Source organism: Myotis myotis, unplaced genomic scaffold (genome assembly GCF_014108235.1).
Source record: "Myotis myotis isolate mMyoMyo1 unplaced genomic scaffold, mMyoMyo1.p scaffold_m19_p_1, whole genome shotgun sequence".
Lineage (NCBI taxonomy): Eukaryota > Metazoa > Chordata > Mammalia > Chiroptera > Vespertilionidae > Myotis > Myotis myotis.
This window is the reverse complement of record NW_023416313.1, coordinates 115,471,971-116,048,686: the sequence shown is the minus strand read 5'-3', so window position 1 is coordinate 116,048,686 and position 576,716 is coordinate 115,471,971. Positions and strand designations below refer to the sequence as shown.

The 576,716-nt window shown below is 44.6% G+C and overlaps 4 protein-coding genes and 5 pseudogenes across 8 annotated transcripts; 5 read left to right on the top strand and 4 right to left on the bottom strand.

Annotated features, from left to right (window-relative positions):
• Positions 1–80,774: 80,774 nt before the first annotated feature.
• Positions 80,775–81,353, bottom strand: LOC118660062 (annotated as a pseudogene).
• A 42,272-nt stretch (positions 81,354–123,625) lies between these two features.
• On the top strand, positions 123,626–140,322 carry INSYN1 (inhibitory synaptic factor 1). Its single transcript, XM_036348524.1, has 3 exons — positions 123,626–124,656; positions 125,055–125,760; positions 135,413–140,322. The coding sequence occupies exons 2-3, from the start codon at positions 125,605–125,607 to the stop codon at positions 136,133–136,135; spliced, it is 879 nt and encodes a 292-aa protein (XP_036204417.1). The 5' UTR covers positions 123,626–124,656; positions 125,055–125,604; the 3' UTR covers positions 136,136–140,322.
• A 42,226-nt stretch (positions 140,323–182,548) lies between these two features.
• On the bottom strand, positions 182,549–236,613 carry CD276 (CD276 molecule). 4 transcript variants are annotated; one of them, XM_036348509.1, is made up of 8 exons: positions 236,409–236,613; positions 201,414–201,502; positions 200,922–201,042; positions 192,153–192,491; positions 191,692–191,988; positions 187,099–187,140; positions 185,659–185,694; positions 182,549–183,961 (listed from the first exon to the last, which is right to left on the bottom strand). In XM_036348509.1, exons 2-8 carry the CDS (start codon positions 201,480–201,482, stop codon positions 183,939–183,941), a joined length of 927 nt encoding a protein of 308 aa, XP_036204402.1. In that variant the 5' UTR covers positions 201,483–201,502; positions 236,409–236,613; the 3' UTR covers positions 182,549–183,938. The 4 variants fall into 4 exon arrangements, with proteins under 4 accessions (XP_036204402.1, XP_036204398.1, XP_036204397.1 ...); XM_036348505.1 differs by lacking the exon at positions 201,414–201,502 and adding an exon at positions 188,209–188,343 and having other exon boundaries at positions 236,409–236,610; XM_036348504.1 differs by lacking the exon at positions 236,409–236,613 and adding an exon at positions 188,209–188,343.
• A 66,214-nt stretch (positions 236,614–302,827) lies between these two features.
• On the top strand, positions 302,828–386,687 carry NPTN (neuroplastin). Of its 2 annotated transcripts, none has more exons than XM_036348489.1 (9): positions 302,828–303,102; positions 353,564–353,911; positions 358,714–358,885; positions 362,843–362,937; positions 371,677–371,810; positions 376,514–376,787; positions 384,372–384,381; positions 385,088–385,162; positions 385,692–386,687. In XM_036348489.1, the coding sequence occupies exons 1-8, from the start codon at positions 303,012–303,014 to the stop codon at positions 385,146–385,148; spliced, it is 1,185 nt and encodes a 394-aa protein (XP_036204382.1). In that variant the 5' UTR covers positions 302,828–303,011; the 3' UTR covers positions 385,149–385,162; positions 385,692–386,687. The 2 variants fall into 2 exon arrangements, with proteins under 2 accessions (XP_036204382.1, XP_036204379.1); XM_036348486.1 differs by having other exon boundaries at positions 302,831–303,102; positions 384,360–384,381.
• LOC118675626 lies at positions 310,549–312,429 on the top strand (annotated as a pseudogene).
• A 22-nt stretch (positions 386,688–386,709) lies between the features above and the next one.
• On the bottom strand, positions 386,710–562,598 carry REC114 (REC114 meiotic recombination protein). Its single transcript, XM_036333798.1, has 7 exons — positions 562,592–562,598; positions 559,920–560,089; positions 478,035–478,124; positions 400,198–400,281; positions 396,236–396,436; positions 389,743–389,811; positions 386,710–386,941 (listed from the first exon to the last, which is right to left on the bottom strand). Exons 1-7 carry the CDS (start codon positions 562,596–562,598, stop codon positions 386,777–386,779), a joined length of 786 nt encoding a protein of 261 aa, XP_036189691.1. The 3' UTR covers positions 386,710–386,776.
• On the top strand, positions 432,975–437,972 carry LOC118670912 (annotated as a pseudogene).
• LOC118675637 lies at positions 442,047–442,755 on the top strand (annotated as a pseudogene).
• Positions 504,524–506,136, bottom strand: LOC118670517 (annotated as a pseudogene).
• Positions 562,599–576,716: the final 14,118 nt, after the last annotated feature.

The window sequence follows — 576,716 nt, the reverse complement described above, 5'->3', positions numbered from 1 at the left end:
GCATGTGGCATGGAGTCCAGGGCCTCTAGCCTGCAGCCACGGGAAGTCTCCCTCTCCCCAGAGTTAGGAGCACCAGCCCAGGTCCACCCATTGGCTGGGTCCTGACTGTGGGGTTGAGTTCCTGCAGGCTGGGGTTTGATCCCCACGCATTAGCAGTAGGGGACTATTGTCTTTGTTATTGCTGTGTGTCTGGGTTTTAATTGGACAAGTGCCTGGCAGTCCCGGGAAGAAGCCACCTGGGGGTCCCCGCACCAGCTTAGCAAAATCTTGCAGGAGGAGAATTCTGTCTGCGTTTCCCCAAATTCCCTCAGCCTCTACTCACCCCTCTGTAAAGGCACAGAACAAGTGAGTCCCTTAAATAAAACTCAGAGGCCTCCAGCAACGGTGGGCCTCTCTCATCACAGTCAGTTGGACTGGATGTCATTTGATTATTTACCGAGGCACCATGATAGAGAAACACAAGCTCAAGTCATGATCTCTGCCCTTAAATAATTCACAATCTTATTAGAGCGAGTGGATGATAAAAGTGCAGAGAGGAACAGAGGCAATTGCTAGGGTGATTTTCCAACAATTAGTACAAAGAGTATGTGCTGTGAATTAAATTAAAAAAATATGTGTGGAAGTAGCTGCTTCATGAGTATGGCATCCCTTCCTATTTTAAAGGAAGCTGGGTTCCATGTGAACTGTGTACTATGCTATGATATTGAGGCACAGAACACGGGAGGCCCTAAGTGTACTATGCTTTGGTATTTGAGTCATTCTTTATTGTTCAATGTGATTTTTTTGTATGCCTCAGTTTTGTAATAGTTAAATTACTAGAATAATACATCTTGCTATAAAATATTACTAGAAGATCAAATGATCAGTTGACATTTATTGTTGTATGCTAAAGTGATAGGTATTATAGAAATATTCAGATAGGTCAGTGGTCGGCAAACTGTGGCTTGGCAAACCGCAGCTCATGAGCCACATGCGGCTCTTTGGCCCCTTGAGTGTGGCTCTTCCACATAATACAGGCTCTTCCACAAAATACTGACTTCTGCGCATGGGCCACGAAGTTTCACTCGCACTGTACGTGCACACCCGCACATGGTATTTTGTGGAAGAGCCACACTCAAGGGGCCAAAGAGCTGCAGGTGGCTCGCGAGCCACGGTTTGCTGACCATGGAGATAGGGAGACCTACAGGCTTGATTACAAGTGAGGCTTACTATCACAACCCAAATTTATTGCTCAAAAAAAGCAGGGAGCCAACTAGAAACTGAACCAAATATAAGCCCTTGAAGGGCAAATGGTAAATTGGATAAGCTTTGCTATTACAAGAGCAACAAGAAAAAATTCAGACACAAGAATAAGAAGTACATTGCATCCACTCTAAGTTGCTGCTAAAGGAAAAGAATGGTATACTATGAAAATACTTAATACAGATTGTAAAGAGATTTGTTCAAAGAGGATTTCCTACAGTAGGTGGTATTTCAGTTAATTTTTTTTAAATATGAAGAGGTTAGCTAGATAAGAAAAATGTGTAGGGGTCCCAAATTGCAGAGGGTGCAGAAGTGAGGTGTTCTGAATTGGGGGACCCCCCATCCCCCCATGCATGAATTTCATGCACCGGGCCTCTAGTATAATATATATTACACTAGAGGCCCGGTGCACAAAAATTTGTGCACTTGGAGGGGGGGGTGTCCCTCAGCCCAGTCTGTGCCCTCTCACAGTCTGGGACCCCTCGGGGGATGTCCACCTGCTGGCTTAGGCCCACTCCCCGGGGGATCAGGCCTAAGCTGGCAGTCAGACATCCTTCTGGCAGCCTAGGAGCCCTCAGGGGATGTCCACTTGCCAGCGGGGAGCAGGCCTAAGTTGCAGTCGGACATCCTTAGCGCTGCTGAGCTGGCAACGGTCAGCCTGGGTTGTGGCTGAGCAGAGCTCCCCCTGTGGGAATGCACTGACCACCAGGGGGCAGCTCCTGCATTGAGCGTCTGCCCCCTGGTGGTCAGTGTGTGTCATAGTGACCAGTCATTCCCAGTCATTCTGCTGTTAGGGTCAATTTGCATATTACCGTTTTATTATATAGGTTAGAGGCCTGGTGCATGGGTGGGGGCTGGCTGGTTTGCCCTGAAGGGTGTCCCGGATCAGGGTGGGGGTCCTGCTGGGGTGCCTGGCCAGCCTGGGTGAGGGGCTGATGGCTGTCTGAAGGCTGGCCAATCCCCCCAGTGGGGACCTTCACCTCATGGGGGTGTGGCCAGCCTGGGTGATGGGCTGACAGCTGTTTTCAGGCTGGCCACAGTCCCTTCAGGGTGAGAGGGTCCCACTGGGGTGCCTGGCCAGACTGGGTGAGGGGCTGATGGCTGTTTGCGGGCTGGTCAAGCCCCCTAGTGGGGACCCTCACCCCATGGGGGGGTGGCCAGCCCAGGTGAGGGGGTGATGGCCATTTTCAGGCTGCCCACAGCCCCTTCAGGGTGGAGGAGTCCCGCTGGGGTGCCTGGCCAGCCTGGGTGAGGGACTGATGGCCGTTTTTAGGCTGGCCATGCCTCCCTGTGACCCAAGCTCCCAGCTTCTCTTTCTTTTTCTGGGATTTATTCATCTTCTATAATTGAAACTTTGTAGCCTTGAGCGGAGCCAAGGGCCAGCCAGGGCACGTGGGAAGCTTGGCTTCCTCCATCGCCAGGGGCAACCCAAGCCTCCTGCTCGCTCCAGCTTGTGGCCACCACCATCTTAGTTGGGTTAATTGGCATACTTGCTCCTGATTGGCTTGTGGGTGTAGCTTGTGGGCGTGGCTTGTGGGCATGGCTTGAGCATAGCGGAGGGACGGTTAATTTGCATGTTTCTCTTTTATTATATAGGATATTACAGCATATGCACATGTATGTGCTTCCCCAAACACAGCACAGATCAATTCAGAACACCTCACTTCTATGCAAACTTGCACTCTGCACTATGAAATACATGTGTGTATGCATGTGTATACACACATACCCCCACACCCACAGGTGTAAACGCCTGGGCAGGGTCCAGGGATGGCCACCCTGGGCCCCATAGGCATGGCAATAGTTCAGAGATTGTTCCCTTCAGAGACAGCCCCCACAGAGGAGGCCAAGAAGGGGTAGGAGACTGGCCTTGGGGACTTCCCGAGGGCAAAGTTCATGAGGACTGGGCAGAGCAGGAGGACTCCAGGTGCATGGAGTGACAGGAGGGCACACAGTGAGTCAGATCTTGGGGAAGAGGTAAAGGAGGAGGCTGATACTCTACAGCTTTGGGGGCAGAGAGAAGGTTCCAAATTCGGCCTGACACATGCAGGCACCTGGTAGAAGCAAGGAGACTAGAAATATTTCTTCCCACTTCATTCCCTGTTGTTTCTCTTTTCTGGAACTATTCTATCCTCCAGACCCTGGGAGACACAGGGAGTGTTGGTTGTGGCCCATGACTGTTCTGGAGACTAAATACAAGAATCTTACCACTGGGATCCTCCAAAGGAAGCAGCGGGCCGAAGCCTGAAAGCAGTGTTAGCTCAGGGGTCTGCCGGGAGGAGTGAGACTCCTGTGTCCTCTGCCCTCACCTTGGGGACATGCTTGGGGAACAGGGCATGAGGGGAGGAACTTTTGTGTCTGCAACCCTTTCACTTGGCCAGCGGGGTAGGGGCAGAAGGAGCTTCCTAACCCTACCCTGCACTCCCTACCCTGGTATGGTCATAGGCACACAACATCTCAGAAGGAGGTCCGGGACACTCCTTCCTCCACCCCTACTCCAGCCCCTAATCCTCCTCAGTATGCTTTATGCCCCATCCTCCTCTTCCCTCGGCCTTCTGGGGATAGAGCAACCCTGCAAGCGTCTGCTTTTTGCCATCCTTGAGCAAGCTGGGGACAGTGCTGCCACAGGATTCTTCTTGTCCCTCATGGGTATTTCTCACAGACTCAGGAAGCTGCTCCACTGGCAAAGCAGCTCTTTCCACTAATGGGATTGTGCAGAAAAACATATGGCCAAGAGCTCAGTCATTTAGGGTCTGGGCAATTCTTCTGTGACAGACATGAGGAAAACTATTCTACAACCTGAACCTACACTGACCCCTGACCCTGGCCACAGGCTGGTCTTAATCGCAGAGTTTTAAATTGAGCCCTGAAAAAGCATTTACAGCAACTCTACTTCATAGATAAATTAAGCTCTGGAGAGGGGCAGTAACTTGCTAATGGTCACAGGGCAAATCAAAGGAAGACCTGTAACTAGAATCCAGTCTCCTGCCTCCTGGCCCAATATCTTTAAATCTCAGCAAAATGTGATGTTTCAAAGCCAGGCTTTGAAGAAAAGAGAAATGCCCAGGTGAGGGGGAACCCTTACAAAAGTGAGTCATGGAAGCCCGTATTTTCTGTGGCATAGGCGTTCTTTTCCCTTCTCCTCCCTTCTACGGTCTGGCCAGCAAGTGGGGGGCTCTGCTCATTGCCCTTATCCTGGGTGTAGACAGGAAGCCAGGGGAGGCAGGTAGGTCTTCTAGGAGAGCAGCAGCAGCACATGACATCACAGCATAGAGAGGCTGAGATAAGGAGGATTGATCTCTGCTGATTCAAAGAGAACAGAGCCATCTTGTCATGGCTGTTGATCAAAGTCTCTGCGAAGGATATTTTATGTGCCCTACCTTGCCCCTCCTCCCAGCCCACGGAGGTAGGAGTCCCACTTCTTGTCGTGCCGAGGCCTTCCTCCACGTCTCACTCTGTACTAGAGACCCCTTTCCCCTTCGCCAGCCAGCCAGGGTTCCACAGCAGCTACCAGGAGCCAGAGCTTCCCACTCCCCACCAGGCTTTTCTCCAGGCAGCTCAGCCCAAGGTCATAGGCTGATCTGCTGGAACTAATAACTAATATATCCATCCCCATTGTTCAGATGAGAAACAGGCATGGAGAGGTTACGTAACTTGTCCAGACCCACAAGCTAGTTAACCCTTGGGAAATCCCCCACTCTTATGGACTTAAAGGGCTTTGTCCTCAGAAAGTCCCCTGCGTGATAGGGGGTGCACCTCCCTCTGGAGCTGCCAGTTCACCGAGTATGTGTAGAACTCCCCTCCCCACCAAAGACTGTGACAATAAACACTGAAAATGGAAGGGTGGGCCCTGCTTCTAAAATGTCTCAATTCAGACATCTGGAAAAATCCAAATTCTTTAATTTCACCACCGAGGTGGAACAGAATGCAGATTTTTCCTACTCCTCCCCCCTCCAAACCACACCCAACTCAAACTATCTGCAAATATGTGCCTTATGTGTGAAAATCCTTAAAGGCTATTAAATACAGTACAAATTCCAAATTCCTCAGCCTAGCATTCAAAGCCCTGAAAAACTGTTCGAGGTCACATGACCTGTGGTTATGAGTGTGGGCTCCTGGACCAAACTTCCTGGGCTGGCATGGCAACTCCTAGGTCTCTGACCCATGGTTTATTTAGACATGAGTTACTTAATTTCTAGTAATTGGCAAATTTTCTAGATATGTTTTTTGTTATTCATTTCTAGTTTAATTCTACTATGGTCAGAGAATATACTTTATATAATTTCAATTATTTTACAATTGTTGAGGTTTTGTTATGACCCAGAATATGGTCTATATTGAATGATCCATGAGCAACTTGAAAAGAATGTGCATTCTGCTCTTGGTGGTGGGATGTTTTATTAATGTCAGTTGGAGTAATTGATTGATAGTATTGTTCAAGTCTTCCATATCCTTCCTGATTTTTTCTCTACTTTTCTATCAGTTAATGAGATATGAGTGTCAAAGTGTATAGTATAACTGGATTTGTCTATTCACCTTTTAGTTCTATAAGTTCTTTTGCTTCATGTATTTTGAAGTTTTATTCTTTAGTGCATACACATTTAGGATTGTTATGTTTTTTAAGTGAATTGGTTTCTTTATCATTATGGAATATTCTCCTCTATTCCTAATAAGTTTTTGTCTGCAGGAGTCTACTTTGCTTAATATTAATATAGCCTTTCCAGCTTTTAAAAATGTTTTATGGTCTATTCCTTACATCCTTTTAACCTATCTATATCATCATATTTAAAGTTAGTTTCTTATAGACAGCACTATAGGCCCGGTGCACAAAATTTGTGCATGGGGGGGGGCGGGTTCCCTCAGCCCAGCCTGCACCCTCTCCAATCTGGGACCCCTCAGGGGATGTCTGACTGCCAGATGTCCTGGGGATCAGGCCTAAACCGGCAGTTGGACATCCCTCTCACAATCTGGGACCGCTGGCTCCTAACTGCTTACCTGCCTGCCTGCCTGATCGCCCCTAACTGCCCCCCCCCGTCAGCCTGACCACCCCTAACCGTCTCTGTCTGCCAGCCAGATTGCCCCTAATTGCCACCCCGGCTGGCCTGGTCACCCCAAACTCCCCCCACCCCCTAGCCGGCCTGGTCGTCCCTAACTGCCCCCCTGCTGGCCTGGTTACCCCCAACTGTCCCCCTCTGCCAGTCTGATTGCCCCTAACTGCCCCCCTGCCAGCCTGGTTGCCCCTTACAGCCCCCCCCTGCTGGCCTGGTCACCACTTACTGCCACCCCTGCTGGTCTGGTCGCCCCCAACTGCCCCCGCCCCCGTCGGCCTGGTTGCCCCACGCAGCCTGCTGTTTAGTCATTTGGTCATCCCTCACTAACCCCCCTGCCGGCCTTGTCGCCCCATACAGTCTGCTGTCCGATCATTACTGTTACTGTGACAGCTTCCCAGACAATTTGCATATTCCTCTATTATTAGTATAGATGTACTTGTATTTGTGTCTTATCTTTTTTGAGGGGAGGGTGTTTTTATGTTTTTAAATGTGATCTAATAGTCTGTCTTCTAGTTGGTATGTTTAAATCATTTACATTTAATATATTTATCAATATGGTTGGGTTTAGGTCTACATTTTATTGTTTGGTTTTAGTTTGGCCCTTCTGTTTTTCAATCCTCTGTTTCCCCTTTTCTGTCTTCTTTTGGATCATTTGAATATTGTTTTAGTATTCCATTTTTATTTCTCTGTTGGCTTGTTTACTACATTTTTGTATAGTTTTTAAGTGGTTTTCCTAGAGATTATGACATGTATACCTATCTCTTTATGGTCCAGATAGAGTTAATATTTTACCACTTCAAGTGAAAGTGAAACCTTGGTTTTCAAACTTAATTCATTCCAGAAGGCTGTTTGAGAAGTGATCTGTTTGAAAACTGAATCATTTTTCCCCATTAAAAATAATGTAAATTGAATCAATCTGTTCCAGACCCCCAAATGACTCCCTGGGTTTTCTTGAGTGTGTGTTTTTTTAAAAAAATATTTTTATTGATTTCAGAGAGGAAAGGAAAGGGAGAGAAACATCAATGATGAGAGGAAATCATTGATCGGCTTCCTCCTGCATGTCCCCTACTGAGGATCAAGCCTGCAACCCAGGCATGTACCCTGACCGGGAATTGAACCATGACCTCCTAGTTCATAGGCCAATGCTCAACCACTGAGCCACACTGGCTGGGATGATTTTCTGTTTTAACCTTTCTTATATACAGTACATGTCTAATGTACTGTTTAATCTATAAATAAATACTTCTTTTCTTAAATTTATTGAACCACCCCCTACTAGCCATAAAGGGGTCACTTTTAGCACTTGTTCCAGGGGTGTCTTTGAGGTCAGCATGCGGCATCTTCAATTTTTCACATATCACCACCTCCAAAATGCTGTCATCAGCTAACTGCTTTTCATTTACTTGTATCAACAATATTTTTTTTCTGCCTCTTCAATTGCCTGTGATTGTTGTTTTGTAAGCACTTTCACACCCTTAGCAACATTAGCACTCTTGATGGCCTCTTTATGTTTTAAATTGTGCTAATCCATGCCTCATGCCTTCTATTACTGAAGCCATACAATTTCTTTCCAAATAATTGGAACTTTTAACTCTTAGAAACCTGAATTTTCAATAACTAAAAAAGCAACCGGCTTTTATGAACATTTTAAACACACTCTCGTTGATTTCATCAGCAACAAAAGCATTCTCTTTTGTCATGCTAGGTATCAGTATGAAAGGGTTGCCAGGTTCTGGACCTGCAGCCATACAGGTCCCTTTTCTCTCCTCTCTTTATGCTGTACTTGTTATAGGGGGCACATCTATATGCATTGAAAAATCCATTAAATGAAGTTATCTTTTTTCTTTCAATAGTCATATACATTTTAAAGTACTTAAGGGTTGAAAATAGTCTATTATTTATCATTTTTATTTCTCTTCTTTTAGTTCCAAGTTTTTTTCTAGTATCATTTTTTTCTCAAGAATTTCTTCTAGCATTTCTTACAGAGCTGGCATGATGGTAATAAATTATATTAGTTTTCCTACATCTAAAATGTTTTTCTTTTGTTCAAAAATATTTTTTCATGAGATAGAGAATTTTGGGTTGGCAGTCTTTTATTTCAGAACTTTAGAGATGCTGTTCCACTGCCCTCTGGCCTCCATGGTTTCTGTTGAGAAATCTTCAGTCATTTTAATTGTTGTTCCCCTATATGTAATGTATTATTTTCCTCTGGCTGTTTTAAAAATTAAATTTATTGGGATGATATTGGTTAATAAGATCATATAGATTTCAAGTGTACATTTCTATGATACATGATCTGTATATTGCATTGTGTGCCACCACTCAAAGTCAAATCCTCTTCCATCATCATATATTTGGCCTCATTTACCCTTTACTCTCCCTATCTGCCCTTTTCCCTCAGCTAACCACCGTACTGTTGTCTGTGTCTATGAGTTTCAGTTTTATTTTACTTTCAATAGTCATATTCATTTTAAAGTACTTAAGAGGTGGAAAATAGTCTATTATTTATCATTTTTATTTCTCTTCTTTTAGTTCCAAGTTTCTTTCTAGTATCATTTTTCTTTCTCAAGAATTTCCTCTAGCATTCTAGCACTTCTTGTAGAGCTGGGACAATCTGCACACCCCACGGTCCCCATGGTCCCGGGCGCCAGTGACTGCGCCTGCGGCCCAGGAGAGGGACAAGCCACCTGCTTTGCAATTCCAGGCACCAGTGCATGAGACTGAGGCCTGGGAGAGGGACATGCTGCCTGCCCCGCAGTCCCGGGCACCTGCAGCTGAGGCCTGGGTGAAGCCACCCGCCCACGGTTCCCTGTGGCTGCGGCCAGCCTGGGCGAAGCCAGCCCAGGTCCTGGGTGCCTGCGGCCAGCCAGAGGGAGGGAATCCTGGGTCCTGGGTGTGGGCGAGGCAGAAGCAGTTAGGGCAATCAGGCTGGTAGGGGAGCAGTTAGGGGCGATCAGGCAGGCAGGCAGAGGGGCTAGGGGAGATCAGGCAGGCAGACGAGCGGTTGGGAGCCAGTGGTCCCAGATTGCGAGAGGCAGTCAGACATCCCCCCAAGGGTCCAGGATTGGAGAGAGTGCAGGCCGGGCTGAGGGACCCCCCTCCAGTGCATGGATTTCGTGCACCGGGCCACTGGTAAATTTATGTTTGTTCACCAAATTTGGAAGGTTTTCAGCCATAGTTTCTTCAAATATTTTTTTCTGTACCAAACTTTTTCTCCTCTCTATCTGACATAAATGTTAGATTTTTTTATATTATCTCAGAAGTCCCTGAAACTCTATTCCTTTTTAAAAAATATTTTTTCTGCTGTCCAGATTAGATAATTTTTATTGATTTATTTTCAAGGTCACTCACTTTCCTCTGTCATTTCCATTTTGCTATTGAGCCTACAAAGTGAGTTTTAAAATTTTGATTATTAAATTTTTAGTTATCAAAATTTCATTTAATATTTAAAATAGTTTTCTTTCTTTCCTGAGAGTTTCTATCTTTCCATTCACATCAAGATCAGTTTTCCTTACTTTATGGACTATAATTATAACAGCTGCTTTAATGTCTTTGTGTGATCATTCCACTGTCTGGATCATTTTGAGGTCAGCATTTGCTAATTGTATTTTCTTTTGTGAGTACAGATTTCCCCAGTTCTTTGAGTGTGCAGTAATTTGGGACATTTTGAATCTTATATAATCAATCTTATTTGTTTCAGACCACAGGTCCTGACTTGCCTTCTGCTTTGGATTAGTTCTGTGCATTCAACACTCAAGGGTGAGTCCAGGACTTCATGTGCAGACTGAAGCGAGTTCTTTCTCCAGTTCCCCATGGCCATCCCTCCCACTCTCTGGTGCCCAGAGGCTTTTTTCATGGTCCTTGGATTAAAAATCTGTGGTTTTCGCCTCCCCATATTGCCACACATTTCCCCTGATGTATCCACTTTCAGGATAAAGCAGTGAAATAAAAGAGAGAGAAAACTATCAGAATTTCCCCCACACTTCATGGGGCCCCATTTTCTCTGTTTCTTCAGTCAGAGAGGAGGATTTTCTCAAAGTTTTACGTCCTGTGCCACCAACACTGCAGGAGTGTGGCTTCATCATTGGGGCTTTACATGCAGTAGCCCTGAGGAGTAAAAGAGAAAAATTTTGAAATTCTCCTCCACGTTTCTATCCTGTAGGGTTCCTGTCCCCAGTCCTCTGGCCAGAAAGAGAGCTTTTTCCATTTGTGCCATTGCACAGTTGTAGGATTCAGGCCCTGTAAAGTCCCAGCTCAAAGATATGGAAAGAATAAAACCCAGAAACTGCATATTGGTCATTCTCTGAATGTTTATTTCCCTCCCAACCCACCTTACATTTCAGAGTCCTTAGAGAGTGCTGCTTGTGTCTGTTTTTATTTAAAATCAATGAGAGAGAGAGAGAGGGTGAAGTGTGCTACTCCATCTTAGCTGTAACCAGAAGCCTGCAGACATGTAATCTGAGGTTGAAAGGTATGGGAAAATTTGACTAATGTTGCAAACAGTATTGCAACATTTAAGAAAACATGAAAGTTGCTATGTTTATAAATTTAATTTATTAGACTTACAACAGTTTTTCATGTACATGATGGAAAGTTTTTGCCTGTTCAGTTAGACATTTAAGTTACTTACGAAAATAAAAAATATTAAATGTTCAAATGTAGCTGAAATTGTTTAAGCAAATTTAATTAAGTTGTAAATGGCACTGTTTTGAGGGGGTTTAGTTTTTTTCAACTTGAGTTAATCAACTTTAATTGAAGGTCACATTCTTATTACATTTATAAATGGAGCAATAAGATTGGTAAGTGGAACTTAATCCTTAAGAAAAGCTATGTTTTCAAATGTGTATCTCTAATAATTGAATATTAATTTAAAAATATAACTATAAATAGTACTTTTATGTGCACAACCTCACCCCACCACACAATACACAGGCTTCATTGATGAGGGGCTCGCCTTCTGTGGAGACAGCCATGTCACTCTCAGGCAGCTCCTACTGTTGGAAAGATACCTATTTTTCGACCTGACATCTGTGGGTAGTGTACACTGTACAAGTTTTTGGAAAGAATGTAGAGTTACTTTATTCCTCTAGGATTTAATTTCCTCATCTACAAAATGGGAATAAAAGAGAACCTACCTCAAAGGTTGGTTTTGAAGATGAAGTGAGACTGTGTGTAAAAAGTATGTGTGTGTGCATGTGTGCGTAGAGGCTCAGTGCAGAAAATGTTGCAGTGTGAATAGAAGCAGACAGCAGTAATAATAGAAATTATTGCTGTTGCTTGTACTCATGCTCTGAACCAATTTCCAGAGCATCTCTGGCATAGGGAGAAGCAATGAGAAAGGCAAATTGGACTGGGAGGCAGGCAGTGGGACCCTCTGGTCCTGCCAGTATCGCTGTTGCCTCCCTGGCCCAGCCAGTCCTGACAACGCAGGCTACTGTCTGGTGTTGCCAGGTGGTGGCTGAAAGATAACTGAGCTTAGGCCTCACAGAAACTTGTTTTCAGACCCTGGCTCTGCCCTTCCTCCTTGGTGGTTTGGAAAAGCTGCCCAGATTCCCCAGGCCTCTGCTCCGTCACCCACCTGTGACAGGGAGCTGAGGGTAGCTCACTAATGTTGTGGATTTGAGTCCTACCAGTAAACAAGGCCCTGGGCAATGATGGCCCTGTCTTATTCCAAAATGTATTATTTTGCCCCACATAATCTTGTTGCCTACACTGACCCAGGTGATCTGATTAGCCTTTCTATACTGAGTCAGCTGAGGAGCAGGAGGCCCAGGGTCCAGTTTTGGGCTAAGAAGCCAGACCAACACTTAGGTCAAACCCCTCTCCTCCCTCAGACTCAGTTTTCTCATCTCTAGATTGGGTGTGACAATCTCTGTTCTGCCCCCAAAGGCTCAGATGACAGGTGCATGTGGATGAAGGGGTTTGCCCTGGCAGACCCAGAAGGTGTGAGGACAATGCAGAATTCTCTGGCCTCTTCTCACTCTGATAGGAAGTTGGACACATTGAGTTTGCGAGGGCTGATAATTGGCTTCCATTCTGGCCAGACTCACAAGCAAAAGCAGGTGGCCACCAGCAGGGTTGGATTCTGGGTCACCAATTCATTAGGCTAGTGCTCCCTCCTTTGTAGCAAAAGTTGTTGTGGGAGGAGCAGAAGGGGGACCCCTGGGGTGCCAGTGCCATCCCGCCTCTGCCCAAACTCCCCTCCAGCCACCATGGTTCCCTGCTGTGGGACATCTATGCATGGGTGCCTGTTCCTTAGTCCTGGGACAAGCACAAGACCTCCCCTGGAGTTCGGTTGTCCTGCCTGTAGGCTGTGAAACCTCAATCAGACATGCTCACTGCAACTGCGTCCTTTAAGGTTAGCTCAAGCCTCTCCCTTCCTCCAGGATGCCTTCTGAAATCCTCCAGCCCCTACACCTCCCTCTCCCTTCCTGGAAAGTCTAAGCTCACAATCTGTCTTACTCTGACCTCTTACTGTTCACTTTGTCAACACCCCAGGTAGGGAGCTTCTGAAGGGAAGGCTCAGAATACCTCCTCTCTACTTTGCTAACCGCCCAGCTTGGGATGTGCCCAGAGGCTTCTAAGACTGCTGGCTCACTGGGGGAATATGAAGTGGGGCATTGGGATGAGCCAGGTGCTGGCTCTACTCCTCAAAGCCTAGGCTGCAAAGACGCTGTAAAGGAGGGACCTGAGGCCCCCACCGTGAGGCCCAAAGCACATTGGAGACCACTCTGTGGCCACGATAATGAAAACACCTATGCATAAAGGGCCTCTTACATTCAGATCCTTCCCATCCCCGAGGCCTTCTGACAGAATGGGCTTGATTACCTCTTGAGTGCAGAAGAGATATGCAAGTATTCAGATAGCCAAAAGAAGAGTTGGATTTTCTAGTCTTTGTCTCCGACTTTCATGGAAGTGGGATGGGAGGTGGGGTGGGAACAGAGCCATGAGTGAGCACCTACCAACAGCCTTTTTGTGCTTCCTTCAAGCCTTCTCTGCTGGAAACAGAGGCAGACAGAAAGGAGACCGACCAGAGAAGCAAAGCTGAAGAGTCTGCATCAGGCCAGGCCCTCGTGGCCACGGATGGACATTATCTGGAGGCCCTGATGGCAGGACAGATGCGAGTGCAGGCCTGGCTTTCCTCTCCCTTGCAGCCCCAGCCACAGCAACAGATACCCCATGAACTCCTGTCTCCTGTTCCTTTGTGAAACTCTGGGGAAACACATGATCTGAGTATCTCTGGTGCTTCCCCAACTCCAAACAGCCTAGAGGTGAGGTTGGAGCAAGGGCAACATTGGTTAGAGGCTACAATCTAGGTCAGAGGCTCCTGCCTCCTTTCCTGCACTATATCCGGGAAGCTGTGCTTTCTAAGCAAGCACCAGCCTGCTCTCTGCCTTCTGAAATCTCTCCTCCTTGCTTTCGGTAAGCTGGAGTGGAAAGGTCGTCCCCTCTCTGAATAGTTTTGTGCAGGCTCATTTTCCTTCTGTATCCTCTTCTCGCCTGACTCTAGTGGGGGAAATACAACCAGTAAGCATTCCTTCCTACTGGCACAGCAGAGGCTGCCAGGAGAGGAGTCGTGTGTGTGTGTGTGTGTGTGTGTGTGTGTGTGTGTGTGTGTGTGTGTGTGAATTTCCTAAAGATGGGCCAGGCCTTTCCTACCAGACAGGCAGGGATCCAGCCTTGGCCAGCAGAGCTTTGAGAAAAGATGACTCCCAACACCAAGGCCTCAATGAACCCATGGGCAGGAGAGGACACTGGCAAACAAAAGAAGCCAGACCAACTCAGAGGCCATCACTATTGAAAAGCATGGTCAGTGCTCCTGGCAGGCAGGAAGCTCTGACACAAAATCAGAGCCAGGGAGGAGCAGTGGGAGGAACAGGCAGGGCTGGCAGCCAGAGGACTAGACACTGGAGCAAACACCACAGATGCTCAGCATTGGCAGGGAGTGGGGAGAGGTCAGATCCTAATTACACCGGGGGTGGGGGTGGGATTGAAGCTCAGAGTGGAACAGGGCTCTTCCAAGTGTTACAGAGCAAGGTAAGGACTGAAAATAAAAATGGGCCTTTGGATTTTTTTACAATATATCATGTCACATTGTTTCAAAATAGATAGCTGGGAAGTGTATTCCTCTCTATTCATTGCCCACTGCCCAGATGCTTCTGGGTATCAGGCCCTGTGCTGAGGCTGGGATTACATGAGGCCTGCTCCCTCTGTGGCCAGGCAGAACCTACCTATTGTATAGGAGATTCCATACTATGAAAGAGATGACACAGGCCAGCCACAGTGAGGGGGAGAGATGCAGAGAGAAAAGGAGGATTTTACTTATTTCCTTGACTTAACCTCCTTCCCAAAATGTTTAGGGTGGCTGTGAGGCTGTGTGTCCAGAAAGGCTTTTAGGTTCTGACCTAGTCTTGAAGTGTGAACAGGATTCAAAGAGGCAAGATGGGGCAGGCAGTGCAGAGGAGGGAACTGGCTATGAGGACCCAGAACACATGTGAAGCCTTGCAGAGCCCAAGGTGGCTGGAATGGAGGGCCAGTGAGCAGTGCTTGCTGCAAAGGTAGAGTCTGTCCAGACTGACTATTTGTCAGCCCACTCTGGGCAGCAGTGGATATAGCTGCCCCTCCAGAGGCTGATCTCCTTGGCTTTAGTCAGTGTGTCGTCACAGTGATGCTGTGTAACAAACTCCCCCAAATTCAGTTGCTTGAAATAAGGAGCATTAAACTTACTGTGATGGGGTCTGAAATTTACCCTGGGCTCTGCTGCGTGGCTCTTTAGGTCTCAGTTGGGCTCACATCTCTGGAGGTGGGCTGGCTGTTGGCTGACTTAGGCTAGCCTAGGCTGGGGGCTAACTTGGCTGTGTTCCACAGGCCTCTCATCCTCCAGCAGCCCAGCTCAGGTATGCGCTCATGGTGGTGGCAGAGCACAGGAAGCAGGTGCCCGTGGAGCCTCTACTCAAAGCGCAGCGTGTCTGCTGGCATTCATTCCAGAGGCACGTCACATGCCTGGGCCAGGAGTCAACAGGGTGGGGGAGGGGAATACAAAATTACCCATAAAGGGCCTGGACACGGGGAGGGTGAAGCCTTGGGGTCATGAATGTGATCCACCACAGTCATTTAGCACCCAGCCTTGGCACCCACATCCCTGGGACGCCCACAGCCAGCTGCCAGCACCTAGCTCAAATCCTGCCTTCTCAGGGAAAAGCGCCTTATTGACTTAGCCCTTAACTTCGTGCAACTGCTTGGTCCTGTGAAGGCTCAGATAGCACTGTATGTCTGAATTGTGTGAGTGCATGTGAGAAGTATTTCCTGTGAGTGTTAGTGTATATGTGTGTATATATGTGACTGTGCATGTGCGAGGCATAAGTATAACTGTTTCTGTGTGCGTGTGCATGTGTGTGTTGACACCTCAACCAGATGTGGGACGGGCTGAAGGGCTGTTTCCTTATCATCCCCATTGTGCTGGGCTATAGAGCACAGAGGTGAACCAGGCACCGGCCCTCCAGAGATACTCCTGCCAACAGCGATAACCCCGCATGGGAAGGGCCAGGACACAGAGAACGCAGGGCACAAGAGAGCACTGACAGCCTGGCAGCCGGGGAAGCCTTTCCGAAGGTGAAGCTTGAATGGAGTTTAGAAACTGAATGGAGAAAGAGGCGAGAACCCATGTGTTCAGGCAGGATGGAGGCCTAGGTCCAGTGGTGAGGGCAGGGCGTGTTTGAGGAATGGCTGCTAGTAGCTGAGCCCAGGGCGGTATGTTGGGGAGAGTGGGGATGAGCCTGAAGAGGTGGGAGGGGCATGTCACTGTACCTTGGGTGTCGGGTGAAGGATGAGGGAGGCATTGACACTGAGTTAGAAAGTGGGCTCTGCAGTGGGTTGGGCAGACTAGATAAGTGTGACAACAATCCAGGGGGAGATGAGGAAGGTCTGAACAGGGCAGAGGTGGTGGAACCAAAGAAGACACAGTGGGTTAGAGAAGTCATTTAAAGTCTGCAGGACTGGGTGACCTGTAGGCAGAGATGTCTTGGGCCCAGAGTTCAGGGGCTGGAGCTGAGGTTGAGGGGTCCCTTGAGATCTAAGGGGTGAGCAGGGCTGGTGCTGGGAGACTGCTGGTTAGAAGCCAGTGAGAGAGACATGGGCCAGGACAGCTCAGGGGCCAGGGTTTCCCAGAGGTTAGGGTTCTGGACTCCTGGGCTAGGCCTGGACTGCAGAACAGGCTTCAAGGCTCTGACTCCACTCATTCTGAGGCCCCGGCACCAGGGCAGGGCTGCTCTTTCCCCTCAAGCAACCTTGCACAGCCCTTACTCCCCCACCTGCATCTTCTTCATCAGGACATCCTGGCACAACAGCGCTGCTTGACAATGAGCAGAGGGATCTTGAAAAAGCCACCAAAGCAAAGAGACATCAAAGCGCCTTCCTTCTAAAGCTTGCTTCAGACACCCCACTCACGTCATAGGCCTGAAGGGACTGACTGATCACCAGGGAAGCTGTGAGTCTCATGTCCCTGCCCCAGGGAGCTTCAAAGACAGCCCTGCTTCCCATCAGGTATGGAAGTCTCAGTCCCACCTGCCACCCGGGAATCTTTGGTGTCTTTCCCCCAGAACCTCTGGCTGATATTGGCTCATGAAGCATCCCCTCCTCCCCAGAGTCCTCTCGCCCCTGGGCCCCCTTTGAGAACTGTCACCAGCTGTGCCTAGCCTGGCTCAGAGCATGGGTTTCTCCGCTCTGCCAAGGGTGCAGGCTCTTGCCGGGCCCGGTCTGGCTCAGTGTGCGGGCTACTGGGCCTATCTTTCCTGAACAGCTGGATCTATCTCTTGGGCAGCTGCTAAAGTCATGCTCTGTAGAAGTCTTTTCTTGTTTTAGTTACAGGCAGAAGCCAAGGTTCAGAACAAACTCTGGCTGTGGAATCAGGAGATCTGGGTTCCTATCATTTGACTTGGGAAACCATTTGGGCTTCAGGTCCTTCAACTGTAGAATGGGGCGAATAAGCCTCAAAAGGCTGGGCTATGAATAGAATAAGGCAATTCAACTGCAAATGTCTAATAGTGCTTATAACATAGAAAGTGTTAATCTTTTAATGTACATGAGTTACCATGTAGCCCCTAGTCCTAGTACACAGGGAAGCCACGGGAGGGCGGATTCTCAACACGAATGTCTGAGAGGGGAAGGACCTCGGAGAGTGCACAGGCAGATCCTATTAAACATACGCCTTTCATACCCTGTGCCAAAGAGCACAAGTCAGGTTGAATCCAGCCAGCAGGTTCCAGGGTGGGAGAGATCAGTACTGAGAGCCCAGTCTGCCAGGGCTGCAGGAGTGGGTCAGGAGATGGTGGTGCAAGGTGGGTGATCAGGAAGAAAGTAAGTGAGCTGGGCTGAGGAGGATGTAAGGGTTTGGAAGACTGAGAGAATGGTAATAAGAACCCTCATAGTCCCAGCGTGGTGCTGGCCATGGGCCCTTCAGGAGGCCCTCTCCTCTATGAATCCTTCATCCCTTGATTGACAAGGAGCATGTCCTACTGGCCTGACCTAAGGAGACAAAACCATTCAAACTGAAGGCCACAGGCCAGGTCTTCCTGGGCTCAGCAAGGTGAGGCAGCATGGTCTTGGGCCTCTTGGGACTCCTGGAGCCTTTGTTGCCACAGATCCATTTGGGAAATGCCAGTCCTTTTGGAGCTGGAATATGTATTGGGAGTGTGGCTTCCTGCCCCAGGATCCCTCTACCCCTTTCAGGCATAAAACAGACTATGGGTGAGACTTCTTAGGGTTAATGTCCTTACAAATTATGGGAGAAAGAAGGAAGCTGGGCTGAGGAGTTCTGAAAGGAAACCTATAGTTTGAATATGCCCCTCTGCTCTCTGTGCCATTCAGAAAAGTTGCACAGGATGGAATCCTGGGAAGAAAATCAAAGCTGAGTCATCCCCTGGCTAATATGTCCTCCAGAAAAGTCCCGAGAGCCTAGCTCTGTGTGGAGCTACACTGGATGGTAGAAACAGAGGGAGAGAATGGAAGAGACGAGTTAAGGACAAGATGGTCCTCTCTAGGCATTTACATTCTGGTTGGAGGTGCAGCTTCACATGTGGGAGCTTGCAAAGAGCAGCACAGTGTGCTCCCAGGCTGTCACGGATGGCTCTGCCAGCTCTTGGGAAGTTAATTCAGAGAAGGGATCCAGCAAGGTAGGGAAGTCAAGGAGAGATACTCAGAACGGAAGACTTAGGATGAGTCTTGAACAATAAAGAGGAATCAGGCAAGCAGGATTTGCAGTCCTGAAACGTACTCTCACTTCCCTGCTCTGCTACCTTGGGGGAAGGTAGTCAGTTCTCACTCAGGGTTGGTCCATCTCCAGGTTAAGGGGTGACTCACATAAACACTCAGTCCTTTCTCTTGCCTTTATAAATCCCCTTTGACATCCCAGGTGCTCTGGATCTGTCCGTGGTTCTGAATCTTAGAGGCGTGTCCATGCTTCACCTTGGGAGGACCAGATCTGCAGTTTACATTTCTCTTCTGCAAGAAAGTCACAAGACGAGCCTCTTTTCACAGAGGGTTGGTGCCTAGGGGAGAAACCAACACCAGGAGATCTGACTCTGGACTCCTAGTTTCCTTTGCTTGTTCCTAATTTCAAGGCTGAAAAGAATTCCCAACACTCCTAAGGCCCTTCCCATAAATCATCTCACATAGTTGAGCAAGTATGGATTAATGGTTCAATTTTAAAGATGAAGAAACTAAGCTTTGGCAGGTGATGATAAAGGGACTTGGCTAAGGTCACCCAGGGAGGCCGTGGCAAGGCTGTATAATCCCAGGGTTCCTAATTTCTGCTCATGCACTCTGCTCAGGTTTCCTGTCCCCACCAGTCCTTCATAGTCTACCCGAAAACACTGCAGTGGCTCTTCTGCCACCGTCCTTTACCTGCAGCTCTTCCAGCTTGAACATAGCATCTGTTTGCACGAAGAAACAGGACTTTGTCCTCAGGAAACTCATGTTAGGGTGGACAGAGAAGAATGTGACCCAGAGAGCAGAGACATGCAGCAAGGTGAGCTGAAGGGGTCAGAGCATGGAGAGCTAGGAGGACACAAAGGCCTTCCTGGGAGAGAACACTTGGCAAAGTTTGCATCCCACTGTGGGAAGAGGCCACTGCCCTGAGAGAAGCGTCAGTCAGTTGATGGACTCCTTTTGGGGGCAGGGGCCTGTAAGAGCCAATGAGGATCCCCTGTCACTCTTCCTCAGTGGTAGACACTATCTGTTTCCATTACACAACCCCTCACTCAGCAGAGTCCTCCAGACACCCAGACCCCTTGGTCAAGCTTGATGCTTCCATTCCCAGAGACCAATGTTCTTTCCAGGTTCACAAGCTGCCCCCACATCCACTGCTAAAGACAGTCCCCTGAGGGAGCCTGGATCCCATCCTCACTCTTTCTCTTCCTCCCCTAAAGACTCTCCCTATGTCCCCAATAGCCTTGACAAGACACAACAAGCTGGTCTATGGGAATAGGTCTAATTTGTGTCACCCACACTCCAATCTTGCCTGTAGACATCAACTATTTTTTTTCTAAAATGTTTAGTGAGGTGAAGACTCAGGCTGGGCTCAAAATGAAGTTCAATCTCTGGATAGAGTCAGGGCCTAGTTATAGGAGTTAAAGGTTAGTGGGTGTCCCAAACAGTGACACAAAACATGGTCTTTCTCTTTGGTTTTGGAAAGCAGAAAAGGCCATACAGCCCTATCCACATGGCTTTACTGTTCATCTTTCTTTCTCCCTCCTTCCTCAGGACCGAGCACTGAGCTGGGTGCTATGGAGGAGGAGCAGGAGGCCTCCATACTTACTCAGGAGGCCAGATCATTGTCACATGGGGTAAGTTCGTAAACACATTAGTTTCCAATGGCCATAAAAAATCACAACACATTTGGTGGCTTAAAACAACACATTTATTTTCTTACAGTTCTGGAGGTCAGAAGTCTGGTGCAGGTCTCACTGGGCTAAAATCAAAGTGTTAGCAGAATGTGTTCCTTCTGGAGGCTTTAAGGGAGAATTCGTTCCCTTGTCCTCAGCTTCTAGCGGCCACTGCATTCCTTGGCTCATGGCCCCTTTTTCCATCTTCAAAGCCAGTGTAAACTTATGGTCATTGGCACCAATTCATTACTAATAGGGGTGCCAAATTTGGGGTGTGGTGAAGAGGAAACTTTATTCAGTAAAAAACAATTCAATTGTGATACAACATGACTGTGAGGCAGCACTAGGACAGGCCCCTCTCTGGCTAGTCTGCTTTGCACTGTGCTGATCTGCTCTGCTCTGTTCTGTTCTGTTGTGCTCTGTTCTGTGCTAGTCTGCTCAGGCCTGCACTGGTTTGTTCTGCACTCTTCCATTGAGATAGTTCAGCTAGGGAAACACAGTCTATAATCTTCAGTGGAAAGGGAAAGATACTCTCAGAGCTATTTTCCCTTTATATTAGGGGAGCTGGTTTATATAGACAGACATTCCTGCCCCTGGTCCCTGATTGGTCTGTCTTCATGCAAATGAGGACTCCAAATCCTTACAGTTTTATTGGTCCAGGAGGCACTGTCTTAACTGGTCAGAATAGAGCTGCTCTGGTTGGTCAGAGCTGAGCAGCTTTGATTAAATGCAAAGCCTCTGTCCTATTGGTTGAAATAGGGCTGGCTCAGATAGCAGAAACACAATGCAGGCAGGCAGTTCAGTGCTGGCTTCTCCATGAAGTGCAGTTTGTGTGAGAGGCCCCTGTGCAGAAATGGCTTTGCTTTTTTTGCTTGCTTACTTGTTTTAATTTGAGCCCAGTTAGCCACCAGGAGCCCTTCTTAGTAGATATCTTCTTTCTCAGGGTCCATACCAGCAATGCTGGTTGTGTTTTTATAGTCTACCATTCTGACATGACTTATCTCCTACCCACTTCCACTTTTAAGGACCATGTGATCACATTGTGCCAACCTGGATAATCCAGATTATCTCCCTATTTTATGATCAACTGATTAGCAACCTTAATTCCATTTGTAACTTGTGTAACATAACATATTTACAAGTTTTTGGGATTAGGATATGGACATCTTTGGTGGGGCCTACCACTCTAAGTAAAAGAGACTATAGTATATTCAGCTTCTACCAGTAGATCTCAGGCTGCCAGGAAGCTGGAGACCTGGGTTCTCACTCTGCCTTGCCCCCTAACTGGTATGTGGCCTTAGACAGGTCCTTTCCTTTTGGGCCCCAGCATTTCCTTCTATATTTAAGGAGGAGGAACTAGATGATGGCTATATTAGTGTAGAGGTGGGCTCAGAAACATAGATGCCCAGCAATAATTCAGTGTCTTTTAAAAAGACAGCCTGCTATATCAAACCAAAATGAACAAACCCAGTTTTATAGAGATTCTGCTCCATGTGGTCATTCAGGGATTGAGATTTTTTTTCCTGTCATACCTTGGGGCCTTGCTACTCAAAGTGTGGTCTCTGGACCAACAGCATTAGCATCACCTTGGAGCTTTTTAGAAATGCAAATTCTTAGTTCCCACCCCCAGAGTTATTGAATCAAACGTTGGGTGGTGCCCAGCAATCTATGATTTAACAATCACTCTAGGTAATTCTGATGCACACCAAAGATTAAGAACCACTGCTCAGAGGCATTATCTGCTTGACTGCATATCCTAGGGACAGCAGGACAGGGAACACACTGGTTACCACCCTTCCCTCTCCATCAATGTCATAGTGTCAACATTTATTGAATCTTTAGCGTATTCCAATCCCTGAGTTGTATGTTTAATGAAAAAGTGATACTGATTGCTGAAGTTTCAGGAAATCCCAGTGCTTTAGGTGGGAAAAAGAGGAAACAACTGCCCATCCTCCCCTCTGTCCCACTACATTGTTCCAGGAGCTTCTTAGGATAAGGTGAAAGGCCTGCTTCTTCATCCTGGACATGGTCTAGGGACAGAGACCCTGCCTTCCCTTGGGTTCAGAAGCCCCAGGAGTGGGGTGTGTCTCCTGTTCTCTCTCCTCAGTCACATTGAGCCCCCTCTCTCATTCAGATTTCCTGGTGGTGTCACGAGTATACTGGATGTTCACTCTCAGATGGCCCATGTTTTCTCATTTCTCTGTTGCGTGTTGGCTGCAGAAACACTGTCCTGAGCTGGGCTTGGTGCCAGGCCATGACTTCTGCAGAGGAACTCTGAAGAGCATGCCTGCATTTTTTTTGGCTTTGGGGAGATGCTGCACATTGTACTGCTCAAAGTACCTTACGTAATGGCTCCCATGATAAATTCTGCTTAGAATTTAATGCCAGGGATATGTTTATGTCTCCTGAAAAACTGGCCTTTTGTTCTGGCAGGGAGAACACTATATCCTTTTGTTTCCACTTTGGTCTTGAGCTGCCAGGAACCTCAGAGCTAAATTTAATGGTGAATTGCAACAAGCTCCATATTTTCAGTGTAGGATGTAGTTCTTGCTTCTTCCTTTCCCATTCACCAGAGCTTCTCAAAGAGAAGGCTATAGATGCTGGACCAGAGTCAACTTGCTAAAGTGCAGTTTACTGGTCTAATCTCAGACCTACTGGGTAAGAACCATGGCAGGGTGTGGGGGAAGGGGGTCTTACGCATCCCAAGTCAATTTCTATGCAAACTGAAGACTGGGACTCGCTGCTATGAGTCATCTTTTATTTCAAACATCTTCTATTGAAGGTATGCCTTCCTATTAACCACCTCAAAATGTGTTTGGGTGAATGAGGATTTTGAATAATAAATAAAGCCTGCAATGGAATACTATGTAGCTATGAAAATAAATGAGTGAGCTTATTAAGAAATAAAAAAATCTCCAAAATATTTCATGAGGTGAAAAAAGCAAAGAGCAAAATGGCATGTATAGGATACTAACTTTTGTGAAAAATAGGGAGAATTTGGAACATATATCTGGCTTTGCTTATAATAAACATAAAGATCCTCTGGAAGACTTCATAAGAAATTAATAGCAACTGAATGGGGGAGTAGTGGAAACGTTGGATTTTAGATGGGAATGAAAGAAAGCCTTTCACTATATACCTTTAATATTTTTTCATTTTGGAACCATGTGAAGATATTTCAGCTTCAAAAAATTTAAAAAATACATGTCTCTGGTCAAAAGACACTGCTATGTCAGAACTATGTTACCTGGTTTATTAAAACAGGTGTTCGGAGCCACAGAGATTCCTCTGTGTGAATGTTTACCTCACACTCCAGGTCAGTCTCTTCTGGAAGGACTCCTGGAGCTCCCTGCTTTGGACAGAACCAGCTACACCCTCATAAGAGTGGAAAGTGAACTGAGGAAATTAGAGTGGAACTGTTTCCCAGCTTCTGAGCACATTGGATGTCTAATGCCCAGGTTCAGGAATGTTTCTTCATCATTTCTCCACGGGGGTCTCTTACTAAGGCAGTCTCTGATGTCATCTATAATAATAAAAGCATAATATGCTAATTAGACCAGACCAGACGACCTTCTGGACGAAGCTGGGGCTGTGAGGGAAGCCCGGGTCCTGGGTGCCAGAGGGAAGCGGGTGCCGGCAGCTGGGGGAAGGAAAGGCTACTCTTGCATGAATTTTGTGCATCAGGCCTATAGTTAAATAATAAGACAAATAAGAATTCGGAAACTGAGCCTTCAGATTCTGCCCTTAGGTCTGGGACAACACTGGGACCATTTTTGGTTTGACAAAATATGGTTTGAATTAAATAGTTTGTGGGAAACAGGATGGCAAAGTTCAAGCAGGTATAAATCAGATGAGAAGGAAAGAGAGAAAGAAAGCGGGCAGAGGAAAAGATGGGGTGGGAGCCAGCAGTGAAGCATCAAAGAGAATAGCTCCTGATGGGATCCCCCAATGTGAGGGTGACTAAGTGTCATCTTCACAGCCCAGCCTTGGTCTTTGGCTCTGGCTTCTCTCTGGAACACTGGAATGCCAACCCTTAGCCAGGCTTTGCCTTGAATGAGCTGAAGCCTCCAGGACCTGTGCTTACCCAGTTTTGGAGTGGGAAGAGGCATTAGGGTTCATCCAATTTGATCCCGTCATTTAATGGAGAAGGTGACAGTCCCAAGTGTGGAAAGTGACTTCTCCAAGGCAACACAGCTGGTACCTAGAATCGCCATTGTTCCCCTAGGGCCAGCAGGGGTGAGAGACGAGAGCGCCCCTGGAATACTCACATTCTCAGGAGTTCAAGTAGGTAAATCAGAAAAGGGACCTTATCTCCTCCTCCCCATACCGTTTACTAGTATACTCTGGTCACCTGTTCTCCCAGGTGAGGCAGAGGCTTCCCCAAGGTGAGAGGGTGACTCATGGGATCAGGGGAGATCATGGAGAAAACACCCCCCAGAAAAGGTCTGCTGGTGGGCAGACACACATGTCTTGGGTTATTAGGAATGGCAAGTCAGGGAGATATAGATGTTTCAGGAAGACTGTCCCTTAAAGGAAAAAGAGTGGCATTCATTGTGATTTAACTCCCCTGATAAATCCTGACCTTACATTCCAGTGTTCTGGCTGCAGGCCTAAGTGCGCAGCCTGCGCCGGACAGCCAGGTGGTGTGCTTGATGCAGTGCTCCTTCTTTGTCTCCAGTTCCTTGGATGGTGCCTGCTCTGTGTTATGCTCAGTTCCTATAACTAAGGTGTGTCCTGTGATGAATGATGGTCCAGGGATGGTAGGACCTAACTATCTCCATTCCATCTTCCCTGGCAAGAGAGGACTGCAGGGTCAGCCTTGGAGCCAAAGGAGCTCATGGTCCAGCTCCTGGTGGAAGGAAAGTGTACAGGCACCGGCCTCCTCTCCCAACACTTGTTTCTCTCCACTTCTTAGACATGGGGAGGGTGGAATGACTGATCCCTCACCATCAACACAGTAGAGGGGTATCATTTATTCCAATCTGGTTTCATTTTCTGTGGCTTAGGAGGTCAGGACTTGTGTAACCTGCTCCACAAACCCAAGACTGAGGACTACAGGGCCATTCAGATCTGGACTGACCTCCCGGAGATGTATCTGTCCACTTGGGGAAATTAATTCATCCCTGGGCACAGGCTCCTTTCACAGAGAAACATTTGTTCCTAAAGTGGCCTTGGACCTGCTGGGATAACCAAGGATCTATTTTCTGCCCCCTGACCTTAGCTCTGAGCTGAAGTTCAGAAACTCTCTTTCTGAATACTCTTTTCCATCTCTACATGTTTACTATAAACTGAGCCCACCTGGGATGCATTCCCCTCCTCTAATCTTCCAAGCCATTCTTTCTTATCCTGCAAAGGTCAGATTTAAACTCTACCTCATCCAAGAAGTCTATACTGACTACTCTGGCCTATACTGAATTCTTCCTTTCCCTAGCTCCTGTGCACTTAATATTTGAACTACGTGTGACCTTGAGATAATATCTGACGATTTCACTTATATCTAATTGCTTCTTTTTTTTTAAATTAAATCTTTATTGTTCAGATTATTACATTTGTTCCTCTTTTTCCCCCCCATAACTCCCCTCCTCCCAGTTCCCGCCCCACCCTCCGCCCTCACTCCCCACCCACTGTCCTCATCCATAGGTGCACGATTTTTGTCCAGTCTCTTCCCGCATCTCCCACACCCCTTTCCCCCCCAAGAATAGTCAGTCCATTCCCTTTCTATGTCCCTGATTCTATTATAATCAACAGTTCATTCTGTTCATCAGATTATTTATTCACTTGATTCTTAGATTCATTTGTTGATAGATGCATGTTTGTTGTTCATAATTTGTATCTTTACCTTTTTCTTCCTCTTCCTCTTCTTAAAGGATACCTTTCAGCATTTCATGTAATCCTGGTTTGATGGTGATGAACTCCTTTAGCTTTTCCTTATCTGTGAAGCTCTTTATCTGACCTTCAATTCTGAATGATAGCTTTGCTGGATAAAGTAATCTTGGTTGTAGGTTCTTGGTATTCATCACTTTGAATATTTCTTGCCACTCCCTTCTGGCCTGCAAAGTTTCTGTTGAGAAATCAGCTGACAGTCGTATGGGTATTCCCTTGTAGGTAACTGAGTTTCTTTCTCTTGCTGTTTTTAAGATTCTCTCTTTATCTTTTGCTCTTGGCATTTTAATTATGATGTGTCTTGGTGTGGTCCTCTTTGGATTCCTTTTGTTTGGGGTTCTCCGCGCTTCTTGGACCTGTAAGTCCATTTCTTTCACCAGGTGGGGGAAGTTTTCTGTCATTATTTCTTCAAATAGGTTTTCAGTATCTTGCTCTCTCTCATCTTCTGGCACCCCTATAATTCTGATGTTGGTACGCTTGAAGCTGTCCCAGAGGCTCCTTACACTATCCTCGCATTTTTGGATTCTTTTTTCATTTTGCTTTTCCTGTTGGGTGTTTTTTGCTTCTTCGCATTTCAAATCATTGACTTGATTCTTGCGCTCCTCTGGTCTGCTGTCGGGAGTCTGTATAATATTCGTTATTTCAGTCCGTGTGTGCTTAATTTCTAGTTGGTTCCCCAATATAACATCGAGGGTCTCATTAGTTTTCTTGTAGATCTCATTAAGTTTATCGGCGGCTTCTAAACAGTTCTTGAGAGACCTTAAAAGTGTGGTTCTGAACTCTATATCTTCCATTGACAATTTTGTCCTGTTTCTTTGTCTCCGCATTTTGTTATGCTTCCTTGGTGCACCCCCTAGTGGTCTTTGTTCGCAGTCTTATAGTTAAACCTTGATTGTTGTAGCTAATTCCAGGGAGGGTTTGACCTCCAGGCCAGGTGGCTATGAGAATCAGCTGTGTCAGCAGTGAGAGAACTTCTGTCCTCTAGGGAGGTGCTATTCTAGCCTTTGCCTGAGGCTATCCGGCAAATGCCTCTGTGCAGGGCTTGGGCGGGGCGGGTCGCACAGGATCAACAGGGTGGGCCGGAGAGAGCAGTTATGGCGGCTCTCAGTCCTGTCCCCAAGGGCTCTGCCTCTCTGAGTCCCAGCACCCGCTGCAAAGCTCGGAGAGAAAGCTGCACTCACTCTGACCGAAGCCAGACAGTCCCGCTTCTCCCGTTTGAGTCTGGGTCGCTAAAGACTCGCCCGGATCTGGAGCTCAGAGTCTGCGACTCCCTCCTGATTGAAAACGCCAACCGCGCCCTCCGCCGCCAGCCCGCTCTGTGCACTCCGCACCTCAGAATTTGACTTCAGCACTGCGCCTCCTCTGAGTGTCCGTATGCGTTTCTTTTTCCTCCTAGTTGTAGGACTTCCACTCAGCCAGCGTTCCTGTGGTTCTGGGTGATGTCCCTTCTGTCTTTTAGTTTCACTTTTGAAGTAGTTGTTCAAAGCAGCAAACTCCGGTGTTAACCTATGCCGCCATCTTGGTTCTCTGTTCTCTAATTGCTTCTATGCCTCAATTCCCAGCCAACTATAAACTTTTTAACCTCCACAGTGAGCGCCTACCCTGCCCATGCCTAGAAAAGGGTAGATGCTCAATAAATGGAAACTTACCTTGATTACTTTGAGTTGGAGAATGAGTCTCTTCTTTCCCACCAACCTGGGAGCTCACCAAGCATAAGGAGGCCACCTTCTCTCCTGTACCATTGCCCAGCACAGAGCCCTGGCAGAAGAGATTGATAGAATGGGGACCAATGAAGCTGGCCAGTTCAGTCCTTCATGGTAAAGCTAAACCGGCTCTCTCAGCAGTAGTTGGCAACACAAGTCTGCTCCAGATGTCGGTGCTAAGCTTCCCAATTCTTGCATGAATATTTCCACAGATCCCAGGAATCCCATCTGCCTCATGGACTTGACAGGCTTCCCTCCATCAGAGCCTCAAAGAGCCCAGGGCTAGGCAGCCTGCTGTTTCCTCCTGAGGAGCGGCCACCGTGCCTGCTCTGCCCCTGGTCTGACCTAGGGGAAGGAAGCTCAGAAGGAACAAAAGGAGTCACTCAGAGACCTCCTCACATTGTCAGGGCCAAGCACTGTGATGTCCACCTGCATGCGGCCTGCTCTCCAGCTCTGTTTGCAAGAAGCTCCCTGGGACTTGCTACACACTGAGCCCTCTTCCTCTTGCCCTCTTCCCAAATGCCATCTGCCTCCACCTGCGCGGACTTCTCATTTGATAATGGAGCCATTCTTATTCCCACAGACCTTGGAGGGGTCCTGTTACCCAGAGACCTGTGTCCAAGCCTGTCCAGGAGGGATATACATGTCATTGGGAAAAGGAGGCTATGTCACACTTACGCCAATGTTTAAGCACCCTCACCTTTAGGACGTTCATCCTTACACCTGACCCCCGTCTCTATCAGTGCAGTGCAGCTGAAGCCGCTTGCTCACTGTCCTCCACAGAGCTTGGCTCCTGTCCTCAAGCTCATTCTCTTGTCTTCTCTTTGCTGGTTGTTTGGCCAAGATGGGGTCATTCTGTGACCTCACTTTAAATCTCAGAGCCCGGGGATCAGTTTTTATCATTCCTGCCGGTTGGTCCCATCTGTCATAATTACATTTTCAATTTTGTCACTTACCATCACTTTGTATTTCCTTGAGCAGCTGAGCGTGCCCATGAGGAGCTGGGTGGGGGACTCTCTGTCCTTCCTGGACACTTGGTGGTTCCTGACTCCATCACTCAGGACTGGGAAGTTGCTGGCACCTGCCCCCAGGCTTGCTGCAGAACAGGCTGAATAAACCTCAGCCCTCACCCTCTGCCCCAACTAAACTGTCTTGGCTGTGGCCCAAGGCTCTGATCCAGGACATTTCTGCTGCCAACTCCTCCAGCCGGCCGCCTGCCTGTGGGCTTCAGGGTGACCTGGGGCTTCTCTCCAAATCACTGCAGGAAGCTGTGAGTCCACTAGGCTGCCCTGGGCTGGGCACCTGCTCAACTGGCTTCTTGCCTGACTCCTTTACCTGAACTTGCTGTGAGAATGAAGGAAGCTGGTTTTAATTCTCTGTGCCTGCAGGTCCTCTTCCACCAGAGGGGATAAGGGCCTAAACCTAAGTTTTGGGGAAGAGCAAAGAGAGGGCTCAGAGTAAAATGGTTTTGAAGGCTAAGCATGATACAAATGAAGAAATCACACACTCTGAAAGCCTTTCATTGTGGCTTATTGTCCAAGGAGCTAATGAAATTCAGCTCACACATGGGTCACACACAAGGGTCAACACTTTCCCCATCAAAAAATGAGCCAGACACCAGTCCCAGACTAAGTCCTGTCACTGGTCTTAGATTGAGCTGTGGTCCTTGTCACAGTTTAAGCTGTGAGTCTGGACCAGCACAGGCTGGTCTCTGGCCAAGACTAATTTCTAATCCTGGCCCTGGACTCTACCTTCACCCTGGACAGACCTGACCTGGACCCTAAATAAGCCCTGACCCTGGCCATTTGGGGCCTAATCCCCACAATGATATACTCTTTATAAAGGTGGGTGAAGACAGAATGGCTAGTTGGGTGTGGCCCAACCCCAGTGCTTGACATGCAGCTCATGTGCCTGTCCTTGTGCCCCCGGGCTGCAGGCCTATCAGGAACACCCCTTTTTGAAGCGAGAATGTTGTGTGGCAGAGGTGGAAGCAAGCCAGAATCAGGCACTACCACATGACTTGAGGCTATTTCTTTTCTTTTTTTCTTTTTTTAATATATATTTTATTGATTTTTTTACAGAGAGGAAGGGAGAGAGATAGAGAGTTAGAAACATCGATGAGAGAGAAACATCAATCAGCTGCCTCCTGCACATCTCCTACTGGGGATGTGCCCGCAACCAAGGTACATGCCCCAGACTGGAATCGAACCCGGGACCTCTCAGTCCTCAGGCCGACGCTCTATCCACTGAGCCAAACCGGTTTTGGCTTGAGGCTATTTCTTGAGTGAGTCCATCCCCATTCTTGTCTTCAGAGTCTTGAAACTAATGTCTCAGAGACACAGGTCTCTTCCATTTGGAGCAATGCCCAGCTCCTTTCCCTTCATTCCTTCTAGGCCACCCTCTAGTCTCCATCTTGCTCCAGGTTGAAGGTCAGCCCTGTGGTTAACTGGGCACTACACTAAACCTCGGCCCTCACCCTCTGCCCCAACTAAACTGTCTTGGCTGTGGCCAAAGACACCCTTGGCTGGTAGGGTGGCTCTCTGGTCAGTGAGGCTCGGGGGAAGGGACAGAAAATGGCCTCCACCGGAAAGCTTTTCTCTTCCTCTCTATCCCCAGCTCCACCTCCTACAAGAAGTCTTCCTCAACACCCCGTCCCCTCTGGGCATACTTCAGTTTCCCTTCGCATAGACCCAACGGTCCGCATTTGGCACCAGCACCCATGGCCCTAAACACTGCTGTGCCAGTCGATAGAGTGCTGACTGCTGCGGTCCTTATAGCCGGGTAGAAGCGATATCCAGTACCGTCAACACCACAGGTTCTGGAAGTGACATCTCTGAGGCCTCATTTTATATACTTCGTGGTGCTGTATCAGAACAGGTTTGGCTGCTGAAACAATGACTTAAACATGACATAAGTTTACTTCTCACCCAGCTCCCGGGGCATTTCTGGACCTCTAGTGTGATTCCTTGCCATCCCAAGATGGTGCTGTCCCCATTGCGTCCCAGCTGGCAGGAAGGGTGATAGTGAGTACTGTCCAGGGGCATTTGGCCTGCTCTGTCCCTGCCCTCCTATGCTTTTGCTTTATCACAGAGCCTAGAAGCCTCAACACTGAATGACTCAGACTCCTTTAACACTAGGATTCTGGATGTGACTAGTTCTAGCCAATGAGCTTCACCCACGTGGGCTCTGGGAGGCAGAAAGAAGGTGGGGGCCATTCTTCCTGAGGCAGTGGACGCAGCTGGCCTTGAACCTCTGGCCCATGGGAGTTTCGACTAGTGGCTAGATATCCAGTGTGCTGTCTGATCACCTTCTGTCTGTGGGCAGCTGCAACACTGGAGTGGTTTTCTGGAGCTTCCTGACCTCTGGTCTGTAGCTGCCATGACTACAAATCCTAGCAGTATCCCACCACCTTTCTGTTTCCAGCCCTGCCAATGACTTTTTAAGTGCCCACCTCATTATTAAGTGCAATTTTACTTGGAACACCTAGAGTAGAGCCTGCTTCCTGCACTGCACCCAGACTGATTCCCAGGCTATGTCTACCACACCCTATTGGCAAGATCACATCTAAGGAGGCTGAGAGTAGACTTGTTCTGAGAAGCCATGCCCCAAGCTAAAACACAGGCGATCTATTACCAAAGGAAGAGGGAGAGGATGGATTCTGTCTTAGGTGCTATGATGAACCTGAAGAACTAGAACAGGCCTTGTGGGGGCTACTACCCCAGCTCTGGTAACTTTAAAGTGCTCCAAGGTCACATAATCACTACAGATTCCAGAACCCAATCACATGAATACAAGGCTACTCTCATAACCAGTTTCTCTGCCACTGATATTCTGACCAAGATGTGGAGATGATGTGAATGAGTGAGGGCCTGGGATACAGACTCTGGGTCACTGTGTCAGCTGGGTCTCCTCTGGGCCTGGCCTTTGCCCTGCACTAAGTTTACATTAAATTCATTCACCCAACAAGCCCTGGGCTCCCCCGACTCCAGTGCTTACCTCCAACTCAGCACCAGAACATAGGATGATACTGGTCTGTCTATAGCTCTTCCTCTCCTATGAGATAGGGTGGGGATCTGAGATGGCAACAACTTTGTCTGATTAATCTCTGGATTCCCAGAGCCCAGTCCTGCTGGCTCAAACCCTCTCCTCCATCCATGTTCCCTCCTGCCCTTCCCTAACCTGCAATTCTTCTCCACTGGGACTCCACAAATGGTGCTTCTTCACCTGGAACACCTTCTCTGCCTTTCTCCCCTGAGTCTTACCAGCCAAGACCCACCAGGTACCACCTCCTCCAAGAAGACCGCTAGAGGGAACCAAGTACCTCCTCTGAGCTCCCACAGCTTCTAAGCTTCCCTCCGCACCTTCTCTTACTCAGAGTGTGCCAGGGATTAGTGGTAATGGCATCACCCAGAGGTAGTTGGAAATGTGGAATCTTGGGCCCCACCCTGGGCTTTCTAAAGCAGAGCTGCAGTTTAACAACATCCCCAGGTGATTCCTGAACACATTCAAGTTTGGGAAGCGCAGCTTTCGCCCCACTGATCATATGGACCTGGATCATCTGTCTGGGATCTTTTGTCTCCTGCCAGGCTGTGAACTTGTTCTGAGGGCAAGAAACATTTTTTATTCTTTTTATTCCCTCCTTCCTCCCCCAGTCAGGGTGCCAGATTTAGCAAATAAAACACAGGACACCCATTTAAACTTGATGAACAATGAATAATATTTTAGTATAAGCATGCCCCCGCTTATACTGACCTGCACATAACACGTACTCAACCCACATTTGCCAAATGTGAGCCTCGTTTATAAACCAAAGAAGTTTGCCTGTCTGTCTACTTCCCAGTGTCTCTGCTAAGCAAACAAACAAACAAACAAACAAACAAACAAACAAACTAGTGGAAGCGCTTTAGAATCTCCAAAGCTTTGTACAAATGCAGTTTGGTGTTACAGCTGTCATAACCATTGCCATATTCCAAATGGCCCCAAATATTTCTAGGCTAGACTTTGTGAGCATTTGTGTATGTCAGTAATTCTTTTATATTGCTCAGGTCAATCTGGATTTAGCATATTAGGGCAGATGACATTATATTACAATCATGTTATTACTATTATTATTGCCACTATTGATGGTTATATCATGCTACTTTATGGATCACTGTGCTTATTTTCCCTGCAGAGAATTTTGTGTTCTTGTCAGTGACTTCATTGTAGTACTGATGGCTGAAACCTTTCTCAGGACTCTGAATAGCAGGTGCCTAGAAGCTCAGCCTCTCCCTCAGGCACCACAGCCATCAATGAAAGCCAAACCAGAGAGTGGGTGTGTTTGCATTGGGTCCTTTGGGGAAACAGAGATACAAGGTTAACTTCTGAATCAAAATCTAGGTCAACAGTTCCCAGAGTGTGGTTTTTGGACCAGCAGTATTGACATTACTTGGTAGCTTGTTAGAAATGAAAATACTTGGGCCCCACTCCAGCCCTCCTGAATCAGAAACTCTGATGGTGGGCCTCTCAGGGGGGGGTTGATGCATCCTAAATATGAGAATCACTGATCTAGGGAAGGGTGTGGGAGGACTTGGAGCTCTCGGGTCTCTTTCAACCCTATGAAAATAATTCTGCTGCATTCCTCCCCAGGATCTAGGGAGACAAAGGCCATGGGGGCAGGGGAGAGCATGGGCACCAGGGGAGGGGATAATTTTGGCTGACTTAGTATCAGGCCTGTTGGCCCGGGTTCTCCGCAGTGGGAAAGAGGATGGTGGAGCACTCCACGCAGAGGACATGCTATGTGCCAACGTTCTGAGGCTTGGCAGCAAAGGGCAAGTTTAGGCAAGTTTAGGTTTAACTGGAATCTATGATATGAGTAAAGGTGGTTTAGAGCCAGAGCATGGCAGCTCATCCAGTGGGCTTTATAAAATCTTTTATGGTTGTTGAACAGGAGAGGGGCGTGGTCGCGTGGTCAGAGCTGTGCTTGTAGAGAATGAAGAGGGTGAGAAAGAAGCTGGAGCACAACCAGGAGGGGCTTCCAGGGCTGCCTCTAACAGCCACAACAGGCCACCTGTCGCCCTGGCTCCTAGAGTAAAGTTGGTGTCCTTCTCCACAAAGGCAGCGTTTTTACTCACAGCCCTTGCCAGCTGGACTTTGCAGCTCTTGCCAGCGGGGGATTGGGATCTGTTACAGTGATGGCCACACCGGCTCTGACACCCTCCACAGGCCTTGGTCCTGAGCTCTTGCAGATGCTTTGATCTGGCAGCAGCTGTTGCCACGGGCATTAGTGAGGGCTCGTTTTGGGGGGAAAAGTGGAAGGGGATTGGGACTTACAGAGAGCGTGATGGCAGACGGGATCTTTCTCTGTCCCCTCCCTGCCTCCCTGGCCTGTGGAGAGATGGCCGCCCTGGATATGGTTTCGTTAAGTCAAAACCCCCCAGGATGGGGGTTGGGGAGGGCAGGGGAGAAGGAAAGAATATTTGCACCGCTCCTATTCACCCTCTCTCACTGTCTTCACCCAACTCCAGGCCTGCCTCAGGAAATGAACAGGGTCTCTTCTTTTCCTTTGAGGAGCGTCAAAGAGAACAGCTGGCTTCATGGTCCCTTGTGGACTGGCATCTTTGGGAGCACAGCCAGCTGTGGCCTTCTCATTAAAGGCATTGGCCATGGAGTCAGAAGTGGAGTCCTCTCCTGTGGCTCTATAGGCAGTGGGCATCACTGAGAGGGTTTCTGGCAGCAGAGCAAGGACATGGCACACCCCCACTTGATAGCAAAGAACAGTTACCCCAGAACAATGGAGGCACCCCATGGAAACTCCAAACATCACTGTGTGTGTTGGGGGGGGGTGGTCTTTACATAGGGCAAGGGTCAGTGAGTTGATGACAATTGCTGTGAAGTTGTCGCCATTGTACCCCTGCAGATTTACAAGCGAAGAGTACCATCATAATACTGGCACCTGACAAATGCTTGACAGATGAGTGTTCCATAAATGGACATTGAGTGGTCATTGCAACCCAGGTTCTTCTGTGGCCCCATGACCCTTCCTCCAACCCCTTGGGGACAAAGCCATTGATGCCTGCAATTCCTGGAATGTACCTTCCCTGCTTTTCATGGACAGGCATCTGGGCTCACCCTCTGATGAGGGATCCCCAGAGAAGCACCAAGGTTCCACTTCCTAAAGCCAAAAACTCAGAGCTAGGGCTCTTCATGAAACAGAGGCCCGCTGGTGAAAATTATTCGTCCCAAGTCCCGAAGGTGGCTCTAGAGTCTGGGTGATCTGACTTCCACACTAGCACTGGCTCCACTGAGTCATGTTATCAGTCTCAGTAACATCCCTGGAGTGGTTGGGGAGAGTGTGCTCTGACATCATGGGGCCAGAGCTGCAGGGTTTCCCAACTTCCTGTGCCTCAATTCCCCTGACAGAGACCTCGGGAGAAGGTATCCCTCATCCCTCTGGTTGCCCATGCCTCTAGGGCAGTTGCTGGGGTTAGTGGTTACATGTTAGGCAGTATGATGGTTAAGGTTACAGAGTCTGCAACCAGGTTGACTGAGGTCATGTTCCTGTTCTGCACTTACTATCTATGTTGATCTTGGGCACATCTCTCAACCACGCTGTGTCTAGGTTTTCTTATATCAAAATAGGGATTCTAACAATGCCTACCTCACAGGGTTGCTATGAGGATAAGATGGAATTTTTATAAAGGACTTAGAACATTATCTGTACACCATAAGCGCTAGACAATAGTTTAATGTAATAAAGCACTGTTGTAGTTTGGATTCCCCAGAGCTGAGCCCAAGACAGAGATTGAGGTGCTTGGGATTTGTTGAGCAATCCTCAAAGGAGAAAGGGAGGGAGGGAGAAGGACACAATATAAGAAAGACTTAAGTAAGAACTGGCATCTGGCTGCATACTCTGGAATCACAGCACAGAGGCAGCCTCACCCTGTGGCAAGGGGCAGGGGTAGGGGCAGGTGCAACAGAGCAGCCCTTTGCTTATACCACTCAGCACCTGTCTACCGGATGCCTGAGCAGCCGGGAGGGTGGAGCCTCCCAGCAGAGGTGAATTCCATTTGCCAAAGGCAATTCTAAAGAAGTGGGTGCTGTGTGCCATTAGCAGCTGACACTTGCAGCAGCTGGGCATAGGCCCAGCAAAAGGGATCTGGGCAGGTACCAATGGACCTGGCTCAGAGCACTAAGATCTCAAAAAATCCCTCCCCCTTTGCTTGACAGAAGGAAGGACATTGTCCCTAGTCCTAAAGCATCCCTTAGAGTTCCAGCAAGGGTGGGCTTCCTCTGCTACCCCACTCTCATCAGGAGCCAGCTAAATTTAAGGGCAACATCACCCCTGCACTACTTTATCAGCTCTCCCCTGTCCCCTATGCCCCTCAAGGACCCCTTGACTCGGGAGGCTCTGACTTCTGCACTCAGGTAGAGCCCAGCCTTCTGGTGATAGTTTGACCTCAGCTGCCCCCACCCAGGTCCCCATGGTGGGGACTTTACTTTGCAGGAATTTCTATCACACCATGAGCACCTCGAAGGAAAATCGGCAAAATTAATTGGAAATTAAAGTCACCAAAATGAGCACTGAATTAAGAAACCATTAACTCCAAATGACTGCTGGAAGGGAGCGGAAGTTAATTATAAAGGCTGCCTAGTTATTTTGTGTATTTTCTGCATCACAGTATCATCTTAGATCCTGATGTCTGAGTCTGATCAGCATTCTGTGGATACCAGTGCTGGTTTTGATGAGATGTGGTCCTCCCCAGCACCCATGGACCAACTCAGGCACTGAGGAAGCCTCCTTGGCCTGAGACAGGGCCTCCCTACTAACCCTGTGCCTGATGAATAGCAGCATGTCCCCATACATGCCCCCGCCTCAGTGCTCCCTAAGGGAAGCCATTGCCAGGGGCATCCCAGGAGTCCGTGCCCACACATTATCACTGCATAATGGGCCCCACCATCCACCTCATTAGGCTCTGCTGGGGATCAGGACTAAATTGGATAAAATGGAAGAAGCACATGGCTTATTAGCCAATGGGGCTGTAGGAGAGAGTTGGGGTAGGGGAAGCAGATTGATTGCCAATAGAACCTCCCAGATGTACTTCCCTGAAACACAATTCTGGACCACACAATCTCCTCTCTCCCTGGGAGCCATCTATGGCAGTACAGATTACTATTAGGGTGGGAGCCCCACAAGGACATGGGATTTCATTGTTTTGATCACAGATCTATTCCCAGTACCTAGACCTGGGTTTAGGACAATATATATTTGTTAAATGAATGAATGAATTGCAACCCCCAAGAAATATTTACTAGACCAGGTGCCAAAGGAAAGGAACTGTTTGTGATGGCCATCCAGCTGCTGCGAGCCAGGCATCTCACCTGAAGGATGTGATTGAGGCTGCCATGATTTTTCACTGGTGCTATGGCAAAGCTAGTGCCCCTTGATCTTATCTCGCATCTCCATCTCCCGCCCTCATCTCTATATTACCTATGGGATTAAATTTTCTAAAATCCATATCTAATTATACCCCTCCCAGGTCAATACTCTTCAATGACTCTTTGCTACCTACAGAGTAAACTGTAACTGTATAAAAGGGCCCCAGCCTGCCATTGGAGACCCTCAGAGGTCTATAGTCCCCACAGCTTCCTGTCCTGAATGTTCCTCCTCCAGGAAGCTTTTCCCAAACCCCTGGGACCACTATGAACCTGAGTTCTCTCTTTTGTGACTTTCTTTGTCTTGAATTTAGCATGTAGCCAGCCATTGTCTACTAGTTTTCTCCTTACTGTCTTATGAGTGTTTCCCCCCTCATATGAATGATAATTTTCTTGAGCAAATGGATTAGTATTTTCTTGGGGCTCCCACAGAAAACTTTGGAAAGGGCTGAGAACATAGAGATCTCATTATGAAAGACACCTACTGTTCAATCAAGAAATCCAGAATATAATGAACAACATAAACTGATGAACAAAAACAGATCCAGAGACAGAGCAGCATCGATCAGACCGTCAAACCTCAGAGGAAAGACAGGGGAGGGTGGGGGTAAGGGGGAGAGATGAACCAAAGGACTTGTATGCATGTATATAAGCCTAACCAATGGACACTGACAACAGGGGGGTGAGGGCATGAGTGGGGGGGTGGAGGGCAATGGGGCGATAAGGTATGTAATACCTTAATCAATAAAGAAAAAAAAGAAATTCATTGGCTTTCCCTCTTTACACTCCCCCACCACATTTTTTTTGAACCAGTTTAAAAGCTTTATTCAGGTATCGTTGACATACAATATACTGTACCTATTTGAAACATACAATGTGTTCACTTTTGACTTACATATGAACCCATGAAACTTATAATCATGAAATGACCATCACTCCTAATTTACCTCATGCTGCTTTATAATCTGCCCTTCCCCTCCCCAGGCCTTCAGAGGATCATTGATTTACTTTCACTGATAATAGACTAGTTTGCCACTGAGCCAAACTGGCTTAGTTTGTATTTTCTAGGCTTTTATATGACTTGATTTATAAAAAGCTTATTTTTTTTTCTGATTTAATTCATGGTTCTTTATTTTGAAATTCTTTGATGATGCTTATATGAATAGTTCATTCTTTTTATTTTGCTGATGAGTAACTTTTCTATGGATACATCATTTGTTTATCCATTAATCTGTTTATGGGCAATTTAGATTACTTCCAGTTTGACTACTGCAAATATAGCAGCTAGAATATTTGTATATAGTACTATATATGTACCTATGTATGTTTCACTTCTCTTGTGTTAGCAACTCAAAGTGTAATGTCTGAGTCAGGATAAGTGAATGTTGGAGTTAAGAAATTGCTAAATTGTGATCTTTAATGGTTGTTCACTTCATGTACCCACCAGGAATGTATGAGATTTCCAGTTTTTCTACATACTTGCCAATGCTTGATATGGTCAGTCATTTGATATATATAATTGATCTCAGAGAGGAAGGGAGAGGGAGAGATAGATAGAAACATCAATAGTGAGCAAGAATCATTGATTGGGTGCCTCTTGCACACCCAGAACTGGGGACTGAGCCTGCAACTTGGGCATGTGCACTCACCAGGAATCTAACAGTGACCTCCTTGTTCATAGGCTGAGCAACCACTGAATCACCATGGCTGGGCTGCCCTCTTTTTAATGAACTGTGGCTACTTCCCTTTTCATTAACAAACTGTTCACTTTTGCTCTTCATTTTTTTGTGCACTATGCACAATGTAATGAACATATACACTATGCCCTTTAAAATTTAATCTTCATTCACTTATTCACCATCATGTTCTCTTTTTTTTATCAGTTTATAATGGTCTTTATTATCCATAAATGAGTGAGATCATGTGGTATTTTTCTCGGCTTCCCAGGGGCCGGCGCAGCCTCATAGGGACTGTCGCAACCTCACAGGGGCTGTCTCAGCCTCACAGGGGCTGTCGTAGCCTCACAGGGGTCGTCTCAGCCTCACAGAGGCCGTCGCAGCCTCACGGGGGCCGTCTCAACCTCACGGGGGCCGTCTCAACCTCACGGGGGCCGTCTCAGCCTCACGGGGGCCGTCGCAGCCTCACAGGAGCCGTCGCAACCTCACAGGGGCCGTCTTAGCCTCACAGGGGCCGTCGCAGCCTCACAGGGGCCGTCGCAGCCTCACAGGGCCCGTTTCAGCCTCTCAGGGGCTGTCACAGCCTCTCAGGGGCCGTCGCAGCCTCGCTGGGGCTGTTGCAGCCTCACAGGGGGTGCCACATTCCACATTGGAGGTGAAGGTGCGAGTCAGAAGCTCCTCTCACTGTCTCTCCTGCTGCTCCCTTGCGTATCGTTGATGCTGGAAGTTTCTGAGAGCAGTCTGCAGGTGCTAGACACCATACTTTAACTTGTCAACATGAAGTTTGGCATTCTGTCTTTTTTTGGGTGGCTCCTTGCTGGAAAAAATCTCCAGGCATTCTTGGTGGCTGCCTATCTGGTATGCTTGCTTGGATTTCGTTTTCTACTAAGTGCACAGACTGCTTGTCTGCCATCTCCCAGTGTCCCATGTGAGACTGGATCTGGTGGACCTGCTTGTGCATTTGTTGGTACAGTGGTTCCATGTCGCCAGCCCAGCCAGGTCTAGCTCCGGCTTCCTCTGAACCTGATTCTGCTTCTTGAGTGTGTCCCTTATGTATGCAAGGAGTTGACATCTACAGTTTGTTGGGTTAGGCTGCAAAAGCACAGGTGGTTCCTTATGTGCCACTGGCACAGCTTGGGCGGGGATGTAAATTGAGTAGGACGGGGTCTCTGGGAATCACCAGGGCGGAGCAAAGAGCAGTGGCATCTCCGTGACTCCTCGCCTCTCCGCGACTCCGCGTCTCCAAGTCCCCGAGTGCCGGTGAGCAGCTCCGCAAGAAAGCCACCCTCGCTCTCAGACCCGCTGCAAGACCATCCCGCCTCTCCCCATAGGGGTCTGGGATCTCAGAATCCTGCCCCAAACAAGCTCAGTGGATTCGAGAGTTTGTAACCCCTTCCGATTGAAAAAACCGCGCATCCAGTTGCAGCCCGCCTGGCGAGCAACTCCATACCTCTGTTCTTGGCGCCTCTGTACATCCTGCTCAGTCTCAATGCTCTCCTTTCTTTCCTTCCAGTTGCAGAGCTTACACTGGGCCAGCTTTCCCATGGTTCTGAATGATAGCTGTTTGTTTTATAGATGGTAGTTTCAATGTTGTTGTGGGAGGCAGCACGCACAGGTCTGTACCTTACACTGCCATCTTGGTTCTCCCACCACATTTTCTTATCTTAGTTCTCAGCCCACCTCTGCTTGGCAATTCTCACCCTCTCTTGTAAGCATGGGGGGCATTGGCCATGGAGTCAGCAGTGGGTTGTTCCTACTCCCTGAACCCCCAGCAACTGGTACCGTTCCTGGAACTTTCAGTATACAGGAGACAATGGAACAATACCTATCCAGCTGTCTCTTTGGATCCCACACTCTGACAGAGCCTTAGCTACACCTTCCAACACATTAGCTCCTTCACGTACTCATTTACTCATTTATTTGTTCAGCGACTTTAGTTAACATTGACTATGTGTCAGATACTAAGTTAGGTATTGGGGAAAGAGTGATAAAAAGGCAAGACATTTTCCTTTGTTTATCATAAACTGAGTTTCTTGAGGTTGGAAACAGCCAAATCATCCCATGGTTTCATTGCTTGGCACATAAAGTGTTCACTAAATGTTTACTGAATTAATTAGTAATGTGTCTAATTGACTTCATCTTCCTTTTAAGCCTGTGGTCTCCAATTAATCCTTTGGGATTTTAGAGGGACTGGCGTTGCTATAAGTCTGGAGTTGGAAAAGTCATACAAAGACCAGCTCACTGATAAGATGCGTACATTCAGCGAACATTTCCTGAAAATGTCCCTGTTTTTGAAGAACCCATTGTCTAAAAGAGAAGACAAAGATACACCCTGCGGGGGTAATTGCCGGATCAGAGGAACAGCAAGACATTGATGCAGGGGCAGTGATAACAGAGTAGAGATGCTGTCTTCTACTCTAGAGGGGAGGGGGCTTTCCAGAGGACAGGATTCTTGACCCAGAGAGTCAATCAGAAGTGCCTCCTGCAGGCAAAGTGAGAAAGGCAGAGGGAATGGGGTGTGCAAAGACACAGTGAAGACCTGGGACATTTGGGGAACTGATGGTGGGAGCTGAACATCCCCAGAGCTTATGAGATAAAGGAGAGGGTAGATGAACAGGTAAGAGGGAAGGTATATTATAGCCCAGGAAGCACAGGCTTTATCATGTGGTTCTGGAAGAGACTCAAATGTTGGTACGGTCTCTTGAGAAGACAGCAGAGAAGGAGAAAGTAAAAATCTGGAGGGATAAGTAATACAGACCCAGCAGGTGGGGTGAAATGTTTTCTATAGTTCTTGTCAGGTCAGCATCCATTCACTCTCCATCTGGTAGGAGCATTTTCCTCTGTGAAATACCCCTCTGCCAGGTTAAATCTGCCTGTCCAGTTGGGTTGCCTACCCAACATCCACCCCAGGCCAATCACAATATTCCACTCTCCTGGCCACAGTGATTGTCTCAGAGATGATCACATGACCCCATCCAAGCCACTGAGACTCAGTTCTTAGTTGTTGTTGTTGTTGTTGTTGTTGTTGTTATAATGAAGGGGATCTCTTTTCTGAAGATGTTGAGAGATATGAGAAGCTGAAACTGTTCGTAGCTTTCTGACTGCCACGTGGTAAAGGCCTGCTCAAAGGAAGCTAATACTGAGGAATACAGCACCAAGAAATGACATATGTTTGAGTTCAGATGGTATCACCTGAGTTCTGGGAGCCATAGATCAGCTTCTAGATTTTGTAGAAAACTTTTAGTTTTAAAATTAAGCTAATTTGGATAAGGTTTCTGTAATTTGCAACTGACAAAGTCCTAACACGCTGAGAAAGGTTATAAAGAAGTTTGAGTCTCCTGGAGGTGAATACTGGATTAACTGTTGATATTGTCTAGCTTGGAATGGGGAAGATGAGCAGAAAGCTGTGTGACCAAGATGAGTGGGTTTAGGAAACTTCTGTGGAAAAAGTACAGAGAACACCACTGAATTACTAGTTGAGAAAAGTAGTTTAAATTTAAAGAGATGATGGATGTAGGATATATACAGGTGGGAAAGCCGGTTTATCCAGGAACTGAGGCAGCTAGGGAAAGACTTCATCCTGATCTGGGAAGGAAGGTAGGGATAAAGGGAGTCATGAATAATATAGGATTGTGCTCAGAACAAATATCTGCCCCAAATGGAATAACTAGAGCAGAAGTTGGCAATGTTTTTTCTGTAAAAGGGCAGTTAGTAAATATTTAGGCTTTGTGGGTCATATGGTCTCTGCTGCAACTGCTCAACTCTGCTGTTATAGACCTAAAGCAGCCAAAGACAATTAGGAAACAAATGAATATAATTATGTTTCAATAAAAATTTATTTACAAAAACAGGTAGTTGGCCAGATTTGACTGTGGGCCATAGTTTGCCAGCCCTTGAACTAAAGGCAATGATTCTCATGCCTTTTTGCTTATTGTTAAAAGACAGTTTAGTGCTATAGATGTGTGCTAAGCTAACTAAGCTGTGTGAGTGCATGAGAGCATGTGTCTGGCACTCACAAATCATTTTTCATTTCATTTCTACTTTGTCTGCCATAGAAGAATTCCTCAGTGGGGTAGCAAAGGTGATTCTAGAGAGGACTGTGATTCCCATAATCCCTCTAGATCTTAGTTTAAGAATTTTGCCTCGAAACTGAAAAGGAGAGACATCAAGGACAGTATGTGTTGGGAAGTAGCAGCCAGTATCAGGGACAGTGCCACTCCTTGGAGGGCAGTGTTGGTTTGGGAATACCCTGTTTCCCTACTAATATAAAAGGCCTGTGATCAGGCCTGGAAAAGGCATCTTTGCATCTCCTCCTCCCATGAGGTGGAAAAGGAAAAAAAAAAAAAAGACCTGGATATTCTGAAAAGTGTCCTGAGAACCCAGATGCTTGACTCCACAGCTGACCCCTGAGACCATGTAACTAATGAGACTGAATCATTTTAAACAAAGATCTAAAAATAAGCCATGATTTCATGCTGGTTTATCTAGGTGGTGTGAATGAAAGGGAAACCTAGAAGGAAAGTCACTTTATCTTGTAGTGTCGCCTCTTCCTCACCTGTCAAATGGAGATAATAGTCACTTCTCTGCCTTTCTCAAAGGGTCTTCATGATTATTGAGTAAGACAGTGGATGGAAAAGTGCTGTGAGCAGCAAAAAGTACGGACTTTTTGCTCGGTCCAAATGTCCAGTTCAGCCCTTGACCTGCGATGACTCTCATGTCTTTTTTCTTATTGTTAAAAATAATTGTCTTATCGCCCTCCCTCCCTCAAATCACTCCCCCCACCCCACCCCCAAGTGATACAGAGAAAGAGCCAAAACTGATTTCAACCTTACTACCTGTAGTGGGCATTGTTTGTTACTCACTCAATTTCCATCCCACCTTCCAACCACTTGTTACACTAACAGAACCTAGATTGTGTTTAAGGGTGATCTCCTTTTATAGAAGGTGATGGCTTTCACTAAGAAATCCTTGACAGCTGTTGTTATAAGAATGGATGTTTGATCAATTCTGGCCAAGGATATGTGAGAGAAAGACTTCTGGGAGATATGGATGTGAGTTCACATTGATTTAAGAAATTAAAAGGACCATGCAGGGAGAGTAAGTGGATGCTACACAGACACACTCCCAGGACCAAACTAGAATTACAACTAAAATACAGAAAAACTTCCTGAATATTTAACGAAAGACTCACTGGAGAGAACCTTGAAAACTGAGGACTAAAGGTGGAAGCCACAAAGAGACTGGAAGGTGAGGCAGAGGCAAGAAAGGGCTGGCTGGGCAGCAACTGAAGTTCTGGAGAGATATCTCAGCTGTGGGGGGTTGCCACTGAGAACTCTGGAATCTAATCCTCAAGCTTCCCCCCCCCATCAGAGAGCACCAGAACTGAGAAGGATACCCACATAACATCTGGCTGTGAAAAGCAGTAGGGGTGCTGTATGCCAGGGAGCAACAGCTGGAAATGCAGGCACCCTCTTAAAAAGCCAATACACAAAATTCCCTGTGGAGCTCCCCACCTTGTGTTCCTGTAGAGGGAGGGCACAGTGGACTGTAGCTGTGAGAGCAGAAGCCAGGATGAGGGATTCAGCGGTTAGAGCTCAGAAGGCAGATACCCCTGGTTTCCTGTGCTGAATCATTCCTTCACTCAGCAGAGGACATCTTTCCCACACAGATATTTGCCTTGCCTTGGGGGAAGACAGTTTTCCCCACCCTATTGGAAAACACCTTGCCCTGAGGCCACTTAAGACTAAAATAACAATTAGCCTCCAGGCAGAAGCAATTGCCCCACCATGTTGAAAAAACTCTGGCCACACCTGAAGATGATTGCCTGGGGGCAATTCAAGTTGTAATCCTATCAGTCTGTAGGCAGAGGTGGTCTCTGGAGGCTTTTTGCATCTTTGCCTGATCTAATTAGTCAGAAACAAGCATTTGTCACTGTCCTGCACTAGAGATTGAGAGATGTAGAGGATCTACCTAATACATAGTCACAAACCCAAACAGACAGCCAAAATAAGGAGACAAAGAAACAACCCCCAAATGAAAGAATAAGAGAATTCTCCAGAAGAAGAGATAAATGAAGCAGAGATAAGAAATTTATCTGAAACAGAGTTCAGAATAATGATGGTAAAGATGCTCAACAGCATGAGAAAATATATAGTAACTATGAAAAAAGAACAGTCGGAAATAAAAAGGACCATGCAAAAAGAGCTGGTCTTTTCCAGAATAATAGAGTGAAGCCAAGAGTGGAAAGCAGTCAGAGCTGCTCCTGGAGCTGCTAGTGCTTCTGGTTTTGTGAAATACTCAAACACATTGTTTAAGCCACTTGAGCCAGAGCTTTCTGTTACCTACAGCCAAAGGCATCCTCACTTGTAGTCACCAATCATGAGGAAACAGCCAAGAAACACTGGTTACTTGTTGGCACCCACTTCCTCCCAGAGCCTCTCCTTCTATTCACAGTTTCCCCCACCTTTTCTTCAGACTTCACCTAGAAAAAAAACTGACAAGCCATATGCTCCCTAGGCCTGTGATCATCCAATTAATCCTTGGAGACAGAATACTGGAACTGTGGGGGGAGAGGTCTGACTGTAAGAAACATGGTCCCTGTCTCCTTATCCCCAGTCCTACAGAAACTCCCCCTCTACTCACATTTCTCTCCCACTGAGTACTCAGGGATGGAGCAGTTTTGGGGAAATATTTACTCTTACTTGGACCAAGAATGGATGAAGAAAATTTGTAACTACTGGGGTATATGCTTTAGAATTGCTGAGAGTTAAGGCCCACATAGTCGGGAGCACAGAGCCAGGAATTGGGCCCTTAGGCTTTATCGCATAGCTTGGGTCTGGGATGGGCTTGTCTGTGGTGGAGAGCTCAAATAACTCCCAGACTAAAGGAGCCAGTAGTTATCACTCTGCCCCTCTTGGCTTCACCAAGCACAGCTATCCTTGAACAGAAGACTTTCAGAGCCAGTGGATGCTCAAAAGCATGGAAAACGTGGCTGAGTTAAAGGTGGGTGTGACTAGAGAGGGACCATGGCAAGGTCAAGAACTTCTTCATAGGGTGAATTAGATCAGGTGATCAGGAGCCCAGACTGAGTCAGCCAAAGCATAAGGGGTAGCTGGACTTATTCAGATGGGAAAAAAGCAGAAACCCCAGTTTCAGAAGCTGATAGGCAAAAATAGAACAGGAAAGGTATGCAGTCATAGGCCAGGGCTGAGAATAAGATGGCAATTTATTTCCTGGAAGGCTAGGTTCTTTTTCTCCCAGGCCCAATCCATGAAATGCATGGACTTTTCTTCCCAGCTCCCCAACACAGTCATCCTCTTAGATGTCTTTCTCTCTGACAACAGAGAGAAGTGTATGAAAAAATGTTGCAGACTCCACTGAGGAGCTCTGCAGGAGGACGCATGGTCTCTGCTCTACTCAGTCTCCAAATAACAGAAGATGTTCAGGCATTTCTCCACTCAATCATTCTTAATCTTCCTTTCCTCTCCATATTCACCATTGCTGCCCATGTCCAACCCACAACCATCTCTCACCCTGAGAACCTCCTAACTGTTTCCCCCACCTCCAGTATTTTCCTCTGATCTATTGCCTCCACTCTGGAAATTAGATCTTTCTAGAGTGTCTGTTTAGAACTTCCAGTGGCTCCCCATTACATTCAAGATGAAGTCCAATCCAATGTGCTAACATGGAGGCCCTTTATTATCCTGCCCTGCTTACTTCTCAGGCTTCACCTCCCACCAGACCTCTTCTTGAACTCAGTGCATTGGCCACACCAGGTCTTCAAATATGCCATGTTCTCTTGCATCTCTGGGCCTTTCTGCATATTCCCTACAATTCCCCCCATCTCCTCTCCTGCCCCAATCCTTGCCTGGCTGCCCCTACCCATCCTTCAGCTTTTATTAATGCTACTTTCTCTGGAAAACCTTCTATGATGCCCTGGTTCAGGCTTACTTCTCTCCTTGGGGTTTCTGTAGCTCCCTGTGTTTGTCATATCCAAACTTGTCATAGTATATTCCAGTTGCCTCTTTACCTATCTGTTTCCCTCACCTATCTTTGAGCTTCTCAAGTATTAATTGAAACACATGAAATATCCAATGTTTAACCATTTTGACTTACAAAATGGGCAATTTCATGTGGTTCATCTCAACACAATAACCATGACTGTTTTGTTACCTATTGGATCCCAGGGTCTAACAGTGGTCACCAACCTATCGGACCTCACGGACCACCAGTGGGCCGCGGATCACCAATTGGCAACCGCTGGCTCTAGCACAAAGTCTAAAACACACTGAATTCTCAGTAACTATAGTTCATCGTTTTTCAGTGTAACTTTAAGTTGTTATGCCTAATGGCCAACATCAGCAGAAATCTCTTTGGGGATAGAACCAGGAAGTATGAGATCTCCTAGGGCAGTGGTCGGCAAACTGCAGCTCGGCAAACTGCGGCCCACGAGCCACATGCGGCTCTTTGGCCCCTTGAGTGTGGCTCTTCCACAAAATACTGACTTCTGCACATGGGCCACGAAGTTTCAATTGCACTGTACGTGCGCGCCCACACGTGGTATTTTGTGGTATTTTTGTGGTATTTTGTGGAAGAGCCACACTCAAGGGGCCAAAGAGCCACATATGGCTCACGAGCCGCAGTTTGCTGACCACGGTCCTAGGGTCATCTGTTACAGGCTCCTGCCTCCTCTTGGCACTGGCCACACCTGTGAAAAGCATCGAGATTTTGCCTAACCTGACTTAGTCTAGAGTTGTCTTCAGCCTATGGTGCATTTCACCAGGCCTACAACATGTTCTGAAGCTGTGGGAGTCTGTCATCCCAATCCTAAATTGGTGACATCATCATGGCCACAGATGGTAATTGTCTAACATAAACATTCTAGTATTTCTTGGGCAAAGGATTCAGCATGCCTAGTATACCCCTGAAAAGCCAGGCCATACCTTTTGGACTATGAAAAAATTGCACATTGCAAAGCACCATTAAATTTCTGGAAACATAAAGAAAACATCAGAAAGACCAGACTCAATACTCTGACTCTCCTCACTGATACATCACATTGTGCTGCCTCAGGGACCACACAGGTTGTTGGGTCAGGGATGCAGAGTCTCCAACTGCCTCTCCCAGGCCAGGAATATACTGCTTAAGTGAGGTCAGAGTTAAGGCAACAACAACTTATATGTCCTCTCCACCAGGGAGAAGTGCAAAATGAGATTGCATCCTTTTACTAATAAAATTACATAATAACCTCTTTCTACCCTCATTGACTGTATTTTTCCTTTCCCAGGGCCTCCTGCCTATGATAAAACCAAGAGCCCCAGGGGTGCATGCACAGTCCAATATATAGGTTGATCCTGGTGCTATGGCCTCAAGGAGAAGAAACCAGAGAGCTGCGGGCCAGCAAAGGCATCCTGTGATCTGCAGCTGAGTGTCCATGCCCTTGCAGGGCTGTGTGCAGTTTGGCAGGCTGGTGGAGTTAGTCCCTGTCAGTGGCTACAGCTGTGTTGGCACTGATAATCCAGAAGCATTTTCTTCAGGGATATGGGAGGTGGTCACATTAAATCTCTGCAGACCTAAGGTTCCAATGCAGTTTTCTTAGCTCACATGCACACTCTCTGCACACGCACACATACACACTCACTCACGTAACCCTTTACCCTCCTCTAGGGCCTAGCCATCCATTTCTGCCCAGGAATGGTAGACCATACACTGCTTTGTTCTCATGTCCCCAATCACAAAAGGGGTCTGGTAAAGAAGGTCTCTGGGAATTCCCAGGGCTTTCTATCTCAGGCCTCCTTCTCCTCCTGACTTTGCACCCTCAGTGCCTTTCTCTGCCCCCACCAGGATCATCCAGGTAAGAAACCCAACTCCCTCCACACTTTCCCAAGCAATGCACTCACCTGAGCATTAGTGAGAGATGTAGATTTTACTGAAGATCTTACAGAGCAGATAAGGAGGGCTCTATATTGCATACCCCAGAAACATTCTACAGACCTGTCTCCAGAACCTCTCTCTGTCTGGCTGACTCTCAGCAGGATCTTTCTTGGGCCCTTTTAACTCCAGCCCCAGCCTCTGTGGTTCCTCTCTCCTCCTCCAGAATCTAACCATCCCCACTCCAAATTCCCTCTTCAGCCTTCTGGGCTCCTATTCCCACACCTGAGCAAACAAGCCCAGCACTGGGCCTGGTGAATGGGAGGCCTTCCCAGTTTTCATTGATGACCCTAGAAAACAGCATTAGATGCAGAAATTATCTTGTTCCACCTGATTCTGCTGGTTGTGACCAGAGTCCTTGTATCCCCACTCCCTTGCCACTGTGTCTTAGCACACCCTCTGGGTTATTTCCTGGGTCTCCCCAGCTACAATTCTGCCTCAGGTCCCAGGATTGCCTCTTCCAACAGACTCGGGGAAAGCCCAAGAACCCTCATCTGTGCACTCGAGGAAAGCCCAAGACCCCGCCACCTCTGATAGGCCATATATCCATCCCTTCCTTGTTCCTAGTCTTTCAGGGGAGGGATGTGGGGAAAACCCAGACAGAGGACAGATCGTCTGAGTAACAATAGGAGTGGTTTGCCTTTGACTTGCCAGAGAACTGTACTGTGAGGACAGGATGGAAATGGAATTTGGGGACAATGTTTTGGCAATGAGTGAAGAGGAGCCATTTGAGTGTCTCAGCTAGAGTGGCAACTTTGAGAGTGGGCTGAAAGGAACAGCTATGAGAGCTCTTTCTGTGAAAAGTATGGCAGGCCATGGAGCTAACTGGGTGTGGACAGTTGGAGTTGAGAGAAAGGAATGAAAAAAGGAAAGATTGACAGCTAGATAATTTGGATTTCAAGGGTCCAGGAGGGAGAGAAAAAGCAGATATCAGGAGAGAGAACCAGAGGCAGAGAAACACCTAGAAAATAAGATGGAGATCACCTGGGCCTTGCTCCAGGCCAGGAGCCTGCTCTCCGGGGCAGCTGCAGGGCAGACCAGTTGTGTGCACCCATCCCTGGACACTAGAACCCTAGCTGGTGCCGCCTCATGGAGTGTGCATTCTTCTGGGGGTCAGAGGAGAGTCCTGAGGCCCTGGAGGGTTCCTGGTTTGCTCAGGGAGACAGTGAATGCAGAGGTTGGCTTTGAGCCCAGACCCTGGCCCTGCAACCTGCCTCTCTACCCTGACCTGGCCTGGCTTGCCTCTGAGCCTTTTTTCCAGGCAGATTCTGTTTGGATCTACCCACTCATATAACAGAACTGGGGCCTCAGTCCTCACTGGGGAGAGGAGGAGAGACAGCAGGCCCAGGAAGGGAGCCAGGCTGGAAGCCTTGGAGAGAGAAGCAGGGAAGGAGTGTGCAGGGAGCTTGGCCATCCCCCTGTGCTGCCTTGGGCTGGAGGATCCTTCCTGTGGCTTCCCCTAGAGTGAAGGCTCACTCAGCCTGGCCTCCTCACACACTAGGATGTTCCTACTTCCTCATCTATCCTCAGGCAGTTCCCCTGAGTGGGCAGGACAGAGTGCAAGTTGGTCCAACAGAACCCTCACTTAGGCCCAGCTTCCCCTTCTCTGACCTCCCAGGCCCATAGCCTGGAAGGTTAAATCTGCCCAAGAAAAGTTAGGCAAATATGGCAGAGCCAAGATTTTACCCTAAAAGTGTCTGACACTGGAGAACCAAGATGGTGGCATAGGTAAACACGTGTACTTGCTGCCTCTCACAACCACATCAAAACTACAACTAAAAGACAAAACAAATATCATCCAGAACCACAGGAAAGCTGGCTGAGTGGAAGTTCTACAACTATAAGGAAAGAAAAAAGCACATTGAGACTGGTAGGAGGTGTAGAGGTACAGAGGTGCGGGCTGGCAACTGGGTGTGATGTTGTTTTTTTCAATCGGGAGGGAGATACAAACTCCTGATTGCTCTAAACTCCAGTTCTGGGTGAGACTCTGGGGAACCAGAATCATACTGGGAGAAACTGGACTGTCTGGCATCAGGCTGGAACACGAGGGCGGCTTTCAGAGGTGCTTACAGCGATCATTGTTCCTGTGCGGGGGCACGGGATGCTGAGACACGGGGACCTCCCTGGTGCAGGGCTGACTGGCAGCCACTGCTGTTTGCTCTGCCCTGGTGATTCCCTGAGACCCTGCCCCACCCAATTTACAACCCCACCCAAGCTGTACCCAGCGGCTTATGCATATGAATGGCCTGTTCTTTGCAGCTTAAAACCTAACAAACTGCAGCTGGGTCAGAGAGTTCCAAAGCTTCCAAAAGAAGGCCCAAGGCTCAGCTTCAGCAGTCTGCCTTGCTCCACAGCTGGGCCTGATCTGGGCACTTCCAAACCCCAAACAAAGAGGAGGAATCTGCAGATCTCTCTGCAGCTCCTGCTGGGTTGCCTCAGGCAGTGGCTGACTTTGCACCTCCTTGGAGATCCAAGAGCCAGTGTACCCAGTTGTCAGTGTGAGACCATACCATATTACAACTCTTCACATCCATAAGCAGCACCCTCAAGGGGCAGACTCAGTGAACACCAAAGCTCCACTGAAGCAAGCCCTGCCCCATAAGGGTGTCTCCAGCACAGCAGTTCTTCCATTGTAGACACAGCTGGTCCTCACAGCCAATTGGCCTGGAGGTCAATTCCTCCCAGTGATACCAACAGCAATCAAGGCTTAACTACAACAAGACTGTGCACCCAGCCCAAAAATGGGTGCTCCAAGAGTGTCCACCTCAGGTGATTGGAGAGGCTGAGCCACTGGGCCCTATAGGACACCTAGCACACAATGCCACTCTATCAACACAGGGAAGCAGCCAAAATGTGAAGACAAAGATAATTGTCACAAATGAAAGAAATAGAGGAAAGCAAACTATTAGATATAGAGTTCAAAACCACGGTTATAAGGTTACTCAAAAATCTTCTAGAAACCTCTGAGAAATTTAGTGAGACCCTAAAGGATATGAAAAAGGACCAATCAGAAATTAAGCATACACTGACTGAAATAAAAAATAATATACAGAGATCCAACAGCAGACTAGAGGATCCCAAGAATCAAGTCAAAGATTTGAAATATGAAGAAGCAAAAAACACCCAACCAGAAAAACAAAAAGAAAAAAGAATCCAAAATTATGAAGATAGTGTAAGAAGCCTCTGGGACAACCTCTAGCATACCAACATCTGAATTATGGGGGTGCCAGAAGAAGAGAGAGAGCAAGATATTGAAAGCCTATTAGAAGAAATCATGACAGAAAACTTCCCCTACCTGGTGAAAGAAATAGACTTACAAATCCAGGAAGCACAGAGAACCCCAAACAAGAGGAATCCAAAGAGGACCACACCAAGACACATCATAATTAAAATGCTAAGGGCAAAAGACAAAGAGAGAATCTTAAAAGCAGCAAGAGAAAAACAGTTAGTTACCTACAAGGGAGTACCTATATGACTGTCAGCTGATTTATCAACAGAAACCATGCAGGCCAGAAGGGAGTGGCAAGAAATATTCAAAGTGATGAATAGCAAGAGCCTACAACCAAGAGTACTCTACCCAGCAAAGCTCATTTTGAACTGAAGATCAGATAAAGAGCTTCACAGACAAGAAAAAGCTAAAGGAGTTCATCACCACCAAACCAATATTATATAAAATGCTAAAGGGTATTCTTTAAGAAGAGGAAGAAGAAGAAAAAGGTAAAGATAAAAATTATGAACAACAAAGTGACAACAAATACATATCTATCAACAAGGGAATCTAAAAATCAAGTGAATAAAAAATCTGATGAACAAAATAAACTGGTGAATAGAATAGAATCGGGGGCATAGAAAGGGGGTGGACTGACAATCCTCAGAGGGAAGGGGGTGTAGGGGGTGCGGGAAGAGATTAGACAACAATCTTCCACCTATGGACGAGGACAGTGTGGGGGTGGTGAGGGCCTGGGGTGGGATGGGGACTGGGTGGAGGGGAGCTATGGGGGAGGGAAAAAGATGAACATCTGTAATAATCTGAACAATAAAGATTTATTAAATAAATAAATAAATAAATAAATAAATAAATAAATAAATAAATGTATCTGACACCAATCTCTCCCCACCCACACCCTGGTTATGGCTCCTGGAGGCTGTAAGGCTACAGGCAGGAATGCACAAGCATGGGGGAAGCAAAGTGATCCATGGTGACAGTTCTCTGTCCTGTATGGGTTCCCCCCACATCCTCTCCTGCAAGACACAGGCTTAGGGGTCTACAGACTTATCTGGAATGGTCTGAGAGGTTATCATCTTCCCATGGTGAGGGTGTGCAGTGGGCATAACCTGGGCCGACTGGGAGCATTGACAAGGGAATAGAGTCCTGGGGTGTTAAAAAAGCCTGTTACTATGGCCTCTCCACCCAATCTTACAGCTTGGCCTGGGTTCCATCTGGCCTGAAACAAACAGCCAGTGTCAAGACCCTGCAATCATGGGTCCTCAGCTGAACCCATGATCCCCATAGATCTCTAGACAATACTTCATCCACAGGAAGACCTCATTGCCATGTGCCTGGGATCAGTTTTGTCTAGTGGCAATGAATGTCACTCCTTGACTGTCACTACTTGGTTTGGTTGAAATTCAATAACTTGCATTTCCCTCAGCATGTGGTAGTCAGAATTGCACAGGATAGGACAGGGAGGATCCTTACAGGTCATTTTGTCCACTATTTCTCAACCCTTTTAAACTCCTCCTTCCCTTTGATAAACACAAAAACCTCACACTTGCTTTTAGTGTTGGTTGACATTTTTAAATGAATTTAATGCTATGGTTATAGTAGGCTGAATAATGGCCTCCAAAGATATCAAGTCCTAATCCCTGGGATCTGTAAATGTTACCTTATTTGAAAAAAGAGTCTTTGCAGATGTGATTAAGGATCTTGAGATGGGGATATTACCCTGGATTATCTTGTGGACCCTAAATACTATCTCATGTATCCTTAGAAGAGAGAGGCAGAGGGAGATGCGACATACACAGAGGTAAGACAATATGACCATGGAGGCCGAGATAAGGAGGTAAGCCAAGGAATGCTAGCAGCCACCAAAACTTACAAGAGACAAGGAATGAATTCTCCTCTAGAGCCTCTGGAAGGAGTGCTGATGTGCTAAAATCCCTAACTTCAGCCTTCTAGGCCCCAAACCATGAGAGAATAAATTTCTGTTGTTTTAAGCTACCCGGTTTGGGGTCATTTGTTATAATAGCCAAAGGAAACTAATACAATAATTTAAAACAAATCACATCTAATACAATGATTTAAAACAAATAAGCTCTTTGCGAATCTCAAAAGTCACCCTTGGAGGTACTGACAGTCCCCCAGGATGACTCATGCACCCAAATTAAAGGGAAGAAAATGGGTCCAAATAAAGGTAGGAACTTATCCAAGGTCACAAAAGCAGTTATAAGCAGAGACAGGACTAAACCCAAGAAACTCAACTCTCAGTACTCCCACGGCCCCAGGTCACCTCTTCCCACCTTTTATTCCCCTATCTGGAGAGAGAGAAGGGTCTAGGAAGGCCTGAGGAGGCAGAAAAGTGAGATGGGAGCCAGGGTGGGAAGAACCTGGAACAGAACTCTCTAGGGCTGGAAACTTATACAATAGGTGAAGATGTTCCAATATTTTTCTTACTAAACAGTAACTTCCAGAGACTGAGAGAAATATCAAATCTGGTTAATAAAGCCTTAAGGAAAAAGCCGTGTTTATAGATGGTATTCTTTATAACCTGTTATTTAACCTACTAGGGCACTTGTCAGTCAAGAGAGGCATCTTGTGGGGAAACAGTGCAGAGGGAAGGCCAGAGGGGGCAGGCTAGGGAGTGGGGAAAGCCAGGGCCAGGGCTGTGAGGGGGATGGAGCACCAGCCTCAGATGCCTCAGAATCCTCAAACTTCTCAGCTCCGCTGGAGACTGGCCCTTGCATGAGCAGATGTGGGCAGATGTAGGCAGGCCTTAGCATGTATACAGATTACATGCATGTGTGCTCATAAGTACACACTCGACCCAGTCATATACACACATACTGTACACACACAACGAGGGCTGGAACCAAGCCATAATTTGTCAGTTGCCCTTTGGGTTTCACTTTGTCCAAAAGCCAAATGGAGCATGTTGCCATGATTTGTTCCCCTGCTATCACAGCTCTTGAATGACCCTAGATCCCGAACATGAGGATATAATGTTGCTGGGAATCATACAGCTTCCTCTCTCAGAGGTCTGCTGTGGAGTCTACCAAGGACTCCCTCTGGGCCAGAATCCCACTCTTCTCCCTTACTCACTGTGCTAGAGCCCTGGCATAGGAAATGCAGGCCCAAATCCCCAGGCACAGTCACCAGACCGAAAGGTGAGATCCTTTATACCCCACCCACACCATACCTAATGTGGTATGGTCTCATACTGACCACTGGGTACACTGGCTCTCGGATCGCCAACATTTGGTTCTCGGATTTAGGAAATACTTGTTTCTAACTACTTTTAATGGGACAGAAACATTTTCCGCCTAGAGGGAGAGAGAGGGCCCAGTGCAGCAGCTGACCTGGGAAGTGGAGTGACCCAGGACTGGTCTTGCCCTCCTCCCTTAAAAGCTTGTATGGAGATATCCTGGGCTAGGGCATAGGGCCTTACCCCCGGCTCCCATGGTTGGGGTGGTGGGGAGGGGGTGCAGCACCTACACACAGCCCACTCTCCATTCTGCTATGTTGGGTGCTCACTGTCCACAGGTCTGTCTAGCTGCCAGGCTGAGAGCCTTGGGGACTGTGTTCAATTCACCCTGACCACTGCATTGCCAGGCTGACCTGGACCAGAACATATCTAGTGAGTCCCTATCTTGGGAAAAGTGAGGGGATGCCTATCAGGGGCCCCCAAGTTCCACACAGACACTTCACTAGAAGCTCCCCGAGGTCCCTTCCCCTCCAGAATTTTACATTTTCAGTCCCTCCTGGTGACAAATGATGGACATCGATTTGAGCCAGTTACTAAACCCCAAAACTAAATGTTGGGGAAGGTGGGGAGCAGCAGGCCTCATGGAGACTGGATGTGACTCCTACACCACAGCCCCCCCTCGTGGCCTTTCTTCTCTGCTGGCAGAGATTGGCAGCCTCCTTTCCTCATGCTAGCCTTCTCCACTGGCCAGAACCTTGTCCACCGGCTCCAGGGTTCCCTCTGCCAAGAGCTCTCTGCTTTTTATTGGGTTCTAGGTGTTTGTATTAGCCTTTGGTTCTCACTGCCCCCCATCTAGCTCTACATGCCCCTCTTCTTGTCTAAACCTTCCCCATCCTAAGGCTCCCCTGACCACTGCACCACTCCAGACCCTCCTCATGGCAGAATCTCCATGGCACTCAGGTTGGGCATCTGTGGGGAAGGCTCATTTCCCCAAATGGTCCAGGCTGCCTTCTTTTGGCGACACTGTCCCCAGAGCACTCTAGCAGGTCTAGGCACCCCAGTGTCAGGAAAACTTGACTCTCCTCCCCTGCAGGTCAGGAAGCACTGGAAAGAAAAAGCTATTAGTGACCCTGGAGACCAGCACTAATGGGAACCAGTAGAGCTAAGCCAGTATGGCCCCTCTTCCCAGCTGCCAGTGCCCCTGGGAGCAAGGAAGTCCCTGTACCTGTGACATCACACCTTCACCCATAAAAATAGCCAACACAACCTAGCAGCCTCGGTTCAGTCTGCTCTGTGCGGTGACAGGTTATGCGTGAGTCAGCCCCTGCCGGATGGATGGCATGCCTCCTTTCTGACCCAGCACAGGGCGATGTTCATCCATTGGTAGAGTTCACTGAAACCGGGAGAGAGAGGAGAAGCAAGAAGACAGACAGAAGCAGAGTCCAGATTTTCTAAATTTAATTCTGGAAACTGGAGCTTGGCTGCTGTGGCCTCTTGCTCTGGCTCTGGATCTGGGCCTCCACTCCTGCGCCTGCCTTTATTCCTCCCTCCCTGAGCCTGTCTTGGCTGAGGGCATGCTCAGGGCTTTGGTCATGAGGCAGGAAAAAGGCAGCATGGCAGGGGTTTGAGGAAGATAAACACAGATTAGTCAAGGACCGTTAGACCCAATTACATCCCCAGAGAACCTGGCAGCGACATTTAGTCTTTGGGACCCTAAACCAGACTTGCTGGACTCTACTGCCTCCCACAGGGTCTCCCCTGGCTCTGACCACAGAGGACCCCTGGGTGCCCCTCCCAACTCTCTGAGTGAGCGAGGATCAGAGGGGGTGCCTTCCAGTCCTTCTGTGCTCAGCAAATAGCCTGGGATGAGCAGGGGCATCCCTATGCCTTCCAACCTGGGGGGAAACAGGCAGTGACAACTAGCAGTCTCGGGTCACTTTGGGTCCAGGGCTCCCAATCTCTCTGTTCCCTAGCATCTAGAAGGTTAGAAACAGCAGTGGCCTGAAGAAACACTCAGGATAGCCCAGAGTGTGAGTGTGAGTGTGAGTGTGAGTGTGTGTGTGTGAATGTGAGTATGTGTGTATGTGTGTGTGTGTGAATGTGAGTGTGTGTGTGTGTGTGAGTGTGAGTGTGTAAGCATGAGTGTGAGTGTGTGAGTGTGAGTGTGTGTGAGTGTGGGTGTGTGAGAGTGTGTGTGAGTGTGTGAGTGTGAGTGTGTGAGTGTGTGTGAGTGTGTGTGAGTGTGGGTGTGTGAGAGTGTGTGTGAGTGTGTGAGTGTGAGTGTGTGAGTGTGTGAGTGTGTGTGTGTGAGTGTGTGTGTGTGAGTGTGTGAGTGTGTGTGAGTGTGTGTGAGTGTGGGTGTGTGAGTGTGTGTGTGAGTGTGTGAGTGTGTGTGTGAGTGTGTGAGTGTGAGTGTGTGAGTGTGAGTGTGTGAGTGTGTGTGAGTGTGTGTGAGTGTGGGTGTGTGAGAGTGTGTGTGAGTGTGTGTGAGTGTGGGTGTGTGAGAGTGTGTGTGAGTGTGTGAGTGTGAGTGTGTGAGTGTGTGTGAGTGTGTGTGAGTGTGTGTGTGTGAGTGTGTGAGTGTGTCCGTACGTGTGTGTGAGAATGTGTGTGTGTGCACGTGCGCACACACACATGCACAGACAGTTTGGGAGTCTGCATGTGCTCAGAGGTGAGTATGTGACTGAGCCTGGATGTGAGTGCTCAGTGATGACGTAGAGTAGCTGCTGATAGTATATGGTGGGAGGGTGTCTATGTGTGTGCCTATGAGTGAAAGCTGAGGAGGTTTCCTAGAGGGGGTGAAGGAGGCTCCCCACACATGCTAACCTTCTTTATTCTTTTCTTGTTGTTGTTAATACTCACCTGAGGATATTTTTCCACATTGATTTTTGTAGAGAGTGGAAGGGAGGGGGGAGAGAGAGAGAGGAGAGAAACATCAATGTGAGAAAGATACGTAGATTGGTTGCCTCCTGTGCGCACCCCCAACAGTGCCAGGGATTGAATCTGCAACCCAAGTATGTGCCCTTGCCCGGGAATCGTACCCATGACCCTTCAGTATGTGGATCAATGCTCTAACCACTGAGCAATGCCATCCAGGGCTAACCCCCTTTATTCTTATGTCCCACTTCTGTCCCTTCTGGCAAAGTGTGGGGCCTCATTACAGAATTATTTTTTCCATCAGAAAATTTGCTGAACCAAAATGCTGTTTGGCTTCAGCAAAAATTAAGCCCATTTTCTTTCCCAGAGCTCACCCTGGAGGAGGGTAGTGAGGAGCCCAGGTCCATGGGAGGCCAAATGGGGACCTTTAATTGGCAGGGGAAACCCTCCATGGCTGCCCAGCGAGCAGCCTCAAGCCCAGGAGGGGCTCACTCCTGCCTGCCTTTGTCTGTGCCACCTCTGCCTGGAATTTCTGCCTTGCCCGCCTGCTGAACAACTACTCCGCCTTCATGGGTCTGTGCACCTCCCATCTCTGCAAAGCCATCTGATTCCCTTCTCCGCCTGATGCCACAGGACCCACATCTTGTCCTGAATCCTCTGATGGTGACTCCAAACCTCTCCCCACAAACTGGTATCTCCTTGCAGAGAAGGTTTCATTCAAGTCTCTAACCCTAGGGTCTAACACACAGTAGTGACTTTTTAATAGTTAACACATATTAGTCACCTACTATGCACCAGGCACTTTACAAGGATGCCTCTTTCATTCCTCAAATGACCTATGAGCTCAGTTATCTTTAGCACTCCCGTTTTATAGAGGCAACTGAGATTCACAGTGGCCATTAGAGGAGGTGGGCAGTGAAGCCACATCTGTTTGCCATCGCAACCTATGGTCTTCACTGTTACCTTGTGCTGCCTCCCTACAGGGAGGAGGCTCTGGGTTCAAGGTCAGGAGGCCCAAGGTCTATCATGACCATGTCCTTGGTTCTTTGTCACTTGAGGCCTTGGCTTCTCCATCCATGAATGGATGCTTCCAGCTTTAAAGATATATGCCAGTAGCCCGAAAGGCAATGATTGACATCTTGTTTCAAAGGTTGTTCTCTCAGTTTTAATTCCAGCCTCTCTCTGTCTGTGGCCCCTGGAAACCTGGCTTGGGGTCTCAGACACTGCGGCTCAGTTCCCACTCTGCCCAGGCACCTCTGTCCGGCCTGCACCATTCAGCCCTGGGTCCGGTGACTAAGGCCAAGGGGACCAGCTGAGCTGGACCCAGAGCTGGCCTCCAGGGTTGCGAGACAGGCACCATCGACTACAGAGACCCTCCCTTTCTCCTGTCTCTAAGGAGCCTGTCACCCCGAGTGCCCCTAAAGCTCAGGCTGAATCCTGCACAGTCTCCCAGCCCCTCTAGGGGAGCCAGAAAGCCAAGTTCCTAGCTGGGTGGGCAGGACTATGGGAGGCAGTGCCCAGGTGCTGGCTGACTGAGTGCCCAGCTGTGCCCACACCACCCCCAGGCACACCCAGACAAGCCTGCTCACACCACCCAGGCCCAGACAAAGGAGCTCTGGGAGAATGAATCAATGGGCCCTGAGCCAGTGGCACCTAAACAATTCCAACAGGGCATGACTCTCTCTTCCTCTCCCTCCTCTCCTCAGCTCCTTGTTGTCTCCTTCCCTCTCCCCCCTCCCTAGCCGTCTCTCCTCTTGTTTTCCTCTCTCCCACACAGCTGCCTTGTGAGAACTCCTGAGGATAGATACTCACAGCCTCAAAGCAGAGGAAGGCTACAGGGTTGCAGCTGTGCTGTTTGTTCTCAATCAGAGAAATTCTCCCTGGAGACAGACAGCCTGACTCAGGCTACCTAAACCGCCATCTGTAGGGACCATGACCTTCTCATCAGCCTTTAACCTCTGATTAAAGTCTCAAACACATCCGGAGTTTGTTGAGTGGTACAGTCATCCACCACACACACACGCACACACATGCACACACACGCGAGCTCGTGCACGCATACATGCATGTGTACAACAGGCACACCCCACCTGATTAGACTACAGGCTGGGATGTTCAAGTGGATGTTCAAGAGATGGAAGGGTGGGTGATACCGTGAGTGGACAAACAAGACTGGCTTGGCAGGTGAAGAGGTGATGGGTTGTAGGCTGGCAGTGAATGGGGGAACCGTCGGTAAATAGAAAGATGAAAACAAGTGTTTTGTGTTGTTAGTACCTGGAGGTGCCAATGAACCCCCTGCAGGCGAGGCTGATCACATCCTCACACAGTGCTCATGATGTGCCAATGTGTGCGCGGGAACCAAGAGGTTGGCTAAAAATTCATTACTGGTCAACTGGGGCAGCTTCCGTGATCCAGGTGATGTCTGAATAATCTCAGGTCAACAGGGTTGAAGGGTGACAGAAATTCAGTAAAGATATAAAGGCCACAGATGGGTGACGGGTTAGCCTAGAGCAGGATCCGCCAAACTTCTCTAGAAAGGGTCAGATAGTAAATAGTTTAGGCTTTGCAGGCCACACAATCTCTGTTGTAACTACTCTACTCTGAGGTTGTAACAAATAAGCAGCCATAGATAATAGGTAACAAATGAATCAGTTGTGTTCTATTAAAACTTTACCTAAGGTGCTGAAATTTGAATTTTACGTAATTTTCTCATGCCATGAAATATTACTCTTCTTTCATTTATTTTCAATCATTTGGAAATATAAAAACCATTTTTAGCTCACAGGCTGTACAGACACAGGAAGTGGCTGGTTTGGGCCTGTGGACTGTAGTTTGTTGATCCCTGGGGTAGAGGGTGCCTGAAACAGATCAGGTCCCAGAGTGAGACAGATGCATGAGGCCATCAGACAGTAAATCACACAGCCAACCCCCTGCCCAACACCAGCTCTAATTTAGGGTCACCCAGGGGTCTTCTGATGATCTTCTCTTGTAAGATGCTTTTAAGGGATAAGATAGACCCCTCGGAAGTTCTATTTCTCGCCGTGAATTACTAAGCCAGCATCTCTGATGATAATTTGACTTCCCATGTTGCTTGCCTACTGGGAGAGACTCTGTTCTGCCAAGGCAAACATCCGCTCCACTTGAGTAGCATTTCTTATTACAAATTAATAAGTTGGCATCAGGGTATGTATACAAGCGTCAGTCCCTGTGAACTTGGTAAATGTGAGTCTGACAGAGAGATCCATCTCCTTAGCACCGGCTCCCCAAAGCAGATTCTGCAGCTCTAAGGCTGGTAGCCGAGTCCTTGGTACCTCCCAAGGTAGTACCACCTTGAGGAGCCTCCATGTTACCAGGCAGGCTGATGGTGAGGAGTCACTGTACGGTGCTCCATTGCCTGCCTTTCCACTGTGTGGGGAGCTGGCTGCATGAGTGGCTGGATGTGGGAGGAGGACTGGCTAACTGGGTGAGTGAGCGAAGGGGTAGATGATAGATGGGAACTGGTGGGTGGGAGGACAGGTGAATGGGTGGACCCGATCTACAGATTTGTGCACACCAGAAAGAGTGGCCCTGGTGGGCACTGAGGGGAACAAGGCAGCCACGTGTGCCCCCAGAGGGAAAGGTAGAGCCAAGAATTAACATGTGTTAAGCACCTGCCACATGTAAGCACTGAACACAGGGCAGTTCCCTCTCCGCTTATCTCTTTTGTCCCCTCTCCCTGCCCTCATGACCTTAAACTCATGAGATTGACCTTCACAGGCCTTACCCTTCTGGCTCAGTTACTAACTTAGAGACAGCTCTCTTATGTTCTGAGGGCTTTCAGGAGCTGGGGGTCTCCTCCCACACCCTTTCAGCAGCTCCAGCCCTTCGTTTATTTGCAGCAGATGCAAAGTGTTTTTGCCCCAAACCTTACTTGCTGGGGCAGAACCCATCTCAGTAGAGATTTTGCAACAATTTAGGCTTCCAAAATAGGTTCCAGCCTGCCCTCTGGCCTTCTCTCCCCTTCCCTCCTTCATAGCAGCACTGTATCTGTCCCTGCATTTGGCTCATTATGAGTCAGACTCAGATGCCCCCTTTCCTTCAGGAAGCCCTCCCTGATTGTTCCCAGGTGAACCCAATCTCCTACAGAATGTTGCCTGAACTTCATAATTCTACACAGAGAGACGCAGCAGGCTGTTTTTCTGTGTGTGCATGTTGGGGGGCTGCTCTGAGGCTTCCCCATCTCTTCCATCAAGCTGAGATGGCATGAGCCCCCATAAGTGCTAAATGGCAACCAGCACAGGCTGATTGCTCCATCTTAAATATGGAACCGTTTAATTTTCCCGTGAAGATTCCCTTTGTGGATGCACTAAGGGAGTATGGCGGGCCCATCAGAGGAGGGAACCACCAGAAAATAAACACCAAACTGGCCACTATTGCCCTTTCTGTTGTTAATTTATCCCTGCGTGGCTTCTGCTAGGCTCCAACGTGACAAATAAACCCAGAAATCAGCTCCCCACTCCTCAAACTTGATCTTCAGCAGGGAAGAGCTCAGTCTGCGGCATCGTTTAGCAGAAGCCCGAGTGAGAAAATATGAGTCTGAGGGCTTTCAGGAGCTTGTGAACAAACAAGCCTCCAGTCATGAGACCAGCAGCGGCTGAGTGTTCCCGCTGCCGGCAGCTGTTTCCAAGCAATTAAAAGGCAAAGAGGAGAGAGAGAACAGCACCCCCTCCTCCTGTGGGGCCAGGGGGGAGGTCCCCAAGGGCCTGCTGCTGCCCTCAAGACCCTTGTAGCTGGTGCCGGGGCAGGCCTGGTGGGCAGGAGACCTGGTCTGCCTGGCCCCGAGCTTCGCTTCTGGGAGATCATCAGGCGTAGTTTTTGCCTCTTGGCCTTAGTTTCTTCATCTTTAGAATGAGCATAACTCCTGGTGGGTTTCTCACGTATTTGTGAGAATCAGACAACATAAAAGGTGAGAAAGGGTTTGAGAAAGGTAGAGGTTTGTGAGGGTGATTGCTGGACTTGTGTTTAGCCAAAGGGCTGCTGGGAGGGTGCATCCCTGAGACCTCCCTTCCTGTTCACAGTCCCCACCCCTGCCCATTGTGCAGATGCCAAAAGCGAGGCTCAAGGAGGTTGGATCTGGCCCAATGTCACTTTCCAGAAATCAAGCCATATTCTGCCAGACACAGAAGCCTGCAGCCTCCCCACCCCACCTTGCAGTCAGAGCATTGTCTGGCAAACTGTGACCAGATAGCTGAGGCAAGTGAGAGCTGTGGACCGAGCCAGTGCAGGAGTGTGTTGGCAACTTGGGCCTGGTTCACCGAGCTGACGTTCAGGAGAGATTGGGCAGCTCACAGAACAGCACCAGCCAGGATGGTTGGACTAAAGCGACCCTCGTCAGAGCCTAGAAGCATTGGTTCTCTGGCCCCTCAAATCCCAAGAGGGTCCATTATGGGCAAGGACACTGGGGACCCTGAAATGACAAGACATGGTCTGTGTCCCCAAAGGGCTTCCAGTTTGGTGCTGGCAACAGACTCATGGGCAACCTCCATCCAACCTCCGGCCTTGGATGGAGCATTCCCTGCCCCAAACGTCACATTGGAGACTCCAGAAATGCTAGAAGTGAGAGCCACATTCACTGTACTTGACTCAGAGCCGCGTGCTCCTCCTGCTCTCTTGGGCCAGCCCTCCCACATGGCTCCATCCACCCTCCTCTCCGGGCACATGGTAGTGAGGGAAGCAGGCACACCTGCCCTCTTGGAGCTTATATTCAAGAGAAGGCAGAAAGGCATTGAGCCAAATGAAACAGGATATTAAAAGGTGATAAGTACTATGAAAAAATTAAGCAGTAAATGGTGTTAATGGTTTTAAGTCAGGCCATCTAATTTAATCCTTAAAATACCCCTCATTTGACAGTTGAGGAAACCGAGACCCTAAAAAGTGAAGTAACTTGGCCCAGGTCAGACAGTGAGGAAGGGAGGTGTTTGGATTTGAACTGGAACGTTCTGATGGGGGAACTCTGCTCTGAACTACCAGGCAACCATAACTCCAAAAGACCCCACAGCAGACAGAAAGCAATCTGGTTCCAGCAAGGAAGCTAGCAGATCGAGAAGTTCCATTTATTCTGTGCAATCAGGAAGGCTTCATGTAGGAGGTGGCAGATGTGTTGGGCCTGTGGAGGGTGCTGGTGCGGGGTAGGGCTGCCTCTGTTTCTCTGCCTTCTCTCTGCTTGGATGACCAGCTACATTCTCTCAGCCAACATCTGCCTTCTGATTTGGCTTGGGAAGCAAGCATAGATAAGAGGTCCCTTGCTGTGCCAGTCTATGCCAGGCCCACAGCCAGCTCGGCCTGTGGCTCCTCCTGGTTGTCTGTTCAGCTGAGGAGTCTCCAACCCTGAACTCTGGTCATCAGCCTGCTGGCCCAACAGAAAGGCTGCTGGGGAAGTTTGGTTGACAAAATGTGGAGTAGGGAATTGATTTTTTTTTTCAGCTACACAGCCATAAATGTAAACTGGAAGATACATCTCTTCCTTTATGGAAGACAATCAAAAACACAATACAAGTTTATGGAGAGAATGTCTTTCTCACACAGGATATTTTCCCCAAAACACTTGGCAGTCTGAAGCCACTTCATTCCAGAGATAAGTAATCGGTGGAAGAGAAAGGGTGGGGAGAGACAACTGATGGTTTTCTGAGCAGAGGCGCTAGTCAATTAGGATCTCATTTCTGGCTCCACTGAGACCCAGGGCAGTTGAAGATGAGCCCAGGGACCTGCATTCCACCCTTGGCACCCTGAGCACAGGCTGGTAGTCACACTAATTTTTTCAGTGCAGCTTCCCTGGCAGTTCCTCTGTACCAGGCCCTGAGCTGGGAACTGTGGACAGAGATCAGATTCAGGGGTGGGCAAACTTTTTGACTCGAGGGCCACAATGGGTTCTTAAACTGGACCGGAGGGCCGGAGCAAAAGCACGGATGGAGTGTTTGTGTGAACTAATATAAATTCAAAGTAAACATCATTACATAAAAGGGTACGGTCTATTTTTTTTTAGTTTTATTCATTTCAAACGGGCCGGATCCGGCCCGCGGGCCGTAGTTTACCCACGGCTGGATTAGATCCTCACTCTTGAAGAGCCAGCCAGCCAGCAGGGAAGGCAGATACTTAGACAATTGATGCTATCAGCAAAATGAATTAAGAGTACATGGATGTCTTTTTTTTTTTAATCTTTATTGGGGAGCAGAGCCCCACCCCACCTTGGCCTTTCTGCTAATGCTCATAAAACCATCGGTTGTCTCTCTCCACCCTTCTCTTCCACTGATTACTTATGGCTGGAATGAAGTGGTTTCAGACTGCCGAATGTTTTGGGGAAAATATCCTGTGTAAGAAAGAAACAGTCCCTCCATAAACTTATATTGTGTTTTTTACTGTCTCCCATAAAGGAAGAGATGTATCTTTCAGTTTATATTTACCGCTGAGATTATTATAAATGTTCCCCTTCCACCCCTCCCCACAACAGCTCCCCATCCACCCAGTTCCTGCCTTGCCCCAGCCTTCACCACCTTATTGCCTGTGTCCATGGGTAATGCATATACTAGTATGCATATAAGTCCTTTAGTTAATCTCTTCCTGCCTCCCCAGCTCCCCCCCACCCCCCACCCGCCCGAGATTCGTCAGTCTGTTCCATGTTTCCATGCCTCTGGTTCTATTTTATTCATCAGTTTATTTTGTTCATTAGATTCCTTGTTCGTTTTTTATTTTTAAATTCAATTTGTGGACAAAAGGGGCCACATGCTAACCTGACAAGCTCAGGGAAGGCCTGCATGGCAGTCTTGCAAACTCAGAGACCTAAAGTAATCAAAAAGGATGGTCTGAAATTAAACTTTAACTAAAAGCAGTTATGGCGGACAGTTACATCCTAGGCCAGTATCTTCACTGACAAGGTCAACCTTTACCTTAACTGAGCCTATCTGTCTTTTTGCATCTATGGTAACATACCCTTGAAATGTCTGGGTAACTTGTAACTTCCCTTTCTGGAGCCTCTTGGGGCACAACCTAATGTGCTGGGTGCCAGAACAGATACCACAAATTCCTTCATTGTTACCATGTTAATTGTTCCTGCACCCACCTAAGTATATGTCCATCATTTTACTTTTTATCCAATCCCAGGGGTTTCCTCCCTCCACCCCCCTGCTTTGCTTTATCCCACTTCCTTAATCTATCACCAATGAATTTCATGCAACCCACCTATGTCCCTCCTTTGACTGCAATGTATAAATACAAATGTAACCCGCCATTCTCCAGAGCATTATCTCAATTTGTTGAGGTTCTGCTTCCTGCCATATGTCGACAGTTTGGCTCAAATAAACTCACAAAAATACTTTACAGGTTTCAATGGTTTTTTTACATTAACAAATTATTGACATATACGTATTTATTGCCATTTTATTGCTTATATTTCTCCTTCTTCTTCTTCTTCTTCTTCTTCTTCTTCTTCTTCTTCTTCTTCTTCTTCTTCTCCTTCTTCTTCTCCTTCTTCTTCCTTCTCCTCTTCTTCTTCTTCCTCTTCCTCTTCAAGAATACCCTTAAGCCAAGAGACGTATGAAAACATGCTCAAAGTCACTAGTCATCTGAGAGATGCAAATAAAAACGACAATGAGGAACCATGTCACACCTGTCAGAAGGGCTATCATCAACAAATCAACAAACAAGTGCTGGTGAGGATGTGGAGCAAAAGGAACCCTCTTGCACTGCTGGTGGGAATGCAGACTGGTGCAGCCACTGTGGAGAACAGTATGGAGATTCCTCAAAAAACTAGAAGTGGAGCTCCCATTTGACCCAATAATCCAACTTCTAGGAATATATCCCAAGAAATTAGAAACACCAATCAGAAAGGATATATGCACCCCTATGTTCATAGCAGCACAATTTATAATAGCTAAGATTTGGAAACAGCCTAAGTGCCATCAGCAGATGAGTGGATTAAAAAACTGTGGTACAGCTACACAATGGAATACTACACTGCTGTAAAAAAGAAGGAACTCCTACCATTTGCAACAGCATGGATGGACCTAGAGAGCATCATGCTAAGCGAAATAAGCCAGTTGGAGAAAGATAAATATCACATGATCTCACTCATTTGTGGGATATAATGAACAACTTAAACTGATAAACAAAAATAGATCCAGAGACAGAGAAGCATCGAACAGACCATCAAATCTCAGAGGGAAGGCAGGGGAGGGTGTGAGGAGGGGTAGAGATCAACCAAAGGACTTGTATGCATGCATATGAGCATAACCAATGGACACAGACACTAGGGGGGTGAGGGCCTGTGCCGGGGCAGGGGGGGGGGGCAATGGAGGGAAAAGGAGACATATGTAATAACTTAATCAATAAAGAATTTTTAAAAAATAAATTAAATTAGAAAAAGATACCCTTCAACATTTCATGTAATACTGGTTTGGTGATGATGAACTCCTTTCGCTTTTTCTTGTCTGTGAGGCTCTTTTCTGACCTTCAATTCTAAATGATAGCTTTGCTGGTAGATGTGTTATTCGTCACTCCTTTGTGTCTTTTCTTAGCCTCTCTGCACTGTACTCCAGGGCACCCAGCTAGGCACCTGCTGAGACTGCTCAATAAAGCATATCCTCTGAGTCACTGAGGCAGGCCCAGAATTTGATGGCTCAGAACAAAATGCATCTTATCCCCTAGAGCAGAAGCCACTTTGGCTCAACTGCATTTAAGGATGGACAGTTCTATGCCAGCTCAACGTTCACCTCAAGCACCTAAAATTTATCTTTCCACTAACTTTCTGATGCCACAGGTGCAAGTGGGCTCATGAGCAAGTACATACAGGAAGGCGGAGGAGTGAACATCAGCGGGCCAGCCCCCAACCAGTGGGGTTTGGAGCCAGTGGGTCACTTGTTCCAGTCTTCCATCTTTAAGGCAAACAGTTTGGGAGGTGCCAGGGGAGCAGAGCCCCACCCCCACCTTGGCCTTTCTGCTAATGCTCCTTTTTGTCAGCTTTTCTGCCTTTCTTCTCACTCTCCCCACTCCCTCTTTCTACCTCCCAAGTATACCACCGACACCTTCATCCTAGTCTCAAGTTTTGCTTTCAAAGGAACTTAAACTAAGAAGCCTTTCCAATGCCCACTTTCAGATCTCTGCCATGCAATATCTCTGGCCTGCCAAGCACCTCAAGACTTGCTCAAGACCTCTATGTTCTCCCAGCAGAGGAGCACAGCCCCGGCTCAGTTAGGGGAGAGAGGACAGTGGCCCCTCCTCCCAGAGCTGTCCCTGCCTTTTCTCCAACTTGACCACAGATACTGAGTCTTGGGGCTCAATGGTTGCAGGTCAGGGCTCAACTCTATCGCAGTGCCCATGTGGCCTTGGACAAGTCACTGAACTTCTCAGAGCCCTGTGTTTCTGTCCGTGAAGTGAGGATAATAACACCCATGTTGAAGGGTTGTGGGAACAAAATGAAGTCATGTGTGGAAGGTAGAAGCACAATTCAGCTAAAAACCATGAACCCCTGTTTGTATAAATTTTGTCTCCCCAAACAGACTGCCAATCCCTTAAAGGCAAGGACTTCTTTATTTTTCCTGTCTATCCCACAGCTCCAGCATGGAGCTGGGACATAGGAGGCTCTCACTGAGCACTTTCTGGGCGGAGTGGGAATTGGCCCTGGGCCTCAGGCTCCTCTCAGACCAGCTATGCTGAATGTCTGGGTGACTGAGCATGCCCTGGACTGCATGGAGCTGGCCTGCCCCCTGCCTGGTGCCAGCAGGAAGACATATAAGCTGGGAATGGAAAGTGAACTGGCCAGAACCTCAGGAAGTGACTTGCTGGCACAACCACCCCCACCCTCCTGAGAAATCCAGATGACTGTCAGCGTAGGGCACTTTCCTCAGCCCTGAGTTCTCTTTGAATAAAGAGGAAAAATTGGCTTCTACTTCAAACCCAACTGCATCTGACATCTGGCAGCTCAAAGTGAAGTGACTCATGCAATCCTTAGATACAAGGAAGTGGGGGGAGGAGGGGAAGAGAAAAGAAGAAAATTGCAGAGGGAAGGCAGGCAGGCCATGTGGTCCCAGACAGAAGGATTAGCAGCCAGAGTAGAGCACCAATGGTGGTCCCGTGCCCTGGTGGCTGATGATGAGTTGCCTAGCCTTTGTTCTGCTCACCCAGCTTTGGGCCTTGTGTCAGGACCTCTGGCACCAGGCACTGCAGACCTAAAGAGACACAGGTTCCGACCACCCAGGCAAGATATGAAGTGATGCTACTGGTAGTGAGCAGCCTGTCACTTGAGGCATGTAAGAGAAGATGAATGAGCCTTAGTGTTAAAGGCTATGGTCTAATACCCACATGTGCTTGTCTATCCATGAGATGATCCACTAAGGGCTTGGGAAGAGGCTGGTCTAGGTGGTGGATGAAGTCATAGATATTAGGTGGCATCTGATCTTGTGCCTAAAGCCATTTCTCTGTCCATGAAGGTGACAAGGGCAGGCAGAGTGTGGTGCAGGGGCCCATCTCTGTCTTCCCCTATAGTCCAGGGCTTGGCGGCCTTCTCTTTTCCAGCATGATTTTTGTGGGGTCAAGGTGGTTGGGGAGGTGTGATTGGAGAGCAGCCTGCCACAGGCTCATGCCCTTAGGGAGCTCAGAGCATGGCAGGGGAGGAGCAGCAGGCCAGTGAAAGGACAGAGGAAGAAACCCTGATTTCACACAATCCCATTAATTTTATCAGAACAGACTCAGGTTGAGAACTCCTAGAGGAAATGAGGGGTCAGCAGGTGAGGGCGATCTTTGAAGACATCTTGGAGGAAGTAGAACTTGGAGCTGGGCCAAGCCATAGATAAAGGCCCAGCCAATATAAGGGAGATGTAGAGAGATGGAAAGGAGGGTGGAGGTCATTTGTGGTGCTGGGAGCTGCTGAGCAAATATCTGGAGTAGGATAGAGGCTGGCCTGTGAGGGGTAGAACCAGCAGTCAAAGGCTCGGGGTGGGGGTCAGCCTCTGTCCTTTCTAGGCCTTAGTTTAGGCCTCTCTCAGAGATTTATCTTTTCAGAGTTCCTCCTGGATGGTTGGAAGCATTCTGCCTATTGCTCCCCAAGAGGTAGGGAGGCCTCCCAGCTGCCCTCCCTCCCGGACCTCCCATTTCCCACTCGCACAAGTCAGGTTTGGCCCTCTGATCTGTGACAGTCCTTCTAGCCCAATTATTCCCAAAGTCAGGCCAAAGCAAAGGTTACCTCTTGGTCAACATAGCAGCATAATTGCCAGCATATCCCCTTTGCATGAGCCAGAAAATTTCAATTCGACACTAGCCCCTGGGTCCTCAGTACCCCTTCCCTACCAAGTTGGAAATTCCCTTCCAAGGCTCTTCTCTAGGAATGCTCCCCAATCATCCTCACTGCCAGGCCTCATCTCATGCAAATCCCTGTCCTGACAATGCCCTTGCTCTTCATCTCTGGCCAAACTACAGGTCCCCAAAGGGCTGGTGGGAGACCTACAAGGTGTTCCTTCATTCAGCCTTCCTGGAGAGTAGAGGTTGTGCAGGGCCCTGTGATGGGAGGGGTCACCAGCAGGAGTCTGCTCAGCTTCTGCCTTGAGGAGCACCCTCCTGTAGGCATCTTTGCAGAATACCCGTCCACAGGAACCTCGCCCCTCCAAGCACTGAGGAACTGACTGCTGTCTTTCTTGCTTGTCATAACCTTGCCCTGCTGTTCCCTGTTTGCCCCTCAGGAGGGAACAGTGTGGGATTTAGAGCCCCTGGGCTGTGTGTAAGCTCCTCACCATTAGCTGGATGATCATGGGCAAGTGAAGGAACCTCCTGCACTTGTAAAATGGGGACATGATAGAACCTACTCCCTAGAGTTCTCATGAGCAATAAATGGGTGATATGCATTAAGTGCCAAGAATCACACCCACCATGTCACAGGGGTTTAATGTTAGGTGCAATGCTCACATAGTACTATTGTGAGAACCCAGACCCCTCTCCCCACTTGCACCCAGGCTCCTCAAGGGCAGCGCTTTGGAGGCCTGTACATTTATAGAATGTGTGGTTGGGGGCTACATATGAATGTGTTTGTGATCTGTTTTATTAGTCTCTGAGTCTCATGGACACTTAGGAACAGCCTGAAGGAAAGGGACCAGGACAGGAATGTTTTGAGGGAAGTGGGGACTTGAGGCATCCCACTGGGTTCCTGTTGAGATGCTTGGTAAACCCTGGGATGAGGGCTACTAACAAGGGCAAAGCAGCTTTGGCCTCTTTCAGTACAGGGAGATTAAGGGAATGATATCAAGGGACAGTCAGGCCCTGTGTCTCTCCCTCCATGGGCTCCACAGCCCCTCAGTCCCTGGCTTCGTCAGAGCCTCAGGCCACTTACTTGCCTTGGTGCACACCTGAACTGGATGTGGAGAACTTGGGGTGCTGCCAGAGAGGAGCCTAGTCAGAGGGTCAGTCTGGGAGCCATACTACAGGGGAGACTCTCACCTGGGAAAAAAAGGGTGCTCCGAGGACAGGTATTCTTGTCTGTTTCCTTCCTGAGATTCCCTCAATGCCCAGGATGGAGTCTGAAAATGGCAGCTGCTCAGTCAGCTTCTGTTAAATTAATGAGTGAATGAAGAAATGAGTGAGTGACTGTGAGCCAAAGTTGGCTTACTAGGTAGGCAGAGCTTGCCCATGGGACCCTCCCTGAACTCCCCAGAAAATCCCACTTTCCCCAATCCTCCCACCACTTGCGTCCCTGCCCCTGGCCCAGCTACTTACTACCCCAGGCCCAACCCCTCTCCCTGACCTACTGAAGCCCAACTTCGCCCCCACCACTGCTGGCTGCTCCATGCAGGCTTCTAGGTAGCCAGGGAGGAAAGCCAACTTGCAGGTTTTCTGTTGTCATTAGCTGTCGGGTATCCTATCTAATCAAAGAGTAATATGCAAATTAACTGTTACTTCACAATAAAGATGGCGCCACCCACAGCCAATAAGGAGGGAGTATGCAAATTGATGTGACAAAGATGACGGTGCTGGCTGGAGCCACGGAGCTGGCCGGAGAGTGGGCAGGAAGGCTTGGTTTCCTGGATCACTTCAGCGACCAAGGAATGGGGCTAGGGGCGATCAGGCCAGGAGGGGAGGGCAGTTGGGAGTGATCGGGCCAGCGGTGGGGGAAGTTGGGGGCGAGCAGGCTGGCAGTGGGGGGGCAATTGGGCATGATCAGGCCAGCAGGAGGGGCAGTTTGGGGCAAGCATGCCGGCGGGGGGGGGGGGCAGTTGGGGGTGAGCAGGCCAGCGGGGGGGCAGTTGGGGTAAGAAGGCCGGTGGGGGGGGGCAGTTGGGGGTGAGCAGGCTGGCAGGCAGAGTGGTTAGGGGCGATCAGGCAGGCAGGCAGGTAAGCGGTTAGGAGCCAGCGGTCCTGGATTGCAAGAGGGATCCCCTGTGGGATTGGGCCTAATCCAGCAGTTGGACATCCCCCAAGGGGTCCCAGATTGGAGAGGGTGCAGGCCAGGCTGAGGGACAAACCCCCCACCCCCACCCCGTGCACGAATTTCATGCACCAGGCCACTAGTCAGGTAATAAAGCCTCCTGCAAGAGTTTGCAAATATTGGAGGGAGTGGCCAGCCAAGGGGCAGGTGACCTCTTAGTTGGCTCCTTCCCTTGACATCAGCCCCACCACAGACCTATCTCTCCCACTCTGAGAGCTTTTCCAGAAGTAGAAGCTGCAGAGGCCCTCCCTGTCCATCCTGACCCCGCCTAGCCTGGAAAGCTTCATCGTAGCCACAGCCCTTCCCAGGTCACTCCTGGGAAGGCAGATAGGAAAACTGAGGCTCAAACCAGGCACATGCCTTACTCCAGATCAAATATCAAGCTGCCTGTGGAGCAAGGGGCCAGAGTCTGTCTCACCCACAAAGTGGGCAAAGTACAGTGGTTGGGCAGAATTCATGAATGAATCTAGCCAAGGATACAAGTGGCACCAATAGACCCCATGGGTCACAATGTTGGCCCTAAAGGTCAAGAGGCCAGAGATGGGAGTGTTACTGGAAATAGAACCTGGCCCCTTGTGGGTCAGCCTAGGGCCGGCTGTAGTGTGTGGGTTCTTGACTTCATGCAGAAAAAGAATTCACAATAGGAGTCCAGGTGATTATGAGGGACTGTTTATTAAAGCTGGGGACAATAAAACAAGAAAGGACTTAGCATAGAAGAGGGGTGGGGAACCTTTTTTCTACTAAGGGCCATTTGGATATTTATAACATCATTCACTTAATATACTTCACTTAATATAAATTTATGTTGCTATGAAAAAAAGCTCCTAGATTTATTGAATTTTGAGTCCTGCGTGTGGTTGCCTTGGCTTGACCAGACCAAATGATTTCACGGGCCTCATACAGTCCATGGGCCAGACGTTCCCCATCCCTGGTGTAGAAGAAGCAACAGGAAAGCCTAGGCTAGGCTGCCCTAGCTCTCTGGGAAGTTAGAGACAAGGGGGCCTTGGAGACAGGTTCAGGGGATGAGCTGCTGCTGCCCATTGCTCCCCTGGTTGCAAGCCTCATGGAGTCCTTAGAGTTAAGGAGATGCAGGCCTGTGGGGGGAAAGAAGGGGAAGGGAATGGCGTGGGCTGCTCCCCAGAGGGAGAATGAGCCCTGGGTCCTTTGTCTTGATGTGGGAATCTTAGAAGAGGTCTCAGGGGGTAGGTTTTAGTAGAATATTCATCAGTTTTCTAGGTATGCTCCTTCAGGATTATGGTCTCCATTGATTGGTCATGGTCAGGGTAGGGGATTGTTAGTCATTGTAGCTGGTCCTGGTTTCACTCACCTGGTTTTGTGCTTTTCTGGGCCTGGAGCTGAAATACAACTGAGGCCTAGATTTATCTCTAGGGAGGGGACCTTCTGTGTCTGTTGTAAATTGCTCAGCCGGTTAGTTCAGCTATCTGTCTCAGTGTCCCCATTCCAATTGTCCTGGCTTACTGGCCTGTCCCAGGAGAAAGGAAGGGATGGCCTATAGTTAGGAGGTTGTACCACCCAGGAGGACCCTCAGAACAGCTATCACTCCCTAAAACTAGTGGTGTCAAAGGGGCTAATTGCTTCTAATTAGGGTGACCAACTCATCTCATTTTGCCTGAGACTTTCTTGGTTTTAGCACCATAAGTCCTACATTTCAGGAAAGCTCTCAGTTCAGATGAATCAGGAACACTTCCACCTTGCCCTGCATCCCCACTCCCAGCTGAGTACAGTCTAGGCTCCAATCTTAAGGGCTCCTCAGTCATCTATGCCACCTCTGCAGAACCTGGGCCTCCCAGGACATAGCCCTGGTCTCCTGTGAGGGACCCCAAAGGCCTCCCACCCCAGAAAGCTCCAGCAGAGGGCCCTAACTGGCCTCAAGTGGAGCCTGCTGTGCCATCCTGTCAGGACCCTCTGTGGTCATAATGAGGCTTCTGACAAATGGGACTTCTCAGGTAGCCCTCCATAGAGGGCAGGTCAACGTGCAGGCCTCTAGCTACAAAGGGACAGGCCTGGGGCCCAAGATGTAACTGTTCTGATGTTGTTACTGGGGTAATTGGCCAGAGCGCCCAGCCAGGCTCAGACTGCCCTCTGACCCCTGCTCTGCTGGCTCAGTGCCTGGTCCAGAAGAGGCCAAGCATTTCTAACTGGGTCACCCCACACCACCCCCACCAACATGCCTCCACCAGCGATAGCATTTCAGCTGCAATTAAGAAGTTCAAGTTGCAATTAAATATTAATTGGAAACCGTGGGTTGTTTATGTCTCTCTGACCTCAGTCACCAGTGGGCTGGGGTGAGGGGTGGAGGAGGGAAAAAGAGCAGGTGAGAGGAGGAGGCCTTTCAGTGCAGTTAGCATGGGAAGAAGGAATCTCTGAACTGGCCTAGGTTGCATTGGAGCAGATTTCTCCTGGAGTTGGAAGGAATGGCATTAATCAGTTGGCCTTAAATGTCAGAGTCCATGAATTCTTTGAGAGCCTCAGAGCATGGGGATCTATGAGTGGGAGAAGAGAGAGAGGAAGAAATTCGTGTAAGAGAACTGATGGCAGACCCAGGCCTGGAGGTAAAGGTAATGGTTGTTTTCTTAGACCCTTGACTCCCCTTCCCCAGAGGCACTGACAGCCAGTGGGTGGGCAAAGAACTAGAACCAGGTAGTTCAGCTTCCTCAGAGCTTACAGAGAGGCACTGGGTGCAGAGCAGGGTGGGGAGGAAAGAAGCATGTAGACTTTTAGTATCCTGTCTCTGAAATGGGCCCCATGCTCTCTGGCCCCAGGTGCCTCGGGCCAGGCCCATGGGCAAGGTTTTCACTGATGTTCTCAGGCAAAGGGATTCTGAATTCATAGTCCTCAATCTCCCACCAAGGTTCAGTAATGTTATCTCTACTTTCAGGTGAAGACGTTCCTCCTGCCGAGTCCCTTGTGTACATAGAAGCCAAAGTCCCCTTAGCTGTAAGCATCATCTCAGCCTCTGCCTTCAGGTGACCTCTGCTCCCTCCCCACCCCCACTCTCACCCCCTGCCCCGCAATGTCTCCTTCTCATAGCTTGCTGCTCTCAGCTGGCCCTTCTAGGTCCAGAGTTCTCTCGCCCTCCAGGAAATCCCCTCTAATTCCTGCAGGCCACCATCTCCTCTGAGATCCTGAACAACTCATGGTTAAGGCCCACCATGGACTCAGAGTTTATCCTGTCTGTGTTGATGATAAACTAGGCTATATGAGTCTAGTTTCCCCAGGGTTTTGTTAAGGCAGGTCCTGGGTTCTCTTCTACCCCCTGATACAGAAGTCTGATCTCACAGCACTAGAAGCAAAAATACTGTCAATAAAGCAGGTTCTAGGTGCCAAATTCTAGGTGGTTTTGTGTCCCAAAGCCCCAGAAGCAGTGAGCCACAGTGACTAAAGCCTGGGGTGCGGAATAGGGGAGATGGTTGGGCTCCCTATTAGAGAATGTGACTACTTCTCTCAGACCAAAGTCGTCTGCAAAATTGTGTGTGCGTGTGTGTGTGTGTGTGTGTGTGTGTGTGTGTGTGTGACATGCCTGTGCCTTCATACAGGTATATGTGCCTGCAGAGTGAAGTCCCATCTTTTATCACATTCTCAAAGGGTTTATTGCATTAATTATGATTTTCACTCAGCTACTAGTAACAGAAACCCAACTAAAGTTAGCTTAAGCAGATTAGAGCTTTATTCTCTCTCAAAGGAGAAGTCTAGATTTAAGTAGTCCAAAGCAGTATAGCAACTCATGATTATTAGGGATCTGGGTTTCTTCTATCTTTTGACCCACCATCCTTGGCATACAGCTTTCATCCTTGAGGTCCCAAAATGGTTGCTTGAGCTCCAACCATCACCTCTACTTTTTAATCAAGAAGTAGAAATCAGAAGTATAGTGCAAAAGGACATGTATCATCTATCTTCCTCTTAAGGAATATTCTTGAAAGTACATCCTATGACTTCTGATTTGGTGAAATCTAGCTATAAGAGAGGCTTGGAAATGTAGTCTTTTAGCTGAGTATCTTGCTACCTGGAATAAAATTGAGGTTCTATTGCTAAGATCAAATGGGGAAAATGAGTATCAGACATGTAGTAAGTGGGCTATGTCCCAGGCAGCAACCCCCACAAGCCAAATAAGTCCTAAGACATTGAGTTTGTCTGGCCTGGACAAAGATATTATCTCTTCCAGGAAGGATTGGGCCTGCACACAGTCCCAGGTGGTGCCTGGGCCACCACCAACCTGTCCAAAGATAGAGGGAGGGCAAAAGATTACCTGACCAGGTGCTTAGCAGAGCTGCCTCTTAGCTGGACCTGTGACTATGCAGGAAAGAGTTGGTGGGAGGAGGAGTGGCCAGGTGAAGCCTCAGCTGGGAGATGGAGAGGCAGATCAGGGACTTAATTATTTCATTCTTGTATTTGCTGTTTCATTGTGCCTCTAAATTGCAGGCCTCCCAATAGCTCTCCTAGGAGGAGGTGGGTACCATGACTGCCCCCCCCCTTCCCTAACTCTTTTCTAACGAAACATCTTTGCCTGCCTCTGGCTCCTGCCAGGAGAAGCTCAGGATGCTGCCCAGAGTCTGCAATCCACCCGCTGTTTTAATTAGGAAAGAGGCATCTTCTGAGGATGTCCACAGTGAGGCTGGTAATTAGGGAGCAAACGAACTGCCTGCTCTTTCACAACTGACTTGGGTCTGCTGCAAGGGGCTGCCTTGACCTGTGCTGCTTGGAGGCTCATTAACAAACTGGTTTGGAGCAGTTAGGATGGGTCAGGCAGGGGCTAGAATTCAGTGATGGTGAACCTTTTGAGCTCGGCGTGTCAGCATTTTGAAAAACCCTAACTTAACTCTGGTGCCGTGTCACATATAGAAATTTTTTGATATTTGCAACCATAGTAAAACAAAGACTTATATTTTTGATATTTATTTTATATATTTAAATGCCATTTAACAAAGAAAAATCAACCAAAAAAATGAGTTGGCGTGTCACCTCTGACACGCGTGTCATAGGTTCGCCATCACTGGGCTAGATGATGGGGAAGATAAACCTCCCACCTCCAGCAGGTAGTTACAATTGCAGTAGGGTTAGGAAGAAGAGTGCAGGATGGAAGGGGCTGGCGGCTTTAATACGGTGAGTTGATTGGTGGGAAAGATGGAGGAGCCAGAGGAGAAGGAGCCCTAGCCCCTCTCCTGGGGGTCCAGGCTAGGGAGAGACAGAACTCAGCTGCATGGGAGAGGAATAGAGGCACATGCATTTACCCAGTATTTACTGAGCACCTACTGTGTGTCAGCCTCAGTTCTAGGTCTGGGGATGCCTCAGTGAACACAGCAAAGGTCTGTCTAATAGAGATTATAATCTAGAGTTAGAAGGTAAATGAATGAGCAATTAAATGCAAGTGCTATGGGAAAATAAAGCAGGCTAAGGCAATAGGGAGTGATGAGGCACTGGGAGGTTGCTATTTGCTACTGGCTGGTCGGGAAAGGTGCCATTTGAGATGAAATGGAAAAGCAGTCACAGAGGAAGCCTTGAGGGTCATCTAGGCCTGAGGGCTGTAACAGCAGAAGGAACAACAAGTGCAAAGGCCCAAAGGTGTGTGTGTGTGTGTGTGTGTGTGTGTGTGTGTGTGTGTGTGTGTGTGTGTGTGTAGAGGTGCCCTGCATTTGTTGAGAAGCTGCAAGGAGGCCAATGCGGTTCAAACAGGATGAGAGAAGAGGAGAGGGACAGGAGGGGAGGTCAGGTTGGTGAGGAGAGTCAGTCATTGAGGGCCTCACAGGCCACAGTCAGGCACAGGATGCTGAGTCTGCTGTAGTGTAGAGAGAAGCCCAGAGAGGGCAAGTGCTCTTTGCAGGAAGAATATTATGGTCACCACAGAAGACTGTGAATGTTTAGCTCAAAACTGTCAGGTACATTACTAGATTATAAAAACAAAAAAAGAAAACCTCAAAATGTCCTAAGCACAAACAAAGGAATTTCTGACTCACATAAAGGAATAAGTTAATAAGTTTCAGGTATAGTTGTACCAGAGTCTCGACTGAGGTCCTCAAGAATCCACATGCTTTTGTCTGTGCCACCTCCCCTTGTGGTGGCAAATAGTCCCCAGTAGTTCCCAGTTTATAGTCTATCAGCTTAGCAATTACCGTGGAGGGTACCTCTTTCCCAGTAGTTCCAGTGGCCTGGGATGGATCATGTGACCACCAATGTGACTCTGATTGGCTAGGCCTGGGTGATGTGCCCATTCTTAGAACTATGGGAGTGAGGGCAGTACCACCCAACTCTCATAGCCTGAAATGAGATGGGGGAAATTTCATAAAAGGAGAAGATGATTATGGTTTCCAGAAGAAGGGAAACTGATGCTGGGAGAGCAAAACAACAGGTACACTTTCCATGCCATACACAGAACAGACAGCTAGTACACAGCTACTAATAGATAAAAGAAAGGGAGGGAGAGAGGAAGACAGCTTGGAGGGAGGAAGATTCAAATAAGAGGACTTGTTCCAAGTGGAGATTATGAAGAACAGGAGAGGCTGATTCAGAGGCAGAAGAGGATAGTGGGTTTGAGCAGGGAAGGGGCAGACTGACCCATTGCACTGGGCAGGCACTTTTTGCAGCAAAAAGACACTGAGTAGCAAGAGCGAGTCTGCACATGCCTGCCCCATGCCCTTGGAATATGTCCCACCAACTGCCTCCCTGACCAACTTTCCATTTGAGGAGCAGTCATCACACCTCTGTTAGACATGGCTGCCATTCCAAATGGATTACAGATGGTTTAAACACCCACATTAGCACTTTTTGGCTCCCATGTGGGGGCCCTGGAGCTTATCCTCTCACATCAGCCCTGGCAGAAGCTTTTTTGAAGGGGCTGCTGCCCAAATCACTACAATGTATGCAGGCTGCTGGTACAAGAAGTGGTCACCAAAGCACCGTGCCTGCTTCCAGTGGGGACTCAAAAAACCCACTGGGGTATAGAAAGAAAGTATTAGAACTTCTATTTTTATATTTTTGTATTATCCTTTTAAAATTACTATTTTGTATATGTTTTATGGTACAATATATTAGCACTGAAATACATGCATATAAATGATTTGACCGATCTCTCTCTCTCTCTCTCTCTCTCTCTCTCTCTCTCTCTCTCTCTATATATATATATATATATATATATATATATATATATGTATATATATATATATATATATATATGGAGTGGGCTGTCAGAAATGATTGGGGTTCACTAATGTAAATAATTAATAGCTAACAATTATATGGAACTTGCTGTGTTCTAGGTCCTGTGTCCAGTGGTTATTTACTCCTCATATAGCCCATTTTACAGGTAAAGAAACGGGAGCACAGAGAGGTTGAGTAACTTGCCCACCCCTTTTCAGCCTGGAAGATGCAGAGTTGGGATTGCCTCAGTGGTTTGGCTTGGAATCCTTGATGCCTATCTGATAAGACTGGAATCCTCTGGACAAAGAGAGGGGATCTGAGATTATTGAGTTCATCTTTTTTTTAAAAAAAAAAAAAAGGTTCTATTTCCAAGTAATTTCATTCAGAATTTTGTTTCCTGAACAAACAATGTGAAAAATGGCTACTATTTTTTCTCTCTTGCCTCCCCACCTCCAACCGCCATCTAACTCAGGGGTTCTCCCTCCAGATTTGGTCCAATAAATGAGAGTGAGTGACATTATAGCCCCCTTGAATCATTTTCAGAGGAACAGGGAATCTCTGGGATTTGGAGGTTGATTAGATTAAGGAAGTGGATCAGTGTTTTGGGGAGAAGAGATGGCACCTGGGGCATGAGCCTACCCCAAAGAAAAGGGTATCTAAATTGTTCATAGTTCCTTCTTTGCCTAAAAAAATGACATTTATTCAAAGGAAAAGAAAGACAAGATGTGCACCCTTTGGCTTCCTTCCCTCCCCCACTCCTGCTCCTCCTCAGCCTGCCAAGGACTGAGAACCCTAGCTGGGATGAGGTAGCAAGCCAGCCCCTCTCAGGTGAGGTCAGCAACATTGAGGGGCATTTCCACAATGGAGCTATTGTAGAAGGTCTCAATGTCTCAAAGAGTTCTTTTGTCTTCTTCTGTCAACATATTAATAGCCATACCCTTAGGGCCAAAATGTCCACCTGACCGATTCTGTGGATATAGTTTTCCCTGTTGGTGGGAAGGTCATAGTTGATGACTAAAGAAACCTGCTGCACATCACTGCCTCTGGCCAGCAGGTAAGTGGTGATCAATACTCTGCTAGAGCCAGAGTGGAACTCCCTCATGATTACATCTTATTCCTTTTGGTCCGTATCTCCATGCATGGCAGAGACAGTGACGTCTCAGGTGTTCATCTTCTCAGCGAGCCAATCAACCTTTCTTCGAATGTTGATGAAGATGACTGCCTGGGTGATGGTAAGGTTTCATATAAGTTACACAATGTATCCAACTTCCACTCCTCTCATTCCAGGTTGATATAGAATTGGCGGATACCCTCCAGAGTCAACTCTTCCTTCTTGACAAGAATCTGAATGGGGCCCCTGATGAACTTCTCAGTCACCTCAAGCACATCAGAAGGCATTGTAGCTGGCAGAAATACCACCTAGGTGTTGCTGTTGAACTTTTGGAATATGTCATAGATCTGGTCCTTGAACCCATGGCTTAAAATTTCATCAGCTTTATCTAGTACAAACATCTTGATGTATTTTGGAGACAGGTATCTGCGATTAAGCATGTCAAACACACTTCCTGGGGTGCCCACCATGATATGGGGAGCTTCTATCTGCAGCTTCTGCACCTCCGCATGCATGTTGGTATCCCCAATTAAGGCATGGCAGGAGGCACCCATGTAATCCCCTAAAGCCATGACTACCTTTTGTATCTGCTGTGCCAATTCTCTAGTGGGTTCCAGGACCAAGGCCTGGGTAGCCTTTAGATCTGTTGCAGAATCCTTATGGCAAAAGTAGCTGTTTTTCCTGTCCCAGATTGGGCTTGAGCGATCACATCATAACCCTTGATACAAGGAGGAATGGCTCACTGCTAGATGGCAGAGGGCTTCTCTAAACCATAGGCATAGATGCCACAGAGGAGGGAATCTAAGAGGTTCATGTTATCAAAGCTATTAACGATCTCATTCCAGTTATTCTTGACTAGAGGCCTGGTGCACGGATTTGTACACAGGTGGGTCCGGCCAGCCTGCCCCAATGGGGGCCAACTGGAGGCTGGGCTGGCAGGGAGGAAGGGATGCAGGATGTTGGCCAGCCCCACCCCTGATTGGGGGTGGGGGAGCGATCAGGGGTAGGGCCAGTGAGGGGGAGGGGCCACAGAAGGTTGGCTGGCCAGCCCCGCCCCTGCTCGGGCTGGTTGGCCAGCCACAGTGGGCATCATAGTGACTGGTTGTTCTGGTCATTCCGGTCATTCCAGCGTTCTGGTTGCTGGCTTTTTATATATTTATAGACTAGAGGCTTAGCTTGCGAAAGTGCATGAGACCCAGAGTCCCGCTCGCTGCCACTGTGGGACCCAGAGTCCCACCCACCACCACCATGGGGCCCATCAATGCACCTCCTGGTGACTGGTCGTTGGGTCATTCTGGCGTTACAGCCACTAGCTTTTGATAATATAGATGATGCCTTCAGGCTCCATTCTATCAAGACCATTGTCTCTAGATCTTTTCTTGCCAGTCAGCACCAGGGCTTTGGGTACTGTCTCTGGTTGGGGCCTAACAAATTCTAGGCCCCCAAATCCAGGCTGTTTTTGCCTCTGCCATGGATCTGCCCCCTCGGGGCCAGTCTTCCTGGCTTGGTTTCCTCACAACCCTCTGAGTTCTTTTGTTTCTAGCCTGAGAAAATCTTAATCACTCTCCAGCACACCCTCAGATGTTCAAATTCTAAAGCATGGAGCTCCCGGATCATCCCAGGGGCCCCTAACAGGAAGAAAAGGGCAAGGATGCCATTTCCTGTTTCCAAATAAGGCAACTTGGATACAGAGAGGGGAAGTAGACATCCAAGTTCCAGCCACACTTTTCTAGGAAGCCTTTCTGATACCACTGATCCTCTCAGAGATCTTCGTCCTCCTCCTACTGGCATGAAGGGCCCAGGGCTTCCCCTTTTACAAGGCCATAGTCTGTCTTTACAACTATGAAGATCCAGATGTTAGAGTCAGTGATGGAAGGAAGGAGTGAATCAGTACATTCATTATTGGGTGGCTGGCTTACTTCATGGATAGGGTCTGTGTCAACTCATAGATTCTCCATAATTGCTTGTCCATCCTTCACCCGGGGTCTGGCCTCAGTTCTCCCATCCTCTTCACTGTAGAGATTAGGCTCATCACAGCTGGGGTGGATGGGGTTGTTAAACCCTGTGTGACCTTGGGCAAGTCATTGGCTGCTCTGTGCTGTTCCCTTGTGGGAAATTATGATAGTAATAGTGTTCACCTCAAAGCTCTACTATAAGGGTTGTATCTGGAGCTGCATGTAAAGCCGCTTATGAGTGTGTGGGATCTAGTAGAGCATCTGGCACAATGCCTGGCACGTAATAGATGGTCAATTCAGCAGCATCCCAGTTCCCACCCTCTACCTACCACATTCTCTATGTTCTAATTGGCAAGAAATGGGGTGGGGTGTCCTTGTCTGGACCATCCTTTATCCTCATTGAATCCTCAACTGCCCCCACCACACCCCTATAACCAGTTCATTCCAGCATCTTTCCACTCTGCCTTCCCCACCCTTTTGCTCCTGGAGTTGTTGGTTTAATGTGCACAATACAATTAAGGCAAAATGGCTTTCCCATCAAACCCCCCAACAACTTTCCTCAACAACCCCAATCCAGCATTACCAACCCTATTTCTTTCCTCCCTTGGGGACCATGGAGTTTAATTTCAGGAAAAATTCCCAGAATGACTCTCCTCTGGGGACCTTCTACCCACTGGCTCCTATTCCCCAGTTGGCTAAGGGTTGACCTGGGGGTGTTAGCTCCCCTCCACTTTCAGCCTATGTTTGCTCAGGGGTCAAGCAGACTTCCCTGGCACTGGACAAGACCCTGAGGCAGAAAGTGAACTGTCTCAGGGATATGTTGCGGGGGCGGGGGAAAGGAGGAGGATACTGCCAGCACAGCTGGAAGCAGAATTGAAGAGATGTGGTGCTGGAATGGAGAGATCCACTATGCTAGCTATCACCTTCCTGCTTTGATTTAAGTGCCTTTCTTTTGTTGAAGACTCTCAATCCCTTTAAAAAGAGTTCCTGCACAGCTCTTTCTGCTTCTCCATGAACCCCAGGAGGGCCTGAGCTGGAAACTCCGAATTCAGCACTGGAGGAGGCGCCTACTGAACCTGAGACACCATTTCTGGGTCCCTTTCAGACACGTAGGTCCTGCCTATGCTTACACCTCCCAGGGCCTGGATCTGCCTGTGTGAACCCCACCTCCCTCACATACCAGGTCTCCCTGATGCCATCATGTCACTCACAAGATCTCCAATATCATCACCCAAAAGGCCTCAAGCTGGAGTCCTGGAGTACACACACCTGGATTTGGATCCTGGTACCACAGCTGTGAGGTCTGGGACAAAGTGCCACTCTCTGTGAGTCTCATTTCCATGGGCTACCGGGTGAGGGTTGCAAGAGATAACTCCAATGCATGAAGCACCTCACAAAGAGGAGCAAAAGAGGGGTAAGGTAGAAGCACTTGTTATTGTCAAATATTTGCATGGGAGATTGGGAACGGGCAGTTGTCCAGCTTATGGACTCTGCACTGTGGAACCCACCCAACTCACCAGAAGACTTGTCAAAACTATCGGGCTGGAATCCTGTGCTGAGTATGTGGTGGTGAGTACTAGGAGGCTTGGCTGGAAAGGAGGCAAAGTCTTATCCTCAGGTCCTGGCAGGAGGTAGATTTCCTATAGTCAGCAATGTCCCTTTCATGCTACTCCCAACCTCTCTCTGTATTAGCATGAGAATGGGACACCAGCTGACATTGGAGGGTCCAAAGGCATTTGTATTAGGAAGAGCTCCCTCTGCCCCCTAAAGGCATTGCCCTTGGAGCTGGTAAGCTGGGCTGGGATCCAGAGGCCTCTTGGGGCAAGTAGGCAGGCAAGCTAGAGTAGAGGGGCCCTCTCCCGCCCCCACCCCTCCCAACACACTATCTGGTTGGCTTGAGGGACCCACGAGTCCAGTCCAAGCTATTCTTACCTCCCCACTCCACACCCTCAGAGTGAGCCTCAGCTGTGTTAGGGAGCACTCTTTCATTTGAAAAAGCATATTCTGTATAATAAGTGCTTTGGGGTTTTTGCCTCAACCTTTTATTTCTTTGGCATTTTCAATCCTGTACTATTAAAGGGAGGAGTTTGAGGTTTATATGCTTATTGCAAGGGAGTGTGGAATGTTTTTAGGTTGAGAAGCACTGCCCAATGGGATTAATAATAATCATAATAATAGCTAAGAGTTGTGAGCATCTGATCCATGCCACATATTATGCTAAGCAGTTTATGTACATTGTGTTTATTGATCTTCATAACACACCTAGAGATGCTGTTACAATTCCCATTGTACAGATGAAGTAACTAAGGCTTAGAAATGTCCAAGATCATGCAACTAGTCAATGGCGGGGGGACCGCAGCCCCAAGCAGCCCCCCACTACTCCAACTACCTCTCTGGGAAGGAGTAGCACTGGCATGGAAGGGAGGGCAAGGGATGTTCAGGCACCAGGGTGCCTTCCAGGTAGAAGTTCCCCGTCAAACTCCTCCCCACCAATCCTGCTCTGGAGGTCCCACTCCATCAGCCCCCTCCAGCTTTGTGTGCAACCCTGGGCTCAGAGCCTGAAGTCAGGGTCTCTACTGGGCTAAACTCTAGGACATTTCCAAAGAAAGGACAGAAAGGTGTCTCCAGGTTGAGGCACAGCAGCCAGTGACACCCACAAGGAAGAATCCAGGATAATGGGTCTGCTCTGCAATGATGCCCAACTTTTCTTCCTCTCCCTCTCCCCTGTTTCTTGCTCAGACACTTTTTTTCTTTTATTATTATTATTTTTAAAATATTTATTATTGATGTTCCCCTTCTTCCCCCCCCCCCATTTCCTTCTCCACCCAGATCCCACCCTGCCCCAGGCCTTCACCACCCACTTGTCTGTGTCCATTGGTAATGACTATCCTATAAAATAAAAAGGCTAATATGCAAATAGACTGAACAGTGGAACTACCGGAACAACTGAACAACCAAACAACTGGTCACTATGATGTGTGCTGACCACCAGGGGACGTGTGCAGAACATGGTGGGCGTCAGCCACAGCAGGATCGTGGAGCAGGTGAGTGGGGTCGCCAGACCAAGGCAGGGCACTGGTCGCTGTCATCGGGGCAAGCCTCTGGTGGTTATTGAAAATTCTGTGCTCCCGTGCGCCACGGTCCCACTCAGCACTCGCACCTGCTGCTGGCGCCGGCCCCACTTGCACCCACCGCCAGCACCGGAGCTGCCACTCACACCTGCTACCAGTGCCCAGTGCCAGTCCTGATCGCTCGGCGCCATCAGTGGGTGTGAGAGGCGGCTGCCAGCCCCAATTGCCCCTCAGGGCTTCTTCACCTCCCCTTGCTCCTGAGGGGTGATTGGGGCAGCAGCCGCCTCTCGTACCCGCTGATGGCACTGGCCCCAATCTCTCCACACCGTCAGTGGGTGTGAGTGGGGCTGGCGCCATCAGCGCATGGGATTGGTGGCGGCGAGAACAGGGCTGCTGGCAGAGAGGGGACCAGGGCCGTGGCAGGAGGGGCTGGGTGGGAGCGCGGAGGATGGGCTGCGACCCAACCCTGTGCCCACTGCAGCCTCACATCCCATAGTTCCTTTCAAGGTGTACGAATTCCTGCACTGGGCCCCTAGTCCTATCTAATAAAAGAGAAACATGGTAATTAGCCGTATGTCCGCTACCCTTCCCATTGGCTAATCAGGGAGATATGCAAACTAACTGCCAGCCAAGATGGCGGCCGGCAGCCAGGCAGCTTGAAGCGAACATGAGGCTTGCTTGCTTCAGTGACGGAGGACTCCAACATTCACCGCCTGCCGCTGCCGGCCTCTGAGCTTTTAGTTTGAAACATTGTTACAAATATAGAAGCTAAACAAAACCCTAGAAACCTGCTTTCAGCCAGCCAGGATCTCAGAGCTGGAGTTGAAACAGTGTTTCGATTATAGAACCCAAACAAACCAGATACCTGCTTTCAGCAGCAGAGGCCTCAGAGATGGAGCCAGAGCTAAAGCTGGCCCAGAATTAAAAAAGAAAGAAAAAAGAAAAAAAGGAGCAGTTGGGAGCTTCAGTCACCCGCCAGCCTGAAAACAGCCCTCAGCCCCTCACCCAGACTGGCCAGGCACGCCAGTGGGGACCCCCATCCTGAAGGGTGTGTGACCAGCTGCAAACAGCCATCATCCCCTCATCCAGGCTGGCCAGGCACCCCAGTGGGGACCCCCACCCTGATCCAGGACACCCTTCAGGGCAAACCAGCCGGCCCCCACCTGTGCACCAGGCCTCTATCCTATATAGTAAAAGGGCAATATGCCTCCCGGCACCGGGATCAGCGTGACAGGGGGCAGTGCCCAAACCCCCTGATCACCCTGCGGCTCTGTGTGTGACGGGGGCGGGGCCACAACCTCCTATCCTCCCTGCTCTGTTCGTGACAGGGGAAGGCGCCCCAACCCCCGATCAGCCCTGCTCTGTGCCTGATAGGGGGGAGCTCCCCAACCCCCTGATCGCCCTGTGGCTCTGTGTGTGACAGGGTGTGGCGCCCCAACCCCCTGATCAGCCCTGCTGTGTGTGTGACAGGGTGCGGTGCCCCAACGCCCCCCCCCCCCGGCTGTGCTCTGTGTGTGACGGGGTAGAGCCATAACCTCCCCATTGGCCCTGCCCTGAGTGTGACAATGGCAGCGCCCCAACCCCCTGATCGGCCCTGCTCTGTGGTAGTAGAGGGCGGCGCCCCAACTGCCCCCCATGGGCTCTGCTCTGTGTGTGACGGGGTAGAGCCACAACCTCCCCATCAGCCCTGCCCTGAGTGTGACAGGGTGCGGCGCCCCAACCCCCTGATCTGCCCTGCTCTGTGTGTGACAGGGGGCGGTGCCCAAACTCCCCTATCGGCCCTACTCTGTGAGTGACAGGGGGAGCTCCTCAACCCCCTGATCGGCCCTGCTCTGTGCATGACAGGGGGGAGCTCCCCAACCCCCTGATCGACCCTGCTCTGTGCGTGACAGGGTACGGAGCTCCAACCCCCCTGATGGGCCCTGCTCTGTGTGTGACGGGGGTGGCGCCGCAACCTCCCCATCGACCCTGCCTTGAGTGTGACAGGGGGCGGTGCCTCAACCCCCCAGTCGGCCCTACCCTGAGCGTGACTGAGGGTGGCATCACAACCTCCTGATCCGCCCTGCTCTGTGCATGACAGGGGGTGTCGCCCCAACTCCCCAATCGGCCCTGCTCTGAGCCCGACCAGGGGCTGCACCTAGGGATTGGGCCTGCCCTCTGCCACCTGGGGGCGGGCCTAAGCCAGCAGGTCGTTATCTCCCAACGGGTCCCAGACTGTGAGAAGGCACAGGCCGGGCTGAGGGATCCCCCCCTTCCCCCCAGTGCACAAATTTTTTTGCACCGGGCCTCTAGTCTATATATATAAAAGGCTAATATGCTAAGTGTCCATCCGACCGATTGCTGTGATGCTCACTGACCACCAGGGGGCAGATGCTCAATGCAGGACCTGCCATGATGCACACTGGCCGTTTACAGAGAAACAGCACCACAGACCTGGTGCCCACAGAGCACACTCAGCTTTCCCCAAGTGGGACACAGGCCCCACCACTACCCTGGAGCGACAGCCCACCAAATCACAGCAACGCTGCCGGGACCCCATGGTACAAATTGCGGCCCACAGCCCAGCCTACCCTGGAAACAGTGGTTGTGGGCACCCAGTAATGACATCACATAGCAACGCCCAGTTTCCTCTCCCTAGCAACGATTAGCCTCCTTGCAGTTCCTTCAGCCCAGGAACACGACTTACTTTATAGGCAGGCGCAAACATTTCACACTTTAACCAAATGTCTGTGAAGTGTTTTCCTGTGCCTTGTCTCATTTGATCCTCACAGAAGTCCAGGAATAGGCAGATAGGAGACTCAGTGGAATCGCATTTTCTTTTCATTAGCCAGAAAATGGAGATTTAGAAAGTTTAGAAACTTGACCCAACTGAAAGAAGTAAGAAATAGTGGACCTTGAAAATGACTTCAAGTTTTCTCACTGTGCAGAATATAGTCAAACACTGCTGCAGTTAAATATTTTACCCCTTGTTCTCCCTGCGTGATCTACAATAATAATCTGCTTTGTGTTGATATTTACTGCTGTGTTGCTGACAAGTACCTGAAAGAGAAGTTGGGGTGCTGCACTGGGCTGGAAAAAGTTTAGCTACATCAGAAAGCAGGTCTAATTAAGCAAGTTTATTCTATATATATCTATATATCTATAAGGCTAAGATGACTCATGCATGTGTGATACATATAAAGCTCTCGCTGGTGCCAATCACCTCAAGTGTGTTTTGGTCTGTCATTGTCAATCGTGAAATTGGTTGACACTTCTATTATAAAGAAAGGGTGAATAGCGATATTAAAATATTTCTTCTAATTAATTTCCTTTCAAAGTGCACAAATCCGTGCATCGGGCCACTAGTATGCATATAAGTTCTTTGGTTAATCTCTTCCTGCCCCTCCTTCCCTCTGAGGCTCGTCAGTCTGTTCCATGTTTCCATGCCTCTGATTCTATTTTATCCATCAGTTTATTTTGTTCGTTAGATTCCTTGTTTATTTTGATATTCAATTGTTGATAGATATGTGTTTATTGCCATTTTATTGTTTATATGTTTTTTATCTTCTTTTCTTCTTTTTAAATAAGACCCTTTAACATTTTATGTAATACTGGTTTGGTGATGATGAATTCCTTAAGCTTTTCCTTATTTGTGAAGCTCTTTATCTGACCTTCAATTCTAAATGAGAGCTTTGCTGGTACATTAATCTTGGTTGTAGATCCTTGCTTTTCATCACTTTGAATACTTCTTGCCACTCCTTTCTGGCCTGCAAAGTTTCTGTTGAGAAATCAGCTGACAGTCTTATGGGAACTCCCTTATAAGTAGCTAACTGCTTTTTCCTTGCTACTTTTAAGATTCTCTCTTTCTCTTTAACCTTTGGCATTTTAATTATGATGCATCTTGGTGTGAACCTCTGTGGGTTCATCTTGTTTGGGACTCTCTGTGCTTTCTGGACTTGTAAGTCTATTTCTTTCACCAGGCAGAGGAAGTTTTCTCTCATTATTTCTTCAAATAGGTTTTCAATTTCTTGCTCCCTCTCTTCTCCTTCTGGCACCCCCATAATGTGTATCCCAGAAGCTCCTTACACTATCTTTATATTTTTGGGTTCTTTTTTCTTTTTGCTCTTCTGATTGGGTGTTTTTTGCTTCCTCATATTCCAAATCACTGATTTGATTCTCAGTGTCCTCCACTCTACTGTAGATTCCATGTAAATTATTCTTCATTTCAATTAGTGTATCCTTCATTTCTGACTGGTCTTTTTTCATGTCTTTGAAGTTCTCACTAAGTTCCTTGAAGCTCTCATTAATTGCTCTGAGAATCCTTATAACCATTGCTTTGAACTCTGTATCTAGTAGTTTGCTTGCTTCCATTCCATTTAGTTTTATTTATGGATATTTCTTTTATTCTTTCATTTGTGACATGTTTCTTTGTCTCCGCATGTTGGCTGCTCCCCTGTGTTTGTTTTTATGTATTGGGTAGAGCTGTTATGTCTCCTGGAATGGGTAGAGTGGCTTTGTGTGGTAGGTGTCTTGTAGGGCCCAGTGGCTCAGTCTTCCCAGTCACCTGAGCTGAGCATTCTAGGTGAGCCCTTGTGTGGGCTATGTATACTGTCCTGTTGTAGTTAAGCCTTGATTGCTGTTGTTGTCACTGGGAGGAATTGATCCCCAGGCCAATTGGCTGTGAGGACTAGCTGTGACTACAGTGGGAGAGCTGCTGTGCAAGAGACACCTCTTTGGGGCAGGACTGGCTTCAATAGGACCTTGGTGCTCATCGAGCCCACCCCTTGAGTGTGTCACTTGTAGATGTGATAGAGTTGTAATCTGGTGTGTTCTGAAGCTTTCCAGTGGGTGCACTGGCTCTGGGGCCTCCTGGGATGTGCAAAGTCAGCCACTTCCTGTGCCCTGCTAGGGCCACCCAGCACAAGCTACAAAGTGATCTGCAGGTGGCTATTACTTGTGTTGGGTTTGGAGGTGCCCAGGGGAGGCCAAGCTGTGAACCTTGGCAAGCTGCTGCTAGAGCTGGCCCTGGGGCCACTTATTAAGAGGTATGGAACATGCTGAGTCCAGCTTCTACTTGAGATTTTAGGAAAGTCTGAAGCCTGAATCAGGACAGGCCATTCATATGGAAAAGACACTGCAAACATCTTGGTTGGGGCTGCAAATTGGATGAGAAAGGATCTCAGGAAATCACCAGGGCACTGTGAACAGTGAGGTCCAGGTTGATGGAGACTCAAATATGGCACCTGCTAGTCATCTGTGTGTGTGTGTGTGTGTGAGTGTGTGTGTGTGTGTGTGTTTGTGTGTGTGTGTGTGTGTGTGTGTGCGCGTGTGTGTGTGTGTGTGTGCAGAGGAACAATGACCTCTGCCAGCACTCTTGTCTGGGAAAAAGCTGTCCCCCAGTTCTTGCCCTGATGCCAGACAATTTAGTTTCTCCCAGTATGTCCCTGGATCCTCTCAAACTGCTTCCCCAGTGCTGGAACTCAGAGGGAGTGAGTCCAAGTAAGTCCATGCACCAGCCCTTTAAGAGGAATACCTGCATCTCCAACAGCCTCCATGTCACTCAGCCACAATTCCTACTGGTTTTTATAGCCTGAAGTTACAGGAACTTCTCTTTTCAGCTCTGTAACACTGGGCTTGGGGCCTGGTGTGCAGCTGGGACCTCTTGCTCCTCACAGAAGGCCTCCTCAGCCAAGATATGCCTCCGGATAAAAACATGCCACACATTGGTGTGGGACCAGCCAGTTCCACATCTCCGCTCCTCCTACCAGTCTCAATGTACTTTCTTGTTTAACTCTTTAATTGTTGGACTTCCATTCAGCCAGATTTCAGATGATTCTTAATGATGACTGTTCTGTATTTTAGTTGTAATTTTGATGTGGTTTTGGGAGGTGGCGAGCACCATGTTTACCTACACTGCCATCTTGGTTCCTCCTCTCAGACACTCTTGACACCTTCTCCTCTTTCTCCTCCTCTTCCCTCCCCTCCAGCCCACTGAGAGCCAAGAGCAAACCAGCCACTCTGCAATGGACAGAAGGGAGCTGCAGAGCCCAGCTGTGTTGTCCCAAATGCAGGTCCCCACCAGGCCTGTGGGAGGCAAGCCCATGACCCCATTGACTCTCATTTGAGAAATCTGTGTCTGGCTTCCTTTAGGATTCCATCACACAAACCAGAAGCTCTCATGTCTGTTTTTTGTCACTTCCTCCTTCATTCAAAGGGACCCAGGATCACAATGTAATCTAGGGGATCTTGACCACTGTTTCCATCCTGGGTAGGAGTACTTGGTGTGACCCCCAACCGGAAGTGTTATTGGGGGGTTTCAGGCACTGGGTAGTCCCCATGAAGGTCTTATCCTAAAGAGGTGGGGGCAGGCTGGTTGCTGAGAGGGAGTGGCCCTGGCTTTTCATCTTCTCCTTTATATACAGTGCCTGAGAAGGTAATTAAGTATTCCTCCCATCAAAGGCTGAGGGCTGGCTGCACCCCAAGACCTGGCTTGCAAAGAAGGGAGATAATAAATGCTCTCACCCTGCCCCCAACCCCATCACACACATTTTGGAGGAAAGTCACCCATTAGCACCCCTGGGAATGAGGGAGAAAGCTCTTCAGAGTGTCCTGGAGGCCAAGAGTGTGGGTTATGTTGTCCTGGGCCCTGGGGAGCCCAGAAAGAGGGGCTCTGCCCTTAAATAACTCTTCTAAGTCAACAGAGCACAGGACAGGGGCCAAGGGTGCTCTGGGAGAACTACAGAGAGAACTACAGAGTCCCATAGAGGGATGAGGATGATGAAAAAGTTGTTGCAGCCTCTCTGCCTCAGCCCTCAGTGTGTGCACATGGAGGTAGGGGAAGGAGGTGGCACTGAGGCAGATTCTTGTTCCCTTATTTTTTCCATAGGTATAATTGAAAAGTTCGAGAGGTTACATCACTTGCCCCAATTACAGAGTGCAGACTGGAAAGCTTTCTGGAGGAGTCCCTTTCCAAAGGTGGATGGCAGGAAGTCCACAGTGGGTATAAAGGGAAGGTTGGTGGCACAGGAGGGTGTTGAGAGGGTGAGGAGCAGTCCAGTCAGGTTGAGGCTGGTGATGTGGGAAGGGCAGGTGGTGGGAATGGGGACAGTGGGCCCTGGAGGTCATGCGGAGCTATTTAATATTCAGGAGCAGGGGAGTAACAGGAATGTGCCTCAGGAACAGCGTTGTGGGATGGAAAGAAGGGGCGACTGTGTGGAGCATCAGGAGCCTGGTCTGGCCCCAGACTTCAAAAGCCCACATTTCAAGCTCTGACCCAGCAGAGGACAAGCTCAAGCCAGGGATAAGGTAGAGGCCTAGCCACACATTTGGCTTTACCATCTGATATCAGCAGCAAACTGTCTGACACTTGAAATGGTACAATACTCTTGAGCCTCCTCAGTTTCCTCGTCTGTGAAATGGGATAATGATGATGTCCATCTCATGGAGCAATAGAGGATTACATGGCAATGTTTCTGTCAACAGACCTGCTCTGGGTTGTCACAGGTTTCTTCCAACCACAGGAGGACCTGCATGGGCTCCCTGCCTTCTGAGGGGATTCTCAAATCTCAGGCATGAGTACATTTAATGGGAATGTTTGAGGGAGGCCTCCAACTTTCAAGTAGTAAGTGTCATGCCCAGAGCAACTACCCTAATACCCTTAATTATCTTGATGATGTGGAGCTGGGCCAAGGGCCCAAACCAAGTCCTCAAGCCCTGTCTATAGTTACACTACCCATAACCTCCTCCCTATCATTTCCAGCTAATTGGCTGGGGATGTGGATGGCTCAGGACAACTTTTTCCTCCTGCTCAAAGCTGTTTCCTTGTGCCAGTGGGTCAGACTGGCAGGCTGAAAGAGAAAATGTTTTGGGCCATGGAGATCTGGTTTGAAATTTCACCCTTTGCTCTTGGCTTTGGGCTGGAAGGCTCTTCTCAACCTGTCAGTCCCCTCTGGGCAATCTGAGTAGTTAGATGGCTCTAACCAACAGATCTGTGCATAGGAGCTGGTTTGGATGGTGGGAGAGCAGAGCAGAGGGTGTTAGTCTCATGGAGCGAGAAAGGAAGCCAAGAACACTGAGCACTGACAACCAACTAGGTTGGGGCACTCATCTCAAAAGCAAACACTAGATCCCCTGCCTCACAACTTAGTTTGGGTTGAATCCATCTCATTGCAGGACCCCTAGCAGGAAGTTCCCTGGTTGCATGAAAACACACGCGCGCGCGAGCACACACACACACACACAAACACACACACACACACATGCATACATACTCTTCCTGGCTACTTATGAGTTGAGTGAACCCTACACCCGTCTGAGAAGGGAAAATGATTGGAAGCCTATAGTTTAGTAACCCAGGTGAAGCTTCACTCTACCATGGACTCACTTTCTCTTTCCAGAAAATGGGGAGATTTTCTGACTTCATGTGATCAGCACATGTCCCCCACATCTTCTTCCCAGACCTGATGAAAGTACCATGACGGACAGAGCTCTGAGACCTGCAATTCAAGTCTGGAGGACTGACCTGCAATTGCTTCTCTGGGGAAGTGTGGCTAAATCACATGACTGGGAGAGGGTGGATCAGATATGCTGCCCTCCTGCCTTGTGGTTAGACCGACAGTCCTGGGCTTGGCCTAAAGGGACTGGTGAGGGCAATATATTTTGTTTTTTTTTTCACCCAAGCTGCCACAAGGTGTCACTAGAGGCCCAGAGAGGTTGACAAACTTGGCCAAGGCCACATAGGTCTTCTGAGGCCCAGCCCTGGGCATTTCTCACCACACCTAGAATGAAATCAGGTTGGATGGGACAACTGTGAGGAAGCTCAGAAAGACTTGAAGGACCTTGCTCTGTTGTAATGTGAGAAGCAGTTTCCTGGGGTCAGGTAGCATTAGTGGGAAGACAGGCCTGGGCTCTCTGACATTAGGGGCTGACCTTGCTGGAGGGCAGAGACCCCCTCATACCATATTCAATTCACCCCACTTGTCTGCACATCTTTTCCAACTTCCAATGGAAGCCACTGAATAACTCGTCAGATGAAGAGGCCAGATCCTCTCCTCTGGGGTTTGGGGGCCTTATTGAAGCCCCTTTTTTTCTAAGCAAGAAAGGTTTGTGCAGGCTCACGACCCACTGCCATCCAGGTCCCCTTACCTCAGGGAGGAGTTCATTTTGGTCTCTTGTCCTTTCTGCCTGGCCTCGGACTGCAGCTCATGCCTCATTGGGCACCAGGGCTCAATCACTGGGCACAGGGAGCGTTGTTAACAGTGGTTGAATGACTGCTCAAAGGAGGCCATTTTTTAATTGGCTGGCTCCTGTGTCCAAGGCCTGAGGGCTATGTGCTCTGACACAAACACCCACCTAGAGCAGACACTGCTGGCTGGTTGACCCAAGCCCCTACGCACCTCTTTCTCCCAGCCACCTTCCAGTGATTGGGCTAGAGATAGCCATGTGACCCACTTCTGACCAATGAGATGTAAGTGAAGCACTGGGTGGAGGTTCAAGGCACTCTTTAAAAGCTGCAGAACTGACATTCCCTTTAGCCTTTCCATATTCTTTCTGTCTGCAGCATAGACAGAAGTCTGAAGTCACTGCAACCCTCTTGCTATTATGAGGCAAGAAGCATGCAAACTAAGGCTTTCACACTAACGATGGTGGAAAGGATGATGGAAGAAACCTGGGGCCTGGACAGCCCAGTGGATTTTCACACAAGCCCTGGACTGCCCATCCCTGACCTTCTTGCTGTATAGAACAAACACCACCCCTAAGTGTTAGGACACTGTTTACTAGGTTTTCTCTTACTTACAGCCATGTGCATCCTTGTTATACCACCTTCCTCCAGTTTAGAATGCTGAGCTTAGGTAGAAAAGGATCTTTCCCCTGACCTTGGTATGTACAAGGGAGGTCAGGACCCTGAGCTTCCAATGCACTGTGAGTCCAGGACTCTCTAGGAGCAGGAAATGCCCTGGGAATAAACTGAGAATTAAATAACTTCACTAATTGACTGAGGTCAGGACTCTCACTGCCCTATGTAATTGCATGTGCACTTCTTACTCCCTGAACTCTCCCAGTCCCATTGATCTCCTAGCTAACTCACTACTTAACCTTCAAAACTCAGCCCATGCCACCTCTTCCAAAAAATCACTGCCTACCCCCTTGACCACACCACCAGGATAGACTAGACATTTTTCCTTTGTACCCAACAATGCCCTGGGCCACCTTGAACACTGCATTCATCACCCAAAGATGTAATGCTACAATGTATATCACCTCCCTCTCCAGACAAGGTGTCTTTTCACCTTACAAGTTGGTACAAGTAGTAGGTGTTTCAGTCTTTCAGTGAGACATAATTCATTGATTCATTCATTTGTTCCTGGGTTTATTGAGCTCTCCTAGAGAACCCAGTGGCACGCAGAGCAGCTCTGCTGTGCCACGCTGTCTTAGGGACTAGAACATCTGTACACAGAGGATCCCCGAAGCCCAAGACCTGGGACAACCTGGAGAGCCAATAGAAAGAGAGCACTCAGGCTCTTCACATTAATGGTTTTGAAATGCTGAGCCCCTGACTGTCACTTGGGTAATGCTTATGGAGGGAGAAAAAGGAAACAGGGAAATGGGGACAGGGGAAGTACAGAAGAAAGGTTTCTTGGTCCGGCGGGGGGGGGGGGGGGGGGGCACGTGTTTTAGGAGCTTCCCTTTCCAGTAAGCCTTAGGGCCATGTGGTTACACATAGCCCTGAGCCCTGTCTCTGGATTCAGAGACAGGTACTTCTAGCCACAGGTCTAGCTCCTTACAGCTTCACAGAGCAGGGAGGAGATGCAAGCCCAGAGAAAAGATAGCAAAGTAGGTTCTCATTCTGGGCATTCTGCCCCAGCCCCACTCAGCCTTGCTGTTCAGTGAGGAAACAGAGTCACAGCCAAAGTGTCATGGGGGCAGGCCCTCCAACCTCAGCTCCAGAGCTGGAGCGGTGGTCATAGGGGTGTCTTGCAAGGTATGCAATTATAACCACTTCCTCTAGGACTCATATTTGGGAATTGGGGATCCAGGAGGAGGCAGGGGCAGGGGACATCCCCTCTGGCTGTAATACACACAGGATGGCTGCATTAATTTATTCCAGGGTTTATTGAGTTCTGCGGTTATTCATTTAAATGACTGCAGCCATCCTGTGTGTATTGCTCTGCAACTTTCTTGTTTTGCTTCACAATCCCATGTGCTATTTATATCTTCTCTACTCCTCAAAAGGCTTTGAGGAGGTTTACCAGTCCCAGAGGGTGAGGTGCAGAGCAGGGTGAGAGCAGTGGCCCCGGAGTGACGCTGAGCTGGACTGATAACCTAGCTCTGCTGCCTGCATCTGAGTGACCTTGGGCCAGTCCCTAAACATTCTGAGCTGCAGTTTCTTCATCTGTGAGATGGGGATAATAGTAATAATAGTTACCTCAAAGGGTCTGTGTGATGTCACCATAAGCATACGAAGAGGGTTTTTAGTCATTTTTGCTCCCCAGCCTCCCTAGGGCCTTGAGAACAAGGACCTAAGTGGACTGAAGACCAGACATGGCAGCTGGTCCTTAGAGCTCATAGTCTTGAACACTCCCCCTCCCTAAAACAGGAGAGAGAGAGAAGCCAGGAGAGCAGCAGGAGGAACACACGGCAGACCTGGCCTTGAGGCTTCACAGCTGCTTGTCATGTTGGGTCTCTAGCCATGCTGGATGTTCTGAGGGAGGGCCTGGGTCTCCTGCTCCTCTCCGTCCCATGGAGGTGGCAGCTGTGACATCAGCCTGGCCCTGCTTTCCCTAAGCAAGCTGCATACATTGGTGTTCTTTAAATGAATGATTCCAGGATCCATCCCCTCACTTGTGAAACCTGTTGGAAGTGGGAAAACTGAGGGCAAGGAGAAGCAGAGCTGCTGGGCCTCTAGACATCATCTGGTCGAGCCTCCTCATTTGACATAGGAAACTGAGCCGAAGGGAATATAGTATTATATAGTCAGTACAATCAATGCTCACTATAGCTTTAGCTTTAGCTAATTCTCACCCAGCCTTGTGAGGTAAGCATTAGAAAGCTTAGGTCAATTTCTCAAGCTAATGCCACTAATAGGAGCCAGAACGAGAGCTCTGTGTGTGAGTCTCACCAACCTCCTTCCCGGGCTGCCCGTCTGCATGGAATGCCCTCTCTGCCTCTGACCAGCACCTCTTGTACTCTGCCTCATCCTTCTTCCCCCTGAGCTTCAGGTCTCCGAGGAAACCTCTCTGGGCCCCAAGGGTGGTCTCCCCACCTTCCTGTGTCCCCCTACTCCATCCCGACCTTCAGGACTCCTGAGCTTGCTGGCCTGGTGTTGAATATGTCCTCTTAGCCCCAGACCCTGAGTCATCAAGCAGAAGGGTCTGGTTCTGATTCCTCTCTGCATCCCCACACCCAGCACAGGGCCTGGCACAGAGTGAGCCACAGTGAATGTTTCTGGAAGAAAAGGATGGAGAGAGGGATTCCAAAGTCCATGCTCTTTCCTCTATCCCACAGAGTCAAGGTCAGGAGATAGGACCCTAGGTTTTATATCAAGTTTGATCTCCTTCCCTTTCTCACCCCCACTGACCCTTTCCCCCTTTCCCAGTCTTTCTCTCCCATATGCTAGTGCCCTCCATTGCCAACAGCTTCCAGGAACTACCCTGCCAACCTCACTCCTACAAGGGCCCAGGCCTCAGTAAGGGGTCCCTCATCAAGCCACTCTCCTTGCACGGGTGACAAGGCCTTGACCGCGACCAGAGGGAAAAGGGCTTAGAGGCCCAGCCTTGCCTGGACTTTTAAAGCCACTGAGAACGTGGCACTTCCTCCACAAGTACCATCCTCTTGCTTGCTGGGGTCCACACTCTGTCTCCAAGGTGGGTGGGGGCTGATGAGACTCCCAGTGTTTGTCACCAAGAGTACCGTAGTTGGGGAAGACTGCGTTTCCATGGATACAAGCCATGGGAGCTGCTGGGAGATGGGGCCATGGTGTACACAAACACAGATCCACATGGATCTGCAAGAAAAATAGCAGCAGATTTGCTGAGTCATTGGCCCCACATATTTATAGTCTCTGGCAAAGGCAGACCTGCCTATCAGAGGCTAATAATACTGCAGCAGCGTGTTAATTGCAAAGAGACTTCAAGCATCCATTCAAGCTCCTTGAATAAAAAGTGGAGCCCTCACCATGAGAGCCAGCACGCATGTGAGTGTGTGTGTGTGTGTGTGTGTGTGTGTGTGTGTGTTTAGGAGTGTGTGAGTGCAGGTATGTGGAACCCAGTTCAAGCAGATAAAGAAAGCTCAAGCATCACATCACCCTGTCTGAATCCACCCACGGCAGTGTTACAGAGCACTCTGCAATCACCTAAGGATGTCTAGGACTCCATCTGTGTGGAGAGATAGGCAGAAGAGGAGAGAGGGCTGGGCTGGTGGCTGTCTCCTAGGATGGGGGATGGGCCAAGGTGCTGGTGTGCAGCCCTGAGACCTTCATCCCACAGCCCGTGGGGACAGCTCTGGGCAGATGGGTAGCTAGAAAAAGGGAGAAGAAAAAGATCCCTGCCTTCTGCGAGGTCAGCCCCATAGGCCCTCCAACACACCCAAGGTCATACAGGGGCCACAATAAGGAAGCAGAATCAAGGAACATGGTGGCCCAGGAGCCTGCGTGCCAAAGGCCAAACTCAGCTCTGGAGGTGAGTCTTTGCACCTTTGCCGCCAAGAGCCAGGAAACGCATCTAGCTCTGACTCAGGCAAAGCAAGTCCTCGCCTCCCAGAACTTCCATCAGGACCTGTGGCCCTGAAGGGTGGACTTTCAGTGGCACTCGCTTTGTTCCTGTCCATCACCTCTGCCACTCTGGGGCTGCCTAGGCACCAGGGCCACATGTTCCCAGCACCTGGTAGAGAAGGCCCTCAGTGAAGACTTGTGGATGAGAAACCAAACCCCTTAAGTTCTTGGAAGGCAGTTCTCAAGTCCCCCCAAGTCTTCTGAACTCCAAGCCAAATATTCCCCTGGCACAAGGTCAGGGCTCCTCGCTGGCTCTGCTCCTTTCTGGATGTGCTCCTTCTTACATGGCGCCCCCACTGGATGCAGAGGGCAGGTGATGGGGCCCCAGAGTAATCCTGGCCTCACTGATTTCCCATCCCTGCTGCTGTCCCAGGACTGCAAGGACTGCTGAGTCCAGCCTCCGGGGGGTCTGACAGCAGGTGGGGTGGTGGCCTCCAGGAACCCACAGAGGAACAGCAGAGCAAGGCTGTGCAGAGAGGAGGCGTAACTGGGTTCATTGTGTGAGTTAGGCCTCAATTTCTCCCATTCCAACCCCCAAAACAGCTCAATCATTTGTGACTGAGTTCACAGTATTCCAGGGAAGGGAGGCAGGAGAGGAGGGAGGGAGAAAGGAAGGTAGAAAAGAGAGGGGCATCCTTTCATTTCTCACTTCTCTTCAAGAGCAGCTTGATTCAAAAGCTATTATTAATAATAAATTAAATAGTGCGGTTATTCGGAATAATAGAGAACTCTCCTGTTGCAAGTTTCCACTGTCCTCTCTTCAGGGAAATACCTGCTATGGCCTGAGAGGTGGTATTCAATGATGGGCGTTTGTGGGACGAAGCTGATGTTCCCACTGTGTAGCTGGCTGCCAAATACCTCCAAGAATAAATGTAGGGAGACAAGCTTCGGCTGCCCAGGTGCCTCTGTGGTCCCACCACAGCCCGGCCTGTGTCCACCTGAGGATGGGAACCTCAATGACGGCGTCCCTGCTGGCAAAAAGGGGCCCTGCACTCGCTAGGTGACCTTGGGCAGCTTGTAACTGGTCAGTTCCCTTGTCTGTGAAAGGGGGATGATAATAGTACCTGTCTCATGCTGCTGTTAGAGCAGTGGTTCTCAGCCTTCCTAATGCCGCGGCCCTTTAATACAGTTTCTCACGTTGTGAGACCTCCAATTTCATCGTTACAAATTGAACATAATTAAAGCATAGTGATTAATCACAAAAACAATATGTAATTATATACGTGTTTTCCAATGGTCTTGGGCGACCCCTGTGAAAGGGTCATTCGACCCCCCAAAGGGTCGCGACACACAGGTTGAGAGCCGCTGTGTTAGAGGGTTAAAGTTAATAATAACATCGTCATTACACATATAAATTTAATACATATAAAGGACTTATAACATTGCTGGGCACACAGTGTACAGGTTTATTACATAAATGAGAGACATAGGATGTTCACAGGGCAGAGCCCGAGATCCAAGACTGCAAGCATCAGGGTCTCTGTGACGGAAGCTATTACTCACTGTGCAGAGCTCCTCACTAGACACACGCCCAGGCTGCAGAAGGAATTCAGCATCTTAGTGTCTTGCTTCTCTTTGGACCTCAGTTTCTCTACCCACCACTGGGGGACAAAGCTATGAGGTGACAGCTATGGCCAAGTCTGCTGTGAACTGTAATTTATATCAGTTGGGTGAGTACTTATTATGTGTCAGACCTTGTGCTAAGCACTTTTCAGTTGGTCAGTCATTTCATTTAATCCTCACAACAGCTGTATAGTGGGTGCTCTGTTCCACAGATGAAGAGATTAAGGCTCAGAGAGGTTAAGTCACATGCCCAAGATCACATAGCTAGCAAGTGGTGGAGCTGGAATGTTAACCGAGGTCCCCCGGACTCCACAACCTGACCCCAGTGGCATTTAGGCCATATCACCTGACCGCTCATCAGATTCTTGTCCAGGAATGTGTGTGTAACTCAAGATTGCTGGCAAGGGTTGGGTGGTACATAAAAGAGAGGGAAGGTCTAGGCTGCCCCTACCAAACCCAGGCTTAGTGGCCAAGCAGCCCTCTGTTTGATATCAGCTTGTCTCAAAAGGTGAGAACTCCAGCTGGTTGCCTAATGCTGGGGAAAGGCACAGATCCTAGAGAATGGGGAGAGGCGACCTGGGAGGAGGCCCAATGGAAAAGCAAAGAGAGAGCTGTTTCCCAGGCCCAGATCAGGTGCCAGCAGGAAACCCCAGGTTCATGGGGAAATGCAGCCCATGGAGCCTTCCTGCTGGCTCCTTCCCACCTATCCCAGTCATCCGGCCCCTCCTGGGCCCACTTGGCTTCCCCCTCCTGCGTCTCCAAAGTCAGCAGCTTTTGGGGCAAGCACTCTTCCCTGGGATCCAACTGTGCTAAGTCTAAGTCATTGTTTATGAGGAGGAAATAGGGCCGATTGCATTTTCTAAGGAGGCCCCAGGGAGCTGCAGTCACCTGTGAGGCTTCGGCTGGGGCCCCTCGACACTTAACTGCTGGGAGTTTGGACACGGAGCCCTGAGGGTGAGCAGCAGTGCGGGCTCAGCAGGTGCACTCAGGAGTATGAGCACAAGAGGGTGTGCATGGGTGTGTTCGGAGTGTGCTCGAGCTGGGCCTGGAGCAGTACTGCTGTGGAGCAGGGCCGGGCTGGAAGGTGGGACCCTGGGAGGGGACTAGGTGGTGCTCGGCTTGCTGGAGCTCCTGTAGATAGAGGTGCACCCAGGACCACCTTCCGCCTGGTAAGTACCAAAGAGGCGGTGAGCTCAGGAACTGGCACCTGGGGAGAGGCTCCTACCCCAGCCTGCTGGGTCAGGAAGGCTCTCTGAGTCCTGTCTGAGAAGGAAAGTGGGAAGGACATTCCAAGCAGGAGAGCAGCATGTAAGAAGGTTGCCACCTGCCAGGATTTCTGTGTAGTTAGAAGGGAGAAGGTGGGGTAACAAGGTGGATTATTGGACAGGGCCAGTTGTAAGAGGCCTGGGCAATGCACCTAGAAACTTGGGTTTTTGCTGAAGGCAATGAGGAGTCACTGAAGTGAGTCATCTGATCTGACTTGCCTTTCAAGATCACTTTTTGGACCAGCGGACACCTCATCCAGCTCTCCAGAGACCCAGCTCAAGACCCTGGGAATTTACAGTGAGTCTGCCTGAGATTGGGGGCCAAGGCAGGGCATAAGCTACGTCTGCTATTCAACCAGATTTCTCTGGGTCAATGGATCGCCTTCCTATTCACAGATGACTACATTAGAAATTAAAAATACAACAAGGTGAAGACAGTTGCATATCAGAAAATCAGTCCATATACTTAATCATGTCAATTAGTAGAAAGAAAAAGGTTATGTGACCACCTTAACAGACGCCAAAGACACATTTGATAAAAACACTTCATAAAATAAAAATAAGAAAACATTTCCTTGATATAATAAAAATATCTATGTGCAAATAGCAGTCAACATCATTTTTAGCAATAAAACACCAGCAAGAGATATTCATATTTAAGTCAGAGTGGGACAAGAATGCCTGCTATTAGCACAATTGGTTTACATTGTTCTGGAAGTTCTAGCCAATGCAATAGTACATTAAAAAGAAAAAGAAGCAAAATGTTCAGGAAGGAGGAGAAATTGCTATCATTATTTGTTCATGATATGATTGCTTATCCAGAAAACTCAAGAGAATTAACTGAAAAACTAATAAGAGAATATGAGAGAGGTCAGTAAGATGGCCAGTATCAAAATAAATACAATAGCGGTATATTCCAGTCAGAAAACACAAAATAAAGAAAAAATAAAGCCCGATGTGGCTCCTTCAGTGACTCCCCATGCCCTGAGCAAAATGGGGTGACGAAGGCACTACAAGTTAAACAATAAGCTCCAAGCACCAGCCCTGGTGAGGGAGGATAAGAAAGCGGGTGGGGAGGGAGGCCTGCAGAGGAAATGGAGAAGAAAGGCTGTCTTGGACCAGGGCTGGCAACAGTTAGGCTTGGTCTGGGAACTGCCCTGTTAGGAGAAGACCCAGCCCTTTGGGCCTGGTTCCCAGAGCCCTGGCAGACAGCAGTCCAGGGCGATGAGACCAGGCAGCTCTCTACCATTCAGTGAGCATGGACTCCTGAGGAGAAGAACAGACCCTGGGAGGCTCCCAGCTACGCTGGATATGGGGTAGAAGAACTGCAGACCCTGATGAAAAATCTTCATTCACTACAGGGCCCAGATTCCCAGAAAGTGAGATTCCAGCTAAAAGAGTGCTGCAGAACATTTGACAGGCTGATTACAAATTGTTCCTCTGGATTCATTAAAGCAGACTTCCTGAGAGAACACACCCATGGCAGAAGCACACCCAGCCAATCTGCAAGCTCCACGCTGATGCCAGGGGCTCTGCCTCCAGACTCCTGGCAACTGGGTGCTGTCTAGCTACTGGCCTGCGTCCCCTGGAGACCCCAGCAGGACTGCAGTTGCACCGACACTAGCTGAGGCCCTCCGGCAGCGCACTCTCAGAAGGCAAAGCTTGACGATTTCTCTCCCGTTTTCCATGGTGTGAGTATGGCATGACATGCATGCCTGGGTCCTCTGGATGCTGGGCTATGTCTGGGTTTTCCATAGCTCACCCTCAGAGAAACCCACCGCTGAAGACAGGACAGCTCATGATTTCAGAATAACAAACTCTCTTGTCCCCACCCCCTTTCTCTTTTGTCCTCACTCACAGGCTTCATATGCACATAGAAAGTTCACTGCCCCTGCCCTGGCCAGTGTGCTTAGTAGTTAGAGCAGCGGGTCACCCACTGGAGGGTCTCGGATTCAATTCCCGGTCAAGGGCACATAGCTGGGTTGCAGGTTCAATCCTCTCCCTCTCTTCCACTCTCTAAAAATCAATGAAAAAAAATCCTTGTGTGAGGATTAACAAAACAAACAGAAACATTCACTGCCCCCAACCCCTGCACTACAGCTCCTTCCTAGGGGACAGGGTGGTCCCCATCCAGGTAAGAGGGCCATTTGGAGAGAAGTTTGGTGCAAAGGTTTGGAGCTTCTGTGCTGGAATTTTAGGCACTAAGTCCATGTATAGGGGCATTTAATCACTGAATTATGTGAGGATCAAATAGTGCCTGAAAGCAGGAAATTAATGAGGGGCGTCGTGGGGCTTCAAACCCCTTCAGATTAGTGGTGGGGGGGAGGGGAGGGCAGAACAGAGGAAACAAACCTTGCCTGGCACCTGCTAGGCGCCTTAGCTGTGATGTCCCAGGAAACCCACAGCAGAGGTACATGCCCTTGCCCGGGAATCGAACACACAACCCTTCGGTGCATGGACCAGCGCTCTAACCACTGAGAAAAACTGGCCAAGGCAGTCCCTGGGATTCTTTCTCCTTTGAAGAGTCTCTTACCAGTTGCCATTGTTGCCACCAAAGTGGCTGTGAAGGCTCTTCCTTGATTACCTCAAGGCATAGCTGAAACAAAGCTAAAACATATACAGTAAGTGGGACAATAATATAAGCTGCTGGTGAGAGTATATATTGATACAAACTTTCTGAAGACTGGTTTAACAATATGACAAAGCCTTTGGAAAGTGCATTCTCAAATTTTACTCCTAAGAAACTATCTTAAGGAAATAATTAGATAAACGTGAAAAGATGATGTGCGGGTATTATAATAGCAACAATTGGAAATGGCCTAAATACATAGAAAAAAAAAACAGATGGTTTAAAGAAACCATTTGGACTAATATGTAGCCATTAGAACAGAAAATATAGCCCTGGCTGGTTTGGCTCAGCAGTTAGAGTGTCGGCTGTGGACCACAGGGTCCCCGGTTCAATTCTGGTCAAGGGCATGTACCTCAGTTGCAGGCTCCTCCCTGGCCTGGGCCCTGGTCAGGGTGCATGCAGGAGGCAATCAATAGACGTGTTTCTCTCACATCGATATTTCTCTCTGTCTTTCCCTCTCTCTTCCACTCTCCCTAAAAATCAATGCAAAAATATCCTTGAGTGAGGATTAACCAAAAAAAATAGGCTGACTCTATATTGTTAATGAACAAAAGCAGGTTTCATATCATGATTTGTAGAATAACCTCCTATTTTGAAATATATAAATGTGTTTATGAAACACGGTGAAAACATTTTATCTTAAAACTGGCACTCAAATCCTTCTTAAAGAAGAAACTGTCTTCGTTTGGGGAAAAAAAAAACTTTCATGAACTGCTTAGACCAGTGATGGCGAACCTATGACACACATGTCAGAGGTGACACGCGAACTCATTTTTTTGGTTGATTTTTCTTTGTTAAATGGCATTTAAATATATAAAATAAATATCAAAAATATAAATCTTTGTTTTACTATGGTTGCAAATGTCAAAAAATTTTTATATGTGACATGGCACCAGGGTTAAGTTAGGGTTTTTCAAAATGCTGACACGCCGAGCTCAAAAGGTTCGCCATCACTGGTTTAGACAAATGATGGTTGCAAACTACACAGCATGAGACAAGGAGAATTAATTTTGCTCCTGAAGAAGATGGCAGAGAAGTATGTGATGATCAGAGAAGACGGGAGAGGGACAGGAAAGTGGGCATGGAGAAGAGAGGCAGAGAAGTATGTGATGATCAGAGAAGACGGGAGAGGGACAGGAAAGTGGGCATGGAGAAGAGAGGCAGAGATGGAGGGAGTGTTGGGAAACCCCTGGTGGAGTGGGGAGGCGGAGGAAGGTTGTTAAGAGCTGGGATACTGCCCTTTGCTGTGTGGCTACAGTTTGGGCCAATACTTCTCTCCTCACACCAAATATTTAGTCAAGTCTACTAAGTGCTCAGAATTTCTGGGTGAATGGTTTTACATTCATTCAAATGGAATTGGAGAAGGAATCAGAGTTTCAGGTCTGATTTACTCCAAAATAGTTATTTCTGGTGGAGTAAATTATGGGTGGTATATGTAATTTTAGTTTTGTTTATTTGTATTTTCTGATTTTCTAAAATAAACCTCAAAGAAATAAAAGGAAGTTTCAGGAACCACATTGGGAATACGTAGAGTCAGATGGAACCAGATAACCTAGGTGTAAAAGTATGGCCTATGCCCTCCCACTGCAAACCCCAGCCTGCCTGCCTATTGTGGGCATGATCTTAATGCCCCTCACCCACCCAGGAACATCCATCTAGATGTTTCAGCACTTTGAAGCCTGGTCCCAAGAGAGCAACATTTTGGGGAGACACAGGGAATTCCCACTGTAGTGCCTAAATTTAGACCCATCTTATTCTGGTCTCTGCTCAGAAGACCCACATTTTCCTTCAGTTTGGGTAACAAAAGGCATTTTATCTTAACTGGTACCCAAATCCTACCACTCCTATGGACATAGGCACATGAGCTTGCACAAGATACTATCTTAAGATGACACACAGCAGTTGTAGTAATCATACAAAAGACCCACACAAGAGATAGCAGGGTGATCATCTGTTTTGGTACACCATCACCACCATCATCATCACCTCTATCACCATCATTATTACCTCACCACCATCACCACCACCACCATCACCAACTACAACCAACACCATCATCACCTCCATCATTACCACTAATATTATTACCTCCACCCCTACCACCACCATCACCTCCACCTTCACCACCATCAGCATCAAAACCTGCAGCCTCCTTTTTTTATTTAAATAAATATATTTTCATTGATTTCATCACAGACATCAATAATGAGAAGAACCATTGATCGGCTACCTCTTGCACACTCCCCACTAGGGAGTCTACAACCAGGGCATGTGCCCTGACCAGGAACTGAACCGTGACCTCCTGGTTAATAGGTCGATGCTCAACCACTGAGCCACACTGGCTGGGCTCCAGCCTCCTTTTTATCCAAGCAAAGTACACCATCCAGTTTTATCTATATTCAGGGTTAGCTTGAGGTGGCCTGAAAGGACATAAAGAAAAGGAAAGTGGGGTAAGGGCTGTCCCCCTGATCTACACAAAACTCTGTGCAGTTCATTCACTTGGTATTCAATGGAATAATGTAGCTGGTAATGAATTTGTTTTGCATTCAGTTGGATAACACTGTTAGTTATGAATTTATAATTTGCAGAGGCATAGGCATTTTTTTTCCTGAGGCATCAGAGAAGCTGTTACTTACAAACTTGTAATTTGCTGCTGCAAATCCATCTGTAAATGACAACACTGCAAGCTGAAAACCTCCCGGGCACAAGGAATACTGCCTCAGAATTAAATTGTGTGTTTGACAAGAACCTGCTGTTCTGTCCTCCCCTGGCCCTGGTGACCCCGCCCTTCCTCTTGGGTTCAGCCTCAGCCTTGCCAGTTTGCCTCCATCAGTTTGGCCCCCACCACCCTCACCCCCCAGCAGTCTAGTGCCCCACACTTGCTCCTCTCCTTCCAGGTCCAGAGGGCAGTCAATGGCCCTGCCAAAGTCACACAGCTCTCTGGCTGTGCCCAGAAAGTGCAGACTGGCTCAGCTAGCACAGGCATAATCTGAGTTATGGGAGGAACAGGGAACCCCACTGTCCACTTTTCCTAACTCTGGGCCTTTGTCTCCCCATCATTAATGGGGTCCCAAGTCCCCTTAAAAGTGTTCTCCCCAGATCCGTCAGCCAGAGTATGGATAGTCAGAGTCTGCCAGGAAAGTGCCCCACTGACCCAGACTGAGCCCAGATGCAGGGGTAAGAGGATGGGTGAGGTGTTGAGCCAAAGCCCAAAAAGACAGAATTGGGTTCAGGGCAATGATTTGTGAGGGAGCGGCACACAAACTATACGAGACCAACCCTCTTTCCTCAACTGTCTCTAGGCATTTGTACTTTATACTTTTTTCTCTTATTTCCTTCTGTGCTCCTCTCAATTATTCACCAATATATTCTTTTTTTAAAAAAGTAAAAATTTACTTTTAAACTTTTATGTTTCTTTAACTTAGGATGGAAATAAAAAAGGGGCTCAGTCCATAGCTGGGAGGAAAAATGAAATGGTGCTTGGTAGTAAGGCAGAGCTGGGAAAGAATAGGGGGAACTCATCAACAAAGAGCCAATGGACAAGCACTCACATGATTCCTTTCCCATCAAATGCCAGATACTGAGCGAGAAGGCAGGAACACAGGAACAAATAAGACAGCATGGCCTCTGCTTAGGCAGTGGTTCTCAACCTTCTGGCCCTTTAAATACAGTTCCTCATGTTGTGACCCAACCATAAAATTATTTTCGTTGCTACTTCATAACTGTAATGTTGCTACTGTTATGAATCGTAATGTAAATATCTGACCATGCAGGATGGTCTTAGGTGACCCCTGTGAAAGGGTCGTTTGACCGCCAAAGGGGTAGCGACCCACAGGTTGAGAACCGCTGGCTTAGAGACTTCGCGTAGAGGCAGGCCATTGTACACTTGGCCAGGATAAGGTGTGATCACTGTTTTGATGAAGGGAAACTGTGTGTTGTGGGGCCTCCTGGCAGAGTCACCAAAACTAGTCCAAAAGAGTTTAATATGGGACCTGCCACTGATAAGCTGTGACCTCAAGCATGTTGCTTAACCACCCTGGACTTCCTCAGTTGTCAGTCAATATTTGCTGCACACTTACATTGTAGTCAACAGGAGGATGTACATTCTAGCAGGGAACACAGACGCAACATCCCAGGGGCAAGGGCAGGTCTCGGGGGGCGGGGGGTGAGGAGAAAATAAAAAGGAAGATTCCAAGAGTTTCGGTAAGAGCAGTTGAGATAGGGGACATATTTAGGTGATACCCCAAGTTCAGTTTTGAATTTGAGCTGCTCAGGAGGCAGGAGGATCCAAGAGTCTGGAACTTGGAGAGATCTGGGCTGGAGATGTGTGTTTGGGATGAGGAGCCATATAGGTGGTAGCAGCAACCATGAGAGAGGAGGGAATGGTGGAGGGGAAGAGAGAGGGGTGAGAATGAAAAGGACATAGAACTAAAACTTGAAAAACTCCAGTGTTCAAAGATGGGCAGTGTGGAAAGTGGGCAGAGGAAGCTGAGAGTCAGTGGTGAGAATGCAGCCAGCAGGCAGGCTTAGCGTCCCTGAGGTTGAGGGAAAAGAGGGAGTTGATTATACCAAACACAGTGGGAAGACACGTCAGATCAGGACCAGTGACCTTAGCATTTAAAGTTGTGTTCGGGGAGTAGTGGAAGTGGACTCCAGACCACAAAGCAAAGAGAACTTATTGGGTGCGAGCTGGGGAAGGAGAGGCAGGAAATGGGGACAACCCTTCAGGTAGTCCTGGCAAGGAAAGAAGGAAGATGAGACAGTACTTAGAGAGGGCACTGGAATCTCACTTTTAAGATGGAAAAGTTTAGAGAGCAGTTTACTCTCTGGTAGATGCTGACCAGATGGGGGAAGGGAGGGAGGGAAGGAGAACAGACAGCATAAGAATCCCCAGAAGGCAGGAGGGGGTGACAACAACATAGTTCTCCTGGGCTGTAGGGAGACTAATTAAGGATTCTTAGTGTGAGGTACTCTGAAAAATATCATCTTTCTAGAATATCCCTTTTCAGAAGAGGAAGCAGAGGCACAGAGAGGTACGTGATTGGTCTAAGTCACACAGCAGGGCTTCCTATACAGGTCTTTCCTGAGGAGAGCAGGGTCTGAGTAGTAGAGGTTCAGGGGTATGAAGGTTCACGATGTGTCTTGGGGGCCCCTGAGCTCTGAGCCCTGCCCCTTCCCCAGTTTTTCCATCTCAGGTCACCTTTAAAATATTTTGTTTAATAAAGATGTAAAACCAATAAGTATTTTACAGATTCAATATTCAAAAAACATTCCTTCAGAGCTGGCACAGCAGACTGCTGGACATTGAGGGCATGGAGGTGTCTGCTCTCCGGCAGCTCATGGTCTGGTGGGAGAGGGTCAGAGTCACGATGGCAATGTAAGGTGGCGGGTGCTATACTTGCGGTGGACGAGGGTTCTGTGGTGGTGCACAAGAGGGACCTTTCACACTGGGAGAAGATTTCAGGAGGTTCTGGTGGTTGACCTCCAGGAGAAGGGTGAGAAGCGGAGCATTCCAGACAAACAAGAGAGCAAGTGTAAGGCCGGTAGTAGGGAAAAGCTGCAAGTAGCTCAGCCTGGCAGAAGTATATGGAGCAAGAGGCAACAGAAAGAAGGTTGGAGAGATGGATGAGGGCAAGCTTCTGGAAAAACATGAATACCAAACTAAGGAGACCGGACTTGCCTTGGGACCGGGAGCTCTATGGTGACAAACAGGTACTACACAAAGCTGGTGCCAACAACAGTGGAATCTGCAGGGTAAGTCTGAAGGTTGGCAGATCCATTAGTTGGCCATTAGCTAACGCAGGGGCTAATGGGTACAAGTAAGGGCCTGGTCGTCAGTAGAGAGAAGAAACCTGTTTATACAATGTCCAGAGGGTAGAATCAACAGGATTTAGTGACTGACTAGATGTAGGAGAATGGGAGTTTTAGGGTAATCTCAAGTTCTGGTTTGAATATGCTCACTCTGGCTCAGGCGCTGTCAGGACCCACTCCTTCTGGGAATTCATCTTGCACATTGAATTTTTATTCCCTCCTGACCTCATGCCAATCTCAGGGCTGCATGTTCAGCCACAATGGATGGCAGGCCAATAAAAAGCTACCATTTTTCCAGCTGCTGCCTCTCTGGCCCTAACCTAGGGCACTATGCTTGATGCATCTTGTTCTTTATCTCATTCCATCCTCAAGGCAACTGTATGTGTCACTATTATTTTGCCTACTTTACAGATAAGGAACCTCAAATTCAGAGAGAGCAAATAACTTGCCAAGATCACAGAGCTGGTGAATGGCAGAACTGGGACCCAAATCCAAGTCTGCATGATGCAATAACCTCCCAAATACCCACTCTCCTGTCTGTGACCAAAAGGCAGCAGCTCCTGACGTTCTGGTTTCAGAATCTTTGGACATCCCCGGCCCCATGTGGAAGTTGAATCATTCAGTAGATCATCTATTCATTTAGTATTCCCTGAGAATACATGTCAGACTCCCATTGGTTACATGAGACAGAAACTCGCCAAATCAACTGGAGCAGTTGAGGAATTTATTGGCTCTTATAGATGAGTAGGGTGTTGTTGCAGCTCTCAGGACTGAAAGAAGAATGGCAGGAACCAAGGCATAAGAGCCAAAATCAGGACTGTGCCTCCATCATGCTCTCTAAATTCCTCGCCCATCTGTTGCCTTGCTTGGCCCCTACATTTAGTGGAAAAGATGCCTCGTCGGAAGCCTCAATGCATTGGGCCCATAGCATCCAGCTGTTTGCTCAGAAGGAAGGAGGCTTCCTCCCCTCATTCACATATCAGTCCCAGGGAAAGCCTCCAAATGGCCCTGCTTGGGTAATGTGTGCACCCCTGGAGCCAACCTCTGGTGCTAGAGAATGGGCTTCTATGATTAGTGCAGTGTGGGTCACACACCTACCTGCTGCAATGGGACGGGCATGGGTGGGAGTAGTGGGACTTTAACAAATACCCATCAGGTCCATGTGATAACAGGAAGGAATTGCCAAAGGAAAGGGATGCCAGAAGTGGGACAATGGAAAATAGCCCAAAGTAAAAGTCATTAGCTATTCCATTCCATTCCACTGGTCCATGTGAGAACAGGGCAGACACAACACAGATATCATCCTGGGAGCTCACAGCCTCACAAGGAAATAAGGTTTACAGACACAAAATCTTTAACAAGAGCTGAGAGCAGGTAGCATTTGTAGGGTTGTTGTGTTTTTCTTGTGATTTTTTTAAATCTTTATTGTTGAAAGCCTTACATATGTCCCCATTTTTGCCCCACTGACCACTTCTAACCCACCCCACCCCACCGACCGCCGGCCTTCACCACCCTATTGTCTGTGTCCATGGATAGGCATAAATGCATACAAGTTCTTTGGTTGATTACTTCCCACCCACCCACCCTCCCCTGCCTTCCCTCTGAGATTCCCCAGTCTGTTCTATCCTTCTATGTCTCTGAATCTATTTTGTTCATCAGTTTAGATTGGACATATGAGTGAGATCATGTGATACTAGTCTTTCTCTGACTGGATTATTTCACTTGGCATAATACTGTCCAGGTCCCTCCATGCTGTCTCAAAGGGTAAGAGATCCTTCTTTTTTACTACTGCTTAGTATTCCATGGTATAAATGTCCCACAGATTTTTTTACACTCATCTACTGATGGGTACTTGGGATATTTCCAGATCTTAGCTATTGTAAATAGAGCTGCTATGTACATAGGGGTGCACACATTCTCTCTGATTTGTGTTTCAAATCAGATATATTAGGACTAGTGGCTCAGTGCACGCATTCGTGCACTTTGAAAGGAAATAAATTAGAAAAACTATTTTAATATCGCTATTCACCCTTTCTCTATAATAGAAGAGTCAACCAATTTTACGATTGACAATGACAGATTGAAACACACGCGTGCCATTGGCGCCAGCAAGAGCTTTATATGTATTGCACATGTGCAAGTCAACTTAGACTTTTGTAGATATAGAATCAACTTACTTAATTAGACCTGCTTTCTGATGTAGCTAAACTTTTTCCAGCCTAGTAAAGCACCCCAACTTCTCTTTCAGGTCAGCAACACAGCAGTAAATATCAACACAAAGCAGATTATTATTGTAGATCATGCAGGGAGAACAAAGGGTAAGATATTTAAATGCAGCAGTGTTTGACTATATTCTGCATAGTGAAAAAACCTGAAGTCATTTTCAAAGTCCACCATTTCTTACTTCTTTTCAGTCGGGTCAAGTTTCTAAACTTTCTAAATCTCCATTTTCTGGCTGATGAAAAGAAAATGCAACTCCACTGAATCTCCTACCTACCTACTCCAGGACTTCTGTGAAGATCAGATGAGATGAGGTGCGGGAAAACGCTTCATAGACATTTGGTTAAAGTGTAAACTATTTCCATCTGGCTATAAAGCAAGTCATGTTCCTGGGCTGAAGAAACTCCAAGGAGGCTAGTCACTAGGGAGAGGAAGCCGGGTATTGCTACATGACGTTATTACCAGGTGCCCACAGCCACCATTTCCAGGCTGTGCTGGGCTGTGGGCCGCATTTTGTGCCATGGGGTCTCGGCAGCGTTGGCTGTAATTTGGTGTGGTGTCACTCCGGGGTGGTGGCAGGGCCTGTGTCCCAGTTGAGGGAAGCCGAGTGTTGCTTTGTGAGCACCAGGTCCACGATGCCATTTCTTTGTAAATGGCCAGTGCACATGATGGCAGCTCCTGCATTGAGAGTCTACCCCCTGGTGGTCAGTATGCATCATAGCGATCAATAGAATGGTCAGACACTTAGCATATTAGCCTTTTATATATATAGATATGTTCCTAGAAGTGGAATCACTGGGTCAAATGGCAGTTCCACATTTAATTTTTTGAGGAAATTCCATACTGTTTTCCATAATGGCTGCACCAGTCTGCATTCCCACCAACAGTGTACTTTTCTCCACATCCTCACCAGCACTTGTCATTTGTGGATTTGTTGATGGTAGCCATTCTGACAGGTGTGAGGTGATACCTCATTGTCATTTTAATTTGCATCTCTCTGATGATCAGTGACTTTGAGCATTTTTTCTTGTCTCTTGGCCATCTGTATGTCCACTTTGGAGAAATGTCTATTTAGGTCCTTTGCCCGTTTTCAATAGGATTGTTTGTCTTCCTTTTCTTAAGTTGTATGAGTTCCTTATATATTTTAGATATTAACCCTTTCTGTGATGTATCATTTCCAAATATGTTTTCCCATACAGTGGGCTGTCTTTTCATTTTGTTGATTATTTCTTTTGCTGTGCGGAAGCTTTTTATTTCTATTTAGTCCCGTTTGTTTATTTTCTCCTTAGTTTCCTTTGCCCTAAGAGATGTATCTGTAAGCATATTGCTATGAGAGATGTCTGAGCTTCAGCTGCCTATGGTTTCTTCTAGAATTTATATGGTTTTACAACTTATATTTAATTATTTTATCCATTTTGAGTTTATTCGTGTGTATGGTGTAAGTTGGTGGTCTAGTTTCATTTTTTTGCTTGTATCTGTCCAATTTTCCCAGCACCATTTATTGAAGAGACTGTCTTGACTCCATTGTAAGTTCTTGCCTCCTTTGTCAAATATTAATTGAGCATAATGGCTTGGGTCAATTTCTGGGGTCTCTGTTCTGTTCCATTGGTCTATATGTCTGTTCTTGTGCCAGTACCAGGCAGTATTAAGAACCGTGGCTTGGTAACATAGCTTGATATCTTGTATTTTGATCCCTCTAACTTTGTCCTTCTTTCTCAAGATTGCTGTGGCTACTCGGGGTCTTTTTTTATTCCAGATGAATTTTTGGAGAGTTTTTCTAGATCTTTAAGTATGCCATTGGTATTTTAATGGGGATTGCATTAAATCTGTGGATTGCTTTGGGTAGTATGGACATTTTAATGATGTTGATTCTACCAACCCATGAACATGGTATGTTCTTCCATCTGTTTATGTCTTCCTTTATCTCTTTTTTGCAATGTTCTGTAGTTTTCCAAGTACAGGTCTTTTACCGCCTTAGTTAAGTTTATTCCTAGGTATCTTAATTGGGTCTTTTGGTGCAATGTTAAATGGGATTGTTTTTGTCATTTCTCTTTCTGTGAGTTCATTATTGGTGTATAAAAAGGCCATAGATTTCTGGATGTGAATTTTGTATCCTGCTACATTGCTGAATTCATTTATTGGGTCTAGTAGTTTTTTTTGATGGAGTCTTTGGGGTTTTCTATGTATAGTATCATGTCATCTGCAAATAAGGACAGTTTTACTTCTTCTTTTCCAATCTGGATGCCTTTTATTTCTTCTTCTTGTCTGATCACTATGGCTAGCACTTCTAGTACTATATCAAACAGGAGAGGTGACAGTAGGCATCCCTATCTTGTTCCCATTCTCAGGGGAAATGAGTTGTTTTTGCCCATTGAGCATGATGTTGGCTGTAGGTTTGTCATATAAGGCTTTTATTGTGTTGAGGTATGATCCCTCTATTCCCTCGTTGCTGAGAGTTTTTATCAAGAAAGGATGTTGAATTTTGTCAAATGGTTTTTCTGTATCGATTGATGTGATTATGTGATTTTTGTCTCTCAATCTATTTATGTGATGTATCACATTTATTGATTTGAGGATATTGTACCATCCTTGCATCCCTGGAATAAATCCCACTTGGCCATGGTGTATGATCTTTCTAATGTAATGCTGAATTTGATTTGCTAGAATTTTGTTGAGGATTTTAGCATCTATGTTCATCGAGGATATTGGCCTGTAGTTCTCTTTATTTTGTGGTGTCTTTATCTGGTTTTGGAATTAGGGTAACGCTGGCTTCATAGAAAGAGCTTGAAAGTGTTCCTTCCTCTTGAAATTTTTGGAATAGTCTGAGGAGGATAGGTTTTAGTTCTTCTTTGAATGCTTGGTAGAACTCCCCTATAAAGCTGTCCAGACCAGGGCTTTTGTTTGCTGGAAGATTTTTGATCACTGCTTCAATCAGCCTATTCAGGTTTTTTTATTCTTCCTGAATTGAGTTTTGGAAGTTTGTATTTTTCTAAGAATATGTCTATTTCGTCTAGGTTGTCCATTTTATTGGAAATAGTTGTTCATAGTATTTTTTCATAATCCTTTGTATTTCTGTGGGATCAGTTGCTACTTCACCTCTTTCATTTCTGCTTTTGTTTATTTGGGTCTTCTCTCTTTGCTTCTTGGTGAGCCTGGCTAGAGGTTCATCAATCTTATTTATCCTTTCAAAGAACCAGCTCTTGGTTTTGTTGATCTTTTGTATTGGTTTAGTTTTTTGTGTGGTTTTTTTGGGGGGAGGGGTTGTTTGTTCTTTTGTTGTTGTTTTCTGGGTCTCTGTCATTTATTTCTACTCTGATCTTTATTATGTCCTTCCTTCTGCTTACACTGGGCTCTTCTTGTTGTTCTCTTTCTAACTCTTTGAGTTGTAGGGTTAGATAATTTATTACCATTTTTTCTTGGTTTTGTTTTTTGTTTTTTGTTTTTTTGAGGTAGGCCTGTAGAGCTATGAACATTCCCTCTCAAGACTGCTTTCACTGTGTCCCATAGATTTTGGATTGTTGTGCTTTCATTTTAGTTTGTTGCCATGATGCTTTTTATTTCTTCTTTGATCTTTTTGGTAACCCAATCATTGTTTAATAGCATGCTATTCAACCTCCAGGTGCTTGATTTTTTTCCATTGTTTTTATTGTAGTTGATTTCTACCCTTATGCCATTGTGATCTGAGAAGATGCTTGATATGATTTATATCTTCTTGAATTTGGAGAGACTTTGCCTGTGTCCCAATATGTGGTCTATCTTTGAAAATAATCCATGTGCACTTGAGAAGAATGTATATTCTGTGGCTTTGGGGTGAAATGTTCTGAAGATGTTAATTAATTCCATCTGATCTAGTGAATCATTTAGGATTGATTTTTTTTGCTGATTTTTTGTTTAGAGGATTTATCCAGTGGTGTTAGTGGGGTGTTAATGTCCCCTACTATGACTGTATTGCTGTCAATCTCTCCCTTGATGTCCTCCAGAAGTTTTTTTTTTATGTATTTGGGTGCTCCTGTATTGGGTGCATATATGTTTACCAGAGTTATATCTTCTTGTTTAATTGCTCCCTTTAATATTATGAAGTGGCCTTCCTTATCTCTTGTTATGGCTTCACTTTGAGGTCTAATTTGTCAGATATAAGTATTGCTACCCCAGCTTTTTTTTCATTTCCATTCGCCTGAAAAACCTTTTTCCATCCCTTCACCATCAGTCTATGTGAGTCCTTTGTTCTGAGGTAGGTCTCTTATAGGCAGCAGATATATGGGTCATGTTTTCTTATCCACTCAGCTACCCTGTCTTTTGATTAGGACATTTAAAGTTATTATTGATAGGTACCTGTTTGTCGTCATTTTTATTATTTATGCCTGTGCTCCTTCTTCCCTTCCTATTTCTTCTTTTTACAGCAATCCCTTTAGCATTTCTTGCATTGCTGGTTTGATGGTAATAAACCCCCTTAGTCCTTTTTTGTCTGTGAAGCTCCTGATTTCAACCTCAATTTTGATTGATAGCCTTGCTGGGTACAGTATTCTTGGATTCAGACCCTTCCTTTGAATGATTTTGTATATTTCATTCCATTTCTTTCCTGAACTGATGTGTTTCTGTTGATAAATCAGTCAATAGTCTGATGGGAGATCCCTTGTAGGTAACTTTCTGTCTCTCTCTGGCAGCCTTTAAGATTCTTACTTTGTCATTGGTGTTTGCCAATTTAATTATGATGTGTATTGGTGTCAGTCTTTTGTGGTTCATCTTGTTTGGGACTCTGTGAGCTTCTTGGACTTGTGTGAGTTTTTTCTTCTTCCCAATATCAGGGCAGTTTTCTGTCATTATTTCTTCAAACAGGTTTTCTATTCCTTGCTCACTTTCCTCTCCTTCTAGTACCCTTATTATGCGAATGTTGTTTTCTTTCGTGTTGTCCCAAAGTTCCCTTAGGCTCTCCTCCTGTTTTTTAAGTTTTTTTTTCCAGTTGCTGCTTTGCTTGGGTATTTTTTCCTACCTTTTCTTCTAGCTCACTGATGTGGTCCTACGCTTCTCCTAGTCTGCTGTTGATGCTTTCTATTGTGTCCTTTATTGCAGCGATGTCATTTTTCATTTCTTCTTTGTTCTTACACATATTGTTGAATTTGTCTCATCCTTTTCAGCATCCTTATGACCACTTCTCTAAATTCTTTCTCTGACATATTGCTTGCCTCCATTTCGTTTACTTCCTTTTCTGGTGATTCCTCCTTTTCTTTCATATGGGGGCTGTTTCTTTGTCTCCCCATGATCACTCCTCTCAGGGTGTCTAGTTATATAGCTCTCTCTCTCCTGCATTGACTTAAAGGGTCAAAATACAACACAACCAGACACAACAACAGGACACGAAACACAAATGTATTCACAATACCAATAAGCCCAATTAAAGAAGACCACCAGAGAAAAGAGAATTAGGGGAGAGAAAAGAGTGCAAAAATGATATTGAGAAAAGGAAAAAATGTAAGATAGAAAAGAAAGAGAAGAAAAAAGAAGGGGGAAATATATATATATGGAGAGAAAACTCCAAAAAACCAACAGCTAATCCAAAATATGCAAACAACAAACACCCAAACAACAAACAACCAGCTGAATCTGAGGACGCAGAGCTTATTTCCAGAAGGTAAGGTCAAGGATTGGATGAATGGGGAAATGGCCACATTCAGTATAGAGGAGGTAGAAAGAGAATGAGTGTATAAGAAGAAAAGTAAAAAACAAACTACAAAAAAAGGAAAAGAAATAGATATAAATTAAAAATCTACACTAATAAAAGAGAAACATGCAAATTGGCCATCACTCCATTACGCCCACCAGCCAATCAGGATGAGTATGCAAATTAACCCGCTATCTTTGTTGGGCCAATTTGCATATGCAGGTGTGGAGTAAAGACTGAAGGCTCTGGCCTGAGCAAAGACTGAAGACTGAAGACTGAAGACTGAAGATGACTGAAGACTGAAGAGGCTTGGCTTCTCTGCTGCAGCTGGACCAAAGGCCTGGGTCCTGGGTGCCAGAGGAAAACCGGTGCTGGCAGCCAGGGGAAGGAAGGCCTATTGCACAAATCTTCATGCAATGGGCCTCTAGTATATATATAAAAGAAATTTATATATAAAAAATATTTCCCCCTTATTTAAATCTATCTATTTATATATTCATCTATTATTGAAAAAGGAAAATAGAGAGTAGATAGGCCTGAGTTGGTGATTGGAATTAATTAAGCTATTAGTAGAAGAAGAGAACAAGTGAGGAGAGGAAAAACAGAAGCAAAAAAAGAAGAGAAAAATGAAAAAACCAAACTAATAAACAATCAAACAAACAATAAGACAGAAAGAAAGAAAAAGGAAAAAATGAGAGGAAGAAAAAAATTTGGATAGTGAAGAAAGGGGAGAGAGAACTATGCATGGACTTGGAGCAGGGGAGAGGAAATTAGATATATGAGTAAGATCAATTTTTAACAGGGAGTAAAAAGGAAAGAGAAAAACTAAAGCAGAAACAGAGTAAGAGAAACAGGATGAAAAGGGGGAAGAGTGAGGAAGAGAGTGTTGGCATAAAGGAAAAGTTGAGATAGAGTAAAATAATGCTAAAAGAAAAATAAAAGTAGAATGTAGAACACTAATCCCAGAATAAAATAAAATAAAGAAAAAATAAAACTTTTTTTAAAAGGTAAAATAGTAGTAGTAATAATAATAATAAAACATATTAATTTAAAAAAGTAAAAATTAAGTGAGAAAAGAAATAGACATTTTTAATTTCTTAAGTAAAAGAAAAAAATTAAAAAGTGAAGTAGTGAAGGTCATTCACTTCCTCTACTGTTCTGCCTGGCACATCTGTTTCCTGTCAGGTAGTCAGCACAGTGTTGAAGTTCCCTGTGATCCACAGCTCCTCTGTGTCATAAGCCACAACTTTGTTTTCAAGCAGGTGGGATCTCTCTGCTCACTTTGTTTCTCTGCCTGCCTTCAGTTGTATTTAACAAGAGTCAATTTCTGACACAACCCCTGAGTGCCTATGTTTTTGGATTAGTTTCCAGGACAAAATGGCCCCTCTACCCAGTGTTTAGACCAGCCGTGGGCAAACTACGGCCCGCGGGCTGGATCCGGCCCATTTGAAATGAATAAAACAAAACAAAACAAAAAAGACCGTACCCTTTTATGTAATGATGTTTACTTTGAATTTATATTAGTTCACACAAACACTCCATCCATGCTTTTGTTTCGGCCCTCCGGTCCAATTTAAGAACCCATTGTGGCCCTTGAGTCAAAAAGTTTGCCCACCCCTGGTTTAGACTCTTCTTTCCCTGACGCACTTAATACTGGGTTGCAGGGATAGACTGACCCAGAGCTGGTTTCCTGCTCATCTCTCCTTATTCTGATCCCTAGTTTCCACAGAAGCAACTTTCCCCTGCAGTCTCAGTGAGTGTTTTTAATTGGAAGATCCTATGTATTAGACTTAGCAAGCAAAAGCAAGGAAGTAAAAAAAAAAAGACAAAGGAACCACACTGACTCCCATCTTTCCCCCCTCCCCGGCACTGCATGGCCGGTATAGAACTTCAGGCTGCCTTTCTGGGCACAGTTTCCCATGGCTGTGGGCTTAGATCTAGAGTCCCCCTCTGCCAGCAGTCCTCTGGACTCCCTTCCACATTCAAGGACTACCCTGATCCCAAGGGCCTCGGACTTGGTGGGGTGCAGTCTCCCTCTGAGATTCTAGTTCCCGCTGTGCACGTTTCTCCCTCCAGCCTGGATCCCAGATCACACCTCTCTCTAGGTGATCTCTGACCTGTCCATCCACGGATTGCCTCACCAGCTGTGTTTAATTAGCCAATTCCGGGTGGACGTTGTTCGATTCAGCTGTTCCTTCTATCTGCTCTGTGAGAAGGCGCAGGACTCATCTGCCTATTCGGCGGCATTTTCTCTCCCCCTAAACCAGTGGTTCTCAACCTTCCTAATGCCGTGACCCTTTAATACAGTTCCTCATGTTGTGGTGACCCCCAACCATAAAATTATTTTCAATGCTACTTCATAACTGTAATTTTGCTACTGTTATGAATCATAATTAAATATCTGATATGCAGGATGTATTTTCATTGTTACAAATTGAACATAATTAAAGCATAGTGATTAATCACAAAAACAATATGTAATTATGTGTTTTCCAATGGTCTTAGGCGACCCCTGTGAAAGGGTCGTTCGATCCCCACAGGTTGAGAACCGCTGCCCTAAACAAACTTTTTAGGCACCCGCGACTGGGAAGGCTGGAGTCTCGGTGTTCATGGGTTCACAGCTGAGGCAGCTGGTCCCTGGATGTTGTGGCTGTAGCGTCCCGGGAGGTATCCGAGGTCTCCCCGGTTGAAGGTAAGGCTGGGTTTCCCATCACAGCCCCTTTCCCTTTCAAGACGGCGCGGTCCCTGCGGCAGAGCGAGCCGGCTGCTCTGGGAGAGATTTCGGCGGTGGTAGAGGCTGCCTGGCCAGGGGAGCATGGTTTGCCAGTCCCCAACAGTCCTGTGGAATATAGTCCCTCATCACAAATACGGACACTACCCCACGCCCACACACTCTCCTTTCGCTCTCTCACTCACACACCGTCTTGCAGCCTGTCGGCCACCATCTTGGATCCCCCAAAGTTCAGCTTTTCACGAGGAAGCGTCTGAATTTGGATGGTGGTGATGGAAGCACAATAATCTCTGTCCTTAGAGTTCAAGTTCCCCATGGGCCAGCCTCAAATCATCATCCAGCCCCATCTCCCTTGAACCCTCATTCACCTCTAGTTCAAGATCTCTACAACCCTGTTTGGACTTTTAACAGTAGCACCTATATTCACTCCCACTCCTCACCAAGCACTCATCCCTCAATGTCCAACAGTTTAGCTCCTGCCACCTTCCTTCCCTTCCCCCACAAAAACCTGCCCCTGCCACATCAGTGGCCTCTTATGGAGGCTTTCCATTCCTTCTGTCACAACTGCTCGCTGCAGCCTTCGACACTGCTGAGCACATGCTTCCCTCCTGGGCCTGCACATCCTGTTCTCCTCCTGCCTCCCTGACAGTCCCTGTTCATCTCACTCAGGGACTCTTTCCCAAGACTTGCCTGGACCTGCCACTTTTGTATTTCTGCTCAATCTCATCCCCCCTAATAATGATTAAAAACAAAATAAATAAACAAACAAAAAACTCTCAGGCCAGCCATAGACCCATATACTCATGTCTTCAGGATATCTCCACCTGTTCCAAATTGGACTCCTCTTCCTCACCCAAGACCTGTTCTTCCCCTCTGTTCTCTAACACAATTGGTGGTGCAACCATCTACTCAGGCACCCACGCTATAAGTCAGGGTCCTCCTGGACTCTCCCTTCCTCTTAAAGTTCAACCAAGTCCTGCCATGTTCTTCTAAATTATTTTTCAAAGCATCCCCTCCCCTCTATCCCTGCTGCCATCTTAGTCCTTCCTCTCTCAGCTCCATTCCAGTAACAGCCTCCTAACTGGTCTCCTCCCTTCGGTCTAGCCTCAGATCCACCAACACAACACCCCTGAAAAATCTGGGTTCCTCTGTCCAGAATAAAATCCAAGCTCTAACCATGGGCTCCGAGTCTCTCCAGGATCGTTTCGTTCTTCCTCTAGAGCTGTCAAAACGGTATTTCTAAAAGGCCACGGTTGACACTCCCCTCTCTTCTGCACCTGAGCCCTGCTGGTCCTCCCCTTCACTGCCTGGAGTGTTCAACCCAGCTCACCTCCTCACACTGACAGTCACCTGGCTAGCTCCTGCAGCTCAGGGTTGCCTCCCCGGAGAGGCTGCCAGCCCAGGCCTGGGCTGCTCCCCGCCCTCCCCGCTCTCCCTGCCCTCCCTGCCACTCACCACATGCTTCTAGAACTTGATTTTGTCCTGTGTTTACCACCCTTGAGTTTACTCCCCAGTGTTCCCCCCGGAGTGTGAGCTTCCTAAAATGTTGCCTTTTCCTTCCTGTGCCCCAGAGTCTAGTATATGGGGTCTGGTCCACAGAGGTGCTGAATAAGTGTTGAGTAAGTAGTTGAATAACGGAACAAAGTGACCTGTGTCTAACGCATACCTGTCATCTGCGGAGCCTCCGATTCCCAGCCCTCCAGCCCAGAGCTTGGCTCACCGTAGGTGCTCAGTAAAAGTTGCCCATATTTTGTTTCCTGAATTAATCTGATTTAAGGTCATGTCTGGGGTAGTTTGAGGTGTGCTAGAAGGAAAGGGTCTGGATGCGGGAAACTTAGCCAACGGAGAAGCGAGGGGTGCATGGCGGTGGGGGAAGGGGCAATGGGGGTGTCTGGAAAGGTGGGAAAGAGCTAAGTCCGTAGCCTTAGCCTGCTGTCCCTCGGTGCCCCGAGGTCAGCGGAGTCCAGCCGGGCTAGTCGCCTCCAGCCCCATCTCCCCATCAGCGCAGGCCATCTCCCCATCACCGGGGTGGCGAGAACCCCGCTGCGCTCTCGCGCTCAGCACTGGGAGGCGTGTATGTCGCTTTAAAAGCTCCCTCCCCGCGCGGGGCGGCCCTTCCCTGCCGGCGCCGAGCGCGCGGAGCCGCGGAGCCCGGGGTCTTGGTGGGAGCAGCGCCCGCCGGGGCGGCCAGCCGGCGGGGGGCGGGAGGCGGCGGGCGCGGGAGGCGCGGGGCGGCCCTCGAGGAGCGGGCCCAGGCCCGCGGAGCCCGGCGGGGCGGGTCAGGGCGAGGCCGCGGAGGGAGGCCCAGCCCCGGGCGGCGCCTGTGTGCCCCGCCGGCAGCGGCCCGGCGCCGGGGGCTGGCGAGGCGGCGAGCGGGGTGGGAGCCGGCGGGAGGCGGTGGCTCCTGGGCACGGGCTGCGAACCCGGTGCTCCCTGCCGGCCGGGCCACCGCGCGCCCTCCCCGCCCGCCCCTCGCCGCGCCTTCTCCTCCCGTTCGTGTCGCCTCCTCTCCTCCGCCTCGCGCCGCTCCCGCCCGCGCCCGGGCTGCCGAACCAGCGGGCCGGGTCCCCCGCCTGCGCGCTCCTGGCCGGGCCGGCGGGGACCAGTCCCGCGGCCGACGCCGCCTCCCCCGGCCTTTCCGACAGTGGATGAGCGGCGGCAGCGCTCTCTCCGGCCGCCGGCCGAGAGCGGGGCTGGGCTGCTCGGACCCTCGCGGCCGCTCGGGACGCCGCGGGTGCGGAAGCGCGGACATCCTGGGTCCGGGCTGAGTGCGTCCGGGGCACCCAGCGGTGCCCGCTCATTCCGTCTGGACTGGACCGAGCGAAGCCTGGACCGTGCCGAGCCCGGGGGATGCCGGGCGCGGGCTGAGGGGATCCCGGCGCCCTCCGATCCCAGCTACTTTGGCTCACGCACCGGGACGCCCTACGCCCGGGTCACCTGTGGCCTGAGAGCCGCAGACCCACCAGACCCTTCTCGCCCAGGCCCCACCCGGCGCCTGGCGGGGGTTGGGGGACATTTTTCCTGCCCCCGGTCGGGGAGCGCAGAGGCCCCGCCCCTCCCACCGCCCAGATGTCTCCCGGGGCGGTTCTGAGGACCTCCCTGAGGCCAGGGGCCGAAGGGTCCAGAGAGAGAAGCCCGCCCTAGGGAGCCTGGGGGGCCCCCCAACCTCATCTGGGGCTTGGCCCCCACGCTACTCGGAAGGCAGGCCGGTGCCCTCACCCTCGGTGAGTCCGGGGGTTCTAAGGGAAGGCTGGGCTGGGAAAGGGAGGGTCTGCTGGGAACGAGGGCACCCTGGGGGCACTACGAGGGAGGACAGAAGACTGGAGAGACCCTCTGGTGAACCTCCAGGGCAAGGCCTGGCTGGGGAGGGGTGTTTGGGGGGACCTGGTGCTCGGTGCCCCATCGCAGGCTGAGGACTTCTGCCTCTAAAGCAGGGGCTCCCTCTTTTTCTTCCCAAAGAGGGGCTGTGCTGTAGACCATCTGCCTCCACCACCCCTCCCCACAAAGAAAAACATTAAATCCCCAGCGAGGAAGGGTGCCCGGCTGTGGAGAGGATGGAGGCAGTAGCATTGCCGGCTGGTGCTGCAGCCTGGGAGGGCTGATGCCAGGCTTCTCTCTGCAGGGGTCTGCTCTCCTCCGTCCAGCTCCCTTCCCAGAGCTGTCCACATCTGGAGCCCCCTCCACATCTGGAAGACCCCAGCCACAGTCATTCTGCAGGTGTCACTTGCAACCAGAGACCTCTGCCTTTGCAACTGCCCAAGAGTCGTGAGGGGATTGTGCTGCCTTCCCCAATCCCAAGGGCATCTCTTACCCTTAGTCCCTGCAGAGTCATCTCCCTGCTTCTGTGTCCAGGCTCAGCCAGACATCAGCCCAGCACACCTATAGGCACTTCAAGTCCTGAAGGGCTCCTGAGATCCAAGACCCCTCCCCTGCCCTTCTATGTCCTCATCTTGACCCCTTGTCTCCTTCTGGGTGTCCCATTCCCCATCCAGAGGCAAAGGAGGCGGGGTGGCAGGAGTCAGGGGCTGGGTGAGGGCCACCCAGGGCCAGCGTGGGCTGGGGGGCCGTTAAGATGTGGAGCTCTGCCTGGCTGAGAGGGGCTCTGTGGAGGCAGACGCAGTGTGTGCCTGGCTGGGGGGAGTATGGGCAGGCCTGCAGCCACGTGGTAAAGGATGAACATTCGGGGCACCCCGGACCTCGGGCAGCCCAGTGACGACCCCAGCAGTGGTGGCGAACGTGAGCGGATTCGACAGCGCATGAAGATGGTCATCGGGCAGCTGGAGGGCATTCTACGGGAGCTCAAAGAGGTGGCCAAGGAGCTCAGGGAGGTGAGTGAGGGGCCAGACGGACCCTAAACCAGTTTTCCTGGGCCTGGCACAAAAACATACTCTGGCATGTATGTTTCTGTGTGTGTGTGTGCGCGCCCAAAGCTGTGTGCATGTGTGCCACTCTGCTGGGTACCTCCATCTTGTTCTCCTTTCCCCAAGTCTGCTCTGCTAAAAATCTTACAATAGCCCAGGGCAGGGCGGGTCTCGGTTGCAGAGAGCATTGGGACAGCATGTAATGGGCCCATGGCTCTGTGGTTATGACTCGGCTGCCAAGATGGCCAATAAGGACTGAGTTCCACAATAACCTCTTCTGGAACCTAAGCTGACCTTTGACCCCCACCATCTGCTGGTCACAAGGGGCCCTGGGAGAGTGTAGATGGCTCAATGAGGCAGTCCCCACTGCTTGGAGCATTCCCCAGATATTACAAAACCCTTGATCCCGAAAAAATTAGTTCCTCCCTGCCCTGAGGTGGGAATGAGACTAGGGGGCTGCTAGTGGGCCTGAGAGTTCCTGTGTACATTGGCGGGGCAGGAATCTCCTCTACAGGGGTGCATCCCCATCCCGTAGTTCTGAACATTTTTGGCCAAGATTGAAGTCACCCAGAGAGTCCTCAGCCCTGCCCCCTGGGCTGTGTTCGAGCCTAAAATGCATGACCAGGGTTCTGAGCCACTGGCCTGAATTTTCCCACTGAGTACCATTATGCCAGCCAGGTGGGCTTTAGGCAAATTTCAACTCCTTGTAACCAGGGCCCCTGCAGAGATGGCAGGGAGAGTGATTGAATTGGAGTTATGGATTCAGGCTCTCCCAGCCAGATGTGCAGGGAGATGGGGGCTCTAGAAAGATTGAGAAGAGGAGGTGATGGTGGATACCAACTCCAGACTGGCAAGGTGGTCTTCTAGCCTGGCCCAAGAGCCAAGGAGCAGGGGGTGTTTGAATCTTCAGAGTGGAGATTCGGGCCAGGAGCTAAGGTTGGGCAGGCAGCCTCTCTGCCCAGTCAGCCTCATGGAGCCTGCCAGGAAGTCCTTCCTCAGGAGGCAGAGATGGCTGTTGCTACAGGTAGAGAGAGGTGTGGTGTGAACTGGGCTGGCCAGGGTGTGGGCTGAACATCTCTGGGGAATGCAATTTAGTGGTCATTGCCTATGAGTAACTCCTCCTCCCTCAGCCTCATTGTTCCGAAGGACTACCATCCCCACCTCATGCCTCCCCACCCCCCATCTATTTCATGTGTTCTGTGGTTCCATCAGAGTCATGGGAACTGTCCAGAGTCTGTCTTGAGCAGGGGCATGGGACCTATGCCTCAGCAGGCCTACCCAGAAAGAACCAGGGTGGACTCTAAGCCTGGGGGTGAGTTTTGATATAGTACAGAGCCTATTCCCAAATGACCAGCTGAATATCTTGCAGGCATCTGTTCTTCCCATCCCCACCCCCACCCCCACTCCCACTCCCAGCAGAGCCATCCAGAGCTTGAAGGCATCACACAGGTCATCCAGCCCAGCCCTATTCATTTACTGTTGAAGAAGTTGAGGCCCAGAGAGGGATAGAGGCTTGATTAAGGTCACAGAGCCTACCAGGGGCACTCAGTAGAACTCAGGTCCTGATTCCTGCTCTGGGGCTTCAGCAGGTGGGCTAACGAGCAGCCTCATTCCATTTTCTTAGGGACCTTCTAGACTTGAGACCTTATGCTCATTCTGTGATACTCTGAGGGGGTGCCCTTTAGGGAGTGAGGCAGGAGGATCAGAAGCATTAGGATTTACTTGCAGATCTTTGAGATAGCCTCTCCCTCTCTTCTCAGCACACACACTCACCTATTCCCATGTCCTGAACAGCAGAGCTTCAGGTTCATGGGCTGTGCAACCCCCAGAGGCCTGAGCCAGGACAGAGAAAGATGAGTCCCCTCCCCCCATACCCGCAATAGGCCATGTGCCTCCACCCAAGACTCTGGCAGGTTGCTGTGGCAACCAGAATCTACCCCGTATGCCACCACCTGCCCACTGCCAATGGCACCCAGCTGGGAAGCGGGGGGGTGGGGGGCAGGTCTCAGAGCTTCCCCATCTCCTAGGCAGGGTCTAGAGATGGGGTGATGGACAGAGAGGAGTGTTGGGAGAGGCAGGTGAGGCCTACAGAGACCCAGGCAGAAGAGGAGATACTATTCCTAGGAGATGGGGTTTGTCAGGAATGGGGTTACCGCTTAGGGGTGCCAGGTCCTGGTTTGAGATAAAGGTTTGCACCCACCCACCCCACCCCCACCACCAGGAACCTGTAAGCTTGGCTCTTGATCCTCCAATGGATCTGCCTGGCTCTCCTTCTCAGTCACTTTGGGTGGCATTTTTCAGTGGGGGCATGGGTAGGCCCAAGGTTGAGAGAGTTCTCTTATCACACTCCACTCTTTAGGCAGCACCAGCACAGAGTTCACCAACTGAGTTCTGGTCTCAGGAGGGTGAAGCACTTAGATGTGAAGCCAAGATTTACATCCAAGACTGCCAGAGGGCAGCGCAGGGTGCTGGATGAGGGAGGAAGGCCAGCAGAGAGGAAGGGCTTAGTTAGCTATAGCCCCTCTGCTATCCTCCTTCTCCATCTGCTGCTCCCTTCCCCACATACCATGGATCACAGCAGAGCCTCCTCACTTCCTGAGCATCATAGAAAGATGAGAAACACTACAGCACTGCTCCCCAGGCCCCCGAGCCTCAGTCTGCTCATCTCTAAAATGGGAATGATGATAATTCACACCTCAGAGTGATCTTACAAGGATGTATTGGAGTACCAACACCTACTCATACCCCTGAAGGATTTGGCGTTCCCTCTCCCATACCTCTCCTGTTCTCCCAAACTCCTGGCTCTCCCCAAGGGATAGGGGGCAAGTTCTGTCCCATGGGTGGGGAAAATAGTTTTATGGACTAAGTGAGGTAAGAAATGTAAAAGTGTGTTGAAAGCAAAAATTGTGCTGCAGAGATGTGACAGTCAATCATTAACTAGCCTTCATTTCTCCTAGGTCCCTAGTACTCCAGGTGCCAGGCCAGTCCCAGCAGGCTCTCTAAGCTCCTCAGAATTCTGTGAATCAAAATTTGGAGAAGCAGCACAGCCTACGGGCTGAGCTTGGGCTTTGCAGCCAGATGTCTCTAGTTCACATATGTTCTCCACCACCTTCCTAGCTGTGTGAACTTAGGAAAGTTACTTTACCTCTCTGTGCTTTTGTTTTGCATCTCTAAAATGAGGATACAGAATAGTATGCCTCCTCACCCTCACCAGCTCTATGATGGTTGTGAGGATTAAATGTGATATTATATACAATGTACTTCATGCAGCAATGGGCACAAAACTAGCTCCGTATCTGTTAGATATTACTGATGAACTGTTCGAGCACTAGCCTGCTCCTCAGCTCTGTGTGAGCCCTTGTTCTTTTGGAGTCACATTGGCATCTTAGCCATGATCAGGGAGGTCAGGCCCAGGGCCCTGCAGCAGGCAGTCCTACCCTCTTCTGGCGGAGGCAAGGGGTTGGTGATGGGGTTGGGAAGCAGGTCTCCAATGAGATGGCATTTGAACAAAGACCCAAAGGAAGTGAGAATACATACAAGTCAAATGGATATCTGGAAATGAGCCTCCAAGCAGGGGGAGCAGCAGGTCCTGAGGAGGAAGTGTGCTTGGCATGGTCAGGATCAGCAAGGAAGCTGATGCAGTTGGAGTGGAGGGAACTAGGAGGTGGAGAGCAGGATGCCAGGGCACACAGGGCATGCAGGCCACAGTACAGAATTTGGATTTTGTCCTGTGAGAATCCCACACGTTCCCCAGGAATCTCATTGTGTTTCTGGGTGGGAATCTGCCTCCCCACTGTTCTCCCTGCTTCATACTAATTGGGAGCCCACAAAGGCAGGGGTATAGGACCTTGTTCTTGGCCCCCCAAATGTTGAGCTTACCTTGAGTAGGTACTTGGCCTCCTCCTTGGTTACCCTCTCCCCAAGATGTCACTCAGAATGGGGCTCAAAATGTTCCTGTGTTGATCACTAGTATCCCTCACATCATCACTGGCTATTGGGTAGGATATAACTTAAGTTGCCCACCTTGGCCTGAACACCTCCGGAGGATGGAGGGGTGGGCAAAACCCTTTTGCAGCCTGGAGTGGCAGTGAAGACCGCCCCCCCCCCCACCTGATTTTCTTGGGGATCAGGCCCATGCAGTTGTGCTGTCCCATCGGCAAGGTGCTGTATATGAGGTCGCCAGGAGAGCTATGGGTCATACAGCAGGAGATAAATGTGGCCCAGCCAGGAAGCAGCTGGAGCAGGAGAGGCTGGGGACCACAGAGCTGTGCCAAAGTGGGTCAGCTCCATCACCCACAGCTCAGCAAGAATTGTGCGGATTTTTTCTTCTTTTTTTTCTCGCCACCCTTTTCCCTTTACATTCTCCTCCTCCAGACAGATTCTCGAAGCTCTGGGGCCAATTAGGCCAAATTGCAGGATGAGAGTCATGAATCACAGTCACCTCTCTCCCCCTCCCCAACGCCACAGCCCCCAGGAAGACAAATAACGTAATCACAGAATTAAAAAGTAATCAGTGGTCATAAATAATGCAGAATCCCTAGTTATATAACCAGCTGCCCAGGGAGCTAGGCAGGAGGGAAGGAGGTAGCAACTTGTCAAGAAAAGTGAGGGGCCAGAGGTGAGGGGGAGGACAGGAGATAGAGGTTGTGGGACTCCCAGTCCTCGGTCCTGACTCTAGGCAGTGATGGCGAACCTATGACACGCGTGTCAGAGGTGACACGCCAACTCATTTTTTTGGTTGCTTTTTCTTTGTTAAATGGCATTTAAATATATAAAATAAATATCAAAAATATAAGTCTTTGTTTTACTATGGTTGCAAATATCAAAAAATGTCTATCTGTGACACGGCACCAGAGTTAAGTTAGGGTTTTTCAAAGTGCTGACACGCCGCGCCCAGAAGGTTCGCCATCGCTGCCCTAGGGTTTTATGGAACACATCCATGCTTTTCTTGGAGAGGCAGCTAGGGCTGGGGCAGGCAATATTGTGGTGTCCAGGACCATGAAGCATTTTCTCAGAAAAGAACACCCCAGCAATTTTTATTAAGATGTCTCAACTCGTCTATTCATTCAATGGCTGTTTTGTAAAGAGTGTACCAATCTCTGCCAAACTGGGGGTGCATGGTGGGGATGCATTTCCAGGTCCACTCCTTGTGGGGAGAAGATATCAACCACATTATAACCTATATGCTCAAAACATTGCAGCAGTGATAAATACTAGATAATATTTTAAGGAAAGGTATGAGGTGCTTTGAGAGCCTTTCATAGGAAACCTGTCCTCAATTGGGGATCAAGGAGGACTTCCATATGGAAGTGAGATAGAGTGAGTAAGAACGGTGTGAGGCATTCGGGTGAGGCCCAGAGGCAGAAGTGAGCTCAGGGTGTAAGTGTGTAGGTGTGGTAAGGAGGCAGGCCTGGTAGGGAAGAGAGCAAAGGGCACTTAGCCACATTTGGTGTGGGGTGGTGTTTGGAGGTCCAGGAGTTTGGGGAGCACAGGAGTACTGGAAGTAGAGGTCCTGTTGGTTTTTTGGAAAGTTCCCTGGATGCACTAGATGAGTGTGGATGCACTTGTTCAGATGAGGGGAGCCAAAGCTGTGATCAGGACGGAGGCTGAGTCAGGACCTGGGCCCCCCAGGGGATTGTGTCTCAGCCCTCAATCCTGCCCTTCTCTCAAGTGTTCCCTCTTGAGCAGGTAATTCATGTTCTTAAAAGATGAGACCCAGGAGTCAGGACTCCTGACTTCTGGTATCAGCTCAGCTCATTATAGTCTCAGTTTCCCTATCAGTAAACACAATAAGAAGGATGGACTCAACAGTGTCTCCAATCCCTTCTGGCTTTGAGGTTGTAGGATTCTGTGATTTTTATGGTTTCATTTCTCTCTCCATTCCCCCTCTCCCCCTCTTTTATCCTGTGTATATAATTATTTTGCCTGTACTCTAAGACGATCTCAAGTTACATGCAGGCAAAATGATTATTAAATTGCAGGCAGAAATTACAGATTTCAAGACATCCAAACAGAGAGGCAGGTAGCATGGGGCGTGCCCCACACCTGCCCTCCCATTGACCTCATGAAATGAGAGGCACCAAGGACAGGCTTGACCAGGCTCTGCATACAGTCTGAGTACCCTGGGCATCTCACTTCCCTTTCTGATTCTTACTTATGTCATTTATCAAATATGTTTGACCTATCCCACCTAACGAACTGAGCCAGATTTGCCTGTGAGCCTCAACCATTTGGCTTTTAGAACCTCTTCTGTTTCCATCTGGAAACAGCCCTACTTCATGGAACATAGGTGCCACCCAGGTGTTGGGGTTTGAAAGGCCCAACATGTCCCATTATTCTGCCACGGGTACTGGAAATGTCCCCATCAGAGTATCATTCTTTTGGTGAAGAACTGGCTCCCATCAGCTCTTGGGCCTGGTGCCTGGTTACGTGTTGGCTCTCAACACGGTGGGTCCATGGTGGGTATTGTTTTACATGCTTTCTGTGCATCAAGTCATTAAATAGTCACAACAACCTAACAAGTAGGTACTACTAGGATTCTCCTTGGCTGAAGATACTCACAGAGACCTTGAGCAACCTGGCTAAGGTCATAAAGCTAGTAAGTTGTGATGCCAGGGTTGGACCCTAGGTGTGACTCCAGAGCCTAGGTTCTTGGATGCTTGGATGTGCTGACTCTGCAGTTTAATGCACATTCATATCTATTAAATCCCCACCAACTGGGAGAGGAGAAGAGCGTCATCCCACTTTACAGGGGAGGAAAATGAGACTGGAAACAGGAAAGCCACACTTGAGGCTTGAATCCAGGCCTCCCTCATTTACTACCCTCCACACCCCCAGGGTGGAACCAGAGAGGGTGTTCTAAGGGAGGAGAGGAAGGGCCTGAATGTGAAGGCCACCTGAGAAGGGCCTTTTGGATGGGGGGAGTATGTTCAGGCCTGAAGGCTTCAGGAATCCTGCCCTGTGCTCCCTGGATCTTCCTCACAGTATGTTAGGAGCCCAGCTTCTGGGCCTGGCCTAGCCTCAGCCAAATCTGTGCCATGACAGCCAAGAAATTTAACTCCAGATTCCTGCTAGTGTTGCCTTCTCTTATTCAGCAGCAGACTATCAGCATCTAGCTTGCTCTGGGGAGTCTAATTGGAGGATGTGGCTGCCCAGAGGTACAAGGCCACTTCTGAAGCCAGCAATGCCCTGAGGTGCTATTCTTTCATCAGCTTAAATACCAGGTCCCTAGGTCAGTGGTTCTCAAAGTTTGTCCCCAGACCAACAGCAGCAGCACAAGGAAGCCTGTTAGATCTACACTTTCTCAAACCTTACCCAGAACCTGCAAAATCAGAAACTCCGGAGAGTGGGCTGTTACACATTCCAGTTTGAGGCCAGGGTTCCTACCAGCCCTCAGATGTGGATTGGGTTGAGCAAGGACTTCTGGGGGATGTGACCTTCTCTGTGTTAGGGGGAGTCATTGGAGTCAGAGACATAAGAAGAGGTGGCCAGATTGGAGGGTAGAGCCCTTTGCCCATTGCCTACTCAAGCCCAGGAATCACAGTAGCACTTGGAGCAGTGTGCAGTCTTGCAGGGGTGTGGCAAAGGCAGTAATCTCAGCTTCCCCAGTGACTGGTCCCTCAGGCCCATTATCTATGGTCTCAGAAGATGATGATTTCATGGATGGAAAGTCTGACACATAGTAGGTGCTCAGAGATGGGAGATAACGTCGCTTTTATCGCCAGTGCCCCACAGAACCCTTTCCTAGAATCACAGCGATGAAAGGAACCTTGGAGATAAACCAGTTCACCCAACTCCCCACTTACAGATTGAGAAACTGAGACCTAAGTGGAAAATTGACTGACCAGGTCACCTGCGTGGGGTCTCCTGACCCCTTAACCAAGCAGACATCCCAGTGACCCAGACTCCTCTTGACGCCTCAGTTTTGTCTTTGCTTTCTTCTTCGCTGTGGGGCCCTCCTCACCCCCACTCCTCACCAAATACCTAGCACATCCCTGAATAGCTGTGGTCCTCAGTAAAGTTTTGTTGATTAGGTAATCAATTAACTGGCTGATCTGACTCCAGGTAAGAACACCGGGAGGGGCCCTGGGCTTGGTGACTCACTGCATATGCCTTTGTCTCTGGGTCTCTTGGTTCCTCCACTTTGCTTTTGATATTTTGCTATTTTTGTTTTTGGCCTGAAGACTCTCTCCTCTTGATTCTCCTTTCCCTATCATCCTCCCTGACTCATGTGCTGACAGTGGCCAAGGTCGGGGGATGTCCTGAGGCTGGGCTGCCTGCATGGAGTCCGAGCTTTAGTCTTCGTGGGGTGGGCAGGTTGCAGTGACCTTGCACCTGAACTGTCCCCCCTCCCATCCCAAGTGCATTTAACAGGCACCTCTGGGCCCAGAATGGATGGGTTTTTTATTGCTTACCAAATAATGCTTGTTTTATTCATTCCCCAACAAGCCAGGATTGATCTCCAGTCATCAGAGGCCAGGGAGAGGAAGGAGGGAGAAGGCTCTGGGGGCAGAGGTGGAGTGATGGAGACCCTTGAGGGACAGTCACTGACCAGCTGCACAGGCTGGCCCAGGATGCTTCCTCATGGTCACCTCATATCATTTTCTCATGTCTCTACTAAGTAGATTTGCTGGAGTCTCTCAGCCCTCTAGTGGCCTGGTGCATGAAATTTGTGCATGGGAGGGGATGTTCCTCAGCCCGGCCTGCACCCTCTCCAGTCTGGGACCCCTTGGGGGATGTCCTGTAGGATTGGGCCTAAACCGGCAGTTGAACATTCCTCTCGCAATCTGGGACCGCTGGCTCCTAAATGCTCTCCTGCCTGCCTGCCTGATCGCCCCTAAACACTCTGCCTGCCGGCCTGATCCCCCCCAACTGCCCCCACCCCTGCCGGCCTGATCACCCCCAGCTGCCCCCCCTGCTGGCCTGCTTGCCCCCAACTGCCCTCCCCTGCCAGCCTGATTGCCCTTAACCACCTCTGCCTCAGCCCCGCCACCATGGCTTTGTCTGGAAAGACGTCTGGAAGGTCTCCCAGAAGGTCTTCCGGTCTTTTATTAGTATAGATTTCATTTTCTGATTAAATTTATTGGGGTGATGCTGGTCAATAGGGTCATAGGTTTCAGATGTACATTTCTATGATACATGATCTGTATATTGCATTGTGTGCCCCCACCCAAAGTCAGATCACCTTCCATTACTATATACTTGGCCCCCTTTAACCTTTACTACACTAATCCTTTTATATGGTAACCACCCTCTTTAAATAGCCCCTCTCAGTCATAGGAAGATCAAGCTCTGAGCACCAGAGCCTATAAACACCCCCTCCCCTGCTCCAGAACAGCAGCTGGCTATGGGGAGAGGGGTATGTGAATGGATGATGTACAGGCTGGAAGACAGTCCCTCCTCCACCCAAGAGACTGAGGAATGGAAAACAAGCTCTCTTCACCCTGGTCCAGTTTGGGCCTCCACAGAGCAAATAAGCCTGTGACCTCAAGTCCAGTCTCCATCCTGTAGGGGCATTAGCAGGGGGGATGTCACGGGGTGGCGGGGGGACACATGCTCACACCTAAGTGATGCCAGGTCTGGCCTGGCCACTCTAATCCTTCTGCCCTTCCCTGGACAGGTGGTGAGCCAGATAGATAAGTTAACCTCAGACTTCGATTTTGAACTGGAGCCAGATGACTGGACCACGGCCACTGTGAGCAGTACCTCCAGCAGCGACAAGGCCGGTGTAGGTGGCCCCTTTGACCTGGGCCACCTGGACTTCACGACAGCTGACATCCTCTCAGACAGCTGGGAGTTCTGCTCCTTCCTGGATGTCTCTACCCCTTCAGATTCCATGGACGCCGCCGAGTCAACACGACCAGGGGCTGGTTCTGACTACCGACTCATGAACGGTGGCATGCCCATTCCTAATGGGCCACGGGTGGAGACCCCAGACTCCTCCAGTGAGGAGGCCTTCAGCACCGGCCCTCTCAAGGGGCAACTGCCCCAGCGGACCCCAGGCACACGGGAGAGAGTGCGCTTCAGCGACAAAGTGCTCTACCATGCTTTGTGCTGTGATGATGAAGAGGGGGATGGTGAGGAGGCAGCGGCAGAGGAGGAGGTGGGCCTGTCCCCAGAGCCTCCCCATACAGAGGCCCATGTGGGCCCCCTCAAGACCTCCCTGGCCCCCAACAAGCCAAGGCGCTCTCCACTGACTGGCCGATGCTCAGGCCCCACCTTGGCCCCCGAGCAGACACGAAGGATCATGAGGAACAGCAGCACCCAAACAGTGTCAGACAAGAGCACGCAGACAGTGCTTCCCTACACAGCCTCCAGACAGAAAGCCAAAGGGAAAAACTAGGGGCCGGGAGGGGACTGGGGTTGGGTAGGGGGAGGTACATAGAGTTATAAATATATACACATATATATTTAAACAAACACAGTCATAATAAAATTTTAAAATGCTGAGGATCCAGCCCCACAGGCCCCAAAGCTTTCTCAGAGCTCATCTTAGGCACAGAGATGCCTACTTCCCTACTAGGTCCCAGGAAGTGTGTCTAGAACCTTCCTCCCTTCCTTCCCATTGCAGGGCTCCTGAAGGGGGTGTCCAAATGTCAAGCTGCTGGCCTGGACCATGTCCAGGGATTCATCTGCAGGAGGCAGGCTCTCAAGAAGTAGTGTCCAAAGCCAGGGCTAATAGTATGATGTGGAGGAGACTAAGTGGCTTCACCCATGGAGTGGGTGGCTCCATGCTCAGCCTTGTCCTCTAGAGATCAAAGACTCATGGCAAAGCCCCAGCAAGGCCCCTAGTGCTGCTGAGATCCATGTGAGAAAACAGGCAGCAGCCACCATGGGCCAGAGATAGGCCCCTGACCTGTCTGCAGGCAGGCAGCCCCAGGAAGGAATCCAATGGCTCCGCTCTACCGCTGCTCCTCCACTCTGGGACCCTGAGTTCGCTTTGGCAGGTCATAAATGACACCAACAGAAACAGATGGGAGCCTAGAGGTACCAAGGCTTCATCTGGGGCGTGGTCCATACAGAGACAGCATCTGAATATCATTGGGCTAATAATCCCAACCATTGCTCACATTTACTGAGCATATCTCCATGTCGCTACTGTGCTAAATACATTGTATAGCATAATCTAATTTAATTTTCAAAGTAACCTGACAAGACAGGAACTATTGCTATTCCCATTTTTCAAATGAGAAGACTGAGATTCAGAGAAGTTAAGTAACTGGCCCAGGGTCACAGAGCCTGTGCCCCTCCACTCCCCTTCCCCCATGAGCACATGGTTTCCAGGCTATATCTGGCTCTGCTATCTAGTAACTGTGCAATCTTGGGAAAGTCCATTTGCCTCTCTGAGCCTATCTACCTCATCTATGAAGGGGGTCTGATAATGTTCATCTACCTCACCAACTGCTGTGGAGCTTCAACAAGATGAGGACTTGGTAAATTCCAAGTCACTGGATATGTGTTGTGGTCAGTGGCACCCCAACTCAGATTCCAGTGTTTTCCAGGGTTGGGATCCCTGAGTGGGGTGGGAAAGAAACCACTGCCATCAACTGGGCCACAGCTTGATGGTCTCCACGAGCTATTGGTCTCCAATAGCTCAGAGCAGGAAGGAAGCAGTGATGGCGGTGCAAGGATGTCACTGCTCAGGGCCTCCCTGATGCACATTTAATGAAAGCAGAGGTACAGCCTGCCAGGGACTGTCAGGAGGGTCTCTGGCTCTACACACGGGCGCCCAGGCGAGCATGGCCAGAGAGGTACTGTCCAGCCCCCAGGGGCGGGGAGACAGAGACCATGTTGGCCTGTTTGGAGCAAATGCCAGGGATGCTGTCAGGATGAGACAGGCAGGCCTAGGAGGCCTGCTCTGCAGTGTTGGGGTCTCCCCTTGGGCCCTAAATAGCCAACCAGGGTGCAACCTCTGGAGTGGAAATACAGGGTAGTGGGTCCAGGCTAGCAGTTCCTGCCCAGACCTGAGAATAAGAGCTCTGAGCTCCTCCCTCAGTCCCAGGAAAACTCTTGGGCAGTGGTATTGATTAGTGATAGGACCCTGGCTCAAAAGATGCATGCCAGGGGCTCCCCTGAAGGATGGCTGGCTGGGTCCTTCCATCCTTCCGGATGGCCTGACAGTGAAGAGGGGCAGGCCCTGCCCAGGTATGGGCACACCTAGCTTTGGGACTCATTTTTGCTCTCCAGTGGCAAGATTATTTGTTTCACAGCTTTGCAACAGTCAAGAAAAAGACATCTGCAGAGAGCACACATTTCACCAGGAAGAAACAGAGAGCCCTGTGAGGGCATTGTCCTCTCCTGGGAGACCCCACTCCACTCCCCTCTGTGTGATTTCCTCTGGCCATGGCTAGCATGTACCACCTGGCTACTTGCTCCAAATGGGGCAGTAGAGTGAGGGTGTCCTGGAGGAGGGGAAAGTAGATATTGAAGCGGGCATAGGTTTTCAAAGGCCTAAAAAGTACTTGGCTACTCATATATATATGCCACAATCAGTCTGGACCTCACTCACGGATCCCCATGGTTTTCTTATGACTTGAAAGACAGAATGTGGTCACCTATGTAAAGAACTGTGACTATCAGAGCTGGTGAGCACAAAATACACTGCTTCAGAGTAATGAGCTCCCTGTCCTGGAGGCAGACACAGACATCCTGGGGACTTCTTCCAGACCCACCTGCTCCTCCAGGTAGTCTCTCACTGCTCTTCACCATCTCTTCGCCAGTTTCTGGGTTTCCCAGAATGTCCCATCAGATCTCCCTGTTTACAGGAAGTCTTATTTTGCTGACCATCTACTGTGAGTTCAGACTTGTGACAACCAGTGCTGTGGAGGAGTCATAGTCATAAACAGCTCATGCTCATTGAGCACCTACTATGCGCTGGGCATGTCCTAAGCATATGTTTTACTGCATTTATTCCACTCAGAAAATATGAGATAAGCAATTATATTTATACCTGTTTTCCAGATGAGGAAACTGAAGCTCTGGGAAGTTAATAACTTGCCTAAGGGCACAGGATAAGTATGGCACCAGGATTGATCCCAAACTCAGTGACTTGGTACTCAAACATATGCTATAGTCATATCCCTGGTGGAGACAGTGCCCTGGTCTCTGGGGGTGTGGGAGGGGCTGGGGTCTGAGAGCCAGATGGTGGGATGTGGGTATCAGGAGCAGGAGACCTGTGAATGCCATTCATTCTTTGGAGAACTTGGCTACTATTGATGGCCCTTGACACAGAGCCTGGCACCAAATGGATTATGCATTCAATAAATGTTTGCAGAATGAAAGAATGAGCTCCATTTGCAGAGGGAGCATTCATTCAATCAGCTTTTATTGCAGGCCTCCTACGTGCCAGGTCTCATGTTGCTTGTGCACATACATACACACAGCTCCCTGGGAGGGACTGGCCTGGTGTGGCTCAGCAGCTGGGCAAAGTCAAAACAAAGAGGTGTGGGGATTCAGTGCTGATAAGCCAGAGGTGGTGGTGAGTCCAGCCTGTGGTCTCTGGGAAAGAAGCCAGGAGCATGAGATAGGGGGCTGGCTTGACAAGGAGACCACTCTGGGAGTGGGAGGAGTGAGGGGAGGTCCTCAGCCTGACACCACTTTAACGAGGTGGGCACATTGCAGTGTCTCCAATGTCTGAGGATGAGGAGACCTCATTGTCTCCATTTACAGGCAAGGGACAGACCATGTAGTCTAAGGTCTGATGGGACCAAGGAGCAGAAAGGGGGATGAACTATTTGGAGACCCCAGCACCATCCTCCACCCTTAGAGACAAAGTGAGACCCTGTCAATGGAAGGGATAAGGGCCAGGGGGAGCTGGGAATTCAAGGCAGACACAGATATCCACCACTACCTCTCCTAAATTCCCTTACTCTGACCCTCACCTCATCCCCTTCCGCCCTCCATCTCTCACCCATCATCCAGCTGGAACTTGTGTAAGAAAACTGACATTTATTAGCCACCTAGTATATGCCAGGCACTGTGCCATGTTTTTTAGCTAACACTAAATGACAGATTTAGTTGCGCCCAGCACATAATAAGTTGTTCAGTAATTATTGAATAAATGGATGAACCAGAATCTTTATTTTACAGGTGAGGAAGCGGATGAGCTAATAAGGAATTTGTTCAAAGTTGCACACAGAAATCGGTGGAGCTGGAGATTTGGAATTGTTATTATTTATTATTTATACTTACATAAGAGCTGCTGTTTCTGGAACACGTACAATTTGATGCTTTAGGCACTTCACATAAATTATCTTACCTACTTTACAACAACCCTCCAAATAACAGACGATTACCATTTTACACATGAGAAAACAGACACTCAGCAAGGTGTGGTACCCTGCCCCAAATAAACAGCCCCTGCGCAGAAACAAGACCTGAATCTAGGCTTCACTCTGCTTACCACACGCCTAGCTTGCAGGGCCCTAGGACCCTATCAGACATTCCAGAGCCCACATTTACCCTTGGCCAACTGAGCAGTGCTCACCAGGGCTCAGGCCTGCTCTCCTCAACTCCATGCTCAGGACCCCAGAAGCATTTGGCCCAGGTTTCTAGAACCCACGCCAGTTCCCTGTGAGTCCGGGGCACTGACTAGGCAACAAACCCACACAGCTCCAAGTCCAGTGGCCTTTCCCCTTGTCCTATCTGTGGCAGCACCTGCAAGACTAGGCTGCCCTCAGCCCCTTTCTGGTCTGGCCCAAACTGGCTTTAGTTTGGGCTGGAATGTCTAGAAAAGGCTTCTGGGAGGATGGGGGAACTGAAATAGAATTCATTTACGAAGGAGTAGAACTTGGGCACCTGGAAATGGGCCAAAAATGCTGGGGCGGCCACACAGGGATTATAGAGAGACCTTGCTAAAACAGAGGGTACATGATGGGAAAGATATGAGTGCTGCATAAGGGACTTGAGAGTCCCATGGCACCTTCAGAGCCACTCCATCCTCTTGACTGTGTGAGGAGGAGTGGGGTTTTCTGCCTAGTCTGAGGCTGAGAGAATGGATTTAAGAGAGCTCAATAAATGGGGATCCACTGTAATGAATAAACAAGAACAGCACATAATTGCACATTGGTAAGTAAAATAGATATGCTAAAGCCCTTGCAAGTCATTGTATCTTACAAGTAGGTTAAACATTTCCCCTGTAGTGCATTCTCACTTGACCTCTCTTTTCCCAGAGAGGGTGAGGACACTGGCTGCACTGTCCTGTCCCAGTTAAGCTAGCTGAGATTCTGATGAGACCTGACTGTGCCCACCTGCCTGCCCTGAATGAGACTACAGGCCCAGCCACCATGACTACCCGCCTCTCCCCCTGTACCCGGCCCCAGCCATACTAGCTAAGGAGATCAAGGAGGGTGACCCCAGGCCCACTGTTCACTGTTCTTGTTCAGATTGACTCCCTGCCAGAAACGCTCAAACGCACATCCTGCCTGTGGCTCTCAGTTCCCTGTTTAGGCTGCTCCCCCTCCTGTCCCAAGTGGGTATGTTTCACATATTGTTGTCCAGCAAGGTGTCCTCCTTGCAGTCCTCTTAAACGCACCACAGAAACCCAGTCTCCAGGTGCCAGCTCACCTGCCAGGCCACTCTACCCTTCCTGTGCTCTACCCCTAAGGCAGTATAGGGTGGAGGTCACTAGAGGGGCAGCCTGAGGAGAAACTATGGAAAGAGCCCCAGAGGCCCTGATTTTTGTGAGGTTTCACTGTGGCCAGTGGTAGGGCCTTCCCAGGAGATCTCTGTAAGGATGGAAAATTTTCCCCAGAGTCCAGTAGTAGGCTACTTGCAGGAGGAGTTCTAAAGGAGGAAGTGATGGCTATGTCGACTTCGGTGAGGTGGAGAAGGGAAGACTTTCACTGGTGACCCAGCTATAGAGGTGTGGAGGGATAGGTCAGGGAAGTCCAGTGGGCACTCTGAGAACTTCTCTTGCCAAGAGATACTTCCCAAGGCCACACTGACCCTACTCACCCTCCAATTCCCTGAGCATTTCTCTTCTCATCCAGAGGTTGCAAATCGGTGGCCTGCACACGTGCTTTGCCTCCCACACATAATGTTGTTTCACTTTAAAGAGATTTCTGGTCAAGATTGTAGAATAGGTATAAATGCTGTGCTCACCTCCTTCCGTGACCACATCAAAGTTGCAATGAAATTATAGAACAACAGCCCTTGAGAAACACCTAGTTGAACAGAAATCCTATAACTATAAAAAAGAAGCCACATCTAGACTGGTAGAAGAGGCAGAGAAGCAGAATGGGCTGGTCCCACACCCAGGAGTGGTAGTTAAGAATCGGGAGGAATATCTTGGCTGTAGAGGTCCCCCCTTGGGAGTGAGGGGTTCTAAGCCCACACCAGTCTGGACCACTTGTGCCAGAAGAGGAATTCCCACAATAGCTGGCTGTGAAAACCAGTTGGGATTCCATCCAGGTAAGATAAAGATCTGCTGTAGACTCATGTGTCTTTTTAAAGGGTTCAAGTATAAACACACTCTCTCACAAACACTCACCCTAAGTGCCAGCAAAGGGAAAACAGCTCAAAAAGCACCGGACACATATGGGGAGGAAATGAATTATCTGGCTTCAGGGCAGCTCTCTCCCAGAAAGAAATGCTAGGCTAGCAGAAGACATTGCTCCTTTGCTGAGCTCCCCCTCCATCCAGACAGCAGGCTCAGGTGGGTGCCAAATCCGATTTACCATCAACCTGATTAACACTGTTCACCCCACCATGGTGATTCCCTGAGGCCCTGTCCCACCCTACTAAACACCAACCCCAACCTCTTTCACTACTGTCCCTCACAAGCAGCCTGTCTAGGCCCGTGCTATGGACTTTCCTAAAATCTCTCAAAGTTACACAAGCCCAAAACAATCAGCAGCTGTCCTCAGCATGCCCTGTACCTCTTTCTAAGCGACCCCAAGCTTGGCACTAGTAACAGCCAGTCTCGGTTCACAGCACAATCTCTCCCAGGTACCTCAAAGTCCAGCACAGGAAGCTACAAACTGCAGATCACTTTTTAGCTCCTACCAGTCTGGGCAAGGCAGTGGCCTGCACTGGAGCCCCTCAAAAGAGGTCCTAGAACCAATACATTAAGTGTTTTGCTTCAGATCACACCAGACCACCACACAATTAGTTCCACAAATGGCATACCCAAAGGTGGACTTGGCAGACACCAGAGCTTCACTAAAGTGAATCTTACTCTGTGGGGTCAGCTCCTCACACAACAGCTCCTCCAATATAGACAAAGTCAGTCCTCACAGCTAGTCAGTCTAAAGGTCAAGCCCTCACACTGACATGCTAACAATAATCAAGGCTCAACCACAACCAATATAAGGGACACCCTTGGAGCACACAGCTCAGGTGACCAGGGATACTGTGCCATTGGGCCCCACAGGACAACTACCATGTAAGGCCACCCTGCCACAACTAAAAAATGTTGGGGGGAAAGGAGACATATGCTATACTTTCAGCAATAAAGGATTATTTTTTAAAAAACAGGAAGATGTGGCATATCTACATAATACATAGAAACAAACACAGAAAAGCAGCCAAAATTTGGAGACAAAGAAACATGTCCCAAATGAAAGAACAGAATAAAACTCCAGAAAAAGAACTAAAAAAAATGCAAGCAAACATCTACCATATACAGAGTTCAAAACACTGGTTATAAGGATGCTCAATAAACTTGAGAATAAACAAACTCAGTGAGAGAACTTGCACAAAGAGTTAGAAAATATTTTTTAAATAGTCAGAAATGAAGAATACAATAACTTAAATGAAGTATACATAACAGGGAATCAAGAGCACATTAGATGATGCAGAATATCAAAGTGGTGATTTTGAAGACAAGTAAGCAGAAAACACCTAATCAGGAAAGAAAAAAAAAATAAAAAAAATGAGGACAGTTCAAGGGATCTCTGCTATAACATCAGGCATATCAACATCCTCATCACAGGGGTACCAGAAGGAGAGGAGAGAGAACAAGAGATTGAGAACCTATTTGAAGAAATAATGACTGAAACTTCCCTAACCTGGTTAAGGAAAAAGACATACAAATCCAGCAAGTGAAGAGAGTCCCAAACAAGATGAACCCAAAGATCCCTACACCAAGACACATCATAATTAAAATGCCAACGTTTAAAGACAAAGAGAGAATCTTAAAAGTAGCAAATAAAGGTAGTTAGTTATCTACAAGGAAGCTCCATAAGACTGTCAGCTGATTTTTCAACAGAAACATTGCAGGAAAGAAGGAAATGACAAGAAATATTTTCAAAGTGATGAAAAGCAAGGACCTGCAACCAAGATTACCCTACCTAGCAAGACTACCATTTAGAATCAAAGGACAGATAAAGAGCTTCACAAACAAGAAAAAGCTAAAGAAATTGATCACCACCAAACCAGCATTACAAAAAATATTAAATAGACTTCTTTAAGAATAAGATGAGAAAAAATATCAAAATATGAATAATAACATGAAAATAACTACATACCTATCAATAATTACTTTATATGTAAATGGATTAAACAGTCCAAATAAAAGATATAAAGTGACTGAATGAATAAATTTGGAAAAACAAAACAAAAAACAGAACCTATACATATGCTACCCAAAGGAGACCCACTTCAGATCAAGAGACACACACAGATTGAAGAGCTCTAACAAGAAACAAACAAACAAAAAAAAGACATCTCATAATGATAAAGAGATAATCTAACAAGAAGATATAACCCTTATAAACATTCATGTACCCAATACAGAAGAACCTAAATATATAAAGCAAATATTGATGGACATAAAAGGAGAGATCAACAGTAATACAATAATAGTAGCAGACTTTGACATTCCATTGACATCAATGGATAGATCATTAGTAAAAAATCAATAAGGAAACAGTGACCTTAAGTGATACATTAGACCAGATATATTTAGTTGATATTTTTTAGAACATTATGCCCAAAGCAGCAGAATTTATTTTTCAAAGGTACATGGAAGATTTTCCAGGGTATACCACATGTTAGGCCACAAAACAAATCTCAATAAGTTTAAGAAGATTGAAATCATGTCAAGCATCTTCTCTGATCACAATAATATGAAACTAGAAATTGATTACAAGAAGAAAAATACATAAACACATGGAGGTTAAATAACATGCTACTGAACAGTGAATGGGTTAACAATGCTATCAAGGGAGAATAAAAAGATAGCTTGAAACAAATAGAAATGAAAACACAATAACTAAAAAATTTATGAGACACAGCGACAGCAATACTAACAGGGAAATTCATAGCAATATAGGCTTACTCAAGAAACAAGAAAAATCTAAAATAATAATCTAACCTTACAACTAAATGAACTAGAAAAAAGAATAGCAAAACTCAAAGTAAGTAGAAGAAAAGATATTAAAATATCAGAAAGATAATAAACAAAATAGAGTCTTAAAAAACAGTACAAAGGAACAATAACATCAAGAATTGGTTCTTTGAAAAGATAAAAAAGATTGATAGAAGCCCAGCTGACATGGCTCAGTGGTTGAACATCGACCTATAAACCAGGAGGTCACAGTTCAATTCTTATTAGGGCAGATGCCCTGGTTTCTGGCTCAATCCCCAGTAGGGGGCATGCAGGAGACAACCAATTAATGATACTCTTTCATCATTGATGTTTCTATCACTCCCTCCCTCTCCCTTTCCCTTCCTCTCTGAAATCAATAAAAATATATTTTAAAAAATATTGATAAACTCCCAGACTCTTTTTTTAAAAAAAATATATTTTATTGATTTTTTTTTTACAAAGAGGAAAGGAGAGAGATAGAGAGTCAGAAACATCGATGAGAGAGAAATATCGATCAGCCGCCTCCTGCACATCCCCCACTGGAGATGTGCCCGCAACCCAGGTACATGCCCTTGACCGGAATCGAACCTGGGACCTTTCAGTCCGCAGGCCGACGCTCTAGCCACTGAGCCAAACCGGTTTTGGCAACTCCCAGACTCTTAAAAAGAAAGAGAGGACCCAAATGAATAAAATCAGAAAAAGTAATAACTGACACCACAGAAATACAAAGGATTATAAGAAAACTAGTGTTCCAGTGCATGGATCCGTGCACATTGAAAGGAAATTAATTAAAAGAAGTATTTTAATATCACTATTCACGTCTTGCTAATGAGAAGAAAATAGGATTCTACTGAGTCTCTTATCTACTTACTCCAGGACTTCTGTGAGGATCAAATGAGATGAGGCACGAGAAAATGCTTCACAAACATTTGGTTAAACTGTAAAATGTTTGCACTTGGCTATAAAGCAAGTCAGGTTCCTGGGCTGAAGAAACTCCAAAGAGGCTAGTTGCTAGGGAGAGGAAGCCAGGCATTGCTATGTGACGTCATTACCAGGCACTCGCAGCCACCATTTAAGGGCTGGGCTGGGCTATGGGCTGCATTTTGCCCCATGGGGTCTTGGCAGTGTTGGCTGCGATTTGGTGGGATATCGCTCTGGAGTGGTGGCGGGGCCTGTGTCCCACTTGGGGGAAGCTGAGTATTGGTGTGTGGCACCAGGTTCATGGTGCTGTTTATTTTTAAACTAGTAGCCGGGTGCACGAAATTCGTGCACATTAAAAGGGAATTAATTGCCCTAACCGGTTTGGCTCAGTGGATAGAGCATCGGCCTTTGGACTTAAGGGTCCCGGGTTCGATTCTGGTCAAGGGCATGTACCTTGTTTGCGGGCACATCCCCAGTGGGGAGTGTGCAGGAGGCAGCTGATCGATGTTTCTCTCTCATCGATGTTTCTAACTCTCTATCCCTTTTCCTTCTTCTCTGTAAAAAATCAATAAAATATTTTTTTTAAAAAAAGGGAATTAATTAGCGGAGATATTTTAATATTCCTATTTGCCCTTTCTCTATAATAGAAGTGTGAGAGATGAAAGGAAATTAGTAAAATGTATATGAAAATAATATATAAATTTATTAATAAACAGTAACAAAAGGATATAACAACAACAGAGGCATGATATAAAAACGACAAAAACATGATATGAAAACAAAAACATAATATAAAAACAACAGTGATGCAAACAATGACTGATAAAGTGATTAAACTTATTCTAATATCTCCCTGTACACCACATTAAGAGTGAAAACACTTTCAGAGTGCTTGACTAATTTCCCTTGTGATGAAGTATTTACAACTTTAACTGTAACGTCACATGCTCTTCAAACTCGAGAGAAAGCAACATATAACTGAGCATGTGCAAAAACAGGTTCAGGTAGGAATATGCCTACTCTGTCTAGAGTTTGTCCTTGTGATTTATTAATGTTCATCACAAATGCTGGCATCACAGGAAACCGTCATCAAATCAATTTAAATGGGAGGCTAGTGTCAGATGGGAACAAATTAATTCTTGGAATCAGAACAACCTCTCCCTCTGCAGATCCTGTTAATACTTCAGCTTCGATAATGTTAGGTTGTAATCTTTTGATAATAAATCTTATACCATTACAAAGACTCCATTTACTATTAAGATTTCTCAATAGCATGATGATTGCACCCACTTTCAATTTTAATTTATGACACGGCATTCCCAAAGGAGTAATACTATTAAGAAATTTGATGGGAAAATTTTCCTTTTCAGCATCATCTGTGGAATCAATGGAATCATCACTCAAATATGTGTGAAAATCCCCATTGAGTATATCCAAAATTTCTTCATTTAATTTTTGAACATGCTCATTTTTTGGACAAAGAATTGCACATTTAGATATATTTTTAATATTATCTATAGATACAGTATTTCCAAAGGTAGCTTCAATAATAGATCCATTACAAATCATTTCACTTCCACATTCCACTCCAAGGGCGGGTTCCTGCCTGAAACCTCACCCTGAGGGCAGTTCCTGCCTGAAACCTCGCCCTCCAGGAAACAGCTGGGGGAGGGCACACCTGTTTCCAAGATGGCCCCTGCAGGACTGACTTCCTTCCAGTTGGTCGCGGTTCTGGCCGTGATGTTACACCCAGGGTTTTTATATAAGTAGATGGCCCATGCACATCATGGCAGCTCCAGCACTGAGTGTCTGCCCCCTGGTGGTCAGTGCATGTCATAGCTACTGGTCGGACAGACAGACACTTAGCCTTTTATATATATAGATATGACAAACAACTACAAACCAACAAATTGGATGAAATGGATTAATTCCCCAAAACATACAATCTTCCAAAACTGAATTAAGAAAAAACAGAAAATCTGAATAAGACTGATTACAATTAATAAAATTGAAGCACTAATCAAAAATCTTCCAACAAACAAGTCCTGGACCAGATGGTTTTATAGGTGAATTTTGTCAAACATTTAAGAAAGAATTAACACCTATGCTTTTCAAACTAGCCAAAAAGTTTAAGAGGAGGGGAAATTCCCAAGCTCATTTTACATTACCTAGATGCCAAAACCAGACAAAAACACTATTAAAAAAAAGGAGGAAAAAGAAAAATATAGGCCAATATCCCTGATGAACATAGATGCTAAAATCCTTAGCAAAATATTATCAAACCAAATTCAGCAATACATTAAAAAGATCATATACCATGATCATATACCATGATGCATTCTTGGGATGCAATGTTGGTTTAATTTCTGCAAGTCAATTAATTTTATACACCATATTTTAAGAAAAGATAAAAATAATATAATCAGATAGATACATTCAGAAAAAGCATTAAACAAAATCCAGCATCCACTTATGAAACAAACTCAGCAAAGTGGTAACAGAGGGAACATACCTCAACATAATAAAAGCCATATATGACAAACCCACAGCTAAAATCATACTCAATGGTGAAAAGCTAAAGGTGTTTTCCTTAACATCTGGTACAAGACAAGGATGTCCACTTTCACCACCGTTATTCAACATAGTAATGGAAGTCCTACTCATAGCAATCAGAGAAGAAAAGGAAATAAAAGGCATCCAAATTGGAAGAAAAAAACAAAACTATCATTATTTGCAGGTGACATCATACTATATAGAGAGAACCGTACAGATTCCACCACAAAACTATTTAAACAGATAAATGAAGTCAGTAAAATAACAGGAAAGAAAAATAATATTCAGAAATCAATTGTATTTTTTTACATCAATAAAAAAACTCTCAGAAAGTGAATTTTTAAAAATTTCCATTTATAATTACATTAAAATACATAAAATACTTAATAATAAATTTAACCAACATTGACCCAAGATGGTGGCATATTAGTTGGAAGCTATAATCACCTTCCAGGACCAAATTGGAATTACAACTGAAATATAGAAAAAACATCCTGAATAACCAACCAAAGAGAAGCCTCATAACCAAGCGAAGGCCACATTGAGACTGATAGGAGGTGTGAAGGCACGAGAAGGATGGCCAGGCACTCACGGGCAGTAGCTGAAGTTCCAGAGGAATATGCCAGCCATAGCACTCTCCTTGGGAAGTCTGGGGTCTAAACCCCAAGGCAGGTTCTCCAGTCCAGAACACCAAAACAAGGAAAGGCGCCCACATATAACTGACTGGAAAGCAGCGGGTTTCTATCCATCAGAGAGAGGTGGCTAAAAATGCAGGCACCCTTTTAAAGGGCCCACACACAAATCTCATTCACAGACACTCACCCTGAGCTCCAGTGGAGGGAGGGCAGAATGAACTAGAGCTGCATGAGGAGAGTCTGGGGTTGGTGGCTCTGAGGAGAAAGATGAAGGGTCAGCCACCAGAATCCCTGTGTTGAGTCATTCCCCTATACTGCAGAAGGCATCGTTCTCAAGCAGAGCACTCCCCTCCATGCAACATCAGCCTGGGGGAAGGGGAAACAATACCCCACCCCATGGAATCCCTCTGGCCCCATCTGGTGGAGCTTACACCCTGCTGTGGACTACAACTGGAGGCGCATTAAGTAAGTGAAACTAATGGACAGCCAGGTTGTCTGCTTTAGACTTTTGCTGACCTGCCCCCTGGCCTGGTGCTAGTAAAAGCTAGCCTTGGTGCACAGCTTGGTGCTTTACACGCTCACCCAGGCCCAGCAAAAGGAGGCACAAGCTGTGGATCACCGATAGCTCGAATAGGTTGTCCAAGGCTAGTCACAGATGGGTTTGACATTGGCTTGCACCAGAGTCCCTCTGAAGAGGCCCAAAACCAATACACCCGGTGGCCAGCTTCAGACAACAACAGAGCAGGCTCCCATAAGTTTCACAGGCAGCATATCCACAGGGAGTTCTCAGCAGGCACCAAACTCTGCTGAGACCAATTTTGCCTCATATAATCAGCACCTGCACAGCAGGTTGCACACTGTGTTGGGGATGAGCCTCAATGTTAGCCAGCCTGTGGATAGATCCCATCCATGAAAGGACCAATACCAGTCAACAATCAATTACAACTGGAGGGCCCACATAATGTACACAAGGGACATTCTTAGAGCACTCAGCTCAAGTGATCAGGGAGACTGTGTCACTGGGTCCCATAGGTCACCTACTACACAGGTCACTCTACCAAGACTGGGAGTCATAGAAGACATCAAAACAACCACAAAGAGGCAGCCAAAATGGGGAGACAAAGAAACAGTCCTCAAATAAAAGAGCAAGAGAATTCTCCAGAAGAAGAGTTAAATGAATTGGAGGTAAGCAATTTATAGATATAGAGTTCAGAGTAATGATTATAAGGGTGCTCAACAACATAAAAAAGGGCATAGAAACTATAGAAAATGGACCAATTAGAAATAAAGAATAGCATATCTTAATGCCATAAAGAAATTAGGCATTAGAATGCCAAAAGGAATTAACCACAGGCTCCATGAAGCAGAGAATCAAATCAGCAACTTGAAAGACAGGGTAGAAAAAGAACACTCAATCAGAGAAGCAAAAAGAAAAATAATTTTTAAAAATGAGAATAGTTTAGCTCTGGCTGGCATGGCTCAGTGGTTTAGAGAGTCAACCTGCACACCATTGGAAGGTTGTGGGTTCGATTTCGAGTCAACGGTGCATACCTTGGTTGCAGGTTTGATCCCTGTCCCCAGTTGGGGCGCATGTGAGAGGTAACCAATTGATGTGTCTCTCTCACATCTATGTTTCTCTCTCTCTCTCTCTCTCTCTCTCTCTCTCTCTCTCTCTCTCTCTCTCTCTCCCTCTCTACCTTCCCTCCCACTCTCTCTGAAAACAATCAATGGAAATTTTTTTTTTTAATTTTTAAAAAATGAGGGTAGTTTATGGGACCTTTGGGACAACATGAAGTGTAACAACATCCGTGTCATGGAGAAGGAGATAGGGAGAGAGATAGCACGGGATTGAGAATGTAGTTGAAGAAATAATGACTGAAAACTTCATTACCCTGGTGAAGAAAAAAGACATACAAGTCCAGGAAGCACAGAAAATTCCAGACAAGATGGATCCAAAGAGGCCCACAACAAGACACATTATAATTAAAATGGCAAAAATTAAAGACAAACAGAGACTCTTAAAAGCTGCAAGAGAAAGGCAATTAGTTACCTACAATGGAGCTCCTATAAGACTGTCAGCTTATTTCCCAACAGAAACATGTTAGGCCAAAAACGATTGCCATGAAATATTCAAAGGAATAAATGGAAGGACCTACAATCAAGAGTACTTTACCCACAAGGTTATCATTTAAAATTGAAGGAGAAATAAACAGCTTCCCAGGCCAAAAAAAGCTAAAGTTTGTTACCACCAAACCAGTATTACAGAAATGTTAATTATCTTTCCAGAGAAGAAGAGAAAGGAGGAGAAGAAAGAGGAAGCAAGAGGAGGAGGAAAAGAGAGGAACATAGTTAAAAATAAAACAAATTCATACCTATCAATAATCACTTTATTTTTCTATATTCATTGTTGGAATCATTACATATGTCCGATTTTTTCCCCATTGACCCCTTATAGCCTGCCCCCATCCCATGCCCTAGGCCTTCACCACCCCATTGTCTGTGTCCATGGGTTGTGCATATGCATATACAAGTTCTTTTATTGATCTCTTTTCACCCACCCACTTTCCCCCACCTTTCCTCTGAGATTCAACAGTCTGGTCCATGCTTTTATGTCTCTGGATCATTTTGTTCAACAGTTTATTTTCTTCATTAGATTCCACATATGAGTGAGATCATGTGATCCTTGTCTTTCTCTAATTGGCTTATTTCACTTAGCACAATACTCTTCATGCTGTCTCAAAGGGTAAAAGAGCCTTCTTTTTAACCGCTGTACAGTATTCCATGGCATGAATGTACCACAGTGTTTTTATCCACTCATCTACTGATGGGCACTTAGGCTGTTTTCAGATTTTAATACTATTAATCACTTTAAAAGTAAATGGCTTAAATGCTCCAATTGAAAGACATAAGGTAGGTGAATGGATAAGAAATCAAGACCTATATATATGCTGTCTTCAAGAGAACCACCTCAGAATGAAAGTTACACAAAGACTAAAAATAAAGGGATGGAAAAGATATTTCATGCACATAGAATGGGGAAAGAAGCTGGGGTAGCAATACTTACATTTGAAAAAATAGACTTTAAAACCAACACTATAGTAAGAGACAAAGAAGGACACTACATAACGATAAAGGGAGCGATTGAACAAGAGGTTACAACCCTTGTAAATATTTATGCACCCAACATAGGAGCACTTAAATATGTAAAGCAAATCTTGGTGGACATAAAGGGATACAGTTATAGTAAGGGATTTTCACACCCTATTGCAGGGGTGGGCAACCCCTGGCATGCATGCCAAACATGGCACGCCAGTAACTTTTGCTGGCACACAAAACCCTCTCTTATAATCTTCCATTTACAATTTTTGTCTTAATATCGACTTTTTTATTTTTCAGATAAATTCAGTGTAGGTGCATCTTAGATAAATAAATAATTTTACATAACAAGTTATCTTAAAGACCATAGACATGGATTGACAAGAGAGGGGAAGAGCAATTTCTATGCCTCTGCCTTAACTCTCCCTGCCTTCCTAGATCCTACCAATGTTTTGGTTTCATCCACATACACTTGTGAATCTTTATTCTCAGTGATGAATTTTGTTAAGTCTCATAATAGGAGTAGCCTTATGGATGAAAGTAGTAGCTCGTGCATATCTCTGAAGGTCACGAAATATAAACCTGATGTAAAATCTCTGTCATCAGTGATGCAGCAGCAAAAGTCCCACTGATAATATCAAACAGAGTCATAAAGTTTTCTGTTGGACTATCAGTGTACATGTATACATTAAAAAATAAATGTATTTTTCATCATCATATACTGTGTTTTTGTCGCTCAAATGAATTTTATTATTTCTTCAAGGTTCTTCACATACGTACACCTTAAGAGATATCAAGTAGGCATAACATGTTCTCAAAAAATTAGGGTTGGCACGCAGAAGAATTTTGAGTCAGAGATTTTGCTGGTTTTGGCATGCACTCACAAAAAGGTTGCCCACCCCTGCCCTATTGACATCAATAGATAGGTCTTTGAGATGGAAAATCAGCAAGAAGACAGTGACCTTAAATGACACACTAAATCAAGTGGATTTAACTGATATCTTCAGAGCATTTCACCCCAAAGCAGCAGAATACTCATTTTTTTCAAGTGCCCATGGAATGTTTTCTAGGATAGATCACATGTTCGGACAAAAAACAACTCTCAATAAATTTAAGAAGGTTGAAATCACATCAAGCATCTTCTCTGACCATAATGTTATGAAACTTGAAATCAGTCACAAGAAGAAAACTGAAAAACACAAAGACATGGAGGCTAAAAACATGTTATTATACAATGAATGCATTAACAGTGAGATCAAGGAAGAAATCAAATACCTTGGGACAAATGAAAATGAGAACACCAATCTTCTCAATGAAATGAAATTAGAAATCAACTACAGTAAAACACTCAAAAATACTCAAACTCATGGAGGCTAAATAGCATAGCATTAAACAATGAATGGATAACCAATGAGATCAAGAAAGAAATAAAAAAAAAAAATTTCTGGAAATAAATGAAAATGAACACACAACAACCCCAAATCTCTGGGACACAGCAAAAGCAGCCCTGAGAAGAAAGTCCATAGAACTACAGGCCTACCTCAAAAAATAAGAAAAATGAATAATAAATTATTTAACCCTACAACTTAAAAAATTAGGAAGAGAACAACAAGAAAAGTCCAAAGTACAAGGAAGGAAATAATAAAGATTAGAGCAGAAATAAATGACATAGAGACTAAAAAAAACAATACCAAAAAAAAAAAAATCAATGAAACCAAGAACTGGTTCTTTGAAAAGATAAACAAGATTGATGAACCATTAGACAGACTTGTCAAGAAACAAAGAGAGAGGACTCAAATAAAATCAGAAATGAAAGCAGTAAAGTAACAATTGACACCACAGAAATACAAAGATTGTAAGGAAATAATATGAACAACTATATGCCAACAAGCTGGAAATGTGGATGAAATGGACAAATTCCTAGAAAACTACAATCTCCAAAACTGAGTCAAGAAGAATTAAAAAAAAAAAAAAAAAAAAAAAAAAAAAAAAAAAAAAAAAAAACATGAATAGGCCAAAAACAAGAGAGAAAATAAAAGCAGTGATTAAAACCAAACAAACAAACAAAAACAAACAACTCCTAGCAAACAAAAGCCCTGGTCTGGATGGCTTCACAAGGAAGTTTTACCAAGCGTTCAAAGAACTAACATCTATGCTCCACAAACTATTCCAAAAATTCCAAGAGGAAGGAACACTTCCAAGGTCATTTTATGAGGCCAACATAATCCTAATTCCAAAACCAGATAAAGACACTACAAAGAAAGAGAATTACAGGCTAATATCCCGGATGAACATAGATGCTAAAAATCCTCAACAAAATATTAGCAAATCGGATCTGGCTCTATTAAAAAGATCATACACATGACCAAGTGGAATTTATTCCAGGGATGCAAGGCTGGTACAATGTTTGCAAATCCATAAACATGATATAGCACATAAACAAATTGAAAGACAAAATCACATGATCATATCAATAGATGCAGAAAAAGCATTCCACAAAATCCAACACCCATCTATAATAATAAAAGGGTAATATGCTAATTAGAACGGACGTCTTCTGGATGTCATTCCAGACATCCTTCCTGACAAAGTTGGGGCCAGAGGGAAGCCAGCCAGGGTTCCAGGTGCCTGTGGGCATCTGGAGGAGGGAAGCCCGGGTCCTGGGTGCTGGAGGAAAGCTAGTGCCAGCAGCCAGGGGAAGGAAGGCCTACTCTTGCATGAATTTTCATGCATCAGGCCTCTAGTCCTATATAATAAAAGCCTAATATGCAAATTGTCCCCTTAACCGGGAGTTTGACCAGGGGGCAGTGCTGGCAGCCTCTAGGGACCCTTCCCATGCATGAATTTCATGCACTGGGCCTCTAGTTTTTTACAAAAATACTCAGTGAAGTGGAAATAGAGGGAGCATATCTCAACATGATAAAGGCCAAATATGACGAACCAACAGCGAACATCATACTCAATGGGCAAAACTAAAACCATTTCCCCTAAGAACAGGAACAAGACAGGGATGTCGGCTTTCACCATTCTTATTCAACATAGTCCTGGAAATCCTAGCCATAGTGATCAGACAAGAAGAAGAAATGAAAGTCACCCAAATTGAAAAGGAGGAAGTAAACTCTCATTATTCACAGATGACATGATATTGTACATAGAAAACCCTAAAGACCTCACCAAAACACTACTAGATTTAATACATGCATTTGGAATGTAGCTGGATACAAAATCAACATCCAAAAATCAATGGCTTTTTTATGCACCAATAAGAAATTCTCAGAAAGAAAAACTAAACAAACAATCCCATTTACCATTGCAACAACAAATTAAGATACCTAGGAGTAAACTTAACCAAGGAGATAAAAGATTTGTATTCTGAAAACTACAGGACACTGAAAAAAAAAAAAGATAAACAAGATATAAACAAGTGGAAGAATATATTGTGTTCATGGACTGGTAGAATTAACATAATTAAAATGTTCATCTTACCAAAGGCAATCTACAGATTCAATGCAATCCCTATTAAAATACCAATGGTATATTTCACAGATCTCAAAAAAATTTATATGGAACCAAAAAAGACCCAGAATAACCACAGCAATCTTGAGAAAGCAGAACAAAGTTGGAGGAATCACAGTACCAGATATCAAGTTATATTACAAAGCCACTGTAATCAAAACAGCCTGGTACTGGCACAAAAACAGGTATATAGATCAATGGAACTGGACAGAGAACCCAGAAATTGACCCAAGCCATTACGCTCAATTAATATTTGACAAAAGAGGCAAGAACATATAATGGAGTCAAGACAATCTCTTCAATAAATGGTGCTGGGAAAATTGGACAGATACATGCAAAAAGTGAAACCAGACACCAACATACACCATACACAAGAATAAACTCAAAATAAATGAAAGACTTAAATGTAAGTCGTGAAACCATAAAAATTCTAGAAGAAACCATAGGTGGCAAAATCTCAGACATCTCTCGTAGCAATATGTTTACAGATACATCTCCTAGACCTAGGGCAAAGGAAACTAAGGAGAAAATAAACAAATGGGAATAAATGGAAATAAAATGCTTCTGCACAGCAAAAGAAACCATCAACAAAATGAAAAGAGAGCCCACTGTATGGGAAAACATATTTGGCAATGATACATCACAGAAAAGGTTAATATCTAAAATATATGAGGAACTTATACTAAACAATCCAATTAAAAACGGGCAAAGGACTTAAATAGACACTTCTCCAAAGTGGACATACAGATGGCTCAAAGTCACTGATTATCAGAGAGATGCAAATTAAAATGACATTGAGGTATCACCTCACACCTGTCAGAATGGCTACCATCAACAAATCAACAAATGAAAAGTGCTGGTGAGCATGTGGAGAAAAGGGAACCCTAGTACACTGCTGGCAGGAATGCAGACTGGAGCAGCCATTATGGAAAACAATATGGAGTTTCCTCAAAAAATTAAATATGGAACTGCCATTTGATCCAGTGACCCCAATTCTAGGAATATATCCTAAGAAAACTGAAACATCAATCAGAAAGAATGTATGCACCCCCATGTTCATAGCAGCACAATTTACAATAGCTAAGATCTGGAAACAGCCCAAGTGTCCATCAGTAGATTGAGTGGATAAAAAAGCTGTGGTGCATTTATACCATGGAATACTATGCAGCAGTAAAAAAAAGAAGGAAGGAAGGAAGGAAGGAAGGAAGGAAGGAAGGAAGGAAGGAAGGAAGGAAGGAAGAAAGAAAGAAAGAAAGAAAGAAAGAAAGAAAGAAAGAAAGAAAGAAAGAAAGAATGAAAGAAAGATCTCTTTCCTTTTGAGACAGCATGAAGGAACCTGGACAGTATTGTGTAAGTGAAATAAGTCAGTCAGAGAAATACAAGTATCACATGATCTCACTCATATATGAGATCTAATGAACAAAATAAACTGATTAACAAAATAGATCCAGAGACACAGAAGCATAGAACAGACTGAGGAATCACAGAGGGATGGCAGGCGAGGCAGGGAAGGGGGAAAGTGATTAACCAAAAACTTGTATGCATATATGCATAACCCATGGACACAGACAATAGGGGGGGTGAAGGCCCGAGACAGGGAAGGGGCAGGCTAGAAGGAGTCAATGGGGGTAAAATGGGACATATGTAATACTTTCAACAATAAAGATTTTTAAAAATACTGGCAAATACGCAGGATTAACAAAAATGGTTATGGGACTAAATGAACTAAGAATAATTATTACTCTTATGATTCTGTTTAAAATATTGCTTAATTTTAAATCTTTTGTTTCCCAAATATAAGGAAAACTAAAAAGCAGACATTCTACATTATAGGAACTAATAAATTAATAACATTCATTTCACAGTACTTCCAGGAGACAAATATTCAAAGACCATGATTTATAACCCCGAGATTTTTGTCCATTGGGAAATACATTAATTAAAAACTCTCTCCAACAGGTCCCTGATAAGGGATCTTACCTAATCAGGTACCTAACCACAAATGGACATCTGCCTCTGTCTCTGACACTTGCCTTCATGTCAAGGATGAGAATCTGCTGACTCTGGAGGAGATAGACAGCTATCCCAAGACATCAACAAGGCCTGTATGCTCACAAATTGATCCTGTTCAAACCTTGTTCTTATATCACCTAATTGTTATTGATTGAATTTAAATACAATGATTTTATATTGTTATTATCCTCCTTATGGCTTCCTAGTGGAAACAATATCTTCCTCTCTAGACCTCCCTCTCTTATTAAATACTAGAGGCCCGGTGCACAAAAATTTGTGCACTCGGGAGGGAGGGGGGGTCCCTCAGCCCGGCCTGTGCCCTCTCGCAGTCTGGGACCCCTCGGGAGATAACGACCTGCTGGCTTAGGCCTGCTCCCGGGTGGCAGAGGGCAGGCCCAATCCTTAGGTGCAGCCCCTGGTCGGGCTCAGAGCAGGGCCGATTGGGGAGTTGGGGCGCCTTCCCCTGTCATGCCCAGAGCAGGGCAGATTGGGAGGTTGCGATGCCACCTTCAGTAATGCTCAGGGTAGGGCCGATTGGGGGGTTGGGCACCGCCCCCTGTCACACTCAAGGCAGGGTCGATGGGGAGGTTGCAGTGCCACCCCCTGTCATGCACAGAGCAGGACCAATCAGGGGGTTGAGGAGCTCCGTACCCTGTCACGCACAGAGCAGGGCCAATCAGGGGGTTGGGGCTCCGTACCCTGTCATGAACAGAGCAGGACCAATCAGGGGGTTGAGGAGCTCCGTACCCTGTCACGCACAGAGCAGGGCCCATCAGGGGGGTTGGGGAGCTCCCCCCTGTCATGCAAAGAGCAGGGCTGATCAGGGGGTTGAGGAGCTCCCCCCTGTCACTCACAGAGTAGGGCCGATAGGGGAGTTGGGGCACCCCCCCCTGTCACACTCAGGGCAGGGCGGATCAGGGGGTTGGGGCGCCACCCTCTATCACCCACAGAGCAGGGCCAATCAGGTGGTTGGGACGCCACCATTCTCACCCTCAGGCAGGGCCGATGGGGAGGTTATGGCTCTACCCTGTCACACACAGAGCAGGGCTGATCAGGGGGTTGGGGCGCCTTCCCCTGTCACAAACAGAGCAGGGTGGATAGGGAGGTTGTGGCCCCGCCCCATGTCACACACAGAGCCGCAGGGCAATCAGAGGGTTTGGGCGCTGCCCCCTGTCACACTGATCCCGGTGCTGGGAGGCATATTACCCTTTTACTATATAGGATAGAGGCCTGGTGCATGGGTGGGGCTGGCTGGTTTGCCCTGAAGGGTGTCCTGGATCAGGGTGGGGGTCCCCACTGGGGTGCCTGGCCAGTTTGGGTGAGGGGATGATGGCTGTTTGCAGCTGGTCACACACCCTTCAGGGTGGGGGTCCCCACTGGGGTGCCTGGCCAGTCTGGGTGAGGGGCTGAGGGCTGTTTTCAGGCCAACTGAAGCTCCCAACTCCTTTTTTTCTTTTTATTCTGGGCCAGCTTTAGCTCTGGATCCAGCTCTGCGGCCTCTGCTGCTGAAAGAAGGTATCTGGTTTGTTTCGGTTCTATAATTGAAACAATGTATAACTCCAGCTCTGAGATCCTGGGCTTGCTGAAAGCAGGTTTCTGGGGTTTTGTTTAGCTTCTATATTTGTTACAATGTTTCTTAAACTGCAAGCTCAGAGGCCGGCATGGCAGGCGGGGAACGTTGGAGTCCTCCGTCACTGAAGCAAGCAAGCCTCATGTTAGTTTCAAGCTGCCTGGCTGCCGGCTGCCATCTTGGCTGGCAGTTAATTTGCATATCTTGCTGATTAGCCAATGCGAAGGGTAGCAGTTGTACGCCAATTACCATGTTTCTCTTTTATTAGATAGGATGAAAAACATTTAACTTGGGTATCTATTAAACTTTCCCACCTACTAGACAATGATATTCTGATTATCAGCTATAATAATTAAGTTAATGTTTTATTGGTCACACACTAGTCTTCTAAGTCTTGAATATAAGCTTTGGTACATTTTTTCTCACTATATCTATTATAAAGGCCCATCTTGGACAAACCCTTCCAAGAATGCTCCCTAATAATTCCCTTGGTAGAATTATATATGAATCTGATCTAGATGAGTATTTTAGATGAGTATTGTCTAACTATAGGAATGGATAAAACTAACTGCTCAGAAGAAAAATTAGAGCTTATGCATAGTAAAATAGTATACAGTCTTAATTCATCTGGCCAAACATATCATAAGGTATAAGTGACAGTGGATGAAGGAGGAAAACATATAATTAACTTAATAAAAATTATGATAATATATGTAAAGGGTTTTTCAGTTGGCTGTGATATTTGTTCCCCTTAGACTCTTCCTTGTCTAGTATTAGACATTTTCTGTTCCTAATTGGTGTTGCTTTTGTCCCTGGTATGTAAATGTTATACTAGATGCAGAAAAACAACATTTAAGACAAGCAGCAAAAAGCCTCAGATCATGGTGGCTCAAAAATTAGAAATTATCCAGAATACTTTTTAACTAGAACATATAGGATCTAATTGCCTCCCATTTACCTGCCTTTTATTTTGAATAATAATAATTGGACCTTAAATGCCATCTAAGGTTATAGTCTTGCCCCATCCCCAGTGGTCCACCTTGTTCAGCAAGACAAATGCTGACAGTGCAACTGTTTAGGAATGAATCCAAGCACTGTGGGACTCCATTATGCAACCAAAAGGTTGGTCATCAATGCATCCTTTGGATTTATTTATGACCAAAAGGGGAATGTATGGAAGAAAAGAGGCCACATGCTTAACCTGACTAACTCAGGGAAGGCCTGCATGGTGGTCTTGCAAATTCAGAGACCTAAAGTACCTACAAAGAATGGTCTGAAATTAAAAAATAAAAAAAAAAATGGGAACACCATAGTCCAAAATATATGGCACTTGGCTAAAGCAGCCTAAGAGGGAAATTCATAGCATTACAGGCCTATCTCAAGAAACAAATAAAAGCTCAAATAAACAATCTAACTTTACACCTAGAGGAAATTTGAAAAGATCAATAAACAAATCCCAGAGGGAGTAGAAGGAAGGAAATAATAAATATCACAGCAGAAATAAATTAAATAGAGTCTGAAAAAAACAATGCAAAAGTTCAATGAAAAGAAGAGTTGGCTCTTGGAAAAGATAAACAAGATTGACAAACCATTCACCAGGCTTATCCTATCTAATAAAAGAGAAACATGGTAATTAGCCATACATCCGCTACCCTTCCCATGGGCTAATCAGGGCGATATGCAAATTAGCTGCCAGCCAAGATGGCGGCCGGCAGCCAGGCTACTGACATGAACAGGAGGCTTGCTTGCTTCAGTGACGAAGGACTCCAACTGTTCCCCGCCTGCTGCTGCTGGGCTCTGGGCTGCTAAGAAACATTGTTACAAATATAGAAGCTAAACAAAACCCCAGAAACCTGTTTTCAGTCAGCCGGGATCTCAGAGCTGGAGTCGCAACAAAGTTTCAAATACAGAAAGTAAACAAAGCCAGAAACCTGCTTTCAGCAGGGAGGTCTCACAGCTAAAGCAGGCTCTCAGCTCCAGTGACAGCCATAAATCCAAGAATAAAAAAAAAAAAGGAAAAAAGGAGAGGTTGGGAGCTTCAGTCACCCGCCAGCCTGAAAACAGCCCTCAGCCCCTCACCCAGACTGGCCAGGCACCCCAGTGGGGACCCCCACCCTGAAGGGGGTGTGACCAGATGCAAACAGCCATCATCGCCTCATCCAGGCTGGCCAGGCACCCAAACGGGACCCCCACCCTGATCCAGGACACCCTTCAGGGCAAACCAGCCGGCCCCCACCCGTGCAGCAGGCCTCTATCCTATATAGTAAAAGGGTAATATGCCTCCCAGCACCGGGATCAGCGGAGCCGTGAGGCCTCCCAGCACCGGGATCAGTGTGACAGGGGGCAGCACCCAAACCCCCTGATCGCCCTGCGGCTCTGTGTGTGACAGGGAGCAGGGCCACAACCTCCCTATCCACCTTGCTCTGTTCGTGACAGGGGAAGGTGCCCCAACCCCTTGATCAGCCCTGCTCTGTGCATGACAGGGGGGAGCTCCCCAACCTTCTGATCAGCCCTGCTCTGTGCATGATAGGGGGGAGCTCCCCAACCCCCTGATCGGCCCTGCTCTGTGCATGACAGGGGGGAGCTTCCCAACCCCCTGACCTGCCCTGCTCTGTGTGTGACAGGGTATGGAGCCCCAACCCCCCTAATGGGCCCTGCTCTGTGCGTGACAGGGTATGGAGCCCCAACCCCCCTGATGGGCCCTGCTCTGTGCGTGACAGGGGGCAGCGCCCCAACCCCCTGATCTGCTGGCTCTGTATGTGACAGGGTGACACCACAACCCCCTGATCCACCCTGCTCTGTGCGTGACAGGGGGTGGCACCGCAACCTCCCCATCGACCCTGCCTTGAGTGTGACAGGGGGCGGCGCCCCAACCCCCCAATTGGCCCTACCCTGAGCGTGACTGAGGGTGGCATCGCAACCTCCTGATCCACCCTGTTCTGTGCATGACAGGGGGCGGTGCCCCAACTCCCCAATCAGCCCTGCTCTGAGCCCAACCAGGGGCTTCGGGGCAGGCACCTAGGGATTGGACTTGCCCTCTGCCACCCGGGAGTGGGCCTAAGCCAGCAGGTTGTTATCTCCCGAGGGGTCCCAGACTGTGAGAGGGCACAAGTGGGGCTGAGGGACACCCCCCCCCCCCCGCCAGTGCACAAATTTTTGTGCACTGGGCCTCTAGTTGTATATAATAAAAGCCTAATATGCAAATTGTCCCCTTGGGCACTGGTTCGACTGAGAGTTCAAACAGGGGACCGGAAGTTCAACTGCTTGCTATGATGTGCACTGACCACAGGGGTGGTGTGAAACATGGCAGGCATCAGCGAAGCACTGCAACCTCTCATCGGCTACCTGGGGGCAGAAGTGACTGGGACGGAGGTGTAGTGAGAATGCACAGTGTCCGCTGAGCTCGCTCTCACTCCCCCTGCTACCTTCCCCCGGGACACCAGGGCTCATGCGTGGGGGAAGACCCGCGCTCAGGTGTTGGGCACCCCCGAGGAGCCCACCCCACACCCACACAGCCTCTTTCGGGTGAGCCAGGGCCGCAACCACCGGTACCGCAGGGGCTGCTCAGGCTCCCCATGGGTTTGCGCAGGAGCCGATCTGCAAGGCTGGCCAGGAGAGAGCGTGCTGCCCGCCCAGCTTCCGTGCAGTGCTGCTGGGTGGCCCAAAGCCCACGCTGCACCCTGGCCCGTGACGTACGGCCGCGCTCACTGCATCTGGGCACTGTTATTCAGGTAGAAGGGGGTCCAGGTGCTGCCCAGGGCCCAGAGGTCAGCTGGGACCTGCCCTTCCACACCAGACACTTGCATTTCAATCACTGGCCAGGCCTAGGGGCCACACCCATGCACAATATCATGCACCGGGCCTCTAGTCAAGAATAAAACAGAGAGGACCCAAATGAGTAAAATCAGAAATGAAAGAGGGGAAGGAACAACTGACACCACAGAAATACAAAGAATTGTAAGAAAGTATTATGAACAACTATATGCCAACAAATTATACAATCTGGAATAAATGGATAAATACCTAGATGCATACAATCTTCTAAGACTGAATCAGGAAGGAAGAGTCAGAGAATCTGAATAGACAGATTACAGCTAGTGAAATTGAAGCAGTAATAATAATAAAAAAAACTCCCAACAAACAAAAGTTCTGGATTGGATGGTTTCACAGGTGAATTTTACCAAACATTCAAAGAAGAACTAATACGTATCCTCTCAAACTATTCCAAAAAATTCAAGAGGAAGGAAGACCCAAAGCTCATTTTAGGAGCTCAACATTAGCCTAATTTCAAAACCAGATAAAGACACAACAAACGAAGATTACAGGCCAATATCCCTGATGAACATAGGCGCTAAAATCCTCAGTAAAATATTAGCAAAATGATTCCAGCAATACACTAAAAAGATCATACACCAGCCCAGCTGGCCTGGCTCAGTGGTTGAGCGTTGACTTGTGAAGTAGTAGATTATGGTTCAATTCTCAGTTGGGGCATATGCTGGGGTTGCAGGCTTGATCCCCATTATAGGGCATGCAGAAGGCAGCCAATCACTGATTCTCTCTCATCATTGATGTTTCTATATCTCTCTCCCTCTCCCTTCCTCTCTGAAATCTATAATAACAAAAGCATAATATGGTAATTAGACTGAACATCCTTCTGGACGATCTTCTGGATGAAGCCCGGGTCCCGGGTGCCTGCCGGGGGCTGGATGGAAGCCCAGGTTCTGGATGTTAGAGGGAAGCTGGTGCCAGCAGCCGGGGGAAGGAAGGCCTACTCTTTTTTAAAAAAAATACATTTTATTGATTTTTTTACAGAGCGGAATGGAGAGGGACAGAGAGTTAGAAACATTGATGAGAGAGAAACATCAATCAGCTGCCTCCTGCACACTCCCTACTGGGTATGTGCCCGTAACCAAGGTACATGCCCTTGACCGGAATCGAACCTGGGACTCTTGAGTCTGCAGGCCGGCGCTCTATCCACTGAGCCAAACCGGTTAGGGCGGGAAGGAAGGCCTACTCTTGCATGAATTTCATGCATCGTGCCTCTAATATATATATATATTTTCTTTTTCTTTTTTTAATGAAGTGATTTTTTTAAAAAATATCATATACCATGCTCAAGTGATATTTATTCCAGGGGTACAAAATTGGTACAATATCTGCAAAACGATAAACGTGATACACCACATAAACAAAACGAAGGGAAAAAAACCACATGATCATATCAATAGATGCAGAAAAAGCATTTGATAAAATCTAGCACCCATTTTTGATAAGTTATCTCAGAAAAAATAGGAATAGAGGCACCATACCTCAATGAAATAAAGGTGATATATATGACAAACCCACAGACAACATCATACTCAATGGGAAAAATTACAAATATTCTTCTTAAATTGGGAAGAAGACAGAGATGTCTGCTTTCACCACTCTTATTCAACACTAGGGGCCCGGTGCATGAAATTCGTGCACTGGGCGGGGGGGTGTGTCCCTCCCCCTCTTACATACTGGGAGCCCTCAGGGGATGTCCTACTGATGGCTTAGGCCCGCTCCTTGCTCCCCTTGGGGAGTGGGCCTAAGCCACAGTCTGGCCTCCCTTTCTGGGAGGGGACCAGGCTGATCAGGGGAAGGCACCAGCCCCATCATTGCACGGCTGCAGCCACTGCCAGTCACCGCAGCCACCAAGGTGTTTTCATCAACACAGACTCCAGTCCCTTCACCATGAAAAAATGACAGCTTTCTTTAGGCATTTTCAAGATGTGTCTTTCATAGGATATGACATTTCTTTATTATTTTTTTCTATCCTCACCTGAAAATATTTCCATTGATTTTTAGAGAATGTGGAAGAGAAAGGGAAAGACAGAGAGAAACATCAAAGTGAGAGGAACATTTTGATTGGTTGCCTCCTGCATGAGCCCTGACCTGGGTCCCGGCCAGGGAGGAGCCTGCAACCTAGGTACATGCCCTTGGTCAGAATTGAACCCAGACCCTGTGGTAGGCAGGCCGAGGCATTATCTACTGAGCCAAACCGGCTAGGGCAGGATATGACATTTCTTAGCCCTCCAGCAGCGGACCTTTGTTTTTTTCACCAGGAGTGTGGTGAAAAACCCTAGATCACCTTCTTGGATTCTTATTACCCAAGTTACTAAGAATATTACCAGTGGAATACAGGGAGCTTAGCCAATGAGTGGTCAGAAAAGGTGTTTCCTCTGTAGTTCACACTAATCGCCGGCTTGGCCCGCCCCCTCTCCCCCACCATCACTGGCTCCACCCTCACCCAGGCCTGACGCCTCAGCCAGAGGCGTCGACCCCCATCACCCTCCAATCACCAGATTGGCCCCTTGCCCAGGCCTGACACCTCCACCAGAGGCATCAGGCCTGGGCAGGGGTTGCCCAGACCCCTCTGATTGCTGGCTCCACCCCTCGCCCAGGCCTGACGCCTCTGGCCCAGGCTTCAAGCCTGGGCAGGGGACCCCCAGACCACTCCAACTGCTGGCTTTGCCCCCCACCCAGGCCTGACGCCTCAGCCAGAGGCGTTGACCCCCATCACCCTCCGATTGCTGGCCTGACGCCTCCGCCAGAGGTGTCAGGCCTGGGCAGGGGACCCCCATCTCCCCCTGATCACCAGCTCCACCCCCCGCCCAGGCCTGATGCCTCTGGCCCAGGCGTCAGATCTGGGCAGGGGACCCCCAGACCCTTCCGATTGCCTGCTCCGCCCCTGCCCAGGCCTGACGCCTCTGGCCCAGGCTTCATCCCCAACCCAGCCCTGATGCCTGTTGCCCAGGCATCAGGCCTGGGCAGGGGACCCCCCAGACCCCTCCGATTGCCGGCTCTGCCCCCCACCCAGGCCTGACGCCTCGGCCAGAGGCGTCAACCTCCATCACCCTCCGATCACCAGATCGGCTCCTTGCCCAGGCCTGACGCCTCTGCCAGAGGTATCAGGCCTGGACAGGGGACCCCCATCTCCCCACAATCACCAGCTTCTGGGTGGCTTCTGGGGCTTCTGGGGCCGGTCTGTGGCCTGGGATGGCAGCTCACGCTGGCGGCTGTGCTGTCCCGCCCTGCCTGCAGTATGCAAATTAGCCGCCATCTTTGTTGGCGGTTAATTTGCATATCATGCTGATTAACCCATGGGAGGCGTAGCGAAGGTATGGTCAATTACCATGTTTGTCTATTATTAGATAGGATAGTGCTGGAAGTCCTAGCCACAGTCATCAGACAAAAAGAAGAAATAATAGGCATGCAAATTGGAAAGGAAGAAAAATTGTCATTATTTGCAGATGATACATTACTGTATATAGAGAACCCTAAAGATTCCACAAAATAAATATCCAGAAATCAGTTGTATTTTTATATATCAATAATGAACTACCAGAAAGTGAAACTAAAAAACAATCCCATTCACAATTACTTTAAAAGGATAAAATACCTAGGAATAAATTTAACCAAGCATGTACTTTGAAAATTATAACACACTGAAGAAAGAAATTGAAGAAGATACACATAAATAGAAGCATATAACATCTTCATGGATAAAAAGAATTAGCATCATTAAAATGTCCATACTACCCAAGGCTATCTACAGATTCAATGCAATTCCTATCGATATACTGATGGCATATTTTGTATAACTAGAACAAATATTTCAACAATTTATATGGAACCACAGAAGACCCCAAATAGCCCCAGCAATCTTGAGAAAGAAGAACAAACTTGGATGAATCACACTACACTACATCAAACTATACTACAGGGGCATAGTAATCAAAACAGCATTGTACTGGCATAAAACAGACATATAGATCAATGGAACAGAATAGAGAGCCAGAAATAAGCTCCTGCCTTTATAATCAATTAATATTTGACAAAGGAGGCAAAAACATACAATGGGCTAAAGATAGTCTCTTCAATAAATGGTATTGGACAGATGCATGCAAAAAAATGATAGTAGACCACCTTGTGACACCATACACAATAATAAACTCTAAATGGGTTAAAGACTTAAATATTACATCCAAACCATAAAAGTCCTAGAAGAAAACATAGGCAGTAAAATCTCTGTCATTTCTTGTAGCAATATTTTTTCTTATATACTAGTATCTCTTCAGGCAAGGAAAACAAAAGAAAATCTAAACAAATGAGAGTATATCAAACTAAAAAAGTTTGTGAACAGCAAAGGAAACCATCAACAAAATGAAAAGACAACCCACTGAATGGGAGAACATATTCCTCCATACCTCTGGTAAGGGCTTAATATCCAAAATTTAGAAGAACTTATCAAACTCAAGACACACAAAAAATCCAATTAAGAAATGAGCAAAGGATCTGAATAGACACAGATGTCCAATAGGCATATGAAAAGATGCTCAAAATCACTAATCATAAAAGAAATGCAAATTAAAATCATAAGATACCACCTCATACCTGCCAGAATAGGTATCTACACTAGTAAAAGACAAAGATGCTAATTGACAGTACCTTCGCTATGCCCACCAGCCAATCAGAAGAGTATGCAAATTAACCCAACAAAGATGGCCGATAAATTTGCATACTTCAGGTGGGGCAGGCAGTGCCAGACGCCACCAGAGGGATCCGAGCTGCAGATCAGGGACCGGGAGGTGGGGCGGGCAGCGCCAGATGCCACCTGGGGAGATGGAGCTGGCAATCCCCCAGCCAGAAGCCTGAGGCCTGGGTAGGGGCGGAGCCTGCGATCGCACGGGGCTGCAGGTCCCCTGCCCAGGTCTAATGCCCCGGCCAGAGGTCTTAGGCCTGGGCAGGAGATCGGAGCAGACTGGGGGTCCCCTGCCCAGGCCTAATGCCCCAGCCATAAGCCTGAGGCCTGGGTAAGGGTGGAGCCTGCGATCACACAGGGCTGCAGGTCCCCTGCCCAGGCCTAATGCCCCGGCCAGAGTCCTGAGGCCTGGGCAGGGGCAGAGCCTGAGATCGGAGCGGGCTGGGGGTTCCCTGCCCAGGCTTAACGCCCCAGCCAAAGGCCTGAGGCCTGGGTAGGGGCCGAGTGGGGGATCGGTGTGAACTACAGAGGAAACACCTTTTCTGACCACTCATTGGCTAAGCTCCCTGTATGCCGCGGGTAGTATTCTTAGTAACTTGGGTAATAAGAATCCAAGAAGGTGATCTAGGGTTTTTCCACCTCACTCCTGGAGAAAAAAACGAAGGTCCGCTGCTGGAGGGCTAAGAAATATCATATCCTGCCCTAGCCAGTTTGGCTCAGTAGATAATGCCTCGTCCTGCCTACCACAGGGTCTGGGTTCAATTCTGACCAAGGGCATGTACCTAGGTTGCAGGCTCTTCCCTGGCTGGGGCCTGGGTCAGCACTCATGCAGGAGGCAACCAATCAAAGTGTTCTCACTTTGATGTTTCTCTCTGTCTTTCCCTTTCTCTTCCACATTCTCTAAAAATCAATGGAAACATATTTTCAGGTGAGGATAGAAAAAAATAATAAAGAAATGTCATATCCTATGAAAGACACATCTTGAAAATGCCTAAAGAAAGCTGTCATTTTTTCATGGTGAAGGGACTGGAGTCCGTGTTGATGAAAACACCTTGGTGGCTGCGGTGACTGGCAGTGGCTGCAGCCGTGCAGTGATGGGGCTGGTGCCTTCCCCTGATCAGCCTGGTCCCCTCCCAGAAAGGGAGGCCAGACTGTGGCTTAGGCCCACTCCCCAAGGGGAGCAGGGAGCGGGCCTAAGCCATCAGTAGGACATCCCCTGAGGGCTCCCAGTATGTGAGAGGGGGCAGGCTGGGCTGAGGGACACCCCCTCCCCCCAGCCCAGTGCACAAATTTCGTGCACCGGGCCCCTAGTCCTACATAATAAAACCCTAATATGCAAATCAACCTAACAGCAGAACAATCGGTTGCTATGATGTGCACGGACCACCAGGGGGCAGACGCTCGATGCAGGAAATGCCCCTGGGGACAGCTCCTTCATTGAGCACCTGACCTCCTAGACTAGAGGGAGGCTACCAGTGGCAGTGATGGGGAGGGGGGGTGGAGCCAGTGGGCGGCGCCAGGCCGCCAGCCAATTGGTTGCCAGTGGGTAGCAGGGGGCCCAATTGCCCCACCCACCGATTGCCCCACAGATTGGCCCTGATCGCCAGCCAGGCCTAGGGACCCTACCCTATATATTGAGAACAGTCTCTTAGATTTAAAAATTAAAACCTGGCAATGCTACTCTAACACTGAAAAAACAGGATGATGCAGCAATGACATGCATGGACTCTAGCTTGCACATTTTGTGGTCAGCCCTGATTCTGACACTTAGAACTGTGTGACAAAGCCAATTATGTAACTTCTCTGCTTCAATTTTTCCACCCATAAGATGGGGGAAATGGTACTACTGCCTCAGAAGGATCATGTTATGTACTACTTTTTATAATCAGGGCAAAAAAATGTAGCTGCCCATACAACAGCAAGATGCCTTTCACCTGTATGAAAACTATGGTAACTGGTGCATGCAGCATCCTGGATTGCGAGAGGGATGTCCGACTGCTGGTTTAGGCCCAACCCCCAAGGGCACAGGCCAAGCTGAGGGCCACACACACACACACACACACACACACCCCTGTGCATGAATTTTGTGCACCAGACCTCTAGTTATCAATAAATTAACAAACAAGTGTTGGTGATGATGTGGAGAAAAAGGAATTCTTGTGCACTGTTGGTGCAAATGCAGACTGGTGAAGTCACTGTTGAAAGCAATATGGAGTTACCTCAAAAAATTAAAAATGGAACTTCTTATGACCCAGCAATTCCACTTCTGGGAATTTATCTGAAGAAACCCAAGACACTAATTCAAAAGAATATATGCATGTCTACGTTCATTGTAGCATTACTTATAATAACCGAGATTTGGAAGCAGCCCAGTGCCCATCAGTAAATGAGTGGATAAAAAAGGTGTGGTACATTTTCACAATGGAATACTACTTGGCTGTTAAAGAAGAAAATCTTAACCTTTGTGACAGCATAAATGGACCTGGAGAGGATTATGCTAAGTGAAATAAGTCAGTCAGAGAAAAACAAATACCATATGATTTCACTAATGAACAAAATGACCTAACAAAGCAAAGTAGTGACAGACTCATAATAGAGAGAAAACTGACAGAGTCCAGGGGAAAGGGAGAGAACTGGGGATGTTGGGGGGTATTGAGCAAAAAAAATAAAAAATAGGAAAAAAATTCATGGACAGGAACAACAATGTGGTGATTGCTGGGGGAGGTGGAGGAAGGTGGAGAAGGGTATAGGGGAGATAAATGGTAATGGACAGGGACTTGACTTGGGGTAGTGAACATGCAAGACAGTGTACAGATGATGTGTTATAGAACTGTGCACCTGACACCTGCATAATGTTTTTATTGGTTGAAGATGCAACTTTTTAAAAATTTTTGTTATTGATTAAAGCATTACATGTTTCCTTTTACCCCCATTGGCCTCTCCCCAGCCACACCCCCCACCCATCCCCAGCACAAGCCCTCACCCCCCTGGTGTTGTGTCCAGGCTTATATGCATGCATACAAGTCCTTTGGTTGATCTCTACCCCCTTATCCCCACCCCCGCCTTCCCTCTGAGGTTTGAAGGTCTGTACGATGCTTCTCTGTCTCTGGATCTATTTTTGTTCATCAGTTTGTTGTTCATTATAATCCACAAATGAGTGAGATCATGTAATATTTCTCTTTTGCTGGCTCGTTTATTTCACTTAGCATAATGCTCTCCACGTCCATCCATGCTGCTGCAAATGGTAGGAGTTCCTTCTTTTTTAGAGCAGCGTAGTATTCCATTGTGTAGATGTACCACAGTTTTCTAATCCACTTATCTGCCTATGGACACTTAGGCTGTTTCCAAATCTTAGCTATTGTAAATTGTGCTGCTATGAACATAGTGGTGCATATATCCTTTCTGATTGGTGTTTCTGATTTCTTGGGTTATATTCCTAGAAGTGGGATTACTGGGTCAAATGGGAGTTCCATTTTTAATTTTTTGAGGAAACTCCATACTGTTCTCCACAGTGGCTGCACCAGTCTGCATTCCCTCCAGCAGTGCACAAGAGTTCCTTTTTCTGCACATCCTCTCCAGGATTTGTCATTTGTTGATTTGTTGATGTTAGCCATTCTGACAAGTGTGAGATGGTACTGTATTGTTGTTTTGATTTGCATCTCTCAGATGATTAGTTACTTTGAACATGTTTTCATTTGTCTCTTGGCCTTCTGTATGTCCTCTTTCAAAAAGTGTCTATTTAGGTCCTTTGCCTATTTTTTGATTGGATTGTTTATCTTCCTTTTGTTAAGTTGTATGAGTTTCCTGTAAATGTTGGAGATTAAACCCTTATCGGAGATAACATTGGCAAATATGTTCTCCCATTCAGTGGGCTTTCTTGTTGTTTTGTTGATGGTTTCTTTTGCTGTGCAGAAGCTTTTTATTTTGATGTAGTCCCATTTGTTTATTTTCTCCTTAGTTTCCATTGCCCTAAGAGCTGTATCAGTAAATATATGGCTACGACATATGTCTGATATTTTGCTGCCTGTGGATTCCGCTAAGATTTTTATGGTTTCCCGTCTTACATTTAAGTCCTTTAGCCATTTTGAGTTTATTTTTGTATATGGTGTAAGTTGGTAGTCTAGTTTCATTCTTTTTGTATTACCTGTCCAATTTTCCCAACACCATTTATTGAAGAGACAGTCTTGACTCCATTGTATGCTCTTGTCTCTTTTGTCAAATATTAATTGGGCATAGTGGCTTGTGTTGATTTCTGGGTTCTCTGTTCTGTTCCATTGGTCTATATGTCTGTTCTTATGTCAGTACCAGGCAGTTTTGAGGACAGTGGCTTTGTAATATAGGTTGATATCTGATATTGAGATTTCTCCTAATCTGTTCTTCTTTCTCAGGATTGCTGCAGCTATTTGGGGTCCTTTTTTTATCCCATATGAATTTTTGGAGAGTTTGTTCTAGGTCTGTGAAATATGCCATTGGTATTTTAATGTGGCGTGCATTGAATCTATAGATTGCTTTGGGTCATATGGACATCTTAATGATGTTAATTCTACCAATCCATGAACACGGTATATTCTTCCATTTGTTTATGTCTTCCTCTATGTCTTTTTTCAATGTCCTGTAGTCTTTTACCTCCTTAGTTAAGGTTATTACTAGGTATCTTAATATTTTTTTTATTGCAATGGGAGATGGGATTATCTTTTTAATCTCTCTTTCTGTAAGTTCACTATTGGTATATAAAAATGCCATAGATTTCTGGGTGTTAATTTTGTATCCTGCTACATTGCCAAATTCATTTATTAAGTCTAATAATTTTTTTATGGAGTCTTAGGGTTTTCTATGTACAATATCATTATCTTCAAATAATGAGAGTTTTACCTCTTTTTTCCAATTTGGATGCCTTTTAATTTCTTCTTCTCGTCTAATTGCTATGGGTAGCACTTCCAGTACTATGTCAAACAGGAGTGGTGAGAGTGGGCATCCCTGTCTTGTTCCTGTTCTTAGGTGAAATGGTTTAAGTTTTTGCCCATTGAGTATGATGTTGACTGTGGGTTTGTCATATAAGGCTTTTATTATGTTGAGGTCTGATCCTTCTATTCCCACTTTGCTGAGAGTTTTTATCAAGAAATGGTGTTGGATTTTGTCAAATGCTTTTTCTGCATCAATTGATATGACTATGTGATTTTTATCTCTCAGTTTATTTATGTGATGTATCACGTTTATTGATTTGTGGATATTGTACCATCCTTCCATCCCCAGAATAAATCCCACTTGGTCATGGTGTATGATCTTTCTAATGTAATGCTGGATCTGATTTGTCAGAATTTTGTTGAGGATTTTGGCATCTATGTTCATGAGTGATATTGGCCTGTAATTCTCTTTCTTTGTAGCATCTTTATCTCACTTTGGGATTAGGGTAATGCTGGCTTCATAGAAAGAGCTTGGAAGTGTTCCTTCCTCTTGAATTTTTTAGAATAGTCTGAGGAGGATAGGTTTAATTCTTCTTTGAATGTTTAGTAACACCCCTGTGAAGCCTTCTGGTCCTGGGCTTTTGCTTGCTGAAAGTTTTTTGATTATTGCTTTAAATTCCTCCATAGTTATTGGCCTATTGAGAATTTTTTATTCTTCCTAATTGAGTTTTGGAAAGTCATATTTTTCTAGGAATATGTCCATTTATTCTAGGTTGTCTAGTCTGTTGGAATAGAGTTGTTCATAGTAATTTTTTATAATCCTTTGTACTTCTGTAGGGTCTGTTGTTATTCCACCTCTTTCATTTCTGATTTAGGGGCCATGACTTCCAAAGTCTTTCCCAAAGGAGGGGGTGTCTTCTGGAAGGCAAGAGACCTGACCCTCTTGCTCTTTGAGGTGGGACCTCTGTTGGAAGTGCCAAAACACTCACCCTGTTTTGTTTTGCTTTGTTTATTTTCTAATTCAGAGGCAACATTGCAGGGCTGAGGAAGACTTCATACTTTTTCATTAAAGAAGCTTCAAGTCAAATAGCCTTGTAGCTCTTCCATCAGTCCACTGGAGCACCAGCCACAGTGATAACTTGTTCACATGTAATTCCATGTTCAAGTATTGGATGGGACATTGTGAAATGTCAGTTAAGAGAATTTTTGTTTAATAAAGTGCCTTTGCTCCATAAAGTTGGCACATTCTAAGGCCCCATGAAGCTTCAGACAAGCAGGTCTACTTAAATACACCAGCATCTGCATTCCCCAGCTCCCCACTGCTTGCAGCCTCAGGAGTCTGCCTCAGAAGCCATCCAGGACAACCTGCTGGCCAGCCATGTACCCTTGGCTCCTTCTGACCCAGACCTATCAGAACTTCCTTCACTGGAGGCTGTTGAGGGCACCGGCAAGGATCACTGTACATCTCCAGGGGTACTATTTACAACCCATTCCATGCAAAATGGCCCCTCAGCACAGCTCCCAAGAATACACCATGGGAATGGTGTCCTTTAGAATTGTACAAGGTGGTGTTTCTGATGCCCACACAGGACCACAAGGACGCATGGCCCAGACTCTGAGCCGAGGCCATCTGGGCTCTCTAGACTCTAGATTCAGAGCCTCCTCATACTTCATGCTCCTGAGCTATAGCTGCTCCCGGAGCACCCTCACCTCACACACTGTGGTTCAGAGAGGTTCCAGTGTGGAATAGAGCACGCTCCTTCCTTGTAAGTTATTCCAGAGCCTCAGCCGGTCTACTCACTCCCTTGACCCCTTTCCTGAGAATTCAGTCATTGAGTTCTGCCCAGTTGTCACACCTCCTCACCTGGCACCAGGCCTGTCCTCTCCTGCAGAGAGGGAAGGGACCCCCACTGCTTAGCTCATTAAGGGAGAGCCCTGAGTGCCCAACCTGGGGCTTCATCTTGTGGGCCTGCCCCGAGGAGCTTGGGAATCAGTGCTCATCCCAAAGTTACTTATTAGGAAATGAAAGTCATTTTAAAGCAATGTTGTGCTGCTTCATTGAAGTTGCCTTCATAAATAGTTTAAAGGTGGTTATTAGGAAAACCACAGGTACAGAGAGGAAGCTGCTGAGACTGGGAGGAGAGGAGACCTGTAAGGTCTCTGCTGCGGGGCTACCACCACCACGGAAACCTTCACTCCTTCAGAGGGCTGGCACTGTGGGGGACTGCAAAAAGGAAGAGCCCACATTATTAGGCTGCACCACCCCTTACAGGAGGAGGCTGAGCAGATACGCATGTTTCTGTCCTTGAATTGAACCCCATAGAGCTATATAACAGAATCCTATGGCCATGGCACTGAGCCAGATCAGGAGCTTTCTGGGTCCTCCTCTGAGCTTTGCTCCCAACTGCTCCCAGTTCCTCCTCTTCTCTGAGCTCAATGATAGAGCAGAGAAGAGGCTGATGTTTCTAAATGTGTGGATGCTGTCCTTTGCTCTCCTCTGCCACTCCCTCATCTACTCCTTCTCTCCCACTCACAATCATACAGGGCCATGTCAGGTCAGGAACAGCAGAGCCACAGCATGTATACAGAGCCAGACAGGCATTTCCATGAGCATCTTGGCCTGCCTCACCTCACTCCAGCAAAAAGGGAGAGCCGGTTCAGGGACTGGGAGGGGTAAGAAAGGCATCTGCCTGCTGCCCCATCTTCCCTCTGATGGGGGTGGGGCCTGGAGGGAGGCACTATGGCTGTCTCTAACTCAGTGCCTCTCCTTGAAAAGAGCCTCTTTCTCTTCCACAAGCCAAAGCCAACAAGCCAATTAAACCCTGAGAAAGCAGAATCGACCCGCAGGCTACAGGATGACATTGATCTGTTCTGCTAGTACCCAGGAGCCATGACTGCTTCTTCATGTGCCTGGAGCTTCTCTATTGCCATCACCCTCTGAGCAATGAACCATCCTCCCACCCCCATCTCTATCCTACCCACCCCACCCCCAAACACCCTGTCTCGCTGCCTATCCCCTATTTCTCAGGGAAAATCTCTCTGCTTTGTCTGGGCTATGCTTGATGCCATCTGCTCAGATGTATCCGACGGGTTGTAAATGGTATCCCTGAGCATGGAGAGGACACCAAGGCAATCAGCACCCTAGCCAGGCCTCCTGGGTCACCCTGCATCATAAGTGTAGATGAGGTGGCCCTGCAGAGCCTCCATCCGCTGGGTGACCTCTTTCCATCTCAGTGAACCAGGGAAGGGGGCACGATCTTGTCTCTATTTTACAGGTGCTTACCTGTAAGGTCTCAGAGCATTCAGCTCCCCAAGGGTTATCAGGGAGTGTCTCCCACACAGAGCACAGGGCAGTGGTCAAACAAGGCTTAGGGAATCTTCTCTGGTAAATATAAATAGAGAATGACTTGCAATTACCATATCAATTATTTATGGGCAAATGGGGACTTCTAAGAGATTTTCAAAATAGTTTATTGCTTTTAATAGGTTAAGTACCTTTGGCAGCCTCATTTCCATTAGTCACTTGCTGGGAAATCCTGTTTTCAGGGGGTAGTGCACAAGTAATCTTCAGCCTGGTCCTTTCCATTCAGAGGTTGATGAATGCGGTTTGGGTACTTCCCTGCTTGCACTGGGCTGGCAGGGGACAAATGCAGCCCTGCTCTGCAGAGATGAACTCCCAGAGAACAGTGAAGGAGCCAGTGCCTTGCCATGGCTGTAAAACACCAGGTGCAGCCAGAGACCAGAGTGACACACAGGAGGGCATGTGTAGGATTTGCCTAGGCAGAGGAGACAGAGGGCAGATCCATGAGGGGAAGAGCTTGTGCAATGGCTTATGACCAAGATTGAATATGGTCCATACAATGCCTGCTCTCCACAGGTCACCTCTGTCCCCTTCTCCCTCATCATCCATCCTCCCAACAGAGCAGAATGACCCCTTTCCCAGTAGGGCAGAGCCTGTTCCACAAACACCTGGGGTTCAGAATCCCTGGCTGCTAGCACATTCTCTTTTGGGGCTGACCCAGATCTTCCTTGCTGCAGCAGGCAGGGGACACTCAGGACAGCATGGAGAGAGACACCCAGGCAATCAGCACCCCAGCCAGGCCTCTCGGGTCACCAAGGCCCTTGGCATGGTCACGCAAGTAGGCTGAGCTCCCTCTGCAACCTGACCAGCTGTGGGTTCCCGGAATGTTTGCTCAAGCTGCCTTCATGAGCACATAGACTTCAAAGCAATTATGAAAGCTAGAGGAACAAGAAGCAGTGCAATCATTTGTTAGCAGCAAATTACACTAAATTATCTTAGCAAATGAGGCAAAATGTAGTTCAGTGGCTGGCAGAGACCCATGTCCATCCATCCTGCCAGCACCCCAAGACTAGGGATCATAGTCTGCAGAAACTGTTTAGGAGAGAATATTGAAGCACAAGAGGCAGGATGGGAGTCTGACGGCCTGTGAATTATGGGACTAGGTAGGTAAACCCTGGCTAGATAAAATTTGAGCCTGAGGAAGGACAAGAGACCAGAGACCCTGCAAGGAGGTGAATGGGGGCAGTGGTAGAGGAGAGAGGCTCTGCTCTGATGACTCTGGATGTGGCAGGTCTGCAGCACGGTAGAGGCCCCAGGACGTCCTGGAGCAGAAGCAAATTTGAGACAGGGAGGGAAGAAAACAGGAAGACTGTGAAAGCTGCTTCTTGAGCATGGCACACACACACAGATGGAGTGCTGCCAGGAGAAGGACAGATGGTCCTCACCTCATGGAGAACATGGTGCTAGAGGGAGGATGGGAGGGAGCCAGAACCAGCCACAGGCTGTGCACATCTGGAGGACTGGGGGTGACAAAAGAGAGAGAGACACAGGGAGAAAGTGGGGGAAGGCCCCTCATTTCCTGTACTGAACTGAAAAGGACTGAGCCATTGTCCAAGCTATCCTTCCTCACTCTACCAGAGCCTACATACCTGGTCTGACCAAGGGATGGGACTCAGGGTTCCTGCTCTCTCCTGGGCCAGACAACACAGGGAGTGCTCCCCCTCCCCCCGCTTCTCCAATCTAACCATGGTCTTGTCCCTCAACCTTTCTTGCACCTGTATTTTCTGTGCATCCTTTAGTGAGAAAACAAACACCTCTTGTGTCCTCAGCCTTTCCCCAACATCTGAGCAGCAAATCTGATAGAACAGTAGTGCTATCAGACACTGATTCAGTGATCATTTAGAAGAGCTGGCTTATCTCAGGTGCCTGGTCTCAAAGATCTCTCCTCAGGGTTGTCCTCTGAATCTTATTTTACATTAACTTGTAAGGCTGGCTAGAGCCCCTGGTGTGTGCACATGAAATATTTAGCAATGATCTCAACCAACTGCACCAGAACTTCTAGGGAGGGAGCCCAGGTACTTCTATTCTTAAAAGCCTCCTAAGTGATTCTAATGTGCAGCCAGGGTTAAAAACCACTGGATTAATGGGATCCAGAGCAGTATCACTAGGAGCATAATACTCAGGATCAGGGAGGTGAGAGACTACTCTGTTATGACCTGAAATATTACAATCCATGCCAGGGCCTCACTCTAAAAAGACAGTGATGAAACCAACATGTCCAGAGGATGGCAGTGGGGGTGGAGAAATCACATCAGCTGAGGAAGGTTGAGGGGAGGGGGCTATTTTGCTGCTCAGATGCTGGGGAAAGGCTGAGGACAAAAGACACGGGCACGCTGTTTGCCCCATGAGACCCAGGGTTTCCAATGCTCTAACAAGCACCACCTCATTAGCGGTGAAATAATGTCATCATAATTACCTGGAGCTGGTGGAACCAAATGGCAGGTTAGGAACATCCTCAGACACAAGAGCAGATTTAACTTGCCCCGAGGCACCTACACCCAGCGAGGTGCTGATGAACCGCCTCCATCCATTATGGTCAGGTGTTCCAAGTGTAGGATGCAGGGCTCAGCCCAGCCCCAGCACACGCTCAGACCACTTCATCCAGCAGGAGGCAGACATACTCCCCTCCAGGACTGGGGTCCCAGGAATGGGAAGATAGCTTCCCGGGAACAGAGGTGGCCGTGGCCACAGGCAGATGCTGAAGGGGAAAGCAGTCCAGAGTAGGTGGGAGAGGAAGAGATGATCACAGGCCCATCCACTGCTGAGTTAGGTTCCATCCCTGACCAGCTAGGGTGGGAATTGCCAGCAGCCTTCCTGTCCCGCCTAGAATCAGTTTTGCTGGTGGCCTAAATATTCTTTGCTTGCAGGTTCTTGCTGCCACAGGGACTGGCTATAAAGGCAGCCCAAACAATTGGTAACTCTACCAACATTTGAAATGCACAGGCCTGTGACCCCAAGTTTCCACTTAATGGGCTCCATACTGTAGAAACTCTAGCATAAGTCCACATTGTTTATATCCAAACTAGATATACGAACTGGCAAAATACATTCCAGAACAGTAGTACCATCAGATACTATGTAATAATTTAAATAGAATGAGGAGCTCTTTGCAAGAAGCTAGACACAAAATAGAATATATTATTCTAGATACAGCTCTGGATCCCATTAATCCAGTGGTTTTTAACCCTGGCTGCACATTAGAATCACTTAGGTTTTTAAGAATAGAGGTACCTGGTGCCAATGGTTGAGATCATTGCTAAATATTTCATGTACATGCACCAGGGGCGCTAGCCAGAAGCAGAGAACTCTGAAAGAGGAAACTATAGGATTCCACTTATATGAAGTTAAAGAACAAGCACAATGAATCTGTGGTGAAAGCAGCCAGAATAATATCTCTGGTGGGGCCATTGACTGGGAAGCATGTGTGTATGTGAGAACATGGGCCCACCCCTTCCCAAGCTCCAACTCCCCCCTGCCACCCTGTGGGAATATGATGAAGGCCATCAGTAAGCAGACTGGGACCGACCTTGGGAGCCTGGCCAGCTCCTCCATCAAGAAACTGCCAAAGAGAAACTGCCTGGGCTGTGAACAAGTGTAGAGAAACAGCTAGCGCTCCGGTCTCCCACAGCTGTGTGCGAGCGCGGGCCTATGCCGTTTGTTGTTCCCTACCCTCTACACAGCCGTGTGCTGCGAGCCCTGTGCCGCAGACCACACTGCTCAGCCACCACCCGTGCCCACGCAGTAAACCCGTGTCTTTCACAGCTAGGCTTCTGCGTTATTTCTTTAAAATCCACAAGCAATACCCCCAGGTTTTCTCAGACCTTGGCTCTTTGCATAACAAAGGGGCTCTGGGGAACTTTCTGGATTCTAAAAGTGTTTTATATCTTGACCTGGATGATGGTTGCATGGGTAGAGATACTTGTGTGAAAATTTATGGAGCTATACACTGAGAACTAGTGTCTTTTAAACACTAGATGTATGTTACACCTCATTTAAAAAGTAAAGAAACAGAAGAACTAACTTGGGTAAAGAAAAAAACAACAAAAGTTGCAGAATAGTATGTCTGACTTTATTTTTGTAAATGTGTAACCTGGGGAAAAGTCTGGAAGGACAGCAAACCCTTAATAGTGCTTCCCTCTGAGTAGGGGACTGGAGGTGAGGACAAGCACTTTACACATTTCCCTTTTGCTTGCATTTGGATCTGCTGCTCCCCACCCCAATCCATTCTGCCTCCTCACTTCATGTCAGCCTCCAGCTTCTCTGTGGGTTCCCTGCCCTTGGCGGCTTGGGGTTTGGCTACTTGAGGCAAACTTTGGCTCCATATCTCAGTTTAATACTTGGGCTTTGCAACAGGATATGTGGACATTGCCCCACTCAGATCAGCCATGGTCTCTGCTCATTGGCCCAGAAGGATCAGCATCCCACTCAACAACTGCCTCCTGGGGTGAGCACGGTCAGGGGCCTACCCCTGAGCAGAACTCTTGGAAAGCACCATTCACGCCTGTGAATAGAAGCAGAGCACTCTGAAGGAGGAAAGAGGCAGGTAGAGAAAGACAGGGTGACTCAAGGCCCCTAGCCATGCTGTTTTCACTCCCACCAGTCTCGTCCCTTGTCCCTCCTTGGAGTGGTCAGATATGCTAATTGGTCTTCACAGCCTTGGTTACAAATGGTCCTGGAGTTGAATTCCAGTCACACCTCAAGCCAGGCAAATGAACCCTTGCTCTGTCCTCTTTTTAATATGGATGTGACACCTGCAGGCTACAGCTTGACGCACTGTGAGAATTATTTCTCCATTAAAATGCAGGAGTTGGAGCTTTGCCCAGTAAGCGCAGCTAAAAATACTGCTCTCTGGGTACTTGTCACAGGGAACTTAGTGGCCACCTTCCTCAGCCCCTCTCCCCCGCCCCCCGCTCCCCCAGGCAAGTCTCTTACCTGCTAGGTCACTCCTAGAAGCACTTAATACAGTGTCATCTCTAAGCCTTAACCTGCCCTGTTAGAAAGGAAAAGCACTGGTAATCATACCTGTTTTACAGATGGACAAACTGATTCAGTCAGCTTGTTTGGGGCCACAAAGTCACCTAGGGAGCAAGAGTGTACAACCTCGACTGCAGGAAAAGAAAGATAAGCCCTACTATGTGCCCAGTACTTTATAGTTTGCAGTGTCTTCTTACCCACTGCCTGTCCAATCCTCACAACAATCCTATGAAATGAACGACTGTCATCCCACCTTATGATGGGGCTGAAGCCCAGTGATGTGAGCAAAGCCGAGGTGGTGGATGGGGGAAGCAAAGGCAGAGACTCTCATGGACCTTTTGGTTCTAAACCAGTGGTGGGACTTCAGGCAAGGTGACCCTATCGCTCCCGGGACCTCCTACTTTATAACAAGTGCTCCAGTTAGCAAAGAATGTCACATGCTTTCAGAACAGGACTCATCCCCCTACTTAATAGGTAAGAACATTAAGGCTCAGAAGTATGACGACTTGGTCACAGGTTAGTAGTGGAGCCAGGAACCAAATTCAAGTGTCCCGACCCTCAGCCCTGGCTCCTGCTGCTGCCCCAAGGCCTGCGGGGCTCTGGGACCAACGGGCAGGCTAGCGCTGAGACTCCGTGCTCCAGGGAAAGGGGCACGAGCACCCTGCAAGCGCCTGCGGCCTGAAGCTGGTTCTCTGGACGCCCGTGAGCCTGCCATGCTCACCCTCCTTCTCAGTCTTCGGAGGTGGAAAGTGGTGAGAACCTCAGGCCTACTTTTCACATAAGAAAAGAAGGCCCAAGGAAGCGAACACCTTGCTCCAGGTCACAGGCCCACGGAGTCCAGTGTTGCTCAGTGGTTGAGTGTTGACCCATGAACCAAGAGGTCACTGGTTCCATTCCCTGTTAGGGCACATGGCCAGGTTTGGGCTCGATCCCCAGTGAGGGGCGTGCAGGAGACAGTCGATCGATGTCTCTCTCTCATCAATGTTTCTATCTCTTCCTCTCCCTTTCTCTCCCAAAGCCAATAATAATGATAAAATTTTATTAAAAAGAATAGCACGCAGAACTCCTTTCCTGGTACCAGCTTCTCACTGGGTCTCAGCTTCCCCATCTGCAAAATGGGGTATTCGCAGAAGCCCTAAACAAACCTGGGGTCAGAGTCTTCTTTATGGGGTGTTTTAGGAGTGAGTGGAGCCCCATACAGTAACCAAAGGGCCTTTCTACATGGCCAACTTCACTTTACCAAGAGAGAAACTGAGGCCAGGGAGGGGCGACATGGCTCCCGACACCGAGTGCTGAAGGATGGTGAAAGGAGGTCCAGCTGTGATGTCCAGGAAGGAACCCTTCCTGCTGAGTCCTGACCCGGCCCTATTCCATGCACTTCACAGAGAAAAAGCTTTCTACAAAGGCATTTATTTTCCCCCAAGTACCTCCCTCCCTCCCCCCAGTTTATGAAATTCCTGAGAGTCCCACATTTAAATTAGAAATCCCATGTCTTCACTGTTGGTGAAGGGAGCTATGTCAGTGGGAGAACATCAGAAGTTCATTCTACCAGAGGCTGGGGGCTGGCCAAAGAGAGGCCAGGAAATGTCTGCCCAGTCCCAGAATAGCACCATGGTGGGGGGAAGGGAGGAGGGGCTGTACCCCTGGCTGAGGCCCCAGGCATCCTTCTTGCTGGGCTCTTGGGGTCTGTTTGGTCTTGCCTGGCTGACCACCTGCTCACCCTGAAAAGACACTTTGGGAACCATCAGCTTCTCACCAGTTGGAGTGAAGAGGTACCATCCCTTTCTCCAGATTTCTACCCACCTCCTGCCACTCTGAGTAAGAACCAGAGATGGGATGGGGTGAGGTGCCTAGGTAGCTGGGGGCACAGCAGAGGGGTACAGCAGGGAGAAGGCAGGAGCCCCTCTCATGAACTGCTATTTCCTCACAGGGTTGCAGCTGAAGGGCAAGTCCTTGAGGAAGCAGCTTGTCTTCTCAGGGAGGGTTCCCCACACCTAACACAGTGCCAACCCCATGGTGCCCAGGGAACATTACTTGAATGAATAAGCAAAGGAACAGTAGCTGATCCCCAGGACCCAGTGTGACCAGCACGTGCTTCCCGCGGGGATGGTGGGCAGAGGGGGGCTCACAGGGCATAGACCAGGGCACCTTGGAAGAGACCGGCCCAGGGGGAGCCTGTACGTGTTCCAGCACGTGCACCGTTACCTCTGCATGCCTGGGAGGGGACCTGTGTTCACTCAGTGGAGGAGGGAAAGGCCGGCCTTGGGGCCAGCGTGGGAGAAAGCAAGAGGAGACACCGCTGGACTCAAGGCGACAGATACTGAGGCTACAGTGCCCCATCTGAGGATATGGGTTACAGGCAGGTAGGAGGAAGTCTGAGAAGTGAGAGCTAGTGTATCAGGGCCACTGGAAAAACAAGGCGAGGAGTGACTATGTATCGTGTCTTTGGAGAAACACGACAGAGGGTCAGTCTGAATGCTGAGTGCTCTAGAGAAAAAGGCAGCCAGATGGTCCATGTGGCGTATCCATTGGAGAAACAAGGTGGTGGGGTCTGTGTATTGTGTCCATAAGAAATAAGGCAGCAGGATGACTTGGGAGTCGTGTCCATTGGCGAAATGAGGCTGTAAGTGGTCTTGTATCGCATCCTCTGCAGAATGAGTAGCTTCGCCAGGATGGGAGCCATCTGTTGGGGGCAAGGAAGCCCCAGCCCAGGGCTCACACAGAGGCCCCAGTGCAGGCAGAGGGGGGGCCCAAGGCAAGGGCAGCAGCTCCCTGATCCTTTGGTCAGACTATTTCTGGTCCATCACCTAAATTTCATGATGGGAAGAAAAAAAGGGGGGGAGGAGCATTAAGTGCCTGAGTTCTACTCTTGGGAGAGTGCCAGAAGCCCAGGCACATGGTCACATACTTCAGAGCGGGCAGTGTGTGTGGGAGTGGCCACAGAGTTCCAGCTAGCTGTCCCCAGCACTAAGCGCTGCCCCACGGCCCAGAAAGACACAAACACCGGAGTTGGCCATCAGACAGACCACCAGGGCGCCTGAGGGAGACTGCTTAGTCCTCACCAATCCCCATGGGTCCGCTCAACTCAAACACTTCCCTCCCACTGGCCCCTCTGCCTGGCACACTTTTCCCTTCCCATCTCTTCTGTCCACCAGTAGGAAACCCTTTCCAGCTTCTCTTTCCCACGCCAATATCCCTAGCAGCCATGCTGTGGGAAACCTTCCTCCCCCTGGCTTCTTGTCTCCATGTAGAGGGCACCTCGTGGATTCATAGCCCTGGCCTCACTCTACTCCTGGCCTGAATGGAGAGTTTAGAAGGAGGAGAGGGACATGTGTGACCCCACCCTTCCCTCTCCCATTCTTTGGGGGTCTGTCTGTCGGGAAAATAGCTCTCCTCCTGTGGACTGCCCCTGTGCTTGCCCAGCAAGTCCAGAGCCTGAGACCCAGAGGAAAGCTCAATGTAGGGATGAGCATCCAGGAATTCCTAACAGGGACACCAAGGTGACTTGAAAAAACTCTAAGGCTCCAAAACCTTTGGCAACCAACCTTGATTTTCTAGGTGGAAGCCACTCAGGTCTGTAATCAGCAGTTAGATAGACATGAGCAGAGCAAGGACAATAGGCCAGGTACAGAAGGTCACCAGGGTGGTGCCTAGCAAAGGACAATCATAAGGTGGGACCTCGCCCCCAGGGTGACTTCTCCTCCCCTAGCATATGGCTGGTTATGGGGTTTGGATCCCGTAACCTTTCCTCCCTAGAGATAACATCTAGGCCTCAGTTGGATTTCAGTTCCAGGCCCAAATAAGCAACAAAACCAGCCGTGGCTGACCTCTGGACCTGCTGCATTGGATAATGACCCCCTGCCCTGACCACCACCAGCTAATCAGTGGAGACCTAGACCCTGAAAGGACACCTGGAAAGCTGCTGAATACTCTATTGAGATTTTCCCTGGGACCCCCCTAAACTCTCCACCCTTAAAACCCTTAGGATGGAGGACCCAGTGTGCTCTCCCTTCTGAGAACATGCCCTTGCCTTTCTCTCCCTGTCCCCCTCGTTTTCCCTCCTCCCTCTCCCCTTTCCTTCTCCTTCCCTGTCCCTCTCCCAGCCCCAGGCACTTTACCATTTGCTTCCTCACTCCCAAGCTCCAAGGGCCCTTCCTTTACCTCTACAATTTGTTTATTAAGTGCATTTCTTTTAGAATTACTTTTTTACCTCTATGATTTACTAAATAAATGTTCTCTTACTGCTGGGTCTTGCCTCTGAATTCTTTCCTAGCCAGAACCTAAGTACCGAGGTTGCTGAACCCAGGTTTGGTCTGACCCCACGCTTCAGAGGGCAGAGTAACCAAGGTCCCAGCAGCTCTACTAGGGGTTGCGAGGGGAGTGGAGGCTGCTCTTCTGGGGAGCAGGTCACCAGCAAGGTGTGTAATCACTTCCCCATGACCCTCCATGCCTCCTACACACAAGTGCACAGACACACACAATCTCAAGCACCAAGTGTCATTACCTTCTTTGTTTTCAGAGTGTTTTAGAGGCCTCAGGACTGCAAAAAAGGAAGAAGCACATAGTTAGGAGGAACTGTGGAAAGTTGTGTTGTAGAGGGTGGTGTGGAGAGATAGAAGGACTGGGAGGAGGAGGCAGGAGAGTGGGGGAAACATCATAGCACCAAGGAAGGGGGCCTAGGCTGCTGTCCCAAGTCCCAGCTCCACTCTGTGGCTTGTCACTCCCATCTCTAGGCCTCGGTTTTCTGCATCAGTCGAATGAGAACAACTACCTACCCTCCAGTGAGATAGAGAGGTGGTATCTACTCCAAAACACAGGGAAGTAAGGAGCTAGAGAGGTTGCGGGTGTCCCTGGAAGTCCCCAGGACCATGTGGAACAGACACTGACCAAATCTCTAAGCCACCAGCTCCTGCTCTCACTTCTTTCAACTCCATCTGCCTCTGAGCATGAAAAAAGGAGGCCTGATCCCAGAGCCATCTCCACACCCAGACACCAAAGGCAGATAATTAATTGGCATAATTTATAGCAGTCCCAGGTGACCATTTCTTGCCCTTCGTTTTGTGGGTGTGGGGAGGGAACTGGTGTCAACTAGCATCATCCCAGATGGCTCAACAGGAACCTGCCTTTCCTAGCCCAGGAGCCAGAAGGGAAGGCAATGAGGGCACCATGGCCACGGGATACCAGCACGTTGGCACCCACCCCACACTGGGCTCCCAGTTTGTGTCCCCATAGCACCGGGACCTTTGCAAACCTCTTTCCTATCCTGTCACTTCAGAGAGCTCCAAAACCAGCTTCGGGCGCCATCAGAGCAAAGGCAGGATGACATTTACAGATGGGAAATGGAAGCCCAAAGGAGCAGAGTTACCAGAGTTACTTAACCTGTATCCAGAATGGGACTATCTTACACTATCTGCATAGTAACAGGACTCCAAGGTATTGAGCACTTCCTAGGTACCAGGAATGATAGTAGGCCATTTATAGACATTACTTCATCTAATCAAACCCACACACCCAATGAAGGGAGGCAGTTCTTATGAGAAAACTGAGACTCAAAGATGAGGAGGTCAAGGCCCAGAGAAGCAAAGCTCAAGGCCACTCAGCTTATATGAGCAGGAGCTGGAACTGAAACTCAGGCTGCCCTATCTCCCTCCCCTAGGAATCCACCAGACTCCACAGTGCAGGGTCCCTAGGGGTGGGACTGGTTGGCAGATGGGTAAAGGTAGGCAGGTGAGGTGAAGCAGCACCTGGAAAGGAATCAGGGGAGAGCCACCTCCAAGCCTAATGCTGAGCAGAGACCAGACTCACATGGGTGGTGAGGCCTCAGTTCACAGGACACGCTTCATTCAACCTCAAGCAAATATGGCTCCTCCAGGTCCTGAAGACCTCTCCCCTGTCCCTGTGTCCTTTCCTCAGCCAATAAGACCAGCTACAAGCTTAGACTTACCAGTCTTAGGTCCTTCTCCATCCCCATCCTGATCCTCAACTCCTGGAAGAGCAAACAAAAACTTTCTCAGCCCCATTTCCATCATTGCACTTCCCCACCTGGGGGTGCAGGAGGCAGGTAAATGGGAAACAGGCCTGACCCGTGGTCAAGTGTTGGATACAGAGTCAGAACTTTAGAGCAAGTATCACAGAGCAGGGCCCTGGGGCAGGATAAAGGGCTCCCAGCCACTCATCTTGCCAAGGACCAGCTACTCACCTTCACCAATCCACTGAACCCATCATCTACTCATCCATTCACCTACCAATCCAGTCAATCACCACCCTCCAACATGTATACCCACCCACCTATCAGTCCACTCATCCTTCCACCAGCCCACCCAGGCACTACTGCACAAGCATCATCTATCTGTCAACTGACCAGCCTCTTCCCCATTCACATATTTACTGTCCTTCCTGACACCGAGTCATCTTTATCTCTCACCATTACTTTCATGTTTACCCAAGAAAACCTCTGTTAACCTCTGTATCACCAACCAGGGTCAACTCACCCACTCATCAATGTCCACTTCCTCACCCACCACTCACCACAGTCAACTTACCTACCAAGGTCAAGCCACCCATCTCCTGAGATCAGCTCACCACCTGCCAGTCACCAAAGTCTGCTCATACTGACCCTAGCCCAGCAAATGGCAGAAGATCCAGGCTCTTCCCCCTCTGAGGCAGACACACCCTCACATAATGACCCCAAACCCATGAAACATTCACACTTATGTTAAATTTCTAAACCTGTGCTCTCACTCACAGTCACACTCGTGGGATTTATTCTCACAGACACATCCATCACCTTCTCACACTTCACCCTTACACGTCTACCACTGCTTCCAGTCACACTCATATACATATTCAACCTGCCATACTTGCACACTCACAGGTAGACTCAACTTATTCACACACACAAGACATATTCAGCCCCAAGGTCATACACACACAATCTAGCCCCACTGGCACACCCACATTCATTCTGTCAGGGGAAAGTAAAACTCATACTGATGTCACAGGCACACCAACATGCCCAAAGACATGTGCACGCACATCCACACACTCCTCTCACCTGCATTCTCCTCTTCACAGCTCTGTTTGATCTTTCTCCAGCACACGAAGGCCAGGGCCACCAGCAGTGCAACAAGACAGACAGAGAGTCCCACGGTCACCCACAGGGCCTCAGGGGGGAATGTCATGGGCTGTCCTGGGAGGGGCAGTGGGGAGAAATCATCATCTCTGGCCCCCATGGCCATGAAGTCAGAACCCTCTGGCTCCAAGGTGCGTGGGGGACTCCCACCCTCTCTGGGCCCCAACACTGTGCACATGCCCTTTCCCTGCTCACCCATACACCCTCCAAACCCTGACAGACCATGGCTGGTATGAACATGCTTCAACCTGGTAGAGTTGAAGAGTTTTCAGTTGATGATGCTCAAGAACTTTCTATGGCTCCCTGCGGATCTGAGAATAATGCTTCAATCATTTTTACAGGATTCAAGGACCTCGATAATCTAGCTGCCACTTACTTCCCCTCCCCCTCCTTTGTATCTAATTCCACTATAGGAACCGCTGCTGCAGCCAAACCAATGTCCTGGCCCTTCTCTGCAGAGACAACTGGCTCCCTCCAGCCACCATACATTGCTGTCAGTTTCCCTGACCTAAAAGTGCTCCCAAGCTCTCCACCTACCTTAAGTCCACCTCCTCAGGAGGCCTTCCCTGACTATCGCAGCCCCACCTAGTGATATTCCCCACCCTACAAATCAGGAGTCAGCAAACTAAGGCCTGTCAGTTAAATCTGGCCTGTGACCTGTGTTTGTATAGCCTGTGAGATAATTTTTATAAAGGGTTGCCAAGAAATGGAAAGAGAAGAACAGAAGGAAGTGGGAAAGCAGCAGCAGTAAGAGATGCTATGTGGCCCATAAAGCCTAAAATATTTATTATCCAGCCCTTTACGGAAAGTGTCTTCAGATCCTGCATGTCAATGAGGATGTGCACTGAGGGCGCTAGAGTGAGGAGCTTGCCATGGGCATCTCTCTGTGAAATGCTGAGGGTCCTTCTGTGAACTCTCTCACGGCAGATGGAAGGAGCTGAAGTGCCCACACCTGGGTCAGGGCCAGCAGTTGTTCTGAGCATGCCATCCTCCAGCCCAGGCCCTGGATTCCTGCTGGCTCCAGGGTAGAAGGCTCGGGGACAACAAATCTAACCAAAGACAGTGCTGCCTTCCTGTGCTCTCTGGAGGACACGAGCACCGGGCATTAGCAGCCGGGGCCCAGTGGCTCCTGGAGGACACACCAGCTGTGCTGAGAGCAGTGTCTTCAGTCCTCAGCCCTCAATCAGTGGAGGCCCTGGCACAGACACAGGCATTTGAGGCAGATGCCACCTTCAGCTGGCATGGCTGGCAAAGCTGCTGGTCTGGACATAGGAAGCAGAGGGACCCATCACCTGATAAGCAGGAGAGGACAGCCGTTGATATGAGGAGTCAGGAGGGCCAGTCCATGAAACCCCTGGGGAGCCCAGGGTGGGGCTCCTGCAGCGATGATAGAGAAGAGTCAAAGAAATGCCCAGGGGGAGGGAGGCTCTCTCTGTGTTCATCGTAGGCTGGTGCCTAGAACACAGGTCAAACTTGCCCTCATTCAACTGGTAAAGGACAGAGCAGGGCTCAGACCATTGTCTTCTGGCTCCCCATACAGTGCCTGCTCCACAAAGCCCACTGAGCTTCACTCACCTCCGGCCGGTGTGGGAGAGACTAGGCTGGAGGGCTGCAAGTTTCAATCCCAGAATGTTTTACAGGCACAAAGCTGCCCGAAGTGAAATACAGGCCAAAGGCTCCAAAGTAGGCCAGACCTGCTCTAACAAAAACAGGAGGCTGGGTGGCGGGGAGGAGAGAAAATTAGACTGAAAGGCTAAGAGTTGAATTCTGGTCCTGGTTCATCTGCTCACTGGAGGGTGCTGGAGCCAAGGTCGACAGACCCCCCAGGCATGAATTTAGAGGGGTCACGCACCCTCAAAATTTAAATACAAGCTATTGCATTTATCATTTATCCAATTTTTAAAGAGGTGCCTGACCCCCAGAAGAGCCAGAGCCACTGCGCTGGTCTGTGGCCTGGGGAAAGTCCTCTCTTCCCTCAGGGCTTCAGTTTCCTCATCCAAATGAAAGCACTTCAAATGTTAGTTACTAAAGTTTTAAGTAAAGATCTTGGTCTTTGGTGGGTAAACATTCTCCCTGCAATTACATTTGACTGACAAGCCCTTTTTGCACAGCGCGGCAATGCCCATCTCAGCCCGTGTGCAAATTGCCAGGAAGCCCACCAATCTGCCAAGGCCTCTCAACGCTCACCAGTCCCTGGAGACTTCTCTCGACCACTCCAGTCAATCTCACTGTCTGATAGTTTTTACTCTTTCTTACAAACACACCAGAAAATATGCTGTTCTTTAATAGGCCAAGGAGACCCCTCAGAACATCCAAAAGCCTGGGGCAGTGACTTCTCCACAAAGATCACCAGCCCAGGGGGTCCCCAGGAATAGGGTGGGGTCCATCTTGGGTGGGTGGGCAGGGGAAACACAGCCTTGACAGAAGGAAACACCTGAAAGAGAAGGAGGAGTGAGCCTGAATGCCTAGAAGACAAGTAAAGGCCTTGGAAGGTCCAGGTCCGCCTGTGAGAAGAGACAGAATAAGTCAGTGAATTCTGAGGCTTGTGCAGAAACTGAGGACCAGGTGCAGGTCGGGACATGGGTGGGCTGGGGGGTTGAGTGGAAGTCATAGAAAGAAAAAGAGGGCATAACCTGCTGTCCTGACCCAGATTCGTGGGGAGGCCCCTGGAAAGGTCAGTTGGCTCATTGGGAGGAACTGAGGAGCCAGACTGGGATCCAAACACAGACAGAGACTGCTTCCCTTGGCCTGAGGCTGCTTCACATCTCCAGGCACAAGGGATGCCCACGAAGGTGGGCATTCAAGGAAGAGAAAGGGTGTCTGTGCTAGGACCCCCCAAACCAGAGATTGTGAGATCAACCTAGTATTTGACCACATAGGAGCAGCAGAGAGAGCCCCAGCCATTCTGACTGCTGCCTGGGTTGCGAGTGCAATTATAGAAGAGCTGACATTGATGGCTTGCTGGGGCTGACCACCTGTAGAAGCTCAGCTGTCTCTCAGGGTCTCAGAATCAAATGGCACCCATGGACGCAGCAAAGCCTTCCCATCAGCCAGAGAAGTTCCCATAAGAAAACACTTCCTCGCCAGGTGCTGGGACCATGCCTTGGAGCTGCCCCAGAACTCCCAACCACACCTCATATTCCAGGCAAGTACTTGGTTCCCTGTATAAGAAGCATAAGTGCCACCTAAGGTGCTGCTAGGACAGTAAACATTACAAATGCCTCATACCAGTTCATTAAGGCAAGTCCCTTAAGGGCTTCTTGGGAGAGAATCTGAGACACCTAAAATGTATGAAAATGGTTTTTCAAGTCTTCTGAACATCCAAACCTATCTAAATTCCAGCCCAGCATCTAGAAAAGAGGGGGTGGCTCCTCCATCCTCCCCAGCAGTTCGTCAGTCCCCTACCTGTGATGGTGACGGAGCCGTGAGCGTCCTGCTGCAGCACGGGGTTGCGCACCAGGCAGCTGTAGGTGCCATTAGCACCCAGCACCACTCTCAGAACACTGCGCACGTCAAACAAACCCTGCTCATTGGCCATCTGCGATGTGGTCACATTGCCCGACAAAGGCACACCCTGCCCATCCTGCCAGAACACCTCGGCCTCAGGGTAGCCCTGGTAGCTGGAGCACATGATGGTCACTACATCCCCAGGCTGCAGGTCCTTGTTGGGCTCCAAGGTCATGCTGGGCTTCGAGTAGGGGGCTTGAGGGAGGCAAAGGGTAGAGGTCAAGATAAGGCAAGGACAGAGGGGGCACAGTGGAGGAACAAGGTGCCTGGGGCTGTAACAGGGGTCAGCACTGGGCAGTGGGTAAGGAGGGAAGTGAGAGGGGTGACTCAGGGGGAGGGCGTCCCCTTCTGGTGCTCACCTGCCACCTGCAGGCTGACCGCAGCGCTGCCGAAGTCTCGGATGCTCACGAAGCAGGTGAAGCTGCCCTCATCAGCCACACGAACACTCTGAAGCCTCAGGGACGCGTTGCCCTGAGCCAGTAGGTCAGGGAAGAGCGTGGTGCGGTTGGCATAGGCGCTGCCCTGGTCCTGGCCCTGCGTGAAGCTGTGCACCAGCTGTTTGGTGTCTGTCAGCTGCCAGATGAGATTGAGCTGCTCCAGGCTGAAGCCGGGCTCCGGTGAGAAGGAGCAGCGCAGTGTAGCATCGGTACCCAGCAGGGCCACCACGGGGTCTTCAGGGACCTGGACCTCTACTGCGCCTGAAGGCGAGGTTGGAGGAGCAGGGTAGTGAGTAGGAGTAGCAACACTCCATGCTACCACCCTGCAGCCTCCCACACCTCCTCCCCAATCAACCCCAGGCCCCGTTCCACTTTCCCATTTTCTCCCCACACCCAAAAGCAGATCGAGCAGCAGGACTCCCAGACATAGAGTCTCCCGCATCTTCTGACAGAAATCATAGCAGGTTGGCCTTGGTCTGACAAGGTCCATTCTGGGGGCCAGACTTGGGCTGCCTCTGGCCCTAGCAAACCTCTCCTCCCAGCTGGGCCTCATTTCCCTCCCCTTTCCTTCATCCCTGCTGAGAGCTGAACGCTTCCCCATCCTTCCAGAAGTCTCCAGGGTCCTGAGTCAAGAGATCTAGAGAGCAGAGAAGCCTGTTACCATCGCCCTCACCCCTTAGCACTACCCACCCTGCTTTTTTCTTTTCTTAAATAAACATGATTAGTGGGGACCTGTATCTCCAAGGCGGGGCCTGGGGGCAGAGTCAGTGGGGCAGGGTGGTCAGGTGGGTGGAGACACGCTGGGCCTCTCTAGTCCCCTTCTCCTTCAGGGTTAATCCCAAGCCCCATACACCTGTTCTCTGAGGCCTGAGACCTAAAGTAAGTTTACTGGCTGCAATCCTCGTTCAATCAACACAAATACAGTAAGCACCTACTATTTGCCAAGTGTAAGAGTTAGGAATGTAAGAAAATGGGACCAAAGTCACACCTATACAGAGCTGACATTTTAATAGAAGAGAGGAACACACTAGCACACAAATCCTTATTAGCATGTGATTAGGAATAGGAAGGAAGAAAACATGTCAATGAATTAGAAAGTACAGTGGTAGCTTTTCAAACAACTGGCAGGTACTTAACAGCTATCTATTCTGGTTTCATTTTCCTATGAGTATATCTATAATAATAAAAGTGTAATATGCTAATTAGACCAGACAGCCAAACGACCTTCTGGATGTCATTCCGGATGTCCTGGATGAAGCCACAGTGGTTGGGGCCAAGGTAGAGGCAGTTAGGGGCGATCAGGCAGGCAGGCAGAGTGGTTGAGGTGATTAGGCAGGTGAGCGGTTAGGAGCCAGTGGTCCCAGATTGCGAGAGAGATGTCCCAGATTGTGAGAGGGTGTGGGTCGGGCTGAGAGACCCCCACTCCCTGCATGAATTTCGTGCACCAGGCCTCTAGTATTATCTTTATAAATTAGAAAGGGGAGTCTAAAAAAGTATGCACTGTAGTGTTATTAGTGGTTTTCTCTGGATGAGAAAGGATCACAAGTGTTTTTTTCTTTTCTTAAACATGATTAGCTTGCACAGAAAGAAAAAAGTGCCCATACTTTTAAATATGGTAGTGAGGCACATTCTTAGAGCTATTAAGCTGAGATTTAAAGGAAATGAAAAACAGCCTGACACACCGGAGTCCCACTAAAGCAATCCTGTTCTGTAGGGTAAACCCCTGCATAACAGTTCTTCCACTGTACTCATAGCCAGTCCTTAGCCAGTCAGCATAAGTGTCAATCCCTCCCACAGACATGCCAATAGCAATCAGGGCTCAACTACAGAGAAGGGCACACACAATCCACACAATGGACACACCTGGAGCACCTGGCTCAGGTGACCACAGAGAATGTGCCACTGGGCCCCACAGGACACCTACTACAAAGACCACTCTACCAAGGCCAGAAGGCATAGCAGCTCTACCTAATAAATAGAAACCAACACAGGGAGCCGTCCAAAATAAGGATACAAAGAAACAATCCCAAATGAAATAACAGACCAAAACTCTATAAAAGAACTAAACACAATGGAGACAAGCAATCTACCAGATGCAGAATTCAAAACACTGGTTATATGGTCAATGATCTCAGTAATGACTTCAACAACGAAATAAGAGACATAAAAATGAAGATAGAAAACATAAAGCAGTTAGAAATGAAGAATACACTAACTGAAATGAAGAATATATTAAAGGGAAGCAACAGTAGAGTAGAAGAAGCAGAGAATCAAATCAGCAATTTGGAGGATAAAGTAGCAGAAAACACCCAATCAGAATAGCAAAAAGAAAAAAAGAATTTAAAAAATTAGGATAGTTTAAGGGACCTCTGGGACAACATCAAATGTATCAACATCCACAGCAGAGAGGCCCCAGAAGGAAAAGAGAGGAAGCAATGACAGAAAAAATTCCCTAACTGGAGAAGGAAATAGACATACAAGACTAGGAAGCACAGAGAGTCCCAAATAAGATAAACCCAATAGGCTGACACCAAAGCCCATCATAATTAAAATCCCAAAGGTTAAAGACAAAGAGAAAATCTTAAGAGCAGCAAGAAAAAAAACAGAGAGTTACTTACAAGGGAGCTTCCATAAGTCTGTCAGCTGATTTCTCAACAGAAACTTTGCAGGCCTGAAGGAATTGGCCGAAAATATTCAAAGTGATGAAAAACAAGAACCTAAAACTAAGATTACTCTACCCAGCAAAGCTATCACTTAGAATCAAAGGATAAAGAGCTTCCCAGACAAGAAAAGCTAACAGAGTTCATCACCACCAAACCAATATTACATGAAATATTAAAGGGCCTTCATGAAGAAAAAAAGATCAAAAGTATGAATGATAAGCCTAGCCAGTTTTTCTCAGTGGTTAGAGCATCAGCCTGAGGACTGAAGGTCACAGATTCAATTCCAGTCAAGGGCATGTACCTTGGTTGCAGACTCCATCCCCAGTCCCCATCAGGGTGAGTGCAGGAGGCAACCAATTGATGTGTCTCTCTCACACTGATGTTTCTCTCTGTTTTTCTCCTCCTCCCTTCCACTCTCTCTAAAAAATCAATGGAAAAAATATCCTTAGGAGAAGATTAACAACAAAAAGCATGAATAATAATATGGCAATAACTACATATCTATCAACAATTACTTTAAATATAAATGTATTAAATGCTTCAATGGTAAGACATAGGGTGGCTGAATAGATAAGAAAACAAGACCCTCGTCCTGGCTGGTGAGCTCAGTGGTTAGAGCATTGGCCCATGTCCCAAAGGGTTGCAGATTCGATCCCCATTCCCAGTCAGGGCACATGTCTCTCTCACATCGATGTTTTTCTCTCTCTCTCCCTCTCCCTCCCTCCATTCTACCCTCTCTAAAATTCAATGGGAAAAATATCCTCAGGTGAGGATTAACACAAAAAAAAGAAAGAAAAGAAAAAAAGACCCTTATATATGCTGCCTACAAGAAACTTACGTCAGATCAAAAGACACACACACACACACACACACACACACACACTGAAAAAAGAGATGGAATAAGATATTTCATGAAAATGGAATTGAAATAAAAAAGCTGGGGCAGCAATACTTATACCAGACAAAATAGACATTAAAACAGCCGAAACCGGTTTGGCTCAGTGGATAGAGCGTCGGCCTGCGGACTGAAAGGTCCCAGGTTCGATTCCGGTCAAGGGCATGTACCTGGGTTGCGGGCATATCCCCAGTGGGAGATGTGCAGGAGGCAACTGATCGATGTCTCTCTCTCATCGATGTTTCTAACTCTCTAACTCTCTCCCTTCCTCTCTGTAAAAAATCAATAAAATATATTTTAAAAAAATAAATAAATAAAAAATAAAAAAAATAAAACAAAGGCTATAACAAAAGACAAAGAAGGACCCAGCAATTCCACTTTTGGGTATTTATCCGAAGAGATTGAAAACACTAATTCAAAAAGACATATGCACCCCTATGTTCATTGCAGCATTATTAGCAACTAGGGGCCCAGTGCACAAATTAGTGCACCTTGAAAGGAACTGTGGCCCTTGAGGCTGCAGTGGGCATAGGGGCAGGTCTTGGCCCGTCCTCTGCACCCCCACCTGGCCCCTCCCATGGTGGATCCCAGTCCCCTGTCTGCCAGCAGCCCCGCTCCCGCCGCTGCCACTCCCACACACTGAGGACACAGAGCAATTGGGGCCAGCATCAGCAGTGGGTGCAAGCAGGGCCGGCGCTGTCAGTGTGTGCAAGTGGCAGCTGCTGCCCGGATCGGAGGAGTAGGGGGAGGTGGAGAACCCCTCAGGGGCGATCAGGGCCTGCAGCCACCACTCACACCTGCTGATGGTGCCCAGCGATTGGGACTGGTGCTGGGCGCCAGCTTCGGGTGCAAGCGGGGCCATCGCCGGCATCAGGTGCAAGCAGCGGCTGCCGGCCCCGATTGCCCCTCAGGAGCAGGGGGAGGTGGAGAAGCCCTGAGGGGCGATCAGGGCCGGCAGCCACCACTTGCACCCGCTGACGACGCCCAGTGATCGGGGCCAGTGCCGGCAGCGGGTGCGAACAGCAGCTCCAACACTGGCAGCAGGTGTGAGCAGGGCCAGTGCCGGTAGCAGGTGTGAGCACCAGGCAGGACCATGGAGTGTGGGAGCAAAGAATTTTCAGTAACCACCAGAGGCTCGCCCCGATGACAGCAACTGGTGCCCCGCCTTGGTCTGATGCCTCTGCTCACCTGCTCCACCATCCTGCTTCGGCCGATACCCACCATATTCCACACTCTGCTGCCTGCTGCTGTCACTCACCATGTTCTGCATGTGCCCCCTGGTGGTTAGCACACGTCATAGCGACCAGTTGTTCAGTTGTTCTGTCGTTTGGTCTATTTGAATACTAGCCTTTTATTATATGGGATAGTTAAGATATGGAAGCAACCTAAGTGTCCATCAATAGATGAATGGATAAAGAAGTGGTACATACATACAATGAACTATGACTCAGCCATAAAAATGAATGAAATCTTAACATTTGTGACAACATGGATGGACCTAGAAAGTATTATTCTAAGTGAAATAACTCAGAGGAAGACAAATACCACATGATTTCACTTACATGTGGAATCTAAAAAACAAAATCAACGAACATGCAAAACACAGACTCATAGATAGGAACAGACATTTTGATGGTTGCAGATGGTAGGGGGTTTGGAAGGCTGGGTGTGAAAGAGGAAGGGATAAAGAAGTACAAATTAGTAATCACAAAATAGTCACGGGGATGTAAAATACATAATAGGGAATACAGCCAATAATATTGTAATAAATTTATGGTGTTAGAAGTGTACTAGATTTATGGGGTTGATCACCTTATAAGTTATATTAATGTCTAATCACTATGTTGTACACCTGAAACTATTATGATATTGTATATCAACTGTAATTGAAAAATTAAAAATTACTCTAAAAAATAAAATTTAAAAAAATGATAAAGAGCCTGACATACAAAGAGCCACATAGAGGCAATAGCAGGTGCGAAGGCCCTGAGTCAAGGTCCAGGTTACTATGTGATAATATCAGGAAGCTGTCGGTGTGGCCACAGCATTTGGATGGGAGAGCTTTGTGGGCCTGAAAGGAATTTAGGGAAGTATAACTGTCATTATTTGCAGATGACACATTACTATATATAGAGAACCTTAAAGATCCCACACACAAAAACTACTAAAACTGAAAAATAAATTCTGCAAAGTAGCAGGATACAAAATATCCAGAAATCAGTTGCATTTTTGTACACCAATAATGAACTATCAGAAAGAGAAACTAAGAAAACAATTTCATTCAAAATTGCTCCAAAAAGAATAAAATACCTAGGAATAAATTTAACCAAGGATGTAAAAGACCTGTACTCAAAAAATTATAACACACTGAAGAACAAAACTGAAGAATACACAAATACCAGTAAGTGGAAGCATATACCATGTTCATGGATAGGAAGAATTAACATCATTAAAAAGTCCATACAACCCAAGCAATCTACAGATTCAATGCAATTCCTATCAAGATACCAATGGCATATTTCACAGAACTAAAACAAATATTCCAAAAACTTATATGGAACCACAAAAGACCTCAAATTGCCACAGCAATCTTGAGAAAAAAGAACAAAGTTAGAGCAATCTTGCTACCTGATATCAAACTATACAAGACCAAAGTAATCAAAACAGTATGGTATTGGCATATTGATCAATGGAACAGAATAGAGAGCCCAAAAATAAACCCATGCCTTTAGTCAATTAATATTTTACAAAAGAGGCAAAAACATACAGTGGGGTAAAGATAGTCAATTCAATAAATGGTGTTGGGAATATTGGACAGATGTGTCCAATATTCAAATAATGAAACTAGACCACTTTCTGACACTATAACAAGAATAAACTTTAAATGCATTAAAAACGTAAATGTTAGGCTCCAAACCATAAATATCCTAGAAGAAAACATAGGCAGTAAAATCTCAGTCATTTCTTATAACAATATTTTTTCTGATATATCTCTTCGGGCAAGGGAAACAAAAGAAACACTAAACAAATGGGACTACATCAAACTAAAAAGTTTGTGCACAGCAAAAGAAACCATCAAAATAAAAAGACAACCCACTGAATGGAGAACATATTTGTCCATACATCCGATAAGGGCTTAATATCCAAAATTTAGAAGGAACTTATACTAATAAAACTCAACCTCCTCCCCCCCCCCAAAAAAGAAAAAATCCAATTAAGAATGGGCAAAGGACCTGAATAGACACTTCTCTAAAGAAAACATACGAATGACTAATGGATATATGAAAGCATGCTCAATAATACTAATCATCAGAGAAGTGCAAATTAAAACCATAATGAGATATCATCTCTGCACCTGTCATGTGGAGAAAAGGGAATGGCTCAGTGGATAGACCATCAGCCTGCGGACTCAAGGGTCCCAGGTTCGATTCCAGTTAAGGGCATGTACCTTGGTTGCGAGCACATCCCCAGTGAGGGGTGTGCAAGAGGCAGCTGATCAATGTTTCTCTCTCATTGATGTTTCTAACTATCCCTCTCCCTTCCTCTCTGAAAAAAATCAATAAAATATATTTTAAAAAGAAAAGAAAAGAAAAGGGAATGTAGATGGGTGCAGCCACTGTGGAAAGCAGTATGGAGTTTCCTCAAAAACTTAAAAATGGACCCAGTGATTCCACTTCTGGAAATATATCCAAAGAAACCCAAAACACTAATTCGAAAGAATATATGCACCCCTGTGTTCATTGCAGCATTATTTACAATAGCCAAGATTTGGAAGCAGCCCAAGTGCCCATCAGTAGATGAGTAGATAAAAAAGCTGTGGTACATTTACACAATGGAATGCTACTCAGTTGAAGAAATAAGGAAATCTTGCCTTTTTCGATAGCATGGATGGACCTGGAGAGTATTATGCTAAGTGAAATAAGCCAATCAGAGAAAGTTAAGTACCATATAATTTCACTTACATGTGGAATCTAATGAGAAAAATAAACTTAAAAAGTGGAGACAGACTCATGAATACAGAGAACATACTGACAGCTATCAGGAGGGGAGGGAGTTAGAGACTGGGTGAGAAGGGTGAAAGGATTAAGGAAAGAAAAAAAGAGAAAGGCTCACAGACAGAGAACAATAAGGTGATTGCCAGAGGGAAGGGGGTTGAGGAGAGGTAGAAGAAGGGAAAGGGGGAATAAATGGTGATGGAAGGAGACTTGACTTGGGGTGGTAAACACACAATACAGTATACAGATGATGTATTGTAGAATTGTATACCTGAAAACTGTATAATTTTATTAACCAATGTCACCCCAATAAATTCAATTTAAAGATATATAAAGAAATAAAATAGTATGGTAATGGAAAATAAGAACATTTTATGGAAAGAAGGAGGTATCATAATCGGTACGCTGAGATCTCTCCCTGCAACCCCAGGTGCTCCAGGCCAGCTCTGCTACTGGAGACCAACTGGACCAGGGTGCCCTTCTTAGAGGCATTTGAGGAATGAAAGCAGCAGTGGGCAGAGATGCCTCTTTGTGACCACTAGATGGTGCCAGACACTAAGCTTTGTCTTTGTCCATGGTGGAAGAAGGTGGTCCCTCAGAGCAGAGGTACTAATTAGGATTTGAAATATAAGGTGAGAATATTGTTATGAAAGTAGTTGCCACTGTTGAATACCAACTCTGTGCCAAACAACACTGTGGGAATATTTGCATCATTTATTCAACATAGTGAATGAGCATCTATTATGTGGCTGGCACCAATCCTCTTCTTAGAGCAGAGAAAACAAACATACAATATGTCAAGTGGAGATAAATGCCAGAAGCATGAAGTAAGGTCAGGGATGGGGAGGGATGTGCTGTTTTATACAAGGTAGCCAGGAAAGCCTTGCTGAGGAGGTGACATTTGACTTATTAGTGCTCACAATGCCATTTTATAGAAGGGGAAATGGAGGTTGAGAAATGTAAAATAAGTTGCCTACTGGATCCTGGAGGTGGAAATGAGCATGGACAGGGGACAGGGGAGATTGGGAAGAGGTTCAATAACCCCTCCCCATCCCTGCTAGACAGAGAGGCTCCACAAAACCCATGGTGGGAGTGGGAGCCCCTCCCCCACCTCCAGCCCTAAAACCACACTCCTCACCTGTGAAGAAGAACCACAGCACTCCTAGGGTAGTGGCCACACGCACACCTGTGCCAGGGCTGCCCATCTTCTTCTGAGGCAACTGACAGCTGGGCTCTCGGTGGCGGAAGGCTTCCCCTGCCTGTGAGGAAGAGGAATTGAAGCCTTTGTCTCAAAAGGTCCTCCCCAGGCATACTCACCCCATCTCCCCTGGACCAGCCTGGGGCAAGGTTGCAACTGCCAGCTGAGAGGTCCTTCCTTCCACACACGCACAAGGCTCTCTGCTGAGGGGATTTTCGAGAGCTGCTGGCAGGAACTGAGTCACTGGAGAGGCTAAACCAGGAGAGGTGGCTGTGACCCACCCTTCCAGAACAAAGATGCAAATATAAGGAAGAGAAGGCAGGTAGAGGCAAGGTCAGCCTGCTCAGGGCAAGGATGTGCTCAGATCAGCATGGGGAGAGGAGCTGAGGTTGAAGCCAGACTTAGACATAGACTAAGAGGTCTGGCCTTTACCTTGAAGGCAGCTGGGAGCCACCAAAGATTCTGGAATTGAGGAAAGGATATGGTCCTACTTTGCTTCATAACGATTACTCTGCAGGCATCTGCAGGACAGAAGAGACAAAGTAGATCTGGGTGAAAGAGACAGAACTGGAGGATGTGGGGACAGAGAAAGGGAGCAGTGAGGGGCCCACAGTTTTGTGTCCCGTGACGGGTGGGGTACTCACTGAGACAGAGGCGGGTTCAGTGCAGGGCATGTGATGTTAGCATGGTTTGTGCAGAAACTTCCAGGAGCAAGTTCTAGGAGGCAGCTGGGTGTATGAGTGTGAGGCCCAGAGAAAGGGAACATTTGCTAGTTTCCTAGGTATAGACTGAGTGACCAAGACAATCAGAAACGGAAGAGGCTGACCTCTTGGGGCTGACCCCCAAGACTGGAGGCAGGACTGAGTGAGAGGTAGGTCTGTGGCCTCAGCAGGGACCTCAGACCTCCCTGGGTTCAGCTCTGCTCCCAATCTTGGCTGTGCCCAAGGTGTCTGACTTGGGCAGGCTGCTCGAACCTTGTCTCTGTGTTCCACGCTGCTGCCTGATTGCTCCTCCCAAGCCACGTAGCCAGTGTAGGCTATCCAACATGATCGCCAAGCCTATAAACAATTCACGTTCTCATAGCCCCCAGGGGAAACAGGCTGACCTGCTTGATCCCATTTTGTAAAAGAAAAATTAAAGCCCAGATAAGTGATTGACGTATTAATATGATGTAATTTGACAGAACAGCTGAGAAGTATTTGGGTTCCCAACCACAACTTTCTGCCCTTCCACGGAGCAAATCTCTACATTAGCATCAGCTCCAGTCACAGGCAGCTGGTTTCAACCCTTCTAATCCCAGCCAAGAACCCCCCACCCCCACCCCCACATACCCAGAAGCAGGGCTGAGGGAGTCGCTCAGGCTGACCGGGTGCATCCTGCCAGCCCCCTTCCCAGCTGTCCGCAGTGGGGAAGCCCTGAGCAACCACTTCCTTCCCAGAGGCTTCCAGTCCAAACCTGGTGGCTCAAAGCCACCTGCTGGTCAGCAGTCTCTCCTCACCCTCCCCCACCCCGCATTCATAAAGGCATCCTTGGCAAGCACCACATCCTGCCTACAAGGGCCACCACGGCCCTCAGAAAAAGCCAGCGCGCAGCACCGGGACTAAGGATAAAGAAGCTTCCAGATTCCGAGTCTCCCTTCCTCACTTTCACCCCCAGACAAACCGAGGCCTGTCTGTTCTTCCTGGGCCCTTCCCTCACCCTCTCCCCGCTGCTCTTGCCTACAGTCTCCTACCCTGACTCTATGGCAACTCTCCTTACTGTCCCTGCTATCTCCACTCTGCCCCCAACGATAACCCCACTCTACAGTGCTTCCTCTTAGGGCAACACATGAACCTGCTCATGTCCTTCTCCGCTCAAGAGTCCCCCATGGCTCCCCATTTACTATCAAAGTTAACCCACATCCCCTGCCCAACGTTCAAGACCTTTCTTAATGACTGCCACCTCTGTATAGCAAGTTAATTTCTGCCACTAGGGTTTTACTCCCCAGCGTGTCGTGGAAATGCCTGCCACCTCTGTGAATGTGGGGGATCCGGGAGCACCTGTCTCCGGACCAGGCCTATCAGGACTCCCCAAGGACCCAGCTGTCCTTCCCTCCAATGGAAGAATGAGGGGATCCCAGGGGCTTGTTCCCTTTGATTCCTTTCCTAGACTCTGGACCCAGGAAAACTCCAAATTTTGTGGCTAACCCTGGGAAGAAGCCTGAGAGCCCAGAACTGAGGAGACCAGAGAATTCTGCAGCCCCCAGTGGCTCTACCACAGCAGCTGCCCCCTCCCCCCACCCCCCAAGAGCAGAGGGCAGAAAGGAAAAACAAACCTAGAAGCCTGCCCGGGAACAGAAAGCCAATCACCACGTTCTGACAGAGGAGCAGCCCTGCCCAGTACTTACTAGTAGAGCCCCTCTCCAGACCAAGGGCCTCCGGCTGCTTTCATTTGTAGGGCCCAGCCCACCTTCTCTAAAAGGGGAATTCTCACCCCCCAGGTGAGACCTGCCCTGCAATATATGCCACCCCTCCCCCACCCCCACCTCCCTCCAGTGAGTCACCAGCCAGCCATTCCCCCCTCCTCCTGCTCCTCCCTTCCCTTCCCAGTCCTGGCTGAATGTGGGAACTCCAAGCTCTGCCAGGAAAGACCAGAGTGCCTGGGCTTTCTGAAAGAAGCAGGAGTTAGGGCCCAGGCCACCTTTAGCCTGAGGGTACAGCAGGCACATCCAACTCCCTACGTGGAGCCACAGGGAAGCTCCTGAGAAATGACCCAAGATGTGACCCCCATAAAACCAAAACCAAAAACAACAAGGGCTGAGACTGGGTTCTATATCAAGATGCCCTGGGCTTGGGGGTGCCCAAGAGGGGCCCCTTACCCCAACCAATGCTACTAGCAGCTGCCCTTATTCTCCAGCCTCCTCCCAACCCTTGCAGGGGGTGCGTGGGCAGCACTTCCCACAAAGAAGTGAAGAAGGGTCAAGCAATATACCCAGTGTCAAATATATGCGAACCGGCATGGTACAGATACACTGCTTCTAAAAATAGCAGTTAAGCCAAGGCAAGCTGCACATCTAGACTACCCAGTGCTTCAGCCAGTCTTTTCTTTTTTTTTCTTAAGCCAGTTTGAACAAAGTTTCTATTACCTGCCATTGAAGGAGTCCTTGGATATACACTCATTCATGTATTCCATAATGCATTTAACTATTAGGCAGGTGCTAGGGCAGAGAGATGACTAAAATCAAGGAGCCTGCATTCCAATAGGGAATCACTGCAGTTCACTGTACTAAAGATGCAGTGAGGGTCACCTGGAGGCACCTCAGAGACATGATAATCCTGAGTCCTGAAAAATGATTAGTACTCCCCCAATAGACAGACTGGGAAATGTGGCTCCTCCCCAGCCTGAGTCCTCCTGGCACTGCCTATCTGCCTCTCAGCTGAACTCTTTGAAGAGGTAGAAAGTTTGAGGTTCTAGTCCTAGTTCTGACACTTTACTGGGCAGTCTTCACAGGTGACTTCCCTCTCTGAGCTCAATGTTCCCATCCATAAATGAAGAGCTTTGCTGGATGCTATTAGAACTTCATTAGTGTGTTTAGCCTTCGTGTACTTGTTAAGGTTAGCCAATTAGGTGCCATGCAGGTCACATTGAAATGTACAAAATCACTATGACAGAAATGACAAGTTTTCCTCTTACACCTAATCTTTTCTTCTTCTGTAGAATTTTTAGTTAGGCACATGGCCAATCAGCTAAAGACTACATATACCAGCCTGCCTTGCAGCTAGCTGTGGTCATATGACCATTTTTTAGCTAATAGGATGTGAGAGCCACTGATGTGTACAACTTCTGGGTCATGCCCTTAAAGAGAAGGCATATAGCCTCTCTTTTCTCTTCCCCCTTCCCACTGGCTGGAACACAGATGTGGGGCCATGCTGCCAAAGGCAGCTCCCTAGGGATTGCAGAGCAGCAAGACAGAAGGCTCCTGCAGGGCTTAGTCTCAGCCCTGGACTACCCCAACTGTCACATGGGTGAGAAATAAGCATCTATTCTAGCATAAGTCACTGTTGTTTTAGGTCTTTCTTACAGCACCTGAAGTAACTAATTCAGGGAGCCATCCCTCCTTTACTTTCCTTCCTTCTCTCTCCACTCTGCTTACCCCATGAAAATTGCCACTGCTCAGAGCAGCAAAAGAAGCCACATATAATATAGGTATTTCAAAATAAGAACTGGACATTATCTCATTAGAGTCACGTTGGTGCCTGGCCCAAATTTGAATTTCAAAGGTAGACATGATGGGCTTGTTTGTATGGGAGGGAAGGGCTAAAAGAGTAATGTGTACTGAAGGCTTGAACAAATAGGCAGGTGGCACACATAATAAGATAGGGATACCTGGAAAGGAAGCATGTGTAGGGGGAAGAACAGTTCCTAGTGGGCTTGAGCTATGGATCATCCATGCCAGAATGTCTGATGGACTCCTGAACACAGAGAGCTGGAGCTCAGAACAGACAGGGACAAGGAAGCCATCCATGCATTGGTGGTCACAAAGCCAAAGTTGGAATCAATGATTAAAAAAGACAACAGTGTACCCAGCTGCCAGCCCCTTTCTCACGCCTCTGTACCTCCGCACTCCCACACCTCTGCACCTCCTACCAAACTCAATGCGCTTTTCTCTTTCCTTCTAGTTGTAGAATTTCCACTCAGCCAGCCTTCCCATGGTTCTGGATGTTATTCGTTTTGTCTTTTAGTTGTAGTTTTAATGTGGTTGTGCGCGGCAGCAAGTTCAGGTGTTTACCTGTGCCACCATCTTGGGTGTCTCAGTACGAAGTTCTTATCTGTGGGTTGTGCATGCCTGTAAATAGTGTATATAAGAATGTCTCTGTTGATGTTTTGTGTCTCCTTATTGTTTGGTTTAATTTGTTTAAAGATGGGGCATGTCCCGCTTTGGGGGGCCCAACTGCTTGTGGCAGGGATTGCAGGAACTTCCCAGCAGCTGCCAAGAGCTCTTAATCTTGAGGACCCTTCCTGCCCTCCCTCTCAGGGCATCAACAGCCAGAAACTCTTAGCTAGTGAGAGTTCTTGTCTCTCTATCTGTAATGTAACTTGGTCACTGGTGTTCTTTGCTTGCTTTCTTATCTTGGGGGACTTAGTTTGCTCTTCACCATTTTATAAACATAAGGAATCCTCACTCTGTTGTTTGGGCTTTGTGCCACTCAGAACGCATTTGCTGTGCTGGGTTAGTGTGAGATAAGATTCTAAGGCTTATGTCCCAGTCCACCCTTTTGAGAGTACTCATTCATTTACTGTAGGGGTTTCTGTTTGTTTTTGAGATCTCTTCTTATATGCAAGATTTCATATTCTTAGTCTACTCAGAAAAAAAATATGGTAAATAAAACCTTCTACTCCCCCTCCCCCCAAGTCTTTTTCCTAGGAGGACCAGGCCTGCAGAAGTGCCCTCCAGCAGGCTGTGGAAATTGGGCCACTCCCATTTTATAAAGAAAAATAAAATAAAATAGTACTTTCACATTAAAGCCACTGAAGGCTGGTGAGTTATCCTTGTTACAAATTTGCCAAGAAAATGCCTTTAATTGGCTTTAAAATCTCAAAGTTGTTAAGACAAAATAAATATAACTAAAATGAAGGGTATATGATAAAACTTTTTCAGTGATAGTTATATGCCTAAACATAGTTTTCCAAAGTCTTTGATAACTTAAAATTTTTGGAGTTTTCTGGGTTGAATAGTAAAAACTTATTAAATATCTAGGTATTTTGAAATAACAGTATTGGGTCTGATCAAATAATTAAATCGATACCCTTCCTCTGGGAACTGACCTTTAGGCCACTTCACAATGGACATTCCCTTTCACTTAGATCACAGTCCATTTCGCTAAGACCATTATCCTTCCCCTCTGGACCGTCCTAGGATGCAGAACCACCCAGAGAATTCTCCACCCAGAAAAAGTCCTCCTAGACTCCTTTAAAATCTCTGACTCCCTGTCTTTGGATTCTGGTGCCATTTGGGGGCTCAGCCCATCTGGTATCGAGATGACCTAATACATTTATAATCCCTTACTACTTTGGCCTTGTGTGTTCCTCCTTCAGTGACCCTAAAATTTGGTGCTGAAGCCTGGGAGGGTTCCACAAGGAAGGGGAGCCATCGTCCTGGCTTCGGTTACCCCATGTTTGCTACTCAGAAAGCAGTAGGCAGCAGCAGCTCGTCCTGGGCTTACCTCCAAATCCTACTTGGGTGACTCAATTGCCGGCCTCGATTAGACCTCCCCTCCCTCCTTTATGGACCCTCCCAGACCAGCCAAGGAGGACGCTAGATCGGGAATCTCTCCTTTTCCATTGCTGACCCTCCATCCCACACCGGCCAATCTTCTCTAGGTGAGTAACCTCCCACAATTTCCCTCATCTCGAGTTTTGACCACTCACTCTCACTGACTTCTCGAAAGTCTCTCATCTCAAAAGTCCTAGTGCTAGGCCAGAAGGCTCCTCAGCCACTCAGCTTTAGGTCCTTCTGGATTGAGGATGCCCAGTCTGGAGGGTCACCCCCTCGATTCTCGTGGTGATTTGTTTAGCAGCAGGGACGCCTCTCCTAAGTAGTCACCTTTGGATTTGTGGTCTGTCACTCACCCTTCCTCTCCCATGGGCCACGCTACACTCCCTCTGCACACTCACAGGGGAGATCACACCCAAGCACTGCATTTTCTTTTGTAACACTTTTTGGTCACAAAATAAACTAGATGGTAAGTCTCAATGGCCTGAAAATGGCACTTTCAATTTTAACACATTATGTAATTTAGGTAATTTCTGTTACCACAAGGGAAATGGTCAGAAATTCCCTACCTCCAGTCCTATTTACCCTACAGTCTCAACTCTCTCTGGGTCCGTTCTGCTCTACCCCTCAGGTCCTCCTCCTTCACACAAAACATCATACCCCTAACACTTCTGATTCTGAATCTACTTTTGACCCAGCAGACCGCCAATCTCCACTCACTTATGCGTCCCCTCCCTGATCTGCAGTAGATTCCCATAACCCAGACCCTCCTAATCAGCAACCATCTTCTCCCCCGGCCCCTGAGAGCCCAAATACCGAGAATGCAAGCTCCAAAACAGTCTTTTCCCACCTAACACTCACTCTTGGGCCACCCAAAGACTGCCTTCCTCAACAGTCTACCCCTTCTATTCCTGAGCCCATTCTACCCGAGGGAGGTAGCAGGAACTGAGGGGATAGTCTGAGTCCATGTCCCATTTTCTACGTCCGACCTCACACAGATTGCGAGGCATCTCGGGTCTTTTTCCATAGACCCCACCACCTTTACTAAGGAATTTGAATTGAATACCTGACCCAGTCCTATGACCTGATCTAGCATGACATCTATGTCATTCTGTCCTCCTCTCTCACCCTAGAGGAGAAGGAGCGCATTTGGCTAGCAGCTCAGGACCATGCTGATGCCCTCCATAGACAAGATTCTGTGGCCAATCTGGTTGACACTAGCACAGTCCCTCAAACTAACCCAAGGTAGGATTTGTCAGGTTAATTCTCCAGGCACCAGCTCCATAGCCATATAGCTGGACTCAAAAAGGCTGCCCATAAGACAGTCAACTATGACAAACTTAATAAAATCACTCAGGGCCCTGATAAAAACCCAGCTCTCTTCCTCTTGCCTCATGGAGGCCTTATAGAAACTTACCACCTTAAACCACAGCTCCCCAGAGGGAACCCTTCTTCTGAACATCCATTCTATATCCCAATCAGCCCCAACAGACGCCACAAACTTCAAAAAATAGACATAGGTCCACAAAACCCTCAAAAAGACCTCATTAACCTGGCCTTTAAGGTCTTTAATAATAGAGATGAGGAGACCCAAATCCAAAACCAAAGATGAGATCAGGCCAAGACTGAGGCCCAGAGGAGGCCTTCCAGCTCCTAGCTATTGCTCTCACAAACCCCAAATGAAGTGCCGGTCCTCCAACCAAGGGTAAGTCAGGGGGTAAGCCTCCTCCAGGCCCATGCTTCAAATGCAACAAGGAAGAACACTGGGCCAGGTCCTGCCCAAACCCAAGGTTCGGAAGGGAAGGCCACTGGAAATCAGACTAGTTTGGCCCCTCCAGGTCAGACCTCAGCCAATCCAGCAAGGCCGCCCTCTGAATCTGGTTTGGGGCTCCCTGATCCCCTGGGTCTGGCCACCGAAGACTGAAGCTGCCCAGGCCCCGACAAGCCCCTACACACTTACATCACCAGGACAGAACCTCGGGTAATGATTGTGGTGGCAGGTAAGCCGATCTCCTTTTTAACTGACTCTGTGGCTACTTACTCTGTCCTCCCAAATTTGCTGGGACCCTTGTCCCCCCCCCCTCAGGCTTTATTATGGGGGTTGACGGATGAGTCCCACAGCCATTAGCCACCTCACCTCTGCACTGCATCTTACTAGACACCCCCTTTATCCACTCTTTTCTTGTTCTACCTCAATGCCTGACCATGCATCCCCTCATAATGCTCAGTTGTCCTGAACCACAGTCACCTACCTCAGTTTCACTCTCACCCCACAAAGTCCAGCCATTACCTTAGAATGTAAACACGTTATCTCCTCCATGATATTCCCCTCCTCTTAACAAGAAATACTTTCCTTTCTCGGGCTTGCTGGGTACTTTTGCCTCTGGGTTCCCAACTTTAGTCTTCTTGCAAAGCTCCTCTATGGCAGGGCAAAGGGATCCCTCACTATATTTCTCGAAAAGGCAGACACCCTTCTAGGTAATTATCCTACAGCCCAGGCAAATGAAGCCTCCCTTCTTTTCCACACTTATACAGTGGGGCCTTGACTTACGAGTGTCCCGACTAACGAGTTTTTCGAGATACAGCCGTCTCATCGCTGCTTTGAGTTGCGAGCTAAAATTCGGGTTACGAGCCAGCTTCAGATACCCCACCACTAGTTGGCGCAGCGAACGTCACAGGGAACGCCACAACATCAGCCCAGCATCATGTGTCTCACTCGTTCACTTTAAGATTTGACATACGAGTAATTTGAGTTACGAGCTCCGTCACGGAATGAATTAAACTCGTAAGTCAAGGCCCCACTGTATTCAATCTCTTGCTAAGGCAGCTCCTTCCTCCATCCCACTCACAGGTCCTATCACTGTACACACCCCACTAATTGCCTAAGACCCTTTATGCTTTACAAGGTCACAGGGCAATACAACAATAGGCCATCTCCCATCATCAGCTTGCAACACCACAGTCAATCTAGAACTACTGAACAGTCATTGGTCCCAATGGGTTGACTACCAGGTCTCCCCAGAAGCCAATGGTTATTTCCTACATCCAGTCCATTTTACTTCTTATCCAACCATCCAGGCCCAAGGCTTCAACTGCTCCTTTCCTTCCCATTCTCTCTTCCCTTGGATAACAGCCCATTCTAGCATTCGCACCCACTGTCACTGCAATAGGATCTCAAGCACTCATCTGTTATCCCTTATCGGTAGCACCATAGTGACTACCCTCTGGTTTTGAAGTGTGGAACTGGGAAAAGGAACCTCATACCCTTTGGTCCATCTCTTCTCCCTGCACCTTTCAGCTCATCTCCATGATAAGGGATTTTTCTTCCTCTGTGGGGAAATCACCTACATTTGCTCCAACCACTGGACAGGAATTTGTACTTTCATCTATCTCTCACCCAATGTAGATGTACCCCCCAATAATCAGTCTTTACCAGTCCCTGTAACCCATCATATATGACACAAAAGGGCAGTCCAGATAATCCCTCTCCTCATAACACTCTGAATCACAGCAGGTGTTGGGACTGGCATAGGGGGCTTAACTACTGCTCAATCATATTTTAAAATCCTGCCTCAGGACCTACAAAAAAGCTCTGGATGCCTAACAAGAGGCAAAACTGGGAAAACAAGAACCTCACCCCCAGGGTAACCTATCCTCCTCTTTCATATCACTAGTCAGGCAACTTAGGTCCCTGATCTTTTCTTCCCTAAAGGTAACATCTAGGCCTCAGTTGTCTTTCAGTTCCAGGCCCAGAAAAGCAGCAAAACCAGACAAGTGATGTTGTGGCAGCATCAGGACCAGATTTTACCTCCCAAAGTCACTCAACAGGTCTGCTTTCAAGCCTTCACCAACCAGTCTCTTAGGGAAATCATGCTAAAACCCCTCACTCCAACCAGGAGGAATCTATGCAGTGTTCCAGCTGACTACAATCAAAGTCATCCCCCTATGATCTCGACATCCTCCCTCAGCAAGAAGTAACTACGGAAGATATGACTTTGTCCCTATTCCATAAAACAAAAAGGCTAGAATATTAGGTCTGGTCAAATAATTGAATCAATACCCCCTCCCCTGGGAACTGACCTTTAAGCCACTTCACAATAGACATTCCCTTTCACTTAGACCACATTCCATTTCCCTAAGACCACATTACACTTGCTAAGACCATTATCCTTCCCCTCTGGGCCTTCCTAGGATCCAGACGTGCCCAGAGAATTCTCCGCCGGAAAAAAGCCCTCCTAGAGTCCTTTAAAATCTCTGACTCCCCAATTTTGGGTGCTGGCACTATATGGGGGCTCAGCCCATCTGGTATCCAGAGACCTAATAAGTTTATAATCTCTTACCACTTTGGTCTCGCGCATTCTTCCTTTGGCTACTCTAACAAGCAGGACACTGAAATATTAATCTGAGTTTGCCTCATATAGAGAATCTAGAGGATGGATTTGAATCTGTTAATGAAGAAGTCTTGTATTTTATTTGAAATAACTCTTTAAAATATGAATGTATTGCTAATCTGAGGAATGTTACTTACATGTCACCTAAAATTAGGGCTTCTAAGGGTTAAGAATTCTAACTAATTGGAAAGAAATTATGAGTTTGGTGTAATAGAAGGCACGAGGCATAGAACGGTTTGTGAAAGTTGTAGAATGTTTGTAAAGAAAAATGTTAAAAGAAAGTTATATAAATGACACAGGCCAGTAAACCAGGAATAGGGAAACTGAGATGATTAAACAGCAATTTGGAGCCATCCAGTAAATCCTATCTTCCCTAAAACAAGGATACTTAAGAATAAATTATTTGCATTTTGCCAGAGGGTAAGTAGTTTATATCAACCTACTCAGGGAGACAGATAGCAAAAACCCAATTAGTGTCATTTGCTGACCACACCCAAGGACAAATGAAGTTAAAGAATAAACCTCAGGAAAATGTTCTTCTTAAGGTACATGGGAAGCTTTGTCAAATAAAGAAATAACTATATTATGCTTTCATTTATAACTCTAATTTTTATTCTGGAATATTGTTTTTCAGGAAGGACAAAATTGCATGTCATCTACATCATAATCAAATCCATAACCATGTCATTTTAGAGACAGTGACTGTTTTTTTATAATGCATTTGAAAAAAAATGTTAAATCTTCTGAGGGATCCATGGAAAGGATTCTGACATTTTCAGATCATGCCCTTCGAACTGGATGAAAATTATTAGAACTCCTAGAGTATCTGGATTTATAAAAGTACTGGCAGGGAAAATCAGGAGAAACAAAAATTGATTATGAGACTGAATGAACTGTATATGCATACAGGTTTTTGGTTGATTACTTCCCATCCACCCACCTTCCCCTGCCTTCCTTCTGAGATTCTGCACTCTGTTCCATGCTTCCATGTCCCTAGGTCCACTCAGTTTATTTTGTTACTTACATTCCACATATGAGTGAGATCATGTGATACTTGTCTTTCTCTGACTGACTTATTTCACTTAGCACAATACTCTCCAGGTCCTGCCATGCTGTCTCAAAGGGTAAAAGATTCCTTTTTACTGCTGCATAGTATTCCATTGTATAAATGCCCCACAGTTTTTTTATCCACTCATCTACTGATGGGCACTTGGGCTGTTTCCAGATCCAAGCTATTATAAATTGTGCTGCTATGAACATAGCGGTGCATACATTCTTTCTGATTGGTGCTTTGGGTTTCTTAGGATATATTCCTAGAAGTGGGGTCACTGGGTCAAATGGCAGCTCCATATTTAATTTTTTGAGGAAATTCCATGCTGTTTTCCATAATGGCTGCACCAGTCTGCATTCCCACCAGCAGTGTACTAGGGTTACCTTTTCTCCACATCCTCACCAGCACTTGTTTGTTGATTTGTTGATGGTAGCCATTCTGACAGGTGTGAGGTGATACCTCATTGTTGTTTTGATTTGCATCTCTCTGATGATCAGTGACTTTGGGCATGTTTTCATATGTCTCTTGGCCATCTGTATGTTCAGTATCTATTTAGGTCCTTTGCCCATCTTTTAATTGGATTGTTTGTCTTCCTTTTGTTAAGTTGTATGAGTTCCTTATATATTTTGGATATTAACCCCTTATCAGATGTGTCATTGCCAATATGTCCTCCCACACAGTGGGCTCCCTTTTCGTTTTGTTGATGGTTTCTTTTGCTGTGCAGAAGCTTTTTATTTTGATGTAGTCCCATTTGTTTATTTTCTCCTTAGTTTCCTTTGCCCTAGGAGACGTATACGTAAACATATTGCTATGAGAGATGTCTGAGATTTTGCTGCCTATGGTTTCTTCTAGGATTTTTATGGTTTCACAACTTACATTTAAGTCCTTTATCCATTTTGAGTTTATTTTTGTGTATGGTGTAAGTTGGTGGTCTAGTTTCATTTTTTTGCATGTATCTGTCCAATTTCTCCAACACCATTTATTGAAGAGACTGTCATGACTTCACTGTATGCTCTTACATCTTGTGTCAAATATTAATTGAGCATAATGGCTTGGGTCAATTTCTGGGATCTCTGTTCTGTTCCATTGATCTATATGCCTGTTCTTGTGCCACTACCAGGCTGTTTTGATTACAGTGGCTTTGTAGTATAACTTGAAATCTGGTATTGTGATTCCTCTCACTTTGTTCTTCTTTCTCAAGATTGCTATGGCTATTCGGGGTCTTTTTTGGTTCCATAAATTGCTGTTGATTTGGATGAAGGCAAAGCAGTCAGTGACAGCATTTTGGAGGTAATGATATGTGTACAAGCGAAAATGCTGCATACTGACCTCCTAAAAGCCACCCCTGGATCGAGTGCTGAAAGTGATTCACTTAAGGCTAATATCGGGTGTTAGGCACATTCTTGGGTTCCATTGTGTCCCACTTTGGTGCTTTTGCCCTTTTTGGTGATTTTCCTGTTATTTTCATTGTAGGTTTCATGATTAATGGTCTTTAGTTTCCAGTAAACTGCCTCACCCAATTTCCAGTGGACCACCTACCCCTGGCCCCCACCAGCACCTGGTCCGACCTGTTATTCTGACTGACCTTTACAAGAGACATAAATATCCCGCACCCGCTACTCTGACCTGCTAATGCCATTTTGGTCTCAGCCCTTCTGCTAGCAGATGTAATAATAAATTTATAATTCTTTACCTCTTTTGGCCTCGTGTGTTCCTCCTTCAGTGACCCTAACAAGGGGTAGTTTGATAAATTTAAGAAAAGAAGTGGCATTCACAGTGTAGTGAGGCATGGGGAGGCTGAAAGTTCTAACAAAGCAGCTGTTGGTAATTTCATGACAGAATTTCAATACATAGAGGCCAAGGGATTTGTTCCCCAACAAGTGTTCAATTGTGATGGGACAGGCCTCTTCTGGGAAGAAATGGCAAAGAGGACCTACATCACACTGGAGCAAAAGTCACTGCCAGGATACAAGCCAATGGAGAACAGGCTGATGTTATTGCAGTGTGGGAATGTAAGTGGGGACTTTAAATTGAAGCATCTACTCATCTACCATTCTGAAAACCTAGGAGTTTTTAAGAAAAATAATGTGTGGACAAAAAGGGGTCACATGTTAACCTGAGTAGCTCAGGGAAGGCCTGCATGGTGGCCTTGCAAACTCTGGAGACCTAAAGTAACCACAAAGAATGGTCTAAAACTAAAACTTTTAACTAAAAGCAGTTTATAGTAGGTAGTCATGTCCTATGCTAGATTCTCCCCTGACAAAAGATTGACAAAAGTCAATCTTTACCTAAATAAGCCTGTCTGATGTCTTTTGCATCTATGATAACATATCACTGGAATGTCAGGGTAACTTGTAATCCCTTTTTCCGGACCCCTCAGGGCACAACCAAATGTGCCTGAGCACAGGACAAAGACCATAAATTTCTTCATTGTTATTGTTATCACTAGAGGCCCAGTGCATGACATTCGTGCACTGGGAGGTGTGGGGGGTCCCTCAGCCCGACCTGCACCCTCTCCAATCTGGGAGCCCTCAGGGGACCCCTCTCCAATCCGGGAGTTTCTGTCTGTCTTTGCAATCATGAGCGAATTGTCTGAGAACCCAACTCAGTTCGGTTTGTTGCTCACAGAATAATAGAGGCTTTTTTTTTTTTTTGCTTCATTGGTGGAGATTTCCTGGAAGTTTTAGGATATCTTCACTTTAATTTTTCCTAGACACTCTGATTTTACTTATGTCTCTCACCTTTGCTTTCCCTCCATCCCCCGCCGCAACAGTAACTTGCTCTAGGCTCACTTTGCTCTGGTGTCTAGGATATCTGTCTGCCACCAGAACTATGATTCCCAGCATTCCTGGTGCTCCCTGCGCTCTGGGCTTCTGCTTCTGGTCCTGGGGCTGCCACAGAACTACTATTCCCAGAATTCCTGGTGCTCCCGCCCTCTTGGTTTTCCCTTCTTGCTCTGACTCTGTCCCATGGCCTCCCACTCTGCCAAGTTCTCCAAGCCATCAGCTCTCCCACTCTGCTCTCCGCCCGGCAGCTTTGGGGGCAGAGACCGAGGGAGCCAGTCCTCCCAAGCGGCCGGCTCTCTCTCTCTGCTCTCCGCCCAGCGGCTGTGTATGCAAATTAACCCGCCATCTTTGTCAGGTTAATTTGCATACACACTCCTGATTGGCTGGTGAGTGTAGCAGAGGGACGGTCAATTTACATGTTTCTCTTTTATTATATAGGATGTTAATTGCTGACTGTTAACTATCCTGTATGCACTTAAAGAAGTATGTGTCTATCATTTTACTTTTTATCCAATTTCAGAGGTCCCCCCATCTCTTTGCTTTACCCAGCCTCCCTAATCTATGGATTTCATGTAACCCACTTAGATCTCCTCCTTTGATTATCCTATATAATAAAGAGGTAATATGCAAATTGACCACCATGCCCTCACACAAGATGGCCACCCCCATGTGATCACAAGATGGCCACACCCATGTCATCACAAGATAGCCACCACAAGATGACCAGCAGGGAAGGGCAGTTGGGGGTAACCAGGCTGGCAGGGGAGGGCAGTTGAGGGCAATTGGACTGGCAGGGGAGTGGTTAGGCAGTGATCAGGCCGGCAGGGGAGTGGTTAAAGGGTGATCAGGCAGGCAGGCAGAAGCAGTTAGGGGCAATCAGGCAAGGAGGCAGGCAGCCGAGCAGTTGGGAGCCAACAGTCTCGGATTGTGAGAGGAATGTCCGACTGCCACAGGGTCGGACATCCCCAGAGGGGGTCTCAGATTGGAGAGGGTGCAGGCTGGGCTGAGGGCCACACACACCCCACCCAGTGCACAAATTTTGTGCACCAGGCCTCTAGTAATGTATAAAGCAAGGTGAAAAACTGTCATTCTGCAGAGCACTATCCCAATACATTGAGATTCTGCTTCCGGGCAATTGTTGACAGTTTGGCTCAAATAAACTCACAAAAATTCCTTACAGGTTTAAATGTGTTTTTTTATGTTAACAAATGTCATAAAAAACAAAGTGAATGCCATGTGGAGGGCTAATAGCAAAGCTTGGGTACCTTTTTTAATTAAGTGGATTCATGAAGTATTTGCTCCAAGTGTGAATAAATACCTTCGGAAAAAACAAATACCATTCAGGGCACTTCTTTTTTTTTTTAAATAAATCTTTATTGTTCAGATTATTACAGTTGTTCCTCTTTTCCCCCCCATAGCTCCCCTCCACCCAGTTCCCACCCCACCCCATGCCCTTACCCTCCCCCCACTGTCCTTGTCCATAGGTGTACGATTTTTGTCCAGTCTCTTCCCGCAACACCTTCACCCCCTTCCTCCCGAGAATTGTCAGTCCACTCCCTCTCTATGACCCTGATTCTATTCTATTTACCAGTTTATTCTGTTCATCAGATTTTTTATTCACTTGATTTTTAGATTCACTTGTCGACAGATATGTATTTGTTGTCACTTTGTTCATAATTTTTATCTTTACCGTTTTCTTCTTCCTCCTCTTCTTAAAGTATACCCTTCAGCATTTCATATAATACTGGTTTGGCGGTGATGAATTCCTTTAGCTTTTTCTTATCTGTGAAGCTCTTCATCTGATCTTCAATTCTAAATGATAGCTTTGCTGGGTAGAGTAATCTTGGTTGTAGCTTCTTGCTATTCATAACTTTGAATATTTCTTGCCACTCCCTTCTGGCCTGCATCATTTCTGTTGAGAAATCAGCTGACAGTCGTATGGGTACTCCCTTGTAGATAACTAACTGTTTTTCTCTTACTGCTTTTAAGATTCTCTCTTTGTCTTTTGCCCTTGGTATTTTAATTATGATGTGTCTTGGTGTGGTCCTCTTTGGATTCCTTTTGTTTGGGATTCTCTGTGCTTCCTGGACTTGTAAGTCTGTTTCTTTCACCAGGTAGGGGAAGTTTTCTGTCATTATTTCTTCAAATAGGTTTTCAATATCTTGCTCTCTCTTTTCTTCTGGCACCCCTATAATTCGGATGTTGGTACGCTTGAAGTTGTCCCAGAGGCTCCTTGCACTATCTTCATATATTTGTATTATTTTTTCCTTTTGCTTTTCTGGTTGGGTGTTTTTTGCTTCTCTGTATTTCAAATCTTTGACTTGATTCTTGGGATCCTCTAGTCTGCTGTTGGATCTCTGTATATTATTCTTTATTTCAGTCAGTATATGCTTAATTTCTAATTTGTCTTTTTTCATATCCTTGAGGGCCTCACTATATTTCTCAGAGGTTTCTAGAAGATTCTTGAGTAACCTTATAACTGTGGTTTTGAACTCTATATCCAGTAGTTTGCTTTCCTCCATTTCTTTCATTTGTGACCTGTTTCTTTGTCTCGCCATTTTGGTTGCTTCCCTGTGTTGATAGAGTGGCTTTGTGTGCTAGGTGTCCTGAAGGGCCCAGTGGCTCAGCTTCCCTAATTACCTGAGGTGGACACTCTTGGTGCACCCCTTTGTGTGCACAGTCTTGTTGTAGTTAAGCCTTGATTGCTGTTGGTATCACTGGGTGGAACTGACCTCCAGGCCAATTGGCTGTGAGGACCAGCTGTGTCTACAATGTGAGAACTTCTGTGCTGGAGACAACCTTATGGGGCAGGACTTGCTTCAGTGGGGCTTTGGCACTCACTGAGTCTGCCCAGGTTTTTAGGCAGAGAAAGGCCAGGCCATTCATATGCAAAAGACTCTGCACACAGCTTGGGTTGGGTTGTAAATTGGTTGGGGCAGGGTCTCAGGGAATCACTAGGGTGGAGCAAACCGCAATGGCTGCCAGTCTGCTCTGCCTCAAAGAGGTCTCAGGGTCTGTGTCCCACAGCGCCCCACCTCCCACCCCCTCACCCCCGCCTCCCCGTGCAGGAACAATGACTTCTGCAATCACCTCTGTAAGAAAGCCGGCCTCAGGTTCTGGCCCGATGACAGACAGTCTAGTTTCTCTCCGTATGAGTCTGGGTCCCCAAATTCTCACCCAGAACTGGAGTTCAGAGCAGTCGGGAGCTTATTTCTCTCTCCCAATTGAAAAAGACAACAGCATACCAAGCTGCCAGCCCCTTTCACGTGCGCCTCCGTACCTCTGCACTTCTACACCTCTGTACCTCCTACGGGACTCAATGTGCTTTTCTCTTTCCTTCTAGTTGTAGAATTTCCACTCAGCCAGCCTTCCCGTCGTTCTGGATGGTATTTGTTTTGTCTTTTAGTTGTAGTTTTAATGTGGTTGTGTGCGGCAGCAAATTCAGGTGTTTACCTATGCCACCATCTTGGTTATCTCAGGGCACTTCTTGTAATGGACCATGCTCCTGCCCACCCTCCACGTGAAAGGATTTTCGAGACAAGAAAGGCAGATTAGGGGAGGGGGGCCCATAGGAGAGGAATGCATACATGACAGGCAGAGACAGCTCCAAGCTGCCAGATTGTTTACAATAATGTTACAAGATAAGGGGAAGCAGAAGGGGGAGGAGCACCAAGTGAAGTTTGAAACTTTAAAACTGATACCATACAGGGAAAAGGGGGAAAATGGCCAATTAGGAAACAAGGGGGGCTATAAAATAAGGAAGGGTCCAATTAGAAAGTGGGATGAACAAAGAGCTGCCAGCATTTACCAGGTGTACCGGTTTATAATGTGGATTTTGTAATCAAAGAAAACACGATAATCTCAAGAGAAACATCAAAAGTGCTTTATTCAAAGTAATGTCCATCTCTAGCTACACATTTCCCCCATCTTTCAGGTAATTTGTGGATACCGTCCCAATAGAACTTTTCTTGTTTTGAGGCAAACCATTCAGAGACCCAATTTTCCACTTCTTCGTATGTTTTGAAGTGCTGCTCAGAAAGTGAGTGTGCCATCAATCGGAACAAGTGGTAATCTGAAGGAGCAAGGTCTGGTGAATATGGCGGGTGGGTTAATACTTCCCAGGTAAGATCTTTTAACTATCTTTAACTGGTTTTGAAGTGTGTGATGGTGTGTTATCATGAAGCAAAATTACAGTGAGCCTGAAGCAAGTTCTAGTGGAGACAAAGAGAGAAAGAGAGAAAGAAGCCCAGAACAGCTACCTGATGTTTTTATAAAAGGGGACTCCCATTCTAAACAATAACATCCCTCCATCCCTTCATCCCTCCATCCCTTCATCCCTCCATCCCTCCATCCCTCCATCCCTCCTCTCCATAGTCAGTCATCAATAGCTCTCAACATTAAAGGCAAATTCTAGTGTGTTCATAAATTTCACTTTTTACTGTACATTTCAATTCCTTTTTGTTAAATTTTCATTTATATTTCATGTCCTTTTGGTTTTTAAAGTGTTTATTTATAAACAGTACATTAGATATGTGCTGTATATAAGAAAGGTTAAAACAGGGAATCATTTGGGGTTCTGGAAAAAATTAATTAAATTTACATGATTTATAATGGGGAAAAATGGTTAGGTTTTTGAACAGCTTCTGGAACAGCCTTAAGTTCATATTATTTTGTTTGCAGCAAATAATAATAATAAAAGTCAACTGTGTTGAATGCCTGCTCTGCACTAGGTTCTGTTCTATGTGCTTTTACACAAATTAACTCCTGCAAGCTTCCCAACAATTCTAGGAACTATTATTATCCCACTTCACAATGAGGAAATTCAGGCACAGATTTGTAACTTGCCCAAGGTTACAGAGCTGCTAAATGGCATATATGAAATATCACTTTTTAATATATATTTTTTAAACATGTTTTTATTGATTTTAGAAAGAGAGGAAGGGAGAGGGATAGAGAGAGAGACACACACATCAATGTGAGAGAGAAATTTCAATTAGCTGCCTCCCATACACACCCCACCCCACGCAGAGCCTGAACTCACAACCTGGGCATGTGCCTTGACTGGGAATGGAACTGGTGACCTTTTGATGCACAGGATGATGCTCAACCAACTGAGCCAAGCAGCCAGGGCAAATACCACTTTTATAATAAAAATAGGAAAAGGGTTTGGGGGAAAATATATAATTAAAATAGGATATGACCAGTGCTTTGATGCAAGTTTGTATGAGATATTGTGGGAGTAGAGGGTCAAGCAGTTTGCTGGAGGAGTGGGGAGGAATAAGAAGGGCCTAACAGAGGAGGGGACAGTTCAGCTTATCTAGCATATGAGACAGCACGAGCAAAGTCGTAGAGGAGGGAGCAACCACAGGAAGAGAGAGACTCCTAGGAGAGGCTATCAGGAGATGAGGCCAGGCAGTCGGGGGTCAGTTAAGGACCCTGAATTGATCCTGGAAACAGTGGAAAACTGTGAAAGGCTAAAACCTACACCTACATTTCTCTCCCTCCCCTATCCCAAACTGTCCTGAAATATCCCTGACAGCTTCTCAGAGATCTTATTTCCAAGCTCACTCAGTGCAGGGCGTGCAATCCCCATGGCCGGGAGACAAACCCACTTAGAGCAGGTTATTACCTCCCCACCTGGGACTTCCTTCTTCACAGCTTCTGGTCCTTCTTTCACTGACAAACATGCTGAACAAATCTTCTGTCTTCAGTATCTAGTCTTTTTTGTTGTTGTTCTTATTGTTTTTAATTTAATTTAATTTTTCCCATCACCTTTAATCCCCTCCATGCCCTCTTCCACCTCCACCTTCCCCCTCCACCCCTGGAATCACCACACTATTGTCCATGTCCATGAGTTCTCTCTCTCTCTTTTTTCCTTTTTCCTTTCTTTTTGTAATCTTCACCCAAGAAGTGAGGATATTTTTTTCCATTGATTTTTAGAACAAGTGGAAGGGAGAGGTGAGAAGAGAGAGAGAGAGAGAGAGAGAGAGAGAGAGAGAGAGAGAGAGAGAGAGAGAGAAACACGGATGAAAGAGAGTCACATCAATTGGTTGTCTCCTGCATGGGGCCAGGGATCAAAATTGCAACCCAGATATGTGCCCTTGACCAGGAATCAAACATGCGACCCTCTAACCACTGAGCAAAACCTACCAGGGGTCTTTTTAAAAATATTTTTTATTGATATTTTATTGACTTCAGAGAGGAAGGGAGAGGGAGAGAGAGATCGAAACATCAACGATGAAAATCATCCATCAGTTGCCTCCTGCACGCCCTCCATTGGAGGTGGAGCTCAAAACCCTGGCATGTTACATTGACTGAAATCGAACCATGACCACCTGCCTCCTGGTTCATTGGTTGATTCTTTTTTTTTTTTCTTTTTTTTTTTAATTAAATCTTTATTGTTCAGATTATTACATTTGTTCCTCTTTTTCCCCCCCATAACTCCCCTCTTCCCAGTTCCCGCCCCACCCTCCGCCCTCACTCCCCTCCCACTGTCCTCATCCATAGGTGCACGATTTTTGTCCAGTCTCTTCCCGCATCTCCCACACCCCTTTCTCCCCCAAGAATAGTCAGTCCATTCCCTTTCTATGTCCCTGATTCTATTATAATCACCAGTTCATTCTGTTCATCAGATTATTTATTCACTTGATTCTTATATTCACTTGTTGATAGATGCATATTTGTTGTTCATAATTGTATCTTTACCTTTTTCTTCCTCTTCCTCTTCTTAAAGGATACCTTTCAGCATTTCATATAATGCTGGTTTGGTGGTGATGAACTCCTTTAGCTTTTCCTTATCTGTGAAGCTCTTTATCTGACCTTCAATTCTGAATGATAGCTTTGCTGGAGGAAGTAATCTTGGTTGTAGGTTCTTGGTATTCATCACTTTGAATATTTCTTGCCACTCCCTTCCATAGGTTGATTCTTAACCACTGAGATACGCCAGCCGAGCCAGGGCTCTTATTTTCCCTCAATCCCTCCATTCCTCCATGCTCCTCTCCCCCCACCGCCCTGGCCCCACTCCAATCATAAGTCAGTCACTAGTCTTGATAACAGGGCCACTTTCCTGCAGGGAACCCAGTCAATCTGATGCTGGTGGGACATGGCCAGTAAGCCTAGCCACACCCAATCAGAGACTTCCCAGCGTGTTAAGAAATTATCAGAAAAGACTCTTTCTTGCTGAGGTTGTTAAGAAGGAGGTGCACTGGGGCGATTAGCAATGAGTCTATCAGCTACCAACAATATAAAAAATTGACTCAAATAAACAGGGGCAGAGTTGAAAGCTAGAGGACTTAGAGCCCTGAAAACATCATTTAAGCTCCTATGCCTGATGCAAGCTGCACACCTAGACTGCCCAGGCACTTGAGCTAATTTTTTTTCTTTTTTCTTAAGCCAGTTTGAGCTAAGTTCTATTACCTGCAACTGAAGAAGTCCATGAATATACATTCACTTATGTATCCAGTAATTTTTTAAATTATTCACTGAGTGCCTGCTAGGCAGACACTGGGAACAGAGAAATGGTTAAACTGTGTGTCTGTCCTCAAGGAGCCTGCATTCTAATGGGAAAGGTGGACGTGCACATGCAACACTGCAGCCCATGTACTGTACTACTTCACATGCAGTGAGAGCCACATGGAGGCACCTTAGATACTTGGTAATCCCAAAACTGAGCCCTGAAATTGACCCGAAGCTACCAGGTAGAGGGGAAAGGCCATTCCAGGCAGAGGGAGAAACCCCTGCAAGGGCACTGAGATAGGAAACAGCATGGCAAGCTGGAGGAATTGCAAGCACTTCAGAATTGGCTGACATGAATTGCAAGGTGCTGACCACAGGATGGGGAGAAGCTAAAAGGAAGTCAGGGGCCAGAGAGAAAGTTTTGTTTGGACTTGGGAGGTGATAAGGAAGAGTCTGAAGTAGAGGGGTAACATTATTGCTATAGGTAGGCTCAATCTTGATTAACTGATTAATAAGTAACATTAACTTTGTTGAGGAGGTTTAAATTTCAAAGGAAGATATGTAAAGGGGCATTAATTTACTCAAAATAATGAGTTGATGGTGGACTTTGAGGAATTAAAGAATTTTTTTTGAGATTGTACCCTCTTGAAGCTGCTCAAAACACTCCACTCCACCTGTGTGTAGACCTACTACTGGTCCTGGATGTAGAATCTTTGCAGGGGTCAGCAAAGATCCAGATAGAAAATATTTTAAGTTTTGTAGGCTATCCAGTATCCTGTGTGGCAGGAGAGCTGTTGTAGGTAATGTATGACGGGATGAAAGAGCTCTGTTCCAACAGAACTTTCTGGACACTCATATCTGAATTGCATATAATTTTCATGAATCACATGATTTTTTCCAACCATTAGAAATGTAAAACCCATTCTTAGCTATGGCTATACAAAAACAAGCAACAAAAGATTTGGCCCACGGGCCATAGTTTTAGAAACTGGTTTAGCATCACTGCACAAAGATACCCAAGTAGCAGCAAAAGTGGGAAACAATGGGGAACTGATACATTAACTATGACCAATCTAGATAATGAAATAGCATACAGCTTTTCAAAAGAAGGCATACTAACATGGAAATAAGTCCATGACATATTGTGAGTGAACAACCATACAAATATAATATGACCTCATTTCTGTATTAACAAAATGTCTTATGGTCTCAGATCTAGTCACCTAGTCTCTCTCCATCTCTCTATCATTGCAGGCCCTTCCTTCTCCAGCACTTCCTTGCATCTGCTAGGCTCTCTCTTCAACTCTCTATTATTTTTTCCCCTGAGATGATTTTATCCACTCAAATGACTTTAAATATAATTTATATACTGGCAACTCCTGAATTTACTTCTTCAGTCTGCACCTTTCATCTGAATTCCAAACTTAAACTGCTTCCTAATGTCTGTATAGGCATCTCCCTCTTCCCATGTCCCTCTTCAAACTCTTGATTTCTCCCCCAAACTTGTTCCTCCCCAGCCCTTTACGCTTGGTAAAGGCACCACTCTCCACCCTCTGCTCAAGCCAGAAACCTGAGCTTCTCTCCTCTCCACAGTCTATCACAAAGAACAAGCATCCTATCTAATAAAAGAGAAACATGGTAATTAGCCGTACTTCTGCTATCCTTCCCATTGGCTAATCAGGGCGATATGCAAATTAACTGCCAGACAAGATGGCGGCTGGCAGCCAGGCAGCTTGAAGCGAACATGAGGCTTGCTTGCTTCAGTGACGGAGGAAGCCAACGTTCCCCGCCTGCCTTGCCGGCCTCTGAGCTTGCAGTTTGAAACATTGTTACAAATATAGAAGCTAAACAAAACCCCAGAAACCTTCTTTCAGCCAGCCGGGATCTCAGAGCTGGAGTTGAAACAGTGTTTCGATTATAGAACCCAAACAAACCAGATACCTGCTTTCAGCAGCGGAGGCCTAAGAGCTGGAACCAAGTCTCAGAGCCAAAGCTGTCCCAGAATAAAAAAAAAGAAAAAAGAAAAAAAGGAGCGGTTGGGAGCTTCAATCACCCGCCAGCCTGAAAACAGCCCTCAGCCCCTCACCCAGACTGGCCAGGCACCCCAGTGGGGACCCCCCACCCTGAAGGGTGTATGACCAGCTGCAAACAGCCAACATCCCCTCACCCAGGCTGGCCAGGCACCCCAGTGGGGACCCCCACCCTGAAGGGTGTGTGACCAGCTGCAAACAGCCATCATCCCCTCATCCAGGCTGGCCAGGCACCCAATCGGGACCCCCACCCTGATCCAGGACACCCTTCAGGGCAAACCAGCCAGCCCCCACCCGTGCACCAGGCCTCTATCCTATATAGTAAAAGGGTAATATGCCTCCCAGCACCGGGATAAGCGGAGCCACGAGGCCTCCTGGCACCAGGATCAGCGTGACAGGGGGCAGCGCCCAAACCCCCTGATCACCCTACTCTGTGCCTGATAGGGGGGAGCTCCCCAACCCCCTGATCGCCCTGCAGCTCTGTGTGTGGCAGGGGGCGGGGCCACAACCTACCTGTCCGCCCTGCTCTGTTCGTGACAGGGGAAGGTGCCCCAACCCCCTGATTGGCCCTGCTCTGTGCCTGATAGGGGGGAGCTCCCCAACTCCCTGATTGCCCTGCGGCTCTGTGTGTGACAGGGTGCGGAGCCCCAACCCCCTGATCGGCCCTGCTCTGTGTGTGACAGGGTGTGGCGCCCTAACCACCACCCCCCCCCAATGGGCCCTGCTCTGTGTGTGATGGGGTAGAGCCATAACCTTCCCATCGGCCCTGCTCTGAGTGTGACAGTGGCGGCGCCCCAACTCCCTGATCGGCCCTGCTTCGTGGATGATAGAGGGTGGTGCCCCAACCCCCCACCCCCACGGGCCCTGCTCTGTGTGTGACGGGGTAGAGCCATAACCTCCCCATCGGCCCTGCCCTGAGTGTGACAGGTTGTGGCGCCCCAACCCCCTGATCTGCCCTGCTCTGTGTGTGACAGGGGGCGGTGCCCCAACTCCCCTATCGGCCCTACTCTGTGAGTGACAGGGGGGAGCTCCTCAACCCCCTGATCGGCCCTGCTCTGTGCGTGACGTGGGGGAGCTCCCCAACCCCCTGGTGGGCCCAGCTCTGTGCGTGACAGGGGGGAGCTCCCCAACCCCCTGATGGACCCTGCTCTGTGGGTGATAGAGGGCGGTGCCCCAACCCCCCTGATGGGCCCTGCTCTGTGAGTGACAGGGGGCAGCGTCCCAACCCCCTGATTGGCCTTGCTCTGTGAGTGACAGGGGGCAGCGCCCCAACCCCCTGATTGGCCTTGCTCTGTGAGTGACAGGGGGCAGCGCCCCAACCCCCTGATTGGCCTTGCTCTGTGCGTGACAGGGGGTGGTGCCCCAACCTTCCCATCGACCCTGCCTTGAGTGTGACAGGGGGCAGCACCCCAACCCCCCAATCGGCCCCACCCTGAAGGTGACTGAGGGTGGCATCACAACCTCCCAATCCGCCCTGCTCTGTGCATGACAGGGGGCGGCGCCCCAACTCCCCATTCAACCCTTCTCTGAGCCCGACCAGGGGCTGCACCTAGGGACTGGGCCTGCCCTCTGCCACCCGGGAGCAGGCCTAAGCCAGCAGGTCGTTATCTCCCGAGGGGTCCCAGACTGCGAGAGGGCAAAGGCCGGGCTGAGGGACCGCCCCTCCCCCCGAGTGCACAAATTTTTGTGCACCGGGCCTCTAGTCCTATCTAATAAAAGAGAAACGTGATAATTAGCCGTAACTTCGCTACCCTTCCCATTGGCAAATCAGGGCGATATGCAAAGTAACTGCCAACCAAGATGGCGGCCGGCAGACAGGCAGCTGACGCAAACATGGAGGCTTGCTTGCTGCAGTGACGGAGGAAGCCAGGTTCCCCACCTGCCTGCTGGGCTCTGAGCTGCTCTCTAAGAAACATTGTTACAAATATAGAGGCTAAACAAATCCCCAGAAACCTGCTTTCAGTCAGCTGGGATCTCAGAGCTGGAGTCACAACAAAGTTTCAAATACAGAAGGTAAACGAAGTCCAGATACCTGCTTTCAGCAGCCGAGGTCTCAGAGCTGGAGCCGAGCCTCAGAGCTAAAGACGGCTCTCAGCTCCAATGACAGCCATAGAAGGTAAATAAAATCCGAGAATAAAAAAGAAAAAAGAAATAAAAGAGAGGTTGGGAGCTTCAGTCACCCGCCAGCCTGAAAATGGCCCTCAGCCCCTCACCCAGGCTGGCCAGGCACCCCAGTGGGGACCCCCACCCTGAAGGGTGTGTGACCAGCTGCAAACAGCCATCATCCCCTCATCCAGGCTGGCCAGGCACCCAAGCGGGACCCCCACCCTCATCCAGGACGCCCCTCAGGGCAAACCAGCTGGCCCCACCCATGCACCAGGCCTCTATCCTATATAGTAAAATGGTAATATGCCTCCCAGCACCAGGATCAGTGGAGCCGCGAGGCCTCCCGGCCTGGGATTAGCAGAGCCATGAGGCCTCCCGAACCCGGGATCAGCGGAGCTTCGGGGCCTCCTGGCACTGGAATCAGCTGAGCAGCAAGGCCTCACTGCCCCGGTGTCAAGTGGACCCGCGAGGCCTCCCAGCACTGGGATCAGCGGAGCCGCAAGGCCTCCCAGCACCGGGATCAGCAAAGCCATGAAGCCTCCCGGCACCGGGATCAGTGGAGCTGCGAGGCCTCCCAGCCTGGGATAAGTGGAGCCATGAGGCCTCCTGAACCCAGGATCAGCGGAGCTGCGAGGCCTCCTGGCACCGGAATCAGCTGAGCAGCGAGGCCTCACTGCCCTGGTGTCAAGCGGAGCCGCGAGGCCTCCCAGCACTGGGATCAGCGGAGCCGCAAGGCCTCCTGGCCCCTGGAGCAGCGTAACAGGGGGCAGCGCCCAAACCCCCTGATCGCCCTGCGGCTCTATGTGTGACAGAGGCCGGGTCACAACCTCCCTATCCACCCTGCTCTGTTCCTGACAGGGGAAGGCGCCCCAACCCCCTGATCGGCCCTGCTCTGTGCCTAATAGGGGGGAGCTCCCCAACCCCCTGATTGGCCCTGCTCTGTGACAGGGTGGAGCCGCAACCTCCCCATCGGCCCTGCCTTGAGTGTGACAAGGGGTGGCGCCCCAACCCCCCAATCAGCCCTACCCTGAGTGTGACTTAGGGTGGCATCGCAACTTCCTGATCCGCCCTGCTCTGTGCATGGCAGGGGGGTCTCGCCAAACCCCTGATCGGCCCTGCTCTGTGGGTGACAGGGTACGGAGCCCCAACCCCCCTGATGGGCCCAGCTCTGTGAGTGATAGGGGGCAGCACCCCAACCCCCTGATCGGCCGGCTCTGTATGTGACAGGGGTGGCACCACAACCCCCTGATCGGCCCTGCTCTGTGCATGACAGGGGGTGGCACCGCAACCTCCCCATCGACCCTGCCTTGAGTGTGACAGGGGGCAGCACCCCAACCCCCCAATCGGCCCCACCCTGAAGGTGACTGAGGGTGGCATCACAACCTCCTGATCCGCCCTGCTCTGTGCGTGACAGGGGGCGGTGCCCCAACTCCCCAATCGGCCCTGCTCTGAGCCCGACCAGGGGCTGTGGGGCAGGCACCTAGGGACTGGGCCTGCCCTCTGCCACCCGGGAGGGGGCCTAAGCCAGCAGGTCGTTATCTCCCGAGGGGTCCCAGACTTTGAGAGGGCACAATTGGGGCTGAGGGATATCCCCCCCCCCCCGCCAGTGCACAAATTTTTGTGCACCAGGCCTTTAGTTTTATATATATATATATATATATATATATATATATATATATATATATACACACACACACACACACACACACACACACACACACTCTAGAGGCCCAGTGCACGAATTCGTGCACAGGTGGGGTCCCTCAGCAATAATTTTTCTATGGCTGTAATTCTTGATTAACAGTTATTTGACGTTCAGCACACGTCATAGCAAGTGATCGAACTTCAGGTGTCCCAGGCAAACTCTTGAGGAGACAATTTGCATATTAGCCTTTTATTATGTAGGAGAGATAGATAGATAGATAGATAGATAGATAGATAGATAGATAGATAGATGATAGATAGATAGATAGATAGATAGATATAGATATAGATCTATATAGATATATATAGATATATAGATATATATACACACACATACACATACATACATACATATATATCTTAGGGGTCTGCAAACTACAGCAGCTTGAGTACCAAATCTAACCTACCATCTGCTTTTATTCAGCTCACCAGTTAAGAAAGGTTTTCCCTTTTTAAATGGCTGGGAGAAATCAAAAGAAAAAGATTATTTTGTGATACAAGGAAATCATATGAAATTCAAATTTCAGTGTCTATAAATAAAGTTTCATTGGCACACAGCCACACTTCATTCATTTGCGCATTGTCTGTGGCTACTTGTACACTACAACAGCAGAACAAGTAATAGCAATGCCTCAAATATTTACTTTCTGCCCCTTTGCAGAAAAGGTTTGCTGGCGTGATATATATTTATCTCTTCCACCTCTGCTTCTCTCTCCAGTCTGCCAAATCACCATCAACTCTTGCCTGCATAACCACAGAAGTCTGTTCACCAGTCTCCCCACTTTCTCCCTTGCCCCCCACCCAGTTCTATACTCCAATCTATAATCTATACTCTATACAGCAGCCAGAAGAACTGCTATGAAAACCCAAATTGCAGCCCTAACTCGTTTGGCTCAGTGGATAGAGCATCGGCCTGCGGACTGAAGGGTCCCAGGTTCGATTCCGGTCAAGGGCATATACCTTGGTTGCGGGCACATCCTCAGTAGGGAGTGTGCAGGAGGCAGCTGAATTGATGTTTCTCTCTCATCAATGTTTCTAACTCTCTATCCCTCTCCCTTTCTCTCTGTAAAAAATCAATAAAATATATTTTTTTAAAAAAGAAAACCCAAATTGCATCATATCATCACTTTTAATATTTCAATATTTTATCCCAGGACTGTTCCTCTTACTTGGAATAACATCCCAGCTCCTGCATGGCACTACCTGGCTGGGCCTCATCCCCCCAGACTGGCCACCCCACACAGTGGGCCTTGCAGTTCCCTTTCAGCTCTCTCTATCCTGAGATTCATCTTGGCAGAAAAGTTGGATCAGAAGTCCGTCACTCTAAGGTAGTCCCTGTTACTCATTGCCCAGTTTGTTTTCTTCTTGTCATACTGGAAGTTTCTGAGCAGGAAATGCATCTGCTTTATTTACTATTGTATTCTTAATTCTAGCAAAGGCTTGGCAATAATAAGAGGTCAGTGCATTATTCAGTGAATGAATGAATGAGTGTTTAGGTGGACAGAGGGATGGATGGGTGGATGGATGGATGGATGGATGGATGGATGTTTAGATATGGGAAAAGGGTCTAGAACCTTGATAGGGAACCCAACCTGGGGCGAGCGAGTCTACAGCTATTTTCTAGTTGATACACTTCTGTAACTTTGACAATGAGTATGTAATTATTTTACACTTAACAAAAGAAAAGAGCAACATCAAAGAGTTATGTAGATTTTAGACCAGGCGCAATGACTCACAGCTAGGTTTGAGTGAACCCACTGTGTCTCTAGGTTTTCATCTCCTCAACCCTCAAAAGAGGGTCCGTGCTGCGACCACATGATGGGCTGGCCTAGCCACAAGGGGCTTCATGGAAGAAGTGAGCTTTGGTATTTCAGAAGATGGCTTTCAGAGTAGAGGTTCAAATCCAGACTCATTACTTCCTAGTCATGTGACTTTGGAACCCATCCTCTCTAAACCCCAGTTTGCTCATTTGTAAAATAGGAATTATAAACTCTACCATCTTAGGATGATTGTAGGACTGAATTGAGCAGAATTATCTAAACTTACCGAATTAGTATAGGTGCTCTATGAATGGGAAGAGGCTTGGGGAGGGGGCAGGCTCCAGAGTTCCCTGGGAACAGCTCCATGTTGACCTTCTCTTTTTCTGATAATCTGAGTCAGTTCAGAACTGCTCCAAGCCCCATGATCCCACCCAAGAGAAGAAATCAATTCTTCCTCTCAAAGTGATTTCTGTGTGAGTCAGGGCAGCAGTGTGTCATCAGGACCAACCCAGCAGAGTGTCAGCAAGGTTTTCTTGGCATCCTCCACCTACTTCCCTCCTGGCTTTAGGAACAACAAAGAAGAGAGGAGACTAGGATACAGAAGAGCCCTTGGCCTTTCCAAGCCACACTGTCCCCACCCAGAATCCTCTCCACACTGAAATCAGGGAATCAGAATGGGAGGAGGCAAGACCAGAGAGAACCCAGCCCATCTCTGTGGGTCTGAGAGCATGGTGAGACTTTTACTGCAGCAGCTGGTTTGCCTTTCACACCCTCTTCTGGCTAGGATAGTGATTTTCAACCAGTATGCTACAAGAATTTTTTAAACATGTAATACCTCATTATTTAGTCAGAGGCACTGACCTCTTTTCCCTTAGATTGTCAAGTAAACAATGACAACAACCAATACAACAATAGTTAACAAGTGAGAATGAATAAAAATTATACCAATTTTTTTGTCAGATTGGCAAAAAATTATATATCTTGGTGTGCCACAGAATTTTAGTAATTACTTTATGTGTGTGATGAGATGAAAAAGGTTGAAAATCACTTGGCTAGGGGGCCACCCCAACACGAGTTTGCATCTTCTAGGGCTCAGCATCACTTGAAAAGGCAGCGTGACACTATCTCAGAACTTGAAGTGTGTGCAGAAGCCATGCACACACATGGATGCACACATATTTGCATGCACGCACGTGCATACACACACACACACACACACACACACACACACACACACACATCATTGGAGGTACAGAACCCTGAGTAAAGTAAAGCTACACTGAACTCAGAAGAGGTCTGGCCAGAAGAAGGAATGGGAACAAGGGGAATGGAGAGAGAAAGGAAAGAGATGAGGGACTGCAAGATCAGATTAGAGTAGAGCTCCTGGTAGGCTGCAGCATACATGCCTCCATTCAACCTCTGTTGAATCCTGCTAGGTGCCCACCTTCATGTGCCTGGAAATCCCAACCCTTCCATAAGACTTTCCACACTTCACTCAAGGAAGAACCCGTTTTCTCCAGATGTGCTCTGTCTTAATGCCTCCCTGCTTCTAAATTCTTTAAATTTCTATCCTGAAAGAAGCTCATCCTAGTAGAACAACTCTGCTGACCCCTGTTCACTTAAGCATTAGCCCCTCTTGCTCTCCAAGGATTCCCCCTCAGGAGTGTAGCTGGCTCCTCCAATCCTCAGAGCTTGAAGGCCTCTTGGAATTCACTGGTTCAGTGCCCACCTCCATGCCCATTGCACAGATAAGAAACTGAGCCCAGAGAAGGAGGGCAGGCTGAGTCATCAGTCACCATTAGAAGTGACTAAGAGCTCTCAAGTGTCCCCAGGACTTGATTCCTTATCTGTTAAAATGACTTAACAGGCTGCCTTGTCTGCCTCAGGGTACAGCTTGGGCTCAGACACAGGCAGGCCTGCATTCAAATTCTGACTCAGACTTGTTAGACACATGACTTAACCTCTTTGAGAAACAATTCCACATCTCTAAAATAGGGTAACAATCCTTACTCCACAGCTATCTATATATATAAAAGCTTAAGCGACCAAACAATTGAATGGCCAAACAACCAGTCAACCGGTTGCTATGACGTGCACTGACCACCAGGAGGCATACGCTCAACATAGGAGCTGCCCGCTGGTGGTCAATGCGCTCCCATAGCCCGCAGCCCGCCAACCTCCTGCGGCCCCTTCCCCTGGCCAGCCCCTCACCCCCTCCATCGGTACTGATCACTGGCCAGGCCAAGGGACCCACCCATGCACGAGATCGTGCACCGGGCCTCCAGTTATGAGAATAAAATAAGGCGATATACAGAAAAGACTTAGGAAAGTACCTAGCACCCAAACAGTGGTAACAATTATTACTATTATTGTTATCACTGCCATAGTCATGGGGACAAGGCCTCCTGGGCCCCGCTGCACTGAGCCTCCTCTTTCCCTCCCACCCTACATTCCCCAGCCAATACTCCTCTCTGTCGAGCTATATACCAGGTCCTTGGGACCATTACTCCTCCTATGACCCCTTTCCACCTAGAACCCCCACCAGCACCACAGCTCCAAAGCAGAAAATGCACAATTCAGCTACATCTCTGTGTCTGGTTCACCCCTATCAGTCCTCTCCCCTTTCCTCCTTCCAGAAGCTAGGTCAAGCACCACACATCATAGGCTCCAGCCCCTATTGCCCCTGCTGCTGCCATGTCCCCCAATATAGGGCCTCTCCCCCAAGCACATTTTCAGTGTCTCCCCTGAGGAGTTCCAGTTCCTCAGAGCCTGTGCTGACTTAAGGGTGACCTGGGAGCCCTGCCTCCCTGAGAATGTATCTTTCCCTGTAGCTCCAAGGCTCCCAACAAAAAATGCTTCTCATCCCCACTCCCAGCAGATTTCCCTCCAACATAGTCTCCCTAGGCCTCAGGAAGGCCGCAAGGCATAAGGAGGGGTGGAGGAGACGGAGTACTGGTCAGAACCAGAGGGTATAGAAGTGTCTCCTGGAGGTATGGGTATGCTAATGATACCCTACCTCATAGGCTGTTATGATGATTAAATGAAATGATATTTATTGGGCATACAGCACAGCTCCACCCCCAAAACCTGAAAATCCAATGTTCTTATCTGGAACCTCATATTGCAGGTGAGGCAGACTGGGGATGGCAAGTGAGGGAGGGTTGCATAATAGCCCTCTTCCAGATGTTTTTGTTCCATTCTGAGCTAACAGGTCTAGGCTATTCCTTCCCTCTTTTGCTGGTGGACCTCCCTGTCACTCCTGCCCTGGTGGGGTGTGGGAAAGGAATAGCAATGAGAAGTTGCCACCCACTCAGAGGACAAGCACATGGGCAGTAACATCATCCTGCCCGCCTTTTCTCTCTTTCGCCTGACCCCATGACTCAGGGTCACAGGCTCAGGCCCTGTGTAGTCATAAACTTGGAGGCTGCTTGGACTTAAGTCATTTTCTTCACCCAGCCCAAACCATGTCAGCAACAGGCCAGCAACAGGCCAGGTGCCTGTGCCACAACACTTTCTAGGAGTCTCTCTAGGTCAGGGGTCCTCAAACTTTTTAAACAGGGGGCCAGTTCACTGTCCCTCAGACCGTTGGAGGGCCGGACTATAGTTTAAAAAAAAACTATGAACAAATTCTTATGCACACTGCACATATCTTATTTTGAAGTAAAAAAACAAAACGGGAACAAATACAATATTTGAATTTGCATGTGGCCCGCGGGCCATAGTTTGAGGACTCCTGCTCTAGGTGCTATGGAGTCCCAACTCATGGCTCTATGATCACATTGTGTCTCTGACCCCAACCAGTAATGTCCAGGTCATTGCAAAACCCAAATCCTGCTCCAAAGAATGAAGATGTGACTCTGTAGAAGACCGAAGTTTAAGGATAGGAGAATTCCCACAGGAAGACTCAGAAGTCAACTTCACCAGTAATGAGGACACAGCCTCCTCAAAACAGACAACACTTCTCTAACTGTCCTTTCCACAGTCATTCAAGCACACAGATGCCAGGCATCTGAGCATCCCAGACATCCAGCACCTGCTCCATTAGATGCAGAGGACCAGGGACAGGAAGGAAAGCAGTCCTCAAGTATGGCACCCTTCTCATCGCATTGACACAGGCTGCTCACCTCTAACAAGCTGGATGTCTGATTTCTTGTTACACAGGAATCTGAAGTAAATTGGAAAGCTCAGAGCAGGCAGGCAGGAGAAACTACCAATGAGGTCATTGAAGAGAGAAAAGAATTCCAAAGATCAGTCATGGGACCAATAAAAGCATCGCTGAACACTGAACAAAAAGATCACTCCAAGAGTCCCTGTGTCTTATGACTCCTGAGTGCAAACACTAATGCTCCCAGTGCTGACCTGAAGTCATGAAGAAAAATGGGTGTCCTGATGTCAGATTGTGCTGTACATCATGTGGGGAGAAAGATTTCCATGCTCAACAGTTAACAGAAGTGGTAGTGCTTAAACTCGGAAACTTCAGATGTCAGGGAAATGTACTCACCCAAAATAGTTCACTCAGACTCCACAACCCCACGGCCCCTCACCCTTCCCTGCCACTGAGATCAGACTGACCCATCCCACATGTTTAAACTTCAATGTCAAGTTTAGACTTCAATTTCCCTCCGCCTCCAAAAGCACCCAAACTATAAGGAGGGCGGCACAGCATCAGATTTCCTAGGAATTTCTGGGAGGCCAGGAGGGATTAGCCAGGAACTGAACTAAATAAAGAACTCTCTTGAAGACGGGGCGCTTCATTAAACTCACTGCTCAAGATGCCTGCAAGGAGAGGACCCAGGGCCTTAAATAAATTACAAAATCAGACTCATCTACAATTATCCATATCCCATTTTAAGGTAGTTTTTCTCAATTAAGTCAATCACCACCACCTCCCCGCCCCCCTCAATTTTTTGCTTTACTATTTGCTTGACGTTTTCTTTTAATAACAGACCCGTCACCCACCACACATTTATTAGGACAGGTTGCCCTTTGAAATAAATCCTCTTTTCTTGCAGTTCACTACCTTAGGCCCCCAAACCTGTCAATTCCCTGGCTGAACAGCAAGTGAGGGTCTTGGGACCTGGAATTCAATCCCCACCCCTCTAGTTTTCCCCTGCCCTGGTCCCTACCTTCTCTCCCCCTCCACCCAACCTCACCCACCACCTCCCTGAGACTTCCCAAGCCCAAACCACCCCACCCCTGTGCTTTCCTGTTCTTTGGTGTCTTTCTGTCTCTTCCCTCCCCCAATACCTACCTATTCACCCCTTCACCCAGGCCAGCTGCCCCTACCTGTTCTCAGAATCTGTCCCCCTCAGGCCCACTGCCGCCTGAATGGAAGTTCTCCCATCATCCATTCCTTCATCCTTCCAGCTCACACAGGGTGGACCCTAAGCACTCCCCTTCCCGCCCAGGCAGCTCCCCTCCTCAAACTCTGCTCAGGAAGTTTTCCTCCGCAGGGCGCAGGAGACCGCTGCCCTCCTGGCTCCAGCCAGCTGGTGAAGCTTTTCGGTCACCAACACAGTGACAGATCTGCCTGCTGCCCCGTGCACACCCGGGACCTCCGCAGTCAGGACCACCCACCACCCTCCTCCAGCGGCGGCGGCGGGGTGAGGGCAGGTCGCACAGGGCCCCAGCCCCCGGGGCCAGAGGGAGGGGGAGGCCAGGTGGAGGCCGGGTTGGGTTCGAGCCGCCCCAGCGGCCCCGGGGTCCGGGGGTCGGGGATGACGCTGGTTCCCTGGTTCCCGTGCTCGCCGCGCGAAGGCCAGCCCGGGACCGGCGAGAAGGCCGGTGGAAGCGCCCTGAGAGCGGGACGCCCCACCGGCCGCTCCAGCGGCCCCGCAGCAGGCTCAGGCCGCAGACAAAGGCCGCCGTGTCCGCGCCACGCAAGCACTCACCGCGCCGCGCCGCGCCCACTCCCGGGATCCCGGGCTCAGCGGAGCTGGAGCTGCGGATCGCCGCCACCGGAGGCCGGACCGAATGGGAGTCGGGGGGCGGCCCGGGAGCCCGAGGGGCGGGGCGGGCTGGAGGAAGCCGGGGGCCCGGAAAGGCGGCGGGTGCGCCCAGAGGCCGGATTGGCCCCGTGGCGGGGGTTTGGAGCAAAGGCCTGAGCCCGCCCGCTGGGCAGGGCGCCGGGTTTGGACCCCGCCCCTCGGCCCAGCCCAGACCACGTGGGGAGACCGGTCGCCGTGGGAAGGGGGGCAGGTCTAATCTCTGCCCCTCCCCCCGTCAAATCCCCCCCCCCCCCCCCCCCCCGCCCACACTCCCAGGGTACAACGTTTATTTTCTGTGAGGGGGACAGGTGACTAGTCACTGAACCCCCTTTCTACCCCGCCCCAACGACTGGCGGCTGAGCGGGAGCGCAGACCGCGCTGACCGACCCCAGGCTGGTTCGAGGCCTGGAAAGGGTTAACTTGACTGCGAGGAATTAAGAGCTGCTCTATAAATACAGCGTCGTGGGCGCCTGAGCCAACCGCAGGGTAATTTCCACGGAGCTGGTTTTCCTCTTTTCCTTCCACCCACGGCCCCCTGGACAGCCCTACCCCAGCCGCAAGAGGGAGCGGGCCAGGCCAGGCTGCTCCACTAGAGGGAAGCAGCTCTGACTCCATGTCCTTGGGCTCTGTCCTTAAAAGACCCAGCTCCAGCCTGGGAGGAGATGGGGTCCAGACTCTGCCTTGGCCTATCCCGCGCTGCACCTGTTCTGGGACCTTTTCTTCAACAGTTACAGACAGTACCAGCTACAGTGTAACAGGCTTCTGTGGGCCAGGGCCTTTCCATGCTGGGCCTCTGGGCCCTCACAGCAGTCCATCCGGTAGTATTATCCCTGTTTTACAGATGTGAAAACCGAGTCTCTCACGCTGTGCTTTTGCCAGGCCTACCACCAAATGGCAGTAGATGAATCCCAGAAGGACTTACAAAATATGCATGGACACATGCATCTCTGCATGTCAGCCACTGTTTTAAAGCTCTGTACCATTTTATCTCTTTTCATCTTCACAACTCAGTAAGGTAAATGCTATTTTTATCATAGCATCTATTATCTTTATGAATAAAGAAATTAAGACGCAAAGAGATTAAGTAACTTGCTTGAGGATATCCAGGATTTAAGGAACCAGATTTGCCCCTTTGAATTTAGTGCTGAATTCAAACTTAACTCTGTGGTGGGTGGGTGTGTGGTGTGGTGCATGGGCATGTGTATTTGTAAACACGTGAGCAACTCTGTGTTTTAGTCTATGTGCACCTGCATTCCTGAGTATAAATTTGATGGCGGCTCTGTCTGTGGGTTGCTCCTAGGGATGGAAGCAAGGGAGTAGGGCATCAAGGCCAGGCCATCTGGTCCAGTGTCCCTGGAGGCCATCCGCCTCCCCATCAACCCACACTGCTCCCTCTGCCCTGTCAGGCCCTGTGCAGCCTGGGCCTGGCCTTGAGAGTCTCAGCCCCCACACAGCCCCACATCCTGGGGAGAAGCATCCAGAGAGAGGTGTCCCTAGGCTGAGAGAGCCAGGAGCCCTGCAGCAGAACCCTAGAGGAATTAACTCTCATTCCCTTGTTCAAAAGTCAGTTCTGTGCTTTGTGCCTTGCTGTGGTGACACAGGTTCTGTCCCAGTCTGACTGGGAAGGCACAACTCAGCTGTGATGGACAGTGAAGGAACAGCACAGGGCAGTTGGTAGTGGGGGAGAGAGGAGACTTTGGATAAAAGTCAAAAGACAGTTATGATAACAGTGTTCAAGAGAACAGGTCAAGAAGGAAGGAAATGAGTATGGCTCTCATTCATGAGTGGCTTGAGAGGGCACTGATCCCCCAGAAAGGGCAAACACCTGGGGCAGGGGATAGACAGCAGGTCTGTGGGACAGGCTCAGCTGAGACCCAGATACCTGGCCCGGGACACAGAGTGACCCTCATACACACAGGAATCCCCTCAGTTCAAAAAATGTTTGTTCTATGCCCAGTTGAAAATACATCCTTTCTCAGACTTCCTTGCAGCCAGAGGTGGTCACGTGACTCAGTGTAACCCATGAGATGGGGATGAAGCTCACTAGTTGGGGCTTTGTGGAAAGCTCATTAAAGGAGCGGGCTTACCTTACTATGAAAAACAGCAGGTAGTTTCTCTAAAAGTAACATCACCATGGGATGCAATAATCCTACTTCTTGGTATATACCCAAAAGAATTGAAAACAGGGTCTCAAAGATATATTGTATACCCATGTCCACATCAGCATTATTCACAATAGCCAAAAGGTGGAAACAACCCAAGTGTCCATCAATGGATGAGTGGATAACAAAATATGGTATATATGTACAATAGAATATTACTCAGCCTTAAAAATGAAGGAATTCTGATACATGCTACAACATGGATGAACTCTGAGGACATTAAGCTAAGTGAACTACAAATACTATATAGTTTCATTTATATGAGGTATAGAGTAGTCACATTCATAGAAACAGAAGGTAGAATGGTGGCTGCCACGGGCTTGCAGGGAGGAGGGATGCAGAGTTGTTGTTTAATGAATGTAGCAGATTAGTTTTGCACCCCTGCCCTGGATTGCTTGTAGTCCTTGGCCTGACCCCTGAGTTACCATTGCTCACTCAAGATTGATGAGGCAGGAATGATGACCTTTGATAATCTTGTCCTTCCCAGGTTATCTGTAAGGACATCAGATCAATATTCTGGCAAAAGAATGGGGGTGGTGTAGGGTCTGACCCTCTTATTATTTTCCCCAGGACAGGAAGTATGAATTCAGGGTGAGGTTCAACTTCCCTTTCCTCCACTGACATATCAAAGGACAAGTGCCCCCTCTTTGATTAAATACACTTGAATCAAGCAAACTGGACTCCAGATCCCAGCTTTAGAGTGGGGCTCTGAAAACATGTCAGCTCTTTGGAGCAGCTAAGCAGCTCATCTTTCAGAAAGGACCTCACAGACATTGGCATGCCTGGCCTAGGAATGACACTCAAAATCTATTCGTTTCTGTCTGGACAACATGGCTCAGTTGTTGAGCATTGACCTATTAACCAAGAAGTCATGGTTCAATTCCTGTTAGGGCACATGCCCGGGTTGCAGGCTCCATCCCCAGTGTGGGGCGTGCAGAAGGCAGCAAATCAATGATTCTCATCATCTCTCTCTCTCTCTCCTCTCTCTCTCCCTTTCTCTCTAATTTTTTAAAAAATCTATTCATTTCCATAAGAAAAAAATTATTCTTGGCAATGCTGGGAGTTTGAGGCCCTACCTCAGGGGTGGGCAACCTTTTTGTGAGTGCGTGCCAAAACCAGCAAAATCTCTGACTCAAAATTCTTCTGCGTGCCAATCCTAATCTTTTGAGAACATGTTACGCCTACTTGATATCTTTTAAGGTGTATGTATGTGAAGAACCTTGAAGAAATAATAAAATTCGAGTGACAAAAACACAGTATATGATGATGAAAAATACATTTATTTTTTAATGTATACATGTACACTGATAGTCCAACAGAAAACTTTATGACTCCGTTTGATATTATCAGTGGGACTTTTGCTGCTGCATCAATGATGACAGGGATTTTACATCAGGTTTATATTTCGTGACCTTCAGAGATATGCACGAGCTATTACTTTCATCCGTCAGGCTACTCCTATTATGAGACTTAACAAAATTCATCACTGAGAACAAAGATTCACAAGCATATGTGGATGAAACCAAAACACTGGTCGGATCTAAGAAGGCAGGGTGAGTTAAGGCAGAGGCATAGAAATTGCTCTTCCCCTCTCTCGTCAATCCATGTCTATGGTCTTTAAGATAACTTGTTATGTAAAATTATTTATTTATCTAAGATGCACCTACACTGAATTTATCTGAAAAATGAAAAAGTCGATATTAAGACAAAAATTGTAAATGGAAGATTATAAGAGAGAACAACCAAGATGGCGGCATAGGTTAACGCCGGAGATTGCTGCCTCGAACAACCAATTCAAGGGTACACCTAAAAGACGGAACGGACGTCATCCAGAACCACAGGAAGGCTGGCTGAGTGGAAATTCTACAACTAGGAGGAAAGAGAATATCATACCCAGACTCAGAGGAGGCGCAGTGCTGAAGTGAAATACTCAGGTGCGGAGTGCGCGCGGAGCCGGCTGGCGGCGGAGGGCGCGGTTGTTGTTTTCAATCGGGAGGGAGTTTCAGACTCTGAGCTCCTGATCCGGGCGAGTCTCTAGGGACCCAGACTCAAACGGGAGAAGCGGGACTGTCTGGCTTCGGTTGGAAATCGAAGGCAGCTTTCTCTCCGAGGTTTGCAGCGGTTGCTGGGACTCTGTGAGGCAGAGCCCCTAGGGACGGAACTAAGAGCAGCCATAACTGCTCGCTCCGCCCGCCCTGTTTGATCCCGTTCGACCCGCCCTGCCCAAGCCCTGCGCAGAGCCATTTGCCAGATACCCTCAGGCAAAGGCTAGATTAGCACCTCCCCAGAGGACAGAAGTTTTCCCACTGCAGACACAGCTGACTCTCACAGCCAGTTGGCCTGGAGGTCAAATCCCCCCCTAGTATTAACTACAACAATCAAGGCTTAACTACAACAAGACTACACACAAAGACCACTAGGGGGTGCAACAAGAAAGCATAAAAAAAATGCGGAGACAAAGAAACAGGACAAAATTGTCAATGGAAGATATAGAGTTCAGAACCACACTTTTAAGGTCTCTCAAGAACTGTCTAGAAGCTGCCGATAAACTTAATGAGATCTACAAGAAATCTAATGAGACCCTCGATGTTATGATAAAGAACCAACTAGAAATTAAGCATACACTGACTGAAATAAAGAATACTATACAGACTCCCAACAGCAGACCAGAGGAGCGCAAGAATCAAGTCAAAGATTTGAAATGCGAAGAAGCAAAAAACACCCAACTGTAAAAGCAAAATGAAAAAAGAATCCAAAAATACGAAGGAGCCTCTGGGACAGCTTCAAGCGTACCAACATCAGAATTATAGGGGTGGCAGAAGATGAGAGAGACCAAAATATTGAAAACCTATTTGAAGAAATAATGACAGAAAACTTCCCCCACCTGGTGAAAGAAACAGACTTACAGGTCCAGGAAGCACAGAGAACCCCAAACAAAAGGAATCCAAAGAGGACCACACCAAGACACATCATAATTAAAATGCCAAGAGCAAAAGACAAAGAGAAAATCCTAAAAGCAGCAAGAGAAAGAAACTCAGTTACCTACAAGGGAATACTCATATGACTGTCAGCTGATTTCTCAACAGAAACTTTGCAGGCCAGAAGGGAATGGCAAGAAATATTCAAAGTGATGAATGCCAAGAATCTACACCCAAGATTACTTTATCCAGCAAAGCTATCATTCAAAATTGAAGGTCAGATAAAGAGCTTCACAGATAAGGAAAAGCTAAAGGAGTTCATCACCACCAAACCAGCATTATATGAAGTGCTGAAAGGTATCCTTTAAGAAGAGGAAGAAGAAGAAAAAGGTAAAGATACAAATTATGAACAACAAACATGCATCTATCAACAAGTGAATCTAAGAATCAAGTGAACAAATAATCTGGTGATCATAATAGAATCAGGGACATAGAAAGGGAATGTACTGACTATTCTTGGGGGGGAAAGGGGTGTGGGAGATGCAGGAAGAGACTGGACAAAAATCGTGCACCTATGGATGAGGACAGTGGGTGGGGAGTGAGGGCGGAGGGTGGGGTGGGAACTGGGAGGAGGGGAGTTATGGGGGGAAAAAAGAGGAACAAATGTAATAATCTGAACAATAAAGATTTAATTTTTTAAAAAAAGATTATAAGAGAGGGTTTCGCGTGCCAGCAAAAGTTACTGGCGTGCCATGTTTGGCACACATGCCAGGGTTTGCCCACCCTGCCCTACCTAGTTGGGCATATTTTTGAGGATTCCTGTGACACCAATATCTTAGAATTGGCCTCCTTCGACTCATACTGGTTCCTGCACATTACCTGTTGAGGTGTTTGCATTTTCAGGCCTGAAGTCCTTGACATCTTTGCCAAGACCACCCCAACCCCACCCATTTAGGGATTACCAGGCTGCCATCTGGAGCCATCCATCCAGACTGCACTATCTAAGGCAACCACATTTTTTCCAAATGACCAGGTCCAGTGTAGGGCTGAATATGGTACATACTGAGCACAGCAGGTTCCCTATTCCCAGCACCTGAGTGTTGGAGTAGACTTCAGGTGTCTGGATCCAAGTAGGTCCAGCTGGAAGCCTCTGAAAGGCAACGTAACAGGAGCAGCCTGAAAAAGAGGGGAGCCTCCAAGGAGGCTCACTGGGAACACCACACCTCCAACCAACACACATCTCCCAACAAGGCTTGTGTGACTGCCTGCTTCCCTCTGACCCACTATCCCCTCTTCTTCCTTGGTCACCCTCTTCATTATCTGCCCTCCTCCCTTGTCCTTGGTGGGACCATTCAGTCCCCACCTCCCTCTCCTCTTCCTTCGCCATAGCCCAGGCTTATAGTGCTCCAACACCAGGAATCCATCCCTGAGTCTGTGTCCTGCTGCTGAAGGGTCAGGGTGGTCCTGCAAACAGGATGGTTGGGATGGAGTTAAAAACAAAACAACAAAATAAAAACAGCACCGTTGTGCCAGGAGAAATCTTCCATCAGAGTTGTTTTGTCTAATGACTTCTTTTTTTTTTTTTTAAGAGAGAAAAAATTATTTTAATAATACAAAGAGCCTTAGAGACCAATGGGAAAATACCAAAAGATGTAACATTGATGTCATCACTGTTCCAGAAGGAGAGGAAAAAGAGTGCAGTAATGAAAAAATAACGAAGAAATAATGGCTGAAAATTTGCTAAATTTGGTGAAAGATACAAACCTACAAATTAAAAGCATAGGAAATCTCAAACAGATTAAATCCAAAGAAATCTATTTCCACACATGTTATAATCACACTGCTGAAATCTTCAGACAAAAGTAAAATAATTGAAGCAGCAAGAAAAGAATGGTGCATTACTTCTAAGGGGTAAAAATGAATCAAATGACTACAGATTTATCATCAAAATCATGGCTTTCAAAAGAAGTGAGCATAATGTTAATATGCTCAAAGAAAAGAACTACCAACCCAGAATTTTTTTTTTAAATGATTGACTTTTTTTAGAGAGCGAGAGGAAGGAAGAGAAAGAGAAACATCGATTTGCTGTTCCATTGTTGTTCCACTTATTTATGCATTCATTGGTTGCCTCCTGTATGTGACCTGACTGGGTCTTGAACCTGCAACGTTAGTGTATAAGGACAATGCTCCAATCAAATGAGCTACCCCAAAGGTGTGGACGGAGTCGGCGAAGACTATCCACCCTCTTCCTACGGTGGAGTCCTATCCGGACCAAGTGCGGGGCACTTACCTAGGGGTCCCTGTTCGGGCGCCAGATGCTGGAGTCCAACCCCAGCAGGTCCAGGGGTCCCCAAAGGTGTGGATGGAGTCGGTGAAGAAGGAATGACACAGAGACAGAGTTCAGTTGATCAGCAGCCTAGCCAGGATCTCTAGCCAAGTTCCAGTCAGGATCTCCAGCGAAGTTCTGGTTTGGTTCTCTCACTAGATTCTCCAGCCAGGTTCTCCAGCCAGGTTCAGTCGCCAGATTCTGTAGCCAGGCTCTGTCCAGGATCTTTTGCCATGTTCTCTTGCTAGGTTCTGTCTCTAGGTTCTGTGTCTTGTCTAATGACTTCTAATCACATGCAAATAACTGAGGTATTAGTACTTGCTAATAACAGAGTGAGTGCCTCCTTCAATGTTGTGCCTAGGTGCTTCCTTTCCGTCACCCTAACTAGCCCTAGCCTAAGACAGGCTCAGAGAAGAGGGCGCATAAAGGACTTAACAGTTCCAGCTGGGAGAGCAAGGGGTCCAGCATCAGAAGTCGGCAGTGGAAACTTACAAAGAAGACAGGATAAACCACTTGAAATCCACAGATCCCAAACTCAATCCAGATACTAAATCTCTAGGGGTCGCCTAAGACCATCGGAAAACACATATATAATTACATATTGTTTTTGTGATTAATCACTATGCTTTAATTATGTTCAATTTGTAACAATGAAATTGGGGGTCACCACAACATGAGGAACTTCATTAAAGGGTGGTGGCATTAGGAAGGTTGAGAACCACTGCTCTAGTACTAATATTGCTGTTTCCGGTCATAGGTTCTATTATGATCGTTTGATTTTAGTTGGGGTTGGGACACTGTGCCCAGTTATCTGACCATGTTCCCCCAAGGACTATGGGAGACAGGGAAGGCTTAACTGCCCAATGGTGAGAACAGCTTATTTAGCCCTCCCTAGTGGGGCAAGTTCTTCATGTCAATCCCTAATTTCTGAGGCAGGACCATCAACTGCCATCCCTAGCCCCCTTTCTCTCCCTGGCTTCTCTCAGCCTACTGTCCCTATCTTCTGGAAAAAATAGAGTGTGTGACGAAAGTAGTTCCTCTTGGACCATGTCTTGGCTGCTGCTATAATGAAATCATCCCAAACATAACTTCTAAAGAAATCTCAACTGCCAGATTTTCCAAGGAAACCCTTGGGTTTCCAAATGGGGACTTTAGCAGCAGCAAGGACTTTATCCACTCTGGGAAATGTGTGGTCACCTCTGAGGAATGACCCCAGCCACCAAGTTTCACCCTGGGAATTCCCCTGTTGGGGTCAGCACTGCTGTCAAAACATGATCCTCTTCCATCACTCTCCATCCCTCTGTACATATCCACGCCGTCCAGTTCGTCTCACTTCAGGGAAAGGAGGTCTATCCGAGGTGGTCCTCTGAAACTGGACAAGTCCACTTCCTTCCCCCCAGCCTCTGGCACAGGTGCCAACTTCAACCCTGGTCTGTTCTGACAAGAGCTGCCCAGTGTTCTCTGTTTGTCCAAGTCATATCTCCCAGGTATTTTGAAAGCTCCCTCAGGGGAGAAAATCTGGTTCATTCTCCTCCAGGCTCTCCATTCCCACTCTCCCACTCTCCACCCCATCCCCCCATGTTGAGAACACTTGAACTCTGAAGTGAATGCCTTAACCCTGGCTGGCAGGAGTGGGATGCAGACAGTAAGTACATAAGCTAGAAACCAGGATGTCCCAGCTGCCAAGTAGGGGCCATGTGGCCAGAGGAAGTGAGTCAGCTGTTCTGGGCCTCTGCCTCCTCTTCCAAGAGTCCTCCCCTGGTCCCCGCACTGTAGCCAGCTGAGCCACCATCTCTTTCTCACTGAGAGCACCAGCGGATTTTCTCCTCCCCTCTGTAACAAGCAAGAATAATGAAGCATACTACACCATAGACAAGAAGTCTGAAAAACCAGGAAGGGACTACTAACAGGTGCCCTCCAAATTCCATGCTCTTTTTTTATTTAAAAAATGTTTAGTTACAGTTGACATACAATATTATATTAGTTTCTGATGTACAGCCTAGTGATTAGACATTTATATGACTTACAAAGTGATCACCCCCATAAGTCTAGTACCCATCTAACACCACACATAGTTATTATAATATTATTGACTATATTCCCTATGCTGTACTTTACATCCTGTGACTATTTTTATAACCAGCAATTTGTACTTCTAAATCCTTTCACTTTTTTTTAGTCCTCCCCCCAACCCCCTCCCATCAGGCAACCATCAATTTGTTCTCTGTATCTATAAGTTTGTTTCTGGTTTTTTTTGTTGTTGCTGTTCATTTATTTTGTCAAAAATGGCAAGATTTTATTCTTTTTTATGACTAATAGTGGTCAATAAATCTAGGACAAAGAAGGCAAAAATATACAATGGGGTAAAGACAGTCCATAAAATAAATGGTGTCAGTAAAACGACAGATGCATGCAAAATAATGAAACTGGATCACTTTCTTACACCATATACAAAAGTAAACTCAACTTGGATTAAAGACTTAAATGTAAGACCTGAAATCATAAAACTCCTAGAAGAAAACTCTAGCAGTAAACTCTGTGACACTGCCCTTAGCAATATCTTTTTGCATATATCCTCCTCAGGGAAGGAAAACAAAAGAAAAAATAAACAAATGGGACTACATCAAACCCCTTCATGTTGGGGAACCCTAGGACTTAGTACTCAGAACTCTTTATTTCTGGGTCTACATACACTCCCTTAGTCATCTCATCTCTTTAAATATCCTGTGCTAACAGCTCTCAAATTCAAATCTCCAGATTGGATTGCCCTTGAATTCTGCATTTCCAGTTGCCTATCAACATCTCCATTTGTCTCTAATCAAATTAATAATTTCCATTTCACCCCACACCCACCATCAAAACAAAACAAAACAACATAAAACCAAAACAAATTATTTCTCCTATAGCCTTCCTGATCCCAGGTGATAACAACTGCCTTCTTTTAGTAGTTCAGGCCAAAATAATCTTATACTCTTTCTTGATATTTCTCTTTCTTGCAAACCCCACATCACTGATCTTATTGGATCTACCTTTAAAATATATTCACTGAGAGCACCAGAAGGACCAGATGACCTCTTTCCATCTTCACTGCTACCACCCTGGCCCAAGACATTTCCATCATTTACTTGTGTTGGAATAGCCTCCCAATTGGTCCCTCTTTTCTCTCTATAGTTTACTTTCTACACAACAGCTAGAGTTATCCTTTTAAACAAGGGGAAACTTTAGTCCCCCCCACCCAGATTTCTCCAGGATAAAAGCTGAGTCTTTAGATTGGCCTATGAATCCCTACATGACCTGGCCCCTTGCTATTCTTTTTTTATAAATTTTTTTTATTTATTTAAGAGAGGAAGGAGGAGGGAGAGAGAGATAGAAACATCAATGATGAGAGAGAATCATTGATCAGCTGCTTCCTGCACACCCCCTCCTGGGGATTGAGCCCACAACCTGGGCATGTGCCCTGACCAGGAAAAGAATCCCGATCTCCTGTTCATAGGTCGGTGCTCAACCACTGAGCTACATCAGCCGGGCCCCTTGCTTTTCTTTTGATCTCACCTGCTGCCACAGCTCCTCTTTCTTCCTTTGTTCCATGCTCCCTTTGTGGCTATTCCTTGAATACACCAGGCCCATTTTTCTCAGGATCTTTGCATTTACTGTTTCCCCTTACTGGGACACTCTTTCCCCCATTGTCCATATAGCTCATTCTCCAGGTCTCTATTCAAATTTTACCTCTCAAGGGAGGCCTTCCCTGACCACCCCATATAAAGTGATACCTCAATCATCCCCAACTCCTTTACTCTGCTTGTTTTTTCCACTTAACACTTATTTGCCTTCTGTCAATATCATTTATTAGTTGTTTATGCATTTGATTTCTATCTCCCTCCATAGAACATAAGTTTCATGAGAGTCAGGACTTTCTTTAGTTGACTGTCGTGTTGAGGCTAAGAAAAAGGAAGAAGATTTTATGTAGTGGCTATGAGGAATAGGAGATTGATCCTGCAGAACACATAGCATGGTTTTTAAGTAGTGATGAAACATCTCAGTTTGGAACCACAACAATGACATACCCGCTCCCTTCTCTGCTTTGGGGTTGCAAGAAAGATCACAATAGGGCAGAGAGCTGCTGTGAGGAGGAAGGAATCCCAGGATCCAGGTTCAGAGTCTATGCTTTACCTAATGACCCACCTCTCTTCAGCTGCTTGCCCACCACGACTGAACCCATCTGACCCCAGCTCCTTCCCTAGGTCTGGTTTCCTCATGACTGTAATTCAACCCAGAGTATCAGGATGGGGTCTTAGAAAGCAGACTCTGAAATGGAGATTAGCATGCAAGAAGTTTATTAGAAATGCTCTTAGGTTCAATGCCAGGAGAAGAAAAGGGAAGGAAATAGGACTGGGCAGGAGAAGATGGATCACAATACAGTCTCAACAAAGGACCTGGCTAACCCCGTGGGGGGCCATGATTGGCCCGTCTTACCCAAGCACTGATCAATCGTTGGATGTGGGTCTCCTGGGAAGGGGGAATGATACAATCCAGTTTACTTTCTTTAGCAGAGGCAATTTCCAATGAAGACTTTCAGCTGAGAGATGTCTTTCTGTGGTACTTCTAGCAGCGAGGGGAGTAAGTCCTTCAGTCATGAAGGGGATCCCAGCACTACAGTATCCATCATAGTAATACATCTTTAGTTAGCCCTTATTCCATGCCTGCCTCAGGGTCTCCCTCAACCTCAGTTGGTTGGGGAGGTGGGGAGCTTAGAAGCTTCAGGAACTTACTTGAGGCACCTGGGTACATGTATTATACACCTGCATAGAAGTCAGAAGCCTTGGGTTCTAATGCTAAGTCAGCTACTAATTCACTATGTGACAGGCAAGTCTCTGGCCTCTCTCAGCCTCAGTTTCCCCATCTGTACATGAGGGTTAAGCTGAGGTCCTTATCCTATAGTCCATGGCTTTATGATGTCTAAAAATCATGGATTGTGAGGAGTGAGGCCTGCCTGTGCCTCAGTCTTGGATCTCAAAGGCCCCAACCGTCACCCCAGCCCTCTCAGTTTGAGAGCTGTCAGGCTCAGGTCTTTATAGCCAGGGGTCACAAGCTGAATAATCAAAATATAAGGTCAAGGATAGATTTATGATAGAGTGAGCATTCATGCTCCTTTCAACTCCCCCGACCCTTCTCAGAATGGATTTTAGCTCTTCCCAGAAGCATATGGCCTCTGGCCCTACACAGAGACATCACTGAATATGTTATGGGCAAAATTCTTGGAGGTCATTCCGTTTATTACGGTTTTCTGGCATCATGGGCCACACAGAGACACCCCTATCTCCCAGAGACTTATAAGTGCACATTAGTCATTAGCAGCCTCTGGAAGCTTCAGGGCCTTTGAAAGGCCAGAGGACGAGTAATTTAGAATTCTACTTTTGCCTTGGAAATAATAAGAGATTCTTAAATTATGCCCCACTCCATATGCCCACCCTCTGCCACCAGGTTTACATTTCTTAGGATAGTCCTATGTTCACCTAGCTCGGCTGCTCATTATGGGAATTGCTTTTGTTCATGTTTATGCCTTTTTTCTAAGAAGAAGCAGACTTCATCACTTAGCTCAATACTTTTCTCTTTGACTACTCATGACCAGAGTGAAATTAGGAAGAATGTGGTGCGACCACCCACATTCCTGAAGTAATGTCCTATGTAAAGGAGCCAGGCATGGTTAGGCCTGATCTTTGGAGGGATAGCCCATGGGAGGCAGAAAGGCTCTCAGTTACCTGTTAGTCCAGCCACTCCCATTTTACAGATCGGAAAACTGGGACAAAGGAGGATGAGACCCCAGCTTCTCACTAAGTATGAGATCCGTCAGAAGAGAAGGAAGGCTTTCATATCATAGTCTTGCATTTGAAATGACTTTTTGAAAATAAATATATAATAGAACTTTAGAAATAAGATAAAGAACCATTAACAGACCAGAATATTGGGGAATTTCTAGAGATGGAAAGCAAATGGGGGTGTCAGATTCCTATCTTGATCCTGAAATAATTGAACTACAGATTCCCTCCCCCAAACTCAACCTTGGAGACATTGTACACATGAGAGAGAGGTAATGAATCCCAGAACTGAATCCCCAGAGAAACCAGAAGCCAGACAGTTCCCAGTCTAGATGAATATTGCAGCATAGAGATGGAGAGAGTTGGATATCAAGAATGAATGAGGCCCAGCCACAGTGGCTCAGTGGTTGAGCGTTGACCTATGAACCAGGAGGTCACGGTTCAATTCCAGGTCAGGACACACGCCCAGGTTACGGGCTCAATCCCTGATTGTGCAGGAGGCAGCTGATCAATGATTCTTTCTCATCAGTGATGGTATCCCTCTCCCTCTCCGAAATCAAGCAAAATATATATATATATTTTATTTTTTTTATTTTTTAAAGGGTGAATGAGGAGCACACTTTCTCTTTCCACTAAAGACTGAGGAATGCGTTTTTCAGGCTGAGCTGAAACACTGAGGAAGTCTCAAAGTAGCAGAGCAGAGTGGACCAGCACAGGCCAGAGCCGACTGGCGCAGGATGGGATAGACCAGGCCAGAGCAGAGTGGACAGGCAGCAGGACCAATGCAGAGCAGAGCTGTCTAGCTGGAGAGGGGCCTGGCCCCAGTGTTGCCTCACAGTGTGCTGTTTTCACAGTCGTGCTGTATGACAACTGAGCTGTTCCACAGCTGTGCTATATCACAGAGCTGTATTGCACTGAATAAAATTGCCTTCTTTACCGTACCCCAAATTGGGGGTTCCTGTTGGTGTTGAATTGGCACCAATGACCATCAGTTGACAAGAGTTATTTGTGAATATTTCCTCAGGAATAAATGAGCCTGTTTATTTAAAAATGACTTTGGGGTACAAAAGCCACCCTAAGACTTGGCTGATTTACGAAGAAATTGGAAGAGCTTGTGCCCTGCCTTGTCTGGCCCTCACCACTCACCACTGGGGCACAGCTCCACCTCCATCTCCACCAAGAAAGGAATTGCAACAGGGTTTGGCAGCTTTGGTGGTGGGGGTGAGGCTACCTGGGATCTCATCCCAGTTCGGGCCCTGCCTGCACAAGCAATAGAGAGCCCCTTCTGCTCTGGGCCTCAGTTTCCCTATCTGTATCAGGAGAAGGTTAAGCCAGAGCCTGTATGTGTCTGGTGAGCCAGGGAGGACCAGCATCAGCTGAAAGGCAGACAGCCCCAAGCCCCTGGGCTAACTGGTCTGGAGCTCCCCTTCCAGGGGGCCCACCTGCTGAGAGCCGCATCCCCCAGCACTCCCAACACGCTGTCCTTGCATTTCCAGTTCACCCAAGTGCCTTGCAGAGCTGCAGAACTGGAAAAGGTTGGGCTTCAGGAGTCACAAGCAAAAATGTGTTGCATCTTCTTAGAACAGTGATGGCGAACCTATGACACGCGTGTCAGAGGTGACACGCGAACTCATTTTTTTGGTTGATTTTTCTTTGTTGAATGGCATTTAAATATATAAAATAAATATCAAAAATATAAATCTTTGTTTTACTATGGTTGCAAATATCAAAAAATTTCTATATGTGACACGGCACTAGAGTTAACTTAGGGTTTTTCAAAATGTTGACACGCAGAGCTCAAAAGGTTCGCCATCACTGTCTTAGGAGATCAAAACTGAGAGTGTGGCCTCTGAAAACAGACACACTTGGATTTGAAGTGCAGCTCTGTTACTTCCTATCTGCGTGCCTGCAGGCACTTGATCTAAACTGTCAGTCTCAGCTTCCTCATCTGTAAATGGGGATAATAACAGTGCCTAAGTCATAAGGTTATCATGAGGATTAAATGAAATAATGCAAATAAAGTGCTAACTCCTTAGTAGGTGTCCTGTTATAGTGTTTAATATGTGGATGTGAGTGAATATATGCATATATTTGGACAAAAATGAATACAGATACTTCTAGAACAGTGGTTCTCAACCTTTCTAATGCCGCGACCCTTTAATACAGTTCCTCATGTTGTGGTGACCCCCAATTTCATAGTTACAAATTGAACATAATTAACGCATAGTGATTAATCACAAAACAATATGTAATTATATATGTGTTTTCCGATGGTCTTAGGCGACCCCTGTGAAAGGGTCGTTCGACTCCCAAAGGGGTCGCGACCCACAGGTTGAGAACCACTGGGCTAGACTATGTTATAAGCATTTATATACAGGGTGGGACAAAAGTAGGTTTACAGTTGTTCACATGGAAAATAATACTATAATTAATAAATAATAAAACAAGAATAAACTCTGTTTCCCATACTCACAACTGTAAACTTACTTTGCCAGTCTCCTACTTTATGTATTGAAGATATGTATTGTTATATTAACACTTGTATGTTAATATACAAATACATGGTTTGTTTACAAAATAGTACATGTGTTCTTCTACAACCTGCTTTCCCCCTTAACAATATGTTTTTGCAGATAGGCTTCCTTTCTTTTACATATATCTATTCCTTTAAAAAAGCCAAACTGCTGTGAAGTGCTCTACAATGTGTCAGTTAACCTCCCACTGTTGAGGAACATTTAGCTTGGTCCTTCTTTTTCTTTTCTTGTTATGGCAATACAGCAATAAATATCTTAGATATATATTTCTTTATTTCTTTATTTTTCTTACGACCACAGGAGAATTGAACAAGAAAACTCTTCCTAGAGAACTTTAACAAGAAGAGTTTCATCTTTTTTAAAAAATAATTCTTATTGTTGAAAGTATTATAGATGTCCCCTTTTTCCCCTCATTGGCCCCCTCCAGCTCCCCGAGCTCCTCCTTCCCCTGCCCCAGGCTCTCACCACCCCATTGTCTGTGGCCATGAGCCATGCATATATGCATACAAGGCTTTTGGTTGATTACCTCCCACCAACCCACCCTCCCCCGCCTTCCCTCTGAGATTCCGCACTCTGTTCCATGTTTCCATGTTTCTGGATCCACTCTGTTCATCAGTTTATTTTGTTACTTAGATTCCACATATGAGTGAGATCATGTAATATTTGTCTTAATCTGACTGACTTATTTCACTTAGCATGATACTTTCCAGGTCCCTTCATGCTGTCTCCAAGGGTAAGAGATTCTTCTTTTTTACTGCTGCATAATATTCCATGGTATAAATGTACCACAGCTTTTTTATCCACTCATCTACTGATGAGCACTTGGGCTGTTTCCAGATCTTAGTTGTTGTAAATTGTGATGCTATGAGCATAGGGGTGCATACTTTCTTTCTGATTGGCATTTTAGGTTTCTTAGTATATATTCCTAGAAGTGGGGTCACTGGGTCAAATGGCAGCTCCATATTTAATTTTTTGAGGAAACTCCATACTGTTTTCCATAATGGCTGCACCAGTCTGTATTCCCACCAGCAGTGTACTAGGGTTCCCTTTTCTCCACATCCTCACCTGCACTTGTCATTTGTTGAACTGTTGATAGTAGCCATTCTGACAGGTGTGAGGTGATACCTCATTATCTTTTTTTAAAAATATATTTTTATTGATTCAGAGAGGAAGGGAGAGGGAGAGAGAGACAGAAACATCAATGATGAGAGAGAATCATTGATCGGCTGCCTCCTGCATGCCCCTACTGGGTATCAAGCCCGCAACCAGGTATAAGCCCTTGACTGGAATTGAACCCGGGACCCTTCAGTCCCCAGGCAAATGCTTTATCCACTAAGCAAAACGAGCTAGGACTCATTATCATTTTAATTTGCATCTTTCTGATGATCAGTGACTTTGAGCATTTTTTCATATGGCTCATGGCCATCTGAATGTCCTCTTTGGAGAAGTGCATATTTAGGTCATTTACCCATGTTTTAATTGGATTGTTTGTCTTCTTTTTGTTAAGTTGTATGAGTTCCTTATATTAATCCTTTATCAGATATATCATTGCTAACTATGTTCTCACATACTGTGGACTCCCTTTTCATTGTGTTGATGGTTTCTTTTACTGTGCAGAAGATTTTTATTTTTATATTTTTAAAAATATATTTTTATTGATTTAAAGAGGAAGGGAGAGAGAGATAGAAACATCTATGATGAGAATCTGATTGGCTGCCTCCTGCATGCCCCCTACTGGGAATTGAGCCTCCAACCCGGGCATTGAGTCTGCAACCCGAATGTACCCTTGACCAGAATCAACCAGGATCCTTCAGTCCCCAGGCTGATGCTATATCCAATGAGCCAAACCAGCTAGGTCCAGGAGTTTTTTATTTTGATGTAGTCTCATTTGTTTATTTTCTCTTTAATTTCTTTTGCCCTAGGAGCTGTATTGCTATGAGAGATGTCTAAGATTTTGCTGCCTATGGTTTCCTCTAAGATTTTTATAGTTTCATGACTTACATTTAAGTCTTTTATCCATTTTGAGTTTACGATTGTGTATAGTGTAAGTTGGTGGTCTAGTTTCATTCTTTTGCATGTATCTGTCCAATTTTCCCAACATCATATTTTGAAGAGACTGTCTTGCTTCCATTGTATGCTCTTGCCTCCTTTGTCACATATTAATTGAGCATAATGGCTTGGGTCAATTTCTGGTATCTCTGTTCTGTTCCATTGATCTATATGCCTGTTCATGTACCAGTACCAGGCTGTTTTAATTACGATGGCTTTGTAGTATAACTTGAAATCTGGTATTGTGATTCCTCCAACTTTGTTTTTCTTTCTCAAGATTACTGCTGCTATTCTGGGTCTTTTTAAATTCCATATAAATTTTTGGAGTTTTGTTCTAGCTCTGTGAAATATGCCATTGGCATTTTAATAGGGATTGCATTGAATCTGTAGATTGCCTTAGGTAGTATGGAAATTTTAATGATGTTGATGCTACTAATCCATGAACATGGTTTATTCTTCCACTTGTTTATACATTCTTCTATCTCTTTCTTCTATGTCCTGTAGTTTTCAGAGTACAAGTGTTTTGCCTCCTTGGTTTAGTTGCAGTGGTAAATGGGATTGTTTAGTTTCTCTTTCTGAGAATTCATTATTGGTGTATATAAAAGCCATCGATTTTAGGGTGTTGATTTTGTATCCTGCTACATTATCAAATGCATTTATTAAATCTGGTAGATTTTGGTGGAGTCTTTAGGGTTTTCTATGTACAATATCATGTCATCTGCGAATAATAAGAGGTGTACTTCCTCCATTCAAATTTGGGTGCCTTTTATTTCTTCTTGTCTGATCGCTATGGCTAAGACTCCAATACTAAGTTGAATAAGAGTGGTGAAAGCGGACATCCCTGTCTTGTTCCTGTTCTTAGGGGAAATGCTTTTAGGTTTTGCCCATTGAGTATGATGTTGGCTGTAGGTTTGTGATATGTGTTGAGATATGCTCCCTCTATTCCCACTTTGCTGAGAGTTTTTATCAAAAATGTTTGTTGCATTTTGATGAATGCTTTGTGCTATTGATATTATCGTGTGATTTTTGTCCTTCAATTTGTTTCCATGGTGTATCATGTTTATTGATTTGTGAATATTATACCAGCCTTGCATTCCTGGAATAAATCCCCATTGCTGGATGTGATTTGCTTAGTATTTTGTTGAGGATTTTAGCATCTATGTTCATCAGGGATATTAGTTATAACTCTCTTTCTTTGTAGTGTCTTTATCTGGTTTTCTAATTAGGATAATGCTGGCATCATAAAAAGAGCCTGGAGGTGTTCCTTCCTCTTGGATTTTTTTGGAATTGTTTGAGGAGTATAGGTATTAGTTCTTCTTTGAATGTTTGGTAAAACTCCCCTGTGAGGCCATCCGGGCCCAGGCTTTTGTTTGCTGAGAGTTTTTGATACTGCTTCTATTTCATCACTTGTTATTGGCCTATTCAGATTTTCTGATTCTTCCTGATTACGTTTTGGGAGATAGTATTTTTCTAGGAATTTGTCCCTCTTATCCTCATTGTCCAGCTTACTCACAGTATTACAATCCTTTGTATTTCTGTGGTGTCAGTGGTTAATTCTCTGCTTTCATTTCTGATTTTATTTATTTGGGTCCTCTCTCTTTGTTTCTTGAGTCTGGCTAATGGTTCAGCCATCTTGTTTATCCTTTCTTGGTTTCCATGATATTTTGTATTTTTTTTTTTTTTTAGTCTCTATGTCATTTATTTCTGCTCTAATATTTATAATTTCCTTTCTTCCACTTACTCTGGGCTTTTCTTGTTGTTCTCACTCTCTAGTTCTTTAACTTGTAGGGTTAAATGTTTTATTGTTGATTTTTCTTGTGGTTTTTTTTTTTCAGATATGCCTATAGTACTATGAACTTCCCTCTCAGGACTGCTTTTGCTGTGTCCCAGAGATTTGGGGTTGTTATGTGTTCATTTTCATTTGTTTCCAGGAAGTTTTTTATTTCTTTCTTGATCTCATTGGTAACCCATTTATTGTTTTATAACATGCTATTTAGTCTACTGTGATCTGAAAAGATGCTTTATATGATTTCAATCTTCTTGAATTTGTAGGGACTTAGCTTGTGTCCTTCTTGAATTTGTAGAGACACAGCTTAAAATGTACCATGTGCAATTGAGAAGAATGTGTATTCCATAGCTTTGGGGTGAAATGTTCTGAAGATGTCAATTAGTTCCATCTGATCTAGTGTGTCATTTAGGATTGCTGTTTCCTAGTTGATTTTTTGTCTGGAAGATTTATGCAGTGATATCAGTGGGATATTAAAGTTCCCTATTATTATTGTATTGCTGTCGATCTCTCTCTTGATATCCTCCAGACATTTTCTTATATATTTGGATGCTCCTGTATTAGGTGCATATATGTTTACCAGAGTTATAGCCTCTTGTTGTATCAGACCTTTTAGCATTATAAAGTGGCCTTCACTCTCTCTTTTTATGGCCTTCACTTTGATATGAGTGTCTGGAGGAGAACGGAAGCACTGTGGGCTTGTAGAGGAGAAAATGTTCCATGACATGACCACTGCCAGACCTGGGAACTAGAGATTGCTTTCCATAAATCTCCTAGAGATGGTTTAATCAACCTGTCCCTTAGGCCCTACCCCAGGCAAGCATGTAAGGCGTTTCCTTCTTTTCTGGGGCTGATCACACCCAGTATCCCTATCTATCCTTCCCTGTTCTATATAACTCTTTAGTGCCTACCATGAGGTGTGAAGAATATACAGGCCACCTTGCTACTGCCCAAAATACACTTTGTATGAAAGTTCCCATAATAAACTCTTTGATGTCAGCCTCTTTCTTCAGTCTCTGAACCCCAGGAAATTTTTGTAACAAGGCTGGTTATCCTGCTTTGACAATTGCTAGAGTCTTCTTGCGCTGAAGGAGGACTGTCTTCCCTCACCCACCACATTGTTATCTGTCCTCTGTGCCTCGTTCACTTTCCCCTTAGGAATGCAGACACCACTCAGGGGCCTTAAGAGAGGACCCCTGCCCCTTTATGTTCTATCCCAGCGGTTCTCAGCCTGTGGGTCGCGACCCCTTTGGCGGTGGAATGACCCTTTCACAGGGGTCGCCTAAAACCATCCTGCATATCAGATATTTACATTACGATTCATAACAGTAGCAACATTACAGTTATGAAGTAGCAACGAAAATAATTTTATGGTTGGGTCACAACATGAGGAAGTGTATTTAAAGGGCCAGAAGGTTGAGAACCACTGTAACCCAAGGGACAGCTGGCTTTTCCCTTAAGCACCTGCAGCACGATTCAGCCTGGAAGGACCCACACATGATCGGACTAATAGCACAGCTTAATTATTCACTGTGCTTTGATAGATGGTCTCAATGAAGAGATTTCCCTTATTTCCAATGAAGGAGGTTCTGAACTAGATTTTGTTAAAAGAACCAATCTACACGTTTCCTCACAGGTGACCAAAATTTCAAATCTTTACCATGGTTCTCAAGCCATTGCTGATCTGACCACAATATCCCTCCTTCAGTCTCAGCCTCCTTTTGTAGCCCTGATCCCCATCTGGGCTTCTCTGCAGAGCTTGACAAGTCCCTTTCTAGAAATGACCCTTCCTACTTGCAGTTTCACCTGCCTGAAACAGACCTTCTCTGCCCATGCCTGCCCCGTCTTTACCTGGGTTACTCTTAAGCCTCCTTCAAAGCACAGCTTCACTGTCCCTTCCTCCAGCAGACTTTTTTTGTGAGCACTCCTCCTACTCTAGACTCAGGTTTCCCTATAATGCACTATCTTAGCATCTGATTGGTCTACTTTTAGCACAGATCAAAATTAAAATTAAGGAATTACATCATTATTGTTCAATGTCTATGTTCCCCACTACAATATAAGGTATTCACTATTGTACACCCTTGCACAGAGAAGGCACTCAAGTTTGTTGAATAAGTGAAGAATAAATGAATGGTGAATAAAGATGGCTTTCCAGCACAAGTGGAATTAGGCCTGTCTCAAGGCCTAGACCTCATCATCAGAGTGATAGAGTGGAAGGAGCACTGGACTGAGAGTCAGGAATCTCAGTTCTGGGTCCAGCTGTATGACTCATCTATTCACTCAAGACATATTCACTAAATACCCACTGCATACCAGGTGCTGCGTTAGGCACTGGAGATATAGTTGTGAAGAAATATGTCATGGTTTCCTTCTCCTAGAGGTCTAGAGAAGGAGCCAGATGCAAGCCAAATAACCACACTAACCGTAATAAGTGATATGAAAAAGAGGTGCATAAAGCAATGAGTGTATATAACAGTGAGATTCAGTTGAGTTATGGAGCCCAGAAAAGCCTTCCCTGACAATGGCATGGTTTTGTTTTGCATTTTTATTGAGGTATAATATCAATAAATCTTGACAAATACATACACCAGATGAATATATATAGAAATTTTCTATCACCCTAGAAAGTCCCCATATGCCGCTTTCCAGTCAATATCCCAAAAAACTCTGAAACTGATCTGACTTCTATCAATATGTAGCACTTTTGCCTCGTCTAGAATTTTGTATAAATAGAATCATACAGTATATGCTTCTTTTGGTCTTGCTTCTTTCACTCAGCATTATGTTTTTGGGATTCATTCATGTTATTGCATGTGCCAGTATTTTGTTCCTTTTTATTGCTGAATAGTATTCTATATATGACTATGCCATAGTTTATCCATTCACCTGTTGAGAAATATTTGAGTTGTTTCCTATTTGGGGCATTACAGATAAAGTTGCTATAACATTCTTGTACAATTCTTTCATTTCTCTTGGGCAATGCGGACACAAAATTAGAATTACTGATAATAGATTATATATATGTTTAACTTAATGAGAAACTACCTAATAGTTCTCAAGAGTAGTTCTGCCACTTTTATATGCATAACAGCAGTATATGGGTGTTCCAGTTGCTCCACATCCCTACCAACATTTGGTATTGTCAGGGTTTTTACTATTAAATTAAGTATATGTGTGTGAAGTGGTATGTCATTGTGGTTTTAACTTTTATGTTAAGAAGGAATGACCTGAAGCTAAAACCAAAGGATAAGAAATAGATCAGGTGAAGAGGATGGGGTGTTGAGCATTCTGGGAAAAGAGAACAGAATGTGCGAAGGCCCCAAGGACCAGAGCAATCACAAAGAACCAAAGGGAGTGTGATACAGGGTAAGGGTGGTGAGGACAACAATGGGAAGCACCAAGCCATTCACCTTCAAGGGATCATGCACACACCAGCAGTGACCAGAGTGAATTTTAGTCAAACCTCAGAGGGAAGGTAGGGGAGGGTGCGGGTAGGGGACAGATCAACCAAAGGACTTGTATGCATGCACATAAGCCTAATCAATGAACACAGACACCAGGGGGGGAGGGTATGAGTGTGGGGGGGGGGGGCAGGGCCAATGGGGAGATATGGACACATACGTAATACCTTAATCAATAAAGAAAAAAATAAAAAATAAATGCCAGATCAAAAAATAGAGTCATGTCCCGGGTTGCATAAAACCTCAGAAATTTCTTATTTCCCTGGGAAATAGGGCGGGAAACTCATAATGACCAAAATTGAATTTCTTCTCATCTCAGCAGAAAAGAGCTCAGAATGGATTAAATTTGATTTAGAGTAATGAAGGAAATGAGCACATTTTGCATGTGACCATTGTGATTGCAAATACATAATTACCTGCTTACCACATATGGAAGAGTAGAATTGCTGGGTGGTGCTGAGTACCCATTTAGATTTGACACCAGAAATTTAAAACGAAGTCATTCAGCCTGTTTGTGTGATTTTTCCCTGGCAAACATTCAGCTGCCCAGATGCAGGAACAATATCTCATCTCAGACAGTAGTGCTTAAATAGGTTATGGTTTTTCTACGAGAGTAGGTTGAAGATTGAGGTGGGTAAGAAAATGATTATAATAATGAATTGGGAGAAACTAAGATGGCGGCATAGGTAAACACCGGGAAATTGTCGCCTCGCACAACAATTGAAAATTACCGCAAAGGACTGAGCAAACATCATCCAGAACAAAAGAAAGGCTGGCTGAGTGTAAATTCTACAACTAGAAGGAAAGAAAAACACACTGAGAGCCAGAGGCGCTGCGGAGGTGAAGTGCAGAGGTACGGCGGCTCGCGCGCGCTCGCGAGGAAAGGGGGTGGCACCTGAGGACGCGGCTGTCTTTTTGAATCACAAGCTCCCGACTGCTCTGAACTCTGGTTCCGGGAAGTCTCTGGGGACCCAGGCCTCATACGGGGAGAAGCTGGTCTGTCCGGCAGCAGGCGAACTTGAAGGCGGCTTTCCCTCAGAGGTGCTTGCAGCAATTAGCGGGTCACTGAGACCCGCGACTCCGGGCGGAGAATCAGCCATAGCTCCTTGATCCGCCCTATGATTCCCTGAGACCCCGCCCCACCCAGGCTGCGGCAGAGGCTTTTGCATGTGAATGTTCCTAACTGCAGCCGAGCCAGGCAGACCCGGAACTTCCAAGAGAAGGCCCAAGGCCCCACAGCGGCTTGCATTGCTTCACAGCTGAGCCTCTTCATGGCTCCTGCTGTGTGGCCTCAGGCAGAGGCTGAATTAGCACCTCCTTAGATCCAGGAGCCACTGTACCCAGTGGTCAGAGGGGGACCATCCAGACTGCAACTCCTCAGATCCATAAGGGACACCCTCAGGGAGCAGACTCAGTGAGCACCAAAGCCCCACTGAAGCAAGTCTTGCCCCAGAAGGGTGTCTTCAGCACAGAAGTTCTCCCACTTTAGACACAGCTGATTCTCACAGCCAATTGGCCTGGAGGTCAATTCCTCCCAGTGATTCTACAACAACCAAGGCACCAAGAGTGCACCAAGGGTGTCCACCCCAGGTAACTGGGGAGGCTGAGCTACTGGGCCCTACAGGACACCTGGCACGCAGGGCCACTCTATCAACACAGGGAAGCTGCCAAAATGCGGAGACAAAGAAACAGGTCACAAATGGCAGAAATGGAGGAAAGCAAACGATTGGATATAGAGTTCAAGGCCACGTTTATAAGGTTTTTCAAGAATTTTATGGAAACCGCCGATAAATTTAATGAATCCCTCAATAAGTATAGTGAGACCATGGAGGACATGAAAAAGGACCAACTAGAAATTAAGCATACACTGACTGAAATAAAGAATAATTTACAGAGATCCAGCAGCAGACAAGAGGATCCCAAGAATCAAGTCAAAGATTTGAAATACAAAGAAACAAAAAATACCCAACCGAAAAAGAAAAAAGAAAAGAGATTCCAAAAATATGAAGATAGTGTAAGGAACCTCTGGGACAACTTCAAGCGTACCAACATCAGAATTATAGGGGTACCAGAAGGAGAGAGAGGGCAAGATATTGAAAACCTTTTTGAAGAAATAATGACAGAAAACTTCCCCTACCTGGTGAAAGAAATGGACTTACAAGTCCAGGAAGCGCAGAGAACCCCAAACAAAAGGAATCCAAAGAGGACCACACCAAGACACAACATAATTAAAATGTCAAGAGCAAAAGATAAAGAGAGAATCTTAAAAGCAGCAAGAGAAAGACAGTCAGTTACCTACAAGGGAGTACCCATACGACTGTCAGCTGATTTCTCAACAGAAACCATGCAGGCCAGAAGAGAGTGGCAAGAAATATTCAAAGTGATGAATAGCAAGAACCTGCAACCAAGATTACTTTATCCAGCAAAGCTATCATTCAGAATAGAAGGTCAGAGAAAGAGCTTCACGGATAAGAAAAAGCTAAAGGAGTTCATCACCACCAAACCAGCATTATATGAAATGCTGAAAGGTATTCTTTAAGAAGAGGAAGAAGAAAAAGGAACTCTTACCATTTGCCACAGCATGGATGGAACTGGAGAGTGGATAAATACCACATGATCTCACTCATTTGTGGAATATAATGAACAACATAAGCTGATGAACAAGGACTGATCCAGAGACGGAGAGGCATTGATTGGACTGTCGGGACTTGGAGGGAAGGTAGGGGAGGGTGGGGGTAAGGGGGAAAGATCAGCCAAAGGACTTATATGCAAGCATATAGGCCTAATCAATGGACATGGACAACGGGGGGGTGAGGGCATGAGCGGGGGGGGGGGGGGGATGGGGGGGTAGAGGGTAACGTGGGGACAAGGACACATATGTAATATCTTAATCAATAAAAAATATATTAAAAAAAAATAATGAATCACGGGCTCTATACTGGACCAGAGAGGATTGAAGAATGGACACTGACTACTGGTGGAATTAAGTGATTAGAGGTCTCAGTGTGGTTGAAGAATTACAGAAAATGGGGTCCTGGCACACAAAATTGAAAGGGTAGGAGGTGGTAAAGGGAAAGTAAAATATTTTCTTTAAAAAAATTTTAATTTTCAATTATAGTTCACTTACTATATTAGTTTCAGATGTACAACCCAGTGACATTTATGCAACTTACAAAGTGATCACCCTAATAAATCTAGTACCCAACTGACACCACATATAGTTATTGCAGTATTATTGACTACTAGAGGCCTGGTGCACAAAATTCGTGCACTGTGGCGGGGGTGTCCCTCAGCCCAGCCTGCACCTTCTCCAATCTGAGGCCCCTCAGGGGATGTCTGACTGCTGGTTCAGGGATCAGACCTAAACCAGCAGTCGGATATCCCTCTCACAATCCGGGACTGCTGGCTCCCAAATGCTTGCCTGCCTGCCTGATTGCCCCTAACCACTTCTGCCTGCCAGCCTGATCACCGCCAACCACCCCCCTACCAGCCTGATGGACGCCTAACTGCTCCGCTGCTGGCTCAATTGCCCCCAACTGCTCTTCCCTGCAGGCCTAGTCATACACAACTGCCCTCCCCTGCAGGCCTGGTCCCCCCAAATGCCCTCCCCTGCTGGCCCAATTGCCCCCAACTGCCCTCCCCTGCAGGCCCAGTCCCCCTAACTGCCTTACCCTGTAGGCCTGGTCCCCCCCAAGTACCCTCCCCTGCAGGTCTGGTCACCCCCAACTACCCTCCCCTGCAGGCCTGGTTGCCCCCAACTGCCCTCCCCTGCAGGCCTGGTCCCCCTGACTGCCCTCCCTCCCCTGCAGGCCTGGTTGCTCCCAACTACCCTCCCCTGCAAGCTTGGTCCCCTCCAACTGCCCTCCTTCCCCTGCAGGCCTGGTCACCCTCAATCCTGTGACCACATGGGGCGGCCATCTTTGACCACATGGGGGTGGCCATCTTGTGTGAGGGTGTGATGGTCAATTTGCATATTACATCTTTATTATACAAGATGTTCCCTATACTTTGCACCCCCATTACTATTCTGTAAATACCAATTTAATCCCTTCACATTTTTCACCCATCTCCCCAAACTCTCTCCCATCTGGCAACCATCAATAAGTTCTCTGTATCTATGAGTCTATTTCTGTTCTGCTTGTTCATTTATTTTGTTTTTTAGATTCCACACATAAGTGAAATCATATGACATTTGTCTTTCCCTGTCTGACTTATTTTACTAAGCACAATACCCTCAGGTCCATTCATGTTGTTGCAGATGGCAAGATTTCTCCTTTTTTTTATGGCTGAGTCATACTTCATTGTATATGCACTCTACCTTTTCTTTATTCATCTGTTGATGGAGACTTAGATTGCTTCCATATCTTGCCTCTTTTAAATAATGCTTCAATGAACATATGTATGCATATGTCTTTTTGATTTAGTGTTTTATGTCCTTTTTTGTTTCTTATAGCCTTTGTTTTAAAGTGTATTTCATCTAATTAAAAGTATTGCTACCCTAGCTTTTTTTGTTTGTTTTTATTTTCATGAAATACCCATTTCCATCCCTTTACTTTCAATCTGTGTGTATCATTTGATCTAAAGTGAGTCTTTTTTTAAAATTGACTTCAGAGGGGGAAGGAGAGGGAGAGAGATAGAAACATCAATGATGAGAGAGATCATTGATCAGCTGTCTTCTGAACCCCCAACATTGGGGATCGAGTCCGCCACCCAGGCGTGTGCCCTTGACCAGAATCGAACCCAGGACCCTTCAGTCCGCAAGCTGACACTCTATCCACTGAGCCAAACCAGCTAGGGCTAAAGTGAGTCTTATAGGCAGCATATGTAAGGGTCTTGTTTAGTTATTCATTCAGCCCCATAGGTCTTTTGATTGGATCACTTAATCCATTTCTATTTAAAGTTATTGTTGGTAGATACTTAATTATTGCCATGTTATTATTCATATTTTTTTATCTTTTTTCCCATCTTCTTGAAGAACACCTTTTGAACATTTCTTATAATACTGGTTTGGTGGTAATGATATCCTTTAGCTTTTTCTTGTCTGGTAGGTCTTTATCTATCCTTTATCTGATAAAGTTTATCAAATCACTAGAGGCCCAGTGCATGAAATTTGTGGACAGGTAGGGTCCCTAGCAACTGCCGGCTGCCGGCCTGGGCTTCCCTTCCTCAGCTGCCAGCTGCCAGCTGCCAGCTGGGGCCTCTCTTTGTTCTGCACCACCCCCTGGTGGTCAGCACACATCATAGCAAGCGATCGAACTCCTGGTCTCCCAGTCAAACTCCCAAGGGGACACTTTGCATATTAGGCTTTTATATATGTAGACTAGAGGCCCGGTGCACAAAAATCTGTGCACTGGTGGGGGGGAAGGAAAGGGTTGTCCCTCAGCCCCACTTGTACCCTCTCACAGTCTGGGACCCCTCGGGGGATAATGACCTGCTGGCCTAGGCCTGCTTCCGAGTGGCAGAGGGCAGGCCCAATCCTTAGGTGCCTGCCCTGCAGCCCCTGGTCGGGCTCAGAGTAGGGCCGATTAGGGAGTTGGGGCACCGCCCCCTGTCACACACAGAGTCAGCCGATCAAGGGGTTGGAGCGTTGCCCCCTGTCATGCACAGAGCCAGCTATCTGGGGGTTGGGGCGCTGCCCCATGTCATGCACAGAGCAGGGCCCATGGGGGGTTGGGCAGCTCCCCCCTGTCACGCACAGAGTAGGGCCCATCCGGGAATTGGGGTGCCACCCCCTGTCACCCACAGAGCAGGGCCGATCAAGGGGTTGGGGTGCTGCCCCCTGTCAGGCACAGAGCAGGGCTGATCTGGGGGTTGCAGGGCCACCCACTGTCACACTGTTCCAGGGGCCCGGAGGCCTTGCAACTCTGCTGATCCTGGGGCCGTGAGGCCTTGCGGCTCTGCTGATCCCAGTGCCGGGCGGCCTTGCTGCTCGGTTGATCCCGAGGTGGTGAGGCCTCGCTGCTCGGCCGCTTCTGGGCTATTTGGCTTCGCTCCACCACTTGGAGCCTGCATATGCAAATTAACCGCCATCTTTGTTGGCAGTTAATTTGCATATCGCCCTGATTAGCCCATGGGAAGTGTAGCAGAGGTATGGTTAATTACCCTTTTTGTCTTTTATTAGATAGGATAGCTTTGCTGGGTAGAGTAATCTTGGTTGTAGGTCCTTGGTTTTCATCACTTTCAATACCTTGTGCCAATTCCTTCTGGCCACAAAGTTTCTGTTGATAAATAAGCTGACAGTCATATGGGAGTTCATTGTAGGTAACTGTTTTTCTCTTACTGCTTTTAAGATTCTCTCTTCGTCTTTAACTTTTAGCATTTTAATTATGGTGTGTCTTAGTGTGGGCCTCTTTGGATTCATCTTCTTTGGGACGCTCTGTGCCTCCTAGACTTGTATATCTATTTCTTTCAGTAGGTTAGGGAAGTTTTCTGTCATTTTTTCAGGTAGATTTTCAATTCCTTGCTCTCTCTCTTCTCCTTCTGGTAACCCCATGAAGCAAATGTTGGTATGCTGAAGTTGTCCCAGAGACTCCTTACACTTTCCTCATGTTTTATTTCCTTTTTTCTCTTTTGATTGGGTATTTTCTGTATTCATATCTTCCAAATTGCTAATTTAATCCTCTGCTTCATCTACTCTCCTGTTGATACTTTAATGCAGTGATGGCAAACCTTTTGAGCTCAGCATGTCAGCATTTTGAAAACCCTAACTTAGCTCTGGTGCTGTGTCACATATAGAAATTTTTTGAGAGAGGAAAACCAAGATGGCAGCATAGGTAAACACCGGAGATTGCTGCCTCGCACAACCACTTCAAGAATACAATTAAAGACGGAACGGACATCATCCAGAATCACAGGAAGGCTGGCTGAGTGGAAATTCTACAACTAGAAGGAAAGAGAAAAGCATACCGAGACTCAGAGGTGGTGCGGTGCGGAAGTAAAGTACAGAGGTATGGAGGCACACATGGAGAGGGCTGGTGGCTGAGGACATGATTGTCTTTTTCAATCGGTAGGGAGTCTCAAGCTCTGAGCTCCAGTTCCGGGCGAGTCTCTGGGGACCCAGACTCATACGGGAGGAAACTGGACTGACTGGCATTGGTCGGAACTTGAGGGGAGCTTTCTCTCAGACGTGCTTGCAGCGATTGCTGGGACACTGAGAAGCAGGGCCTCTGAGGGCAGCCATAGCTGCTTGCTCCTCCCTGTTGATCCCCTGGGACCCCGCTCCACCCAAGCTTTGCGCCGGCTTTTTCATATGAAAGGCCTGGCCCTTTGCAATCTGAAAATTACCTAACAAACTTGCAGCTGGCCCAAGGCCCCACGGCAACTTGCATTGCTTCACAGCTGAGCTCCTGCTGGGTAGCCTCAGGCAGAGGCTAGATTAGCACCTCCTTAGAGATCCAGGAGCCAGTGTGCCCAGTGGTCAGAGTGGGACCATGCAGACTGCAGCTCCTCAGACCCATAAAGGACACACTCAGGGGGCAGACTCAGTGAGCACCAAAGCCCCACTGAAGCAAGTCTTGCCCCGGAAGGGTGTCTCCAGCACAGAAGTTCTCCCACTGCAGACACAGCTGATTCTCACAGCCAATTGGCCTGGAGGTCAATTCCTCCCAGTGATACCTACAACAATCAAGGCTTACCTACAACAAGACTGTGCACAAAGCCCACAAGGGGGTGCACCAAGAGTGTCCACCTCAGGTAATTGGGGAGGCTGAGCCACTGGGCCCTATAGTACACCTAGCACAGAAAGCCACTCTATCAACACAGGGAAGAATAAAAAAAATGCGGAGACAAAGAAACAGGACACAAATGACAGAAATGGAGGAAAGCAAACTACTGAATATAGAGTTCAAAACCACACTTTTAAGGTTTTTCAAGAACTTTCTAGAAACCGCTGATAAATTTAGTAAGACCCTCAAAAAGTCTGGTGAGACCGCCGATAAATGTAGTGACAACCTCAAGAAATCTAGTGAGACCCTCGAGGTGATGAAAAAGGACCAACTAGAAATTAAGCATACACTGACTGAAATATTATGCAAAGTTCCAACAGCAGACTAGAGGATCTCAAAAATCAAGTCAAAGATTTGAAATATGAAGAAGTAAAAAACACCCAACTGGAAAAGCAAAATGAAAAAAGAATCCAAAAATATGAAGATAGCGTAAGGAGCCTCTGGGACAGCTTCAAGTGCACCAACATCCGAATTATAGGGGTGCCAGAAGAAGAGAGAAAGCAAGATATTAAAAACGTATTTGAAGAAATAATGACAGAAAACTTCCCCTACCTGGTGAAAGAAATAGACTTACAAGTCCAGGAAGCACAGAGAACCCCAAACAAAAGGAATCCAAAGAGGACCACACCAAAACACATCATAATTAAAATGCCACGAGCAAAAGACAAAGAGAGCATCTTAAAAGCAGCGAGAGAAAGAAAGTCAGTTACCTACAAGGGGGTACCCATCCGACTGTCAGCTGATTTCTCAACAGAAACTTTGCAGGCCAGAAGGGAGTGGCAAGAAATATTCAAAGTGATGAATGCCAAGAACCTACAACCAAGATTACTTTATCCAGCAAAGCTATCATTCAGAATTGAAGGTCAGATAAAGAGCTTCACAGATAAGGAAAAGCTAAAGGAGTTCATCACCACCAAACCAATATTATATGAAATTCTGAAAGGTATCCTTTAAGAAGAGGAAGAAGACGAAAAAGGTAAAGATACAAATTATGAACAACAAATACACATCTATCAACAAGTGAATCTAAAAATCAAGTGAATAAATAGTCTGATGAACAGAATAAACTGGTGATTATAATAGAATCAGGGGCATAGAAAGGGAGTGGACTGACTATTCTGGGGGGGGCGGAAAGGGGTGTGGGGGATGTTGGAAGAGACTGGACAAAAATCGTGCACCTATGGATAAGGACAGTGGAGGAGGGGTGTGGGAGGGCGGAGGGTGGGGTGGGAACCAGGTGGAGGGGAGCTATGGGGGGAAAAAAGAGGAACAACTGTAATAATCTGAACAATAAAGATTTAATTTAAAAAAAAAGAATTGAACCAGAAAAAAAAAGAAATTTTTTGATATTTGCAACCATAGTAAAACAAAGATTTATATTTTTGATATTTATTTTATATATTTGAATGCCATTTAACAAAGAAAAATCAACCAAAAAAATGAGTTCACGTGTCACCTCTGACACACGTGTCATAGGTTCGCCATCACTGCTTTAATGTATTCTTTTCAGTGAGTATATTCTTCATTTCTGACTGATTCTTTTTCATGTTTTCTATCTCTATTTTTATTCTTCCTATCTCTTTGTTGAAGTTCTCACTAAATCCATCTACTGTTCCCCTAAGTTCATTGAGCATTGTTGTAAACAGTGTTTTGAACTCTACATCAGGTAGATTGCTTGTCTCCATTTTGTTTAGTTGTTTATCTTGAGTTTTGACCTGTATTTTCATTTGGAACACATTTCTTTCTATCTTCATTTTGGCTGTATCCCTGTTTTGTTTTTTATGTATTACGAAGAGCTGCTATATTTCCCAGTCTTGGTAGAGTGGCCATATGTAGTAGGTATCCTCTAAGACCCAGTGGCACAGCATCCCTAGTTACCTGAGCTGGGTGCTCCAGGTGCACTCCCCGCCGCGCCCCCCCCCCCCCACACACACACACACAACATATGGCTGTGTGCACCCTCTTGTCATAGTTGAGCCTTGATTGCTATTGGCATGTCAATGGGAGGGATTTACCCCCAGGCCAATTGGCTGCAAAGAATGGTGGAGAACCCTAACCGGTTTGGCTCAGTGGATAGAGTGTCAGCTTGCAGACTGAAGGGTCCCAGGTTCTATTCGGGTCTAGAGCATATACCTTGATTGTGTGCACAACCTCAGTAGAGCATGTGCAGGAGTCAGCTGATCGATGTTTCTCTCTCATCAATGTTTCTAACTCTCTATCCCTCTCCCTTCCTCTCTGTAAAAAATCAATAAAATATATATTTTTTAAAAAAAAGAATGGTGGAGGATCTACTGTGCAGTAGCTGACCAATGGAGCAGGACTCGATTCAGGGAGCTCTGGTGCCAGCTGAGTCTGTCTCCTGAGTGCATCAGTCATGGATGTGCTTCAAAGTTGTCTGATGCTGTCCACTGGGTGAGCTGGCTCTGAGGCCTCCCAGGAGGTGCTGGCCAAAGTCTACCCCTGCCTGTGCCCTTCCCCAGGGCCACCCAGTATGATCTACAGAGTGATCTGCAAATGGCTGCTACTTTTTCTGGGCTTAGAGGTACCAGGAAGAGCCCAAACACTTAACTAAAGCTGGGTGCTGCTAGTGCTGGGCCTGGGGCCATTTAGCAAGAGGTACAGGGCTCACCAAGGCTAGATGTTGCTTGTTTGAGAGATTTTAGGAAAGTCCAAAGCATGAGCCAAGATAGGTCATTTGTATGGAAAGGCCTCTGGAAATGGGTTGGGTGAGCCTTCAAGTTGGATCAGGTGGGAGTCTCGGGGCATCACCAAGATAGGGTGAATGGTATTAGCCAGATTGATGATGGAGAGTCAGATATGGCCCCGCCTACAAACTGTGAAAGGAGGCCTCTGCAAAATAACAATGGACTCTGCCAACACTTCTGTATGGAAAAAAGCTGCCCCTCCAGCTTTTGCCCTAATGACAGACAATTCAGCTCCTCTCCATATGTCCTTGATGCCTTTCAAGCTGCTGCCCCAGCGCTGGAGCTGAGAGTGAGTAAATCTGAGTAAGATCATGTGGCTCTTTAGGAGGGACACCTGGGACTCCAGGAGCTCTCTGTCTTGCCCAGCTACAACCTTCACTGGTTTTCAGAGACAGAGTTATGGGCACTCCTCTTCCAAGCACTGGAATCCTGGGCTGGGGGGTTTGGTGTGGCTGGGACCCCTCAATCTTGAGGTGGGGACCTCCACAGCTGAGATAGCACTCCTGATTTTTAACAGCCACATGTGGATGTGGGACCAGCCCATTTGACATCTCTGCCCCACCTACCAATCTCGACGTGGTTTCTTCTGTATATCTTTAGTTATAGCACTTCTATTCAGTTAGATTTCAGGTGGTTTACAATGATGTTGTCCTATAGTTTAGATGTAATTTTGATGTGGTTGTCGAATGATGTGAGTACTGCATTTACCTACTCTGCCATCTTCACTGGAAGCTGAGAGATTTAAAATATTTTCACATTTCAAAAATGGATCCCTTTTGTGGGTGATTTAAGTTTTGAGGCTGTAACCTTGTAAGGGGTGGCTCAGTTGAGGAGAAGAATGTTGGAAGTGACATGATTAAAGGACTGAGAGGCCAGGATATTGAATAGATCATCAACATGAATGTTGAACTCACCTATGGAGTTTAAGGTTGGTTCTAGGAGTTGGAAAGGGAAAAGGAAAATATTACTTTGGGAGGTCAGAAGATGGAAGCAATCAAAATGGGTAAGGTGGTGTATCTGGATGAAAAGTACTTCAAAAGAGCCTATATTTTTGCAGGCGTGAGGGTGGTAAACGTTAGGAAGTTCAAAGTCAACTCTACCAACATTATTATAATTTTCATTGACATCCTTCCAATGGCAGAGTATAACACACAAAACCAAATCACTGGAAGTCTGTTTGAACTTTCAAGATGGTGGCAGAGTAGGTGGACCTTATACTTACCTCCTCCCAGGACCAAACAGGAAATACAACTAAATTAGAGAACAATCACCATGAATGACCAACTAAAGACAACTTGAAGAGGAGTCTTATAACCAAGGATTTATAGAAGAAGCCATATCAAGACAGCACCTGCACAGCTGTAAGCTCACATGCCATGGTCGGGATTGAGCATCATAGTCAGCCAGTCTGAGGGTTGATTCCACAGACAAATGGGCCAACAGCAATCAAAACTCAATTACAGATTGAGAGCCCAGACCAACTGGGCTGGAATCAAACCTGCAACCCAGGACACCGACTGGTGAAGGCCAGTGGGACCAAGCCTGAGTCTAGCTTCAGGGAACTTGTCTGACCAGAACTCTGGTTGATGGAGACCAACCCCCACCCCCCTGTCCCCCACCCAGGAAGCTCGCCACAGACCTGAGGCCAGAGAAGCTTGGTCCAGCAGAGAAAAGCCTGTGATTCCTCCACCCCGAGGCAGTCCTGGATCAGCACCAGGGCCCAGCAAGGATTGCACTTCCACTGAAGGAAGTCCCTGAGGGCAGAGCTGGGGGCCAACAGGATCTCAGGGCAGCAGAGCACCGGGCCTAGACCTCCTTGCTGGACAAGGCCTGAGACCCAGGACATGCTGAACCTTGGGGCCAAGCCTCATGACTTGTTTCAACCATGACAAACAACAAATCCTAAAGTAGGTAAATCTGTTCCTTGTTTGAGACACTGGGATCTGCATTCCTCCAAGGACTTGCCAAAAGCATGGTGACTGTAGGAAGAAGCCCATGGGAAGCGAACTTCCCACCTGCCTCATCCATCTCTTGGGAACACAACAAAGAGCCTGGGCTCACAGAGAGGTGGCTTCATGTGGCACCAAAGTGCTGAGCCTCCTCTTACATCATTTGGGCATGCCTTCTCTGTGTCCCGTATCTTATATTCCAAGGGACTATTTAATTCTCTTTTGTTCCTCTGACTATGGGCACCCGGGGGACTCGGAACTGGTTAAAGTACAGAATCTAAGGTAGAATTACCATCTCCAGCTTAAGCAGCACAGGGCCAGAGAGCGTCTTCTTACCGCCAGGTGGTGAATAGTTCCCTTATTCCCCTCAAGGGATTCACTTTCTGACCCAGACATTTTAAAACAAGTTAGTTAATGATTATACATACATTATTGGTAAAATTATGCAATATCTCATACATACAACAGAATATATTTCATGCAAAAGGGTGTAAAGAAAAATAAGTGATCAGCTATGGAGTCACTGTCCAGAGTAAGAAACAAATTGTCACCAATACCACTATGTCCAGACACCAGTTTGTATTCTCCCTCCTTACACCCCCAGTTATTCCCACTAGTGGAAAACACTATATGAATTGTAGGGGGGAAAAAGACTCAATTACAACTGGAGGACCCACATAATCAACACAAGGGACATTCCTAGAGCACCCAGCTCAGGAAAGCAAGGAAACTGCATGATTGGGTCCCACAGGACACCTACTACATAAGACCACCCCATGAAGACTGGGAGTCATAGGAGATTTATTTAATACAATGAAACAAAAACAAAGAGATAGCCAAAATGTGGAGACAAAGGCCCCAAATAAAATAACAGGAGGAAACTACAGAAAAAAGAGCTAAATGAGACGGAGGTAAGCAATTTATCAGATATAGATTTCCAAGTAATGGTTATGAGGATGTTAAAAAAAACTTAGTGAGAACTATAACAGCATGAAAAGGGACATAGAAACCATGAAAAAGAATGAGTTAGAAATGAAGACTAACATATCTGACATCAAGAATATATTGGAAGGAATAAAAAGTAGCTTGGATGAAGCAGAGGGTCAAATCAGCAATTTGGAAGACAATGCAGAAATAAACACCCAGTCAGAGAAGCAAAAATAAAAAAGAATTAAAAATAATGGGGATAGTTTAAGGAAACATTGGGACAGCATGAAGAGCAACATCAGCCATAAGGAGAAGAGAGAGCAAAGGATCAAGAACCAGTTTGAAGAAATAATGACTGAGAACTTCCCTAACCTGGTGAAGGAGAGAGTCCAAAACAAGATGACCCCAAAGAGGACCACACCAACACACATCATAATTAAAATGAAAAGTTAAAAACAAAGAGAGAATCTTAAAAGCAGCAAGAGAAAAGCAGTTAATTACCTACATGGGAGCTCCCATATGACTGTCCAATGATTTCTCAACAGAAACATTGCAGGCCAGAAGGAACTGGCATGAAATATTCAGTGATGAAAAGCAAGGACCTACAGCAAAGACTACTATACCCAGCAAGACTATCATTTAAAATTAAATGAGCAATAAAGAGCTTCCCAACAAAAAAAAGCTAAAGGAGTTTGTAACCACCAAACCAATATTATAAGAGATGTTAAAAGGCCTTTCTTTAGAGTAGCAACAACAAACAAACAAACAAACAAACAAAAAACCCACCCCCCAAAGAAACAACAACCCAAATAAACAAACAAACAAAGGAACAGAGTTAAAAGAATCAAATGGCAACCAATATGTACCTATCAATAATCACTTTAAATGTAAATGGCTTAAATGTTCCAATCAAAAGACATAGGGTAGCTGAGCAAATAAAAAAGCAAGACCCATATATATGCTGTTTACAAGAGACCAACCTTAGAATGAAATATACACACACATTTAAGATTAAAGGGATGGAAAAAGATATTTTATGCAAATGAAAATTTTTAAGAAGCAGAGATAGCTATACTTATATCTGAGAAAATAGATTTTAAAACAAAGGCTATAGTAAGAGACAAAGAAGGGCACTACATAATGATAAAAGGAGCAATCCAACAAGAGAATATAACTGGTATATGCACCCAACATAGCTTATTTCGCTTAGTATAATGCTCTCCAGTTCCATCTATGCTGTTGCAAATGGTAAAAGTTCCTTCTTTTTTATGCTAAGTGAAATAAGCCAGTTAGAGAAAGATAGGTATCATATGATCTCACTCATATGTGGAACCTAATGAACAAAATAGATCTAGGGGACACAGAAGCATGGAACAGATTGACAAATTTCAAAAGGAAGAGGCTGGGGCTGGAGGGTGAGAGATTAACTGGGGAACTTATGTGCATATATGCAGCCCATGCACATAGACAATAGTGTGAGAAAGGCTTGGGAGGGACAGGTATGGGGTAGAGGGGGTCAATGGGAAAACAACAATAACAACAAAACAAAGGGGGCATCTGTAATACTTTCAACATTAAGATAGATTTTTAAACATCCACATGATCATATCAATAGATGCAGAAAAACATTTGATAAAATCCAGAATCCATTTATAATAGCAACTCTCAGCAAAGTGGGAATAGAAAGAATGTACTTCAATGTAATAAAGGCCATATATGACAAACTGAAGGCCAACATCATACTTAATGAGCAAAAACTAAAAGCATATGTATTTTCCTCATAAAATTAAAAATTAAACTCCCATTTGACCCAGTCATCCCACTTAAGATCAGAAACAAGACAGGTGTCCACTTCCAGCACTCTTATTCAACTTAAGACTGGAAGTCCTAGACACAGCAATCAGGCAAAAAGAAGAAATAAAAGGCATCCAAATTGGAAATGAGGAAGTAAAACTCATTATTCACAGATGACATGATATCAAACATAGAAAATTCTAAAAACTCTGCCGAAAAGCTACCAAATCTAATTAATGAATTTGACCAAGTAGCAGGATACAAAATTAATAGTTAGAAATCAGTGGCATTTCTATATACCAATAATGAACTTTCAGAAAGAGAAACTAATAAAACAATACTATTACAACAACAACAAAAAATAAGGTATATAAGAATAAATTTAACCAAGAATTTAAGAGACCTGCACTTGAAAAACTATAGGACACTGAAGAAAGAAATCAAGGAAGATACAAATAAGTGGAAGCATATACCATGTTCATGGATTGGAAGAATTAACATCATTAAATGTCCATACCACCTAAAGCAATCTATAGATTCAACACAATTCTTATTAAATTGCCAATGGTATATTTCACAGATTTAGAACAAACACTCCAAAAATTTATATGGAACCAAAAAAGACCCCAAATAGCCACAGCAATCTTGAGAAAGAAGAAAGAAGTTGAAGGTATCACAATACCTAATATCAAACTATATTACAAAATCACTGTAATCAAAAAAGTCTGGTACTGGCATAAGAACAGGATATATAGATCAATGGAAAAGAACAGAGAGCCCAGAAATCAACCCACACCTCTACTGTCAATTAACATTTGATAAAGGAGGCAAGAGTGTACAATGGAGTAAAGGTGGTGTTGAGAAAATTGGACAAGTACATGAAAAAGAAAAACAAACTAGACTACCAACTTATACAAGACACAACAATAAACTCAAAATGGATAAAAGACTTAAATGTAAGTCGCAAAACCATAAAAACCATAGAAGAAAACAGGCAGTAAAATCTCAGACATCTATTGTAGCAATATTTTTGCCAATATGTCTCCTAGGGCAAGGGAAACAGAGGGAAAAACAAACAAATGGGACTACATCTATAATAATAAAAGCGTAATAATGTTAATGTCCTTCTGGACATCCTTGCAGACGACCTTCTGGGCGAAGCCATGGCAGTGGGGGCCAAGGCAGAGGCAGCTGCCACCGCCGCCACAGGGGCTGAGCTCCTTGCATGAATTTCATGCATCGGGCCTCTAGTGAAACTGTAAAGTTTCTGCATAGCAAAGGAAACTATCAAAATGAAAAGGGAACTCACTGTATGAAAAAACATATTCACCAATGATACATCTGATAAGGGGTTAATTTCCAAAATATGATCTATCAGAAACTTATACAATTCAACACCAGAAAGACAAACAATTCAATGAAAGAGTGGGCAAAGGACTTGAACACACACTTCTCCAAAGAAGACATACTGATGGCCAATAGGCATATGTCTATTGCTCAACGACACTAATCATCAGAGAGATGCAAAATAACACCACAATGAGATATAAGTGCTCACCTGCCAGAATAGGAACCATCAATAAAACAACAAACAACAAGCACTTACGAGGATGTGGAGAAAAGGGAACCCTACTGCCCTGTTGGTGGTAATCCAGACTGGTACAGCCACTGTGAAAAACGGTATGGAGTTTCATCAAAAAAATTAAAAATGAAACTACCTTTTGACCCAGTGATCCCTCTTCTGGGAATGTATCCTAAGAATTAAGAAACACCAATTCAAAAGAATACATGCACTCCTATGTTCATAGCAACATTATTTAAAATAGGGAAGACCTGGAAACATCCCAAATACCCATCAGTAGATGAGTGGATTAAAAAACTGGGTACATTTACACAATGGAATACTACACAGCCACAAAAAAAGGAAATCTTACCTTTTGTAACAGCATGGACGGACCTGGAGATATGACCGTCAAAGAAAGATGAATACCATATCTCACTTACATGTGGAATTTAATGAACAAAATAAACTGATGAAAAAAATAGAAACTGAGTCATGAATACATGGTGTAGACCAGTGGTCGGCAAACTCATTAGTCAACAGAGCCAAATATCAACAGTACAACGATTGAAATTTCTTTTGAGAGCCAAATTTTTTAAACTTAAACTATATAGGTAGGTACATTGTTATTAACTTAATTAAGGTACTTCTAAGCTGGCCTTTGCTAAAAACGTCCTCAATCTGATTGAGGTACGTTCGCTGAGGTCAACCCCTTCCAACTCTCCCATCCACACTCGTCTTGTATACTTGTTTCATCTACCTCCTTTCGTTCATCCTCTCTATACGTCCAAACAATCTCAACATACCTTTCTCAGTCCTCGACACTACATCTCTCACTCCACAACATTCCCTAAAATTAACTTAATAAACTTTACTTTTGTCACCTGCTCGCGATTTGCGGATGCGACTAGCACTAACCACTGCACAATGAGACTGCTGACTGACTGGCTCACTCAACTCGTGCATGAATCGCGCACGCCTCCCCCGCGCTATGAATCCCGCGGCCCGCCTGTGCTGTCTTTCCGTAGCCCGACCGACCGACACCCCCCACTTCTTCTAACGCCACTTCTTCAAAATAGACTCGCCCAGGCCGAAAACCGACTTCTGCGCATGGGCCACGAAGTTTCAATCACACTGTACGTGCACACCCGCACATGGTATTTTGTGGAAGAGCCACACTCAAGGGGCCAAAGAGCCGCATGTGGCTCACGAGCCACTGTTTGCTGACCACTGGTATAGACTGACAGCTGTCAGATGGGATGAGGGACGGGGCGACTGGATGAAAGAAGGTAAAGAGATTAGCCAAAGAACATATATGCATAACCCATAAGCACAGACAACAGTAGGGTGATGGGCATAGGGAAGAGGATTTGGGGACTGGGTAGAGTTGAACAAAGCAATGGTGGGGGGGAACATTGGACATCTGTAATAGTGTCAACAGTAATAATAAATCCACTGGAAGTTTTTCAATTTGAAATGCCTTGTTATATGTCTTGCCACCAGGAGGTGCTGTCAGTACTGGAAACACTGAAAAGCTGACCTCCAAGCAGTCCCAGGAGGCTGGGAATAACATGTCTCAGCCTGACCATTGAGGATCCCTAGGGATCTTGTGAAATACTGCAAGGAGCTCAGCCATCCTCTACAGCTGCATTTAAGTATAGAGAGATTTTTAAATGTATGTAAATCTTTAAAAAATATTTTTAAATTGTTATTTATTAATTTTAGAAAGAGAGAGAGGGAGAGAGGTAAGGGAATAGAGGGGAGAGAGAAAAAGAGGGAGGAAGGGAGAGAGAAACATTGATTTGTTATTCCACTTACTTATGCATTCATTGGTTGATTCTTGTATATGCCCTGCCTGGGGATTGAGCCTGCAACCTTGGTATATCAGCATGACACTCTAGCTAACTGTGTTACCTGGCCAGGGCAAGTGTATGCAAATCTTTTTTTTTTTTTAATATATTTTTTAAGTTCCTTTTTTTTTCTTTCTTTTTGTTTTGTTTGTTAATCCTCACCCAAGGTTATTTTTTTTTTTTTATTGATTTTTTACAGAGAGGAAGGGAGAGCGATAGAGAGTTAGAAACATCGATGAGAGAGAGACATCGATCAGCTGCCTCCTGCACATCTCCCATCGGGGATGTGTCCGCAACCCAGATACATGCCCCCGACCGGAATCGAACCCGGGACCCTTCAGTCCGAAGGCCGACGCTCTATCCACTGAGCCAAACCGGTTTCGGCAGCAAGGTTATTTTTCCATTGATTTTTAGAGAGAGTGAAACGGAGGGGGAGAGAGAAAGAGAGAGAGAGAGAGAGAGAGAGAGAGAGAGAGAGAGAGAGAGAAAAAGATTGATGTGAGAGAGACACATTGATTGGTTGCTACTCGCACATGCCCTGATCAAGGCTGGGTATTGAGCCTGCAATGTGCCCAGTCCATGGAGCTGTGGGGCTGATGCTCTATCCACTGAGCCAAACGGCCAGGGCAAGTGTATGTAAATCTTAAAAAAATAAAAGCCAAATTCTTAAATTTATTTAAAGAAGTTACTGCAGAGAACCAAGATGGCAGCATAGGTAAATGTCTGTACTCGCCACCTCCCACTACCACATCAAAATTACAACTAAAATACAGAACAACCATCATTCAGAACTGCCTGAAAGCTGGCTGAATGGAAGTCCTACAACTAGAGAAGTAAAAAAGAGAGAATATTAAGACTGGTAGGAGGGGTGGAGGTGCTGAACGGGTTGGTCTGACACCCATATGTGCCATATTTTTAAGTTGGGGAGGGAGATTGTCTCTGCGGAGGCCACCTGTGAGGAGCAAGCGCCACACAAGACCCCCAGCCCAGGATTCCAGAGCTGGGAAGAAAAGTCACTGCAACTATGGGCTGTAAAAACCAACAGGGACTGTGGCTGAGTAACAAAGAGGCTGCTGGAGACCTAGGTATTCTTTTAAAGGGCCCACACACAAACTTACACGGTCCTGCTTCTTCTGAGCTCCAGTGCAGGGCGACCCAGACATATGCAGTTATGCCGGGGTTCTTGTCCCAGCATCAAGAAGGGTTCAGGAATCTGGAGAAGGGTGTGCGTAAAGAGTCCAGGGATTAATAAAGAATCTGGAGATGAGATATAATTTTGAAAGGCATTGGGGGTCAGAGGAGCTTAGCTAAAGGAGCTAAGATCCAAGATCTTAAGTTTAAGGTCTGAGGTTCTCTCTGTCCCCAGGACCCCATGCTTTTTTTTTTTTTTTTAACAATTTTATTGATTTTTTACAGAGAGGAAGGGAGAAAGGGAGAGGGATAGAGAGTTAGAAACATCAATGAGAGAGAAGCATTGATTAGCGGCCTCCTACACACCCCCTACTGGGGATGTACCTGCAACCAAAGTACATGCCCTTGACCGGAATTGAACCTGGGACCCTTCAGTCCCCAGGCCGACGCTCTATCCAGTGAGCCAAACCAGCTAGGGCCCCCATGTTTTTTATTAACACAATTTGTCCTAAGGAGAGCAGAAATATACACTTCCAAGGGTCAGGGTTTGGTACAGAGTCCATTGTCAGAATGGGTGAATTAGCCTATGGCTGTTCAGGTGTTTGGCCAGTAGGAGGCGATAACATGTAGATTAAGATGCCCTTTAACTGTCTGGCAGCCAGCAATCAGTTTTATGTATCCTATTCAGGTTTAGGGAAATGCCTTCAGCCATTCCCAACAGTTTACTACCTGTGTGACTCAACCCTGTTGAGTCCCCAAGTCTCATCAACCTTTTGATAAAATTCTTGAAATTATGACATGCTGGAATTGGTCTCCGGCAATACAGGGAGGAACTGGATTGTCTGGCATCTGGGCAGGAACTTAGGGATGGCTTTCTCCCAGACAGGGGTGCTCACCTGGGTCATTGTTCCTGTGATAGGACCTCACCTGTTACAGGGCTAACTGGTGACCATATCTGAGTCTCCATCAGTGTAGTCTACATTGTTTGTTCCACCCTGGTGATTCCCTGAGACCCTGCCCAATCCAATTTTCAGCTCCACCCAAGCTGTTTGCAGCAGCTTTTCCATATGAATGGGCTGTCCTGGCTCAGGCTTCAGACTTAGCTAAAATCTCTCAAACAAGCTGCAGCTGGTTAACAGCATGCCCCAAACCTATCAATAAAGGGCCCAAACCCGGGCACTAGCACCAGTCTACCTTGCTTCACAGCTGGGCCTCACCTGGGCACCTCCAACCCCAATACAAATAGCAAATAGCAGCCATCTGCAGGTCCCTCTATAGCTCTTGCTAGGTGGACTCAGGCAGTGGCTAACTTTGCACCTCCCTGGAGGCCCTAGAGCTAGTGCACCATGTGGACAGCTTCAGACCATAGCAGATTACAACTGTACACATCCACAAGCAACACACTCAAGGGGAAGACTAAGTGAGCATCAAAGCCCCACTGAAACAAGTCCTACTCCATAGGACTGTAGTTGCAGCTGGTCCTCACAGCCAATTGGCTTAGAGGTCAACTTCTCCTAGTGATGCCAATAGCAATCAAGGCTCAACTACAAGACTGTGTACACAGCTCACACGGGGTCGCACCTAGAGTGTCCAGCTCAGATGACTGGGGAAGCTGAGCCACTGGGTCCTAAAGGACACCTACTACACAAGGACTCTCTACCAACTCCAGGAGACATAGCAGCTCTACCTAATACATAGAAACAAACACAGGAGGCAGACAAAATGCAGAGACAAAGAAACATGTCACAAATGAAAGAAATGGAAACAAGCAAACTACTGGATACAGAGCTCAAAACCATGGTTATAAGGTTACTCAAGGATCTTCATGAGACTTTCAAGGATCTTAGTGAGAATGTCAAATACATGAAAAAGGACCAGTCAAAAATTAAACATACACTAACTGAAACAAAGAATAATTTACAGGGATTCAGTAGTAGAGTAGAGGATTCCAAGAATCAAATCAATGATTTGGAATATGAAGAAGCAGAAAACACCCAATCAGAAGAGCAAAAAGAAAAAAGAATCCATTCAGGAAGATGGCGGCGGTATAGGCAGACGCGTCCCAGGTCGTGTCCCTGAGCAAATGGAGTGAGCAGCTGAAACTAGTAACATCCACCCCGAATTGGCGAAATTCCTCAGCTGGCGAGACAGTTTACAGCCGGGAAGAGCAGAACTCCCCTGGAAAGGTAAAAAAACCAGGGATTTGGGCAGGAAAGTTTGCCAGACCTCTGAGCCCAGAGAGTCGGAGGGAGACCGCGTGGCAGACAGCCGCGTCCCTTGGGACAGGCACAGCCCCTAACAGGGGAAAGGAGAACCGCGGGATTCCTAGCGCTGCCGGGGGAATTGAGAGCTCGGTCTGTGATCACAGAGGACTGAGCCTAAAGGGGGCAGCCTGAAGAGCTGATCAGACCATGCAGTCCCGGTAAGAGAAGAAGCTTACAGAAACCAAGCCTTCCCCGTTTCCGCGGCCGGCGTTTGTTTGTTTGTTTTCACTGAACCCTGTTCATGGGACATTTCGGATACAGACACTCACCTGTGCTGAAGAGAGGGAGAGTGTGCGGAGGAGTGGAATCTGGGGAGAGACTGAGGAGAGAGGGGGGGCCGGGAGAGGTGGCAGCGAATTGAGTGCTGAGACACCCCTGAGCCCACGTCTGAGGCAGCCATTCTCTCTGGAGAGTGAGACTCCTCCCCCCAGCCCCCAGGCAAGGAGCACAGCCACACCCAGATTCCACCCTGTAGGAGATCAAGGATTAAAATAACCTGATCAGTCCCTGGGAGTTAACAGGGTCTGGCCTATAGAGGGATTTTCAATCCCAGCAACAACACAGCACTGGTAACTCTTACGCAGCCAGCTCTGGGCAGTGAACTTCCACTGGACAGAGAGGCCCTGTAGCCTCAGAGGCCAACCCCAGAACACTGCCACCCAGAGGCTGACCCACAAACTGACTCTTTGCTAAATACAAAATAAGGCAGTCTGGGAAACAAATGCGGCTTGCTTTAAAATAAGGACTGTGGTTTACAACACAGAGGAACAGTGTATCGCAGGGAAACTCAACACTCTCCTGAATACCTGGCAGGTCTAAGGCGAGCCACACTGAAGAATAGAAGAACCGAAGGACCTTCACTACTGCAATATTTTTTTTTCTTTCTTTTTTCACCTTTTAACTAAGAAACCAATTTTTTTTCTTTTTTTTTCTTTTTTTTTTCTTTTCCTCTTCTTCTTTTTTTTTTCTTTCTTCTTTTTTCCATCACCTGATTTTACCCTTTTAATTACTACCTTCTTATTTTTAACCAGTATTATTACTGCTACCATTTTACCATTTTTTTAAAGTGCCATTTTATTTTCTCTTTATTTTATTTTGGGATTAGTGTTCTCCATTCTATTTTCATCGTTATATTATTGGTTGTTTCTAGTTTGCATTTATCTCCAGGGAGCTGTTGCTGGAATTTGTTGGGATTAATGGCTGTTCTATAGGAGCATTCTCCTCATATAAAAAGTCTCTTCCCCTCTTCCACTTCATTCTCTCTTTTCGCTCTTTTTTTTTCTTTTCCTTTCTTTTCTCGCTTTTACTTTCCCCCCTCCTTTTTCCCACTTTCATTTTTGCACTCCTTTTTTTGGTCCCTAATTTTCTTTTCTTTTTTCTCTTTTCTCTTTTTCTCTTCCTTCTTCCTTATCCCCTAATTCTCTTAATTCAGGTGGTCACCTTTATTTGGGGTTATTAATATCGTGAATATATTTGTGTATAGTGCCTGGTACGTGGTGCCTTGTTGTGTTGTATTTTGTGCCTTTAAATCAACACAGCAGATCCAAGCAACAGCAACCTCCTGAGCACCACACCCTCTGCTGAGGAACAGCAGCTGTACGTGAAACCTCGCCCCACCAGCCAGAAGAGCCACCACAGCTGTGAACAGCACCCACCAGAGGAGTTGCTGCCAACTGAAGAGCAGCTGCTACCGCAACCGCCCGAAGAGGAACCGCAGACCAAGGAGTCACTGCCACCAAGGGAGCAGCCACTGAACGACTCAACGTCTAGATATGTCAGTGAGATCAAACATGGGTAGACAAAGAAACCCCCAAAGGAAAGAGAAGGAGGACTCTCCAGAAAAGCAGCTAAGTAATACAGAGGCATGCAACATGACAGAAAAAGAATTCAGAATAAGGGTCCTAGAGTGCATAAACCGGATGGAGGAAAAAATCGACAACCTCAGCAAGAAGCAAGAAGAAACAGATGAAAAAATCGATAACATATGGAAGAAGCTAGAAGAAACAGATGAAAAAATCGATAACATATGGAAGAAGCTAGAAGAAACAGATGAAAAAATCAACAACTTAAGTAAGACCCAAGAAGATATGAAGAGTGATATAGCTGCAATGAAAAACTCCATTGAAAGTATCAACAGTAGACTAGGAGAAGCGGAGGACCGAATTAGTGATTTAGAAGACAAGGAAGCAAAACACACCCAAAATGTACTGCAATTGGAGAAAAAAATGAAAAGACAGGAGGAGAGCCTAAGGGAGCTTTGGGACAACATGAAACGAAACAACATACGAATAATAGGGGTACCAGAACAACAGAAGGATGAACAAGGATTAGAAAACCTATTAGAAGAAATAATATCAGAAAACTTCCCTGAGGTGGGGAAGAAAAAAGTCACACAAGCCCAGAGAGTCCCAAACAAGGTGAACCCAAAAAGACCCACACCAAGACACATCATAATTACCATGGCAAATGTTCAGGACAAAGAGAGAATCTTACAGGCTGCAAGAGAGAGACGGAAAGTTACATACAAGGGATCTCCCATTAGATTGTCAAATGATTTCTCAACAGAAACACATCAGGCCAGAAAAGAATGGACGGAAATTTACAAAGTGATGCAAAGCAAAGGACTGAATCCAAGAATACTCTATCCAGCAAGGCTATCATTCAAACTTGAAGGGGAAATAAGAAGCTTCACAGATAAAAAAAGGCTAAGGGAGTTTATCACCACCAAGCCAGCAATGCAAGGAATGCTAAAGGGACTGGTATAAAAATAAGAAATAAAAAGCTCAGAAAGAAAACAGCCACACAAAAACAGAAATGCCTACAAACAAGTACCTTTCAATAATAACTTTAAACGTAAACGGACTAAATGCTCCAAACAAAAGACATCGAGTGGCTGAATGGATAAAAAAACATGACCCATACATCTGCTGTCTACAAGAAACCCACCTCATTAGAAGGGACTCACACAGACTGAAAGTGAAAGGATGGAAAAATATCTTTCAGGCAAATGGAAAGGAAAAGAAAGCTGGGGTAGCAATACTTATATCGGACAAAATAGACCTCAAAGTGAAGGCCATAACAAGAGATAAGGAAGGCCACTTCATAATACTAAAGGGATCAATACAACAAGAAGATATAACCCTGGTAAACATATATGCACCCAATGCAGGAGCACCCAAATTCATAAAAAAACTCCTGGAAGATATCAAAGGAGACATCGACAACAATACAATCATAGTAGGGGACTTTAATACACCACTGACAGCACTGGATAAGTCCTCTAGACAAATAATCAGCAAAGATACAGCAATCCTAAATGACTCACTAGATCAGATGGACTTAATAGACATCTTCAGAACACTTCACCCGAAAGCCAGGGAATATACATTCTACTCAAATGCTCATAGGACATATTCAAAAATAGACCACATATTGGGTCACAAGCAAAGTATCCCCAAATTCAAGAAAATTGAAATCATAAAAAGCGTCTTCGCAGACCACGATGGCATAATATTAGAAATAAACTACAATAAAAACAACCCAAAATACTCAAACACCTGGAAGCTGAATAGCATGCTATTAAATATTGATTGGGTTACCAATGAAATCAAAGAAGAAATTCGAAACATCCTGGAAACTAATGACAATGAAAACACAACAATCCAAAACCTATGGGACACAATGAAAGCAATCCTGAGAGGGAAGTTTATAGCTCTACAGGCCTATCTCAACAAACAAGAAAAAATGGTAGTAAATCATCTAACTCTACAACTCAAAGAATTAGAAAGAGAGCAACAAGAAAACCCCAGAGTGAGCAGAAGGAAGGAGATAATAAAGATTAGAGCAGAAATAAATGACATAGAGACCAAAAAAACAATACAGAAAATCAATGAAACCAAGAGCTGGTTCTTTGAAAGGATAAACAAGATTGACAAACCTCTAGCCAGACTCACCAAGAAGCAAAGAGAGAGGACCCAAATAAACAAAATCAGAAACGATAGAGGCGAAATAACAACAGACCCCACAGAAATACAAATGATTGTTAAAAAATACTATGGACAGCTCTACTCCAACAAACTAGACAACCTGGAGGAAATGGACAAATTCCTAGAAAAATACAACATTCCAAAACTCAATCAGGAAGAATCTAAAAATCTCAACAGGCCAATAACTATGGAAGAAATTGAAGCAGTCATCAAAAAGCTTCCAGCAAACAAAAGCCCAGGACCAGACGGCTTCACAGGGGAGTTTTACCAAACATTCAAGGAAGAACTAAAACCTATCCTCCTCAGACTACTACAAAAAATTCAAGAGGAAGGAACACTTCCAACCTCATTCTATGAAGCCAGCATCACCCTAATACCAAAACCAGGTAAAGACAACACAATGAAAGAGAATTACAGGCCAATATCCCTCATGAACATAGATGCCAAAATCCTCAACAAAATCCTAGCAAATCGGATCCAGCAGTACATCAGAAAGATCATACACCATGACCAAGTAGGATTTATCCCAGGGATGCAAGGATGGTACAATATCCGCAAATCAATAAACGTGATACATCACATAAACAAATTGAAAGAAAAAAACCACATGGTCATATCAATTGATGCAGAAAAAGCATTTGACAAAATTCAACACCCATTTTTGATAAAAACTCTCAGCAAGGTGGGAGTAGAAGGATCATACCTCAACATAATAAAAGCCATATATGACAGGCCCACAGCCAGCATCATACTCAATGGACAAAAACTAACACCATTTCCCCTAAGAACAGGAACAAGACAGGGATGCCCCCTCTCACCACTCCTGTTCAACATAGTACTGGAAGTGTTAGCCATTGCAATTCGGCAAGAAGAAGAAATAAAAGGCATCCAAATTGGAAAAGAGGAAGTAAAACTGTCCTTATTTGCAGACGACATGATATTATACATACAAAACCCTAGAGACTCCATCAAAAAGCTACTGGACTTAATACATGAATTTGGCAATGTAGCAGGATACAAAATTAACCCCAAGAAATCCGAGGCATTTCTATACACCAATAATGATCTTTCAGAAAGAGAGATTATAAAAACAATCCCGTTTACCATCGCACCAAAAAAATTAAGCTACCTAGGAATAAACTTAACTAAAGAGGTAAAAGACCTCTACTCAGAAAACTACAGGACGTTGAAAAAAGATATAGAGGAAGACATAAACAGATGGAAGAACATACCGTGTTCATGGATTGGTAGAATCAACATCATTAAAATGTCCATACTACCCAAAGCAATCTATAAATTCAACGCACTTCCCATTAAAATACCAACGGCATACTTCAGAGATCTAGAACGAACTCTCCAAAAATTCATCTGGAATAAAAAAAGACCTCGAATAGCTGCAGCAATCCTGAAAAAGACCAAAGTAGGTGGGATCTCAATACCAGATATCAAGATGTATTACAAAGCCACTGTTCTCAAAACTGCCTGGTACTGGCACAAGAATAGGCATATAGATCAATGGAATAGAATAGAGAGCCCAGAAATCGGCCCGAACCAATATGCTCAATTAATATTTGACAAAGGAGGCAAGAACATACAATGGAGCCAAGATAGTCTCTTCAATAAATGGTGCTGGGAAAATTGGACAGATATATGCAAGAAAATGAAACTAGACCACCAACTTACACCATACACAAAAATAAACTCAAAATGGATAAAGGACTTAAATGTACAACAGGAAACTATAAAAATTCTAGAAGAATCCAAAGGCAACAAAATCTCAGACATATGCCGAAGCAATTTCTTCACTGATACAGCTCCTAGGGCACTTGAAACTAAAGAGAAAATGAACAAATGGGACTACATCAAAATAAAAAGCTTCTGCACAGCAAAAGAAACCATCAACAAAACAACGAGAAAACCCACTGTGTGGGAAAACATATTTGCCAATGTCATATCCGATAAGGGCCTAATCTCCAAAATTTATAGGGAACTCATACAACTTAACAAAAGGAAGATAAACAATCCAATCAAAAAATGGGCAAAGGACCTAAATAGACACCTTTCAAAAGAGGACATTCAGAAAGCCAAGAGACATATGAAAACATGCTCAAAGTCACTAATCATCCGAGAGATGCAAATCAAAACAACAATGAGGTACCATCTCACACCTGTCAGACTGGCTATCATCAACAAATCAACAAACGACAAGTGCTGGAGAGGATGTGGAGAAAAAGGAACACTTGTGCACTGCTGGTGGGAATGCAGACTGGTGCAGCCACTATGGAAGACAGTATGGAGTTTCCTTAAAAAACTGAAAATGGAACTCCCATTTGACCCTGTGATCCCACTTCTAGGAATATATCCCAAGAAACCAGAAACACCAATCAGAAAGGATATATGCACCCCTATGTTCATAGCAGCACAATTCACCATAGCTAAGATCTGGAAACAGCCTAAGTGCCCATCAGTAGATGAATGGATTAGAAAACTGTGGTACATCTACACGATGGAATACTATGCTGCTCTAAAAAGGAAGGAACTCTTACCATTTGCAACGTCATGGATGGAACTGGAGAGCATTATGCTAAGTGAAATAAGCCAGTCAATGAAGGAAAAATACCACATGATCTCACTCATTCATGGATAATAGAGACCATTATAAACTTTTGAACAATAATAGATACAGAGGCAGAGCTGCCTCAAACAGATTGTCAAACTGCAGCAGGAAGGCCGGGGAGGGTTGCGGGGCAGGAGGTAGGGGGGTAAGAGATCAACTAAAGGACTTGTATGCATGCATAGAAGCATAACCAGTGGACATAAGACATTGGGGGATAGGGGAGGCTAGGGGACTGTCTAGGGCGGGGGGATAAAATGGACACATATGTAATACCCTTTGTAATACTTTAAGCAATAAAAAAATAAAAAAAATAAAATTTAAAAAAAAAAATGATTTTTAGAGAACTAAGAACAAAATAATAAAAAAAAAAAAGAAAGAAAGAAAAAGAAAAAAGAATCCAAAAATATGAAGATAGTGTAGTAAGGAACCTCTGGGACAACTTCAGGTGTACCAACATGCACTTTATGAGGGTGCCAAAAGAGAGCGAGCAAGATATTTAAATGAGTGTTTGAATAAATAATGACAGAAAATTTCCCCTACCTGGTGAAAGAAATAGACTTACAAGTCCAGGAAGTGTAGAAAGTCCCAACAAGAGGAACCCAAAAGGCCCATCCAAGTCACATAATAATTAAAATGCCAAGGGTTAAAAATAAAGAGAAAGCCCTAACCAGTTTGGCTCAGTGGATAGAGCATCCACCCATGGACTGAAGGGTCCTAGGTTCAATTCTGGTCAAGGGCATGTACCTTGGTTCCAGGCTCGATCCCCAGTGGGGAGTGTGCTGGAGGCAGCTGATCGATTTCTCTAACTCCCTCTCCTTTCCTCTCTGTAACATCCATAAAATATATATTTTGCCGGAAGCCGGTCCATCCTTGCTGCTTGACACAGTCGCTGCAGGGAAGAAACATCTGCACAGCATATGTTTCAAGGGACCTGGCGTATATGGGATACTGTTCTTACTATGTTTGCTCCCTTTCTTGGCGCTATGTGTTTTAACCAAGGTCACCTCTCCGAGAAAGGTTGTTTCCCCAGGTAGGGATTTTTCCCTGAAGTTAGGGAGGGAATAAAACCCCTTAACTAAGTGCCAGGTGGGTAGTTAATCGCTTTAACTACGAACAATCACACTTAAGCTACATAATCTTTACTCCCTGGAATGGAGATAAGAAACACCCTAACCTTTGGAATAGAAATTGATAGGATTAAAATCAACTGGTATAAATACAGATGTAACAAGACAATAAAACACAGAACTTGGCTGGAGATCCTGGCTAGAGATCCTGGCTAGGCTGCTGATCAACTGAATGCTGTCTCTGTGTCATTCCTTCTTCGTTGACTCCGTCCACACTTTTGGGAACCCCTGGACCTGCTGGGGCTGTACCCCAACAATTGACGCCTGAACAGGGACCCCCTAGGTAAGTCCCCATTCCACCCGCACTCGGGATGGATAGGACTGCACCGTAGGGTGCTGCAGACCCCCTTATAGAGGATAAGTAGGGTAAGAGGGTGGATAGTACAGAACTTAGATTGAGAAGATCTGAGTCTAAAGAAAAAATACTCTGTATTAATCTTTTAACACATATGCTTGCTAGCAGAGGAGTTAAGGTTACTCCCAGTCAGACAGAAAGTTTTATACAAGAAGTATGTCCATGGCTTCCTGAGGAAGGAACTGTTAATTTAGAAACTTGGACTAAAGTAGGAGCGCAATTAAAGAATTATTACAGATACCATGGATCTGAAAGGGTATCCGGCAGATACCCTTTCCCTCTGGAATTTAATTCGTGACACCTTGGCACCAGAGGCAGAAACGGTTGAACTTTCCCAAACTTTAAATAGTCCCTCGGCTCCACCTAGAGAGGACACATCATTATTGTCTCCAGCTCAATCTAAGAGCAATTTAGCTATGCCTACTGATCGGAAGGAGTATAAATATCATAAACATGACCCTTGGTCCTTTCCAGTCAGTAGAGAGGAGAAAAGCCCTCCCATTCAAAACAGGCTACCTAAATTAGAAAGGAAGCCTAAACCAGGTCCTCTGGTTCCCTTGAGCTCTAAATTTCAAAGAGCGATAAGAGAAGCTGAAGCTAATGGAGATCTTGAATTCTCACTCTGCTTCTCAGTCGTGTATGAGAGTGAGGGGGACGAAAACCCCACCTGGGAGTCTATACCTTACAAAATACTTAATTAAAATTGGCCTGCTCTGAGTATGGACCTCTAGCTCCTTACACACAAAACTTGGTAGAAGCCCTAGCCAGTAAATGGATGACTCCTTATGATTGGTCACAGGTTTGTAAAGCCTGTCTCTCAGGAGGTGATTACTTATTATGGAAAACTGAATATGATGATCTTGCTAAGAGAGCTGTAGCCACTAGCAAAAATTTCAGAGGAGGAATAACCCTAGACATGATATCAAGAGAAGGTGATTTTATCACGGCTCAGGAGCAAATGTATATGCCCAAAGAGGCACTTACTAAAGTAAACAGTTGTGCAGTAAATGCCTGGAAATCCCTACCTTGTACAGAAGGAAAAACAACCACCCTTACAGAGGTTAAACAGAAGGTCGAGGAACAGTATCAGGATTTCCTTTCTCGCCTCATACAGGCAGTCAAGAGAGTAAACAATAACGAAGAGGCAGCCGATATCCTAATCAAACAACTGGCTTTTGAAAATGCTAATAATACCTGTCAGGCTTTATTAAGGCCGATTCGCAGAACGGGAACTATAAATGATTTTATAAAACAGTGTGCTGATGTAAGTCCAGCATTTATATAGGGTGTAGCTATAGCTGCAGCTCTCAAAGGGGAGACATACCCTCAATATGTACAGGGCATAGGACAAGCCAGCAATAATACAGGTAATAAAAGAAATATGAACTGCTACTCTTGTGGCTTATCTGGGCACTTTAGCAGAGAATGCCCAAATAAAAATAATAATACTCAGGCCAGATGGCAAGCTCCTCAACAGCCTGGAAATACATCAGGGAATAATATTAATCCTCCAAAAACTGTTTGTCCCCGATCTCAGGAAGGATTCCATTGGGCAAAGGAATGTAGATCAAAATACCATAAAAATGGACGGCCTTTAAATTCTACAAACCACTCCCTAGGAGGTTCTATCCCATCACCTCAATTGGGAAACTTGAGAGGGGGCCAGCCTCAGGCCCCTGCAATAACAGGGGCATCAACCCTCAACCCCTCTGCAAATTTCAATCAGTCAATGACCTCTTCAGGGCAACCCCAGGCAGTGCAGGATTGGACCTCCATTCAACCACCCACGCAGTACTAACCCCAGACTCACCAGTAGCAGCCCTTCCTACAGGAGTGTCTGGGCCGCTGCCTGAGGGAACTGTAGGTTTAATATTAGGACGAAGCTGCACCTCGTTACAGGGGATCTTAGTCATCCCAGGAGTTGTTGATGCAGACTACACAAGAGAAATACAGATTTTACTTTCTCCACCCACCACAACTATACAGATTCAGCCCAACCAGAGAATTGCCCAATTACTCCTGTTACCAATACATAAAATAGGGACAGCTGTTACCCAGGAAGCCAGAGGGACTGGAGGCTTTGGATCTAGTGATACAGTATTTTGAATACAAGAAATCCATGCTGCTAGACCTACAAAAATTTTACAAATTCAGGGAAAACCAATTGAAGGTCTATTGGATACAGGAGCAGATGTTTCCTGCATAGCAGGGAAGGATTGGCCCTCTTCATGGCCCACGCACACCACCTCCACTTCCCTAGTAGGACTAGGCAAGGCATCTAATGTAAAAAAGAGTTCTCAGATTTTAACTTGGGCTGATGAAGATCAACATTCAGGAACATTCTGTCCCTATGTAATTACGACTATCCCCTTTACATTAAGGGGAAGAGATATCTTGTCTCAAATGGGAGTTCTATTATATAGCCCCAGCGGTGTTTGAATTTACTCCTGTTACAAAAAAATTACAAGAAAATGAGTTTAAATATTCCTCTCCTCCTCATGTTCTACAACATACTCTATTTGTAATTAATATACTAAATGTAGATTCTGAGGGAAATTCCCCGATGTACAGACATTGGAAACCTGATCTAACTAAACCTAAAACCCTCGTCAAATGGAGAGACTTGGTTACAGGAGCCTGGAAGGGACCTGATGTACTTTTAACCTGGGGGAGAGGATATGCTTGTATATTTCCACAGGATGCAGACTCACCTGTGTGGATTCCAGACCATCTAGTCCAGCCGTGGGCAAACTACGGCCCGCGGGCCGGATCCGGCCCGTTCGGCTGTTCTATCCGGCCCACGGAGCCGAAAGAGCGAAGGGTTCTCTTGCTCTCCCCTCCGCTCCTTCACCAGCAGCAGTGTTAACATGGCAACGTCGGGAAACACGGCCGCAGCTCCTCCTTCTGAGTCCAGTTTAAGAACCCATTGTGGCCCTTGAGTCAAAAAGTTTGCCCACCCCTGGCTAGTCCGAACTTATGTCTCACCGCCCTCCGTCTCTGCCTCACCTTAGCACACCTGACCAGTGCCCGTCTGCAGCAGATGTACAGCCCTGAGCTGGAACTACTTGTCCATTGGGAGGATCACATGTGCCTCCTTTTTGTCTGTCCTTATGTCCCAGCACATCTCCTTTCCCTTTTCTTTTCTTTTTTTAATCTGATTACTTGTTTGCTGGTCTTTGGCCTTTCTCCTTCTCTCCTGAACACAGCCTTTTCTAGAATCTCCCTACCCTACTGTTCCAGGAAGGGCACCTCCCTTTTCTGCCATGACTAGGGGATGTTTGGTATATGCCTCATACGTGGAGTTGTCTTGTGCCAAGAGCCTGACATCCTGGGCTGAGAAAGCCCTGTCCCGGGACTACATGCTGACAGGCCGTTCCTCCCTTGTCTAGTATTGGCCCCTCTTGCCCTTGTGTCAAGAGGGACCCTCTTCTCACAGTCCATTTGCTCACAGCTGTTGCCTGGGCTTTCTGTTCACGCTGAGGTTGAGGCCTCGTAGTTGCTGGTGCCATGGATCTGTCTCTGGCCCAATGGTGTGAGCTGGGCCCTCCCTGGAGAAGAAACCTGGGTTTCCCAAGATATGTGACCAGAGCTGGGGCCCCGACAGCAGGCGAGGGGAGCCCAAGGCAGGTGCTGGGCGTGGAGGCCATGGGGGCATAGGCTACCAAGGAGACAGAACTGAACCTCTTGCAGGGGGGCACTGCCCCTCCCTCATTAGCACACCTCACATCACCCTGCTTGGCCCCGGAGGATGGCTGGTTAGCCAGAGACGGGTAAGATTCCTCAGGGAAGGAACAACCTAAGACAGGCACAGTTGCAGAGGGGCCAACAGGAGACAACTTGGGGGTCAACAGAGGTGGGGCACAGACCCTCCACCCCCCAACTTTGCAGAGGCCTGAACCCTCACCCCTTCTGAGGGAGGTCTCCTGCCCCCATGGCTGCTTTGCTTCCCACGCCCAGCTCAGATCAGGACCCAGGTAAAGACAAACTGGCTGACAGCAGCTACCCTCTCACTGCAACAGGACTTGTTTCCCATTTCTACCTTGGACCACAGGGAAAGGGGCAGCTGAAGGAAAGGGCTGTGTCAGGATGCTGCCTTCTTCCCTTTCTTCTCCCTCTTTTTTCTAAACACTTCCATGCCTTGTAGTTCTTTTTGCTTTCTCTTCTTTTTCTCTCTACTACCCTCCATCTCCGCCTCCTCCTCCTCCTCCCAGGTATCCCCATATCAGATGACCCAGAGGGCACAGCTGACTCCTCCCTGGACGCCCACACCACCATCAAGCATGGCCCTGATAGACCCTTTGATCCAGCCGTTCAATGCGCTGACACTTCAGGAAGCCCATCGTCAGTGATGTCGCCCGCTAGCCAGATCAATAAGGACAACCAAACCACCGACTTGAGGACAGCTGAAATCCTTGACAGAAGAGGCCAGCAACCTTCTACAAGGCTCTGTGTGCACTCCATCCACTATGTTTATTGCTATGCTCGCTATCATTGCTTGTCAGTCTTCCAAGTCTTAAACAACCCAATCTGAGAGGTGGCTGCTGATTTACATGCACTATCATTTAAAAAATAAAAAAGGGGGAATTTGCCGGAAGCTGATCCATCCTTGCTGCTTGACACAGTCGCTGCAGGGAAGAAACATCTGCACAGCATATGTTTCAAGGGACCTGGCGTATATGGGATACTGTTCTTACTATGTTTGCTCCCTTTCTTGGTGCTATGTGTTTTAACCAAGGTCACCTCTCCGAGAAAGGTTGTTTCCCCAGGTAGGGATTTTTCCCTGAAGTTAGGGAGGGAATAAAACCCCTTAACTAAGTGCCAGGTGGGTAGTTAATCACTTTAACTACGAACAATCACACTTAAGCTACATAATCTTTACTCCCTGGAATGGAGATAAGAAACACCCTAACCTTTGGAATAGAAATTGATAGGATTAAAATCAACTGGTATAAATACAGATGTAACAAGACAATAAAACACAGAACTTGGCTGGAGATCCTGGCTAGAGATCCTGGCTAGGCTGCTGATCAACTGAATGCTGTCTCTGTGTCATTCCTTCTTCGCTGACTCCATCCACACTTTTGGGAACCCCTGGACCTGCTGGGGTTGGACCCCAACAATATTTAAGAAAGAATCTTAAAAGCAGTAAGAGAAAAGCAGTTTAGTTATCTACAAGGGAGCACCCATATGACTATCAGCTGATTTCTCAACAGAAACTTTGCAGGTCAAAAGGGAGTGGCAGGAAATAAAGTGATGAATAGCAAGGACCTACAACTAAAGTTACTCTACACAGCAAAGTTATCAGTTAGAATTGAAGGTCAGATAAAGAGCTTCCCAGACAAGAATAAACTAAAGGAGTTCATCAGCACCAAACCAGTATTACATGAAATGTAGAAAGGTCTTCTTGAAGAATAAGAATAAAAAGAAGAAAAAAGAAAAAAGATCAAAAGAATGAAAATTAAAATGGCAACAAATACATATCTACCAACAATTGAACCTAAAAATCAAAATAAATGAACAAGAAATCTAATGAACAAAATAAACGGGTGAATAAAATATAATCAGAGGCATGGAAGCATGGAACAGACTGATGAATTTCAGAGGGAAGTGGGGAGTGGATCAGGAAGAGACTAACCAAATATCTTACCTTTGGACACAGACAGTAGGGTGGTGCAGGCCTGGGGTGAGCGTAAAGAAGGAGGGCAATGGGGGACGAAAAGGGGACATCTGTAATACTCTCAACAATAAAGATTTTTTAAAAATAATAAGAAATAAAAAAATAATATGCAAACTCTTTATGAAGGCCTACATGATCTATTTGATCCTTAAATGTTTATCTAACATCATTTTATAAAAGTTTTCCTGTTCTCCACTCACTCCAGTCTCACTGGCCTTCTTTCTGTTCATTGAACAGGCCAAGCTATTAGGAGACTTGGGGGCTTTTGCTTTAGTTATTGCCTCTCCTTAGACTTTTCCCTTCACCTCCAGCAAATTTAAAAGGTTGGATTATATTTTCTATCAGATCTCAGTTTAAATATTAAGGGACTTCTTAACCATCCAGTCTAAAGCAGCCACCCAATATCTATCATATCACACTGTTTTAATTCTGAAGAGGACTCCTTACTATCTGATCTTTTTTGTTTGTTTTGTTATGCCCAGATTTCAGGATCCCCAAGAAACCACACCAGAGAGCCAGCTGTGTCCGACGCAAAAGCATAAGAGTCTTTATTCAAGCCCGGGCTTGACTCCCCTACCCTCCTTACTGACGCAGCAGCAAGTGGCAGAGAGAGCTAGCCCTGTGGGAAGAGGTGTTTTATAGGGGGTTGGAGTAAGGAGAGGAGAAAGGACTGTGGGCCCTGCCGATTGACCAGGCACAAGTCGGTGTCTTTTTACACAGGAGGTGGTCATATCTATTGCACGCACTTTCCTTGATTGTCATTGGTTAGTTTAAAGAAATCCTGGGTGTGGCTAGCAGAGGCTTGGGCTTCCGGGAAGAAGCCTTGCCGAGCACATGGCTGCCGGAAAATGGAGGATCCAGGGTAAGATGGAGGGCGTAGCCCTTACCCTGGGGCAAGATGGAGGGCATAGTCCTCGCCCTTTCATGTTTATTTATTTGTCTAGTGATTTGTCTCTCTCAATTAAAATATAAGCTCCATGAGAACAGGGAGCTTCTTTTTCATCACTCTATCCCCTGAAGCTAGGACAGATGTTAAATGAATTGACTGATTACTTCATTCATTAGCAGGAAATGTGTAAAATTGATATGAAGAAAACTATGAAACTTTACTATAGGAAAAAATAAATACCTGAATAAGTGCCAAAAAAAAGCCACATTTCTAGAAACATAATTTGTCTCAAATTAATCTATAAATTTACTATGGATACGAATAACCAAGATGTTATAGAAAAAGAAGTGCATCAAGATGGTTAGTTGCTCTGCAGATATCAGAATTCTATCTACTAAAAGAGAAACATGGTAATTAGCTGTACCTCCCCTACCCTTCCCATTGGCTAATCAGGGAAATATGCAAATTAACTGCCGGCCAAGATGGCCGCCGGCAGCCAGGCAGCTTGAAGCGAATATGAGGCTTGCTTGCTTCAGTGATGGAGGAAGCCAACGTTCCCTGCCTGCTGCTGCCAGCCTCTGAGCTTGCAGTTTGAAACATTATTACAAATATAGAATCTAAATAAACTCCAGAAACCTGCTTTCAGCCAGCCGGGATCTCAGAGCTGGAGTTGAAACAGTGTTTCGATTATAGAACCCAAACAAACCAGATACCTGCTTTCAGCAGCGGAGGCCTCAGAGCTGGAGCCAAGCCTCAGAGCTAAAGCTGGCCCAGAATAAAAAAAAAAAGAAAATAAAAAAGGAGCGGTTGGGAGCTTCAGTCACCCTCCAGCCTGAAAACAGCCCTCAGCCCCTCACCCAGACTGGCCAGGCACCCCAGTGAGGACGCCCACCCTGAAGGGTGTGTGACCAGCTGCAAACAGCCATCAGCCCCTCACCCAGGATGGCCAGGCACCCAAGAGGGACCCCCACCCTGATCCAGGACACCCTTCAGGGCAAACCAGCCGGCCCCCACCCATGCACCAGGCGTCTATCCTATATAGTAAAAGGATAATATGCCTCTAAGCACCAGGATCAGCGGAGCTGAGAGGCCTCCTGGCACCAGGATCAGTGTGACAGGGGGCAGCGCCAAAACCTCCTGATCTCCCTGAAGCTCTGTGTGTGACAGGGGGCAGGGCCACTACCTCCCTATCCACCCTGCTCTGCTCGTGACAGGGGAAGGCGCCCCAACGCCCTGATCAGCCCTGCTCTGTGCCTAATAGAGGGGAGCTCCCCAACCCCGATTGCCCTGTGGCTCTGTGTGTGACAGGGTGCGGCGCCCCAACCCCCTGATCGGCCCTGCTCTGTGTGTGACAGGGTGCGGCGCCTGAACCCCCCGACACGGGCCCTGCTCTGTGTGTGACGGGGTAGAGCCATAACCTCACCATCGGCCCTGCCCTGAGTGTGACAGTGGCAGTGCCCCAACTCCCCTATCAGCCCTACTCTGTGAGTGACAGGGGGCTGCGCTCCAACCCCCTGATCGGCCCTGCTCTGTGCGTGATGGGGGGAGCTCCCCAACCCCCTGATCGGCCCTGATCTGTGAGTGACAGGGGGCAGCGCCCCAACCTCCTGATTGGCCCTGCTCTGTGCGTGACAGGGGGTGGCGCCACAACCTCCCCATCGACCCTGCCTTGAGTGTGACAGGGGGCGGTGCCCCAACCCCCCAATCGGCCCTACCCTGAGCGTGACTAGGGGTGGCATCACAACCTCCCGTTCCGCCCTGCTCTGTGCATGACAGGGGGCGGCGCCCCAAGTCCCCAATCGGCTCTGCTCTGAGCCGGACCAGGGGCTGCACCTAGGGATTGGGCCTGCCCTCTGCCACCCGGGAGCAGGCCTAAGCCAGCAGGTCGTTATCTCCCGAGGGGTCCCAGACTGTGAGAGGGCACAGGCTGGACTGAGGGGCCCCCCTCTCCCCCGTGTGCACAAATTTTTGTGCACCAGGTCTCTAGTCTATATATATAAAAGCCTAAGCGACCATTTGACCGTTCGACTGGTAGCTATGACGTGCACTGACCACCAGGGGGCATATGCTCAAACATAGAACAGACTGATGAATCTCAGAGGGAAGGGGGGAGGGAGGGAGGGTGGGAAAAGATTACCTAAAGATCTTATATGCAAACTAGATGCCTGGTGAACAGATTCATGCACAGGTGGGGTCCTTTGGCCTGGCCTGTGGGGATCGTGCTGAAACCAGCAGTTCAACATCCCCTGAGGGGTCCCAGATTGCGAGAGGGTGCAGGCCAGGCTGAGGGACCCCTCCGGTGCACTAATAGTATTTTTCAGGCCTCTAGTATTTTTAATAAAATATTTATAGTTGACAGTGGCGGAGAAATGATCAATGGATCAATAGACTAGATCAGAGAGTCCAGATAGGGATCTATATATATATATGAAGATGTTTATGATGGATGTGGCATTTCAAATAATTGAGGAAAGGACTGATTGTTCATTAACTTTGTTAGGACACCTAGTTTTCCCTTTGTTGGGACAACTTGCTGTTCTTGAGAGGGAAAAATGATGTTCTCAACTCATACCAGCTTTAAAATAAAATGGCAGCTAAATTAAAGGGCTAAATTAAGTTTTTAAAATGCAGATGCAACCATTATTTAAAAACAATATGGAGTTTCCTAAAAAAAAAATACAAATAGCAACTTCCATATGATCCAGCAATTCCAATTCTGGATATTTACCTGAAGAAAAAACAAGCCCTAACCGGTTTGGCTCAGTGGATAGAGCGTCAGCCTGCGGACTGAAAGGTCCCAGGTTTGAATCTGGTAAAGGGCATGTACCTTAGTTGCGGGCACATCCCCAGTGGGGAGTGTGCAGGAGGCAGCTGATTCATGTTTCTCTCTCATCGATGTTTCTAACTCTCTATCCCTCTCCCTTCCTCTCTGTGAAAATCAATAAAATATATTTTAAAAAAAAAAAAAAAAAGAAAAAACAAGAACACTATTTCAAAAAGATATATACACCAACATGTTCATCACAGCATCTTATATAATAAAAGCCTAATATGCTAAGTGTCCGGTTGACCAGTTGGTCATTCAACCAATCAAAGTGTAATATGCTAATGATATGCTAAGGGGGCAAAACCACTTGCTATGACATGCACTGACCACCAGGGGACAGACAGTTGACTGGTTGACCAGTTGCTATGATGTGCACTGACCACCAGGGGACAGATGCTCTGACTGGCAGTTTAGCTTGCTACTGGGGTCCACCTGATCGGGACTGAGTGAGAGGGGCCGGACATACCCTGGAGCCCTCCTACGGTCCCTCTCTGACTGGCCAACCTCCCGTGTCTCTCCCCGGCCCCGATCATGCACCAGTGGGGTCCCGGAGCCTGGCCTGCACCCTCTTGTAATCCAGGACACCTCAGGGGGTGTTGGAGAGCTGATTTCGGCCCAATCCCGCAGGCCAGGCCCAGGGACCCCACTGGTGCACAAATTTGTGCACCGGGCCTCTAGTTGTTTATAATAGCCAGGATGAGGTAACATTCTAAGTGTATATCAATGGATGAATGAATAAAAAAATGTGATGAAGAAGTTACTGCATTATTGAGAGGTTTTAGTTGTCATGTATTTTCTCAACAAAAGTACAGCTGCCATCACATAGGATTTGATGACATTTTCTACAGGGTAAAAGGATTTCTCATAACAGCAGGTTTTGAGAGTTGATTGGTAATACTGTACTTAAAAATTTTCTTCCTCAATCACTTATGGTAAGAAGCATGACATAGTTATGGAGAACACAGAGTTGGAGGCAGAATTGTAGCAGAAGCAACTACAATAATATTTATTTTCATTATTGTCAACACTTGAGTATTCACTGTGCACCAGTGCACATAAATGTACTCATTTATTCCCTTTATAATCTTATGATGTAGGTACTATCATCAGCCCCATTTGCCAGAAAATAGGGTTTAGAGAGATTAGGTCATTTGCCTAAGGCCACACAGCTTAATAGATTTCTGAGAAGAAATGGTGGTGGTAGAGGTGGTGGGATGAACCTGAATTTCACCTTCCCCTAACTAGAACAGTCTAGGGCAGCCGTGGGCAAACTATGGCTCGCGGACCAAATCCGGCCCGTTTGAAATGAATAAAACTAAAAAAAAAAAAAAAAGACCGTGCCCTTTTATGTAATGATGTTTACTTTGAATTTATATTAGTTCACACAAACACTCCATCCATGCTTTTGTTCCGGCCCTCCGGTCCAGTTTAAGAACCCATTGTGGCCCTCGAGTCAAAAAGTTTGCCCACCCCCTATCCGGCTCCGCGGGCCGGATAGAACAGCCGAACGGGCCGGATCCGGCCCGCGGGCCGTAGTTTGCCCACGGCTGGTCTAGGCTAACCAGTAGGCGAAAACACATCTGTATATCAGTAGCTTAATCAACAGACACTACCAGTTCTGTGTGGGTTGGCAGTGTTAACTCAGAGACCCAGGCTCACATAAGTTTCATTTTGACACATGCTTTCACCATCATGATCACTGATTACCATACAGGCAAGATTATACTACAGTGACTGTAACTGAAGTGAAATATGTGTGCTTGAAAACGATACATATAATATTTCACATTTCACTGGCCAAAACAAGTAATATGCCATTCCCAATTTTAAGGTAGAAATGCACTCATGCCATGAGCATAGATGTAGTCAAACCAAACTGTTTGGTATTAATGATTACCACAAACACTCGGACCCTGGGCAGGTCAGGCCTCACTTAGCCTGTTTCCCTACCCACAAAATGAGCACAATCATTTTGTAAGGATCCCTTGTTCTAATACTTAAATAGGGATGTTAGTTACTGTTATGAAGCAGAATGGTTGGACCCTACCAAAAATTCCCATCTGCTGAAAATCTTGGTGTCCCATCACAGGTGGCTCTGGAGCCCTTCATACAGAACTGTCTTCAGAATGGTCTTTGTCCAATCTTTTTCCATGTGAATGTTTTTGTCACTCACACACCTGAGGTCGTGAAGGATACAGTATACATTTCAATCAACAACATGCCATTGTCGTAGTCCCAGTGCTGGGTAGAAAGCTCAGTCTGATACCACCAGCTGTCCAAGTTCATGTTGAAAGTTTTTTACTACTTTGGCTTGAGCATGTGAGCTGGTGGTTGCGCATGTGAGTACTCCTTCCTCTATTTCAGCGGTTCTCAACCTGTTGGTCGAGACCTCTTTGGGGGTCGAACGACCCTTTCACAGGGGTCGCCTAAGACCATCGGAAAACACATATATAATTACATATTGTTTTTGTGATTAATCACTATGCTTTAATTATGTTCAATTTGTAACAATGAACTTGGGGGTCACCACAACATGAGGAACTGTACTAAAGGGGCGAGGCATTAGGAAGGTTGAGAACCACTGCTCTAGATACTCTGAGCTCTCAGGTCATCAGGGCTGTTAACTTGGTTTCTCTGTTTCACTCCACAGATCCTCCCCAGGATGTCTGATTTGAGTCAGGCATAAGCTAAGCCACAGAGATTCCTTTGCCAATCAAGGAATGACAGCGCTGAAGGTAGGACAATATACCCTTAAAAAGAGCAATTCCTGCCCCACTGGGATGGCTCAGTGGTTGAGCATGGACCTATGAATCAGGAGGTCACTTCCTGGTTCACAGTTGGATTCCTGGTCAGGGCACATGCCAAGGTTGGGGGCTCATCCTTTCTGTTTCTATCTCTCCCTCTCCCTTCCTCTCTGAAATCAATCAAGCAATCAATAAAGCATTTCCCAAAGTTCCATAAAAATAGTAGTGATAACTTTGCCAGAGCAATTTGCTGGCTCCTCTCCTATGGGTTGTTTTTTTTTAGGTTATTCATCCACTTCCTAGTGATAGACTAGGTTGTGAACTTCATAAGAGTGTGTACCATGTCTTCATTTGGGTTTCACAGCAGGTGTGAGAACCTGGTACGCAACAGATACTCAATAAATGTTCGCTGCTTCTGACGATCCTTATGATGACTTCCTTGTAGAACTTAGTGTCTAGCAATTATGCTAAACTTTAGGCCCTGAGATTTTTATGAAGCTATAACAAGGCCAAAATGGGGGAGGGGAAAATAGAAGGGCGAGGAAAGGAGGACATTTCAGGCAGAGGGAGCAGGTGTACAGGCAGGAAAGCTCAAAGTACCACTGAGCACGGGCGTGTATCACCTCTCCAGGAAAGTTAAAACAGTAGGCTTAAGAGGGAGGTTGGAGCTAGATGCCAGAAGGGGGGGGGGCGGGGGGGGGGGGGGAGGCGGGTCTAGGATCAAAGTCCAGAAGGAACTAACCGCAGGACTTCCATGTGGACAATGAAAAAAGGCGTAAAAGAAACAGTGGTGCATCAAATACCGCAGCCAAGAGCTCCAACAACTGAAAGGCAGGATGGGTGGAGAAAATACAGTAGGCTCCTAAAGCTTCTCTTATTTACGGGCGCTCGCATTTCACCCAGGGATAAACGCCGACTTGTCTGCCCCCGCCCTAACCCGCCAAGAGAGCTAGAGAAACCCCGCCTCGCTCCATCACGTGGCCAGAAGCGCCTTGGCACGTGACCTACATCGAGCTTGGCCAATCAGCCCCAGTAGGGGCAAGCGAGCAAGTCCGAGGGGCGGGAACACTAGTTCAGGCCGCCTCTTCTCGCGAGTCTTGCTGCTATCACTCCTCAGCCACCCACGACCCGGAGCGAAGGTCTCGCGAGGCTTGGGCGCTGCGGCGGTAGGAGCAGGACGGCGAAGGACGGAGCGGAGCCGCCGCTACTCCCCTCACTCACTCCCTCGCTCAGTCGCCCGCCCCCTCCCTCCCTCCCCTCCCTTCCCCGGCCCCGGCCCGGGCTCCGGCCCCGGCCTTTTTGCTCTTGGGTTTTCTGCAGTGAGGATGTCGGGCTCGACGCTCCCCAGCGCTCTGGTCATCTCGCTGCTGCTGGTCTCTGGCTCCCTCCTCCCAGGGCCAGGCGCCGCTCAGAACGGTAAGCGGGGCGCCGGGGCGGCCAGGCCTGAGGTGGTGCCGGAGCCACGGGGAAAGAGCGGGTGGGAGAGTCTGAGGGGCTGCGGAACCGCGGGGAGAAGAGGCGGTCGGGAGTTGGAGGCGCGGGAGTGAGAACGGGAGCCTGTCCGAGACTTGGGGGCGTCGATCGGAGCCCGAGGATACTGCTGGCTTAGAGGCGCCACGTCGTGGGGCTCGTCGCTCCGAAGCGGGGAGGGAACACCCAGGAAGCCGACGTGGGGAGCTGGAGTAGCGGGGGCGGACGAGGAGGGGACGCAGCTTTTAATGAAGGCGGACGGGAGCCCGGGCCGTGTGGCTCAGTTGGTTGAGCGTTGGCCTGTGCATCAAAAGGTTGCCTGTTGGATTCCCTGTCAGGGCTCATCCCCGGTTGTGGATTCGGTCCTGGGACCCTATGTTTCTCTTTCACATCGATGTTTCTCTCTTTCTCTCCCTCTCCCTTCGTCTCTCTAAAATCAATAAAAAATTAAAAAAAAATAAAGGTGGCATTTGTGTTTAAGGAGGAGAGGGCGAGTGGTGTAGGCGTGATCTGCAGGAGAGTGGGGGTCTGAGGCGCAGGGGCTCGTAGCATTCTGCTGGGCCCCGTAAGACAGGTGACATGTTTGAAAAACGGGAGGCGTTGGGGGAAAGGGCGTCCAGGAGAAAACTGAGCCGAATGCCAGAGCCCTAAGGAGGGGATGAAAAATCAGGGAGCCGTGGATGTGGAGGTGGAGGGAAGGTGGGTGGAAAGCTGAGGGGGTGGGTTGACTGCAGTAGGGGATCTGGAAAGCGCTGCGTGGCTCGAAAGGAGATGGGCAAGAAGGCTGGGTTTGCTGGGGAGGGTTGAGTGTTGGACATTCTAGGATAGTGGTTGGGAGAGCAAAAAGGAGTTTCTAAATAAGGAGAGGAAAACTGAGCAAAGGACGGGGAAGAAGGGTTGTAACTGAGGTAGGGGGAATGAGGGTGCCTGGGTATAGACGTGGGGGTGGGTGAGGACAGAAAATAAGGGGAGGGAGTAAGATGCAGGGAGCCGGCGGTGTACTGCTGGTTTGCTGTGGGGGATATATTAAGGAAGGGAGCAGCTGAGTGTGGCAGCGCTTATGGTAGTGAGTGGGCCTTGGGAAGGCAGGGGCACATAGCTGGGACTGCAGTGGGATTGAGGACAGTTACTGGAGAGAAGGAGATGGAAGACGTGGGTTTTAATATCTAAAAGTTTCAAGATAGAAGAAAGATTATTTCTGAGAACATAAAAGTATTACTTGGGATGTGTGTACTGTAGAGTATAGTGCAAACGAGAGAATTGGTTTTAAGCTGAAGTTCTTTAGAGAATATGGAGAAATGGGGAATCATGGTGATATGGGATCTATTCTGGACAGAAAAGATTCTGATTGTGTGTGACAATTCAGCTGCTGAATTGGTATTTCAGAGGCATTGTGAACAGGTTTCTGCTCTTGTGGAAACAACCTTTAAGAGATTTAAAAATATTTTTATAGGAAAGAATTTATGAGAAGTCAGTAGTGGAGAGTGAACTAGACATTATTTTTGCTAATCCTTCAGTGCTTCTTTGTTGTTAGGCTAGATTACTCTTGTTGGAATAGCTGAAATTTAAATGACTTTCATTAAAAAAAAAACAAAACAGTGATAGAGCCAATGGAGTTAAGCATTCTAAGGAGAATGCAGTCTTAAAATGCTTAAGATTACAGTGAAAATTTATCTATTAAAGGATTGAAAAAACATGGATTAATTTTAAGTGTTTGTTGTATCAAATTGTACCGTTCAAATCCTATGTATGCTTGATGGCCTTGAATTATCACTGCAGGGATCAGGAAGGAAACATTTTCTGTCTATAGCATTGAATGTGTTAAGTATATTGGGTATTTTCCTGTTTTTCCCCAAAGATGAAGTCACTGTGGAAGGCAGCATAGAGTTAGACTGATATGTCTTACCAGTTTTTAGTTGTGTGTTAACAATATGACTTAAAGAAGCCCAATACTAATTTTAGCTATTTGATTTGTGGAAATAGCATGGTTTCATTTGGCACCATAGATGAAATATCCTTGATCTTAACATTAACATCTTTAATCTCTGCTAGCATAGCATCTTTCAATGACTGATAATATAGCAGAATTGTAGTTTCTTAGCAACTAAAAGCAAGGTTTTTGGATAGGCCTTCAGACTTAATCTGGCTGTTCTCAGTGATATGTGTTCTAAATACGGCATAGTGCAGCCTTTTTCTTGAAACGAGCTTAAGTTCAGTCACATGACAAGACTAGTAAAGTGAAGCTGCGTTTGTAGTTGACCCAAAGGAATGTAAATTTAATTAATGAAGAAATGACTATTATTTGAGTTTGAATCCACATAGGTAAGGATGCTTTTTAAAAAAATACCTTTCTATAACTTAGTAAGATTCAAACTTTCAATTGGTAATAGCCCTGTAATAGAGTGACCTCATGTCATGGAGTTTGTATTTTCTTTTTTTTTTTTAATTTTAATTAAAAAATTAGAATATATTTATCAGACTTTTCAAAACTGTCATTCTTGAGATGTTTTTGTTTAGAGTTCCAGAAGCATTTACTTTGTGCTCAGTGATACTAGGGTTGTGAGAACTAACTGAAGCAAATTGTCTCTTGCTGGAAGGGATTGGTTCTGAAAAACAATCAGATATGGAAGGGTGAAACTGAACTCCCTGGTGAAAAGAAATAGAGAATGTTTGTAGATGTGAGGGTGATCTACTGCACTGTCTGTTCTGACAGCAGATTCCTTTCTCATATTCCTCCAGAGCTCTGCAGTGGAGTGTATTTCTCAGCTTGAACAGGACCCTCTTCTGTTAAAGCAAACATTGATACGTACAATGCACATGTGATTGGAACTCTACTAGAACTTTGTCAGCCTTATTTCATTTGATACACTCAATGGCGGCTGATGGTGCATGCTCTGTACCATACAGGCTCCTCTGGGGTTAGATGGTTAGATCCCAGTCCCTTTATTCTTTTTTTTTAAAAATTTTTTTAGTTTTTTTATTGATTAAGTTACTACATATGTGTCCTTATCCCCACGTTACCCTCCATCCCCCCACTCATGCCCTCACCCCCCTGTTGTCCGTGTCCCTTTATTCTTTAGTGGTGTGATCATGGGCAAGTTATTTAATTCTCTGGACTCTTGATTTCCTCATCTTCTCTGATGCGGTTGGCTGTGTGCTCAGATCTCAGACCTGTTAGAGAAGCAAGGCAGTGGCAGTGACTCCAGAGGTGGAGGAGTCTGTGAGTTTGTATTTTTTTACAGTGCTTCAGAAATGGATATCATGGTCTTTATGATGTTGAAATGTTAGAGTATCTATTTAAAATGTTGACTTAAAAAAAACCACCCAAACCTACATGTTTCTGGATTGGGTATGTGGTAGTTTAAATTGAATATAGATGTTTGTCAAAAGGTCTCTGTTTCATTCCTAAAATGAAGAATTTGGACTAGATGACCCTCAAGGTCTCTTCCAGCTGTGACCCATTACCATAGAGATTCAAGGCTTTCATTTAGATTTTGTTTCCCGTCCAAATATTTAAACTTGTAGGATGACAGTTTTAAGTAAAATCTTTAAAGTTGATTTTTGTATGTAATAAGATAAATGTAGTTCATTTTAAAGGAAGAAGTTTGTCCTAAAAAGTAACCCTCCTGTTTAGACTTGCCAAGAGCTTTAAAATTAAAATTGAATGAATGTAAGCCAAGCATTATTATATGGCAGTCAAGAGCATAGTCTTTGGATCCTGATATACCTGAATTTGAGTTCCAACCCTCTGTAGTTAAGTGACCTTGAATAAGGTGCTTAATACTTCCAAGCTTCAGTTTTATCTGTAAAATGTAATATTTTTAATATTTATAATAATGTCAATCTCATAGGGATGGTGTGAGGATTAAATGAGATAATGACCATCAAACACTTAGATTTCTGCCTGGTATATAGTCTCAGCAGGAAGTATATTTTTACTATATGTAATACTTGTTACTATATGTTACCATAATGTAACATATGCTACATTACTCTATGTAGTATAACAGTTCTGTACATACTACATGCTTGCTCTCAATATTGATTAAATGTTAGCTATTACTACTATAATACTTTAAAAAGTAGCATTATTAATTAGTTATTTTTTTATGTATATAGTGAACATTTTAGTGTTAATGCTGTCATCTTGAATGCAATTAAGTGGACTATTTGAAGGCCCCAGAGAGTTGCACTTTTGCATATGTAACTTTAAGAAAAGTGAGGAGCAGTATTGCACTTTCAAATTCTGGTGAGGAAGTTTGCATTTTTATTTCATTGTGTGGGAGATTGCAAGGCTTTCTTTTTCTTTCAGTGAACTAAGTGTCTTTTCCTTGATTCCCATTATTGTGAATAAGAGAAATAGAATAGAAATAGTAGTACCGGGCACACAGGGAGCGTATTGGAGATGTTAGCTGATGACTGAATGTGGAGTGTAAAATAAAATATACTCATAGTGAAAATACAAAATTGGATAATTAACAGAACTTAGTGGGAGAAAATAAGGAGTTTAATGAATTTTGCTACTAATGAGCTAAATTTCGAGAAGCCATTTTGCTTGGGTGATACTAGATACCTATGAACATTGTGCTTTGTAAGAATGCTAGTATTTACATTAGATGAATCTTCTTTTCTGTAAGGTGCTGTTTGCTTCAGTGGTTTGGCAAATTTCTCTGAATACATTTTTAGATGTGTATTTGCTATTTTTGTTTGTTTAATATGTTTTTGATTTCAGAGAGAGGAGGGGAGAGGGAGAGAAAGATAGAAGCATTGATGAGAAACATTGATCAGCTGCCTCCTGCACTCCCCCTACTGGGGATGGAGCCTGCAACTGGGAATCTAACCACAACTTCCTGCAAGGAAGACACTCAACCAACTGAGCCACATGGGTGGGGCTGTATTTGCTATTGATTGCTCATCTCCTCTTAGGGTGAACTGAAATGAGCAACAGGAGATAGATGTTATCTATGGCAGCTGGTACAAATGACATGTCAAATGTCAAGCAATAGATCTTAACAGAATTAATCCAAATAAAAATTTAAGTGACCAGAAGAAATAGTTTGCCTTGGAATAAAGCATTTCCTAAGGTGACCATAATAAGCCTTCAGTCTCTCAGGCAACTGACCAAAGTGTCACTACTGACATGATGGAGCACCCAAGCATGAGAAATTAGTTAGTGGTCTGGGATGGAAAGGCCATGTTACTACATCAGGATCTGTTGGTGGGCTCTTAGTCTTTGTTTTTCAAGGTTACTGAATTCATATTAGTGATGCAGATGGGTTTTTGTGTTGCTAGACATTGAGTGAATTGTACAAATGCTCATGAGAAATTAGACTGTTTTGTCTTAAAGGAATACTTTATTTTTCTCATTAATACAATTTTGATGTGAAACATTTTCTTTTGTGGAGTATACATTTAGACAGTAGTAAAAGGCAAAATGTTATTGTATTATTCTTATTTAAAAAAATAATTGTTTAACTGGGCTTGCAAAGATGACCGTGTTTGATTAGAAAAGTACTCTGTAATTTTGGACATGGTTTTTTATTTATTTAGTTTGAGGTACTTTTCAAAGTAAGATGTTTCATATATAAAATTTGAAACTTTGTTGGATGTATATAATGGTGTGTTTTTATTTATTTGTTTTAATCCTTACCTGAGGATATGTTTTTATTTATTTTTAGAAAGTGAGAGGAAGGGAAAAAGAGAGAGGGAGAACCATCAATGTGAGAGAGAAACTTTGATCCGCTGCCTCCCACAAGCGCCCTGACCGGGGATTGAACCCACAACCTAGGTGTGTGCCCTGAACCAGAATCGAACCTGCAACCTTCTTGGTGTATGGGGACAGCGCTCCAACCAACTGAGCCACCTGGCCAAGGCAAAGGTTTTTTTTTTTTATGATACAATTTGGGAAGGAGATAAGGTACTGATTTCTATACAAATGTATGTAGAAAAACAACGAATAACTATGTTAAGTAATGTGCAGGAGGTGTTCAGTGAAAGTTTGAATAAAGTTTTGCAAAGACATTTTAGAAGAAGTGAATTCTGTGAAAAATATATTGATGCATTCTATTCAGTTCTTTACAGTGAGAACACAATCTGGACAGGGTCAGAAGTGGAGAATGAAGTTGTAAGAGAAAGGGGAAGAGAAGAAAGGCTATAGTAGTGCAAGGAGAAAAGCAGGAAGTAAGAATGAGGAATGAATTTTATTTTTGAGGAGTATCTGGAAAAATAGAATCTATCAGAAAGACTAAGGAGACGAGGGACCTCTAAAGTAAATTCACACATCAAAATTAAAATAATAGTGCAAATCACGTCATGTGAACAGTTGGCTTGGCTTTCAGTGTGTCTCTTTAAATAAAACATTTTATATGAATTTTTTAAAATGCCATTGATAATATGGAGTTTAATTTTAATCATCTTAGATAAATGCTTTATAAAATTTGTGAGGTTTTGTGGGATTATTTTTTCCCCAGAATTCCCAATTTTAGTTGGTAAGGATTAGTTTTGGGAAGGCAGGAAACCTCTGCAGTTGATTGGTTGATTATAAAGTTGTTACATTTTATAGACATAAACTTATTGCTGAATATGAAGTGAAAACTGTGGTGATTCTATATAAAAAATTAATACAGTGATATTGATGTCTAAATTTTAAAAATTGAATAAATTTATAAGTAAAATAACTATTTTTCAAGAGTTTATTCAGTTTAGGAGAGGGAACCAAAATTTGTACATAACTTCAACTTACTATTATCTAAAATGGAAAGTAGGCTTAACTTTCTTTTTTGTTTGCTTCTGTATATATATAAATATACATTTATTAATCTAACCTAGTTAAGTTGATATTATTTTTATCTAATCGTTCAGAACCTTTAATTGTTTGGTTTGTGTGGAAATGGGGTTTACTGAAGATTCAAAGAATTTCCTAAGTTTCTACATTCATTTGCATACAGTAAGTTAGTGGCAGACATAGTTAATGTTCTTCAGGCACCACTTGTTTTTTGTTTTGTTTCTGATTTTTGTAGTGGTTCAAATTAAAATAAAAACAAAAACAAAACAAAACACCTCAGTCTTTTTTTAAAAAAATATATTTTATTGATTTTTTACAGAGAGGAAAGGAGAGGGATAGAGAGTTAGAAACATCAATGAGAGAGAAACATTGATCAGTTGCTTCCTGCACACCCTGTATTGAGAGTGTGCCCGCAACCAAGGTACATGCCCTTGACTGGAATCGAACCTGGGACCCTTCAGTCCGTAGGCTGACACTCTATGCACTGAGCTAAACTGGTTAGGGTAGTGGTCGGCAAACTCATTAGTCAACAGAGCCAAATATTAACAGTACAACGATTGAAATTTCTTTTGAGAGCCAAATTTTTTAAACTTAAACTATATAGGTGGGTACATTGTTATTAACTTAATTAGGGTACTCCTAAGGCTTAGGAAGAGCCACACTCAAGGGGCCAAAGAGCCGCATGTGGCTCGCGAGCCGCAGTTTGCCAACCACGGGGTTAGGGCAACACCTCAGTCTTATCTATTAAAGGAGACTAGTCAGCTTTGATGGAAACATTGTGTGTTAAGTTTCTTGTATTAAAAAGTACTGAGTGACTTGCCTCTTGGCCACCGACATGCCATCCAGACTGAGGAAGACCTGGAAACTTTGGGGCCATAGCCGCATCGGCAAGCAAAGGAAGCAGCCGGGGAGCCAAGGTAATGCTGATGGCTTGCATCATCACAGGATCAACTTCAACAAATATTGAAAGTTGGATATGAGGCATTACCACTTAAAGAGGAACCAGAGCTTCTGCCCAACTGTCAACCTGGATAAACTATGGACCCTGGTCAGTGAGCAGACACGGGTAAAGGCTGCCAAAAGCAAGACTGGAGCTGCTCCTATCATTGATGTGGTGCGATCGGGCTACTACAAAGTTCTGGGGAAGGGAAAGCTCCCAAAGCAGCCTGTCATCGTGAAGGCCAAGTTCTTCAGCAGAAGAGCTGAGGAGAAGATTAAGGGTGTTGGTGGGGGGACTGTGTCCTGGTAGCTTCAAGCTACATGGAAGGAAGTTCATTAAAATGTCCACAAGTGAAAAAAAAAAGTACAGAGTGGTATTAATTAATAATTAATAATTAATTGTATTTTTATGTATCTTTTGAGGAGGTTTGCTTTCTATTTATGACTTAGTTTCTCTTTTCCCCTTTGTATTTTTAAAAGACCTCTAAATCTCTCCATTGTAGTTGAACAAGGCAACCAAAGTGTTAACCTTAATTAAATCTGAGGAAATTCCTAAATTAATATTTCTTGCATTTCTGAAAACAATTATGAACTAGCCTTTTTTCTAAATCTTAATTCTTATGGTATGCTTTATGGTATTTTCCAGAAGTATATCAGTTTAGGTATGCTTCCCTTCACTTTGTTTATCTTGGTATATATTATTGTTACACCCAAGTATTGCTTAAAATTGACTATGAATTGTAAATGAGTTGATGTGAAATCTGAAAAGTGTCAGTGTTCTATATATTATGTAAGGTTCTATTATTAGAAAACATTAAGTTCTAAATTATACCAATAGCTTTAGTCATATCCAAATGTATTTCTCACTTTCTTAAAATGATTAAATATAAAATACAAGGCAAAATGTCAAGTCCTATTCTGATAGAATAACAAAGCAAAATGTTCCATATGCTAAAAAACAGGTAAGAGTGCTTGCATATATAAATTATTATGCTATTGATTCTCTTTTCTCCCTGAAGGTATTTGAAAACCACTGGGCTAGATGATGTCTAAATTCCCTTCCAGTTCTAAAATTACACAACTTTAATCATTGGCTTTACAGCTTAGGTACTGCCTCTAATGGGTATAGGGTTTAGAGAATACTTGCTGTTTTAATAAGTTTGTAGAAACTTGTTTTTCAGAAATAAGGAAAATTGACTTTGAGGCTTTCATGTTTTGAAGTACAACTTCCTATAAACTTACTTCAGACAATAGTTGCAGTTCTTGTTTCAAGGAAGGCAGAATGGTGTCGATTAGGGGCAATCAGGCTGGCAGGCAGAAGTGGTTAGGGGCAGGCAGGCAGGTGAGCAGTTAAGAGCCAGCGGTCCTGGATTGCAAGAGGGATGTCCGACTGATAGTTTAGGCTCGATTCCACAGACATCCACGGAGGAGTCCCAGATTGGAGAGGGTACAGGCCGGGCTGAGGGACACCCTTCCTCCCCACCCCCTGTGCACAAATTTCATGCACCGGGCCACTAATCTATCCTATCTAATCCTATCTAATAAAAGAGAAACATGGTAATTGGCGTACAACCGCTACCCTTCCCATTGGCTAATCAGGGCAATATGCAAATTAACTGCCAGCCAAGATGGCGGCCGGCAGCCAGGCAGCTTGAAACTAACATGAGGCTTGCTTGCTTCAGTGACGGAGGACTCCAACGTTCCCCGCTTGCCGCTGCAGGCCTCTGAGCTGCAACTCTAAGCAACTATGTAACAAATATAGAAGCTAAACAAAACCCCAGAAACCTGCTTTAGTCCCGGGCTTCAGCCAGCAGAATCGCAACATTGTAAGCAAAGGCCAGAAACCTACTTTCAGCAGCGGAGGCCTAAGAGCTGGAGCCAAGCCTCAAAGCTAAAGCTGGCCCAGAATAAAAAAATAAAAAAGAATAAAAGGAGCGGTTGGGAGCTTCAGTCACCCCCAGCCTGAAAACAGCCCTCAGCCCCTCACCCAGACTGGCCCGGCACCCCAGTGGGGACCCCCACCCTGAAGGATGTGTAACCAGCTACAAACAGCCATCATCTCCTCACCCAGGCTGGCCAGGCACCCCAGTGGGGACCCCCACCCTGATCCAGGACACCCTTCAGGGCAAACCAGCCGGCACCCACCCGTGCACCAGGCCTCTACCCTATATAGTAAAAGGGTAATATGCCTCCCAGAACCGGGGTCAGCGGAGCTGCGAGGCCTCCTGGCACCGGGATCAGCATGACAGGGAGCAGCGCCCAAACCCCCTGATCTCCCTGTGGCTCTGTGTGTGACAGGGTGCGGCGCCCCAACTCCCTGATCGGCCCTGCTCTGTGTGTGACAGGGTGCGGCGCCCCAACTCCCCAATTGGCCCTGCTCTGAGCCCGACCAGGGGCTGCACCTAGGGATTGGGCCTGCCCTCTGCCACCCGGGAGCAGGCCTAAGCCAGCAGGTCGTTATCTCCCGAGGGGTCCCAGACTGTGAGAGGGCACAGGCCGGGCTGAGGGACCCCCCTCCCCCCCGAGTCCACAAATTTTTGTGCACCGGGCCTCTTAGTATATATATAAAAAGCTAATATGCAAAGTGTCCCCATGGGAGTTCAATTGGGAGACGGGGAGTTCTATTGCTCACTCTGACGGGTGCTGACCACCAGGGGGCAGCGCAGAATGAAGGAAGGCCCCAGCCGGCAGCCAGGGAAGGGAGGCCCTGGCCGGGAGCCAGAAGGCCCTGATTGGCGGCCATGCCTAGGGACCCTACCCATGCACTAATTTTGTGTACCGGGCCTCTAGTAATGTAATAAACTCCCATGTAATCGTCACCTAGTTTCAACAGTTATCTGCCACATTCTTGCTGTTTATTAATGTAAAAATAACCCAAAATGTTAACATTACAAACTATAAAATTTTCTAGATACTGCAGTGTATTAGTTCACATGTAATCATGGTGAAATGACTTTAAAAATCCAAAAGCTGTTTAGAAAAGGGCTTTCAAACTTTTGTTTATGGACCAGAGAAATAGTTTTATTTATGACGAAATATGTGCAGAATACATAATACTTTGTGAAATGGTACCTATCTTTTTTTTTGTAGTGTATTTAAAAATTGTTGTGACCTTTTAAATTAATTTCATGATTCATTAATTGACCATGAGACATTTTTGAAAAATAGCATTTTGAAGTATTGAGTAGTTTTGGTTTTTGTTTGTTTTGTTTTATATTTTTACTAGAGGCCCGGTGCATGAAATTTGTTCACGGGTAGGGTCCCTAGCGGCTGCTGGCTGCCAGCTGGGGCCTCCCTTCGTTCCACGCTGCCCCCTGGTGGTCAGCACACGTCATAGCGAGAGATCGAACTCCTGGTAGGTCCAACTCCTGAGGGGACACTTTGCATATTAGGTATGTATATATACCTAATATGTATATACATATACTCCATATAGTCTGGAACAATTTGAAGATTTTTGTAAACCCAGTAAAGATTTTCACGAGGCATTTATCAGTAACATCAACATGTACTTGTCATTTTAGTAAAGAAAATACATTTTAGTAAGTATTATTGAATTAGTACATTAGCCATTAGTTGCATAATATTGATATTTTTAACCCTATTTGAATTGGGGGAAAAGGGGAACCTACCGTATTTGAATATCATGATCAAAGCACAAGTTTTCCAGTATGTTTAGTTGTCCTTTCTTTTACATTAGAGCTTATGTGCCTTATTCCCTAGCCCCTGCCTTGAATGGTGAGTATGGAGGCTGGGAGAGCTGCTATTTATTCCGAGCTGAATATTTACTCTGATGCTGTTGTCTGAGGCACAGTTTCTGATGAGTACAGAATGACTTGAACACTGGCCGAGGAGAAGTGGAACCATCACTGAAGAACCACTTGCCTTTATTGTTTAAGTTCTAGAGAAGATTATTTTCTCATTTTTAGACATTGTTTCTTGGAGGGAAAAAGGCAACAAGATGTCTTGAGTTGGCAACTGTGAAATACTTCTCAATTCATAGATTGAAGGAAAGTACTATATTTAACTTAGGATTTTTTTTTATTGAAGGAATATGTTAAATTTAAATAGGAGTTTTTGATTATACAAGTTTAGCAGGTTGGAAACCATTGGGGAGCAACTGGAAAAAAACAGCATAACAAGCTCCAGCATTGAAATTATACTTGTTAATACTGAATCTCAAGTCATTAATCAAGGAAGATGAAATAAATGGCCTTAATGCAAACCAGGAAACTGCTACCTGGAAAAGAGCTACTGTAGAGATTTCAAGTAACTTTCAGTGAAGTGTAATTGAATTACATTTAGACAAATAACATAGTGATCACATATCAAAATTATTATTAACAGTGTAACTTTTCACAGTAGGATTGAACTCCAAATAACATTTTTCAACTACATTTAGGGAAAGCTGCAAATCATTCTACATTGATGGTAGCATAAGACTTAGGAAAAAAACCTGAGCAACTAAAATTAGGAAAAGAGAACACTGGGGGGATGTGATTATCTATTAATACCTTCAAGGTAGCAGTGTAAATGAAGTAAGGGAATTAGGCAGTCTCCTAAGATGGATGAGATGTATCAAAGAGCAATGGCCTAGAGCACAGGGAAGAAAAGCATAACTTTAGTATCAAGAAGATGATTTTAATGAAACGAGCAGAAGAATAGAGTTATTTGCACTCACTCAGAGCAATTATAAGTAGGACAAAGAGCTGGTTGAGAGGGACTTCATAAAACAGAAGGGAGGATCTCTTTTATATATATATGTGGTACAGTATATGCAACCCATCAGTACTGTACTGTTTTTTTCCTAAACATACATACGCATAATAAAGTTTAACTTACAAGTTAGGCAATTTAATGGGTAGAAGATTTATTCTTTTTGTTGTTGATGTGAGAGAGACATATTGATTGGTTGCCTCCTACATGTGCCCTGACCAGGTCTGGGGATCAAACCTGCAACCCAGGTGGGTGTCCTTGATGGGGAATCAAACCCGTGACCCTTCAGTTCACGGGCTGATGCTCCAACCACTGAACCACAGGGCTAGGGTAGAAGATTCATTCTTAACTGTAGATCTTAGAAACCTCTGCATATGTTTTGGTTTTTTTTTTCCTTTTTAAATTGAGAATGAACTTTCACTTAAAAAAGGGAACACTTTAAGGCTTCTCTTTGGCATATTTGAATTGCCAGCATTACTGCTCATGTGCTTTGGGCCATTATTAAGAAAACAAGGGTTTCTTGAACGTGATACCAGAACAGTCTATCTGATAACCTAGATCCTTGGTCGGCAAACTGCGGCTCACGAGCCACATGCGGCTTTTTGGCCCCTTGAGTGTGGCTCTTCCTAAGCCCTAGGAGTACCCTAATTAAGTTAATAACAATGCACCTACCTATATAATTTAAGTTTAAAAAATTTGGCTCTCAAAAGAAATTTCAATCGTTGTACTGTTGATATTTGGCTCTGTTGACTAATGAGTTTGCTGACCACTGACCTAGATGACTACTGAGCAACTGATGGGTTGCATATGCCAGGTGTACCGGTTAATAATGCAGATTTTTTTTCAATAGATGGAGTTACACATATGTTGATATATATATGCTATTTGATATGTATGCTATTTTGTAGTATTGACAACGAGCTTCAAAACTTAATGTGTCAAATTTTCTGAAGGTGTTAACATCATAGATATTTTTACACTTGAAAATGTCGAATTTTATGCCAAAAAAAGAGCATTTGTGGGAAGTTTTAATTCGTTACTTTATTTTGAAGAAAACTGCTGTTGAAAGCTTCGGGAAGCTTATGATGAATGTGTTCCATCTCAAGATACTTGTGAACGTTGGTTTAAACACTTTCAAAGTGGTGATTTCGATGTGAAAGACAAGGAACATTCAGGTCAACCAAAAAAGTTTTAAGACCAACAATTACAAGCATTATTGGATGAAGATGAGTGTCAAACTCAAAAACAACTTGCAGAAAGGCTAAATGTTGCTCAGCAAACAATTTCCGATCATTTACAAGCAATGGGAAAGATTTTAAAGGAAGGAAAATAGGTGCCACATTAACTGAACGAAAGACAAATGGAAAACCGCAAAGTCATCAGTGCAATGTTGTTTCAGTGGCACGAAAAAAGTCTTTTTTGCATGGAATTGTGACTGGCGATGAAAAGTGGATTTGAGAATCCCAAATGCATGAAATCATGAGTTGATCCAGGTCAACCATCGACATCAACTGCGAGGCCAAATCGCTTCGGAAGGAAGACAATGCTCTGCGTTTGGTGGGATCAGGAAGGTGTGGTGTATTATGAGTTTCTAAAACCAGGTGAAACCGTTAATACTGATCGATACCTACAACAAATAATCAGTTTGAACCATGCTTTGATCGTGAAATGACCAGAATGTGCCAAAAGACAGGGCAAAGTAATTTTGCTTCATGATAACGCGCCATCACACACTTCAAAACCAGTTAAAGACACATTAAAAGATCTTGCCTGGGAAATATTAACCCACCCGCTGTATTCACCAGACCTTGCTCCTTTAGATTACCACTTGTTCTGATCGATGGCACACGCACTTTCTGAGCAGCACTTCAAAACATACGAAGAAGTGGAAAATTGGGTCTCTGAATGGTTTGCCTCAAAACAAGAAAAGTTCTATTGGGATGGTATCCACAAATTACCTGAAAGATGGGGAAATGTGTAGCTAGCGATGGACATTACTTTGAATAAAGCACTTTTGATGTTTCTCTTGAGATGATCGTGTTTTCTTTGATTACAAAATCCTCATTATTAACCGGTACACCTGGTACAATGTGGATATACTGGACTAAGGGATGATTCACACCCTGAGAGTAATCGGGCAGGATGGTGGTAGATTTCATTACACTACTCAGAAGAGTGTGCAGTTTAAAGTTTATGAATTATTTATGAAATTTTCCATTTAACATTTTCAGACCACTGTTGGCCATGGGTAACTGAAACCACAGAAAGTGAAACCATGGATAAGGGGGACCTACTGCACTTGTTTTAGGAGCTCCCTAGGAGAAAAAAGCATTATGGAAATGAATATGGAATAAAATGGACTTTCCAGAAGTTTTTATGGGTTCAATTATTAGTTTGTGTTTAACTGTACAGTTCTCTGATTATGAATTCCAGAAAAATGGTAGGTTAACTTTGGAATTCATTAAAATGAATTTTAATTCTGTCTTGTAATACTTGCTAGGGTTTTTGGCCAGTGACACAGGCCGTGAAAGGATTCACAACTACAAGAAGATATGGATGCAGAGAGAGTTTATTTTACTTTCCCCAAAGGGAAAGGGCCAGTGTATTGCTAATTAATAAAAAGGCAAAGAACAAAAACTGCTCCCACATTTAAATCCTTGGACAAGGAAGGGAGGGGGATTTTTAGGCTGCTTCTCTTGCTAGGTGAAATTGAGCAGACATCAGGGTGTTGTCTTTGTTAGTTCTTCAGGAGACAATCCTGGCAGATGTCCTAGGGAGGTGTCTCATCTGTTTTTTTCCCCAAAGACTGTAAAATGTTCTTAGAGCAAAAGTTATGAACAGTTCAAAAGAGGCTTATTTGAAGGGGAAGGGGAAAGGGAACTTTCTACTAATTATCCCTGAGTTGTAAAATCAGCAGGGAGGAGGGGTATGTATACAAGAATGTAGCCTTGAGAGTAGTTTATCTTGTCCCTCAGTTAACAGTTATCAGCCTCAGAGGGGCTGTTTGAACCAGAGGAGTCAACAGTCTTTGGATTTAATTACCAGGTGCTTCTCATAAATTATTGAATGCTATAGCAAAGAAAAAGAAAGGCCTTTCCCCCCCCATCCTAACAATACTTAAAACAGGATTCTGTTTATTATATCCATCAGAAGTAACTTCCTTTTGTTTAGTTACCAAAAACTTAGGCTATGAATTATTTCCAATCTGTGTTTAACTCACAAAAGCCTAAGTTTCATGGAAGTTCACTAACTAGACTGGATGGAACCTAGTAAAAGTTTAACCTTTGGCTCTTGGAAATTAGGCTTGTTCTTTTTTATGGTAAATGTCACCTGTTAAGAAAGCCTTATCACCTGGAAAAGAACACTTCTAGACTAACTCTAAGACCAGTCAAAATTCTGGTCGAAGCTCAGTTTATTCTTTATGAGTGGGAGCTGGTGCTGTAATATTTTAGTAGAGATGGGGGCACACTTTAATTAGTTCAGAGAGTGTAGAGTTGCCAGATAAAATGCTGGATGCCCAGTTATATTTGAATTTCAGAAAAACAATGAAGAATTTTTTTTGCTAAGTATGGCAATCCTAGAAGAATGTCTTTTATTGTTTATTTTGGCTGTCCATTTAGAACTTAAGTGACAAAGTTTTGCAATTTGGTGAGTTTTTATGTATTAAAAGAAATCTTCTAAAAAGTAGATTTAATATAGCAAAATCATGTTACACTGCAAATTTTGTATGAGAAAGTATAGCTTAGAATAGTATTGTTTTTCTGGCTACATCGCATTTATATATTTTTTTAATTCTGTTCCTTTATATTTGACAGACTAAGCTTTTCATTTATTCTCTAAAAGTTAAAGTTGTTTTCAGGAATGATGTGAGCAGAGGGCATCAGGCTGTTTTTCTTTTTTTAATTTTAGCATTTCCCCTTTTCTCTCCTTACCGAAAAGATGTTAAAATTTAGGGCTGTTGCCTGAGAGTATATGACAAAGATGTTTCTGAGGCTGTTGATTCAAGGATTATCCTTTTTCAGATTTTTGCTTGGGGGCTTATAATATATTTGCATTCTTGGCTTGGAAGAAGAAGAGGTATGAATAAAAATTGACCGGCCATGCCCTTTTCCTCCTAGTGGGTTTAGAATTTTCATTTGCTGAATTATATCCATTTGATTTAGAGAGTCAAAGAAAGTGGATGTTAGCTTTGCAGACTAGAGATGTGATTTCTTTACAGTTAAATTTCAATACTAAGAAAAATCATGGTTTCATAAGCTTTATTATAAGGCCTTTAACCAGAGATGTGCCACTGTTTTTTAGTAATTCAATGTAAGAGATATACCTTCTGTCCTTTAGGTACGAACCGTGGTGCAGTGGCTGTAAGAATAACAAGAATTGAATAATGTAATAGGTTCCAGAGTGAGTGATAATTGATACTGTTGTGAATAACCTGGTTGGTTATTAGTTAACTGGAAAGAAACAAAGGGAAGGCCAAATAGACACATGCCCAGTAAAGTCTGGGTGAGTTAGGGAAGGTACTCATCTACAGCCACACCTGGGAACAGAACAGGTTCATAGGCCAAAGTAGGCATGGCCACTGCAAGCAAAGGAGGATCAGATACATAAGCTCCAAGCTCCCTTTTGCTCTCTCTCGCTTGTGCTTGACTCCTGTGCTCCTTCATCCACCCACACAGTGGACTGATGGACTGGAATTAGCCTGATGCTGTGTGGGACCCAATTCCACCATGGAAAGGAAACTTTGGGCACTGGCTTTGCCTTTAGCTCTTCTGAATCTCCAGTTGCACTTCTTCCAGTACTGGTTAAGGAAAATGGGACTTTAGGAATGCAGGGATGTGATTCCACACAAATAAAAGTTACTCATCTGTGCAAATCTTAGAAAAATTCTTTGTCTTAAGATATTGTAAGAATCTGACACCCAGTGGGAAAAGGATCCCTCACTTCCACTGGTAGACACCCCACTTCCACCAATAATAATATTAAGTAACATAAAATGTAATCAAAACTATACTTATACATATTTATTTGAAATATATTTAAGGCATTTTTAAAGAAGTATTAAAATAATTCATAGTTTTTATGAAACTGGAATATTAGTGTAGTTTAAATTTGCTGTCTAAACTCTGTTGGAGACAATATAACAGGATAAGTAAATTGATACACTCTGTCACCATTGTAAATGTAAAATGTAAATAAACTATGTTAAAAGGGTCATTTTATGGGAAATGTAGTTAAGTGGAAAGAGCACTGGAAAATCCTATTTCCATTTTAGTTCCTGTGGTTTCTATTTTTAAAATTAGTATAATCCTTAATCCATAGGGTTTTCATGAGATTAAATGATAATGTATGGGAAAGTGCTTCTTAAACTGCTGTATTTGTAAAGTGGCATGTATGTATATTTTCAAGTTATAGGCCTGGCACTTATAAAGTGTTTACCTTTAATAGGTTAACTGCAACTCTGGTAGTTCATAGGTAAGTAAAGAGGAAAATAAAGTACTAAAGAGAAGGACCAGATTATTTAAAGGTTGGTTTTTCTGACAAATGATGACTATATCATAAAGTGTGCATTTCACGTGGTTGTCAGCAGACTAGCCTTTTCAGTGACTTATCTATTTCTACTAGGAAAGGTCGATATTGAATTTCTATAATTTTTGAAGTGTGCCTCCCAGTACTGCTCTCATCTCAAGTTAAATCTAGTTATAGGGACACCCTGTTCCCCTCATCCCCTCCTCCTCCAAGTACATGACAGAAAGTAAAGTCAAGTATCTATCTTGTGTCCTCTTTTTATAACACATTTTTGTAATTTCCCATTACTATCCTGAAGTGAAATTCACTATATATTAATTAAGAAGAAAATATAATGCCCTAAATGTAATAGAAAGGGGGAAATAACATAATAAAATACTTAGTTCAGTCTGTAAATGCTCAGGCATGGCTACAGAGGAAGACAATTAAGTTTATATTCATATGTATAAAAACCAAGAATGTGATAGCTACAAATGCTGACTGATAGAGTTCTGCTGTAGTAGTGACTCAGATACTATAGGCAACATTGCTGTTGAAGATGTGATTTTCTGAAAAGATGAACAACTCTTGGTAAAGTTCCAAATGAAACAGTACAATCTTTCCTCACTTTACAAAATAATTGCATTCCTGGAAAAACTGAGTAATGATTAAAACCATGCAATAAGACATTGTGGTATATTTAAAACTTATTTCGGTTCTAGGCTCAGAAAAGTTTTTCATCTTAAATGTCTTTTGAAAGTTGTACAGGAAGAGGAGACAATTCTTTTTTCCCCCCTCTTTTAAAGAGAGAGTGAAGGGGAGAGACAGAGAGAGAGAGAGAGACAGAGACAGAGACAGAGACAGAGAGGCATCAATGTGAGAGAAACATCGATCAGTTGTCTCCCTCATGCTCCCTGACTGAGGATTAAACCCACAACCCTTTGGGTGTATGGGACAACATTCCAACCAACTGAACCACCCTGGCCAGGCGAGGGGACAATTCTTTGTGGTATAAGACTTTTCCTACTTTGTGGTATATTGAAGATTTCTGGTTCAAGCCGACTAAAGGCCAGTAGTACCATCTCAATTATTGTGTCAACCAAAAATAGACATACAAATTTCCAAAATGCTCCATAAGTTTCCTTAAAAAACTGAAAATGGAACTCCCATTTGACCCTGTGATCCCACTTCTAGGAATATATCCCAAGAAACCAGAAACACCAATCAGAAAGGATATATGCACCCCTATGTTCATAGCAGCACAATTCACCATAGCTAAGATCTGGAAACAGCCTAAGTGCCCATCAGTAGATGAATGGATCAGAAAACTGTGGTACATCTACACGATGGAATACTATGCTGCTCTAAAAAGGAAGGAATTCTTACCATTTGCAACATCATGGATGGAACTGGAGAGCATTATGCTAAGTGAAATAAGCCAGTCAATGAAGGAAAAATACCACATGATCTCACTCATTCATGGATAATAGAGACCATTATAAACTTTTGAACAATAATAGATACAGAGGCAGAGCTGCCTCAAACAGATTGTCAAACTGCAGCAGGAAGGCCGGGGAGGGTTGCGGGGCAGGAGGTAGGGGGGTAAGAGATCAACTAAAGGACTTGTATGCATGCATATAAGCATAACCAGTGGACATAAGACATTGGGGGATAGGGGAGGCTAGGGGACTGTCTAGGGAGGGGGGATAAAATGGACACATATGTAATACCCTTTGTAATACTTTAAGCAATAAAAAAAAAACAAAAAAAAAACAACCCTCCATAAAAGACAGAACAGCTCCTGTAAGAATATCTCCATTTTGTCCCGGCACTTGTAAATATCCTCTGATACAGGATTATTGCACCTACTTAGTTCCCAGAACAACCACTGGTCAAAGCCACAACTCTTCTAGAAATGAACAGGCAAGGAAAATAGCTTTTCACTTGTTTTGATTCATTTTTTAAATATGCTTTAAAGCAGGGATTGCAAACTGATTTACTGCAGGAGCTACGCAAATAATGTTTGCTAAACTGTAGAATACCATACACGCTTTGACTGAAAACACTGAAAGTTGAACTTTTAAAAATACTGTGCTGGCCCTAACCGGTTTGGTTCAGTGGACAAAGCATCAGCCTGCGGACTCAAGGGTTCCAGGTTTGATTCTGGTCAGGGGCATGTACCTTGGTTGCGGGCATATCCCCAGTAGGGAGTGTGCAGGAGGCAGCTGATGGATGATTCTCTCTCATTGATGTTTCTAACTCTCTATCCTTCTCCCTTCCTCTCTGTAAAAAATCAATAATAATAAAAAAAAATACTGTGCTGGTTGCCCAGCTGGTGTGGCTAAGTTGATTGAGCATCTTCCCATGCACCAGCAAGTTGCTGGGTCAGTTTCCAGTCAGGGCACATGCAGGCTCCATCCATTGTAGTGCAGGAGGCAGCTGATCAATGTTTCTCCCTCATCGATGTTTCTCTACCTCCCTTTCCGTTCCTCTTTCTGAAGTCAATAAAAACATATATAAAATAAAATAAAAATACTGTGCTGCCAGGGCTGACTGGCAGACCTTGAGTGACAGATGAATAATTACTCTGACACACGTTTCTGTGGAAGAGGGCTAAGGGACTGCTTGGCTTGAGAAACCAAAGAGCCCCATTCGCCTGCCTCTTTAGGCTTTTATTGTAGCAACAGCTTGAACTAAAATTAACTTCTAGATACTATCAGCAGGGTAAGTATCCTGAAGAAAACACATGGATCTGCAGTGTCCTTTAAGCAAGGACATCTAAAGACTAAACATAAAGATTCCAGGAAAACACCCAGGGACTCAGACTTGTTTGGAAAAGTCAAGGCAGCGTCTGCCACCTTTGGCAAGGTCCCCCTAGAGGCCTCCGGCCTTTCAGAGATTCCTCCTTACAGACTTTCCAACCAAGTCCCGTGCTTCTTCATACTGTGCTGGTCAGAGGGAGCCCATTTTGCATCCTCTTCACCAAATGATTATATTATGAATCTAATATACTATTGAAGCCCGAGAGATTGGATTGGAGTCCTGATTTTTGGCAAGTCTCTTACTTTGATTCCTCATCTGTTTATTGGGAATAATACATACCCCACAGGGTAGTGGTTATAATGAGATGGTGTACATAAATCACCTAGCAGATACCTGACATAAGTATATGCTTGATAAGATTTTCTCTCTGCCACTAATCTTGGTTTACTTAAAAAAAAAATCACAGGTATTAAATGCATTTACTAGTTCACATTAAGTGATGAGAAAAGTACACATTCATATTTGATAAGTTTATTCTTCCTTAAATATCTTGGGCACACTGCAGATAAAGTTTTATTGGCAGCACTAATCATACCACTGAAATGAATTCTTCTTCCTTATTTGTTATACCCATTATTACTTTTTTCTCTTTATTGCTGAAAGTATTACAGATGTCCCCTTTGTTTGTTTTCCATTAACCCCCTTTATCCTGCCCCCATCCCTCTCAGGCCTTTACCACTCTACTGTCTGTGTCCATTTATGCATATACTAGTAAGGTCCCTGGTTAATCACTCCCCCCTAACCCTCCACCCAAAACTTTCCTCTGAAATTCGTCAGTTTGTTCCATGCTTCTATGTCCCTGGATCCTTTTTGTTCATCAGTTTTATTTTGTTCATTAGACTCCACATATGAATGAGATCATGTGATATTTATCTTTCTCTGACTAGCTTATTTTGCTTAGCGTAATACTCTCCAGGTCCACCCATGCAAATGGGCAAATGGTAAAAGTTATTTTTTTTTTATAGCAGCATAGTATTCCATTGTATAAATGTAACAGTTTTTTTATCCACTTATCTGCTGATGGATACTTGGGGCTATTTCCAAATCTTAGCTATTGTAAATTGCACTGCTATGAATGTAAGTAATGGTGCATATATTCTTTCTGATTGGTGTTTCTGTTTGGTTTACTTTTTAATCTGTTTGCAAGCTAGTTATGTGTTTTATAGAGAAACTAGAGGCCCAGTGCATGGATTTGTGCACCGGTGGGGTCCCTTGGCCTGGCCTGCGGGGATCGGGCCAGAACTGGCTCTCCAACATCTCCTGAGGCTCCCAGATTGTGAGAGGGCACAGGCCAGGCCTGGGGACCCCACTGGTGCACGATCGGGCTGGGGAGGGACCGCAGGAGGGCTTCAGGGCATGTCTGGCCCATCTTGCCCAGTCCCTATCAGCCGGACCCCAGCAGCAAGCTAACTTACCGGTCGGAGTGTCTGCCCCCTGGTGGTCAGTGTGCATGATAGTGACTGGTTGAACTGTTGGACACTTAGCATATTAGGCTTTTATTATATAGGACTAGAGGCCCGGTGCACAAAAATTTGTGCACTCGGGGAGCATCCCCCAGCCCAGCCTACCCCCTCTAACAGTCTGGGAGCCCTCACAGGATATCCTACTGATGTCCCTGTGGGAAGCAGGCCTAAGCTGCAGTCTGGCCTCCCTCTGTTCAAGGCAACTGGCCAATCAGGTATATAGATACTTTCTGAAGGCAGCACAGACTCCTTCCTTATTTCTTTCCTCTGTTTTTGGAGAATAGGGGATTAAAAGGTGGACACAGAACTGTGGCCAGGCTTGGGGCTCTTGTAGGCAGCAGAAAGAAGGAGAGGGCTGGGGAAAGTCTAGACGCGGATTTCTTCAATTGTCCTCCCTTCCTCCAGGCCCCTCGCTCTGTTCTTTCCTTGTCATGGTGGACGCTTGGGCCTTGGACTGACAGGAGCCCAGCAACGGTGGAGTTCAGCCCCCTCACTTCTCAGCTGAACATACAACCGCCTCACACTCCAAGTGGAACTGTTTCCAAGTGGCTACAGTGCTGGCAATTCATGTCTCCCGACCCTTCCCCTCTCAGGTTTCCAGTTGCAAACTTCACCAAGACACCGAAGCAACTCTGCCCTGGTAGTTCTGCACCAGCCCCTGCCCCAGCCTGGCCGGGCACTCTTCCTTGACGTGTCTGGGTCCACAGTCTGAGCTCAGGGAGGTCACCCAGGGCCCTTTCCCCCGGATAGGTGGGGCGGGGGGCTAGCTTGAAGAGCTGGAGGAAGATAGCAGAGTAAGAGTTGGTATGAACCAGGGCCTGCTTAGCCAGACTCCCTAAGCTCCCCACCGGGCCCAGGCTGGACCCCTTCCCCACACCAAGAGGATCCCAGCTGAGGTCCCTTCCCTGCACCCAGCACTCTCCTCCCTGTTCTACCCTGGGGGAAGGGAACAGCTCACCTGCTCTGGACCTTGCCAACCTGGCAGGCTGAGGCACAGGCAGTGCAGCCTAGGGTGCTGGTGGCTGCGAGCTTTCTCCCCTCCCTGAAGCGTGGGGTGGGGTTGCAGCAGCTCACAGCCGCCCCTGGGCACCATGCATGGAGACACCACTCTCCACTGAGCCACCGTCTGCCCAGGACCTGTGGGGGTTGGGGTGGCCTCGGGCTCCCACTGGTCACACTGAAGCCAGACTCTGCTTGGCCGGCCACTCCCACCGCCAGAGGGCTGCGCATGCCCCACGGGCCTCATCGCCCTCATGAATCCCTGTGGTCTGGCCATCCCATCCCAGGAAGTGGCCATCCTGATCACCATGGCTCACTCCCCCGTGCAGTTGGGCCTGCCCAGCAAGCATGTAGGCAGGAGCTGGCCTCTGAGGGGAAGGAGGAGGGATGCGGGCCAGGGAAGAAGTGGGGAACACAGCCCCCCCTCCCCCACCTTGTGCCGGCCCTTCGTGCTGCATTCCCGAACCCCTGGGTGCCCCTGCCCAGCACTGTGCGCTCGGGCCTGGGGTGGGGGTGAGGGATCTGGAGCTGCGGCCTGAAGGCAGCCCTCCCTGGCTTGGAATCGCAGTGGTCGATCAGGGAGAGATGTGGGGTGCCAAATTCTGCCTCTCCCTCTCTTCTTTTCTTCCCTCCCTCTCTCTCTTTCTCTTTCTCTTTCTCAGGGCCCCACGTCCCCCGCGGGAGGGCGGGGCTCAGGCCCCGCTCACCATTGTATTGCTCACCATTGTATTGCTGCCCGCTCTGTTGCTGCTGACGCGGCAGCCGCGGGGGGCTGCTGACCTGGCCCAGGCCCCTGGCCAGCCTCCTGCACTTGGACCCCAAGCAGCAGCGGAGCTTCCAGCAGCCAAAGCAGCAGCAGTAGCCAGTGCACCAAGTGCCTGGAGCCAGCTGGGGGGTGGCCGTGGTGGTGGCCAGAGTCCCACCTCCCCTCTGCCACCAGCCCCGCCAGGAGCTCCCCGGCACAAAGTTCCCAGCTCCTGGTGCCGGTGACCGGTGACCGGTGACCAGGACTTCTTAGGTGCCTCCTCCACCCCACCACCCTCGCCTCATGAATTGCAAATTTCCGCGGAGGCGGCAGCTGCAGGACGCAGAGTGGGAGACTGGGGAGCAGGCCGAGTGCGGCTCGGGCTTGACAGAGGGCACCGGCGCAGAGGAGATCTCCCCGGTGGCAGGGGGAGCCGCTGCCCTCTGGGAAGATCTCCGCCCTGGTGCCCTCCGTCAAGCCCGAGCCACACTCGGCCCACTCCCCTGTCTCCCACTCTGCGTCCTGCAGCTGCCGCCTCCGCGGAAATTTGCAATTCATGAAGCATGGATGGCGGGGAGAGCCTGGGTGGCTCCAGTGCTCCAGGGTCGTGTCCCGCCTTCCTGGTCCTGGGCTGGCTGGATCCCAGCGGGCGGATGGGGCTCATACTAAGGCAAACGATGCCGCCCATCCCCCGCCCACCCCCGGGGGTCACACACGGGAGTGGGCCCCCTGTCTCCGGTGGGCGGTTGAGGGTTCTGGCGAGGTGATTGCACCGCTTGCCTTGGCCCCAGACCCCGCCTGACCCCGGATCACACAGGAGTGGGCCCCCTGTCCCCAGTGGGTGGTGGGCGGGCGAGGGCTCCAGTGAGGCGATCCCCACCGCTTGCCTTAGCCCCCTGTTGGACATGGAGGCCTGGATGGCGGCTTGCGCTGTCCTACCTTGCTTTCAGTATGCAAATTAGTCTCCATCTTTGTTGGTGGTTAATTTGCATATCGCCCTGATTAGCCAATGGGAAGTGTGTTGGAGGTACAGGTAATTACCATGTTTGTCTATTATTAGATAGGATGGTTATGAAATTTGAAATCTCTGATATGGGGGAATTAATGCCATCTTATTTTTAACAGAGGCAAGGAAGTAATTAAAAAGACTATTGATTAACATACAACCTACCTATCATTTGAGGCATTTGGAGCCTGATGCTTATAACACTAAACATGCTGATTCCAAACTTTCAATAGATCAACCTTCTTAGTCTTTCAGGTTAGCTCTCAACCTTAGCATAGCAATGACTATTATTTAGCATGGTATGTATTTTTGAAATGATCTGGGAGCAGGTAATTTTGCTAGTACTACAGTACTTTATTGCATCTTCAAAAATAGACTATGCCATAAAAGACATATTTTTATAGTTGTTGCTTGGGTTAGAAAATCGGCAACATTTATTTTACTAGGAAACTGATGTATGATTTTTTTTCCCCCCAATTGTCCAGTGACTGTTTTGAAAGTGACACATTTTTTTGGTTATTATAAAATACTTTAGAGGCACATACATCTTTCTATACAATTTGTTTTCATATTTTAGCAGCAGAGAGTTTTTCTAACTTTTACTTTTTGTTAGTAATTAAGATAATGATCTCAATGGTTAAAGCATTACAAGAAGCATGTGCTTTATATCTATCCTCATAATTTTGTTGTTCATCTTTGTTTTTCTCCACAATATGATTGATTTGAGTCTTTTATCAAAGCTCTATGCTTTAGTTATATGTACACATTTTTTTATATATATTTTTATTAAGATATTACATATGTGTCCTTATCCCCACGTTACCCTCTACCCCCCCCCCCACATTTTTTATAAAGTCCCTTTTTCCCTCCTGTTTTTCTTCTCTTTTTTTTTTTTTTTTTAAATATATTTTATTGATTTTTTACAGAGAGGAAGGGAGAGAGATAGAGAGTTAGAAACATCGATGAGAGAGAAACATCGATCAGCTGCCTCCTGCACATCTCCCACTGGGGATGTGCCCGCAACCCAGGTACATGCCCTTGACCGGAATCGAACCTGGGACCTTTCAGTCCGCAGGCCGACGCTCTATCCACCGAGCCAAACTGGTTTCGGCTGTTTTTCTTCTCTTAATTTTAGTTTCTTCTTACCCATATATACTTGGCCTTGTCCCTTCTGGTATTTTCAGTTGTTTTTAGGTAAACATTTGACACTTTCTTTTTTTGTCCTGTTATTTGAACCCTTTTGAGGAAGAGTGGTGACAAATTCTATTATACTTGTAAAATGCAAAGTTTAGTTTAGTTGACTGGTTTTTGAGCCAAAGTGTTTGCATATTATGACTTCTGGGTATTTTTGCTTTTCCTGGTAGCTGTTTGATGTTTTTCTTTATATGGTAGAAATTTTTTAGCATGCTTTTTAAATCTTTTAATCTCCACAGGGTCATAATGTCCATATTTCTTAGAAGCAGATCAGCTGGTCTTCAAGGCCTAGTTACAAAGGAAATTAATTCCTCATGGACATCAAGGCGGAAAGAATTCTAGGCAGGTGGCTAATAATGAATATTGATTGTGAACTGGTAAATTTCAGTGCTTCCCTGCAAGGCTGGCACATACTGTGGAGTGCACACGAAACATTCTGAAATGTCCACTTATAGAGCATAAAATTTGCTACCTAGTGGCAGGTAGACATTAAAATTCAATTCTGGGATGGGCGTGGTGCCAGGGGTAATTAGATTTCATAGCTATAGGATGAAAGGGCAAATTTTGATGTGCATTAAAACAAAACCCACTAGAGTATGTGGAGTAGTAGTTCTTACTGTAGGAACAACATTAAACTATAGTGAAAATTGCTCACAAATTACCGGTAGAATTATGAACTTGCTGGCATTTGTATTTCAATAAGAAGTATGTATAGTTTAACAGCTTTTAGGAGTTGGAATTGGAAAGAATTTGAGTGGAATGTATTTTTAGTAGTGTCTTAGAGTGTCACCTTACCTTCTGCAACACTATCTGTTTATCACTGAAAGAGCTCTAGAATTGTATCAAGTCTTAAACTCTCAAAATGCACCATTGGAAAAACTTGACAGGCCTAGTAGTACCAGGTGAGCCTGAGGTAACCTGATGCATAAGCTTGCCAGTCCTCTCTGCCTCCAGTTTAACACATTAAGCGCCAAGCCTGTTTTGTCTTCCGGATGGAAAGTATAATGTCAGTCACCGGTGACTGACATGGCGCTTAACGTGTGAAGTTTTCATCAGATTGAATTTTCAAAGGATATGTATAGCTAACTATAGGAGGGAATATTAGCAGACAGAAAGGATGAACCTTCTTGCCTTGGATAGTGGTTAACGACCATTTTGACATGGAATTATTTCATTTAAGTTTCTGATCAAAGGGCAACATTAGCCCTAACTGGTTTGGCTCAGTGGATGGAGCGTCAGCCTGCAGACTGAAGGGTCCCAGGTTCGATTCCGGTCAAGGGCATGTACCTTGGTTGTAGGCACATCCCCAGTAGGCGGTGTGCAGGAGGCAGTTGATCGATGTTTCTCCCTCATCGATGTTTCTAACTCTCTGTCCTTCTCCCTTCCTCTCTGTAAAAAATCAATAAAATATATATTTTTTTTTTAAAAAAAGGGCAACATTACTGGACTTAAAAAAAATTATGGCCCTGGCTGGGTAGTTCAGTTGGTTAGAGCATCGTCCCAATATACCAAGGCTGTGGGTTCAGTCCCCCCTGCCAGGGCACATATAAGAATCAACCAGTGAATGCATAAAAAGTGTAGCAACAAATTGATGTCTCCCTTCCTTTTTCCCTCCTTTCTCTCCCTCTCTTTTTGTCTCCCCTCTCCCTAAAATCAATCAATAAATTAAAAATTATGAAAGGACTTGCTTACACAATAGTTCCTCCTTTTACCCCATTAATCCCACTCCCCATAAATATACATTGTTACTAGTTTGTTGTGTATTCTTTCAAAGCTTGTTCTATGTATACAGTGCTTTAGTAGTGTTGATTATAATTCATCTTGGCATTGGTAGCCTTTCTATTTTGAATATTGTAATTGGAGTGACAGATATGTGTTTTTTTAAAATATACTTTTATTTATTTCAGAGAGGAAGGGAGAAGGAGAGAGATAGAAACATAAATGATGAGGAAGAATCATTAATTGGCTGCCTCCTGCACGCCACCTGGGGTCGAGCCCACAACCTGGGCATGTGCCCTTGAATGGAATCGAACCTGGGACCCTTCGGTTTGCAGGCCAATGCTCTATCCACTGAGCCAAACCAGTTAGGGTGACAGATATCTTTATTTATGTAAGTGTATTGAGCCTCTAGAATACATCTGTTGTTACTAATTCACTAAAGGGAATTAGGTTGATAAAGATTGAATTCTTGATGTAGAAATTGGCCCACTGAGAGGGCTTTTCTCATTCCAAACAAGGAACAGCTTCATGAAATGGAAAAGAGCAATATATTACTGTATTTTTATTCTCAAGTGTTTTTGGTGGAAATCTTGAGTGCTCACATATAATACCTTAACTGTGGCTAATTCCTGGGACAACTTGGCTAATTTTTTGTGAAAGCATTCTGGATACAATTTTGCTATCTCTTTTCAAGAGAAGCAGCAATATTTTGCTGGTGTTTGGGACACTAGGTGAGTAGTAACATAACCTGATCCTCAACCTCATTGTGGAGGTGGAGGTGCTACCTCATCATGGAGTTATAAGATGATGAAGACTTGAAGCAAAATGATGAGAGTTCAAATAAATAATTATGCAAGAAGAGAATAGATTTGGATTGTTGACTGAATTTTGGGATTTTTCTGAGGAATGGAGGAGGGAACAGATTTTAGTGGATAAGAACATTAGAGAACAGGATTCAGTAAGGATTCTACAACTGAATTACAGCTTCTTTTAGACCATAGTATATTTAAGTGTCAGATTAGGGCAAGAATTAGATTTAGGAGTTTCAACCTTTAGCAGCAAAAGGTTTTTTCTTTTTATTTAAAAATTATAATCTCAGTTTGTTAATTAGATAAAAGTAGAGTTCTTGAGGGGAGAGAGAGTCCCCTAATTGTTTCAAAGAATCTTTGGAGTCTGAGGAACAGGGTTTTTAAATTGACAAAATGGGTACCCCTTTGTAGACCTACTTCTGAATTTTTTCACAAGTATGTTTCTTACCTTTGGTTCACAGTCTAGTTGGTCAGTTGCGGTAGCTGCATGGAAGAGGTCTTACAGATAATTTGCAAAGTTGATAATTAAACTATTTATATTAATACATGGGTCCATGTTTGAAATAAGACCAAAAGAAATGATGATCCCTTTAAGGAAAAATCTGTAAAATAGCACAAAGATAATCATTGTGTGCAGAATGGACTTGGTAAAGTAATTTTCATTGTAAGGTTTGTCAGCCTCTTTGTCAAAAAACCTATCTCATTTGTCTCTAACTTTAAAATTCAAGAGTATGTATGTCATAGGAGAATGCAAAAGTGCCCATCAAGTCCTTGCTTGGAAAAGGAGTGGAAGTGCTATTAGTTTTCATCCCTTGGTGGGAAGAAAATCTTCAGGGTATGTCATTTTAGCAACCACCTTGGAGATCTGCCAGTAAGAAATGAAAATCTACTACATTCCAGTTTATGAGGTAAGGATGCCAGCTTAAAACAATAGGTTATGTTGGTGGCAGTAACGACACCAGGTGTTAGACTGGTGGAGTCAGACCAGACCTTGGTTCAGCAACCTCAGTACTTGAGTTCTGGCTAAAAAAGAATTCAGAGCTAAGACTCAAGCTATAAGAGAAAGTTTATTTAGAAAATCACAGAGGTAGGAGAAGTGAGTTGTAGAAGAAATGGGCGTAGGAAGCATGTTACAGAGGCCAAAAAAGGGGCCCTTGAACCTTAGGAGAGAGAAGGGTAAAGGTAATGCACCTTGCGGGGAAGAGAAGGGGACAGGACAGCTGCCAGTGTGCTTCAGAGAGGGAGAGCCACTGGGTCCTCAGTTCTAAGAGCTTTAAAAGGTGAGGATTTTAGGGGGGATTTCAGGGGGAAGATCTCAATAGAATATTCACCAGCTCCTGGTGTGTCCTTTCAAGGGTCCTTTCAAGGGTTCATTAATCAGTGGATGGATGACATCAGTGGTCCTGATGTCAGCCATGGCACTCCTTGTCTGGTTTTGCTGCTTTTCTGGGCCTGGAGCTGTAACACAACTGAGGCCTAGATGTTATTTCTAGGGATTAATGCTAAGAGTGGTTTTACAAGGGCCCCCATGGGAGCTCCATGAGGCCACTCCTGGTCTCTTGTTCTACCATATGATTAGCAACATGCCAGGGAGGGAACGTCAGGGGGTCCAAACTGCATGACCAGCAATATGAAAGGTCAGGGGCTCCAAACCTCATGACCAGTGATATGGTAGGGGATGAAGGGTTATCTTGGGGCAAGGTCCTTGTTTTCCCCCTTGCTAGGCACCTGGGACTTTATGCCCTGGTGACTTTCTGTACCTGGCCCATCATCCTTGTTGTGCCCAGGTCTGTCTAACTGCCTGCCATACTTACAGTTAGTAATGCCAAGTACTTTTTAAACTTACAGGCCCACATAGAATTGCCATATAGATAACTGGGGATGGATGTCTAGTGATAAAGGTATGAATTGGTAACATTGGTGAGAAAGAAGTAGAACATGCTGTTTGACAGTTATTCTAAGATAAACTTGATTTTGAATTAAATGATGAATATAGGATATAATTTAGTCCTAATTGTCCATAGTAAACAAAGCATTGATATCAGTGAGGCAGTATAGTATAGTATAGTATTTTGAGTGCTAGAATTACAGCTGCCAGGTGTATATTCTGTCTCTGCAAATCTGTAGAATGGCAATAACAACCTATATTTGTATGCAGTAAATAGAATTCTATAATACATTTTACATTATACTTGACATCCTATCTAATAAAAGAGAAACTTGGTAATTAGCTGTACCTCCGCTACCCTTCCCATTGGCTAAACAGGGCGATATGCAAATTAACTGCCAGCCAAGGTGGCGGCCGGTAGCCAGGCAGCTTGAAGCGAACATGAGGCTTGCTTGCTTCAGTGACGGAGGACTCCAACGTTCCCCGCCTGCCGCTGCCGGCCTCTGAGCTTGCAGTTTGAAACATTGTTACAAATATAGAATCTAAACAAAACCCCAGAAACCTGCTTTCAGCCAGCCTGGATCTCAGAGCTGGATTTGAAACAGTGTTTCGATTATAGAACCCAAACAAACCAGATGCCTGCTTTCAGCAGCCGAGGCCTAAGAGCTGGAGCCAAGCCTCAGAGCTAAAGCTGGCCCAGAATAAAAAAATAAAAAGAAAAAAAGGAGCAGTTGGGAGCTTCAGTCACCCTCCAGCCTGAAAACAGCCCTCAGCCCCTCACCCAGACTGGCCAGGCACCCCAGTGGGGACCCCCACCCTGATCCAGGACACCCTTCAGGGCAAACCAGCCAGCCCCCACCCGTGCACCAGGCCTCTATCCTATATAGTAAAAGGGTAATATGCCTCCCAGCACCGGGATCAGTGTGACAGGGGGCAGCGCCCAAACCCCCTAATCGCCCTGAAGCTCTGTGTGTGACAGGGGGCGGGGCCACAGCCTCCCTATCCGCCCTGCTGTGTTCGTGACAGGGGGGCACCCCAACCCCCTGATCAGCCCGGCTCTGTGCCTGATAGGGGGGAGCTCCCCAACCCCCTGATCGGCCTGCGGCTCTGTGTGTGACAGGGTGCGGCGCCCCAACCCCCCCCCCCCCCCACAGGCCCGGCTCTGTGTGTGACGGGGTGCGGCGCCCCAACCCCCCCCCACACACACACAGGCCCTGCTCTGTGTGTGACGGGGTAGAGCTGTAACCTCCCCATCGGCCCTGCCCTGAGTGTGACAGAGGCGGCGCCCCAACCCCCTGATCGGCCCTGCTCTGTGGGTGATAGAGGGCAGCGCCCCCGCCCCCCCCCCCCACAGGCCCTGCTCTGTGTGTGACGGGGTAGAGCCATAACCTCCCCATCGGCCCTGCCCTGAGTGTGACAGGGTATGGCGCCCCAACCCCCTGATCTGCCCTGCTCTGTGTGTGACAGGGGGCGGTGCCCCAACTCCCCTATCGGCCCTACTCTGTGAGTGACGGGGGGAGCTCCCCAACCCCCTGATGGGCCCTGCTCTGTGCGTGACAGGGTACGGAGCCCCACCCCCCCTGATGGGCCCTGCTCTGTGAGTGACAGGGGGCAGCTCCCCAACCCCCTGACCCCTGATGGGCCCTGCTCTGTGCGTGACGGGGTGGCGCCGCAACCTCCCCATCGACTCTGCCTTGAGTGTGACAGGGGGCAGTGCCCCAACCCCCAATCGGCCCTACCCTGAGCGTGACTGAGGGTGGCATCACAACCTCCCAATCCGCCCTGCTCTGTGCATGACAGGGGGTGGCGCCCCAAATCCCCTTTCAGCCCTGCTCTGAGCCCGACCAGGGCCTGCACCTAGGGATTGGGCCTACCCTCTGCCATCCGGGAGCAGGCCTAAGCCAGCAGGGCGTTATCTCCTGAGGGGTCCCAGACTGTGAGAGGGCACAGTCTGGGCTGAGGAGCCCCCCTCCCCCCCGAGTGCACAAATTTTTGTTCACCGGGCCTCTAGTCTGATATAATAAAAGGCTAATATGCAAATTGACCAAATGGCGGAACGACCCATTGCTATGACACACACTGACCACCAGGGGGTAGAAGTTCAATGCAGGAGCTGCCTCCTGGTGGTCAGTGCGCTCCACCTGTGGGAGCACCACTCAGCCAGAAGCCAGGTTCATGGCTAGCAAGCGCAGTGGTGGTGGTGGGAGCCTCTCCTGCTTCTGTGGCAGCACTAAGGATGTCTGCCTGCTGGCTTACGGCCGCTTCCCTGTGGTGGGTAGCGGGCCTAAGCCATCAGTTAGACATCCCCTGAGGGGTCCCGAACTGCAAGAGGGCACAGGTCAGGCTGAGGGACCCCACCCCAGTACACGAATGTCATGTACTGGGCCTCTAGTCCTATATAATAATAGCCTAGGTGGTGTCATGCCCTTGCACGATGCCCTTGCCACAAGATGGCCAAACACACAGTGGAGGCGGGTCCGGTGGCCGCTCCATGCTGTGAGGCCTGGGGGATCCCATGGCTCTGCGTGGCGCAGAGGAGGTGGGTCCCAGCGGAGGAGGTGGGTCGCAGTAAGGAAGGACAGTTGTGGGTGATCAGGCTGGCAGGGGAGGGCAGTTGTGGGCGATCAGGCCGGCAGAGGAGGGCAGTTGTAGGCGATCAGGCTGGCAGGGGAGGGCAGTTGAGGGTGATCAGGCCAGCAGGGGAGCAGTTAGGTGTCAATCAGGCTGGCAGGGGAGCGGTTAGGGGGTGATCAGGTTGGCAGGCAGAAACGGTTTGGGGCAATCAGGCAGGTAGGCAGGCAGGCGAGTGGTTAGGAGCCAGTGGTCCCGGATTGTGAGAGGGATGTCCCCCAAGGGGTCCCAGATTGGAGAGGGTGCAGGCTGGGTTAAGGGACACTCCCCCGTGCATGAATTTCATTCACCAGGCCTCTAGTTTATGTATATAAAAGCCAAGTGACTGGACCAATGGAATGACTGGAATGACTGGTCGCTATGACACGCACTGCAGTGGCCAACCGGCCTGATTGGGGCCCTGATCGGCCTCCTCCAACCTCCCGTGGCCCCTCCCCTCATCCAGCCAGTCCCTGGCCGGCCCTGTCCCCGATTGGCCCCCCTCACCCTGATCCGGGGTGGGGCCGGCTAGCCAGCTACCCGCGGCCCCTCCCCCTGGCCTGGCCCCCAATTGTCCCCCATTGGGGTGGGCTGGCCATACCCTACCCATGCACATATTCATGCACTGGGCCTCTAGTATAAATAAGATATGAATAATAAAGATGAGAAGATTATAATGAACTAGAGGCCCAGTGCACAAATTCGTGCATGGGTGGGGTCCCTCGGCCCGGCCAGCTGTGGGGAGGGACTGCAGGAGGTTGGCCAGCCTCAGGAGGTTGGCTGTGGTAGCACACTGACCACCAGGGGGCAGCTCCTGCGTTGAACATCTGCCCCCTGGTGGTCAGTGCATCGTCATAGCGACCGGTCAACTGGTCATTTGGTCGACCAGTCGTAACAGTCGCTTAGGCTTTTATATATATAGATTTGCTTTCAGAGACATTCAGTTATGTGTTCAGTGACTTTTTTGAAATGTCTTGTTTTTTCTTTTAACCTGCACATATGTTTTTCTTAAAGGTTATCTTCTCAAAGAAATATTTCTGGGCTCTTTGTTTTTGGTTTACAGGGAATCTGAACTTCCTTCTCTTTTAGAATTGATGATGGGCATCATCATTACCTAATTTGGAAAAGAATGGGAAAGTTGTGTTCTAACTGTAAAGTAAAATCTCAAGTCAAAAATCTATTTTACAGTGAATTTTTATTCACTTGCTTGTTAGGATTAGTGGATGCATGACAAGGAAACAAACTAACATTAGGGACTTGATGTTTCCCCCCCCTTTTTATTGAATTTGTTGGGGTGACACTGGTTAACAAAATTATACAGGTTCAGGTACATAGTTCCATAACATATCATCTGTAGACTGTAATGTGTGTTCATCACCCCAAGACAAGTATCTGTCCATCACCATATATCCCCTATATCTTTCTCCACCCACTACCCCACAGTCACCACACTGTTGTCCTTGTCTATAATTTTTTTCTTGTATTTTTTTTACTCAATTCCTCCCTCACCTACCCAGCCTCACAACCCCTCCTCCTCCCACAGCTCTTATCCTGGTCTCTATGAATCTGTCTCTAATTTGGTTGTAATTTCATTGTGTTCATTAGATTCCACATATAAGTGAAATAATGTGGTACATGTCTTTGACTGACTTAGCATAATGCTCTCCAGGTCCATCCATGTTGGCGGGGGGGAGAAGGGGGAGGAAATCTTACCCTTTGATTTTTTTTAAAAAATAAAAAGTAACTTCTAGGGCATCTATGGCAAATTCAAATATACTGTAATCTCTCCTAGAATTTGTGATTCTGTTGTTATTCAGAAAAATGGCTCTGATATCATGAAAAACTCTCCTAATCAAAGAAAGATGGTTTCCTTTATTATACTGTACATTAGTGTACCAGTGATCACTAATACACTTTAAGTAGTTAATAGGTTGAAATTTAATGGAAGATTTTATCCTTAATCCTCAATTAATGAGAATTGTTTATTTTCACCATGTTAACAAATATTATTGAGTATATCTGCAGCAAGGCATTGTGTGGATACAAAATTAGAGATATTCTGCTTTCCAAATAGTTTATAATCTATTAAAATATATTCTTTCTCACAAACACAGTATTGCCTTATTATTAGGCAAAGTGCCAAGGTCCTAGAAAACCTTAGCGTATTTTCATGGATTCCAAAGAAATAACATGGAGGACTGGCTGTGAAAGACATAGGTTTATTAGGATTTACTGTTCACCAGTGGCGGTGGACCAGTGAAGTCTACCACCACATTGGCTGCCACCAGTGAAGTTGTTTCGCCAAGTCCCATCTGGCCTTCGGATGTGCCACACCAGGGGCAGCTGGCCAGTGCTATAGTTTTGCTGCCACCCAGATTTTCCCAGAACGAGGTTTTGTAGAGTATAGCACACAGGAAAACAGGCACGCCAGGGGGAGGGTGACAGGCCCCTGTGCAAGCTGTATGAGATCAAAACACTAGCTGTTTATAATCCAGGCTGACATCTAAAGGCTGTTTCTCTTTGACTTTTCTTAGACTGAGTTGCTGGCCAAGTTTCCAAGGTCTCACAGTCTGCTTACAGATGGCCTTCACTATTATTCCCACAGGGTGGGAGGGGAAGTTAGAGCATGGGAAGAGGCCCATGTTCCTATTTACTATACTCTTATGCAGCTTTATGAATTAATAAAATACTGCATTTTAATTGACCATTTATAACATGTAGATTTACAGAATATTGGAGCTGAAAGGACCTTAGAACTTGATTTCAATCTCTGATTATACATATTATAGAACTGAAGGTTCAGATTTTAACATATCATTATTCTATCTAATAAAAAGGAATATGCTAATTGACCCTCACACCGTTGCAAAGATGGTGGCGCCCACAGCCAATAAGGAGGGAATATGTTAATTGACTGCCCTGCCCTCAAAGATGGTGGTGCCCACAGCCACAAGATGGTGGCGCCCAGTCCCCTCAGCCCCGCAGCCGCCCAGGGCCGGCCCAAGGTGCAGGCAAGCCTCGGATGCAGCTGCCCAGCTGCCCAGGGTCGCCCGAGGCTCAGGTAACCAGGGCTGGCTAAGGCTTGTGCTGCTGGCAGTGGCAGCAGCAGAGGTGTGATGGAGCGTCGCCTTCCCTTGATCACCAGGTCGCCTCCTGCCCCTGAGGGCTCCCGGACTGTGAGAGGGGGCAGGCCGGGCTGAGGGACCCCTCTTCAGTGCATGAATTTTCATGCACCGGGCCTCTAGTATTTGTTATAAATGCTGTTAGAACATGTTATTAGATGGAACAATTTTTATACATTAATATACCTTTTTAAAAGTCACAATTTAGATTAGTATGTCTAGCCTTTTATTACCATGCAGTTTGGTGTCTATTTCTGAAACACTATCAGAGAGTACCTGATAATGCATTCTAGAGAATCAGCTAGCCTACACAATGTTGGCCTGTTCTGTCTCTGAGTTTATAGTTTTACTAGGTATATAATACTCTCACACTACTAGGTAGAAAACTACCTTTTGTAGGTATGAAGATTCATTGACCTTTGTATATTTCCTTTTAAAAAAATATTTTTACTAGAGGCCTGGTGCATGAAATTCATGCACTTGGGGGGGGGGGTTCCTTCAGCCCGGCCTGCGCCCTCTCGCAGTTCAGGAGCCCTTGGGGGATGTCTGACTGATGCGGGCCTAAACCATCAGTCGGACATCCTTAGCACTGCTGCGGAGGTGGGAGAGGTTCCTGCCACCACCACTGTGCTCACCAGTCGTGAGCCTGGCTTCTGGCTGAGCAGTGCTCCTCAATGACCACCAGGGGGGCAGCTCCTGTGTTGAGCGTCTGCCCCTTGGTGGTCAGTGTGTGTCATAGCAACCAGTCGTTCTGCTGTTCAGTTGATTTGCATATTAGCCTTTTATTATATAGGGTTGATTTCAGAGGAAAGAAGAGGGAGAGAGAGGAACATCAATAATGAGAGAGAATCATTGATCAGCTGCCTCCTGCACACCCCTTACTGAGGATCAAGCCCACAACCTGGGCATGTGCCCTTGACTGGAATCTTACCCGGGATCCTTCAGTCCTAAGGCCGACACTCTATCCACTGAGCCAAAGCAGCTAGGGCGACCTTTGTATACTTTCATTTGAAATCAAGAAAGTAGGGCTTGATTATATGCTGCATACCTTATAGTAAGGCAAAAGAGATTCAGGTTAATAGGGAAATTATCTAAGCCAGTGATGGTATAACTACCAGATAATATTGAATGTAGGAGATTAGGGTTGAGGATTTTTCAGGTTTGATAGAGAAAATAAATACCCAGGAATTCGGAGGTACTTTGTAGGACTGGATACGTTTAAATCTGAAACAGGTATTTAAGCAATCAAAGGGGTTCTAGACTGGCACGTTATTACTCTGAGTTATTGGGAAAAGTTTGTAAATCACAAATATACTGTACAGCGGGGCCTTGACTTACGAGTTTAATTCGTTCCGAGACCGAGCTCGTTAACTCAAATTACTCTATCAACTCAGTGCAAAAAATCGGCGGAGAGACAGCTGGTATCTCAAAAAACTCGTTAGTCGGGACTCTCGTAAGTCAAGGCCCCACTGTATATAGAATTGGAATTTAATTGATTTGAAGTTTTATTCTGGGATAGCTCCACTCTAATTGCCTGATCTTATACAATATAACCTCCAGGTTCCCCATAACTGAGGTAGCCATAATTCTCAGTTTGTGGTTTTTGTTCCATCAAAATTCATAGCATCCCTTTCACTCTTAAAAGTTTCCTGGTTTAGATGATAAATTATGTGGTTATATCTACTCTTGGGTACTTAATGTGATGAAAGCTTATGAAATTTCTTCCTATATTGGATAAGGTTGTTTTCTGTAAGCTGAGAGATTTCTGTTTAATGTAGTTAAGAGGGCATTGATAAAGATAGCCTAGTGGAAGTCTGGTTTCAGGGCTTACGATAATTTGTAGACTAGGAAAGATTCCTTTGTTTTCTGTGCTTGCATCAAAAATACCAGGTAGGTGGACATAACCTGGCTTGTCTGGGCAAAACTGAATTCTCTTTGTTTAAAGGTTTTGTATTTATGTATCATTAAATTTTTTTTTTAATCTACAATTGGATACCACTTCACCCCACAGGTAAATAAATATCACTGCATGATTATAAGTATTTTTCAGTTAGTATATTTAATTTTTTTAATAGACTTTATTTTGTAGGACATTTTTAGAGCAGAAAGTACAGAGTTTCCATATTTCCCCTACTCTTGAGAGTTTCTAGATACTTTTTTTTTTTAAAATATACTTTTATTGATTTCAGAGAGAAAGGGAGAGGGAAAGAGAGATAGAAACATCAATGATGAGAGAGAATCATTGATTGACTGCCTCCTGCATGTGTCCTACTGGGGATCAAGCCTGCAACCCAGGCATGTACCCTTGATTGGAATCGAACCTAGGACCCTTCAGTCCGCAGGCTGACTCCCTAGCCACTGAGCCAAACCAGTTAGGGCTAGATATTCTTACTAAATTCCATAAGTAGTATCTTAATTCTTTTAGCAGCAGATTGTATATTGAATTAGCAGTTAAGAGGAGGTAAGGGGGTTGGAGTGGTAGGGTAGAATTGCTTTGTTGCTTTAAGAATGATTTGCCTGTGACTTCCTTTTTTCCCACTTCCTCCTGGTTAAATATAAAACTTTCTTCATGTTATTTCACATTTGGGGGATACACGTGAAATTCCTGGAATGAACCAGTATAAATTGTTCAGAATTTGGGGAGAAATACAGATCTCTGTGAATAGTGTGTAATACCAAATATTCCTTGAACTTGTTTGCTCTCATCATATAAATAATTTTTTCACCATTGTGACTTAAAGTAGTGGGAAATTTTGCAATTTCAACATATTGTCAATATGGTCCATAAATAAAGAATAAGACTCAGTATAGTTCTATTGAGTATGCTCAACTTTTTAAATTGAGAAACCAGTGTCTGTTGGGGGCTGGGGCACAGGAGGGAGGGGAGATTTTCCATTTCATGACATTGTTGAAGTGGTCACTTGCCTATGTGTTGCTGTCCTTATTTTTCATAAAACTACATGTAGTTAATCTTTACAGATATATTAATGAGGATCAGAAAGGTAGAAAAAAGAACATAAATGTAGTAGTACTTTATGAACTTTTATCACAGTCTAAAATAGGAGCTACTTACTATTATTCCTGTGGATTTTTTTCCTAGAATCCTTTGTCTGTGGCTTGTGCCTTTTCTTTTTGTTTCTTTTCAATTCTCTACTGTTGAGTGCAGGTGAGAGTGGTTTAGCCTTGGGGCTTAGGCTGAGATTCCACAAATTTTCTTTTTAAAAGTTGAGAAAATTTTATTGGTATTGGTATGTTTCCCAAAAAAAGACATTTTTCAAGATATTCTTTGGAACCAAATGGGTGCTCTTTTTATGAAAGGTTAAAGATTCTTTGTAAAGGCTAGTATTCTACTTAAGTAAAGTCTAATGCTGCTTTGGGAGCTTCTGGCATAAGTACTAGGCCTCGTATCTGAGTCTTTTGACAGCGAGAACACGAGAAAATCCTCTTTTAAATCTTCCGAAGCAAAATAATTATTTACCTGACATTGTTGCCAGGTATTGGAAGGGAATTAATTTCTATTTTGGTATATTTTACCCTAGTAAAAAGTACAGTGCATTCAGTGGTGAATTATTTGAAAAGAAGTATAATTATGGAGAAGGTTCCATTCTCAGTTCCTTTTTCATCCTCCCTGAATGATCTCATCTCCTCCCATGGCTTCAACTTCCACCTAAGCTGATAATTCCCTAGTGCAGGGGTGGGCAACCCCTGGCACGTGTGCCAAACATGGCGCGCCAGTAACTTTTGCTGGCACGAGAAACCCTCTCTTGTAATCTTCCATTTACAATTTTTTTCTTAATATCGACTTTTTCATTTTTCAGATAAATTCAGTGTAGGTGCATCTTAGATAAATAAATAATTTTACATAACAAGTTTATCTTAAAGACCATAGACATGGATTGACGAGAGAGGTGAAGAGCAATTTCTATGCCTCTGCCTTAACTCACCCTGCCTTCCTAGATCTGACCAGTGTTTTGGTTTCATCCACATACGCTTGTGAATCTTTGTTCTCAGTGATGAATTTTGTTAAGTCTCATAATAGGAGTAGCCTGACGGATGAAAGTAGTAGCTCGTGCATATTTCTGAAGGTCACGAAATATAAACCTGATGTAAAATCTCTGTCATCATTGATGCAGCAGCAAAAGTCCCACTGATAATATCAAACGGAGTCATAAAGTTTTCTGTCGGACTATCAGTGTACATGTATACATTAAAAAATAAATGTATTTTTCATCATCATATACTGTGTTTTTGTTGCTCGAATGAATTTTATTATTTCTTCAAGGTTCTTCACATAGGTACACCTTAAGAGATATCAAGTAGGCGTAACATGTTCTCAAAAAATTAGGGTTGGCACGCAGAAGAATTTTGAGTCAGATTTCGCTGGTTTTGGCACGCACTCACAAAAAGGTTGCCCATCCCTGCCCTAGTGCATATTTCCAGCCTCTGTCTCTCTCTGGAGCACCTCCAAAGCCAAGTCTCAGCCTGTTTTCCTTTATTCCATTTACAGTATCACTCCAGTCGATGATCAATAATTTTAGCTGATTCTCTTCTTGTAAACATTTGTCACGTCCATTGCCTTCTCACCATTTCTACAGCTACTCTTAATTAGTTAGTTCGTTTCCCATTGGGATTATTGAAGGAGTTTCCTAACTTTTTTTTTTTTACTTTTGATCCTTCATAATGCCACTAGTCATACCACTTGTAGAGAGAATCCCAAGTTGCTTAGCCTGCAGGGTTCTTGTTTGTCATTTTTCCTAAATGAAGAGGTCTTGAGGATATTGGCTATCTTAAATTTCTAAATAGCATGAGCACTTAACAGGTGCTATTTCTTATATGTCCCTGTTTTTTTTTTATACACCTGTTAAGAAGTGGCCATTATAAATTGTATTTTGATTATTTTTCTGTCTCATGTCTTGCAAGGTTGAGCTCTCTTTAGGAGCAAGTTTATTTTTGTTATCCCTTTGCACAGTATAGGCCCTCAATAAATGGTAAATTTAATTGAAAGCATACTCTGAATTTGTAGATTGATAAGTTGAACAAATACAAGATAAAAGTCATAATTATGAAGTCATAGAGAGTGACACAGTTTTTTAGCTACTATTATTCCACGTTCTCTCTTTTGGTTATGAACAAAGACTTAGCTGCTAGGAGAGTCGTTATGTGATTTCAGAAACATCTGTGTGGCTCCTATGCCCTTATATTTCTTCTATTTGAAAAAGCTGAAAAAGCCAACTATTTCATACTAACATTAATTGTCAAAGAGTGGACCAGCAACACCAGCATTACTTGAGAACTTGTTAGAAATGCATATTTCTAGGCCCCACTTCAGACTATTGAATCAGAATCTCTAAGCAACTTGAGGATGGGGCCCAGCAGTCTGTGTTTTAACAGAGGATTCTGGTGCATGATAAAGTTAAAGGATTGCTACTCTAGAATTCTGCCATCTAAGGAGAGTTTTGCCTTTGAAATATAATAAGAGAGCTTCCAGTGTGGTTTCAACTATAAACTGTTTATGTTTTGGAAATAATTCCTTAGCTGGGACCACCAGGACTATATTACCTAACATCTTGGGATGTGATTCAAAGATTGAATTTCCCTATGTGCAAAGTATTTGACTCTTGTGGTTTCTGGGAATGGCTATTTAAAAGAAGGTTGGGAGGGGGCTTCGTACCTCTTTCAGTTAAAATATCTTCTAGATTATATCCAGACTATTAGCTTGAATGAGTGTGTTCATTGTCATTCTCATGGGATTGTATGAGGATGAAAGAATGAGCTGAATTGTAGTATTCTGTGAAAGAATGAGCTAAATTGTATTTAAATCCTGAATGTTGGTATATTGTCAGGGACAGAAAATGAGCTTGTATTATCAAAGCTTGTGTGAATCTATAGACAAGTGAATTTCACAGAAAAAGTAATTAGTGGAGATAAGCTTTTGGTTAGTAATTACCCATGGTTTTGAGAATGGTTTATTTACCTGGAGTATCCAACCTACCTAGCATATTGTTTTCATTTTGCCTTTAGTAAATCCTAATAGGAAGGTCAACTGAGGCATACTCTTAAAATGCTCCGTAACTGTTCCCTGCCAACCCCCAAATAGTTTCTGACTTCAGATTTCCATTTGGGTGTAGTTCTAGATTGGCTCATAGCTATTTTTGATAGTCTCTTGGGGCAAGAGAGCTTTTATGAGCATTTGCTTAAATATGTAAGGGTTTAACTGTTTGAAACCAAACCTTTCATTAAGAACACTACAGGCCTAGTGCACGAATTCATGCACCAGTGAGGTCCCTCAGCCTGGCCTGCGGGATTGGACTGAAACTGGCTCTCCGATATCCCCTAAGGCAGTGGTTCTCAACCTTCCTAATGCCACGACCCTTTAATACAGTTCCTCATGTTGTGGTGACCCCCAACCATAAAATTATTTTCGTTGCTACTTCATAACTGTAATTTTGCTACTGTTATGAATCGTAATGTAAATATCTGATATGCAGGATGTATTTTCATTGTTACAAATTGAACATGATTAAAGCATAGTGATTAATCACAAAAACAGTATGTAATTATATATGTGTTTTCCGATGGTCTTAGGCGACCCCTGTGAAAGGGTCGTTTGACCCCCAAAGGGGTCGCGACCCACAGGTTGAGAACTGCTGCCCTAAGGAGTCCCGGATTGCAAGAGGGCATAATTGGGGCTGGGGAGGGACATGGGAGGTTGGCTAGCCAGGGAAGGACTGTGGGAGGGCTCCAGGGTGTGTCCAGCTCATCTTGCTCAGTCCTGATCGGCCAGACCCCAGCAACAAGCCAACCTACCGGTTGGAGCGTCTACCCCCTGGTGGTCAGTGTACATCATAGCAACTGGTCGACTGGTCACCTGTCTGCCCCCTGGTGATCAGTGCACGTCATAGTGAGCGGTTGAGTGGCCTTAGCATATCATTAGCATATTACGCTCTGATTAGTTGAACGGATGATTGGACACTTAGCATATTAGGCTTTTATTATATAGAACTAGGGGCCCAGTGCACAAATTCATGCACCTTGAAAGGAACTGTGGGCTGCAAGGCTGTGGTGGGCACAGGGGGGTCTTGGCCCATCCTCTGCGCCCCTGCCAGGCCCCTCCCACTGTGGCCCCCAACCCCCTGTCTGCTGGCAGCCCCGCTCCTGCCGCCACTGCACCCGCTGACGGTGCCGGTCCCGCTCACACCTGCTGATGGCACGGAGTGATTGGGGCTGGTGCCAGCAGTGGGTGCAAGTGGGGCCGGCGCCATCAGCAGGTGAGAGCAGTGGCTGCTGCCCTGATTGCCCCTCAGGAGCAGAGGGAGGTGGAGAAGCCCTCAGAGGCAATCGAGACCGGCAGCTGCCGCTTGCACTCACTGACGGCGGCTCTGGCGCCGGCTGCCAGTGCGAGTGGGGCTGGTGCTGGCAGTGGGTGCAAGTGGCATCTGTTGGTCCTGATCACCCCTCAGCAGCAGAGGGAGGTGGAGAAGCCCTGAGGGGCAATCAGGGCCTGCAGCCGCCGCTCCCATCCACTGACAGTGCCGAGCGAGTGGGGCCGGTGCTGGAAGCAGGTGCGAGCACCCAGCGGGACCGCGGTGTGTGGGAGCAAAGAATTTTCAATAACCACCAGAGGCTCGCCCTGGTGACAGCCACTGGCGCCCTGCCTTGGTCTGGCGCCCCTGCTCACCTGCTCCACCATCCTGTTGCGGCCAATGCCCACCATGTTCCGCGCCCTGCTGCCGACATCTGCCATGTTCCGCGCGCGCGCTGATGGTCAGTGCATGTCATAGCGACCAGTTGTTTGGTTGTTCTGCCGTTCAGTTTATTTGCATATTAGGGTTTTATATATATAGAAGATTCTTTGATAGACAGCTGATTTGTATGAATTTGTCTATTTCCTTTGGATGAGACATACTAGGTTTTTAATGGCTGGCAAAACTAGCTTTTGTCCTTTGTGTACCAGCAACTTGAGTACTATTTGTGGAGTTAGGAAGTAGATTTTCTAAAGTTTCCTAAAAATACTAGCTTGATAGCAATTTGTGGTTTCTGCATTTTCCCCATTGCATGCATCCTGTTTTTAAAAACGAAGATTATGGTCAGTTTGATGTCACAGTCAAAATGGGACTTGATCTTTTGTGTTTAACCTCACTATCTTTATTCATGGTTAAATTATAATGCCTCTTTCCTCCTGGGGTGAGGAAAAATTGTTTAGTTTCAAATGAGTATCTTTGATAATGAAGCTATTTGCCTCAGTATTATAAAAGAGTAGACTAAGTGGCTAGAATTTTCTGATAAATAACATATAAGCAGAGCCCAATATGCAGGGTCATAGGAACATGTTAGACATGCATGAAGAGAAATGAAAGAGGGGTCACATTTCTGAGCTGATCATTCTTTTTGCTATTAAAAATTTCCAGTCCCTTCTATTTCTTAGATCTGGTGTCAAATTCTATTTTGACTTTTATAAGATTTTGTTTTTAACCAGAATTATTTCTGATTTTTTAAATTATTCCTGGCAACCTCATCTTATTTATTGTTGTTTTCTATTTGAAACATGTTGAAATTCTTTAGGTTAGTGGTTTTCAATGCATTTTTCTTTTGGAAAATTGGAAAAATTCAGAAAAAAAGCATAGTTAGACAACCCCCCCTTTCTCAAGGGTGAGTCTCTGAGCCCTAGTTTCCCCTCCCTACCCCCCACTTTCTCCCACACTGCCTTTGAGGTACCTCAACAGAACACCCAGGATTGGTCCTTTAAATTATAGAGTACAATGCTTGCATAAAAGGCCATTTATTATTACATTTATAAGTATGCAGGCTACATTTTTGTGTGTGTGTGAACCTCGCTATATGATCTTATGAAGAAATAGGAACAATTTTTCAGATGAGACTGGTTGAAGAAGTTGAAGAATCCAATCCAGATGTTGTAAACCATGACTCATTTCCCTATAAGATGAGCTCTCAGCTTAATAGAGACCCTTATCCACTTATCCAATAGCAAGCAGTACATTTGAGACTCAGGGTGTGTAACCTGGGGGTCTGGGACACCCCTGTATTATATGTAAAATTTTGTTTGTGTGTATTTTCTGGGATGAGAGAAGCCCATTGCTTTTTGTCATTCTTACAACTTAAAAAAAAATTTTTTTTTAAATTAATTTTAGAGAGGAAGAGAGAGAGAGAGAGAGAGAGAGAGAGAGAGAGAGAGAGAGAGAGAGAGAGAAGAACCAGAAACAGCAATGTGAGAGAGAAACATCGATTGGTTGCCTTCTGCACACTCCCTGACCAGGGATCAAATCCGAACCTGGGTATTGCCCTGAGCAGGGATTAAACCCGCTATCTTTTGGTAAAAGATGACACTCCAACCAATTGAGCCACACTGGCCAGGGCTACAGCATCTATCTATCTTTCTTTCTTTCTTTCTTTCTTTCTTTCTTTCTTTCTTTCTTTCTTTCTTTCTTTCTTTCTTTCTTTCTTTCTTTCTCTCTCTCTCTCTCTCTCTCTCTCTCTCTCTCTCTCTCTCTCTCTCTCTCTCTTTCTTTCTTTCTTTCTCTATCATCTATCTATCTATCTATCTATCTATCATCTTTTTTAAGCCTGGCAATAGGAATTGACAACAGGACTGAATGAAAATCCTTGTGGATGATCAGCCATATCAAATGCTTATCCTCCTTACTTGTGCTAAAGTAATTTAACATTTGCATAGAGCTTTACAGTTTACGGAACTCTTGCACATATATTATATGACTTTCACAGCTATACCCTGTAAGTAGGTAGCATCATTCCTATTTGAAGAAACTCCTCAAAATAAAGAGAATTTAAATTGTGGAGATGTGACTCAAAACTGACATTATTTCTTAGACCGAAATTAAACTAATCTGACATTATCCAAAATTCTATAACTACTATTTTACCTTACATTTTGTAAATTTACAGTTTGACCTGCCTAGTATTCAGCATCTTCTCCTATATCATTGCTAAGCAGCTTGCTTTGTAATTGGTAGGTTTATTCTTTCTTTTTTTTTTTATTTTTTAAGGAGAATCTTGTACTGCCTCTTTTTATTTTCATTACTCATGGGCTTTCCATCTTGTTCATAATCTCTCAGATTTAATGGCTTAAAACTCTAATAACATTCATTAATTCTTTGACTCCATACTGCTGTTATCACTCTCCCCATTCTAGATTGCTCTAAGGATAAAAAGGAATGAAGAATTCTTTTCTTTTTCATTGCCTTCTGCAATTAATATTTCCATTCTGATTCTCAGGTTAATTTTTTTGTTTCTTAAAGAAGTTTGGATAATCCAAACTAACCAGCCTGTTGTGGAGCAGTCCTGAAGGCTACTACACATCACCTGTTAAGCATTATTTCTGTAGAGACCAATAATAATGCTAACATTGAGTACTTACCATGTACCAGGCACTTTTTTATGCTGTGTTATTTAGTATAATTCTCACAATAACTCTATGACATTGCTACTGTTATTGGCTCTGTTCTGCAGATTAGCAAGAAGCTCAGAGAGATTAGGTCACTTGCCTAAAAACATAAAATTAGGAACAGGGCCTCTTTTGAACTAGATTTTCCCATTTCTCCAAAGCAGAAGGCTGGCTTAAATATGCCAAGTAGATTCCTTTAGCTATTTGCATGGTATAATTTCAGAATAAAGGATGGGCCCTGGTTTAGAAGCTAGTGATGGGGACAATCTTAATTTCCAAGCCCTTGTTATGTCTGCTTGATAGAGGTAGATGTGAAAGGAAAAGATTTGAATTTGGAAAATTCTTTGTAAATACTGACATCTCTAAATATAGTTTAGACTAATCCATGAGATCAGACCTATATACCTCCTTCCTGCTGCAGAGAATGAGGTTACCCCATTTCTGTCCACTCCCAGAGCCTCAGGCCTGCCTTACCCTTGGTTGGGTACCCATGGAATGAGTGCATATATTGACTTATGAGCTGCCTCTGGTGTAAGGAATTTCATTTCTTAAATGAACAGTAAGGGTAGGCAGACTGTATAAGTAACTTGTGTATACTGCCTCTTAGCAGTTAACACATTGTTTGCAGGTAGTTTTTATCGCGCACTAACAGGTGGCGCAGGCCATTTTTGCTAATTTTTTGCGCAAATGGCAACGTTCAGTAAAATTACAATAACTTTAGTTTACGTATTTATACGTTACCCGCATTCAACCGATAGTCTATAAAAAACGTATTAATACGTGTCCCGTGCTCTACTACCAGTCAACGCTACCAGTCAACGTAAAACGTATAAATACGTTTCCTGCATACAATGTGTTAAGAGTTATTTAGACAGACTTGAAATACTGTACCTATAACCACAGTATCAGTTTGTCTTACTAAATCTTCTTTTTGAGGTACATGATGAGAGAGAGAGCGCGTGCGCGCGCTCGAAAGAAATAGAGAAATGGTCTCGTGTCCTTGTCTGTCATTTCCTCTTTATTATGAGGCATAAAGGAGAGAACAGCATGAGTCACCCACAGGGAATTAGTAGTAGAGAGGGGCTTGAAGGGGGATCAGCTGTTTAAAAAAAAAGTAAAAGCAGGCTAGATTTAAAGGCCTGGTTTGGCAGTAGTTAGCTGAGAGAGGGAGAGAAGTTTGTCTTATGACCTGTTCAATGATTGCCCTGGAGGTAAATGAGAATTTCAGCTGTAGAAAACACTGATGGTTCCTCTGTGGAGTGAGGCTAGGTTTTTTGCTCCCTTAGGGCATAAGTGAAAGCAGTTTTCTTGGAATTGGACTAAACTTGCTCTTCTGTGTTTCCTTTTTCTTCTCACCCTCTGCTACATATCTACACATCCAGTTTTTCCTGCCAGAGAGCTCCTTCTTTCTCTGGCTGCTAGCCCCAGCTGTCATCTTTGCCTCCCATTGCCCATCCCCAGCTTTGCAATTTTACATTATGCTTTTCCTGATTTTACTGTCTCCAACTTTTATACTCTGCCTATCCTCCTCCTCCACCCCCAGCTTCTAAATCCCTCCCTCCTCCAAAGCCAGTGGCCACCATTCAATTTCCTTCTTTCTCATTGTTGAACAGAATGCACTGATGTTAGAACTTTGTCAAACCTGTTTGAGATCTGAGCCCAGTTATGTATTATAGTGGGTGGAGATGATAGTAGGAAAGGGGTGGGAGGTTGTTTTTCTAAAATGTAGGCTTTCCTAAAATATTAGATGACTTTTGACTCAAAGATCAAACAGATGCTTCTGCTGGCCTTCCAACTTTAGGCAGTGTGCTCATGTTGAGGGCACATATTTGTTTGAAAACCCTTGGTAATGAAAGGCAGGACTGTGAGTCAGGCTCTGAGCTGCCTGCTTCCTCCTGCTGTTGCTAGCTGGTTCTCCTGAATGGGAGCTAATTTTGGATGGATAATAAAGTAGATGGTTGCTAATAACTTTCCCTTTCTAACTGTGATCTCACAGTATAGGCATACCTCATTTTATTGTTTTTCACAGATGTTGTGGGTATGTTTTGTTTGTTTGTTTTACAAATTGAAGGCAAGACATGCTCCCTGCACCAGCAAGAAGATTATGATTAGCTTTATTGCAGAGATACCCACAGTATCTCTGAGATATGCCTGTATTATATAGAGAGGGTTTTTCCCCTCCTTTACTGCTAGAAGGAGAAATAGATGTCTTCATGATATTTGAAACTGCCAAGGAATCCCCTACGTGGCTTGTTTATAGGCAGTAAGGTTTATTGGAAAGAACTGTAGATGAAGAGATGAAGACCTATGTTCTGATCCCAGCTTTAGTCAGGATTTGCTGCCTTAAGTGATCTTGGGCAAGTCATGAACCTTTCGCTGCACCTGCCCCATGAACTTTGTGAAATTATGTGAATGAAATGAGATGTGATATGTGTGGAAGCACTTTGTAAACTGTTAGGTTTTAGCTGAATGAACCCTTGGTGGAGTAAGTAGCTGAGAGTATGCTTGCACTGTGATTTGGTTTTCTGTGGACCCCACTCCAAGTTCTTCAAATAAACTTGGATTTTTAAAAATTCTCTCTGCCATTGCCACCTTGTCTTATGACAAGTAAATTTTGGACAAGTGAAAGTAGGCATCAACTTTAGTTTCTGGGCAGTGCCCGGCAACATTGTTGAGGCTTAGCCTTCACCATAGAGTTTAATTTAATTCATCATTATACATCTTTCATTCTTTTTGAGCTGGCCCCTTTGAGCCAGGCAACTAAACTATGTAGAGAGAGCCTGCCAAGTACCATGGGTATTTTTAAGACTAACTTTTCAGGATAATTTTCTAGTTGTATGGACTTATGGGATTATGGAGGACATAGTCCATCCCTGCATTCATTGACAGTGAGTTGGGTTGCTGTTATTATTGGTTCTACTCCTGAGCTGACCCCCCATAGTAATTCTCACTCTGAAGATGGTCTTGTTCTCCTATGCCTGAGGGTCTTCAGTCAAGTAGAGGCTGCCTAATCACAGATAACTAGGTTGTTTGTTTGCCATAGGCCCAGGGAAGAATATGATGTGGGGAAAATCTAATCTGAATTCAGGATAGAATCTTGTATGAGAGAGAAATTTGTTACCCTTTCAGTTGAAATTTGAATTCTGACTCCCAAGAGGTGTTCATAGGTTAGTTAATAACTTCTTGTCGAGGCCCACAAAAGACATTGTATTTTTAACAATGTGTTCATCCAAAAGAGAGATCCTGACTTCGTGAATACACCTACTGCAACTTCTGGTTATTATCTTTCATCACTTGAGTTTGAACAGGTTATGGTTTGTGCTCTAAGGAAAGACTCCTTCCTGACACCTGAGGCTTTCCCATTTCTACCAGCTGGGCCCATTGCTAAAATGCTTTCCAGTGGGCTTGCTTTTGCCTGGCCAGCACCTGGGCTGCCCCAGCTTGTAATTAGCCTGCCTTTGCTTCATAAACTTCCCAGGGTGGTTCTTCTTCTAAAAGCTTGTATGAAATGCTGTTTATTGTTTCTTTAGAGTTTAAAAATTAATCCTTTTGTGTTCTTTGCAACTCATTTGCTTTTTTCTTTTCTTTAAATTACTATTAACACCTGTTGATTCTTTTTTTTTCTGATTGGCCTGTCACTGCATTCCTGCTCCCCCTCCCTCTAGCTGGGTTTGTCAAGTCGCCCATGTCAGAAACTAAGCTCACTGGGGACGCCTTTGAGCTGTACTGTGATGTGGTCGGGAGCCCCACGCCAGAGATCCAGTGGTGGTACGCAGAAGTCAACCGAGCAGAGTCTTTCAGACAGCTGTGGGACGGTGCACGGAAGCGCCGTGTCACCGTAAACACCGCCTACGGGTCAAACGGCGTGAGTGTGCTGAGAATAACCCGGCTCACCTTGGAGGACTCTGGGACTTACGAGTGCAGGGCCAGCAACGACCCCAAGAGGAATGACTTGAGGCAAAACCCCTCCATAACATGGATTCGAGCCCAGGCCACCATAAGCGTCCTTCAGAGTGAGTTCAGCACCCTACAGTAGTAGTACTGTAGTCATTAGAGGTGGCCCAATGATCCTTCCCTTCTGCTTCCTTTCCCTCTTCCCCAGTATGATCACTCACCCCACCCCTTGTCTTCGTTTTTTTCAGACCCATAATCCTACTAATTGTAGTGTATGAAAACATCTGTGGCAACATTTTTTCTCCTTTACTGTTCTTTCTACCTCCCGTATTCCCCACCCCTTCTCTGTGTCTTTCTCCTCAGGAACAAAGAACTTGGGGAAATTGTGACTGTCCAAAATCATCTGCATTGGGAAGAGGTGGGGAGGAGGGAGTACTGGGGAGACTGAAAAACAAACAAAAAACCCACATAAAACTCACAAAACCAGGCAGTCAAACCAGCATAGTGTTGAATTGTTTCTTTTCTTCCCCTTTAATTTTATAGTAGGTTTCCTGCTATCCTTTTGCTGACTTATTCTCTGGTGTCTTTCTATTTTTGTTTCTCTCTACAATCTACTTTTTATTTCTTCTATTCATTTGTTTGAAGCTCTCTGGATAGCTGCCTTCACCTCTAGTTTTCAATTTATGTCTGCCCAGCCTTTTCCCTCACTGTGACTTGGTGTCATTTTGTTCTGTGATGGGAATGTCGCTATTGGTGCGGTGTCGGTGGTATGTTTTGGTTGTTGGATGGCATGTAAGTTTGGATATTTCCGTAGTTCCAGTTCTTTTTCTTTTCTAAAACAGCGGCATGCACTTCTTTGATAACAGCCTTCCACTATAGCAGTATGCTCCTCACTGGTACTGCCCATCCAGTCCCCTGTACTCTTAAAAGCAGCAGCCTAAGATTTCCTCCATATGTCTTGCTATGGAGTCAGGTGACTCTAAGCTGCAAGGTATTTAATTAAAACCGCATCATGCTGTTTTGAAGTCACAGATGCATCTGATCCCTATTCACAAACATGTTGACTCTGATGACTGTTGGCACTGTGCTCCTCATATCAGAAGCTGGCTACCCAGAAATAGTTTGGAAGACAATCACACTAGCCTTTAATTGTGTCTTGAAAAAGAAAAGGAAACTAGAATCCAACCCTCTTCCCCTGAGTGATGAGGGTAAGCTGAGCTGCTGCCTCAGAATCATCCCCTGCATCTGTTGTAGCAAGTACAAGTAAGACATTAGACACAGGAAGGAGCTTTTGGGGCCATCTCTGTTTCTGAAAAGTGTCTTCCTACTTGTGTGGTGGGAAGGAGAGGAAGGGAGAAGCTACTACAGAGCCAGTATTCTCAACCAGGAAGATGTCTAGCTCTACATCTGACCTGATTATAATTGAGAGAACATTTTCTATTTAATGAAAAGATCCTCTGTGTTTTTTTCAACTTCTCTTCAAGGATTCAGTAGTAAGAGACCTATAACCAGTTCTGGCTTAAAGAACTGATTGATTTAGAGAGAGTAAAAATAAAATAGCAAGTTAGTCATCCTTTATAGTAATTAAGAAGATGCCTATGAAGAAAAGAGGCCTTGAGGAGAGAGAGGAGAGGCAACTGCAGTTGGCACTGTTGAGTCAGAGAATCTGCTTCTGGAAAGGGGAAAAGAAAACCTTGTCTATGTGAAAATGGGGAACATTAACCCAGTAATATTTTTTATTTAACATTTTTTCCCTTGCACGCCTCCTTCTCCTGCCCCCTTGCTCCTTTCCTTAAAACAGTAGAATTACCCAAATGGCCACAAAGATCTGCAGAAGTTTATAGGCATGGACTGGCATTTGCTATTTATATTGCCAGGAGCCTGACTCTAATAGACTCCCAGTTAAAAGGTTATGCCTTGGGGATAGAAGAAGAGGACTGCCAGTCTTGAGAGTACATAACATTCCCCCAGTTTACTTGCAAGTAAGCTTCCTAAGTTTAGGGGTGTCTGCGCGAGGTTGAATGAAACCCTGGCTAGTTTGGTATTTCCTCAGACTTCCCTATCAGTCATTTAACTCTAGTTAACTGTTTTAGAGAGCCAGACTGCTGCTGGTGCTTCTCCTCCTCCTCCTTTTTTTTTTTTTTTTTAAAGCACCCGGATTCCACTCTAATCAGATTGTTTTATGATCCCCAAGGACATTTGCCTCCTGGGGAAAGTTGAAGTCTTCTGCCTAAGAATGACCTCCTGGTAGTACTTTCCCCTAAAGCTCCTTGAGTAATGTAAGGCTGGAAGAGAAATGTGCCCAGTTTTTGGGATATCTCTCTGGCCACTGCATGTTCTACATATGAATGATGGCTAAGGTAAGGATCTCCTACTGCTTCTAAATAGGAATTTGTGGCAGGTAAAAAAAAATTGAATTTGTTATAAATGTTCATTTCTCTTGGACTTTTGTAGGCATTGCTTGGTCACAGAAATAAAAGCCCCACCTCCATCCTGGTACAGAATGCAGGTGTGGCTTTGTGCCCAAAGAGGATGGTCTAGCACTCGTTTCCATATACAGCAGTCATGGGAGACAGTTTATCCCACCTCACTACCTTTCTAATGTGCAGAATCATATTTAAACCTATTTACATTATTCACTTGCTCCCAGCTGATTCTCTCCTGGATCTTTAACACTTAGGGGAAAAGTGCTTTCCTTTGTCTTCCAAGAATTCTTGCAGAAAGTCTACCAGGTTGCTTTTATCAACTTCTTAATAACCCTGAGCTGTAATGGTCATTTGCATCACCACAGGTAAGAGTAGCATTTATTTTGGCTTCCTTGTATTTAAACATCTGGAAGCTCTTGGCCTCATTCTCAGAGTTTGTCCTTTCTCAGTATAGTCTGAGAGGAAGAACCAGAAGGAGAGCCCCAAATGGGACTAAAAATGATTTTGGATAATAAAAATTAGGCAAAAACCTAAAAGTGTGTTTTGAGTTTTAATGTTACCTTTATATTTTTTAATTTCTGTGGAGTATTGGTTCTCTCTCTTTTGTTTTTGCTTGGTTTTGACTTTTCTTGGAGTTATGATGCTTTTTGTTGATGATGTGTGTGCGCCTTCCATTGCAGGGTTTGTAACCGTTCTGCTCGACTTAAGACCCAGGAATTTGGCTACTGTCGGTGTGTTTTGGAAACCATGGGACACTGCTGCGCTAACATGTTTACATGCATCTGCTTCTGTGTTAGTGGCTGCTATGCCTCCATTATCTGTACATAGAGATCCTGTTTGATGTTACCAATAAGGACCAGTGCTGACTGGAAGATAACCACTATCCTTTTGCCAGAGTTGGAAAATAGTGAGAACCAATTTAATTGAGCAAACTTAAGGATTTGCTTTATTTATCACATTTTTTTGACGATCTGACCTATACAGTCAGAAATGTTACATTATAAGGTGGTCCTTGGGCATTACAATGTTCACGTGTCCCATGACCTCTTTATTCCCTTCCTCTCCTCACATAATGAGCACAGCTTAATTCCAGTGGAGGGAGAGAGTTCTGTCCTCTAGAGTTAACCTCAGCAATACATTGCATAAAGTGGTGTCAGGGAGCTGCTACAAAGTTGTAGACAGGATGTAGCCAGGTACAGGGATATGGAAAGTCAGTCAAGGATTTCTGAAAAAGAATTGGGAAAAAAATAAAAAAGCAAATATCTAATTGTGGAATGGGAAAAGATAGCTAATTTAGACTTACCCTGAAAATGATGGACCAAAAATAGAAAAAGAACTAAGCCTGGGAAAAGAGTAAAGATAAATAACAACAACATCTTGACTTTAATACAGTGTTGGAATTCCAAGTGCTTTAAGGATGAACCTTCCAGGAATGATATAGTGTGCCTTAAAAATTTTCTGGTCATTGTCCTATAACATTTGACTTAGGTTATTTTTGTAGATGTTAAAACTAGTGATCCCTGGGTGTCTTAGCCCAGGATAGAACCAGAGGATAAAGTATATAACTTGCTTTGGGTGGAAGGTATGTAGGGTGTTTCTGGTTGGGGGGCAGGGATAGAGAATTGAGCCAGATGTGTTTTAATAGGCCGGGCTTTGCCACTAACAGTAATAATGGCCTTGCACAGTCATTTTACCTTTCTAGCTCTTAAAGAGTGGGATTCAGTGAACTCTAAGGGCCTTTCTTCTAAAATTCCAGGAGCCCATAATACCAACATATACTGTATTCTAGTTACAATTATATTATCTCAGAATGGGATGTGTTTTAAAAGTACAGTTCTGAAAATAATTTTGTTTTAGGAATAAATAAATATGGGCTGGAGAGAACTAATGGTTCCTTAAGAATTTTCCCTCAGCAAAATTTGGAAAATGCTTTTAGGATCTACACTGCCTCCCCCCCCTCCCCCCCGCCCCATAATTAATGACCATGGCTGGTTTGCCATGGGCTTATCAGATTTACATGTAGGACAACCCGTATATGTATTACCTAGTTATTGCTATTCTGTTCAAGGTCCTAGTGACTCCATAGGGAGTTTATTAGTTATATAAATGATACTGTCTTTATCTTTAGAATTGTAAGGTGGAGACTGGGTTTCTATTTGAAGGGGAATTAATTGGTGGTTCTTATGTCATAAAATGGTGATATTCAAAAGTGTAAATGGGTTGTTGCCAGTACAAGCATCCGTAATACTCCCATTCTTTTCACATCTAGGCCAACTGGTCTTCAGGCTGTTGTCTGCGCTAGTGGTCATTTGCTTATAATCATTGTTTTTCCTTTCTTGACTTCCTCCAAAGTTGGTAAAGTGAAATTTCCTTATGTGGTCCTGTCTACCCTCCCTCTTTTTCTAGTCTCCCCATCCTACCCCGTCCAACTTTCAGGCCAGGGTCGCAGAAAATGGAAGGCTATGGCTCCCTATCATTGTGCACTCTTATTACAGAACCAAGAATTGCCACCAGTGACGACGTCATTATTCGAGACAGCCCTGCTCTCCCTGTCACCCTGCAGTGTAACCTCACCTCCAGCTCTCACATCCTTACATACAGCTACTGGACAAAGAATGGGGTGGAACTGACTGCCACTCGTAAGAATGCCAGCAACATGGAATACAGGTGAGAGGGGCTAGCGGCTTCTGAGAAGATGGGAAGGAGTGTGGCTGAGCTTACTTGATACTCATAATCCATAATTATGCTATGTGAGAGAGACATGAGATATATATGGTCCTCCTCTGGAGAGTCTAATCCAATATAACTGAGGTGAGGCTCAGCAATCTATAAGAGATTTTCAAATGATTCTAATGAGCCATAGATGATCCTGTCATTATGATCATAGATTGAAGGCATAGGGAGTGGTTTTTCTCAGGGTCACAATGTTAGTCAATAGGAAAGTCACAATTAGAATGCAGGTCTCTTGACTTAATCCTGTAGTTTGAGGAATCAAATTGAAATCTGCTTTAGGACTCTTAGAGCAAGGCCACCCTAAGTGATCTTTCCACTTGGTAGATGATTTCCTAGTGAATTACCTTTTCGGAGTGTTTAACATAACCATAACCTGATCTGGACCAGTGGATACAGGGCTGTTTAGTGATCTGGAATAAGGATGGTAGCCTGGAAATAATCCTTTGATGAAAGGGAGATATTTGCTAATTGATGTTATCTGGCACCTAAAGAGTTGGTGCTTTTTTGGAATATCTAGTAACACATGGCACCTCACCTTTCAGAATAGTTTGTTCCTGTTTAAAAGCTAATCTGGAAAAGGATCAACTAATCCTGCTGGCAGCATGATACAGTGCAAAGAAAGAGTACACTGCAGTGAGAACAGGAGAACCTGTGTATCCAGTAGTAGCAAGGTCATTCCGCAGTATTTTGCAGAATTGAGATCTTTTCATACCCCTTATTTAGTTGATCCACATTAATCATGGATCTTCCTCCTTTTTGGGGGTAATGAAACTAAGATTCAATAACTGTTGCTTGCTTTCAAGGCCAAATACTATATCTAATAAGTTTCAGAATCAAGGCTAGGTTTCAGGTCTTCTTTCTGGAATATATGTCATTGTTTTTTTCTACTGTACCATATCGGTAAGTGGCAAGTTAATCTATCTCCACTGTAGTTTCTTCTGATATAAACTTGGATATAAACTCTGTTATATATCCTTACAGTTTGGAAAAGGTTAATCAAATAGAGGTGTTGGATGGAATAAAAGGCATTATTTCTTGGCCTGTCCATTAGTTTTACAAATTTTATTTTTGATTTTTACAATACCAAACATCCAGTCATGTTTCTCTTGGATCTTGTGCTATGTCACCCAAAAGGCTTTAAATTGTAACTTCATAAAGTTTGAGCTTGACTTTATAAATGCATTTTCTCTTTTTTTTCTCAGCATATTGTAAAGCTCTCCAGAAGTGTTCTGCATTGTCAGAGGTTTTTTTGGAATCTGTGTTCTCCCACATTTTGTGGAATAACAACTGATGAGTCCCTTGGACCACCCAATAAGTCAGCTCTGGAGCCAGTCTCAGATCTTGCTTCTGCTTAGTCCAGTGGTTCTCAACCTTCCTAATGCCGCGACCCTTTAATACAATTCCTCATGTTGTGGTGACCCACAACCATAAAATTATTTTCGTTGCTACTTCATAACTAATTTTGCTACTGTTATGAATCGTAATGTAAATATCTGATATGCAGGATGGTCTTAGGTGACCCCTGTGAAAGGGTCGTTCGACCCTCAAAGGGGTTGCGACCCGACCCACAGGTTGAGAACCGCTGACTTAGTCAATAGTGGACATTTTCCATTTGCTTCTCAGTAGCTAGTCATAGGGAATGTTGTGGGAAGATTTCCGCCCATAGGCATGACCTTATCTTCCCAAATCTTCTCAAGGAACTTAGAATAATAGTCTAAGCCAGCCGTGGGCAAACTACTGCCCGCAGGCTGGATTCGGCCGTTTGAAATGAATAAAACTAAAAAAAAAAGACCGTATCCTTTTATGTAATGATGTTTACTTTGAATTTATATTAGTTCACACAAACACTCCATCCATGCTTTTGTTCCCGTCCAGTTTAAGAACCCATTGTGGCCCTCGAGTCAAAAGTTTGCCCACCCCTGGTCTAAGCCCTGGAGATGGAGCTTCTGCTCCTCCTCCAAGTTCTGGGACATTTGCTCCAAGCAGGTTACTCCTGTCTGTTTTCTAATTGGGAGAATATTGATTTAAGAAAAGGCACTTGTGTCAAATTGGGAAGACTCTTGACTGCTCCTCTGAGACTATTATGTTACCATAGATATGCTGAGATAGTCGGGGGATGGGCAGTGTCTTTCCTCATCCATGGTCTCTTAACTCTTGTTTTTGGAATCAACAGTAAGAGGATAAATGCATTGGGTTAGTCAGTGGTTGAGGTGAAGAGTTTTTCTGACATTTACTAGTGCAGTAGAGATGTGACCATCACAAGTATCATATTTTAGCCACTGAGCAAAAGAGCAGGAGCTATAGAATGTTTATTTTCTGGCCTGAAGGCTGTTGTTTCTCTGCTTTCTGTAATTACACACCAGCATTTCTGTACATGTTTAGGGGGTGATGTATAGGCCAGACTGGACTGAGCTGGTGTGAAGCTGGTCCACCGTGGCAAGAAAGCTTATTTGAGATGACCCTGTGGAATTCAAGGAAGTGCTGTACTGGCCATTATACATACTTCCTACAGTCCTTTCTGTCACTCTGCTTAATTTGTGTTTTTTTTTTTCACTCTGCTTAATTTGGTTTGGATCTGTGCACAGCTGTTCATTCATTTGAGTTTGTGTTCAGTCATTCATTTGTTCATTCCTTTACTATATCCATGTACCATGCTACGTGCTGGGTATAGAATTATGCATCAACTAAACAGTGCCTAGCCACATAGAACTTGGTTTGTTGGGAAAATGGACAATGATCAATCACATAAATATACAGGGTGGGGCAGAAATAGGTTTACACTTGTGAATATACAAAACACATAATTTATTCTATATTATTATTTATAAATTACTAGAGGCCCTGTGCATGAAATTTGTGCAAGGGGCTCGGCCCTCACAGCCTCGGCCGACCCTCACAGGCCCTCCCAGCCCTGGCTTCATCTGGAAGGTTATCTGGCTGTTTGGTCTAATTAGCATATTAGCTCTTTATTATATAGGATTATATTATTTTCCATGCAAACAACTCTAAACCTGCGTTTGCCCCACTTTCTATAATTATGCATTGTGATAAGTTCAGTGTAGTTTGAGAGAGGATGTCAGAAAGGGGGGATGTCACTTAGGTTGAGGGTGAAAGGTGGGTGGGCCAAGATAATGGAAAAGGAGCTTAGGTGGCTAAGAGTGATGGGAAGAGCATGCTATATAAAGAATGTCAAAGTTTTGAGATAGGAACAAGTTTGGCACATTAAGAAAACAAAAGAGACCAGCAGGGCTGGAAAGTGGCTGAGATGAGGCTAGGAAGGTGGGCAAGGTGCCAGATCATGCAGGGCCCTGGAGTTTTAGCTGCAGCTAAAATCCTTAAAAGTTTAGCTACATCTCTGGCAGATGCTTTGATGGCAGATTTTTTTGTTTGTTTGTTTTTGTTTATTTTGTTACTATCTCTGGGTCCTGTTAGTGAGTAGATTTATTGAAAGGCATGCTGTTAAAATACAGGGTAGGAAGTACAGGACTACTAAAACAAGGTCTCTAGGGAAGCACAGAAACAAGTTTGCATTTTTTCCTGTTCTTATTTATTTGACTGGAACTATGAGGTGAGCAAGAAGTTCATTGCCTATATCTGAATATAGATTATAATACTTTGTACAGGCTTTTATTTTGATTGTTTTGTGGTTTATTTGAGCCATTAGACTGAACACCTTAAGGTTTGGGAACATGTGTCATTTCATCTTTGTATTTCTGGCACCCAGTAAGGAGTAACCCAGAGGGAGGTTTTTCCTTTTAGGTAGGAGGAGGTAAGTTGCATTCAGGGGCACAATTTGGAAAGCAGAGTCCCTCGTTGCCCCCCTAGATTCTCTTTTTGTATATTTTGACTATTCCCAGCTTCCTCACTTGATTTTTCTTCCTATCTCTGCAGGATCAGCAAGCCGAGAGCTGAAGACTCAGGCGAATACCACTGTGTATATCACTTTCACAGTGCTCCTAAAGCAAATGCCACCATTGAAGTGAAAGGTACAACCCAACAGAGGCTGTGGTGTGAGCCTCTCACTCTTCTTCTGAAATACTATTTTGGTCTGGATCCCTAGACTTCAAGCTTTTCTTGTTTCCATTATGGGAGGCAATATAACGTTATTAGGACTTAGGAGCTCAGCTACCCAGCTTTAAATCCATACCCCATCATCTACTAGCTGTGGGACTGTGATAAATTATTAATTTATGTACATTTGTTTGTAAAACCTGCCTCATGGGTTTGTTAGGTGGATTAAATAAGTTTACATAGTAGGTTGAACCATATGAAATTACTGTTTTTGTATTTTAAAAATGCTTGAATGTTGACAGCTGTGTGTGGTTCAGCCTTATGTAAAGCTCTTAGAGCAGTGCCTTCTGAGTATTATTAAATAGGTCTCTCCAATGGGCCAGCAGAATTTGTCAAAGCACAGTGTTCTGGGTAAACATTAACTATTTGTGGATAATTCATTAGAATTTTCCTATTAACTCTGGGTGCATGGCATCTTAAAGATGAGGCTGCAGCTGAAAGATCCAAGAAAGACCAATAGAATTGTATGAGTTGGAACTACTTAAGTACATCATTAATCCCAGCTTTCCTGTGTTATTTCAAAGAAGCAACTGAGATCCAGAAAAGAAACCACTGCTCTGTGCCATACAGTGAGCTGGTGGTCAAGCTAGCATAGAACCTTAGGTTTTGACTCCTAGTCCTTTGTTTTTCCATTTTATGAAATGACCATAGGGAGGCGGAGTTACTGTTTGAAGTCAGACTGAAGAGATGAGGTTGTTGTTGTTTTTTTACTTTAAATTTTACTTAGGAAGACATCTTGCTCTTTAAATCCATAGGGCATGGTCTTTAGAAGCTAGAGGGATACATTTAGGAAATAGGAAGGGCCTACTATATGTAGGTATTCAGGTGTTCCTTAAAATATTTAGAAGACTAAAAATTCAGATTCAAGAAAGGCTTAGACACATTTACAGTTTCTATTATATGTTGTTATTAAATGAAAGTAATGCCTTGGTGACACAGCCCTGACTTGTGAGTGCATGGACAGCCAGTACCTTTTCTGGCTGCCAGGTTGAATTCTAAATGCCTGAAGGTTGACTCACAGTTGCATGGTTTCAGTCTACACAGGCCAGAGAACCTTATTTGATTAATTCAGTGGCTTTTCTTGGAGAGATCTGGGTTTACCTTTGTTTTTAAAGAATGCCACATTTGTTCAACATGAGGATGAAGGTATGAGAAAGCATTTTCTCAGCCAGCCAAGGGCCTTTCCCCACTTGGGTGAGCTGAGCTCTGTGGGGAGACTCTTCTGTAAGACCTGAGGAACTGCAACATTCCAGGCTGAGCCTTTGGCACAAAGTCCAAGTGCAGAGGGAACAGGATGAGTGAGAGAAGGAAAGTGGTGTGTCTAGTTAATAGTCCTCTCCAAGTCTAAAGGATAATTACATACAATTACAAGTCCTGATGAACTGTAATCTTAGCGATTTGATGTGGAAACAAAGGTTGTTTTTCCATTGGTTTGGCTGCTCAAGGTGGGATTCAGTGGCCCAGAGGCACCTTTCCTCACATTCTGTTGAGCAGATATGAAGTGATCTGGAGGTCAGGGAAGAGGAGGCTACAGGCAAGAGTGTTTCCAGAGGAAGGGACAGCTTAGACCAGGGGTGGGCAAACTTTTTGACTCGAGGGCCACAATGGGTTCTTAAACTGGACCGGAGGGCTGGAACAAAAGCATGGATGGAGTGTTTGTGTAAACTAATATAAATTCAAAGTAAACATCATTACATAAAAGGGTACGGTCTTTTTTTTTTTTTTTTTAGTTTTATTCATTTCAAACGGGCCGTAGTTTGCCCACTGCTGGCTTAGACGGTATCTTGCCATAGTGAAGATGCAGACTGTGCACTGTTGCATTTTTACTGTACAATAGCCCTGTGAGGAAGATTGGGCAGGTGGTGATAATCCTGGTTTTAAAGAAGTAGACCTAAGGAAAATTCTTTTTATAGAATCCTAAAACATATTTTGAGACTAGCTTGGACAGATATGTTAGTCTCTTAAGAAAATTCATAAAGAATTCTAGTCTTTCTCTCTTCCCTCTCTTCTCGAATACCTGGACAGAAAACAGTGAAACACTTAACGTCAGTCAGGTAATGGAGAGTTTAGTACGGTAAAGACTGAACATTTGGCTTTTTCTGTGTAAGTTTTTAAAGGTTTGCCTCAGGCCCCGGATCATATTCTAGGCTAGCTCCTGAGTGTGGTGGGGTAGAAAACTGCCTTGCATTTAGAGTGGGGTAAGAGGGGTGGTGTGTTATTCCCGAGGCATTTTGATATAAACTCATTTTATTTCTTCAGTGCCTATAAGGTGGAGTAAGAGACAGTTTTCTTTTTATAACTATAATGATTTGAAAAATCTTCTGAGTAATAGAGAGGTAAGAGGTATCTGTACTTGAGAACAGAAATTCCAGGGGATTCAGGGAACGTAAGTGACCTCTGCTGACAGGAGTCTCTGAAACTCTTCATTTATAATTCAGACTATACATATATATTTCTTTAGCACCTGTTCTGCACACAGCCCTTTTCTCCCCCATCTGGCTTTAATCTTCACAACTCAGGTAAATGCTGTTATTATCTCCACTTTCCAGGTGAGAAATTGAGGCTGAAAGGAATTAAATGACTTGTACAGAGTGACAGAGTTAAGCAGTGAGGCTTGCTTGCTTCAGTGATGGAGGAAACCAACGTTCCCCGCCTGTCTTGCCGGCCTCTGAGCTTGCAGTTTGAAACATAGTTACAAATATAGAAGCTAAACAAAACCCCAGAAACCTGCTTTCAGCGAGCCAGGATCTCAGAGCTGGAGTTGATACAGTGTTTCGATTATAGAACACAAACAAACCAGATACCTGCTTTCAGCAGCAGAGGCCTCAGAGCTGGAGTCAGAGCTAAAGCTGGCCCAGAATAAAAAAAGAAAAAAGAAAAAAAGGAGCAGTTGGGAGCTTCAGTCACCCGCCAGCCTGAAAACAGCCCTCAGCCCCTCACCCAGACTGGCCAGGCACCCCAGTGGGGACCCCCACCCTGAAGGGTGTGTGACCTAGGTGCTCTAGTGCCAGAGCCTGTTCCCCTAAACACTAAACCATGTGGCCATGTTCAGCACATAACAATTTAAAGGACTCAGACTGAGTAAGAAGAAATGGGCTCTAATCCTGGCCCTGCCATTAAACTTAGTGACCCTGACCAGTCACTCTTCTTCCTCGGCTGCCCAGTGTATGATGAAGTAGGTTGAGATAGAGGGTCTTTAAGGTTCGGTAAGTCTCCTATGGTCTGTGATTTCCTCTTATGGATACAGACGAGGAAATCGTTGGGTTATTGGAGGAAATGATTTCTAAGCTTCTTTTCCTAGTGGTTGTGATTTTTACCTTCTTAGCTTTGAGAATGTTACCGTAGGGCCTCCACAATTCTGCTCACTCATCTCTCTGTCTTATTGAACATTCCCCCCTGATCTCAGACACTGATCTCAAATATTGGTGCCAAAACCATTGTTAAAACAGTGGTTCTCACACTTGATTTGATGTGTTTAACTATGGCCTGAGCATCAGGCTTATTAAGAGCACTCCGGGTGATTTTAGTGTATATCCAAGGTTAGAATCACTTCAGTGCTTCCGAGTCAGTGATTTCATCTGCAGGAAAGGGAAAAGCCTCATCTATAGGAGGCAGCACAAGTCCCAGACTGCTCTAGTTTTCATAACCAATGATGAACCTACTTGTAGAGAAGCCTTACTGAGCCAAAAGCTGACATCCTTCTTGCTTCCATCTTGATCAGTCTCATATTGCTTGTTGGGCTTAGCCTTTGGTTAGCAGTAAATTTTAACACTCCCTCTGCCTTCAGCCAAGTCTCTAACTTGCCTACAGCAATGATGAGGTATATCTGGAATTTTATATTTTGCAAAAAGGAAGCAAAGAAATCGTTTATACAGTATCATTATATTTACTTAGACATAACCCACTCATTGAAAACACCTTTAAGGATGGAGTTCCATTGAATATTAGTTGTGAAGTTAAGAATTTACTTTGAAAAGTGAACACCAAATAAGCAGTCCATGTAAGAGGCCACATACCTTTCTCAGGTCTGTTTTGGTTATGTTTAACTTTACTTATCAGCTTCAGCTGAACATATCTCTTGTGTAAGTTGACACTTTCTACATCCACCAGCCTGGCAATGAAGCCAAATGCTTTGCTGAAGTGTAGGCAGGTCAGGCAGCAGAAGGTACTGAGGAATGTGCATTTGTCTTCGACCCAGGTCATAAAATTGGTTAAGGCATTGCTGGGTAACTAAAAGTCTTTTGGATTCCTTGCGTTGCCATTCGTTAGGATACTGGAAGAATATTCATTAACCTGATTAGAGAAGGTGGATAGCAAGGTGAGAGATTGAGTTTACTCCTAGTAAGTCTGTGATCTCTTTTAAGAGTCTCTTTGTGACTTCCTTACCACTTCTGCCCTCACTCTTGTAATCCGTCTCTGCGTCCTTGAGAGGGTACAGGGAAGTAAAGAGTATCTGCTTTGTCAGACTTCTCAGATCTATCTTCAGACCAACAGGACCTGATTAAGCTGTTCATTATTGAATGGCAAGCCCTTCAATGAGGTGAGGCACCTTAATCAATATCAGTAAGCCATTAATGACTATAATTTGTCAGTGTCTGACCTGATTAAATCTTATTGGAGTCACAGAAGTCCTGTTTATATCAGCAAACAGGGAGAGGACACAGTAATCAGCATCTCTTTGATTTCTTAGAATTCAGAGTGCCTGAGTCTAGGCCTAGCCTTTCCTTGCTCCAAATAACAGCTCAATTTAAATGTTTACTTTTGATCCTGAACTCCAAACATGTGCTAGATTGCTATAGAAATGTAATTTCATCCTCACAAGACCTCTATGAAGTATGTGGGTATTATTCTCATTTTACAAAAGTGAAAACTGAAACTCAAATGATTTTAAATGACCCGTCTTAGGTTACTCATTGGGTGAGTAAGAGAGTCTCCATAGGGCCCAAATGGGGTAATGTCTGTTTGATTGGGTGGCTATGTTGGTTATCTATTCCTTAAAGCATCAAACACTTGCTACCTCATAGTTTCTGTGGGTCAGGAATTAGGGCACAGATTAGTGGTGTAGTTCTGGCTCAGGGTCTATCAAGCTATTGGCTGGGTCTGCAGTCATCTGAAAACTTGACTGGGGCTGGAGGATCTGTTTCCCAGGTGGCTGTCTTATGTGGCTATTGGCAGAAGGCCTTAGTTTCTCACTACCTGGGCCTCCCTACAGGCTGTTTGAGCATTTGAGCATCGTTCCAGAGTGTGTGATCCCAGAGGGAGCAAGGAGAAAACTTTGTTTTCTTTTGAACTAGTACCTAAAGTTGTATACCTTTACTTCTGCTTTATTTAAGTCACTAAGTCCAGCCCACACTCCAAGGGAGGGAAATTAGGCTCCACCTCTTGAAGGGAAGAATATCGGAGGATTTGTGGACACTTTAAAAACCACCACAGGTGGACTCTGAGCCCCAAGGGGGCCCCCTCTCTGACTACTGCTGACATGTGCTGAGAGCCTGGGTATTTCTTGCTCTGTGGTTCTGCTGTCCTGCTCAGCTGGTAGGGCAGGAACAGGCTTTCTGATTGAGCAGCTACTGTAAAGGATAGAGAGAAGTGAAAAAAACTTTTCATTGACCCAAAGGCTAAAGTAATAGTTATCATCACTTCCTATAAGGATATAGTAATGTGGGTTGGTTTAATTTTTCTCTCTGCTGAGTACACAGGTAATATTTTCACCATCCCAAGAGTGACTAATGAGGGCATTAGACTTTTGAGTACGTTAAGTAGAGGGGCTATTCCTAAGCTTCACTCTGTATTATTTGCAAAATTGTGGAGAAAGCAGCAATACATCTAACCGTTGAAAACACTTCTTATAGGCTTATACTGTGTAAACATGGCCAACAAAGTGTGGTGGGAGTTAGCTAAGTTCCTAGTGGTCTCCTAAACACCAAGGAAGGAGTGAAGACCATCTCCACCCCTCTCTTAACGTCTTCACTTTCAAGTCTCTGTCTTTTCAGAATAGCAACCTTTTAGAGGCTGTGGAGCCTTAAACCAATTCAACTTTTAGCCTTTTAGGTATTTCGGATGTATAATCTTGGAGATGAGTACCCATGGCAAAAGTTGATGGTACTGAACTCACAGTACTTTTGGAATTAGATAACTGGGCCAGATTGGGTATTCTTCATGGGGCAAAGGAGAATGAAAGAGGAAAGATACATTATGTGTAAGCTGATTTCTGAAATTTGTATCTCCACCTAGATGATTACCCTGAGCTCCAGACTTGATACTTGTCTACTTGACTGCTTCACTTGAATGTTAAATAAGTATTTTAAATTTAATGTGTCCTAAAATTTGAATGCCTGATTTTTACTACCATCAATTACTACATCCCCAAACAAAGCAAAATAAAAATAAGCAAACAACCCACCTTAATTCTTCTGCAATCTTCCTTATCTCAGTAACTGAAAACTCAATTCTTTCAATTACTCAAGCCAGAAATCATGGGGTCATTCTTGACTCCTTTTTCTCTCACATCCCACATCCAGTCCATTAACAAATTTATTAACTTAAACTATAAAATATATACAGAATCTCCTCCCTACTACTACTACTGCCCTTATCCAAACCACCCTTTCTCTTGCCTGGATTACTGTAATAGCACCTGATTAGTCTTGTTGCCACTGTTGTTTCTCTGTCATCCGCATAATAGCAAGTGGTAGCCTGTTAAAACATACAGATCATTCCATACCTACACTTACTATTCACCAGCTGATTCAGAGTAAATGCCAAAGTCATTTCACTGGCCTACAAGTCCTATCTGATCTGGACTCCATTCTTTCTGATTTCCTCTTCTGCCATCTTCCCCTTGCTTACTGTGTTTTAAAAAAAAACTCCCCATGCTACTCTTTATACATAATAACCACATTTCTGCCTCAAGGCTTTTGCTTTTCCCTCTACTTGGAGTGTTTTCCCCACAGATACGAGTGGCCTACACCCTTATTTTCTTCATGACTGTGCTAAAATTTACCTCATTAGAAAGGCTTTCTCCCCACAACTCTCTGTCATATCTGGCATGTAGTGGGCCAACTAGAGGCAAAATGTGGTAGCTCTTCTGCTTGTTGTGTCACCCAGTTCTCCCATGATGGTATTTTAGTTCATGTGTGGCCATGGAGCTTACTCCTTCAAGTGCTTAAGATGGTCTTTAATATCTATTGACTAAAGAAATTTTCTTTGAGGAAGGGTGACCACTGAGAAGTGACCCAGTACTGTGGGAGAATTTGGCATGGTGGGAATAAGATCGAGCCAGCCTGACCCACTCGCTTCTGTAATGAGGAATTTTGCCTGGAAAAACAAAAAGACATTTCCTTTGTAACATCATATTTAGAAAACACCTCACACTGGGTAGTATTGAGTAGATCTATTTGGCAAGCAGTGGTTATAGAGAGCTTGGGGCCTTGCTCAGTCCATTCCTGTCCTGGTACTTCTGGGGCTGACCTGCGAAGCACAATCTGAGAGTAGCAGACTTTGGATTATTTTTAAGCCAAGAAAGCCAAGCCAGTCAGAGGGGAATCATGGGATCAGCCCATGATATACGGTAATAACAATTCCACAGGCTTTTAGTCTCAAATGAATGTTTTGTTGACATTTATCTATCCAAGGACACTGAATGTAGGCAGGGGCTAGAATTGTGTCCGTTTGATAATGGGTATAGAACTGAAGCACAAAGTAATTAAAGAACCAGCAAAACTGGAATTTGGACCAGGCCTATTGATTCTCTTTCCCATCTTGGCCTAACTTTGAATTTATTGCTTTCAGATTACTATAACTGGTAAGGTATGGTGGAAAATATAGTTTAGTTCAAAGAAGGCTAGATTCAAAGAAGTAGCCTTCATCTCAGGCTTCTTGGATCCTTGAAACTTATCTAATTTTAAAATCACAGGTGCTGTTTCTTTCTTCCTAAATGATCCCTAAAAGCAGAGAAGACTAACAGCCCCTAGCATGTCTAGAAATTCCTTAAGATTGGGTTCATTGAGATTACTACAAATCAGATGCATAAGTCAGATTCTTAAGCTGTTAATAAAGTCTCTTGGGACACTGGTTGAATTTCCTGTTACTTCCTTTCTTCCTCTTGTGAAGACTAATTTGCTGGATTTTTTCTTTCCTGGCAGAGCCTTGGCCATTAACATTCATCAGATAACTTCTCCAGGAATTCATTGTTTTTATATACCTTGAAGTAGGACTTGATTTTAGGTGTTTGAGCTCAGAGATTCCTCATTTCCTTAAGGGTATATATGACATTGGACATAAACTACAATTGTTAGTGAGGGTGTTTTAAGGAAAACCATGACTGGTAGAGGAGATGATAATAGCTTCTGTTTTCATTTTCTTTAAAGGATGGCTTACTTTAGGGCAGTTAAGCTGTGCTCTCTTTGAGTAGGTTTACTTCACATTCAGTAATCCTAACCTGGTGTGTGCTTGAGCTGCTTTGGTGGATGGGAGATAGGGGATGGGGTTGGTTCCATTGCTCTAGTCTCACCTGAAATGCATGTTAGCAAAGCTGAATTTGAGAATGAGCCTAAAGACTGACTATATTAGAAGCAAGGCTCTGAGCCATTAGGTGGGGCCTTTGTATCCCATTCAGAGCTGGCTCCCATGGTAACTGTTCAACACTCTCACAGCTGCTCCTGATATCACTGGCCATAAACGGAGCGAGAACAAGAACGAAGGGCAGGATGCCATGATGTACTGCAAGTCAGTTGGCTACCCCCACCCAGAGTGGGTCTGGCGCAGGAAGGAGAACGGTCTGTTCATGGTGAGTAGGAGGCAGCCTGGGTCTCTGGTTACTAGATTTTCTCCTGGGGTTGCCCAGACATCTGGGCCAGTTGCTACAACTGCTATATTGGCATGGCTTCGGTCACCCTTTCTAGAGTCATGAATGGTCACAACATGAGTCTGGAGGTCAGTGACAGTTTCTGTCCAGCAGGGAAACCCTATGGATGATTCATTAACACTGTCTGTCTGGTAAGGGATTAGACTGCTTGCCTTGAAGATAGGACATTGAAAGAGCTAACCCCAATCTTAAGCTTTTACTATTATTCTAGTCTGTTTATCCTAAAGAAAATTGTGGTTTTTAAGTGGTCTTAATGTTTTGGGGTTGGGGGAAGACAAGGCAGAGAACAAATGTTAGTATACTATTCCTAAAACACAGGATTAGGAATTGAGGCAACCTGATGAGGCCCAAGGGCAGCCTTAGACATTGGAAAACTGACAGTATCTGTTCCAGGAAAAGGTTAAAAAAAAATATTTTCTAATCCCTGGCACGATTCTTTTTAAAAAAATCCTCACTTGAAGACATACTTTTTTATTGATTTTTTTTTTTTTTAAGAGACAGAAAGAAACATTGATCAGTTGCCTCCTATACATGCCCCAGGAATTGAACCCATAAACCTAGGTATGTGCCCTGACCAGGAATCAAACCCACAACCTTTCTGTGCATGGGACGACACTCCAACCAACTGAGCCAGGCCCGTGGCATGATTCTTTTTTTTTTCTTTTTCAAAGAATGTATCTTAGATTTATTAGGAGAAAGAGACCCTGAGGGTAATAATTTTTCATTCCCTTTCCAGGCCTTTTGGCAAAAGAAAAGCTGATAATCTTGATGAATTTTTTTCTATTTCTTTTTTTTTTTAATTAAATCTTTATTGTTGAAAGTATTGCATATGCCCTCTTCTCCCCCCCGCCCCCATTGACTCCTTGTAGCCTGCTCCCACCACCCACTCCAGGCCTTCACCACCTTATTGTCTGTGTCCATGGGTTATGCATATATGTATACAAGTTCTTTGGTTGAACCCTTCCCACCCACTCACCCATCCTCACCTTCCCTCTGAGATTCAGCATTCTGTTCCATGCTTCCACATCTCTGGATCTATTGTAATCAGATTATTTTGTTGATTAGATTCAACATATGAGTGAGATAATGTGATATTTGTCTTTCCCCGATTGGCTTATTTTGCTTAGCATAATACTCTCCATGCTGTCTCAAAGGCTAAGAGATCCTTCTTTTTTTACTGCTGCATAGTATTTCATGGTATAAATGTACCATGGCTTTTTTATCCACTCATCCACTGATGGGCACTTGGGCTGTTTCCAGATCTTAGCTATTGTAAATTGAGCAATAGCAAATTGTATATGAACATAGGGGTGCATACATTCTTTCTGATTGGTGTTTCATGTTTCTTAGGATATATACCTGGAAGTGGAATCACTGGGTCAAATGGCAGTTCCATTTTTAATTTTTTGCGGGAACTCCATACTGTTGCCCATAGTAACTCTGTACCAGTCTGCATGCCCACCAGCAGTGTACTAGGTTTCCCTTTTCTCCACATCCTCCCAGCACTTGTCATTTGTTGATGTGATGATGGTAACCATTCTGACAGGTGTGAGGTGATACCTCATTGTTGTTTTAATTTGCATCTCTCTGATGATCAGTGACTTTGAGCATTTTTTTATATGTCTCCTGGGCTACTGTATGTCCCCTTTGGAGAAGTGTCTATTTAGGTACTTTGCCCATTTTTTAATTGGATTGTTTGTCTTCCTTCTGTTATGAATTCCTTATATATTTTGGATATTAACCCTTTATCAGATGTATCATTGCCAAATATGTTCTCCAATACAGTGGACTCCTTTTCATTTTGATGATAGTTTCTTTTGCTGTGCAGAAGCTTTTTTTAATTTTGATGTAGTCCCATTTGTTTATTTTCTCCTTAGCTTCCTTTGCCCTAGTAGATGTATCTATATACATATTGCTACAAAGAGATGTCTGAGATTTTTGCTGCCTGTGGTTTCTTCTAGGATTTCTAGGGTTTCACAACTTATATTTAAGTCTTTTATCCATTTTGAGCTTACTCTTGTGTATGGTATAAGCTAAGCTGGTGGTCTAGTTTCACTTTTTGCATGTATCTGTCCAGTTTTCCCAACATGATTTATCGGAGAGACTGTTGTGACTCCATTGTATGTTCTTGCCTCCTTTGTCAAATATTAATTGAGCGTAATGGCTTGGATTGATTTCAGGGATCTCTGTTCTGTTCCATTGATCTATATGCCTGGTCTTGAGTCAGTACCAGGCTGTTTTGATTACAGTGGCTTTGTAGTATATAACTTGATATCTTGTACTGTGATCCCTCCAACTTTGTTCTTCTTTCTCAAGATTGCTGTGGATATTCAGGGCCATTTTTGGTTTCATATAAGTTTTTAGAGTATTTAGTCTAGATCTGTGAAATATGCTATTGGTATTTTAATAGGGATTGCATTGAATCTGTAGATTGCCTTGTAGAGTATGGACATTTTAATGATGTTGATTCTACCAATCCATGAGCACGGTATATTGTTCCATTTGTTTATATCTTTTTTTATCTTTTTTCAATGTCTTGTAGTTTTCCGAGTACAAGTCTTTTACTTCCTTGGTTAAGTTTATTCCTAAGTGTCTTAATTTTTTGTTGCAATGGTAAATGGGATTGTTTATTTAGTTTCTCTTTCTGAGAATTTATTATTGGTGTATAAAAAGCCATCAATTTTGGGGTGTTGATTGTTTTATCCTGCTACATTCCCAAATTCATTTATTAAAACTAATAGTTTTTTGGTGGAGTTTTTAATGTTTTCTGATTTCTATGTACAGTATATCATCTGCGAATAATGAGAGTTTTACTTCCTCCTTTTGAATTTACATGCCTTTTATTTCTTCTTCTTGTCTGATCACTGTGGCTAGGACTTCCAGGACTGTGTTGAATAAGAGTGGTGAAAGTTGACATCCCTGTCTTGTTCCTGTTCTTAGGGGAAATGGTTTTAATTTTTGCCCATTGAGTATGATGTTGGCTGTAGGTTCGTCATATATGGCCTTTATTATGGTGAGGTCTGATCCCTTTATTCCCATTTTGCTGAGAGTTTTAATCAAATACGGGTGTTGGATTTTGTGGAATAATTTTTCTGCATCTTGATATGCTCATGTGATTTTTATCTTTCAATTTATTTATGTGATGTATCATGCTTATTGATTTCTGAACATTGTACCAGCCTTGCATCCCTGGAATAAATCCCACATAGTCATGGTGTATGAACTTTTTACTATATTGCTGGATCCGATTTGCTAATATTTTGTTGAGGATTTTAGCATCTAGGTTCATCAGGGATATTGGCCTGTAATTCTCTTTCTTGTAGTGCCTTTATCTGGTTTTGGAATTAGGATAATGTTGGCCTTATAAAAAGAGCTTGGAAGTGTTCCTTCCTCTTGGATTTTTTTGAATAGTTTGAGGAGTTTAAGTGTTAGTTCTTTAAATGTTTGGTAAAACTCCCCTGTGAAGCCGTAGGGATGCCTGCCCTGTGGCATGATTCTTGATGGTATTGGGAAAGTCAAAGCTTTAAACTCTTCGTTTCTCTCTGATTCACTGATGTTTGGTTAATCTCCTTTTTTATCAGAGGAATGTCATATGCATTCCCCCTGTTCCCAGTCCTTGTATGCCCAACACTATACTTATCAGGTATACTTATTAATTATCAGTCTTCAGAATCAGAAGGACCTGGCGACCATCAAATCCAATTTCTTCAGAAAGGTTACCTGTTAACCAAGGTAAATTAGTGACAAAACCAAGGATCAAATCTAGTTTATTAAAAACTTTTAAGCCCTGTCCTGGCTGGTTTGGCTCAGTTGTTAGAGCGTTGGCCTGTGGACCAAAGGGTCATGGGTTCGATTTCCAGTCAAGGATACGTATCTTGGTTGCAGGGGCGCATGTGGGAGGCAGCCAGTCAGTGTGTCTCCCTCACGTTGATGTTTCTTTCTCTCCTCTCCCCCGCTTCCTCTTTCCCTTTCTCTCTCTCTAGAAATCAATGGAAAAAAATATCCTTGGATGAGGATTTTTTAAAAAAGTCAATTTTTCTTCACATTCTATGACCTCTCAATAATGTTATGTTAGGTGTTGATAAGGACTAACCTGACTAGATTTCAGAAACCCTTTAATAAGGGGATGGGGATGAGCAATGGAGAGGTGAAGATACTGCATTTAGTCTTTTCAGAGCAGGCTCTGAAAGAGCAACAAAACATTTAGAATTTTGCAGTGCTAGCAAGGAAATGCCCATTTTTCTTTATTGGTGCCTGGTGGGAGGACCTTTGAGCTTTGGTCAGAGCAGTTTGGGGTTTCCTCATTGGGTATTTTCATCTCCTGTTCTCATGACCACAGAATCTTAAGTATCTGTTATATTTTGAAAAACATTTAAAATCAAACATTGGTACTTCCTCTTTCTGTCAAGCTATATATCATAGGTTAATGCCTTTGAAAACCATTTTGTTTGAACGGCCTAAATTTAGTGGAGTGCTGAGATAAAATGCTTTCAAGTTTTTCTAGACACTGATTTTAGCAATTTCTTAACATGTTTCTGGACAAATCCCGTAGTTTTCTTGGATCTCTTATTCTAAGTCACTTATTTTCATCTTTGTGTATTCTCACTTTTTTTGCCCCTGAGCAGGATATTGCCAATAATTCTGGCCGCTTCTTCATCATCAACAAGGAAAATTACACTGAGCTAAGCATCGTGAACCTCCAGATCACAGAGGACCCTGGCGAGTATGAATGTAATGCCACCAACTCCATTGGCACTGCCTCCGTCGTTACCATCCTCAGGGTACGGAGCCACCTGGCCCCACTCTGGCCTTTCTTGGGAATCCTGGCTGAAATCATCATCCTTGTGGTGATCATTGTTGTGTATGAGAAGAGAAAGAAGCCTGATGAAGTTCCTGACGGTAAGAGCATCCCTACAAAATAGCTATAATGTTGAGGTGGTTTTGTTGGGTGGTATCTAAGGATATTGGGATTCAATCCCAAAAGGAGAGAAGGAAAATTCTTTTACTGGTTTCTCATCCACTACTCCCAAAATTAGAGCTCTAATATTACCTCTGTCCTTCCACTTGAGTGTTCTCCAGACCCCAGTCCTATCTGCCCTTTAGGCCCCATGTGGGGAATGGGCAGCTGTTAATTTTTTTGTTCAGCTCTGTCCTCCTTCAATACAGATCATCAGGCAGATTGAGCTTGAGGAGAATTCAAGTCAAGCCTAGAAGCCACCCCAAGATCGCAGGCCACCTGGCCTTTCAGGCAGATTTAAGGTATCTAATTGGTTGTGACATAGTTGCCTGATGTAGCCCCTGTAGGTCACTCACTGCCCACATTTAGTCGGACTGTTCTCAGGAAAAGCTATTGGAACAAGCCAGCCTTTGGTTCTCCTGGTTGGTTCTTTCAATAGATTTTCAACATTCTGGTAAAGCCAGCACCTACTGTTTGACTTTTCTGTGCCTCACAGACTAGAATGATGGAGAGCTTCTGATGCCTCCCCCCCACCCCAAGCAGTAACACCTGGAGTTCATACCAGAGGCGGCACCCCCCTAGCTGCCTAGGGTCAGAGAAGGGTTGATCTTAGCAGCAGAACTGTAGAGAATTGTTAAGCATTGGAAAGAAAAAGAATCTTAGATTGTTGGACAGGCTTAGAATCAGGAAAGTCCCGAGCCATTTTTGTATGTTTTTTGTCATACATGTTTCTATTTCTAACCCAATTGATTATATTTGGGGGAAACTACTGATGGACACTTGGATCAGTAGTTCTTCAGATTTCTCACTGGCTTCTCATCCCCACCTTCCTGCCCTATAGCATCACCAGTAAAAACAAATTAATTGGCCAGCCAGCTATTACCACCACTTGCCTGTCACTGACTAGGCTAGAAGGGTGTGCACTTAAGCTCAGTGGAGGCTGACTTTGAGTGATGTGAAGATGCTAGCTCTAATTCGACTGTCCTGGGCCTGTGCTTGTGCACTGTGGTATTATTCCCTGCCCCACAGAGGTGTCCCTGTCCTGTGGCTGAACAGTGGTGGGACTGTACCACCCACCCTGTGTGTCGGGGAGAACACTAAGGGAAGTCTGTGATGTCACAGACTATGCAGCCCTGAAGGAATGCAGTGAATCCCAACTCTTTGGAAGGACAGGTTTGAGAGCAAGAGCCATTTCCCCTTCTTTTCCTTTTGTTTCAGCAACTCCTAATTCTTTTTGCCTGCGTTAAGTAGAGTGAGTATTAGAGTGAAGCTGGTGGAAAGGTTTTTTGTTAAAACTAGCATTGCACATGGGAAAACGAGGTGGACTCAAGATGTACATTCAGCAATTATCTAGATGGAGGGATGGGGTAGACTTAGGCTGGAAGCAGATAGGCCTTTGTAAAAAATAAATGAGTTAGGTTCTCGAACAATTCCCATCTCGAACAATTTGATTCTAAACCTGACAACATAAGTGTTCCAAGGATTTTTACTTCCTTCTCCTAAGTCCATAGAACTGTTCTATGAAATACAGTTGTTTTCTTGGGGTTTTCATATATGTATTATGCTTTTCCTTTATATTTTTCTTCTTCTGCTACAAATTAGGACTCCCAAGGCAGAATTAGGGACAAGTTGACTATATGGTTTCAGCATTGGCTCTTTGGGAGCATTTTTGCCTCATTCCCAAAAAGGCCTTTTTTAAATCCCCTCAGAATGCTTTTGAGTTAGTAAGTATCACCATTATCAGTCTTCCCTTTGGAAATGTTGAGAAGCAAAACGTCAGTTAGAAAAAGACAGGTAAAAAGTTTTAAGATGAGGCTGGCTGCCACTCTCTTGGCAGAGTGACACTGGCTTAGCACGCAGCCTGGGCAGAGGTTCCAGTCTTCCTGTGGAAGCACTTCTTTTCTAGGCTGCTCTCCAGCATATGTGGAAGGCTTTCAGGTTGGTTTTGAGAAATGGGTAGCATTATTTTGATCTGGCATGTGCTTACACCTGCCCAGGGAAGCAGCTCTTTTTTGAAGAGCTCCATGGTGGTTGAACTCAAATGGGGCCAGTTTGTTATAGGAGACATCTGTGGCCAGCAAATCTTCTGCACGGCTTCTTGGAGGGAAACTACTTCTTTTAAGCTAAATTATTATAGACAGTGAATGAATCCTACCTAAGAGATTACTACGGGGTAAGTGCAAAGTAAAACCTCCTTGCTCCAATCTCTTGGAAGAATAATGCAAGCAGATTTTACTTTTTGTTGTTGAATTGGGGTGAAAAAATCTGGGATGCTGGAATCACTGCAGTGTTTGCCTTCTCTTCATTCCCTCCCTGACAGCCAGTGTGGTCCAGGCTCCATTGTTCATCTCCATGTCCCTGCCCTTGCTCCATCATTTCCATCCCATAGTTTTCTCCTTGCCCCTCTTTTTCTTCTTCTGTCCTGAAAGTAATCATTAAAAAAAAAGTTTATTGTTCTCAGTGAGTTTTCCTGATGCTGTGGCTTTTTCTTTTTTAGCCAGTTTCCCCTCAACTCCTATACAATTTGTGTGAGAGCAGACGCACTGCATATGCTTTCTTCTCTTATGTCCCCCTCCCGCCAACTCACACACAGACATATGCATACACTCCTTTTTGTAATGAATGATTTCAAAACAACATGATGTCTAATACAAATTTGGAGTTTTAGAGATAAATTTTTATCTGGCTTTGTGTTGACTTATTTATGTTACAGTCAAACCTCGGTTCTCGAACAATTCCCATCTCGAACAATTTGATTCTCAACCTGACAACCTCATGTTGATACATGAACATGACAAAAAGTGTGTCTCAGGCCACAAAAGAGAGAATGGAGTGTGTGTTAGTTTACCGCTGAACCTGCTATTGTTAACATCTCAGAAAATTGTGCTGTAAATATTTTTTTTCTTTTTTGCTTTTGTTGCTGGGGAAGCGGAGGATTAGCACAATTTCAAAACATAAAGAGGCCATCAAGAGTACTGTTGTTGCTAATGGTGTGGAAGTGCTCATGAAGCAATTTTTATAAGCAATTGAAGAGGTAGAAAAATTGTTGATTTGGATAAGTGAAAAGCAGCTTGCCGGTGATAGCATTTCAGAGGTAATAATAATGTGAGAAAGCAGAGATGCTGCATGCTGACCTGAAGGACACCCCTGGAACGTGTGTTGAAAGTGATTTGGTTAAGGCTAGTAGGGGGTGGTTCCATAAATTGAAGAAGCATTTGTTTATAGATTAAACAGTACATTAGATATATACTGTATATAAGAAAAATTGAAACAGAATCATTTGGGGGTCTGGAATGGATTAATTCAATTTACATTATTTCTTATGGGAAAAAAATGATACAGTTTTCTAACAAATCTCTTCTCAAACAGCTTTCCAGAATGAATTAAGTTTGAGAACCGAGGTTCCACTGTATTATGAAAAGGAATTTTCATAAGCCCATCATGCTTTTTCTCTGTCAGATAGGTACTTCCTTATCAAGATATACCCATGATTTAATTCTGACTCACCAAACTTTTTCATACTCAAAAATTGATATAAAACTCATAGTATTTACTAGGGAGGCCATGTCTGTGGGTTCTTGTTAACTCATTATTAGAAAAGCACTAAGTAAGTAATACAGAAGTATATAAACACAAATTTAAACTTAAGAGTTTAAATGTTTCACTAGAAAAGCAAGTATTGCTTTAGATTTCTCACATAGAAAATGTTGAGGTTAACGTTTAGCTGCTTGCAGAAAAAAAAGGGGGGCGTGTTTTTGTGTACTGGAGTACACTCAGGATATCTTATAAATGAAACACATCTAAATCCCTGTATGGTCTCTTTGTGGATTGGTGCAGTTGGTTGTCTTATAGGTGGATGATCTGCAAATCACCTTTTACCTTCAGTGTTTTCAGTTACAGGTGAATCATGGAGCCACATAAGGCCTTTGTTTTTTCACTTTACTCACCTCTTGACTATGTTCTCTGAAAACGTTAAATGGTAATTCTCTAAAGACTAGGTCCAGCTAGCATTCCTCTAGCCTTCCATCCATCTTTATAGTGGGACACATGCTTAGAGCACATGTTCTGTGTGGGTTCCCTGCTGACTGAACCCAGAGATATTAGTGTGTGCTTTCAAAATCCCTCCCCAACCCCTTGTAGAGATGGGATGGATTGGCTTAGTCATGGGGACCTTACAGCTTATTGGATATTTCAGTGACCTCAAATGAAATTTAGGAAAAGTGCTATTATCAAAGAGTTTCCTACTTCCACATTAGGGGGATAATTTTTATGTCAGTTCAAGGGACTCTTCCTTTAAGTTATGATAGAGAAGAGGCTTGATGGTGGTGGTGGTGGGGGGGAGGGGGGGGCGTATTTTTAGAGGCTCTGATATAACCAAACTCTAAAATCTATTAGTTGGATAAAGCATTTGGTAGCATATGAAGATTCACCATGTTGAAAAAAATGTGACGCTTAAAAAAAAAAGTAATATATATATATATTACTGATTTTACAGAGAGAGGAGGGAAGGGGGAGAGAGAAGCGTGATTGGCTGCCTCCTATGCGTCCCCTACTGGGGATTGAGCCTGCAACCCAGGCATGTGCCCTGACCAGCAACCTCTCAGTGTGTGGGAGGATGCCACACTGGCCAGGGCAAGAGATGCAGCTCTTTAACATGTTGAACACACATTCGTTATCTCTTAACTAAGGGTCATTAGGATCAATAACAAGTTACCTTATGGAGGAAATACAATAGGACCACATAAGGAAGGAAATTGGAAGTAACTAATCTCATTTGGTTAATCTATTCTGCTGTGATCAGGCAGCATTAAAGTGGGTTTAGAAACCATAAAACCCCATCCTTCATGAGATAGAGGCAGTGAAAAAGGAGCTTTGACCAGACAGTCCACTCTTGGTCATTTTGACTTTAAAGCCATCTTTTTGGAGGTGATATTGTATCAGGTAATCTGTTACTTATTAGGCAGGCAGTTATCTCTACATTGTGAGGTGCACGTGGGGTCAGAGGGGTGAGGGCTACAGTGCATTTGGTTGGGAAGACCAGATGCAGAGAAATCAGTGTGTGCAACAGCTCCACCAGGAACTTCGCTCATAAGATGGATTCCAGAAGCATCTTGTTTCCATTCTCCCCCAGTCCTCTTTCTCTCATCTAGCTAGTGGCTGTAATACCCAGATGGAGAGGACAGTCATTGTTTAAGCAGCTGTCTTTTGGCCTGAGGGTTTGGGGGTATGTTGATACTTGTCGGTTACTATGACTTCTTTTTTTTCCCCCCCTCAATTGCATCAAACCCTTAAAACATGGTGGTAAGTGAGCGATATGCATGCTTTTGGAGTTTGTTTAATCTCCGCTTCAGTCTATACAGTGCATAGTTCATAATGTTAACACTTTTCTTCAAGTTTACTTCATTCACTTTCACAACTAACTTGGATTTCAGTTTGCTGTTTAAATCCTCATTTACTTTGATTTTTGTACCTTTTTTTTTTTTTTTTTTGTAGTTCTGTTTTTCCCCCCCCTCTCCTGATTTCCCTGTGAGGGTCAAGTTGTTTTTTGTCTGACCTGTAAGGGAGCGTGGTGCTGCTGTCAGTCCAGGAACTAGGGGACACGAAGCTGTTTGTAAATGTGAAAGTGGATTTGGGGGGAGAGAGATGATGGGGCCAATGAGATTTAGACACGACTGTGAACAACAGCTGCTCCCACTCGCAGGCATGGCGGCTACACTAGAGCCACTGTTGCTACAATCCCTACTGCAGCCCTTTGCACGTTATGGACTGGACGTTCCTCAGACGCCAGGGCATATCTTCTGCAAAAGAAAGAAAAGCTGTGGTGTGACTGCTGGGGTTGGTGCTGACAGCGACATGCTTTAAGAAGAATTAGCCTGGCTGTTGCGATTCCCTCTCCCCTGCTTTTTCTTTTAAAGTTGGGATAGATGGAAGGTATTCTTGAATCGCTGTCTTGCTTTAGAATTTTGTATTTTTGGGTTCACAGCCAGAGCACTAAAAATATTCTGAGTTTGCTTCTGTGTCTTTTCCCTTTAAGTCCCTGAGTGCTTAGTTCCTAGCATGTAGCTGAGCTGGCTTGGCCGGGATGCTGAGAGCATTAGGGTGTCAGGTGAGGGAGGATTTAGGCTGGGCTTGTGTGTTAGTACTTGTGTGTCTTTGTATATCTTCACTGCATACACAGCACACAGATGTCGGAGTGTGCTTAAGTCTTAGTTTGTTCTCTGTATCTGTTTGATAGTACTGTTGTCAGTAGTAGAATCCTGTGGACACTGATGTGTCACTAGCCTGTGGTTTTGGCTAATAAGTTGTTGGTATGTGGTTAGTTTTTTGTTTTGTTTTTAAATCTGTTTTTGCTCCAGTCACTTTGTGTGCTGGCAGTGGCTTTGCCTCTCCGTTGCCTCAAAGGAACAGGTGGAGCAATGTCTCCCTCTGACAGACATTCCTCCTGATGTGTGCTCCTGCGGTCGCCTGCACCGAGACTGTGATCTCCATAACTGCTTCATGTGCACCAAGCCCCCTTGTGGAATCCTGCTGAGAGTTTTTCCAGAAGCCTTCAGTGAAACCAAACCATTCTGAATCATTTAATCTGTCCGACTTTTGTAAAACTAAGAGCACTTACTTGTTCCCTCCCCTTTGTGGGCCTTTAAAAAAAATTCTATGTATGTATAGCCCTGCTTACATGGGATCAAGTTGCCCTTAGTTGAAATAGGGAATAAAAACTTATAAATCAGAATAATAAAATACCAATTTAAGAAGGCTTCTAAACTCAGATAATGGAAGCTTTTGATTAAAAAAAATAAAAAGATCTTTGGCTCATCTGGGTTTGGGTTCTGGTTCTGGCCAGGGCACAAGAGTGAGCCATCTGTATCTGAAGTCTTGTCCAGAGGAATGTCACCACCACTCAGCTTCCCTGCTGTATCACAGAACATCCTCTTGTTGCTACACTTGGCATAGCCCAGCCTGACCCTGGCTGAACTATTGTGGCTTCCTCTTCCTCAATCTTATTCTCCAGACTACAGACTCAAAGCAGCAGGAACAGTGTCCTTTGGGGAAGTGAGGATGTGTGGCTAACTGTCTTGAACATACACATCCATCTACATTGTAGGCTGAGCTAAAATTGTACATGCGTTCTCCATAAGAAAACAAACAGCAGGATTTTACAACTGAAATGTTGGTTTGTCTTCTCATCTATTTAAGAGTGAACCACTGGAACTTGGGGACAAGATGAGTACAATGACATTGCAGCCTATCTGTCCGCTATAGTTGCAGTTTTTCATGACAAGCATTCAAAGTGTTAACTAAAACCATTGAAACAACATATCCGCCATTAAAAACTTGAATTTAGAAATAATAACTCCATGAGTGTTTTGCACCTCCAGATGGAATGGCCTTGAATAAATGCTATGTTTTTGCCACTTGACGTTTGTTGTTCTGTTAATCCATATACAATCTCACACTTTTCTCCTTTCTTCTCCTGTCTATCAATGGATTCTAAAAAAAACTGAACACCTGTGTAGATGACGAACCAGCTGGGCCAATGTAAGTACTTTATTGGGCATTGAGTGACTAGCATCTGATTGAATTATTTTGCATTCATGTTTTAATCGGTGGAGTAGATTGTAGGGAAGACTCTGCAGGCTGACATGTAGGTGGCTAATGGACAGGCTATTTCAGTAGCAATATAAAATAGAATACCATCTGTTTGAAATTCTGCATGTCCCATATGCTTAAATTGATATTGTGGGGAAAATGACCAGTATATCTGAGCCTTTAAGTTCCATACTATATGGATCCATTAACAATTCCATGTATCCAGAACATGGAATTGCAGATTTGGTCAATCCAGGATTAGAATTTCCTAGAGTTGGAGACCAAACAGTGCCCCAGGTTGTGCCAGAGGACCCAGAGCTGCCTCTGTAATTGAGTGTCATTTGTCATTTGAGAAAAGAATGGCACTCAATAGAGAAAAAAATACTTATTCTAACCTTATAGTAACTATAGTTTGTAAGTCACAGGGAAAGTTACCTGTATATTCTTTAACTTGAGAGTCAAAAGGATCGATTAACTGAAGATATGTAGGCACTTTACCCAGGGAGTAGTTTTATGTACTAACATTGTGCAGTGAACTTCCTTACACCAGGGATGGCAGTGAGTGAAAGAGTCCCTGTATTTCCATGTGTTATACTTTCCAAAGGTTGCTACTGACTTTGAGTTTAACTCTTGTAATATAATTTTTCCTCCAAAGGAAAACCAACTCTACCAACAATCACAAAGATAAAAACTTGCGCCAGAGAAACACAAATTAAGTACTACTTATAATGTAAGTATGACCTTCTTTAGAAGTTTTAAAAATTATATTCAAATGAACGTGGCTCTGTTGACCTTGTTACAAATTCTTCAATATTTGGTGCTATGCTGCAAGATCTTTTCGTTCATTTCAGAGCAGCTCAAACTGATGGAACCCATTATGTAGCAGCTGGAAAGGACCGTTTTTCAGCTGCATTGTTTCACATATTTATATAAATGCCATTTCAAAATATGTATGATGCTTCAAAATAACACTTTGCGCTACTGTTTACTTATATCTTTTAAAAGAGGTAAAGATTAAATTGTCATCTTTCGAGGTGGGATATTCCCAGAGGTCAGTTAGTCCCCCTATGCTTCTGAGGGCAAGGCAAGACCCATAGCTGAGACAGCTGGCCCCAGTGCCTCCCTGTCCGGCACATGGAGATCAGAATTTCACACCGCATCCCTGAGCATGCTGTTTGAAACAAAGCCTTGTTTTATGTGGCACTTAGTTCTTAAGTTAGGTTTTTAATTTCCAAATACTTTTTTTTTTTTTTTTACAGATCTTTAGGTTCCTGAAACTGGTGGCAACATGACCTGCTAAATTTTCTGCTTGGACCTTTTTGGCTCTCTCCCATTTAAGTGAGCAACACCACGACGACTGTCTAAAGCATGCCTTATTTAGCCTCTCCTGTAAGGGTGACCTAGCAGGTACATTTCAAATAATGCTTCAGTGTAGAAGGTGTAAACTATTTTGGGCTTGATGTGCTGTGAATGTTGCTTCCTTTTCCTTTATTAGAGTATTTAAATAGAAGTGAAAAGGGTCCTCTGAGGATCGGATCATGCATGCGCCATTTTTTACTTACTGCGACTGTTAATTTGGCAAAATGCACTGCTGCCATCTAGTGATAACATTTTTGTAAAGTACAGCAAAACCTACAAATAAATACAGTATATAAATATATATATTTATATTTTGGGGGGTGGGAGAAATACAAAATAAATGCTTGTTTCAGTTTTAAGCTGCTGATATTCCTTATTGTATGTTGTCAGTTGAGGAAATTGTGCAGTTCTGGTACAAAAGATGAGTAATATAAACTGAAATCTGTAATTTTAAGGGCTTAACCTATGATTCTAATAAGAAGCTGGAATAGTCCACTGAATGGCATAATGAATTTCAGTATATATGTATGATTGCTTTTTAAGTGATTATTTTTCCGTTTGCTGAATCATGTAAATTCTTATATCCTTTTGCACTGATCTGTTGAACCTTATTATACATTTAATTAAGGCAAACTTTTATAATTTATCTTTAGTTTTCAGTGACCTTGAAATATTCTAGCATGGTATTCTATGCAACTAGTTATACTTTGGGGTTAACACTGTATTTTTTCACATTGATTTAATGGTTGAGTGTAGATTTTTCTCACTCAGTAGGGTTCTCTCACTCAGTGTGTAACCGTAGGTGCATGTACTCATGTTTTGTGTAATTGTTGATGTGCAATGATGTATAGAAAAGTGGATTCACCGGTTTTTAAAAATAAAACATTGATAAAAGATGTTTGGAATAATAGTCTTTATTCTAGTCTTAAGGAGGAAGCATTTTTCAATGCTTTCAAGTTTCTTAGTTCTATATGTACACAGAGTATTAATTTCTCAACCCCGTCAGTTTTTTTAGTTCTTTTTCTACCTCTTCCACAAATGCTGGGAAATTCTGATCCATGAGGCAGAAACGGAGAAAGGAGCCTAACTCCTCAGCATTCCATGCAGATTGTTTGTGGACAAGGGGCAGCTCCTCTGACGCCAGGAGAGACTATGGGGATTCCAGAAGAGTAGTTTATTAGAGATTACAGGCGAAAGCAACAGCGTGAATAACAGAAAAACTGCCTTAAGGAAAGACTAGGGAAATACACACCAAAAATGAGTGTTAATTATAATTAGCTTTACAGGGTTCCTTTACTTAATGTTTCTTAATATACATAAGAAGTGAGATAAACTTGTATCCTTAGCTATATGAAGTATATATATATATATATATATATATATATATATTTTTTTTTTTTTTTATATATATTTTATTGATTTTTTACAGAGAGGAAGGGAGAGAGACAGAGAGTTAGAAACATCGATGAGAGAGAAACATCGATCAGCTGCCTCCTGCACATCTCCCACTGGGGACATGCCCGCAACCCAGGTACATGCCCTTGACCGGAACCGAACCCGGGACCCTTCAGTCCGCAGGCCGACGCTCTATCCACTGAGCTAAACCGGTTTCGGCTATATGAAGTATATTAATGGCATGATTTGCAAATTTAAGACCATGTTTTAATAAAGAATACTGTGCTGATAACCTTATGTGGATTGATAAGAAACCTATCAGTGAATGAACTCCATTAGCTTAATTTGTCATTCCCACCTCACTCTGGGGGAATGGGTGAGAGCAGTTCATTTGAAAACAGGTTCTGAAGGCAATAAAGAGTGGCCACAAACTGACCGTCCAAAAGTTCCATGTCTCTTTCTGGTCCTGACCACAAGGCTGGACAAACTCAGAAAGGCATATAACTATGAGGGCAGTCAAGACACAGAACATTTCCATTACCCCCCCCGCCCCCCCCCCCCCCCCGTCCCCGTCCCAAATCCCTTCATACTACTACCTTTGTTGTCAAACCCTTAGCCCCACCGCCCAGCAAACACTGATCTGTATTCTCCATACCTTAGATAAATGAAATCATATCATGTCGAGCACTTTCTTTATATGCCTATTTTCCATCTGTACATCTTTTTTGGTAACTTGCAGTGTTTTAAAACCAGTTGAGTAAATAGGTTGCTAATATTTAAATTAGGAGAGTTTAAATAAAAGTCTGACTGTACTTGGCAGTTTAGAAGATTGGGCACCACTGACCTAATGATGGCGGCACCACCTTGGGGTCCACCTACATCTCCTTTCCTCCTCACATGAATTTAGTTAAGTAGGTGGTTTTATGCCTTTTCTATGGATGGGAAGGTTTGGTGTGTATGCATCAACTGACACTTCTCTAGGAACTATCTATAATAGAAATTTATTTTTCTAAATTGAAACTAGCTTTGCAGACTACCTGACAGTAGAAAGAAGAAAAATGAAAGTAACATGAAGACCTGTTCTCCAGGAAGAGCGACTGTTAGCATGTTAGTTTATCTCCTTCCATATTGTGTGTGAGTGTTTACTACAAAAATCAAGTCATACATGATGCTTTTGTAGCCTTTTAAAAAATGTAATGTACTATGATTATCTTTCCAATGTCAATAGGTAGGGATATTTATACATCAATTCTGTCGACTGCATTTTTGTCACATCTGTGGTTATTTCACACTTTAACCACTCAATATCCTGGAAGTGAACATTTATGTAGTTTCCAGTTTTGTTACTACAAGCAACACTGTGAACAGCATCCTTACATGTATGTTTGGGTAGCAGAAATATAATTATAGGTAATAGATATGGCATAAAATTTGATCTATATTGCTAAGTTGCTTTCCAAAAAGTTTTATCAACTTACATTCTTAGAAAGACTTGTCTAGAAGGTGAGAGCGAACAAGAAGCATATCTGAACTCCCACTCTGGTGTTTTTTCTGGTTTGTACATGGTTCTTCTCTACTATGTAAATAAACTGGGATAAGGTTACCCTTTTTATAGCAGGTGATATTTCCTAAATAAGGATATCACACCCTGCCTTGTTCCATTCGTTTTTGTGCCTCTACCATCCTTAGCCACTTTGATTCAATTAACTATTAACCCCAATGCGAATATGAGGTTACAAACAGCACCGTGAAGTCTGCCCTCCTGCTGGACAAAGAGGCTTTTACATTTTCCTGTCAGAGAGACTACTAAAGTTTTTTATTCTATGGTTGTCCATTTATTTTGAATTAGTGGTAAGCCAGGTGGGAAAAAAACTCATACTTTCTTTTTTATACCACTTTTAGAACAGTTTGATACATTAACAAGAAAATTCATCCTTGAATATTGACAAATTCCATGTAGAATTCTGTGAAAAGTGTAAGCTGTTGGCCTGAGAGCCTGCAGCTGGGACCGCAGCTGGGACTGCAGTGAGCAGACAGTTCCCAGGGAGCTCCCAGCAGAGCACACACCAGGTAATGAGGCCAAGGAACAGGTTTAGGACCCCGGTCATAGTGAACTGCAAAGGGAGAGGGGAAGTGTGTGGGAAAAGTTGAATCCTCCTGATTTCCACACATACTAGCTGAAATCTTAGCACTGAAAATTTATACAGAAATCATCAATGATTTGTCTACAAATTCATATTGATATTTGTCTTAAAACAGTTCCCCAAATTCTTCCCTTTATTTCTCTTTTTGGGAAAGTGGTAAATTCTTTATCACACATTTAAAGTCCAGCACTGTAGGCCACTCCTGTGTTTCCTTAGGAGAGCAGCTCTTCAGTATGTGCCATCATGGTAATCTCACAACAGGGTAGACAGACATGACCTGGGTCTGTCTCTAACCTCTTCCATAGTAACACTTCAGGTTAGTGTTCTAGAACAAGGGAGTGGACAGAGGGACTCAAATGTTCAGGATCACTGTTTTCATGGCAAGAAAACTGAACATGGGAATAGGCTGTACCTGAGCTAACTGGGTCACTGAGGTCCTTCCTCCTGGGGCACACTGCTGCTGCTCCAGCCGCCGGTGTGACTGCAATGAGACAACTGCCAGCTTAGCTGAACACACTCATGAACACCACAGGCCATTAAAGAAGTGGAAACACATGAATTCATGTTCAGAGAAAAAAAATCAGGAGAAATCACTGTTGCTGTAGTTTGTCCTGCTTTCAGGTGGCTGCTACTTGACTTACCACAGTAGGGGTGTATGCACAGAGTTTAAATCAGAGGCCCCTGCCCTGTACCTGGGGTTCCTCAGTGTCTGTCTGACACCACTGTGTTCTGTCTGCAGAAGCCCAGTCCGGGACCCAGGGCCACAGGCTGGTACTGGAAGGCAGTAGATGTTGCCCAGCTTTGGATTATCACGATTTGTTACCTAATAATCATTAGGTAATACATATTTGCTGCAGGAAAATTCCATAATTACAAGATGATGTTTTTTTAATAAAACTGGTCTTAAAAAAAAAATCTCATTTTAGACATTCTGAGGGAATGGGTTCTTAGACCCTGGTGATAAAGGGAAGGGAGCCACAAAGAACAAGGAAGTGGTCCAGCCCTTAAGAACCCCATGCCCATTGAGAACCTAACAAGAAAAACAGTGGTTAGAATGCAACCCAGGAATTTCTGGGCCTGAGGCAAAGGAGCCAAGCTTAGGACTTAAGCTCAAAGTGGAGGGAGTGAAGTAGAGGGGGTGTGCTGGGCTGAAGTGTAGGAATGTTCCAGAATGTGTGTCATTTCTTTAGGAGGCTATTATGTGAGGGGCAGTTCTTGGGTGGCACACCGGGACGTGCTCCAAGCAGACACCATGAATAAGATAGAGAAGGAGGCTGTAGGCATAACAAGCTGTGAGGGCTGCTTCCACCTAGAATGTACGAGAGCCAGAAAACCAAGATGGTGGCATAGATAAACACCAGAGATTGCTGCCTCGCACAACTACTTCAAAAATACAACTAAAAGACGGAACGGACATCATCCAGAACTACAGGAAGGCTGGCTGAGTGGAAATTCTACAACTAGAAGGAAAGAGAAAAGCATACCGAGATTCACAGGAGGTGCGGGGCAGAAGTAAAATACAGAGGTACAGAGGCGCATGTAGAGAGGGCTGGTGGCTGAGAACACGGTTGTCTTTTTCAATCAGGAGGGAGTCTCAAGCTCTGAGCTCCAGTTCCGGGTGAGTCTCTGGGGACCCAGACTCATACGGGAGAAACTGGACTGTCTGGCATCTGTCGGAACTCGAGAGCAGCTTTCTCTCGGAGGTGCTTGCAGCGATTGCCGGGACACTGAGAAGCAGGGCCTCTGAGGGCAGGACTGAGAGCAGCCATAACTGCTCACTCCGCCCTGTTGATCCCCTGGGACCCCGCCCCGCCCAAGCCGTGCACGGAGGCTTTTGCATATGAAAGGCCTGGCCCTTTGCAATCTGATAATTACCTAACAAACTGCAGCTGGCCCAAGGCCCCAGGGCAACTTGCATTGCTTCACAGCTGGCTCCTGCTGGGTAGCCTCAGGCAAAGGCTAGATTAGCACCTCCTTAGAGATCCAGAAGCCAGTGTTCCTGGTGGTCAGAGTGGGACCATCCAGATTGCAGCTCCTTGGATCCATAAAGGACACACTCAGGGGGCAGAGTCAGTGAGCACCAAAGCCCCACTGAAGCAAGTCTTGCCCCGGAAGGGTGTCTCCAGCACAGAAATTCTCCCACTGCAGACACAGCTGATTCTCACAGCCAATTGGCCTGGAGGTCAATCCCTCCCAGTGTTACCTACAACAGTCAAGGCTTAACTACAAGAAGACTGTGCACAAAGCCCACAAGGGGGTGCACCAAGAATGTCTACCTCAGGTAATTGGGGAGGCTGAGCCACTGGGCCCTATAGGACACCTAGCACAGAAAGCCACTCTATCAACACAGGGAAGCATAAAAAATGTGGAGACAAAGAAACAGGACACAAATGACAGAAATGGAGGAAAGCAAACTACTGGATATAGAGTTCAAAACCACACTTTTAAGGTTTTTCAAGAATTTTCTACAAACCGCTGATAAACTTAATGAGATCTACAAGAAATCTAATGAGACCCTTGAGGTTGTGATAAAGGACCAACTAGAAATTAAGCATACACTGACTGAAATAAAGAATATTATACAGACTCCCAACAGTAGACTAGAGGATCACAAGAATCAAGTCAAAGATTTGAAATATGAAGAAGCAAAAAACACCCAACCGGAAAAGCAAAATGAAAAAAGAATCCAAACATACGAAGATAGTGTAAGGAGCCTCTGGGACAGCTTCAAGCATACCAACATCCGAATTATAGGGGTGCCAGAAGAAGAGAGAGAGCAAGATATTGAAAACCTATTTGAAGAAATAATGACAGAAAACTTCCCCTACCTGGTGAAAGAAATAGACTTACAAGTCCAGGAAGCACAGAGAACCCCAAACAAAAGGAATCCAAAGAGGACCACACCAAGACACATCATAATTAAAATGCTAAGAGCAAAAGACAAAGAGAGAATCTTAAAAGCAGCAAGAGAAAGTCAGTTACCTACAAGGGAGTACCCATATGACTGTCAGCTGATTTCTCAACAGAAATTTTGCAGGCCAGAAGGGAGTGGCAAGAAATATTCGAAGTGATGAATGCCAAGAACCTACAACCAAGATTACTTTATCCAGCAAAGCTATCATTCAGAATTGAAGGTCAGATAAAGAGCTTCACAGATAAGAAAAAGCTAAAGGAGTTTATCACCACCAAACGAGTATCATATGAAATGCTGAAAGGTATCCTTTAAGAAGAGGAAGAAGAAGAAAAAGGTAAAGATACAAATTATGAACAACAAATACACATCTATCAACAAGTGAATCTAAAAATCAAGTGAATAAATAGTCTGATGAAAAGAATAAACTGGTGAGTATAATAGAGTCAGGGGCATAGAAAGGGAGTGGACTGACTATTCTTGGGGCGGGGGAATGGGGTGTGGGGGTGCGGGAAGAGACTGAACAAAAATTGTGCACCTATGGATGAGGACAGTGGGGGGGATGAGGGCGGGGTGGGGGGAAACGGGTGGAGGGGAGCTATGGGGGGAAAAAAGAGGAACAAATGTAGTAATCTGAACAATAAAGATTTAATTAAAAAAAAAAAAAAAAGAATGTATGCAAGCTCCTCCACTCCAACCTCCTAACCACAGGTTTGCAGCTCTGGCTCTGGATCCTGTGGCTGTTGCAGTGCTCATCTCCAGACAGGTGTTCCCACTGCAGGTGTGAGCTGGTGGTGTCATAGAGAAAGCAAGGACCTCTCTGGAAGGCACCTCTGCCTATCACCAGCTTGTTCTGGCTGCCAGAAGTCAGAGGTGCCAAATTTTGTTTCCTGTCCCATAAGGAAGCTGACTGTTGCTAGTTGGTAGGTGTTAGTAGGAAAGTAGAACTGGAAGCATCAAGAACTTTTGAGGAACAGAGAGGAAGGAAAGAACAAATAGAAACTAAAGATCACTAAAATCAAAATGGAACAAAAAGTGAAGGGACTCAATGAATCAGGCATCTTTAGGCAAGCTACAAGGATCTGCACTCTGTTGAACTGACCCGTGGCTTTCTCTTGCCTTCTCTGCAGCTGACTATCTTACCACGACCCTGTTGACTCAGTGCTGACCCTTGGTAACTGACCAGGATGCTAATGTGTTCATTTACAGAGGAAGGCAGGTCTGAAAGGGAAGAGTACTAACAATAATAGTAATCATGGAAATGTTATTTAGATACTGACAGGTAGCATACTAGGTGCTTTCTATAGATAGAGCATTTCAACTCTCCCATTTTACAGATGAGTTTCAGTGACTTACATAAGATCAGATCACGCAACTATGATTCAAACCTAGATTCATTTTTATTTCAAAACCTATAGTCTTTGCACAGCATTGTACTGTCATCTACTCAGATCACCAAACGACAGCTCAGAGGTCCCCGAATAGAGAATTGAGGAAATACACGAAATGGTTCCAGCCACTTTGGGGATGTTTCTACCTAGATATTTGGACCAGCCTTTAAAATCCGAGCCCTGGAGTCTCCTGCTGCTGGGGCTCACAGCCCAGTCTGCTTCTGTCACTGCATGTTACAGTGATGCTTTATCTTTATATTCAGACTAGAGGCCTGGTGCATGAAATTCATGTACGAGGGAGGGGTCGGTCCCTCAGCCCGGCCTGCAACAACGCCAGCGTCCCTCACCCTGGCCTCTGGCCAGAGGCCCCTTCTCTCCCTCAGCACAGCCGGGGCGCAGACGCTGGGCTCATGTTACCAGGGCGACACCACCAGCATCCTGCTCTGGCTGCTATGGGCGCCGTCATCTTTGTCGTGGAGTGATGGTTAATTTGCATATTACTCTTTTATTATATAGTATAATTGTGTAGCCTGATTTGTCTTCATCACTTTTATAAGGCATTCCAGACATAGTTCCCAAATTCTGGGACCCTATTTGGTTCTGGTTATAGCCCATGCACTGGGTACTGTAATCTGACTCTTAATGACTGGTCAATGAAATCTATTGACACAAAAGGAAATCTATTTAAAGGGCAAGGGATCATAAGTAATAAAGCACCTCATAACAAACCACTCCATCCTATTTGTAGGGAAGGGATTCTTAACAGGAGCTCATGAGGCACAATGTTTGAAACTAGATTCACGGTTTGTGAGAAAAGCAGTTTTAGCATTGACAACATCACAGAAAAGATCATGCAGAAACAAATAAAGGGAAAGAATTCTAAACCAAAATCTGACTCAGTAAACTACATATCTGAGAGGAAGTCATACAGCACGTCCTTAAAGAAAAGGCTGACAAATGTTCACCCTAGATAAATCATGAATGATAAGGATTTAGTGATAAACCAGCAGAAATGAATTGTTTCAGTCCAGTGAGTCTAAGGGGAACTAACAGGATAAAGTTTTGGAAAGCCATGTTTGCAAAATTATTTCTCAAAGTAAGAAAAAAACCAAGCTTGAAGCTGAAATTTCATCCCTAGAATGGAGGTAGATCTTATTCCAACAGCGTCTGGGACTGTGTTCTCCAGGGAGAAAGTCTGTAACAGCGATGCTCAAGCTTTCGATCACACAATCGCTTTACACACTTACTAGTAAAATCAGGCCCTCAAACAGCTTTTGTTTGAGTTACATCTAATGTTTATGTCAGCAATTAAAACAGTTTTAAATATTGATTAACTTGTTTAAAAATAATGAATGCATTGTTTGTTAATATTAAAAACATTTAAATGAAAAAACTATTTCCTAAAACAAAACTAATGATTTTTGCAAGCCTCATTAATGTCTAGCTCTGGAAGACAGCTGGACCTGCCTACGTCTGCTTTCAGTCTGCTGACACGTGTGTCTTCGGTTGAAGTACATGAAGAAAATCTGGCTTCACATAGTTATGTAGATGGAAAAGGCAGACATGTTTTAAAATAGCCTTTTCAGATAATTGTGGACATTCTTTAATATGACACTAAAATTCAACAAGTGATAGTTTCTTAAAGGTTACTAGTAGTTGCAACACACAGTCTGAAATCACAGCAATGAGTTCTGTTATACTAAAACCCACTGATCTATCTTGCACTTCGAATAGATCCTTTACCCATGCGTGATTTTTTAGCACTATATGCATTTGGTCATTTGGAAAATACTGGTTCACTGAACTGTACAGATCTTCCAAATGTTGAAGTACTTTGTCATGCAATTATAAAAAGAAATCCCATTAATAACAACAACAAAAATGTCTTCTGGGTTAGGAGCTGTGAAGCTCAAATGCCTAAGTTATCCAAAACTCGAATTTTCACCTGAAAAGCTTATTTTATCATTGTTAATAAATACAATCAATTGTTTTCCTGAAATGACAGGCTCACTCTAATCATTTTTGAGAAAATGTCCACCATATACCCAGCAATGATGGTGTTCCCCTAAGAAAGGCTAGTTTACTCCCTGCACAGTCACACAAGTGCTGTCCCTTGAAACTGTCGTGCTGTAGGATGCACCCATCTGTGTGTGTGCTCACTGCCAGTGACGGGAGAGATGTGGTGCAGTTAGGTACACTGCCTGGATTTGTGCTAAGGTGACCACAGTTTTGCTCACAATACTTTTGTCCCATTAATGTAAATACCGACAAAGTGAAAAGGGCAAATAATGTCTTAATATTATTACAAAGAAAACTTGGACTTTGTGGATTCCCGAAAAGGTCTCAGGGAGGGATCTATGGATCACACTCTGATTACCAGTGTTCCAGAGTGACACCCAGAATGCAGCTGGGACCACTCCCAGTCTAATTGCTAGGATTATAGGTAGCTACAATGAAAAATCAACCTTCGATTTAAATGTCACTCAACATTAGGTATTTTTTAACCTGCAAACCTGATGGATTTGACAAATTCCACTGTCATTCTGGCCCTCAGAGAGTATGACCTGCCAGGTTTCTTGTACAGCCAACACCGGCCTACTTACTGGGTGCTGCAGTGGGATGCTTGGCACATAGCCCTCCCAGCTGCTTCCACCTGCTCTCAGTGGGCCAGGATCCCGGCTGTTCCCGCCGGGCACCTGCACGGTTATGTACTGGGTCAGGCTTTGCACACAGCTGCCGCAGTGCTCCAGCGCCTGCTGCTTGGACTCGCCACTGAACTGTACCCGGAACATGCGACTCTTGTTCTGTTTGACAAATAGAAAGTTATTCTAAGTGATCCTTGTCATATCACTGTACTTTTACTTACTGCAGGGTCTTCTAGTGAGTGCTTCCCTTTGCTCAGAGGGAAAGAGGTACAGACAAGGGAGCATTCACCCTAGATTGTTGATGTTGTTATTGAAAAACTAATAACCAGTTTTCTACCCACTTTTGGGAGCTGTTCCTCTTACTAAAATTCATTTCCTTCAGGGAACAGATATTAGTGAAAATGGAAAAGCCTATCTCATACAGACCAGGAGGTGATCTACTGACTGCAGTAAAAGATCAATGTCTTATCTTACTTTGGAATAAAGATTAGATTGCTTTTAATTCCTGAAGTAAAAATCAGTGAAGATAATACAGCATATTCCTTCCTCAACAAAAAATATTTTAAGCTGAGTATATAAAAGAACAAACCAGGTAAATGCCATGTTAAACAAGTCAATGAATCTGAAAAACAAGACTGGGGGATGGGACAGACAGACTGATGCTAAACGCTAATGTGTGCCATGTCAGTGATCTGTAGTATCCTTTATCTTTACAGAGGCCAGTTTACCCACCCTCAAACCACACAGAATCACATGTTGCCTTTAATCTGCTATATGACTTACATCCCTTGGCAAATAAGCAAATTTGAGAGAAATGCAATTAAAATTTTTTGAATCTGACAACTACATCAACTTTATTTGATTGTGAGTTAAAAAATTAGGCCTAACCCGTTTGGCTCGGTGGATAGAGCGTCAGCCTGTGGACTGAAGGGTCCCTGGTTCGATTCTGGTCAAGGGCATGTACCTTGGTTGCAGGCACATCCCCAGTGGGGAGTGTGCAGGAGGCAGCTGATCAATGTTTCTCTCTCATCGATGTTTCTGACTCTCCATCCCCCTCCCTTCCTCTCTGTAAAAAAATCAATAAAAATATATATATTTTTAAAAATTATATTATAACAATAGCAACCACAAAAACCCATTATTTTAAGAGAAGAAGTTTCCTCTTTTCTAGTCTAATCTGCCCATTTTAGAGAAGTCAACTTACATAAAAGTCACCCCAAATGGGATCGTCTGTATTGTGAACTTTTATTCAATTTCTTCTGGGAAGACATTCAGATGCTAACTTAGTGACAACACTTTCCATTGATTAAATCCATAAATCACATTGCTAACTGGAAAATGTAACCACAATCAGCCAATTCAGTAAATTCCTGTAAGCAAAAATCCCGTGATTCTCCACTTCACAATCCCACTATTTAAATGTTTAAATGAAGCCATGAAGCAAAGCCCTGTAATTTAGGTTACAGAAAACCCTTGGCATGGTCAGCTGTCACATTCAGAATAGGCCTGCAACCCCTTTACTGCCATTGCTGGGTTCTCTTCATTTTTTAATTCATGTAATTTCCCCCCTAAGTATAAAAGTAAGCTGTTAACCATTACCCCCCCCAACAATGAAAAAATAGGAAAAAGACACATTCCAATATATTCTAAGTGACCCTTGTCATATCACTTTTATTTACTGTAGGGTCTTCTAGTGAGTGCTTCCCTTTGCTCAGAGGGAAAGAGGTATGTATACTCTCCGTTTCTTTTTTTTTTTTTTTAATCCTCATCCAAGGGTATTTTTCCAACTTATTTTTAGAGAGAGTGGAAGGGAGGGGGAGAGACAGAGAGAAACATCGATGTGAGAGAGACACATCGACTGGTTGCCTCCCACATGCACCCAGACTAGGGCTGGGGATTGAGCCTGCCATGGAGGTACATGCCCTTGACCGGCATCAAACCCGCAAGCTAAGCAAACCGCCCAGGGTTAGTCTCCGTTTCTATGCGATTAGCTCGAAGGTACTATTAGTGTATGTTAAGTGGTGACTTACATGCTAAATGTTCTCACCCTACTTCAAACACTTAATTTCAAGTTATTACAACTAATAGAAAATCCTCTTTTATACAGACTCCTTAAAGAAACAGAAGTTAAGGATAAGTGCTGTCTCTTCACACTTGTGTCTCTTCGTGTACTCACAAGAAAGTCAGGTTTCCCCCATATTCTGACTCTGCACATGGAGCCTGAAGCCACAGGCTGTACAACTGACATTCCAGTCTCTGCACATGGAAGGCACAGGGCCCAGCTAGCACCACACAGGAGGAGTCACGGAGGCATCAGAGGCCTCAATGGGGTTTTCCCTCTGGTTTTAGGTTAGTCACTCAGATCTGTAAGTTTCCCATCACCACTAGAGCCCCAAATGGAGCAGTTTCCCCACCTTGAGTAGTGAATTACTCTATTATAGGAAATGGAGGGCAGGGGAGAGAGAAAGGACTTAACCAGAAAAGGGACCTAAGCTTTTCTTTGATCCTTTGCTTTGAAACCAAAGCTAGACTAGACAAAATCATAAAAAAAATTCTTCAGCGAGTTAACTAGGGTGAGAAGTAAAGAGAACAATGGTTTGGGTTTATTCCTTTGAAACAAAGTCCCTTTAGAAAGAGGCACTGGGCCTCTAATATACTAGAGGCCCAGTGCACGAAATTCGTGCACTCGGGTGGGGGGACCCTGGCTGGTGTGCTCAGTGGTTAGAATGTTGGCTTGTATACCAAAAGGTCTAGGGTTCAATTCCTGATCAAGGGCATATACCTGGGTTACAGGTTCTTCCTTGCCCTGCCTTGAGAGAGGCAACCCATTAATGTGTCTCTCACATTGATGCTTGTGTTTTTTTCTCTCTGTCTCTCCCCCTCCCTCCCTTTCATTCTCTCTAAAAATCAATGGAAAAAGGAATTATGTGTCAACTGTTAGCCAATCTGCCAGGACCATTCTGATCAGAATTCCTGGACCAAAGGAAGTACAAATAGGCAGAATTTATACAAACTATTTATTTCAGCCAGAGAGAAAAGAAATATAATCTTTACTATCACAGGATTTATGTTATATTAAATTGTTGTTAAAAGATTGAAAATTTTATTTCAAAATACTTCTTTTGTCAATTTAAACAAACGTCATTTATTACAGAATACCTGGTTAACTAGAGTTACCCAAGGCAAGAAACACCAAAGATACATTTTGCCAGGTAAGGCAAAAAGAAGAATCTGTTGGTTTAACATTAATATACTAGAGGCCCAGTGCACGAAATTCGTGCACTCGGGTGGGGGGTTCCTCAGCCTGGCCTGCGCCCTCTCGCAGTCCGGGAGCCCTCGGGGATGTCCGACTGATGGCTTAGACCCACTCCCCATGGGAAGCGGGCCTAAGCCGGCAGGCAGACATCCTTAGCACTCCTGCCACTGCCGCTGTGCTCGCCAACAGTGAGCCCAGCTCAGGGCTTCTGGGTGAGCAGCACTCCCCCTGTTGGAGAGCACTAACCACCAGGGGGCAGCTCCTGTGTTGAGAATCTGCCCCCGGTGATCAGTGCGCATCACAGAGACTGGTCATTCTGCCGTTCGGTTGATTTGCATATTAGCCTTTTATTATATAGGATAAAGTCAATAAACCAAAGTAAAAAACAATATCTTTTATTTTTCCCCCCAAAGCAGCATTTATTTACCCACTGAATTCCAAAACAGGGCCTGACTCCTCAGTAACATCCTCTTACTAACTGGCTTCTGCCTTTCTACAGTCTTTGTTTCATGTTCTGCTCATGATGCGAACCGTTCTTAAACATGTGTATTATTCCAGTACCATCTCGCCTGCTGTGAGAAACTCCCACATCCCCCATGTGCACATAGAAAATGAGAAGGGTGTGGTCATTTGCTTAAAAACAGTTGGCCACACAGCATCTTGCCTTTATCGTTGTTCCAAACAATAGACAATCCATGCGTCTCACAATCTTCAACCAGTTCTTGCTACCAATGAGTGAAAACCCTTCCTGAAACAAAACAATTAACAAAATTAGCAATAAAAGGGGAAAGGGATGTGAAGAGTAGCTGTAGTGCAGAGCTGTGTGGTTATTTATCTATAACTAGAGGCCCAGTGCATGAATTCGTGCACAGGTGGGGTCCCTCGGCCTGGCTGGCGATCGGGGCTGATTGGGGCTGCGGGAGGTTGGCCGGCCAGGGGGAGGGACCTTGGGAAGTTGGCTGCCAGGGGGAGGGACTGCGGGAGGTTGGCTGTGGGAGTGCACTGACCATCAGGGGGCAGCTCCTGCATTGAGCATCTGCCCCCTGGTGGTCAGTGTGTGTCATAGCGACTGGTCGACCGGTTGTTCCGTCGCTTAGGCTCTTATATATAGAGAGATGTGTGCACAGAGATGGCTTAGTATCCCAACTGCCAGGATGATCTCCTGATACATATGTCCCCGTACCCCAGTGCTCTTCCTGCACAATCAACACATATAGTCTCACCTTTTATTTCTTTTCTTGATCTTTCCATATTGAAAACAAACTATTAAAGGTAGTAAATGTCTGTGGTCAGACTAGCTATAAATACTCTTCTGTTCCTCTAGGATTTGCCAAAAGATGAGTTTATGTTCCTAAAAGCCAAGGATTTCCATTATGCTAATTTATTAACTTATCTGACACATTCTAACTACACAGTGAGTTTTCTCTTCATAAGAATCTTATTGTCAGATTCCTATAAACAGAAAGTTGAAGCAATTTGATTTTAGATTAGATGCTGAGTGTTTAGTTCAATCTGAGAAAAACAAACATAAAAGGCAAAGGGTAGTAGAGGGCACACAGGTCTCGAAAGCTGGACAACAGTTGGATCTTAACGGAAAGATGAACTTTTTCTGTAGCTTATTAATAAAGTAAATAGAATTGACTCTAATGATTATGGCAGCTAATGAACTCCAATTATGTTGTCAGAAGATTTCCTCAGTTAAGCAGGCTGTTAAGTTTGAATATGGTTAGCATTTAGTAAAACAAATACACTGACAGGAAACTGATACTCTGACAGTATGTAAAACCTGCACGCACACTGCCTTTCTACCAGGTAATGTCAGTCTACCCAGCCCAGGGACGGCTGCTGTAGAAACTCGGGAAATCTCTCAGTCTTGGAAAACAAAAGAAAATGTTGTCCTTTATCCATTGGAACCCTAACAAAATCTCCATTCCTAAATCTGACTATGATAAAACTTTGATAAAAATTTATAGCCCAGGTAAACAGTGTAGGGTTAATACCTTGACATTTTCATTAGAAAGAAGAGTCAATTGTAAAGTGTTGACTCTAAGAGTTTCATCATCAATAGTTCGTTTTCTTCTTTTTAAAAAATAATTTTATAAAAAATATTCTTATTGATTTTGGAAAGGAAGGGAGAATGAGAGAGAGAGAAACATCAATGATGAGAAAGAATCATTGATTGGCTGCTCCTGCACACCCACTATTGGGGATGGAGCTTGCAACCTGGGCATGTGCCCGTGACCTGAATTGAACCCGGGAATCTTCAGTATACAGGCCAATGCTCTATCCACTGAACCAAATCAGCTAGGGTGACTTCTTATTTTTAATACACAATGAAGTTAGGCAAACTATTTGTGATTTCTTCTTAAAACTCTCTTGGGCCGAAACCGGTTTGGCTCAGTGGATAGAGCATCGGCCTGCGGACTGAAAGATCCCAGGTTCGATTCCGGTCAAGGGCATGTACCTTGGTTGCGGGCACATCCCCAGTGGGGGGGAGTGTGCAGGAGGCAGCTGATCGATGTTTCTCTCTCATTGATGTTTCTAACTCTCTATCCCTCTCCCTTTCTCTCTGTAAAAACTCAATAAAATATAAAAACAAAACAAAACAAAAAACTCTCTTGGAATTAGCAAAGAGAGATTTGGTTATCGTATATAATAAAAGTCTAATATGCTAAGTGACCGGTCGTCTGTTCAACCAATCAAAGCGTAATATGCTAGTGATATGCTAAGGCCATTCAACCACTTGCTATGATGTGCACTGACCACCAGGGGCAGACAGTTGACCGTTTGACCAGTTGCTATGACGTGCACTGACCACCAGGGGGCAGATGCTCCGACCAGTAGGTTAGCTTGCTGCTGGGGTCCAGCCGATCGGGACTGAGACAGGCTGGACACGCCCTGGAGCCCTCCTGCAGTCCCTCCCCGGCTAGCCAACCTCTCGTGTCCCTCCCTGCCCCGATTGTGCATTGGTGGGGTCACGGCCTGGCCTGTACCCTCTCGCAATCCAGGACCCCTTGGGGGATGTCAGAGAGCCAGTTTTGGCCTGATCCTGCAGGCCAGGCCGAGGGACCTCAATGGTGTGTGAATTGTGCACCGGGCCTCTAGTTATTATATAAAAAAACTGTAGATCTAGTTTAAAACGGCAGTACATAGGGAGTTGGCACTCAAACACCTTGCTGGGGCAGTGGAAATGGTACAGCTCTTATGGAGGGCAATTTGGCAATATCAAATGTACAAATGCATTTATTCTTTAGTATAGCAACCCCAATACTGGGAATTCATTCACAGATCAACCTGTATATGTATGAAGTGATGCATGGACTAGGTCAGTGATGGCGAACCTTTTGAGCTCGGCATGTCAGCATTTTGAAAAACCCTAACTTAACTCTGGTGCCGTGTCACATATAGAAATTTTTCTATATTTGCAACCATAGTAAAACAAAGACATATTTTTGATATTTATTTTATATATTTAAATGCCATTTAACAAAGAAAAACCAACCAAAAAAATGAGTTTGCATGTCACCTCTGACACACCCGCCATAGGTTCACCATCACTGGACTAGGTTAAGTATTTCTGCATTTTTCATGGTAGAAGACTGAAAACAACTCAAATATGCATCAATAGATGACTGGTTAAACAAAGTATGGTATGCTATACAATGGAATACTATAAGACTGTAAAAAAATGTGGATGCATTACATCAGTGCTGTCCAGTAGAAATTTGAGTCATATATGTAATTTTAAATTTTCTAGTAGACACATGTTAAAAACAAAAAGTGATAAATTTTTAATATTTTATTTAACTTAATGGGTCAAACATTACTTCAACATGTAAACAATGTAAAATACTAATAAAATATTTAATGTAAACTAAGTCTATGAAATATGATGTGGATTTTAAACTCACACCGTATCTCAATTCAGACACTGATTTTCCATGGTTAAATTGAAATGTGTCATAAAAACAATAATGTTGAGTTTAATGGGAATATATTTTATACTGCTTCCATTTTAAAATCAAAATTTAAGAAGAACAAAGTAGGTGGGATCTCAATACCTGATATCAAGCTGTATTACAAAGCCACTGTTCTCAAAACTACCTGGTCCTGGCACAAGAAGAGACATATAGATCAATGGAATAGAATAGAGAACCCAGAAATCGACCTGAACCAATATGCTCAATTAATATTTGACAAAGGAGGCAAGAACATACAATGGAGTCAAGACAGTCTCTTCAATAAATGGTGTTGGGAAAATTGGACAGATACATGCAAAAAAAATGAAACTAGACCACCAACTTACACCATACACAAAAATAAACTCAAAATGGATAAAGGACTTAAATGTAAGATGGGAAACCATAAAAATTCTAGAAGAATCCAAAGGCAACAAAATCTCAGACATATGCTGAAGCAATTTCTTCACCGATACAGCTCCTAGGGCATTGGAAACTAAAGAGAAAATAAACAAATGGGACTACATCAAAATAAAAATCTTCTGCATAGCAAAAGAAACCATCAACAAAACAACAAGAAGACCCACTACATGGGAGAACATATTTGCCAATGTTATCACCAATAAGGGTTTAATCTCCAACATTTATAGGGAACTCATACAACTTAACAAAAGGAAGATAAACAATCCAATCAAAAAATGGGCAAAGGACCTAAATAGACACTTTTCAAAAGAGGACATTGAGAAAGCCAAGAGACACATGAAAACATGCTCAAAGTCACTAATCATCCGAGAGATGCAAATCAAAACAACAATGAGGTACCATCTCACACCTGTCAGAATGGCTATCATCAACAAATCAACAAACGACAAGTGCTGGAGAGGATGTGGAGAAAAGGGAACACTTGTGCTCTGCTGGTGGGAATGCAGACTGGTGCAGCCACTATGGAAGACAGTATGGAGTTTCCTCAAAAAACTACAAATGGAACTCCCATTTGACCCTGTGATCCCACTTCTAGAAATATATCCCAAGAAACCAGAAACACCAATCAGAAAGGATATATGCATCCCTATGTTCATAGCAGCACAATTTACCATTGCAAAGATTTGGAAACAGCCTAAGTGCCCATCAGCAGATGAATGGATTAGAAAACTGTGGTACATCTACACAATGGAATACTATGCTGCTGTAAAAAAAGGAAGGAATTCTTACCATTTGCAACAGCATGGATGGAACTGGAGAGCATTATGCTAAGTGAAATAAGCCAGTCAATGAAGGAAAAATACCACATGATCTCACTCATTTATGGATAATAAAGACCATTATAAACTGATGAACAAAAATAGATACAGAGGCAGAGCAGCATTGAACAGACTGTCAAACTGCAGAGGGAAGGCCGGGGAGGGTTGGGGGGCGGGAGGGCGGGTAAGAGATCAACCGAAGGACTTGTATGCATGCATATAAGCATAACCTATAGACACAAGACACTGGGGGGTAGGGGAGGCCAGGGGAATGTCAAGGAGGGAGGGGGGGAGGAAGGAAACATATGTAATACTCTTTGTAATACTTTGAGCAATAAAAAAAATCAAAATTTAAATTAAATAAAATTTAAAATTCTGTCTTCTTTGTTTTTTGTTTATTTTAAAATAATTATTTATTACTGAAAGTATTATATATGTATCCCTTTACCCCTCACTAACCTCCTCCCCCCCAAAATCTGCCCCGAGCCCCAGGCCCTCAATGCCTCATTGTCTGTATCCATGGGCCATGCATATATGCATAAAAGGTCCTTGGTCAATTACCTCCCACACACCCACCCTCACCCACCTTCCCTCTAAGATTCCACACTCTGTTCCTTGCTTCCATGTCTCTGGATCCACTCCGTTCAACAGTTTATTTTGTTAATTACATTCCACATATGAGGGAGATCATGTGATACTTGTCTTTCTCTGACTGACTTATTTCAATTAGCATGATACTCTCCAAGTCCCACCAGGCTGTCTCAAAGGGTAAGAGATTCTTCTTTTTATTGCTGCATAGTATTCCATGGCGTAAATGTACTACAGCTTTTTTATTCACCCATCTACTGATGAGCACTTGGGCTGTTCCCAGATCTTAGCTATTGTAAATTGTGCTACTATGAACATGGGGATGCATACATTCTTTCTCTTCGACCGAGCGTGCAGCTTCAGGAGGGATGCACATAGATCGGTGAGGGAGGAGGGGGACACCCGCCTAGCCAGCCAGATCAGCCGAATCAACCCTGGCGATCAATGGGGTGACAGATGTTGCAGCCAGATCACCCTCACATCCCGTTCTTTCTGATTGATGTTTTGAATTTCTTAGGATATAATCCTAGAAGGGGGATTACTGGGTCAAATGGGAGTTCCATATTTAATTTTTTGAGGAATCTCCATACTGTTTTCCATAATGGCTGCATGAGTCTGCATTCCCACCAGCAAAGTACTAGGCTCCCTTTTCTCCACATCCTCGCCAGCACTTGTCATTTGTTGATTTATTGATGGCAGCCATTCTGACAGGTGTAAGATGATACCTCATTGTTGTTTTAATTTGCATCTCTCTGATGATCTGTGACTTTGAGCATTTTTCATATGTCTCTTGGCCATCTGTATGTCCACTTTGGAGAAGTATCTATTTAGATCCTTTGCCCATTTTTAAATTGGATTGTTTGTCTTCCTTTTGTTAAGTTGTATGAGTTCCTTATATATTTCGGATATTAACCCTTTATCAGATGTATCACTGTCAGATATGTTCTCCCACACAGTGGGCTCCCTTTTCTTTTTCTTTTTCTTTTTTTTAAATATATTTTTATTGATGTCAGAGAGGAAGGGAGAGGGAAAAAGAGATAGAAACATCAATGATGAGAGAGAATCATTGATTAGCTGCCTCCTGCATGCCCCCTACTGGGGATCAAGCCCGCAACCTGGGCATATGCCCTGACCAGGAATCGAATCGGCAACCTCTTGGTTCTTGGGTCGATGCTCAACCACTGAGCTACACCCGGCTGGGCTCCCTTTTCATTTTGTTGTTTTGCTGTGCAGAAGCCTTTTATTTTGATGTGGTCCCATTTATTTATTTCCTCCTTAGTTTCCTTTGCCCAAGGAGATATAGCCATAAACATTGCTACAAGAGATGTCTGAGATTTTGCTGCCTATGGTTTCTTCTAGGATTTTTATGGTTTCACAACTTACAGTATTTTATCCATTTTGAGTTTATTCTTTTGTATGGTGTAAGTTGGTGGTCTAATTTCATTTTTCTGCATGTATTTGCCGAATTTTCACCATACCATTTGTTGAAGAGGCTCTTTTAACTCTATTGTATGCTCTCCTTTGTCAAATATTAATTGAGGGTAATGGTTTGGGTCAATTTGTGGGGTCTCTGTTCTGTTCCATTGATCTATATGCCGGCTCTTGTGCCAGCACCAGGCTGTTTTGATTATCGTGGCTTTGTAGTGTAACTTGAAATCTGGTATTGTGGTTTCTCCAATTTTGTTCTTCTTTCTCAAGATTGCTGCAGCTATTCGGGGTCTTTATTGATTCCATATAAATTTTTGGAGTATTTGTTCTAGACCTGTGAAATATGCTGTTGGTATTTTAATAGGAATCGCATTGAATCTGTAGATTGCTTTGGGTAGGATGGACATTTTAATGATATTGAGTCTACCAATCCATGAATATGGTATATTCTTCTACTTGTTTATATATTCTTCTATCTCTTTTTTCAACATACTGTACTTTGCTGAGTACAGGGCTTTTGCCTCCTTGGTTAAGTTTATTCCTAAGTTATCTTAATGTTTTTGTTATAATGGTAAATGAGATTGTTTAATTTCTCTTTCTGAGAATTCATTATTGGTGTATAAAAAAAAGCCATCAATTTTTGGGTTTTGAGTTTGTATCCTGCTACATTGCCAAATTTATTTATTAAATCTAGTAGTTTTATGGTGGAGTCTTTAGAGCAAGCATGTCAAACTCACAGCCTATGGGTTGCATGTGCCCACAATGAATATTTTTGCTGCCCAGCAAAAGAAACGTTTTAATAAAAATTTCATAACTTAATTTTTACAATATCCTGTTACACATAATTATTAATAACGAACTACGATGTTCACTAATGACTGATTACTATAATCGTGTTGCCTTCATTTCCCTTATGCGCCTTATGTGCAGGCGCACCATTTCTCTCCACTAATACTAGCAGCGAATATTTTAGCAGCCGATTGCCATGTCATTAATCTTGTACTGACTTGTTTGGTGTGCGCAACAGGAAATATTACGCTTTCGGAGAACAAGAAAAATAGGTTTATTTGTATTACGCTTATTAATTTGTACAGTTATTCAGTGTCTGGTAAGTTAATGTTCGAGATAAAATATTAATTTTTATTAAAATGTTCTATTATTTTATGTTAACCATTACTCATTTATTTTAGACCTTTGTATTCAGCATGTCTCTATCGAAATAAACCTACGTTTCTATGAAAATTGAAGCTTTTGTTTTTTTGCGGACCACATAAACTTAAACCTTGTTTATGTGGCCTGTGTTAGCCTTTGAGTTTGACATGCTTGCTTTAGCATTTTCTCTGTACAATATCATGCTATCTGTGAATAATGAGAGTTTTGCTTCCTCCTTTCCAATTTGGATGCCTTTTATTTCTTCTTCTTGTCTTATTGCTTCTTCTAGCACTTTGTTGAATAAGAGTGGTGAAAGAGGGCATCCCTGTCTTATTCCTGTTCTTAGGAGAAATGGTTTAGTTTTTGCCCAATGAGTATGATGTTCGCTGTAGTTTTGTCATATGTGGCCTTTATCATGTTGAGATATTCTCCCTCTATTCTCAACTTGCTGATAGGTTTTATCATAAATGGGTGTTGGATTTTGTTGAATGCTTTTTCTGTGTCTATTGATATGATCATGCGATTTTTGTCTTTCAATTTATTTATGTGATGTATTACATTTAATGTTATGCAAATATTGTACCATCCATGTATCCCTAGAATAAATCCCACATGGTCATGGTGTATGATCTTAATATATTGCTGGATCGGATTTGCTAATATTTTGTTGAGGATTTGATCATCTATGTTCATCAGGGATATTGGCCTATAATTCTCTTTCTTGGTAGTGTTTTATCAGGTTTTGGAATTAGGATAATGCTGGCCTCAAAAAAAGAGCTTGGAAGGGTTCCTTCCTCTTGGAATTTTTTTTTGGAACAGTTTGAGGAGTATAAGTATTAGTTCTTTGAATTTTTGGTAAAACTCCTCTGTGAAGCTGTCCAGACCAGGGTTTTTATTTGCTGGGAGATTTTGATTACTGTTTCTATTTAATCCAGTTGTTATTGGCCTATTCGGGTTTTCTGATTCTTCCTGATTCAGTATTGGGAGATTGTATTTTTCTAGGAATTTGTCCATTTCGTCTACATTGTCCAGCTTGTTGGAATACAGTTATTCATAGTATTCTCTTACAATACTTTGTATTTCTGTGGTGTCAATGGTTGCTTCTCTGCTTTCATTTCTGATTTTACTTATTTGGGTCCTCTCTGTTTCTTGATGAGTCTCGCTAATGGTTCATCAATTTTGTTTATCCTTTCAAAGAACCAGCTCTTGGTTTCATTGATTTTCTATACTGTTTTTTTTAAAGTCTCTATGTCATTTATTTCTACTGTAATCTTTATTATTTTCTTCCTTATATTTACTCTGAATGTTTCTTATTGTTCTCTCTCTAGTTCTTTAAGTTGTAGGGTTAAATAGTTTATTGCTTATTTTTCTCATTTTTTGAGGTAGGCCTGTAGTGCTATCAACGTCCCTTTCAGGACTGCTTTTGCTGTATTCCAGAGGTTTGGGGTTTTTGGTGTGTTCATTTTCATTTGTTTTCAGGAAGTTTTTGATTTCTTCCTTAATCTTGTTGGTAAGCCATTGTTTAATATACTTTTTAGCTTCCATGTGTTTGAATGTTTCAGGGTGTTTTTACTGTAGTTGATTTCTAATTTCATTCCACTGTGATCTGAGAAGATGCTAGATATGATTTCAATCTTCTTGAACATCTAGAGAGTTGTTTTGTGTCCTAGTATGTGGTCTATCTTTGTGAGTGATCCATGTGCGTTTGAGAAAATGTATATTCTGCAGCTTTGTGGTAAAATGTTCTATAAGTGTCAATTAAATACATCTGATCCAGTGTGTCTTTTAGAGTCACTGTTTCCTTGTTAATTTTTTGTCTGGAAGATCTATTCAGTGAAGTCAGCAGGGTATTAAAGTCCCCTACTATGACTGTATTGTTGTCAGTCTCTCCCTTAAAGTCCCCTATCCTATCTAATAATAGACAAACATGGTAATTAACCATTCCTCTGACATGCTTCCCATTGACTAATCAGGGTGATATGCAAATTAACTGCCAACCAAGATGGCAGTTAACCACCAACAAAGATGGCGGCTAATTTGCATACTACAGGCAGGGCGGGACAGTGCCATCCCGCCTGCCCCTCTGCCATTCGAGCCTGCTATCTGGAACTGGGGTGGCAGGCAGCCCCTATGGGACCCAACCCAGGGCTGGCCACGGGACCACAGCGATCCACCACCAGACACACCCACAAATGGCCCTCTCGCAGGGATGCGTGGCTGGCAGGTCCTAATGCACCGATCAGCCACCCACTTAGCCCACAAACGGCCCTCCCACGGGGATTCTGGGTTGGCAGGTGCTAATGCACCAATCAGACACCAGCTGCGCCCACAAACGGCCTTCTCATGGGGATCCCGGGTTCGCAGGTGCTAATGCACCGATGAGACAATGGCTGCGCCTTCCTGTGGGGATCCGTGGCTGGCAGGTGCTAATGCACCGATCAGCCACTGGCCAAGCCCACAATGGCCTTCCCGTGGGGATCCCGGGTTGGCAGGTGCTAATGCACTGATCCGCCAATGGCCACGCCCACAAACGGCCTTCCCGTGGGGATCCCGGGTTGGCAGGTGCTAATGCACCGACCAGACAACGGCTGCGCCCACAAACGGCCTTCCTGTGGGGATCCCGGGTTGGCAGGTGCTAATGCACCAATCAGACACCGGCTGTGCCCACAAGCGGCCTTCCTGTGGGGATCCGTGGCTGGCAGGTGCTAATGCACCTATCAGCCACTGGCCAAGCCCACAAACGGCCTTCCCGTGGGGATCCCGGGTTGGTGGGTGCTAATGCACCAATCAGCCACTGGCCACGCCCACAAACGGCCTTCCCGTGGGGATCCCGGGTTGGCAGGTGCTAATGCACCGATCCGCCAATGGCCACGCCCACAAACGGCCCTCCACGGGGATTCATGGCTGGCAGGTGGTAATGCACCCATCCGCCACCAGCTGCGCCCACAAATGGCCCTCCCACGGGGATCCTGGGTTGGCGGGTGCTAATGCACTGATCTGCCAACACGCACACCCTGGCCGCCTTTGCCCTGCGCATACTATGCAGCTGGGAGAGGAGAGTGGGGCCGCTGGGAGCAGGGCAGGAACTGCCCAGGGTTTGCGTCGGGCAGCCCAGAGTGAAGTGCAAACTATCCGGACAGGTAGCTGCTTGCTCATTCACTTACTCGCTCATTCATTCACTCATTCACTCACTCAGCAAACCCTCTCAGGTCCCTGGCACCAGGCCAGGCACTGAAGTTGAAGCAGGATAAGACAGATCTATGTCCTTAAGATGTTAGTAATTCAGTAGGGTGAAGCAGGCACATGAACGAGGCGGTTGTATGCACAGATGCAGTGTACTGGGTTCGGTGAGGGCTGTAACTAATGCTGACTTTGTTCTCTTGATAAAATGGGGCCTCGGGAGCCAGGCCACCCCAAGCCTGTAGGCCTTTGCCTAGGCCAGGATTGGCCGGAGTCCAGGAACATGACAGAGGGTGCAGGTCGGGCTGAGGGGTCTGGCCCCACCACTCACCCTCAGTGCAAATTTTTGTGCACTGGGCTAGTAGTTTATATATATATTTATAAAATCCTCTATTTATATATTTAGGTGCTCCTATATTGGGTGCATATATGTTTACCAGGGTTATATCCTCTTGTTGGATTGATCCCTTTAATATGTAGTGACCTTTGTTGTCTCTTGTGATGGCCTTCATTTTGAAGTCTACTTTGTCGGATATGAGTATTGTTACTCCAGCTTTTTATTCTTTTCCATTTGCATGGAAAAATATTTTCCATCCTTTGTGTATCGTTTGTTCTGAGGTGAGTCTCTTTTAGAAAGCATATAGTTGGGTCATGTTTTTGTATCCATTCAGCTACACTATACCTTTTGATTGCAGCATTTAATCCATTTACATTTAAGGTTATTTTTGATAGGTACTTATTTATTGCCATTTTAATTCTGTATGCCTAGCTTTCTCTCTCTATTTCTTCTTCACATTACAGTAGTCCCATTAGCATTTCTTGTAATGCTGGCTTGGTGGTAATGTACTCCTTTAGCCTTTTTTTTTTGTCTGTCCGGGAAGCTCTTTATTTGACCGTCTATTTTGAATGATAGCCTTGCTGGATAGTAATCTTGGTTTCAGATCCTTACTTTCCATTACCTTGAGTACTTCATGCCATTCCCTTCTGGCCTGTAGACTTTCTGATGAGAAATCAGGTGTCAGCCTATGGGAGCTCCTTTGTAGGTAAGTTTTCTTTTCTCTTGCTGCTTTTAATATTCTCTTTGTCTTTAATTTTGCATTTTAGTTATGATGTGCTGGGGCATGGGCCTATTTGGGTTCTTTTTGCTTGGGATTCTCTGTTCCTCCTGAACTTGTGTGACTTTTTCCTTTACCAGGTTAGGGAAGTTTTCTTCCATTATTTCTTCAAACACATTCTCTATCCCTTTCTCCCTTTCTGCCTCTTCTGGCACACCTGCTATTTGAATATTGTTACATTTCACACTGTCCCATAACTATCTTAAGCTGTCCTCCTGTTTTTAATTTTTTTTTTTTCTTTTTGGTTCTCTGATTGAGTGATTATTTTCAACTGTGTCTTCTACTTCACTGATTCAATCCTCAGCTTCCCCTAATCTGCTATGTATTCCTTCCAATGTGTTCTTTTATATATATTGATTGATTGATTTCAGAGAGGAAGGGAGAGGAGAGATAGAAACGTCAATGATGAGAGAGAATCATTGATTGGCTGCCTCCTGCATTGGGAATTGAGCCAGTAACCTAGGTATATGCCCTTGACTGGAATCAAACCTGGGACCCTTCAGTTCACAGGCTGATGCTCTATCCACTGAGCCAAACCAGCTAGGGCCAATGTGTTCTTTATTTGTGTTATGTCATTCTTTATTTCTGTTTTCATAGTTACTATATCTTTTCTCATGCTATTGAGCATCTTTACCATCATTATTCTGAACTCTATATGAGATAAATTTCTTATCTCCATTTCATTTATCTCTTCTTCTGGAGAATTTTCTTGTTCCTTCACTTGGGTTTTCTTCTTTCTGTTTGGCTTTGTGACTTTGTATTAGGTAGAGTTAGCCTCTCAATCTCTAATGCAGGCCAGTGTCAGATGCTATTTCTGACTAATTAGATCAGGCAATGACTCACAGACTCCAGAGACCATCTCTGCCTACAGACTGACAGGATTCCATTTGGATTGCCCCCAGGCAATCATCCACAGGTGTGGCAAGAGTTTTTCTCAACAGGGTGGGCAATTGCTTCTGTCTGGAGGCTTATTGTTATTCTCAGTCTCTTAATGGGCCTTAGCCACCCCACACTGTGGGGCAAGGTGTTTTCCAATAGGACGGATCTACTCTCTTCCCCCCAAACAAGGCCGCCTGTATAACAAATATCTGTGTGAGGAAGATGACCTCCTCAGTGTGAAGGAACGACACAGCACAGGAAACTTCTGAGCTCTAACCCCAGAGCCCCGATCCTGGTTTCTGCTCACACAGCTCCAGTCCATTCTGCCCTCCCTCTGCTGGAGCACAAGGTGGGTAGCTACACAGGGAATTTTGTGCATTGGCCCTTTAAGAACATGCCTGCATTTCCAGCAGTCTCTCCCTGGCAGACAGCAACCCTGCTGTTTTTCACAGCCAGATGTTATGTGGGTACCCTTCTCAGTTCTGGTGCTCTCTACTGGGGTGCTCAGCATGGGGATTAGACCCCAGAGTTCTCAGTGGCAACCCCCAACAGCTGAGATATCTCTTCAGAATTTCAGTTTCTGTCTGTGGGCACCCGACCATCCCTTTTGTGCCTCCGCTCCTCCTACCAGTCTCTATACAGTCTCTCTCTTTTGTCTTTTCTTTGTATTTTAAGTGCTCAGTAGCTACATATGGCCCATAGCTACCTTCTTAGGCAGTGTAGTTCTAGATATATTGATCTCTGAGGTATACTGTTCAGCAAAAAAGCAAGCTACAGAACAATGTCCATAATACACTACATTTTGTATAAGAAAGAGAGGGAACATATAATATATATAGTCGTTAATAGCGGACTGCATATCCAATGGTGGTCCCATAAGTTATAATGGAGCTGGAAAATTCTTATCACCTAATGCCGTCATAGCCATTGAATATTATAGCGCAATACATGACTCACGAATTTGTGGTGATGTAGTGTAAACAAACCTACTGTACTGCTGGTCACATAAAAGTACAACACACACAACTGTAGTAGTAGGTTGGGTGAGTGCACTCTGATGTTCACATACAATGAAACTGCCCAATGATGCCTTTCGCAGAACATATCCTGTTAGCTAAGCAGCACGTGATTGCATTCTCATTATTTGCTTGCATTTACATTAAAAAATGGATCAGTACACAAGAGACTAATAAAAATAGTCATCTGTAGGGAGTGGGTGTTAACAGTACAGATGGGGACAGGGGTGGGAGTAAGAGGTTTTACTATATGCCTTTTTACATTGCTTTGATTTTTGAACCATGTGCATGTGTACAGGGATATTTGTACGAACAAGGATACCCATTCCAATATGACACAAACTCAGAGAAGAGGTTGAAGCAAGACCTAAAGAAATGCTAAGACTATGGGAACTCTGGACTATCTTTAAAACTTTTCTGTAAATCTAAAACTATTCTAAAATAAACATTTATTAAAAAGTAAAAGAAATGACAGCTCTTGGCCCTGGCCTGATCTTACCCTCCCCATGTCTAGTCCATTTGGGTCCTTTGGCACTTCTTCACTCAGCGATTTCACAGATCTCTCTACGTAAACTTGCCCGATTGGAATGTGACAGTGTTTCTCCACACACGTTACCACTTCTGCATGTTGTTGCCTCAGTGAGTGGCATCACACACCAGCCAGTCACCCAAGTGATCAACCTGGTATCATGCTTGCTTCTTTTTCCTCACTCCTCCCCCAATACCAATCAATCCCCAAGGACTTCTATCCTCAAACAGATTTTTCACCTGACCCTTCTCCCCATTTACAGTCATGGCCACATCAGGGTGCCACCACTTCTCCCCACAATTACTACAATATCTTCCTAACAGGTCCCCAATCCTCCAGGCCCAATTTCTCAATCTACCGCCAGAGGATCTTTGTGAAATAAAAATCTGACATAGTCATTCCCTTTCAATGCAGTCATCCCTTCTCCACACCCATCCCACCCCCACCCTGCCATCAGAAACACCCACAGGATGAAGCCCACATCCCTCTCTATCATTTGGCTTCTGCCTTTCATGAGTGATTTCCTTCAGCTCTCATACAAAGAGACTAGACTAGAGCCATACTGAACTCCCTGTAGTTCTGCAAATATGTCATGCTCCTCTCACATTGATTTCATTGTACAGCTTGTTCCTGAAATGCCCTTCCTTTTTCACTCATCTTTCGAAACTCAGCTTTATCTCAACCATTCTTCACAAGGCAAAGTCGGCCGACCGCTCATAAGTCTATGTTCTCACCAGACCTGTTGTACTTATCATGCTCTATTATAACTAGTTACATGTTTTCCTCCCCGATTATAATGAGGAGGAATCCCTAGGCAGGTTCTATGTCTTATCACCCCTCAAATCCCCAGCAACTATCACAATGTTTAGCAAATGCTACCGGCTCAGCCCCAGTAGCCACTTAGATCAAGATTGTACAGTGGCCATGTAGGAACAGCTGTGGCCTTCCTTCCTGACAGCACCTTGTATTTGAGCCATTTTATGGTTCTTCTTCATCAGTTTGTCCAAGCCATTTTGCCTTAGACTTCATACATCTCTTCTCTCTGCCTCAACCCCCTGGCTTTTTGCTTAGTTAGCCTCTGATCATTGTTCATTTCACCCCTAATCTCAATTAGGTCACCCTGTACACTTTCTCATAGAACTTGACTTTTTTCTTTTATAGTCTCTCTCTCTCTCTCTCTCTCTCTCTCTCTCTCTCTCTCTCTCTCTCCCTCCCTCCCTCCCTCCCTCCCTCCCTCCCTCCCTCTCCCTCTCCCTCTTTCACCTTCCCCCGCTCCCTCCCTCTGTCCATAGTGATTATTTACTTCACATCTGTTTTTTCGCTAGACTATAAGCCCCGTGCAGGCAGGGGCTATGTCTGTTTTTCTCACTACTATGTGTGTGTGGTGTTTGATACTAGAAGATGATTCATGTTTTGTTGAGTAAATGAACTAAAGAATAAAACTCTGTTAAAATTAACAGTATTTCATGCCAGCATCATTTCTTGGGGGCAATGTGGTCCACCAATTTATTGCCTATCGAATGATGTAGAACATCTTACTTTTATTTGATATATACTCATTGCGTTTAGGATTCAGAAAGCATTTTTTCATTCTAATGTTTTGGGATTTAGTAAAGAAGTCTGTGTACCTAACCACTTCTCATTCAAATATTCCTGGATTTTAATAACTGCTTTTCCTATCTTTAAAAATCCATTTCATTGAATCTTCTTTAAGGCTTATCCATCTAGTGAATTCAGTTTATCTCACCTACTGGCTCTTTTCTGCAGCCTTTCCTGAATTAGTTAAGTCATCTGCTCTGTGCTCCCAACAAAATGCTGTATCTGCCACTACTTAAACCCTCACTGACCATCATGAGTTCCTGCCGTGGCTGCCCACTGTGCCAGGGGGTGAAAACAGGCACAAAATCTGCCCAAGGGAAGAATGCATCAGAATGCCCAGGAGCTTCTCCCCTTGGTGCTTAGGATACCGGCTCCCCATCCAGTCAAAAATCACTGCTATAAGAAGCCACCGTTAACTGATGAGAATCTGTCATATTCTTTGGAAGTGCTGGGGTGGAAAAATGGTTGGGAAGGTAAAGAGGGCATACCAATTCCCATTTCTAAGGAATACCAAATGATCATCAGACAAAAGACTAGAAGCCAATACCAAGAAATCATGTCCAGGACATGTGGAAGCTAAGAGGGGTGAGGCTTTCAAGTAGAGAATGGTCAGTAGTGTCAGGGGACTCAGGGGATGGAGTAAAACTAAGGGCTGAAAAGTCTGCATTGAATTCAGCAGCAGGAGATGTATACACTACAATGTCTGTGTGTGTGTGTCTGTCACTCCACCCCTCTTTTCAGGTCTGACTTTATTGCAAACTCCCCAAGAGCAAGAACTGTGTTTTCAGGAGAAACCAAGATGGCGGCATAGGTAAACACTGGAGTTTGCTGCCTCGAACAACCACTTTAAAAATACAACTAAAAGACGGAACAGACATCATCCAGAACCATAGGAATGCTGGCTGAGTGGAAATTCCACAACTAGAGAGAAAGAGAAAAGCATGCCGAGACTCAGAGGAGGCGCAGTGCGAAGTAAAATACTAAGGTGCGGAGGTGCATGCGGAGAGGGCTGGCGGCTGAGGGTGCGGCTGTCATGTTCAATCAGGAGGGAGTCTCAGGCTCTGAGCTCCAGTTCCAGCGAGTCTCTGGGGACCCAGACTCATATGGGAGAAGCGGGACTGTCTGGCATCGGTCGGAACTTGAGGGCAGCTTTCTCTCGGAGGGGCATGCAGCGATTTCCCAGACACTGAGAAGCAGAGCCTCTGAGAGCAGCCATAACTGCTAGCCCCACCCTGTTGATCCCGTGGGACCCGCCCTGCCCAAGCCCTGCAGGGAGGCTTTTGCTGGATAGCCTAAGGCAGAGGCTAGATTAGCACCTCCCTAGAGATCCAGGAGCCAGGAGCCACCCAGAGGTCAGAGTGGGACCATCCAGTTTGCAGCTACATGGAACCATAAAGGACACACTCAGGGGGCAGAGTCAGTGAGCACCAAAGCCCCACTGAAGCAAGTCTTGCCCCGGAAGGGTGTCTCCAGCACAGAAGTTCTCCCACTGCAGACACAGCTGATTCTCATAGACAACTGGCCTGGAGGTCAATTCCTCCCAGTGATAACTACAACAATCAAGGCTTAACTACAACAAGACTGTGCACAAAGGCCACAAAGGGGTGCACCAAGAGTGTCCTCCTCAGGTAATTGGGGAGGCTGAACCACTGGGCCCTAGAGGACACTTAGCACAGAAAACCACTTTATCAACACAGGGAAGCATAAAAAATGTAGAGACAAAGAAAAAGGACAAAATGACAGAAATGGAGGAAAGGAAACTACTGGATATAGAGTTCAAAACCACACTTTTAAGGTTTTTCAAGAATTTTCTATAAACTGTCGATAAACTTAATGAGACCTACAAGAAATCTAATGAGACCCTCGAGGTTGTGATAAAGGACCAGCAAGAAATTAAGCATGCACTGACTGAAATAAAGACTATTATACAGAATCCCAATAGCAGACTAGAGGATCGCAAGAATCAAGTCAACGATTTGGAATATGAAGAAGCAAAAAACACCCAACCGGAAAAGCAAAATGAAAAAAGAATCCAAAAATACGAAGATAGTGCAAGGAGCCTCTGGGACAGCTTTAAGTGTACCAACATCCAAATTATAGGGGTGCCAGAAGAAGAGAGAGAGCAAGATACTGAAAACCTATTTGAAGAAATAATGACAGAAAACTTCCCCTACCTGGTGAAAGAAACAGACTTACAAGTCCAGGAAGTGCAGAGAACCCCAAACAAAAGGAATCCAAAGAGGACCACACCAAGACACATCATAATTAAAATGCCACGAGCAAAAGAAAAAGAGAGAATCTTAAAAGCAGCAAGAGAAAGACAGTCAGTTACCTACAAGGGAGTACCCATATGACTGTCAGCTGATTTCTCAACAGAAACTTTGCAGGCCAGAAGGGAGTGGCAAGAAATATTCAAAGTGATGAATGCCAAGAACCTACAACCAAGATTACTTTATCCAGCAAAGCTATCATTCAGAATTGAAGGTCAGATAAAGAGCTTCACAGATAAGAAAAAGCTAAAGGAGTTCATCACCACCAAATGAGTATTATATGAAATGCTGAAAGGTATCCTTTAAGAAGAGGAAGAAGAAGAAAAAGGTAAAGATACAAATTATGAACAACAAATACACATCTATCAACAAGTGAATAATCTGATGAACAGAATGAACTGGTGATTATAATAGAATCAGGGGCATAGAAAGGGAGTGGACTGTCTATTCTTGGGGGGGAAAGGGGTGAGGGGGATGCGGGAAGAGACTGGACAACAATCGTGCACCTATGGATGAGGACAGTGGGTGGGGAGTGAGGGAGGAGGGTGGGGTGGGAACTGGGTGGAGGGGAGTTATGGGGGGAAAAAAGAAGAACAAATGTAGTAATCTGAACAATAAAGATTTAATTAAAAAAAAAAAGAACTGTGTTTTCATTTTTGTACCTTTCACGTCTGTTGAATAACAAAAGAATGCCAATGTCTGACACCCCTACCCCTGTTTTCTCTGATCACACACTGACCTGTCTTCTTATGCTGTCCCCCTCTGGCATAGTGGCCAGAATGCCACATGATTCCAATTTGAGATGCCACACCACATGCTTAAATAAAGAGACCCTGAAGCTTCTGGTTTTTAAATTTCTGAATTATAAAGTTCAATTCTACATTTTAGTTACCCATGTTCTCCTTGGCTCTTGTTTTCATAAATAATTAATAAAGATAAACAAAGGAAGCCATTAAAAGAAGGGAGAGCCCTGGCTGGTGTGGTTCAGTTGGTTGAGTGTTGTCCTGTGATCCGAGAGGTCTCTGGTTCAATTCTGGGCAGGGCACATACCCCGGTTGTGGGTTCAATCCCTGGTGCACGAGGCAACTGATCAATGTTTCTCTCTCACATCGATGTTTCTCTTTCTCTCATCCTCTCTCTCTAAAAAATAAGTAAAATACATCTATATTTTTTAAAGGGAGAAAAATAATGGATGCAGAGATTAGATGTAGACAACCTGACATCCAAGGATGGTGGTAAAAAGTACCTGTGCCCTCACCCTCATCCCGCCCAATTTTTCTTGCTGTAGATTCTGTCATTGAGCTAGTTTCTTTAATGCTTCAGACACCTCTCAGCTCTGACTTCACTCACCAGTCTGAGCAAACCAGGAGGGCATCATGTGGATCACTGGTACTTAGCTAGGTAATTAATTAGCTTTAAAGCCATGCCAGATATGATCCAAAGTGCTCTGAAAAAAATATAGCAATTTACTTTTATGGATATGATCAAGTGCTCATACCTGCTACAAACACCCTGATTCAGAGGACACAGCATAACAGAATATGGTTACAAAAATAACTTGATGACTAATCACTTGACAATCCACATGGTCTCCAAGCTCAGATACCAAAAGGCTTCTTGATGAATGTGAGGTGTTTAGATGCCAGGTGATTTATTTCAAAATTGGATCCTGGCTTAAACTTCAGGATTCTGCTTCTGACTCACTTTCCCTGGAGCTCAGGGTTTGTGAGGTTCAAATTACACTGAAAACAGGAAAAAAAATCCCCAATAAATGATCTGCTACAGAATATGAAGGTAAGGTGCAGAGAGAAGAAAGAGAGCAAAAGAATTGGGGTATTTTAAAATTAAATTTTCAATAATCACAACCAATTGTTATTTATTAAGCTAATAAAAGGGAGCAATGATGTAGACAATAAAAAATTAGTTTATAGCTGATTTTGATCTTAGATTTGAATATGGATACTTCTACTACATTCAGAAATACACAATATTGTGCTTGAAGACAAAATAATTCTCTTACTCAGAAGGACTTACTCCATGCTTAGCATGAATATAAATACGTAACAACCTACTTCAGATTGAGATGATTCAAACTAACATGTCCATTCAATAATTTATTTTGGAATTATAATTTTCCTGACTTATAAGAGATATATAAGCAGTTTCATTTCAAAGTGAAGCACAGGCTGTTTAGAAGGATTAACATAAAAAATTTAATGAATAATATTAACACATAAGGACTACATGATATGCTATGAAGTGATAATTTGTTCCAAAAAATATTTATTATGCACCAGGGTCCATGCCAGGTCCTACAACTGACACCAGCAGATCCACGTATAACGAAGTTCAGAAACAGACCCTCACATACCTGGACAATTAGTTTCAAATAAAAGTGCCACACTAATTCAATAAAGAAAGTATAGTCTTTTCAACAAATGATGTTAGAAAAACTGAATTATCCATTATGGAGAAAAAATAAATCTTGACCCCACAGCATACACAAAAATTAACTAAAAATAAACCATAGGCCTAAATGTACTAGTTAAAATTATTATGGGATGCAAAAAATACAAACCATAAAAGAAACATTTCATAAAATGGACTTTTGAATATTCTTAGCTCTCCTAAATGCAATGTTAAGAAGCCAAAAAAGTAAGCTGAAGATTGGGAGAAAATATTCACAATACACATACCTGACAAAAAGGACTTGAATCCTCTTACAGACAACTCAATAGGCAAAAGATCTGAACAGATACTTCACAAAGGAAGATACACTAATAGCCAATAAACACATGAAAGATATTAAACATTGTTCATTATCAGAGAAACATAACTTAAAATCACAATGATATACCATTAGAATGGCTAAAATTAAAGACTGACAATAACAAGTGTTGCCAATGATATGGGGCAACTGGAATACTCACACATTGTTGTGCACAATTGCACACTTTCAAAAAACCAGTTTGGCAGTTTCTTACTACCCAGCAATTTCACTCTTAGGAATTTACCCAGGGGAAATGAAAATATATGTCCTCATAAAAACCTGTACACTAATGTTCACAACAGCTTTAATTATAATAGCCTCAAACGAGAAACAACTCAAATGTCCATGAAAATGTAATTGGATATGTGGAATATTCATAACTGGAATACAATGCAGCAACAAGAAAGAATGAGCTACAGATGCAAGCAACACTGGTAAATCTAAAAAATATATTGAGTGAAAGAAGCCAGACACATAGTAGTTCATACTATATGATTCTGATCATATAAAACTGTAGAAAATAAAAATTTAATCTACCCAGGACCAGACGGCTTCACAGGGGAGTTTTAGCAAACATTCAAGGAAGAACTAAAACCTATCCTCCTCAGACTACTACAAAAAATTCAAGAGGAAGGAACACTTCCAAGCTCATTCTATGAAGCCAGCATCACCCTAATACCAAAACCAGGTAAAGACAACACAATGAAAGAGAATTACAGGCCAATATCCCAAATGAACATAGATGCCAAAATCCTCAACAAAATCTTAGCAAATAGGATCCAGCAGTATATCAGAAAGATCATACACCATGACCAAGTAGGATTTATCCCAGGGATGCAAGGATGGCACAATATCCGCAAATCAATAAATGTGATACATCACATAAACAAATTGAAAGAAAAAAACCACATGGTCCTATCAATTGATGCAGAAAAAGCATTTGACAAAATTCAACACCCATTTTTGATAAAAACTCTCAGCAAGGTGGGAGTAGAAGGATCATACCTCAACATAATAAAAGCCATATATGACAGGCCCACAGCCAACATCATACTCAATGGACAAAAACTAACACCATTTCCACTAAGAACAGGAACAAGACAGGGATGCCCCCTCTCACCACTCCTGTTCAACATAGTACTGGAAGTGTTAGCCATTGCAATTCGGCAAGAAGAAGAAATAAAAGGCATCCAAATTGGAAAAGAGGAAGTAAAACTGTCCTTATTTGCAGACGACATGATATTATACATACAAAACCCTAGAGACTCCATCAAAAAGCTACTAGACTTAATACATGAATTTGGCAATGTAGCAGGATACAAAATTAACCCCAAGAGATCTGAGGCATTTCTATACACCAATAGTGAACTTTCAGAAAGAGAGATGATGAAAACAATCCCGTTTACCATCGCACCAAAAAAATTAAGCTACCTAGGAATAAACGTAACTAAAGAGGTAAAAGACCTCTACTCAGAAAACTACAGGACGTTGAAAAAAGATATAGAGGAAGACATAAACAGATGGAAGAACACACCGTGTTCATGGATTGGTAGAATCAACATCATTAAAATGTCCATACTACCCAAAGCAATCTATAAATTCAACGCACTTCCCATTAAAATACCAACGACATACTTCAGAGATCTAGAACGAACTCTCCAAAAATTCATCTGGAATAAAAAAAGACCCCGAATAGCTGCAGCGATCCTGAGAAAGAACAAAGTAGGTGGGATCTCAATACCAGATATCAAGCTGTATTACAAAGCCACTGTTCTCAAAACTGCCTGGTACTGGCACAAGAACAGACATATAGATCAATGGAATAGAATAGAGAGCCCAGAAATCGGCCCGAACCAATATGCTCAATTAATATTTGACAAAGGAGGCAAGAACATACAATGGAGCCAAGATAGTCTCTTCAATAAATGGTGTTGGGAAAATTGGACAGATATATGCAAGAAAATGAAACTAGACCACCAACTTACACCATACACAAAAATAAACTCAAAATGGATAAAGGACTTAAATGTACGACAGGAAACCATAAAAATTCTAGAAGAATCCAAAGGCAATAAAATCTCAGACATATGCCGAAGCAATTTCTTCACTGATACAGCTCCTAGGGCACTTGAAACTAAAGAGAAAATGAACAAATGGGACTACATCAAAATAAAAAGCTTCTGCACAGCAAAAGAAACCATCAACAAAACAACGAGAAAACCCACTGTGTGGGAAAACATATTTGCCAATGTCATATCTGATAAGGGCCTAATCTCCAAAATTTATAGGGAACTCATACAACTTAACAAAAGGAAGATAAACAATCCAATCAAAAAATGGGCAAAGGACCTAAATAGACACCTTTCAAAAGAGGACATTCAGAAAGCCAACAGACATATGAAAACATGCTCAAAGTCACTAATCATCCGAGAGATGCAAATCAAAACGACAATGAGGTACCATCTCACACCTGTCAGAATGGCTATCATCAACAAATCAACAAACGACAAGTGCTGGAGAGGATGTGGAGAAAAGGGAACACTTGTGCTCTGCTGGTGGGAATGCAGACTGGTGCAGCCACTATGGAAGACAGTATGGAGTTTCCTTAAAAAACTGAAAATGGAACTCCCATTTGACCCTGTGATCCCACTTCTAGGAATATATCCCAAGAAACCAGAAACACCAATCAGAAAGGATATATGCACCTCTTTGTTCATAGCAGCACAATTCACCATAGCTAAGATCTGGAAACAGCCTAAGTGCCCATCTGTAGATGAATGGATTAGAAAACTGTGGTACATCTACACGATGGAATACTATGCTGCTCTAAAAAGGAAGGAACTCTTACCATTTGCAACGTCATGGATGGAACTGGAGAGCATTATGCTAAGTGAAATAAGCCAGTCAATGAAGGAAAAATACCACATGATCTCACTCATTCATGGATAATAGAGACCATTATAAACTTTTGAACAATAATAGATACAGAGGCAGAGCTGCCTCAAACAGATTGTCAAACTGCAGCGGGAAGGCCGGGGAGGGTTGGGGGGCAGGAGGTAGGGAGGTAAGAGATCAACTAAAGGACTTGTATGCATGCATATAAGCATAACCAATGGACATAAGACACTGGGGGATAGGGGAGGCTAGGGGACTGTCTAGGGCGGGGGGATAAAATGGACACATATGTAATACCCTTTGTAATACTTAAAGCAATAAATAAAAAAAATAAATAAATAAAGACACAAGACTTTAAAAAAAAATTTAATCTAGACTAATAAAACGCAGATAGATCAGTAGTTGTCTTGGACTAGGTGTGGGATATTTACAGAGAAGGCACATCCTTTTGAGAGTAATAAAAATGTTCTACCCATATGCCTTTTATTGTATACGTACAAGGGGAGGGACAGCTGTGCTGCCAACATTTCCCAGAATCCTAGACTGACTTTTTAAAAAATTAAGATATAGGTGACATACACTATTATATTCATTTCAGGTGCGTAACATAGCCTTCATATACCTTACATGTAATAACCATGATAAGTCTACTAACCATCTGTCACCAAACAAAGTTACTGTGATATTACTGACTATATTCCCTGTGGTGTACTTTACATCCATATGACTTATTTTTAACTGAAAGTTTGTACCATGTATTATTACCCTTTACCTTTTCAACCTTTTCAACCTTGGGGTAGGCAAAGACTTCTTACATAGGCACAAAAAATACAAACCATAAACACTCTGGCAACCATCAGTTTGTTCTCAGTATTTTGAAGGACAAGTCTAAGTTATTGGATAAAAAAGGAGGTGTAAAGGCAGAGAGGCAAGAAATAACACATGACTCAGAAAGTGTAACTTACTCCATATACGGCTGAAGGAATGTGTGCACATATGACAATGCAAGGAGAGGCTGGAGAGATTGGTTTGCTGAATAGGGCCTTTTATGAGCAGGTAAAATTTCTGTATCTATTAAAATGACTCCATAGTTCCTTTTTTATATTGGTGTGGTAAAATACATTGATTTATTTTTAAGCTAACTTCACACACTTGAAATAAACCCACTTAGTTGTAACAAATTATCTTTTCTACACATCCAATTTGCTCACATTATTAAATTAAATTAAAGATTTTTACATCCATAAAAAAAATCAATAAGAGAGACTGGTCTGTAATCTTTCTTTCTTGTAAATTAGTCTTATAATTTTTTATAAAGAGAGTTAGGAACTATTCCCTTCTTTTTTCTGTTGTCTGCAAGAGTTTGTGCAAGATTGGTATTGTTTCTTATTTATTTATTTATTTATTTATTTTTTTAAAATATATTTTATTGATTTTTTACAGAGAGGAAGAGAGAGAGAGATAGAGAGTTAGAAACATCGATGAGAGAGAAACATCGATCAGCTGCCTCCTGCACATCCCCCACTGGGGAAGTGCCCACAACCCAGGTACATGCCCTTGACCGGAATCGAACCCGGGACCTTTCAGTCCGCAGGCCGATGCTCTATCCACTGAGCCAAACCAGTTTCGGCATCTTATTTAAACATCTGAAAGAATTCACCAAATGACTACTAGATCTAGTAAATGAATTTGGCAAAGTAGCAGGATACAAAATTAATATTCAGAAATTGGTGGAAGTTTTATGCACCACTAATGAACTATCAGAAAGAGAAATTAATAAAACAATCCCATTTACTAGTGCAACAAAAATAATAAAATACCTAGAAATAAATTTAACCAAGGATGTAAAAGACCCGCACTCAGAAAATTATAGGACATTAAAGAAAGAAATCAAGAAAGATGCAAATAAGTTGAAGCATATACCATGTTCATGGATTGGGAGAAATAACACCATTAATTTGTCCAAATATAGATTCAATGCAATTCCTAGTAAAATACCAATGACATATTTTACATATCTTGAACAAATATTCCAAAAGTTTATATAGAACTAAACAAGACCCAAATAGACACAGCAATCTTGAGAAAGAAGAACAAAGTTGGATATAGCATAATACCTGATATCAAACTATACTACAAGGCCATTGCAACCCTGACTGGTTTTGCTCAGTGGATAGAGCGTTGGCCTACGGACTGAAAGGTCCCAGGTTTGATTCTGGCCAAGGGCATGTACCTTGGTTGCGGGCACATCCGCATTGGGGGGTGTGCAGGAGGCAGCTGATCAATGTTTCTCTCTCATTGATGTTTCTAACTCTCTATCCCTCTCTCTTCCTCTCTGTAAAAAATCAATAAAAAAAAATATTTTTTAAAAAGGCCATTGCAACCAAAACACTCTGGTACTGGCATAAGAACACACATATAGATCAATAGAAAAGAACAGAAAATCCAGAAATAAGCCATGTTTCTATAGTCAATTAATATTGGACAAAGGAGGAAAGAACATACAATGGGGTAAAGACAGTCTCTTCAATAAATGGTGTTGGGAAAATTGGACAGGTACATGGAAAAAAATTAAACCAGACCACCAACTTACAACATACACAAGAATAAATTCAAAATGGATAAAAGACTTAAGTGGAAGTTGATGAACCATAAAATTCCTAGAAGAAAACATAGGCAGTAAAATCTCAGACATCTCTCATAACAATTTTTTGCTGATATATCTCCTAGGATAAGAAAAACAAAGGAGAAAAATAAACAAATGGGACTATATCAAAATAAAAAGTTGGTGCACAGCCAAGGAAACCATCACCAAAATGAAAAGGGATCTACTGTATGGGAGAACATATTTGCTGATGATACATCTGATAAGGGGTTAATTTCCAAAATATATAAAGAACTTATACAACTCAACATCAGGAAGACACACAACCCAATAAAAATTGGGCAAAGGACCTGAGTAGGCACTTCTCCAAAGACCACATACAGAAGGCCAATAGACATATGAAAAAATGCTCAGTGTCACTAATCATCAGAGAAATGCAAATTAAAATGACGATGAGGTATCACCTCATGCCTTTCAGAATAGCTACCATCAACAAATCAATAAATGATAAATCTTATTGAGGATGTGGAGAATAGGGAACTCTAGTATGCTACTGGTGGGAATGCAGTCTGGTGCAGCCTTATGGAAAACAGTATGGAATTTCCTCTAAAAATTAAAAATGGAACTGCCATTTGACCCAGTGATCCCACTTCTGGGAACATATCCTAATAATCCTGAAATACCAATCATAAAGAATATATGCACTCCTATGTTCATAGTAGCATTATTTACAATAGCCAAGATCTGGAAACAGCCCATATGCCCATCAATAGATGAATGGATAAAAAAGCTGTGGTATATTTATACAATGGAAAGCTACATGGCTGTAAAAAAGAAGGAACTCTTATTTTTCGCAACAGCCTGGATGGACCTGGAGATTATTATGCTAAGCAAAATAAGCCAGTCAGAGAAAGACACATGATTTCACTTATATGTGGAATCTAATGAACAAAATAAACTAACGAACAGAACAGAAACAGAGGCATGGATGCAGGTTAAATACTGACAGAGATCAGATAGGAGGGGGATTTGGGAGCACTGGATGAAAGAAGGTGAAGGGATTAGCCAAAGGACATATATGCATAGCCCATGGACACAGAAACAATATGGTGATGGCCAGAAAGTGGGGGGTAGGAGGATAGGGAACAGGGCCTGGGAGGAGGTGGGTAAAGGAGAGGAAAATGAAGGACATCTAAAATAGTGTCAAAAATAATTTTTTTTTTTAAAAAGGATTCTAAGAAATTGTGTTAGAAGTGCTAACTCCTTGGAAGGTATCCCCTGAGAGTCCATTGTCCTCACTGTTAGCTGGAGAATCTTAAGTGCAGCTTAGAACAGCAGTGACAAGGTGGAAAGTTAGTTGAGTGCCATTGTGTAAATAAGTCAACAGCTAAAGACCAACAAAAAAAGATGAAATTTTTTTAAAAAATATATTTTATTGATTTTTTTATAGAAAGGAAGGGAGAGGGATAGAGAGTTAGAAACACCGATGAGAGAGAAACATTGATCAGCTGCCTCCTGCACGCCCCCCACTGGGGATGTGCCCGCAACCAAGGTACATGCCCTTGACCGGAATCAAACCCAGGACCCTTCAGTCCGCAGGCCACTCTATCCACTGAGCCAAACCGGTCAGGGCAAAAGATGAAATTTTAAGCTAAAACCAAAGCTAAGCTAAACCCAAATGCTTGGAGTTCACAGCATATATTATTGATTTGGATGTGTTTGTGGATTTTACAAAATATCCATCCAAATATAACTGGCATAAAACAGCAATTTTTGATAGCTTCAATATCTTGTGTTAGCTTTTATAAGTATACTAGAGGCCCTGTGCACCAAATTCGTGCATGGGTAGGGTCCCTAGACCTGGCCAGCCATCAGGGCCGATCGGGGCCTTCCAGCGGCTAGCTGGGGCCTCCCTTCCCTGGCTGCCGGCTGGGGCCTCCCTTCATTCAGTGCCACCCCCTGGTGGTCAGTGCATGTCATAGTGAGCGATCAAACTCCCAGTCTCCCAGTCGAACTCTCGAGGGGACAATTTGCATATTAGGCATATATATATATATATATCAAGTATTTCTAATCTTTTACTGTATAAGAGAACACAGCACACTAACTGAAATAGCCTGCATCAGTGATGGCGAACCTTTTGAGCTCGGCACATATAGAAATTTTTTGATATTTGCAACCATAGTAAAACAAAGACTTATATATATATTTTTTTTCCTAGAGAAAGGGAGGGACCCCATTTATTAACGCTAGTGGACTTGGGGAATAATTTCCAAATCAAGTCGAAGACATATTTTTGATATTTATTTTATATATTTAAATGCCATTTAACAAAGAAAAACCAACCAAAAAAATGAGTTCGCGTGTCACCTCTGACACGCGTGTCATAGGTTCACCATCACTGGCCTACATCCATTAATATAATTACTTACTGTATCTGTTCTTTATTTCATTCTGGCTTCATGCCTTTATTTCGCTATATTCATTAATGCAAAGTAGGAAAAGCACACTGTGGAATAAAATGTTTCCTCAGTTACAAATGTTGGACAAAGTAGAAACTCATTTATTCTTCCTTGACTATCTATTTGCAGTTCAAATATTGCTATTTCTATTCCCTGTTCCCATCACTAGTAACTGCTGAAGTCAGGAAATCTCATTAGAATTTGCCACCTCATCATTCTCAGGCAGGTCGACCTACTTAGCAGCTTAGACTACTATTTTTTTTCCCTGATTGTTGTAAGAGTATAAAAGCTTTATCCACAAAAGAAAAAAAATCTTAAATCACAAATTTAGTATTCAATAGATCCTCCAAATACCCAGAGCAAACAGGACGGAGGAACAAATGATCCTGAGCAGTGTATTGATTTAGAAACTTAATAAGAGAAAGTCACATCAAGGACTTCTGCACACAGCATTGTCACAAAAGACAAAGAAAATTGGACAAAAAGCCAAAAGTAATAACATTGACAACACCTAACTGGTACAGTTTTGTGTGCTTTTCATATCCTTAATAAATTACACCAGATAATATAACATTTTCAAACCAAACAACAGTTTAAGGTGCAGGAAAAAATTAATGTTGTTTTTATAAGCCACATTTAACTTAGCAACATTTTTTTGTTACATAAAACAAGGGAGTTTTCAAAATGAATAGTGAGAGAAATTAATTTACTATGCATAATATTCTAGGAAATTTATAAAATATTTATTACAGACAGCAGAATGTGAGAATGTATGCTGCTCTGTATTTCTATGATTTACTTTTGGCTTCTTCTGCCTCTGATCTCCATACAATTTTTTCTCTCCACCTCCATTCTTGGTCTTCCCCATAGAAATAAGTAAATAATTGAAAAGAATTAAATCTTAAACTTTCTCCTAAAAGAAAAAAAAAAAAAAAAAAAAAAAGCCACTGTTCTGTGACTACCCATAGGCATTTAACAAAATAGTGACAATGTTACCTTTTATATCACATTTTATAGTTTGCAAATCTATTTTACACACAGCAGGACAGATACTATTTCTATTTTACTACTGAGGGAATTGAGGGTTAGAATAGTTGAATATTGTCTAAAGTTAAATTTCATGGCCCTAACTGGTTTGGCTCAGTGGATAGAGCGTCGGCCTGCGGACTGAAGGGTCCCAGGTTCCATTCCGGTCAAGGGCATGTACCTTGGTTGCGGGCATATCCCCAGTAGGGGGTGTGCAGGAGGCAGCTGACTGATGTATCTCTCTCATAGATGTTTCTAACTCTCTGTCCCTCTCCCTTCCTCTCTGTAAAAAAAAAAATCAATAAAATATATTTAAAAAAAAAATTCATGGCACACAGGGAAGTTAAAGAACCCTGACATTCTAACTCAGAAAATGGTGTTAGTGGCAAAATCCTATATAATAAAAGCCTAATATGTAAATTGTCCCCTCAACCAGAATTCCCCTGGGAGTTTGACTGCTGGACCAGTCACTATGACACACACTGACTACCAGGAAGCAGATGCTCCAACCAGTAGGTTAGCTTGCTGTGGGCACTGGTGGGCTGGACTGGAAAGTGAGGTGTGAGACGAGAGCCATCAGAAAGCTCCCAGGGTTTGGCCCGAGCCCCTGGCAGAGGCGGGCAGGGGTGGGGGCAGGAGCCAGGAGGGACCACGTGGTAGCAGAGGCTGCAACACGTGATCTGAGAGCCATGGACTGCACAGCCCTCTGCAGCCTGTGGCATTCTCAGTACACAATTTATAATCTTCAAGGCTGCTTCTTTTTACTTGTTAAGTTTCACTAACTACTCCAGGAGAGTGGATAGCACCATTATGGAGGGATGGGCCAGGCCCGCTTGCCCGAGGCCAAGGGGTGGCCTCGGGATCCCAGGGACACAGCAGAGAGGAGGACGGGGCTGAGTTGAAGAAACCAAGTCTAACACTTGAAAGGAAGTGGGAGGCAGCGAAGGATGGAGGGTGACAGTTGCGCAGGGGCCTAGAAAAGCTGCTGGGTGGGGGCAGCCGAGAAGCCCAGTGCCTTTCCCATGGGACAGGCTCCAAGTCCCTCCCTCCTCCTCCCTGTGACCCGTTACCCCAGCTCTCCTCACACAGCCCCACCCACACAGCCCCACCCCACCCCATACAGCCCCACCCCACCCCACACAGCACCGTCCCACCCTGCACAGCCTTTTGGGAGCTCCACCCCCGGAGGAGAAAGGGGGAGGCTGCAGACAGAAGGTCACAGGAAGAGGGGGCAGAGCAGGGCCCACCAAGTTACACAGAGGGGAGGGAGGGATAAACCCCACAGGACCGGGGACAGAGATGGGCAAGGAAGGAAGGCCATGTGGAAGCATTGCCCTTGGTTGAAGTAGAAATCCTGACCCCATTTTACAGATCCCAGCACTGTGTGTGTGTGGGGGGGGGGGGGGGGGGAGGGAGGGGGGGAGCGAAGACAAAAGAGTGTGTGAGGGGACTGGATGGATGGAGAGCAGTGATGTTCGATTCATGGCCTATTTATTTTTATTTTTGTTAATATATTTTTATTGATTTCAGAGAGAAAGGCATAGGGAGAGATATAAACATCAATGATGAGAGAGAATCGATCTGCTGCCTCCTGCATGCCCCCTACTGGGGATTGAGCCTGCAACCAGGAATGTGCCCTTGACCAAAATTGAACCCAGGATCCTTCAGTCTGCAGGCCGTGGCTTTATTCATTGAGCCAAACCATCTAGGGCAGTGGTTCTCAACCTTCCTAATGCCGCGACCCTTTAATACAGTCCCTCATGTTGTGGTGACCCCAACCATAAAATTATTTTCGTTGCTACTTCATAACTGTAATTTTGCTACTGTTATGAATCATAATGTATATACCTGATGTGCAGGATGCATTTTCATTGTTACAAATTGAACATAATTAAAGCATAGTGATTAATCACAAAACCAGTATGTAATTATATATTCAATATGTGTTTTCCGATGGTCTTAGGCGACCCCTGGGAAAGGGTTGTTTGACCCTCAAAGGGGTCGCAACCCACAGGTTGAGAACTGCTGATCTAGGGTGATGCCGGAAGCCGGTCCATCCTTGCTGCTTGACACAGTCGCTGCAGGATAGAAACATCTGCACAGCATATGTTTCAAGGGACCTGGTGTATATAGCATACTGTTCTTAATATGTTTGCTCCCCTTAGCGCTGTGTGTTTTAACCAAGGTCACCTCTCCGAGAAAGGTTGTTTCCCCAGGTAGGGATTTTTCCCTGAAGTTAGGGAGGGGATGAAACTCCTTAACTAAGTGCCAGGCGGGTAGCTAATCACTTTAACTACAAACAATCATGCTTAAGCTACATAATCTTTACTCCCTGGAATGGAGATAAGAAACGCCCTAACCTTTGTAATAGAAATTGACAGGATTAAAATCAACTGGTATAAATACGGATGTAACAAGACAATAAACAGCAGAACTTCGCTGGAGATCCAGACCAGAACTTGGCTGGAGATCCTGGCTAGAGATCCTGGCTAGGCTGCTGATCAACTGAACGCTGTCTCTGTGTCATTCCTTCTTCGCCGACTCCATCCACACCTTTGGGGACCCCTGGACCTGCTGGGGTTGGACTCCGGCGGGGTGACCCATGGTCTATTTAAAACTGCGGCAGTAGGCTGAGCAGGGGTCTTACCACAATAATGTTACCTGATAATGAAGGTGTCTCTCCTTATGTTGGGGTAATCAGAACTGCAGTGAAGTAAAGACACTCCCATGGAGCCTGCAAAGGGTTTCCACACACACGGTGCAATTTACTTCGTGTGGCAGCTGAAGAGGGTGAACAGAGCCTTGGAAGGACATGAGGTCTCCAAGACCAGGGGCTGGAGGGAAAGTGCTTGCCGAGCATTCTACGCTGTGAGTTAAAATCTATATATATAAAAGCCTAAGCGACCGAAATGACCATAACGATGGAACCAACCGGTGGCTATGATGCGCACTGACCACCAGGGGGTTGACATTCAATGCAGGAGCTGCCCCCTGGTGATCAGTATGCTCCCACAGTGGGAGCTCCGCTCAGCTGACCGACCCGTCCTGGTGGCTCACCAGCCCTGTGGCAGCCACTCCCTCCATCAGTAGTCCTGCAGGCCCAATCTCCAGAGAATGGGCCAGGCACTGATGGATCAGTGCCGCTGGCACGATCCCGAAAGCGCACCAGCCTCCTGGAAGTCGGCCTAGGGCACCGCAGCCACTTACCCTTCCTAGAGGCTCTGCAAGGAAGAAACAATATAAAAGTAGCTGCCAGGTAGCTCCCGACAACCGGTATGAATGTCAGCGGGATGGATCTGGATCCCGGGCCGGCAAGGGCATTCTACCGCCAGCCCAGAAGGCTGATCACATCCCAGGCTCCACACCCGCTTGGGACCCCACCTGTGCATGAATTCGTGCACTGGGATTCTAGTCTATACATATAAAAGCCTAATATGCTAAGTGTCCAACTGAGTGGTTGACAGACCAGTAACTATGATGTGCACTGACCACCAGGAGGCAGATGCTCCGACCAGTAGGTTAACTTGCTACTGAGGTCCAGCCAATTGGGACTGAGAAAAATGGGGCTGGACATGCCCTGGAGCCCTCCCATAGTCCCTCCCTGGCCATCGGCCCTGACTGGGACTGGGCGAGATGGCCCTAATCAGCCCCAATTGTCAGCCAGGTGGAGGGACCCCACCTGTGCATGAATTTTGTGCACTGGGCCTCTAGTAAATAATAACAACCATGGATGATAATCCACAGAATAAAGTGAATATTCATTATCATGCTGATATCTAATAAAAGAGAAACATGCAAATTGACCATACCTCCGCTACACTCACAAGCCACGCCCACCAGCCAATCAGGAGCGAGTATGCAAATAAACCCAACAAAGATGGTGGCAGCCACAGAGCTGGAGCGAACAGGAGGCGTGGGTTGCCCCTGGCGATGGAGGAAGCCAAGCTTCCCGCCTGCCCTGGCTGGCTGTGGGCTCTGCTAAAGGTTACAAAGTTTCAATTATAGAAGATAAATAAATCCCAGATACCTGCTTCCAGCTGCCGTGGCCTCCGCTCAAGAAGGGTCTGGGAGCCTGAGTTGCCTGGGGCCATGGCCAGCCTACAAACAGCTATCAGCCCCTCACCCAGGATGGCCACGCCCCCAGCAGGGACTCTCACCCTGAAGGGTGTGTGGCCAGCCTAAAAATGGCCCTCAGCCTCTCACCCAGGCTGGCCACACCCCCATGAGGTGAGGGTCCCCGCTGGGGGGAATGGCCAGCCTGCAAGGAGCCATCAACCCCTCACCCAGGCTGGCCAGGCACCCCAGTGGGGACCCCCACCCTGAAGGGGGTGTGGCCAGCCTGCAAACAGCCATCAGCCCCTCACCCAGGCTGGCCACGCCTCCCAGCAGGAACCCTCAGCCCATGGGGGCATAGCCAGCCTGCAAACCACTACAGGCCCCTTGCCCATGCTGCCCCATGCCCCAAGGGAACCACCACCCTGAGCCGGGACACTTTTCAGGGCAAACCAGCTGCCCCCCACACGTGCACCCGGCCTCTATCTATACTAATAAAAGGGCAATATGCTAATTAGACTGGGAGAACTACCAGGAGACCTTCCAGACATTCTTCTGGACAAAGCCATGGTGGCAGGGCCGAGGTAGAGGCGGTTAGAGGCTGAGAGGGGAGGGCAGTTGTGGGTGATCAGGCTGGTGGGGGGCGGGGCTATTGGGGGTAAGCAGACCAGCAGGGAGGCCACTTGGGGGCAAGCAGGCCATCAGTGGAGGTCAGTTGGAGGTGATCAGGACAGCGGGGGGTGGAGTGAGCAGGCCAGAGGGGGGGGCAGTTGGGGGTGAGCAGGCCAGTGGGGAAGGAAGGTGGGGGTGAACAGTCCAGCAGGGGGTGGGGGCAGTTGGGGGTGATCAGGCTGGCTGGGGGTGTTTGGGGGCAAGCAGGCCAGCGGCGGGGGTCAGTGGGGGTGATCAGGCCAGCAGGCAGAGTGGTTAGGGGCAATCAGGCAGGCAGGCAGGGAGGTAAGCAGTTAGGAGCCAGCAGTCCCGGATTGTGAGAGGGATGTCCGACAGCCATTTTAGGCCCGATCCCTGTAAACCGGCAGTAGGACATCCTTTGAGGGGTCCCAGATTGGAGAGGGTACAGGCCGGGCTGAGGAACACCCCCTCCCCATGCACGAATTTCATGCACCAGGCCACTAGTCATCAAATAAATGAATGTAAAAGTAAATGAAGGAAAAGAGGTATCCCTTTTTTACAGTACAATTCCAATTAATAAATGCAAAAAGAATAATAGAAATAGAAAATCACCATTTGGGAAACACCAGAGCAATAGTTGTTGCATGCGTGACTCATCAATGGATGCTAAAATTAGTGGACATGATTATAATAAAAAAAAAAACTTGCATATCTCAGAATATCTTCCAAAAGATACTTATCCTATATAATAAAGAGGTAATATGCAAATTGACCATCATACCATCGCACAAGATGGCAGCCCCCATGTAATCAAAAGATGGCCGCCACAAGATGGCTGGCAGGGGAGGGCAGTTGGGGGTGACCAGGCCTGCAGGGGAGAGCAGTTAGGGGTGACCGAACCGGCAGGGGAGGGGAGTTGGGGGTGACCAGGCCTGCAGGGGAGGGCAGTTAGGGGCAACCAGGCCAGCAGGGGAGGGCAGTTGGGGCAACCAGGCTGGCAGGGGAGGGCAGTTGGGGGTGACCAGGCCTGCAGGGGAGAGCAGTTAGGGGTGACCGGACTGGCAGGAGAGGGCAGTTGGGGGTGACCAGGCCTGCAGGGGAGGGCAGTTAGGGGCAACCAGGCCAGCAGGGGAGGGCAGTTGGGGCAACCAGGCTGGCAGGGGAAGGCAGTTGGGGGCAATCCGGCCAGCAGGGGAGCACTTAGGCATCGATCAGGCTGGCAGGGGAGTGGTTAGGGGGTGATCAGGCTGGCAGGCAGAAGCAGTTAGGGGCAATCAGGCAGGCAGGCAGGTGAGCGGTTGGGAGCCAGCAGTCCCGGATAGTGAGAGGGATGTCCACAGGGATCGGGCCTACACCGGCAGTCAGATATCACCCGAAGGGTCCCAGATTAGAGAGGGTGCAGGCTGGGCTCAGGGACACCGCCCACTGCACAAATTTTGTGCACCGGGCCTCTAATTTATATATATAAAAGCCTAAGTGACCGTTTGACCGGTAGCTATGATATGCACTGACCACCAGGGGGCAGACACTCAACGCACAGGCATGGAAACATGGCACAGACTGCTGAATCTCAGAGGGCAGGGAGGATGGGGGAGGGTGGGAAGAGATTAACCAAAGATCTTATATGCATACTAGAGGGCTGGTGCAAGTGCGATGGTGGGGTTGCTCGGCCTGGCCTGTGGGGATCGGGCCGAAACTAGCAGTCTGACATCCCCTGGGGGGTCCTGGATTATGAGAGGGCACAGGCCAGGCTGAGGGACCCCACTGGTGCATGAATCTGTGCACCAGGCCTCTAGTTAATCAATCTATCTATCTATCTATCTATCTATCTACCTACCTACCTACCTACCTACCTACCTATCTATCTGGCCCAGCGACCGGAATGGCGGAATGACCAAAATGACCAGAACAACCAGTGGCTATGATGTGCACTGAGGCAGCCAACCAGCCTGATCTGGGCCCCAGTGGTCCCCAACACGATTGGAGGCGGGGCCGGTCGTCCAACTGCCTGCAGCCCCTCCCCCCTGCCGGCCCAGCCTGATGGGCCCCCATCAGGGCAGGCCAGCTGGACCCCACCCATGCATGAATTCATGAAACGGGCTTCTAGTTATAAAGATAAAAACAGTCACTTTAATGGAAAAAACAGGTAGATACCACTTTAACCAGGGAATCAAGGTATTAGGACTAGTAATGAGACATATCAACATCATGCACCTTCTGATGATGAAATGAGAAAGACCAAACATCTCTGTCTTTCAAAGACATTCTACAAAATAACTGGCCAGTACTCTTAAAGTGTCAAAATCATAAAAGACAAAGACCGAGGAACTGTCCTAGATTAGAGGCACTAAGGAGACATAATGACAACTAAATGCAATGTGAGATCCTAAGTAAGATCCTAGGCCAGCAAAAGGGCCATGGGACAACTGGAGAAATAAAAATAAGGTATGTGACTAACTGGGTCTCTTCCCTACAAGCAACATGGCTTCTCCTTCTCAGCTCAGCAACAGGCTTCCCCTCAACCTCAACTGCCACAGGCCACTGCCTCCCCTGTCCATGGCCCTAGGCTGCTGTGCAGTTTATGTTGCTTTTTAGTTGTCAGGGAAAGCTTTGATTGCAGAAACGTCTGTCCCACTATCAAAGAGAAGAAAAAGACTGCAAGAGAACTTGTTCAAGCTGTTTTAGCGCACAAACCTAGAATGTGCAGCTTTCTTGAGTGGCGACATCTGAAGGTTTAGTTACAAGAGATACGCTAGTCTGTATTTTTGCTATGCTATTGAGGATCAGGACAATGAACTAATTACCCTGGAAATAATTCATTGTTACGTGGAATTACTTGACAAGTATTTGGCAATGTGTGTGAAGTTGGCATCATCTAAATTTTGAGAAGGCTTATTGTATTTTGATGAGTTTCATTTGGGAGGGGAAGTTCAGGAAACATTCAAGAAAAGTGTCCTTAAAGCAACTGAGCAGGCTGATCTACTGCAGGAGGAAGAGGACACCCCATGAAGTGTTCTTGAAGGGATTGGAGTGACATAATTCCTTCCCTTGTTGATGACTTCTGGCATTTCACACACTGTACATAGTCATTGTCTTCATGTCCATGTTAGCTAATAGTTTAAGATGATTTTCTGTCAGTAATACTTATTTGCTAAGCTGCTTCATTCAGGTCTAAAAATAAAAATTTACTTTTAAAGGGAACTTTGGTTAATCAATTGATAACTTATGGGATTTAAATGTGAATTAGAGTGATTGAGGAAAAGAAAGGTAGCTGGATATTTTAAGGTTTATAGGTCTGTTTCTCTTAATCTGATTATATCTTTAAAATGACAATCAGGCAATATACGACTATTAATTACTGTCTTTGGCAAAAGAAACTTATGAAACCAAAGACCACTGTACTTCAGGATCTATGAGAATAAAGGGAATTGACATATCACATGTCAAATGAATGAAAATTTAACTCTGTTGAAACTCAACAAAAACCCCCACAAATTATAATAAAGGCCTGAGCCGCTGCACCCCCCCCCCTTTTTTTTACACTAAAAATTATTTTTGACATTCCAAACCTGGGATGAAGAGCAGAGATTGACTGTTTCATAATAGTCAGCGTGTTATTTTAAGGCCAAGGAACACTTGACTCCTGAGATAAATTTTTTTGTAGTCATAATCATTTAGTCACTTAGTTGGATATTTTTTGATGCCCCCAAATAAAATGGAAATGTTGACTCACCAGGAATTCTTTATGACAGATTCTTACGAAAAATATGTTACACTCTTCACAAAGTATTGACTAAGTCATTTAAAGCAATATTCCTTCCGGGGTACTTGTTGCAGCCAAATTTATTTTGCTCACCCCTATTGCTTCCCTCTACTTAGAAGTGCTGCAAACTTTGGGGTAGCTTCCTGCCTTTCTATGACATTATCTAGTTATGAGAAATCTTATAAAAATAAAAACATACCACCTTTCATATAAAAGTGAGAGTTGAATGAGGTAAAATGGGATTAGGGGGCTCTATATTTTTAAAAACTTTTCAATGTCACTTTTATACATACTCCATAAGTAAACATGTCTTCATGGTTTACACTTTCATTTGTATTTACTACACTGGATTAAGCTTTATTGTGATTGTGACCAATATTCAGCCGACATATGCATTATCTCATCACATTGCCAATTAGTTGTAATAAATGTTCAATGTACACTGTGGTATGTTTTTATCTACCTGTTTCCAAAAGCTTGTCAAACTATGGAGAGCAGCTGAAGGAAAAATCCAGTAGGTACTTGGGTTATGTTGGATATCTGTTCTTACGGTGAGACCTAACGCAATTTTTGCGGTAAGTCAGAACCCATCTACATAAGCACCTACATCACTCACATGGAGCACATACACAGCAGTAATGATGTGAAACAGTAAAAAAAATTTAAAAGATAACAATTCCTGACCTTTACTTGTGGTAAATAAATAATAAAAAAAAAGCACATATGTACATATGTTGAAATGGCGGAACTTTTTTTTTTTTAAAATATATAAATAAACTAGAGGCCCAGTGCACAAAAATTTGTGCACTCTGGGGGGTCCCTCAGCCCGGCCTGTGCCCTCTCGCAGTCTGGGACCCCTCGGGGGATGACCACCTGCTGGCTTAGGCCCGCTCCCTGGGGGATTGGGCCTAAGCTGGCAGTCAGACATCCCTCTGGCAGCCTGGCAGTCCTCAGGGGATGTCCACTTGCCAGCAGAAAGCAGCCCTAAGGTGCAGTCGGACATCCTTAACACTGCTGAGGAGGCGGGAGAGGCTCCCATCACCACTGCTCTACTGGCAGCCATCAGCCTGGCTTGTGGCTGAGCAGAGCTCCCCCTGTGGGAGCACACTGACCACCAGGGGGCAGCTCCTGCATTGAGCATCTGCGTGGTCAGTGTGTGTCATAGTGACCAGTCATTCCCAGTCATTCTGCTGTAAGGGTCAATTTGCATATTACCCTTTTATTATATAGGAGTGCCTGGCCAGCCTGGGTGAGGGGCTGATGGCTGTTTGCAGGTTGGCCACAGCCCCTTCAGGGTAGGGATTCCCCCTGGGGTGCCTGGCCAGCCTGGTGAGGGGCTTATGGCTGTTTGCAGGCTGGCCACAGCCTCTTCAGGGTGGGGGTCCCTGCTGAGGTCCCTGGCCAGCCTGGGTGAGGGGCTGATGGCTGTTTGCAGGCTGGCCAAGCCCCCCAGTGGGGACCCTCACCCCATGAGGGTGTGGCCATCCTGAGTGAGGGGCTGATGGTTGTTTGCAGGCTGGCGAGGCCCCTCCCCACCCAAGTTCCCAGTGCAGGCTGGCTGGAAGCAGGTATCTGGGATTTATTTGTCTTCTATAATTGAAATTTTGTTGCCATGAGCGGAGGCCACAGCCGGCTCAGGGCAGGCGGGAAGCTTGGCTTCCTCCATTGCCCGGGCAACCAAGCCTCCTGCTTGCTCCAGCTACATGGCTGCCGGCCGCCATCTTGGTTGGGTTAATTTGCATATAGTCACTCTGATTGGCTGGTGGGTATGGCTTGGGGTGTAGCAAAGGTACGGTCAATTAGCATCTGTGTCTTTTATTAGTGTAGATGGAAGATGGCGACATAACCATAAAATGACCTATGTACGTTGAGTCCGACATAACCCAAGGACTGCCTGTATTTTTATTGATTTTCAGAGAAAGAGGAAGGGAGAAGAAGAGAGAGAGAGAGAGAAACATTGATGTGAGAGAGCAACATCAATTGATGGCCTCCTGAATGCCCTCTACCAAGGATCAAGCCTGACCAAGAATAGAATGAACTAGCATCCTTTCAGTGCATGGGACGATACTCAACTAAGCCACACTGGTCAGGGCAGTAAATTTTTTAAATTTTTTTTCAGTAAAATGTTGAAAATTCACCTCCATTTGAATGTGGTGGTTGTTAAAAGCAGATATAAGAAGTCTTCATATACTTCAAGTTCATTAAAAAATAATATGGATTTCATGCTACTGAGAACTTATCTACACATTTATTTTCAATCAATAAATGCTGCTTTACAACCTGGAAAAAAAGAAAGTTTGCAGATCAGTTAGTACTGTGTCAGTGTTAACTTCCTGGTTTCAATCATTGTTCTATGCTAAATATTAACATTTGGGAAAGCTGGGTGAAGGGTATATGGGAATTCCCTGCACTATTATTGCAACTTTTTTGTAAGTCTGAAATTATTGCCAAATAAAAAGTGTTGGTGCTTATAATCTAAACCACATCATTTGGAACTGGATTTTCTTTGTTTCAAATGTATAAATTTTGCCTCCTCAATAATCTCCACTGAAGAATTAAACATTCACAAGTATTAAATGAGAGGTTTCAAAAGAAGAGTTTAAAAAAGAAAGAAAAAAAAAGAGAGAAAAAGAAGAGTTTAATAATCGTCCAAGTAAATTCTGCTAATTTCTCCTTTATTAATGATTAGTGGTATAAAAAATGACATTTTCCCAAATAATAATAAAAGATTTACAGGTTTAAAAGAATCCAAGTAACACTGATCCAGTTGAAACTAGTGTAGACAAACATAATGGGAGAGGGGGGGTAAAAATCTTATACCAAAGGTGGTGTCAGAAAGACTCTAAATTCTATGACCTGTTAATGAGAGAAGGAATCCAGAAGCTTGGCTGATTACTAGCACTAAACCCATGTCATGTAATTTGATAAGAGGAAAAACAGGGCCGTAAATTCAACCAAGAATTATTTTGTTGTAGTCAAAAATAATAAAAGAAGCAAGGAAATTCTTTTTGAAGGTTTTCACTGTAAAAGCTTTAAGACTGTGGTATTTACAGTGTTTAAAGTTATGGCCCTGATGATAAGACTTCTCACAGAAAAGGGGTGAGCTATACATGGATGCAGACTTTCAACATAAGCCATAAGAAGCAACTAAAATTTAGCTCCAAAGATGTACTTTTTCTTGTAAACTACATATCTAGTAAACTAAATGAGGGCACTAAAAGTAAAGATACATTCTATAAAATCTTACAAATATATTTGACAATGAGATGTTAGGAAATGATAAAGGGACGGGGGCAAAGGGACTTGGGTTTTAAGTGTTAAAATTACTCTCTTTGAGCTCTTTGCTGGCAGGAACTAGGGAGAGTACAGAAGAGAAGAAATTGATTCCTTCTGTGCCAGAAACCCTTCAGAAGAAGCAAAGGAATTTCATGCAGCTGAAGATCAAGCGCCTGAAAAAGAAGTTTGCCTAAAAGATGCTTCAAAAGGAAAGAAAGCTTATCTATAAAAAAGCTAAGCACCATGACAAGGCATACAGGTAGATGTACAGAACTGAGATCTGAATGGCTAAGATAGCAAGAAAAGCTGGCAACTTCTATGTACCTGTGGAACCCTAATTGGCATTTGTCATCAGAGGAAGGTGCTGCAGCTTCTTTGCCTTTGCCAGATCTTCAACGGCACCTTTGTTAAGCTCAACAAGGCTTTCATTAACATGCTGAGGATTGTGGAACCATATATTGCATGAGGATACCCAAACCTGACATCAGTAAATGATCTACAAACAGGCTATGTGAAAATAAACAAAAAAAACTAATTGATTGGATAGATAACACATTGATTGCTCGATCTCTTGGTAAATATGGCATCATCTAAACGGAAGATCTGATCCGTGAGATATATACTGTTAGAAAACACTTTAAAGAAGTAAACAACTTCCGGTGGCCCTTCAAATTATCTTCTCCATGAGGTGGAATGAAGAAAAGACCACCCATTTTGTAGAAGGTCGAGATACTGATAATAGGGAAGATTAGGATTAACAGGTTTATCAAAAGAATGAACTAAGGTATCTACTATGGTTATTGTTGTAATCTGGTCAGTTAATAAACAGTGAGTGCTTTAAAATTGAGTAAGTAAATAAAATTACTCTCCTTTTGAGTAGCTAATATTATTTCAAAAGCATTATTCCAAAGGTATGACTCACTTTAGAGAAAATAAAAAAGATGAGAAGAAATGAAATGGTTAAAAATATTATTGGCTTTACAAGCTTAAGATTTTCATACTAAATACAAAATAGAAACTTTTTAGAAAACTGTCAAGAATTAATCCTTATATAAAGAATAACAAGAGATACACACAAGGCCACAATGAAGTACAACACAGCAAAAGTATAATTATAGTTTTAAAAGCATAGCGGGCTAGATTAGTCCTTAAATTCCCTATCAAAGCCATTACCATATCAGTAAAGCTAGATATACACTTTCACTTCACTTAGTATAATAAAGTAGTTCAGACTTAGGTCAAAGATCACCCAATTAGAGTGCCTCATTTGTCTGATCCACTATACACAGTAAGTGAATTACTTTCCTCTACATAAATGTTCTTAATTTGTATTTGGATATTCTAATCTACGGAGAGCAGATCACTCAATTTCTAAAACATAACATCTGAGGTACCATCCAACCAAACATCACAGAAAATTGCAAAACTTTAACTGTTTGTTACCATATAGTGAAAAAAGGTACATTTTTGTGGAATGCTTAAAGTGTTTTAGTGGGAAAAAAAATCAGAAAAATAATCTAAAAGGTTTAAACATCCAGGTATGATGATGTCTTAAATAGAGGCATTTAACTCAAACCTTCATTCCATTAAAATTAAAATGCCAAAAAAAAAAAAAAATCTAAAATGGGAGAGAACTACTTCAACACTAGACACTAGGAACTGGATGTCATTCATATGATGAAACTGTTGAGGAATATCTGAAAGATATGGTAAGATAGATCTGGATAGAATAAAGATGTCAAGAGCCAACTAGTGACTTATCTTCCTGAGAAAGGAATGCTGTGACTCTGAGAGAAAGCAGAGGAGAGATACTGGCAAAAACACCATTAATAAGAACAGTAAGAGTAGGGCATGGGTGGCCATAGGAAAAAATGAGAAACACTCCAGCTGGAATCCATTTACCACCACCAATCAAAATCATTGAAAACAACTGTGTCCAAGGAGCTACACAGCAGCACACTAAACAATGTCTAGGAAATCTAAGACTTTCTCCCAGAAACAGTGGGCAGATATACAAGTAAGGTGGATAAATAACTACTAGAGGCCCAGTGCATGAAATTTGTGCATGGGTAGGGTCCCTAGGCCTGGCCAGTGATCAGGGCCAATCAGGGCCTTCCAGCTGCTGGCCAGGGCCTTCCTTCATTCTGTGCCACCCCCTGGTGGTCAGTGCACGTCATAGCGAGCAATCGAACTCCCGGTCTCCTGGTGGAACTCCCGAGGGGACATTTGCATATTAGGCTTTTATATATATATAGATAGTATACAACTGGCCTGGTGGCTGGCAAAATACCCATTCCTCATAGAATAAATTGGACAGAGAGAGACATCACTCCCTTGCTAGGACAATCTACTCCTTTCAGGCTTCTGGGTTGATGAACAGAAATGTGCATTTCTATTAACTGGGTCTCTTATGTAATAGTTGAAAGGAGAATCTATTAGTATCCAAGGACAGTGAGGTTATTGCAGATGCATTCATCTGCAGGTCTCCAGATGAGACTTCTCCAAGCATAAGGATAAATAAAAGGAGAAGAAGGGTGGGGGAGGATGGATGAGGGGAGGAAGCAGGAAGAGAAGGAGAAAAAAATAAAAAAAAATACTGGAAACTAAGAAATCATTTTGCAACAAAAAAGAGGAAAATACAACACTTAAGATACAGAAAGGGACATAATTTTGAAAAGAGTCTGGAAACAGAACTAAATTTTAATTAACTTTGCACTGAATTAAATTTTATAAAAAATTTTTAAAACAGGTTATTTGAAACAAGATAAAAGATCAGATATTGGGTAACAGACTGAGGTTTGTTTAAGAGTAAGGTAGACATAAGTACGAAACTAAAAGAAATAAGAAAATAATGTAACAGCAGAAGTAAAAACTAAATTAATTATAACCAAATAGAAAAATGAGCATAAGATTTCAACAGACATTTCACAAAACAGGATATCCAGATGACCAATAAACATAAGAAAAATCACAATTTCATTAGTAATTATAAAAATATGAATTAGACTTCCAAAATGGCGACCAGCAGGAAGGTAGGGAGGGAGAGAGTGTGAGAGTGCAAGGAAGTGATAGAGGAGTGTGTGGACGCATGTGGTGTGTGTGTATGAGCTAGGGACAGTTAGATGCTGCAGGTCTTCTAAGGGGCTGCTAAACCGTGCAGTCTTAGGCGGCGGAGTCCCGCTCCCTGCGCGGACACTCCTGGGCGTCCAGCACAGGCACGGCGACCACGCCATCTTGGGAAACAGAGCTGCTTGAGACTATGATCCTGGCCTCAGCACCAACCAGTCTGATCTCAGACACATACCAGGACCCTGCAGCCACTGGGGACAGAGACCTGTGACCACAGCTACAGACCTGCGGACACCAAAAGTTCAGAAATCCCCGCGGCAGATCCGTGAGTAACAGAGCCCATCCCCCCTTCCCGCAGGCTTTCGGGCAGCGCCAGAGTAACTAACTGATAGACCCACCCCTTGCCGGGGCTTCAGCGCTCCAGGAACTTTAGCATGGAAGTGCGCAAGCACCTTGGAACTGATCCTACCCGCACTGCCAGCTTCTGAGCCCTGGGCTGGGAGCAAACGCTCGAACCCCAGGAACTGAGCCTAGGCGCACTGCCGGCTTCTGAGCCCTGGGCTGGAAGCACATGCGCGAACCCCAGGAACTGAGCCTAGGCGCACTGCCGGCTTCTGAGCCCTGGGCTGGAAGCACATGCGCGAACCCCAGGAACTGAGCCTAGGCGCACTGCCAGCTTCTGAGCCCTGGGCTGGAAGCACATGCGCGAACCCCAGGAACTGAGCCTAGACGCACTGCCGGCTTCTGAGCCCTGGGCTGGAAGCACATGCGCGAACCCCAGGAACTGAGCCTAGGCGCACTGCCAGCTTCTGAGCCCTGGGCTCGAAGCACATGCGCGAACCCCAGGAACTGAGCCTAGGCGCACTGCCAGCTTCTGAGCCCTGGGCTGGAAGCACATGCGCGAACCCCAGGAACTGAGCCTAGGCGCACTGCCAGCTTCTGAGCCCTGGGCTGGAAGCACATGCGCGAACCCCAGGAACTGAGCCTAGGCGCACTGCCAGCTTCTGAGCCCTGGGCTGGAAGCACATGCGCAAACCCCAGGAACTGAGCCTAGGCGCATTGCCGGCTTCTGAGCCCTGGGCTGGGAGCAAACGCGCGAACCCCAGGAAGTAGGATTTATCCCAGGGATGCAAGGATGGTACAATATCCGCAAATCAATAAACGTGATACATCACATAAACAAATTGAAAGAAAAAAACCACATAGTCATATCAATTGATGCAGAAAAAGCGTTTGACAAAATTCAACACCCATTTTTGATGAAAACTCTCAGCAAGGTGGGAATAGAAGGATCATACCTCAACATAATAAAAGCCATATATGACAGGCCCACAGCCAACATCATACTCAATGGACAAAAACTAACACCATTTCCACTAAGAACAGGAACAAGACAGGGATGCCCCCTCTCACCACTCCTGTTCGACATAGTACTGGAAGTATTAGCCATTGCAATTAGACAAGAAGAAGAAATAAAAGGCATCCAAATTGGAAAAGAAGAAGTAAAACTGTCCTTATTTGCAGATGACATGATATTATACATACAAAACCCTAAAGACTCCATCAATAAACTATTAGACTTAATAAAAGAATTTGGCAATGTAGCAGGATACAAAATTAATGCCAAGAAATCTATGGCATTTCTATACACCAATAGTGAATGTGCAGAAAGAGAGACTAAAAAAGCAATCCCATTTACCATCGCACCAAAAAAATTAAGCTACCTAGGAATAAACTTAACTAAAGAGGTAAAAGACCTCTTCTCAGAAAACTACAGGACGTTGAAAAAAGAGATAGAGGAAGACATAATGAGATGGAAGAACATACCATGTTCTTGGATTGGTAGAATCAACATCATTAAAATGTCCATACTGCCCAAAGCAATCTATAAATTCAACGCACTTCCCATTAAAATACCAATGGCATATTTCACAGACCTAGAACATACTCTCCAAAAATTCATCTGGAATAAAAAACGACCCCGAATAGCTGCAGCGATCCTGAGAAAGAACAAAGTAGGTGGGATCTCAATACCAGATATCAAGCTGTATTACAAAGCCACTGTTCTCAAAACTGCCTGGTACTGGCACAAGAACAGACATATAGATCAATGGAATAGAATAGAGAGCCCAGAAATCAGCCCCAACCAATACGCTCAATTAATATTTGACAAAGGAGGCAAGAACATACAATGGAGCCAAGATAGTCTCTTCAATAAATGGTGTTGGGAAAATTGGACAGATACATGCAAGAAAATGAAACTAGACCACCAATTTACACCATACACAAAAATAAACTCAAAATGGATAAAGGACTTAAATATACGACAGGAAACCATACAAATACTAGAAGAATCCAAAGGCAACAAAATCTCAGACATATGCCGAAGCAATTTCTTCACTGATACAGCTCCTAGGGCATTGGAAACTAAAGAGAAAATAAACAAATGGGACTACATCAAAATAAAAAGCTTCTGCACAGCAAAAAAAAACATCAACAAAACAACAAGAAAACCCACTGTGTGGGAAAACATATTTGCCAATGTCATATCTGATAAGGGCCTAATCTCCAAAATTTATAGGGAACTCATACAACTTAACAAAAGGAAGATAATCCAATCAAAAAATAGGCAAAGGATCTAAATAGACACCTTTCAAAAGAGGACATTCAGAAAGCCAACAGACATATGAAAACATGCTCAAAGTCACTAATCATCCGAGAGATGCAAATCAAAACAACAATGAGGTACCATCTCACACCTGTCAGAATGGCTATCATCAACAAATCAACAAACGACAAGTGCTGGAGAGGATGTGGAGAAAAAGGAACACTTGTGCACTGCTGGTGGGAATGCAGACTGGTGCAGCCACTATGGAAGACAGTATGGAGTTTCCTCAAGAAACTACAAATGGAACTCCCATTTGACCCTGTGATCCCACTTCTAGGAATATATCGCAGGAAACCAGAAACACCAATCAGAAAGGATATATGCACCCCTATGTTCATAGCAGCACAATTCACCATAGCTAAGATCTGGAAACAGCCTAAGTGCCCATCTGTAGATGAATGGATTAGAAAACTGTGGTACATCTACACGATGGAATACTATGCTGCTATAAAAGAGAAGGAACTCTTACCATTTGCAACAGCATGGATGGAACTGGAGAGCATTATGCTAAGTGAAATAAGCCAGTCAATGAAGGAAAAATACCACATGATGTCACTCATTTCTGGATAATAAAGACCATTATAAACTTATGAACAAAAATAGATACAGAGGCAGAGCTGCCTCGAACAGACTGTCAAACTACAGCAGGAAGGCCGGGGAGGGTGGGAGGGCAGGAGGGGGGTGGGTAAGAGATCAACTAAAGGACTTGTATGCATGCATATAAGCATAACCAATGGACATAAGACACTGGGGGGTAGGGGAGGCCAGGGGATTGTCAAGGGCGGGGGGGGGGGGAAGGAGACATATGTAATACTTTTTATAATACTTTAAGCAATAAAAAAAAAAGAATTAAAACTATAATGATATATCACTACATGACTACCAAAATAACCAAAATAAAAGCAAAATACCAAGTGTTGTCAAGAATGTGACTCACTCTCATACATTAATATGGAAAGTGTAAAATGGGCATAATCACTTTGGAAACCTCTATGGTAGTATCTACCAAAGCTGATAGCCTATGACCTGTCTCTCAGAGTGTGTCTATAAATTAGAAGTAACAGCAGCATCTGTTTGTTAGTCATGCAAAATCTCAGACCATACCAAAAACCTGACTCACACTCAGCATTTTACTGAGCCAGGTAATTTACATGCACATCAAAGTATGAGAAGTGCTGTACTATAACTCATCTATTCTACTTCAACCTTGTCCATTTCATTCTAGTTATAAGCCCAACAAAAATACATGCAAGTGCTCACTGAAAAATATGTACTAGAATGTTTATAGCAGCACTATTTCTGTTTTAAAATTTTTAATATTATATTAGTTTCAGGTGTACAATATAATGTATATATATATATATATATATATATATATATATATACACACACACACACACACACACACACACACACACACACACACACACATATATATACTTGAGGCCCAGTGCACAAAAATTTGTGCACTGGCAGGGGAGGGGGTGTGTGTGTGGGGGTGTCCCTCAGCCCCACTTGTGCCCTCTCACAGTCTGGGACCCCTCGAAAGATAACCACCTGCTGGCTTAGGCCCGCTCCCCGGGTGGCAGATGGCAGGCCCAATCCCTCGGTGCCTGCCCCGCCTCCCCGGGTCACACACACGGCAGGGCTGATCCGGGGGTTGGGGCGCTGCCCCGGGTCAGGTCGCACACAGAATGCTCAGATGGAGGCCGGGTGGGCCGGCCGATCGCTGCTGCATCGCCCGGCTGCCCTGGGTCGGGTTGCACACGGATGCCCGCCACCCCGGGTCGCAGATAGCAGGCCAGATGGTGGCGGGGCAGGTGGGATGGTGCTGTCCCGCCCTGCCTGCAGTATGCAAATTAGCCACCATCTTTGGCTGTTAATTTGCATATCATGCTGGTTAGCCAATGGGAGGTGTAGCGAAGGTATGGTCAATTACCATGTTTGTCTATTATTAGATAGGATAAAAGCTTTAGCAAACAACCAGTCGCTATGACATGCACTGACCACCAGGGGGCAGACACTCAACGCAAGAGCTGCCTCCTGGTGGTCAGTGCGCTCCCACCTTGGGAGCGCCACTCACCTGACTGATGGGCGCCAGACGCAGGGCTTACGGAGACCACACCAGAGCAGCAGCAGGCACAGAGGGGCTGGGATGAGCAGGAGTGGCAGGCAGCATTGGACTGCGGTTTTGGCCTGATCCCTGCAAGCCAGGCCGAGAGACCCCACCAATGCACGAATACATTCACTGGGACTCTAGTATTTATATAAACTGACTGTCCCCAGTTAGTCTAGTACCCACCTGGCACAATATATAGTTAAATATTACAATACTAGAGGCCCTGTGCATGACTTTCGTGCACTGGGGAGGTCCCTCAGCCCGGCCTGCACCCTCTTGCAGTCCAGGACCCCTCAGGGGATGTCCAACTGCCAGCTTAGGCGCTCTCCCCTAAGCCAGCAGTTGGACATCCCCCAAGGGATCCTAAGTGCTGCCACGGAGCTCCTGCTACTGCGATTTCACTCATCAGCCTTGAGCCCAGCTTCTGACTGAGCAGCGCGCTCCCTGTGGGAGTGTACTGACCACCGGGGGCAGCTCCTGTGTTGAGCGTCTGCCCCCTGGTGGTCAGTGTGCATCATAAAAACAGGTCATTTCGCCATTTGGTTGATTTGCATAGGAAGGTTTTATTATATAGGATTATTGACTATAATCCCTATGCTATACTTTACATCCCATGACTGAGTAACTGGAAATTTGTGCATTTTAATCCCCTCCCATTTTTCATCCTTTCTCCTACACCCTCATCTGATCTGGCAACCAATAAGTCTGTTTTCTGTACCTATGAGCTTGTTTCTGTTTTGTTTATTTATTTTGTTTTTTAGATTCCAAATATAAGTGAAATCATATGGTATGTGTTTTTCTCTGACTTATTTTACTTAGTATAATATCTTCTAAGTCAATCGATGTTGTCATAAATGACAAGATTTCATTTTTTATGGCTGAGTAATATTCCACTGTATATATGTACCACCTCTTCTTTATATATTCATCTATCAATGGACACAGGTTGCTTCCATATCTTTGCTATTGTAAACAATGATGCAAAGAACATGGGAGAGGGAGAGGGAGAGGGAGAGGGAGAGGGAGAAACATGGATATAAGAGAGAACATCGATTGGTTGCCTTCCATACATGCCCAACAGGGGATCAAACCTGCAACTTTCTATTGTATGGGATGATGCTCCAACCACATAAGCCACCAGTGAGGGCAGCAGACTGTCTTTTGATTTTGTTGATGGTTTCCTTTGTTGTACAATACTTTTTAATTGATGTAGTCCAATTTGTTTATTTTTTTCTTTTGTATCCCTTGCCTGAAGAAACATATCCAAAATACTAATGCCAAAGAGTTTACTGCCTGTGTTTTCTTCTAGGAGTTTTGTGCTTCAGGTCTTACATTTCAGCTTTTAATCCATTTTGAGTTTATTCTTGTATATGGTGTAAAAAAGTGATCAAGTTTCATTCTTTTTCATGTATCTGTCCAGTTTTCCCAACACCATTTATTAAAGATATTGTCTCTTCATTATATATTCTTGCTTCCTTTGTCATAGATCAACTGACCATATAGGTGTGGGATTATTCTCAGTTCTCATGGGGATGAAATGCACAGCATGATGATTATAGTTAACTAGGAGCCCAGGGCGCCATTCGAAATTTCACAGTGCTGCCCACCCTTGAGTTGCCTAAGGACATTTTCCCATTGATTTTTAGAGAGCATGGAAGAGAGAGGGAAAGACAAGGAGAAACATCAATGTGAGAGGGACACATGGATTGGTTGCCTCCTGCATGAGCCCTGACCTGGGTCCACAGAGCAGCAGCCCCTGCAGCCGCTGCCAGTCCGGCCCTGCCTCGCTCCCTGCACCCCGCAGCCTGCTGGTCCCGCCCTGCCTCACTCCCTGGACCAGGGGTCCTCAAACTTTTTAAACAGGGGGCCCGTTCACTGTCCCTCAGACCATTGGAGGGACGGACTATAGTTTAAAAAAAAAATGAACAAATTCCTATGCACAATGCACATATCTTATTTTGAAGTAAAAAAACAAAACGGGAACAAATACAATATTTGTATTTGCATGTGGCCCGCGGGCCGTAGTTTGAGGACCCCTGCCCTGGACCCTGGACTCCGCAGCCTGCTGGTCTGGCCCTGCCTCGATCCCTGGACCCTGCAGCCTGCTGGTCCGGCCCTGCCTCGCAGCAGCTGAGGCAGCTATGGGTCCAGCCCTGCCTCCCTCCGGCACCCTTGAAGCAGCCCCGGCAGCTGCTGATCAGACCCTCCCCCAGCCCGCAGGCGCACGGAGGCCCCTGCTGCCCCACCCTTAACACCGCGAGTGGGAAACCTCCTCCTGTCCAGTCGACACGTTATGGCATCCTGGTTAATTAGCATATTTCTCTATTTTATATATATAGATAATACTATACTGCATATTTGAAAGTTGCTAACAGAGTAGATCTCAAAAGTTCTTATCACAAGAAAAATATTTGTAGTTATATAAGGTGATGGATGTTAACTAGAACTATTGTGGTAACTACGCCACAATATATACAAATATCAAATCATTATTTGTACAACTGAAATTAATATAATGTTATATATCAATTATCCCTCAAAAGAGTTCTATCTCTTACCCTGGCCAATAAACATCTGAAAGATGTGTTTCATTAGTCATCCAGAAAACAAGATTTAAACCACATAATACAGCATTACACAATACTAGAATAGCTAAAATTATAAAAACGGACAATACGAAATATTAGTGAGAATATAAAGCAACATGGACTGTGAAACACTGCTGGTGGAAAAGCAAAATCATACAACCACTTTGAAAAATAATGGAGTAGTTTCTTATAAAGATAAATATACACTTACCATGTGACCTGGCAATTCTACGCCTAGGTAGATAGTCAAGAGAAATTAAAACATATGTCCACACAAAGACTTATATACAAATGCTAATAGCAGCTTTCTTCATAATTGTCCCAAATTGGAAATAACCCAAATATCCATCATCAGTGAATGGATAAACATATGTGGAACATCCATAAATGAAATTCTAATCACCAAAGAGAACATGATACACAAAACAACGTGGACAAGTCTCAAAAACATTATGCTGTGTAAAAAAAGCCAAACACAAAAGAGTATATACCATACAATTCCATTTATTTCAATTATTAGCAGAGGCAAAACTAATCTGTAATGACAAAAAGCATAGCAGAAAGACAAAAAGTGGTTGCGTAGGAATGGAGGTGGTGAACATGAGGAAACTTTTGGGGGTAAAAGAAATTTTCTACATCATAATTGTGATGCTGGTTAATACATTATCAAAACTTGGTGAACTCAATACATTTTCCTATCTAATAATAGACAAACATGGTTGTCTAATAATTGACCATACCTTTGCTATGCCTCCCATTGGCTAATCAGCGCGATATGCAAATTAACCACCAACAAAGATGGCAGCTAATTTGCATACTGCAGGCAGATCCCCCCTACGCTGCCCTGCCTGGGGCTGGCGGCAGCACGATCCCCAGCCGCTGGCCACCCCAGTGTGGGATCCGGGCCTGCTGTGTGCGGGGCGGGGTGGGCAGGGCAGGAGGCACCCTGATCCAGTCCCCGGGCGGCGACACAGCCCAGCCCCAGAAGACCAGCCAGACACAGCAATCCGGCCCTGCGTCAGGAAGCGGGAGGCAGTTCTTCACCTGAAGGCTTAAGCCCAAGGTGGGAGGTGCCATTTTCTGTACGGAAAGGCAGGGGTGTGGCTAAGCACAAGGTGGCGCCATGTTTGCGTATAGAGAGGGGGCGTGGCTCAGAGCGGGGTGGCGTTATGTCTGGAGAGACCGGTGCAGAGGCTGGGTGTTCGCCTCAGGATGGGAGCGGTGGTAGAGGAGAGCAAGATAGAGGAGGTGCAGCTTCAGGCAAGGGAAGGAAAAGGGCAGGTAGCCCAGCTGTGATGCCGTTCTAAGTTTCCCGGCCCAGTTTTTCAAATGTAAATATTACTTCAGATGTTGTAGTTGTGAAAGGGCAAGGGCTACGCCCTCCATCTTGCCCCAGGGCGAGGGCTACGCCTTCCATCTTACCCCAGATCCTCCATTTTGGGGCAGCAGCCTTAGCCATGTGCTCAGCAAGGAGCTTCTTCCCGGAAGCCCAAGCCTCTGCTAGCCACACCTAGAATTTCTTTAAACTAACCAAAGATAATCAAGGGAAGTGCACGCCATAGATACGACCACATCCCGTGTAACAAGACACCGACTTGCGCCTGGCCAATCGGCAGGGCCCACAGACCTCTCTCCTCCCCTTACTCCCACCCCCCTATAAAACCCCTCTCCCCACAGAGCTCACTCTCTCTCTGCCCCAGCCACTGCCTCAGCAAGTGTGGGGGGAGCTCAAGCTAGCTTGAATAAAGACTCTCTGCTTTTGCATCTGACTCGGTGCTCCCTGGTGGTCTATTGGGGATCCTGAAATCTGGGCTTAACAGTTGCACGTAGTTTATTCCCATCCCCTCATCTTGGCTGTTAAAGTCATGCCCACCCCCTGGGCAGCCAGGCACAGATGAGGTTTGGTTCTGGGGTCACCCCTTAGATTTTAAGCGGCTGCTACACTTGGTCGATAGGCACAAAATATCAAACAAAAGTGTATTTAAAAAGTTATCCTGGGTTTGTCTGTCTTTGGTGGTATTCACTCATGCCTTAAAAACAATCCACAGAAATTGGGATTGGGAGTCTGAATATACGTTGTTTATGTCAGCCTTGAAGATAAATAAAAATAATGCCAAATTATGGAATAATGTGGGTCATGCTCTGGAAAATGAAAAGAACTTTGAGAGAGCTTTGAAATACTTTCTACAGGCTACCCATGTTCAGCCAGGGGAATGCCTAAGATATATATGCTTGGCTCCTATGTGTCCTGAGAGTTGCAGGCAGAGACCTATTCCACAGTTGCAAAATCATCGGTGTCACAGATGATATTGGTGCCCACATGAATGTAGGAAGAACTTATAAAAATTTAAATAGAACCAAAGAAGCTGAAGACTCTTATATGACGGCCAAGTCACTGATACCTCAAATTATTCCTGGTAAAAAATATGCAGCCAGAATTGCCCCTAACCACCTAAACGTTTATATTAATCTGGCCAACCTGATCCGAGCAGATGAGTCCCGGCTAGAAAAACCTGATCAGCTGTATCGACAAGCGATAAGAATGAGGCCCGACTTCAAACAGGCTTACATTAGCAGAGGAGAATTACTTTTAAAAATGAATAAACCTTTCAAAACAAAAGAAGCATATCTTAAAGCACTAGAGTTGGACAGAAATAATGCAGATCTTTGGTACAACTTGGCGATTGTTCAAATTGAACTTAACCAAATGAAGCTCTTAAAAACTTTAATCGTGCTTTAGAACTAAACCCAAAACATAAGCTAGCATTATTCAATTCTGGTATATTAATGCAAGAATCAGGTGAGGTTAAGCTCAGACCTGAAGCTAGAAAACGACTTTTAAGTTATATAAATGAAGAGCCACAATATGCTAATGGTTATTTCAATCTGGGAATGCTTGCCATGGATGACAAAAAGGACTCTGAAGCAGAGATGTGGATGAAGAAAGCCATAAAATTACAAACTGACTTCAGAAGTGCTTTGTTTAATCTGGCTCTGCTGTATTCTCAGACTGCAAAGGAATTACTGGCTTTGCCAGTTTTAGAAGAGTTACTCAAATACTATCCTGATCATATCAAGGGTCTCATTTTAAAGGGAGACATTGGGGCAGACGGTTCCCTCAAGGGCTCAGCCCGCTTTTGGGCCGTAGGCACAGGGAACGTCCAGGGCAGCCCCCGGAGCAGGCATCTGAGCTCGGACGAGGCCATTTTGCAGCCTCCCCTTCCTCCGTCCCAGGTGGTGGGGGCCGTGACTGCCTCGAGGCTGCTCCCTGGAAGCCATTATCCCCTCAGCCTGTAGCTGTAAAACAGCGCATGCAAAGAGAATCTTTTTTTGTGCCTAATGTTAAGAAGTTGAAGAAGAAAAAAAGGTGCGTGACTCCTCACTGTGTTCATTTGTAAAAAAAAAAAAGAAAAAGAAAAAGAAAAGAAAATGTTCTTAAGACCCCGGGTGGCGAGGCAGCTCGGCCCCCGCAGAAGCCACCTGACACAGACAACAGTATGGTGATGGCCAGAGAAAAGTGGGGGGCAAGAGCTGGGTAGAGGGGGCAAAAGGGGGGAAATAGGGACATCCTATCCTATCTAATAAAAGAGAAACATGGTAATTAGCTGTAACTTCGCTACCCTTCCCATTAGCTAATCAGCAAGATATGCAAATTAACTGCCAACCAAGATGGCAGCCGGCAGCCAGGCAGCTGACGTGAACATGGAGGCTTGCTTGCTCCAGTGACGGAGGAAGCCAGGTTCCCCACCTGCTGCTGCCAGCCTCTCAGCTGCTCTCCAAGAAACATTGTTACAAATATAGAAGCTAAACAAACTCCAGAAACCTGCTTTCAGTCAGCCGGGATCTCAGAGCTGGAGTCGCAACAAAGTTTCAAATACAGAAAGTAAACAAAGCCCAGAAACCTGCTTTCAGTCAGCCGGGCTTCAGCCAGCAGGATTGCAACAGTGTTACAATTATAGAACCCAAACAAACCCAGATCCCTGCTTTCAGCAGCCGAGGTCTCAGAGCTGGAGCCAAGCCTCAAAGCTAAAGAAGGCTCTCAGCTCCAGTGACAGCCATAGAAGGTAAAAAAATCCCAGAATAAAAAAGAAAAAAGAAATAAAAGAGAGGTTGGGAGCTTCAGTCATCCGCCAGCCTGAAAACGGCCCTCAGCCCCTCACCCAGACTGGCCAGGCACCCCAGTGGGGACCCCCACTGTGAAGGGGGTGTGACTAGCTGCAAACAGCCATCATCCCCTCATCCAGGCTGGCCAGGCACCCAAGTGGGACCCCCACCCTGATCCAGGACACCCCTCAGGGCAAACCAGCCAGCCCCCACCCGTGCACCAGGCCTCTATCCTATATAGTAAAAGGGTAATATGCCTCCCAGAACCGGGATGAGCGGAGCCACAAGGCCTCCTGGCCTGTGATCAGCAGAGCCACAAGGCCTCCCGAACCCGGGATCAGAGGAGCCGCGAGGACTCCCGGCACCAGGATCAGCAGAGCCGCGAGGACTCCTGGCACCGGGATCAGTGGAGCCGCGAGGCCTCCCGGCCTGAGATCAGCGGAGCCACAAGGCCTCCTGAACCCGGGATCAGCAGAGCTGCGAGGCCTCCTGGCACCGGAATCAGCGGAGCCATGAGGCCTCCCAGCACCGGGATCAGCGGAGCAGCGAGGCCTCACTGCCCCTGTGTCAAGTGGAGCCGCAAGGCCTCCCAGCACTGGGATCAGCGGAACCACAAGGTCTCCTGGCCTCTGGAGCAAGGTAACAGGGGGCAGCGTCCAAATGCCCTGATCGCCCTGCGGCTCTATGTGTGACAGAGGGCGGGTCACAACCTCCCTATCCGCCCTGCTCTGTTCATGACAGGGGAAGGCGCCCCAACCCCCTGATCGGCCCTGCTCTGTGTGTGACAGGGTAGAGCCGCAATCGGCCCTGCCTTGAGTGTGACAGGGGGTGGCGCCCCAACCCCCCAATCGGCCCTACCCTGAGCGTGACTTAGGGTGGCATCGCAACTTCCTGATCCGCCCTGCTCTGTGCATGGCAGGGGGATCTCCCCAACCCCCTGATCGGCCCTGCTCTGTGGGTGACAGGGGGGAGCTCCCCAACCCCCTGATTGGCCCTGCTCTGTGTGTGACAGTGTACAGAGCCCCAACCCCCCTGATGGGCCCTGCTCTGTGCATGACAGGGGGCAGCACCCCAACCCCCTGATCGGCCAGCTCTCTATGTGACAGGGGTAGCGCCACAACCCCCTGATCTGCCCTGCTCTGTGCATGACAGAGGGTGGCACCGCAACCTCCCCATCAACCCTGCCTTGAGTGTGACAGGGGGCGGCACCCCAACCCCCCAATCGGCCCTACCTGAGCGTGACTGAGGGTGGCATTGCAACCTCCTGATCCGCCCTGCTCTGTGCATGACAGGGGATGGTATCCCAACTCCCCAATCGGCCCTACCCTGAGCGTGACTGAGGGTGGCATCGCAATCTTCTGATCCGCCCTGCTCTGTGCATGACAGGGGGTGGCGCCCCAACTCCCCAACCAGCCCTGCTCTGAGCCCGACCAGGGGCTGTGGGGCAGGCACCTAGGGATTGGGCGTGCCCTCTGCCACCCGGGAGCGGGCCTAAGCCAGCAGGTCATTATCTCCCAAGGGGTCCCAGACTGTGAGAGGGCACAAGTGGGGCTGAGGGATACCCCCTCCCCCGCCAGTGCACAAATTTTTGTGCACCGGTCCTCTAGTATAATAATAATAAAAGGCTAATATGCACATTGACTGAACGGCAGAATGACCGGTTGCTATGATGTGCACTGGCCACCAGGGGGCAGACGCTCAATGCAGGAGCTGCCCCCTGGTGGTCAGTGCACTTCCATATGGGGGGTGCCACTCAGCCAACAGCTGGTTCATGGCTGGCCAGCGCAGCGGTGGTGGCAGGAGCCTCTCCCACCTCCGTGGCAGCACTAAGAATGTCCAACTAACGGTTTAGACCTGATCCCTTGGGGGCCTAAGCCTTTAGTTGGACATCCCCCGAGGGCTCCCTGACTGCCAGAAGGATGTCTGACTGCAAGCTTAGGCCTGATCCCCAGGGAGTGGGCCTAAGTCGACAGGTGGACATCCCCAAGGGGTCCTGGACAGTAGGTATTAGAATAAAAACAAATACATAGAATAATGCAACAGAATAGAGACCCCAGAAATGTGTGACCCCACACATTTATGGTCAATTAATTTACAACAAAAGGGCAGAGATTATACAATGGAGAAAGGACAGTCTCTTCAATAAATGGTATTGGGAGAACTGAAGAGTCAAATGCAAAAGAACAAAAACTGGACTACTAATTTATTACACCATGCACAAAAATGAACTAAAAATAGATTAAAGACTTGAACATAAGATCTGAAACCATGAAATTCTGTAAGAAAACAGGCAGTAAGCTCCTTGACATCAGTCGTGGCAATGACTTTTGAATTTGACAGCAAAAGCAAACCAAGAAAACAAAAAATAAACAACTGGAGCTAAGTCAAACTAAAAAGCTTCTGCACAACATAGGAAAACATCACCAAATGAAAAGGCAACATACCAAATGGGAGAAAGTATTTTCAAATACTTGCAACCCACGGCAGCGACCCATCATGCCCGAATCATCCAAGTAGCTATGAGAGGTAGCAGGACTGCTGGCAGCAGAGGAGCCTAGACCTGGCAGACCAGAGCCCTTGCGGGAGAGAGATGCAGTTTTGATTGCTTTTCTTTTTAAATCTCTAAATCCAGAGCACAGGAGTTTTCATTTGCAACTACACACCCAAGGCATTGGCACAGGGAGGGAGGCGTGTACATGAGGTGCCTGAGGACAGGTTGGGTGGGAAGCAGGGCAGGAAGACTTGGAAAATCAGTAGCCAGCAATCCTGCATTGGGTCTTTCATGGGCTTCCAAACTGAACCAGCCATTTTCCCTGGGAAGAGCTACCTCCTCCCAACACTCAGAGGGCAGGTAAAGGAAAAAACAACAAACCCAGCATAGGTGATACAGCCTGCCACACCCTGCATTTTGAGCTTTACTGAGGAAACAAAGGCAGAGGCCACGCTTAAGGTTCTGAACAGTCTCTAGGAGCCCTCAGTAAGTGAATTGGGGGAGAGGCCATCAGCCCCACTATTCTAGGAACCAAACTGATAAATATTCGAGCGTCCCCACTGACCCCATTAGTCTCCATACAAGGATCTCTGTCTAGCCAAGGGCAGAGTAATATTTTGGGTCACTCTCTGAGGAGTAGCTCTGGGACAGGAAAAAACACCCATCATATTCCCTGAAAGTGAAACAGCACCAGCCGTACCTAAAGCCTGTCAGAAATAGACTCTTTAGTGATTAAGATTGATAGCTGGCTGACAGGAAAAGAAGGCAGATTGGCCACTCCTGCTTGCACCCAAGGCCTGTGGAGACAGACACAAGCAGTGGACCGGTGGATCACCTGGAGCTTCAAGCAGGGTGCTAAAAGCCAAAAGACAGTGCCTGACCATGGTTAGCACCTAAGTACCTAACAGGAAGCCCAGAACTGGAAGACAGAACAGAAGAGTGGAGTCCTAGACTAGCTCCCATGAGGCATTAAAACTCAGCTGAAGCTAACAACACTTCACTTTTTTATTTTGTTATTTTTTTTGCATATTTTTCTTGCTTTTTCTCGTTTTTCCTCTCCTGTTTTTCTTTTTTCTCCTATTCAGTTTTCCTCTTTCCTCTCTTTTTTCCCTTTTTAAAATTAAGCTTCCTTATCTACCTACTTTATTGATTTGTTATTATTCTAGTCTATGTTGTTTTGTTCATATATCTAATTTCTTCTTCCCGGCCCCTACTCAATTTCCATTTTTATTTTCCCTTATTATCACTATTCAATTTTTTAAATATTTTTTCTCTCTTTCTCTTTGCTGATTCTCCTAATTTAACTTGTTTCACTTCCTAAATTTTGGCCTATCTGCTCTCTCCTCTATTCTCCTTTTCACAATTTTTTTTTCTTTCTTATTTTCTCATTTCCTTTTCCCAACCTTTATTCTAAACCATGGTCCTTCCCCTACTCCCCTAATCCTTTAACCTTATTTTCTTTATTTAAGCTCTGCATCTACAGATTTCCCCCTCCCTCCTTTTTTGGGTGTTTTTGTTTGTTTTTTTTGGTGTATTTGTTTGTTTTGTTGTTTTCTCCCCATGTTTTTTCTTTCCTTTTTTAAAAAATAATTTTTGTTCTCTTTTCTCTTTCCTAATTCTCTTCCCTGCTGGTCACTTTTGTTGGGGCTACTGGGGCCTTGTGTACATTTGTGTTCTATTCCTGCTGTGTCATGTCTTGTTTTCTTGTACTTTGTGCTGTTACAGTCAGCATCTCCACAACAGCTGCACGATGTGGCAGGGAGTGAGCCATATAATCAGACACTCTGAGAGGAGACTCCATCCACGAACAGGACTATAACATTCAAGACCCAACTACGACAGGAGAGCTCAAAGATCTCAAGTAGAGGGCCTCCCTAGAACACCCAGCTCAGGAGACCTGAGAGACTGCACCACTGGATCCCAAAAAACATCTACTATATAAGACAAATCCAAAAAATCTGGGTGACATATAGCAGTTTGATCTAATACATAGAAACAAATACAAAGGAACAGCAAAAATTGGGAGAAAAAGAAACAACCCCCAAATGAAAGAAAAGGAGGAATCACCCAAAAAAGGAACTAAATGAAATGGAGGCAAGTAATTTGTCATAGAAAGAATTCAGAGTAATGGTTATAAGGATGCTCAAACATCTGGATGACAAATACACACAACTCAATGAGAATTATAAGGAGCTTAATGAGAAATTCACCAACATGAGTAAGAATCAAGAGGAAATGAAGAATGACATAGCTGCAATAAAGAACATCCTGGAAAAATTCAACAGTAGACTAGAATAAGCTGAGGACTGAATCAGTGAATTAGAAGACAAGATAGAAAAAAGACCCAAGCACAGCAGCAACTAGAAAAAAAATTTAAAGCAGGAGGAGATTCTAAGGGAGCTTTGGGACAGCATGAAAGGAAACAACATCTGCATAATAGGGGTGCCAGGAGGAGAGAAAGGTGAACAAGGAACAGAAAACCTATTGAAAGAAATAATGACAGAAAACTTCCCTGACTTTGGGAAGCAAAAAGTCATACAAGTCCAAGAAGCACAGAAAGTCCCAATCAAGATGAATCCAAAATGATCTACACTAAAACACATCATAATTAAATTGGAAAATATAAAACACAAAGAAAGAATCTTAAAGGCTGCAAGAGAGGGACAGAAAGTTACCTGCAAGGGACCTCCCATTAGACTATTAACTGATTTCTCAACAGAAACACATCAGGCTAGAAGGAAATGACATGAAGTATACAAAGTGATAAAAAAGGAAGGGACTGAGACAAGAATACTCTATCCAGCAAGGCTGTCATTTAAAATTGAAGGTAAAATCAGGTAAATTAGCAAATCAGTAATGCAAGACATGCTAGAAGGATTGTTGTAAAAAGAATAAATAGAAAGGGAGGAAGGAAAACAGGCATAAAGAATAAAAATGGCAACCAACAAGTACCCATCAATAATAACCTTAAACATAAATGGATTAAAACTCCAATCAAAAGGCATAGGGTAGGTGAATGGATAAGAAAACATGACCCATACATATGCTGTCTACAAGAGACCTCAAACAAAGGACTCACACAAACTGAAAGTGAAGGTAGGAAGAAACATTTTCACACAAATGGAAATGAAAAAAAAAAGCTGGGGTAGCAATATTCATATCTGACAAAATAGACCTCAAAGTGAAGACCATAAAAAGAGAGAATGAAGGCCACTTCTTAATGCTAAAGGGATCAGTACAACAAGAGGTAAACATATATGCACCCAATACAGGAGCATCCAAATATATAAGAAAACGTCTGGAGGATATCAAGGGAGAGAGCGACAGCAATACAATAATAGTAGGGAACTTTAACATCCCACTGACATCACTGCATAAATCTTCCAGACAAAAAATCAACTAGGAAACAGCAATCCTAAATAACACACCAGATCAGATGGAACTAATATTTTCAGAACATTTCACCTCAAAGCTACGGAATACACGTTCTTCTCAACTGTACATGGTACATTTTCAAAGACAGACCATGTTAGGACACAAGCTAAGTCTCTACAAATTCAAGAAGATTGAAATCATATCAAGCATCTTCTCAGACCACAATGGCACGAAATTAGAAATCAGCTACAATAAAAATGCTCAAAAACAATCAAATGCATGGAGGCTAATTAGCATGCTATTAAGCAATGAATGGGTTACCAAAGAGATCAAAGAAGAAATAAAAAACATCCTGGAAAAAAATGAAAATGAACACACAATAATCCAAAATCTATGGGACACAGTGAAAGTAGTCCTGAGAGGGAAGTTCATAGCACGACAGGCATACCTAAAAAACAACAACAAACAAACAAACAAAAAACAAGAAAAACTTTTAATAAGTTATTTAACACTACAACTTAGAGAATTAGAAAGAGAACAACAATAAAAGCCCAGAGTATGTAGAATGAAGGAAATAATAAAGATCAGAGCAGAAATAAATGACAGAGGCCCCCTCCCCCCCGCAAATACAAAAGATCAATGAAATCAAGAGCTGCTTCTTTGAAAGAATAAACAAGATGGATGAATCTCTAGCCAGACTCACCAGAAAACAAAGAGAGAGGACCCAAATAAACAAAATCAGAAATGAGAGAGGTGAAGTAACAACTGACCCTACAGAAATACAAAGGATCATAAAAAAAAAAAATACTATGAACGACCTTATTCCAAGAAACAGGACAACCTACATGAAAATGGACATATTCCAAAAAAAAAAAAAAATACAAACATCCAAAACTCAATCAGGAAGAATCAGAAAACCTGAATAAGCTGATAACTGCTGATGAAATTGAAGAAGGAAGGAAGGAAGGAAGGAAGGAAGGGGAGGAGAAGGAGGGGAAGGAGGAGAAGGAGGGGAAGGAGGAGAAGGAGGAGAAGGAGGAGAAGAAGAGAAGAAGAAGAAGAAGAAGAAGAAGAAGAAGAAGAAGAAGAAGAAAAGAAAAAGAAGAAGAAGAAGGAAGAAGAAGAAAAGAAGAAGAAGAAGAAAAGAAGAGAAGAAGAAGAAGAAGAAGAAGAAGAAGAAAAGAAGAAGAAGAAGGAAGAAAAGAAGAAGGGAAGAAAGAGAGAAGGAAGAACAAAGAAAGAAGGAGAGAAGACGAAAGAAAAAAGAAGGAGAAGGAGAAAGGAGGAGACGGAGGGGAGGAGGAAGGAGAAGGAGGAAGAAGGAGGAGGAGGAAAAGGAGGAGAAGAAGAGGAGGGCAGGGGAAGGAGAAGGAAGAGGAGGAGGAGGAGGAGAGAAAGGGAGGGATAGGAGGAGGAGGAGGAGGAGGAAGAGAGGGAGGAGGAGAAGGAGAGGAAGAGGAGGAGGAGGAGGAGGGAGGAGGAGAAGAAGAGAAGAAGAAGAGAAAGAGAAGAAGAAGAAGAAGAAGAAGAACGACAGAACAAGAAGAAGAAAGCGAAGGAGGGAAGGGAAGGGAAGGGAAGGGAAGGGAAGGGAAGGGAAGGGAAGGGAAGGGAAGGTCCCAGCAAACAAAAGGCCTGATCTGGATGGTTTCACAGGGAGTTTTACCAAATATTCAAAGAAGAACTAATAGCTATACTCCTCAAACTATTCATAACATAAAAATTCAAGAGGAAGAAACACACCCAAGCTCTTTCTATGAGGCTAGCATTACATTAAATCCAAAACCAGATAAAGACAAAGAAAGAACTCCAGGCTAATATCGCTGATGAACATGGATGCTAAAATTCTCAAAAATGTTTTTAGCAAATTGGATCCAGCAATACATTAAAAAGATCATATACCATGACCAAGTGGGATTTATTCCAGGGATGCAGGGCTGGTATAATATTCACAAATCATATCATATCAATTGATGCAGAACAAGCATTTGACAAAATCCAACACCCTTTTTTGATAAACACTCTCAGCAAAGTGGGAATAGAGGGATCATACCTCAACATAATAAAAGCCATATGACAAAGCTATAGCCAACATCATACTCAATGGGTAAAAATTAAAACCATTTCCGCTAAGAACAGGAACAAGACAGGGATGTCTTTTTTCACCACTCTTGTTCAATATAGTACTAGAAGTCCTAGGCATAGCAATCAGACAAGAAGAAAAAATAAGAGACATCCAAATTGGAATGGAGGAAGTAAAACTCATTATTCACTGATGACATGATACTGTACACAGAAAACCCTAAAAACTCTATCAAAAAACTAATAGATTTAATAAATGAACTCAGAAATATAGCAAGATACAAAATTAACACCTCAAAATCCATGGCATTTTTATACACCAAAAATGAACTCTCAGAAAGAGAAACTAAAAGAACAATTCCATTTACCATTGCAACAAAAACATCAAGATACTTAGGAATAAATGTAACCAATGAGGTAAAAGACCTGTACATTGAAAAAGAAATAGAGGAAGATTTAAACAATTGGAAGAATATACCATGTTCATGGATTGGTAGAATCAACATCATTAAAATGTCCATACTATCCAAAGCAATCTATAGATTCAATGCAATCCCTATTAAAATACCAGCAGCATATTTCACAGATCTAGAAAAACACTCCAAAATTTTATATGGAATAAAAAAAGACTCTGAATAGCTACAGAAATCTTGACAAAGAAGAACAAGGTTGGAAGGATCACAATACCAGATATCAAGTTATACGACAAAGCTACTGTGCTCAAAACAGCCTGGTACTGGCACAAGATCGGCCATGTAGATCAATGGAACAGAATAGAAAACATAGAATTTGACCCAAGCCACTATGCTCAATTACTATTTGACAAAGGAGACAAGAACATACAATGGAGCAGAGACAGTCTCTTCAATAAATGGTGTTGGGAACATTGGACAGATACCTCCAAAAAAAATGAAACTAGACCACCAACTTACACCATACACAAAAATAAACTCAAAATGGATAAAGGACTTAAATGTATGACAGGAAACCATAAAAATTCTAGAAGAATCCAAAGGCAATAAAATCTCAGACATATGCTGAAGCAATTTCTTCACTGATACAGCTCCTAGGGCACTTGAAACTAAAGAGAAAATGAACAAATGGGACTACATCAAAATAAAAAGCTCTGCACAGCAAAAGAAACCATCAACAACAGGCAAAGGGAGCCCACTGTGTGGGAGAACATATTTGTCAATGATACATCTGATAAAGAGTTAATATCCAAAATATATAAGGAACTCATAAAACTCAACAAAAGGAAGACAAACAATCCAATTTAAAAATGGGCAAAGGACCTAAATAGACACTTCTCCAAAGTGGACATACAGATGGCCAAGAGATATATGAAAAAACGTTCAAAGTTACTAATCATACAAGAGTTGGAAATCAAAACAATGAGATATCACCTCACTCCTGTCAGAATGGTTGTCATCCAAAAACCAACAAATGACAAGTACTGGTGAGGTTGTAGAGAAAAGGGAATCCTAGTACACTGCTGGTGGGAATGCAGACTGGTGCAACCATTATGGAAAACAGTATGGAGTTTCCTTAAAAATTAAAAATGGAATTCCATTTGACCCAGTGATCTCACTTCTAGGAATATATCCTAAGGAATCCAAAACACTCATCCGAAAGAATATATGCACTCCTATGTTCCTATCAGCACAATTTATAAAAGCTAAGATTTGGAAACAGCCTAAGTGCCCATCAACAGATGAGTGGATAAAAAAACTGTGGTACATTTACACAATGGAATACTATTTGGCAATAAAAAAAGAAAGAACTCTTACCATTTGCAACAGCATGGATGGACCTGGAGAGTATTATGCCAAGTGAAATAAGCCAGTCAGAGAAAAATAAGTATCACATGATCTCACTCATGTGGAATCTAATGTATTAAATAAACTGATGAACAAAAATAGACCCAGAGAGTTAGAAACATGAACAAACTGTTGAACTTCTAAGAGAATGCAGGGGAGAGTGAGTTGGAAGAGATCAACCAATGAACTGGTATGCATAGATGCATAACCCATGGACACAGACAATGGTCTGGTGAGGGCCTGGGGCAGGAGGGGGGTACAGGAGTGGACTGGAAGAGGTTAATGAGGGAACAAGGGGACCTCTGTAAAACTTTCAACAATAAATATTAAAAAGATAATAATAAAGTGTGGTTTTTTTTTAAAGAACTCATATAACTCAATAGCAAAAGAACAAACCCTCCAATTAAAAAACAGGCAGAAGTTCAGAATAGATATTTTTTCCAAAAAGGACATAGAGATGTACAACATGTACATGAAAATGTGTTCAACATCACTAACAGGAAAATGCAAATCAAAACCACAATGAGATATCAACTCATATCTGTTAGAATGCCTATTATAAAAAAGGCAAGAAACAGGCCTGGCTGGTGTGGCTTAGTGAGATCTTCAGCCCATGCACCTAAGGGTCATGGATTTGATTCCAGGTCAAGGGCACGTACCTCGGTTGCAGTTTCAATCCCTTACATGTGCAGAAGGCAACCAATCAATGTGTCTCTCTCGCATCGATGCCTCTCTCTCTCTCTTTTTCTCCTCCCCCTCCGTCCCTCCCTTCCACTCTCTCTAAAAAAAATCAATGGGAAAAATATCCTCAGGTGAGGATTAACAACAACAACAAAAAAAAAAAAAAGGGAAGAAATAACAAGTGTTGGGGAGGATGCAGAGAACAGGGAGCCCTTGTGCATTGTTGGTAGGAATGTAAACTGATGCATCCACTGTGGAAAACATTATGGAGGTTCTTAAAAAATTAAAAAGAGAACTATCATATGATCCAGCAATTTACTTCTGGGTATTTATCCAAAGAAAATAAAAACATTAACTCAAAAATATATATACACTCATGCTCACTGCACCATATTATTTGCAATAGCCAAGATATAGAAACAACCTAAGTGTCCAGGTATGAATGAACAGATAAAGAAAATATGATGTATATATGCACATGGACTATATTAATCAGCCATAAAAAAGAATAAAATCTTGCCATCTGTTACAACATGGATGGACCTCAAGGGCATTATGCTAAATGAAGTAAGTCAGAAAAACCAATACTGGATGACCTGATTTATATGTGTAATTTAAAAACAAAAAACTATGCTGTAAAAAGGAAGGAACTCCTACCATTTGAAACAGCATGGATGTAGCTGGAGAGCATTATGCTAAGTGAAATAAGTTAGAGAAAGATAAATATCACATGATTTCACTCATTTGCAGATTATAATGAACAACATAAACTGATGAACAAAAACAGATCCAGAGACAGAGAAGCATTGATAAGATGCTCAAACCTCAGAAGGAAGGTAAGGGAGGGTGGGGATAAGGGGTAGAGGTCAACCAAAGGACTTGTATGCATGCATATAAGCCTAACCAATGGACATAGACACCAGGGGGGTGATGGCATGAACAGGAGTGGGGTGGAGGATAAGGACACGTATGTAATACCTTAATCAATAAAAAAATAAAATTAAATTAAAAAACTAAGTTCATAGATACAGAGAAGAGACTGATGGTTGTCAGAGATGGGGCATGGGAGAAATGGGTGAATAGGGTCAAAAAGTTCACACTTCATGAAGATGTACTATATAGCATGGTGATTATAGTTAACTAGGGGCCCAGTGCATGAATTCGTGCGCTTTGAAAAAAACTGTGGGCTGCGAGGATGCTACGGGCACAGGGCTGGGTCTCGGCCCATCCTCCCCACGCCCACCTGGCCCTTCCTGCCATGGCCCCTGGTCCCATGTCTGCCGGCAGCCCTGCTCCTGCCAACGCTGCTCCCATGCACTGATGGTGCTGGCCCCACTCACACCCTGGCGTGGAGTGACTGGGGCCAGCACCAACAGTGGGTGTGAGCAAGGCTGGCGCCATCAGCAGGTGCAAGTGGCGGCTGATGCCTCAATCACCCCTCAGGAGCAGGGGGAGGTAGAGAAGCCCTCAGGGGTGATCAGGGCCGGCAGCTGCCGCTCGCACCCACCAAGGGCGCTGAGTGATTGGGGCCAGTGCCAGGCACCAGCAGCAGGTGCGAGCGGCAGCTCCAGCGCCAGCAGTGGGTATGGGCAAGACTGGCTCCATCAGCAGGTGCGAGTGCTGGGTGGGACCGTGGTGCATGGGAGCAAAGAATTTTCAGTAACCACCAGAAGCTCACCCTGATGACAGCAACCAGCACCCCACCTGGTTCTGGTGCCCCCGCTCACCTGCTCTACCATCCAGCCACGGCCGATGCCCGCCATGTTCCTCACGTGCCCCCTGGTGGTCAGCGCACATCATAGCAACCAGTTCTTTGGTTTTTCTGCTGTTCAGTCTATTTGCATATTAGAGATAGATAGATAGATAGATAGATAGATAGATAGATAGATAGAGAATACTACATTGCATACTTGAAAGTTGCTAAGAGAGTATATCTTACAAGGTTTCATCACAAGAAAAAACATTGTAACTATGCAAGGTTATGAATACTAACTAGATTGTTGTGGTGACCATTTCACAATGTATACAAATATCAAATCATTATTTGCATACCCGGAACTAATATAATATGTCAATTATATCTCAATTTAAAAAAGAAAATAACAAGCATTAGTGAGGACGTGAAGAAATTAGAACGCTTGTTCACTGTTAATGGTGCAGCCACTGTGGGAAAAAAAGTATGGTAGTTCCTCAAAAAATTAAAAACAAAACTATAATATGATTCCATGATCCAACTTCTGAGTATATACCCAAAAGAACTGAAAGTAGGGTCTCAAAGGGATATTTGTATGCCCATGTTCATAGCAAAATTATTCACAATAGGCAAAAGGAAACAACCTCACTGACCATGGATAGATATACCAAAGTGGTATATACATACAATGGAATATTACTCAACCTTAAAAAAAGAAATTGTGACACATGCTACAATTAGATGAACCTTGAAGACATTATATTAACAGAAATAAGTCAGCCACAAAAAGATAAATACTGTATGATTCCACTTACATGATGTACTTGAGTACCATATTTTTCCATGTATAAGACACTCCCAAATTAAGAAACCAATATTTTAAACATTTTGCTGGTTTTCCTCGTAAGGCCTTCTTCTTTTTTGGCATCTTAATGAGTTTTTCTTCCTGTTTTCTCCACTGTCTGATCATACACTCAGTGGGAGTAGGTCCAAATTATGTCTCTGCAGCTCTATTTCCATGCTCTTTTGCATAGCTGATTACATTCAGTTTGAATTTTGCAGAGTAAGATAATTGCTTACCAGTATTTATATTTTTATTTTTTTGCATCTTCATGGGCTCAGAACACTCCAGTCCCTGTTGCATTTGTGCACTCTCCACCTACACCTCCAATTATGGCATCAGCTGATGTCAGTAACAGTAAGGCTCGTGATTGGAGAAAGCCTGTTTGACAAGGTATAGGCAGCTACACACCTGCGGGGCTCCCTCCTTAGCAGACTTCCTTCCATAAGACACCCCTTGATTTTCAGTCTAATGATTTTAGAAAAATATAGCATCTTATACATGGATAAATATGGTGGTCACATTCATAGACATAGAAAGTAGAATGTGGTTGCCACGGGATGGGCTGGGAGTGGGGATAGGGAGTTATTGTTTAATGGGGTAGAGTTTTAGTTTTGCAAAATAAAAAGAATTCTCGAATGAACAGTGGTGACGAATACATGGAAATATAAATGTACTTAACACCAGTGAATTATATACTAGTATTAAAATGGTTAACATTATGTTTTATATTATACTAGAAGCCCAGTGCACAAATTCATGCAGGGGTGGATCCAGCCGGCCCACCCTGATGGTGACTCATCGGGCCAGGCCGGCGGAGGGGGGGAGTGCTGTGGGCGGTTGGCCGACTGGCCCCTCTCCCAATCAGGATATTGGGGGCCAATTGGGGATAGGGCTGGCCAGGGGGAGGGGCCACAGGTGGTTGGCCAGCTGGCCCCATCTCTGATTGGGGTGTTGGGGGCCGGGCCATCCCAGGGGGGCGGGTCTGATCGGGGTCCGCATCAGGCTGATTGGCTGCCGCAGTGCGCATCATAGCTACCAGACGTTCTGGTCGTTCTGCTGCTCTGGTTGCTGGGCTTTTATATACATAGATGTATTTTACCATAATTAAAAACAAATTTTTAAAGCCCAAAATAGTCAAGAAAGAATATGTTTAAGATGCTAAGACTAGAAAGGAGAAGCCAGTTAAACCCAAGTCCAAGGTAAGTTGAGGATGGAGCTAAGTTTTCCCCATCTTCTTGCTGTACCTACTCTTTGAAAAAAACTACAATAGAAGGTCTACTAGTGGGTCAGCATGGAGTCTTCTGACACTGATGTCCTCACTTGCATGCAGGTCCTTACTGAACAAGCACAATGGAAATCGATGTTATTACTGAACACCAACTTACAATTTAATGTGAAGTTTTCAGTTTCCATGGACTGCTCAGCAGGTGGCAATCAGAAAACAATGAAATTTAAGGAAAATGAATACCAGGCTGTGTGGGGCGACCAGGCCAGCAGGGGGGTTAGTGAGGGACAACCAAATGACTGAGCAGCAGGCTGCGTGGGGCGACCAGGCTGGCAGGAGGGTTAGTGAGGGACAACCAAACGACTGAGCAGCAGGCTGCGTGGGGCGGCCAGGCCATACACCGGGCCTCTAATATATATATCTCACAACATAGAGTAGTATGAGGGTATAGGTAGTGTAAATGTAATACCAACATGAAACTGCAATTGAAATGTATTATAATCCAAATGTGTTTGCTCTTCTATGTGTTGGTTCTTGTGAAACCTAAAAAAAAAACTGTAAATGAATTGTATGAACTGAAAAAATTGTTCTTTAATTTAGGGGGTAAAATATTTTTAAAATATGTATTTGTATTTTTATCATACTTACACATGTCCATAATTTTAAAAATCAAATACTTCCACAATAAAGTTGGATCAGTAAGAACTGAATATTTTAAAAATTTATTATATCAACAGACCTAAATAACCATCTCAACAGATTTAGAAAAAGCATTCAAAAAATTCAAATCCTGTTCATTATTAAAAACTCTCAGCAAACTAGAAGGGAATTTCCCCATTCAGATAAAGGGTATCTATAAAAACCCTACAGCTAACATTAAACTTATTGGTGAAAAGACTGAATGCTTTCCTTCAAAGATCAGGAACAAGGCAAGGATGTCATCCCTCACCACTTCTATTCAACATTGCAGACTATGTCTCAGCCACTGCAATTTGGGGAAAATGATGGGGCAATGTATTATAGATTTAAAAAGAAGAATATAAAATTGTCTATTCATAGACAACAGATCATTTATGTAGAAAATTCTGTAAGAAAATATACAAAAAAGCTGTAGTACTAATAAATGAGTTTAGTAATATCACAGGATACAAGAGCAACATGAAAAAAAAATCAATTGTGTTTCTACACACAAGCAACAAAGATATTGAGATTTATAAAATTCTATTTATAGTAAAAAACTCTGAAGTATTTGTGAATAAATGTAGCTAAACTTGTGTAAGACCTACTGTGAAAATTACAAAATACTGCTGAGAGTATATAAAAAAATGAAATAAATAAAAGGTATAAATAAATGCAGAGTTATAATATGTTCATGGATCAGGAGACTCAATATCAAGATGTTAATTCTCCCCAAATGATTTATAGATTCAAAGTAATCCCAATAAAAACCCCAATAAGCTTTTTTTTGTAGGAAATATGATTCTAAAATATATATAGAAATGCAAATGAACTAAAAAAGCCAGAACAACTTTGAAAAATAATAAAGCTGAAGTAATTATATTATTGATTTAAAAATTACAACAATACTAAAGTAAAACAGTGAGTTATTAGACTAAGGATAGACATATAGGTCAATAGAACAGAAAAGAGAGCCTATAAATAGATCCACACATACAGAGCAAACTGATTTTCAACAAAGGTGCCAAGGTAATTCAACAAGGAAAAGCTAGCCTTTCAATAAATGGTGCTGGAATAACTGTTATCTACATGCAAAAAATTTAAACTGGACCCTTAACTCTTACCATATATTAAAAATTAATTCGGGAGCACTATCTCAATTCATTAAGGTTCTGCTTCCCGGCATATGTCGACAGTTTGGCTCAAATAAACTCACAAAAATTCAAAAAAATAAATAAATAAAAATTAATTCAATGGTTCCAGAAGTAGATTCCCTAAAACCCATGATTATATTCCACATTTCAATAAGACACTGCTTTAATTTAGGGGAAGAAGGCACTCTATACAAAATAGTAATATTAACATTATTAAATAATACTAAAAATTCATATGGATCCTAAGTTTGAATGTAAGAGCTTAGACAATAAAACTTCTAAAGAAAACAGAAAAATATCATTGCAATCTTGGAGTAAGCAAAAATTTCATAAATAGTATATGAAAACAAATCATAAGAAAAAATTGGACTTCATCAGAATTGGACTTCTGCTCTTCTAGAGATACTGCTAAGAAATGAAAAGGCAAGCCACAGAATGGGAAAAATATCTGCAGAACATATTTTTGGTCAAAAGAGCAGTAATCAGAATAAGACTCTTATAATCTATACTAGAGGCCTGGTACACAAAAATTTGTGCACTCGGCGGGGAGGGGGGTCCCTCAGCCCGGCCTGTGCCCTCTCGCAGTCTGGGACCCCTTGGGAGATAACGACCTGCTGGCTTAGGCCGGCTCCCGGGTGGCAGAGGGCAGGCCCAATCCCTAGGTGCAGCCCCTGGTCGGGCTCAGAGCAGGGCCGATTGGGGAGTTGGGACGCTGCCCCCTGTCATGCACAGAGCAGGGCGGATCAGGAGGTTGTGATGCCACCCTCAGTCACACTCAGGGTAGGGCCGATTGGGGGGTTGGGGCACCATCCCGTGTCACACTCAAGGCAGGGTCGATGGGGAGGTTGCGGCCCCACCCCATCATGCATAGAGCAGGGCCAATCAGGGGGTTGGGGCATTGCCCCCTGTCACTCACAGAGCAGGGCCTATCAGGGGGGTTGTGGCTCTGTACCCTGTTACACACAGAGCAGGACCAATCAGGGGGTTGGGGCGCTGCCCCCTGTCACACACAGAGCAGGGCCCATCAGGGGGTTGGGGCACTGCCCCCTGTCACGCACAGAGCAGGGCCCGTGGGGTGGGGGTTGGGGCGCCGCCCTCTATCACCCACAGAGCAGGGCCGATCAGGAGGTTGGGGCGCCACCACTCTCACACTCAGGGCAGGGCCGATGGGGAGGTTGTGGCTCTACCCCGTCACACACAGAGCAGGGCCTGTGGAGGGGGAGGAGGGTTGGGGTGCCGCACCCTGTCACACACAGAGCAGGGCCGATCAGGGGGTTGGGGCGCTGCACCCTGTCACACACAGAGCCACAGGGCAATCAGGGGGTTTGGGCGCTGCCCCCTGTGACACTGATCCCGGTGCCAGGAGGCCTCACGGCTCTGCTGATCCCAGTGCTGGGAGGTATATTACGCTTTTACTATATAGGATAGAGGCCTGGTGCATGGGTGGGGCTGGCTGGTTTGCCCTGAAGGGTGCCCTGGATCAGGGTGGGGGTCCCCACTGGGGTGCCTGGCCAGCCTGGGTGAGGGGATGATGGCTTTTGCAGCTGGTCACACACCCTTCAGGGTAGGGGTCCCCACTGGGGTGCCTGGCCAGTCTGGGTGAGGGGCCGAGGGCTGTTTTCAGGCTGGCGGGTGACGGAAGCTCCCAACTGCTCCTTTTTTTCTTTTTTCTTTTTATTCTGGGCCAGCTTTAGCTTTGAGGCTTGGCTCCAGCTCTTAGGCCTCCACTGCTGAAAGTGGTTTCTGGCCTTTGTTTACAATGTTGCGATCCTGCTGGCTGAAGCCCAGCGGACTAAAGCGGGTTTCTGGGGTTTTGTTTAACTTGTATGTTTGTTACATAGTCGCTTAGAGTTGCAGGTCAGAGGCCTGCAGCGGCAAGCGGGGAACGCTGGAGTCCTCCGTCACTGAAGCAAGCAAGCCTCATGTTAGTTTCAAGCTGCCTGGCTGCCAGCCGCCATCTTGGCTGGCAGTTAATTTGCATATCTCGCTGATTAGCCAATGGGAAGGGTAGCGGTTGTACGCCAATTACCATGTTTCTCTTTTATTAGATAGGATATATAAAAAGCAAGGGGTCATCGCATCTGAAACAACCAAAGGGACAACCGAACAGTCTGCGTGGGGCGACCAGGCCGGCAGGGGGTTTAGTGAGGGACGGCCAAACGATTGAGCAGCAGGCTGCATGGGGCACCAGGCCAGCAGGGGGGTTAGTGAGGGACGATCAAATGACTGAGCAGGAGGCTGCGTGGGGCGACCAGGCTGGCAGGGGGGTTAGTGAGGGACGGCCAAACGACTGAACAGCAGGCTGCATGGGGTGACCAGGCTGGCAGGGGGCATAGTGAGGGACGATCAAACGACTGAGCAGCAGGCTGCATGGGGTGACCAGGCTGGCAGGGGGCATAGTGAGGGACGATCAAACGACTGAGCAGCCGGCTGCATGGGGTGACCAGGCTGGCAGGGGGCATAGTGAGGGATGACCAATCGACTGAACAGCAGGCTGCGTGGGGCAACCAGGCCGGCGGAGGCGGGGGCAGTTATGAGTGACCAGGCCAGCAGAGAAGGGCAGTTGGGGGCGATCTGGCTTGCAGGCGGAGCAATTAGGGGCAACCAGGCCAGCAGAGAGGAGCAGTGAGGGGAAAATAGGCTGGCAGGGGAGGGGAGCAGTTGGAGGTGACCAGGCTGGCAGGGGAGCAGTTGTGAGTGACCAGGCCAGCAGGGGGGCAGTTGGGGGCAACTAGGCCGGCAGGGGGGCAGTGAGTGGCAACCAGGCTGGTGGGAGGGGCAGTAAGGGGTGACCATGCTGGCAGGGGGGGCATTTGGGGGTCACTAGATTGGCAGGGGGGCCAGCTAGGGGTGATTAGGCAGGCAGGCACATGAGCAGTTAGGAGCCAGTGGTCCTGGATTGTGAGAGGGATGTCCAACTGCCGGTTTAGGCCAGATCTCCAGAATCAGGCCTAAACTGGCAGTCGGACATCCCCTGAGGAGTCCCGGATTGGAGAGGGTGCAGGCTTGGCTGAGGGGACCCCCCTCCCCCCAGTCCATGCACATATTCTGTGCACCGGGTCTCTAGTTCAAATATAAAAAGACAACTCAATTATAAATGATTAAAAATATGTATAGACACTTCACCAGTAAGATATACAAATGGCAAATAAATACATGAAAAGATGTTCAATATCCTTATTTCTTAAGAGAATGCCAATTAAAACCACCATGAGATACCACTATATATCCACTAATAGTTACACTTAAAAAAACTGACAATATCAAGTGTTGATGAGGACATGGGACAACTAGAATCCTCATCATTGCTTGTGGCAATGTACCTTTGAAAACAGTTTTGCAGTTTCTTATAAACATAGATTCATCATATGACTCAGCAATAGTTCCTCTCTTGGGAATTTACCAAAGGAAAACGAAAATATATGTTCATACAAAGGCTTGTATACAAATGTTTATTATACCAGTGTCATTTATAACAGCCAAAAATGTAAATAATCCAAATGTCTATCAAAAATTGAATGGATAAGCAAATTAGGTTTATTTACACAATAAAATACTATTCAGTAATGAAAAGGTATAAACAATATGAATAAATCCAAAAGCATTATGCTAAGTGGAAGAAGCCAGACACAAAGACTACATATTGTATGATTTCATTTACATGAAATCTAGAAGAAGCAAAACTATAATGACAGAAAGCAGATCAGTGGTTTTGGTAGGTGCTGAAGGTGAGCAGAGGGGATTGACTGCAAAGAGGCACAAGGAAATTTTAGAGATTAGCTGAAATGTTCGCATCATGGCTATGGAAGTGGTTATATAATTATACGCATTTATCAAAACACAGCAAACTGAACACTTAAAAATAATGAATTTTTAAAATGTAAGTTACATCTCAGTAAAGGTGATTTTTAAAAAAATTCCCACCCAAGGATATTTTTCCCATTGATATTGAGAGAGAGTGGAAGGGAGAGGAGAGAGAGAAACATCAGTGTGAAGAGACACATCGATTGGTTGCCTCCTATATGCACCCCCACGGCCACAACCGAGATACATGCCCTTGATCGGGAATTGAACTCAAGACCATTTGGTCTGAGAGTCAACACTCTGATCACTGAGCAAAACTGGCCAGGGCAGTAAAGGTGGTTTTTAAAAAGAATTTAAAGACTATTTTTAAAATATTACTCTAAGTTATATAGGTATATGCAATCTTCCCCACATTGTAAAGTTACCCTTAATATATTTCTCAGTAGTGAATGTCCTGGAATTTAATAAATGTGGGTTTGTAACTGTAGTTCAAAAAATAATTCCACATATGATACAAGGAAAACTCTACCAATTTGTAACAACATTAACCACTGGTGCAAACAGATGGAGCACAGACAAAGTACAGGGTAGCCCCCTATTGCCTAAGGAAGCCAAACTGCATTGTCACTATTCAGCAAAGACCCACAATGTTGACAGGGAGAATTAGCTTTGTGCTACATGTCCCTCAGTCCACCATCTGGAATATTTTCCATTCGAAGCTGAAGAAAAAAATCTTATCCCTTGCAACTCATATGAGTTCTAACAGCAGCAGATAAAGCAAAACAGTACAACTACTGCTGCAGTTTTCACATCACAAGGAAACAAAATATGATTTGCAGGTAACCTCACATTCAAGGATAAGGCTATATTCCACATAAGGGGAGAGATGAATGGTCACAGTGTATAACTGTGGGATGCTGCCATCAGCATAGTAATTGCTCAATAAATAAATGTGTTAAATGAATAAAATATGCCTATGTAGATATTCAGTAAACATTTGTTTATGTATATGTAGATATTATTCACAGCTAAATGATGCAAGAACTGTCCCTTACACTTCCTTTCTCAAACAATTTCTTTGGTTGGAAGTTGATAATTGTTTTCTTTCTGCACCCATTTTGTTTCTAATGAAATACCAATTCAAGCATAAACTTTCAAGAAAGATGATTCTTTTTTTCTCCTTTATATATTGCTTCATTCCAAAAATTTCCCACAATATGTGTGCATAATTAGAATAAAGAACAATGCATGTTTATAAAATCAGAGTTTTATAGAGGTGTATACCAAGCAATAATAGCATGCTTAAAGTTTTCTTTTAGCTTTTTCTTTGAATCTATATCTCTTTATACTCTTTACCTATATGGAAAACTCTCAACATGTTTCTCTGTAAATCTAGCCTGTTTTCAACCCAATATCCCCAGTTAAGATTCCTTTATAAATACTGGTTAATCTCAATCCTTTAATCCATTTTGCCTCCCAACAAAATTTAGGGCAGGCAATATTTTAGTATGTTCTTTATTTCCCAGTGTTATAGAACATTCAATAAATGCTTTGTTGTTGAACCTGGTGGATTTCAGTGAGAATGAAGAAGCTTGAGTAAACAAAAGTTAGTGTAAAACTATGAAGATAAAAATGTTTGCATATTAAACTATATGCATAAAACCTACCAGAAGTGTTTGTCCTTGGGAAATGAAGAAATGACCTGATATAACAATGGTGAGAATGAGATATCCAGATTCTTCATTGGAGTCAAAAACCTTAATAAAGAGAGAAAAACATGTATAAGACAATACATTTCTGTAATACTAATAAACATAATACTGATAACCAAACTATCTTCTCACATTAATCTTCCTACCCTGAATGTTTCCCTTCCTCCCATTTAATCTGTAATTATTCTAGAGTTTCAAGTTTATCCTTGTATAGGGGCTTAACATCCAGGATTCTTAAAAATGTAACTTTTTGAAACAAACAAACAAAATACTAGATTGAAAATCAAATATGAGGTCTGCAAAAAACATTTTTCAGTGACATTTTAATAAATCATTAATTATCTTTAAGCCTCAATTTCCCTTCTGTAAAATGAGGACAATATCTTACAGGGTGCTGTAAGATTTCAGAGTCCCAGTTTTTTCAGATATGCAATCCATATTTCATAATTCCACAAAACCAGATGCTTTTCTTTAGATGAGCTTTAATTTGTCAGTGTCACCCTTAACACATTGTATGCGGGAAACGTGTTTACACGTTTTACGTATTTATACGTTCTACCAGTGTAGTAGAGCGCGGGACACGTATTAATACGTTTTTTATAGATTAGCGGTAGAATGCGGGTAACGTATAAATACATAAACTAAAGTTATCATAATTTTACTGAACGTTGCCATTTGCGCAAAAAATTAGCAAAAATGGCCCGCGCCACCTGTTAGCGTGTGATAAAAATTACCCGCAAACAATGTGTTAAAATATGGTGACCCAAACTGACCATAATACTTTTGGTGTGATCGAATTATTTCCCATTACTTGGAGTAACCTGGTCTATAATCAAAGCTCAAAATAATGAATGCACATCTAACTCAACTTAAATATAATTTTGCTAGAGGCCCTAGGCACGAAATTCATGCAAGAGTAGGCTTTCACAGCCGCAGTGGCTGCCTGGATCCCTCCCTCACAGCTGCTGCAGCAGCAGCGGCCTCCTCCATCCCTCGGTGGCATCCGGTTTAATTAGCATATTATGCTGTCATTATTATAGATAAGATTACTGCATTCTATTGACAATGTTCTATCTTATAGTTTTATATGTGGGGTTTGGAGCTTTAATGCCATATTTAAACTCAAGAGCTCCTACCAATTTTTTTCTAATTCACTTTAAATTCCAAACTTAAAAATCAAATAACATTCTAGATGTCAAGGAGAAGTATGCTAAGCCCTGCCTCTTTCCTAGTATCAGAACCTCAGTTATTTGTACGACAGCCTTCTCACCATAGTTAAGTAGATTATCTTACCTGGTTCATAACCACTTAAAACCACTAGCTAGGTACTAGATAGAACATGATCAACTAATTCTTTGGGAGGCAATATGTTAACATGACAGGTTAACTTTTTTAAAAAAAAGAATTATAACATGTATCCCAAAAGTGTCCAACACCTAAACTTACATCTCAATGAGTAATCACCTCCCAGATGAAGAAACACAACAATACCAGCCTCCCATCCTGACTTCTAACACTATAGTTTAATTTTATTTATATGAATGAAATTATACAGAAAGAATTATTTTATGTCTGGCTTCATTAATGTTGCTGCAAGTGTCTGAGTTCATTGATTTTCATTGTAAAATAGCATTTTATGACTATTCCACAATTGATATTTTGTCATTCTTTTGTTGAGGAATATTGTTTTTCAGTTTAGGTCTAACACCAATAATACTGTTATGAACTTTTTAAAAATTTTATTTTCATATTATAGATGTCTCCTTCCATGCCCCCCCAGTCCCGTCCCCCCCCCCCCCCCCCGCCTTGTGCTGTCACCCAGCCCTGCACCTCCTTCCTTCTGGTCATCCCCACACTGTTGTCAGTATCTATGGGTTATGCATATACGTTCTCTGGCTAATCTCTTCACTTTCTTTCATTCCAGTCCTTATATATGTCTTATATACACTGAGTGGCCAGATTATTATGACCGGCCAGATTATTATGACCACCCAATCAGTGATTCATTGGGCCACCTTTTGCCTTCAATACTGTGGCGATTCTTCTTGGCATTGACTCCACGAGATGTTGAAAGGTGATGTGAGGAATCTGACACCATGCCTGATGAATAGCACTGTCCAGTTCTGTGAGATTTGATGGTTGTGGAACCAGCTGCCTGATGGCTCTAACTTCGTCCCACAAATGCTCAATTGGATTGAGATCTGGTGATTGTGGGGGCCAGCTAAGTAAGGTAAAGTCTCCCTCATGTTCTTGAAACCACTCCTGCACAATACGAGCACCGTGGCATGGCGCATTGTCTTGTTGGAAGAAGCCATCTCCATTGGGACACGCCATCAACATGATAGGATGAACTTGATCAGCAATGATGCTTAGGTATGTTGTGCTGTTCAGATGTTTATAATGATCTGGCCCTCTAGCAACTTCAGCGTGAAATTATAACTAATTTGCCTGCAAACATCAGGTGGTCATAATAATCTGGCCACTCAGTGTATGTCTCTTGTATGGTAGAAACACTCATTATGGAAATGCCAGTCTTCCTAAATTATTTTATAATTTTTTTCAACTCATGAGTAATGACTTGCAGAAGAGTCCCAGGAGACTTCCCCTGCCCTCCAAACCCTTACATCTAATTGCCCACTCAACATCTTTCCTTACAGGTCTAACAGTCACCTCAAAATTAACAGCACCTAATTTGAAGTGTGAACCTTCCTATTGATTCATTTGCTCATCCATTCACTATTTACAAAGTGGCATCTGTTGCCTGCTACAGGAGTAGAAGTCCAAACACTTCTGCCCACTGCATCTTGATACTGGAGTCACTAAGGAAAACAACACAGCAAGCACTGAATGGAAGAGCACTTTACTCACATGGAGAAGCAGCACGGTAAGTATCAGAAGTGATGTGGATTTCCCGATAGGCAGGAGGCCCCCCTCAGCAGCTATGCAGAGCGGTTGGTCTGTACTTACCCATCTCGTGCTATAGCAAAAGAACCCTCCCCTGCACCCCATGTATCAAGGGACAGATACAGCAATGACATTAACCTGGTGCTATGTGATGGTTATGTGGAAAAAAGAAGCATAGGCTATTAGGACTCTATCTCTTGGTAAAAAAGTGTTCCAGGCCCAAGGCTCATTCTTACATGGTTGAGAGGGGATCAAAAGACTGCATGCACAGTGGTCTTTCCACACAAAACACTTACCACACGTGCCAGGCAGTTGTAGGCATTTGACTCCCACAGTTTCCCATCTCAGAATATAGTAATTATATCCTACATTTTCTTAGGTCAAAACTATGGAATCATTCTTAAATCTTCTCCTTTTCTCATGCCCATATACATCAGCAAATCATTAATATCAACCTGCAAAATATTCAGACTCTATCCACATCTCACAGATCTGGTATGAGTTATAATCATCTCTAGTTATATTATTACTAGAGGCCTGGTGCATGAAATTTGTGCACGGGTAGGGTACCTAGGCCTGGCTGGCGATCAGGGACAATTAGGGCCTTCCGGCTGCCAGCCGGGACCTCTCTTCCCAAGCTGCTGGCTGCCGGCCACAGCCTCCCTTCCCTAGCTGCTGGCTGCCAGCCAGGGCCTCCCTTCCCTGACTGCTGGCCAGGGCCTTCCTCCGTTCCATGCTGTCTCTGATAGCACAGGTCATAGAGAGCGATCGAACTCCTGGTCTCCCAGTCGGGTTTCCCATTTCTGTTCTTGCTCCCCCTTTCCAACACATTTTATTTTTAATACAGTAGCCAGGAGTAATCTTTTTAAAATCTAAGTCAGATCATGTCATTTCCAGCACAAAGCCCTGAAGTAGCTTTGCATCTCATTCAGAAACTCATGCAAGGTGTTCCACAATCTAGCTCTCCATTGCCTCTCTGCTGTAGCCACACTGCCCTCCTTGCTGCTTCTTGAACACGTTATGCCCATTCATAATGACAAACCTTGGGGCTTTAGAAATTTCTATTCTTTCTGAAATGCTCTTCTAGATCCTTCTATTTTGGGTCTTTCCTTAAATGCCATTTTTTCAGGTAACACTTTTCCTGACCATCCTACTGAAAACTGCCACAAACTTCACTGGTTACCCAAACCAAATCACTCCTATTATTTTCTCCAGCTTTGTTTTTCTTCATCAATGTCTTTCTCCATGTTACTACTTTTGTTGCTTTATATTTACTAGTACTTATCTGTCTGCCTGTCTTCTTTAAAAGATATTGATAAATAGGATTATAAATATACTCAATTAATCCAAAAGAAGGCAGAATAAGAATTAATGCCCTGGCTGGTTTGGCTCAGTGGATAGAGTGTCAACCTATGGACTGAAGAATTAAAAGTGAACAAAGAACATGTGGGACAAATACAAAACAAAAAGCAATATTATAGAATCACATCTAACCCCAATGATGATCACCTGAAAAGCAAATGGCTTAAAGTGCATTTCTTGTAGGTAACATATATAGGGTGCCACAAAAGCAGGTTTACAGTTATTCATATGGAAAGTATTACAATAATTAATAAATAATAATATAAGAATAAACTCTATAAAAAACAAATGAGGGGATTAAAAATGGTAGTGGAGTAGTGGATGCTGCACAAACATACTCCCAGAAACAAACTAGAATTACGCCTAAAATACAGAAAACTTTCCTGAATAATCAACAGAAGACTCGCTAGAGAGAACCCTGATTCCCAAGGACCAAAAGTGAAGACTGCATAGAGACTGGTAGGAGGGACGAACGCGTGAAAGGGCTGGCCAGGCACACACAGACAGAAACTGAAGTTCCAAAGATATATTTCAGATGTGAGGAGTTGCCACTGAGAACTCTGGGGTCTAATCTCCCAACTGGGCCCCCCAACAGAGAGCACCATTACTGAGAAGGGTACCCACATAATATCTGGTGGTGAAAAGGAGTGGAGTTGCTCTCTGCCAGGGAGAGACAGCTGGAAATGCAGGTACCCTTGTAAAGGGCCAACCCACAAAATTCCCTGTGGAGCCACCCACCCTGTGCTCTGGTAGAAGGAGGGCAGAGTACACTAGAGCTGTGTGAGCAGAAGCCAGGATCAGGGACTTTGCAGTTAGAGCTTAGAAGGCAGACACCCAGTTTTCCTGTGATGAGTTATTTCTTCACACTGCAAGATCATCTTTCTCACTCAGACATTTGCTATATGGGTAGCCTTATCTGGGGGAAAGACAGTAGACCCACCCTATTGGAAAATATCTTGCCCAATGGTGCAGAGTGGCTGAAGCCTATTAAGAGACTGAGAATAACAATTAGCCACCAGGCAGAAGCAATTGCCCCACCCTGTTGACAAAAACTCTTGCCACCCCTCTGGACAATTGCCTAGGGCAATTCAAGACAAAATTCTATCAGTCAGGAGAGAGAGGTGATCTCTGGAGGCTTTGAATCTTTGCCTGATGTAATTAGTCAGAAACAGAGTTTGACACTGTCCTGAACTAGAGATTGAGAGGCATAGCAGATCTACCTAATACATAGTCACAAACCCAAACAGGCAGCCAAATGAGGAGACAAAGAAACAACCCCTAAATGAAAGATCTAGAGAATTCTCCAGAAAAAGAGATAAATGAAATGGAGATAAGAAATTTATCTCATATAGAGTTCTGAATAATGATGGTATAAATGCTCAACAGTATGAGAAAAGATATAGTAACTATGAAAACAGAAATAAAGAATGATATAGCACAAATAAAGAACACTTTGGAAGAAATACACAGCAGATTAGGAGAAGCTGAAGACTGAATCAGTGAATTAGAAGACAGGATTGAAAAAATCACACTGTCCCAGCTTTCCCTACTGTCTCTGTGTCTGTCTCTTTCATTTTCTCAATCCCCTGTCATCCCTACTCAAGGACTCTCGTCTGCTTTCTAGTTGTGCTGGTCACGGTCAAAGAGAGAATTACTTATAACTGACTTCACCGGATAGATATTCCACACAAAAAATTAACAAGGAAACAGTGATTCTAAAGAACACAATGGATCAGATAAATTTAATTGACAGTTATAGAACATTTAACCACAAAACTCTAGAATACACATTCTTCTCAAGTGCACAAGGACCATTCACAAAGATTGGCTACATGTTAGGAGACAAACAAGTCTCTAGAAGTTCAAGAAGATTGAAATTATATCAAGTACCTTCACAGATCACAGTGGAATGAAATTAGAAATCAACTATAGTAAAAAATCCCAAAACATTCAAACACATGGAGACTAAATAGGTTGTTATTAAACAATGAATGGGTAACCAACTAAATCAAGAAAGAAATAAAAAACTTCCTGGAAACAAATGAAAATGGAAACATAACAACCCAAAATCACAGGCACACAGCAAAAGGAGTCCTGAGAAAGCAGTTAAGAAAAAATCAACAATAAACTATTTAACACTATAACTTAAAGAACTAGAAAAGAACACCAAAAAAAATCCAAGAGTAAGTAAAAGGAAGGAAATCATAAAGATTAGGGCAGAAATAAATAATAGAGACAAAAAAATCAATGAAACTAAGAGCTGGTTCTTTGAAAAGATAAACAAGATTGATGAACCGTTAGCCAAACTCATCAAGAAACACAGAGAGAGGACCCAAATAAATAAAATCAGAAACAAAGGTGGAGAAATAACCACAGACACCACAGCAATACAAAAGATTGTAAGAAAATACTAAGAACAATTATATGCCAACAAGGTGGACAATGTAGATGAAATGGACAAATTCCTAGAAAAATACTATCTCCCCAAATTGAATCAGGAAGAATGTGAAAACATGAATAGGCCAATAACAACTGATGAAATAGGAGTAATCACAAAACTCCCAGCAAACAAAAGGCCAGGTCCAGACAGTTTCACAGGGGACTTTTACCAAACATTCAAAGAAGAAATAACAGCTATACTCCTCAAACTATTTCAGAAAATCCAAAAGGAAGGAACACTTTCAAACTCTTTTAATGAGGCCAGAATTATCCCAATTCCAAAACCAGATAAAACACTACAAAGAAATAGAAATACAGACCAATATTCCCAATGAACATAGACACTAAAATCCTCAACAAAATATTAGCAAATCACATCCAGTAATATATTAAAAAGATCATAAACCATGACAAAGTGGGATTTATTCTAGGGACGCAGGACTGGTACAATATTCGCAAATCAATAAATGTGGTACATCACATAAACAAACTGAAAGACAAATATCACATGATCATATCAATAGACACAGAAAAGGAATTCCAATACCCTTTTTTATAAAAACTCTCAGCAAAGTGGGAATAGAGGGAGCATATCTTGACATATTAAAGGCCATATATGACAAACCTATAGCAAATATCATACTCAATGGGCAAAACCTAAAACCATTTCCCCTAAGAACAGGAACAAAACAGGGATGTCTACTTTTACCACTTTTATTCAACATAGTACTGGTAGTCCTAGCCTCAGTGATCAGGCAAGAAGAAAACATAAAAGGCATCCAAATTGGAAAGGAGGAAGTAAAACTCTCATTATTTGCAGATGAAATGATACTGTACATAGAAAATCCTAAATATTCCACCAAAATATTACTAGATTTAATAAATGAATTTGACAATGTAGCAGGATACAAAATCAACATCCAAAAATTGATGGCTTTTTATACATCAATAATGAATTCTCAGAAAGAGAAACAAACAATCCCATTTACAATGGCAACAAAAAATGAATACACTTAGGAATAAAGTTAACCAAGGGGACAAAAGACCTGTACCTGGAAAACTATGGGACTTTGAAAAAAGAGATATAAGAACATATAAAGAAGTGGAAGAATATACCGTGTTCATGGATTGGTAGAATCAACATCATTAAAATGTCCATACTACCCAAGGCAATCTACAGATTCAATGCAATCCCTATTAAAATACCAATGGCATATTGCATGGACAAGAACAAATACTCCAAAAATTTACATGGAACCACAAAGGACCCCAAATAGCTGCAGCAATCCTGAGAAAGAAGAACAAAGTTGGAGGAATCACAATACTAGATTGCAAGTTATACTACAAAGTCATTGTAATCCAAACAGCCTGGTACTGGCAGAAGAGCAGGCATATAGATCAATGGAACAGAACAGAGATCCCTGAAATAGATCTAAGCCAGTGGTTGGCAAACTCATTAGTCAACAGAGCCAAATATCAACAGTACAACGATTGAAATTTCTTTTGAGAGCCAAATTTTTTAAACTTAAACTATATAGGTAGGTACATTGTTATTAACTTAATTAGGGTACTCCTAAGGCTTAGGAAGAGCCACACTCAGGGGGCCAAAAAGCCACATGTGGCTCACAAGCTGCAGTTTGCCAACCACGGATCTAAGCCATTATACTCAAATAATATTTGACAAAGGAGGCAAGAGCAGGCAATGGAGTCAAGAGAGTCTCTTCAATAAATGGTGTTGGGAAAATTGGACAGATACATTGCAAAAAAAATGGAACTAGACCACCAACTTAAACCATACATAGGAATAAATTCAAAATGGGTAAAAAACTTAAATGTAAGTCTTAAAACCATAAAACTCCTAGAAGAAACCATAGGCAGCAAAATCTCAGATACCTCTCCTAGCAATATGTTTACAGATATATCTCCTAGGGCAAGGGAAAGTAAGGAGAAAATAAATAAATGGGACTACATCAAAATAAAAAGCTTCTGCACAGCAAAAGAAACCATCAACAACAGGCAAAGGGAGCCCACTGTGTGGGAGAACATATCTGACAATGACACATCTGATAAAGGGTTAATCTCAAAAATATATAAGAAACTCATACAACGTAACACAAGGAAGACAAACAATCCAATTAAAAAGTGGACAAATGACATAAAGAGACACTTCTCCAACGTGGACATACAGATGGCCAAGAGACATGAAAAAATGCTCAAAGTCACTGATCATCAGAGAGATGCAAATCAAAAGGACAATGAGGTATCACCTCACACCTGTCAGAATGGCTACCATCAACAAATAAACAAATGACAAGTGCTGGCAAGGATGTGGAGAAAAGAGAACCCTAGTACACTGCTGGTGGGAATGCAGACTGGTGCAGCCATTATGGAAAATAGTATGGTGTTTACTCAAAAATTAAATATGGAACTGACATTTGACCCAGTGATCCCACTTCTAGGAATACATACTAAAAAACCTGAAACACCAATCAGAATGTATGCACCCCTATGTTCATAGCAGCACAATTTGCAATAGCTAGTATCTGGAAACAGCTCAAGTGCCCATCAGTAGATGAGTGGATAAAAAAGCTGTTGTACATTTATAACATGGAATACTATGCAGCAGTAAAAAAAGAAGGATCTCTTACCCTTGGAGAGAGCATGAAGGGACCTGGAGAGTATCAGGCTAAGTGAAATAAGTCAGTCAGAGAAAGACAAATATCACATGACCTCACTCATATGTGGAATCTAAGTAACAAAATAAACCGATGAAAGGAGTGGATCCAGAGACATGGAAGCATGGAACAGGGGTGAATCTCAGAGGGAAGGCGGGGCAGGGTGGGTGGATGGGAAGTAATCAACCAAGGACCTTGTATGCATATATGCATGGCTCATGGCCACAGACAAATGGGGCAGTGAGAGCCTGGGTGGGGTGCAAATGGGATGTATGTAATACTTTCAATAAAAAAGAGTTATTTGAAAAAAGGAATAGCCCTAACTGGTTTGGCTCAGTGGATAGAGCGTTGGCCTGCGGACTGAAGGGTCCCAGGTTCGATTCCAGTCAAGGGCATGTACCTTGCTTGTGGGCACATCCCCAGTAGGGGGTGTGTAGGAAGCAGCTGATCGATGTTTCTCTCTCATCAATGTTTCTAACTCTCTATTCCTCTCCCTTCCTCTCTGTAAAAAAATAGTAAACTATATTTTAAAAAAAAGGAATAAACTTTGTTTCACATACTCACAGCCATATACCTACTTTTGCCACACCCTGTAGTGGCTTATCTTTTTATCCTAGTGCCAGATAAAGATAAAAAGATAAGATGCACCTATATGCTGCCTATAGGAAATGTGCTTTAGATATAAAAACATGAAATATAAAAGCAGGCTAAAAACAAAAAGGTGAGGAAAATATATACCATGCTAACACTGGTCAAAAGAAAGCTGTAGTAGCTATATTAATATTAGATAAGAATATAAAAGTGTATAAAGTAGGTCATTTCATAATAATAAAGGGGTTAATTAATTAAAAGTTAGAATTATTCTAAACATTTACATCCCAAACTACAGAGCTTAAAAATACATGAAGCAATAATTAACAGAACTATAAAGAGAAATAGACAAATCCACAATTAGATCCAGATATTTTAATACCTTTCTCTCAATAAATTGTTGTAATGTACCCCGCGAATCACAGAAGGACGCCTCACGAAGTCGAATTAAAGAGTCACATTTATTGCAATCCAGGACTATGAGGGGTCATTCCCAAATCTCATAGTGATAAGATGGTGGCAAACCCAGACTTATATAGGCAAAGATCACAAAGGTATTGATTACATCTCAAGGTTTGGAATGAGGAACCTGGTTTGCAAAAAAGCAGTTTACAGAAGCAGAAGCAGCATGTTATCTAAATTACAGTTTTGGGTCTCTGGGTCACTGAATTAACAGAAACACATTATCTAGAGCCCTCAGGTCTTGAGACCACTGCGTTGCCAGGAATTCATTATCTAGAGCCATCGAGGCAATTTAGAGTAATTGTGCTGTCCTGGTCTTGGGACCACTGAGTCAACTGGAATGCATTATCTGTGGCCACTAAGACAATTTAGGATAATTGTGCTGTCCTGGTTCCCAGGTACAGAAGAATGTGCTTTCTAAAACCAGTAAGATAACAATCAATGGGATAGTCATTCAATCGAATGGGATGATTTATACAATTAAGAAAAATCAAAATAACTTTTCTATTGTTAAGCCAAACAAAAGGACTAGAGTTAAACTACAGCCTCCACCTGAAATGATTGCTACCATACTTCATTCCCCCTGGTTTTATGTACATGAGTCAAATCATGGACTCATCTTTACTAGTTAGGGGATTGTACTGCCACTTAACTACAAGTAGTTTGACGGAATTAATTTTTCTAAACTGCCAGCTTGGCACATTTAATTTTCATTTACTCACCCCACTTCTTTTAGGGGCATTCTCTATTCTGTTCCTGTTCTCCTGTCCCCTATCACATCTAGCCCCATTTGGCCCTGGACTTTCTCACTGGCTAGAAAAAAAAAATGTTCTTACAGTTACCAAATGCCCTAGTGCCATGGTCCCCATCAGTACTGTCCTCACTGAAGTCCAGTTCCACTCTTGCAGACGTCGAGCCTCCTCCTGGCTTGCGTGGATCCCAGGCTAGGAATCTCACGGGTGAGGCAGCTGGCTGCCGGGATCAAGGCTGTTTCCTGGTGCAGGAGCTGGGAGTGGTGTAGCCAGTTCTGGATGCCGTCAGCAGGGTGACAGTGTATAGTCCTTTCCAAGTTGGGGTGAGTCCTTGGGTCATGAACTTCTTTACCCACACGGAGTCCCCAGGCTGGAAAGGATGTACAGGGTCCGAGGTGGGCACTGGCAGGGCATCTTGAACAAGCTTATGGGTGGCTCTCTGGGTATACTGCAGAGCCTGCAAGGACTTGAGCAAGGAACGGTTATGACTTTTAACTTTTAATTCCTCCTCTAACTTCGGGTAGGATCGGGGGAGGTCTACCAAACATGATTTCAAAAGGAGAGAACCCCTCCCAGTTGGGGGTACACCTGGCCTGTAAGTAGGCAAAGGGCAGGAGGTTGGTCCAGTTTTCACCGGTTTCTGGGATAAATTTAGTTAAAATCCTTTTAGAGTCCTGTTCATACCTGCCCTGAATCTGTGGCCGGTAAGCACAATGGAGTTTCCAATTTATGACTTTGAGATACCTTGGCTACAAAGTCGGGGCTGTTATCTGATCCTATAACTGCTGATAGCCCCAATCTAGGTATAATCTCCTGGAGTAATTTCTTGACCATTATCAAGGCAGTTTCTGTCCTTGGTGGGCTAGACTTCAACCCATCCCGAGAAAGAGTCTATAAAAACTAGCAGGTACTCAGACCCTGATGCCGGTGGCTTAATCTCTGTGAAATCCACCTCCCAATGCTACCTGGGGAGTTTCCCTGGGCCTGAATTCCCAGGGGGGCCCTCTTACCTTGCTTAGCATTTACCTGTGACCTGCCTCACAAAAGTTCGTAAGTCTTAGTGACACCTATGTGGGTAGCCTGGTGTAACTGGGCAACTAAAGTCCGACCTAGAGCCTCTGGGACCAACAGTCTGCCATTTGGTAGAGTCCACCAACCATTTGGTCCTCTGGTAGCTTGCTTCTGTTCTGTCAATTCCTCCTCTTGTAAAGGCCCCACTGGTTTTGGGGCGGCTTCCTTGGCAGCTTGGTACTGAGTGACGCTGGTGTTTGAAATCCATCTCTCCAGAGCACCTCGAAGGAGGGCTTCCACAGCATGGGGTGTTGTCAGGGCTAGTTCCTGGACCGAAGTCAGCTTATCTGCCTCCTTCTCTTAGACAGATAGGCCACAGGTCTCTTCCAAGGACCCTGGAGTCTGGGTGAGAACCCCTTTGCCCCTTACCTCACTCACTAGAGGTGGAAGGGCTTCCTGACGTCTGGCAAGGCTCGGGCAGGTGCTGAGACGAGAGCCTTCTTTCTCAAAGGCCTGTTGCTCCACTTCAGTCCAGTTTAACGGCTGCGCCTCCCCAGAACTTGAGCTCAGAGGTTCAGCAATCTCCGCGAACCCCAGTATCCACAGGCGGCAGTATCCAACTGCCCCTAAAAATTCCCGAACCCGAGCTGGAGTGGCCGTGGCTTGCAATTTGGACTACTACAGGAGCTTGATGACTTGCTAACCCCGGGGGGGTTGTTTTCTGCCCAAACCATGGGAAAGAGATGTAATTTCCCCAAGTAAGCAGAGTAACCTTGGCCCTTTCCTGCAAGAGATATTCATCTGAGAGTGCTCAGTCCCCCTCGAAGGATATGGTGGCTTGTAGTTTCTGTAAGAGATCACATCCAAGTAAGGGGTACGAGCAAACTGGCATGACCAGAAACGAACGTGTTACCATGTTCTTTCCAAGGTCCACAGTCCTCTTTGATGTCCAAGGAAAAAGGCAGTTTGTCCGGTGGCTCGCTGGACCGATGTCTTCTTAGATGTTATGGGTCCCGTTGGCTCTGTCAAGACTGAATAGGCTGCTCCAGAATACACCAGGAAACTAACTGAGGGTCCTATTTATAAAAATTATTATTCTGGGCTCTAAGGGATTCAAGGAAAAGGAGTCCTGGCCCTATTCATCCCCTTCCCTGAGTGTAATTCCTTCAGAGCCTGGGTTTTCCCTCAGCCTTCGGCTTTCCTTTGTTAACCTACCAGGATATTCTCTCTTCCAGAATTTCTCTCTGCCCCTACTTCCTATAATAGGCATACTAATTCCTTCCTAGTTTGCTGCCGGCCTTTTCTTTCCCTTTTTCCATTCCCCTTCTCCTTTTGTCTTGGTGCCCGTTTCTCTTAATGCAGCTACCACTGCCTTAGTCATTCTCTTTTCCTGCTTCTCCTCCAGTGTGTCCCTATTGTTAAAGACTTTCTGGGCTACCTCTACCAGCTGTGACTGATTCATTCCTTCAAATCCTTCTAATTTTTGGAGTTTCTTTTTCTAACTGCTTGCTGCCTTTTAAGCCCTCCCCCCACCCCCAAACCCCTAACAGAACACAGTGAAAAGTGTCCAAGGAGGCCAAGGAGGCCTTGTCCCCTGGGGTTCTTGGGTCTTATTGGGGCACAGGGAGGCACAAGGAGGCACAGGGAAATTTCCCTCCTCACCACCTACTCAAAATAACCCCTCGGGGGCTGAGAGGCAATTACAACGGGTGAGCAGAGGGCCAGAGGGCGTGGGAGATGGGAGCCGGATAGGCGCAGGTTCCCAGGTGACAGTGGAGGTGCTCCCACCACAGGGGAAAGGCATTTTCATTAAAAAGAGCTCCTGTGGCAGTGAGTTGGGTACCAGGCCCCTGCCATCGTACCAGTCCCCTGTGACAGCAGCAATCAGGCCTCTCCCAAGAGAGTGCACTGGAAGGGGATATCAGCCCCTCCTCTGCTAGCAGCAACAGGTACTGAACCCTTTCAGTACATTTGACCAGCTTCATTCCCACCCACCTTTACAGATTCCAGGGCCCATTGTCTTCCTTTAACCAGCAAGCCCTGTATTATTTCCCATTGTGAGTTAGAGGAAGACAATTCCTGTGGAGGAAAATGACTCTTAGTCGGCTTGGAAAGAAGGCAGAGGATGACAAGGGTGTGCAGGGAAATTTTACTAAAAGCCTGGAGGGTCTCCTGAAAGATCCTCAATTCAGCACAGGCAGGGGGAAGGGCCCATAAATTCTCTCTTCCCTGAGGAATGTCTTAATCAGACAAGAAAAGCCACAAATACCTTTAAATCTACTCTAGAATTACAAAATTTCAACCCAACACAGAAATATCACAGAGCAAATCAAAGTCCCTAGTACACAAACATAGACAAAAATTTTTACTAGTTAGGCGGGCCGATTCCACCTCTGACAGAGAGCAAGCGCCCTTGGGAAAAGAACCCAGCGGCCGCTCAGGGCGTTTTGCTATCGGTCAGAGCACTCAGCCTTAAATCAAACATTTTTTTTTTCTTGCAGACTTCCACACTTACATGAACAAATAATTATACCTAAGTAGACATACAAACATCAAATAAACATCCACACTTACATGAACAAATAATTATACCTAACTAGACATACAAACATCAAATAAACATCCACACTTACACCCTTTCAGTGAACAAGTACTTTTACAGTCTTGGGATCTTGAGCAGATATCAGGAACACCGCCTAAGTCCCCTGATGGGGGACTGACAGGAACAGATGTGGGGGCCTTTGGCTGGGGGGTATAAAGTCTCCATTCTTCCTTCCTCAGCACTGCTAAGGACAGGATCATTGGGGAGGTCTCTTCACCTAGCCAAGGCTATGCTGAGCCATCTGGGGCAAAAGTGGTTTCTGCTTCCATTTTGGCTAAAAGGTCTCTGCCCATTAGAGGGACCAGGCCAACTGGCAAATACAGGAATTCATGAACCACCTGGTGGCCGCCTAACTGACATCGGCGGGGGCAGCAGAACAGTCTGCAGCTGTGGTCCCGGTAGGTCCAATAATGGTTACTTCCTGTCCTGAGTGGGGAGCTACCTTCTGAGTAACTACCAAGTACTCTGCCCCTGTATCAACCATAAAGTTCACAGTCCGGCCCCTGATTTTCATTTCGACCATCGGCTCATGGGGGCCCAGTTGGAAAGAGCCCAGTCTGTCCTAGTCAGAGTCAGCTGTTGCCAGTCCGAGGAGGTCTGCCTCAGGCGGCTCTGGCCAATAGCGGCTGGGTGGTTTGGATGGCCTTGCCAGCTTCTTCTGGTCTGCTCCTGCCCTGCTTGCCTCTTCACTCCTGCTACTAAACCTTACTCTGTCCCTTCTTACACACGCAGAACCGGACCCAAGGCAGCAAGGTTTTGAGCAATTTTAAAATTCCTTAACATATATTCTAAGACAGTCAAGTTTGAGGAGGAGCTATTACTCATGTTGCAACGAGGGACCGGGTTGCCTCCTCCTTAAGAAATACCTGAACAAAAGAACTAATCAAAACAAGGCTTATTTTCTAACTTCATTTGTCCTTGGGTGTGGACAGCAAATGACACTAATCAGATTGACATAAACGATTTAACCTTTGTTTAGGGAGGCAAATGCAAAGCATTTCCTCCCAAGTGTCCTTGGTTTAGGGAAGATAGGATTTCTGCTCAGTTTCCCTATTTCACTTGTTCCAGCTTACTGGCCTATCATCCATTCAACTTTCTTTCAACATTTCTCTTTTCCTTCTCATCACATACACAACCTTCACAAATTTCACACTTTCAAATTAGCCTTCAAACCTTCTTTCTATGTCCTTCAAAAATGCATAACCATGCCTCAGACCTTCCATTAAGTATTTCTCTTTACCTTCCTCCCTCACACCAAAGGCATACTTTCCAGTTAGAACTCTTAGCCTTAATTTTTAGGTGACATGTAAATAGTTAACATTCCTCAGATTAGCAATACATTCATATTTTTTAAGAGACACAAACAGAAATTTCACTAGCTAAACAATTTTAAACAACAAAGACATATTTCAACAATAAAGACAGATAACATTCCCTATTAAAAACTTTGAATCACCACGGAAACTCAGGAGATGTTTAGAAGGTTTTTTAAGAAAACAAAACAAAACAGAAACAAACCTAAAAACACTTTTACACTGGCGCATGCCACATTTACACCACAAATATCAACAAATCAGTTTCAATTGTGCAGAGATACAGAACAAGTCCCTGAACAGAGGCAATAGAAAACTGCCTAGGAACGCTTCTCTTAGTTTTGACTTCCCTCCGGAAGACACAGAGACGGTGAATACTGTCTAGAAGCCATTCCTCCAGATACAGGACATGTCCCTTAGAGATCCTTGATAAACTACATCAGTAATCCATTCACACAATCCCTGACCCATTTTGACAAAGACAAAGACAACAAAGAACAAAGACAAAACAAACCAGACAAATGCAACCTAAGGTTGCCCAGACCAGGACCCCCAGACGCCGTCGTGTTGGGCGGTCGAATTCCAAGGTTCCGCTGTGTCCAGCCCTCTTTTGAGTCCACCACCAGTGACTGGTCCCAGAACTCACCTCTAGAGGTTTTTCAGGTGACTTCGATGAATTTTTTAGGGACGGGTCAACGTCCCCTGTCCGCTAGCTGGATCCGAAGGGGAGTTCTCTGGGGCCCTGGAACTTCTCAGGGTGCGCACCCCCTAGAGAGACCCCTCAGTCTCCACAAACGGTTCAGGGGAGGTTCAGCCTCCCTTTGCATCCGAAACAGCACCCCTAAGGGTCTGCATCTTGCTGGGGGGCCTCCAAATGTTGTAATGTATCCCGCGAATCACAGAAGGGCACCTCAAGAAGTCGAATTAAAGAGTCACATTTATTGCAATCCGGGACTATGAGATTTGGGGAATGGCCTCTCATAGTCCTGGATTGCAATAAATGTGACTCTTCAATTAGACTTCTTGAGGTGTCCTTCTGTGATTCGCGGGGTACATTATAACAAAATGATAAAAGAAATACAAGGAGCCGAAACCGGTTTGGCTCAGTGGATAGAGCGTCGGCCTGTGGACTGAAAGGTCCCGGGTTCGATTCCGGTCAAGGGCATGTACCTGGGTTGCGGGCACATCCCCAGTGGGAGATGTGCAGGAGGCAACTGATCGATGTTTCTCTCGCATCGATGTTTCTAACTTTCTATCTCTCTCCCTTCCTCTCTGTGAAAAATCAATAAAATATATTAAAAAAAAAAATTACAATGGAGTCAAGACAGTCTTTTCAATAAATGGTGTTGGGAAAATTGGACAGATACATGCAAAAGGATGAAACTAGATCACCAACTCACACCATACACAAAAATAAACTCAAAATGGATAAAAGACTTAAACGTAAGACGGGAAACCATAAAAATACTAGAGGAATCCACAGGCAGCGAAATCGCAAACATATGCCAAAGAAATTTCTTCTCTGATAATGCTCCTAGGGCAATGGAAACTAAAGAGAAAATAAACAAATGGGACTACATCAAAATAAAAAGCTTTTGCACAGCAAAGGAAACCATCAACAAAACAACAAGAAGACCCACTACATGGGAGAACATATTTGCCAATGATACCACCGATAAGGGTTTAATTTCCAACATTTACAGGGATCTCATGAAACTTAACAAAAGGAAGATAAACAATCCAATAAAAAAAATGGGCAACGGATCTAGATAGACACTTTTCGAAAGAGGACATACAGAAGGCCGAAAGACATATGAAAACCTGCTCAAAGTCACTAATTATACGAGAGATGCAAATCAAAACGACAATGCGTTATCATCTCACACCTGTCAGAATGGCTATCATCAACAAATCAACAAACAACAAGTGTTGGAGAGGATGTGGAGAAAAAGGAACCCTTCTGCACTGCTGGTGGGAATGCAGACTGGTGCAGCCACTGTGGAGAACAGTATGGAGCTACCTCAGAAGACTAAAAATGGAACTCCCATTTGACCCAGTGATCCCACTACTAGGAATATATCCCAAGAAACCAGAAACGCCAATCAGAAAGGATATATGCACCCCTATGTTCATAGCAGCACAATTCACCATAGCTAAGATTTGGAAACAGCCTAAGTGCCCATCAGCAGATGAGTGGATTAGAAAACTGTGGTACATATACACAATGGAATACTATGCTGCGGTAAAAAAAAAGGAACTCTTGCCTTTTGCAACAGCATGGATGGAACTGGAGAGCATTATGCTAAGTGAAATAAGCCAGTCAGAGAAAGATAAATACCACATGATCTCACTCATTTGTGGATTATAGAGAACAACATAGACTGATGAAAAGGGACAGATCCAAAGACTGAGAAACAGCGATCAGGCTATCAATCCCCAGAAGGAAAGTAGGGGAGGGTGGGGGTAAGGGGAAGAGATCAACCGAAGGACTTGTATACATGTATATAAGCCAAACCAATGGACATGGACAACGGGGGGATGGGAGCATGAGTTTGTGTGTGGGGGGGAGGTTGGGGGTTAATGGGGGGGATGAGGACACATTTGTAATACCTTAACTAATAATAAAAAAAAAATTATATATATATATATATATATATATATATATATATATATATATAAAGAAATACAAGGAAACCAGCAAGTCTATATTATATTAGACTTGAACAACACTGTCAATGAACATGACCTGACTGACATTTTATAAAAGACTCCACCCAGTATCAACAAAGTACACATTCTCCTCAAGTATACACACAGTACTTATCAAGACAGACCAAATTCTGAGCCATAAAGCAAGTCTTAGTAAATTTAAAAGTATGTTCCCTGAGCACAAGTTTAATTAGAAATCAATAACAGTAAGTTCTCTGAAAAAAAATCCTCAATATTTTAAATTTTAAAAATCCACTTGGGGATCCAAGATAGCGACCGGCAAGAAAGTAGGGAGGAAGAGTGTGTGAGAGAGTGAGGGAGCGATAGAAGAGTGTGTGGACGTGAGTGGTGTGTGTGAGTGAGAGCTAGGGACAGTTAGATCCTGCAGGTCTTCCAAGGGGCTGCCAAACTGGCAGTCTTAGACGGTGAAACCCTGCTGCCACCACAAACACTCCAGGGAGGACACCGCCGGCACAGAGACCATGCCATCTTGAAGAACAGAACTGCTTGAGACTAGGATCCTAGCCTTGCCACTACCCAATCTGGTCTCAGTCGCAAACCAGGACCCTATAGCCACTTGGGTAAAAGACCTGCAACCACAGCTGCAGATCCATGGACACCAAGACCCCAGGCACCCCGGCCACGATTTCTGTGAGTCACAGAGCTAATCCCCCTCCCCGCCCGCCCCGTGGCAGTGGCATAAGAACTGCCAGACCCTCTCCGCAATAACAGGCCTCCTGCTCACACACAGCAGCGGTGGCTCTACCTGAATTTGAGCCTGGGTGTGTGGACACAGGAAGTTTGTTTCCCGCGACCAGACCCCGGGTGCACTCAGGGAGGCTTCGCTGAATTTGATCCTGGGTGAGCGAACTCGGGGAGCTTGTCTCCTGTGACCAGACCCCATGCCCACGCAGGGAGGCTGTGCTGAATTTGAGCCTGGGTATGCAAACTTGGGAAGCTGAATTTGAGCCTGAGCATGCGAACTCAGGGAGTTTGTTTCCGATGACCAGATCCTGTGCCCACACTGGAGGTCTGCGCTGAATTTGAGCCTCGGTGCACAGACACGGGGAGTTTGTTTCCCGCAGTGAACACCCACGTGACCAGAACCCACGCCCACACAGGGCGGCAGTGCCACCTTTGATTCAGGGCAAGTGCACACAGAAGTCTGTTTTCCGCAGGGCAGGAGTGGACCTCCTGCCAACACAGTGCGACTGTGAAACCCGGCCCCCCAAGCAGTCCGGGGACCCTGATTCTCCACGTGAGAGGCAGCACTGAGCACCAGTGACTTCAATCTGTTTCTCATTGTATGCACCTGGGATCTCTGATTCCTAGTGCATTCACACTAAGAGCAGTGACCCCAATTCTTGGTGCATGCACAAACAGGGACCCTGATTCTTGGCGCAAGGCTGCACCAAGCAAGAGACTCTGATACTCAAATCTCGACACGGACACAGGAGGTCTCTGACCCCTGACATATGCTAGGGGACTGTGAGTTTTTGTCACACACCAGTGAGGTCTCTATTTTAGCACAGCGCAAGCAAGGTCCCTGATTCTAGAATTCTAGATGCGTACACGATGCCACACTAAGCGCCTGTGACTCTGATCCTGGGTGAGCATGGCTCCCACCAATCCACGGCAGCCACACGTTGTGGTGTTGGAGCTCCTCAGTGACACTGGGGGGTGCGAAGCTCCCACTGCACATGGCGCAGGCCCCTGCAACTCGACATTTGAAAATTCTGGTGATAGTAAGAATGGGGAGACAACAAAACAATCCCCAGAGGAAAGAAAATGAGAAATCGCCAAGAAAAGAAATAAGTGAAACGGAAGCATGAAACAGATTAAGAATTCAGAGTAATGGTCATACAGTTCATACACCGGATGGACGAGAAAAATCAACAACCTATGCAAAAATCAGGAAGAAATAAAATGTGATATAACTACAATCAAAAACACCATGGAAGGTTTCAACAGTAGACTAGAAGAAAAAGAGGACCAAATTAGTGAGTTAGAAGATAAGATAGAGAGACAAGCCCAATCTAAACACTAACTGGAGAAAAATATTAAAAGCAGGAGGAGAGCCTAAGGGAGGTTTGGGACAATGCAAAACGAAGTAATATATGTATAATAGGGCTGCCAGAAGGCAAAGAAAAGCAGCAAGGATTAGAAAATCTATTTGAAGAAATAATGACAGAAAACGTCCCTGATATGGGGATGAAAAAAGTTACACACATAGAGAGTCCCAAGCAAGATGAATCCCAAAAGACCCACACCAAGACACATCATAATTACAATGGCAAATGTTAAAGACAAAGAGAGAACCTTAAAGGCAGAGAGAGAGAGAGAGAGAGAGAGAGAGAGAGATACCTACAAAGGATCCCCTACCAGATTATCAAATGATTTCTCAACAGAAACACATAAAGCTAGAAGGAAATGGAAGGAGGTATACAAAGTGATGGCAAAGCAAAGGACTGAATCCAAGAATACTATATCCAGAAAGACTATCAATCAAAATTGATGGGGAAATCAGGAGCTTTGCAGAAAAAAAAGGCTAAGGGAGTTTATCACTACCAAGCCAGCAATGCAAGAAATGCTAAAGGGAATACTATAAAAAGAAGAAACAGAAAGGAAGGAACACAGGCATAAAGCACAGAAATGGCTACAAACAAGTACCTATCTTAATAACTTTAAACATCAATGGATTAAATGCTCCAAACAAAAGACATCAAGTGACTGAATGGATAAGAAAACATGACCTATATATATGCTGTCTACAGGAGACCCTCCTCAGAACAAGGGACTCACACAGACTGAAAGTGAAGGGATGGAAAAATATCTATCAGGCAAATGAAAATGAAAAAAAAAGCTGGGGTAGCAATACTTATATCTGACAAAATAGACCTCAAAGTGAAGACTATAATAAGAGACAAGCAAGGTCACTTCATAATTCTAAAGGGATCAATACAACAAGAGGATATAACTCTGGTAAACATTAATGTACCCAATGCAGGAGCACACAAATACATAAAAAAACTTCTGAAAGATATCAGGGGTTAGATTGACAGCAACACAGGCATAGTAGGCAACTTTAATACCCCATTAACATCACTGGATAAATCCTCTAAACAAAAAATTAGCAAAGAAACATCAATACTAAACGACTCACTAGATCAGATGGACTTAATCGGCATCTTTAGAACATTCCACCCCAACACTACAGAATATACAATCTTCTCAAGTGCACATAGGACATTTTCAAAGATAGACCACATATTGGGACACAGGAAAAGTCTCTCCAAATTCAAGAAAATTGAAATCATATCAAGCATCTTCTCAGATCACAGTGGCATAAAATTAGAAATCAACTACAGTAAAAACAATCACAAAAGGTCAAACACTTGGAGGCTGAATAGCATACTATTAAACAATGAGTGGGATACCAAAGAGATCAAAGAAGAAATAAAACATATCCTGGAAACAAACAATAATGAAAACACAACAATCCAAAATGTTTGGGACAGAGTTGGAAGCAGTCCTGAGAGGGAAGTTCATAGCATTACAGGCCTACCTTAAAAAACACGAAAAACTGATAATAAAACATCTAACTCTGCAACTTGAAGAATTAGAAAGAAAGGAACAAGAAAAGCTCAGAGTGAGCAGAAGGAAGGAAAAAATAAAGATCAGAGCGGAAATAAATGACATGGAGACCAAAAAAAACAATACAAAAGATCAATGAAACCAAGAGCTGGTTCTTTGAAAGGATAAACAAAATTGATGACCCTCTAGGCAGGTCACCAAGAAGCAAAGAGAGAGGACCCAAATAAAATCAGAAATGAAAGAGGTGAAATAACAACAGACCCCACAGAAATACGAAGAATCATAAAAAAAATACTATGAGCAACTCTACTCCAACAATCTGGTCAACCTAGAAGAAATGGACATATTCCTAGAAAAAATACGACTTTTCAAAACTCAACCAGGAGGAATCAAAAAATTTGAATAGGCTGATAACTATGGAGGAAATTGAAGCAGTAATCAAAAATCTTCCAACAAACAAGAGCCCTGGACCACACGGCTTCACAGGGGAGTTTTATAAAACATTCAAAGAGGAATAAAACCTATCTTCCTTAGACTATTCCAAAAAATTCAAGAGGAAGGAGCACTTCCAAGCTCTTTCTACAAAGCCAGCATTATCCTAATCCCAAAACCAGATAAAGACAATACAAAGAAAGAGAACTACAGAAAATCCCTCATGAACATAGACGCCAAAATCCTCAACAAAATTCTAGCAAATTGAATCCAGCATTACATTAGAAAGATCATACTCCATGACCAAGTGGGATTTATTCGGGGGATCAAGGATGGTACAATATTCGTAAATCAATAAACATAATGCACCATATAAACAAATTGAGAGATAGAAACCATATAATCATATCCATTATTGCAGAAAAAGCACTTGAAAAAAATCCAACAACCTTTCTTGATAAAAACCATCAGCAAGGTGGGAATAGAAGGATCATACCTCAACATAATAAAAGCCACATATGACAAACCCACAGCCAACATCATACTCAATGGGCAAAATCTAAAACCATTTCCACTAAGAACAGGAACAAGACAGGAATGTCCACTCTCAATACTCCTGTTTGACATAGTACTGGAAATACTAGCCATTGTGGTCAGATAAGAAGAAGAAGTAAAAGGCATCCAAACTGGAAAAGAAGAAGTAAAACTGTCCTTATTCACAGATGACATGATATTGTACATGGAAAACTGCGAAGACTCCATCAAAAAACTACTAGACTTAAATGAATTCGGCAATGTAGCAGGATATAAAATTAACACCCAGAAGTCTGTGGCTTTTCTATACACCAATAATGAAATCAGAGAAAGAGAAATTTAAAAAGCAATCCCATTTACTATTGCAACAAAAAAATTAAGATACCTAGGAATAAGTTTAACCAAGGAGATAAAGCACCTGTACTCAAAAAATTTCAGGACACTGAAAAAAGAGATAGAAGAAGACATGAACAAATAGAAGAATATACCATGTTCATGGATTGGTAGAATCAACATCATTAAAATGTCCATACTACCCAAAGCAATCTATAAATTCAATGCAATCCCCATTAAAATATCAACAGCATACTTCAAAGACCTAGAACAAACTCTCCAAAAATTTATCTGGAATAAAAAAAAATACCCTGAATAGCTATAGCAATCTTGAGAAAGAAGAACAATGTTGGAGGGATCACAATACCAGATATCAAGCTATACTACAAAGCCACTGTTCTCAAAACTGCCTGGTACTGGCACAAGAACAGACATATAAACCAGTGGAACAGAACAGAGAACCCAGAAGTCAACACAAGCCATTATGCTCAATTAATATTTGACAAAGGAGGCAAGACTATACAATGCAGTCAAGACAGTCTCTTCAATAAATGGTGCTGGGAAAACTGGACAGATACTTGCAAAAAAATGAAACTAGACCACCAACTTACACCATACACAAAAACAAACTCAAAATGGATAAAGGACTTACAAATAAGATGGGAAACCATAAAAATCTTAGAAGCTATAGGCAGCAAACTAGCAGACATTTGTCATAGCAATATATTTAACGATACAGCTCCTAGGGCAATGGAAACTAAAGAGAAAATAAACAAATGGGACTACATCAAAATATAAAGCTTCTGCACAGCAAAAGAAACCATCAACAAAACAACAAGAAGACCCACTGCATGGGAGAACATATTTGCCAATGTTATCTCCGATAAGGGTTTAATCTCCAACATTTACAGGGAACTCCTACAACTTAACAAAAGGAAGACAAACAATCAAAAAATGGGCAAATGACCCAAATAGACACTTTTCGAAAAAGGACATTCAGAAAGCCAAGAGACATATGAAAACATGCTCAAAGTCACTAATCATCTGAGAGATGCAAGTCAAAACCACAGTGAGGTACCATCTCACACCTGTCAGAATGGCTATCATCAACAAATCAACAAACGACAAGTGCTGGATAGGATGCGGAGAAAAAGGAACCCTCCTTCACTGCTGGTGGGAATGCAGCCACTGTGGAAAACAGTTTGGAGTTTCCTCAAGAAATTTAAAATGGAATTGCCATTTGACCCAGTAATAGTACTTCTGGGAATATATCCCAAGAGAACAGAAACACCAATCAGAAAGGACATATGCACCCCTATGTTCATAGCAGCACAATTTACAATAGCTAAGATTTGGAAACAGCCTAAATGCCCATCAGCAGATGAGTGGATTAGAAAACCGTTGTACATCTACACAACGGAATACTACGCTGCTATAAAAAAGAAGGAATTCTTACCATTTGCAAGAGCATGGATGGAACTGGAGAGCATTATGCTAAGTGAAATAAGCCAGTCAGTGAAAGAAAAATACCACACGATCTCACTCATTTGTGGAATATAAAGAACATTATAAACATATGAATAAAAATAGACACAGAGGCAAAGAAGCAGCGAACAGACTGTTAAACTACAGTGGGAAGGCTTGAGGGTTGGCGGGGGGGGGGAGGTAAGAGATCAACCAAAGGACTTGTATGCATGCATATAAGCATAACCTATGGATGCAAAACACTAGAGGGGTGCAGTTTGAGGGCATGTGCCAGCGGGTAAGGGAGGCTGGTGGAAGGTCAATTGGGAAAAAAAAAGGAGACATATGTACTAGTATTTGTAATACTTTAAACAATAAAATAAATAAAATTCAATAAATAAAGGCAAATGAAATTTTTAAAAAATCCACTTGGATAAATAAATTAAAAGGGAGATTGAGAAGTATTTTCAACTCAATGTGATTCACCATGTCAACTAAAAATGGAAAACATATATCATCTCCATAGATAAGAGAATATATTAAAAAACATTTGACAAACTCCAACATCCCTTCCCAATTTAAAACTCAGCAAACCAGGAATAAAAATTACTTCAAGTCAATGAAGAGCATCTATGAAAAAACCTACAGTTAACATCATACTTAACAGTGAAAAGTCAAGCTTTCTAAGATAATGAACAATACAAGGATGTTCACTCTCATCAGTTCTATTTAACATTGCATTGGAGGTTCTAATCATTATAATCAGGCAAGAAAAAGAAATAAATAAAAAGCAGCCAGGTTGGCAAGGAAGAAGTAAAAGTGTCTCTTTTTTCCCCTTCTTCATTAACTCTTTATTACAAGTCACACTCTTATAGAAATATATGTGGACTTCAGTGAAAAAAATCAAATGTATCCAAGAGTAAAAAACACAGCACATAAAGTAGTATATGCATTCCAGTGTTTGTGCCGGAGAGAGCAGACGCCCAGGAAAAAAAGCTCTTCTAAAATGGCCTGGCTCAAGCCCACCTGCGAACAGTTCAGGGTGGCACAGGCCAGCCTCAGTCACAGTGTGGTGACCACCACCTCTTCCCGCAGCCGGGCGGGTGGGTAGCACCAGCTCCTGGGGCCTCTCGGCCAGTGGCAACCCCAGGCTGCTGATGGGTGCCAGGAACAACCTCTCAGGCTGGGCTACATCTGGCCCTGCGGGGGCAGCAGGAAAGACATCCCTTGTCTCCTGGGCTTCAGGCCAGTCCTCAGAAGTCCTCTGTTATTCTGCCTCTTTCAGGAAGATCTCACTCAGAATGACCCACACGGACAAGTCTGTATGGATGGAGGGGCACAGTGCTTCCAGGGGACCGAAGGCAGGGTCCATCTCGCCCTCGGCCACGCCTTTGTAGGAACCTATCCAGAGGTAGCCATCGCAGCTGCTCCGGAGGGTGGTTGAGCAGCCCTTCTGCAGGGCCTCCTTGTCTGACTGGGGGTTATCAAAGGGCAGTACCTCCAGAGAAATGTTAAAGAGCTTGTCCTCTGGGTGCTCAATGTTTCCCCTGCGAAGAAGAACTGCTCAAGGCGCAGTGGCTGGAAGAAGCAGACGCGGACGCGGATAAAGTCCCCTGCAGCAGGCGTGAAGGCCCAGAAGAAACCTCACACAGGTATGCCTTCTCCAGGGTGAAGTGCTGGTATGTTTTAAGGCTTGTGCTCACTAGGGCCGCGCTGGGGGGAGGGGGGGGGACGTTGTTGTGGGCTCCTTCTGTAGTGCCTGCTTCCCAAAGTCCTTGTCCTTCAGTTTCCGAATCTTGCCCACCAGTGAGAAGTGCGTGCCTACGTGCTGGAAGGGGGTTGGCTTGAAGTGAATACAGAGGTTACAGTGCTTCTGCTGGTTACAGTGCTTCGCATCCTTCTCAGGGTTGCAGACCTTCACCCACAGAATGTGGTTTAGGAACCAGTCGATGGGCTTGTCCCGGTGGAACATGAGGATAAACTCCATAATCAGGCTCAGGCCCAGTGACTTGAACATCTTCCCAATGAAGCCCAGCTGGGTGAATTCCATGATCATCCAGTCCTCTGAAGGCTGCTGGAGAGAGAAGTTGTTCATAGTGCTTGGGTAGTTGGGCTTGGCCACTATGTTGTCCTCCACCTGTACGTAGTAGATGCCTTTGGACTGCTATTACATCATGAGGAAGCAGTAATCGAGGTTCTGTTTGGTCCTTCACCTCTCTCCTTAGGGTCCCCAAAGGACTCTCGGAGCCGGGAGAAGCCAGGGTAGAAGTGTGGGGAAGGGGCGATGACCTCCCGGAGCCCAGAATGGATCTCTGTGGGAAACAAGGCCTTTATGTTTTCCATCACCACGAAGGTGTACTGCGGGTCAGTCTTGGCAATCAGCACCACGATGACCGAGTCCTTCTGAGAGCTCAGCTCTGAGATGAGCGAGTACAGCGTGTTGGTCAGATACAAATGTACCTCGCACGGCACACTGGGGATGCCCACCACCAGTGACACTCCCGTGCGGCCCTGGCCCACGTGCACTGTGGGCTGCAGGCTGCTTACCTTGGCCAGCAGGTGCGGCAGGTGGTGGAAGACGGTAGGTAAGTGCAGGACATGTTCATGAGAGATGTTCCACAGCTTCAGTCATGGGTCCTCGGTGAGCCTGCCCCAGGTGTGATTGCCGTCTCCGTCTCGCAGCGCCTGCCTCTCTGACATGCCCTCTTGATGTCATCCAGCAGCTCCTCGGAGTGCTTTAGGCTCTCCTGCTCAGCTGCGTGCAACCAGTTCGCAGTGCCAGAACTCCCGTTGGTACACGTCCACCACATCACCTGTCGCTGGTACAGCAGGTCCTGGAGGGCTGTGCACGCTAGGCCTTTCTGGTCTCACTAGTGCCATCTTAATTTGCTGTCATCCACAACTCCTTGTTCTTGCCTAAGGGCCATGTCTTCACACACATGCTGTCCTCTCTTCTGCGTGGGATCCCGTTCCTCCTCTGGGCCAAATGAACACCCTGTAGCCTTCAAGGCCTGGTTTCAAAGTCTCATAAGTAAATTTGTCTTAATTCATAGACAACATAATTATTTATGTAGGAAATCTAATTGATTTTCCTAGAACTAATAAATGGATTTTAGAAAGGTTGCAGGATACATGATCAATAAATAAGAATTAAATTTATACAAATTAATAAAGAATAGTTGGAATTTGAAAATGTCAAAATTTACAAAAACATCAAGAATATAAAATACTTAGGGATAAATATGGCAATTATTCAGTGTGAAAGGTCTGCACACTGAAAATTGCCAGAAATTTAAGAACACATAAATATATAGAGATATATACTTTGTTCATGAATAGTAAGATTTAACATTGTTAAGATGCCAAAGCAGGCAAAATAATGGTTCCCCCAAAGATGACCATGTCCTAACACCTGGAACCTGTGAAATCTGTTATCTTACCCAGCAAAGGGGACCGTTCAGATGTGATGAAGTTAAGGATTCTATGATAGGAAGAATATCCTGGGTTATCCAGGTGCACTCAGTGTAATAACAAGGGTCCTTCTAAGGCAGGGATCCTCAAACTACGGCCCACGGGCCACATGCAAATACAAATATTGTATTTGTTTCCGTTTTGTTTTTTTACTCCAAAATAAGATATGTGCAGTGTGCATAGGAATTTGTTCATAGTTTTTTTTTAAACTATAGTCCGGCCCTCCAACAGTCTGAGGGACAGTGAACTGGCCCCCTTTTAAAAAGTTTGAGGACCCCTGTTCTAAGGCAATGGTTCTCAACCTTGGCTGCACATTAGAAGCACCTGGGAATCTTTTTAAAATCCTGATTTCTGGGCCTCCGAGGCCCAGATTTTAAAAAGATTCCCAGGTGCTTCTAATGTGCAGCCAAGGTTGAGAACCACTGTTCTAAGGAAAAGAGGGAAGGAAATGTGACTGCTGGCTTTGAAGATGAAAGGGTGGTACAAGGCAAGAATTCAGGCAGCCCTAGAAGCTTGAATAGACAAGAAACAGAATCTCCCCTAGAGCCTCCAGAGGAATGTAGCCCTGCTGACACCTTGATTTTAGCCCTACAAGATCTATTTCAGACTTTGACCTCCAGAACTGTAAGCTAATAAGTTTGGGTTGTTTTAAGCCACTAAGTTTCTGGCAATTTGTTACAGCTGTAGTAATCAAATCCTAAATTCTTTTATAAAATTTAACAAGCTGATTCTAAAATTCATGTGAAAACACCAGAGTTCAAGGAAAAGAGACCATACAGCAAGCATTTAAGTCAGTCAGTTAACATTAACAAAGTTACCACTATATACTGCTCTCTCATAAATATTTGGGAAAGAAAAAAAATCATAGAAGCAGTGTTTCTAACCTTAAGCTTTATTCAATCATTTGTTGATTCAACAAATATCTATTGGGCACCTATTAAATGACCAAACATTTTTCTAGATAGTATACATCATTGAATGAAACACTGGCCAGCCTCATGGAGCTAATGTGAGATAGGGTGCAGGACAATGGTATAGACAACAATTAACAATAAATATAATTAGTGGCATACTAAGGGTGGGATGGTGGGAGTCATCAACCCTGGTGTAGACAATACAGGAATGGTTTGCCAAGAATTTATAGACAACCTACTGAATGGGAGAAGATATTTCCAAATGACATATCTGATAAGGGGTTAATAATCCAAAATATATAAATGACTCATACAATTCACATTCGAAAAAAAACCAATTCCATTTAAAATTGAGCAGAGAACCTGAACAGAAGACATACAGAGGTGCCAAGAGACACATGAAAAGATGCTCAAGCCCTAGCCGGTTTCACTCAGAGCGTCAGCCTGTGGACTGAAGGGTCCCGGGTTTGATTCCAGTCAAGGGCACATACCTCAGTTGCAAACTTCTCCCCAGCCCAGGCCCCGGGCTGGGGCTCTTGCAGGAGGCAACCAATTGATTTGTTTCTCTCACATCGATATTTCTCTCTGTCTTTCCCTCTCTCTTCCACTCTCTCTAAGAATCAATGGAAAATATCCTCGGGTGAAGATTAAAAAAAAAAAAAAAAAAAAGATGCTCAACATACTAATCATCAGGGAAATGCAAATAAAACCACAATGAGATATCACCTCACGTGTAAGAATGGCTATCATCAATAAATCGACACACAACAAGTACTGAAAAGAAAGCCCTCATGCACTGTTGGTGGAAATGTAGACTGGTGTAGTCATTGTGGAGAACAGTAAGGAGTTTACTCAAAAAATAAAAAATGGGGAGAAAACCAAGATGGCGGCATAGGTAAACACTGGAGATTGCTGCTTACCACAACCACTTCAAGAATACAACTAGGAGAAACCAAGATGGCGGCATAGGTTAACGCCGGAGTTTGCTGCCTCGAACAACCACTTCAAAAATACAACTAAAAGACCGAACGGACATCATCCAGAACCACAGGAAGGCTGGCTGAGTGGAAATTCTACAACTAGGAGGAAAGAGAATATCATACCGAGACTCAGAGGAGGCGCAGTGCTGAAGTGAAATACTAAGGTGCGGAGTGCACGCGGAACGGGCTGGAGGTGGAGGGCGCGGTTGTTGTTTTCAATCGGGAGGGAGTTTCAGACTCTGAGCTCCAGATCTGGGCGAGTCTCTAGGGACCCAGACTCAAACGGGAGAAGCGGGACTGTCTGGCTTCAGTCGGAACTCGAAGGCAGCTTTCTCTCTGAGGTTTGCAGCGGTTGCTGGGACTCTGTGAGGCAGAGCCCCTGGGGAGGGAAAAGAGAGCGGCCATAACTGCTCACTCCGCCAACCCTGTAGATCCCCTGGGACCCGCCCTGCCCAAGCCCTGCACAAAGGCATTTGCTGGATAGCCTCAGGCAAAGGCTAGATTAGCATCGCCCTAGAGATCCAGCACAGAAGCCCTCCCACTGCAGACAGAGCTGACACTAATAGCCAGTTAGCCTGGAGGTCAAATCACCCCCAGTATTGCCGAAAACAATTAAGGCTTAACTACAACAAGACTGCGCACAAAGACCACAAGGGGGTGCACCAAGAAAGCATAAAAAATGCGAAGACAAAGAAACATGACAGAAATGGAGGATATAGACCTAAAAAATGCAATTTTAAGGTCTTTCAATAATTTTCTAGAAACTGCCAATAAATGTAGTGAGATCCTCAAGAAATCTAATGAGACCATCGATGTTGTGATAAAGAAGCAACTAGAAATTAAGCATACACTGACTGAAATAAAAAATATTATACAGACACCAAACAGCAGACCAGAGGAGCGCAAGAATCAAGTCAAAGATTTGAAATGCGAAGAAGCAAAAAAACACCCAACCGGAAAAGCAAAATGAAAAAAGAATCCAAAAATACGAAGACAGTGTAAGCAGCCTCTGGGACAGCTTCAAGCGTACCAACATCAGAATTATAGGGGTGCCAGAAGATGACAGACAGCAAGATATGGAAAAACTATTTGAAGAAATAATGACAGAAAACTTCCCCCACCTGGTGAAAGAAATAGACTTACAGGTCCAGGAAGCGCAGAGAACCCCAAACAAAAGGAATCCAAAGAGGACGACACCAAGACACATCATAATTAAAATGCCAAGAGCAAAAGACAAAGAGAGAATCTTAAAAGAAGCAAGAGAAAGACAGTCAGTGACCTACAAGGGAGTACCCATACGACTGTCAGCTGATTTCTCAACAGAAACTTTGCAGGCCAGAAGGGAGTGGCAAGAAATATTCAAAGTGATGAATGCCAAGAACCTACAACCAAGATTACTTTATCCAGCAAAGCTATCATTCAGAATTGAAGGTCAGATAAAGAGCTTCACAGATAAGGAAAAGCTAAAGGAGTTCATCACCACCAAACCAGGATTATATGAAATGCTGAAAGGTATCCTTTAAGAAGAGAAAGAAGAAGAAAAAGGTAAAGATACAAATTATGAACAACAAACATGCATCTATCAACAAGTGAATCTAAGAATCAAGTGAATAAATAATCTGATGAACAGAATGAACTGGTGATTATAATAGAATCAGGGACATAGAAAGGGAATGGACTGACTATTCTTGGGGGAGAAAGGGGTGTGGGAGATGCGGGAAGAGACTGGACAAAAATCGTGCACATATGGATGAGGATAGTGGGGGTAGGGGGTGAGGGCGGAGGGTGGGGTGGGAACCGGGTGGAGGGGAGCTATGGGGGGAAAAAAGAGGAACTGTAATAATCTGAACAATAAAGATTTAATTTAAAAAAATAAAAAGTAAAAATGGAACTGCTATTTGATCCAGTAATTTCACTTCTGGGATTATATCTGAAGAAATGTGAAACACTAATTCAAAAGAATATATGCATCTCACATGTTCATTACAGCCTAATTTACAGTAGCCAAGATTTGGAAGCAACCCAAGGGTCCATGAGTACATGAGTGGATAAAAAAAACACACAGCTGTTTTTAGGAAACTCATATAACTTAACGAAAGGAAGATAAACAATCCAATTGAAAAATGGGCAAAGGACCTAAATAGACACTTTCCAAAGAGGACATACAGAAGGCCAAGAGACATAAGAAAACATGCTCAAAGTCACTAATCATCTGAGGGATGCAAGTCAAAACGATGATGAGGTACCATCTCACACCTGTCAGAATGGCTATCATTAACAAATCAACAAATGACAAGTGCTGGATAGGATGCAGAGAAAAAGGAACCCTCGTGCACTGCTGGTGGGAATGCAGACTGGCGTAGCCACTGTGGAAAACAGTTTGGAGTTTCCTCAAAAAATTAAAAATGGAACTCCCATTTGACCCAGTAATCTCACTTCTAGGAATATATTCCAAGAAATCAGAAACACCAATCAGAAAGGATATATGTACCCTTATGTTCATAGCAGCACAATTTGTAATAGCTAAGATATGGAAAGAGCCTAAGTGCCCATTAGCAGATGAGTGGATTAAAAAACTGTGGTACATCTACACAATGGAATACTACACTGCTGTAAAAAAGAAGGAATTCTTACCATTTGCAACAGCATGGATGGAAGTGGAGAGCATTATGCTAAGTGAAATAAGCCAGTCAGAGAAAGATAAATATCACATGATCTCACTCATTTGTGGAATATAATAAACAACATAAACTGATGAAAAACAAATAGATCCAAAACTTGAAAAGATGGCGGCTGGCAGGATGGAGGTGAGGGATAGGAAGTGAGTGAGTGAGGAGATGAAAGGAGAGTGTGTAGATGTGTGTGGTGTGTGTGTGAGTGAGGGAGGGACAGTTAAATCCGGCAGGAGCAGCAGAGGCTGGCAGACCAGGCTCTCTAGGACAGGGAAAGAATACCACCACTGTGGGCACTCCCCGGACTGTGGGACTCGGGCACGGAGCCCACACCATCTTGAAGGGGAGAGTGGCCTCTTCTAGGAACTCATCAGCACCACCACCCAGACAGGCCTTGGACACTGCCCGTAACCCAGCAGCCACTCCAGCTAAAATCCTGCTGCCCCACCCACAGACCCTTGGACCCTGAAACTTCCACCTCCAAAGGTGCACCACTCCCACAGCAGTAAGTGCAACTTCCCCCCTCCCCAGCAGCCACATTCGTGCATTTCCAACATTCGCGCGTTTCCAACATTCACGCATTTCTAGCACTCAGACTTCCAGGGCACACCACTCCATAGGCAGCTCTTCGATGCCACTGTGACCCCCTGCTGGTGATTTTGAACAGACAAGGGCGTGCTGCCCTGCAGTAGAAATTCTGAATTCCCTCTTCCCGAATAACTGCTCACAGACAACCCAGCTACACATCTTTAGCACCAGGGCCGCTCAGAGTGTGTCAGATATCTGCACCGGTAAACTTACCGCCACAGTTGTGCATTTCCAATGAGCAGGCACCCAGAGGCCATCTATCCACAGGGCACTCATGGGAGGTGCTGCGAGCCCCCGCTAGGTGTGATCGTGGACAAACAGGGACACACTCCCCCCAGCAGTAAAAATTCTGAATTCACTCACCCTGGATACCTGCCCACAGATGCCTCAATCATGTGGGTTCAGTGCCAGGGCCCTGCTATGCTGGCAAACGAACCGCTGGTGCCCCCTGTGAGCCACCACTGGGAGCACACGCCTATCCACCACAAGTGCAGCAGCAAAAACTGAGTCTGCCCACCCCAGAGCTGCAGAACTCTGGGCACTACAGTTGCACGCTTTTCCAGTGCCACTGTGAGTCCCCGTTGGGCACACGCAACTTCAACCAAGGGCATAAGACAGCAAAAATTGGGACACCCCCATCCACGGCTGCTGCTGACTTCTAGACACCGCGGTTGCGCATTTCCAGCTCACAGGCCTACATCAAGAGAGCCCAAATAGCTTAAGTAGGGAGCTATGCTAGATTACCAAGCCTAGGAGACCTGAGAGATCACACCAGTGGCACCATCCCCAAAAGAACCTGGGTAGCAAAGCAATTGGATCTACAATTAAAACATTACAGCAAAACATGGGAAGACAAAAAAGGAATCCCCAAAGGAAAGAAAAAGAAGAATCATCAGAGTTAAATGAAACTGAGGCTAGCAACATATCAGAGATAGAATTCAGAGTAATAGTTATAAGGATGCTCAAATGGCTGGATGACAAACACAACTCAATAACAAATACACACAACTCAATGAGAATTATAAGGAGCTGAATGAGAATGTCACCAACATGAAAAGGAACCAAGAGGAGATGAAGAATGACATAGTTGCAATAAAGAATACAATGAAAGGCTTAAACAGTAGACTAAAAGAGGCTGAGGACCACATCAGCAAATTAGAAGACAAGGTAGAAAAAACACACAAACACTACAGCAACTGGAAAGAAGATTTAAAAAGCAAGAGGAGAGCCTAAGGGAGCTTTGGGACAACACAAAATGAAACAATATTCGCATAATAGGGGTGCCAGAAGAAGAGGAAGAGAAGCAAGGAATAGGAAACCTGTTTGAAGAAATAATGACAGAAAACTTCCCTGATATTGGCAAGTAAAAAACCACACAAGTCCAAGAAGCACAAAGGGTCCCAAACAAGATGAACCCCAAAAGACGAACACCAAGACACATCATAATTAAATTAGCAAACACCAATGACAAAGTAAGAATCTTAAAGGCTGCCAGAGAGAGACAGAAAGTTACTTACAAAGGCAATCCTATTAGAATATCAACTAATTTTTCAATAGAAACACACCAGGCCAGAAGGGAATGGAATGAAATATACAAAGTGATGCAAAGCAAGGGACTGAATCCAAGAATACTATAGCCAGCAAGGCTACCATTCAAAATTGAAGGTGGAATCAGGAGCTTCACAGACAAAAAAGGCTAAGAGAGTTTATTACTACCAAGCCAGCAATGCAAGAAGTGTTAAAGGGACTGCTGTAAAAAGAAGAAACAGAAAGGTAAGAAGAAACATAAACATTAAGAATAAAAATGACAACAAATAAGTACTTATCAATAATAACATTAAACGTAAATGGGTTAAATGCACCAATTAAAAGACATAGGGTAGCTGAATGGATAAGAAAACATGACCCATATATTTTCTGTCTACCAGAGACCCACCTCAGAACAAATGATTCACACAGACTGAGAGTGAAGGGATGGAAAAAAATTTTTCAGGCAAATGGAAATGAGAAAAAAGCTGGGGTTGCGATACTAAATCTGACAAAACAGACCTCAAAGTAAAGGACATAACAAGAGATAAGGAAGGCCAACTCATAATACTAAAGGGAGCAATTCAACAAGCAGATATAACTCTGGTAAACATATATGCACCCAATACAGGAGCATCCAAATACATAAAACAACTTCTGGAAGATATCAAGGGAGAGATTGACAATAATACAGTCATAGTAGGGGGCTTTAATACCCCAGTGACACCACTGGATAAATTCTCTAAACAAAAAATAAGCAAAGAAACAGCAATCCTAAATGACTCACTAGGTCAGATGGACTTAATTGACATCTACAGAATATATCACCCTAAAGCTACAGAATATACATTCTTCTCCAGTGCACACGGGACATTTTCAAAGATAGACCACATATTAGGACACAGGCAAAGTCTCTTCAAATTCAAGAGGATAGAAATCATATCAAGCATCTTCTCAGATCACAATGGCATAAAACTACAAATCAACTACACTAAAAACAATGAAAAAAAATCAAACACTTGAAGCTAAATAGCATGCTATTAAACAATGAGTGGGTTACCAAAGAGATCAAAGAAGAAATAAAAAGCATCCCAGAAACAAATGACAATTAAAACACAACAATCCAAAATCTATGGGACACAATGAAAGCAGTCCTGAGAGGGAAGTTTATAGCTCTACAGGCCTACCTCAAAAAACAAGAAAAACGGGTAATAAATTATCTAACCTTACAACTAAAAGAATTAGAAAGAGAGCAACAAGAAAAGCCCACAGTATCCAGAAGGAAGGAAATAATAAAGATCAGAGCAGAAATAAACAACATAGAGACAAAAAACAAAAAAACAAAACACCCCCCGAAAGATTCATGAAACCAAGAGCTGGTTCTTTGAAAGGATAAACAAGATTGATAAACCTCTCACCAGACTCACCAAGAAACAAAGAGAGAGGGCCCAAATAAACAAAATGAGAAATGAAAGAGGTGAAGTAATAACTGATCCTACTGATATACAAAGGATTGTAAAAAAAAAAATACTATGAACAACTCTACTCAAAAAAACTGGACAACCTCGATGAAATGGAAACATTCCTAGAAAAATAAGGCTTCCAAAACTCAATCAGGAATATCAAAAAACCTGAATAGGCCGATAACTACTGATGATATTGAAACAGTAATTAAAAAGCTTCCAGCAAACAAAAACCCTGGACCAGATGGCTTCACAGGGGAGTTTTACTGAACATTCAAAGAAGAACTAAAACCAATCCTTCTCAGACTATTCCAAAAAATTTAAGAGGTAGGCACACTTCCAAGCTCTTTCTATGAAGCCAGCATTACCCTAATCCCAAAACCAGATTAAAGACACCACAAAGAAAGAGAATTACAGGCCAATATCCCTGATGAACATACATGCTAAAATCCTCAACAAAATTCTAGCAAACCGGATCCAGCATTACATTAGAAAAATTATACACCATGACCAAGTGGGATTTATTCCAGGGATTCAAGGCTGGTACAATACCGCAAACCAATAAACGTGATACATCACATAAACAAATTGTGAGACGAAAATCACATAATCATATCAATTGATGCAGAAAAGGCATTTGACAAAGTCCAGCACCCTTTTCTGATTAAAACGCCCAGGAAAGTGGGAATTAGCATCATATCTCAACATAATAAAAGCCTTATATGACAAACCTACAGCCAACATCATACTCAATGGGCAAAAAAAAAACTAAAACCATTTCCTTTAAGAACAGGAACAAGACAGGGATGCCAGCTTTTACCCCTCCTGTTCAACATAGTACTAGAAGTACTAGCAATAGCTATCAGACAAGAAGAAGAAATAAAAGGCATCCAAATTGGAAAAGAAGTAAAATTGTCATTATTCGCAGATGACATGATACTGTACATAGAAAACCTTAAAGACTCCATCAAAAAATTATTAGACTTAATAAACGAATTTGGCAATGTAGCAAGATACAAAATTAATGCCAAGAAATCTATGGCATTTTTATACAATAATAGTGAATTTACAGAAAGAGAAATTACAAAAACAATCCCATTTACCATTGCACAAAAAAATTAAGATATCTAGGAATAAACTTAACTAAGGAGGTAAAAGACCTGTACTCAGAAAACTGTAAGACGTTGAAAAAAAGAGATAGAGGAAGACATAAACAGATGGAAGAACATACCGCGTTCGTGGACTGGTAGAATCAACATCATTAAAATGTCCATACTACCCAAAGCAATCTATAGATTCAATGCACTCCCCATTAAAATACCAATGTCATATTTCACAGATATAGGAAGAACTCTCCAAAAATTCATCTGGAATTAAAAAACAAAACAAAACCCCCCAAATAGCTGGAGCAAACCTGAGAACGAAGAACAAAGTAGGTGGGATCTCAATACCCGATATAAAGATGTATTACAAACCACTGTTCTCAAAACTGCCTGGTACTGGCACAAGAACAGACATATAGACCAATGGAATAGAATAGAGAACCCAGAAATCCACCCAAACCACTATGCTCAATTAATATTTGACAAAGGAGGCAAGAACATACAATGGAGTCAAGACAATGTACACTAATAAAAGAGAAGCATGCAAATTCACCATCACTCTGCTACATACACCAGCCAATCAGGAGCAAGTATGCAAATTAACCCAACTAAGATGGCAACGGCCACAGAGCTGGAGCAAGCAGGAGACATGGGTTGAACCCCGCGATGGAGGAAGCCAAGCTTCCTGCCCGCGCTGGCTCCGCTCAAGGCTACAAAGTTTCAATTATAGAAGATAAATAAATCCCAGATACCTGCTTCCAGCCCACCCTGGCCTCTGCTCAAGGAGGAGCTGGAAAAAAAAAAAGAAAAGAAGGAGAGGCTGGGAGCTTGGGTAGCCAGGGAGCGTGGCCAGCCTGCAAATAGCCATCAGTCCCTCACCCAGGCTGGCCAGGCACCCCAGCGGGACTCCCCCACACTGAAGGGGCACCCCAGCGGGGGGCACAGTTTGGAGTGAACGGGCTGGCAGGGGAAGCAGTTGGTGGCGAGCACACTGGCACAGGGGACAGTTGGGGGTAATCAGGCTGGCGGGGGGGAGGGCATTTGGGGGAAAGCAGGCCGGCAGCGGGGGGCTTTGGGAGGCAAGCAGGCCAACAGGCAGAGTGGTTAGGGGCAATCAGGCAGGCAGGTGAGCGGTTAGGAGCCAGCAGTCCCGGATTGCGAGAGGAATGTCCAACTGCCAGTTTAGGCCCGATACCTGTAAACTGGCAGTAGGACATCCTTCGAGGGTTCCCAAATTGGAGAGGGTGCAGGCCGGGCTGAGGGATACACGCCCCCCCCACCCCCCCGCATAAATTTTGTACACCGTGCCACTAGTCTCTTCAATAAATGGTGCTGGGAAACTTGGTCACACACATGCAAAAAAATGAAACTAGACCACCAACTTACACCATACACAAAAACAAACTCAAAATGGATAAAGGACTTAAACATAAGATGGGAAACCATAAAAATATTAGAGGAAACCACAGGCAGCAAGATCTCAGATATATGCTGAAGCATTATCTACACCGACACAGCTCCTAGGGCAATGGAACCTAAATGGAAAATAAACAAATGGTACTACATCAAAATAAAAAGCTTCTGCACAGCAAAAGAAACCATCAACAAAACAACAAGAAGACCCACTGCATGGGAGAACATATTTGCCAATGTTATCTCCGATAAGGGTTTAATCTCCAACATTTACAGGGAACTCATGCAACTTAACAAAAGGAAGACAAACAACCCAATCAAAAAAATGGGCAATCGATCTAAATAGATATTTTTCAAAAGAAGACATAAGGAAGGCCAAGAGACATATGAAAACATGCTCAAAGTCACTAATCGTCCGACAGATGCAAATCAAAACGACAATAAGGTACCATCTCACACCTGTCAGAATGGCTATCATCAACAAATCAACAAATGACAAGTGCTGGATAGGATGCAGAGAAAAAGGACCCTCATGCACTGCTGGTGGGAATGCAGACTGGTGCAGCCACTGTGGAGAACAGTTTGGAGTTTCCTCAAAAAACTAAAAATAAAACATCAATTTGACCCAGTGATCCCACTTCTAGGAATATATCCCATGAAACCAGAAACACCAATCAGAAAGGTTATATGTACCCCTATGTTCATAGCAGCACAATTTACAATAGCTAAGATTTGGAATCAGCCTAAGTGCCCATCAGCAGATGAGTGGATTAAAAAACTTTGGCAGATCTATGCAATGGAATACTATGCAGCAGTAAAAAGGAAGGAAGTCCTAGCATTTGCAACAGCATAGATGGAGTTGGAGAGCATTATGCTAAGTGAAATAAGTCAGTCAGAGAAAGATAAATACCACATGACCGCACTCATTTGTGGACTATAATGAACAACATAAACCAATGAACAAAAACAGATCTAGAGACAGAGAAGCATCAATCAGATGCTCAAACCTCAGAGGTAAGGGAGGGGAGGGTGGGGGTAAGGGGGTGAAATCAACCAAAGGACTTGTATGCATGCATATAAGCATAAGCGATGGACGCAGACAACAGGGGTTGAGGGTGAGGGCCAGACTGGTGTGATGAGGGGACAATGGGGGGATAAAGACACATTTGTAACACCTTAATCAATAAAAAATTTAAAAAAGAAAACAAAAACAAATAGATCCAGAGACATAGAAGCATTGAACAGACCGTCTAACCTCAGAGGGAAAGCAGGGAAGAGGTGGGGAGTAAGAGTTCAACCAAAGGACTTGTATGCATGCATATAAGCATAACCGATGTACACAAACAATAGGAGGGTGAGGGCATGTGTGTGTGTGGGGGGGGGGCTGGAAATGGCTGGTGAGAGGTCATGGGGGGGGGGAAGGAGGCATAGCTAATACTTTAAACAATAAAGAATTTAAATTACAAAAATAAATAAATACAAAATCAATAACTGTGGTACATTTACACAATGGAATACTACTGAGCCATAAAAATGAAGGAAATGTTAACTTTTGCCATAGCATGGATGGACCTGGAGAGCATTATGCTAAATTACTCAGAACGAGATTATGAGGCTAGGTGAAAAAGGTGAAGGGATTAAGCAATAACAAACAAACTCATAGGCACAGAGAATAGTGTGGTGATTACCAGAGGAAAAGGGAGATATTGGAAGGTAGAAGACGGTAAAGGGGTGACTGAAGGAGACTTGGTTGGTGAATACACAGTATAATATACAGATTATAGATGTATTATAGAATTATACACCTGAAACCTATATAATTGTACACCTGAAACCTATATAGTTTTATTAACCAATGTAACCTCATCCTAGATAATAATAGCCTAATATGCTAAGTGTACAGTCGTCTGTTCAACCAATCAAAATGTAATATGCTAATGATATGCTAAGGCTGCTCAACTGCTCACTATGATGTGCACTGACCAACAGAGGGAAGATAGTCAACCAGTCGACCAGTCGCTATGATGTGCACTGACCACCAGGGGGCAGACAGTCGACCAGTCGCTATGACATGCACTGAGCACTAGAGGCAGACGCTTCAACTGGTAGGTTAGCTTCCTGCTGGGGTCTGGCAGATTGGGACTGAGCAAGACAGGCAAGACACTCCCTGGAGCCCTCTGGCGGTCCCTTCTAAGCTCCTCCCCGGCTGACCAACCTCCCGTGTCCCTCCCGGCCCCAATCGTGCGCCCGTGGGGTCCCTTGACCTGGCCTGCACCCTCTCGCAATCCAGGACCCCTTGGGGGATGTCATAGAGCTGGTTTCGACCCGATCCCATGGGCCAGACCGAGGGGCAACACTGGTGCATGAATTCATGCACCAGGCCTCTAGTTAATTCAATAATTTTTTTTTGAAAAGATGTTGAATGAAATGAGGTTATTTGAACACCTGCTGGACATAATTTGCCACATCTGAAGAGCAACGTTATTTTAGCCTTTCATGTAGATATAATTTACTTTAAGGTAAGTACATTTGAAACACTTTTCCATATTTTCATATATTTCTCTTAACTTTTAAATTTACTTTTAGATTTTTTTTATAGTACAGTCTTATACAAATACATGCATATAAAATGAGAACTTTCTGATGATTTAACCAATGAAAAAGCCAGCTTGTGATAGGCCAGCTCCATATCTGTGTTTGTTCCCATGTTAATGGCAAAGTATCCCAATACTCAGAAGTCAGGTTGACGTAAATCTCTCCCCAAACCCCATTTTATAGAGATATAATTGCTATATAACACTGTATAAGTTTAAGATGTATAACCTAATGATTTGATATATGTATATACAGTGTGGGGCAAAAGTAGGTTTACAGTTGTTTATATAGAAAATAATACAATATTTAAGAAATAGATTAGAAAGCTGGAAAAAACCAAGATGGCGGCATAGGTAAACACCGGAGTTAGCTGCCTCGAACAGCCACTTCACAATTACAACTAAAAGACGGAACGGACATCGCCCAGAACCACAGGAAGACTGGCTGAAGGGAAATTCTTCAACTAGAAGGAAAGAGAACAGCATACGACACTCAAGGGAGGCGCAGTGCGGAAAATACAAAGGTGTGGAGATACGCGCAGAGCGGGTTGGTAGCTGAGGGCGCGGTTGTTGTTTTCAATCGGGAGGGAGTCTCAGATTCTGACCTCCAGTTCTGGGCGAGTCTCTAGGGACCCAGACTCAAACGGGAGAAGCGGGACTGTCTGGCATCGGTCGGAACGCGAGGGCAGCTTTCTCTCCGAGGTTTGCAGCAGTTGCTGGGACTCTGAGAGGCAGAGCCTCTGGGGATGGGATTGAGAGCAGCCATAACTGCTCCCTCCACCTGCTCTGTTGATCCCGTGCGAACCGCCCCGCCCAAGCCCTGCCCAGAGCCATTTGCCAGATAGCCTCAGGCAAAGGCTAGATTAGCACCTCCCTAGAGGACAGAAGTTTTCCCACTGCAGACACAGTTGATTCTCACAGCCAGTTGGCCTGGAGGTCAAATCCCCCCAGTATCAACAACAACAATCAAGGCTTAACTACAACAAGACTGCGCACAAAGACCACTAGGGAGTGCACCAAGAAAGCATAAAAAATGCGGAGACAAAGAAACAGGACAAAACTGTCAATGGAGGATATTGAGTTCAGAACCAAACTTTTAAGGTCTCCCAAGAACTGTCTAGAAGCTGCCGATAAAGTTATTGAGATCCTCAAGAAATCTAATGAGACCCTCGATGTTGAGATAAAGAACCAACTAGAAATTAAGCATACACGGACTGAAATAAAGAATATTATGCAGACTCCCAACAGCAGACCAGAGGAGCGCAAGAATCAAGGCAAAGATTTGAAATGCGATGAAGCAAAAAACACCCAACCGGAAAAGCAAAATGAAAAAAGAATCCAAAAATACAAAGATAGTGTAAGGAGCCTCTGGGACAGCTTCAAGCGTACCAACATCAGAATTATAGGGGTGCCAGAAGATGAAAGAGACCAAGATATTGAAAACCTATTTGAAGAAATAATGACAGAAAACTTCCTCCACCTGGTGAAAGAAATAGACTTCCAAGTCCAGGAAGCGCAGAGAACCCCAAACAAAAGGAATCCAAAGAGGACGACACCAAGACACATCATAATTAAAATGCCAAGAGCAAAAGACAAAGAGAGAATCTTAAAAGCAGCAAGAGAAAAACAGTCAGTTACCTACAAGGGAGTACCCATACAACTGTCAGCTGATTTCTCAAGAGAAACTTTGCAGGCCAGAAGGGAGTGGCAAGAAATATTCAAAGTGATGAATGCCAAGAACCTACAACCAAGATTACTTTATCCAGCAAAGCTATCACTCAGAATTGAAGGTCAGATAAAGAGCTTCACAGATAAGGAAAAGCTAAAGGAGTTCATCACCACCAAACCAGTATTATATGAAATGCTGAAAGGTATCCTTTAAGAAGAGGAAGAAGAAGAAAAAGGTAAAGATATTAATTATGAACAACAAATATGCATCTATCAACAAGTGAATCTAAGAATCAAGTGAATAAATAATCTGATGAACAGAATGAACTGGTGATTATAATAGAATCAGGGACATAGAAAGGGAATGGACTCACTATTCTTGGTGGGGAAAGGGGTGTGGGAGATGCGGGAAGAGACTGGACAAAAATTGTGCACCTAGGGATGAGGACAGTGGGGGGGTGGTAAGGGCAGAGGGTGGGGTGGGAACTGGGTGGAGGGGAGCTATGGGGGAATAAAAGTGGAACAAATGTAATAATCTGAAAAATAAAGATTTACTAAAACAAAAAATATTTAAGAAATAATCTAATCTACAAAAAGAGAAACATGCAAACTGACCACACCTCCGCTACGCCCCAAGCCACGCCCACCAGCCAATCAGAGCGACTATATGCAAATTAACCCAACCAAGATGGCAGCCAGCAGCCACGGAGCTGGAGCAAGCAGGAGGCTTGGTTGCCACAGCAATGGAGGGAGCAAAGCTTCCCCCCTGCCCTGGCTGGCTGTGGCCTCGGCTCAAGGCAACAAAGTTTCAATTATAGAAGATAAATAAATCCCAGATACCTGCTTCCAGCCAGCCTCCACTGGGAGCTTGGGTGGCTGGGGCCATGGCCAGCCTGCAAACAGCCATCAGCCCCTCACCCAGGATGGCCACACCCTCATGGGGTGAGGGTCCCCACTGGGGGGCTTGGCAAGCCTGCAAACAGCCATCAGCCCCTCACCAGGCTGGCCAGGCACCCCAGCGGGAACCCCACCCTGATCTGGGACACCATTCAGGGCAAACCAGCCAGCCACCACCCATGCACCAGGCCTCTATCCTATATAATAAAAGGGTAATATGCAAATTGACCCTAACAGCAGAATGACTGGGAATGACTGGTCACTATGACACACACTGACCACCTGGGGGCAGATGCTCAATGCAGGAGCTGCCCCCTGGTTGTCAGTGCGCTCCCACAGGGGGAGCTCTGCTCAGCCACAAGCCAGGCTGATAGCTGCCAGTACAGCAGTGGTGGTGGGAGCCTCTCCCGCCTCCTCAGCAGCTCTAAGGATGTCCGACTGCAGCTTAGTCCTGCTCCCCGCTGGCAAGTGGACATCCCTCAAGGGCTGCCGGGCTGCCAGAGGGATGTCTGACTGCCAGCTTGGGCCCGATCCCCCAGTGAGCGGGCCTAAGGCAGCAGGTGGACATCCTCCGAGGGGTCCCAGAATGCAAGAGGGCATAGGCCGGGCTGAAGGATTTCTGCCCCCCTCCCGCCGAGTGCACAAATTTTTGTGCACTGGGCCTCTAGTATTCATATAAATATATAATCTGTATTATATAATATATATTATATATACAGGGTATCCCAAAAATGTATATATACTTTGAATAATTATTAACTCCAATGGGTTCAATCTGAAAAGAAACATCAATTGAGCTATCAACTCTAAAGGGTCAACACATTTTTGTTATAAAGAAATTCGAGCGTAATTAAATTAGACATAATAGTATTGTAAGCCCACATGTACATATCACTAGCTTCAATATTTATCAACTCATGGCCACTCTGGTTTCATTTATATCCTATCCACGTCCATCATGTTATTTTGAAACAAATCTCAGACATTATACCATTTTGCCAATTACTTCATTTCTACAAGGACTTTAAAAAATATAATCATAATATTATTACCCTAAAAATAACAATTCCTTAATATTATCAAATAGTGTTCAATTTCTAAGTCTCATAAGTGTCAATTCTTTTAAACAAGACTGTATACCATGATTGATTGGTGTCTTTAGGTTTGCCTCCATATCTTCCCCTGACCCACCTCTCTTTCTTCCTTACAATTTATTTGTTGAAGTAACTGAGTCTAGCAGTTTCTTAGAGCATAGATTTTGCTGATTCCATCCCTGAGGTGTAACGTGATCCTCCGTCCTCTGTATTTCTTTTTCATTGATAGTTGAATCTAGAGGTTTAATCAAGTTCTGGTTGAGTTTTTGTTGCTATTCTTTTGTGGGTTCTTTTTTGGCAAGACCACTTAATAGTAGTTTGATTTTCTTCCCACAGGAAATATGTGATGCCTGTTTCTCTGTGATGCTTCAGCTATTCATGCACAATCAGTTGTAAAATGTTGATATTCTAATATTATAATTTCCTTTATTTATTATCTGGAATATAAAAACATTTTATATTCTTTAGAAAAGTAAAAACAAAACACACACACACACACACACACACACACACACACACACACACACACCACCCATTCTCACATCTACTGCAGTTCATCCAGCAGTCAATTTGTATAGGAGAGGTGAATAGTTCACCTCATTCTTTTACTTCATTTACCACTTAAAAAAAAAAAGAGTTCGTTCTCTAGAATTCACTAGTGTTGGAGAGAGACTTTTTTTAATTGGAAGCTTTAAGACCTTCTTTTCTTTCAATTTGGAAAATTATCAGAATGTGTCTACTGGTAGTTGACTTTTTTCCCTAATCAATGCCTGGAACTTGAACCCTTTCCATCTTCTGTGTCAGTTCTTTCTGCAGTTGTACAATAGCTCCTCTATTGTTTGTTTAATCATTGCCTTTCCTCAGTCTGTTTCCCCCATCAGTTCAGCTCCTGTCATTAATTTGTTCTCTTGGATTTGAGTTCTTGCTTCATATTACCTTGCACACATGATTTCTTTGCTTTGTAGTTGTGCTGTTTCTGAATATTTTTCCTACTTGATCTTTCAGACTATTAATTTGATCTCAAGAGTGTCAATTCAATTCTTTAATTAAGCTATTGAATTTTTATATTTATAAAGCATGTTTTTAGGTCCAAGTCTTCCCTTATGTGTTCTTAACAACAACATTATTGTTACTATTGTTATTATTATTTGGTTTAAGCTTTGTTGATGGCCAGCATTTCTGTTCCACTGGTAACCACCTGTTCTGAGTTTTCTGTTTGATTTTCATTGTTTTAGCCTATTGGGCATGTACTTACTTTCCTTTGTATAACTTATGCCTCTTTTTAAACCTTGGGGATCAAATATACTTTAAGTAATTAGTGTTGGGAGGTGCATGAATGTCAGCCTTCTGGACCTTTTGCAGAAGAGTAGAAAGGACTCAGATAAGTAAGTTGTCCAACTCCATTGCAACTACTTGGAGGCTGGGAGACCAGTAGGAATTTCAGAATACACAGGCTGGTACTGCTTTTCTTTTTTGGGATCCACCAATTTCTATGAGCTCTAGTCTCTCTCCCAAGAAATGGGGCATTCTTATCTTTGCCCTACAGTTCCTTTCTAGGATTAGAGCCTTATTTCTCCTACAGTGGAAAATAACCAGCTCTCTTTATCTGGATCCTGAGACTTTAACTCACTTTCTGGCCCACTTGAATACTGATTTTAATAACTGCTCAAGGAAAGGTAATTAGTATTTGAATTGGATTTGGAAGGCAAAGCTGCAGGGATGCAATCAAATTACCAGTTTTCCTGAACCCCTTAGAAGTCTTATATTAGACATTTTCAAACTGTATGAGAACACTATAAAGACCTTTCAGATAAACTATTACAACAAATAACTGCAAAATAGTAGGTGTGGAATTCCTGGGTATCTCGTTAACTCTCATGCCTTCAAGGCTTTGCTCAACCCTCACCTTCTCAGTGATGCCCAACCTGATCACCCTATGTATATTCCTGCCCTGTCTTTACACTCCAGATTTCCTTACCCTGCTTTCCCTTTATATATCCTAATACTTTCTTAGATAATTTACTTATTATGTTCAGTGATGTGCCTAGAACACTGAACAGCTAGAATGGACAATATTTTTAACAGCTTTCTCCCATAAATGATGAAATTATTTTCATAAAAATTTCAGAAATGAAATTATTTATTTGTTGTGCAGTGAAATTTTAAGATTGAGCTTCATTAATATAATCATGCCAGTAAAATAAATGAGAAAAAGGAAAGACATACTATAGTATAGAGATAGTATAGAGAGCAAAAAAGCATAACTATTTCCAGTGGTCGCCGAACTTTCGGACCTCATGGACCACCACTGGTCCATGGACCACCGTTTTGAGACCACTGAATATCTCGTTAACTGTTTGAACTTTGATTCTTTGGTTAGAAGCTGATATTTTAGGTAATTAATTGCCCATTAACTAATAAGTGATATTTTTGAAAAACTAAAATCTCCAAAGATACAATTTAATAATGACAAAATTGGTGGATTGTTATTGTCTTTTTAGTTCTTTATTTTGGAAAAAAATTTTTTTGAGGTCTTAATTTTAAATTTTATTTTATTGTTTAAAGTATTACAAATACTAGTACATATGTCTCCTTTTTTTCCCCACTGACCTTCACCCGGCCTCCACTATCCCCCGGCACATGCCTTCAACCCCCATGCCCCCCAGTGTCTTGCATCCATAGGTTATGCTTATATGCATGCATACAAGTCCTCTGGTTGATCTCTTACCTCCCCCACCCCGCCCCCCGCCAACCCTCAAGCTTCCCTGCTGTAGTTTAACAGTCTGTTCGATGCTTCTTTGCCTCTGTGTCTATTTTTATTCATATGTTTATAATGTTCTTTATATTCCACAAATGAGTGAGATCGTGTGGTATTTTTCTTTCACTGACTGGCTTATTTCACTTAGCATAATGCTCTCCAGTTCCATCCATGCTCTTGCAAATGGTAAGAATTCCTTCTTTTTTATAGCAGCGTAGTATTCCGTTGTGTAGATGTACAACGGTTTTCTAATCCACTCATCTGCTGATGGGCATTTAGGCTGTTTCCAAATCTTAGCTATTGTAAATTGTGCTGCTATGAACATAGGGGTGCATATGTCCTTTCTGATTGGTGTTTCTGTTCTCTTGGGATATATTCCCAGAAGTACTATTACTGGGTCAAATGGCAATTCCATTTTAAATTTCTTGAGGAAACTCCAAACTGTTTTCCACAGTGGCTGCATTCCCACCAGCAGTGAAGGAGGGTTCCTTTTTCTCCGCATCCTATCCAGCACTTGTCGTTTGTTGATTTGTTGATGATAGCCATTCTGACAGGTGTGAGATGGTACCTCACTGTGGTTTTGACTTGCATCTCTCAGATGATTAGTGACTTTGAGCATGTTTTCATATGTCTCTTGGCTTTCTGAATGTCCTTTTTCGAAAAGTGTCTATTTGGGTCATTTGCCCATTTTTTGATTGTTTGTCTTCCTTTTGTTAAGTTGTAGGAGTTCCCTGTAAATGTTGGAGATTAAACCCTTATCGGAGATAACATTGGCAAATATGTTCTCCCATGCAGTGGGTCTTCTTGTTGTTTTGTTGATGGTTTCTTTTGCTGTGCAGAAGCTTTATATTTTGATGTAGTCCCATTTGTTTATTTTCTCTTTAGTTTCCATTGCCCTAGGAGCTGTATCGTTAAATATATTGCTATGACAAATGTCTGCTAGTTTGCTGCCTATAGCTTCTAAGATTTTTATGGTTTCCCATCTTATTTGTAAGTCCTTTATCCATTTTGAGTTTGTTTTTGTGTATGGTGTAAGTTGGTGGTCTAGTTTCATTTTTTTGCAAGTATTTGTCCAGTTTCCCAACACCATTTATTGAAGAGACTGTCTTGACTGCACTGTATGGTCTTGCCTCCTTTGTCAAATATTAATTGAGCATAATGGCTTGTATTGACTTCTGGGTTCTCTGTTCTGTTCCACTGGTTTATATGTCTGTTCTTGTGCCAGTACCAGGCAGTTTTGAGAACAGTGGCTTTGTAGTATAGCTTGATATCTGGTATTGTGATCCCTCCAACATTGTTCTTCTTTCTCAAGATTGCTGTAGCTATTTGGGGTCTTTTTTTATTCCAGATAAATTTTTGGAGAGTTTGTTCTAGGTCTTTGAAGTATGCTGTTGGTATTTTAATAGGAATTGCACTGAATTTATAGATTGCTTTGGGGAGCATGGACATTTTAATGATGTTGAGTCTACCAATCCACGAACATGGTATATTCTTCCATTTGTTCATATATTCTTCTATCTCCTCTTTTACTGTCCTGAAACTTTCTGAGTACAGGTAATTTATCTCCTTGGTTAAATTCCTAGGTATCTTAATTTTTTTGTTGCAATGGTAAATGGGATTGCTTTTAAAATTTCATTTTCTGGCCCTAGCTGGTTTGGCTCAATGGATAGAGCATCGGCCTGCGGACTGAAAGGTCCCAGGTTTGATTCTGGCCAAGGGAACATGCCTGGGTTGCGGGCTTGATCCCCAGTAGGGGGCGTGCAGAAGGCAGCCAATCAATGATTCTCTCTTACCATTGATGTTTCTATCTCTTTCTCCCTCTCCTTTCCTCTCTAAAATCAATAACATATATTTAAAAATAAATAAATAAATTTCTCTTTCTGTGAGTTCATTATTGGTGTATAGAAAAGCCACAGACTTCTGGGTGTTAATTTGGTATCCTGCTACATTGCCGAATTCACTTATTACGTATAGTAGTTTTTAAAAAATATATTTTATTGATTTTTTTACAGAGAAGAAGGGAGAGAGATAGAGAGTCAGAAACATTGATGAGAGAGAAACATCCATCAGGTGCCTCCTGCGCACCCCCTACTGGGGATGTGCCCGAAACCAAGGTGAATGCCCTTGACCAGAATCAAACATGGGACCCTTCAGTCCACAAGTTGACACTGTATCCACTGAGCAAAACAAAGCAGGGCAAGTCTAGTACTTTTTTATGGAAACTTTGGGGTTTTCTATGTACAATATCATGTCATCTGCGGATAAGGACAGTTCTACTTTTTCTTTTCCAACTTGAATGCCTTTTATTTCTTCTTCTTGTCTGATCACAATGGCTAGTACTTCCAGTAATATGTCGAACAAGAGAAGTGAAAGTGCACATCCCTGTCTTGTTCCTGTTCTTACGAGAAATAGTTTTAGTTTTTGCACACTGAGTATGATGTTGGCTGTGGGTTTGTCATATATAGCTTTTATTATGTTGAAGTATGATCCTTCCATTCCCACCTTGCTGAGAGTTTTTATCAAAAAAGGGTGTTGGATTTTTTTCAAATGCTTTTTCTTCATCAATAGATATGATTATATTGTTTTTACCTCTCAGTTTGTTTATATTGTGTATCACATTTATTGATTTACAGATATTGTACCATCCTTGCATCCCTGGAATAAATCCCACTTGGTCATGGTGCATGGTCTTTCTAATGTTATGCTGAATTTGATTTGGTAAAATTTTGTTGAGAATTCTGGTGTCTATGCTCATGAGGGATATTGGTCTATAATTCTTTTTTTGTATTGTCTTTATCTGGTTTAAGGATTAGCTGGCTTCACAGAAAGACCGCGGACATGTTCCTTCCTCTTGAATTCTTTGGAATAGTCTGAGGAAGATAGGTCTTATTCTTCTATGAATGTTTGATAAAACTCCACTGTGAAGCCATCTGGTCCAGGATTTTTGTTTGTTGAAGTGTTTTCATTACTGCTTCAATTTCCTCCGAAGATATGAGCCTATTCAAATTTTTCTGATTCCTCCAGGTTGAGTTTTGGAAGGTTGCATTTTTCTAGGAATATGTCCATTTCTTCTAGGTTGACCAGTTTGTTGGAATAGTGTTGCTCACAGTATTTTTTTTTACAATAATTCATATTTCTGTTGGGACTGTTATTATTTCACCTCTTTCACTTCTGATTTTGTTTATTTGGGTCCTCTCTCTTAGCTTCTTGGTGAGCCTGGATAGAGGTTCATCAATCTTGTTTATCCTATCAAAGAACCAGCTCTTGGTTTCATTGATCTTTTGTATTGTTTTTTTGGTCTCCATGTCATTCATTTCGGCTCTGATCTTTATTATTTCCTTCCTTCTGCTCACTCTGAGCTTTTCTTGTTGCTCTCTTTCTAATTCTTCAAGTTGCAGGTTTAGATGGTTTATTGCCACTTTTTCTTGTTTTTAAAGGTAGGCTTGTAATGCTATGAACTTCCCTCTCAGAATTGCTGTCACTGTGTCCCAAACATATTGGATTGTTGTTTTCATTGTTGCTTGTTTCCAGGATGTGTTTTATTTCTTCTTTGATCTCTTTGGTATCCCACTCATTGTTTAATAGTATGCTATTCAGCCTCCAAGTGTTTGACTTTTTGTGATTGTTTTTACTGTAGTTGATTTCTAATTTTATGCCACTGTGATCTGAAAAGATGTTTGATATCATTTCAATTTTCTTGAATTTGGAGAGACTTTTCCTGTGTCCCAATATGTGGTTTATCTTTGAAAATGTCCTATGTGCACTTGAGAAGATTGTATATTCTGTAGTGTTGGGGTGGAATGTTCTAAAGATGCTGATTAAGTCCATCTGATCTACTGAGTCATTTAGGATTGATGTTTCTTTGATAATTATTTGTCTATAGGGTTTATCCAGTGATATTAATGGGGTATTAAAGTCACCTACTATGATTGTATTGCTGTCAATCTCTCCCCTGATATATTCCAGAAGGTTTTTTTATGTATTTGTGTGCTCCTGCTTTGGGTGCATAAATGTTTACCAGAGTTATATCCACTTGTTGTATTGATCCCTTTAGAATTTTGAAGTGACCTTGCTTGTCTGTTGTTATAGTCTTCACTTTGAGGTCTATTTTGTCAGATATAAGTATTGATACCCTAGCTTTATTTTCATTTCCATTTGCCTGATAGATATTTTTCTATCCCCTCACTTTCTGTCTGTGTGAGTCCCTTGTTCTGAGGTGGGTTTCCTGTAGATAGCATATATATAGGTCATGTTTTCTTATCCATTCAGTCACTTGATGACTTTTGTTTAGAGCATTTAATCCCTTGATGTTTAATGTTATTATTGATAGGTACTTGTTTGTAGCCATTTCTGTGCTTTATGCCTGTTCCTTCCTCCCTTTCTATTTCTTCTTTTTACAGCATTCCCTTTAGCATTTCTTGCATTGCTGGCTTGGTAGTGATAAACTCCCTTAGCCTTTTTTTTTTCTGTGAAGTTCCTGATTTCCCCATCAATTCTGATTGATAGTCTTGCTGGATAGAGTATTCTTGGATTCAGTCATTTGCTTTGCATCACTTTGTATACCTTCTTCCATTTCCTTCTAGCTTGGTGTGTTTCTATTGAGAAATTATTTGATAATTTGATGGGGATCTTTGGTAGATAACTCCATCCCTTTCTTGCAACCTTTAAGATTCTCTCTTTGTTGTTAACATTTGCTATTGTAATTTTGACGTGTCTTGGTGTGGGTCTTTTGGGATTCATGTTGCTTGGGACTTTCTGTACATGTGCGACTTTTTTCTTTCCCATATCAGGGACGTTTTCTGTCATTTCTTCAAATAGATTCTCTAATCCTTGCTGCTCTTCTTGTCCTTCTGGCACTCCTATTATACATATGTTACCTCATTTCATGTTGTCCCAAAGCTCCCTTAGGCTCTCCTCCTGCTTTTTAATATTTTTCTCCAGTTGGTGTTCAGATTGGACTTGTTTCTCTACCTTATCTTCTAAATGACTAATTCGGTCCTATACTTCGTCTAGCCTACTGTTGAAACCTTCCGTAGTATTTTTTATTGTAGCTATATCACTTTTAATTTCTTCCTGATTTTTGCATTGGTTGTTGATTTTCTTGTCCATCTGGTTTATGAACTATATGACCATTACTCTGAATTCTTTTTCTGTTATATTGCATGCCTCAGTTTCACTTATTTCCTTTCTTGGCAATTCCTCCTTTTCTTTCCTCTGGGTATTGTTTTGTTTTCTCCCCATTCTAACTATCACCAGAAGGTCCAAATGCTGAGTTGCAGGGCCCTGAGCCGTGTGTAGCGGCAGTGTCACGCCACCCAAGTGTCACTGAAGAGCTCCGACGCCGAGATTTTGGCTGCCGCAGGTCGATGGAAGCCAAGCACCCCAAGAATCAGAGTCACCAGCACTCACTGCAGCCTTGTACATACACCTAGAATCAGGGACTCCGCAGGTGCTGCGCTGAAAACAAGTCCCCACAGTTGTACACCAAAAATTAGAGTTCCATAGCACACGCCAGGAGTCAGACACACCATGTGCATGCGCCAAGAATCGAGTATCAGAGTCTCTGTCACATGGTGCAGCCTCGCATCGTGAATCAGGGTGCCTGTGTGCACATATGCAAAGAATTGGAGTCACAGACGCTCAGTGTGCATGCACTGAGAATCAGAGATCCCATGTGCGCATGATGAGAAACAGTCCCCACATGTGCGTGCCAAGAGTCAAGTCACTGATGCTCAATGCTGCCTCTCACGTGGAGAATCAGGGTCCTTGATCTGCTTGGGGGGCCGGGTTGCACAGCCACCGTGTTGGCGGGAGGCCCACTCCTGCGCCCCAGGAAACAGACTTGCAGTGTCCACGATCCAAGAGTCAAAATCAGGTAGCGCAGCCACCCTGTGTCGGCTGGAAGCCCACTCCTGCACCACGGGAAATAGAGTCCTAATGTCCGCACAACCAGAGTCAAAGTCAGGCAGCACAGCTGCCCTGTGTTGGCAGAAGGCACATTCTTGTGCCACAGGAACAAGTCTCCTGTGTGAGCATGCCCAGAGTCAAAGTTAAGTCGCAGAGATGCCCTGTGTTAGTAGGAAGCCTGCCGGGGTCCAACCCCAGCGGGTCCAGGGGTTCCCCATAGGTGAGGACGGAGTCAGCGAAGAAGGAAGGACACGGAGACAGCGTTCAGTTGATCAGCAGCCTAGCCAGGATCTCCAGCCAGGATCTCCAGCCAAGTTCTGGTCTGGATCTCCAGCGAAGTTCTGCTTCAGATCTCCAGCCAGGTTCTGTGTCCATGTTCTCTTGCTAGGTTCTCCAGCCAGGTTCAGTTACCAGGTTCTAGTCAGGTTCTCTTGCCAATTTCTGTAGTCAGGTTCAGTCCAGGATCTTTTGCCATGTTCTCTCGCTAGGTTCTGTCTCTAGGTTCTGAGGCCAGTTTCTGTCCAGGAACTTTTGCCATGTTCTCTCCAGCGAAGTTCTTCTGTCTCTAGAGAACGTTCTGTGTAGGTTCTGTGCCTAGGTTCCGTCTCTCTTGGTTCTGTATTCTAAGTTCTGTCTCTAAGTTCTGTCTCTTGCTGTCTTGTCGCATCTGTATTTATACCAGTTGATTCAATCCTATCAATCTCTATTACAAAGGTTAGGGCGTTTCTTATCTCCATTCCAGGGAGTAAAGATTATGTAGCTTAAGCATGATTGTTCATAGTTAAAGTGATTAATTACCCACCTGGCACTAGTTAAGAGGTTTTATTCCCTCCCTAACTTCAGGGGAAAATCCCTACCTGGGGAAACAACCTTTCTCAGAGACCTTGGTTAAAACACATAGTGCCAAGAAGGTGAGCAAACATATTAAGAACAGTATGCCATATATGCCAGGTCCCTTGAAACAGCAAGCATGGTCCGGCTCCCGGCAAATTCCCCCTTTTTTATTTTTTAAAAGCGGGCATTAAAAAGAAAACCCCGAAATGCTCTCTTGTATCCATTTTAAGAGTAGGATTGGCGCTTTCCGCTATTACCTGAGTCCTGATCTATCACCCCAGGGAGAGCTTGCCAATCCTGCACTTTCCCGGGGTGGAAAGGCTGCAGTGGGGTTAAGGATAAGGCTCCTTGGGCCAACCTCCTCCCATGCCTTTACATTTACCTTTCCTTCCTCAGAAAAGCATGGACATACTTCTTGTATAAAACGTTCTGTCTGACTGGGAGTAACCTTAATTCCTCTGCTAGCAAGCATATGTGTTGAAAGATCAATACAGAGTCTTATTTCTTTAGACTCAGTATGGCACATCTTCTTAATCTAAAGATCAATACAGAGTCTTCTTTCTTTGGACTCAGTGTGGCACATCTTCTCAATCTAAGTTCTGTACTATCCACCTTCTTACCCTACTTATCCTCTATAGGGGGGTCTGCAGTACCCTGGTGGAGTCCTATCCGTCCCGAGTGTGGGGTTCTCAATGGGGAGGGCTTACCTAGGGGAATCCTGTTCCAGGGGTTCCCAAAGGTGTGGACAGAGTCGGCGAAGACTATCCACCCTCTTCCTACGGTGGAGTCCTATCCATCCCGAGAGTGGGGCTTACCTAGGGGTCCCTGTTCGGGCGCCAGATGCTGGGGTCCAACCACAGCGGGTCCAGGGGTCCCCAAAGGTGTAGATGGAGTCGGCGAAGAAGGAACGACACGGAGACAGTGTTCAGTTGATCAGCAGCCTAGCCAGGATCTCCAGCCAGGATCTCCAGCCAGGATCTGGTCTGGAGCGGGTCTGGCAGGTCCTATGCCACTGCAATGGGCCGGTGAGGAGGGGGATGGGTTCTGTGACTCACAGTAATCTGTGGTGAGGATGTCTGGAGTCTTGGTGTCCATGGGTCTGCAGGTCTTTGTTCCAAGTGGTTGTAGGGTCCCAGCTTGTGTCTGAGATGAGATTGGGTGGTGGTGAGGCTAGGATCCTAGTTGCAAGCAGTCCTGTTCTTCAAGATGGCGTGCTCTCTGTGCCTGCACTGGCCACCCCAGAGTGTCCGTGGTGGCAGTGGTGTTTTGCAGTTCAAGACTGCCCAGTCTAGCAGCCCCCCAGAAGACCCACAGGATCTAACTGTCTCTAGCACACACACACACACACACCCCACATGTCCACACACTCCTCTGTTGCTCCCTCACTCTCTCACACATTCTCCCTCCCTACCTCCTTGCCGGTTGCCATCTGCAAAGAATTTTAAAAGAATAAACTTCAATGTTGAAGGTATTATTCAAATTCAGTAAAATATTTTTTTAATATTTTTATTGATTTCAGAGGAAGAGGGAGAGAGAGAAACATCAATGATGAGAGAGAATCATTGATTGGCTGCCTCCTGCACACCCCCTACTGGGGATCAAGCCCACAACCCAGGCATGTGCCCTTGACTGGAATCAAACCCAACACCCTTCAGTCCGTAGGACGCTCTATCCACTGAGAAAACCAGCTATGACAAAATATTTTAAATGTGCACATACAAAAAACTAGTTCCATCTTGGTGCTTTCACTCTGTTTCATTGTTTAATTTTTTTAACACAAATATAAATACCAAAAGGTCCCATAAAATAACAGCATTGGAATAGTTCAAGTTCTGTTTTTTAGTCTTCAAAATACCTGTGCTTTCATTGTTTATTTTGAATTAATGGTTTAAATGCAGAAGACTGTAGTACCACGTGGTTTAATTGCATTGCATCCTAAGAAAGGGCCAGAGATTAGAATTCTGCATTAAGCAAGTTTGAAGTGTATAAACTCATTGTGAGCTACTCTTAAAACAAATGCATGCAGTGAAGTCTGCATGTATGCGGGCAAATTTTATAACTGGGCATTTACCAAATAAATATATATGTCAAAAACAAAGTTTATTAAAGAAGAAATAATAAATCTGAAACTTCTGAAGGTTACATATTACTTAAACTCAGCAGAAACTGTGCAACTGTTTAGAACTTAGATTAATAACATATTTTTTTCAAGGAGGAGCATTTTATCAGTGACATTGATTAGAATCGTTGGCACATGGTGGTAATAAAAAGCATACTACTTTTTAGTCAGTTTGACTATTGTTTATAACTTTTTCCTTGTCTTATTAAAGCACAGTTAACATACATTATATTAGTTTCAAGAATATGACATAGTGATTCTTTATGATGTGATCACCAGACTACGTCTAGTAATCATCTGTTGCCATATAAAGTTATTACAATAATATTGACTATGCAGTACATTGCATCCTTTGACTTACTTTATCTCTTATTCTCCTTCACCTTTTTCACCTATCCCCTTACCCACCTCCCCTCTGGCAACCACCAGTTCATTCTCTGTATCTGTGAGTTTGTTTCCATTGGTTTTGTTTTTTAGATTCAATATATAAGTGAAATCATATGGTATTTGTCTTTTGGTTTGGCTTATTTCACTTAGCATAATACCCTCTAGGTCAGGGGTGGGCAAACTTTTTGACTCGAGGGCCACAATGGGTTCTTAAACTGGACTGGAGGGCTGGAACAAAAGCATGGATGGAGTGTTTGTGTGAACTAATATAAATTCAAAGTAAACATCATTACATAAAAGGGTACGGTCTTTTTTTTTTTTAGTTTTATTCATTTCAAATGGGCCGGATCTGGCCCGCAGGCCGTAGTTTGCCCACGGCTGCTCTAGGTCCATCTATGTTGTCACAAGCGGCAAGATTTCATTCTTTTTTATGGCCAAGTAACATTCTGTTGTATATGGTAGGCAAAAGTTGTTGGTGTGCAAAATACAATAACTAATAAATAATACAAGTACTGCTTCATATACTCACAACTATAAACCTACTTTTGCCTACCCCTGTTTATATATATATATATATACATATATATATCACATCTTTATCCATTCCTCTCTTGATAGCTATTAGAAATAATACTGTAATCAACATAGGGGTGCATATATCTTTTCTAATTAGCATTTTCATTTTCTTCATATAAATAACCAGGAGAAATGCTGTATCATACAGTTGTTCTATTTATAATTTTTTGAGGAAGCTCCATACTGTTTTCCATGGTGGCTGCACCAGTTTACAATCCCATCAACAGTGTACTAGGGTTCTCTTCACATCCTCGCCAACCCCTCTTTATTGATTTACTAGAGGCCCAGTGCACACGAAATCGTGCACGGTTAAGGTCCCTAGGCCTAGGCTGGCCTCTGTTGCATGGCCTGTGCTGCTCTGCGATGCTACATGAAGCTCCACACACCGGGACTCTCTGCGATGCTCATGGCCTCTCGTCTGCTCCGTGAGGCTCCCCCCACCCCTTGAGTGCTCCACAAAACTTGCTGCCACCCTGCGAAGCTTGCCGCTGGACGCTCTGCGAAACTCCCCCCGCCCTGCCACTGCTCCATGAGGCTCCCTCCCACCCCGCGACTGCTTCGTGAAGCTTGCTGCCGCCTGGGTGACTGCTCTGCTAAGATTATGGCCACTCCACGAAGCAGCCTGCCACTGCTGCTCAACAGTCCCCAGTCCCGCCCTGCCGCCAGTCCCCCCACATGGTGAGCAGCTTGGGGGCCAGGGGATGGGTGGGGGGATCGAGAGGTGCTCCGTGCACATCATGTTGACCGGTCGGTCATGACGGCACCTAGCTCTTTATATATATTAGGATTAATGATAGCTGTTCTGACAGGTGTGAGATGATATCTCATTCTGGTTTTAATTTGCATTTATCTGATGATTAGTGACGTTGAACATCTTTGCATATGTAAATTGATCATCTGTAGTGGTCTTTCAAGAAGTCTCTATTCAAGTCCTTTGCCCATTTCTTAATTGGATTTTTTTTGGTGTTGGGTTGTATAGTTCTGTATAAATTTTGGATATTAACCCATTATCAGATGTATCATTGGCGAACATGTTCTCCCAATTAGTTGCTTGTCTTCATTTTTCTGTGCAAAAACTTTTTAGTTTGATGGAGTCCCATTTATTTTTCCTTTCGTTTCCCTTGCTCAGGCGATATAACAGAGAAAATTTTGCTATGATAAGTGTCCAAAATTATACTGCCTATGTTTTCTTCTAGGATTTTTATGAGATTGAGTATAATATTTAAGTCTTTTAGCAATTTTGAGTTTATTGTTTTGCATTTATCTATCCAATTTTCCCAACACCATTTATTGAAGAGACTGTCTTGACTCCATTGTATGCTCTTGCCTCCTTTATCAAATATTAATTGAGTATAATGGTTTGGGTGGATTTCTGGGGTCTCTATTCTGTTCCATTGATATATATGCCTGTTCTTGAGCCACTACCAGGCTGTTTTGATATGGTGGCTTTGTAATATAACTTGCAATCTGGTATTATGACTCCTCCAACTTTTTCCTGCTCTCTCAAGATTGCTGCAGCTATTCGGGTTCTTTTTTGGTTCCACATGAATTTTTGTAGTATTTGTTCTAGCTCTGTGAAATATGCCGTTTGTATTTTCTTTTTCTTTTTTTTCCCTTTTTTTGTATTTTATTTTTCTTAATTTCTTTATTAAGTTATTACATGTGTCCTTATCCCCACATTACCCCCCATCCCCCCTACTCCTGCCCTCATCCCCCTGTTGTCTGTATCCATTGATTAGGCCTAAATGCTTGCATATAAGTTCTTTGGTTGATCTCTCCCCCTTACCCCACCCTCCCCTACCTTCCCTCTGAGGTTTGACGGTCTGATCGATGCTTCTGTCTCTGGATCTGTTTTTGTTCATCAGTTTATGTTGTTCATTGTATTCCATAAATGAGTGAGATCATGTGATATTTATCTTTCTCTGACTGGCTTATTTCACTTAGCATAATGCTCTCCAGTTCCATCCATGCTGTTGCAAATGGTAAGAATTCCTTCTTTTTTACAGCAGCATAGTATTCCATTGTGTAGATGTACCACAGTTTTCTAATCCATTCATCTGCTGATGGGCACGTAGGCTGTTTCCAAATCTTAGCTATGGTGAATTGTGCTGCTATGAATATAGGGGTGCATATATCCTTTCTGACTGGTGTTTCTAGTTTCTTGGGATATATTTCTAGAAGTGGGATCACTGGGTCAAATGGGAGTTGCATTTTTAGTTTTTCAGGGAAACTCCATACTGTTCTCCTCAGTGCCTGCACCAGTCTGCATTCCCACCAGCAGTGCACAAGGGTTCCTTTTTCTCCACATCCTCTCCAGCACTTGTCATTTGCTGATTTGCTGATGATAGCCATTCTGACAGGTGTGAGATGGTACCGCATTGTCATTTTGATTTGCATCTCTCGGATGATTAGTGACTTTGAACAAGTTTTCATATGTCTTTTGGCCTTTATTCTGTCTTCTTTCAAAAAGTATTTGTTTAGGTCCATTGCCCATTTTTTGATTGGGTTGTTTATCTTCCTTTTAAGTTTTATAAGTTCCCTGTAAATGTTGGAGATTAAACCCTTATCGGTAGTAACATTTGCAAATATGTTCTCCCATGCAGTGGACTTTATTGTTGTTTTGTTGATGGTTTCCTTTGCTGTGCAAAGCTTTTTATTTTGATGTAGTATCATTTGTTTATTTTCTCTTCAGTTTCCATTGCCCTAGGAGCAGTATCAGTGAAGAAATTCCTTCAGCATATGTCTGCGATTTTGCTGCCTGTGGATTCCTTTAGTATTTTTATGGTTTCCCGGCTTATGTTTAAGTCCTTTATCCATTTTGAGTTTATTTTTGTGTATAGTGTAAGTTGGTGGTACAATTTCATTTTTTTGGATGTATCTGTCCAATTTTCCCAACACCATTTATTGAAGAGGCTGTCTTGACTCCATTGTATGTTCATGCCTCCTTTGTCGAATATTAATTGAACATAATGGTTCAGTAAAGCCTTGTTTGTATTTTAATAGGGATTGCACTGAGTCTGTAGATTGCCTTGGGTAATATGGACATTTTAATGATGTTGATTCTACCAATCCATGGACATGATATATTCTTCCACTTGTTTATATGTTCGCCTAGATCTTTTTCAACATCCTGTAGTTTTCTGAGTACAGATATTTTGCCTCCTTCATTAATTTTATTCCTAATTATCTTATTTGTTTATTGTTGTTGCATTGGTATAATGGAATTTTTTTAAAATATATATTTTATTTATTTTTTACAGAGAGGAAGGGAGAGGGATAGATAGTTAGAAACATCAATGAGAGAGAAATATCGATCAGCTGCCTCCTGCACACTCCCCACTGGGAATGTGCCCACAACCAAGGTACATGTCCTTGACCGGAATCGAACCTGGAACCCTTCAGTCCGCAGGCCGACGCTCTATCCACTGAGCCAAACCAGTTAGGGCTGGAATTTTTTGTTTAGTTTATCCTTCGAACTCGATATGGGTGTATAAAAAAAGCCATTGATTTTTGGATGTTGATTTTGTATACTGCTACATTGCCAAATTCATTTATTAAACCTAGTAGTTTTTTGGTGGGGACTTTAGGGTTTTCTACGTACAGTATCATGTTATCTGTGAATAATGAGAGTTTAACTTCCTCCTTTTCAATTTGGATGCCTTTTACTTCTTCTTCTTGTCTGATTGCTATAGCTAGGACTACCAGTACTATGTTGAATAAGAGTGATGAAAGTAGATATCCCTGTCTTGTTCCTATTCTTATAGGAAATGGTTTTAGGTTTTGCCACAGTAGGCTTGTCATATATGGCCTTTATCATGTTGAGATATGCTACCACTTTCCCAGTTTGCTGAGAGTTTTTATCAAAAAATGGGTGTTGGATTTTGTGGAATGCTTTTTCTGCATCTATTGATATGACTATGTGATATTTGTCTTTCAATTTGTTTATATGATGTATCAAGTTTATTGATTTGTGGATATTTTACCAGCCACGAATCCCTGTAATAAATCCCTATTCTTTTAAAGAACCAGCTCTTGGTTTCATAGATTTTTGTTTTGTTTTAGTTTCTATGCTATTTATTTCTGCTCCAATATTTATTATTTCCTTTCTTCTACTTATATGGGAGTGTCTTGATGTTTTCTTTCTAATTTTTCAAGTTGTAGGGTCAAACAGTTTATTTTTGAATTTTCCTGTTTTGTTTTATTTTTGAGGTATGCCTGTAGTGCTATGAACTTACCTCTCAGGACTGCTTTTGCTGTGTCCCATAGATTTTGGGTTGTTGAGTGTTCATTTTTATGTTTCCAGGAAGTTGTTGATTTATTTTTCTTGATCTCATTGGTAATCCATTCATTGTTTAATAACATGCTATTTAGCCTCCATGTGTTTGGATGTTTCAGGGTGTTTTTACTGTAGTTGATTTCTAATTTCCTTCCACTGTGATCTGAGAAGATGCTTGATATGATTTCAATCTTCCAGACTAGTAGAGACTTGTTTTGTGTCCTATCATGTGGCCTATCTTTGTGAATGATCCATGTGCACTTGAGAAGAATATATATTCTTCAGCTTTGGGGTGAAATATTCTATAAATGTCTATTAAATCCATTTGATCCAGTATTCCCTTTAGAGTCATTGTTTCCTTGTAAAGTTTCTGTATGGAAGTTCTATCCAGGGAGTCAGGAGGGTCTTAAAGTCCCCTATTATGACTGTATTGTTGTCAATCTCTCCATTAAAGATCTTTAGAAGTTATTTTATATATTTAGGTGCTCCTATATTGGGTGCATATGTTTGCCAGGGTTATGTCTTCTTGTTGGATCCTTTAGTATTATGTAATGACCTTTGTTGTTTCTTGTGATGGCCTTCATTGTGAAGTCTATTTTTTCAGATATGAGTATTGCTACTCCAGCTTTTTCTTTCTTTTCCATTTGCATGGAAAATTTTTTCCATCCCTTCACTCTCATCATGCATATGTCCTTTGTTCTGAGGTGAGTCTCTTGCAGCAAGTATATAGTTGGGTCATGTTTTTGTATCCATTCAGCTACCCTATGCCTTTTGATTGGAGCATTTAATCCATTTATATTTAAGGTTATCATTGATACTTATTTATTGCCATTTTGATTTTGTATGCCTAGGTTTCTCTCTCTATTTCTTCTTCTCATTACAGCAGTCCCTTTAGCATTTCTTGTAATGCTGGCTTGGTGGTGGTGTACTCCTTTAGCCTTTTTTTGTCCAACAAGCTCTTTATTTGACCATCTATTTTGAATGATAGCCTTGCTGGATATAGTAATCTTGGTTTCAGATCCTTGCTTTCCATTACCTTGAGTACTTTCCATTACCATTCCCTTCTGACCTCTAGACTTTCTGATGAGAAATCAGGTGTCTTATGGAAGTTCCATTGTAGGTAACAGTTTGCTTTTCTCTTATTGCCTTTTAAATTCTGTCTTTGTGTTTAATTTTTGGCATTTTAATTATGTGTCTGGGTGTGGGCCTGTTTGGGTTCTTCTTGCTTGGGGTTCTCTGTGCCTCCTGAACTTGTGGGACTTATTCTTTTACCAGGTTAGAGAAGTTTTCTGCCATTATTTCTTCAAACATGATCTCTACCCCTTTCTACCTTTCTGCCTCTTCTGGCACAACTGCTGTTTGAATATTCTTACGTTTCACATTGCCCCACGGCTCCCTTAAGCTGTCTTCCTGTTTTTAATTTTTTTTTTCTTTTTGGTTCTCTGATTAAGTGAGTTTTTCAACCTGTCTTCTAATTCACTGATTCGATCCTCAGCTTCCTCTAATATTCTGTGTATTCCATCCAATGTGTTTTTTGTGGTATGTCATTCTTTATTGTTTTCATAGTTACATCTTTTTTCATGCTGTTGAGCATCCTTACCATCATTATTCAGAACTCTATATCAGATAAATTTCTTATCTTCATTTCATTTCTCTCTTCTTCTGGAGAATTCTCTAGCTCTTTCATTTGGGGGTAGCTTCTTTGTCTCCTCATTAGACTGCCTGTTTGGGTTTGTGACTATGTATTAGGTAGATCTGCTATGCCTCTCAATCTCTAGTTCAGGACAGTGTCAAACACTGTTTCTGACTAATTAGACTTTACAAGGGTGCCTGCATTTCCAGTTGTCTCTCCCTGGCAGAGAGCAACTCTGCTCCTTTTCACTGCCCGATGTTATGTGGGTACCCTTCTCAGTTCTGGTGCTCTCTGCTGGGGGGGCCATCTTGGGGTTTAAATCCCAGAGTTCTCAGTGGCAACCCCACACAGCTGAGATATCTGTCTGGAACTTGAGTTGTTGACTGTGGGCACCTAGCCAGCCCTTTCACACCTCTGTCCCTCCTATCAGTCTCTATGCAGTCTCGGCTTTTGGTCCTTGGGTATCAGGGTTCTCTACAGAAAATCTTCTATTGATTATTCAAGAAGTTTTTCTGTATTTTAGTTGTAATTCCAGTTTTGTCCTGGGAGCATGTCCGTGCAGAATCCACTTACTCCGCCATCATTTTTCATCCTCCAGAGTTTTCTTTTCCATTTACATTTTCATGAATATTTTTTTCCATCCCTTACTTTTAGTCTGTGCATTTTTTGTTCTGAGGTGGATCTCTTGTAGACAGATATGCATAGGGGTCTTGCTTTCTTATCCATTTAGCTGTCCTATGTCTTTTGAAAAAACAAAACAAACAAACTATATATAGTTTCAGAGAAGAAGGGAGAGGGAGAGAGTGATAGAAACATCAATGATGAAAAAAAATAATCAATTGGCTGCCCTCTGTATGCCCTCTACTGGAAATTAAGTCCACAACCCAGGCATGTGGCCTGACTGAGAATCGGAACTGTGATCTCCTGGTTCATGGTTCAATGCTAAACCATTGTGCCACACCTGCTGGGCTACCCTATGACTTTTGATTGGAACATTTATGCCATTTAAATTTAAAGTGATTATTGATAGGAATGTATTTATTGCCATTTTATTCTTTATAACTCTCCTCTTCTTCCTTTCTTCCCTCCTCTTCCTCCACTTCCTCCACCCCCCCTCCTCCTCACCCTCCCTGGTCTTCTAGAAGACCCTTTAGAGTTTTTTTTTTGTTTTGTTTTGTTTTTGTAATATAATAAACCCTCAATTTTGCAGACCTACTTTAATGGACTTCAGATTTAATGAACAAAATTTCTGGTCCATATGTCATATGTTAAAACACTCTGTTAACTTTAAAATGCTTTTAACCAAGGTTAGCTTATATTTAAATTAACAGGTTATTTTTTGCTATTAATACACTGTTATTTTTAATATATTTTAAAGAATAAGCCATATGTTGGACAAAAACACAGTAATGATTTCACCGATATAAGTAAATACTACATATCTGTATACTGAAATTCAAGAGTCACCGCTCCTGAATAATGTCTGAATGATCAGCACATGTTCATACCACATTGCACAGTAATTGATTCTGTTGTTGGGAGGCATGACTTTGTACAGCAGTTTTAATGTGTGCCAGCGATGTTTCAACATGCACTAAGCCATGCCCCAGCAGTTTACATTCGTTTACTCATGGTGACTGGTGAATGCATGCATTTACTAGAGCTATTCAGTATAAACTTAAAATTACTGTAATACATGTAGAAAACATTCTATGAAACTTTTCATAGATATTTCATTTTAATTACAAAATTTGTCTATGTAAGTAAAATCAGGTAAACTAATTTATCAATTTTTTAATACACACACTTGGAAAATCTCTTTTATTATACAACAGATTTTCAGCTTTTAAACAAAATATGTTTTTATTGATTTATAGAGAGAGGAAGGGAAAGGGATAAAGATATAGAAACATCAATGATGAGAGAGAATCACTGATCAAACTACTTCTGTATATGCACTACTGGGGATTGAGCCTGCAACCCAGGCATATGCCCTGAACAAGAATCAAACCGTGACCTCCTGGTTGATAGGTTGATGCTCAACCACTGAGCCACACCAACCATGTGAATTTTCAGCTTTAATGTACACCCCCTCACCTGAATTAGTCCATTATATCAAGGTTTTACTGTACTTGTTTGGTGATAATGAACTCCTTTAGATTTTTCTTGTTTTGGGAGCTATTTATTTCTCCTTTGATTCTAAATGATAGCTTTGCTGTTTAGAGTAATCTTGGTTGTAGATCCTTGCTTTTCATCACTTTGAATATTTCATGCCAATTCCTTCTGGCCTGAAATGTTTGACAGTTCTTTGGGAGTTCCTTTATAGGTAACTATCTTTCTCTTGCTGCTTTTACGATTCTTTGTCTTTAACATTTGCAATTTTAATTATGATATGTCTTTGTGTGGGTCTCTCTGGATTCATCTTGTTTGAGAGTCTCTGAACTTCCTGGACTTGTGCGTCTTTTTCCTACATCAAGTTAGGGAAGTTTTTGGTCATTATTTCTTCAAATAGATTCTCAATCCTTCACTCTCTCTGTTCTCCTTCTGGCACCCCTACTATGTGGATGTTGTTACACTTCATGCTCTCCCAAAGGTCTCTACAACTATCCTCATTTAAATAAATTTTTTTCTTTTTGCTGCTCTGATTGGGTGTTTTCTGTTACCTTGTCTTCCAAATCACTGATTTAATACTGTTTCATCCAACCTACTGTTTATTTCTTCTAGTGTATTCTTCATTTCAGATATTGTATTCTTCATTTCTAACTCGTTCTTTTTTATGGTTTCTATGTCCTTTTTCATGCTGTTGAAGTTCTCACTGAGTTCCTTGAGTATCCTTATCATCTTTTTTATTGAACCTTATATTTGGTAAATTGCTTGCCTCCATTTCATTGAGCTCTTTTTCTGGAGATTTCTCCTGTTCTTTCATTTGGGGCATGTTTCATTGTCTCCCCTCTTTGTGTTTGTTTCTGTGTATTAGGCAGATCTTCAATATCTCCCAGTATTGGTAGGGTGGCCTTATATAGTAGGTGTGCTTTGGGACCCAATGGTACAATCTCCTTGATCACATGAGCTGGGCCTTCCAGGCTTGTCCCTTGTATGGGTTCTGTGAGCCCTCCTGTTGTAACTGAGTCTTGATTGCTATTAACCCTTTTGTGTGGAGGGTCAACCCTCAACCTGGCTGACTGTGAGGACTGACCCCAACCACAACGTATGATCTGCTGTGCAGGTGCTGACCACATGAAGTGGAATTCACCTCAGCAGGGTCTAGTGCCTGCCGAGACCTCCTTTTGGATATGCTGCTTGTGGAGATAACTGGATCCTGCTCTGATGTTGTCTGAAGCTGGCCATTGAATATGTCTGTTCTAGGGCTCTTGGAAGGGACTCTGTTACAGGTCAGTGTCAGACCCTGCCTGTGACTGGACCTGAGCAACCTGTTTGGAGGGTGACCCACAGTTTGTGGCTGCCTCTCCTGGTCCTTGGTGTGCATGGGAAGAAATAAACTGCACATGAGGGCTAGCCTCCACTAGCACTGAGTCCAGGGGCAGGCAAGCAAAAGACCCAAGGCACCCCAAGATCCTCCTTCACCTGCCTCCACCTGCTGGCTGCTTGTTTGGCTCAGTTAGTGAAAGAGCCTCTGGTGATACTCAAGTTGCATGAGGTAGGTTCTCAGTGATTTGCTAGGTAGGAGCAAGTGTTCACCAGATTGATACAGGTTCAAACAAGGTGCTAGTGCTTCATCTGAGGCCACTCAGCAAAAGTCCCAGGGTATACCAAGTCCAACTGCCACCCACCAGGCATCTGCAGGCTTTTGTGGTGAGTTGGGAGTCATCAAGGTTTCGCTAGCAGAGTTTATCAAGCCCAAACAGATCAAGATTTGGCTGTGTGAAGGAAAGGCTCTGCACTGGTCATATGTGCAAAGGAAAAATGGCCCCATCCTAGAGCCACACTACTTGGTCTGTCCCAGATTCTGCTGGGAACCTGAACTCAGTTGGACAGGGCTACCAGGAGTTGGGACGGTGGGGCTAGTGCATCTCCCTGAGGGGAGGCACCAGTCAGGTTTGGGAGAATATGGAGGGAGAAGCCTCCGCCCCAGAGCTACACAACTCAGTCTGTCTTCAATTCTGCCAAGACTTCCTGGGGAGCTCAGGCTCAGCAGGGTGGGGCCACCAGGAGTCCAGAAAGTCAAGCTAGCAGATTTCCCCTAAGGGGGAGGTGCCTGTCAGGCTCAAGAGAAAGTGGGGGGAATGGCCACTGCCCCAAAGTTACACAACTCAGGCAATGACACCCCCTGAGTCCGTCCAGACTTTTGCACCCCAGCCCAGGCAGCTGACTCCTCAGCAGGAGCAAGCTCCACAGGGTGGGGTTACAGGGAGTTCAAAGTATGGGGCTATTACATTCCCCCAGGCTGATATGACAAGGAGGGGAGTGCTCCACCCAAGAAAGATGGCATCTGCAGTATGGGAAAGGGACTCAGCAGAGATCTTGGCGCTGTCCCTTCAGGTCTCTCCCCAGCCAGAGCCACAAATCCCAGTCTCTCCTCACACAACTCTAGTCAACTCTGCCCTCCCTCTACTGGAGCCCAGGGTAAGTGGCTGTGATGAGATTTTTTGCATTGGCCCTTTAAGAGTGCACCTGTGTCTCTAGAGATTCTTGTCTCTCCTTGGTGGATAGAATCCCTGTTGATTTTCATAGTCAGATGCTATGTGGGCACCTCTTTCCAACTCTGGTGCTATGGGCTGGGGATTCCACCATTGTGTTGAGGCCACATGCTCTTCAGGCAGAACCTTTGCAACTGAGATATCCCTCCAGAATCTCAGCCGCAGCCTTGGAAGTGTGGCCAGCCTTTTTCGTATCTCTATCCTTCCTATCAGATTCAATGTGTCTTCTTCTGTAAATCCTTGATTATAGGACTTCTGTTCAGCTAGTTTTCAGTTAGTTATTCAGGCTGACTGTTCCATATTTTAGTTGTAATTCCAGTTTTGTCCTACTCTGCCGCCATCTTGGATCTCAGCCTCAATGTCATTTCATTTTAACACTGATGAGATGCTATAGGAACTTGACTCTTATTTATATCAATTACCTTTGGTAGAACTGGTTTTGTTATACATCATTCTGCTTAAAGTCACAGAACCTCTTGATGACATTAGATGAAGACTTACTGTACCTGATTAAGAGTTTTGTGTGTGTGTGTGTGTGTGTGTGTGTGTGTGTGCGCGCGCGCGCGCGTGCTTTTAAGGCCCTTCAGAAAGTGTCACAGCTCTATACATTGACCCAAATTGCTGATATAGGCATTACAAAATATAAAAAATATGCAAAACTGCTAAGTAGGCTATCAACTGCCTTCCCACTTACTAAAAGCCTCATAAATTATTTCAATAAATTTGTAGAGTATATTTTGCTAATGAAAGTTGTTGTGCTACATACCCATTACCAAATTGTAAAAGTCAGTACTTTTTGACCACAGAAATGCAAAGTGTTAACAGTAACAACAGTAATAAAATTGTAAGAGCATAATACCCAGACCCTCTCTGCCAAAAAGTAATGCTATATACCGGAGAATTTGTTTTTTCTTTGCAACCTAAAAAAGTCATCTCATGTATTAAGACATGAGATGTGATTCACCTCTTTCACCATATATACTGCAAAATAAGATTGATGATCATGAAATTAAGCAGTCATTTTAAACCCGCTATGAGACTTAACTTGACTACCTCGATTAGTAGCTAAAGCAGAATATATTTACTCAAAATACCTCCCATGTAACAGAGGAATAAGTTCTTCATGCCTTTGAATTTATCCATCAAGGCACTTCTGGTATTGTTCTTTCTATAAAACACAGTCCTAGGACATTTTTCCAATATGTTTTTAAAAATCCTTGACAAATTTCCCAAACTAATAAATCCTATAAAAATCACCAAGTATACCAGAAAGTGGTACCTCCCATATTTCACACCTATCTTAGGCCACCACAACTCTCACATTCATCTTTCATATCTTCATAGGCACCACCTTCTATTCATTCCAAATAAGGCTCATTTAAGCTCATTAACAGTTTCATATGTCTAAATCTGAGTTAAAGAAACACTTTATTTCTCAGATGCCATGTTATCATTTATGTGAGGTAAACAGCACCTTATGTTCCAAATGAGCAGGTGCTTCTGCTTAATTGGTTAGCTCTTGCAGTGGTGATGCCTTAATCATCTTTAAACAGAGCTCTGAATAGTGTCTGGCACATAGTAGGCAGGGAAAAAACCCTAAACATCAATGAATCATAACCCTTTTGGGCCTCAATTTACATTGTAACATCTTAGACTCCTTCAACCATTAAGCTGAAAAAAAATCTTTACTATATTAGTCTAGATAAAATCATGTTATGTAAATAAGCCAGGGCCTCTATGAAAACCATTTCTTACACAATAAAATTAAATTTTTGTTACTAAAGGAGAACAGAGACTGATCCCAAGTTGGAAATATGTACACTAAGTTCTCACTTAACATTGTCAATAGGTTCTGCAACTTTAAGCAAATAGATTTAAAACAAAACCAATGCATTTGATCAACATTACAATGAAATGGAACATTCTTGAACAAAAACATTATTTGAGGACCTACTATATTTATAAACTGATGCCTTGGAACAAATAAAGATTTTGTCATAGAAAAGTAAAATGTTAGAACATCAGTTAGAACAGTGGTTCTCAAAATTCTGGCCCTTTAAATACAGTTCCTCATGTTGTGACCCAACCATAAAATTATTTTCATTGCTACTTCATAACTGTAATGTTGCTACTGTTATGAATCATAATGTAAATATCTGATATGCAGGATGGTCTTAGGCGACCCCTGTGAAAGGGTCGTTCCACTGCCAAAGGGGTCGCGACCCACAGGTTGAGAACCGCTGATTTAAGGGCACTTAAGAACAGGGAATAGTGCAGGGGTGGGCAAACTTTTTGGCTCGAGGGCCACAATGGGTTCTTAAACTGGACCGGAGGGCCGGAACAAAAGCATGGATGGAGTGTTTGTGTGAACTAATATAAATTCAAAGTAAACATCATTACATAAAAGGGTACGGTCTTTTTTTTTTTTTTTTTAGTTTTATTCATTTCAAATGGGCCGGATCTGGCCCGCGGGGCCGTAGTTTGCCCACAGCTGGAATAGTGCCTGTCATAATTTACAGGGCATTGGGGTAGAGTACTCTGAAGAGTTTTGCCTCAGGAGTGGGAAAAAATTAGCCCTTGATCAAATGCTGCTCTGGTTCTTCTGACAAAGTATAAAAGACTTGAAAGGATCAAACTGTTACCAGATAGCTTAGCCCAGAAAAAAGCTCAAGAATGTTTATAGAACTAGAAAAATATCCTGTACCCAACAGAGTAAAATTCACATTGGCCATCCAATACAAAATTACCAGGTATGCATAGAAGTACTATGGCACAATTTTTAAAAATAATTTTTGGACTTCCAGTCACAATGGCATAGCAGGTAAACTCTGTGCTCACCACATCAAAATTACAACTAAATTATAGAACAACCACCTTGGAGAACCATCTGAAATCTAGCTAAACAGAAATCCTTTAACTTTAGATATAAAGAAAAAGCCACATCCAGGCTGATAGGAGGGGTGGAGAAATGGATAGGGCTGGCCCCACACGCAGGTGTGGCAGTAAAAAATCAGGAGGGATATCTTGAGTGCAGAGGTCCCCCCTGACATACACAGGACCCCAGCCCCACACAGGCTCCCCTGCCCAGACACCAGTGCTGAGAAGAGCAGTCCACACATCTGGCTGTGAAAACCAGAGCAGATTGTGGCTGAGGAAGATGGAGGCTGCTCGAGTCCCAGGTGTTCCTCTTAAAGGGCCTGCACATGGAATTTACTGGAATCATTCCCTCTGAGCTTCAGCGCTGGGGCAGCAGCTCCAAAAGCACCAGGGACATACAAGGAGGAACTGAATTGTCTGACTCCAGAAAAGGGTTGGAGGGGCAGCTTTGTCTGGGACTAAACTGCTGGCAGAAGCCATTGTTTCCCTGTTGACTCCTCCCACCACAGAGCACACAGCCAGGTGACATTGTTCCTTTGCTGAGCCCTTCCCCATCTAGTATGCAAATACAGGTGGGCACCAAATCTGAGTCTCCATCAAACTTGCCCCACCCTGATGAAAAACAAGACCCTTACAAGCCCAGGAAGCAGAGTCCCAAAGAATCCATCCCACCCAACTCATGCACCAGCCTGAACTTTCAGAGACTATTCCTCACAAACTGCCAGCTTCAGTTCATGCTTCAGATTTTCCTAAAATCTTTCAAAAGTCCACAAATCCCAAATAAGCAGCGGCTGGCTTCAACATGTCCTGTATCTCTTTTATATATTTTATTGATTTTTTACAGAGAGAGAGGGAGAGGGATAGAGAGTTAGAACCATCGATGAGAGAGAAACCTCGATCAGCTGCCTCCTGCATACCCCCTTCTGGGGATGTGCCTGCAACCAAGGTACATGCCCTTGACCAGAACCGAACCCGGGACCCTTCAGTCCACAGGCCGAGACTCTATCCACTGAGCCAAACCGGTCAGGGCATGCCCTGTATCTCTTGCTAACCAGACCCAGCCGACACTAGCAGCAGATGGCCTTGATTCACAGCATAGCCTCTCTCAGGTGCCCCCACACCAAGCACAGGCAGTAAATCACTTTGTAGCTCCTACCAGGTGGCTCTGGGCTGGGCACAGGCAGCAACTGACCTAGGTCTGTACCAGATCCTCTACCTAGAGGTCCCAGAAATGACATACCAGGTGGATGGCTTTGGGCCACATCAGAGCCACCATCTAGTTAGCTTCACAAATGATACAACCAAAGGGTAGACTCTGCAAGCACCAGAGCCCCACTACAGTGAATCCCACTCTGTGGGGTCAGACCCTGCATTACAACTCATCTGCTATAGTCACAGCCAGTCTTTACAACCTGCCAGCCAGAGCATCAATCCCACCCACTGATGTGCCAACAGCAATCAAAACTCAACTACAACTGGAGCACCGGCCTCAGGTGACCAGGATATCTGTACCACTGGGCCCCACAGGACATCTACTACATAAGGCTACCATGCCAAGACTGAGAGATGTAGCAAATCTATGTAGCAAATACATAGAAACACAAACAGAGACAGCCAAACTGAGGAAACAAGAAACATATCCCAAATAAAAGAACAGGACAAAACTCCACAAAAAGAACTAAGTGAAATGGGAGGGGGGAGGGGGATAAGGCAAGCAGAAACAGAGTTCAAAACCACTATCTATAAGGATATTCAATGAACTTAGGGGAAGAGTAGGTAAATGAGTGAGAACTTACACAAAGAGCTGGGAAACATAAAATGCAGATAGAAACAATGAAAAAGAGCCAGTCAAAAATGAAGAATACATTTTAAGGAAATTTTACCCTTTGCAACAGCATGAATGAACCTGGAGAGCATTATGCTAAGTGAAATAAGCCAGTCAGAGAAAGACAAGTACCATATGATTTCACTCATATGTGGAATCTAATGAACAAAATGAACTAATGCAAAATAGAGACAGACTCATAGATAGAGAACAGGCTGACAGCTGATGGGGTAAGGGGACTGGGTGAGGGGTGGAGAAATTGAGCAAAGAAGAAAATAAAGAGAAAGAACTCACGAACACAGACAACAGTGTGATGATTGCTGGGGAAGTGGAGGGAGGGGGAAGAGGGTATAGGGCAGTGATAGCGAACCTTCTGAGCTCGGCGTGTCAGCATTTTGAAAAACCCTAACTTAACTCTGGTGCGTGCCACATATAGAAATTTTTTGATATTTGCAACCATAGTAAAACAAAGACTTATATTTTTGATATTTATTTTATATATTTAAATGCCATTTAACAAAGAAAAATCAACCCAAAAAATGAGTTCACATGTCACCTCTGCCACGTGTGTCATAGGTTCGCCATCACTGGTCTAGGGGGATAACTTGATTTGGGCTGGTAAACAGAACTGTGCACCAGAAACCTGTATAACTTTGTTAACCAGAGTCACCCCAATTAATTCAATTAAAAAAAAAAAAAAGAGCCCTGGCTAGGTGGCTCAGCTGGTTGGAGAGTCACCCTGTATGTTGAAAGGTTTTGGGCTGAATTCCTAGTCAGTGCACATACTGAGGTTGTGGATTCAATCCCCAGTCAGGGTGTGTATGAGAGGCAACCAATTGATGTTACTCTTTCACATTGGTGTTTCTCTCTCCCTCCATATCTCTTTCTCCCTTACTCTCTCTCTAAAATAATCAATAAAAAATCCTCAGGTGAAGATTTTAAAAATAAATAAATAAAAGAAATACATTAGATGGAATCAACAGCAGGTAAACGGAGCATAGAATCGAATCAGTGATTTGGAAGACAAGGGAGAGAAAACACCTAGTCAGAACAGCAAAAAGGAAAAATAGTAAAACATAAGGACAGTTTTAGGGGCCTCTGGGACAACATCAAGCATAACAACATTTGCATCATTGGGGTAGCAGAAGGGAAAGAGAGCAAGGGATTGAAAACCCATTTGAAGAAATAATAACTAAAAACTTCCCTAATCTGACAAGAAAATAGACATTCAAGCCCAGGAAGCAAAGAGTCCCAAACAGGTCCACACCAAGACACATCATAATTAAAATGCCTACCATTAAAGACAAAGACAGAATCTTAAAAGCAGCAAGAGAAATGCAGTTAGTTACCTACAAGGGAGCTCCCATATGACTGTCAGCTGATTTCTCAACAGAAACAATTCAGGCCAGAAGGAATTGGCATGAAATATTCAAAGTGATGAAAAACAAGGACCTACAACCAAGATTACTCTACCCTGCAAAGCTATCATTTAGAATCAAAGGATAATGAACTTAGGGGGAAAGTAGGTGAAATGAGAATCATTAGCTTCCCACACATAAAAAAAAGCTAAAGGAGTTCATCACCACCAAGCCAGTATTACAAGAAATGTTAAAGGGTCTTCTTTCAGAAGAAGAAGGAAGAAGATAAAAAATACAAATTATAAAAGGGCAATAACTACATACCTATCAATAATTACAATGGATTAAATACTCCAATCAAAAGATGTAGAGTGGTTGAATGGATATAAAAAAACAAGACCCTTACATATGCTGCCTACAAATGGAAATATACACACAGACTGAAAGTTAAGGTGTGGAAAAAGATATTTCATGCAAATGAAAATGAAAGTAAAAGCTGGGTAGCAGTACTTATATAAGATAAAACAGACTTTAAGACAAAGGGCATTTCATATACAATAGCCAAGATCTGGAAACAACCTAAGTGCCAATCAATAAACAACTAGATAAAGAAGATGTGGTGAAATATACCCTGTAATATAACATGGCCATAAAAAGAATTAAATCTTACCATTTGCAATTACACAGATGGGCCTCCTAGAGGGTATTCCACTAAGTGAAATAAGTCAGACAGAGAAAGACAAATCCTATGATTTCACTTACATGTAAAATCTAAAAAACAAAGAAACAAAACACAAACAAACTCATAGATACAGATAACATTTTGATGGTTGCCAGATGGGAGGGGGTAGGGGGATAAGTGAAAAACAGGAAGAGATTAAGAACTACAAATTGGCAGTTACAAAATAGTCACAGGGATTTAAATTACAGCATAGGGAATATAGTCAGTAATCCTATCTAATAAAGAGCTAATATGCTAATTAGACCAACCAGCAGAACAACCTTCTGGATGACCTTCTGGACAACCATCCAGACGACCTCCCTGACAAAGCTGGGGCTTCGAGGGCCGAGGCAGCCAGGGCTGCAAGGGCTGAGCCCCTTGTGTAAATTTCATGCACCGGGCTCTAGTCCTATATAATAAAAGGCAAATATGCAAATTGACAGAATGGCGAAACGACCGGTCACTATGACGCGCACTGACCACCAGGGGGCAGATGCTCACCACAGGAGCTGCCCCCTGGTGGTCAGTGCGCTCCCACAGGGAGAGCGCCACTCAGCCAGAAGCCAGGCTCATAGCTGGTGAGCTCAGTGGCAGTGGCAGGAGCTTCTCCCTTCTCTGCGGCAGTGCTAAGGATGTCCAACTGACAGCATAGGCCCAATCCCCGGGATGGGGTCTAAGTTGTCAGTTGGACATCCCCCGAGGGCTCCCGGACTTCGAGAGGGTGCAGGACAGGCTGAGGGACCACCCCCCCCCCCAAGTGCACAAATTCCATGCACCGGCCCTCTAGTATTGTAATAACTATGTACGTATGGTGACAAGTGGTTACTAGAATTATCAAGGAGATCTCTCTCTTTTTTTAAATTGACTTCAGAGAGAGGAATGGAGGGAGGGAGGAAATAAGAAAAAAGAGAGAGAAGGAGATGTGAGAAATACCAATCAGCTGCCTTACTAGAATTATCAAGGAGACCACTTTTTTTTTTAAGTTGATTTCAGAGAGGAAAAGGTAGAGAGAGAAACATTGATCAGCTGCCTCCTGCACACCCCCAACTGGGGATTGAACCTGCCATCTCTCAGCATATGGGATGATGCTCCAACTGACTTAGCCACACTGGCCAGGACAGGGAGATCACTTCTGAAGTTATAAAAGGTCTAACCACTATATTGTAAACCTGGAAGGAATATAATATGGGATGTCAACTTGCAATTAAAAAATATTAAAAAATATTTTTTCAATGAAAAAAACAAACCCTAAAATAATAATAATTTTTGTAGGGGCTTAATAAACCTTAGATTATCTTTTAAAAAGTTATTTATTATTTTTATCCTGTATGTTGATCTCTGAATTCCTCATCTACATAACTGAACTGCTATTCCTCATATGAAATATTAACACTGCTGTGTTATCAGGTGGGTAGAATTCCTCATCCACATAACTGAACTGCTATGCCTCATATAAAATATTAACACTGCTATGGTGTCAGGTGGGTATTAGACTTATCGGGAGGACCACTTTGTAATATATAAATGTCTAACCACTTAGTCCTATACCTGAAACTAATATAATATTGAATGTCAACTATAATTTAAATTTTTTTAATTTAAAAATTAAATAATTCTCAGTAAATGATTGAACTATTAAATTTTCTATTCTGATGGCTTTTAATGAATAAAAATTATGGTGATAATATCTCAAAATTTCTTTTTCATAATTCTATTGTTTCAAGTTGTTCTTAATAAATACTTTCACAAAATATTTAAAAATAAAGAAATATTGACACTTCTAAGACAAATAACATAGTGGGTTAAAATCACATGCTTTGGAAACAGGAAACACGAAGTCTGAATTCTTTCTTCTCACTTATTATTTTTGTGTTCCTGGGTAAGCCATTGAACCTCTCTGTTTTAGTTTCACTTATCTATAAAATGGGTATAATAATATTTGCTTCATAGGGCCACTGTAAGAAATCTGCCAAAGTAAATACTTAATAAATAGTAGCTATCATGTCATAATTATTACATTATTATAAGAAAAGTTCAGAGAAGTTACCATTCAGTCAAACATTTACCATTCCTATCATATGCAGGAAATATGTAAGCACTAGGAATACAAAGAAAAAAAGGACAGTTAAGAGAACTCAAAATATATCATATGTTGAATTCATACTTTAAAGTTCATTTCAAGTACAAACTTCACATTCTATTTTGTAATTTCTAAGTAGGGCAATTATTTTAAGTTCCTCCTAACAAAATTAAAGAATGATTTATTTTCCCTTTGAAATGAAAAAATAAGTTGTCAGGTTCAACCAAATTAGGGCATATTTGAAAAATCCTTGGGATCTGGGAAACATAGTAAAACTTTAATTTGAAAGCAACCTGCAATTAACATCACATTTCAAAATTATTCTCAAATTAAAATGAATTATATTCAGACATAAAATACATTAAATGGACCAATCTGCTATTATGACCATCTTTTTTAGAAGGGTTGGGCTAACAGATGTGAGGAATTAAAATGAAGTTCAAGTTTGTATTTCATTTTCTCATTCCCCTTAAATGACAGATGGTTTAAATATTAACCCTATTAGTAAAACGTTTGCATATTTATTATGAAACTGCCTTATCTCATTCATTTTAGTAATTTTATTAATTTTACTCATGGCTGCCCATTTCATTCTTCTTAACTTTTGCCTCTCAAACTGTGGTCCTAGGATCAACAACATCAGCATCACTTGGAAGCTGGTAAGAACTACAGAATTTTAGTTCCCATACTGAGTCAGAATTTGCATTAAAAAAGAATCCCCAAGTGATTTACATAAGCCTTGAAATCTGAATAACATAGTTCTAAAGTTTAAAATCTAAACTGTTGATTTTTCTTACAGTGTTACAAAAAGTTTGTTTGCTTCCAAATTGTGGTTAATTTATGTCCAGATAGTAACTTTTAACAAGAATAATTCAATTCAGACAACTAAGTTATATTATTCTATATAGAATGTTATGTCACAGACTTCTTGTTGTACTATTCATTTTTTCTCTTGATTCAACATCTTTGCCTTAGCATATGACCATTATGATGAAAGTCTTCTTTGTAATCGATCAACTAAAATACTAGGAGATCAGATTCTCCACATAATTCGGAAAAAATGAAAAAACTCGTAATAGGTTGAACTTGAAAGCTCCCTAGTGAAAAAAAAAAAAAAAGACCAGAATGACTATACTCCAAAATAATAATTTGTTGTTGCTGTTAATCCTCACTCAAGGATATTTTTTCCATTGCTTTTCAGAGAGAGAGTGGAAGGGAGGGATGGAGGGAGAGAGGGAGACAGACACATTGATTGTTTGCCTCCACAGGCGTGGGGTGTGTCAGGAAGTGAACCCCCAACCAAGGTATGTGCCCTTGACTGGGAATCAAACCTGAGACCCTTTGCTGTGCAGGTCAATGCTCCAACCACTGGACAACACTGGCCAGGACCAAAATAATACATTTTTATACTTCACCTAGCATTTTTTACTAAGAGTGGCACATTTTTAAAATAAGAAATTCACATGGAACTTAAGTGCAGTTCTTTAGAAGGCTCACTTTTTATTATTATTATTATTGCAAAATAGAACAAATCTTATTTTCTCATTCATTTTTCAAAAAAATAAAAAATGACAGATCTAAGCTGAAACTGATCACAGCAGGTAAGATGATTCAGCACAGATTCAAAGGAAGTTACAAATGTTCACTTTTCAAAAGCACTACAAAAGCCAACCTCATCTATTTTCATTGCAGCCATGGCTTTAAGCCGAACATTTGAAAACTTGAAAAGTGTTGCTCTGTATAAGTAATTATGAAGAGTTTTGCAAAAAGAAGGGGAAAGATGTAATGACAATCAACTCCTTCAAAAGGTCAAATGCCCATGGCCTTTGGGTTACAGGATAAGAATCTAAGAATTACTGCTGGATCTGAGACAATGTTCCCAAACCAGATGTTTCAGGAGAGTGGGTTTAGAAGGTGTTAAGAGCAGGTATCAAGGAATCTGTTGGGTAGTCTCAAAAATTAAATATGCCCTTAAACATCCCCAGGTTGGTTTGTTTTTAGATATATAGGTTGTCCCAAAAATGTATACACATACTTTGAACAATTATAAAAGGCAGTGTTTATTAAAATACATTGCATTTTTAAAGTTGCACTATCAGCTGTTAAGGTGTGTAGATATTTTTTTGGGACACCCTGTATATGATCTTTTTATAGGTCAGTTATTCTTGCATTTAACTCTTTATTCACCTCATTTTGCATTTGCAGCCTATATAATTTTTCAGGGTACAGCATTCCACAAGAGTACAACTAGGTATTTAACGCCTTTTTTATGGTGCTAGATATATTGATTTTTTAAGCTTTAAGTAGTGCCTCTAGTTCTAATATTCTAGAATGTGGTGAACAATTAAGCCCCCTCTCTACTCACATTCATAGCAAAGTCTCTCAGAACTATGCACAATGGCTCCACTTCCTCACCTACCAGTCACTCTTCAGCCCACCCCATTTGGCTCCCACTCCATTCTTGGTAAAGACCATAAGGACCTTCGTGCTGCTAAATCCAATGGACACGCTGTAGTTATCATTTTCCCTTACTCTGCAACATCTTTCAACAAAGTTAATTGTTCTCTCCCTCTTAAAATAACTCTCCTGGGTGCCTCCCAACTCTGTCCCTTGTCAAATTTTAGGGACTCTGTACCCTCTATCTAACCTACAAATGCTATCTTGGGGCTTGGTCCTGGAATCTCAGATAATCTCATAACTATAAACATCCCCTTCATGCTGATGACACACTTCCATGCTGATGACACACTTCCATGCCAACACCACTTTTACATCTCCAGATCATATCTTTCTTCTGAGTCTAGAACAGTACACCCAACTACCTATTCAACATCTCCACCTGGATGCTTCGTAAACATATTTAAACTCAACTCATGAAAAACTGAAGTCTTGGATTATTCCCTCACTGTTCGTCTCCCAACATGTTTCTCATCCCCAAACCATCTACCCAGTTGCTCTGCTAGAAACCCAGAAGTCCTTTACTCTCACCACTCTATCCAATCAATCTCCAATCCTGTCCTTTTTGCCTCCAAAAGATAGCTTTTGTGTGCTCAGTTTCCCACCTCGACTGCCATCTTCCCCTCTCACCCCCACTCTCCAGACGAAGTCATTATCACCTACCACATCGCAATAGCATGCTAAGTGATCTTTCTGAATGTACACATACTCCCTCCCAATTTCGCCTCCATACTTCAGCCAGAGTGATCTCCCAAAGGTGAAAATATTCCTACTTAAAACCCTTCAGTGGCTTCCTATTGCTTTTAGGACAATGTTCATAAGGCACCTATGTGTCTCTCCAGACAACCTCATCTCATGTTATCATTCCCCTTGTTCTCCATAAGCACTAGCCCTACTCTTTTTCTATGTACATTACACATGCTAAGGTTTCTCCAGATGCAGGGTCTTTGCACATGTTGTGTCCTCTACCTGGAATATTTGTTTTATTTTACTCTTCTTCTAACCACTGCTGTCCTAATCACAACAACAACAACAACAACACACACACACACACACACACCAAAACCCCAGAGGCCATATGCAATAATCAAACTAGACCAAAAGGAACTGACTGCCTAGTAACCCATAGTGTTAAAACATAACACTAGGGCAAAAAAATTATAGTAATAATAACAGCAAACCCTTATATAACTTTATACTAGGCACTCTTTTTGGATGATTTATATATTTAAATATACTCGATACAACAATCTGAAGTAGGTATTATTATAATCTTTTTTTAAGATAAAGTAACTAAGGTACAAAGAGGATAAGTAACTTCACGAAGGTCACAGGTATTCAGTGGCAATGCTAGGATTCAAATTGTCCTGTGTAAAGGCTTGGCTGTCCGTAACTTGGACTATCCAAACCTCCCTCCACATGAGGGATGTGGAATTGGTTTACATAATTATACTGCTATTTAGATAAGTACTAATTCTCCACTAGACTAAAAACATAAATGAGGGTAGAGATCATTTATATCTTGTCCACTGATAAGTCCCAATCTCCTGAATAATATCTAACACATAATTGATGCTCAAAGATATCTCTGAATATGTTATTTGAGAACGTATTGGGTTCCAATCATGCCTTATACTACCATCTATCGATTTTCTTTGTTAGCTGTCTGCTAACCATTTCTGCCAATCCCTCGGTGTCCCCTCCTCCTGTCTACGTGGCATTCGGGCCCGTCTGTAAGGTATGGCGGCGGCCCAGTCTTCCCTCCATCCCCGCGGGGGAGAGCCTCGCGGCCTTTCCTGCCCTCAGGCCTCACCTTCCACGTGGGGGAAGAGGCCGCCCCAGCTTCCAGGCCAGCTCCAGATGGCTCTCCTGTGCCCAGGGGCATGAAACGGCCATACCGCTGCAGAGGCCACTGTGCCGCGTCTCCACCTGGCAGCCCGAGGCCCGCCTGCTTTTTTCCCCGCCTCCGCCATGTCCGACCTCCTGGAACGCACAGCCCGCGGGCGTCTGCCAATCACGCAGCGATCAATCAGGAAGTGAGTTGGTTAGGGCCCGCCCTCCCTTCGAGCGCAAGCCAATGGGCGGGCCCTGAAGACTCCTGCTGGGGCTTTGCTGGGGGGCGGGGGGGGTTGTGGGTGTGGCTCTGGTCCTTGGGGCTGGTGCTCTTGGAGGGCAAAACGGAGATGGTGACTTCCAACGTGAAGTGGGCCTGGGCCGCCATAAATGATAGTTGATTCCACCTTTGCAGCATTCAGGCCCTCCCCTTCCCTCAGGACACATTTCCTTGTACGCTGGACGAGGTGGCTCTCCGACTGCCAAAACCAGCGTGCTCTCCTCCCGCAGGCAATCTTTCAGATGATAACGACCCTGCCCACCTCTAACCCACCACAACTCAGCCTCAAGTAGGGTCATTTCCTCACCATCCTGCAGCCCTCCGATCAACTGCCTTCAGACCGTCAAGTTCTTTCCAAAAGAGAACTTTTGGATGGAATGCTGCCGTCAATAAAAGGTGTGTCTCAAACAGCAGGTCAACTAAATGGCAGGTCTGGGAGATTTGTAGTCGACAGGGCACTTCTACATCTGTTATTTCTGGTGATGAAATAAAGAAGCAAAACAGATTATTTCCCTTATTGAACAGATGTAGATAAAATAAGGCCCTGAGAGAAGAAGCAGTTTGTCCAAGGTTACACAGCCAGGGTAGAAGTGTAGACTCCACAATCTCTCCATGTATCCACTCCACTTGCAAAGAATTTAGTCTGTCAAATCCAGTCTGTCAATCAGAAGCAATTGTTAACGTAAAAAAAAACCATTGAAACCTGTAAAGAATTTTTGTGAGTTTATTTGAGCCAAACTGTCGACATATGCCGGGAAGCAGAACCTCAACGAATTGAGATAATGCTCCGGAGAATGGCGGGGTTGCAATTGTATTTATACATTAAATTCATTGGTGACAGATTTAAGGAGGTGGGATTAAGCGAAGCGGGGCGGCGGGGGGGGGGGGGGGGGCCTCTGTGATAGGATAAAAAGTAAAATGATGGACACATACTTAGGTGGGTGCAGGAACAATTAACATGATGATGAAGGACTCTGTGGTATCTGTCCTGGGACCCAGCACATCTGGTTGTGCCCCAAGGGCTCCAGATACAGGGAAGTCACAAGTTACCCAGACATCCCAAGGACATGTTATCATAGATGCAAAAAGACATATAGGCTCAGTTACGGTAAAGGTTGACCTTATCAGTGAAGATATCGGCTTAGGACGTAACTGCCCACCATAACTGCTTTTAGTTAAGGTTTAATTTCAGATCATCCTTTGTGGTTACTTTAGGTCTCCAAGTCTGCAAAACTGCCATGCAGGCCTCTCCTGAGCTTGTCAGGTCAGCATGTGGCCCCTTTTCGTCCACACAATGTATACCGAAAGTGGGGGCTATATTAACCATACTCATAAAATAAAGTTATAATGCAAACATTTTTTAAAACTACACATGTCAAAGGGTATTAAGTGCACAGACAATGGTCGGAGAGGTGGTATTTACTCTACACAGCACTGATTAAATATGTACAGTGTGTAGCTATGCTAGTCCCCCATAGTGGTTGTGGAAATGGGTAAGGCATGCGTCTAGTCTTTTAGAACCTTGGGATCTAATAAGGAAGGCAGAGAGAGGTTCATGATACCTGACACTGCCATGTGAAAGGTATACACCATGTGCTCAAAGGATTCAGATGAAGTAAACAACTATGAATGGGAATGGCAGTGACATTTTAGTCCTAACTTGAAGGGTGACAAAAAGTTTCCCAAGGGAAGATGGAAAAAACTGGTTTTCCATATCAAGAGTAAGTTGAGAAGCAAAAATTGCAGAGATGAGGATAGTGACAAACAGCCAGAAGGCAAGGTTTTGGGGGGATGAGGCCACAAAGTTGAACTGGGCAGAAGAGCACTGAACAGCAGCTAAGAAGAGTGAACTTTGTAGCTGGTGAGGAGCATGGAAAATTTGCATGGGGCAGTGACTATCATAATGGTTGTCCAGGCAGGTTAATCTTTCAGGGATATATAGAATAAATTGCTCCTGAAATTTATTTATCCAAGGCAAGGGATATTTGTCACTTATCTTTCCATTAGTCCAGTAGAGCTTGAAGGGGTCAGATTTCAGAAACTGCTGAAGGTCCTTACATGACACAGCAGTAGTGCATTTAATATAGTAGTAAATGGTCAGAAACTTGGTTTCAAGCCCAATTCCACCACTTGCCAGCTGTGTGACCTTGGGGAAATCGCTTAACCTCTCTGTAAAATAGGATTAGTAAATATATACCTACAGGGTCATAGGGAGGATAAAATAAAATCATTTGTGGGAGAATACTTGGTAAGTTACAAAGCAGCACACATGTTGGTACTTTCCTTTTGCAGGGTTAAAATTACTTCCTGTGGCTCCCTACAGGCAGAAGGATGGAAATGGGAGTCTGACATTTGGTCTCAGAGGCTCTCACCTTCCATGTTGTCAGACACCCTTCACAAGAGCAGATGGTGCTCACAGTCGGGAGCCTATCAGTGCCCAAGGACACCTAGGGCATTGCTGGGTTCCCACCTTCAACCTCCCATCCTAGACAATACACCTGTGCTCAAGCTTCTGGGGCAACCAGCATTTGCCAAGAACAGACCATGTCTGCAAAGAGAGAGAGAAAGCCACAGTTTATAACAGAGGCTCTTTAAAAACCTATGATATTAACAAATGTGACTTGAGCATTCAAGAGATCCTACAAACTGTACAGGGTGCTGGGGATATAGTAGAGAACAAAGCATATGTGGCTTCTAACCTTCTGAAGCTTATAATCTAGTTGAAAGGCAGAAAATGAAGCAAATTACTTCATATTTTAATGGGTGTTGTGTTTTCTTTTTCTTAAAAGACAAATCTGCAATATATATATATATATATATATATATATTAGGGTATAATTTTATACAATAAAAAAACACAGATCTTACATGTTCAATTAGGAGAGATTTGACATCTATATACACTCATGGAACCACCATCCCAAACAAGATACAGAATATTTTTTAAAAGCTCCAAATTCCCTTAGGAGTTCCTCCTTCCAGGCGATTTCCAACTCCCACGGGCAATCACTGATCTGATTTTTAATCACTATAGCGTGGCTTTTCTGTTCCTGGACTTAATATATATGAAACCATACAGAATGTACTCTTTTGTATCTGTTTTTTTTGCTCAATATAATTGTCTTTTAGCTTCATCCATATTGTTGTGTGTATCAGTATTTCATCCTTTTTACATTCTATTGTAAGATAATATCACAGTTTTTTCATTCTTCACCTGTTGATGGATGTGTGGGTTGTTTTCTGTTTGTTAAGCTGTTAAAAACATTTTTGTGCCTACAATATTTTTGTAGATATGTGCTATTATTTGTCTTCAAAATATACCTAGGAGTGGAATTTCTGGGCTCTAAAGAGATATATGTTTAACCCCAAAGAGTTCTCCAGAGTGGTTGTACCATTTTGCACTCCTACCAGAAAAATATGGGAGTTCCAGTTATTCTCGATGACATTTGGATTGTCAAGTCCTTTTAGTTTTAGCAACTCTAGTAGATGTATAGCAGTATCTCATTAATTTGCATTTCCCTGATGATGAATAATGTTGAGACCCATTTCAAATGGCGTACTAACCATTTGTATATCTTATTCTATGAAATGTCTGTTTCAATCTTTTGTCATTATTGATTTGTCAGAGTTCTTTACATATTATGGATATAGTCTTTGGTGAGATATATGTATTGAAAGTATTATTTCCTTATGCTATGACTTGCCTTTTCGTTTTCTTATTAATGTTTTTCAAAGGACAGAAGTATTTTATTTTGAATAAAGTTCATTTATTAATTTTCAGGTGTTTTTTTATCAGTTCTTTCTGTGTACTGCCTAAGAAATCTTTGCCTACCCTAAGGTAGTACACATATTCTCCTTTGATTTCTTCTAGATAGTTTATAGTTCTAACTCTTACATGTGGGTATATGCTCTTTTTTTTTTAATCCTCACCTGATGATATTTTTGTTTGTTTGTTTTTGTTTTTGATTTGAGAGAGAGAGAAACATTGATTGGTTGCCTCCCATATGTGCCCTGACCAAGGATGAAACCTCAACCTAGGTATGTGCCCTGACAGGAATTGAACCCTCAAACTTTTGGTGTACAGGATGACGCTCCAACTAACTGAGCCACCCAGCTGGGATAGGCATATGCTCTTTCTTGCATTAAATTGTTTGTGTAAAATGAAGTAGGAATTAAGGTTCATTTTCCCCATATAGCTATAGAATTAATGTTACACTGGAATGGCCCTCACCAATGGCTGGTGGAAATTGGCATGTAAACATCACAATTTCCTCACTCCTCAGGTGCGATAACTCTGAGATTTGTGTAATACTCTGTTTCCCAGGGTTCACACAGTACCTTGCTTGGTAATAATATTTTTATAACTTCCTTTACCTGTCTCCCTCCCCTACCAGTGTCTCTTGGGATCACTTTTCAAATAAATTCCTTGCATTTGAATCATTGTCCTAGGGTTAACTTCTGCAAAACCCAAACTAAGTGACAAGCAGGCATATATTTAGTTACAATATAGCTACATACAAGAAGATGGTTCAAAAGGCATTAAGAGGAAGGAGAAGTCATTCTCACATCCAAAGCAGACCCTCGAATGCCTTGCTGACCAGCTGGAGCCAAATAATAGCATTTGTGATCAGGACCGATGAATGACAGGTGACTAAATCCTTTTACTGTAGAACTATTTTTCAGGTGGCTTAAATGATAGAGATGCTGATTGCCACAATAGTCAGCATCACTGTTGGAGGCAGGCTGCAGGACTGGTTTTGGAATCCTAGCACATCCCTTTCAAAGCAGACCAGGGACCACATACATCCCCTCTCCCTAGGATATTGAGTAAACAGAGGAAGCGATGGCTTCAGTTTCCTTAGGTCTCCTAGATGATAGAGAAATATGCCATATCCCCCAGCTGCAGTTCTGGTGACCACAGAGAGTGACTGAGAACTCCAGGGCACTGTTGGTGGCTGTGGGATTTCCCAAAAAAGTCCTGTTTGCATTAATCAAATCAGATGAGGTGACTCTGTGATGTTAGACCGGGGGATGCTCTGTCAGAAACGGATATTTCCATTGAACTCTACCTTTGCAGAAATTGCTAGAAAGCAATTATTTTCAAGCTTCTACTCTGTATCTCCATTTCAGGTAATTGAAGGGATTTTCATGTGGCTGGGCACAGACACTCTCTACCTGCCCACAGGCTGCTGATTATTGGCACATGAAGGAAGATTAACACTGATTCTTTCCATTTATTAAAAGCACAAAGGATAATATGCTAGTAAAATGTTTGTCAGCTGGTAAATATATGGACATACCATACAAAGCTGGGTTAGAGTCATAAATAGGAACTTCAAGCAAACCCTTAAGAAAGACTATAAACTCACACCTTAAACAGAGGGATTATAGTTTACTAGAGGCCCAGTGCACAAATTTCATGCACTGCAGGGGGGGGTCCTTCGGTCCAGCCTGCTCCCTCTCACAGTTTGGGATCCCTCAGGGGATATCTGACTAATGGCAGTCAGACATCCTTAGTGCTGCTACAGAGGCAGGAGAGGCTCCTGCCACTGCCGCTGTCCTCACCAGCCTTGAGCCTGGCTTCTGGCTGAGCGGTGCTCCCACTGTGGGAGTGCACTGACCACCAGGGGTCAGTTCCTGCAGTGAGTGTCCACCCCCTGGTGGTCAGTGAGCATCATAGCAACTAGTTGTCCTGCTGTTCAGTCGATTTGCATATTAGCATTTTATTATATAGAACTAGAGGCCCGGTGCACAAAAATTTGTGCACTCGGGGGGGAGGGGAGGTCCCTCAGCTTGGCCTGTGCCCTCTCACAGTCTGGGACCCCTCGGGGGATGACCATCTGCTGGCTGAGGCCTGTTCCCCAGGGGATTGGGCCTAAGCTGGCAATCAGACATCCCTCTGGCAGCCCGGCAGCCGTCCAGGGATGTCCACTTGCCAGCGGGGAGCAGACCTAAGCTGCAGTCGGACATCCTTAGCACTGCTGAGGAGGCAGGAGAGGCTCCCGCCACCACCGCTGTACTGGCAGCCATCAGCCTGACTTGTGGCTGAGCAGAGCTCCTCCATGTGGGAGCTCACTGACCACCAGAGGGCAGCCCCTGCATTGAGCGTCTACCCCCTGGTGGTCAGTGTGTGCCATAGTGACCAGTCATTCCCAGTCCTTCTGCTGTTAGGGTCAGTTTGCATATTACCCTTTCACTATATAGGATAGAGGCCTGGTGCACGGGTGGGGGCCAGCTGGTTTGCCCTGAATGGTGTCCCAGATCAGGGTGGGGGTCCCGCTTGGGTGCCTGGCCAGCCTGGGTGAGGGGCTGATGGCTGTTTTCAGGCTGCCCGCACCCCCTTCAGGGTGTGGGTCCCCACTGGGGTGCCTGGCCAGCCTGGATGAATAGCTGATGGCTGTTTTCAGGCTGCCCACACCCCCTTTAGAGTGGGGGTCCCCACTGGGGTGCCTGGCCAGCCTGGATGAGGGGCTGAGGGCTGTTTTCAGGTAGGCCAAGCCTGCAACTGAAGCTCCCAGTCTCTCCTTCTTTTCTTTTTAATTCTGGGATTTATTTATCTTCTGTAATTGAAACTTTGTTGCGGCTCCAGCTCCGAGGCCAGCTGGCTGAAAGCAGGTATCTGGGGTTTGTTTAGCTTCTATAATTGCAACATTGTTGCTTAGAGTGCAGCTCAGAGCCCAGCTGCGGCAGGCGGGGAACCTTGGCTTCCTCCATCACTGGAGCAAGCAAACCTCATGTTTGCTTCAGATGCCTGGCTGCTGGCTGCCATCTTGGTTGGCAGTTAATTTGCATAGCACCCTGATTAGCCAATGGGAAGCGTAGCAGAGGTATGGTTAATTACTATGTTTGTCTATTATTAGACAGGATGTTGGAATCCAGAGTTCCTGGCACATGGTAGGTTCTCAGTTTTTTTAAACAAAAGGATTGCAAATTTTAATATGGAAGAGTGAAAAAGGTGATTTTGAGGGTATAAAGGGCTAACACTGGGGAAATGATTAATAACTCTTTCCCATTCTTATCTTTACACTAGTTGGAACAAGAAATACATATTTAGCCATATTGTAAAGAATTGAAGCTAAAACTAAGGAATAAATTTTTGTATCTCAAAATTTTAATCTGATAACTGGTATATTCTGGAAATTTATAACCCCAAAGCCTGCAAATGTGTAATTTACACACATTGGAGCATAGACAGGAAACCACTTTGAAGTCTCTTCCAATTTGATACATCGCTTATTCCTCTATAGAGGGAGGCTGCAATATTTGCAGTTTACATCTCTGAGGACAGATGAAAGCACTGTAAAGAAAACACTTTATGCTGGAGGGTGACTCAGCAGAAACATTTCTGTGCATAGTTGTTGAGAATATTTTGAATAACTGAGCCTGCAGCCATTATGATTGTACCTCAAGTAGATGCTAGGTTAGAACTGTCAACGGCTTGGAGGTCAGAGTTTTAGGAGGAGCCCTAGGGACCCTTCAGAACTGCTGGTATTGTTACCTAATACTAAAGGCTCCAGCCCTGAGTTAGTTCATTAAAATATGTTTGCCAATGAAAATAAAATTCCCCAGGGGATAATTTTAACAATAAATTGAGAAACCCAGAAGAAGAGTGAAATTTTTGAGAGGTCATTTGAGTTCAACTAATGTACTCATTCATTTATTCAACAAGTACTTATTGGGTTTACTTAGTGCCAGACACTAAACAAGGTAGTAAAGAAACAAATCTGAATAGGACATAGCTCTTCACTTGAACATGCTTATAGTCTGGTAGAAGAACAAATAATTTGTGGTGTAATGTAAAGATGTGCAGTAAAGGTATAAACCCCGTATTGTGTTGGTGCAAAGGACTGATCTATTCAAACAGTAGCAGTTAGGAAGGTGTGCAAAAGAGTGGATACTTTTTTTTGCCTGTACTGAAATTCACATAATATAAAGTTCATGATTTTAACTATTTTAAAGTGTACAATTCAGTGGCATTTCATATGTTTACAATGTTGTGCAACCATCACCAGTATTGAGTTCCAGAACTTTTTCATCACCCCAAAAGGACCTTTATACCCATTAGAAGTCGCTCCCCATTTCTTCCTCCCTCTAGCTCCCGAAACCACCAATCAGCTATGGGTCTCTATGGATTTACCTGTTCTGAATATTTCATATAAATGGAATCATACAATATATGGGATTTTTGTGTATGGCTTCTTTTATTCAGCATAATCTTTTCAGAGTTCATCCATGTAATAACATGCATCAGTAATTCTTTTTAATGATTAAAGAGTTATTTCTTGGAATAGCTAATATTCCATTATATTGATATACCACATTTTGTTTGCCATTCATTAGTTGATAGACATTTGGGTTAGTTCCACCTGAGTGAGAACTCTTGAACAATGCTTTATTTCAGAATACAAATAGCTTTGCTATCCTACATAATAAAGAGGGAATATGCAAATTGACCATCACTCCACCACAAAGATGGCGGCACCCACAGTGGAGGCAGAGGGTTTCTGTAACACAAGATGGCTGCACTCAACAGCAGAAGCCGAGTTTCCCTAATGAGCCTTAATGAGCAATCAGCAGGGACCTGAGGCTGCACCCCTGCCCCTGCTCCCATGGGGCTTGACAGGGGACCTCAGGCCACGCCCCCCACCCTGGCACCAGGCCAAGAACCTCAGGCTGCACTTCCCACATTGGCACCAGGCTGGGGGACCTTAGGCCATGCTCCCCATCCAGCAGGGCTTAATGGGGAACATCAGGCCATGCCCCCCACCCTGGCGCCAGGCCAGGGGACCTCAGGCTGTTGCCCCCACTCGGCAGGGCTTGACGGGGGACCTGAGGCCATGCCCCCCACCCTCTGCCCCGGCACCAGGCCAGGGGACCTGAGGCCGCGCCTCCTGTCTGGCGGGGCTTGACAGGGGATCTTAGGCTGTGTCCCCCACCTGGCGGGGCTTGATGAGGGACCTCAAGGCATGCCCCCTGCTCTGGCCCAGGCTGGGGGACCTCAGGCCACGCCTCCACCCTGGCACCGGGTCAGGGGACCTGAGGATGCACCCCCTGCCCGGTGAGGCTTGACAAGGGTGGGACTGGCCAGGTTTGGATCTAGTCCAATTGGGGGGCCAGCCACATCTGGGTCTTGTGTGATTTTGAGGTGCAAGTAGGTGGGCAGGGACTTGACTCTGGGTCCCGTGGTGCACCCCAGACTCTGACAGGAGGAAGATTTCCATATACATTTTACTAATTTTCTTTCATCTCTAACACTTCTATTATAGAGAGAGGGCAAATAGCAATATTAAAATATTTCTTCTAATTAATCCCCTTTTAATGTGCACAAATTTTGTGCACCGGGCCACTAGTCCTCTGATAAAACAAAGCAATACAGACATCAGGCAGGATAGTATAGTTAAGCCCACTCCTCAACTTAACCCATTTCCTGATACATAGCAATGACAGGCCAAATATAAAAAGAGATAACAAAAAAAGATAGTGGGGATCAAAGACAAGGCAAGCATCTCTGGGATCAGAAGTCCATAATGGTGAGCAAGGATGAAGCCAAAGGCCTGCTGGGCTCCAGGTCGGGACCCAGGCAGTGGTGGCAGGAGACTGACTCTGGGAGAAAAATAGGAACCGAACAATTCCACACAAGGCACAGAGTAGAGTCAGGTTCCCTGCATGAATCCAGGAGCTGGAGTGGGGTGTCGCTTCTTTCAAGGGGACTTAGAAAGGCTTCCACACTGCTACTTAGTGTAACTATTTCCAGTAAAATAGGGACCCAAGGAGGCAGGTGGACAGCCATAGCCTCATGAGCAGGACCTGAGCCAAGTCTGCTGCAGGCTTTGAGACTGGGTATCTCCAACCTTTTGGCAGAACAGGTATGCTGAAACACACCCCTATAAGATTTGGTTCTGGACTGGAGTCTGGAGTGGGGTGGGGGACAAGGGAAGACAGCAGCATACTCACTCCATTACTAGAAAGTAAGGGAAAGATTGAAGAAGCAGAAAGATTCCCAAATAAAATGACTTTGAAAATCAGAAATCTAAAGCACATGAAATATTCTAGGCAAGACAACAAAAGCAACAATAGGAATACAAATTCACTTCAGACAAAATTAATTGTACAGAACAGATTGACAAAATGCTTAAAGTGAACAATACTATTATGACTTGCAACAATATGGATGAATCCTATATAATAAAACCCTAATATACAAATCAACCGAATGGCAGAATGACTGGTCACTATGACGTGCACTGACCACCAGGAGGACAGACGCTCAATGCAGGAGCTGCCCACTGTTGGTCAGTGAGCTCCCACAGGGGAAGCGCTGCTCAGCCAGAAGCCAGGATCATGGCTGGCAAGCACAGTGGTGGTGGTGGGAGCCTTTCCCACCTCTGCGGCAGCAGTAAGGATGTCCAACTGCTGGCTTAGGTTGGACATCTCCCAAGGGCTCCCAGACTGCGAGAGGGCATAGGCCAGGCTGAGGGACCCCCCTCAAGTGCATGAATTTTGTGCACTGTGCCTCTAGTAATGTAATATTGAATAAAATCAGTCAGGCACAAGAGTACACAACACATACTTACATTGATATAGTGTGAAAAAAAATAGACAAGCTAATATATGATGTTAAAAGTCAGGACAGTGGTTACCCCGTGGAAGAGGGCCCAAAGGGATGCAGGAAATGTGTTATTTCTTGACTTGGGTACTGGTTACATGGATGCCTTAACTTCATGAAAAGTCAGTCCTCATTATTTGCAGATTCCCTATTTGCAAACTTGCCCACTCACAAAAACTTATTTATAAACCCCAAATCAATACATGCTACCCTTTGTGGTTATTTACAGACATACGCATTGAGAGGGAAATGTTGAGACCTCAGATGCTTATGGTCCCAGCTGAGTTCAAACAACATGCTGCTCCACTTGATTGTTTCAGCTCCCCTACTGTAAGCAGGTATCCTTTTTGTAATCTACTTTGCGCCACATTTTTTGCAATTCTGTGCTTTTTGTTGGTGATTTTGCTGTTTAAAATGGCCACCAAGCATAATGCCTAAGTGGTGCCTTGTGTTCCTGAGTTCAAGAAGTTATGATGTGCCGCATGAAGAAATGTGTTTTAGATAAGCTTCTTTCAGATATTATACAGACAGTCCTCGGGTTACATAGGACTCGACGTACGTCATTTTGTGGTTACCTTGCCATCTCCCATTTATTTATTAAAAAAAAGTTCCGTCATTTGACATATGTACATATGTGCTTTATGTTTTTTTATTACTTATTTACTACAAGTAAAGGTCAGGAATTGTTATCTTCCTTTTAAATTCTTTTTACTGTTTCACTTCATTACTGCTGTGTATGTGCTCCATGTGAGTGATGTAGATGCTTATGTAGGTGGGTTCCAACTTACGGCAAAAATCATGTTACAACACGCTGTAGGAACGGATCTCCGACGTAACCCGAGGACCTACTGTATATATATTGTTGGTTCATTAACATAGAACTCATATGCCTCTGGCTTCATCCTTGCTTACCATTATGGATTTCTGATCCCAGAGATGCTTGCCTTGCCTTTGATCCAAGCTATCTTTATTTGTTATCTATATCTATATCTATATCTATATCTATATCTATATCTATATCTAATCTATATCTATAGAGTTCTATGTTAATGAATCAGCAATATAATTAAACAAAATATCTTTAAACAGAATCACACATAATTTATACAAGGTTATATATGTTAGATCTGACCAAATAATCAAATTGATATCCCCTCCCCTAGGAAATTGACCTTAAGATCATTCTGCAACTAACATTCCATTTTCCTTAGACCACATCCCATTTGCTAAGACCAGTAACTTTCCCCTTCAGACTTTCCCAGGATCCAGATTCACCCAGAGAATTCCCCACCAAAAAAAGCCCACCTAGAGTCTTTTAAAATCTCTGACTCCCCATCCCTTGGTGCTGATGCCATTTTGGGCAGCCCATCTGGTTTGCAGATGACCTAATCTACACTAATAAAAGAGAAACATGGTAATTGGCGTACGACCGCTACCCTTCCCATTGGCTAATCAGGGCAATATGCAAATTAACTGTCAGCCAAGATGGCGGCCGGCAGCCAGGCAGCTTGAAACTAACATGAGGCTTGCTTGCATCAGTGACGGAGGACTCCAACATTCCCCGCCGGCCGCTGCAGGCCTCTGAGCCTGCAGTTTCAAACATTGTAACAAATATAGACGCTAAACAAAACCCCAGAAACCAGCTTTCAGAGAGCAGAGCCAGGATCTCAGAGCTGGAGTTGATACAGAGTTTCGAGAACCGAAACAAACCAGATACCTGCTTTCAGGAGCAGAGGCCTAAGAGCTGGAGCCTCAGAGCTAAAGCTGGCCCAGAATAAACAAAAAAAGAAAAAAAGGAGCAGTTGGGAGCTTCAGTCACCCGCCAGCCTGAAAACAGCCCTCAGCCCCTCACCCAGACTGGCCAGGCACCCCAGTGGGGACCCCCACCCTGATCCAGGACACCCTTCAGGGCAAACCAGCCAGCCCCCACCCGTGCACCAGGCCTCTATTCTATATAGTAAAAGGGTAATATGCCTCCCAGCACTGGGATCAGCGGAGCTGAGAGGCCTCCTGGCACCAGGATCAGCATGACAGGGGGCAGCGCCCAAACCCCCTGATTGCCCTGCGGCTCTGTGTGTGACAGGGGGCAGGGCCACAACCTCCCTATCGGCCCTGCTCTGTTCGTGACAGGTGAAGGCGCCCCAACCCCCTGATCCGCCCTGCTCTGTGTGTGACAGGGGGCGGTGTGCCAACTCCCCTATCGGCCCTACTCTGTGATGCCCCGACCCACGGGACAACAACGGGGGAACGAAGAGACACCCTAGGAGAATGAAACAAACAAGGGACATGAAAGAATGGAGGCAAGACAGCACTCTGATCAAGCCTCAAACTTTATTCTCACAGCGGCAGGATATATACTGTTTTAGGGATGGGGGGTGGGTAAAGGGGTCTATGGGCAGTAACCTATTACTAGAGATTTATTAGGCTCCTGATGGCTGTGCTTATCAGCAGAGATGTGTGATTTAGCAGGCTCCGGATGGCTGTGTGTTTATCAGTGGAGATGTGTGATTTAGCGGCTGTGTGAGGGTAGTTTATCTTTAACTGCTGGCCAATTTGCAAGACACAGGTGGTTTCTGGTAATTAGGAGTTTCTGGAGGAACCAGAAACTTATAGTTCTTAAGATGGCTTTGTCTAAGCCAATATCTTTTAATGGCTCCCAACACTGTGAGTGACAGGGGGGAGCTCCTCAACCCCCTGATGGGCCCTGCTCTGTGTGTGACATGGGGGAGCTCCCTAACCCCCTGATGGGCCCTGCTCTGTGCGTGACAGGGGGTGGCGCCACAACCTCCCCATCGACTCTGCCTTGAGTGTGACAGGGGGCGGTGCCCCAACCCCCAAATCAGCCCTACCCTGAGCGTGACTGAGGGTGGCATCGCAACCCCCTAATCCGCCCTGCTCTGTGCATGACAGGGGGCAGCGCCCCAACTCCCCAATCGGCCCTGCTCTGAGCCCAACCAGGGGCTGCACCTAGGGATTGGGCCTGCCCTCTGCCACCCGGGAGCAGGCCTAAGCCAGCAGGTCGTTATCTCCCAAGGGGTCCCAGACTGCGAGAGGGCACAGGCCGGGCTGAGGGACCCCCCCCCCCCACGAGTGCACAAATTTTTGTGCACCGGGCCTCTAGTACATTTATAATCCCTTACCACTTCTGGCCTCATGTGTTCCTCCTTCAGGAACCATAACAGTTGGTGCTAAAACCCGGGAGGGTTCCACAGGGAAGGGGAGCCATTGCCCCAGCTTCAGTGACCCCAAGTTTGCTACTCTGAGAAGGGTAGACAACAGCAACTCATCCTGGGCTACCTCCAAATCATACTCAGGGGACATGATCACAGGCCTCAATTAGGCCTCCCTCCCTGATGGGCCCTCCTGAACCAGCCAAGGAGGACACTGGATCAAGAACCTCTCCTTCTCCATTGCTGACCCTCCATCGCATACCTGCCAATCTCTAGGTGAATGACGTTCCACAAATTTCCCCCATCTCGAGTTTTCTGACCACTTACTCTCACTGACTTCTGGGAAGTCCCAGCACAAGGCCAGACGACTCCTCCTGCTGTTCAGTCTCAGGTCCTTCTGAACTGGAGATGCCCAGTCCGGAGGGTCACCCCTCGTTTCTCATGGCGGTTTGTTTAGTGGTGGGGACCCCTGCCCTAAACAGTCACCTTTGGAATTGTGGTCTGTCACTCACCCTTCCTCTCTGCTGGGCCATGCTTATTTTCCTTATTGTGGGGAATACTCCCTCCACACTTCCCTAAAATGACCCCACTTGGCTGTCTCCTTAAAAATTTCAACTGGCCCTAGCTGGTTTGGCTCAGTGGACAGAGCATCAGCCTGCGGACTGGAGGGTCCTGGGTTTGATTCCAGTCAAGGGCACATGCTCCGGTTGTGGGCTCAATCCCCAGTAGGGGGCATGCAAGAGGCAGCCAATCAATGATTCTCTCTCATCATTGATGTTTATATCTCTATCTCCCTCTCCCTTCCTCTCTGAAACCAATAAAAATATATTTTAAAAAAAATCTCAACTGCCTTAGACTCATAGGAGAGAGCAGGGCCAAGCACCTCATTTTCTTTTGTAACACTGGCCAAAATATAAACTAGGTAATGAGTCTCAATGGCCTAAAAACGGCACTTTTAATTTTATTGCGATATTTAGATAATTGCTGTCACTACAATGGGAAATGATCAGAGATTCCCTACGTCCAGGCCTTTCTCACCCTTCAGTCTTGACCCTGTCTCTGTCAGTCCTGCTCTACCCATCAGACCCTTCTCCTTCACACAAAACATCATATCTCTAACACTTCTGATTCTGAATCTACTATTGACCCAGCAGACCCCCAACCTCCAGCCCCTTCCAGGTCACCTCCCTCACCTGCAGTAGATTCCCAAAACCCAGGCCCTCCTAACCAGCAACCACTTTCTTCTCCAGCCCCTGAGAGCCCAAATCCCGAGAACACAAGTTCCAATACAACCTTTCCCCCACCTAAGACACGTTTTTGGGCCACCCAAAGACCACTTTCCTCAACAGCCACTTCTATTCCCTCACCCATTCTACCCTTAAGGGAGGTAGCAGGAACTGAGGGCATAGTCTGAGTCCATGTCCCATTTTTTTTTTTTATTGTTTAAAGTATTACAAATAATAGTACATATGTCTCCTTTTTTCCCCATTGACCTTCCCCCCAGCCTCCCCTACCCACCAGCACATACCTTCACCCTACCACCCCCCTACCCCCAGTGTCTTGTGTCCATTGGTTATGCTTATATGCATGCATACAAGTCCTTCAGTTGATTTCTTACCCCCTCCCCGCCAGCACTTCCCAGCCTTCCCACTGTAATTTGACAATCTGTTCAATGCTCCTCTGCCTCTGTATCTATCTTTTTGTTCATCAGGTGATCATGTTCTTCATGTTCTTTATCATCTATAAATGAGTGAGGTCATGTGGTATTTTTCTTTCACTGCCTGGCTTATTTCACTTAGCATAGTGCTCTCCAGTTCCATCCATGCCATTGCAAATGGTAAGAGTTCTTTCTTTTTTACAGCAGTGTAGTATTTCATTGTGTAGGTATACCATAGTTTTCTAATCCACTCATCTGCTGATGGGCATTTAGGCTGTTTCCAAATCTTAGCTATTGTAAATTGTGCTGCTATGAATATAGGGGTGCATATATCCTTTCTGATTGGTGTTTCTGTTTTCTTGGGATATATTCCTAGAAGTGGTATTACTGGGTCAAATGGCAGTTCCATTTTTTAATTTTTGAGGAAACTCCATACTGTTTTCCACAATGGCTGCACCAGTCTGCATTCCCACCAGCAGTGAAGGAGGGTTCCTTTTTCTCTGCATCCTCTCCAGCACTTTTCATTTGTTGATTTGTTGATGATAGCCATTCTGACAGGTGTGAGGTGGTACCTCATAGTTGTTTTGATTTGCATCTCTTGGATGATTAGTGACTTTGAGCATGTTTTCATGTGTCTCTTGGCTTTCTGAATGTCCTCTTTTGAAAAGTGTCTATTTAGGTCCTTTGCCTATTTTTTGATTGGATTGTTTATCTTCCTTTTGTTAAGTTGTATGAGTTCCCTGTAAATGTTGGAGATTAAACCCTTATCGGAGATAACATTGGCAAATATGTTCTCCCATGCAGTGGGCTTTCTTGTTGTTTTGTTGATGGCTTCTCTTGCTGTGCAGAAGCTTTTTATTTTGATGTAGTCCCATTTGTTTATTTTCTCCTTAGTCTCTCTTGCCCTAAGATCTGTGTCTGTAAAGATATTGCTATGACATATGCCTGCAATTTTGCTGCCTATGGAGTCTTATAGAATTTTTATGGTTTTATATTATTTGGCTACAACCCTGCAAACTAATGTCTATTTCTTTCTACCAGGCCATTTGTCATAATTTTTGTCA

What these genes read in the sequence shown, in the direction of transcription:
- INSYN1 (XM_036348524.1), top strand. Translation starts at nt 125,605, where the DNA reads ATGAACATTCGGGGCACCCCGGACCTCGGGCAGCCCAGTGACGACCCC. An exon ending in TGGCCAAGGAGCTCAGGGAG is followed by an intron (nt 125,761 to 135,412) that starts GTGAGTGAGGGG and finishes TTCCCTGGACAG; the next exon opens with GTGGTGAGCCAGATAGATAA.
- CD276 (XM_036348504.1), bottom strand. Translation starts at nt 201,482, where the DNA reads ATGAAGCAAAGTAGGACCATATCCTTTCCTCAATTCCAGAATCTTTGG. An exon ending in GCTGTGGTTCTTCTTCACAG is followed by an intron (nt 192,492 to 200,921) that starts GTGAGGAGTGTG and finishes CCTCGCCTTCAG; the next exon opens with GCGCAGTAGAGGTCCAGGTC. An exon ending in TGGAGAAGGACCTAAGACTG is followed by an intron (nt 185,695 to 187,098) that starts GTAAGTCTAAGC and finishes CCTTTTTTGCAG; the next exon opens with TCCTGAGGCCTCTAAAACAC.
- NPTN (XM_036348486.1), top strand. Translation starts at nt 303,012, where the DNA reads ATGTCGGGCTCGACGCTCCCCAGCGCTCTGGTCATCTCGCTGCTGCTG. An exon ending in CACCATAAGCGTCCTTCAGA is followed by an intron (nt 353,912 to 358,713) that starts GTGAGTTCAGCA and finishes CTCTTATTACAG; the next exon opens with AACCAAGAATTGCCACCAGT. An exon ending in AGGAGAACGGTCTGTTCATG is followed by an intron (nt 371,811 to 376,513) that starts GTGAGTAGGAGG and finishes GCCCCTGAGCAG; the next exon opens with GATATTGCCAATAATTCTGG.
- REC114 (XM_036333798.1), bottom strand. An exon ending in CCTCTTCCCCCACGTGGAAG is followed by an intron (nt 478,125 to 559,919) that starts GTGAGGCCTGAG and finishes CTCTTTATTAAG; the next exon opens with GTTTTTGACTCCAATGAAGA. An exon ending in CAGTGACCCAGTTAGCTCAG is followed by an intron (nt 386,942 to 389,742) that starts GTACAGCCTATT and finishes GAATCCCCATAG; the next exon opens with TCTCTCCTGGCGTCAGAGGA.